General features: G+C 28.9%; 1 protein-coding gene and 2 non-coding genes across 5 annotated transcripts; 2 read left to right on the top strand and 1 right to left on the bottom strand.

The window, feature by feature from the left end:
- The first annotated feature begins 58,097 nt into the window (after nt 1-58,097).
- Nucleotides 58,098-58,169, top strand: TRNAH-GUG (transfer RNA histidin (anticodon GUG)). The gene has a single exon. It is a non-coding gene; the product is annotated as a tRNA-His (tRNA).
- Nucleotides 58,170-130,257: 72,088 nt separating this feature from the next.
- On the bottom strand, nt 130,258-560,724 carry LOC142320246 (aristaless-related homeobox protein-like). Of its 3 annotated transcripts, XM_075357944.1 has the most exons (6): nt 343,109-343,156; nt 310,869-311,055; nt 295,958-295,993; nt 182,435-182,708; nt 169,743-169,788; nt 130,258-131,089 (listed from the first exon to the last, which is right to left on the bottom strand). In XM_075357944.1, the coding sequence occupies exons 2-6, from the start codon at nt 311,020-311,022 to the stop codon at nt 130,547-130,549; spliced, it is 1,053 nt and encodes a 350-aa protein (XP_075214059.1). In that variant the 5' UTR covers nt 311,023-311,055; nt 343,109-343,156; the 3' UTR covers nt 130,258-130,546. The 3 variants fall into 3 exon arrangements, with proteins under 3 accessions (XP_075214059.1, XP_075214060.1, XP_075214061.1); XM_075357945.1 differs by lacking the exons at nt 310,869-311,055; nt 343,109-343,156 and adding an exon at nt 560,545-560,724; XM_075357946.1 differs by lacking the exon at nt 295,958-295,993.
- Nucleotides 501,330-501,402, top strand: TRNAR-UCG (transfer RNA arginine (anticodon UCG)). The gene has a single exon. It is a non-coding gene; the product is annotated as a tRNA-Arg (tRNA).
- Nucleotides 560,725-576,716: the final 15,992 nt, after the last annotated feature.

Here is a 576,716-nt window from a genome sequence, read left to right as displayed (position 1 = left end):
AGCAAAAAATTGTTAATTTCAATTCTTAATACTTTTTTTAATCTATAACATTTAAAACGGTAAAAAAAAAACAAAAATCAATAATTGTTATGAAACAATAAAAAAAATTAAATTACAGACAAAAAAATAAATAAAAAAATAAAAAATAAAATCGAATAAAAAGTTGCAAAAAAATAGTTGTTTTAAAACATTTTTTTCAATTTTGAATTTTAAGTAGTTTGGTAAATTTAAAAACTGCTAAAGATTTTCTCTAAATTTTAACCTTTAATTTGACACCGATTTTAAAATGTCGAATTTTAAGGAAGAATTATAATTTTTATTTACTTTTTAAAGTCGGGCTTGTTTATTTATTATTATTGTTTTAAATTAAATAGATTAAAATAAATAAACTAATAAAAAATAATGCAAAGTAACTAGGTAAAGAGAATAATATGAAATAAGATTCACTAGAATCCAGAAATAATAATGTTTTTAAATGTAACTTTTCTCAAAGAAATATATATATTTTTTTAATTTTCGTATGAAAATACTTAGTACGTAAAGCTAATATAAAACCTATATATATATATATATATATATATATATATATATATACATACGCATACAATAAACTAATACTAAAAAGTGATGGTGGCAAAAAAATTCTTTCAAGGGAACTCAAGATAAAACATCTTTAAAAATCAATGAAAAAAATTTTCACGGGTGAAATAAGTACCTCCTATTTTTTAAAATCTATTTTTTAATGATCTAATAAAATAGTATTATCTAGCTTTGGACTTTTTGAGCGAACTAAATTGTCGAAATTGATAATGTATTGTTTCTCTCAGTAAATATAGTTTTTTTTTTTGTCTTATAAACATTGATTGAAGGTAGAATTACTTTTTTTATTGCTGTTGTTTGTTAGTATTGGTAGAGGTTTTCATGACTAATTCACATAATATTGGACGTGTATTACATTTTTAATTTAGTTAATGGCAGACAGAAAAGGCCAGTGAGAAAATGTTGTTCTGTGGTTGCTTTTACTAATAATAAGATGATAAACCTTTTGTGCGATTTTTAATTTATGTTCTTTTTTTAACAAATTATTGATCTTTATTAATAAAAAGAACCAGTCGGAAGACATTTACTGGGTTAAGGATCCCAGGCGAACGTCCTGATCCAGTATGATATAGAATTACAGTAAGCTAACATTTTTTTAACAAAAAATTGACTTAAAATAAACATCTATTAATGATCGGCAGATATTCTTGTCGGTTCTAGATCATAGGAAGACATCCTGGATCGTGTCAGTTGATAAATAGGCAGCTATTTGCCAACTAGTGTGTAAAAGTTTACGTGATTGTTTTACTATACTCGTATAAGAAAAGAAAAAAATTGGGTTGTAAATAATGGGAGATGAAAATGAAAATTTCTTTGAAGCTGTCAAGGTAAGGTCTCTTGATTGGTTTATATAATAAATTATTTAATTAGCTGAATTATAAAAAAAACACTTTTAAATATTAAAAAAAAAAACAATTTAAAAAAGTTATTAATAGTTTATTTATTATGAAAACCAATGACAATTAAATCAAAAATAAATTTAAATTCGATTTAAATGTTGCATTGGCAATCAGAAGGATTGTAAGACATCAGTATTAACGTAAAATGTAATAATGTAAATCTTTTTGATTTAATAACATGTAGTTTATTTAATGCAATAATCTTATAAATTATTATGTATAAGAAAAAAATCGTAGGGAAAGGTAAAAAAAAGTGCTTATTGGCAACTGATAAACAAAAAAGCATAATTATTCCTTTTCATTAATTCGGATACACATATAAACGATCACTTGACGAAGTTTTGTCACACGTACAAGATTATTAAAGAATTAAAAATAAATTTATTTTAAACTATCATTCTCTCTATTTCGTTAATGAGTTACTTTTAAAAAATATTATGCCGATTACAATATTTTAGAAACTCTGTCGAATAGAGGCTGTATTATTTAATGCATTGCTTACAACAGAAAATGGTACATTTATTTTTATATTCTACCTGACAGTCTTTCTTCTAGCAACCTATAAATCGCCCCGGGTTCAACCAGCCCTAGTCATAGATCCTTTCTCTGAAAGTAAGATGTACAACAGAATAATTTGTGAACAAATAGTATATGTCTCATCTAGAAATAAATATCACTTGCATTTCAATAGACTTTACATACTGATATGAAAACAACATTGTATTCAACTCAAAGAAGCAAAACCACTTCATTTCTCCGTTTTCCGAGAGTAGATTTCCATAAAATGCTTGTTATGATTGACCGTATAAATTCTGATTAATATTTTTTTTTCTCCAGCGTCTTATATCAAGTGTTCGCCTACGTAATTGCTCCTAACAGAAAGATAATTTGGATTGAAATATCTTTTTTGCTATTGATGAAAAAGAATATATTTATTTTGAGGTAGAAATACTACTTTCTTTGTTCTTTTGTTTTTAATATTGATTTTTCTGTTTTTCAATATTCCTTTAATAGTGAGTTGTAGTGACGTTATTATTTATTTGTAATATATTTTTTTTAATTAGTCAGGGTTTTGTGGAAGATCGTTACATTATTTTTCTATTATTATGATAATTTCTGCTTAAAGATTAATGAATGAATTAAATATGTTTTTTCTTCCTTTCAAAAAAAAAAGGAAAAATGAAACTAAAATAAAAATATTAAATAATTTAATATAAATGGAAAAATGCCTCTTGTCATTTCATTCTGTGGATAATTAAACACGAAATAAATAAATTAATTTTCGTAACCCCGAAAGTATTAATGTCGAATGTATACATTTTCAATAGGAGTGGGGTTTTTTTCTGTTAAAATTGAATATTAGTATTTTTACAAACATTTTATTACTTCTCAATATCGTATTTTTAATTAGTTACTGTCGCAGGTATAGTTAACTAACCAAGTTACATCCAAGTTTACAGTATGTTTTTCACTAATATTATATACTGATATTTTTGAAAACTGAGCAAAACATCTGAGCAAAGTCAATTAAGAGAGAATTATATTAAAAAGAAATGTAAAAAAAAGGCTTCATTAATCTTTAGTGATTTTTAAAAGTTAAAGAAAAAAAATACTGCAAATTATGTTCTGGATCTATTTTAGTTAAATTTAACTCTAAATAAATATGAAACAATAATTTTTTATCAATGTATAACCTACTTTCTTTACAAATTTATAATATTTTCTGGTAATCGTTTCAACACTGTCAATACTATTCAATGATTATGTTGTAATGCTTTATAATAAAGCGTAAATAATGATAATCAGTATTATTTTTTAGTGTTCTAAATTTATTTTTTAAATGAAACCATTGATCTTCTTCAGTTCAGTTCTCTAAAATCGTGAGATGTATAAAAATCATGTTTATTCATTACTTTTCATATAGCTTAGATGTATAAAAACTAAATTATATAAAATGTAAATATTATGTAATTTGTGAATAGACATCTTACTTGCAACAGCGTTGTTGCTTTGTTGTTAAATGTTTTGAAAGTTAAGTAGTATACAGAGTGTATCATGAAGTTCTCCCGGGATTTTTCATAACCTTTTCTACTCGTGAAAATAATAGAAAAATTTCACATATGTCCTAAAATGCTTCGTTTGCGAGACGGCTAATGAAATATTTCGCTCGGATTTCAGCTACCTCGGTGTAATGAGTCGTAATGAAATTTCAGGACGTTTATTAAGGGGCAGAATTAGTGATTTATTATCGGTTTTGACCTCAAAAATCGAATAAAATAGATTTCAGAACCGTATCTGCAGTAGTTTTTGAGAAATCTGGGATGAAAACCAATAAATTAGTTTTTTAAATCAATAAAAACCCTGTTTTTTATATTTTATGTACAATAATTTTGTTAAATATGTAATAAACACATAAAACTTTTAATTAAAATTTGTAGAAAATTTAATTCTTAACAAATTGGTATAAGATAAGTTGGCATAAATAACTACTTATATAAGTAGCTAAAAAAAAAAAAAATTATTTATTGATGATGTGAAAAATTCGTAAAAATAAAGTTTACTGTTAAAAAATTTTAATAAAACTGGAAATTACAGAACAATTGTAAAATAAAAAATTCTTAGATAACAATTTTTTTCTTAATGTTAGAAACACAATGAAAAAATTATTATTTCAAAATTAGCAATGAAATTACAACAGCTGATCAGCAATGCGCAGTCTGTATTAGTATTACCAGCTATGAACGATCTGTCCAACACGACGCTGTTATTGATGGAATTATAATCGATGCAGTTCAGCGCTGTCCAGGCATCAGCACACAACGTCTTTCTAAGCAGACCAGAGTTTCACATTCGATTGTTTGGAGGACATTTAAAGAAAACAAGTTTTATCTTTATCATAAACAGCCAGTTCAACATCTATACCTAGTGACGGTCAGCTTCGTTTGGACTTCTGCGACTGTTGGAATAAAATCGGCAACGCTTCAAGTACGTTTTGTTTACCGACGAGGCAAATTTTACTTTTCTTCTTTCTTTTTCCTTTTTAGCCTCCAGTAACTGCCGTTTAGATAATTCTTCAGAGGATGAATGAGGATGATATGTATGAGTGTAAATGAAGTGTTAGTCTTGTACATTCTCAGTTCGACCATTCCTGAGATGTGTGATTAATTGAAACCCAACCACCAAAGAACACCGGTATCCACGATCTAGTATTCAAATACTAGATCGTGGAGATGGCATTAACTTACATTTTACTGGAGATGGCATTAACTTACGCAATAAGCATAAATGGGGAAAGAAGTAAATCCTCATGAAATGGTTGAAGGTAATTTTAAACACCGGTTTAGCTTCAGTGTAAGGCGCGGCCTTCTTCATAATCAGCTGTTTGGACCGTTAATATTACATGGCCACTTAAATGCATCACAACTGGTTGAAGATATTCCTCTACCGCTGAGACGCAACGCATACTTCCAGCTCGATGGCGCGCCACCCCATATCTCTTGTGTCGTTTCCACTCACTTAAATCCACATTTCCTTGAGAAATGGGGTCTACATTTTTAGCCACCAAGATGGCCTGATTTAACACCTTTAGGATTTTGCGACTGGCGGTAGATGAAAATTATTATATACAAACAAAAATACATTTTATCGTGAGGAATTCATTGTCATTATGCGGCAATGCAACATTCATTATTCGGCTAATAATTCATCATTAGCCGCATTCATTATGCGGCTAAGCAACTTAAGGACAGGCCTGAAAAACTAAAAAAAAGCGGTACAGAATCGTACCAAGAAATGTGTTGAAAATGGCGGGCTTATTTTTGAAAATTTATATATAAACTGATACGTATTATTATACACTGACACTTTGATCTAGTGTACTCTTTCTAAATAAAATTGACATTTTTTTAACGTGTCTTTGTTTTATACTACTTATTTTAAACCATTTTGTTCAAGATTAATTTTTTTACAAGGATTTCTTTAATTTTTACGTGTTTATTACTCATTTAACAAAGTTATTGTACGTCAAACATAAAAAACAAGATCTTTTTACCCCAATTTTTGGTTTTTACCCAAGATTTCTTAAAAAAAGTACTGTAGATACGGTTCTTAAACCTATTTTATTCGTTTTTTCAGCTCAAAAACCATAATAAATCACTAATTTTGTTACTTAATTAACGTCCTAAAAATTCCAGTTCGGCCTCATTTTACTGAGATAGCTGAAATCCGTGCAAAATCGTTCACTAGCCGTAACTCGTAAACGAAGTATTTTAGGACTTATGCTTAGATGAACTTTTTCAGTATTTTTACGAGTAGAATAGGTTATGAAAGTCCCGGGAGAACTTCGTGATACACTCTGTATTTTAATTTATAAAATATATTGAAAAAATTTAATTCAGTAATACCCTATTTTTATTTAATACGAGTACGTTAGAAAAATTATAAATAATTGTAAACCAATATGGTGGACATTTTTTTTTTTCATTAGTCAGCTTCGGTAGTTTTCCACTTCTTTCTATTGTAGACCGATATTTTAGCTTCAGTATATTTCCTTCATCTCACAACCTCATTAAACTGTTTTGTAATCACGGTTTACCTTTACTGTTTTCATTTCTACTCGCTTAAATTTAAAAGCAGATTCACATACTTGTATATCTTGTTACCTTGATACCTCAATACACGTGTATTATTCTCCAATCAATTTATTTATATTTTGTGTAAAGTTGTGAATGTATGTTAAGTGCCACAACTACAGTGGTTGTAGGCATGATTCTAAAATCAATTCCAAAAATTTCATAGATAATTCTCAGAAATAATAAGCATTCCATGCCAGGCTTAGTAGGAGAGTGAAGAGTAAAGTTGAAATTAAATTTTCTATTTTAGATGCCTTTTTTAAGATTAATATTTATTTTATCAATTAAAAACGCTTGTATCACATAATTTATATTTGTTAAAGTATACTTTTTTATGGTAAAAGAAATAAGAAATTATATTACCTGTAATGTTAAGTAAAAAATTTTATCGGATACACATAATAGGAGAAAAAAGCTAAAGCAAATGTTTGTTAGGTTTTCAATAAAGCCCGTTTATATTCAGGTGTACAAACCTTTCTTCTATCACACATATTATTCGATTGATTACTTTTAAGAACTAATTAACCTAACCGTAATGGTCATATTTTCTTTTCCTTTTCTTTTTTTGTTTAGCCTCCGGAACCACCGTAAGGTATTATTACTTCAAAGGATGAATGAGGATGATGTGTATGAATGTAAATGAAGTGTAGTCTTGTACAGTCTCAGGTCGGTTATTCCTGAGATGTGTAGTTAATTGAAACCCAACAACTAAAGAACACCACCATCCACGATCTAGTATTCAAATCCATATTAAAGTAACTGCCTTTACTAGGATTTGAACCTTAGAACTTTCGGCTTCGAAAGCTGATTTGCGATGACGATTTCACCACTAGACCAACCGGTGAGTTACCGTAATGGTCACTGCCCTTCGTACATTTTGTATGTATTTTTATAACGTGTCTCGAGTTCCAACTAATTCCCGAAAATAACATAGCCATTCGAAGAATAACAATCATCCGCTACTATGCTAAAGAGAGAGGATGTTTTTCCCCGTTTCCTTCTTTGTTGGGCTATTCATACGTTGCATAATAGCATACCAAGACAACTAATATTCAGGAGTTATTTAATCCTATTTGTGATATCTTCGCTCCATTCACTACACAGTTTGTTTATGTAATGAGCACAATTACTCATAGAGATAGCAACTCTGATATTGGTGCTTCTTTACGTAAGTCGCAGTCTTAAGAAAGACGGAACAGATTGTTTAAAATAACTAATTATTATACTCCTATTTGTTGTAAAATGCGTTATGAGTTATGTATAATGCTTCTAGTAAGTAGGCAGATTATATAAAGTGATGAAAATTTAATTAAAAAATGTGAATTTAGTTAAAATAACATACAAATGAATAATATGTAAATTATGGTTTACTGCGAGTATGTAAGTAGATATTTTATAACATTTTACCAATGTGCGTACTTTCGTTTAATAGAACTCGCAATTTAAAAGCGATGATTTTATCTTTGCGTATTTAATAAAGATAAGTAAAGAAATGAACATAACAACATAATAAACATAAAAAATTGAATACTATAAAAAAAGTTACTATGTGATAAGTGGTAATAAAATAATATGTTAATGTATTACGTATAACCGTTTTTACTAATGGCTTATTTTATGCATGCATTTTTTTATCGAATCGTCCAACGCAATTTTTATCATCCAGTAGAATCATCGTGTTGTCACGTGTTCATCCACTAGAGTCATCGGCTAAACTGTTGATATTATGAACAACGATAATTTATCGTATTGTCCAATAACCGTTTTGATTAAAAGTAAATATTAATTTCAATAATATTATAAAACGTAATATAAAAAGCGTTGGATGAAACTATAAAAAATCACATGTAGAAATTTTTATTTTATGTTGTTAATGATTATTTTATATTTTTATTGCACAGTGGAATAACATGATCCAATAATCATTAATAATGATTAAATAACATAATTCACTAAAGAAAATTAAGATGGGTTCTGTTTCTAAAATTTTAGAGATACTTTATTTTATGAAGATGTTGTACCTGTTCGATTCTTAATCGAATATAATCATTTTTCGGCTATAATCTTTTTCAAATTACAGCGAACAAAATACAAATCAGAAAAAAGTTATTTTCTTCTAATATATTAATACTCTATAAGAAAAAGTTATCCATCGGATTTTTAATAATTATTTATAATTTAAAAGGCTTTTTAAGGTTAAGTTATGTACGGAAACTTTATAGTTGTAAGTGATTCGACATGAGATACATTTAACAACCGAAAATGTCATAACTTTCTGAAGAATAAAAGGCATACTCGGCGAGATGTGAAGAAGAATTTCCTATCTTGCTGTGATTTATTTCTTACACTATTCTGTAATATCAACTAATGATGATTGTTTAACAAATAGAAATGGTTAATCGAAATCAAAATCTAATTTAATTGAAGATTTTATCTAAAAAATTTTTTAAGGGTTTGTAAGAGTTTTAGATTCAAGAATTTATCGGTTAATATTTTTTAAATCCTTCGTTACTTCTATAAATATTATTATAAATACAGAATGTCAAAAAAAAGGAAATTAATTTATGAAAGTTATTTGATAATTAGTAGCTATTTTTGAATTGCTATAGCCATTTCCTGAAATCCCACTAACAAAATTCGTGTGCCTTTTTCTGCATCATATTATGTAATAAAAATAATTTATTTATTCTTTCAAAAAACGTGTTTAAATTACTTCAAAATATCTAACGTCATATATGGATTTTAGCGTATTCGAATTTAAAATCTTACTATTGATTACGCTTAAATTATGGATACAGAGAAAAAAACACATTTTTCGGGTTTATTATATGAAAGATTTAAAAAACAAATTCATTTTTATATTAGATTAAAAAATTTGATGTGGACAGCACATGACTTTCTTGAACGCCTATTAAATTAAATTTTTTTAAAATGCAAAGTACATAAAATTTTATTTCATTAATAACTTCAGATATTTTTTCATATTTCTTTTTTTATTGCTATTATTGAATTATTATTTATTTAAACTTTTTTTTACAATCGCAGGTTAATCATTATTAATAAATCATTATATTATTTGAATTAAAAAAAGGGGAAGTTAGATTTGAATCGATGTGCCTGCCCCATGTAAGATCCAAATATTTCATTAATTAAAATTTTATTTGGCTATAACTCTGGAACCGATGAAAATACGTACCACTTATGATATATCGTTGAAAAGCTCTCAATAAAGGCTTATTACTGCAGTTAAGAAAAAGTCCAAAATCCATTTTTATTTGGATTTTGAGCTTTTTTAGACACTTTTGGTTCAGTCGATTGCAATCAAAAGGGGAGATGCACAACTAGATGTCACAGCAGTCTTAAATCCAAAATTTCAATATCCTACGGGTAATCGTTTTTGAGTTATGTGACGGATATACTTACGTACAGACGTCACGCTGAAACTAGTCCAAAACAGGGATGGTCAAAATTAATATTTCCATTCGGTTCTGAGAACCAAAATTTTTCGCGATCATTATACTTCCTTTACTTCGTACAAGGAAGTAATCAGATACAAATGGCATTAACTTTTTTCGGTTAGAAGTAATAACCATATACTGTAGTGGAAATAAGTATAATTAAAATTTTACGTATAAAAATTACGAATTTGTGATTATTTTCCGTACACATGCACTTGATTGAATTATGACGTATATATTTATCAATTATCTGTTCTTGAACATCAAAAATTACCTTTTATTGCTTAGGTGGAAGGCAAGAATGTTCGTACGGATAAATCCCAAATGCCTTGTTTCATTTTCCAACTGTCTTCTATTTTGTGTATTTTAAATAAAAATTTATATCTTACGAACGAATTAAAATTTTTAAGTGAAATTTATTGAACAAGTGCCCAACATCTTTTAAAATAAATTTGAAAATTCTCCCTCTGAAGATTCCAAAATGGCGTTCATTTTAATTATTAATAGATCCGAAAATATTAGCGTTACCGAATTATATTAGATTACATATTAACAAATTTTTGTACAAAATGATACCTAAAATGGTCAAATCGAATGATAAACAGCTGAGATATGACTGAAAATGTTACAAGTGGATCACAAAAAATATTAAGTGTGAAAATTTTATCCCTTTTTTATTATTACTAATAATAGAAAATTATTATTAATTATTTTTAATTCAATAAGTGAAGGAAGTAAAACATATATATGATTTGTAAATTTTTAAGTAAACAAATAAATATTTACTTATTATTACCGAATTTATATATATTCATTCACCATTTGCATGGGTGAATCAAGGGAAATTGTGACGAAATATTGTTCAGCATGAAAAAATATATTAATACCAAAATGAAAAAAGAAAAGTGGGTGAAGCACATTTCTTTTATGTTTTATATTAATAAATATACAAGGTAATAGTAAAGCAAATCTAAATAAATAGAATATTGATTTAAGTTCACGAGAATGTATTCGAAAGTAAATCAAATCCCTTATTTATTGATGATTGTATTCAGTATTATTTACTTGACGTTCTACGATGATTATAATAATAGTTCTTATTTTACGAGCGAAATAATCTTACATTTTACTATTTTAATATCATGAATTTTACTAAAATATGATATTTATACAATAAATTAAAAGACTATCTCAATTTTAAAATGCGCTATTTCATACATAAAGTATAAAGTATTTTACTCGTGTTATTACTGTTTTAAAATAATTCATAAAATTAAATAAAAATTGACGCCTTCACTTATTCGATGTTTGTAATATCCACTTACTGTTATTAAGAGAATAGATAGATGTAAAGGATGAAATTCAATAGATAAACATTATAAACAATTTATTTCACCAGTCTATTCACACAGGTTGTTAAAGATTGAAATTACTGATTTGTAATCTATATTTATTATCGTATTATGTACTTAAATATATTACTGTAACAGATTAACTATTTTACACTACCTTCTGTATAATCATGAAGGAAAATTTATCACGGAAATTCAAAGTAATTCTGTAATAATTTATCTCGCAATTATATGTTTAGTAGGAACTACGTTTAATAAACTGTAATATTTTACGCTATTTTTAGGGCCGATAGATTTTATTTTTTAATCCTTTCATTTGTTTTTAGTGCGGATTATTTTAAGAAAGCTTTACAAACCATATTTTTAATGAATTAAAATTAATTTCACGATTCAATTTTTGTTAAAGTTGTAAAATGTATTGTAAACATAAAAATTATTTTAAAAGCATTTAGGACTATAAATAAAAAGTTAGAAAGAATGAGCTATACTAATAGAAATGAAATAAAACAACAAAAAAATCACCCAAAAAGTAAGTGAAAAAAATCATTATTATGCTAGATTCGCTTTTCGAATTTTACATATGTATATATTATTTGTGATAAGAAAAAAATGATTAAAAATTAATATGAACATAAACACGAAATTTAGAAGTTTACATATGCATGTTAAGTTAGGACCTGTTCATCTGTTTGTATTCTTTTCGTTCCGAACACTACGGATGACGTTTATTTAGCTTTGACTTCTTTTTGTTTTCCCAAATGGTTTTCATTCGTTTCCTCTGTTGTTGTCGGCTTTCTTCCGTCAATCTGTTCAGGTCTATACCCTTCTATTTCTTTCCCTCTGGGAACAGATTCTCTCTAAATTTATCTCTTTACACAGATATTTAGAAATGTTTAATGATTTTAGATCTTTTTCTATTTCTTTAAAATAGTTGATTTTTTGGCTCTGTAATATTTGTTTTGGTTGTTTATTCTGAGTCCATAAAACTGTAATCTTCTTTTCCGGATTAAGTTCCCTAGTTTTTCTGTATGTTTATAAATTCCTTTATCACTTTTCAATTTGTAAATTCCATCTTCATATTCGGATCATCAATTTTTCTTAAGTTTTTTTTTACTTTGGTTATTCCTTGTTCTGAAACAAGGCCACTGTTAGCAATTGAGCAGACATTCTGCCCAATTGCTACAGTGCTTCTGGCAGGACTACAGTTTTTAATGCCGCAATATGGAGTTATATGACAGGGATTTTTTTTTTGTAATAATCTTGGTGAGATGATAGAAAGTTTTCATTTTACATACTCTATTCTTCACCCCTTTTTTAAAATTATTTTCGGTGTTATGATTTCTGTCAAATATTTAGATTTTTCAACTCTACTTATTTCTTTCTTGTCGGAAATTTTAAGGGCTTAAGTTCTGTTGTCTTTATCACTGAAAAATTAGTTAGTTTTTCAATGAAATTTGATGACCAATTTTGCTTGCACCTTCGCTTCAGTTTTTGAATTTTGATTTTTTTCTCGTATATATCTTGTGTTTATCGGTTGTTATGTATTAATTTATTTTTGCGAATGGCTCTTGACAGGTTTTCTTCTTTTTTTTTATTCTTAAAAAGCAATTTAAAAAGATTAAATTTAAACTAGGTTTTTAAAAATTTATATACCATTTTCGAAGTTTGTTTTCCTTAAAACTGCAGCTACTACAATCTCTAAACTACAATAATTATTTTTAAATATAGGGAACGACGAAAAATTTACCCTAAAATAATTTATATTACTAAAAATAATAATTTTATACTCCACATGACGATTTTCTCTTTCAAATTATGTGATCGTACAGCTTTCTTTGTCCTCATTTTATTTTCGTTTTGTAAGGAACGGAGTTTCTATAAGGAATAGCTTACGCGTTTATGGAAGTTTGATAAGCAGAATACAAAATCAATCAACGATTATCTTTCAATGTATTCTTTTTTAATAGAACTTTTAAGTGCCGTATCTCAAAAAATATTTATCTTAGAGTGTAGTATTATTTATTAAAAAATAAAAATAAAAATAGAAAAAATTACTACAAGAAAAACAGCTTTTAGTTTTTTTTTATATTATGTTCCTGCTAAATTTGTTTCCGTAAATTATAATATTTGAACAATAAAACAGAATTAAATAATAAAAATGAAGAAAAAGGTTGTAAAATTCTTGACCGAGTGTAGCGAAATCTTATTAGAAACGTTTTGACACTTAACGTGTGATGCGGTTATGCCAAATATTTTTTCTGAAATTTTACGTAAGGTTCCTTGTATTAGACTGAATGACATATATATGAGACGACATTTCATAAATTGTTGACTGCTATCTGCCACCGCTACTAATTACTAAACACGTACTCTTCCTTTGTTTTTAAACCGATTAAAAACAAACAATAAAAAAGTGATTAGCTCCACCCTGAGTCAATCTGCTCTGAATTACTCGTTATTTCAAGTCTCTTTCCCGCAGTTACGCGTCAACTAGTTCGCCCTTCAAGTTGACTCCGTTTTTAAGCCATATTTTTTTACGTAACTATTTTCCTATTCTTATACAGCATAGTACTTCTTTCAATTCACTATTAAATACTTATCTTTCGTTATTCTTTGATAAAATAAAATTATTTTTTATCATTTTACTTTTGGAAACGTTATTTCAAAAAAAAATAAATAAAAAGATGTGATGATATATTGAAAGAATTTACCGATAGTAATCACTCAATGACGTCCGATTTTGCTGAAAAAATTGTTTAAAATATTACTAATACATTAAGATTACTTTTTGACTTAACAAATCTTTCACAATTAATTGTGATCTACGATTCGTTTTTTAAATCGTTATAATTTTTTTTTCTATATTCAGTTTTGATGTAGAAAAAGTTTTGATGCGTTATATTCGCTACAGTAGGTGATAAAATTATAAAGGATGAACGAAGAAACACAGTTATATGAAAACCAGATTTATACAAGCAAGGAGACATTTCATATAGAAAACAAATTATTAATATCAATTACAGTCCTGGGAATTAATAAACAATTAAAATTATTTGTGTGGAATTTAGCCATTTAAGTTATTAAAGGAAGATAAAATAACTTAAGATTTAAAAATGTTGGTAGATTGTTGTAGTTTGAAATGAAGACGTCTTAAGACGAAGTCGACAACAACGAAAGAAAATTATAGATAATAAATAAACTGACGGGCTGTTTATTAAGCCATCCAAATCTAGTGTCAGATCTAGTATTAATCTAGTATAAAAATCTAGTATTAAATCTAGTATTAAAGATTAAATTGTACTGTATAGTGGTTAGCGTTTGACTTTTTTGCAACAGTGTTCGGTTTCCGGCCAGGGTCCTAGCATCAATATCATTTCATATACTTAAAAAGTAGTAAATGTCCGAGATCGAAATATTAAATTAAAATAAAGATTAGTGTATATAAAACAGATAAATTGAATGTAGAATGAATTGATTAAATTGAGGTTAAAAAGTTATTTATTTTGTTTAGTAACTAGACGTTTAATTGTAGTTGTTTAATGATAGATGAATTTTGTAACATGAAAAAATGCCATACCTGATACTATCACAACATTTTGATTGGCAAAGACTTACCGCTCCAACGCGGAGGTCAACTCATAATAATAGAATGAAAATACAACAGACCTAGCATTAAACAGGTAAAATGACTGATTTAAATAATCAAAAATTCGAAAATAACGTACCCTCTTAAGAGCTAAGGTAACATTATATAGAATGTTAAAACAATTTACACTGAAGTTAAAATTTTTCTGTCTTAATAAAATTAGACTAAAGAAGTTTTTATTTTTCAATTGTACGTTTTAGTGTAATGAAGCATAATTTTTTATTGATGTTTGATATTCTAAATTTTTTTGTTGGATTATTTTTTTATTGTTTAGATTTGGAATACTTGTAAAAGTTAGAAAACTGTTTTTCTCATAAATGGCTGTAGTCTTTTTTTGTTAATAAATTTACTTCGGTTTGATCAACATTATGCATTTATCAACGTCGGTGAATCAAAATAGAGGAAATTTGAACCTTTTAAGGAAAATTTTGTAGAATAATACTATAACTTTAGATTATCATCGTCTGAACTTTAAGATCATTTCAAAATATTTTACGCTAAGGTTTTAACTCTTTTTAAACGAGTTCTTTTCCTTTGGGAACCAAAAAATTTCCTTCTTTAAAGTTTAAAATACTTTTTGGCTGAAATTAACGTTTAGAAAATACAGATTCGTTTATTTTTTAAAACACAATAATAAATACGGTACATCTTATCGTTAATACTTGTAATAAATTTATTTTAAGCGTTTTTATTAGTTTCACGTTTTAACAAAAATGTTTAGTTAGTTTTTTTTTATTAAAATAATAACACATCGATCTAATTTCCTGATATTTTCTTAAGAAACGTGATAAACTTAATAAACTATGCTTCATACATTAGCGACATGTGCTTTGTGACATGTGTCTGTAATTTCAGAAGTTGATTGATGTTTAAAGGAAAGCAACTCGGTGTTAATAATCATATCGCTCTGATACACATTCAACATCTTTAACAATTTTAATTATTATTCCGGTATTTACAAATAATATTACTATAATTAACTCGTTCGATAACATTCATAAAATATTTTTTTCTGTTATGATGAAGGTAGGTAGGTCTTACGCGTAGGCGCACTCCCGGCAACATCTTAGATACTGATAGAGGTAACAGCTGCAGATCTCTGTAGATCTACAGCTGCTATCAATCAATCAATCAATCAATGAAAGCTAATCAGCTGCCAGTGTAGTATCATGATTAAGGAAGTCGAGTTACGTCTACTGTCGACACATATGGGTTCATACTAAACTGGTTGATAACCTTGATTCTATAACGTCACGTGTCATGTAACCCCGGTTGTCTTTTTAGTTACCTTATATTAATTAAGGTTCAGTAATTCGATGACACAGCTGTTATCTCCCAAAGTTTTTCTGGCTTCTGATTTTTTTAACTGAACATCACATATTTCCCCATTGTATATGATCTTAAGTAATCAGTGCTGTTTTTCATTTAAAATTACAATAAGAAATAGTGCGCTGAATAAATTTGTGTGATTATACACATACGTTCATTTAATAAATTATTAATTAAAAATTGAACTTTGTTACATATTTAGTCATAAAAATATTTTTAATGCTTTTATGACTTCAGAAGTCATAAAAGCATTAAAAAGTCGCAAAACACATGTCTGTAATATATGAAGTATAGTTATTAAGTTTTTGCGACTAATGGCCAACTGAAAGATACAAGAAAAATTTTATGATTAGTCTTTTCAAATATTTAATATTTTTACTTTCAAAAAGAAAGCAAAAGTTTAAAAAAATTACAAAAATAACATCTACTTCATTTTAATAAATTTTTCAAAACATAATTTGGATTAAATATTTTATAAAATTCAACTAATTTATCTTTTATATTATTCGAAACTTTTATTCATATTAATTTAGCTTTCATTTAAATTAATTTAACTTGTTTATTTTACATCAACCTAAGAGAAAAAAATTTAAAATTGATCCTTTCTTCTATTATAGTAATTAGATCTAATTTCAAACAATTAATTAAAAATTTAATGCTGATTTTATAATATTTAACATCAGAAAAAACAATGATTGGGTATTTTTAATTTCAGAAGTGAAAACCACTTGCACAAAAGAGCATCAATGAATATTGTTCTCTTCTGAAATATGATTTATCTATACAGTATTAATAAAGTAGATGGCGAACAAATATGTGAATTGAATTTCTGATTTTCATTTCTTACCAAGGTCTTGTGGCACAGAGAGTTGTCGTACGAAAAGCATAATGAAAAAATTACTTGTATTTTTTAAAACTAAACATCTAACGAATTCTTTTATCATAGTTGGACTAAATTGTAAAAATTATGCTTTACCATATTTCAGGGATATTTAATATTCGTTTTACTATTCAATTCAGCATTTTTTTTTTTTTTTTTACTTTTTATATTTTTAAATAGTCAGATAATACCGGATAATTTATAAAAAAAAATGTTTTTATCGGTTAAATGTAAGATTGAAGAATTAAATTAGTATTGTACTCGTATTTTAGATTCAAAATTTTCAGCAATTTTTGCACTTCACATCATTTAAATGAAGTTATAATGTCAATCGTAAATTCAAAACAGCTTATAAATTCTCTGTGTAGTTAAAATACGTCATGTACTTATTAAAAGCAGTTATGCAGAATTGAATTCGCCGCCATATTTTTTAAGTGATGTCCTTCCTAATCAATTAAATAAAAATCTGATGTGTACACCACATGACTTCCTTGTACGCCTATTATATTACACATAGACATTTTTTTAAACTGAAAACTACTTAAAATTTTATTTCATTAATAACTTCTGATTTTTTTTATATATACTTTTTTTTATTGTTATTAATGAATTATTATTTATCGTAAAACGTTTTCTACAATCAGAGATTAATAATTATTAATAAATCAATATATTATTTAAATTAAAAAAAGGAGATGAAGTCGGATTTGAACCGATGTGCCTTACCCTTGTAAGATCCAAATATTTCATTAATTAAAATTTTATTTGGTTACAACTCTGCAATAAATGAAATAAGTACCACTTATGATATATCGTTGAAAAGCTCTCAGTGTGGGCTTATTACTGCAGTTAAGAAAAGTCCGAAATTCAAAGTTTCTGGATTTTGGGCTTGTTTGGACACTTTTGGTCTAGTCGATTGCTATCAGAAGGAGAGGTGCACAACTAAATGTTACAACAGATCTAAATCCAAAATTTCAATATCCTACGGCTAATCTTTATTGAGTTATGCGGGATACATACGTGCGTACGTACTTACAGATGTCAGGCCAAAACTAGTCAATTCAGAAATGGTTAAAATGGATATTTCGTTGAAATCTAGAAACCGAAGTATCTCACAATCAAAATACTTCCTTTACTTCGTACAAGGAAGTAATAAGCTTCATTTGGAATTATTATATAATTTTAAAATAATTGTTTTAATTATGAGTTAGTATGACAGTACAGAGTTTTTGTTGTTGATATTTTTAATTTATTTATCTAATAGTTGTCATGTTCACTTTATTCTGTTTTAATTTTATTTATCACGATTTGATAGCTCTAAAATACCATCAAAGTAAAGGTTTTCTCTATATTTTACAGTAAAATAAATCTCAAAAAAGTAATCGATTTTAAAAAGACGGCAATGAAGTATTGTAAAAATGAATGTTTTTGTAAGTCTTTAAATTTTTACTCCTAAGTAAATGTTGGCTGATTTCCGTGGCCGAGTAGGTAGCATCTCGGCATTTTTTGCGGAGGTCCCAGGTTTGAATCCCGGTCAGCCATAGAAAGTGTTAATACGTTACCAATTTCTACCGGGCTAGTGACCATAGCTGTTGGTTCTCCTGCTCTTTTATAAACAAAGAAGTCGTAATTTTCAAAAAAAGAAATTATTATTCTTACGTAATTTTTTCTAGTTTAGGTAGAGCGACAAAAAGTACTGTCCGTATTAATAAAAGCCTGTCGCAAGAAAAGTCGTGGAAAAACCAGCAACTAATAAAAAAAAAGGAAAAGAAAGCAAAGAAACCATATAAAGAGACTACTTCTAGGATTAAACTACGAATTTTCTTTCGAAACGTTATCTCATTAACCAATTCCCTCCTCAGTTTCATAAGTTTTATGTTGGAAAAAAATAACCCGCTACAATTTTCCTTTACTTTTCTTAATAATGACTTTCATTAATATGTACAAAATTTTTTTGTATTAGACAAATTAATGTTTATAACTCTTATACGCAGTATTAAACTTGTTTTTTACGTAGATAAAAATTGTCTAAATTTTCAATTATTTCTAGCATCGTAAGCGATTTCATAAATTACTTTTTTCAGTTGAAAGCACTGTTAATTGCGGTATTAGAAATAATACATAAGAGAACTTCATATCAGAATAATGTCCAGTTTTTACTTAATGAAATAATGAATTTATATTTTTTTATTAAAACTATTTCTATGTAATTATAACAAATTTGAAATTATTAAGAATTAGTTTATTACTTACACAGGTCTTCGGAGCATTGTCTTCGAAGAGATTAAACTAAAGAAAGATTTTTAAATTTTAATTACCTTTAGGGAACTCAAAAGGTTTCGAATCATGTAAAGAATTTTTATTTTTAATCTAACATTATTAAGAAAAAAGTTCCATTTTTAAAATCATAAAAATATCCTATGGATGTGTCAAATTACTGCAATATGTAATCGGTGTTTTAGTAAAAAAGATTCGTGTTAGGTAGTGTGAAGTGTGATTTTAATTTCATTGGTAGAGTCTGAAATTTAGCTAGTTAAAAAGTTTTGTGACTACGGGTTGCAGCCGACTTTTTCCCATACAAATCTTCTATACCTATTATAATTGTTTATCGTTTTGTAAATACGATTTGGATTGAATATAAACGGGAAATCGTACGTTTAATTAATCTTAACAGTCTACACGAAATTACAAATGTATATTTTAAACGTATACTAACACAGTTAAAATTATAACATGTTAATGCAGCTCCGACTATAAGGAAAGGAAAGGAGTTGAATAATACATAAAAGAAAGAACAAACAAATTGACAAGAGCTCTTCGTTGTGGCGCCGTAAAGGGATGAGGTATAAGCGAACAACAAACTGGATTTCCGAACTAACAAGTCGTACGATAAATTCATTTACTGAAATCGAGTGTCTTTATGAGTGTGAAATATGGACACGAACAAAGGGAGAAAGATCTTTGAGTAAATTGGATTCACTGCCTGCATTATCATAACAAGACTGTAAACGTCGGGCATAAAACGTAGAACAAATCAAAACAATGAAATGACGCGTATTCATCGAGGCCTTGCCAGCTTACAAAAGTAATAAAAAAAAGGCTGCTCCGTCATCTTCTTTTTCCCTGTACCTTCTTCACCGGTTCTTCTTCTTATACCTCGCTATCTTCTCGTGTACCTTTCCTTATTATTCTTCTGTTTATGTATGTTTTGAAATTCATTAGAGAGAGGCCGACTGCTGTCAGCGTAATGAGCTCTATATTGTGCAGCTAACGAGCGATCTCCGCCCTCCGGCACCATTTCACTTGGACTGACGCTAGGAGCAACCTTAGAGAAAATTGTAATAGAAACCCTTTTCGTAGGGTTACCATTTGTTAAATACTGTCTAAAAGAGTACAACTCTATCAAAGAATCGTAAAGCGAAATCTATACATAAAAAAAGAGTAGTTTCGTTATTTTTGTTTTAAGTGTATCTCGGATTTTAGCCGTAATGAATAATTAAAATTAATGTTGAAGTACGATTTTTAAAATTTGGTAGTTATTTACGCCGTTGTAAATTCTCTTAAAAGTACTATTGCAACATTTATTTTAACATATTTTCATATTAGGAAAAATAGCTAGGCTAGAATAATGATAAGAAAAGCGATCACCCACTGGAAAACTTCATGGACTTCTCCAGGCAACCAACCCGTTCATAATTGTTTGTTGTTCGGGAAAAATATTTTTCTTAGATGGGTGCATATTATAGATCATGTATATGCAATAAAAAAAAATACTTCTCTTAGAAATTAAAGAACCACCCTCTCTATAAGTAAAAGAAATGGCTTGTACTATTAAAAATTAACGAGTAAACAATATACAAACCAAAAAGCAAGTTAATTTTGCAAGCAAAAGCAGGCTATTTTGGATTGCTTTGTAATCTATTTTTTAACTCTGATATGTTTTTACGAATTTTAGGGTTTTTCATAGTAATCTGTCAGGCAAAAAGAGGAAAATGATGTAATGTCATATACCCAAATCGTAAAAAAATACTTCGGTCTTTATTTACTAGAAAACTAATGGGAAATTAGGAGAAAACAAACAAAACGTATACACAACTTATACTAGTGTTGTATAATTGTTTTGAAACCCAGAACAATATACTAATAAGCCTTCTGTATATTGGATAATCTAAACCTCATAAATTTATTCTGTGAAATCTTTGTAATCTTAGACAAAAAGATAAAAAATCTTTTCCTGTTCTCTTTCTTTATTAAAGTGTAATGATTTTCAATTTTTATTTCGAAACTGGTAATGAAAACTTCGGCAATAATTAACAAATGAACAATCAGCAGTCTAATATAATCAACTTTCTTGGATATCATTTTCACATTTTTATGGTTGTATTTAATATTTGTTATTGATAAAATTGTGTAAATTTTTATGGAAATTCCACATTTACTGTTAGCATTATTTTTCATATTCCTAATCTCTTTTTATAACAAATCTATTTTATCATAAAATTATTTTTCTTGTGTTTCTTCCATATTTATCCAGTATACTGATTTTTTTTAATGTAATTCAGAGTTACCCAATTTACAGAATTAATGGATTACAGGTCATCAGCATAGCGGGTTCGGGTTATTATTTATATTTATTAATGTTGATTCAGTCGACTCTAAAACAAAGTATTTAGGAGAATTACGAGTAAATCCTTTAGTCTGAAATATTATCGGTCATCTATTCCCGCAAAAAAATATTTCAATTGTAGTAGAAATGTTGTAATTAATATAGACTTAGGCCTATATTTGCTGTTCTTTTAAGCTGGGTGGATGTGAGTTGTTTATATTTACTGATATTTAATTTGGTAAATTGAGAAGAAATCGAATAAGAGATGTTTACAAATAAGAAAAGACATAGGATACGGAAAAAATTACAGGAGATAATTGAACACTTCAGAATAAGATGGTTTCGACACTTACAAGAAATAGTAAGTGGAAACTTATCAAAAGAAATTTTAATTTAAATGTAATAGGAAGAAGAGTTAGAAAGAAGCTAAGAAAAATATATTCTGAGACTTGAAAAAGACAATGGAGGTAGAGAAATTTATAGAAGAGGGCTGGTGAAGACAAATAATTAAGTGAAAATCCTTAACCTACAGCCCAATCCAGTAATAACTACACCTAAAGAAAATGTGATAACTGATTAAATCGATATTATATTTACATAATTTTTCCTCTATAATATTAATGCATGGAGTCAGTTACTACTTAAACACATTTTGATAGCAATTAACACATTTTAACGTATTTTTATAACGGAATGGAAGATAAATTTTGTAGCTAGTGAAAATTCTGTCACTACAATTCTAAATAACAAATTCTGGATTTGTAATACAGCGATATAAATCCACCAAAATTTTGTGACGTATCGTCTGAAATTTTTAACTCGAAAGTGTCAGATTCAATTTCCGGTTAGTCTTAAAATCTTACATTCACTATAAAATGTAACATACTATACTTATATACTTCAGCGCATAAGCTTCTAACAAAAAAAAACATACCGATGTATAGATTTTTCTTGAAATTTAACGAAGAAAAATCTTAACTGAAAAAAATAATACTTTGATACAACCTGTGTCCAATCATAGTTTAATTAATAAAGATAGATAAGCAGTTGAATGAATAAAAAATAATAAAGATTAAAAAGTTATTAAAAAGAATTTAGAAAACAGAAAATAATTGGATATATATTTTTCAAACTTTAACTGACATATGAGCTAATAAAATAAATATTATAATTCCAGGCTCAGCAGATTGTGGAAACTTAGCTTAAAAAGCTAAGCCGTTTAAAAATAAAAATAAAATATTATTGTTGTTTCTTATTATTGTATAGTAGGGTAGATAAAACGATAAAAACATAAGAAAGGTAAAAGATAGCATGCATTTTAAATTAATCAAACATGTTATAAAATTTAAGGAAGGAATAAATGTTTAATGTTATTTTAGTTGAAAACTTTCGCAAAGGTTTATAGGAATTAATGGAGTTGATGGAACACAAAAATATTCATGGATATTAGGTATTAATTGTTATAGTTAAACGATTAACTTTCAGCTTTGCTACTGATAAAATAAGTTTTTCCATTTATCTACTTGAAGTTAATTACGTAAGATTTTTAAAACTATCTTTTCTAAAAATTAATTTTGTGTATTTCTGTTACCAATTTCTCTTGTCGCCTGATTTTATAAAGAGTCAACTGCTCGTTTACTACTTTCAATCTTTTATTTTTTAGTTTGCTTTATTCTAAATTCCAGTTGTTTAACAAATCAATTTAAAAATGTTCTGTTTTGACGGGTTAAGTTTTAATTTTAATTGGTAAACGTAACAGTGATAAGTTAAAGATGTGATTTATTTTTTATTAAAAAAATATTATTTATTTTGTTGTTTTGTGGAGCTATCTCTCTTCCTTTTTTCTAATTTTTTTTTTTTTTTTTTTTTTTTAGTAAGATTGAGTTCTTGTATTTGATAAATTTTTTCAGTTGATTCTTTTCCGTACGCTGTCAATCGTCTTTTTATTAGAACTAAGCTACATATTTAATAAATAAAGTTCTTTGTAATAAGCATTCACATGAAGCAACAACTGGGTTGCTTTATAAACCAAAAATACGGAAAATATTGTCATGTGAACTGGATGAAAAGGATTGTTGGTGGTATACCTATCAGTTTGGGTAATTTTTCTGCAAATATTAAAAGTAATTTTATTATCTTTACGATTAATTTTGAAGTGTATGTTGCCTTATAGCACATTATAGCGGTTCAGATGCCTGGTCAACAGTTCTGGATTTGTATTTGTGTAGCTTCATATCTGTTTTTCAACTGTTGTGTATATGGAATTTCAGATCAGCTTCTATATATACTCATATTATAACATTTTTTATCCATCAGATGATTTGTATATTACCATAACTTTTTCTATAAAAGCTACTAAACAAATTAAACGTAACAAAATAAAATATAATAAAAAATGTAATGTTCATTGCTAGGTACGAGAGATGGATAAAAAATAAGTTACACTCTTGCCGTGTTCTTGAACTGAAAGGGATATATTAATGTCTTGTAGTGGCAACACTGGTTGTGTTGTCTTCGCGCTTCCCAGCAGCAATTCTGTACGACATTCAGTACAAGTGTAGTGTCGTTATCAATATGGCATGTCCTCTAGAGGTTTCATCCAGCAAAGAAGTGAGTTCAGTAGTCCGATGATGGACTGGCCCACAGTTTTGAAACAAATTAACACAGGGGATGAGATTTGGGTGCTTCATCACGTTCCGGAGACTAACCGAACATCATATGAATGGAGAAAAAAATAATTCGCCGCAGCCAAAAAAAATGAAAACATTCCTATTTGTTCGAAAGGTTATGCTGACAATCTTTTTCGATTCTAAGGGAGTTGTTTACAGTGAGTTTATGGTCCGAGATACAACGATCAACGCCAAATTTTACTGGAAGACTTTAAAAAATTGCGTAAAGCGATTAAAGATCGAAGATCCGGAAGATTAAGCCAAGGGGGTGGGTCGTTTTTCTTCACAACAACGCTACTTTTCATTCAGCTCATGTGATAAAGGAGTTACTGAAAAAATTCAAGTGGGACGGGTGCACTCATCCGCCTTACAGCCCTGCGACTACCACCTGTTTGGGGTCCTCTCAGGCGAGACCTGGGAGAGGAGCGTTTCGCTAATGATGCTGAACTGAATGAAGCGGTCATTAAATGGTTGAAGGAAATTGGACGAAATTTTTATGAGAGTGGAATTGAAAAACTCGTCACAAGGTATGAAAAGTGTTAGAAAAACACTGATTATGTCAAAAAATAAATAAAAATATGTAGTTTTTTGTTAAATAAAGAAAAAAATTGTCTTATAAATATGTGTTTGTTTCATAGAGGAGGCGTAACTTACTTTCTAATCGTCCCCTCATATTTATTACATCTGGTAGCTAGATAAAAACGGATTGCTATAAAATTTAGTGCTAACAAAAAAAACCTTTTTATTTGTTAGCAGCAAAATTGACCGATATTAATCGGTCACACACACACACACACACACACACACACACACACACACACACACACACACACACACATACACATATATATATATACATGTGTGTGTGTATATTTTAATATAATACTGTAAAGGAAACTGCTGATTTTGTATTATTTCTGCCAGCAAATTGTATTCCCTATTTCTTTTGTTTAAAGTTGTTTGGGCACTAAGACTAGTTTGGCCATAAAATATATCTAATAGTTATTGCATCTCAATGATATTTCGGGATTTTCATAAATTTATACACTTTTAAATTTATTAAAAACATTATGATTATTTATAAGTACATTGATATTTCTCCATTTATCTTCTTTTTTTGCAGTAATTATAAACTTTAAACGTTGAGATTCTGAAAAAAATAAAATAAAATGGTTTGACTGTTTTGGCTGTTGTTTCACCATTATTTAGACATATTGTCAGTATTTAAAAAAAAAAAAAATATTGAATTATTTTGATTTGAAATTAAGACAAATACATCAAGAAAACAATTAAAAAAAAGGTGACAACAAAGTTGTGATAATTTCACAGCATGGGCTATTTATTCTTAAAAAATGTTTTTTTTTTGTCTTCAGTCATTTGACTGGTTTGATGCAGCTCTCCAAGATTCCCTATCTAGTGCTAGTCGTTTCATTTCAGTATACCCTCTACATCCTACATCCCTAACAATTTGTTTTACATATTCCAAACGTGGCCTGCCTACACAATTTTTTCCTTCTACCTGTCCTTCCAATATTAAAGCGACTATTCCAGGATGCCTTAGTATGTGGCCTATAAGTCTGTCTCTTCTTTTAACTATATTTTTCCAAATGCTACTTTCTTCATCTATTTGTCGCAATACCTCTTCATTTGTCACTTTATCCACCCATCTGATTTTTAACATTCTCCTATAGCACCACATTTCAAAAGCTTCTAATCTTTTCTTCTCAGATACTCCGATTGTCCAAGTTTCACTTCCATATAAAGCGACACTCCAAACATATACTTTCAAAAATCTTTTCCTGACATTTAAATTAATTTTTGATGTAAGCAAATTATATTTCTTACTGAAGGATCGTTTCGCTTGTGCGATTCGGCATTTTATATCGCTCCTGCTTCGTCCATCTTTAGTAATTCTACTTCCCAAATAACAAAATTCTTCTACCTCCATAATCTTTTCTCCTCCTATTTTCACATTCAGTGGTCCATCTTTGTTATTTCTACTACATTTCATTACTTTTGTTTTGTATTTATTTATTTTCATGCGATAGTTCTTGCGTAGGACTTCATCTATGACGTTCATTGTTTCTTCTAAATCCTTTTTATTCTCGGCTAGAATTACTATATCATCAGCAAATCGTAGCATCTTTATCTTTTCACCTTGTACTGTTACTCCGAATCTAAATTGTTCTTTAACATCATTAACTGCTAGATGCATGTAAAGATTAAAAAGTAACGGAGATAGGGAACATCCTTGTCGGACTCCCTTTCTTATTACGGCTTCCCTCTTATGTTCTTCAATTATTACTGTTGCTGTTTGGTTCCTGTACATGTTAGCAATTGTTCTTCTATCTCTGTATTTGAACCCTAACTTTTTAAAATGCTGAACATTTTATTCCAGTCTACGTTATCGAATGCCTTTTCTAGGTCTATAAACGCCAAGTATGTTGGTTTGTTTTTCTTTAATCTTCCTTCTACTATTAATCTGAGGCCTAAAATTGCTCAAAATACTTTTCCTGAAACCAAATTGATCTTCTCCTAACACTTCTTCCACTCTCCTCTCAATTCTTCTGTATAGAATTGTAGTTAAGATTTTTGATGCATGACTAGTTAAACTAATTGTTGTATTCTTCACATTTATCTGCCCCTGCTTTCTTTGGTATCATGACTATAACATTTTTTTTGAAGTCTGACGGAAATTCCCCTTTTTCATAAATATTACACACAGTTTGTATAATCTATCAATCGCTTCCTCACCTGCACTGGGCAGTAATTCTACAGGTATTCCGTCTACTCCAGGAGCCTTTCTGCCATTTAAATCTTTTAATGCTCTCTTAAATTCAGATCTCAGTATTGTTTCTCCCATTTCATCCTCCTCAACTTCCTCTTCTTCCTCTATAACACCATTTTCTAATTCATTTCCTCCGTATAACTCTTCAATATATTCCACCCATCTATCGACTTTACCTTTCGTATTATATATTGGTGTACCATCTTTGTTTAACACATTATTAGATTTTAATTTATGTACCCCAAAATTTTCCTTAACTTTCCTGTATGCTCCGTCTATTTTACCAATGTTCATTTCTCTTTCCACTTCTGAACACTTTTCTTTAATCCACTCTTCTTTCGCTAGTTTGCACTTCCTGTTTATAGCATTTCTTAATTGTCGGTAGTTCCTTTTACTTTCTTCATCACTAGCATTATTATATTTTCTACGTTCATCCATCAGCTGCAATATATCGTCTGAAACCCAAGGTTTTCTACTAGTTCTCTTTATTCCGCCTAAGTTTGCTTCTGCTGATTTAAGAATTTCATTTTTAACATTCTCCCATTCTTCTTCTACATTTTCTACCTTATCTTTTCACTCAGACCTCTTGCGATGTCCTCCTCAAAAATCTTCTTTACCTCCTCTTCCTCAAGCTTCTCTAAATTCCACCGATTCATCTGACACCTTTTCTTCAGGTTTTTAAACCCCAATCTACATTTCATTATCACCAAATTATGGTCGCTATCAATGTCTGCTCCAGGGTAAGTTTTGCAGTCAACGAGTTGATTTCTAAATCTTTGCTTAACCATGATATAATCTATCTGATACCTTGCAGTATCGCCTGGCTTTTTCCAAGTGTATATTCTTCTATTACGATTTTTAAATTTGGTGTAAATTATCATTTTAAAAAGTGGTAAAATGATTATATAAAAAAAGTTACCGAAGATTTTTTTTTGGGGCGGAGAAAATATATGAAGTTTTATTGTAAAATTATCATTACATGTATAATAATAAACCAAACATTTTGAAAAATTCAAAAAATGATAGGATAACTGTGCACGCATGTACTGAGCTTAATATAAAGTGGGAATATGTTTACAAAATTTTGAGAAAATTGATTTCTGATTTACTGGAACCTTTCTTCTTTGACATTATTAGGATTGGAATTTATAAACGTGTGTATATTAGTCATATGAAACCATCGATTACTGATTTTCTAGTGATAATCTATGATTATTATGTTATAAAATAAATCTGTTTATCCCTAAGTAGGACCTAGAATCGTATGCAAATATTTCTGATGACCTTATCTTGGATAATGATGACATTATCCTGTCAACTTAATGTAATATTCACATTCATCCTTCGTCAAATTTGTATAAATAAACAAGCAAATGAACATTTAATATTTTTTTTTATTTTGAAGCGAAGGATGAACATTTATTTTTAAATCTTGGATGCTGAGAGAAAATCTAAAAAACAATGATGGATGTATAATCGATTAATTGTATAAATTACAAATAAAACGGAAGAAATAAAACATATCTTTTAATTTAAATTTTTAAGATATTTTTCAGGATAGAACGGAAGAGAAGTTATTATCAGTTCAGATACCGATAAAAATACCATTATGAAGTTAAATAATTAACTCTTCATATTTTATTAATTTTTTTCTATGATAATTTTGAGTATCAGCCAGCATTATTATCATCTTTATTCTTAGAAATATCAGTACATTTACCTGTGTGATAATTAAGAAAGGAAAATTTTATCAGTATTAGATTAACGTTTCAGATAATAAATTTTTTATCTAAAATATACTATTAGTAGTAAAATCACAATACCTTTTTTTATTTTATGGCGGCTGAAATACAATGGACGTTAATGATTATAAATTTACTACTAAGAAAATAAAATATCGCCATAAAATAAATAACAGCAATTTATTATAGTTCAACATTTACATAGACCGTACTGCGATTGTTTACTTACTTATACATAAAAGAAACACTTGAGATGTTCATCAAAGCTGGAAACGGTTTATGAGGTTGTCGATCGTAACCAATTTTAATTTTACAATGTACACACGCTTGTCCATAATGTTGCAACAGAAACATAAGAGCTTACAGTATAAGTATTTAAATAGCCTATTGTTATTCTGCAATCCAATTTTTGCGTTGTATTTCGCTATTCGACAAAACTTCTTACTATTGTGTTACTTAAGCCTAATACCTTTTTATTTAAAGATAAACTTAAGAAATACACCGTATAATAATAGTATTATAAAACATAATAAAATTAAAAAATCTGGTGTGGTATGATGTGATGTGGTTCAATGCGTATGTGTTCAGCGAAAATATTTTCTATTTTATAAGTTATGGAAAAAATAAAAACATAATTTGTGAATTCTGTTTTATTGAATCAGTTATACACTATTTCTCTTTCTCTAAAGCTAAATCTTTGACCTGTTGCATGATAATGTTATGTTAATGGAAAAAAGGGTTGGAATTGATAGAGTCAAAAATACATGATTTCGCGCGCGCACAAAAACACACACACACTGAACTCAGGGCCTTTATGAAAGGCAGAGATGCTACCACTCAAATTCATTTAATTCAGATTTAATTAATTCATTTAATACAGACGTTAAATGAATAAAAAAAATAATATTAATCCATCGTCCAAAAATAGACTAAAGAGTAAAAATAATACATTTACAATTCTTTTTTAGTTTTTTAAGTGAGATAAATTTAAAAATAAATATGAAAAACTGACCGTTACTAGTTAAAAAGGCGAGGTGCATATTCGGAGAGTTACGAACCACTGCTGTGTATAGTCATGTTCCCGTGGTACTAGTAAAGTAATTGCGACTTTTGCCGTGAGATTAGATTGCTGTTTTAAACAATACTGTCTGAGTGTATAGATGCAGACGCATATCATCATAGTGCTACACGTTATATTATTTATTAGGCTTTAATAATTTCATAATAATAAATTAACTGGTATCATTATAATTTCAATGGTTAATAATAAAACATCAGTTTTTCTTCTGCTTAATTACGGCTATTTTTGTATAAATAATGAATTATCTTTTGTGTTATTTTCTTAGTCAATGTACTTTAAAGCACAAGCATGATGAAAATATATCTTACTAAAAAAAGTATATATAAGTAAATAAAGTATAAATTTCTTGCATCGATTGTTTTGGTTTAAGTAAGATATTAAGACGAACAGAAACGCGTGAGTTATAGAACTAAAGGTTAAATATTAAAATAACGAGTAGTTATAAGCATTACGTAATTTGTAGAATTGTTATTACCAATAAAAACAGATATTCTCTATTCTTTGCAATGGAAGTTACAATAGTTGTAACTTAAAAAAATAGTCGTGTTAAAATGATAACTGAATGCAGAAAACCTCTTTGCAGTCAAAAACGACAGAACGTGCTTATAGAATGCTAAACTTAAGCTGGTCTGCAGCAATTTAAATCAGAAAAATCGGATACGAAACAGAGACTGGTAATTACGAATTCTATTTGAAAAACCTACTATACTAAAAATACACAATTTTTGTTACGAGGAACTGAATTTTACCGCTACTAGGGAAACACTAAGGAAAATTATAAAATCTGCGGGTTTTCAATTCAGAAAGTGTAAAAATAATAAATTGATTTTGTGTGAACGACATGTAATTGCGAAACGTGCATTTTATTGAGAGCGATAAAATGCACGTTTCGCAGCGATAGTGAGAAGACTGATGTATTTGTAAGCAATCTTTGAGGTGCGGCAGTGAGAAAGCTGACGTATTCGCAAGGGATTTTGATATCTTTCAGCCGTTTGACTTATGGGCTAGTAAGGAAGAAATAACTGAATTCCTGCACAGCCCTATTCCTATGAGTCGTTATATGAAACCTATTTCGTTAGCAGAGGTTTTGCGCGGAATGAAGAGAGAAGGTAATTGAAAGAAAGCTCTTGGGAATGATTTGATAACTGATAAAATCTTTTTATGCTTTCATTCAAGGTCATTCAGTATATTAAAATCTCTTTAATAGCATTCTTTGAACTACGAACTTCTCGACGGAGTGAAAGGTGTCGCAGATGGTAATGGTCCTGAAACCGGATAAGCCAACCCATGATGTAGCTTCATACAGGCCGGTAAGCATTTTACCTATTCTGCAGAGGTTATTCGAAAGACTACTTCTCCTGAAGCTGTGGGCGATTTTGGAGGAAGGGTGTGTTGATTCTAACCAACAATTCGGCTTCAGACGTGGTCACACAACAAGAGAAGATTTATTGCTTGGCTGTTTTTTGAATACCCAGTATGCCTTTGATAAGGTCTGGTTTCTGGCTTACTACTTAAATTGAAAAGGATTCTTCCTCAATCTTATTACTTGATGCTACACAGCTACCTGGAAGGACGTCTTTTCCAGGTGAAGTACATTCAAGACCTGCTGAATTCTTTGATACTGGATCGTATGTTCTTCAGGGCTCAATTCTGGGGCCGGTTCTACACTCTGTCTTCGTTGCGGACCTTCCGACTCCAGAGCACTTCACAGTTGCATCGTTTGCGAATGACACGGAAATCCTGGCTGTGAATGCTAACACTATCGTAGCTTCTGTTAAACTGCAAACTGTGTTGGATCAAATTAACGGGTGGCTAGCGAGATGGAAAATGAGCCGGCCTCCTTGGCGCGAGTAGTAGCGTCTCGGCCTGTCATCCGGAGGTCCCGGGTTTGAATTCCGGTCAGGCATGGCATAATCACACACGCTACAAACATTCATCTCATCCTCTGAAGCAATACCTAACGGAGGTCCAGTCGTCAAAGACCTAAACCAACAGCCTTTTGCAAAAGAACGCTAGTAAAGAGCGCTTCAAAAAGCAACCCCGAGACTCACAACACCAGTTCACCTACCACTACACACAGACATCAAGCATTCAATGAGAAGCCCTAACTATTCTGGGAATTGAAGTACAATTCTACCGCATGTAAGTAACAGCCATAGTCCTTACTGCTACCCGAAAGTCTGCACTCTTTCCGCAACCTTTTACAGTTGACGCAGGATGGAGCCTCGGCTTTATGCGGACAGTCCTCATGCTTGTGACCTCCTCGCCACAATGCGCGGAGACTGATGCATACTTACAGAATTTGGCTCTGTAGCCAAAACAGTAGCATTTAAAGCACCTTTGCACATAATGTACTCCCTGACTCGACAGGACTTGAGATCGAGAAACAACCTACCCTCAGACACAAACTTCTTAAAGAAACCAGCGCCAAGTTCAAAAACACAGTGATACCGCTGGGCATCAGGCTTTCCAGTTTTGAAGAGTAGTCTACACTCTTGTTTAAATTCCTTCTTATCCAGTTAAAAGCAAACAGGAAAATGTTTACTGTCTATGTGAGTCAGTTGCAGGTTATACAAAGTTACTGCAGTCATCGAGATGTACTGCTCTGCGAGGGCAGCCATGAAGTGGGGAAGACTGTCCAAGGGTTGTCTGCAGGGCAGTGTGTTGGGTTCCTTTGTTGTGGATGGTGGAGTTTGATTTTTTCTGCGGCTGAGGTTGCCAAGCGGATGTCGTGGCTTATGCTGACGATTGGCTCCTATTGGTCGTGGGAGGGTTGCGGAGGGGTTGAATTTCGAGCCACTCAAGCATGCAGAATACGAGTTATAAGGTGGTCAATACAAAATGACGTTTAGCCGCGAGAAGACCAAGATGATGCTCCTCAAAGGCCGTTTGATTGTGAGGCAGCGAGTCCGCGTATCGATGTCAGGCTACCGTATTAGATATGTTCAAGTTTAAAACGTCGTGTGTAGCTTGATGAGAAGTTGCAGTTTAAGAAGTACCTTCAGTACATCGCGGGGAAGGCCTCTAATGTCTTCAGAATTTGACGTGTGGTCAATCCTGATTGAGGTCCTAATTTTAAGACTATGAGTATCTTGTAGAAGGGCGTCTGCGAGGCAATTGCTACATGCGGCGCCTGTTTGGGCGGATAGGCTAAAAGTTAAAAGTTATCGGGATATTTTGTTACGGGCTCAATGCCTTATATTGCTAACGATAACGGTAACGTTGGTATGGGAGGCAATCTTGGTGATTACAGGCGTGACTTAATTGCATGTGAGAGGCAACAGCGTTATGTTGCTAAGAAGTTGGGTGAATTGACTTCAGAGAAAATAAAGGAGATAGAACAGCATTGTGTCGCCTTGTGGGAGACCAGATGGGATGAGACAGAGTGTGGGCGTTATACGCATGATCTTTTCCCTAATGTTATTGATTTGCGGGACACCTCTTCGGTACACCCGAACAAGTATGTGACGCAGTTTCTTTCTGGATCTAGCGCTTTTCGAGATAGACTTCAGAAATTAAGCCTGGTAAACTCTGGTATACGTCCGCAATGCGGATTGTTGAATCATGTGATATACGAATGTACATCCCAACCCCGTAGGTAATTTGCGACCGGTAACTTGTGACGTTACCGGTCACCACACCACCCGTCCGTTCCGAGCCCTGAGGGGCTTTACCAGAGGTTGCCTTCACGTAGGTTTCAAACGGACACCTTCACATCCAACGTAACATGGTTCTCTCAAACTAACTAACCGAGAGATATATGAATGTGTTAGGTATTACTTAATGCGCACGGGGACCGTTTGTCGGCTTGATATTATCGGGTAGATACGTGACCTCCGTGTTAATGGGAAAAGCCGGGCCGAATGGATGATCGTAGAAAGTTTTATTACATATTTGGCGAAAGAAAGGATCGATGAAGGTGTGTGTTGTTCCGCCTGGACTTTCCTTGATTCTTTTTATGTTTGGTTTTGTCGTTATCTTATTGTTAAACTGTTAGTATTTTTGTTTCTGTTTCTGTTTGATTATAGATTGGTTTGTTTTTCGTTAGTTACGTTTTATGTTACCGTTATGTTACATTGTTTATTTTCATTGTTATGTTTTATTAGTGATTTTGTGTTGCGTTTTATGATTCGTTGTGTATCGAAATCATTTTTACCTTTCGGGTAGGTGTAGGGTTCAGTTTCTTCGTTCTTAGAAGGTCATTCAGTCTTGTTTCAGACTTGGCTAAATGTGATTTGTTTGGAGTTTATGTTAATAGGACACCGATGAAAATGTCGCTTGTGGCATTCACATCGGTGGAATCCTGCCTCCGGAAGATGACCTCCTGTAAAGACTATAACGGCTACTAGGTAGGGAAGGTTGGCGCGGCGACTGAAACAATCACATGAAGGGTGTCTTCCTCTATGAGGTCAGGATGTCTATGTGTTTGACGAACTTCAGAAAAAGAAATAGGGTTTGACCTTCTACGAATATCCCTATACTACCCGGATTTAAATCCTATCGAGATGGTTTGGTCAGAAGTTAAAAGGATACGTAGCAAAACTTTCCCCTTTCCAACCAATTTCAAAAGCTATTTTTTTTATTTATTACATAATTTTTAAAAGAATTTATGAATTTTTCTTGCTAGGCATGGTAGTAAAGAAAATGACTACCAAAAAATTACTTTGGGACAATATTGCGGGTAGTGGAGCCGATCAGAGTGTAAAAATATCAATTTTTTGAAGTTTTTAAAACTTTTTTGTTTTCTTGTACCCATTACTTTTCCGCTATATAATAAAAATTAACCAATGGCAGAAAAAATGTTACAACTTTGTGATTATATTTTTTTTAAATTGTGCAGTTCATAAATTAAAATGAATTTTATTGAAATAAATAAAAATAATAAATATATTATTAATAAAAATAATAAATAAATAAATATGCTTAATTACTTTTATTTCCACGTGATAAAATTTATTTATTTTTTTATAAATAAACGAGCAAAAATTGTTGAGAAACGTGAAGTCTTAAATAACATAAACTACTCGTTTTTGGGAATATATTCGTTTCATTTTTATCTTTCTATATTTTTTTTACATTTAAGTTATATATATATATATATATATATATATATAGTTTGCTAAATGTGAAATAAATTTTAGAAATTACAGTAAAATATTTGATTTTTGTTTAAATATGATTATTTTATAGTTAAATTTTTTTATGTTATTCAAAGTAATTTTGGGATGTTAGCTTCTACATTGCTTTATATATCAAAAAAACTTCATTAGTTTATTCGAAAATTATGTACTATATCAAACAGTATAGCATTCCTGGTTAAGGAATATTAATTTATTTATTCAGAACCGTTTCCTTACACAAATATATATATATTCTAATGTAATATAAAAATTACCTCCATCAAAATCATGAATTATAGGTTATAATAATCATCCAAAACCAAATGAAATTATAAAATACGACGGGTTTTCAAATCATTTTAAAATATATTGGTTATAAATCATATTATATTTTTCAATGAAAATGGTAATTTTATAGATGAAGATGCCTCGTAAATAACTTTTACTATCATCCCACGTATTGAATGGCATCAGAAGTCGGTTTTAGTTCAACCAACCAGTTTACCTGTCTCTTGAATCTCGTCTGTCGACACAGCATGTCACACCTTTTGTTATTTAGGCACTGTTGGATAAAGTAATATAACATATGAGTCGTGTCATTGATTACATTATATAAATAAAAATAAATACGAAGACATGTTCTTGTATATGCAGTATGAGTAAGCCTCCAAAAATATATACAAGGATGATTTTTGAATTTTTTCCAGTTATAAGATTACATAGAATATGAATTTATTTATCAATAAAAAATGCAACAAAGTAACATAACACATCATAAAATATGTAGAATTATTATATTCTAATAGTTCTTTTTTCTTTTTTTTTTTGAAGTAAGCTATTCAATTACAAATATTAGTTTTAATAAAGGTTTTGAGTTTCTAATCCAAGTCAGGAATTAATCTTTTCAAGCGTATCTTTACGAAAATAATGAGAATTTCATTTGAGCATCAACCATTAATTAAAAAAAAATATGATTATAAGGCAAAGTAAAAAAAAAACGTTTTTTTAAATTTATTTTACTGAAAATAGCACCATCAAATCTAATTGAACATTTAATTCATCTCAGTTAAAATTTTTATGAAACTAATTTATAAAAAAAATTAATTAAAAGTATCGCTTCAACGAATTTATATAACAAAAAAAAAAAGAAAAAAGTGATAATTGCTTTTACAATATCATCTCATTAAACGGTGAAGAGATCATCTTATAATTCTGGATAGAAATATTTTTCTTGATTAACCTTAGCCGATTTTTTAATCTTCGCCTCATAATCTTCTTTCATGTAAAGTTAATAGTCTGTTACAAGTAATCTATTTGTATTTGCTGGATTATTTTCACAAATATTTATAAAATATAAGGTCATTCATAATTTTGATTTTTTTTGAAACTCGAAAACATTTTAAGGAGTGTTCTGTTTTTTAGTCCGTGGTTAATTATTAAAATATATTGAAAAAATTATTTTCCTTTAGTCCGTAAAAAATATGACAATGCACGGTACTTAGTTTTAAGGTGATGAATTTATTTTTTTAGAAGATACCTTTCTGTTAATGTGTGTTAATTGATTGGCCAGTACTATCAGACCCAAAAATCATATAATGAATTACTAAGCAGTGCCAACCGATAAACTGGCTGTCGATGACTGAATTTATTTTTATGAATCTAACGACACTAGTAAAATATTTTTTCGTGATAAATTTACCGCTACAGTATATTTTGCAGGTTTTTTCTTTTACTATTGTTTAGTTATAGTTATTATTCACTGGGTAACATGTATAGTTATTTTCCGAAACCACACTCTATTTATATTACATGCAATTTCTTCTGTTTGTTTTAAAATTGAATTATCTAGATACCGTATCGTTTCTAACATCAATAATTATTCATTTTATTATTTTTTTTTCGATTGAAAATATGACCATCGAAGGATCACGTTTAAAAAGCTGTAGACTTTATTCTCCTTATCAAAATTTGTTTCATTATGTTCTTTTGGTTTTCTCTTCTCTCTTTACATCATTTTAATTGTCCATCAAACTTACATCTTATAAAACAGACGGATACCTCGCAACCGACGTGGAGGAATTCATCCCGACCATCAAGGACGAAATCCTTCTGTCATGGGTGAATTCCTCCCGTTCTGAAAGAATTGTAACGCCTAGGACCAGCAGCTGCTATAACCGAAGAAAAATGTACGCACATTGATGGGTTTACAGAGGCGTATGGCCCTGAAAGCGTGCTCCGCAGACAGGACTGTCTTGGTTGAGGCAGTCTTTATTATAGCAGGAACGCCAACAGTCAAGCTCCTCGCTAAAATGAGATGCGCAACCTATTCAGGTATGAAGAAAAGTGAGGCGCACGACCTTTTGTTAGAGTGATGGCAGGTCCGTTGGAGTGAAGCCTGGACTAGACGCTTGATCAATGAGGTTAAACCATGGGTCCTAAGGGGATTTGGTGAGCTCGGTTACGAGCTCACACAGTTCCTGACTGGCCACGGCTGTTTCCGCCAATACCTTCACAAGTTCAAGGAGTGGATGATAACGCGTGTCCATATTGCGGAGACCGGGATGACATGGAACATGTTGTGTTCCACTGTTTACGTTGAGAACCCTTGAGGCATAATTACAGACATTTGGATTCTCTCACACCAGAGAATATAATAGAGAAGATATTTTACAATGATAAAACATGGGATTCTATCTCTTGTATGGTCTCCCGTATTATTAGGAGTAAGGAGTCACATACGAGGACAGAATGGCATGAGAAAACCCTAAATATACCAGCTGCTAGGTGAAGAATTGGATCGGAGAGTGAGAGAGGCTGTCCATCGCTCCATAGCCCATCGCACTTACGTGGATGGGCTATGGTGATGATGCACGAGGACTTTCAAACTCCTGAGCCTAAAGGCACCCCCGGAGCTGAAAGTGCTTCATTGTGGTCCGGCCCCGGTGAGGAGACTTGGTGAGACAGGAGTTTTAGTCGGTAGGGTGAAGGTCTAGAAACGGTTATTTCTGCATGAGGAACTCCATGATGAGATAGTGTTTTAAACTGGGCGAAGTTTATAGTTCATGTTGGCATTCCAATCATTTTGCCATTCATCATGAACTACCCTTATCAGGAAACAGATAAGGTCGTTAGACGCAATGCAACTGGTCAAAGGAGGCTGAAACAACTCTCTTTTGCCGCACTTTCTGCGCGCTCATTGCCTGAAATTCCTACATGGCTGGGAAGTCAGCAGAAGTTCACTGTATTTTATATAACATTGGAGAGTAATTTATAGGGTGAGCACAAATCTGGGGAGAGAAATAAATTTATCAAACCTTAAAAATAAGCACAGGCAGACTATTTTTAGTGCTGTACTAAGTAAGTGAATTATTTGTTTTTCGTGTGTACGGATTCAACTAATTTATGACTGCTTACACACATATTTTTGTTTATTAACCGAATAAATATTACTCAAACAGCAGCCAAATGTATAGTAATATTGTATGTATAACGTGAGATTAAAACTATATTTTTTAATTTACTTAAGTTTTTAGGTTATAAATTATTTTTTTAGATTAATTATTTATAAATTCTATGAGATCTATAATAATGAGATAAAATTTCAGTGACCTTTCTACTCATTCTAATTGTTTTTTTTTTTTTAAATTAAAACTGGCTGGGGCAAGTTCCCACCCTGCCTGGGATGAGAACTGACATTGATTTTTACAGTACATTAAAATGAAACAATAACAATCATAAAATAAAAGAAGATATAATAACTTATATTTTTGTTTCATCAACATGGGTAAATTTCAACGGCGAGAGGTGCTACAATCACTCATCGGTAAAATGTCGTTGGGTAATCTTTAGCTCTGGGTATTGTACAGCATATGTACGGCTGAGTTGAAAGAGAGTGGGGGAGACGCTCCATACTGACGGATTGAGAAATAACCCACCTCAACATTACATCGTGCAATCCATTTATATACATAGATGGTTTGAATAAAAAACAGTAATGAATGGTGAACGTAGGACGGGAGCAATGCGTATGTAGCCTTATACTAAAATACTCATGGTTGCCTTCTAATGTCCCATGTTTAGGTCAGTATTGTTTCGATTTGTTGTATTTACATTAAATGTAATAATTAGATTCATACGAATCAGATGCCAGTTAAAATAATGAAAATTAATTCTTTTAGCCCTACTTTATTCTGATGGGAAACTCTGTATTGTTTCTTTTTTTTATACAGAAGTATGGTATTTTCTAAATCAGTTGTAATATTTTTTTTTTGTAAAAAAACAAGTTATTGGAAATACTTATCTTAAAAAACGAGAATTATGAGGGTAACAACTGATGACGTATAGAACGGAAGAAATTTATGGGTTAGCCAAACAAGCGCTTATGTCGTATAATTAATGAATTTAACAGTAAGTGGAAGAAGAAACTAGAAATAGTAAACAGCTGAATAATAATCTATAAGATTTGATGAATGAAAAACTGCAATTAGTTGTAATTTCAATATTTCATTCAGAGTATATTTGAATAAAATTATTATCGCATAATTTCAATAAACAGGTAAAAGCAATTCATTCAGATTAACTTCGAAAGGGTTAAACTGTGTCGAAGGATTATCCTCCTAGATAGAGGTGAATATTTGTTGTGGAGGGCTATGAGAAGTTTTAAAAGGCTGCCGATGCCGTCCCTCCAACAACGTCACCTAATAGATTGGGTTGCAGCAATAGCCGAAAGGAGGATCTTTGCCGCACACATATGCAATGTGTTCAAACCACTCCATTTGGAAGATGTTGATGAAGATAACTTTGAGTTCCTGGATAGCCCGCTTCCCCTATGCTTCTCATTGATACCCGTAACGGCTGCGGTAGTATCACGAGAGATTGGTAGATTGAGTGCTCGAGGGAGGTCCCAGAATTTGATTTGTTACTGATAAAATGTTGTGCATGTTGTCTTCGGGATTGCTTTATATAACCCACCTATTTAATGTTATAATTTGGATCATTGTTCCCCTCGGAATGGAAGGTATCGCTGGTTTCTATGTTTTTGAAGCAGAATAAGCCGCAAATGACGTATCGGTGTACAGGTCTATAAGCTTGCTTCCTATCCTTTCAAAGATCTTTGAAAGGCTTTCCTCAAAGGTTATGGCCAGTGTTAGAGAGAGGTAACGTTATCCCTAATCACAAGCTTCACTTCATAGGTTGCCATTCGTCCCTCGAACAGACAGGCCCAAAAAATTGTTAGTATTATCAGTGGGTATCTAGAAAGAAAGGAATACTATTCGACAGCCTTCCTAGACGTTCAACTTGCATTCGACAAAGTTTGGCTTCCCGGTCTCCTTTTCAAACTGAAATCAAGCCTACCTCAACCTTGTGTTAAGTAGTTACCTAGATGGGTGGTTTTCTCAAGTCAAATATAACCAGGAATTTTCTGTCTGCATAGACAATCTATCAAGAGTTTCGCAGGGTTTTGGTTTAGGTTCAGTTCTATATTTGATATACACTGCAGACCTTCAAAGTACAAAAGATGTAACAGTTGCATCCTTCGCAGACAATACAGCGATTTTGGCGGTATATGGGGAATCCGACCTTGCCTCGAACAAACTGCAAGCTGCACTTGACCTTATCAACGAATTGTTGCGTTGATGGAGGGTGAAAGTCAATCTTGCCAGATCGAGTCACGAGACATTTACCACGAGAAGGAGTAATTGCCCTTCGGTTCATTGTTCCCTAATGCGGATATGGTACGGTATATCTAGAACGTCGTTTGACCTGGAAGGATCACGTCAGAGAGAGAGAGAAAGAGAGTGAGAGAGAGGGAGAGAGAGAGAGAGAGAGAGTGAGAGAGTGAGAGAGAGAGGAGAGAGAGAGAGAAGAGTTGAATGCTAAACTTGCACGAATGCATTGGCTCCTTGGCAAACGGTTTCATTTGTCCTTGACGAATAAATTGTTTTTATATAAGGTTTTTTAAACCCAAAATGGAGGTATTAGTGCACAAGTGTGGGGACTACTTGTAATAGTAATGTTGAAATCATCCAACGGTTTCAAAAACCGTTGCTTAGGGTTCTAATGATGGTATCAGGGGCTCCACAGTTCGCTAGGAACGATGAGGTGCACGGTTATCTTAGGGTGCCACGTATTCATGAGGAGATACGAACTACCAGTAGGGACTACATGTAAAAGTTGGTCAAGTATGTGAATCATTTGGTGCTGAATTTACCTGACAATGGTTAAGAAGTATGACCATTGAGGAGGCTACATATACTAGACCTGGCAGATCTTTGAGAACATGAATGATGGAGGGTTTCTTCTCTTCGGGGTCAGGATGATCATTGAAATGCATGACCTTTGATTATATTACGTTAAAGATAGTACGTTAAGATATTAGTTACGATAGTACGTTAAGGTTATTACGTTAAAAATAGTTTAAACTTTTAAAATTTATCCTATCCTTTTCTATCCTTAACTGACTTTTAATATTTGTGACTTTAGGTGGATGTCTTGAATGTTTTGTGAATTTATTATTATCATCTGACTTTATTATTTGTTATCTATTACCTTTGTTATCTATTTATTATTTTTGTTTTTATTAATTAATGGCTTCGTTTATGTCATGTGAGGTGATGTATATTATTATTAATAATGTATCTGGGATTGGCTTTCTTTGGATGGTCTCCTGACACGTTACTTTTGGACAAAAAAGTTTACTTATGGTCGCAATCCTTTTGGCGGCCGATTGTAAAAAAAATAGTTTGCTCAAAAAACATCTAAAACATTTAGAACTAAATAAATATTCAATAATTCTGATTAATAGATGTGATGACAATAAAACATACAAAATAAATAATATAAATATTCTTTATTTATTTATGTATATTTTACTTAAAGAATATTTAAAAAATAAAGAAATTAAAAGTAACCGTTTTGTATTGAAAAAATGAATTACTTTGTTTAATAAATAACTAAAAATTTATTGGATAAATCAACCAAATATATCATGTTTATTGAAAAATCGAGTTCGAGACGATGTTAAAAGTATTACAGTTTCTTACTCTTCTTACTCTGTAATACTGTGACTCTTACTTTTAGTTATTTAGAAAAATTATAACCGTATCATATGAAACCTTATCTCATGATAAGGTTTTATCATTTTTCAAAATAAGGATAGGATAAAAATAGGTTTCTCAAATATTGTTCCTTAGATCCAAAATTTTACGAGGTATTTTTTTTAAAGAATTTTGAGTAAAGCCAAAAGTCAGATGCATAATCTCGTATTTCTTTACATTTTGTATGTCAAAGATTAATTTTTTAAAATATTTATTGATTGATAGTAGTCCATGTTAACGACAAAATATATTTAATATTTTATATTAAAATTAATTAGCTTACTTCTGCACGCATTTCTAAATTATTTTATGGTTTATTATCTTTAATGCTTTAGAAGTGCATGCCGTATTAAGTCCTTGGGACGCTGATGTAATATATTTTATATTTTTATATGTGATTTATATTTGTGTGTTCATGTGTATTTTATAAAATGTGTTTGTGTAATGAAGGATAATAACGTTAATTATAGTGGAACAATTTTAATGGGAAATTATAGATTACTATAAATGTATGTTACTATGTGATTTTTTTTTTATTAACTTAGATAGCGAATTAAATTTAAATCTCGCGTGACAGTGACAAGCAATTATTTATTACAGTGCCGTTAATAACCAATAAAAATGCGATATTTAACCTAAAGAATATAACTCATTTTCTAATAATAACAAAATTACATAAGACATCACATTCGAATTGCTTTAAGAAATATGTTTTTGTAAAACAAACGTATTGTAAATATTTAATATTTAATATTGTAAATATTTACAAATATACTTTTGTATTACAGAAATATTTTTTATTTTATAAAAACTCTAATTTTAAACAACTATGTGAATAAAACTTAGTAAATAATAAAATATGAAAGTTAAATTTTTTTATGTATTATTTTAACTTAGTAGATGCCAATGATATTTTTGGTTTTAGGGTGAAAGAACAATATAAAATTTCCTGATTTTAATTATTAAGTCATGTTTAATATTTGATTAAGTTATGCTTAAAAATAAATTAAACCTCATAACATTAACTTATTCATATAAAGAATTCTTTTTTCATTAAGAAAATGGATATATGTCAAAACAACTTCTTCTAGATGCCCACGTTTTATTTTTACACCTTTATGTAGACTTTCAAAGTTGTTCTTTACATTTTGTAGCATTTTTATCCAATACTATCCCCCCTTCTTATTCTATTCTTCAGCAGCCGTTGTGAAGCGCTGAGAGTACACCCATATTTAAGACATCCTCACAAAACAAAAACAGCATGTTAATCAGAAGATTCTAAAAGCCACACACATTATCAAGATGAGAGATCGAGTGACTTTCCAGCCATTTCATAGAGAACTACCATGCTTTGTCTTACAGTATCTTGCTAAAACCAAATATTGTCAAGGTTGTGCCGTTTGAAGAGAAAAATCTCTTTTTATAACGCTCCATAGCAACATTAATTGAATGAACCTCAAAGCTCAGCCAATTATTGCTCCTGTTCCGACAACAAAACAAACAGTAACTGTCTCAAAATACAGTAGTTAATGGAGATTTCTTAGATTTGTGCTAAAATTTGAGACGTGAAAAGTAACCTCATCAGGTTGCTAAAATTAAGGATGTTAGCAACAGGATTGGATGGAGGTTGTTCCATCGAGATAACGGACTGATAGCTATAGAATTTGCTGAGGCATTGATAATAGGAGTGTATATTACCCCGAACTATGATGCGTTGCAGTATGCTGCACAGAATGGCAAGTTGTATGAACTAGTCTTTAGGACTGTCAAGAGGGCCATAATAGTTGGAGATTTCCACTTATAGGCGGTGGCTGCGGGTAGCGTATTTACCAACAGAAGGGGTGATATACTTATGTACTTCACGTTTCAGAAAAGATATTTAAAAAAAAGGATTTTAAAATATATGTATAAATTTTGTAAAATATAACAGCCCGTGGTTACTGTATATTAACATCACGTAGTTTTTTAATATGCATCTGGATTTACAGGCGATGCTTGTGAATTTATTTTTTTTGTCGTAGAAAGAGAAAAAGCTCTCCCAGCCACCGTCCGCCTGCCCACAACAGACGGTAATGTTTGGCTCTCACCAACTAAAAAACTTCCCACTTTATCACATAGGAACTGGACCTAGCCGCAAGGCATGATCAGGGTTGCTAAGCAAACACGCACGGGTACTCTTATCGTGTTACTGGTCGATCAGAGGGATGGCCGCCGTCTCCGTGGATATTGCACGATATGCACGGCAGACCCTCAGTGCGACGGACCGCTAGACTCTTTCCAACAAGGATCGCGCACTCCTCACCGCCAATCCTCTCGTCCAAACAGGGACCGCGTAGAGAATGAAGGCAGTACACCACGTGCGCGTACAACCTTCTTTTTTCATAACTCGGGCGTATCTATTTGATAAAAACCTGGAGAGGGCTTTAACCATCCTCTCCGCCTTTAATTCCGTCTGCCGGATATGTAATAGATAAGATCTCCTCATATCCAACCATACGCCCAAATACTTGGCAGCATTAGATGGGATAAGAACGCTTCTCGGCCTCTTGGCTAAGATCAAAGGTTAGTTTGTTTACTTGAACCATATAATCTACCTGAATTAGGTATAATCTTACTTTTAAATAACCAATAATGCCACTTTAAAAATTTAAATATAATAATTTCCCTGAAATTTTTATATTTAAAAATTTTATCTTTTAAAGCATCACTCCTAAACGGCTTTTACGTTTTTACTTTTCTATTTTAATTTTGGTTTATGCTAAAGAATTTCTATATGTATAACTTTTTATTTTATTTTAAATAAAAATAAATAGCTACAGACTCATATTTTCTAAACTTTTCGTTTAGAACCATTTTATAATACTTTTCGTCTGTATAATAATATTTTATTCATTTTATTTCCGGTAAATTAAAATTATCGTCAAAGATGATCTTATATAAGTTACCACCATACTACCTAAAATATAATCTCAGTGGAATATTAGCTTTAGACAAGAGAAAGGAATTAACCAACCAGAATGGAAGGAAAATAATAAACACAATATTAATTGTTAGCTTACCATTAATTTGTTTAAAATTAGGTCTTATAAATTCAGATTTGAAGTCAAAATAAATAAAAATTTAATCAAAATTGAAAATGCAATAAACAAGCGTTAATAGCACGAAGAACGATCGATAATATAAGGTCATATGTTAATTTTAAAATATCAATGCCTTGATCTTAAAAGTACAAAAGAACTCTAAAATCATTACATCAAACATTGTTATAAAAAAATCCAGGTTCTATACGCCAAGAAAATTATAATGTATTGGATAATATGTATACAGATGAAACCAGAAACCATAATAAACTGTTTCTTTGAATAATTATACGATCGTTTCAAGCAAAACAACAGATGTCGATGAGGTACAATGGAAGGAAAAAGAAGAGTGGAGAAACAATAGATGAGAAAAAGAAAACCGGTAAGCCCCGGTGCTCCATAGCAAAATAATTGAAAGTAATAAGAGGTCCTACCATTGTTCTTGAGAGGAAAAATTTTAAGAAATATTTAATGGGAAAATTTTCAAGTGCATCGGAAGTTTACTTTGGAACAAACGTTGTCTTCATAAAATTGAGAAAAATAACATCTTTCTTTCAATTAGTAACACGCAGCAATAAACGCTATATCCACAATACATAACGGAAAACAGTACTTTATGTTACCGTATTATTATATATAATATATATATAAGTAGTCTTTAGAGAATGAACAAATTTCTGATTCAGGCACTTCCAATCAAAATTCTTTAATTTGGATTTCTCGTTGGTTTCCGATTACCGGAATTTTTATTGTTTATTTTTATTATTGTTTCCGTAAATATGTTTGATAAAACATATACGGAAAAATCAGTTGCTGATTGATTTGACTTTTTTTAATAGTAAAAAATTTTGTAACCATTTGGCTAGACAAAAAGAAAAATCTTCATTTGTTGGACAGCTTCTCTGTAATAAGTTTTGTCGTATATCTAGTGTCGTTGCGGCGATATTTTAGCAAATTTCACATTTAAAGATATAAGGATTTTTCTTAAATACCAGTGAAACGCTTAAAAGTTCGGTGCGATAAAGAATCGGTTCAAATATATACCAGATATTTGTGGCAGAACTTATTTAAAATTATTCTACTCTTCCCTGAATCTTAGGATATTCAGGTTTATCGGTTGTTGAATTGTTAACTCAAAAAACCTAACACTCGTTAACAAGGATTATAGTTTACATAATTCTTGTATAAAGCTGAAAAAATATAGATATGTATATATTTCAGTTCTTTTTGAAGATTAGGAAGTCTTGTATTACGCTATTGTTTATAATTTTCAGCGACTTGTACACGTTTGATTAATGGAACATGAGTAACGATGTTGAATTGGTTGTATGGACCTGTGGAGTTAATAAGTCTTCTAAAGATAAGTGTATACACTATTGTTATCGAGCCATGTCGAAAAAATATTTCGATGCTATGAAGATTAATAGTAGTTAAATATACCTAAGTAGACTTTGATTTAAATTTGAATGACGTGCATTCGTTTACGCGTGTAAACTGTGCAGTATATTTGATGAGAGGTCATCATCAAGTCAAATCCGAGTCGGACAAGTCGACAGCGGCTTGCTTTCTCATTTCTTTGATTGGCAGATTCAATTAATAAATTTAAACTAGACGAGAGGATCCACACATATGCAGTGGGGGCTTACTGTATTTTATATTAATGTTAACTTATTACGTAAGTATGAATTTAGCATAAATGTTTACTCGCTGCAAATTGACCGCCCACACTAGACTTTTTTCAGTCAAACTACAATCTCTTATTTAATTATAAAATATGTGGTTTACCAGTTACTTAAGATTATCTGTGTACATAAATCTCATTGTTATTGTGTTATTGTAGACCTATAATAATAGAGTCTTAAGTTAGTGTAGGTTGACAAATTAATACTATAAAAACATTGTAATTATTATTTAACCGCAATTAATTTAACTCTTAAATTATTGGTTAATGAATAATTAATTAATTACTTATTTAAATAGATAAATAATTTTGTAAGCATAACTTACGTAAGAGATTACTCATTGTTAGAAAGAAAAAGAAAATCTTGTTCTGTAATACCTCGTTGAAAGTTATTGCACCAATAATTAAAAGTATTTAATTAAGTTGCTAGATCTGATAAATGCAAGTGCACCACTATTTTATTATATTAATATAATAATAGATCTCCTTTACAATTACAGTTATTAAAAATTCGACTATTTATTTAAATAAATTTCCAAAGGAAAGAGTTATAAAATAGAAAACTACCTAATTTTCAAGTCTACCTAATTTTTTTACTCTGTTTAGACATTGATTTACGTAATAGCTCCTTAGCTATTACGTAAAATAGACCACTGTGAGAATCAAAATTATATCTTATTTAAAAAAATTGCTTTTAAAATAAAAATTAATTTTTTTCTTTTTTTTTAGAAGAAATTCTAAATTAGATGATAATTTATGGAATGCGATATTTAAATTCAAAAGCTATTAATCTTTTTATCGAAGATTGATAATTATGACATAAATCTAATAAGATTTATGTACTCGTTTGGCTGATCAACGATATGCCTTTAAGGCTACAAAAACTATTGAACGAGGAAAATGAAAAAGATAAAAAATAGGAAAATATTTATATCAAATAATTTGTTAGCCACATTATAGGTTAGGCGTCTGCTACTGTCGCCCATTTATTCATATTCACTAACGGCAGGTCAATTTTTGGCACGTTTTGGAGTCGCATTATTGTATGGAAAAGATAATCAGCCTCCAGTTTCGATTAAAAACAGGTTAAGTTCACGGCAAAGTCAAACAAGCTCGTCTTTCAGGGAAGTAATTTTGTGTAATCATGTAAATAACCGGAAACAATTTTAAGAAAACGTTAACTACGAACCGTAATATATGAAAACCACTCACACGAACGTTTTCTGTCAGTAGCCCTGATCTTGGACTGCAGCTTCAATTTTTTATTATACTAGTGTAGGTTTTAATTTGGAGCTAAATTTATTAATAGAATTTTAGTTATTATTTTTTTTTCTCATTTGTGATTGATAAATACATTGTATTTGGGTAGAGGATGTCGTGGACAATAAATTTGTAAGTGTTTTAATGGCTATTATCTTAACTTTTCTTGACCCACATGAATCAGTCTTCTTTTCTAGCGTACTATTTTTGCGATAAGGCAGATTATGACACTTAAGTGCCAAGAAAACAGGGCATATTGTAAGTTGAAATTGGAGAAAAGCTTTTTAAAACCCACTTGACCTAACCCACCTGGACTGGGCTGAACAAAAAGGAACGACCCCAGGATATGAGAAATAGGACCCGATTAATCGTACAAACCCCAGGACATTACAAAGAGGATCCGATTAGGCGTAAAGACTGCTGGACATGACAAAGAGGACCCGACCCAGCGTACCGACCCCAGGACATGACGAGGATTCGACCCCAGACAGATTCTAATGGTTATTATTATTATTCTACATTCCAGCATACTGCTTATTAGAGCTATTTTAATATAGATTACCATTTTTAATTCATAGATATATAGAATCATTAATACCTGAAAAAACTAAAACAAGTGATTGGAAAATTAATCATACATTAGTTACATCGTATTACAGTAAATGTTGTATTAAAAAATTAAATTAAAAAAAACGTTAATTGTAGTTAAGTTTCGATAGTATTTTAACATTTATATATGTATTTATTTATTTTTCATTTTGAAAAATCTTACCGAAAAAAGGTTTAAGAAGATTAATTTATTACGTATAAACTCTTAACACATTTAATAAAATTAAAAACATATTTTGACATACAAAAATATTATTGGGATAAAGTTATAGAAAAAAAAAACACCCGTTTGGTTGCCTGTCCTTCGGGTAAAAATGTATTTCGCACAATTAGTTAGCATTATCCAACAAAACCACGAGAAGGTGACTGTATTTCGTTTTATTTTTTTAATCGAGTAATCGGAGGCAGGAGCAGCCATTCGCGTGGCAGTGGCTGTGTTGGTTGATCTGCCGCACAGTATACTGTTGCACTTTTAAAGTTGCTTTACTCGATAATCGAAAGAGATATCGTCAGATCAGATTTTTGTGAGATTAGAATAGTTCAGAAAGATGTATTTTATCATTAATTAACTAATAATTTCCTTAAATTGATTTTACCTTATCCAGAGGTATAAATTTCAGATTAATTCTCAGAATATTTTTCAGTTTTTTCTATGTTGAAAGAATCGGGTGGGGCTGTGTCAGGGCGCACGGCCGTTGGTTTAAAGTAAAATGTTGCAAATCTAGGATGAATTCCTTCTAGCTACAGACTGACCAACTTATCTGTAGAGTTAAATGGGAGAGCCACCATTGTATTTTTTGAACAAAACTGAAAGTCTACAATGGAAAATTTTAGTTCCTTCATTTGACCAACTATACAGATAAACTGGTCGGTCTGTATGTCAGCGAGTCACTTTTAGTATATTGGATTGAGATAAAAACGAGATATTGACTGCGTACTAAATTTAATTTTAACGTAAAACTGACACTAAATGGTACATGATATTTATTTCGACTAATATTCGACGACAACATTGGTTTGTGATATGAGAAGTAAGAGGCAGAAGACATAATAAGCAGCGGCAAAGGTGCTCGAGCCGTCGGCGTCGTTCACTGAGCGCGCCGTGCCAGCGTTGCGACGCTCCCGAAACTGTCTCGCTCGCTCGGCACCGGACATTGGAGTACCTGTGAGTGGTTCATAACCTCCCCTTTCAAGTGATGGGCGTAATCTATATTTCCGACTGGCTTTTGTGCGGGCTGGGACTGATATATTGAATTTTTATTCTTTTTTACATGTTTACTTAATTTTTTACTAATAAATATTGTCCAAAATACATTTATTATTACTTAAATAGATGATTTATCTCGACAAACTCTACACACAAACACAAGAATCACCGCGCTATCACGTCTAAGTCGTGAGCTACACTGAATGGAAATGAGCAAAAGTGCCGGTTTTGGCCGATCTGCGCTGTGCACCCTCCCCACCAACCCGCTTGCCAGTGATGCAAACTCAAAGTCGTATTGGTGAGCTGACCATAGTTATAAAATGACACCGTATTTACGTCTCTGAGACTAATAATTAGGGAGTTATTAAGGCAGGACGATACAGACCTTTGCGTTACGTTACAAATTTCTATTCTGGTACCGTATGTATCGGTGTGATTTTAAAGACGTCAAAAATTAGGAAAATGTCAGTGTACAAAAACGGTAATCGATATCAAGTTAAATATCAGGCACTTTATGCAAACAGTCGTTCACTCAATATAGTTACTAATATTTTCTATATTTTAAATATATTTATTAATATACAAATTTTTTTTATTATTAAAAAGAAAATATCCTGAAATAAATTTAATGAAAACTATCCTATACATGTTACTTTCACTCTTTCTAAAGAGCTGTTTATTCTGATATTGTATAAAGTAAGTTTGTTCCAGTCAGGGGATGTAAAGTATTTAGAATCGCACCTGGATTATCATCTCACGTTTCTTTCTGTCTTCAATCATTTGAGTGGTTTGATGCAGCTGTCCAAGAATCTAGATCTAGTGCCGGTCGTTTCATTTCGGTATACTCCCTACATCCTACAGCCTACATTCCTAGCAATTTGTTTTACATATTGCAAAGGTTGTCTGCCTGCACAATCTTTCCCATCTACTTGTCCCTCCAATATTAAAGCGATTATTCTAGAATGCCTTAAGATTTGGCCTATAAGTCTGCTTCTTCTTTATGCAATACTTTTCCAAATGCTTCTTTCTTCATAAATTTGCTGCGACACCTCTTCATTCGTCACTTTATCCACCCGTCTGATTTTTAGCATTCTCCAACAGCACCACATTTCGAAAGCTTTTAATCGTTTTAAGCTTTACATAGAAGTGAAACTTGGACGATCGGAGCTCGAGTGCTCCGATCGTCCAAGTTTCACTTTTATATAAGGCTACGCTCCAAATATAAACTTTCAAAAATGTTTTTCTGATGTTTAAATTAATTTTTGATGTATTTCTGACTGAAAGTTCGTTTCGCCTGTGCTATTCAGCATTTTAAATCGCTTCTGCTTCGTCCATCTTTAGTAATTTTCTTCCCATCTCACGTAGAATAGCATAAAAATTAACATAAAACAACTTGATTTGTCAGAGATAACTATGTTAAAAAATGTAAAACATTTCAACCAACATACGAAAACTCGATTTTGAAATCTGTTTGGACAAACAGAGTTCATCGTTGGGTATATCGAGAACTTAAAATTGAAATTCTTTCATGTTTCCAAACAAAGTATGTAACAATTCTATGGAGACTATGGTAATCAAAAATGTATTTATAAACAACAAAATTCGTCTTAATAGAGTGAAGCAGAAAATGAAAAGATTTATTTAAAAAATACGAACAACGATTTAATGACCATCCGCAACATTTTATGCATTTGTTCAATAATGAAAGGTATTTACAAAAAGCATATTTAAAAGATAAAATATTTTGGGCTTATCTGATAAATTTTAACAAATTTAACTTTTAACTCTCTAAGACCTTGTTGAAACCGATATGGATTCAGCTCTCGGCAACGACTAGTGACAGCAATAGTAAAGTGATCCAAGGGTCACAGAACAAGATATGGAAAAAAGTGACCCAACAGCCATGATTCGTCAGGAATTTTGAAATACATGAATACCTGGGATCCCGTATATTGGGTATGAGATTGACCGTTTCAGTTCAAATTACAGGGTTAGACTAAATAGACATGTAAATCCCTGGCTTTGAATTACCTACACCAGTGATGACATTTAATTAAAAAGGGTTCAAGTGCTAACCTTAATGATAGTCGTTGACGATACTCCATCATGAATTTTTTCCGATACTATTTCTTATTACTATTTTTTAATATTTTTTGTTTACTATTGTTTTAACGCTATTGCTATTTATTACTGGTTAATGCTGTTTCCATTAGTTCGTTTATCTATCTGTGTTTATTTTCTATTTGGTAAAAGTCATCACGTGCGAACTGAATGTTTTGGTCAAATTGGTCGGTAGATCGGACAAATTGTAGAACCCATTGAGATAGTGCTTTAACACAATGAGTGTTTATTGGATCTTACTTGTTACTAAGTATATTTATCAACCCACCAGAGTGGTCTAGTGGTGAACGCGCCTTCGAAATCAGCTGATTTCGAAATCGAGAATTTCAATATTTAAATCCTAGTAAAAGCAGTTACTTTTATACAAATTTGAATACTAGATCGTGGATACCGGTGTTGTTTGGTGGTTGGGTTTCGATTAACCACGCATCGAAATGGTCGACCTGAGACTGCACAAGACTACACTTCAATTACACTCATATATATCATCCTCATTCATCCTCTGAAGTAATACCTGATGGTGATCTTCAGAGGCTAAACAGGATAACAAGTACGTTTACAACGTGGATGTTTATGTTGTTATAATCTTTTATTGTTTGTTTTCTTTGGGGTGTCATCATTGGACGCCTCTCTCTCTCTCTCTCATGTAACATTACTTATTGTTATGTATATTTATAATTAAAAAAAATCATTGCAGTTGTGCCGATGGTTACAAAAAATAATAAAAATGTATTCGATTCATGTCTAATAATGATTAAAAAATCCATATTTCTGTGAAATAGTTTAATCACAATGCCACACGATTTAAGACAAATTTTTTTCATAGGAATTATTCAGTTATTTAGAAATCGTGGAGAATTTGTTTTCTTTAATCATTTTCTTAGAAAAGATATCAAAAAATAATACAGACATTCCAAGACGATAAACATAGCGAATGATGATTTGCTATTAATAGAAAATCAAAACCGTAAAAATACTTAATAGTATTTCAACACATGCAGAGTTAAGAATAAGTAAAAATAAAAATTAATAGATTGGACTGAAAACGATAAAGATAGTTTAAACTTTTAGTTCCATGAGATGGCTGAAGAACTAGAAAATGAATGAGGAATTCAAAATAAATAAATAAAGGGGCAGGGAGAGTTTACAGATGAATCTGGCTTCTTAAATTTTCATCGTTCAAATGAAATCAAGCGGAATGTATTTTTTACATCTACCGCTGAAAAATAAGAACAGAGAAGAGTGAAAAGTTGCACATCTCTAAATCAGATTTCTTAGTGCATTTTGTTTCCCATAGCGAGAACATTTTTACACAGCCCATCTAACCGATAATTTACTTCCTAAAACGTATGAAATAAAAAAAAAAGATTCTAAGTTGCAAGTATATTCTGTACATGATAGATTACGAATGTCTTGCAAACGTTTTACAAATAATAAATTGAGTAGGTCTGCAGAATACTTTTTAACAACTTTGTCCAATGAACTCTTTATTTCGAAAAAAAATATTATATCAAAATCTGGTTATTTCTAAAAGTATATTTCACAATAAAATTAATCAAGTTTTCATCATTCATACACATCAAGAATTTACAGGACATCGGACATACAAGAAAACAGAATGAATTTTCTATGTTTAAGAAAAGCAGTAATAAAATGAGTCTTTGTAACATACTATGTGAGCTATGTACTATTTGTGGGTTATATCGACCAATCCCCTATTTCTATAACAAAATGTTTAACGCGTATTATGTAATAATACCTTTAGTTTGTGAACCTATATAGATTGTAAATATAAAAAAAAAAATCAAGATTGAATAATCCAACAATAATAAATTTATAGCTAAAAAGGAATTTGGCTGCAGCAGTTATTATTTTACAGATATTGTTATTATGAATATATTATTATTATTATTATTATTATTATTATATTATTATTATTATTATTACAGTACAAAAAAAATAGAATTATTAAAAATAATCACTAAAAGAAAAATCTATGTAACAGATTCTCTTGACGCTTGAGTGGAAATAAGGATTTTGATCGTTCTTATTACACGCTCTTCATTAGGGCTATGTACTTATGTACTTTATTTTATCTTTAAAGTTACTGATATATTTTCTACAAAATTTATATCAATTCTAAAAAAGTACCTCGTTTATATATCTACTAACACGTTATCTTTTCGAAGTTCAACTTTTCTTCAATAACTCCATTGCAAATATTAACCATAAACAGTGGACCGTACGGCCAGAACCTGATCCTCGGGTCTCAGGTCAGCCCAGGTGAATACCGGAGCCAATTCAGGGGCTCCTTGGATCTTCCGAGGCCACGGGACCTATCTCATGGCCGCAGAGTTCGTTAGATTGCCATTCCCAATTTCCTAGGGGGATCGGCGCTCTGGAAACCAGCAGACCTTGCTTCGGTCGCCATTCGCATTACCCACAGGGCTCCTTGAATCCCCGGACTGTACGTTATCCTCATGGTTGTAGGAATAATAATACTAAATAATAATTATAGTAGTCAGGCTTTACAGAAACCTGAAAAAGATACTAAATTACAAATGATACAATAATAGTATCTATGGTAACTTAAGTACACACACCTTTGACGTCAAAAATGCATAGCTTATTTCTTTGCCATGGTGGCAGAAATATAATAATGAAGTAAAAGGATTAATCAATTTTTTCCTTAATGAGTATCTTTAATTCACAACTTCACTCTCCTTGGGGGCGCAGAAATAATGAATATTTTTAATATCTTAACCTTCAAGAGAGCTAGGTCCTCAGGCGATGGCTTAAAACCTTTCCTGAGACAACACAAATGTATCCTGAAAATTTGAAAGTAATCGGACGGTTGGTTATTGCGTGATGCGATAACAAACACAAAATTTACGTTTACATTTCCGAATAACTATGATCTGTTAGATTGAGTGTGTACATGATGCATGCAAAAGTAGCCTTCAACCTGATAACTAATATCCCCGTTTTGAAAATCAGACGATTGTTTGAAGAGATATTATAAGAACACCCCATTACAGCTCCCAAAACAGCGCCCCAGGGGCATCCCGTTTGTTACCAGTTGATTGATGATGATGATTGGTTGACTAGCTTCCAACAAGGTGCTTGCATACCTCAAAACTCTAGCCTCACACGCAGTCCCCACGGGAAACCTATTATTTTCAAAGAGAAAAAATAAAACTCTACTAAAAGAAGAAAATTGTTTAATACTGTATCTGTAGGAAACTCTCCTACATCTTTAGGATGATGTGTCCTTTCGCGGTTACGTCTGTGAGTAGAGGTGAAGAAGGTCTGGCTGTTTTTCTAAAGGAAATAGTATTGGCCACGCAAACACCACTGGATATAAACATCCCTGCAGTCTTAGTAAAGATATTGGTGTCGTTTAAAATGAATATCTGCAACTTATATCTTTCCTTGTATTTCGATATTAGTGACTTTCGATATTAGTAACTTCGATATAGGATTAAGACATCTTTGTGGTTGCTCTTGTATCTGTAATTCAAAACGCCTTCCTACTTCGACAACGCTCGTTGCTGCGTTTTTCTATACTCAAAACGCATGACAACACGACTTTGAGGAGAGGGATTCTAAATAAAGTTGATGAATAGGGTTTACAAGGAAATCTTTTGCATATATCAGGGGTTTTCTCAGTAGTCGATCGTTTTGAGTTCGAGTTGGAACGACAGTATCCGGTAATTTTACGCTACAGAACGGAATACCGCAGGAAAGTGTCCTAAGTTTTACCTATTTGCCATAGCCATAAATACTATAACAAACTGTGTGTGAAAATCCGTTACGTGTTTTTTATTTGTGGATAATTTTTCAATTTAAGTAGCATGTAGAACTTTTCTGCTGGTGAAAGCTGCTCCAAAACATAATAACCCGTTTAGAATCGTGGTGTAAAACGAGTGGATTCACGTTTCTCCTGAGTTGACGAAGTGCTTTTCACGCTTGAGGGAACGTGTTGGCCCTCAACTGTTTTTAAATGGTTAATCAATTGAAACATGCACGCGGGTTAGGTTTCTGGGATTGTGGTTTGACCAACGTCTAACGTGGATAACACACTTAAAAGAGTTGAAGGTAAAATGTTTAAAAATGTTAGACTTGCTGAAAGTTTTGACACGAATCTTTCGAAACAAATTTTTTAATTGTTATTAAATTAATTTATAAATTGTTATCTTTCGAAACAAATTTTTTAATTTGTTTTGAATTTTTTAATATTGTAAATAGCGTGAGACCAGATGTTGTAATTTGTACAGACAATTCCAGGCACGAAAATTCTGTTGGTTGTGCTTTTGTGGTTGGCAGTAAGAGTTACATGTTTGGCCTTCTCAGTATCGCCAGTATTTTCGTCGCGGAGTTGTTTACGATTAACAATACCTTAAATATACTTAGCCCAACATTCTGAAACGTAATTGTCTGTTCAGATTTCATGAGTCCCTTGCAAGCCATTAGTGATAAGTACTCTACTCCCTGTTGTCTGGAATGCACAATCTATCATCCCTGAAATGACTCAACGTAATATACCCAGTCATGATTCTGCTAGATACCCAGTCATATTGGAATTTCAGGTAATAAGTGTGCTGACCATGCGGCAGAAAAGGCTTGTTCGCAGCCTAGTTTCACTAATCGCGTATGTTTTCTTGTATGTTTTCTGAAGAGTGTGTTCTTGATAAGTGGCAGAGTGAATGGAATGCTACCATCAATAATAAACTTCGTCCAGTTAAGGACACTGCGTCCACCTGGAACTCTTCATGTAGGAATAACCGTTGTGAGGAGTTTATTATTTGCCGTTTGCCAATTGGGCACACTAGGCTCATTTACGGATATCTAATAGCTCAGACTGATGCACCCGTGTTCTCTACGACCTCCAACTGACGATACACCACATACTAGTGGATTGTGTTTGTTATGCGGCACTGCGTTGGAAATTTACATTGAGGCTAACATCAGAAATATTTTACATAACGATATGAGTATGTTATCGAATTGCATAGGATTTCTGAAGGCCGTACATCTGGATTGAAAAATTTGATTATTCATACAATCTTTTTAGTATGTTTATACCATCTGAAGTATGAGAGATGGTATTTTTGTTCTTTTAAGTTGATTTTAATTATTGTATTTTATCATGGTTTTAATTCGCTCTTAGCGTACGACATAGGCGTTTTTTTTCTTCTGTGTTTATATATTATTTTTGGGTAATTTTTAGGCTGATCTTTTAAATTAAATTTTTTAATATATAAATATCATTATCGGGCGCTAATAAGGATACTTTGTTTTGCGCCCAGAAAAAAAAGTAAAGAATGAGTTAGTTAGGTTATACCAAGAAAATATTCTTAAATGGATTATCATATCTTTGACTGTTTTAACTCTCAAAAGTTTTTCTTCAACATTTCATAAAAAAATTTCTAATTAGACTTTACATTTCAGTCAGACAACTTATACTTGCTAATTAATAAATAATATTCGCTATCATTAATTTATTACAGTTACCAGCGGTCTCTTTAGTCGCCTTATCCATTTTTTTCCAATTTATTTTTTTTCAAAATAAAAATACCATATTTTTATAAGGTTAAAAATTTTCAAATATGTGATAATATAATAGAAGGATATAATATATTGAAGAAAAGATTTTAGTGTGCAGAGAATTTGTGTTTGTGTAAGCATTCTTGCATTACAAAGCAAAGTAGGGTTTAAAGCTAAGTTACAAAAAATTGCAGATTTATTCGTATTTTATCTCTATGAAAAATAATATATAAAAATGAACTGTAATCTACCTATATTAAAAACCTATTAAAAGAAGTGAAGTGGAAGTACGTGAGCTTTCGAGTAGATGTCAGATTAATTATGAGAGTTAATCATTAATTTGAGAATATTATAATTTAAGTGTGTTAAAAATAAATTTTATAATAATCTTTTACGCATAAAAATGTATTACGTACTTCTACAAAATTTGGATAACTTTAATATGAGTACTTATTTATTCTTATTTGTTATCTCGGTATTGGCTATCTTATAAATATTTACTCAACTAAATCGTTTTAAAATGTTTGTAGTTTATTTATCATTCTTTTAATGAAGTTTTATTTTTAAACAAATTATCGATTTAAAAAAAAAATTAAACCTTTAGAAGGGTTGTGAAAAAGTTTATTATATACGATGAACGAGTTTATATTTTATAAAGGGTAGTTTTGTGACGTAACGACTGGAGGGTTCAATAGCCGTGATCGTCTAGTGGTTAGGACATTGCGTTGTGGCCGCAATAACCCAGGTTCGAATCCTGGTCACGGCAGTTATTTTTTTCCTTTTAAAATTAAATACCACGTGCCCCGAGCTATTATCGTCAATATTTTACTTATCTATAGGGAGTAATATTCTATAATGTTTAAAAAAATAGCAGATCTGTAGGATCATAATTTTTTTTTAATATGAAAACTATATTTATCAATTTAGATAAATTGATCCAGAAACGGTGCTACATTAAGAAACTAGTCGAAATTTTAAACTAAAACACTATTGTCAGCTAAGGTGATGATAGTTATGCAATCTGATAAATCTGAACTATGTGACATGGAACGCAATTCAGAACTCCGTTTATAAATAAATTTATAACCGTTAATTAAACAAATATTCGCCCGAAAATACCAGCATAAGGTATTTTATTCAGCTCTGCGATTAGTAGGGAGACAAATAAATCTCCCGCTATCCTTGAATTTCGTTCTGTTACTGTTGCAAGAAAATCCGTAGTTTTAAAATAGCAGAGTTATTATTATTAATTTTTAAGAAAATTTGCTTATGGTAATGCAAGGGATCGCCTAAATATTATTAACTTGAAAACAAATTAATTAAAGGTACTAATATTATGTTACCTGATGATGTTATTTTGTTTTTAAATGATCTGATACAAAACTGTCACTCTAAAATAAATTGATCATGCTATAGAATAATAAGTATCCCATGTCAGAGTGACACTCACGAGTAAATGAAATGATTTCCTGTTATCGTTTTCATTAAGCTTATAATATACTGAAATGGCAAAAGCATTTAAATACAGGTGATATTCTATATAACAAGTTAAAGCTTCATTCTGTTCAAACAAGCACTAACTATTGTATAATAAACATCATTACTTTTAGAGAAAGTAACTATAAATAATACTGTTTGTACAACAGATGCTTTATGTACGTAAAATTCATTCAATTCAGATTTTAAAATAAAAAATTAATGTACTCTTGTCTGTGGGAAACAATAGATTATACGTAATGCTTTCATTCAGCAGGAGAAAATTTTTTATTTAGAAATAAAATGATGGATTAATGAACGAGTTATCGAAGAATAATTCTGCTGAATGATGAAATTTTGGAAAATTTAAGAAAAAAAATCTTAAATTGATATGAAAAAACTTAAAAAAACTTTACATTAAAATAATTTTATTGGAAATAGATTTCATTGGAGAATTTTAATGAATAATAATAATAGATCGTCAATATCTTTTACGGCACTACCATCCCCTCTCTGACATCTTTTAATAAAGTGTTTCTTTTATCTTTGTCCGTACATGAATAAGTGATACAAAGAGTTGCCAGAATAAATACTTAAAAAATCACAAAAATTTAATAAGAAGGAAAATTTCTCCTAAATACTTAATTTTTTTCATTTTTCCCTCGTTCTGTGAATTCACTTATAGTTTCGGCTGCAGCAATATTTATAAAAGTTATTTTAAAAATAACAATAATATTAATTGTGATTAATATGAAATATTAAAATGAAAATAATAATGTAAGTAAATTATCAATTGCTGTTCGATTGAATTCTCATTAACAACCTTTGTGTAATATTCATTGTATGTTATGAACGTATGAGACCACTCAACTGTTAACAAATGCTGAATATAAACCGTAAAACTTATCGTATTACATCATTAATCTACTTTCTACACAACCAATTCGTATTCTTATATATATATATATATATATACACACACATACGCTTGCACGTATATTTACACAATCTGACTGATAAATTATCCTAGTTTTCTAGGTGTATATATAGGTATATATATATATATATATATATATATATATATATATATATATAATATAAAATACACGTACAAAACATTTAAATTATTTTTCAATAACTTACAAATTTACAGTTTATTTATTTATAGGTTATTATACTCACTGGTATCTATATATATATATATATATATATACACACACACACACACAAAACATTAAGGGAACGTGTAGATGATTAAATATTTTATTTCTTGGCTGTCAATTGTTTGTTACATGCATTTTTTTATGCAGATACAACTAAAACTGTAATCAAAAATATTAAATTATACATTATACTATTTCTTATAACAATTATATCTATATATAATTTTTTTAAAATTAATATATTACTGTAATCGTAAGAATTATTATACATTTGAACGGATATACAGAGTGGCGTACAATAAAACCATTGCTTTTTAAACAGGCTTAAGCGTATGCGCACGCAGATATTTATTGAATTGTTCTTGTATAATAATATAATTTTTATACTACTTTATTTTAAAATGCTAAGGTATAAATCTGTAATTATAGATATAAGAGAAAATTAGGATAGTTTAAGCACTGATTTCTTACTCTGGTCTTTATCATTGCACTTCTTGTAAAAATATTATAATTGCTACCATCGTTTTGGATAATTTAATTTTATCAATTTTTTCAGACGTTTCTGATAATGAAGTAGGAGAAAACTATAAATAATGTAACATGATAAATCAAAGCGAAGCCTAATTTAGAAGAATAAACTGTGTAGTGATATTAGTCACAACAGTTTTTTTTAATTTTTTTTTAGTGGACGTTATCCCATCGGTACTAATAAAGCCCATTACAAACCTTGATCCAGAGACGGAAAGACTGTTTGATCATGGGAACAACTGTACAATAAAACTGCCTTCAAAAGATCTTACTTTATTGCTCCTCCCAGAATTGAGAAAAAAAGAAACGATTTCACAAAAACTCGTTGAATTGAACAATTTTAATGAAAATATATCTTCTTTTTTTTCTTCAGTCATTTGACTGGTTTGATGCAGCTCTCCAAGATTCCCTATCTAGTGCTAGTCGTTTCATTCCGGTATACCCCCTACATCCTACATCCCTAGCAATTTGTTTTACATATTGCAAAGGTTGTCTGCCTGCACAATCTTTCCCTTCTACCTGTCCTTCCAATATTAAAGCGACTATTCCAGGATGCCTTAGTATGTGGCCTATAAGTCTGTCTCTTCTTTTAACTATATTTTTCCAAATGCTTCTTTCTTCATCTATTTGCCGCAATACCTCTTCATTTGTCACTTTATCCACCCATCTGATTTTTAACATTCTCCTATAGCACCACATTTCAAAAGCTTCTAATCTTTTCTTCTCAGATACTCCGATCGTCCAAGTTTCACTTCCATATAAAGCGACACTCCAAACATACACTTTCAAAAATCTTTTCCTGACATTTAAATTAATTTTGATGTAAACAAATTATATTTCTTACTGAAGGCTCGTTTAGCTTGTGCTATTCGGCATTTCATATCGCTCCTGCTTCGTCCATCTTTAGTAATTCTACCTCCCAAATAACAAAATTCTTCTACCTCCATAATCTTTTCTCCTCCTATTTTCACTTTCAGTGGTCCAACTTTGTTATTTCTACTACATTTCATTACTTTTGTTTTGTTCTTGTTTATTTTCATGCGATAGTTCTTGCGTAGGACTTCATCTATGCCGTTCATTGTTTCTTCTAAATCCTTTTTACTCTTGGCTAGAATTACTATATCTATGTATGTATGTAGAAAATATATCTATGTTATAATAATATAAAAAGGAAAAAACACAATAAAGGTATCCCTTCTGTGATCGAATGTCCCTGCATTTTGGTAGGCCCGGTATGGGATGTGGAAGAGTAGCTTTTGTTTTTATTGTTCTTTTCTTTCAATCTTCAATGTTTATTTTTCGTTAATTAAAAAACAGTTTCTCTCCCACTGAATTTTCACGAATATAAAAGAATTGTACGTATTTTTTAGTTGTAATAAATTTCCACATTTCAAATAATTGAACAGCTGATCAATATCTATCTATTCATTTTTTTACCCTACATATTTTGTACGGTTAAAAACTCTATTCCAATTTTAAAGACTTATACATATCAGGAGAACTGAACGATTTGAAAAAAGGTAATTAAAAACTATTAATTTCTATTAAATTAATAATCGACCGTTAACCATCAATTATTTCCACTCATGAAAGGAAAATGTTTTTCCTTAATTAACTTAAATATCGGACTTAGTTAAATAGTGTAGTGTTTTCACCCTTTTTTGCGGACTGTACTTCCTTGGATTAAATTAATTTGTTGATTAAAAAGAACTGACAACACAGTTGTAGGACTTTCCTGTCACTTTGCTAAAGCCGCTGTCCGAGAAAGTCGTGCAACTGCGGGTAGTTTCTGATGCACGCCTCACACACACACACACACGCGCGCGCATACATACACACACCTTTATTTAAGATATTTGTCATTTTATATAAATATATCTTTTCGTCTATTTAATTCAATGATTCTAACTAAAGCGCGCGCATACCGTATTTAATTCTCGTGGGTGTGGCGGTAGCAGCGACGGCGGTCGGCACTAACTAAACTAATGTAGTTTTACAACTTGTATAGAAGAACAAATTTTGCTTGTGCGGAAAAGGCTCAGCCTTGCGGCTACACCTGTAGCCGCAATGCTTAATGCACCAACTACTAAGTCAACCGGGCGATCGAGTTCGAGACCCAGTTACTTTTTTTACACTTTAAATATTATTCATTTATTTAATTCTGCCGCTAACCTATGACGTCACACATAGCAGGCGACTACAACAGCGCTCCTTGCGATGACAAGGAGTACTTTTTCTAATTTAAATATATTTATTTATTAATAATTATTCACCTGTGAATGTAAATTAAAAAAAAATATGAAAAGTTATTAATGAAATAAAATTTTTTTGTATACTTTTAATTAAAAAATGTGTATATGTACGTAGTTTAATAAACGTACAAGGAAGTTATATGGTGTTCAAAAAGATTTTTTATTGTTATTATTTATTGTAAACATTTTTTTACAGTCACAGGTGAATAATTATTGATAAATAAATATATTTAAATTAAAAAAAAGACGTTAAAAAAAGGTGGTGAAGTTGGATTTGAACCGATGCGCCTTTCTCTTGTAAGATCGAAATATTTCATTAATTAAAATTTTATTTGGCCATAACTCTGGAACCAATGAAAACAAGTACCTCTTATGTATTGTTGAAAAGCTCGCAATGAGAGTTGCAGTTAAGAAAAAGTCCAAAATCCAAATTGTTTTTGATTTTGAGCTTTTTTTGACACTTGCACGATTGCACCCAAAAAGGGAGATGCACAACTAGGATGTTACAACATTCCTAAATCAAAAATTTCAACCTCCTACTACTAATTGTTTTTGAGTTACTTGAGATACGTACGTACAGACGTCACGCCGATTCTAGTCAAAATGGATTTAGGGATGGTCAAAATCGATATTTCCGTTGAAATCTGAAAACCGAAATTTTACGCGATCACAATACTTCTTTTACTTCGTTCAAGGAAGTAAAAACGAAAATAAAAATAAAGAAACTGAAATCGGAAATTCACAGCACAGTCAATCTAAAATTAAGTTAACTTATGTACCGTTAATTTATCTACTGCACTACAGTGTAATGTACTCATTCATTAAAATGAAATACCTTAATTTAAAAAAAAAAAACACTAAATGTAATATTATTCAATTTTTTAAATTTAAAATCTTGTAGTCGGCGTAAATTTAATAACAAACAACTACGAATAACTTAATAATAACCTACTAAGTTATTATCGTAACGAGATAAACTAAAATAACAGCGTATAATAAATAAAATAACTTAATTTGAATCCCACTTCAAAAAGTTGAAATTTAAAACAAACACTGAACATTTTTCAATAATATTTAGTAAGTTTTCCAAACGTCAATTTATTCTTATCTTTTTAAAATTTACTTTTTTTAAATTCGTAGATTTTTTTAATGGTATAAGTAGGTATAAAAAAAACTCTGAGGAAAATAGCAACCCAAGAAACGCAAGGTAAGAAACTTGAGTTTTGTAAAAAAATAAAATAAGACAAAAATGTATCCAGAGAAACTGTGTGAAAAGATTATTTTTGAAGAAGGACTTGTGTGTGCTCTTTAATATATAGGAATATGTAATTATTTTATTTACTTCAAGTTTCCCAAATGTAAGGCGGTTAAATCGGATTCATATATTGGATCTTGGAACCTAACAGTGTTATTGAGAATTTTTCTCTTTTTTTAAGATATGTCTTATCAAACTATTTATGTTATATGTTTATAATAATTTATGTTATTAATGTTATTTATTCCTATGTAACTTTTTTTATTTCTACGTTATGTTTTGTTCGTAGTACTGGACATTACTATAACATCTAATTCATTACTGGCTGAACTTTATCGATGGTTACGCTACCTTTGATTTGCTGTTAATGTATAGAATGTATTTAATTAAGTTGTTTCAAGGGAAACTCCATAAATTGATTATTGTGATTTACTTTTAGTTTCTAATCTACGAAACCGATTGTAAATATATTTTGAGATACAAAAAAAGTATCCTAATTAATTTTATTGAGATTTCGAGTGAAAATACTTTGAATAAACGAATAAATGTCATTATAACTATTTAATAATAATAATAAAAGTACCATTTATCATCTGGAAGAAGCTTACTAAAGATTCCGCAGTAACATTGTGTAAAAATGAACAAAAAAATCATTGCTCCGTTGATGAAGAAAAAGATTTTGTTAAAATGTAATTATTTTTAAAGTTATTTTCGTCGATAAATTTTAAAATCATTAACTTAGGAAATCGGAGAATCTATTTCGTTCCATTTTTGCCGTCGCAAAACTAGCTAAAAATAATAAAAGATAATCAATAAAACTACCGAATCGTCTATTACTAATTTATTTAACGTATTTATGTTTTGTTCTTTAGTCTTTCTTCCTTTGCTTAATCGTTATTTAGCCTACATATCTTGCGATTAAAATCCGATCGTAAAATAGTTAAAATAAAATACGTAATACATTTTTTATCAAACACGGCGTATAGTGAGAAAGCAATTACATCCATTATAGATAATTATTGTAAAAGTAGTCACTATTTACCGTGCAGTTTTAAATCTTTGTAAATTAATAATATACTAGCCTATTTATATATTCAATAAATTATGAAACGATTTAATTTACACAGAACTAACCTACTGATAAATAAGTGAACAGTGCATGAAAAAAAAATCAGTTATTAAAATCAAGCATCTTTTTATAATAATTTAATGGTAATTTATGTTTAAATTAAAAAAAGGTTTTAACTTTTAGTTAATTACATTTTATAACTTACGTGTTATAAACGTGGAAACATTTAAAAGTAGAGTCTGTTCATTGGTTAATAGTTAAAGAAAATGAATATTGAAAACACATTTAACAAATGAATAACACAACTTCCTAAAGCTGTAACGATTTTTTTGCCTTTTAGGAAAAAGATTGTGGGAAGACCCAGAAATACTTGGTGATAAATTTTTGAGACTGGAAGAAGCAAATCGCTTTATGAGTGCAGGAGAAGGACGATGATGACCATCAGTGACTTAAGTTAATGTATGTTTTACTTTAATTATTACTATTATTTATTTTTGAAATTAAAAATAATGTATTAATTTACTGTGTTAATAATTTTTCGTATATTAATATTCTCTTAATTAGGGAAATAACGATATTATTCTAATGAATTTTTTTTTATTACCATACGTATTTGAACATTTTTATTCTAGGAATTGAAAAATTAGGAAGTTATCATTGTTACATAGCTATCTGCCCTGAGACAAGTTCTTCGCAGCAGAACCGTCTCCATTCTCTTCTACTTTCATCACGACTTTTTAGTTCCTGATAGTTTCTATTATCTTTCGCTTCGTCTAAATTTTTACTTTTCCCTGTCCTATCTTCTTCCACATAGTGACTCTTCTAGCAATATTTTAATCAACTTTTATTCTCGTATGATATCCCTCAATCACTCTAGTAAAGCATCAGGTGATAATCCCATTACTTTTTTTCACGTTCTATCAAAATAATTCACTCTATTCCTTTCACGTTCGCATTTCAAATGCGTCTACCTTCTTTTCCCTTAGCGTTGAAGTTTCACGCTTACTGTTTATAGAAGTAAACTTTAAACGTAGTAGAAAGTTGCATAAAAGACTTATTCAAGTCGCCTGGTATGTTTACGCAAATAAATTAAAAATCGCTATAAAATATATGAAGAGAAACTGAGAGAGATCTATCGATCAATTCAAAGTGAAATATTTATATTTGTAAAGGAATTAATGAATCTAAGTTGAACGCTAAACTGTACTTTAGGCACATAGTACGTGTTACAGAGTTCGTTTTTATTTTTCTCATTTTTCTTTTCTTTTCTTTTTTCTTCATAATAGAAGAAAAATATGATGAATTCGAATTTTATTATCTGAAATTATTATACCTCTGGAAACAGGGGTTCGTAAAACGTTGAAATTTGTATAAGAAAATATTTTTTAAGAGTTGTCTTCGGAACGGGTTTTTCAGTAACTCGTGTATTTGTGCGTTAATGCTAATAAATTTTAAGTGGAATGGCACTAGCAATACAGAAAGCTGTGGCTGCATCTAGAAGATTATTAGATTTAATGAAAATCTTTGCAAGATAATACTTTATTTTTACATGATTACTAATTAACATAAATTTTTTTTGACCAGATTTCACTTTTATCAATTTAGGTTATAATAACAATAAATTCGTTTTATAAGACCTAAGACAGAGTACATTAGCACAAAATTGTGTTTATACCAAGTATGCAACTGATATATCAATAATTATAGAATCCTTTCCGTACTTTATTTAAAAAAAATCTGTTGTAGGCACCACATAACTTCCTTGTTTGCTAATCAAATTACATACACACATATTTAAACGTACATAAAATTTTATTTCACTAATAACTTCAGATTTTTTTTCATACTTGTTTTTTTATTGAATTATTTATTGTAAACATTTTTTACAATCACATAAATAAGTTCAAAAAAAAAGGAAATGAAGTCGAATTCGAACCGATGTGCTTTTCCCTTGTAATCAAAATATCTCATTAACTGAAATTTTATTAGGCTATAACTCTGGAACCAATGAAAATAAGTATCACTTATGATATACTGTTGAAAAGCTCTCAATGACCGCTTATTACTGCACTTAAGAAAAAGTCCAAAATTCAAATTTTTTGGGTTTTGAGCTTTTTCGGACACTTTTCGTCTAGTCGATTTCAATCAGAACGGGAGGTGCACAACTAGATGTTACAATAATCCGAAATAAAAAATTTCAACATCCTACGAGTAATCGTTTTTGAGTTATGCGAGATACATACATAACTACGTACAGACGTCACGCCGCAATTAAATTATTCAAAATGGATTCAGGGATTGTCAAAATGGATATTTCCGTTGAAATCTGAAAACCGAAATTTTTCGCTATCACAATACTTCCTTGTAAAAACCTTTCAAATACTATCTATACGTTTTTTTATGATTTTAATTTTTATGAGTTATATTTTTAATGTTTTTTTTTTTTTAGTTTATTGAATAGAGGGGCCCAGGATGCAGGCCTCCTGGTTAGACGGGAAGGGGAAATATATCGAGCCTTGACTGGCTAAACAACCCTGATCGCAAGGGGATACGCAAGTAACCGTACAGCGCGGGCGAAGCTGCGACGGGTCTGCTAGTTTGCAGTAAATATAATACATTAACATATATTTAAAAAATTAATCATTGCGTTGTAACTATAATTATTCTTTATTCAGAGAAATCATCCAGTTGATAGTTATATTCAGTTCGATGAGCTCCTTTATAATATTTGGTTTTTTAACGGTTTGGTAGGTTCTTGAATAGGTTGTTTGGGTACTATCCTGTTATTCTATAGGAATTTTTCTGCTTTTGTTTTGAAAACGAACAAATTAAATGTATTTGGAAAAGTAATCGTGTTTCTTTTAGTTTTTCGTTTCAGATGGTTATAACTTTCTTACTTTTTATCCTTTTTAAAAAAAATAAAAATACCAATAAACACTCAGCTGTTTAATACATTAAAAATTTCGCTTTAATTTAATCCGTTAAATCATTACATATAAACAACCTCCATGTTCTTTCTCGGTACGGAAGCTGTGACTCTTTTTAACCGACTTTTCAAAGAAAAGTACTTTATTAATTTCGGTCGTATGGTGGGAGTGAGGGGTGAATAATTTTTTTTTACATTTTGAGGTAAAAGCAGTACAGAAATACCACTCACTTAAATTGTGGTTTCCTTTTATATTTATTTTTGGTCTATGTATAAAGTATTGTGGCTCAAAACTATTCGATCAATTTCATTTAAATTTAGATATGCTATAGTAGTGTATCTGAAGTTGTTCATGTGAAAATTTGATGCAGATTTGTCGAGTCGTTCTCTAGTTACGCTCAATTTAATGTCGAAAAAACTTGAGCGGGGCGTGTTAGAAGCGTGGTTGGTTATGATGCTGCAACATTGACGTTTATTTATTTGCGGTATATATTGTTATCAGTTTTGTTTGGCGTATTCAGCTAGCGTTACCTACTTTGAGGGTCATGATGACTGGGTATCTACTTTTTATCTAAAGGTTATGTTGACTGAGTATGTATGACGCGCATGTGCACTTAGTCACAGTAGTGAGCGAGTTGAAACTTGTTCCTTGTGTGTACGGTCTACTGGTTAATGGAACGTATGTGGTGCGTTGTACTCTGAAAATCAGTGCGTTTCTGACTGCGAGATAGTGAGGGGCCTTGGAATTATTAATTTATTGCTGATTTTCTTGTTAAAGTATATTAAAATTATTTTTTTATTATTATTTATGTACGCGTATGTGTATAATTTTATTTTATTTTAATATGTGTCTTGATTGTTTACTTATTTCTGTTTGTTGTTTATTTTTAATTAGAATAAGTTTTCAAAAGGGAACAAAGTAAAATAACGAAAGTTCGATCTTGCGTAGAACTGCGGAAGAGTTTTTTTACGCTGCTGTAACTTTAAACCGTGATGTCAAATAATCTTCTCTTTCTTTTTGATAGCGTAACTTCAATTTTATTGTTTGTGACTGATGGCTTCAATGATTAAGACATTATCCTATTTGTGAAAATTTCGAAACTCTAGATGTTCAAAAAAAATGTTTACTTAATCATTGCAAATGATGCAGTTTTTTTGTTGTAATGCTTATTTTTTATTGCTTGTTTTTAAGGGAGAAAATGTACGGAAAGCAATTTTTTATTAAGCTCCAATAAATATTGATCACAGGTAATCCTATTTTAAAAAAAGCGAAATATTATATATTCTGCATGTTTCGTTATATGTATTTTAGGTATATATAATATCTGTAATAAAACTAAATCTTATTTTAATTTAATTAATAAAACAACGAAAGATTGATGTTTATATATATTTATTATACTGTTTGTTTATGATCGTCCTACTGTGTCATCTGACATCATTCTCGCAAGGATAAACGGAAAGTGCAAGGGATAAGACAAACTTGGAGTGTTTCATTAATTTGTCTTTTTCTTGGTATTTTTCAATAAAATTTCATTAACATATAATATTCATAGTAGGTTTTTTAAAACTTAGAATCGTACCTTAGTACATCTAAGCGTAATATCACGGTTTTTGTTTTCTTTTCTAAAAAAAAAAAGTATATGTTCAAATATTGCAAAAAAGGATATTTCTGTTTAATTTTTATATTAAAACTACGTTTAATACATAGTAGAACTGATTTTCAGTGCGAGAATATAACTCGGTTTTGATAACATCGCTGTTCCATGTAATTCGTTTATTGAAGTGTAACCATAATATAAATTCAAATGCTTTAGTTAGATTAGGAATAGTAAAGACGCCTACTTGAACTTTATAAATTGGCAATGCTTCTGTACAAGAAACGTAATTAAAAAGAAGGTCTACTCGTCACACGGAGAGCAACAGACTCCTTTTACCTCGCTCGGTTGTCAACACTAATGTTGAAGTCCCTTCTAGTTAATGTATTTTTACATTTAAGGCGAACATTTTTCAAAAACTTGTTTTAACTAATGTCTTACGTGAAAATATCTCTGTAATAAAGCTAAAAGGATATTAATAAAACTTGATTTATTAAATCATATTTTAATTTAATTAATAAAACAACGAAAGGCTGAATTTTATATTCGTATGGACGACGTTAAAATGTAAATATATTATATCTAGTATTCTTTTAATATCTTCGATGTGGCAAGTCGCTTCGCTTAACTCTACTCGGTCGAGTGGGTGGGTGGATTTAGCCGCTGAGAACGCGTCGCTTGTAAATTGGTTAAACTGTAAACCGTTTTGTCTCGCTACGGGGGTCCGCCCCCCTGCCTAAAAAACAAACCGAATTAACATCACTTAGCGGGGAGCGCCGTTGTAGCCGCTCCTGCCAGTCTTTCAATTAGATTTACTCGCCCTCCCTTCTAGTTTTCATCTTTCCCGTCTTCGTCCTTTTTAAGCGCTTCTCACTTCTTACTGTTAAATATTTAAATCGACTGACCGTGAGTTTTGTTTACTTTGGTGGGCGCTTTCGTTTTACGATTGCCCGGGAACAAAATAAATTCTTTTATAATTTACTGCTACTTCCACCCGATTTGACATCAAACGCCACCTCATCACACTAAACTATGTTTAAGTTATATGGAATATGTTAAGGAAATGTTATTCATTTGTCATGTTCTCTCAGCATTACGTTTACATCGATAATAAGCAAATGAGGAAGGCTATCAACTGGAGGTTCCTTAATTATTTCAGTAATTTATTTTAATAGATTCAGTAACATCTGTCAAATTTATGTAGACTTTTTTACAATTAAATTATTTTAGTTTTTATCTTCAATTGTTTTCATCGTAAAAAAACATTGCTTAATCAATGTATTTCTTTTTATGAATATAATTAATTTTAACTTTACTACTACTAATATAATAATAATAAATAATAATACGAGTATAATAATAATTAATTGTATCGTTATAAATCAATTGTTTCCCAAATAATGATAAAAATATAATTTCTTTTATATTAGTTCAATCAATTAAAAGGAAATATCATTAAAAGGGTTTTATCTAAGCTAGTACTTATGCATGGTCTATGAACGTTTGATTATTTAAGTTCTCCTTTATTGTAGTTTCATCCTTTAAATCTTTAAGCAACAATAACAAACGATTAAAAAGATTACGATTTTAGTTATTTTTATTAACGTTGCGTTAAATACATAAGTAGGTAATAAATTTAAAAAATAAGTTCAAATAAGGATGAATTTATTATAATATAATTTCAGCTGTATTCGACAAGAGAAGTAACGAATAAGAACTAGCGAGAAATATTCCTTTTAGGTATATATTTTTTTCTTAAACTAATTTTTTTGTTGAAGATACTTGAAATTATAACTGCAGAGTTGAAACGTTTGAATTGGAAACGTAGAAGAACATTTATGAAGAAATAATCTTTTTTTGAACAAAACTGGTTTAAAAAAAAAGAATGAAAAATTGCAAACGAATCGTTCAGAAACTGTATACTGTATTCTTTATTTTTGCCCTCCTCCGAAATGATTTTTAGTAACTTTTTTAATCTCTTTCAGCAATCCCTTCCGTTAAAATTTATAAGAAATGTAGATATTTTCCATAAAAATATTTGTTAATTGAAAGTACGTAATACTTTTATGAAAATTTAATTGATAAATATAATTTATTACTAGTATATTTGTAAAGGATTACTTTATTTTTTCTTATCTCAAATATAATTATAATGTTAGTGACAGTAAACAGCATAACTTTTAAAAGTAACATAAAATAATTTTAAATTTTAATAAAAAATCTATACGGGGTGCAGACCGCCAGAATTAAAAAAAAAAATATTTTTTGATTTTTACGTATATCTATAGTCCATTTCTTCCTGTTTAATTTGATATATAACATGACCACGTGCTTTATTTGTAAAGTGACTTAAACTATTTTTTTTTTTACCTGGCGTGTATGGAGACACATTTTAGTAATTTTGTTTACTTCTGAATTTTGCATTTTTTTCGTTTCTCCCAAGCTATTTCGACTTTTTCTTATGGCAAACAATATAGTGATATGGACAGTGAGTTAAATAACCATATGGTATAAGTTTGGTTGTGGTTATGTCAGTTTGTTTTTATTTATGATGAAATCTAAAATATTAGCGAAGGGACAAACGTAATTTGTGATATTGACTTGTATTGTTATTTATTATTATTGTGCTACATTATTTACAGCTTTTTTTGATTTATTGTGAAAAATGGTGAGAATAGGGAGAATCTTTAAAAAAACAAAAAAAACGTAGGCTGGCGCTTTACAAAACCTAACCTCTAACAGACCACTTCAACACCTAGAGGCGGATCCGTATCCCTCGATCTGCCATCCACCGAAAAAAATTGGAAAAGTTGTGCTTGGTGTCGTCCAGTACACCAGGGCAATAGAGGTAGTCGAGGGACGGCACTTTCCCGATGGCATGTTGATAAGCGCGGAAGTACCCGTGACCCGTTAAAACCTGCGTCACATACTACTCCAACTCTATGCCACCGCTCTGTCCACAGTTTGACCAGAGAAATAAGCCTTGAGGTCCATCGTCCTCTAGTCTAATGGTCCCAGGTTTCTTGTCAGGCGAGGAACGTACGAATCCGTTCCTCCTTGGCGATGGTCTCCCTGTCTTCGCCTACCCGTCGCCTCCTGTAGGTCTCCTAGTGCTCCCTTGCCAAAATAGCAATGGGTGTAACGCTGGCGACCACCAGTACGGCAGGGTCAGAAACCTTCCAGTACGCAGAAGCGACTCGCAAGGCCACTGTGGGTTGCGCCTGCGCGAACCGCTTCAGGTTTCTCTCGAATCTTAATTCCTGGACGTACATTTCCAACCCGTATAACAAAAAGGAATGCACTGTGGACACCAGCTGTCGCCATCTGCTGCCACTCGAAAATTGCCATCCGACATCTGGTACCTTCCAACATTCGCCATGAACTGGTTGGGAGCCATAGCAGGTTTCACGGCGGCTCTCCAAAGCTGAGTTTCCGGTCAGTCATCATACCGAGGCACTTCACGGCCGGCTTGGTCTCGACAACCTCGTCCCCGACCCACTGAGGGAGGTGGAGGTCAATAAACTTCTTCGTTAGAACCATGATCTTCATTATTCTGAGAGCTAAAGGCAACTCATGGTCGTCCAGCCTACCGCTGACTCAGTCCACCGCTCGGCTGAACCTCAGTTGGCCGCGCTTAACATCGCCTCTGCAACAAGTAGCGTACCCAACTAAGCGTCGTCAGCGTACCTAACAAAGGCTGACTCTTCAGGCATTCCAGCCTCAGAAAGCCATTGTAGACGGCATTCTAAAGGTCGGGAACGAGAATCGACCCCTGCGCCGCCCCAAAGTGATCGCCAGCCTGGCGCAGTTTCGTAGATAAGATCACAGTTCCTCAAGAATTGGTTCACCATTCTGAGGAGGTATTGAGGCACGTAGAACGAATGCTTTAAGGCCCGAAGCATATCCCTTAACCGTGCAGAGTTGAACGCGTTTTCATGTCCAACGTAACGAGAAGAACCACATGGCGCGAAAAATAATTGTAATCATTTGCTCGCCTAAGACACGTAATTCTACCAGGTAGCCCTCAGGAACTGCTAAACCTAATTACCTACCCGCGGAAGATCAAAGACCCTGTGCGCCTAACTCTATTACCATTCAGTCACCTAAAACCGTACGTACCCACTTTAAAATAGATTGATTCAGTAATTTCCATGATACGACAGCATATGTTATTAAATTTAGTGATTAGAGTGCTAACCAAGTGTAAATGAAAATATCCCTGAGGACCTCAGGTCTGGTCCGTCTGGGAGCTGATTATGACCCCTGGTCTCCCACTTTAGCTTCAACTTTGAGGACCGCTTGGATTTAAAGCTAAGATGATGACAACTAACATTTATTTATTTGTCCCTTAATAAGTGTAATACAACTTAACAAATACCCATGCTGAAGTTAGTGAAATCGTACTCGGGAGAGTGAAAATCACGCTCCCAAGCACAACTTCCATTCATACTTGAAACTACACTAACTGGGGATCGGTGCCAAGCACGCCTACCTCCGGCCAGTCAACTGTTCGGGCGACAACCTAGCTACCCGGTTAACTAACACTAAATGAACCCACAATCGCCACTGCAGGATGTGAGGCATGTAAGCTAGCCAAGTAAAATTGTCGAAATACAGCAGTAGAAACTGCCGAGAAATAATTCTCTACCAGGTTCCTAAAACTGTTCATACAGCACTTCAGTCTCCAAGTAACTCAAACTAAGGAGATCAGATCAACCCATCCCCGATGCAAAAGAGTCCCTGCAAGCAGAAACAAAAGCCCGCAGAAAACGTCCACAGTTCATCACCTAACTTGTGCTAAAGAAGCGATTTGCCAATCGCAATGAACCTAAACAAACTTCTTAAAGACACCAGCACCAAGGTCAAAAACACCTTGATACCGCTGGGGATCACGCTTCCCAGTCTAGAAGAGTAGCCTACACTCATGCTTAAATGTGGCTTTATCCCCATAAGCTTAAATGCTTATGTGTTCTGCTCCCTAATAATGGACAGAACATCCTCGTCAGACGGCCGCCGGTCAGTGTCGTAGGCAATGACCCCGGGCCTGCGATTGCGTTTTGGGTCCACCTTGACTTCGAGTTTTTTCACCTCAGAAGACTCCGCGATGACTCAAATAGTCTCCTTATCGTTGGCAAACACTACCAGACCCTTGCTGTCTCTTTGATATCCCTAATTTTAAAATTCTTCCGTTTGCCACGAAGGGCAACCTGGATGTCCTCTTTCAGTTGTCTACTAAGATTAGTAGACTCCTCAACCTTATTGACAAAAAGTACCTCGGGCTGCGGCGAGGCTTGGCTAGCCTCACTTTTACCCCGCACGACTTCGGTGTAACGCGTCGGTCAAGCAGGAGCTGAAACCGGTGGTGCCTGTACAACTTTGACCTCCTTGAGACGGGAGGCCAACTTTTCAAAGCCTTCCGCCAAAGCGAAAAGAACTCCCTTAACATGATAAGCCTAAGCAAAAATCCTGATCCTCGCTTCTGCATTACGCTGCGAGGGCCTTCTAAGAATTCGATTAAATTATCGATGCTCTGCTAGGCTGCGAGAAGTATCTGGGTTGAACTGCCAGGTCTACCCTTGGCTACACGAAACTCTTCGACTAGTGGGTTGCCTCTTTCTACCCGCGTGGATGTCCCTACATCCATCTCGGAGAACTCGCCGCCTGAACCTCAGGAGGACGGAAAAGTTCCGCCCTCCTTTTTCGCCCGGACTTAACTATCATGTTGTCCTCTATCATGGTTAGAGTTACCCTAGCTTCTCTGTTGCTCGCTTTCTTTCTCCTGCCAATGAATTTGGGCAAGCCCACAAATGCGACTACTGCCCGCAGCGAGTAACGGACACTTGGGACCTTCTGTATTCCCCTGTCGCTCATACACAGTGGGCAGTAGAAGGACGGCGATTCCGGGTTTCCTTTGCCCTCGGGGATCAGCACAAGACGCGCGGTCTTCCATCTGACGCTGAAAGATCCAGCCTCCAGACATGCATTGTACATGTCTAGAAGCAGACGGAGTTCGCAAATTACAAAAACCAAATTACGGATCCGTAATAGAGTAACAGCAATGGTAATAATATATCAATAATGATAATAATAATGATAATAATAACTATGAAAATATAGGCTATGGATTTATCACATCCACAACCTCCGTGGCAAAGGGCCTATGTAAAAACCCTAGTCCAGGATAGCCTCTATCTTCGAAGGCGAAGAGGAGGTAGAGTGTTGAGTTTTTATAAAAAACAAGAAGACGGATCGAACCAAGTTTAAAACGAAAGGCGACATAGTGATACCTAAATATTTTGTAATAAGAAGAAGAGAAGAAGATTTTAGTAAGACAAATCTTTCCGTGAGAGCCCGAGGCATCACGGAAGTCGCTGGAAGTCCGGTAAAGGATATTAGGACTGGAATCGGACTATTTGTAGAAACCATGAACGATGTACAATCATCATGGTTACTTAAAGCTAAGAAAATTGGAATAGACGTTGAGGTCACGTCGCAGCGTACATTAAATACCTCAAAGGGTGTTGTTGTAGGTAGAGACTTACTAAACTGCACCGAAGAGGAAATCGTCGAAGAGTTACATGCCCGAGGAGTTGTTGTGTGTCGACGATTGAATGCACGACGAAACGGAGAAGTTGTTCTTTCCGCGTCGCACGTCATGACCTTCAATAAATAGTAGTGTCCGGAGAAAATTAAGGCATGATTTCATAGATTGGATGTACGTCCTTTTATACCGACTCAACTGCGATGCTTTGGATGTCAACGTTTTGGATATACGTTATGAGATGTGCCAGAAAACAAATCTGCGTTTGTGGTGAGCCATTATATCTTGATGACCCATGCAGGGACCCACCTGTTTGCGTCAATTTTCATTGACATCACTCAGCGAGATTCCGAAATTGACATAGTTACAAGGAAGAATTAACTGTTGAGGAAATAAAGACGATACAAAAGGTTAGGTACTTGAAAGCTAAGATAATTGTAATCAGCAGAACGCCAAAGGTTGCGTTATATGAACAGGTTACTGCAGCCCTGTAGCTTCAGAGGCCATAATATCCGAAATAGCACCGGTTCTAGAAAACATAGTCTAACATATCAATAAAAAATTGAAGAGACGACCAGCAAGAGGAAATAGTTCAAAGCCGAGACAGAAGAAAGCAGAAGTTTCCGAAGAAAAGAACTCGGGTAAAGCCCAAGAATGAGCCTACTACTAGTACACAAGTGATGTCAAAAGAAGCAAAAAACGAGCGAAAGCCTGAGTCAACTCATCTAAAGTAAAAGTTCAGCTAGAAAAACTCCTTGCTCAGGGATCCGCGAAACCAGAAGTAAAAATATTAGAAAAGGTTGCTTTTGAAAAACTAGCAATGTAGCTTCCGAAAGCTCGGAGGTCTTTAGGTAAAAGGACGAGCATTTTGGCCATCCCATACGTTCTAGCGGTGAGTGCATCCAGTCTCGACTGTGATGTACTTCTGACCGTGCCAACGGAGCTGGTGTCATCTGATGCTGGCAGTAGGTGATCTTCCACGATTTACGGCGGAGTATCTGAAGACTCCACCTCCGAGGCTCAGATATCTGGGATTCATCATCGAGGCCTTTAGGAAGATGGAAAAAAGAAGCAAAAAAGATTGGACTAAAGGGAAACAAAGGCGGTAGAATTTAAGAAGATATCGATTTTATGTTTCTATGAAGGTTTTTTAATAAAAGGTGTATTTTTAATTTTTAAATAACATGATAGTTTTAACATGTGTTTTTGATGTTTTTTGAACATCTTTCATTATAAGTAATCTGTGTGATGTTAAGTAGCAAGGACCCTTTACACACTTGTCATCTTGTGTTTAAATATTTTTTCAATGTTTTTTTAAATTTTTATCAAAGTGAATTATTTTTTTATAGTTTTTGACAAAATTTCGTAAGAAATGGTTAGAAAATTTTTAAAATAACAAAATTACAAATTTACCAAAAGAACCTCCTTGTTATGTTGGTTTTTTGGTGTTTCAATAACCTTTGACAAGATGCTCTTTTAGAGTAGAATAGTATACACTCACTGTTAATGTGATTTATTATTTTCCCGTCTAGATAGCGCTGTAGCAGAGATATAGCTCTAGAAGGGAAATTTTGTAATCATTCCAGTTTGAGTACATGTAGTTTTCACTCCAGTTAGCGTGCGTGCGTGCGTGCGTGCGTGTGTGCGTGTGTGTGTGTGTGTGTGTGTGTGTGTGTGTGTGTGTGTGTGTGTGTGTGTGTGTGTGTGTGTGTGTGTGTGTGTGTGTGTGAGTGTGTGAGTGTGTGTGTGTGTGTGTGTGTGTGTGTGCGTGTGCGTGCGCGTGGGCATGTGTGTTCAGTGTTGGCCTCTAAATCACCTTATACCTCCAAAACTACTAGACCGATTTTGAGCAATCTTCGTCAGATTACTTCTACATACATAGGGGCATTGATGCCGTTAAATTTTCAACTTAAAAGGTCAAGGAAGTGAGACTATAGAGCAAGGTCACCCTCAATATCTCGAGATTTGGCTAATTAAGGATGTATTTTTCTTAGGCATATTTGTTGACAATAAAAAAATAACAATATTAGCCAAAAAAAATAAATATTTTGCTAAATCGCTGTGTTTTCAGCTTTTTTTATGGGAATTCAGGGAATAGAGTTTTGCATTAAAAGATTATATGCAATAAGTATTTTTTTTTTAAGTTTAAAAGTGATTGTTAATCGAATTTAAAAAAAAAATAATAATAATAATAATTTACTTAGTTTTTTTATAAATTATCTCAATTGGGTTTACATAATAATTTTTTAATCGTAATATATCATTAAATCCAAATAAATAAAACAACCGTCTTTAGATTGTGGGTTTTCTGAAATTATTAATTTACGGAAATTTGCCTTTTCAGTAAAAATATTCTAAATTCAGAAAATTAATTAATTTTAAACACAATGTTGGTATGTAACTGTTTTATTCTAATGTGCGACCTTTAACATTTCACGATATTTAAAGGTTTCCATTTAATCTGAACTTTTATAATGCATATTATGAATTTTTATAATTCTTACAAATTGTTTATTTATTTTTATATTTTTATTTTTTTATCTGGCTGTGTATAATATATATTTCCATTTACTTAAAAGAAAAGACATATCTGAAATCTGAGTTGAATGAGTTGTTTAATTTATTGTTATTTATACTCTTAAGATTTGTTTTCATCTTAATGTTATTTTGACAAGAAGGACTTTTTCCTTCTTCTTTTTTTATTATTTTGTAACCCATTATATTACAAAAAACCTTTCAAATACTGTTTGTTTTATCTTGTAAAAATAAGTTTTCTAAAAGTGGTAGAAATTGTAGCTGTGCTACATTTTATATTGTCGTCGCAGTCAATTTTTATCATTACAAACGACATTAGTTAACTATCTTGTTAGCTATTAGGCGCTTCTTGGCATTGTTTATTATTTTTCTTTCAAGAGATGTATGTGAGTGGTGCAAATTGTATATATATATATATATATATATATAACTTTTAAAAAATATTGATTTAAATTCAGTCATTAAATAAGAGTAAATGGAATGAAATTTAATTTTACATGTACCGGTATGGATACGTTGAAGGTAGTAAAAAGAAAAAGAAGTATTTGCTGTGCAGTATAACATCAGTGTTCAAGCTCACACAAACATAAACACACTGAAACATTCGTCTTCTATATTACGGTAAATTTTATTCGTTGGATGTACATTAATTTTAATATACCGGGTGTCGGAAAAAGAATTCCGCAGTTGAAATTAAATATGCTTTATTACGTTTAAAATTAGTGTTTTATTACACGAAAGTGCAATGTTTAAAGTTTTTTCTTACTTCTTAATGTAAATCAATATGAGAACCGTTAACAATCCTGCAGATGTCCGACAACCCACTTCATTCCACACTCTGGTGAGTATGTTTGTAGGAATATCGGTTCCACGGCTGTTAGTATTTTTTGACGCAAGTGGTCAAGTGACTGGATTGTTTCTTGGTATTCGTTGTCTTATATGTAGCCCCAAAAGAAGAAATCCATCAGCTTAAAATCGGGTCTTTGCAGTGGTCAAGCGATGGGGGTATGCAATAAAAAAATATATGCACAAAAAAAAATGATTGCAAAAATTATTTAAGTTATTTTTATTAAAGTTATTTTAATTAAAAGTTATTTTTTAAATTTCTCGATAACAAATGAAGAAATCAACCTGATTTTTGGTGAGAATAATCTTCATGTCAATAAACCAATTTCTACATTTGAAATTCGACCTTAAAAGGGAATGAAGAAAGGTAAAAAAGTTTTAAAAAATGATTGTAAATTTTCCCAACCCCAACTACAGCAAACAAAATACTCAGGGCTTGCAAATACTCTTCAGATAAATATTTAAAAACCATTTTTGTTTTTTTTTTTAATTAGCGCTTTGGCTCAATCAGCACAGTCACTACCACCGTTACTATATGTATGACTGGCTGTACCGATACGGGAAACTCAAGTAACCATGTAGCACGGGCGAAGCTGCGACGGGGAGCTAGTATTTTATAATGTGACCACACATGTGGTCACATAATCATTTTTCACACATGCTACAAAACACTCTTCTCATCCTCTGCGGAAAAAATTTCTTGATCGCGGACCCGTAGGTTAAACAAACAAACAAAATTAAAAGAATGTGACCACACACGTTTTGGAATTTTTAGTACTTCAATTTTTTTAGTTGTAATAACTGTATGTAATTTCCGTTGCTAAATAGAGGAAATGTATATAATGCATGGTTTTTTTTTACAATAAGCTTAGATAGATTTTTTTGTTGTTCCTCTGTTAGTCTTTCTTATGACTGACGCATATATCAACTGAGATATTGCTGGCATTGATCAGAATTGTTCTCTTTGAGAGTAATAACTACACATCAGTGGCTGCTGTGAAATGAGTAAACTTGTTATGGGGATGAATATAGATTGTATTTTTTAGGGCTCAGCATGCTGATATGAAGCATTATCATCAGATAATCGATTATATTCATTTCTCATCTCCCTAGTAAACCAGCCATGAAATTCTTATTGTACAATAAATATATTATAAATCAAAATACCAAGCATAATTAATAATTTAAAAAGAAAATGCTCGTACACAGCAGATTTCTTATTAAATCAGTTCATATTAATGTAAATACTAGGTAAAATTTGAGTGAAAAAAGTCCGTCTAAAGTTTAACCTGGAATGATTCAGTTTTCTTTTTGTACTGGCATCCATTACCAAAAATCGTATACAATATATTTGAACGCATTAATATTCAGTTACAGTTCATTCCAATGATAATATTCTCAAATAATCATGAATATTAAGTAGAGAAATAAATAAGAACTATTTATTTTATTTCCCCACTACAGAGTTCACCTACTTGTGAATTCTATAGTGGGAAAGTACTCGATGACTGGTTTTGGTTTAACGAGGCGTGGTTCCACCTTCATGGATTCGTGAATGCACAGAATTCACTTATTTGATGTACGGAAAATCCTCATCAGCTGCTAGGACAAAATGTGGGTTTTTTCGTGTGCAATGTTACGTAAGCGAATCTTAATGACATTCTTTCACGGCACAGTGAATAGTGGCGCTACACACAGATGGTGCAATAATTTGTAAACACCTAGAGGCCGGCTACAGTACAGGTGGTTTCAACAGAACAATGCTACGGCTCATACAGCCAACAACATTATGACTTTCTTGGATCAGTGTTTTCATGGACATGTGATTTCGAAGGGGCTGTAGCCCCCTCGGTCTCCTGATTTATTCTTATTTTTTCTTTTGGGGATATCTTAAGGATTCTACTTAAAAACTTATCCTCACAGCTTTCCCGAATTGCAGAGCGGAATTGAACGATGCGTCACTACAGTTCCTCAACAAACGTTAAAACATGAGTTTAAGAGCATTCAATTTTGTGAATGGCATAATGGAACTTTCAACTTCTATTATAATTTACTCATTTTCCCCATAAGGTTGCGTCACTCTTTGAACACCTTGTAGTAAAAAATATCATCAGTATTAATAGTGTGATGGAGAAAGCTCCCTGCAATTCAGCCGCTTCAACTTTGTAAATCGGTCTCATATTGCTGGTTTTTAAATATTTTTCAACTTTTTTTATGAGTTTTAATCGTTTATTGAGGCAATTTATTAATATTATTTTATCAATTACAACATCTTTATTTAAAGATAGGATGTGTGGTTCTTACCTCGGAGTCGTACAAATGACATTCGCCGCCGTGCTGATTCTGGCAGCAAACCACTCCTGTCGTACCTAGAACTGCTGGTCTTAACACGGCAACCTATCGAATATTTCGTTCATTTTCTAGTTCTCCAAGACACTGTAAAAATATAAGGCGTGATGTCCTTTTTCGACTATCCTTATATGAGTATCATCGAACCTACTTCCTGGCTGTTCACACAGTTAGCTCTTCGATCGAATGATTTACGGTTAACCCGCTATCCATCGATCAATATTGTTCGGTATTTCGTAGTCTAAAATTTTAAGTAATTTTCCTCGACGTATAAAATTTCTTGATCAGTTGATCGACAATTTCCTGCTTCTGACACTTTCTTATCAAAGATTATTCCATATTAATTTGTTTCGCAAAAACATCTTCTTGTCCTTTGCTTTACGGTCTAGTATACCCCTTAAAATTCGAATTATATTTATACGTACATTATTTTACGAGCATCTGTAAACAAGTTCTACGGCTCTGCTACTAACAGCCATTAGTAGTTTTAAACCCTCCTTTATACAAATTTATCTATCTCCTCGATCTTACTCCATACATAACTCGCAACTTCCTCACTTCTGTTGTTCTGTTTCTCTCTGTTTCTCATACACCTTCAGCAAGTCTTCAGCAACGTAATCGGATAGGTTTTGTATTACAACTATTTAAAACCGTGACCAGTTTATTGAACACGTTTTGAAATTGATTACCTCTTTGTGATGTTATCTATCGATTATAAGCCGAATTAACTATCCTAACAAACAAATGAGCAGACTACATCACTACCGACTTAATGGATCCAGTTTAAGTAGACCCTTCTGTCATAAGCAGAATATAAATTTTTGTAAAAATTTAATCAAAATTTTTGGAATTAAACTATTTTATTACTATTTATTTATTTTTTTAAATTGCATACAAATGAAAAAGATTAATAAATTACAATTTCCGATGAAGAGAAACGATATTTCTTTTGGCACCATTTTTAGAAATCTTATGTATCCCAATTTTAAATCAAGAATAATAATAAATTATCCTATGAGTTTTAATAAAAACGGATTATCCTTTTAGTAATGGTGTCTTAACAAACAGACCGACTTCCGTATTGTAACACATAAATGTTTCTTATGATTCATCCAACTAGTATTTTTTTTTTACTAATTTTTAACTATGAAATAATAATTTAACTACTGTAACTTATAAATTATCTAAAGTCAATTTAAAATAAAACTAGCACGGATTTTTTTTTAGGTAAAAATACTTATTTAAAATGTTTAAGCAATCGTATTTAAAAATAGATTTATTTATTTTTTTTTTTTATAAAAAATGGTAATGTTATGTCTGTCTGATATTTCTGATTTATTTGTGCTCGTATGCGTGTGTATGTTAACAAGACAAAGGGAGAGTGAATTTATATTGTGTGTTTTATCAGTTTGTGATATATGAAACATCTCCAGTCGCCAGTCTCTTAATGACTACTTAAAAACACAGGTAGAAGTAATAGAATAAAATAAAAAGAAGAAAGATAGATGGATGAATGACACTAAAGAGAAAGAATGGTAGAGGAAAATAATAATAAAACATTATCTGAACTCTAACCCGCTCTCTCAGTTTAGGCTTGGAAGTCAGGTAATCCCTCCGACGTTGTCTTTTACCTTCTAGTCTATCGAAAAGCAATTAGTTAAAGGGAAAGGCTAATTGCTGAAATTGACCTTCGAAATTTTTAACCTTTCTTACCTCTTTCTGAATCATTAATTATTGTTTTATCTGTCTGTTACTTACTCTTGATGGTATTTTGTTTCAAATATTAATTATTATTATTTTTATTATTATAACGTTTAAAAATTAATTTTAATATTAACGGTACAGGGTTGTGTCTTCGCTATATGCCTACCGTACGTAAATGACATCATATAATTTTTTTAATTATCTCGATCAGAAATGTACGTGAATTACGGATGTATCACATACATGTATTTGTGTATACTTGTACATGCGTTGTATCATGAAAAACCGAATGCTTGCATTTTTTACGAAAATGATGATTAAATTTTCCCTTTGTATTACCAAATACTTTACTTAAGAAAAGAAAACTAGTTGTAAACGGAATAAAATTGTGAATAAAAAACACTTAATGAACGGTTTTTCAGTAGTAACTAACAGGTCAACAACTTTCGATGATGAAGTATTCTAGCAGTCTAGCAGTACCCGAAGATCTTCATATACATTATAACAGCGAAAACTTTGATTATCATGCAAGAGGCATGATAAGGCACCATTTTTAGAAATCTTATGTAACTTAATTTTGAATAAAGACGAGTGAGGAGAAGGGTAAATTAAAAATAACGTCTACATGTCATATTTACATCAAAAAAAGAAATGCCTTCAATATTTATAATTTTATAAAGCTACATATGTTTTTCTAAACTTACTCAGACGACTTATCTGAAGAGACCGTATGAAAAAAAACGATGCAATTAAATCAGTCGTAAGTATCAAAAGTTTTATTGAATGTTAAAAAAAATTATTCCTGAATAAAAAATAACTATTAAAAAAAAATCAATATATACAACCAACTGAACTACGGCATACAGTTGTAGAGTTCATTGAATCACAGCAACATTAAAATATTTAGTGCACAAAAATGTTAAACACTACAGGACTATATTAGAAAGAAAATTAAAAAATTACGGAAATCTAGAATCTATATTCCTCCTTGACTATGATAAAATAGCTATCTCACAATACAACTTATTGATGCATAAACATTAGAAGAATATCAACGTATATCTTCAAATAAGAAAAACAAAAACATGAAGTATTCAGCATATCTACAATCACATTTCAGTTATATAATACTGATGTCAACCTTTTCCACAGCTTCTCTAACACACTAACTGCATAACATCCGAATGATAAGATACGGGAAAAATCAAAACAGTAGAGCATTCTGCTGTATTATAGATGACATAAACGTAGCGGTCGAAGGTGATCTCACATTTTATTTCAGGCCAGGCATAAAAATAGCTTAGCCATTTCCAAGAATAACAAGCGTTTAAGATCAGTTTTATTAAAGAAAGTGAAGAGTGAACTAATTTCTCGTTGTTTTCTTCTCTAAATCAAATGTATTGTTTCATATCAGCATGTTAAGCGCATCGAAAAGCAGCTAATATTCAGCCCTGCATGTAACACATTCACCGCAGAGGCTGATGATACTTGTATGTCAGGTATGCGTCACAGTTATAAGAACTATTCAAAAATAGTAGTATGCGTGTAGTGCAGTGCATTGGCGTCCTTTAGCAATAATTTATTTTTTGGGAGAAACATTGGATTTTACACACTGACAAAGAGAAAAGCATATGATTTTCATTTTACAAGTGTGAAGTGTAATCGGTATTTTTATTGTTGTTTTATAAATGAGTGTTGGGAATCGAAAGTGAAAATTGAATTTCCCTTAATTTATGTATTCCGATTCATTAGTTCTTAAAATTTTATTAAAGAAAAATGATTAAATAGTTGTTACATTTGAAATAAAATTTAGAGATGAAATATTGTAAAAGTTTTATTTTTTTATTTTAAAAAACTATCTAAGTCCGTTCGGAAAGTCGCTGTGCAGTACATTTAGAATCCGTAGTGCATTCTGTTCTTTCGGGGTTAGGTTGGTTGCCCTGTGGGTTCGTTGTGCGTGGCTCAGTAATAAATCAAGACGTCAGTTGTGTTGTGATTGAACGTGCTTCGTTTCGTTTACGGGAATCAATAGTTGCAAGAAACGTAATGGTGTTTTCGGTAGAGGAAAGCATTTTTCTCGTTGAACACGTCTTTCGTGAAGGTGACAAATATACTGATTTAGTGAAACACAAGTTTTCTGAAAAGTTTCCAAATACTCCTGTTCCTCACTGCAATGCACTTCGAACACTTATCGAAAAGTTTCGGGCAACAGACACTGTCGAAGACGCTGATTGAAGTGGAGACCATCTAAACTACGATCCGACGTTTTCAGAAATTCGGATGCTAAGGCCGAAACTCCATCAAAGTCAACGCCTAAGTTGGCACAGCTGCAAGATATCAGACTTGCTACCGCACATAAAGCTGTAAGAAAATAACGAAACTCTTCCCCTACAAGGTAATTGTATTCAAGGACTGAAAACTACAGATCATGCCAAAAGACATGCCATGATCCATATTGTCTAATGTTTAAACCATATTGTCAATGGTTTAAACATTTATAGACTAAAATTCCGCTGATATCCTCGACATTACGGTTTTTACAGATGAAGCGTGGTTTCATCTGGGAGGGTATATTAATTTATGAAATACACGACTGTAGTCAACAATTACCCCTATGAATTAATTACACGAAGCGAAAATTGGAGTCTAGATTGGTGTGAGTAGAATGCGCATTGTGGGTTCAATCGTTTTTGAAAATACAGTTAATAACAGTTGATCGTTATTATGCTGTTTTAACAAACTTCATTAGTCAGTTAATAGAAGAGGAAATAATTCACGCTTGGTTCCAACAACCAACATGGCACTACAACGCACTCACCAAACAGGTCAATGACTTTTTTATGTAATGTTTTTGGTGAACGAGTAGTTTCGAGGGATTGTGGCCTGCACATCGCCAGATGTGACTCGCCCAGATTTCTTCCTATGGGTGGCAGCGAAACAAACAAAGTATCGCAACAGACCACGCACGATTGACGAAATAAAAACCACAACAGCATACGTACAAGATAATTCTGCTGGTTAAAGTGTTCGAAAACAAATTGAAACGTATGCAGAGTTGTATTGATGTTGGAGGAGATCATTTTCAGCACCTTTTGTAAACTATTCCGGTTATTGTAATATCCATTTCTATACAATAATGAAAAAAAATTCAAAGTAATAATTAAGAAAGTTAATAAGAGCCTCAGCCATACTTCAACACCCCTACCATATTTAGCATACTGACCATAAAGGAAGTCATCACACATCCGAAATTTTTTTTTCCTGCATTTACTTCTACATTAGGTTTCATTACATTTTTATTATAAATAACCTTTCTAAATAAACTAATAGTAGTCACAAACCAATCATGAAACCTGCTTGCTATTCTCAAAAATTATTAGCATTCCATGCCAGGCTTTTTGGGAAAAGTGAGGAGTTAGATGGTTTCCCATTACTTTCTTTATTGAACCGAATATAATACTTATAGCATCATACCAAGGCCACCGAAATGATTATTGGAATCTGTTTGAAAGTGAACAGTGCAGTAAGTAACATCTTCAATCTGTTCCACTAATTGTACAATACAATTCATTGTATAATAAATATCATACTCTAGGAGAAGACAACTCTATTGGCGTCTGTATATGTACATAACATACGTATGTACAAAACAAATAAGCATGTTATTGAAGGAAATTATATTAATATCTTTACATTGATCGGAAGTAAATATCCCACCAAATACAGATCAAGGTCAAATTGCTGTCTCCATTACTATATTCTACTTTATCAGTTACAAAAAATAGATAAAAATGAAATAAAATACAATTTTTTATGTAAATTGTTAAATAAGCTGACTCCATCCAAAGTTATTTATATGTATCAATTTAAATGGTTTGTTTATTTAATTAAAAACTAGTGAAACAAATGTAGAAATTGATAAAATGCAATAAGCTGACTCGATACCCTTTAAAGAGAAAAATCCTTTTGTTATGGTATGGGATACAATACTATTCAATTATAAGAAAAGGTCAAAACAAACTGTAATTTTCCTTAAATTAGCATTATACTTGAAAAAAAACACTAACGAAACAATTTTATTTTATTTCGATGAAAGTAGGAGGGATGTTTAATCGTATAAAAAATATTTTGTTGTGTCAAGAAAATATGGTTACATATTCGCTATAATGAATTGATAATCATATAGAAAAAATAATAATTGCAGCTAAGAAGTTCTTAAAATAAATATATTTAAAATAAACATAAAATATAATTAGAGTAAGACAAAGAAAATAAATGTGATGTTATGTAAAAATTACTAATTTTTTTCGTTTCGGCTACTTTGGACGACGCTAAACATCATCTTTTCATTCTCTTCTTTTTCTTCTCTTGCTAGAATTTTTTCATCTTCAGAGAGAACTCTTTTTCCTCTCTACTCTGACCATGTGTTTTGGTCTTCTTTTTCGATTTCTTGAAATCCTGTGATTTATTAGACTGGTTTTTGTAGGTTTCTTTGTCTAGCGTTAATTCCTTCTTGATGTTAGTTCGTCTAGGACCTTTTGTATCTCTTTGTACTAATTAGTCTTGTTTTTTTTCGATTTCGATAAAATTCAAGATTTTCTTTGCTATTCTATTTTTATATATTCTTCTAATATGTCCAAAAAATTGTAATCGTTTTTCTTTAAGGTTGTAGTGATTTCCTCAGTATTTTTGAAGAGTTCGGAGTTTGATCTTAGTTTATAGTTTCGTCAGTTTTGATTGGTCATAAAATATTTCTTAAACGTTTTCTTTATTTTTTCTTCGTTACCTCTTCTGTGTTTAAGCGTATTTTTGTTTTTTAAGGGTATACATTTTATTGTGTAGAGTGCTTCAGACTTGATTACAGTGTTGTAGTGGTATTTTTTCATTTATTGAAACATACTTTTTTCATTTTTCATGTTTTTTAATGATTTTTTTCGGAAGACCTGTTGGGGTTATTATTTTTCCAAGATATTTGCAATCTTCAGTACTGTTTATTATACCGTATTAAACTTATGTTTTTGCTGTTTATATCATCATTTCTGTTTTGTATAAAATTTGTAATCCTGTCTTTTCTGCTACCTCGTATAGCGTTTCTATTGTATTTTTGCTGTTATTGTGCTGTTTACCAATATTGCTGTGTCGTCCGCAAAAGCCAAACAATCGATTCTCTCTTTTAATATGCCTAATTTGGTTCTATTCTGGATTCCTTTCTTTTCTAATGTTTCCCTTCTTCATTCTCTCACCAGCTTTTCCAGTAATATGTTAGAGAAGTGAAAATAACCTATTGCTGAATGATTCCTGTAGTTTATTACATGGAATTTTCATTAATTTTGTTTATAGATGAGACATTTTCATACAGCGTTTGTGTCTTTACATTTAATAAAAATATTTTCTATAATATTTTTTGATATTCAATTTTTAGTCAGGGACTGTTTAGAAATTGCAAGTATTTATGATTTTCTTGTTAGGTTATATTAAAAACAAGGGAGAAATGTAGTGATGAAAAAAGTTATTAATTTGTCCGATTTAATTAATCTTATAACACTTTTCTGTCCTGGGCAGTGCTTGAATCCATCTTGATGAAGAATTTTATACATTCTGGTTTTATTTCAGTTGTAGGAGTTTTTTCATCTACCTCGCCCTTTTAACCGAAGATCATCATCTCTTTTCATTCTTTTCGCTGATTCAATAATTTGCTGATGCCATTCCATCCTTGGCCTACCGTTTCTTCTTTTGTTCTATGTTAAGTCTTCTTTCAAGTATTTTTGCCTTGTCTTTCATCTTTATTCTTTAAATTAATGTATCAATTCAACCGCTTTCTTTTTGTTAATATATTTAAAAATAAATGTACATCAAGTAATATTAGAATTCAACTAAGAAAATTTTCTTAGTCGCTCTCACTTCAACTCCAATATTTAACTTTCAGCAAATGTTCCGATTAAGTCAAGCAACTTACTGGAAGTTTGGGGACCCCGATTGGAAAATAAATCGACTAGCAATTAGTATCGGATGCTAAAAACAACATTCTCACTTTATACCTCACAACTTCTTTTTCTTTTTCTGTTTAGCTTTCGGAACCATCGTAAGGTATTACCTCCGAGGATGAATGAGGATGATATGTATGAATGTAAATAAGGTGTAGTCTTGTACAGTTTCAGGTTGACCACTCCTGAGATGTGTGGTTAGTTGAAACTCAACCACCAAAGAACATGATCTAGTTTTTTTTTTTTCTTTTTGTTGTTTGTGGGCGAAAAACGCTTGGGCGTTATCATCGCCCGGTAGTTATTATTAAAAGGGTAATATAACTCTGAAATAATAAGCTATACAAGGTGTAAATGTAATATTATTGTTATGATCTAGTATTCAAATTCGTATACCTTACAACTTCAAAGCTATATAATATCAGTTGTACTTCGGAGATGTACTGGAAATGAGGTTTGATCATTCAGTAAGGTATCGCGGTAAAAATTTATTTAATTAAAGAATGCTAATATTTAAAAATTTATAATACTTACAGACATGTAGCTTTTTTTATGATGGAAATATTTATACGGTTTTTGTTTTTATTTAATAATTTTTTTGCTTATTTTAAGCCATTTTTTAAATAATTCAAAAATTAATATTTACACTGATCCATTCGACAAAAATTAGTTTTAATTTTCAATTTTTGGCATTTTTTATTAATTTATTATTCTTTAAAAAGTAAATCAATATTTATCGTAATAAATTAATACACGTTTTAATTTGTTTCCAATCTATTAAAGATTATTTTATTAAAAATAGTTTCGCATTAGAAAATCGTATTATAGATAAATGAATAATTATATATAAACTACAATGATTTTACCTATTAAAATGGAATTTAATAATTTAAGAAATTATATGTTTTATATATAACATTGATTATAATGCGCGGGCGTTGATTGTAGGTAGAACTAATAAAGTGGATTATTACGCGATATTTCTAAACTACTTTTTAATTTCACCATAAGAGACCAGTTATGTCACATTTGGCCACTTTGTCGGAAGTAACGTAATAATCGTAATTGGTAGGAAGAATGCTAATTTTAATAGACAACGACTGGGATATTGAATAGGTTTATATATATATATTAACGAAAACCAAATTATAAACTAAATTAGGATAATATAAAAACAACTTTTTAAAATAATAACTTTTGATAATATACCAAATAATGTTTTTAACCTATAAGGAAACACGTTTAAAATTGAAACGATTACTCATTTAATAAGCCATTGATGTTAGTCCTTTAGGGGTCGAAGGGACAGGGGAGAGAGCAATGCACACGAATGTTGATCGCGGTTAAATTGCGTCAATTTTCACTCCCATTACGCCCATCAGATTTCACACTCTAGATAGACTTTTTTGATTACTTAATAATACTTAATCAGATCTGAAGGTGGTTGCGGGATCTGAAGGTGGTACTGGTTTATCAACCGACTACCATCTGCAGCTGTCCTGACGGATGTCGCCTGTCTAAACCTAGTCTATAAACATATTGTGCGCATTTAAGTTTCTATTTTATAAACATAATGTTCTCATTTATCAAAATATGCATGTATTACATTAAATAAATCTTGCCGAAAAAACTGTTTATTTTAAGCAGATTTTTATACGAGGCATGTTTATAAAGAAAGCATCGTTTTGAAATTAAAAAAAAAACAAGTACACTATTTTTAACAATTTTATGTTTACGTGAAAGCTTATAGTTTAATTTACTTTTCTACATAATTACAGGTAATATTACGGCACTTGTATCGTGCAACCAGCTTTTGAACACCGTCATCATAGAAGTCTGCCGCCTGACTTAATAACCACTGCAACATGGTCACAATTTTAGGTAATTTAAGCTTTCTGTCACAATTTCATTTACAACACTTCTTGAAACTTCAGGAAACTCTTCAGATAGAGAAGAAATCATAAAGCATCCGTTCTCTCTCACTTTTTCGTCAATTTTCTGCACCAAATCTTCAGTAATAACAGCAGGTCGTCCATTCCGTTTCTCAACATGAACATTCTGGCGGCCATCTTTAAAAGCTGTAACCCATTTTCGTAACATTCCATAGCTCATAATGTTTTCTCCATACACTTCACTGACCTGACGATGAATTTCAGCCGCTTTCAAGCTTTTAGCACTAAGAAAACAAATCACACCACGTATTTCACAGTCGGCAGGATTCTCGATCAGCGGATGCATTTTAAATACTCACAAACAAACGTATATACAGTCGAATATTTTCGTAATGGCGTCTGTGGCTTGCCAACAGATGCGGGTACACAGTGCGCATGTTTGAAATGCCGACCGCAGCGTAGCAGCGGCGGAATTTCAAAAATGTACTTAATTTAAACAACATTCCTTCTATTTATTAGGCTTACTGAAAAGCATTTCATTTTTAATAGCTTATCGTGCTTACAAATCATCTTAAGTTATGCACGTAAATGTTTCTTTTACTAAATAGTACAGTGAAAAGAACTGAAGAAAATACTAACTTCTAGAAATTAATAAAAATTAGTTCTTAAGACTTATTTTTAGTGAAATTTTAGACAACGTCGTTAGATAGTAGACTATTTTCTCGTAAACTACGTAAAATAGTAAAAGTATTGTGTAAAAATGACCTAAACAAAAATTACTGGGACTGGACGTGGACTCCTCATGGTGACTGGATTTGACCTTGACCATTATTTTTAGGTTAACACGATTTTTTCAAATAACCTATTTTTTCTACTGATTGTCTCCCATCAATGAAAAGAGTGGAAAATTTTACATTGAAATATGTGTTCACACAGATATATATGATCTTGGAACATTTTTGAAAGTCATACGGCAAATCATCAGAGATAGCTGGATTCTTTTCGCAGATATTTAGTAACTGATTTCAAAGTTGTGAGAAGAGGATTGCTATCTGGTACTATTTTCAAAATTCAGAAAATTGTGTTGGATGCCGTATGTGGTTAACCATGAACTTTGCTAAAAAACTATTTTTAAACCATGAACTTCAAGAAGCTGGAAAAAATAAAACGTCATGAATAAACTCAGTTATATCACGTTTCATTTTTCGCTCTTTCCATTGGTGCTATCGAAAAAGGTAATTAATTCCATTTGAAAAACTTCGCTGACCTTGAAACGATCTCCAAAGGGGTCCTCAGGGTCACCGTCGGATGTCCCCTTCTTTCTAGATAACTTCTGTGAAGTCATTTTTCCCGTAGTTTGCGAGAAAAATGGTCTAGATATGAATATTATGTTGCATGACCTTCAAAAATCTGTAGCCCATATAACATTATGACCGTTCAGCATTAGCTCTGATGGTTAGCCTTACCATCTTCTAAAAAGTTACATTGTCATATATGTGACCACATATTGCAATGTAAAATTTTCCGCTCTTTTCATTGATGGTGTCAAAAAAACAGGTTATTCCATTCCATTTCAAAAATCGTTTTAACCTTGAAATAAAGGTGAAAGTTAAGTTCAAGGTCAAATTAAAGGGCACAATTAGGTGTCCCCCTCCAGTCCGAGTAACTTTTGTTTAGGTTATGTTTTTTATTGTGCATGGTTTATGAGGAAAATGCCTCGGGGGATTAAAATGAAACACCTACACACGCGCGCGCACAATTTTGATTAAAAGCAGCATTTGCTGGTTATATTATATTATTGAAGAGTGGATAGTAAATCTATAAATATTAACTTCCATATAAGTTTTCTAAAACTTATATGAACGTATAATGGAATATTTTGATCATATTTTGATGCAAAAATTAATAAGGTAAATTTCAAATATTGTAAATATAAAAAAACTTGTACATTTAAGATTACTTCTGAAAAATTTAGTTTCTTACGGACTCAGATGAAATGCGTTCCCTTCAGGTTTCTGTATAGTTGTGTTTTCTGTTAATTTTATTATATATACGAGAATTATATTTAAAAGCTGTGAATCTCAGGTAAGTAGTCAAAATTTGTACTTTCTACTTTTTATCCGGAAGCTCTTGGTGACAAATCCAAATCAGACTTGGAATTTTTCACAAGCTATAAAATTCATCTCAAATCTTCATTTAAAACAACGTAAGCACCTGCAACTGGGAATTAGCATGTAGCCTCTTGCTGAACGATAAATTAAAAAAAAGTAAATATTTGTTCATCTTATGTAATATTTGGGCCAATACAATCATATAGGCTATATAACATAGCTGGTCGAGAGTTAATATGCATGGTTGCGTGCGTGTAAGAGAGTAGGAGGCCTTTTCCTACGACTGCTGATATTATAAGTATATATGCGCGCGCATAAGCGATCGTGTACTCGAACATGTTTGCTAAGTTATAGCGACTGACTTCGCGTAGAATTGGGAAATTTTTGTTTCCATCTGTTCATGCTCAAACTGATACCCTTATATTCAGATCTTACTCTCAATTGCGTAGCTGTATATCTTTAACTGTCCGGTCTTATTCCTATCTTTTTCTTAGTTCGCATCTCGCCACTCTAGTAAGAAGAAGATTGTAGAAGGATAAAATAATTTCTTCTACTCAATTTATAACGTGATAATACTCAAAGGACCCAACAATTCTTCGTTCTAAGAAACCGGTGAAATTTTGATAATTCTTCGTTCTTTAAGTATTTCTTAATGAAGAATGGAATGCATATTATTAAATCAGAAGTTAGGAAAATTTATATGTCAAATTTCTTTTATGTTTTTTACATTAACATTAACATTTATTTATTTATCCATGCAGCTACAAAAGGTGGATTCCTAGTATCGGTTAATCTGATGAGTGACAATGAATTTTTTGTAGAGTGTGAAAAATGTCATGCCTTACCGGGACTCGTATTCGGAGGCTTCGGATGAAAGGTAAACACTCTCCACCACTCCACGACAGGCTGGGCATTGTATAATAGTAATAATAATAATAATTGTAAATTTTTAGATTGGTATGTTTACCGAGTTGTTGGTGTAAAAATAGTATGGTTTTTTGAGACATTTGTGTTTAATAATATATTTAGATTTAATTCTAAGGAAAAAGTAATAATTAATTAAAATTTCAAAACGTTATGGAAAAAATTAGATTAATATGGTCTTGAAATAACCCGCAAATTTCGGAAAAAACAAAATTCATAATGTTAAAAATGTGCCATTGCATACGTTGAATTCTAGTCTTTGGAAAATTAATTTTTTTATACTGTAATATTATAAAGTGATAATGTTTATTTCTAATTAAATTCTCTCATTACCAAAGAGAGGTTATTTCATTTCCTAGCCGAGGACACATAAGAAATCGGTGTGTGCATCGCTATTTACTTCCTACTCGATGAATATTAGTACACTTACGGCTAGTTGTACAAAAAGTCATTGATTATATTACTTTTACTTAATAATGGGAACTTAAAGTAATTTTTAATTAAATTGTAAACGCTTTTATTACACTCTTCTATTTCTTTAATACTACCAAATTTTATACTACAAATCTTGCTCGTAGGTCACATTATAATCCCATTGAATAATGTATATTCTAAACTGCTATTTATTAGTGTTTTCACTTTTACCTGTTTGTAACCTTTCACTTGTCAAAGACATTATCTTCATTGGTTTATTGAATAGTAGATTCTTATATAAATAGATGATTTCGTGGTTAGACTACCTGTTATTTATGTTTACGTTTATACTTTACGTTTTTGATTATTAACTTTGTCTTGTTGTTATTATTATGATTATTATTTTCTATTTCATTATTATTAGTTTTTTAGTCGACATAACCTATGTCTTACAAAACTATTCTTATTTTTAAAAGAGAATTTAAATGTAAAAATATTAACAATTTTTTTTTAAAGATGTAATAATAGGGCATTGTTAAACTCATATCTTTTTGAACCGTACGAATAGTTTTAATTAGGGAAATTTAGTATTACGTTTTTCAACCGAAGAAACAGATTAATTTTTTTCTTTAAATTGGCTCTTTTTCTATAATTTTGAACGAATACTTCTTGTTATCTATAATTTTTCAACAGAGGACTTAATTTACGAGCAATTAAAATATATTTACGACAAAATGAAATATTTTGTCGTTGGAAATAAATGATTTGTCGATTTCCTTGATCTGTTTCTAAGGATGAGAAAATATTCAGTTTCTTTCAGAATTATTTTAAGTACTCAATAAGGCTGTTTATATGTTGTTATATCGCATCCATAAACACTGTACGCGATCTGATGCAAGATAAAGATCCAATCGGGAAAATAACAATAATGTTAATAATTATCAAGAAAAACTTTTCCATGCTGATGAAAATATACGGAACCCTGAATGTAACCGAAAAGTGATGTACATTGCGATTTATTTCTTCATTAAGCTGAAAGTATAATTCTAATAACCCATGAAGCAACCAATGAATTCTAACAAACCTTTGAAATTCAACATTTATCTCTTCCGAGCACGATAAGGATTGGTTATAATGTGTATGTCATTAAAGAGAAAGTAAATACCATTGGCGTAGCCACCAGTTACATAAGTTTGTTTTTTTTTATATCAGTTACTTATAATATTACGTGCAAGTCATTAAGAACTTGAAAATGAATTAAGTAAAAAATTATTACCTTCCTTTCTTGCTGGTCGGTACATACAACGGTTGTTAGGAAGCTGGCTTTTGATCAGTTGGTCTCAGATCGATATCCAGAAAAGATATAGCAAGTTTCAAATAAGATTTTCAAGTGCGGCAATATTTTCAAGTATAGTAATTTTCAAGTATAAGTAACGAGGTATAATTCATATACCTCATTTTTCTCGTTAAAATACGTTTCCCAGGTTGCAGGTTTGAAGACGTATATCACTACAGCACACTCACTGCCTTAACGTCCAAAGTAACTCTCCTTACTCTCACTTATATTCTGATATTCAGTTAATTCTGATTAATCTTTAAAAAAAACAACACGTTTTGTTTTTGTCAGATAGCGTTGTGCCTGTTGACCTGCTTGAAATTTGGTAATCTAAAAAAAAATTCTACTTCGCTAGAAATTATCAAGTTTTATATTACTTTTTAAAAAGAAGTACTCTACTATAAAATTAAATCTCTTCTTCTTTTTTTATCTGATAAATTGAAAGTTATATTACAGGGATTATATCATTTATTATCAAATTTTAATGAACTGAAAGATACAGGTTTGTTAACAAGTCTTTAAGAATGTTAAACAATGTGTGAATAGGTTCGATAAAAATGATTTTGATTTTAACGACAAGAAGCTATTATTATGATATTATCTAGAAAGTATTATGACATGACATTTATTTGAAAAGAAATGAGACATGTTCCACATTATTGTATGTTCTTTGTACATGTTTTCTGGTAGTTATTGGACAATTACCAAAACACATAAAGGATAAGCGTGTTAATTAATCAAATAGCGTTTAGTCAGACAGGTACGCAGGCTCCGAGACCGGATAGGAAGAGCAGGAAGAGGGGTATGAATGTAAAAGAAAGAAGAAGTCGGTCGGGGAGTGAATACCAAGGTCAGCTGTGCTCAGGATTCCAATCAGGGCCTCATGAAATATTCATCCAGTCGTCATCTTAATACCCAATTATGATGCTGACAGCAGAATTATGCCGAGTGCGGGTAATTACACGAACCGAATTAACGAGCACTACGCGGGGTTAGTCCGGGTTAATTTGGCCCATTTAATAGGTACAGCCCTCTTACCTGGTTCTTTCTCGACCGTACCTTAATTAATAACCATTTTTACACTCCCAGTTTTATTATATTTACCTTTATACGTGATTTATTTGATTTTTTATTCTACAAGGAAAAATATTCATTATCTTATAGAAAGTTAATTATTTAAATTATATTAATTATAATATTTCGTTTTAAACAATGGACCTATTATTGATGTGATTTACTATAATTACCATATTTCCTTAAATCATAGTCGATACACGTTAAATAAAATAAAAAAATCGTTGGAATGTTTTTCTTTTATGTTTAATAAAGGTTACAAAGGCATTAAAAAAACAGAAATGGTTTTCTATTTGTTAATATCATAAAAAAATGTAAAACCTTTTTTTATTCATCACGATCAAAATTCATACATGCAACCCAGTCATACGCTTTAGTGATTATTCCTTACAGTTCAGATCTATCATTTCCATAACTGCTGAAGAAAGAGAGATTAGTTTAGATACAGTTAGAGAAAATACTTTTTGTTTGAGCAAAGTGTAGAAGAAAAACACACTGATTTATTAAGAGAGATAAAATAACTTTACGAAATTATGTAGGAAGAACTCAGTTTCCCATTATGGTGCTAGCAGAATTATGCCGAGTTCATAATTTGAGTTTGTAGTCAAAATCCTAGAGCAGTATTAATAAATCTCTAAATCTAAGACTAAATCTCCTTTAATAGAATCTTTTCATTAAAGGGAGCTGTAATTTCAAAATTCTTTTTCAATGCAAAACGGTGAACTATAATTTGTTTGTAAATAATTAAAAATAATGCATAATGCATTCTATATTTATTAAATGTTTTTTTATAAATAACTACTACCAACATAAGTTAGAAACTTGATCGCTGTTGGGAGAAGCAGAAATTAGAATAAGTATATTTTCACATCGTAAAGAAATTTAAATAAACCAACAGATTAAACTAATTTAAATGATTTTAAATAACTGGTCGATTGCTGTAGGTTAAGCAACAGAAAAAAAAACATCAAAACCAATGATTATTAATTATGAGCAAATAATAACAATAATGATTATGAATATTTAATACATAAATGGAATGAAGACTTCAAAAAAAACAAGCAAGAATAAAAGCAAAATTTAGGCGTTACATTAACGAAAGAAAGCATGAAAGAGTAAATAAAATCAAAACCTAAACAAATTCAGACGAAATGTAAACCCCATCTGATTCGCTTAACAGGAGCACAAAATTTAATTTTCGCGCTCCTGTTAAGCGAAGCCTACAGTTTTTTCTTCTAAATCAAAAGGGATATTATTCAGCAGCTTGGGGAATGCATAAATTAGCTCTTTTCTCAAAACAACAGTTAAAATTGTTCGAAAAACTCAAAATCATTGTTCAAGTGTAGTTTCGTTTGCTAAATCTGCTATCAACATTCCCAAACTCAACCTTATGCTTAAATACTATTTAATTAGGCTTTTAATGTACGAGGTGTCTGGGCTAAAGGTATCTAAAAGTAAGGTCTACATTTAGAAAACCTAAACCTGTTACTACACCTACCTAAACTTAAAATCCTAAAACCTACGACTATATTTAGTTGTCATAATCTCTTAAACGTAGACTCAATCAACAGGAAATATCTGCAAGATTTGTTCTGTATACTTCCAAGGTCAATGGAATATGCATGCGCAGGCAAGCCGACTCAGAATGCAGTTGTAGTCAGTCGAGATGTGAACCCCACAAAAAAAGGCTCAGTATTTTCTTTGGTTAGTGACGTATCAATCAGTTAAGTGTGTTCAACGGCGTCTACGAACTGAATGTATTATCGATCCTCGTACATCCTAGTCTATTCGCCGGTAGGCTACAATTTTAGGAGAGACTGGAAATTTGGTTTCACAAACTTAAAATCATCGAACAGTTTCAGTTAGTGACAAGATTGTGGTGAATCTTGTACGTGATACATTAATTTGCCAGTTCTGCAACGTCAATTAGGCGTGCTAATTACAAAATAAAAATTCCTCCTTTTACTGTTCACGACATTTTTCATGTAGCGGCTCCGTTTGCGAACTACAAGTTACACTCCATCACATTAAACCAAATAATCGTCTCCTACGATATTAGTTTGGTGCAAAGGTAATGCACCGCGTTGAAAACAATCCTAATTATCTTAATACGTTGTTGTTTAGTGATGACCTTTCATACGTGCGGGAAAGTTATCAGACACAATTGTCGAATTTGGGGTACTAAAAACCCCTAAACAGTAATCGAAAATTAAAGGAACTACACTGCATTGTGAGTTGGTCTGCTTGCGCATTTGTATTCCACTAAACTTGAGAGTATGCAGTACAATTCTTGAAGATATTTCCTGTCGATTGAGTCTACGTTTAAGAGATTACGATAACTGATTTTCTAAATATACGCCATTACTTTTGGATATCTTTAACCCCCTGTAAGTTGCATTAACGTGATAACACTCATCATTTTGTAAACCAAAATACTCGTAACTTCTCGTTTCTTTAAGATAGCTTTTATTATAAATTTCTCTGTAATAAGTAAACCTTCCAAATTACCATTCCCAAACCGATAGGCCATACGGTTATATACTCTCCACTAGGATGTAGTCCACTGTTTTCAGTACGCAAAGTTATGTGTTATTTATGTACGCCAAGAATTACAATCTTTTAGATGTATAAAAAATATTAGGTTCCCGTTTATGTTGTTTATCCACTATTATACAAAGATATATTATTTACTCTTTCAATTACTGCGCATCTTCATCCAGATAATTGCGAATACAATTGGAGTACAATTTACGCTTAAATTTTTATTCGTTTGCCCAAATATATATGCACAAAATTTTATATACTTTGTTTTCGTTGTGTTTAATCTTAAAGGGTTTGCGTTCAGTATTTTTTAATAATACATAAACCGTTTGAAGCTGTCTCAAACACGGATTCCCAAGATTCTTCGAAAAAAATCATAGCGATATCATCACGAAATGAGATAATTTGAAATTTTATTAAGTTCAATTGAACCTATTATTCACGTAAAATAAAATAAAGAATCACAATAACACGGTTCCCTGAGGCGATCCTTAACATGTTACGGTCAGTTTGCTTGATTTCAAACGGGTAGTTAGAATTTGAGTTTGATCTTTAAGGTAGTCTTTAAAAAAATTCAACGTTAACACTCGAATCTCTTACTTTTCTAGTTTATTAAATAATTTCTCATTGGGAAATCATGTTATCACTAATGTGAACTCGTTAATAGGTGCATTAGGCTGATAAAATATTCCTGAGGAGTTGACTTTATTTAAATCAGAAAATAATTTGAAAATTAATTTAATTTAAAATTCAGAAAATAATTTGAACTAGTTTGTTGTTAATGTTCTTAAATTTCTAAAAAATTAAAGATAATTAATGATAATTATCACACGCAAATCACAACATTATTAATAAAATAAACCTATATTGTCTGGCCTAGGATAGGTTAAAGGTTCATCCTTTTTCTGTTTTTGTAGAGGTATATTTTTATCTTGGGCTACTGTAGTGTGGTGGTGTTTTGAAGAGTAGATAGATTAATTGGCCAGGCTTTTTTAATCTAACTTTCCGCTTTCGACCTGGACTGCCTAAAAGCACACAGTCTAACTTATTAACACTCCTATTTAACAGTAAGTTTTATTTTAAATTTATTAGTGCGCATACTTTCTCTGCAATTTTCTGTGAGTTTTGAGTATCTTCTTCTTATGCAGATAATCTTTTTTTCATAAGAAAATAAAAACAGAAGAAGATAATTATTATTATTATTAAAAAGCCTCTGTACTTTTCTTATACAAGTCTTTGAACTCGCATGTAGAAGGATTCGTCTTCTTGATTGGGTTGTAAGTGGGTAATCCTCTACTACACAGATAATACGATCATATCTTCTGTAGCAAGATGTATTGTAATTTCGAACAAGGTTGCAGAATGCATTATTGACGTTTTCGGTTATAACATAAGAGATTTTAAAATACAGTTACGGAGTCTTCAATACGTCATGGTTATCGTCAGCGAGTGAAAAATCGAAATAATCTATGTCTTGTTCTGGGTTTTAAATTTCATGTTGTATTTCTACGTTTTATGTTTCTTCCTTACATGTTCTATGTTAGATATTTTATGTTTATTTGCTATATATTCTACTTTTTATTAAACTGAATTCGTTCAGCAGGGTTTACGACTGTTCTCCAGGGTTGCACTGTTTTCCTCCATTATATCTTTTAACTTGGTTGTTTGGTCAGACTTGTGGGAGGAAACGGCAGGGTATAGGGGAAAGTGGGAGCCCTGCTAATAAATATAGAAAAACAAATTATTATTATTTTAATACTATATTCAGACACATCTTTATTCCATTTTCTTTTATTAATATAGAAGTTTTTGTTAAGCATTTATTGGTTATAAAGTTCAGTGTAGTTTCTGGGGGTTTGTTCTCCAAGTGATCGGCAATCGTTTTAGGATGTTATTTTTGCTACTAAGATACTTAAAGGAAGTCTTCTTAATGGTATAATCAATATTAGTTTTCGATCTCCATATGACAGATCTAGAAAGAATCGTCTTTTTGTTTAGATGCAGCAGCCGGCTTCTTTGGTTCCTTTGGCAAGGTGTTTGGAGAAGATTAAAGTTTACATTCATGTTCCTGTTGATGGCATCTCAGTTATAGTAAGTAACGTCATCGAATATAAGTAATAAGTATTCCGTACCATTAGCACTCCGTTATGTTTTTGAGTTTATTTCGATAATTGGCATTGGCCAATTATTGATATTGTTCTGCATCTTTATTCATATTATTGTTATTATGTGTGGTTATTACTTTCTATTTTGTATGATTATTTTTTTAATATTTTTATATCTCTTTATTATTACCTTTTTTTATGTATAACATATTAAGTAGTTGAATTTTTTCCTGTTTAGGCCATTTCATATTTCAGAGTTTAATTTTCAGTGGATAGCTGAAAGGAGAGATGTTGTGGCCGTTAGAAAAAAATTGCAATTGTTGATTTTTTTATTTATCTTGGCTATTAGCCGAGATAAAATCTATTTTGGCTGTTAGTCGAGGTAAATGAAACATTAATACTCTGTATCTAATGTTAAAAATAAGGATGATTTTGCAGTTAAAATGTGCATTTAGTCTGATATTTTTTCCTAAACAGTTTTCTGATTGTGAATGTAAACAATATTTAAAAGTACTGGCTATGATTTTTTAGTAATATGAAAAATAGCCTAAAGTTGCTTTTTGTGGGCTTAATTTATTTTAATAATGCGTTTTTACTAGTTTTATTATTCGGCCTAGTTTATTATAGTTTTATTATTACTAGTTTTATTTATTAGGCCGAATAATAAAACTAGTTGTATATATAATAATAATTAAGCCCATGTTGTATATATATGTATGTATGTTGTATATATACAACATATATATATATATATATATATATATATATATATATATATATATATATATACAAACATGCAATGTTTAACTATCTTTGGCTGATGTTTTTACGAACAAATCGTAAGCGATTACCTGCAGTCTTTGACTGAGCTGCATAACCCTGGTAGGAAAAATTAATATGCTGTTTCCAGATAGACAGAACTCAGCCTCATCGCATCAGTTCTTGGTGTTATCGATTTACGCTAAACCCGTTTTTTTATCACTTATATTTAAGACAAAAGATCTTCTTCACGTGGAAGTATTTAATTAAACAATGTACTCGTACTGTTCAGGCAGGCCTTACTGGAGAGAACACAAACCTTTGAAATAAATAAAACTATTAAATTATAATTTCTTAATTTGATATATTTTATTAGATAAATAAATGAAAAAGTATCATAATATTATTAAATATAATAATTTCAATATCGTTATGATATTAATATTTAATTTTAAACGTACAGACGTGTTTTTTTTTGTAATAATTGAAAATTCAGTTTATATACATAATGTTATTCATAAAATCAATTTGATGAGAGGTTTACTTCGTTTTAAATTAATTTAATATTACTGCTGTAATTTTTAGCGCCTCGTTCGTCACGCTGTAATTAATTCAGCGTATCTGTTAAATATAATTAAAGCTACTTTATTTTTTATGCATGGCTGAATTTATTAAATTGAAATTTTAATATAAATGAAATACAACATAGTCTATATTTTTTAAAAACATTATTTAAAAAATGAAAATTTTTGCATTGTTATCTTTATATGTGCAAATGATTCAATTTGTGATAACAATTTAAAAAAGATTAATTGCTATTTAACAAAAAATATGGAAAAATTAGAATAAGTTATCTACAAGGTAGGCGTATATTTTAGTTTTTAAAATTATAAGGTATATTGTTTAAAGTTAATTACGTTGTCTCACTAATTTTTTATTTACTACTAATATTACTCACCACTTAGAATACTTATTATAATGAAAAATTTTCGTTGCATTTTGTAAAACACAGAAAACAGAAAGTAAAAAAGAAAAAACAGAAAAATTACAGTAAATATTCTACTTTTAAATGTAATTTTAACAAAAATACGACAATTTAGCCTATTTATAGCAATTAAAACTATAAATTACGTTGTAATTAGTTATAAATTATTTAAAATTTATTGATTTTAAAAACCTTTATTTTCTATATTTAAATCGTCATGTTTTACCTTTTTTTTAAAGTTCTGGTCGTAAGTAAATAAATATTTTTTAAATATTTATAAAATAAACATGCGGGAACACTCTTACTAAATACAGAACCAAAAAATCTTCAGAAAATGGAAAAGAAGATACTTGAATAATTTATAATTAAAAACCGTTAAAAACAGAAGAATGCGTACACAAAAAATATGTGAACACATTGAAGACATTTACTATCATCAGACGAAAACTCAAGTTCCACGGACTCATATAAAGTATGAAAGACAAAAGGAGCATCAAACAGTTCTATAACAAAATGATGAACCCAAAACTAACTGCACCTTCACCAAAACAATAAAAGAGCTACTATACTAACACATCACGAATTATGTAACCAAAACACAGAGAACACTTGCACATCAAAATCTTTGCAAGCGAAAGAAGAAGACGCCAAGGAGGATCACAATGGTCGGATGAGAGAAAAAAATTTCAGAACTGATGAAAGTCTACTGGCAAAAGAGAAAATTGAAAACTGAAAAACCCTCCAATTAATATTTACACAATCCGTGTAGAAGGATAGATCGTAAGAGGAAAAATAAAAGTAGAAGTTCACAAATGGTGTTTTGTTTCTACATTTAGTTTTACTTTCAGTTGATGAAAAAACTTTCTTGTACGTTATTAACTAAAAAAGTTTAAATCTGTCGTTTTCCTTAAATAGGTTTTGCAAAAAATAGCTTAATAAAAAATGATAGTGTAATAAGTTAAGGAACATTCTTATTTAGAAATGTTTTGATAAATATTTCTAACTACGGGATTTCATTTTGTGTATTGGAAATATATATATATATATATGTTGGAGTAAAGAAAAGAAAAATAACGTGTCATTTCACTTTGTAATTCTTTACTTGGGTTGTTCAAGTTGGTTTTTGATTATAAAAACATTATATATATTTTTTTTTTCTTCTCTTTGTGGATTAGGTTTCTGATGAAACCATGTTCCGACAACAAAACTTATTTTCATCAGGTACGTGGTTTTCCTGGGTTTCTCCTTCCTTTGAATCGATATTTCCATGTGTTCACTGACTATCATCCAGTATTCAGTCTCTGTAATTAATCTAACCACCTGTTTTGATAACGAGTTCGAAACTGACTGTTACTAGTAATCTGCAGTTCGGAATAACCTCTTTTCTAAGCCTGTTCATCCTGAAACACTTTTTAACTGCTCACATGAATTGCTATGCACATTAAAAAACTTGTAAGATTTTTATTTTCATTTTTTGTTTCCACATCTCTTATTATCATGTAGCCAGAGAGTTCTCTGGTTACACAGGAACGGCGAGCGAAGCGAGCAAAGACCGGCTAATTATCCGACCGCGACGGGAAACGCAAGCAAGTAACCGTATAGCGCGGACGAAGCCGCGACGAAAATGCTCTATTTTTTTGGGCTTGTAAATATTCTTCAAATATATATTTAAAAATCATTTTTGAGGTTTTCTGAATTTCTGTTTTTTAAGGGATGCGACGGTATACGGCGCGGCGGCTTACCAACATAGCTACTGCCACTATTATAGTCTGTGCGACACGATTGGCTGCATCTACCTCCGGTTATTTAACTAAAAAATATAAAATTAAAAAAAATTGACTGGGATGGGAAATGTAAGTAACCATAGTGCTGGTGAAGCTGTGACGGGGGAAGGCTCTTGTATATACTTGTGTATATATATTTTATATATAAAAATAACTTGTCATGATTCATTCATAATTAACGCCCAGAAAAACTACTAACGTACTACTAATTTAAAGATAAATTGATGAAAATTTGTAAACACGTTCTTCTTACGGTGTAAATGCACACTAAATTAGGATTTTATGAAATTCCGAGTTAAAGGATTAAAGCGGAATAAAAATGAAATTTAATATTTTTCTATCCAAATTTTTTCTATCCCGACCATATTAAACGAGATATTCAGTAAATCTGGGCTTCAAAGTATTCTCCATATAAATATCTAAAAACCATTTTCGGGTTTGATTTTTTTAAGTTTGCAACGGTGTACGGTGCGGTGGATCAATCAACACTGCCAATCTTATTGTATGAGTAACGTAGCTGTCTGCATTTGCCCCCGGTTACTTGACTAAAAAGCATAGAATAGAAAAAAAAATGATCGCAACGAGAAATGCAACTAACCACACAGAACAGACGAAGCTGCGACGGGGATGTCAGTTAAAATATAAAATATTTACCTTTTAATTGATTGGAATTCATTTATATTATTTTTAGGCTTAGTTCGATAAGTTTTTCATTTCGATACATATTATTTCTATTTTAAGATTATATTACTTTTTAACCATCTTTATCCCGAGATAATCTGACATTTTTGCTCCTAATGCAAGTTATTCTCTTCTTTGTTCTTAATGAAAAATACGTCCGATATGTAATTTATATAACTGTTAATTTAAAATTATACTATTTCTTTACATTAAAAACAAATATTTACGATTTAAAAGCTAATAAGTTAGTGATAACTCAATCTTAGCTTACCTAAAACTGTGTAATTTAATTATTTTTTTAAAAAAATATTTACTATTAAACTTTTTTTTCTTTTTTTTTAAATCGTTAAAATACGGTTTTACCTTTACAGTTAAATACTTTTAACTTATTATTATAAATAAATAATGTTTATGAAACTTGTTTCTGAAAGTTATGTACAATTTTAATCGTATGATCCTTCCAATATTTGCTCTTCTTATAAACAACTCACGGTTTATGAGAACAATATTAAAATAATAAGTCTATTTTGTGTTCCAACTAATTAAAATTTTTGATACTAGAAATATTTTTATACCGTTAACCAAATAATAATAACAATAATAATGGTAATAATAATAATAATAATAATAATAATAATTGAAATTATTATTATAATTAAATAATCATAATAATAATTATTATTACTCTCTCTTGCCTAGGCCATTTTGGCTCACCTGTATTCAAGAGCAGTGAGTCGGGGTGTGTCCGTTGATGGCATGGGGGACCCTCAAGGGTGGATTGAGGGCGCGTGGCTATGGGTGTGCGCGGTGCATGCCTGTAGCCTGTTTATAAGAAGGATTCACTGCCACGGCACCCTGGCGCGACTGATATACTGCTCAACGGCGGTTCTGGTCGTTTATAGTTTGTTTAAGCACCCCGAGGGTGCTTAAACAAACTATAAACGAGACTCGTAGAAGAAAGAAAGAAGGATGTGGTATTGATGGGTTAAATTTTTAATTTCATGGTCTTTTGAGAACCTTATCTCAAATTTTAATATCGGGGGCCTTTACACCCCATAAGTGTTGTGTGTTGTACTTGTCTTTTGTGTCTTAATGTTTTGTGTAGTTTGTGCTTTTAAATAAAATGTAAGGGCCCTTTACACCCTTACATATGACGATCCAGATGGTGATAGTAATTTCTTTTAAAGAATGTGACAAGGGCTAATGAACTTAGTAGTCGATGCCCGTAAAAAAAAAAAAAAAAAAAAAAAAAAAATAATAATAATAACTATAAAAACATGATTAGTCAGACCTAAAAGAGAAAATTATTAAACGGGGAAAAATCGATAATTAGATAAAAAAAGGTAAATATAAATTTTCTGAGCGCCTTTTATCTTCTTTTTATCGGTAAGGTGTATAACCTTTGTTTGATAACATCTTTATGGAATAGGAAACATTTAAAATAAGTAACGAACATAAAACATATATGATATTTTGTTAAAAAATTAGAATTTCTCTTAATTGTATTTATCCTTTGCTTTGATAATATATTTATGTCAGTTATAAAATAAACTTCTTTTTTTTTAATGTACATATATATCCGTAATATCTAAAAGATAAAAAAATGGATGGAAGAAGCGGACAGGCAAACAAATATACAAAGAATTAAACTGATAAATGAATTACAGGTAATGGTCGTTGCTACCGGTTATTATGCGTAGCATCGTCGGACAGCCGGTGCTGGAATTGATATACAGAATCCATCATTGTCTGCGCCTCCGGATTTGCATACCCTTCTCTAATTACGGTTATTACAGCCGGAGGCATTCGTAATAGCGTGTTACTCCTATTATAGACAAACTATTTTAAGGTATCACGGGAAATAATGAAATATCCTCAGTGAGATTTATTCCGGTCATAATTCTCGGACCAACGAGCCTGACAGGGTAATTGGGAGAACGGTTTACCGGTGGCTATCTTAGGCCCTAACAGTGTCAATCATTTCATTTCAATGCTATTCCTTAATCAATCTTCTGTCTGCGATAGCAAAAATAATATACCCGAAAGAAATTGAATTACATATATTCTTTCTTCTTTTATATCCGTCCAAATTAATAATTATGTTATCTGAACTTTGGTTCAATTTTTAATCGCTTTAAAAGTCAACATTTATAATAAGTTATTAAATTATAAAGAATAATTTATCACCGATTTATATTTTTTAATGAGTTAAAGTTTTTTGTTTTTAAATTTAATAAATCGTTGACTCTACAATTATAAAGTCGCTTATGAATGAATTTAATCCCACAAGTGTTCAATTGCTTATGACTTATTTTAATGATAAGTAGAATTAGCAGTACACTTCTTTGTTTAAAAAAAAATCAGTCTTTTCACTGGGTTGATGTACTTTCAAATCCTCTCTTATGCGATTCTCTTTAATTTATATTTTACTTTCTATATCTTCAATAATCTGTATATTTCTTCATGCTATACACTTTCTTCGAGAATAAAATTCACGATCCTGGTTGCCGTAATACATAAACGATGAGTTTTTCTTTTTATAAAGTTTTACAACAAAATTTTCTTTTCTTCGTCTTCATTTCATCTTTCTCTTCATTTCAATTTTTATTTATCGAACTTATTTTCAACATTCTTCTTCAAACGTTCGTTCAAACATTCTTCTTCTTTGTTTTTCTGGTTTTCCTGTTTAAGTTTTCCTGTTTGCCATTCCTCACATTTGCAGTTCGGATCATCCTGCCAATTATAAGATTGTAGGGTGTACAAGGAGATTTGGGGAAGAAAAAGAGGCAAAGAGCCACTTATGAGAGGAAAAATACTCCTCCTATAGGATCACAAGCGAGACCGCTTGACATCGGTAAAAGTGACCTTCCTTCTTTGAGTCGGAGGTGCAAGAGGACTCGAAAAGTCTTTCTTCAGATCTTCCCCGATCTTATGCCGCGGTTGCAGACAACATTGACTTCGGTGATTCTGGTGGCAAAGATAAAATAAGCAGAAATACCGTTCGTCAGTGTTTTTGGATACCAACAGGCTTTCGATAAGGTATGGTTGCTTTACAAGCTTAAAATGAGCTTGCCACATTATTTGGTATTGTGCAACTACCTTGATGGACGGTTCTCACAGGTTAAACATGGCTAAGAGTTATCAGGAATTTTTCATATGTAATCGGGTGTTCCGCAGGGTTCAGTCTTGGGCCCGGTTTTGCATTCAATCTACTCTGCCGATCTTCCTAGCACGGAAAATATCACTCTTTGCATCCTTTGCTGATGACACGGCGATTATCGCGGTTGACGTTAACCCAAGTAGCGTCGGAGAAAATGCAATCGGCGTTAGACTTTCTCATTGGATGGCTAACCAAATGGTTAATACTGCAAAGTTGAATCATGTGAAGTTTGCGATGAGGAGGGAAGTCTGCCCACGATTCTGTCTAGGTGGAGTTCACATCACCTAGACATTCGAACAATTTTAACAAAAAAAGATAATTAAAAAACTTCATTTCATAAGGTTTAGACAAAAAAATGATGGCCAAATTAATAGAATTTGAACTTTTCAGGACGGAAGATACTTTATTCAATTTTTTCCAGTTTCAGTATATTATTATTTTGTGCATTTTAAACTCATAGTAAGTTTATTTTTTTTAAGTCCGATCCATTTTAACGTAAATTATCTCTGACATCTTCAATCCCGCTTCTAGTTGTAAGAAAAAAAATTAAGAGAATTAAATTTGTTTATTCTTCTCGTGTATTTATTCTTCCCAATACTTAGTAATTTTAACAAATTTCTTTATTTTAAGTCAAATACCACTTCCTTCAGTCTTATATTGAGTTATATTCTACATAAATTTTATTCGTGTATTTTTAATTGATTTTAATAAATAGAAAAACAATAATAGAAAACTAATTTTCAATAATTAATATTTTAAGCTGTACAACTATTTACGTTTGTACTACATGATTACCACTATTCAGCTTTATCGAAATCTCTTTACTAAGGATAATTTATTTACGTATTAAAAGTATATTTGTGATTCAGTTATTGATTTATGTTCATATAATGTGTTTATAGACAGAATATTACGTTAATTTCTTTAAAAATTGTATCAAAATATTTTTTGATTTAATCTGTAGAAAACAAACAAAAACGTAAAATACTTGGCAATCGTTGTTTTATAGAAGCTATTTGAAACAATGAAGTAGACGGAATGTTAATATTTAGTCCAAATTTCAGATGGAAAAGATAATTTGAAAATTATTTAGCTGATTTATTAACCATAAAATGTAGGTTGTAAATTTTTACAGAGATAATATATTAATATAAAAATGTACGTTAAAATAAAATTGGCTGTAGTATACCACGACAAAAAATAAAATGTAAAATAGTGTATTTTCAAATTTCTGGACATACTGTAGCTTATTATTTAGTACTACAACTTCGGGTAGTAGACGACCAACTTACATGAGACAAGAGTTACTCGTAAACATGTCGTTCCATTCTCAAAAATCATATTCTCTCATGTATCTATGCCAGGTTCCATATCTATGCCATATTGTTCCAAATGTTAATTTAAAAAATTACACTTTTATTTTTAATAAGAATATTCTACAATAAAAGTATCATCTTAAAATATAATTTAACACGATGGAATTATGTTTGTGTTTATGGGTACGTGCGCATACATTATTACGCGCGCGCGTGGGTGTGTGTGTATATGTATATATATATATATATATATATACATTTTCATATGCATGAAAGCTATTTTTATTTAATTCATCCTGTTTCTATATTTAATCGTGCGTCGTTGAAATAAAAATTAAAAATACAGTCATATTAAGATATCCGAATTAAAAAATTAAAAAAGGACCATTATAATAACATTTTCATGTACAAATGCAGATGTAATGGAATAAAACAATTCAATTATTTATATATATATATTTTACCTTTTCTGGGTTACCTTTGAGAATAGTACTATAGAAAATTAGATAGATATAGTGGCCCATGTTATGATCATAACTAATAATTATCATGAGTTCCATTTCCTTTGTTAACTACATGGTATGATATGGTATCATCGCATTTCAAATTTTAATTAGTATAAATGTATGTTTCCAAGAATTTATTAAGTAATTATTATTAGTAATTTGATGCAATTATATTATAATTACATTGTTTTCATATTATTTTCTCATAGCAATAATATTGTTAATAGATATCATGACATTGAATAAGATGTACGATACTACTATGTTTAATTAGATTATTCGGTGAAAATAATTATAATTTTTAAAATGCCTAACGTTTTAATAAGCGATAAGAAATTATTTATTCGTTTCTTAAAAAATCCATCGATTGCAGATCTGTTTGAAGCTTTTCTAAGTTTTTATTTCAAAGTATGTATTTATACTTTAATTAATTGATTATTTACTTGATTCGTTAACGCTTACAAATGTTGCATGTAATCTTTTATTCTGTTTATTACATTATATAGATTAGATCAGAAATGGGTAGATATGATAACTTATGTATAAATAAACGAACTGCTTCAATATTTACTTGGATGAGTCAAAGGAAACATATATAATACCTTGATCAAAACAGTATTACAAAATACAAAATTGTAAAATAAAAAATAGCTAACAACTCAGTTGTAGGACTTTCCCGTCACACGGCTTTTATCTGATGCGCGGCTTACACACACATACACACAAAACTTAATTTAAAATATTTATCATTTTATTAAAATATTATCAGATTCGGCAAATTGTAGATTTGAGTATATATATAGATTAAATGAACACAATTGAAAGTCTGAAAAACATTAACAAAATGAACAAATCGGAACTTCACATTTAACTCTTCCCTTTTTTCCTTTTACCCTTTCACCCTTTTCCCTTTTCCTTTTTCCATTTCCATTCCCATTTTCATCTTTACCATATTCCCTTTCCTTTTCCCCCATTTCCCTTTTCCCCTTTCGCCGTTTTCCCCCTTTCTTCACTCGTTAACTTTTCTTCCTCCATTTATATTTCCCTTGTTTCCATTTCCCCTTTCTCTTCACCCTTTCCCCTTTTCTTTTTTCTCGTTTCCTCTTTCCATTTCCTTTTCCCGTTTTTCCTTTTTCTCGTTTTCCATTTCCCCTTCTTTCCTTTTTACTTTCTTCCCTTTTACCTTTTTCGATTTTGCCTTTTCCGATTTTCCCCTCTTCCCATTTTCCGATTATTCCCTTTCTCCCTTTTTCCTGCACGTAAATCGGTCCATTAGTTTTTTAATCTATAACGGACACACATATCGGAAAAATTGAAATGGAACATTAAAATATTTAGTATAGCGTGTGTACTTTAACGTCCAACAGATAAGCTCTGTTTTTCAAAAGAAGTATGTTCTTACCTGTCACAGGTGTAAAATCTTAGGTATGTAAATAGTATATGTATAAAAACACATGCGTATTCGAATGCAACGTTGTGTCAAAATTTCAAAGCAATCAGTGAAGAACTTTCGGAGATTTAAGATTTTGAACAAACGAACATTTACATTTTTATTTTTTTGATAATATTTTTCTACAACAGCTGTACGTCAGTGCTACACTAGCGATTCTTGTGGTGACAGTGGGTACTATTAACGCAGTACTATATACCCACTTAGTCGCTAGTTTAAAGTATTTTTTGGGGTGGTGGTTCAATTTTGAAAAATATGTTTTTTGTAAATATTATTATTTTTTTAATTTTTAACAAATGTGTCTAAGAAAAATATGATTTTAATGAGGTGAAACCTCGAGATACTTAGGGTGACCTTGCTCTACAGCTCCCGATGAATTAAAGATTCATCGACAGTAATATGTACGTGTGTGTGTGTGTGTGTGTGTGTGTGTGTTTGTGTGTTTGTGTATATGACAATTTAAAAGAAATTTCTTTTAATTATTTTTTTAAATGAATTGTTAAGAGGGAAGTTATTGTAAATGGTTCGGTAATTTATTAAAAATAGCAGCAGAAATATGACTCTCCTTTTCTCGTATGTTGAAATATTGCATTGAATTACATGAAAACCGTACTGTTTTCCGGTTTGGTAGAAGTGGACATTGTTATATTGTAAGAATATGCCACCATTATTTTGGCAAAGATTGCATATTCATAAATATACACACGATGAAATGTAGTATATACGATACTTGTGAAGATTTTTCAATAAATTTTGAAAATTTAACTTGTTTCAAAATTACAACTGGATTTGTTGGTTATTATTCGTAAGGACAAATGTAAAACTGACGTCTTGTTGGAGAATTTATTTTACAGGTCTACGGAAAAATACATTTAAAAGTAATTAAAGAGAGAGAATGTGAGAGAGAGAGAGAGATACAATCATTGTCAGGAAGTAATGGATTTGAATTTACTGCTATAGGTACAAATTAGGAATCCCGATGATATCCATAATGGATCTATTCCTATTGTTCCTAATTTAAAGTAATAAATTTCAGGCGGGTAATCTGTCTATAACCAGCCCATGTTAGTAAAAAATAATAATTTTTCATAAAAGAAAAACTATTTTATATCTGGTTGGCTGGATAATGTAGAGGTGATAATGTATAGCTGGAGGTTTCCATTACCGCAAGGTTGTCTGTCTTTGCGTTATAGACACATAGAAAAGTAAATAGAAGAAAGATCAATCTATCTTACTACATATTTAACGTTTCAAGGAATGTTTATTTTTACCGGCTCACATTTTTTCTTCTAAGTTGGAGCTCCTCTCCGTAACATAGTTGCTTAAATAGTAATAATAAGTATAAATTATTAACTCGAATACTACTTTGAACTTTGGTATCATTAACACGTGATTAAATGCAAACTGTAGATAACATCGGCTTGATCTATGTTAATCACCAGCTTCATTCCTTCTCTCAAACGAAAAAGCTAAAAATGGCGTTTAAGCATTAACTTGAAAAAATACATCTTTCTTTCAACCAGTGAGAGGAGAAATCCAACACAAAATGATGTAAATGATTGACCACAATAAATTTACTACTTACACCAAATATTTCTTACCTTTGGTATTCATATGAGAGTCAGAGTAATAAATTAGATAAGGCCGCGTTACATTAAATGCAAATATAAAGTACACCGTATTTCAGTGATTTAAACCGATTACAAAAGTTATATATTGTTAAATATTTAGAGATTGATGTAAAAAATAAATTCATAATTTTATATGAAATATGACATTGACTTGATTATAAAATATGTTACGAAACTGATAATATAAATTTAAAACAATTTCTAGTGTTTTTTTAAAAATATTTCTCTTTTAGTATAAAATTACTTTGCATTAATTAACTCCTAAATAATAAATCAACAACCATTTGTAAAAAAATTAACATCATTGTCAATGTGAAATGAAATATAAGCGGGCTTGAAGATGTTTTTTAGGACGTATCATAAAAAGATATACAAGTCAGGTAAAAATTATTTTTTCAGTACATTAAGGGATTTTATTCTCCAATTACTAGTGAATTGCTTTGATGGTTTTTTTTTAATTGACTATCTAAAGGTTCCTACGAACCTTTATTTAGTAGTATGTGTGTGTGTGTGTGTGTGTGTGTGTGTGTGTTAGTGTGCGTGCGCTCACTCCCTCTCATACACACATACCCCACGCGCGTATAAAATACACAACTTTTTGTACAATTTCTTGAAGTGAATTCAAAACTAAACTCACTAAGATCATCATTCAAAAAGCCATAAGCTACCATCTATTTTCAAGTGTCTTTCTTTTCTTGCACCAAGTTAATAATTTAATTGGTAGGAAAATTTGATGAAGATGACATAAAGTAGAACTATATCATTTATTTTTAACAGACTTAAAATATAAGATTTCCAAGTCGAAACATATATGGAAGTCATCCATACTTTTTATATTAGTTTTTCTTAAATCCTTAATTTTTATTAAATGCACCGATTGCAATAATTCCTTTTTATTTTGTAGAGGAAGTTCCTGTGGTAGTGCCTTTTCCATAAAAAATTTTAACGAAGGTTGATTAAAGGAAAAATAATCTGGTTTTCAAAAACGATTAAACGTACGTTTTATTTCTTTTTAGTCATTAACATAGTACATAATTTGTCATATTTTTCTTATTTGAACAGTTAAATCTTAGTGATCTGATTTAATTTTGATCTTCAAATAATTTTTACTTGAAATATTAAGAAAATCATTATGAGATTTATTTTAATGTGCTGAATATGAGAGGGAATTCTAGAAGTAATTCAGGAAAAATAGCTCACTTAAGTTTACTACAAGCTCAGTATTACGCAATTTAACAATTAACTTTGACAAAAATATTATTATTATTATTACACAGAAAACTCCATAAACGTTTTTAGATAACAGAAAATTTTAACTGGAAAAAACATATTGCTAGTTTAACTAATACTTTTGAATCACCTTGCGTATTTTATTCTCAGCAGCTAGCATTTATTTAAAATTTATTTAAGTTACTATCAGGGGCTTGCATAACCATCCGTATATTAAGTATGGTGTACTATTTTTGAGGAATTGCAATTGATTAAGAGGCGTTTTTATACAGAAAAGCATCATTAGCGTAAGTGCAAATGAAAAATAGCTTAAGTGAGCTATTTTTCCTGATTTACTTCTAGAATTCCCTCTTATATTTAGCACATTAAAATAAATCTCAATGGTTTTCTTAATATTTCAAGTAAAAATTATTTGAAGATCAAAATTAAATCAGATCACTAAAATTTAACTGTGCAAATAAGAAAAATATGACAAAAGTAGCGTAATGTCCTATTATTAAAAAAAAAGAAAGTATTTTTTTTTTAATAATATCCTTATGATATCATCTCCTAAAAATGGATGAATTGTTAATTTTTGAAATTGAATTTTAATAACCTTCAATGTCAGCAAATGTAGTCTTCTGCATGATACTTATAGAGCTCCATTAAAATTTACTTAGAACCATCTGACACTTTTTGTGATAAAAGAGCTTTTTAAATTTAAATTAATATTAGCAATTTTATGACAAATTGTCCAGAGTATTTAACAAAATTGAAAGTATTAAAAATTTAAAAAAACAAATTTTTAGGAAAATTTTTATTTTGTTAATAATAATTTTTTTTAAAAGTTATTTAGTAGAAAGAGCATTTACACAGATGCTGACATTTTGAACTGTACGCTGTTTGTATGAAAATTAAGTTAAAATTATAGACATTCCTTAATGTTTATTATTTGTAAGTCTAATTAGAAAAATAAAAAGAATTTTTTCATGTAACATTTAGTATGAATGTAGGATATAAACTTACAGTAATAAAATAATATAGATTCATGCAATCCTGAGGGGCACTAGTCTAATTCTTGCTCGGTAGTGATCTCTTTACTTCGTTTCTTATTTTTATCTAGACGCAGGTTTCTCGCCTTATAATTTTATTCGAACGGTTTTTTTTATAAACATTTTCGTAGTCCTACGTACATTTAATAGTAAAGAACTTTAATGTAAACTTTAAAAATAAAATAAAACTGAACTTAAAAAACGCACTAAAATCGTTTTTTCGTTTAAATTAAAGAATAGTCAATTGTTTTAATTTGGTAATAAAAAAATGCAAAATTGAAGGATTAAAAAATATTATTTTCTTATATCTCATTTGAATCGGTTTGGTATTTTTATTCTTCTAATTACTTCGTTTTATTACAGAGTATTAAGTTGAAAGTTAATTTATTATTAAGACTTGTAAAATGTTATTTTAACGAATCAAACTAGGGAACAATGTAATGAGGCAATAAATAATATTTATTGTTTTTGTAATTTTACTTCGGACTAACATTTTGTTGAAATATTTAATTATATTATACATCATGAAAAAATACGGGAAAATGTAATATCTCTGTTGATATATATTACATACCGACTTAAGATGGGATTAACTAGACGTAATTGTTTTCTATAAACATGTCAGCAATTTTACTCTTATATAGCTTATGTTTTATTTAATTACTTTGTTTAACAACTCTTTAAAAATTTAGCGTTTTTATTTTTAAAACTCATTTAAAATTACATATAATAATTAACCTTTTAAAGGAAATACATTGAATTCTCTTTGATGTAATTATAAAAAGAAAAGATACATAAACTATTTTTATTACCATCTTTAAAAAAAAGTTGTCGCATTGTTTATTGATGTAATTAGCAGTAGTTAAACGTTTACATTCGTACCTTTCAATTTAATTATTGATTATACAATGAATTTGTATTCTATGAACTTATTCAGTATCAATTAAAGATTATCATTCTACTATTCTGTTCAGATATCCGTGGTGGAGTGCCAAAAGCTTTCATTCGGAAGGTCCCGTGTTCGAATCCTAATCATTAATAACATTTTTCACGTTAAACATTTTACGCTATAACATTTCTATTACTGTGCACAAGATTCGAATTACATATATATATATTTATAATGTCTTATGCACGTTTATTATACAATGCCCAGTTAATAATACTACAATAACTACATCAAATAATTTATGATTATCATTAGAATTTTTTTTTCTTTTTTTTTTAACCTCCGGGACCACCGTTACGTATTGCTTCAGAGGATAAGATGAACGATTAGTAGCGTATGTGAAAATGCAATGTCTGACCGGGATTCGAACCCGGGATCTCCGGATGGAAAACCGAGACGCTGCCACGGAGGCCGGCTAACATTAGCTTTTATATTTCTTTAAGGAATCAAGTAAATACAGATAAATTTAATATTTTTATATTCAGAAATAATTAATATTTTATTCATAAGTATTAGTCACTCAAAAAATAACGGTAAGATTGGTAAGTGGTCTTATCAATCTTAGAATGTAGTAAATAACAGAAAGAAATATTTTATAACATAAAATAAAAATAATGAAGATTGACGGTAGACTTTCAAAGGAATTCTAACATACAGACTGTATGTACTGATTTCTTCAAACTCAACATAATCTGATCATCAGGAAAGAATTTCAGAGTAAGTAAAAAGAAGAACAGAAGGTCAATAAAGCTCCTGGATTATAGAATATTAAAGTATTTATAAGAATAGAAAAACACGATGTAAATTGTATAGTAAAAGAAGTTTAGTAAACATTGATTCTTAAAGCTTTTTTGAAGAGCTTTCTCTTCAGACTTGCTAATAAGGAAAATAATAATAGGCTTATTTTATTGCAGAGTTTAAGTTTACATTATTGAAATGTTATAATTTTACTTCCATTATTAATAAAAACTGCAAGTTTAGCGAAACTTCTCTCTTTCTGTTTAGCCTCCGGAACCACCGTAAGGTATTACTTCAGAAGATGAATAAGGATGATATGTATTAAATTGATGCACCAATTTACACCACCACTACACCACTTTAAGTAATGAAAAAGGTGTAGTCTTGTACAGTCTCAAGTCGACCATTCCTGAGATGTGTGGTTAATTGAAACCCAACCACTAAAGAATACCGGTATCTACGATCTAGCATTGAAATCCGTATAAAAGAAATTGCCTTTACTAGGATTTGAACCGTAGAAATCTCGACTTCGAAATCAACTGATTTGCAATGACGAGTTAAGTTTAGCTAAATTAAACAATTTAAGCCTTTGCAGGCCTTCGTGGCGCGAGTCTCGGCCTTTCATCCGGAGGTCCCGGGTTCGAATTCCGGTCAGATATGGCATTTTCACGCGCTACAAAAATTGTCATTCATCTCATCCTCTGAAGTAATACTTAACGGGGATCCTGGAGGTAAAAAAAAATAACAATTTAAACCGGGCCTATCATCTGGAAGTCCCGGTTTCGAATCCCGGTCAAGTATAACATTTTCACATGCTACATATCATTCATCTCATCCTCTGAAGCAATACCTAACAACGGAGGTCCCGGAAGTTTAAAAAAACATCTTACTTATAGTCAGATTATCAAACATTACAACCTTAAAATACAAACAAATATCGCTTTAAAATTATACGGCAGCTGTACTACTATAATGTAAAATCTGTATTTTTTAATATACAGTTAGAGCTTATATAGCGTGTAGTACATAAGTTATAAAAACATTTTTGGTTCAAATCTTGCATTAGAACTGAATCTGATGCTTGTAGGATCTCCTACCAAACATTTAATCCAAATGGAATATTATTGGATGGAATAATAATTTGGAACAAATATCTTTTATTTGTTTATTTTCTACATGTTAGTTGAGATTCAGTCCCCTATTACATTTATATTAATCGGAAATGATTGCATTAAAATTTATTTCAAAATTGTTGAAAACCTTTGTTAAGCATACACAATTGAATATATCTAAATTAAGTTTATTTAATTATTTTATATTTCCTATTTTTTTTGTCCATAATGATCGTCGGTGATTAATTTAAAATTTAAAATTTGGTACTGATCAAACCAATTCTATAATGAAATGTTTTTTTTTTAAAGCTACTCTAAAAACCCTTTCAATCATTTTTCTCAAATCTCAAATCTTTCAATCATTTTAATCACAGTTTCATTCGGTGTGCGTCGTTAGAAAAATTTTAATTTCATATTACCATTTTCATTCTGAGATAAAAATTATTAATTAGAGAAAGCTTATATTATATAAATAAAGATATTACTTTCCTAAATGGGTTAAATTCTTAAAACACTTTTCCTTGTAAGTTCATATTTTTCTTCGAAATATATCAAATTTTGGTCCTGTTGAATTTTAACTTCCACTACTTATTACATCATTATCCTTACTTACAATTTTGCGAGTACTTACCCACTAAATTTAAGGTTGACAGAATTTGAATATGTCCAAAGAACTGCAATAGTTTTCTTTTTAATTGCTGTCAACTTTTAAAATCTTTACATTAGAAAACTGAAGTTTTGTTGACATCCTTAGAAAGTGTACCGTAATAACTCCTAAAATAAGAGCATTTTTGTGTTATAAATTATATGTGCTATATGATCTTAAATGTGACCTGTATAAAACATGGACAAAAGTAAGCTTAGTCATTGTTTCAATTATAAATGCATAGTTCCCAAAAAAGATGTTATAATACTGTACAAAGATAAGTTTAGAAAAATAAAGTCTTAAGGTTAAGCCACGTATCAAATGTTTAAGAATTATCCCCGATGAATCGTGTCTTTTTTAAAGCAGGAGTTAAGCTGTAGTTTCTTAAACACGCAGTATTTTTCAACTTTCACTGTATACATTAAAATTTGTCTTAGATAATCTTATTCTGTTCTTATTCTTGTGTGTGTGAATATAAATAAATATATATATATATATATGTGTGTGTGTGTGTGTGTGTGTGTGTGTGTGTGTGTGAACAGTATTTTTTTACTAATTGGAAAAAACTTGGTTGGCTATTATCTAACTGTAAGGCTATTCTATATTGAGAGGATACCATAGGTTTATCTTAGAGAAATATAATTTGTATAATTGTAGTTAAAAACTTTTATCTCCTGCATACTTCTACGTATTTTATACAGATTTTGACAGTCAAAAATTCTTGTGCTTTTCAGTTATTTTTGATATATTGATTATTTTTGATATATTGATGTCACTTTATACACTTTGTCGATCATGGAAAGCATGTTATTGCTGAAATAATATTGGCTGGCCTGACGTGACGATTATTATAAATTGACCAAACTCCTATCATATGTAAAAAAAACTATTGTAATCAGACCGAGTGAAATGAATAACATCATATTTCATTCATTTGATTAGTCGATGTTACTATTATTATTTTTTTAATTGATATTTATCAACATGATATTTACCTCGTTGTGCTAAAGCAAAATATTTCAAAACTACTTTAATATGTTTTGTTTTTAATAAACTTCGAAATTCTAATGTTTGTATTTAGTTTCTAAGAACTTATTAATACCACTTTATTCAGAACAAATTCTATAAAAGTTGTGTTGAAAACTTTTTTGTGTACTTTTTAACAAAATAAAGTTATTTTACGTCAAAAATGAAATAGTGTGTTTTCGATACTAATCTTTTGTTTTTTACTACAAATTTCTTAAAAAATTCAGTTCTGGGACCGCTTTTTTCAATCTTCCAGACCAAATTCAAGTAAAACCACTAGATTTACCTCTTAAATTGTGGTTTCAAGGATTAAAGTCTGACTTAATTTTACCGAAAGAGCAGAAATCAGGGCGAAATTTTTCGTCAGGCGACACCCACTAACGAAGCATTTCCGGACCTCTGTTTACATTAACTTTCTTCTTTATTTTACCTGTAAAATATGTCCTGAAAGTTTTTTGTTACGTTTTTCGTGAATAAATCTGAAAATTATTTGAAAATCTTTTTTTTCCTTCCATTATTGATAGCAATAAAAGACTTACCGGTAGGATACGGTGGAAGTCTTAAAAGATTCATTAGAAAGCGAATAAATTCATCAGAAGTTTCTAAGAATTTACTTTTCTGTGCACCAGCGTGTGTTTAAAAGTAATCTTTTGATAACTTACCAGATGTGACAGATTGTTTTACAATGAAATATGTTAAATAAATAAAAAAGACGATATAACAGATTAACTATTTTTAATTACATATAAAATCAATACAAAATGAACAGAACAATTAAAGTTACATTATGTATGTACATTATTTGAAAATAATAATTATGAATTATATTATAATGATATTGCATAAAATCACTGGATTTTTTTAATCATATCACATTTATTACGGACGGAATTTATTAGTTGTTCCTTTTTAAGGTAATATTTACATTGGGCTATGGCTTTTACTATGTTAATAATAATAATAATAATAATAATAACAACAATAAAACATATGGATTTTACTTCGACAAATATTTTTAATAATTTAGTATCTTCAAAATACGGTGAATTAAATTTAAGTTAGTTTCTTTTATATAGACTATTTTATATAAGAAGGACTATTTCTTTATACGCAAGATTAAATTTCTTATAGCCGCTCCAAGGGCTAGTTAATTTTATAGTTTCATTAATTGCGGCAATAAAATTTGGTTGATGATGCCATTGAAAATGTTTAAGAGTATACTTTTAATAAAGATCACTTACTTTACTTTTATTCCGTTTTTTAATAGATAAATTATTTAAAAATAACAAAACAGTTACATCTACTGAGCGTGATTTTATTTTATAATGTTATACAACTTGATAAATTGATCCGAAGCTGTTGAATTAACACTAGTCGCATTTGTTTCCTTTTGGAACTGTTATTTTTATTATTAATTAACAAATTACGGTAGGTAAATTTTTCTAAATACTTGAATTTTTTTATTACAAAAATAAAGATATTATATTTATTTTTATAATTTCTGTTGCGATAATGAGTAAATACTCGATTATAATGAAACATTTACGATAATAATCGAATAAAACTAATGAACAATCCTAAACACTTCTAGAGAATCAAATATCGGGACAGGTTGATTTTGAAACTACCATCTTAAATACTGTACTAAAACAAATCGGAATATTAGTAGTATAATTTCTTAATTTTTAGAATGGTATATTTAATATCTTCACTAAAATTTCTTTTCTTATTCGTTAAAAATATTTATGTCGTTTATTTTATTTTCACCGATTGGACCAAACGTTTTAAAGGAAATTGAAATTTTTAAAACGATTAATTTTTTTCAAATAATAATAATAATATTATCTCTGACAATATATTGTTAAAATACGAAACTGCTGTTTAAAAAAGACCTTTGTCAAAAAATAAAAACTATTATGTAAACTGTCCAACGAAACAATTAAACCCTAAAATTATAGACAGATTTTTTAATAGCCCACTGAAATGAAATATTTAGAATGTCGATTAACGGAGTAAAGCGTACGCACAAGCGATATGTTGCTGTCGAGAAAATAAATAAATAGAAGATCGTCCATTGTGAAGACCTTTTTGTCAGACTGATTTCATATGGAAAGTTAGTCGGTCGATAAGCCACTTTCATCGATAGATTAGCAGTGCACAAAACAACCACGTTATGATAAAATGTAATATACAGACAATAATATGAAAAGCAAGCAATAAGTAGGATAAACCGGTAGAAAATTTAAATCAGAATTTAAAAAAAATCAAATAACAAAAGTAATATATTTTTTAAACTAGAATTTTACAGAGGACATTCTTGATAAAAATCACGGATTCAAGAAAAAAGTAAATCGCATAGAAACTTTACACTTTATTTGTAAAAACGCAAACGCATGTCAGACAGGAATTCCAAATTGACAGCAACTATAAAAGGAATCCTTCCTTCGTTAATGCTAAATGAAAAATGGAATTTAGTATAGTCAGTATTTTCTAATGATTACTATCTATGTTTTAAATTTGAGCAGGTCTATATTATTTAAACATTTCATATTTATATAGTTTGAGTTTGCTTATATATGATTATCTTGACGCCAACATGAAGTACAAAAATGGTTTTAAATTTTATATTCAGAATACCGTTATTTCTATGCGCCGTTATTTCTATGGTGTTTTAATATCATAATTTTGTTTTTAAATGTTTAAGTGCATAAAAGATTTATAACCTGATGATCAAAATTTATTGGTGAAATGGTCGTCAACAATTAAACAATAAAGAAAAGAGACGCTATTAGAGGAGACCATATCACTTTCGTAAGATTTAAATTCGTAAATTCTGATACCTAGTTTTAATTTTCTTAAAATCAGCTGTTTTTCTCCATAAAAATTAATAATTTTTTTTTTAAGTTTTATTTATAGTCGCATCAATAATTAAAGTCATTAGCGACTTATCAGTGTAATATAACTGTACCGGTAAATTTGTAATCTTGAACAAACTCAGGTCGACTATTCCTGAGATGTGTGGCTAATTGAAACCGAACCACTAAAGAACACTATATCCACGATTTAGTATTCAAATCCGAGTAAAATTAAATACCTTTATTAGAATTTGAACCTGAAGACTTCGACTTCGAAATCAGTTCAATTGCGACGACGAGTTTACCGCTAGACCAACCCGGCAAGTTAGTAATAAAATTAATTTTTAACAGCAAGATAAATATTATGCCTAATTTATACGTTACAATCTATTCAACTAGTGAATAATAAGCAACCCTCCCGATGCCCGATGAGATGAGGCACAAGATAAATATGGGCTTTAGTTTTTTGCAATGTTAATAAATAGTTTAGCAAACTGCATCCCTTCATCAGAATATATATAAAAATAAATTTCATTTTAATTAGTGATCGTTATTTTTTCCTCTTTTTTCAACTTTGGGCGCTTTTGCAGAGAGCTCTGCTACGTCAAAACGTATAAATATAGAAAAAATAATATTTATAAAATAAAATAACTGCAAAACATAACAACGTTTTGCAGTTATTTTATTTCATTAATATAGAAAAAATGTTTAACACAAGTATATTTTTAATTCGAAATTATTCTACATTCATACGTTCTGACGAAACAGAGATCTCCACAAAAGTTCAACCAATCAATCTTTACAAAAGTTCAATTGAGAAAAAAGGAAGGAGAAAGAATTTTGAGTAGGTAGTTGATAATTTTTGTTCTTATAAATAAGTATTCTCGAATATTCATAATATTCCCTAATAATTAAGAAAAAACTTGATATATATATATATATATATATATATATATATATATATATATATATATGTAGCTTTCTATTGTTATTATGGGAAGATTATAGAAAAAAAAATTTTGGCCTTAATTTAGTATTTTTAGTTAAAGACCATATAATAAAAACAACCTACTCATCGCTGTCGTAGAACGGTAATTTATAAAATTATCTTTGAATTAATTTTTTATTTAAACTTAGTAGGTAATTTCATTAAATTACCCTAAAAGGGTTGAAAAATATAATCAATAAATTTGTTATTCATGAAGCAACAAAAGCGGAATGATAATTTTAATAATAAAATTCAATAGCGTAGCTACCTAATAAAATAGTTCAATGCTCGAACTAGGGTATCACTATTTAATGTTGTAATTGCCAGAATTTCAAATAAAATGTTTGTTTTCTTCCAATTTAGGCCTATTTATCCATGTTTTTTACTATATATTGTCATTCAACCAGTGCAAATTAAATCCAATTTTACTGAATAATAGATAATTAATTTTAATCAGAAATAAAGGATTTCACACTATTTTATTGCAAAACAATATAATTTACAATAATTATATAATTTTACATAATTTTATTTACAGTTTTGGAAAGCTAAAAATTAAAAAAAATATAAACTATAAATAGAAGTAACTCAAAATATATATTTTTTTCTTTTGGTCGATGATTAATTTGTCACATAAATTTGGAACTTGTGTATAAATACGTGATTAATATTTTGTAGCGTATAAAGACTGCTATCCCTTAATTTAAAATAAATTATGAAAAAAATTATACTTGAAAAAACAAAAACAAAATAAAAACATTCTTAATAGATTTTATTGGCTGTTAAGACAGGATATTTTTGTAATTTACAAAAATATTAACTTAGGTCTATTTTCCTCGCTCTTAAATGTTTAATTTTTAATAATATTTATTTATGCAAACATGAATTTCTATTAGAGTTACAGGTATATTCTAATTTAAATATTTTATTCAAATTTACATAACTTATTTATTGACAATAGATTACAGATATATTAAAAATCATCGTTTGGACTTATTTAAAAAAATCAATTAACTGTTCGAAGTTGACGAAGAGATTTATAATTCTGTTCGTACACTGGTTTTAACTTTATTTAATAGGTTAAAGTGGTACGTTTATTTCTGTCCTGTAATTTAAAAAAGACTGCACTGATTTTTATGAAATAAATATCAAACGATTAATCTTAATTGCGAAAATAACAGTGGTAGCGTTTGAAAAAAAAAACATAAAAACTTAGTGGCGGTTAGTTGATGCCATTTTTTTGAACAAGATTTTTAAACTCATTAAATGAAGTATTAAAAACAACATCTGCGAAAATTTTTTTCAAAAATATATATCATTAAATTACATAAAAATGTTGTTGTGCATGTAAAACGGGTATAAAATATTCGAAATAACTGAAAAAAATCATAATGATGAAAAATATGAGTTAATCAATACTGTTTAATAAAGTCAAGGTGATTGTTAATTTTAACATCACAATCCGTATTTTTAAAAGAAGAAATGAATTCTCATTTATAATTGGCTGTTTTTTATCATTATTATAATTTTTTTTTTTTACCAGAATTAATATATATATATTTATGTATGTATAAATGTTTGTCAGCGCATGTAATACTTGAAATTACCATTAAATTGATCAAGTTTTTTTTTTTTAATTAGGAATTTTTTTTATTGAAATAAATTTGTTATCGCTATAAAACATATGGTATTTATTTAATTCAAGCCTATATTTATTTAAAAAAATTATGTTAATAATAATTTTTTCCCTTAATTATTTTAAAATTAATACTTTTTTATTTTGTAATTAGATATACACTAAGGTAAATTAGATGAATAAAAATGATAAATTTTAGTTATTTAATTATTAGCACCGTATTATTATAAATCCATTATCGCTGGAAGATCCAAGTATGAATATCAAGCTGCCAAACTGGCAAAGATGGCGGCGGACGGTCGTAAGGTAGTAAACAGCAGCAGACCATGAAATTAAAAGATAGCGTGATTACACCTTGTTTATGTGACCCCTTATCTGTAGATTTTCCGTCTCTTTCTCGTTCTATCACTCTTTCTTTCTTCCCCTCCCCATTCTGATTATTTTACTTTTATTGTTTTATACGAAATTAACTCGGGATTCTACTACTGGAATAATTCAGTACGACCTGCTGCTGTTGTTAGTAAAGTTAGATTACAAAACATTTCTCATTGTCACCGTGAGCTAATTCATACTATTCTTATAATAATCATTCTTTTTCTTATATGCTGTGCTCGCTTTAAATTATTGTTTAACAACTATAAGTACATAGTATCCATCGCTTGTTTTACATCATTATTACTTTTAGGCTACTACTATTATTATTTTATCTATTATTATAACAATCTACATTGTTTATATAAAACAATAACTATTTCGGATAACTTATTTAAATTATTTTTTTGTAATTATATTTTCCTTTCAAATAATTATTTCTTTATTCTTTTTTTAAAATAATTATTCTTAATGTAGAATGACATATAAAAAGAGAGGGGGAAGGTTCTCTTTATTTCCAAGACTCTATTCTTTCTTGTTCAAAAAAAAAAAATAAGTACAGTAATATTTAGAGAAATTTTACCATTAACAGATAAGAAAAAAGGGATTAATGAATAAAATTTAAATGACTGCCAACCTTGTGGCGAAATTAAAGAAAATTTATATAATTTAAAAGGTTTTAAAGTTTTTATTCCCTACAAAATCCAAATTTGATTTCTTTTTGTAGGTTAGTGGCACAAAGATCTCCCATTAAATAAAAATAAAAATTTCATAAATTATTCTCGCCAAATACCAGAATAATTATGAAAATTTTGTGTAAAAAAATAAAATAAATATCATAAAGATTTTATACATTTTTAAAATTTTCTGTGTGTTTATAAAGTGTCATAATCGCTACACTTATTGACAACAATCGTACTTTTAAGTATATATGGCACAACCATGCTCAACAAGTAACCGCATTAATCATGCTAGAAAGATAATTAGCGTTTACAGGAATAAAAATGTTTCGGTAAATCCTGTTAGTAATTTAACCTGTGGAAATGGGAAATTAAGCTAAACCTTTTGAAAATAAAATCATATCATAAATTATTTTTTATTTAAACGAGATTTAAAAAAATTTAATTTAATATTTTATTCACTAGTGTGTTCCTGAAGACTATATTATTTAAAAAAACCCATAAAATCCGTAAAATGTTTGTTATATTCTAAAACTTTGATTATATTGTAATAAAATAAAAGTAAAGATGCTTTAATAGGTGCACAGCAAGCTGGAATACTGATTCGAATACAGTTAAATGTATTGTGGTTAATTTAATTGTACTGAAATACTCGCATCACAGTCGTACTTTGGTCGTTGTTTTCAGTATCTCATGTTGGTACTTCAGAAATAGTCAGGAAAAGATTAATTTAAAAAAAATTACATATGATTTTTAATGATCTGTTTTACTTAAGTCCTTTAACTTAATTTTTAATTTTTAAGTTCTTATTCAATCAAAACCTTTTTTGTTTGGTTTTCTTGATATCACCGATAACTTCATCAAAGAATAATCTCTGTACTAAGATCCGAAAATATCTGGGCTTAAATTACCTCAAAATTTTGAAAACAAATCGTTAATAATTTTTAATTAAAATTATTATTACATTTCGTTTAGCTTATCAACGCACATACTTATTTTTTAAATTAATTTGAAATAGTTAACTTTAAAAAAATTACAATTTTTTTTATATTTCCAGTTTTTAAAAAAATTATTGTTAACTGACACTTATCATTCATATTTTAATTTCAAAATAGCGTTCGGTAAATAAATATATTTAAAATGAACAAATAACATATAACTAAATAATAAATATGATAATACAGCCTTAATAAAATATTAGAATTATTCTTAAAACTTTATTAATTATTTTAAACATAGGGTGCGTAAAATTGATTTATTCTGTCCACCCATTTCTATAAAATTATGAGCATATCTTTTCTGATTAAGCTAAAAAATAATTTTATGTAATGAATATTTATTTATAACTATTTTTTTTTTTATAATAATTTTAAATACTCCATTATTTGATGATTGATTATGACCGAATCATAAAATGAAATAATGAATTCCGTAAAAGACGTGTATATTTATATCATAAGAAAAATATTGCCATTACATGCAATATAACGAAATTATTACGACTAATATTTAAGAACTATAACCTATTAAAATATAATTTAACATATTTTGAATAATTATTAATTAATTATATATATATAACCAAATATAAGATGCAATTTTTTAATTTTTATAATAATATTTTCTTAACGTCTACTGGATTACAATACAATTAAAATCTAAATATTACACAGTTAATTAATAAATTAGGAACATAAATAATAATATATATATATCTGCTATTATTATTATTTACGTAATTGATATGCATTTTATTGAAATAAATTTTATTTTACATAAAAACAGAATAATTTTTGTGTTAAATATTTCTGTAAATAAGTTTTTTTAAATAAAAAATTAGGCACTAATTGATTTTATACTATTACATTAAATAATTGAGGTAATCTGAATTAATAATTCGTTTAAATATTAAAAAATAAATAATTATCACTACTAGAAATATGTATTTTTTAGGTTATCCTAACGAAATTATAAATTATATATATTGTTCGTAAAAGTACCAACTAATTCGATTTAGATAAGTTAATATTATATTTTTGAAATGGCATTTTACATTACTCTTGTTTTGAAAACTTTTTCTACATAGAGATTTTATCTAACCATACATACACTAATTCACTGATCTAATTGTTAAATATGATCGTTTTTATTTGTCTTTAAATAATCCACCTTTTGTTTTATTAAATTGTAGTAGAACCCATAAAAGATATAAAATTGAAATGAATAAAAGTATATTTGTGTAGTCGGGGTTTATGAGAACCGCAACTCACAGATCTTATTATTTCATAAGAAAATATCTTTTATTGTTAGTTATTATATAGGTTTATACGGTTGATTTTTCTTTTGTTTCAGTTAAAATTTAAATAACCGATTACCCTATTATCGGGTTAAATAAATATATATTATGATTCTACACCACTACATTTACTGATAATCGTAACCATACGACATATTCGTTGACAGTTTTCTATCAAATAACTTACATAAAATTAGGTTTAATTGGTGAATCCTTAAAAGAGCGTAATGCTTAGATAGTTGATTTTTTCCTTAAATGGCTGAACATATTTTATTAAAAAAAGTCCCGACCAATGATAAGCCAATCAAAGTATCGGTTTGTTTTTTCAGTTTAACCTTTCATGGGTTGTACCAATTAAACTTTTTTAGTTTTTTTTTATTCTAAATTTAAACTTAATTACATCTTTATTTTGTTACGATAATATCACCACAATCAAATTACCTTCTATCAAAAGTAGTAAAACATTTCATAATGTATTATTTTTTAAACGTAGTACACGTCGAATATTATTTATTACGTAAAGTATTAAAATTGCATCCTATATGAGCTCTAAATGTAAATTTATGGCTTAAAATTAAGCCAATAATTCGTTTTCCTTAAGAAAAAAAGCCTTTCACTGTATCGCTTTCTAATTAAATATACATTTATACGTTTATAACACAGATAAAGGCATTCTAAAAATATGAGCCTCATTAGCTTACGAGATCGCTATTCTTACGCAACATTTCCAAACGTAATTCGTGTTCACGCGCTTTTAGTCTAAGAGCGGCTATACTAGAACTGCGACGATCGACGTCCGGAGGTGAAGGTGGTGACGAAGGTGATGATTGTGAGGTCGCCGGTGGAGTCACCGATCTCGGCGGTTCTTCGCTAGCCGGAGGACTCGACGTGGTAGATACTTTAGGTCGTTGTGCAGCTGAAATGTTCGCCAATAAACTTTGAAAAGATGTAGTAGGGGTGTAGGCAGCGGCTAGATGACCCAATAAGGGTGGCGGTCGAGGAAAATGCGGCGGTGGCCCCAGAAATACAGGTCCTGGAGGTAGCGTCGGATATCTGAACGTTTCAAAAGGTTTTCGTAAACCGAATCCCAAGTGGGTGAACGGGTTTGGCAGTGAAGGTGCCATGGGGGCTGCTGGAGTTGCTCCACCCGTTCCCATGTACGGATTGTAGGGGTGAGCTTGTGGGCCCACTTTTTCTTGTTTCCTCCATTTGGCTCTTCTATTTTGGAACCAAACCTGTAATGAGAAAATTATACTGCGTTAGCAAAAACATTAAAATTTGAATTTTACAACAAAATAATATTTGAATAAATAAACAAAATATATGTTAAGAAAAAGCAGCTGTTTGACCGGAAAAGAATTCACTTAATCACATAAAACTATTAAAGAGTGCTTATCAAGATTCGCTTGTGGCTATTTACACGAAACCTAAGATCTGGTTTCGGTATAACGTTGTATTTCCTTGCAAAGCTGATTACAGAACGAACCGATAAACATTTCTACTTTGATTACTGACGGATTCTTGGCCCCAGAGCTACCTTTTACCCATATGTATAATTTGTATGAATTTTACGTTCAAAATTAAAATTATTACATGATTTAATGTTATTTAATTTTCTGTTATGTAATTCAAGATATTTATCAATTTAGTCACGTTAGATCAAAACTAAAATATGACTTTTAGCATCTTATATATTTTTAACTACCTTATACTATTTTATAAATTTTGACTTTAAAAAAATGCATATTATTTTTAATGTAACATCTGAATTCTTTGCAATTTTTAAATAAAATTAATCGGGAAATCAGTGGTATTTTTTTCTGATGCATACAGTTCTGATATAAGGCTATTTTGAAGTATTTTTTGCTGGGGGGAGCGAATCTACTTTATTAATCTTTTTTTCTCAAAATTTATTTAAATGGTCAATTATCATTTATCATTTGCATCTATAAGAGGTAAGTAAAATGTTAATATTTTAATTTTTTTTTTTTTTTAGAGCAACTATTATCATAGCAAAACTGATGAATATTTTGAATGATTTTTTTATAAAATTCTACATGAAGATATTTTGAAGAATATTTTTTTCTACATTTTTCAGTAAATATTATTATCATTGTTCATCCACCATCTAGAGTAAGCGTATTATATATGCGATATTTATACTGTTTATATAACAGGCCTTCACGTAAATCCTGTAATGGATTGTGAAACTGTACATCACGTTCTGAGATACCATAGGAATGTATATAATTCATATTAATAACCATTAAAAACAGTAATTTAGTTTATTAGATTACCGATTAAAAAATAAAATAAAATTTTAACCGGTTTAATATAACAATATACTAGGATTTTAACCTAAATATTTTTTTAATTATTTAAGCATTTCATTTACTCATTAAGATCGTACACAGTAAAGTCAACCGGTTTTAATTTTATTCGATTGCATTATTTTATTTACATTTGATATTTAGTTTATTTTCCTTCGCAAGTCCAACGTAATGCCATATATGGAGATATCAGCAATTTGATTTATTTATTTAATTTATCGACTCTACAAATTTGTATTATAAATAATGAATTAATTTTATTCATTAGTGTAACTTAGTGCTTTTTCATGCTATCCGATTAATTCACTGAACATTATATGTTATTCAATCAATGAATATTCACGTAGTGAAAGAGAATAGGCTTGTAGCTTGTGGACTGATGGAATATTTCAGATATTAAATACAGGTATTTTTCTTAAGTAATATAAAATTAAATAGTAATATGAATTATACAATTACGTTTAAAACTTTTTTTTTATATTGTTATTTTTTTATTTAATTTTTTTTTACATCGAAACCTAAAAATAAAATTGTGAAAATAAACTATAAAATTAATTTCTTCTTTCGAAAATACAACAAAATGCTCTAAACAGAAAAAATTCAATAATCCTATCATTTAATTAACATATATATGTATATATACTAGCAGACCCGGCAATGCTTCACTATTGCTAGATTTGATTATATATAGATTAAATGAACATAATTGAAAATTTGGTAAAACATTAACAAAATGAACGTTACGGAACTTCAAAAAATTTAACCTTTCCTCTTTTCCCTTTCCCTTTTATTCTCCCATTCCTCTATCTCTTATTTCCCATTCCCCTCTTCCACTTCCCTATTTTTTCTCCTTTCCCGTTTCCTTTATTTCCCCTTCTTCCCTTTTACCTTTTACGATTTTTCCCTTTTTATCTTTTTCTCCGCGCGTAAATCGGTCCAGTAGTTTTTTAGTCTATAGTGGACACACATATCGGAAACATTGAAATGGAATTTTAAAATATTTAGTATAGCGTTTGTTGCTTTTACGTCTAACAGATAGCGCTGTTTTTAAAAAAAAAAAAACATGTTTTTACCTGTCACAGGTGTGACATCTTAGGTATATAAAAACACGCCCTTATTCGAATGCAAAGTTGTGCCAAAATTTCAAAGCAATCGGTGAACAACTTTCGGAGATTTAAGATTTTGAACAAACGAACATTTATATTTTTATTTATATAGATATATAAGATTATTTAATAAGGTACTAGTAAAAAAGAAAAAAGTATAACTTTTTCAAGAAAGAGTGTAACTTCATTGAATTTAAAATTAAAATTAGTCTTGTACAATTTAGCAGATTTTAAATATTTAACTAACAATAGCAAGATCGCTAAATTATCATTTTCAATGGTACCAATTCTGCGTGTCAGTTCGAATTTGTGCAGCAGTGTTGTATAACATAATCTAGTAACTTATACAGAATTGCTAATATACTAGTGATCATTATGTATTTTGTCTAGTTTAAACTTTGAAAGTTATTTTTATATTTTTCTTTTTATCCTTCTCTTTATTTATTACATTTATTTTGGATTATTTATTATGGATCATAATTTTATAACACTTATTACTTTTCAGGCAGATATTATCATTATTTTAATCAATTTATATCTGCATTATTCGAATACTTTCCTTTCTTATAAAGTATATTTTATATTACTATTTTTTTTATTTTTTTTGTTTTTATTGTATAGAATTAATATTCGGATTAAAAAGAAACATATAAGGGGGAAATTCCTAAAAGTCTTGAGCAAGCAAGAAGGATATGCATTGATTTTATAAATCAAAGTATAAATACCAAAAGTATCCATGATTATTACTGGTTAAATAATTCCGATGTCTCATTTGTACTGATCAAACGTTTTATCATTCTCTTAATAGTAAAATTAAATCATTATTAAACGTCTGAGATTAAATTTTGTTATACTCGAAAGATTCAATAAAACTCTGTTACGCCCAAAATTGTGCTATAACAAAAACAAAAATATCCTTTTTAATTTTAGTTAGCTTATGGTAAAAAAGCTTTTAAAAAAATTTACGAGTACAAAACTGCTGTTTTACAAAATCGTATTCATTCAATGAAACAATACAAAAATGTAAAATACAGCATGTATTATGTTGTAGTTATTTAGAGAGGAGTTAATTACTTTTAATAACATCTATTCACATTAAAAAAAAAAACAAAAAAAAACATTTAAAATGACTTCATATAATTATATACAGATAATAAAATAATTTAGTTCCTGTTTTGTCCATTAGTTTTAACATGTACTAGTTTTTCAATAATTATTGTTTTTTTTAGCGTTAGAATTATTGATATTCCGTAACCGTGAGTCATTTCCGGGCGACCTTTTTTTTTAAGTTTTTAATTGCATAGAAATATTGAAAAGTAGTTATTCCTTAGTTTGGGAAATTCCAAATACTTGTCACCGAGTGAAATTCCTCTGAAATGTTTGGTTGGATATTTTTATCTACTCGATAAGTTGTTATATTCAAGTTTTAATTTATAAAGTTTTTGGTACACTTATAAATGTCTGTATACCACGAGAATCATAAAATATATAATTCTTTGAGTACTTATTTACTTTTTCAATATCAAATAAAAAAATTGCAGAAATTATATTTTAATGATAAAAATTTTATTTTAAGACTTTTTGATGAAAAATGAGTTTAAATGTATTCCCTGAGGTAGAGAATTACGTAAAAATTAGTTGTATAAAATATCGATTCGGTTGACGTGTTAATGTAAATATAGTTTTAACCGTGACGTTCTACTTAAATAGTTTGGTTAATTAAATTGATTTTTTTTTGTGTAATGAGAGACCACGTTTTTTTCATTAATCGGAAAAATTATTATATCTTAAACTGTCTATTACCGATCAGCAATTTACTCGTATATTAAGAATTAAATAAATTTTGTTACATAACATTATATAATTTTTAGCGATTAAAGGTTTAAGAAAATTTTATTTGGGAAAATATGTATTTATTATTATTTTATTTACAATTTTACATTTTTATATTCAAATGTAATCGATATATACCCGATTAATGATTTTATTTATTGAAGTAAGTTTTTCACGAAAAAATAATTTTGTGCTTGAATTTAATTAATAGTTTTACATTTTTAAAAAGTTTCGTATTATTTTAATTATAAGGTAATAATTATTTAAAATGATCCGTAATTAGGTTTCTTAACAAAATAAAGTTATTATAAGTTACGTAACTTATTCGAGTCCCAAAAAAACCAAGAAAATACAAATAATAGCCCTAATTATAAAATAATAGTAGTGCATTTATTATTATAATAATATTAAAATTTAACCAATTTGCTACCTTAGTTTTAATAGCTCTTTTTTAAGTTAATTTTTCTAAAATTAATTCGCCCTCAGGTCTTGCCTGTAACCACTTGATACTGATCAATAAAAGAAGGAGACATAAGTCATTAATTCTTAATTAATACTACCACTCCATTACAGAGGTTAGGATTTTAATTTACTGATTTATGTTTCTGATTTTGGTATTGAGTTCTGTAATTTTAGTTCATTTATTTCCGTAATTTTCGCTATTAGATCGTGAAATTTACCCTAGTTTTGAAAATACTATTAAAAATACTATATTAAAAAAAAATTAGAATAATTAAAATAGAAATTAAAGGGTAATAATAAATTTATTTTTTCTAATAATTTATAATATTTTTTAGTTTAATTTCGCGTGATAAAGTAAAATAATTTAATAATGATGTAATAAAAATGTTTATTTTTGTCAATATTCTTGTCATTATGTGTTTTAAATCCCTATGCGTGTTTTTTTATAATCAAGTTAATAGAACAGAAAGCGGTATTTATTTTCACAAATTTAGTTGTAATAGGTTACCTAACATATCTAATAGTTATTATCTTATCGGCAATATCTAAATTTGAAAGGGTGTCATCGGCCCAGCGGCTGTACTGTCGGTAGAGAAACATTTTGCTCGCATGTTTTAAACGTATGGAATAGAGTGGATCGTGCTTGCTGATAAATATTCATGCACGGACAACGCATTATATTGCCCTCAGATGTATATAACCTTTTGTTTACATCTCACTTTTAACCGTACAACAAAATACTCTAATACCGAACTTAACTACACCGTTGTTTATCTTTTATAATACGATATACCAAAGACTCGTAACTTCATTCATGTCTGTTACCTAAAATTATATAAGAAAATCCTTTCTTTTTATAACTTTAACAAAATTATAATCAATTAAAATTGTTGTATAATCCGGTCTATTTAATCTATAAATGCAGTAAATATCGTATATTTTATTTGAATTGATTTTACTATACAATCAAACAACAATTCACGTATGGTAAATAAATATAGTTTACGCTTATAATGCTTCCTAATTTGCTGTTCGCTTAGTTTACATTTTTTTAAAAGTTTGTTAAGTGAAATTACAGTTTTTAATTAAGATGCATCGTTTCCTGTGACAACATTCTTCATTATTTCCTCACTTCCGATTATCGGTTAAGATCATGTACTGGAAATGATAGTCACGATACAATCCGCTTTTTTGTTAATTTAAACAAACGAATCTATTCATGTAGCTTTAAATTATAAAAGAAAATCCTTTCTTTTTATTACTTTTCCTATTTAACAAAATTATTATTAATTACAATTCTTATGTAATCCGACTTTACTTGTATATCTATAAGACATCTCTTTTATGTATCAGTTACTGTAAGTATATATATCAAGTGGAAGTAGCAATTTACACACCCATTGTAGTGTGATGGTATTGTATATTACATGAGAACTCTAGACAACCCGTTATTTTTACTTCCTTGTACGAAAGTACTGTGATCGCGAAAAAGTTCGGTTTTCAAATTTCAACGGAAATATCCATTTTGATCATCCCTGAATCCATTTTTGCTACGTGACGTCTGTAAGTATATACATATGTATCTTGCATAACTTAAAAACGATTTGCCGTAGGATGTGGAAATTTTGGATTTAGGATTGTTGTAACATCTGGTTGTGCATCTTCCCTTTTGATTCCAATCGACTGAACCAAAAGTGTTCAAAAAAGCCCAAAAACAATTGGATTTGGACTTTTTCTTAACCAAAGTAATAAGCCGTCATTGCGAGCTTTTCAACGATGTGTTATAATTATTTTCATTGGTTCCAGAGTTATAGCCAAATAAAGGGGTGAAGGGTGGGAAAAGAAAAAAAGGTAAATGGGAAAAGGAAATTAAAGGGGAAAGAGGAAGGGGGAAGGAAAATAAGGAAAATAAAAACGGGAAAGGAAAGGGGAAATGGGAAAAAGGAAATGGGGGAAAGAGAAAGGGGGAAAGAGTAAAAGGGAAAAAGTGAAAGGTTAAATTTTGTGAAGTTCCGTAATGTTAATTTTGTTAATGTTTTATGAAACTTTCAATTGTGTTCATTTAAACTATATATATATACTCAAATCTAGCAATAGCGAAGCATTGCCGGGTCTGCTAGTAAAGAATAAATCTTATAAATAATCTTATTAAATGTTTTTGTCTTAAAATTTTATTCGCAACGTAAAATTTTTTAATAATCAAATAATGTAGAATTGTACAATATCCTTCAAAACTATGGTCTGAATGTTTAAAAAGCTCTTTAAAAAAAAAATATTTTGTACATGCCATTAGAATTAAATTCAATTATTATACATTTGTAATAAAAAAAATTAAAAGCATTAACAATAAAAAATAATAGTAATAATATGTAGTTTGCGTAATGCAATTATTTTTTATTTCACCGTAACGATTGTTTTGTAGTTTTTATGTTAAATTAGTTACACTAGTCAAAAGTGGTTGAACGGCATTGAAATCAATTTCCTGTCTAGAGATTCGATTACAAATCGCGTGTGTAACCTGAAGTGACCTGTAAGTTAACACATAAAACATGCTATAATGTTGTTTAATTAAATGAAAAAATTAGGGTTTTCTATAAAAAAAAGGCAAACATATATATATATATAAAATGAATATATAGCCTGTACGCGTTTATACATTTTCTGTTATAAGTTTGTAATTATTATTGTTAAGCATGACTTTAATTACTCATTTACGAACAGTAATAACTTTCTGTTGAATAAAATTTGGTATAAGCTCGGTAATTTTTTAATATCAAAAAGTTTAATGTTATCCCAGATATTTTAGAAGTAGAAGGATTTTGGGGAGTTTATTCTCAATTTTTAAAAAAATTATTTATATTTGAAGGATTTCATTATGTAGAAAAAACCAGAGAGATATAATTATAAAAGTTAAAAAGCTTTTTTTACGCCTTTTTTCTAATTTTTATACCTATCTCGTCTTTCTTCCCGAATCGACAAAAACAAATAGGAGAGTCTTTAAATTCAGCTATAAGTAAATGTAATGAACGTAAGTGTAATGAAAATTTAAACAGTACACTGATGTTCTCTAATAGGTTCGGGGATACTAACTAGTATATAAAACTGCTATTTTTAGAGATAGAAACTAAAAATCGTCCCTCATTAAATAAAAAATGGATATGTAAAAAATATTGATTACGTCACGATTTCTTTCCTTCACTCCTATTGATCGATGAGAGGTATGCAAGGTCTTTTTTCATAATAATAAAATAATTTCACGGTCCGAAATTACAAAAGATTGAGGCGACAATAAATGAGGCACTTTTTCATGATTAATTTATTTTCATTTTTTTTTAAGACGAGATTTGAACTGTATTTCCAGAAATACTTATCGTATAGAACCTCGAGTCAAATTGTTTTTATATTTAAAAAAATAAAAATAAAAATAAGATGACTGAGTAGTCCATTAATTAACTAATTTGAACTAAAATAAATACCTTAAAATAATTGAACAAAATTTTACAATTTATTTCCAAAATTACTAAAATCTTAAATATTTCCTTACACATAATAAAGTGGACTGATTTTTTTTTTGACACAACTAGTTTTTTAACGTGCATGTAACAAGTGTACGTTACACTGGTCGGACTTATAGTCATTTTAATTTTTGTAAAGTAAATACTTTATACCTACTCAGCCGAGTCCGTGACTGAGTAGATAGCGTCTCGGGATTTCCTGCAGATGTCCCGTGTTCAAATCCAAGTCAGGAATGGCATCTTTTCATACGTTATCGATTTCCACTATCGTTATCGATAGCTGTTGATGCTCGCTCTTTCATAATAAAAAAATCTACAATACCAGTGTTTTAATTTTCATTATTATTCACGGATCATAAATAGATTACCAATAAATAATAATTCTTTAAAAACACATATAGTTTTATGTTCGTAAGTAAGTATTGTATGTGACCACGATCCTTCGCCTATCTTCTCTTCAGTTTTATGTAGGTATTCTCATGAAATTTCAAGCAGGTTATCTATTGTGGTTCTGCGTGGGTTATAAAGCCTCATATAAGTAAGTTAGAATAATCTAATGCAATCTTTTTCTCTCCTTAACCTATATACCATTCATTACATAACTTACAGTAATATTCATTTTTCTTTTCTTTTTTATAAAAATGTTTATATTATCACAGGAATTAATTTAATTAACTTATATCTCTACAAACTTTGGCCGTGCATATGATGACGAACATCCAAGCCATTCGTGGACCTACACAAACTTAATTGTTCCATTTTTTTTACCATCATTATGATTGTCAAAATCTTTTCAAAAATATCTCTGCGTACTGGTCTATCTGATTCATAAATAAGTAACAAAGAAATCTTTTTTAATTGCATTAGTATAAATGTTTAAAAAAGAGAATTTATCTTGCAGTTTTACAAAGAGCTAAGAAAAGGAAGGAAGTTTAATAACTAATCTAAAATAGTTTATTTTTAAAGTTAAAATGAGCAGAAAAAAAGGAAGTGAAATATACCTTTCATGTAAGTGTATTAAGCAATGAATGATGAGTAGGCTAACGATATAATAGATCATCGTTTAAACGGTCTTTACAATATCGCAAAACCGATGAATAGATTGACGAACGATCGCAGCCTCAACCAGTATCCACAACCCTCTTTTTATGAAAGTGTTATAATGATTTATGAACAATTGATATTACTATATTTAAATACCCATAAAAGATTACAACAGCCTAGAATAATTATTATCAATGACTTTTTACGTCACTGAAGGAACTAATAAATTTTTGCATTATTATACCTGATGCAGTAGATACAACTTAGAATAAATTAGTAAAAAAGATACTGAATCACGCTTGAATAATGTATTTATAAAATACAGATTTAAGGAATCCAGAGACAGTTACAACACACATGTATTATTTATTTTATAAATATTTGTAAAACTCTGAGTTGGTAATAAATAGAATATTATATTTTCTTAATTAATGGAACATATAAAGATGTCCAGAAAAAGAAAAATTGCTGGAGCCCATGATAAGAGAAAGAGTGAAATTTAATATTTGTTGTTATAAGGTTTTATTTTTTAATTATTTTTGAGATTACTTGGAAGCGCTACAAAAACCTTAAAAACTTAACAATAAGGAACAGAATAAAGTGAAAGAGTGTGGTAGGTACCAATGAGAGTGAGAGGTAAATTGAGGCTAGACATAGTAGATATCTTAATTCAAATTCAAAGTCATTTTTGCACCTTTTTTTTAAAGATCGCAACACAATAAAATGAAGCTACATTTTTGCGGTCGATAAATATACTGCTACATTTTACAGTTTGTTGTCATTTTCTGTTTTTTTTTTGTATTTTTATCTTTTTTTTATTTAAAAAATTTAAATAACTTCATTCCAAACATTTTAAATTTACGATTATAGTCGTTTTATTGGAATGTAAAACAAAAATATTTTTAAGAAATAACAATCTTTCATTTCGACATCTTCTTTCACAAAGATTTATGAAACATTTTATAAAAAAAATTTAAAAAAATTGTGGATATTTGGTAACCATTTTACAAAATTTATAACAGAACTTAATTACTTTACGTATGAACTGACATGTTATGTTGATTTTATAGTCTACTTCAGCATTTGAATTATGTTAATTTTCATTACCATAAAATTGAAAGTAATTCAAAAATAAAATAAAATTTTATTGTTGAGAAGACAATATTACAAGAGACCACAATACAACGGACTTTCATAAATACAAACAAAGCGAGTTTCTCCAGTTGAATTATTATTTTTTTTATACATCAATTTTTTTAATATTATAATGACATTTGAGAAACTTAAATAACTGGAAAAATTTCTTTTAAATATTAGGAATGAAATTTTTGGATTTTATTTTTCATAAAATTTAAGTATTCGATTACAAGTTTTCATTATGAGTAAATAATATAATGAAAATTTCTCTTTTTTTCGTTAATTTTTGAACGACTCGTAACGAAAAAGAAGAATATTTGATAATTCTTTTAATTTTGAACATTTACTTTTTGATATTATGTCGATAAGTTATGAGTTTATTGTTGTGTGTAAGTGTGCGCGCTCGATTGTGGGTGTGTATTTGTGTGTTTTGTACAGGGATGACGCAGGTTAAAAACTTTCTTCTTTTACGTGGCCGGATAGGACAGGACACCAGACTGGCTCCACCTAATGACACTGTCGACCATTTCTCTTATTAAACCCAATTACAATAAATACCGGCTCAGACTGCGGGTGTTCCCGCCAAATTACCGACTTCCGTTCTTCTATGTCATTTACAAGACTCTTGTTCATTCCGTTAATTTGTTTGTTAGGTTAGCACCCGATAGACGGGTAGATATAGTAAAGAGTGTATGAGACGATTTGATGTCTGATGTCAGGTAGACCACTAGAGGAAGAAACGAAGTGTTTTTAACCCGGGCCGTATCGTTTCAAAGCCTGTAACCATGTTCTCTGTAATTTATCAACCGCTTGATGATCAACTGTCGCAAATCATTGGTTTTGTCCTCTTCTATATAACAGGGCGGAATATTGTTTTACATTGTATTAGCACAACATCGTATTAGAAGAAATTTATTCAAGTTACATATAGTAATAATTTTCAGTACCATATACTGCGCATATTTTCTCTTATAATGTTTTATTGTTAGATTATAAATCAATATTTCGTGCGAGCTACAAAATAAAAAATAACTAAGTAGAATTTTCTTCCGGGGTTTTTTAGCCAGTTTCTCGGCTAAAAAACCGAGAAAAAATCTCAATCAAGAACTAGTTGAAAATGTAATAATTAGAAGCATAATAAATACAACAATTTGATGTAGATTAAAAAACTGTTATGCGTACTCATTTAATACTACTTGTAAATGCCTTCCCATTAATAAAGTGTTATTGCTACATATAAATTTAGCGTTGTATTTTGAATACATTTTTAAAATAAAAAAAAATGTTTATAGCCAACTGAAAAAAAAAAACAGAAGGCAATTTCATTTTACTAGCCGATTTACTTAATTCTTATTACTGCATTTTTTCTCTATTTTATGGATACAATTATTAATCTATTTATTTATATTAATATCTGTCAGTTATTTACGAATATAATATGAAACGAGTAAGATATCAGAATCAATAAAGAAAACACCGATAACGAAGACAATTCCGGCGGCGGTTGTCGGGATTTCTCGGCTCGAACTAATCTTAAAAATATCTGATGTGGACAACAAACAAATGATTTCCTCGTACGCCTATTAAATTACATGCACACATTTTTTGCTGCACTTCATTTGAAAGTAAGATCCTCCAATTCTTTAATAAAATGAACATTTACATAATTGCATTGTGGTGGACATCACATGGTGTCCGTATCAGCATTTTATATTAGTTTATAATACGGATAAACGTAAATATATATATATATATATATATATATATATATATATATATATATATATATATATATTTATTGATAACGATTCATCTCAATCAACTTGTCAGAAACCAACATTAACTAATAAACCTTTAAAGTAAATAATCTCATAATGAATTACAGATTTCCTCTTTCCTAATAATCAAATTTACTCGAAGTTAATTGCTGTTTATTCATTAAAAAGCATCTACCCGCTGGAGTTCTATAGCTTAGTAATGTTCAATATTCATGTTCTTTGAACCAAAATTATCTTTAAATCAGTATACTGGATAGTCGTAAAAATGTATCGTCTGATACATAAACTAATACTACTCTAAAATATATATTTTTTAAAAACTATTTTTATTTATAATTGCATAAACAATTAAAGTAATTAGCGACTCATCGATATCTGAGTGAATGGTCAATATCATCTCAGCAATGGTCGACCTGAGACTGTACAAGACTAGACTTCACTTACATTCATACATGTCATTTTCATTCATCGACTGAAGTAATACCTTACGGCGATTCCGGAGGCTAAACAGAAAATGAAAATATCTGCGTCAATGTGCTGGCAAATGTATAGTCTTGAACAGACTCAGGCCGAACATTCCTGAGGTTAATTGAAACTCAACCACCAAAGAACATTGGTATTCACAAAGTAGTATTCAAATCTGAATAAAAGCTATCAATATTTTTTTTTCAGTCGAGAACTTTCGAAATCAAAATCATTACAACGAATTTTACCATTAATTTTTTCTAAAATTAATATTTTTATTAAAGGTTTTAATAAAGCTGTATCAAGATTTAAAAAAAAGTATCATTTTTAAGAGTGTAATTTTAAATAATATTTTTTAAATATTAACACATTACTAAATATTAATTCTGTTATTACCAGACGTGCTGTATATATCATTACATCTGAAATTATATTTTTGAGCAATTTTATTCAAATACCGCTCTACAAATTATAATTTTATAATTCTGAGAAAATAACATCAAAGTTCCGCCGTGTAATAGTTTTAAAAATGCCATGTATCTTAGCTTTTAAAACGCAAGAGTAAAAGATTTTGATTTTTTACTTTGAAAAGTCCTAGGAAAAAGAAAAAACTGAAAAATTAGGGTTACAGGTTCAGAAGAGTTTTTATAATAGTAATGAAAGAAATTATACGAATGTTGTAGAAAAAAATGTCATCTAAAATAGCTTGAACAAAACAATTTAAAAAAATAAAATAAGATTAGCTAATTAAATATATAGTTTTCCATTTCTTCTATAAATAATTATTTAAGATACAACTTTTAAAATTATTCGAATAGGTTATTTAATAACAAAAATTTAATTTAGTATTTGTATAGCATCAGTTTAAAAAATAATTTAATGAGAATGGTTTGTTTTTTTTTTGTTTAAAAACTGAAATAGTTACTACTAATTCGATTTTTCTGCACTATTGAAGATGAAATTATCAATATGGCAGTGAAAGTTACAATGAAAAAAAAATGGAGTAATAAGTATCCATCTTTGTTTAGTTAAACGTAAAGGTTACAGTAACGACCCTGAAACATTAGGGAGACGATGTAGTTTACCTTTGATATCCCGACTTCCCCTACTATAAGAAGGGGGTTTTAGGACTTCGGACGGTGATACAATACAAGCACGCACCCACCTAATGACACGGGCTGTATAAATTCGATTATCTTTTAAGTAATTATGCTGCTAGGTCCGAGGCAAGCACGAAACCAATTTCAACAAATGAAGCACAATTACCCGGCGTAATAAAGCCGTTCCTTAGAGTTTGCTTAATTCAATTATATAACCTGTATAAATAAATATAGTCTGTGATGATACCTTCTTACTTGTACCTCATTTCTTCTTGATCGTACTTTTATTAAGCTGTACAAAATTGTCTCTAATAATTCTCTTTGTTGGAATTCCTCTGATTACAAATTAGTGTAACCTTAATTAAATTAGTTTTATAGTTTTAATTTTAAAAATAATTAAATAATAAGAATTTTCCGTTTTTATTTGTAATGAATTCGAGAGTTCGTTAGCCTATGCATAAATAAAAGTTAAGAGATATAATTTTGTATTAATAGAAGATATTTCTTCTACTGAAGTCTTTCATTTTTAAAGAAAAATTTTGCCTTTTTCAAAAGTTTGGTGTATTCTCGAGTCGTAAAACATTAAATAAATATATTGTAAATTTTATAATAATTTTCTATACGTGAATTAATATCAGGAAAAACTCTGAATAAAATTGAAATATTTTTTAACTGTTCTTATGTAGCAGTGATGGATCAGCAAATCATTTATAGCATTTTATAGATGTAATCATTTAAAAATTTGTAATAAAAGTATAGCATTTAATTATTGAGGAAACTAATAAATAAACACTAATTAATATTGTGAGCCTAATTGTCAAGGCTACGTACTAATTGTACTTCATTCTGGAGGAACTATCTTGTTTTTTTGCGATAACAAAAAGAATATATTTGCATTCAAAGCAGTAAAAACATTTAAGAGCCGTGCCAACATGGTATAAAGTTACTGATAATTATTAATATTACAGTATTTATCTTATATCAACAAAAATTGAGTAAAATAATTTTTAATGCTGTATTTTTGCAATATCATGCTATCATTTTCTTAATTTCAATAAAAATATGAATTCATTAAACTGCATGATAAAACGTGATAAAAATTTAATTAGCAGCACCTTTTTTTAGGTAGAGCTGTAGTTAAATTCAGTGCTGTTATCTCTGAAAAATCTTTTAATAAATCGAATAATTGAATCGTTTAATAAATTTAAAATATTAAAATTTATTACAATTACTTTTTTGTCATTAAAATTGTTTTTTTTTTTATGTATTACTTTATTTACCATCAATTTCCTGAACAATGAAAGTATAAGTAGATTGTTAGTAATGACGTGAAAGGGAGGCATCCAGTGATCCTCCCAAGACACTATATTGAAGGTTTAAACAAAGTACAATACAATAAAAAGTATAACGAATAAAATTATAACTAAGCGTAACAAAGTTCATTCGAAAATTAACTGTTTAAGAACGAAAAAAGTTAAATGGTAACATAACATAACACAGATATTGAGAACAATAAAATTAAATGGTTAACAAAACAGAATATGCAATTGAGTATAAAAAAATTGTTGTAATATGAAAAAAATAAGATATTTATAACAAATTAACACAGGTCACATATAAGAATCAGTCAAAACCATGAAACATAAACAATTCGTAAACTTCAAAACAAAAGAATTCATATTACTAAATTTAAAAAAAAAAAGTATAAATAGTATGAACTAAAATTTCAATAACAAAAGGATGATATTCAACGCTCAACCGCTCTAGATCCAATATATGCAGCCTCTTTAGTCGTCTTCACTATTATGCAAAATATTAATAGACAGGTGTTTTTCGTGTGCGTTAAGTTTAAAAACATACCTTCAACTTAGCCGGTGGATTTCATTAAAATCGTTCTTATTTTTTTTATCCCTCTATGAATTATGAGACCTTGCCAGTGGTGAGGGTCTTGAGTGTTCAGTGATACAAAGTAGCTGAACCGAAGGTGCAGCTATGTCGGAGAAGTATCTGTTGAGAACCAGACTAAGAAATGATTCCTGAAAGGGGCAGCAGTTATTAAGGGCGTAGGTCAGGAAAACTTAAACGGTCATATCAACATCACTCAATCTTCTGAGTACTGCACAGCTGAAAGCACTGGAAACTACAGTTGCTTTTTTCCAAGAAAATGTAACTCTCTGCATTTTGATGTAACAAAGATGGAGGCGCCTTCCTTAGTAAAATATTCTGGAGGTAAATTAGTCCACCGTTCGGATCTCCGAGTGGGAACTAGTAAGGAAGGGGTCACCAGAAAATTAAGAAATAACATTCTACGAGTCGGAGCGTGAAATGTTAGAAGTCTAAAAAAGGTTGGTAGGTTAGAAAATTTAAAGAAGAAAATGGATACATTAAATATAAATGTAGTAGGAATTAGGGAGATTCGATGGGAACTGGAGAACGACTTTTGGTCCGGTGATTTTAGAATAATTAATACAGCTTCAAATAAAGGGCAGGCAGCAGTAGGTTTCGTAATGAACAAGAAGATAGGCAAGACAGTAGAATATTTCAAAATGCACAGCGATATTATCATTGTAATAAGGATAAAATCAAAACCTAAGCCGACAACGATTTTAACGTATATATGCCTACAAATGCCCATGATGATAATGATGAGATAGATTGTGTATACGAAGAAATTGAAGAAGTAATTAAACACATAAAAGGGAATGAAAGTTTAATAATAGTTGGAGATTGGAATGCAAGCACTGGAAAAGACAAGGAAGGAAATATTGTGGGTAAATATTGGCTGGGCAAAAGGATTCAAAGAGGGGACCGACTTGTAGAGTTTTGCACGAAGTATAATTTAGTAATTGCGAACACCCAATTTAAAAATTTTAATAGAAGAATATACACATGGAAAAAGCCAGGTGATAGTGTAAGGTATTAGATAGATTATATCATGGTTAAGCAAAGATTTAGAAATCAAATCGTCTACTGCAAAGCTTACTCTGAAGCAGACACTGATAACGACCATAATTTAGTGATAATGAAATGAAGATTGGGGTTTAAAAACCTAAAGACCTTTTCTTTAGATTTTTTTTTTGTCAGATAAATCTGTGGAATTTAGAAAAGCTTGAGGAAGAGAAGGTAAAGGAGATTTTTGCGGAGGACATAGCAAGATGTCTGAGTAAAAAAGATAAGGTAGAAAATTTAGAAGAAGAATGGGAGAATGTTAAAAAGGAAATTCTTAAATCAGCAGAAGCGAACTTAGGCGGAATAAAGAGAACTGGTAGAAAACCTTGGATATTAGAGGACATATTGCAGCTGATGGATGAACGTACAAAATATAAAAATGCTAGTGATAAAGAAAGTAAAAGGGACTATCGACAATTAAGAAATACAATAAACAGGAAGTACAAATTAGCGAAAGAAAAGTGGATTAAAGAAAACTGTTCAGCCCTGGAAAGAGAAATGATCATTGGTAAAAGAGACGGAGCATAGTACAGGAAATTTAAGGAAAATTTTGTGGTGCATAAATTAAAATCTAATAATGTGTTAAAGATGGTTCACAGATTTTTAATACGAAAGAAAAAGTCGATAGGTGGATGGGATATACTGAAGAGTTATACGGAGAAAATTAATTAGAAAATGGTGTTATAGAGGAAGAGAAGTAAGTAGAAGAGGATTAAAGGGGAAAAACAATACTGAGGTCTGAATTTAAGAGAGCATTAAAAGATTTGAATGGCAGAAAGGCTCCTGGAGTAGATGGAATATCTGCATAATTACTATTCAGTGCAGGTGAGGAAGCAATAGATAGATTACGAAAAAGGGGAACTTCTACATATGACATTATAGTAATATGTAGAAGTACAAAATCGTAAAAAATGAACACTCTAATACCATATTTACATTTCTACCTATGGAGGTGGTCTTTAAATCTAAAATTAAAAACTTGGCAGATTATGCTGTAATAAATTTAGATTTATTTGAAACATTTATTTTTTTTGCGGGCGGATTTAATGATTAAAAAGTTAATTTTTATTAAAATATTTTTTTTTTAAATTTTACTGGTTGGAATCTTTATTTTTATATGGTTTACGATATATTTTGTTGTTCTAGTGACATTGGAATAAGGGGATTTCCCATAATAATTGGAAAATCAGTGCTGCTTATTTAATAATAAAAAAAATTGAAAAGACTATTTTGTCTGATTTTTATTAAGGATTAATTATAGTAACTTAAAGCATTGAAGCATAATCGTGATTTAGAGAATTCAAAAGAATTAGTTTGTGTCTGTTCATTGCAATAAAAAATTGAGGTTTTGGGTAAAACGATTAGAATTCTTTTAACCTTATTAAATCGTAATCTCCAAGAGATATGAAATAATTTTTTTTTTATTGTATAAATTAAAATTTTCATAATAAGCTTATCAAAAATATTTTTTACTCTTAAAGATAATAAATTACGAACCTTAATCTCACTCATTTCCAAATTTATCGTGTTATAAATCCATTTCTATAATATTATTTATTTAATACGTATAAATAAACATAATTAAAAAAAGTGAAAATGTTCAGTCGTTAGTACTTAGTTCTGACCTTGAGATTATACACTGACTTTAATTTTCGCACAATGAACTTTATAGCAAATATTCGCATTTTTAGATACCCGCATACCGCATGCGGGGCATATGAATAAGCAAACTGTAACGTTACACCTGCTAATACTGTACATTTATTTATTATAATTTTATTAACAGAAAATACTAATTGTTTTTTTTTTTTTTATTTTGTCTCTAAATTAATTATTTGATGTAATTGTTACGTAATAAGAATTTAGTTTTAATAAAGTAAAAATAGCTTTTAAATAAAAAGATACTTTTGCAATGTAATTACAAATAACAATAATCAACAAATATAAAGTTAATGATAAACTATCAAAAAAAAAATTAAATATTATCAACACTTTTGCATTTACGAGTTTGTATAAGACTTATAAACTCTAAATCATACGCGTTTAATGGTAATTTTCGTGTTTTTGAAACAAAAAACTCACCAAAACTAATCTAATAAAAGTTTAGTAACTGATTTGTCATGCAAAACTGAAAGAAAGTCTATTACGTAACAACGTCAACATATAGAGATCTACCTTTAGTGAAATAATGGGTAGTTTTTACCCACGATTATTATATATGTATTTAAATTTATAAATTTCTGGAATTTATAATAAATTATTTTATAAATTAACTGATAAAAATATGATATGAATTACCCTGAGTTTTATCACACTTCCTTTTATTTTAATTTAGTAAATTTATAATGGCAATTCTAAGTTTATTATTTAATTCTATAAAAATTAAAAAATTGATATAGCTAAAATATTGAATTCTAAAAATATTTCATAATAAAATAACTATTATTGTTGTTATATTTAAAAGGATTTATGAAAAAAAATTGTTTTTTTTTAAGTAGACAAAGGCTTATTTTTCAATATTATGAACATGTAATAACATAATAAATTATGTTTTAGTGTTTAGACTTATACAGTATTATTTTGAAGAACCTAGAACCTTCTCTAAGGTCTTATTCTCTAAATATCAACCTAAGGATATTATAAATCCTTTATAAATTATAAAGGTTAATTTTTATTTTTAAAAAAAATCACTTTTAAATAAAAATAAATAATTAAAATAAATTAAAATTTATGCTTTTTAAAAAAATATTTTGGTGGATTGTTGTAAAGGAAGTAAAGAAATTCTTATAACTTTGCTTTGTTTTTTTTTTTTGTAGACAACATAATCACACAGGATTCTGAGTATTTTCCTTTGTTTATTATTGCGGTTTTATATCATCTGTATTTTAAACAATCCGACTTCAAAGGTAAGTAAGAAAACTTTAGAATTTTCTTAGAAAATATAATCCAAAATTTTCATTCCAGTTCGTATTTGAAAAAGAGGACCCCTTATAAAATATTATCATATCTACAATGAAAAAGTGAAAATTTTACACTAAGTTAATATTAATATAATTTTGTATGATTAATAATTTTATAGTTTCTTCATTCTTTTTATTTATCCCTAACGAACATCAAAATATAATAGTCCACAAAGTAAATTAATATTTAAATTGCAATACCGGGTCAACCCGCGACAGAGGTGGAGCAAGCCCCTAGCACTCCGTCAAGAGCTCATTCAAGACCATTGAGTCGGGGTGTGTCCGATGATGGCATGGGGGACCCTCAAGGGTGGATTGAGGGCGCGAGGCTATGGGTGTGCGCGGTGCATGCCTATAGCCTGTTTATAAGAAGGATTCAACTGCCACGGCACCCTGGCGCGACTGATATACTGCTCAACGGCGGTTCTGGTCGCCCCGAGGGTGCTCAAACAAACTATAAACGAGACTCGTAGAAGAAAGAAAGAAGAATGTGGTATTGATGGGTTGAATTTTTTAATTTCATGGTCTTTTGAGAACCTTATCTCAAATTTTAATATCGGGGCCCTTTACACCCCGTGTTTGTGATTGTCCTTGTCTTTTATGTCTTAATGTTTATTGTGAAGTTTTTGCTTTTAAATAAAATGTAAGGGCCCTTTACACCCTTACATATGACGATCCTGACACAGATAATAATTTCTTTTAAAGAATGTGACGAGGGCTAATGACCTTAGCAGTCGATGCCCATAAAAATTCAAAAAAAAAAAGTATTTAAATTAAAGTAAATGAATAATAGTGATCTATTTAAAATAAGAACAGCTTAATTACAACAGTAATTTTATGTTACATTTTGTTTTACTACTCTATATTCCAATACTATTTAAATAAAATTTGTTATTCATTAATTTTATAACATTCACTTTTCAGTTATTTTAGAAAGTATTTCTTATATTTAAAGATGCGAGCCGTATTAATAAAACGTATTCTATTTATATGCATACAAATGTAATGATAAAAGTTTAGTTAATAGAATATAAAATTATATCACTAAAAAAAATACTATGAAAGTCTTGAGAGATATTTCAAAAATCGTAACACAATATCTTGAGATAAAGGTTTTTGAAAGGGTCTTCTATGTTGCGTAGATTACGAGAAATAGTTATCGCTTTATAGAAGATTGGTCTGTGGTTAAGACTTTTTTAATTTTTGATTTATTATAAGCTATAGTTATTTATTTATTACGATTACTATCTTTTTATTTAAATAAATTAATCATGAATAAACTTTAATGTAGTATTAATTCAAAAAAGTAAATACATATTAAATTATCTTTTAGCAAAGCAGTAAAGGAATAGAACTACAACACTGTACCTATAACTATTTTATCATTAAGTTTAACTTATATTCAATTAATATCCAAAAGGTTAGAACTTTAACTTTTCCATAACCTATTCGTATAGCAAATTACAACCTAAATTGATATATAATAACGTAGAAGAATTCTGTGACGAAAGTTCATCATTTATGAAACGTATACTCCCCTATTATATGATTTAATAATAAAAAGGATAATTTTAGGCGACGGTAAAATGTAGTTTTCGTGCTTCTTAAGTATAAAAGTATTGTAATATTTAATTGATAATCATTTGTGTGTAATTTAACGTGTGCGATCTTATTGGTACTATATCATAAAGTTTTGTATATATATATATATATATATATATATATATATATATATACTGGTCTCTATTTTTTTTTATATACTACTCTTTAAACTACAGTATACTCGTAGTCTTTCAATCGTTGATGCATTCATCGCATGAAGAAAATTGCAGGAATTTCCGCAAAAGTTAATAGCCAATGCCTTAGTAATAATACTAATAATAATTAGTTAACTACAAGACCATATTATCCCGTGCTGAAAAGAGTTTAAATAAAGTAAAACAAAGTGTACTGATGGTGAATGTGATATTAAATATGAGAATATTTAATAACAAAGAATTAAAAGGCAGATTATATAGTCTTAAATGATTAACGGAAGCCACTATTAAATAGTGAACGGTGTAATAAATGTAATACTGTAGTCTTGCGGCTATCTGATATTTAATAATTTTATAGTCTACATCGGTTATTAAAAGTTAACAATTAACTTTGTGTATGCTTGCATTTGCATGTATAAATATTATAAATTACTTCTATGGAAATTATTTTACGCATTACATCTGTATGATTTTCAAGCGGTTGACCTGTTCGTAATAAAAGATAAATTGAATAAAGAAAATGAATCTTTTATTCAGGTAAATAATCAAAAATAGTTTTAATTTTTTTGTGTATATTTATCTTTTACGTGCGGTGTTCTTGGACGTTAACGGGAGGCATTAAATATTATAGATATTTTTAAATAAAATACATGTTCTACATTTAAAAGGTGAGACAAATACTGCATATCTATATGCAACATAAATAAATTGTTTTTACGGGATACACAGATATCTTCATTAAGCCCATTCATTATTATTTTTAATCTTAACTGGAATTGATTATTATTAAATTTCCTACTTTAAGTTGAATTTTGAAGATTGAAACAGTTATAAACATACTAGTAAGGATAATATTTTTTTTTATTTTAATGAATGGTCCGTAAAATCTAGAAATTTAAGTTATTGATGTTTCTTAGAAGATAACTTTAATCGCACGAAACTTTCTTTGATTTAATAAAATTGTCAACAGTCTAATTTTGACATTTGACATTCTAAAAGTTGAACGGTTTTGTTAAAAGGATTATTAAAAAATTAACGAATGTTCAGGGGATAGAAAATTGTACTCCCCTGAAACTGATAACGCTATATGCATTTAGCAATTTAATAATCCAGTTCAGTAACGGTTAATAGTTGATTTCATTAATATTAACTATCATATTAACTAAAACGGCGTACCACGAATCAACCGCTCAATTAACTGCAGAAACCATTTAATTTATTACAAGATTAATAAATCCCAAACGTAATATGTCTTGAGTAAGATGTAAGTTATAAACATAAATAGAATAAATTATACTAATAGATTTAATGAATAAATCTGTGCACTGCGGAGTAGTTGCAGTGAATAATCAACTCTAGCGAAATGAATTCCATGATATGCGTGTTATAGGAACGTCACTCATTTTTCCTAATTACTCTCAAACAAGTTCTACAACCTAAAGTTAATTATTTATGACGTCAGGGAATGTTAACAGATGTCACATTACTTCTTTATTCGTTTCTGTTGTCTTTTAACAAAAGTTATAAAGTTACTGAATTTCATCCCTACTTTATTTTAAAATTACAGACTTATAGAAGTTCCAAAAATAAGGAAAGTTTTAGTTTTTAGCTAACTATTAAATAAATTATTGAATAAAATTTGTTTGAATCTAATATATATATAGTTGAATTACAGTTAAAACGTGTAATTTAATTGTAGTTAATTTTCAAAAGAAATAAAAACGTTTTTAAACTTCTACCATTAGTTTTTACATAATTAACGCAAGGTAACAAGGTATTACACAGTGAAAATAAAATCTAGTTTTTTTTTTAAGGTGAATAATTGACTTTTTAATTCATGAATTTTTCTACACTAACCGTATTGTTTTTAGCTATAAATAACGAATATTAATAATTTTTATTGCGCCTATAAAAAGTTTTAATGATATTAACTCTTGATCTACGACTAACAATAATGATGGAATTTTTTGATTAAACTAGTTTATCATAAAATGCAATCATTATTTGCAAGTAGCCTACAAGATCAGTATTTTAATAATTTGTGATAAATAAATATAATTTTTTCCTATTTGAAGATAATTAATTTTAACTTTGCAAAATCAGTGACGTTTAGTAATGGAATGCAATCTAGATGATTATTATTTTTTTTATTGAAATCAAATTTTTTATATTAATAAAATATAATCCAACTTTGAGGCATTTTCTATGAACTATTGCATTTATTTTTTGTATTTTTATTTATTATTTTTTGAAAAAAATGTTTATTTTTCGATACCTCCGAGTACCGGAAAGGTCAACAAAAACCTTAGTTTTTTATTAAACAATACAGATCGTAAAATACTGAACATAATAACATATAAAATTGGGTATGTAAAAACAGAAACAGCCGAGTAGAAAAAGGAAAACATATTAATTATACTGGATAATTTTTAGGCAGTGAAATATCATTTTTAATTAAAGTACTTGTGTTAAGGATACTTTTTTATGAATAAATTCATTCCACTTTGGTAGGAAGATATTTTTAGAATCGGTTTCCAATGTTCTGAAAAAAAATTTAACCTAGCCACTGCTCGCATTATCATAACCAGTGTGATCATTTACAGGATATAAAGGGAGCAACATTGCGGTTAATTTGAAATATTGAGGGTTGTCAATGTAGAATGCAATTTTTATCCTACACGTACGAGAATGGAGAGAAATCTATTAGGAATACGAATTAATGAAGAAAAGTTGTATAGACCACACTGATGACATACCTTCTGAGGATCAAAACATTCGATTAGTATCGTTCGGCTACCCATGCTTCTTGCATAATTTCTACAATAAAAACAGGCTATATCTACAAGTATATTATCCATCCACAACAAATCTAAATATTCCCCAACTCAGAACTATAAAAATTACAAAAAAACGACAATTAATAGTTTTATCACACTTAATAAATTCTTAAACAAATATTCTTAATAAATTTACATACTTTAAATGCAGAACTTAAAAAAAGTTTCATTAAATCTTTTCTTAGATTGCAAAGTCAATGAAAAATGATTAATTTCTTGTTTGGGAACGATTTATATAAGTATGGCTCTTTAGAAAGAAGTACGAAAATATAGGTATCAGTAATTAATGAGATTGTCTAGCATTTAAATGTAAAATATACCAAATTGATGGAACGCAATTTTTTTTAAAATATCCTCTCCTCCAAGCAAAGGTTCTTATTTCTTAAGCCAAGGTCTGCGTCCTTCTAAGGATTTAGAACTGGGATAGAAATATCAGAAGGGTAATTGTATGCGAGTGATTTTTTTTTACAATGAGGTGTGTAAGGAAATAAACACTTCAGTACAATCTTAATCTCCTATATAAAAACAAATCTTGGTAATCTATCGATTACCAAGATATAAATAAACGCGTCGTTAAATATATTTGTAAAAGTGACTGGAAATGACCTTCATACTTAGTGAAATAATGGTGAAAATAAATGCTGATAAATTGATAGTCACTTGTTTTGTAAAATTTCTCAACAAAAACTCATATTTCAGTTCTCTGCCCTCACTCAAAATCAGCAGCAGTATGCAGTACAAAACTTTTCATTCCTGTTCATCGAGCATTTCATTAAAAATGGCTTTTGATAAGTTACTTTTAAAACAACACGAAATATTGCGAGTGTATTTTATCCCCCACAGTTATGTCTTGCTCGTTTGTATATTTTCAAGAGATTTTGTAAGTTGCCTTTTTTATAATTTTAATTTAAAAAAAATATAAATTAAAAAAAAATATAATACTCGGTCCACGATTCAAATGTTTTGTTAATAACATTCAGTATGTTTTTATATAAAATTTACATTATGTACGAGCACTATTTTGTTACGCAATACATTTTTATATCGTAATTAAGACATCTATAAAAAAAAACTGCTTTACATTTAATAAATGATTTTTACCCTTGTTTGGAATTTTGTGTAACTTAAATTTAACTTTTGCGCCACTAGCATTTTAAAACAACAGTTCAGGATCAGCAAAGACGATATATCATTGTATTATTTAATTGGTTGTTTAGTTTGATGCAGTCTAAAACAGATGTTTTTTTCGTCTAATGGCGGACCAAGTGACAGGCCAAACAGCCAGGTGGCAGCACGGTAGCCGGCTCCGGACCGGTCATTATGAGGACGATGAGCAGTAATCATTATCAGCCGCGGGCCGTTCTTGCCAATTAGCCCCGTCCAACTTTGTAGTTATTAAAAGTTACTTGTGGGAGGAGTACTAGGTAATGTTCTTTCTTATTAACAGATTGAAAATATCTATTAAAAGTACATGCTCACTTAATTGTACCCCTACCTTCCACGGTCTTAGCGCAAGTACACGTGAACTAATTGGGTATGTAATTCTGTTAAAATTAATTTGATTTTATTTTAAAAATAAAAGAATTAATACATGCAATTATTGTTCATAATTCTTTAACACTAATAATAATTATGGGACAAAGAGAACCATAATTGAGATATTAATGATTATTACGAATTATATAACTCAAGGTAAAGTAGAGAATATTTGATTAATAGTTTTAAATTGATTTATGTTTTGTGATGGTAGTAAGCACTTGAGTGTGTGTGAGCGCGCTCACACTCACATGCGCGAATTTCTCGCGTAGATTCTGTTATGAATTGAACAAAATAATATTTTTCTAAAAAAATAAGGAATTCAGTGGAGAGGCATGTATTACCACTTAAAAACACATGTTTAAGTACTCTTAAAAAAACTTTCAAGGAATTTTTGTAGTAAAATATGAAGATGAAAATGTATAATGTTCGAGTAAAACTCTAATAATTTAATTATTTATAAACATATTGATAATTTTCCTTTTTTGACAAAAATGTATTACGTACCTGATTCAGCCGAATAGTAAAGGAGAGTGCCATTTAAATGAACCCAAAATTTTCTTTTACCAAATCTCCTATTACAAAACAAGGTGTTCCAGAACTCATTTTTATTTTTAAATGACATAAGAAAACAGAATAAGGCTTTTTTAGTTTTACTGTTATTGAATTTTATTATTTATCGTAAAAATATTTTTCAATCAGAGGTTAATAATTGTTAATAGATCGATATGTTTAAATTAAAAATAAAGTATAAAAAAGGAGATAAGTCTGATTCGAACCGACGTCCCTTTGTAAGATCCACATATTTCATTAATTAAAATTTTGTTTGGCTATAACTCTAGAACCAATGAAAATAAGTACTACTTATGATATATCGTTGAAAAGATTTCAATGAGGGCTTATAACTGCAATTAAGAAAAAGTCCAAAATTCAAATTTTTGGATTTTTGGCCAAGACGATTGCAATAAAAAGGGGAGGTACACAACTAGATGTTACAACAGTTCTAAATCCAAAATTTCAAAATTCTACAGCTAATCTTTTTTGAGTTATACGAGATACGTACGTACGTAGAGACGTCACGCCGAAAATAGTGAAAATGGATTCAGGGATGGTCAAAATGGATATTTTCGTTGAAATCTGAAAACCGGAATTTTTTGTTATTACAATACTTCCTTGTAAAAAAACTATTCAAATACTATCAAATTCTTAACAACTTTAGCTGAGACTCGATAATAGCTTCTTAATGCTATTTCTCTCCATTCATTCTCTTATTGTTAGGTTTTTTCTTATCAAGACAGATTTATAAATCTCTTTCAACGGTTGCTTTTCATACTTGTTTTTGAATCATTATTCATGTTTTAAATAAAAATAATACAAGAATTTAAAATAAAATAATTAATAAAAAGAGACTAAAAAATAAATAAAATAAAGATCGTGTAAAAATTCCTAATTCCTCAATAACATCAATTTTTTTTTGAATCGGTGCCAAATTAAGAATTGTTCAGTTGTTACTAGGTGCCTTTTTTCTGGTATTGTGTTTAAAGATTTGTAATTTAAATTAATATTATACTTTTAAGTGTTTTTTTGAAGTCAAAACTAATTTGCAAACGTAATAAAAACATTTTTTTAAATTATATAATATTTTGAAAAACAAATAAACGTAAATAAGGAAAAGTGAAGTCGTAAAGGTCATCAGTAAGGAAGATTTAAAATTTTAAGTTCATTTCATTTGCCACAAAATTACAAATATTTTGTTTCTGTCATTTCTTTTGCTTATTTTCGATTGTTATTTATTTTTGTATTTTATATTTGAGAAAATTAATTATGAAAAATCTTTTCGAGTTTTTTTTTAATATTTTGGTTGATTATTTAATTTTTTAGATGATAAATTGAATTTCTAATGCACAAATCCGTTCCAATTGTTTCTTATGAGGTTATCTATCAAAAATAGCAACGGCATGGATATAATATAAACTAAACATCAATCAAATCATTCGTATCCCTAATTTTTCAGTCTGCGTGATACACAGACTGAATTGTTAATCTCTATTTTCAGAAGTCTGTTAAAAATAATAAACTATTTTCCAATATAAAATATATTTTTAAGTGATTCACGATGATCGCATTTAAATTATAATTACATTGTTTTATTTGGTCGTTGTTCATATTTACTTATTTTTATTAATTTTCCTGAATGTTTTTTTCATTAAAAAGTCTAAAGTAACAAATTTTGATAACTACAAAAAAAAACATAATTATACGTTAATTCTGAACGAGAAATTTTTTTTTCGTGAACAGTAATTACTACAAGTTTTAATTTACCAAATACTTTAAATAAACAGTTTCTAATAAACCAATAAAGAATAAAAACATGTTCATTAAAATTGTAGTACAAGTATAATTTTCCATCCCTTCACGAAGTTCTTTATTCTATGGACAAATAAAATGTTCCACGAAATTCCATCTTTAGGATTTAGGCAAACCCATTTACTGTACTATATTTTTTTTAAATATTTTAATATACTTCTTATTTTTTACTTTTTGTGTCAGATGTCAGTCAAAGTTCATTTTGTCTTATTTGTTTATTTTATTTTTTTTTTAAATGTTTTTTTTTTGCGCTTTCACACTAATAAGGCTTTTATTTATATATTTTATTATCTCTTCATCTCGGTGATCTTTCATACCGGAACTCCAGCACGAGGGGCCTTGAGGCATACCTCATACCTCATTCAGTGCTGTGGTACATTTAACACAGTCCTACACATCTCCAGAATTACTGATCTTTGGGCTCTTACAATTATGAGTTTAGGATCTAGGCCCACCTTTACTTAGCAGTTCTTAAAATTTTTATTAATTAATCCAGTGGGTGTTATCATAAGGGGAATGATTTCTACTGAGTTCAGTCTGTAAATTTCCTTATACTCTATTGCCAGAGGGTTATGATTGGTTATTTTATCTGCTTCAGCCTTATTTATTATTGTGATCAAATGGGTGAATGACTTCAATGAGAAAAGCAGTCTTTTCTCTAATGTGGAGAACCATGTCTGGCCTATTCACAGCAATAAATTTATCAGTATGTACGGCGACATCACAGTACTCATTTTCCAACACAAGTACGGCCTTATATTCATAATAAGGACCCTGTCATCTACAGATCCTAATTTCAATGCCAACGCCTGATGAACAATATTTACGATAAGATCGTGGCGATGCAGATACTCCGTGTTAGCCAGACTGGATCACTCAGTTATCAAACGATCAATTGTCTCTAATGATTGGTGGCACATCCATCATCACTGATGTCCTGATTTTCTATGAACTTCTTGGAATTGCTCGTCGCAACGACCTGGTCCTGGATGGCATGGATAAACCCTTCAGTTTCACCAAATAGAAACCCATCCCTTAGCCAACACGTAGATGCGTCCTTATCAGCACTTTCGAGAGAATGGGGAAATCTGTAGTGGAGTGCCTTAGACTCTCCACGGTAGATTTATTGTTATCACTATTGAGCGGTTACAGAATTCGAATATTATATTATTCAATGTACAATTACACTTAAAAATATCTTGTTTTACAATTAAAAAACTATTTATTTTATTTTACGTTATTATTTTAAAAGAAATTTTTCTCAAGAGTTACTTTCGTATAAATAAATTAGTAACTATTTGGTAATGTCTTCGTAAACTCTTTTTAGAACTATATTATTTCACTTTAAAAAAATATATTGTAGTTTTTATCTATTCTGTAGTAAAAAGTTAAAATTAACATGGTTAACCCTCAAAATCTTACATGTCTTTCACTGATTTACTTTAATTTTGTTTTTTTTTTACATAAATTATAGCTTGCATATGAAAATAAATAAAAAAAATGACGTAAATTAAATTAAACTATGTAATTTATTTAAATTAACATTAACTACTATTATAGTAGCAGAATTCATAAATGAAATTATTAATAAATTACTTTAAAATTTGTTTTAAATTACCGTATTCTGCAATGCAAATATGGGAGTAATGTAACAATAATAGCTACCTTCAGCAATATTATAAATAATTACTTAATAATCTTGGTCTTATACTCGTACGTAATTTTTAATAATATAATTAATGTTATGCATAAAACTTATATGCATACAAAATAATGTATATTAATAAAGTTAACAAAAAAAAAAAATCACGACAACCTTATATATTTAATAAAATAAAATTGTTACACATTTAAAGAATCGTTGTATTAGAGTAATTGTTTAACATTCCAATATAATGTCCGTTGATTATTAGAAACTATTATTAAATTTAACTTCTAAAGTGAGATTACAAAAACGTTCGAAAGGATGAGTGAATGTTACTGGAGCGCAAATCCTTACAAGAACCTCGAGTACTCTACAGCTTTTTTTTAAGTATTTCGTATTCAGTTCACGTACTTAATCATGTTTATTAATGTATACACTGCCCGATTAATCTAAATATAGGCGCTTTGCATCCTGCTTCGGTAGGGAATAATTATTCTTCGAGTGAGAATAATTATTTATTCATTTTTACTAGCTAAAAAAAATTATTTTAATAAAGCTAGTGTTACACATAAACGGGTTTTTAAAAAAATAAAATAAGTTTAACCGTATGGAATCTACATTCAGCATAATGATGTTTTTTTTTAAATATATTTAAGCAAGATATCCTAATGAAATTTTTCCTCGTAAAACAAAATATTTCTTTTTATGATAAACGACAAGAGGATACGCTGTTTTATGATGATTTTTTGCCAGGACCATGCGACTCATAAAATATGCACCGATCTGAATCATATTGTTTAAATTAGAGGTTAATTAAATTTCCTTATTAATAGTGTAACTAATGTGCTAACTGTTAATTACTTCTATGGAAGCCAGGTTCAAGTCGAATTAAAAAAAAAATTCTGTCTATTTTCTCAGTAATCTTTAACTATAAACTTTAAACAGCGGCACTATCTCAGGACCTCCTCTCAGATTCTGGTCGTGTTTGTTGCAGAGGAAGGCTTTTAAAATCAAATTACGCTTCATGTAAATTATTAATAAGGCAATGTAATGCCATTGCTGACCGGGATTCGAACCCGGGACCTCCAGATGAAAGGCCGAGACGCTACCGCTCGTTCCTCGAAGGCCGGCGCGATATACCGTGTTTATTCGAGTACCCCCCGCGCTTTTTTTCTTAGAATTAGAGGGGAAAAATTAGGGTGCGGGGCTTACTTGAAACACAGTCTAGAAACATTGCTTAGAAGTACCTAAATTCAATCACATAAATATAGTTACATTAGGCTTTCGTTTATCAATACCGGATGCCGCTTATACAGAATACATCCTTAATTATTAACATCCTGTTCATATTATCGATAGGAACGAAGTTACGGTATTTTTATAAAACTGATTCATTCTGTATAGGCTGCATCCGGTTCTAATGTCACTACAGTTACAGTATCAGTTACCCATTGTCGTCTTGTCTATTCGCTATAATCATTGTACTGTTTGTATATGTGGACGGTTATGTGCATTTTATCTGTTTAGATTATCTTGTAAAGTTTAATACGGTAATTTATTTTAATTATGGCATTAAAATGAGTACAAAAGGACAGGGTCTACGATCTTTTACAGTACATGAAAAACTGCGCATTAGAGAAGAGGCTGAAAAAATTGGAAATCGGGCGGCAGGAAGAAAATTTGACGTAGGTGAAAGCTGCATTCGAGACTGGCATAAGAAGAAACAACTTCTGGTGAAAGGCACTGGTAATAAATGGGCTTTTCGTGGCTTAAAACCAAAATACACAGACAGAAAAAAAATTGTACGATTTTGTAATGGAAAAAAGGAAATGCGGTTATGCTGTCACGACACAAATGTGTCAGTCATATGCTCGTGAAATCGCTAAATTATTGAATAAAGTTGATTTTAAAGCAAGCCGTGGATGGATAACACAATTTTTTGCACGAAATGATTTGTCAATAAGATGAAAGACGACCATTTCTCAACGACTTCTAGACGCTTATGAACAAAAAATATTACATTTTCACAAATACATAATAAATCTTAGAAAAGATAAAGGCTATTTGCCTTCTCAAATAGGAAACGCTGATCAAACCCCCGTATATTTTGAAATGCCGTTTGACAAAACCGTAAACAAAAAATAATGAAAAATGTGTTGCGATTCGGACTGGTGGCAATAAAAAACAAAGGTGTAGTGTTATGCTTTGCATTACTTCTGATGGATCAAAATTACCTCCGTAGATTGATTTTAAAAGAAAAACTCTTCCTACCGTACAGGTAAATGGAGTTATTATCAGAGCACAGGAATCAGGTTGGATGGACGAAATCTTAATTTTAGATTGGATCAGGTGTGTATGGCAAAAGCGATCAGAAGATTTACTTAATAAAAATAATACCGGTATGCTAGTAATGGATAGTTATCGGGAGCATACGACTGATAAAGTGAAAGACATTTTAAAAAAATGGTATGACAAACTAAGTGATAATTCCAGGCGGATTGACATCTCTATTGCAACCATTAGATGTCTGCATTAATAAACCGTTCAAATCTGCATTAAAACAACTGTACAGTAAATGGATGGCTAATGAAAATTTCTTTCTCATGCCTATAGGAAGAATCAAACGCCCAGATTTTAATCAGATTTGTGTTTGGATAAAAGATGCTTGGGAAGGTATTTCCACGGAATTAGTAAGGAAAAGTTTTAAAAAATGCGGAATATCTATTGAACTTGATGGTAGTGAAGACGATCACCTTTAGCAGAGCGACGTGGAGACTACCGGTAACTCTTCTACAGACGTTGACAGTGACAGTGCTTAATTAAAAATAAAATCCCATATTAAAAAGTGTATTGAAATGATCCTTTTCAACATGATACTTTCTTTTCGTTTTACTGCCTACTGATTCTGAACTAAACTAGTACTTACGTAATTAATTATTAATCTAATATTAATATTTTAATTTAAATGAACGAATTAAATGCTTTACTTTCTGAATATTTTCGTATTTACGTATTTTTTTACATATCTGTTGCAGTTTAAAATACCGGTACATACTCGATTTTTTTTTTAGATTTTGGTCCGGAAAATCGAGGTGCGGGGCTTATTCGGTGTGGGAAGGGGTACTCGAATAAATACGGTAATTAGTATAAGATTACATAACTGACCAACCGAATTGAGATTCTTACTTAAGGTGAGAAATTCACGTTAAGGTTTAATGTGAATAAATTATAAATGATAAATAACATAATGATTACTCTAACGATGTACTCGTAAGACAACAAATTATTATTTTTTTTTTAACCAAACTTTTATAAATTTTCCTAATAATTTTAGAATAAAAGTGATTGTCATTGAATTACACAGGTTAAATAAAAATGAAACATAAATAATATAAATAGAATATGCTTCAAGTTTCTTATTTAATTCTTGGTACGAAAGTTATATTGAAAATAATTTTTTTATTATTTAATTTACAAGGTAAAATCTTATTTTATGACGATGTCAATTTTAATTTTCACAACAATAATTTAATCTGCTTAAAAAAATCTATTTCATATACATCATTAATAATTTTATAATCTCTCTATAATCAAAGCCTTTGAATGGGAAATTTCTTATAAATGTTTATTGTTTATTTGTTCAACAGAAATTATAACCGAATAAATTAAAGTTATAACCTACAAATTACAAAATTAATATGGAATTACAACACACTGGGTTTACAAACAATGAAGTTTTATGATTTCAAAATTTTAATTTTTTCAACAAAATTATATTCTAAAGTAGTCTTTATAATTAAAAAAAAAACAGAATAACATTTTAAACAGTTTTATAATAAAAACGGCTTTGTAATAACGCTGCACCGCAACGTAATGTTATATATTTTAAAAAATCGGCTATTCCATTTATAACATTTTTCCATAAAATATTGGACGTGCGTTAAACTTTTGATTTTACTTCTATTTTCACCTTTTTTAAGACCTGCATCAGATAAGACAACATAGAACTGGCCGTGACTAAAAACTGGTTCTAGTAAACAGATTCCCCCTCGAAGTATTGTTTATCCATGTCCCTTATTAACTTTGATCCAGAAGGCCAACCGTATTGAGACCTATTTACGTTTGAAGGAAAATCGTACAACTGTATCTAAAGCTGCATCCAGTTTGCGGTCCGATGCCGGTTTATGTGATATTTTCGGGTCACTTCTAGCGAAATAAAAAGAAAATCAGCCCGATCAATCCAGTAGAACGCCGGGACGGTCAGAAAAAGGTTTTCAGCCCTTATTTCAAGCTATTACCAGTCCGTTCAGACGTTCTATTGAACATACTGGGCTGATTTTTTTTTTTATTCTGTTTGGAGGAATGGCCCGAAGGTATGTCATCTACCATCAAAAAACCTTCAATGGGATTTTCCTGTGAGTAGTAACCTCGGAAAGTTCCTCAATTAAGTAAAAAATTGACCTTTTAAGGAATTCTCTGATGAGACTGAAGTTTGGAGTTTAGACTCAGGTTTTATTATTTGATGACAAACCTACGAAAAAAATCAGCTTGATCTGCCTATTAGAACGCTCAGCACGATTGGAAATACATTTTCAGCCAAATATTTTAATGTATTAGATGATATAGAACGATGTTACCATAATGGCAACGTCTTCAGCATAAGGCTCTATTGTAATATTCCGAATATCAATGTAGTCTTTGAAACGTAAAAAATATAGGCCTCTGTGTAGTTATTTTTATCGTAGCGTTTTAAAGTAAAGTCTGCATAAAATCTTATCACTGATTAATCTTAAAATTCTATCATTTTAAAGAATAGGCTACACTTTAAAAAAAAGCTTAAAAAAGATATTAATAAATTTACATTCAAATTTAAAACGATTAATATGAAGCAACAGTTTATTATTTTATGATATAACAAAGAATATTACACAAATTATTTACCCTATTTATTATGCTATCAAAACAATCTGCAATTTAAAAAAAATAACAGCATTTTATGTTATGAAAATACACTATTATACAGATTACTAAAGACGAACGATATTTAAGTTATTCAAATATATTTATCCTGCATCGCATTATATCGATGGTATCACAATATATGATATCGTTTACCAAATATTAGAGCATGAAAAAAAAACAATAAAACAATAAAAGCAATAAAGGTGATGTAATAATAGCTGCATCGAGCTGAATCGACTCAATTGTCCGTAATACTCTGAAAGATAATCTTTTAAATAAAATCACCAAGAAGCCTATACATAAGTTAATAGGAGCAACCTCATTAAAGATAAATACAACCGACACAACTTTACGCCTGTACAACGTTATAAACTTATTTCTTGATAATTATAAGGGACCACCATATAATCATGATACATAAGACTGAATAACCAAACGGATATATTAATTAAATGATGGTATATTATTGTAATTAAAGGTTCAGTTGCATTAAAAATACAAGAATTCTTTGCGTGTTATAAAGCACTGAGACGGTACCTTTCTATATTTAGCTACATAAACCGATAGATAAACACATTTAAGCATATATATATATATATATTAAAAAAATAAAAATAATAAATAAATTTAAATTTTCTAACAACCATCCATTAATATGGATAATTAACTGCGGACATCATTAAGGAAAACTACTTCTTACTTAATTTTTATTTCCTGTTTAATTTAAAAAATTAAAATACATTGCATTAATAATTGTTGTAAATATATCGATTTGTTTATTAAACTTTATAATTAATCTTTTTATTTAAACGTCAGAATGGCAAGTTATACGTCCGCCTAGTAAATTTAAATATAACTCATCTTTAAGGATTCCACATAATCTAAAAAATTTCTTTTAGTTAAACAGCCTATCATTACGGTATCACTTTCATTGTTTTCCGTACTGCTAAGCTTCCTAAGTGTTATTAAACCTGATAATTATGGTTTTTAAAAATTGGATAATTCAAAATGTTTAGAATTACTTATGTAACAATAAAATTGGTATTTTATATTTTTATTAATAGTTATAATAAAAAAATTAATACGAAATTACAGTCTAAGGAAGAATATAATTATGACTGTAACGTGGTATAACTTTTTAATTGATGTTTTTCTATAGTTAAACTGACAGAAAAAGGTATTTCCTCGTAAAAACTCTAAACTTTTTAAAATTTAATAGAATAAATATATATTATTTAATTAACTATTATTATAATTTATTAATATCTTTGTAATAGAAAAATAACGTCATAGAAGAGTTTCCAATAATTAGTTTTAATAATTTATCAAGAAATCGATTTTTTAGTACAAAAAAAAAAGAACTAGCGTAGGGTTAAAACTTTTTAACTTTCCAAGGTTTAAGTGAAATTATTTTCTTAAATATTCATTTAGTTTTAAAAATAGAGTAATTTTCTTGATTGTAATGATTAAAAAAAAATTTTAATAAAATTGGTATAATTTAGATAAGTAAGAATATAATTTTGCAAGTAGACTTAAAAATAAAATATATATATATATTCACTGTTACTTTAAAATAGCGTGTTTAAAAAAATTAATTTTTACTTAAATAATTCATGTAACTGAATGTAGCACCAGAAGCAAACCTAGTCTATTAGAGAACTGTGGCTAATAAAAACATAAATATAGTAAATTTAGATATTTTTACAGATATTTTTGATATAATTAACTCGTAATATTTTACTAGTACTCGTTAAATATTAATTTTGTCTATTGTTATTGTACTTAAACAATAACTAAAGTTATGATAACTTTTAAGGATCTTACGATCCTTAAAAAAGTATTCTATCTCATAAAACACCTAATTAAAATTCATGGCTTATTGAAAATAATTATAACATAAAAAATGTTGTTTTTTTTAGTTAAAAGGGAAGGCCAGTGTGTGAAAAAATATGACTTTTTACAAAGAATAACATGAATAAATAAAGAAGCCTAAAAATAAATCAAAATATTCGTATATGGAATAATATATACTATATGGAATAATTTAAATGTTGTACACAAAAATCATTCAGGAAGGGTGTGGCAAAAAAATAATCTTTCAGTAAAGCTTTCCTTTTGCAGTCTTTAACTAGATATATAATTAAAATAAGCAGATATAAGTTAGGTCAAAATTGCAGTTTGTCACATGATCATTCATTAATACTTTAAAATAAGTATTTTGACACTCTACGCTACTTTTAAAACAAAATTATTTCAATTAATGTGCAAAATATTAAAATGTTTGAAAAATTAAAAAAAAAAAAATTCCTTTTGGCACGCCAGAAGGCGGAGATAGATTTCACCGGTGCTAAGAAGGGGATAAAAAATATTTGCACCTTAAAGTTAAGAAAAACTTCAAATTTACTCAATACGACAATGGTTGCTTATTACGACAAGCCCCAACTTCTTACAATTCCAGCAAGACTTTTGTCATCTCTTGACGTAAGGGTTGGTTATATCGAAAATTGCTTCAAAGAAAAATTTTAGGTAATATTTATAGGACTAACGACCCCTTTAAACAGATTCGATACTGTGCCTACTAAGGGTGGTATGATTTTTTTGTCTTCAAAACTCCATTTTTACCACCGCTTGGGACAATGGGTGGAGATATCAAAAAACTTTACTTAGATAAGTTTTAGGCCCTTATCCAAAGAATAGTACCAACTTCAAACGAATTCGATATTTTACTTAATAGGAAAGTTATAGAAATATATTTTTTTCGAAAAAAGCTACCTCGTTTTCACCCCAATGGTCTGATTTTGCCCATTAACGAGCTCGACCGAGACTATGAAACAAGGAATAAATTAATCACTTAATAAAAGATATTCTTCTACATACCTTTATATAAAGTAGGTATAATTTGTAATAGTACAGCATGTTTCTGAATATAATTCAGTAGATTTAAAAAGAGTGGAGTGATTTCATTCTGCATTGACTTAATTTTCAACATCTCTCTTTTGTTCAGCCTACATTGCTTTTTCTTTTAAGTAGAATTATTTTTCCTTAATGTTACAATTATAATTTTGTGTTATACACATCTGTAGTCAAAATAATAAGCAAAAATAAGTGATAGAAATAAGTAATTCAATTTCTGTATTTTACTTACAATAAATTATATTCGGAAATAAAAAATGATTTTATCCATTATCATTTATCAATGATTGAGTATTATTTGCCATTATTTTTTTTTTTTATGAATTATATTTATAATTAGAAAATAAATATCATTCATTTACTAAACATATTGTTAGGTTTATAAGGGATAGTTTTCGTAGTTAATGTAGACCAAGTTAAAAACTTCAAGTGTTAATATATCACAATTTCACGGCTGAACGCATCCGAATGGAATGCTTAATACAAACATTTCAAGTCATTTTAGAAACACTCATTTAAATATTCCAAATTATTATTTTTTAAAAATGTCTAAATTATTAATAACCGGTAAAAAATGTATTGCGAAGCTTAAATCACGAGCGAAGATGGGAGCTGAGATTGTAAAATAGATTTTACAGGGAAATTTTTATGATCTAGTGTAGTATATGCTATGTTAACAAATTTATCATAAACATAATTTTCTTTTAAAATAAAATCATTTAATTAGCTTTATTATCATAGATTTAATATAATTTACTCAATTAATTCAAATGAATTAATTTAATGAAAATACAAATAATTGATTGTTTCATATATTGTTTTATATTTCTTGAACGGCTATGCCATTTACAATATATCCAAGACCACCAGATTCGCTTCCATATTAACACTATGAACTAAAAATATATCGGTTTAATTAAAAACACAAGGATGTCGGAATAGATTTTGAGTTAAAATATATAAGAATAAAGGTGATAAAAAGGCAAATTAAAAGAGGTAGTGACGAAAAAGGTAGAGAAAAACTAGAGAATATTCAATACAATTAGTTAGTTAAAATTATTGTGAAGACTGTCCCGGGTTACGGCCTCTTTAATCATCAATAACCAGCTAATTAACAACTAGATAAATTAATTTCAATATAAGATTAAAAAAAGTAATAGTAAAGAAAAAGATATAACGATAATGTACTCACTTGTATTCTAGCTTCTGTCAGTCCAATTTTCATGGCCAGTTCTTCCCTGTAACAGTAAGAACAGCAATCAATCAACGTTCGCTTACCGTACTGAAACTTCTTTTAACAATAGCACTGAATCAACCCACTATATACACCGTTGTTAACTACAGTAATAGCAGATAATAAATCATTCGTATTAGTCGGTTAGAGTTAAGGTACCTAATATTGTTGAATGTTTGGGCAAAGACCAGTTTACCTACTAATGCTACTCGTTAAGCCTATTTAACTTCTAACCTTTTGTCTAAAGAAAACATATGGAGCGCAATTAGAGTTGTTTTCATAGAACGCCTACTAAACAAAATAAAAATGGCTGCTATCAATTCTTTTATTTGTGAGTAATAAGTACGGAAATAAAAATTGATGGAATAAATATTATTATTAAGTGATCGCTTCCTCGCCTCTTGGCTAAGATCAAAGTGTATTAAGTGAAAAAGATAAAATTTATTCGGATTTTACAAATAAAATAATTGATTAATTTTTTTTTTCTTTTATATATCGAAAAATATTTGTTTAAACATTCAGTACAACTGTTAAAGTAAAATTTGAATTGTAGAATGCATAAACAATGATGTAAAATGAACACAGTTGGTGTAAATGCTATTATGAATTGAAAATTCACAGATCTAAACAGTCCAATTACACATTTTGTGAAGTCAAAGTCTGTCAAATTGTTTTTTTTCTTTAGTGATTTTTGCATTAAAGAAGGAAAATTATTACCCGACTTAAAAATTTATAGATTAGAACCGGCTAGAATTGGCCGACTGGTTTTGGAGTCCCATTAACTAAACCCCTATAATCAAAGTACACCAGGTGCCCAATTAAAAGTACATTTAAATTACTTATTAAATCAGGATTAGTTAGTAATAAAATATTATATTTACTCTCTTACATTTAGTCTGTCAAAATACATTTAGTCTCAAGACAACATGTAATAGGCTACTGGAGCTACTCTCTCTCACTCACTCACTCTCTCTCTCTCTCTCCTCAACATCAATAAAAATTAGGTAAGGAATTTTGTTAGTAAGGACTCCTTTTTCTGTTTTGACGAATTTATGCATAAAGTTTCCTTAATTTTTAATAAAATGTTCAATTTTTATTATCATTATTATTTTATAAATCGTTTGTTTTCAAAAACGTTGAAGCATTCTTTCTCATTAAAATATTATTTTTAAATTAATTTGCATGGGAATGATGAACAAAGTATATTCAGAAATGTTAGCGAGTAAATATGGAAAATATTTTACAATTTTTACTGAAAATTTGGGAGAAAATAGGATTACACCAGGTTGTTGAAGATACGATCCCCGAGCTTTGAACAGTTATTTGGCAGTTTTCTTTCTTAATATGTTTTGATTGAGTAACTTAGTGACTGAAGGCGTGGGTAGATTTGTCATGACCTAGAGTGGATCGTTGAATTACTTTTTATCATAATATAATAAGTAATTGTCTTACACTAACTGTCCAGATAGGTCATCGTACGAATTACCTAAACATTTCATTCTATCCTCCTTTATCCACAGCCATCTCTTTCTATTTAGGATGGATGTTAACCGTTGTTGCTTTTGCTTTCTATTTATTGCATTCCGGGTCCTTCATTTCTTTTCCTTTTCCACATCATCCAATTGACCTAGTTGTATGATGCTCTGTGATTTTTTATCGTAATACTATTTACCACTTCTATTGATTTTCCTACCCATATTTTGTGTTCCCCTTGTTCTGCTATACTTAAACATCTGTAATATCCTTCTTAGCCGATAAAATACTTAACTTTTAACCTACTGTCTAATAAAATAAATTTTATCAAATAAAGCTTTTAAAGGTTAAATTTTTATGAGGATGAAGATTTTGATTTTTTTCTGCGTGAAATGAAAACGAATAGTGAGAAACGAGTTACTGAGAAAAAAGTAAAATGGAATATAAATGAGAATAGATAAAAAAAATTAATGCCATAAAAATATTCTATTAAACAATGCATACGTTAACAAAAGAAAAAAAATGGAATTTTCTGTATTTATAATTATTAAAAACTCTACTTTTATACTACCGTAATTAGGTAGTACAGCAAAAAATCGTTCAAATTAGAAACGGTTCAAAACAAATGATATACGATATTTATGTTGTAAGTGATATTTGAACGTCATAAATTTATCAAGACGTCAATAATTATATATGTGGATCAAAGAAGATTACTCTTGGATTCAAGAGATAGAAATAAGATCCTTAAAATCGTATAAAGATGTACTTGAAGGATGATAAAAGAAACTCAACGCAATTCATTTGACTTTAATCCAGTCTTGCGTTAAAGAAGAAGTTGGAAAACTCTTTTCTCAACCGTACGGCTAATCATTTTTCTTCAGAAACGTAAAAGCCTACTTTACACGACTGTGTCGTGACGATGATATTGGAACAATCCAAGTAGCTTGAATCGTGTAAGGTAATGATAATTTTATTGTAAACAGTCGTGTACGTGTATTCATTTAAAGCGAGAAAATTACAGTGGAAACAAATTCAAATCTTTCATTTGATCTTAAGGACTTGAGGAATTGACAAGTCGTATAAGGTAGTCCGTTTGGTCAATATTTACTTGACTATAGTCTTTATTCTGTATAAGGTAAACAAAATTTAAAAAAGCTATATAAATGTTTAAATAATTACGATTTGGGCATAAATAGAAATGGGAACTTAACAAGCGAGTGTCAGTAATGTAATTACTAGAACAAAGATTAATACCTATTGCTTAACAGAAGTCGTACGGCGTGTGTTCTGCATACCATATTACTGAACGAAATTAATTTAGAAAAAATCAATTAGGATTGTAATAGTGATAGTCAAGATCTGTTTACCGGAGATTTGTGGACTGACCTCGATGTCTGGATTCATTAATCATTAGGTATCCGATCGTATTTCGTCCGAGATAGCCTCGCCTCTTTCTAATAACTTCCTTGACGGGAAGCGACTTCACCGGCAGCCGAAGGAGGTTTGGTTGAAGCGTTGCTGAGAAGGAAGGGAGGTAAATCATGAATACGATAGCCACTTTTGCTACGGTTCTCTGATTGTATATTCATAGAATATTTACATCATCTTTTATCCAATTAACCCCGACACAGTTTTTACTAAACTGACACCATTAAGCATTTATAAGAATGAAGATAATAAATTAAGTTGTTTTTCATTGCTTTTATTAATTATTTTTCGTGTTTTTTAATAATTAGAATATTTAAAATCTATTACTCGTCTTCGATGTAGAAAGCAAAGATTAAATTATTACTCGGTAAAATCTAAATAAATATATTGCCGAATTAAAAATTAATTATTATACTGGATAAAATACGTGTAAACTATAATTCATATTTAAATTAAAGAACACAAAGGCAAGTACATGCCTTTGCTAAAATTTTTACTCGTCAAGATTTAAATAGAAGGCTAGTCAATAACGAAATCATGATTTTGAAAGATTATGAAGAAATTTTATTATTAAATTCACTACCCTATAGCGTTACATTCGGCATATTCTATCTATTCACCGCAATCTAGGCTTTGTGTAACTAACGATAGTAGTAGTGAGATTATAAACCTACCTTTTAGTAATTTTTATTTAATTGATTAATATGATATTACGGAAGTTTCTAGATATCTAATGGAGTTTCCTTTATTCGTAGGCGGCTGGATTCATTGCTTATATAATGAGTGTATCAATAAGTTAATATATCCATGGTACGCCTAGCCAGGATGAGTTTTTAATTAGAACAAAATATTGGTCGGGGTTTAGTCAAGCATCAAATTTTCAACCTTCCGCACAATAAGGCTGCTGCTAACCGCTGGCACTACTTTGAAACATTTTTAGCAACTAAAAGTGCACAAAGTACACAGATAGGCGTGCGTACACACTCACAAATCCCAAACCAGTTTACGAGTTCAAGGCTTTAAAAATCTACCTTCGACCTTAATCACATGAACATAGAATAAATAATTGAGTAAATTAACAATAGTTTCTATTCGCTTAATGTCAGGGAAAAATAGACTAAACGTTTTTTAATTAAAAAAAAACCACATTGCCTTCCCGATATGGTTAATTAAAACCCTACCGCTAAAGAACACCGGTATTCACAGTCTAGTATTCAAATTCATATAAAAGCATCTGTCTTTACAAGGACTCGAACCTTAGAACTCTCGACTTCGAAAATCAGCTAATTTTGCGATGACGAGTTTAACCACTACACCAATTCGGCGGGTTTGTGATAAAGAGATGGAATTTAGATGTACATATATAATGATTGTTGATTCAATTTTTACCACGTAATAAATTAATCGTCAGCCGGTTGTTTATTTCTAAAGAGGAAAAGAAATAATCTACACCAGAAGTATTGACATTGTGCAGTGTTCTTCATGCTGTATATGACAACTGTTAATAACATTATTGTTATTTGTATTTTTTTTTTATCAATGATAGCATCAAAAATTCTTTCAATTTGATAAACTTTAGTAACAAGAAAATCTATTAGCTATCAGTTTTAATATACGGGGCAAAAGAAGACTGTTTAATGCGCAAATTATTTCTTAATTAAAGAGATTCATAGCAGTATTATTAGCCTATAAATACAAATATACACATAAACATATAGTTTGTAGTTCAGTCTTGTACTTACTCTAACACCAATTAATTCTATGGGCTTACTAAGGTTTTCTTTAAGCAAGCCCGAATCTCAATTTAGTTTATAGTGGCGATTTATTTAGTATAAAGAAATATTGCTCTGGTCTATATTTGTGTTCTTGTATATATTGTGTCACCCCAACTACTGAGATTATCCTGAGCTGTCCCTATCGTAGGCAAAGATACTTCGACTCAAGGAGGGGGCTTTGAAGAATTTGAGTGCAGTCGTTTTGTATCGATTCAAAGTCCCTCTGTAGATAAATTGTTTCTTTTTTACTTTTTACCTCCTTTCCGTACCATTTATACCATAGAGGTTTATTGACCGATGTACCTATTCGGAAATTTATTTTTTATCCAATGACTGTGAAATATAGCTCAGTCTGAGGTGAGGTACTTAAGGGATAAAGCTAATAAGTACCTATATTTCGTATATATTAAGATACGTTAAGAAGGTTTTCTGGCTGCTCTTAATATAAACAAAATATATAAACAGAAAGGATATTCTGATATTTAAGGATAATTAGTTTTATTAATAATTTATATTATTTGAATACAATAACATAATTAATAAAATCTATTATATACGTAAAATTTATTTTGCCTCTAAATTTATTGCTCAATGTTTATGTAATTTTGTTAATGTATTTTATTTACATTAGCAGGAAAAATTGTAAATTATAAACGATGATATGATAGGCAAATGAAACTAAAATTATAATACAAATGTATATTTGTTGATTTTCCTATTTTGTTAAAGATATTCAGTTATTATTATTCAGCTATTGCCAACTGAATATTATAAAAGCGCAAAGTATCATACAAACACTTCATTATCTTTTATATTTCACATATAAGAATTCATTAACTAGAAATAGCCTTAGATCAGAGGTACTCTCGTACTCTATCTACCAACTTATTCTCCGTTTCACTTTTCCTGTGTCTGTGTACTCTTGTATGTGCTGATGCGTGTTGTCTGTACCAGGTTATAAAAACAACATCATAAAAGTTAAGAACAAGATAGTAAATATACCGACAACATATCAATGAAAAACAGATTATAAAATGATTTACGTTATTTGTACAACGTTACTTAATTAATTTTACCTACAAAAGGTATTATTTGAAGGAAATAAATGTTTTATAACATATGTTAATAAGGCTTGAATACGCTCCAGGAAAAATAAAAATATATATATTTATTTATACGATATGCAGCATAATAGAAGAGATTGTTTTCTATAGCCTAAATTCAAATTCGATTACAAACTTCTCTATATAAAATAAATAAATATAAATACAGTATGTGTATAATTTAAAGAAGAGTGTTATGAAATTAAATTTCGGGTAGGGTTAAACATATAACATTTAAAATAACAAAATATACTACCTTATTTTTCGTTCTTGGATTCTACAATGGGTTATGACAATATTTATTTATTTTTATTCACGTGAAAGCTAAATGAATTAGGCGCTTTTCAGAGTTCCAGCTTGTTAATTATTACAGAGAAAGTAACCCGGCAAAAATCTCAAAAAAGCATTGGAACTTAGTTCACTTTCTATAGCTTTAATTAAAAATTTATTCCTTAAACTCTTTTGTCCAAGAAGTTAATACAAAAATAAACTGTATCTGAGGAAGTAGAACATAGTTATCATTTTAAATTTGAAAAGAAAGTTTGAATATTTTCTAAACTCTGCTAGATTTAAATTTTTCCCGTTGAAATACTTATTTAAAACAGATACTCCGCAAACAAGGTATGAAAAACATGTTTACTTAAGATCTACCCTATATGTGAAAATCTAGGTAATGAAAAACTATTAAAAAAATCATATAAAATGTTTTAAGTTATATCATTCGTCCATCCTGGTGGGAAGACACCCGCCTTGTGACGATCCCGGTCGCCACACCACTTTCTCAGTTTCTAGTCTTGATGAACTTTACCGAAGGACTTATTTTAAACTCTCTAAACTTGATAACACAACACAGTCATCAGTCTGGCCTCTGTCAGGATGCCACCGATGCAAATGCCTAGGTAGACATTTTCATCAGTGTATTTACACAAGCTACTAACGTCTTCGTATGGCGTCTTCTAACCACGATCACCACCTACCATAACTTACACCCTCAACTATCAATTAACCGATTCGCGGAAGCGCAATCCCCGCGGCCTTATTTGACATGATTTTCGTACATTTGTAATCTTTTACTAAAATAGATAAATCGAAAGAAAAATACTTTTGCTAACTTGGACTGGTAGAGCTTCCGTTCAAAATTAAAAAAAATATTATCTTGATAAGTTGTTTGTTGCTTATATATCTAAATCAATGAATAGGAGAGAGCTCGCTGTAGGACCCAACTGTCATTACTAGTCTACGATCAAGACGGAATTTATTCTCAGCAAATAAATCCTTAAAAAATGTTCTGCCAAGGGCAGGTTCAGAACACTTTTTTATAATATTCAAAAATCAATTTTATTTATAAATATTGTTGAAGGAAGTAAAGTACATTCCGAGCGATTAAATTACTTTCTTTTTTTTAATAAGGTGAATCCTGGTATATACCTATATTTTTTCTACGTGAAATTTTTATTTATCAATAATTTACAAATGTTTTTTGTAAATTATTTTGGATAATTTTTTAGGCTAAATATTTATTGATTTTAATGTTTTTTTTTCAGTTCAAATTATTTCAGAGAAGACATATTCGAATTTATATTTAATATATGCGTATGAAGAAGGAAATTTACTAAATTAAAATTAAAGATTTTATTTTTTTTAGAATAAAATTCAAGGTTTCTTGCATCACAAACAATTAATTTATTAATATAAAAATTATTTATTTGGCTTTCAACTTGTAATTTGATTTATATTTATATCAGAAAAAAATAAGTTAATATTAAATAATAAATACAAATAACCATTACTCAATCGCTTTATTTAAAATTCTGTAATCAATCATAACTTCTTAGGGGTTATAATAAGTATTATTTATACATAAAATGATTATATAAAATATCCTACAGGTAATGTTTTGAGTGAAACTAATAATAAACAAAATGCTTTTGTTAGTTATCTGTTTTGGTACTTAGCCCTGAGCACGAAAAGCAATGATTCTGTTATCTTGGCGTGTAAAAGAAAAGAAGAGATCGTAAAAGAATTGTAGAGGAAAAAACATGAACTAATGATCATCTGTCATTATACGTCTAGTAATGGGGCGATAAATAAACTTGTTTAACCATGTTATCAAGAGTTACTGTTACTGGTGTTCCGCGGCTCTTCGACTTTTTTTCCGTTCCCCTTAGTGATGGGTGGTGATCTGTAACTATTATTTACTATGTCTCATGTATGAATGCAAAGTATAATAATTAATAAAATGCGCGTTAAGATGGTTTTAAAATTATCGTCACGAAAAACTATACATGATACATAAACATTAGTTTTTATACGTACTTTAAATATATAAGAAAAAAAAGTTTTTTCAAATGGATAAGCCAAATTCTTACATTTATCATCCATCCAATTGTTATTTTAGAATTAACCATTTAAATTAATATTAATTAATGCATTTAAATAATCTAAAGTATGCATCTGGAGTATACTATAATAAAAACAATACTTCTTAAAGTCTAGAGTACTGTTACGTTTATTATGTTAAAATATCATCATTAATAATCTGGTCGAATTTTTTTTTTTGTTAGATGTTTTATTAACTACATAAACTCATAGGGTACGAATACTATATGAAATATTTTTAGCGTAAAAAAATGCCAAGCCTGACCGGGATTCGAATCCAGAACCTTCTGGAAGAAATAAAAATATGCTTCACTCACGGAGGTCAAAAATTTTGTCCTACGGTCACTAGCCTTCTTATTCCGGACTTAATAAAAAATTTTCATTTAATAGCTTAAAAATGCAAATGGTTATGAATTATACATTTTATCTCATTCAATTAAGGCCAAAATTTAAAAAAATAAACAGAATAATTTATTCAAAAATGAGTTATTTGATGAAGAATAATAATAATTATTATGACAGTATAATGTTACACAACCAAGGAATATATACGTTAAACTGAAATGATTATATTAAATATTACATCGGACAGACTGGATGCATATTATGATGTAGCTGGACATCATTGAAAACTGGTAACCTAAACAAAAACCTTAGGTTAGTCAGAAGATAAAACAATTTCCGTCTCTAGTTTTTGTAATAGTTGAAAAATTCATTCATTCAATTTATTAAAATGCATTTATAACTATAATTAATAAAATAATACTGCGAAAATAAAATTAGCTCGACCTTTTATGGAAAGAGTTAAATAAATTTATTAAAACCTTTTTTTTACAAGCTCATAACCAGATTTTGAAAGTAATAAGATCATTTTACAAAAAATAACTATGATTGTGTTGCCGATGATTGTTTCTAAACAGATGTTATTAATTAAATCCAAGTGAAATATACATATATATATATAAAACAAACAGTGTTAAGTGCATTTGAAAAAAAAAATTATATTTTTCTTAGAGAAAAAGCAAAAAAAAAAAATTATATTTTTCTTAGAGAAAAAACAAAAAAAAAAATTAATAGCATGAAATATGAGAGGATTCTTAAATTCTTTTATATTCCAGTTATAAATTTAAAAACACTATAGATGGTAAATTTACATATATTTTTAATTTTTATAAATCATTAAAGTTTTTTACTGTTATAAGTTAATACAGCAACATATTCAGCTTATATTATTAACTTTGATTTGTATTAACTACAGTTTCTATATATAAAAATTTTATTCTTTCCCATTTTAAAACGTGGGAGACAACGATTTTTTTTATATAGAAACAAATCATGCTTAAAATCTCATGGAAATTTAATTTACAAAGAATAGGAATTTTAACTCAATAATAATTTATGCTGAGAAATCTAGATATAACGAACAATAATAATATTAATAATAATTATTATTACCATAGCAATAATGAAGCAATAAAATTAATTGTATTGCTGCCTTATAAATATTAAAAGTAAATTGAAGCTATAAACTCAGATGTCGGTTTTATTATTTAATAGCCTGTTTCTCAGTCAATTTGCAATAAATCTACGGATTATATTATTACATACTCGGTTAGATGGGTATTATTATATAACTAGATTATAATTAGTTTAATTAATATTTCAAAATTTATTAAACGATAAAAAATTGTAAATAATGCTATAAATTATAAATTTAACGTAATGATAGTCGCAGCATAAAATCTCCACGTGTAAATTACATGTACTTTGAAAATTTAATTAGTGTGCCGGTAAGGGGATGTGTTGAATATTAATATGATATGTACCAGACGCTTGAAATTCGCTCATGTGCGTACTGCACAAGTATTTGAGTTATATATGTATTTACTGTTTGGTGCTATATTTACTGATAGACAAACAGTTCATGATGGGGAATTCCACGATCCTCTGTCATCTTTATATAAAGAGATAGATTTATTTAACAATAAGTATATGTTATAATAGTAAAAAAATATTATTTAAACAAATCTGATTAGGTTGAGATATAAATTGTAGTTAAACTCATTTCATTCAATTACCTTTAAAGTATTTAAAGTACTTTTATTACAGAATGAAACTAAAGTAAATATCAATATAATTAAAAAAAAAAACTATGTAGCAAACATTTTACAAGGAGGAAAACGGTGATTTTAATAAACCTTTTATAATATTGGAAACCTTTTCGCTTAAGATTATTATTATTCTGTATAGACAGAGCCAATAAATCTAACCTGAAGTACTGGTTTTACCAGTTTAAAGTTTAAAAACATCCCATTGTACATGACCCGATGTAAGTCACAAGTTACGCCCAAAACAGTGACATAGGTTCTTCAATGACAGCTAGTTTTAACACGACAGTGAATTGGTTTCCTTTTCTCTTCTTCACTAATCAAAACATACGATTACATATCAGCATTCTAAGCCCATCGAAATACAGGTGATATATTCAATCCTAAAACTTAATATCTTTATTTTGTCCACAATAGTGCTTTCTCTAAATGATGAGCACGATTAATTTCAGATAAAGCAGTTCCGATCTATGTATTTTGTAAGTAAGGTGCTTTACATGCGTTATAGCAAAAAAAAAAAAAAGAATGTAAAGCAATAAATTAATGTGTCCCTTACTTTAGTGAGACAGTGAGTTATATACATTGCTTCAACTCAACAGTGGAAATAAAAGTTGAGGTTTCTTGGTGAGATTTAAGCTGTATGTAGATAGTTTCGCTCTAGGATATGATGATGTCTGCAACTATAGTTCTAGATTTTTTCTGGCATCGAACCACGCTTCGAACGTACCCCGCTCTAATTTTTTCGACCTTATTGAGCGCAACTCAAGAACGACTCAATCAATGTTCACATGCATAACTTCAGATACACTACTTCAGCATATTTACATTCCAATGCAACTGATCTAATAATTTTGGAGATTTTCGAGCCACAAAATTTTATATATATATATATACATACAGACGAAAATACCCCAGTAATACTTAACTTCAATTTAAGTGAATGGTATTTTCATACTTCAAAGCGTAAAGAAAATTCATTTTCACCCCTCACTCCCACCAAGCGATGGAATTCTTTCCACCGCTTGGTATGGTTTTATTATACCATACTTTTCTTCGATAAGTCGGGAACAAATTTGTAAAACCTAAAGATATAATTAAGAATTTCTAGTAGTAGCCGTGGTGGGAGTTAATGAATAACCTTACAGGATTAATATGTGCTTGATATTTAAAAAGAAAATTTACTTTCAGGATTCTTGTGATGAATTATCTATTTAATTGTTATTAGAAAAAAATTAATGATTTACTATTTAACTCCATATTTTTGTACTTATTTTCTTTTTATGATTATCAGTTTTTATTTTTGTTCTATAAATCAAACTCAACATGTTTTATCATGTCTCCGCTTAATAATAACCCAATTTATTCTTGAAACAAATGATTTTTGTTGCATTTAAAAAAATCAATTTTATTGCCATTTATTTTGTTGCCATCTGATAATACGACTAATAACCATTGAAATTCATAACTTCGGGAGATGACATCTTAAGAATTTTTACTTTAATATCCGTAATAAGAAGTTTTATTGTTTGAATATTTATAACACAAAATTTTAAATCAAATTTGTTTTAGTATTAATGTTGCGAAAAATAATTAGATCTAATGCTGATCTCTTTTTCTACATTCCTTTCTATAATATTACACTCAATCTACGGATCAGTGAAGAGGTGTTCTGATTATATCATTACTATTCCTCAAGGAGTAAATGTCTATTTGATTTAGCTAGGTTTCCATAGGATGCTTGTAAAGTATTTACAAGATTTATTTTTTAGTTTCTATTTAATCAACTTTTTATTTAAATTATTTTCATATTTGATATTTAACAATAACGAAATCGTTCTTTTTATTTAATTGACATAGATAGTTATTTACACTGTATTTTAATAAAAAAGCAAGCTCAAAAACAATATTTGTTATATATATTCAAATCGGATGTATTCGAATTTATTATTGAACACAGGTCTTAACAATTCTAAGATGAGTTAGGTAGGATATATAATCCTATCTTTCTTCATAAACTTACACTATCAAATCATTAACATTTATGTATTTTTATAAAAAAATATGGAATAAAATTAAATACATATACATAATTGAGTTTAAAAATCACTAAAAATTCAATTCATTGTTTTAAATTACATTCACTTCTGAAAAATAGTTTTTTTTTCATTCAAAAAATATAATTTATGCAAAACGTTTTGCTGAAACTAATTTATATCAGATTTTTAAAAATAATTACAGAAAATAAAAAAATAGAGTTATTTCATTGAGGTAATAAGCGATCGTTTTGAAAAGTAAGGAAGAAAGAACAAAATTAAAAACTGGTGTATGTTAGCAAGAATAGAGAAGTGCATAACATAAGACAAAAATTATACTTTTCTAACCTTGTGAAAACATCAGGATAATGCGTTCTTGCGAAAGCTTTTTCCAATTCCTCAAGTTGAAAGCTAGTGAACGTAGTTCTATATCTTCTTTGCTTTCTTTTAGGGGCAGCGGAAAAGTCGTCTAATTCACACTCGCTACCTTCACCTTCTTCTTCTCTTCCTACGACGCCCATAGCGCCACTACTACCACCTCCGACTCCGCTATTGCACTCCGTCTCACCCTCCACACTCGCAGCCTCAGGGGAGCTGCCAGGAGTCCTGTTACTTCCAAATTCTGAAACATAAGAAAAAATTGCCGCATATTATTTATCTTAACAATAATTGTACAATACACGTAGAAAGTAATTTTTTTTTAATTTTTAATTAGAGTATTGGTTTATATTACTATACATAAATTCATCAACTCCCAGTAAAAACTACTGAAGACAAATTGATAAAAATTTGTAAACATGTCCTTTCGTTACAAGTGCGCACTAAGAACGAATTTACTTAAATTCCTAGTTTAAAGGGTAAAAATGGAGTAACAATAAAATTTATTATTTTCTTAATTTATCGGTAAAAAATTAAGATTCCAGCTTGATTTTTGGTTTGCATAATCTTCATGTTAATATCTAAAAACAGATTTCTGAATTTTTTTTTAAATTTGACCTTGAAAGGGATGAAGAAATGTAAAATATTTGAACAAATTTTCCTCATTTCCAAGTATACTGAATGAGATATTCACTATATTGGAGCTTGCAAATACTCTTCAGGTAAATATCTAAATACCATTTTCGAGTTTTTTTGAATTTCGACTTTTGAAGGGGTGTGAAGGTGTACGGCGCGGCGGCTCAACCAACACAGCCACTGAAACTGTTACTGACTGTATGACGCGACTGGCTGCACCTGCCTCCGGTTACTTGACTAAAAAAAAAATAAAATAAAAATGAGCGCGACGGGAAACGCACTGTAACTATACAGCGCGAGCGAAGCCGCTACAGGGGAACGCTAGTATATATATATATATATATCAAAACGAAATTAATTATTTTTCTTTCCCCTTTTCAGTAGATATTTTAATTTGTTTTTCTCTTTCTCACTTAATTGATAAATGTCATAATTTATTAATATAAAACTATAAACCTGTTCTTCCTAATTTTAAATAATTATATTTTTCTAATTCATGAATTTTATTTTTCGTTTATGTCGGACCTGCTGGGTTAGAGGCGTGGCATTAAATCAACCAGTTAGTAGCTATTATGTTCATTAACTTAATATTTGAAATAACTAGCCCCGGGATAATATTTATAAAAATAATTTTATTTTTGTGATTATTACAAGTAAAAATAAATAAATTATACAACCTAATAGACGTTGAAATTTAATTTAAATTTCATGTATAGTAATGAATAATTATTATCATTTTATAACTATCAAAAACAGCTTTAATAATATACCACAATTTTTATCGTGTAATTTGTTTAACGTAGTCTAAAATATTAATAGCCCTACTAAAACTTTAACTATCACGTGATAAAAGAATGTATATTTATTTTGTGATAACCGATCTACAAATTTTTGCACGTAAAAAATGATCAATTTTTTTTGTTAACACCTATTTTGCAAGCTTTCTTTTATTTTCTTAATTTTCACATTTTTACATATTACTTATTTAATCTTTGTCATTATCATAAAAACATTTTCTATAACTGAGCTGTATTTGTTGAAAATGTATGTATTAAGGCAGACGTAGCGCAATAGTACACATAAATGTATTATTTTTACATAAATTAATTAAAATTTCTTAATTAAAAATCTGCACCGAATATAATAGAAAAATTTGTTTCATTTGGCTTAATATTGTATATTAGTGACAGTTATACATCAGGGAGTATCTAATTTAACAAAGACTACTTTAATTTACTTTTCAGAATTTTAATTACAATAAACATAAAACATAATACTTCTGTAAAATTAGGTGTTACAAATATAATTTTAAATTTTAACTGGAAACTATGTGTTTAAATTTATAACGTTTTATTTAAAAGTTCACATTCTTTGTAAAATTTAATGTAAATAATTTGCGACATAATAATTATTACTTATAGGTAAAAGGTAAACATTTCCCTTTAATTAATAGTATAAGTGAAACTAGTTAAATTTTTTACCGACTTCTCGAAGAAAAGTACGGTATTACTTAGTACGGTATTAATCGCATGCTGGGAGTAGTGAAAATGTTCTTCTTTAAGTTTTGAGGTATAAGGAGTACGAAAATACCATTCACTTAAATTGGGATTTCCTTATGTATATATATAGACCATTGTGGCTCAAAAACTTCCAAAACTACTAGATTAATTTCATTGAATAAATATGCTGTAATCTGAAGTTGTGCATGTGAAAATGATATGAAGATTGGTTGAGTCGTTCTTGTGTTACGCTCAATTAAGGTTCGAAAAAATCTGAGGTTTTGTTAAATTAGTGGTATATTTTTCATACGCGCTTATGCAGTGAGTCACAGTGGTGAGCGAGCAGAAACTTGATTCTTGTATGTACGGTCTGCTAGTTAATATAAAGTATGTATTGCGTTGTACTCTGAAAATCAGTGCGTTTCTGACTGTGAAGAAACAGTGAGGGGGTCGGAAACGAAAAACTCTTGGTTAGCCATTTTTGAGAGAGGTCAGTTGCCTAGCGAACAGAACTAGTTGCTAGTCGCAGTCTTTTTATAACTATATTAAAATTGTATACCTTTTCTATAAATAGATAAAAAAACGTTACTCAATATTACCATGTACAAATTAAAATGTATTAAAATTTACTTAACATTCACATTAAATAGATAAAACTACGCTTTTTTTTAAATTTAGAAAAATATCTTAAAATACTTAAAAGCAAACAGACAAACTTATTGACCATATTTTAAGGCACTTGGGAATTATCATAGAAGTAAAGGTTGAAAATTAAGGGAAGTAGTAAAGAAGAAGACTAAGACCCCAATATAAAACAAATAATGAAGGATTTAAATTATAGTTGTAATGAAGAAATAAAACGGAAGAGTCAAATGAATCCATTCGGAGAACAGCTGTCAACTATTCTATAGACTGACGATCAAAGAAAGAGAAAAAATACAGATATAGGAGTAATCGAGATGAGTTTTTTTATTCAATCTATCCTAATGACCTTTAACAACCCTAATATCCTGGTAGTAAAAGTTGAAGAAACAAGGAATTAAATTTTTTAACTAAAACTTCTGGCGCAAATGTTTATCATTATATTAGACTATATAAAGATAACTTGAACGTTGATTTGATAATAAAAATAAATAAATACATTTACATTAAGTAGAGCCCGATAAAATTATAATATTATAAAAATAAATTTTTTTTATTAAATATTTAAGATGTTAATAAATAAGATTATATTGGTAATGAAATACGCAATATCGTTCAAAATAGTCTCGATCCAGTGATCGATCATATGGTATTCCGAAAATCTTCCGATACCTAGAAGATGTTTTAATATGCAACCACAGAAAGATTAATCAGTTGTTCCTGTAGTGAATGTAATTATCTTTTGATATATTATATATTGAGTAATCATACCTGGATGTATTGTTAGTTAGAACCTAACTACGATATGGAATCACTGATTGTTCGGAGACACTGTAGAGAAACAAAGTATTACCGATGTAAACTTACTACTTGAATTAGTCCTTGTCTTTTACTGAAGACAAGTACTAATTCTGTGCGCCATCCCAACACCATCAAGATTATATTCAGTTTTTACAAATGAAATCTTCATTATGTTCACTACAAGAGGAATTATTGTATAATTTATATAATTACTCACTAAATTAATTATCATTAGTGCAATTTTACCTCATGTGCTTTGTATAGATTTGAATCATAAGAGGGACTGGGACAGACACTGTAAAGCAACAGATTAACGTCTCCCTTTCTAAAAAAAAAAAAAATGCATTATAAAGGCCTACTCTATGCATACTCACTGGAAGAAGTCGATTCTTAAGAAACCTATTAAAACCCTTTTTTTCAATTATTATTATCATAATGGAGTTCCACTGCAGCTAAAGAAGTTGTTCTTACTCAAATTCAACCGATTTCGTAGGTAATGTCGTTTAATGAATCCGAAGATTAAAACATTTCGTTAAAATGAGCACATAAAATCTCAATTTCCTTGCTTTTGAACTTGGATTCTACAGTTTCACTAAATATCGAATACGTGGTGGAGATACCTATAACCTATTTGATGAATTTAACATTTACACAATTAAGATCTGAGAAATATAGTAAAGTTTCACTATATTTCTTCGGGTTGACTTCGATCATGATTTAATGTCATGTAAATCGTGCAAAGTTCGGTAACATTATGTGGTCTTTATCTTGACATCTAGAAAAAATAGGCTAAGACTTGTTTTTCTTTGACCTTGTGTGTCTCGGCGCAAATACGAATATATACAATTTTTCTTAATAAATATTTACTTTTTCCAATGATTTTTAAAAAATAACTTCTAACTTACTAAAATGAGATGTTTAAGAAATCCTTTTCTTTATAAACATTTTTGGACTTATTTATTAATTTTATTTTATTTCTTTTAACCTGCTGGGTTAGTCTAGTAATTAAACTCATCATCGCAAAATCAGCTGATTTTCGAAGTCGAGAGTTCTAAGGTTCGAGTCCTTGTAAAGTAGTTGCTTCTATATGGATTTGAATACTAGATTGAGGATGATTGTGGATTGTGATTGCGGTGTCCTTTAGTCGTTAGGTTTCAATGAACCTCACGTTTCAGGAGTGGTCGACCTGAATCTGTTCAGGACTACATGTTTATCGGTACATTTACACTAACATTTGCAAAAAAAACAGGCCTGGCAAGCCGGTAGCAGTAATTGCATTTGCCTATATATATATATATATATATATATAAACTGGTTGAAATATATATATATTTTTTTAATAATTTTCTCCCAATTACTATCGACGTGATAAAATTTATTTTTTTAGAAACATCATTGAATGAATATTCCGAAAAAGTTATACTTTTTATTGAAGATTTTGTAAAATTATTATGATCCTATTTTACTGCTCGATGATAAAATCTTATTTTATGCTTGATGTTTCGATCGGCTGAGCTTTGAATTATCGTTTGGTTTTCTACTTTTTTAATTAAATTAAAAAAAACTTATTTTAACGATTGAATGTTAATTTGTTCATCAATTGGAGAAAAATATTAGAATATTTTATCATACTTTCTCGATTATTAGCGGATCTCCAATGAATCTGGAAATCGCTACTGCGCCCGGTCATGTTATTTCTTCCCCTCTGCCGGACTCAAATTTTAATTGAATTTGACGAAACTCCTTGGGGTAATAAAAACGTATTGGGAATAGAATTCTAATGACTTTCAAGCGAATCGGTTCATAGGAACCGGAGTTGGAGTCAAAAAACGGAGTTTTGGGTACATTATAATTTAGTTCGTTTTATTGGGCGCAATTTTCGACCGACTTAGATGAAACTTAGTAGGAAAATGTAAATGTATAGAAATCAACCGTATTAATTTTCAAGTGAATCTGTTCACAGGAACTGAAGTTACAGCCGTAAAACGGGGTTTTTGGATAGGTTTACAAAGAAATCCGGTCTTCTGACACAATTACTGGAACAGAGTTTTTCTCTTTACTATGCTATGTCAATATGAATAGACATGCTACATGTAGATCTATCGTCTTGAATCCTCTTTTAGCATTCTAATTTTGTCAATTTTATAGTTTTTTCTCGGTAATCAAATGAATTCTGAATATTTAAGGCACGATTGACCAATTTAGTTTTTTTTTTATTATTCAATAAAACGAACAAATTTTCGTCACCTGAATTATAAAAAAAAAAAAAATTGCAAAATCTTTGTATTTCATCAACCCATTTAATTTCCAATATTTTCCCGAATCAACTTATTTCAAAACTCTTATTTTTTGTCGTTTTGTTCGTATTATTAACTATAACGTAGTAAAAGTTTTTTTTTAATTTCTAAATCTGTGTTTGATGCTATCAGACTGCTAACATTCATTATTTTTACTTTTTTAATATTTATAAGTATTTTTAAACGTTGATACTCCCTACACTAAGCATTAGTTTAAAGTATTTATGTGTACTATATTGTTTTTAATAAGATACAGGCCTGCACAACAAGAAAAATAAAAATAATAATAAGTTTACAATGAAAACATCATTAAAGAATTTACATAAAGTAAAAAAATGAGTGCATTGTTTTAAGAATAGTATTTAAGTATTTACCAATAATAATTGTAAAGTTTCAGCAGTATAATTTAATTAATTAATTAATATAATTATGCATCCTTACTCTACGCTTGTACTTCTGAGTTCACCTTGCATAATGATTGGGAAACTTATTATAAGGAATTACTACGATATTAATCAGTAAACTTCCTGCAACTTGTAAAATAAAAAAACAAATTAAAATAATAATTACGTATAATTAAATTACCTGTAGAACTGCAATTTGCAGCATAGTATTTTCTTAATAATTCCCATTTAAGGCCAGTGTTATGCGAAGGTGATTTAAAAATAAAAATTACGTTTATTTACTACTAAATAAAAGGCTAATGTATACATTTAATTAAATTAAAAATCGTTTGTTCGTTAGATAAATTTTTTATTAATATTGAAAAAGAATAACCATCATAAAATTTGAATAATTTTTTCGCAATAAATCTTCTTTGACCTTGTTAATATTCATTTTGGTGTATTGTTTGAAAATCTAAAGCATCTAATGCATTCACATAATTTTATTTTTATTTTTATAATGTGGGTATGTTTTGAAGGACTTGCATTATTAATTAATACAAAATAACATATTTAATTATAATTTTAATTTTCAATTTTTCTTATGTTAAAAAATTATTTATGTTTTTTTTTTAATAGTGTAAAACAGAAATAATACTAGCTAACAAAGTAATACTATCCATAAAAAAATAAGTTTCTTGGATTTTTTATATTTCTCCACATTTTAAAATCTCTTCAGTATAAAATATTCAGATCTAATTGCCATTTGAACACATTTTTGAGTAACTGAGTAAGCAGTGTTATCATATTGTAAAAAGACCTATATAACGAACCTGAGTAACGGGTTTCTACCAGCTAAAAAGAAAATAGTAGAAAATATAATAATGAGAGGGACTCAAAAAGGGGCTAAAATAAACCCTTTTAGTAAAGGGTTTATTACCCTTTACTAAATTTGAAGGTCCGTTTAACAATAGACCATTGTAATACTGCCCGCTGACACATCTAAGCAAATGTTGTTCCGTGAGAAGAGTTACCGGACCCAGGTTAGGAATGCATGGGAATGAAAGGGCTCGGTCGATCGTTCTCACCCTCAACTGGGGTCCTGTCCTACAGGTAAAGAAGATAGGAGTATAAATACTCCGGGGAAGACCAGTTCACAATCAGTTCTGCGAGGAGAATCTGCGAGATAGTATTCTGTGAGGAGGCCAGTAAAGGAGCGAATTTCTAGTGTGTACAAGTTCGACGCGATTAACGTTACGTCACACGTAATTCCCGTACATGAAAACAAGAAGTGGTTCGGTGAGTTACTGTTAGACTATGAGCGAAAGAGAGAATTTTCTAAAATTCATTCATTAATTGTTAGGGTAGTTTTATGTGTGAACAGCAAAGGTATTTGCTGTGAAAGAACTTGATATACTTGTTTTATCTATTGTAATATTGTTGTTAATACAAGACTAGTGGTTAAAAGTGTTACGACTAGCTAGAAATTTGTTTTGGTAGCTTCTATATTAGGGAGATTGATTCTATTAAATTTTTGAAAAATCGCATTGTAAAGTTGGGGATTATCGAGCGTGTGCACTATATTTCGAAAGGATTAACCTTTAAGAATATATATATTCGTCCTTGTTTATTAACTTATTAAAAATAAAAATATAATAATTTTAAAAATTAAATGAAACGTTATCACGTTAGAAGTAATTTTCAAACTTTATTAATAGATAGAGTAAATTTTAAAATGATATTAAAAATTAAGTTTTGGTCAATTAGTTCAAAATATTTATTTGAAGAAATTTTAACTATGTTTAATGTTACCTTGAAATACAGTGAGTTACCTTAGAACAGGATTACATTTGTATTATTAATTTTGATATATTTTTACTAATTTTACTATTAATTCTAAACAATTTTTTCATTATTTTTGTTTAATAAAGATAATATTTAAATAGTTATAACAGAAACTATAATGATAAAATAATTTTCAAGTTTACTGGGAGAAGAGTTTAATTTGAACTTTTATCCAAATGTCGGAATGCTTCAATAAATAAAATAATAAATATTTTGTAACATACAAATAAAAAGAATTAGTTTTTGTATAATTTGATCGGTTTTCCTGACTATTTTGTATTTAGACAGTATTTTGCATGTATACAGAAAATTTTACAAAAAATTTCTGTGAAATATGCAGAATACTGCAATTCAAATTACCATTACTCCCAAGTATATATAAACATTCGCCCTCCAAATATTATGACCATAACTTTTTGTAGCATACAGTACATTTAATTAGATTTACATTTTTTCATTTACATACATGCATTTTATTACAATTATTCCTGGGAAAAAACATATATACGTGTATGTATATATATACACACACATGTGCATGTGCGCGCGCGCATTTTGAAGGACTTACAAGTAATTAATAAGAAATAATTTTATAATGAAATTACCGAGAAATTAAAATATGTGTAATTAAAATTAAATTATCATTTTAGGGCTGTAGATGTATAAATAATTACATACTATTGTTATTATGTAATTACGTTGTTGGATAATGATACATACACAATTATTAGGGATAGTAATCAGAATTAAAAATAAGAAAATGGAAATGTATTAATTAATCAATATAACTTATGTGGGTATATTAATATTTATTTACAAGAAAATTGAAATACAAGGTTAATCAATTTTAATGAAAATAAAACAAAATATTGTTTTGGTAGTAACAGATGTCAAATACATTTATTGTAAAGTTAAATACATTTCTAATTAAAGCTAAATATTTGGTCTCAAATGACATACGGATTCTTCACCCGGGAAAATAGTTTAGTAAATAATGTAACTTGCGTATAGTTTTACTACTATTAATTTCTAATTAGTTTTCAATCATTAATTAATTAATTTGAAATTGTACATATATTTCAGCTTTTTATAAGTTTAATATATATATATGTTTGAAAAACCTAACACGTTTATACGATTTTTATTTCCTTGTGTGAAGTAAAGGAAGTAATGATCCCGAAAAATCTCGGTTTTTTTTTTTAGATTTCAACGGAAATATCCATCTTGATCATTCCTGAATCCATTTTGACTAGTTTCGGCGTGACATCTGTACGTACATACGTATATATCTTCCATAACTCAAAAACGATTGGCCGTAGGATGTTGATATTTTGGATTTAGGACTGTTCCAATTGACTGAACCAAAAGTGTCCAAAAAAAACCAAAATCCAAACAATGTGGATTTTTTACTTTTTCTTAACTCCAGCAATAAGCCCTCATCGAGAGCTTTTCAACGATATGTGATAAGTTGTACATATTTTTATTAGTTCCAGAATTACAGCCAAATGAAATATTAATTAATAAAATATTTGGATTTTACATAGGGAAGGCACATCGGTTCGAATCCGACTTCATATACATTTTTCTTAACTTTTGTTTTTAATTTAAATATATTGATTTATTAATAATTATTAATCACTGATTGTAAAAAAAAAATTACAATAAATAATAATTCAATAATAACAATTAAAAAAAAATGAAAAAACATGAGAAGTTGAAATTTTATGTACTTTTCATTCTAATTCATAAGTTTTTCAGAGGTACATAATTATTAATAAATCAATATATTCAAATTAACAAAAAAGGTTAAAAAATAATATACGTATATGAAGTCGGATTCAAACCGATTTGTCCATGGCTACGGATCCGACACGTTCTCACTTCACCAGATAACTACTTGAACGACTTGAAACAAAATTAATATATAAACTAATATAAAATGTTAATACGGACACCACAAAAAAATGTGATACAATGTGGTATCTACCAAAATACAATTTCTTAACTGTTCACTTTATTAAAGAATTGGAGGATCGTATCTCACTTTCAAATGAAATAAGTTTAAATGAAATGCAGCAAAAAATGTGTACGTATATGTAATTTAATAGGTACAAGGAAGTCATGTCATGCGGTATCCACATCAGATTTTTTTCTTTAGATTAGTAAACAAAAATTATCTCTCTTTCTCTATCTTTAAAAATATTTATATTTCTGTACTTATTAAACGTTTCTATTTCTTTTATCATTTAATGTCAGTATATGCTTGGCAAAAATATGTCCTTAAGTAGTGCTTATGAAAAACATTTAAATAAAATAAAATGAATGTCCATATTTACTAAACAGAACACTGATAATGAATCAAAATTATACAAATGTTTTAATTGGGAAATACTTAAACCCAATTAATTCATAAATTATTTAATATATATGGAATAAAAATTATTTTCTTATGGGTTTAAAAACATTATTATTACAAGTTTACATTCATTAATAACTTTTGGTTAGGTTGTATAAGAAATGATAAACAGAGTTTTACACGAGACAGGGGTTTCAATCGTCGGAATACGCATTGTAGTCATACAAAATTCTTTATGTAAAGATAACGTTACAGAATGCACAAATTTGAGTTAAAAGTTTAGATAAATGTCAATCAAACGATTTAAAGATGAGAATGTTTAAAAAAGAAAGTGGCGAAGAGAAAAAAAATATTTTTTTAAATTTAGTATACAGGTATTATCATTAAATTACAATTCTTCATTCTAACTTAAATTTTCAAAATATTAACTTCTTTTTATATTAATTTAAGAAAATTATGCATTTGTTCCTGCTTTTGTAAGAGTAGGTATAAACAGCTATGGTCATTAGCCTGGTGGAAATTGGTAGCGTATGTAAAGATGCCATGCTTGACCGGGATTCAAATACGGGACCTCCATATGAAATGCCGTGACGCTACTTACTCAGCCACGGAGGTGAGCATTCCTGCTTTTATATAAGAAAATAGTCATATTAATATGTTCATTTTTTTAATGTTTTTATACCCAAGTATAAGTTTCATTATACACATCCATATATATGGACATTATCGTCTAAAAGAGTCGATAAATTTAATCTAATATTTCTTTCAATATTTAATGAAAAGATAGTTACATCAGTGTAATAGCGAAAATAATAGGTAGTCTTAAAAGTATTGAACCTTTACAGTGTAAGTAATAGATAGTCTAAAAAGTATTGAGCCTTTTGCACACTAGATAGTGTTAGCGTATTCTGGCAAAAGTGAGGAAGACCGACATGTAAGCAGTCATGACATCACCAATGACCTAATTATCCATTCCTAACAGTGTTAAACTATTCGGGGAAAGGTGGCTACAAAAAGAAGCTTGACTTTTGGGTGCCACATGATCTGCATCAGAAAAATTTACTCGATCGAATTTCTACCTGCGAATCTCTACTGAAACTTAACGAAAGCGACCCATTTCTAAAGCGGTTGATCACGAGTGATGAAAAGTGGGTAACCTACAGCAATAATGTGCGATAAAAATCGTGGTCGAAGCGTAGAGAAGCTCCACAATCTGTAGTAAAGCCCACATTGTCCCAGAAAGGTTATGCTGCTCGTTTAGTTGGAATGGAAGGGCATCGTGCATCACGAGCGACTGCCGCGCGCCAGGCAGAACGATAGACTCAGACCTGTAATATGGACGATTAGCTCGATTGCAACTAGCAATTTAAAATAAACGGCCTGCACTGATGAACAGAAAAGGTGTCGTATACCCTTTGACAACGCCAGACCGCATACATCTTTAACGACCCGTCAGAAATTGAGAGAACTTGACTGGGAGGTTTTAATGCACCCATCGTATAGTCCGAACCTGGCACCATCAGATAATCATTTGTTTTTGGGTCTTTGCAGAACTCCCTGGATGGTGTTAAGTTAGTTTCAAAAGAGGCCTGTGAAAACCAGTATCACAATCTTTTGACCAAAAACCACAGAAGTTCTATAGCGACGGGATTACGGTGTCACCGGGAAAATGGCAGAAGATCATAGTTAATAATTATGCAAATGTTATTTCTAATAACATTTGTTGTATTCGCAATTTTGGCTTCCAAAGGCTCAATACTTATTAGAAAATCTGATAATAATTTTGCAAGAAAAAAATCATTAAAATTCAACGAAAAATAATTTTAATCTCTTAAATGCTTCATTTAGTTTGAAAAAAATTAGTTGTTAATATTAATGAATTTCCTTAATATGTGCTCCACATATTAGAGTCCAAATAAATTAACAATTCAGACAAATCATCATTTTACATACAAAAAATTAATAGGAAAACTATTTGTAGCATCGCAGTTCTTCATTTGTAAATAATATACGATTACCTATTCCACAGTCGAAGTACCTTTTTCCAACTTTCTTTCTAAAAATAAAATTAATTACATTTTGAACTTCAGTTCACTTCCTAAATTTTTCCATTTTGGCACATATCATTATCTGGCAAAAGAACCGGTCAGTACAAAATAATTATTTTAAAAATATGTGATGGTGGAGACTCAACCAGTGATAGGAGACTCAACCTTAAAACATTCTAATAGAAGACTCCAATATTCTGTATTTGTATTATGGTAAAACACGTATTTTCATATTACATCTTATGAATTCAAGCATTTAGTTCAGCCGATACGTAAGAATGGAAAGAAATACAAGTAATAGTTAGGGTGGAAATTTCAAAGTAATGGAGTGAACATTCTTTTAATCAAACTTTTCAATGTTTTTTTTCAATGATGACAAAGTTTTTTTTTTAACTAGCGTCCACAGTTATAAAATTATCATGACAGAACCACTACTGTACCCAAAAATCGATATGGTATCAAAAATTATCCTAATCTTCTCAGTAATACTGTATGCTGAAACTCATTTCTTCTGTGTTTAATATGTGTGAGTTAATATGAGTTAAAAATATCCCAACTATTAAGGTTCCTCGGAAAAAGCTCACAATTATTTGTTTTGAAATTTTAGTACCACCAAATTACTCCTCCCACCAACTGTGATATATATAAACACTATAAAATTGTAAATAAAATAAATATTTTCTGAAGGTTATCAAATTCTCATAAAAAAAAGTCAAGATAATTTACTCAAATTAGTAATACATATAATATCTATTCCTGATACGAATTTATTGAATTTTCCTGAAAATTAAGAGTAAATCTTTTTGTTTATATTTCTCATCGGTAAGTAAACCACGATCTAAAATTCAGACCCTTGACGGGAATCGAACTCGAGATCTTTAGTTTATCAATTAGTTATGCTACTGGTTGAGCCATCGAACCAAAAAAGTAAAAAAAGTTATTAAAATTAAATATGACAATTAACTTAAACCGACTGTCAGTAATCTTATTGTAAACAAAAATTATTACTAAATAAAATAATTTTTTTAATTTATTCCATGTTTTATTTTGATTATAATTAAAGCAAGATGAAGATAGTACCTAATAATAAATTCTTATTGTTGTAATTTTTTTTTCTGTAGCGCAACTAATTTTACATAGTATCCTTAATTAGTTTCATAATTTAATCATTATAACTAATTATTAACAATATTTCTTTTCCTTCTTAATATACGATAGCAGCGTACAAATATATAAATAAAATATAACATAAATAGGGTTTTAATAAAACACATCCGTTTTAAGATAGCTACAAACTGATGGTTAGATAATATATCAACATCATCATGTCTTTGCAATAATTACAGCTTTCGGTTTTTTTTATTATTATCATATATATATTTTAATTATAATTTATGTTAATTAATTTATAAAATAACACTTTTTGGTTGTAGAAACTACTCTATAAAAGCCTACTGTTTGAGGCATACATTATCTCTTTTTTTTTAATTTTAAATTACATCAATAATGAATGCTATGTTCACAACTTTTGTTTATGTAAGAGAATAATTTTTGTTTTATAACATTTAAGTTATTAGTGTGTCCATGAGGAGTGTTCTCTTGCACGTATGTATGTGTGTGTGTGTGTTTTGAATATACCCTCTAACTATATTAAATGTAAAAAATTTATATATACTTATATATATCTTTAATCTAATTTGCGTACCCTGTGTGTTATAAATCTTTTTATTATACTCATACAAACCTGCTATATGTATACATTTTTTCTTTTTTTTTAATTTGAAACTAATCAATTTTGGAAAGTTACTCTTTAATGAAATGATTTTGATTTATTAAAAAGCTACTTAAGACCTGCCTAATTAAATATAATATTCGATTTAATTAATGGAAGAAATAACCAGTTAATAGAGAAAAAAATATATAAATTCATATTTTTACTTACTTGTACGAAGTAAAGGAAGTATTGTGATCATGAAAAGTTTCGGTCTTCATATTTCAACGGAATTATCCATTTTGACTAGTTTCGGCGTAACGTCTGTTTGCACGTATGTATCTCGCATAACTCAAAAACGATTAGCTATAGCATGTTGAAAGTTTGGATTTAGGACTGTTGTAACCTCTAGTTGTGCTCCTTCTCTTTTGATTGGACCAATTGGACTTTTTCTTAACTGCAGTAATAAGCTCTCATTGAGAGCTTTTCAACGATATAAGTGATATTTATATTCATTGGTTCCAGAGTTATAGCCAAATAGAATTTTAATTAATGAAATATTTGGATGATACAAGGGGAAGGCAGATCGGTTCAAATCAGACTTCATCTCGTTATTTTTAACTTTTTTTCTAAATTTAAATATATTGATTTATTAATAATTATTAACCTCTGATTGTAAAAAAATTACGTTAAATAATAATTCAATAATAGCAATAAAAAAAAGTATGAAAAAAATCAGAAGTTATTAATGAAATAAAATTTTATGTACTTTTGATTTTAAAAAAAGGTGTATATGTAATTTAATAGGTACAAGGAAGTAATGTGGTCTCCACATCATATTTTAAAAATATGTTATAGATTAATAAAATATTTTTAAAAATTCTAATGTTTTATATAATTTTATTGCTTATGTATGGCATTATTATAAATTTAATTACGTTAAAAAAAAGTACAACATCTAAAAATTCTAATGGTAATATTTCTCATCTAGTGTACTAGTGTTTTCTTTACACTAGAAACGGTTAAACCTAAAGCTATAAAATTTTGATGTGGCCGGTGTGTATTTATGGAATTGATTCTAGTACTCGTACATTTTTAAAACAAATAACATTAGTTATTGGGAGAATTTTGAGTTGATTCTATGTTCTCTCAGGAATGTTTTGTTTGCATGAAAATTTAACTTGGCTATGATTTTTAAATTATTTATCATTTGAAATACTATTAAAAATTAGAGCGTAGAAATTTAAAAAAATCAAAAAACGTACCTACTACTTAAAATAAAACTTGTATATCATCTAATTTTGTTATCGTTCTAATTAACTTGAATTTGTTTTACTGGTATTTAAATCAAATTAATAAGATTATTGGTCATATAATTTCATTCTTTACTGATAAAATAGGTTTCATTAAGGTGAGAATAGTATTATTTCTGATCACAGGAAAAGATTTATATCTATACCCTAAAAATAGAAGTTCTATACATTTGATGCGGTAGGAATTTTATGTAATTTTACATAACACGTGTATAAAATGTTATATAAATATTTTCACATAATCAAATCTAATGGTTTTTTTTTTTGCCTGATGAATTAAGTTTACACATAAGCTTGAAAGCTTACCCGTGGGAATGTGAAAATGGGATTTTTTAGCGTATAAAAATATCTTGTCTGACTGGGATTCGAACCTCGGGACCTCCGGATGAAAGGCCGAGGGGCTACCACTCCGCCACAGAGATCGGTGGATGACTAAATATATGTTTTATATTAGCTATATAAAAAATTAAATGGAAAATCCGACTTGTGAGTTGTTATATTTATAATGTACTTTGGTATGAATTACAAACATGGAGCCTAAGGGAAAGGAACAAAAAAAAGCTAAAGGTATTTGAATGCGAGCATGGAGAGGATCGGAGAAAATTTAGTTTATTCATAGAAGCGTAGTCGGAATGATAACTGCCTGGAACATAAATTTCATGACCAGAAAAGGATTTATTAAAAGGGGCATAAGAAGGAACGACAGAAAGTGCAATGACTCTTCGTTGCACAGGAAGGGGAAGATTAAAGATTACAGACGTTCTACGAAGAAATAAATGGTAACTAACAGAAACTCAGAACTAAGGTAAAAATCCGATGTGGACACCACACGACTTCATTGTACGCCTATTAAATTACATGTACACATTTTTTTTAAATGAAAAGTATATAAAATTTTATTTCATTACTAACATCTCATATTTTTTCATATATATATATATATATATATTTTTTATTGTTATTATTGAATAATTAGTTATTATTAAAATCGTTTTATAATCAGAGGTTAATAATTATTACTAAATCAATGTATTTAAATAAATAAAAAAATAAAAAAGGATATGACAACATCCAAATATTTCATTAATTAAAATTTTCTTTGGCTATAAATCTGAAACCAATGAAAATAAGTACCACTTATGATGAATCTATGAAAACCTCTCAATGAGAGCTTATTACTGCAATTAAGAAAAAGTTCAAAATCTAATTTTTTGGGGTTTTGGGCTTTTTTTTACTCTTTTGGTCGTCGATTGCAATCAAAAGAAGAGGTGCACAACTAGATGTTACAACAATCCTAACATCCTACAGATAATCGTTTTTGAGATATGCGAGATACATACGCACAGAAGTCACGCCGAAACTAGTCAAAATGAATTCAAGGATGGTCAAAATGGATATTTCCGTTGAAATCTGAAAACCAAAATTTTTCGCGACCACAATACTTCCTTTACTTTGTACAAGGAAGTTAAAATGAAGAGAATAAAGACGGAAAAGGTGCAAGGTACCTTGCTCTTTAAGCGACAATTTTATATTCATAACGATTTACAGTTTGAAATAACTAATTTGTAAATATCTATTTTATAAATGTAAAATATTTGAATTATATTTTATGATCTAATAACTGCGTACTTTGATATAGAATTAATTTTATATGATGTCTTTTTAATAATTTTTTCTTTAATAACTCAGAAAATTTTTTTATTATATTTTCAATTGGATAAGAAAATCTGTAAAGTAAAGTTTACCTAAAAGTAATACTAATAAATACTAAAATTAATGTGAATGTCATTGAACTTAAGCAACATCATTCCCAGCGATTTTAATATGATTTTTTTTTTTCAAATGTAGAGTATTTATATTATTTATAACATAAAATATCAGCTATTTAAAGAATAGCCAAAATAAAATAAAAACTAATTCATCAAGAAAATTTTATTTCTTTACACGAAACATTGTAAAATCCCAAAAAATGTGTTTTTATAATTGTCACTAATATATTATTTATTAATAAAAATAAAAACTCTTCTTCAGGAATAAAACCGTTTAACTTTGGATGGAAATTTAACAAGTAATGAAAAACGTTTGATCAGTTTTTTATTTTTCTTCAAATAAATGTAGAAATTACATTTTTTACTTCTAAAAAGAATATTAATACATACTATTAATACACAAGATAAATGTTATAAAATTAAATAATATTTTTTTCATTTATATTAAAATAAGGTTAGGAACTCTAATAAAATCATGACTTAAAAGAACTGTAATGTAAAGATAAAATCTGTTAAAAACTTCCATAATATTAAAAATATATATTCAAGGCACTATCGTGAATCAGTCACGAAGCAAAATTACTTTCAATAAATCATTAGAAACGAGTACCTTTTTTTGTTGTAGATAAGCCAGTAGAGTTGTGTAGTGTGTCATTAGCAGGTCGTCATTATGGCATCGCACTGCGTTGGTCAGGCCCGAGCCAGGAAATGCCATCTTATACTAAGGGTCACCGTTCGTTAATTGTAATCTTAGATTACGCTAAACCTCCTACTACTACTGACTCAGCTTAGTGCGTGCGGTCGAAAATATTTTTAAAAGAGTATGCGGAGTTATTTTTTAATAAAAGTATGAAATATTATATGTATAAGTAAATTATGGAATGTCGTTGGATTCACTGTATTTAACACTTTATATTTTATTTTTTTTAAGTGTTTGTTAACTGTTTAACGAAATTAATATTATTACATCGTATATTTCAACGTTATTATCACAGAACTTTTTTGATATTATTTACTAATATCTTTTTTAACACTTCCCAAATTGGTGTTATAGATGTTACCAGTCCTCGATTTCTCCTAGCTGCTCATATTTCCAAAGGTTTCTTATTGAAAGTAGTAGTGAATATTGCAGAAAACCGAACAGCGAATACCTACTTCTGAAATCTCAAGCTAATACGACCGTGGAAAGAATATTTTTTTAATATAAAATGATACAAATTTTAAGTTGGTTGCAATTTTCTTTTTGAAAATTTACTGTTCTTCATTAATTAATATAATCATATAATTCAATATTTTAGAAAATTATTGCAAATTTTTTTAACTCGAACAAAAATTTTGAAATGTAGTTGACGAATGTTTTAAGTATCTCGTAATAGAAACCTTAATATTCTCAATTTCCAGAAAAAATTCAAAACGTTTATTGACTAGACCTTTTCCTAAATTTTCATCATCTTTCCATTTAAAAAATACCCCGTAGCTAGACTTTAAACCAAAATTGCTTAAAAATTGTTTCAAAAAACAATTTATCCGTGGGATTTATTCAAATCCACGGATTTGAGTACTAGATCGTGGATAACGGTGTTCTTTGGTGGTTGGGTTTCAATTAGCCATCTCAGGAATGGTCGATCTGAGATTGTACAAGGAGACTACACTTCATTTACATTCATGCATATCCTCATTCATCCTCTGAAGTAATATCTTCCGGTGGTTATGTCGAGAGTTCTACGTTAAGTTCTGGTTAATATATTTCTTTATTATTATTTTTCTTTTAAACCATAATTTTTCCTTTCTTTGAAGTCGTTTTCAATCAATTTTTTCCGAATTAAAGTTATATCTTTATATTGCGCTAAAACTTAAGTTAAATTATTGGAAACTGAAAAACTCCATATTTTCTAAACAACATTTTTTAAACCCATCACATAAAAACATAAGTATGTTAGTTTCCATATGACGCAAATATTATTCATCACCATGAATAATGACCATGAGTATGGCTTTTTTGAATAATTTAAACTCTTTTTAAGCAAATTTGTAAATTTATAATATATCAATAAAATATTACTGGAAGATTTTTATTAATACTTAATAAAATGTCTGAATATGTACAAAAGAAAATCATAATCTTTGATTATTTTTTTTAATTCCAAGATATATTTCTTATGCACGTATCCTCTCAGGTCAAACTTGATCTCGTGATTACGTTACCGGTATAAAAAAAAGAGAAATGAAAACATATATATGCTATTACACACATACAATCATTTAAATAACCAATTAATCCCAAAACTGGATTATCTGTTTCCACGAGTAACGGGGATGTCGTGCTTCATTAGGAAATGAGGAACTCACCGGTCTAGTGATGAACTCAACATCGCAAATCAGCTGATTTCGAAGTCGAGAGTGTTAAGGTTCAAATCCTAGTAAAGACAGTTGCTTTTATACGGACTTGAACACTAGATAGTGGATACCGGTGTTCTTTGATGGTTGGGTTTCAGTTAACCATACATCTCAGGTCGATCTGAGACTGTACAAGACAACATTTCATTTACATTCATATATATCATCCTCTGAAGTAATATCTTACGGTGGTTTAGAAGGCTAAACAGAAAAAAATAAATACGGAAATGAGGAGTTAAATAGTTTCAGTATTGCTTCACCGGTCTGCTTACGATATGGACCGATTGTATAGTGGACAACTTACTCTTACTAAAAGAAACTCTGATTATTTCTGCTTGTACTTTTGTACTTCAAACGTTTTACATTTATCACAGCCGTAAGTGTGATAAATATATTAGTGTATCATATTTTTTCAAAGAAAATTAGAATTTAGTTATAAATATTTTATTTAAAAAAAAATACGAACACGGAAAAGTATTGAGTGTTATTGACGATTCGTTGATTACTGAAAATTATGAAAGCTACCATGTCCGCATTCTGTTTCATTATTAGCAGCCGGTTTACCATGTTATCCTTAATTTATGAAATTTATAAAAAATAGTATTGATAAAAAAACAGTTAAATCAAACCCAAAATATTTTCATTACTTTGAATCGCCCAATTCATATTAGTGTTTAGTTTTATGATATTATAATTACTACGTTATTTTTAAAGTAGTACAAGATTATATCGGTATATAAATAAAAAATTCTCAAGAGTTTTCTGATGTCACAGTAGCTTGATGAATGGGGATATACGTACATTTTGATCGGATCGTCTAGTTGTTATGCAAAACAATAAATTGCGACGATTCCCCCAAGGTAGAAAAAATGAAGATTGAGAATACGATAAATGGAAGTGAGAGAGCTGCGGTTGTCATCCGAAGGACGGTAGGGTGTGCATATCGGTTGTAAAAGTGTGGGCCGGACCAGGTCTCCTATCAACATTAGATGGATTTTAATGAATTTTACTACTTTTTCCAGCTTAAAAGTGCATTACGGTCGAGATTAGAACAGGTTTAATATAAGTTAGAACCAGTTCCTGAAAGAATCGTATACCAGAAAGCAGTAGTAACAGTGGCCTTCTATACGTAAGATTGAACGTGCACGGACCACAATCTACAAAATATTTCACATTATTATTTGTCAAAACAAAAATACTAGAAGTAACAACAAAACAATCATAAATAAATAAGCCATTAATTTGTCAGAGAGTCTGAAAGCAACGCTCAATATTGGAGAGTAATTATTCTGGTAGAGCTTTCAACGAGTTGACAAAGAAATGCTTTTAGAGTGGCCGCACGAGCTGTGATAACTGGATTAAACCATATAATGGAGCGAGGTTATCGCGTCCCGATGCGGAGTATAGCGCCCCGGCGCCTACCATCTCTTATACACGGATGTATCGCCACTTTCAACAAAGTATATTATTCTTACTGTTAAAGGAATTGAAATACTTACCTACATATTACTGACTAATCCGTTTTAAAGCAACCGTTCATCTTACGGATGCTTGTTCATCTGTTCAATAAATTATAAATAATAAATATCGGAATAAACTAAAGATAAAAAGGAAATGTATAAAAAAATATAATACTGATTAAATTATTCGCATATCACGTACGTTTCCTGTATTTATTTTGAATAATATAACGCAACGTTTCACTACAAAGCAGAGTACATTAATTTCTTGATTTTCACTATTAGTCTTTTTATTGATACGAAAGACACCGATCAATGTTGCTTTCTTTGAGAGTAAAGATGGTCGCTGTACAGCCAGTTGTGGTGGACAAAGTTGAGGTACTACTTCTACGTGTGAGTATTACGTAGTTTTTGGTGGCATGTCATGGTAATATACCACTGTATATTCAGCTCAGTCATCATCATGTAAGAGAACAGGAAATCACGAGGCCCTCCTTTTCTTAGTAAGCCGGGCTCGAAATCTCATTTTCGGTTTTTTCTTGTTAATCATATCAGGTCGCCTATAATCACTGCCATTATGGCACTTATAATTATATGTAACACATGCATGTTAAGTTTCTTATAAACAAAAGGTCTTTCTTCGAACAAAGATAAATTTTATTTTTATCATTTTTAATAGATTATAGAAAAAGACATTCAGAAAAAAGTTATTAGGCTTAGGGATCAACATCTTAATCTTCTGAATTGTCACCCATTTTAATAAGAATAAATAATTTTGTAGGAAAAATAATAAAAAATTAAATCAGGAGATTCATTTACCCTATATTTGAAATAAGATTACTAATAGGAAATAATAAAAAAGAAAATTATAATAAATGGTTACCAAAGTAAATTATCAAACAGAAACCTCTAGAAACCGTTAAAAAACAGAAATCTAAATTAAATGCGCATTTCAACTCTTAAAACGTTATCTGTCCTCATATAAAATTAAAGTAAATAAATAAATACAGAACTTAACAAATAAGAAAAAAAAGAAAAATTGTTAAAAGTTTTTTTAAATAAATTTCTATAAACGTATTATATAATTTTTTCTTTATTTTTAAATCATATTGTTTTTGCTTTATGAAAATTAATTGCATAAGTAATTCATCTGAACGAGTTATAACTATCTTTTTTAAAAGAGATTAATCACCATGTAAGTTTAAGCCCTGTGTAAAAAATAAATGTGATACGGGATTTAAATTCTCTTTCATAAATCATTTGTACACTAATTTTCTTTTTACATAAGTCATAAGGCATAATGTTTAATAAGCCTAATCGTACATACTAAAAAAGCTGGGCTGAAAATGTATTTTTCTGCTCGAATGATCAACAGATATGTCATCAAGCGTCATCGGCTCCAAACTTGGAGTCTCCTCTCAGAAATCAAGATATTCTCATTTTTTTCCTTAATTGAGGAACTTTCCGAGGTTATTCCTCAAATGAAAATCACTTTGAAAGTCCATCGATGCTTGATGACATATCTGTGGGTCATTCCGAGCAGCATAATTAAATAATTAGTCCGATCTGTCCAGTAAGCGTCTGGATGGACTGGAAATAGGCTTTGAGCACGCATTTTACCTGTGATAGGAAAGGAAAGAGAAAAACGAGTGGGTTTTTATACAATGGGTTATATACAGGTTTTAGCCAATTTTTTTTAAATACATAACATTACTTTTTAATAACTCTGCAGAGCAGCAAGGGTTCACCTAGTTTTATGTTAATTACACCGTATTTATCGATAGTAAAAGTAATTAAAAGTGAATTTATGAAAAAAATATATATATATTTATAAAAGGTTGTTATTTTATTAATAATTAACTAATATTCATGTTATGACTAAGAAAGAGTACTCTATAGAAATTAAAATTAATAAACTTTTATAAGTTTGTGATTCTTCATTGCGATCTTAATGCTTGCGAAATTGAAATTAACCTTTAAATGCTTTATGAATCGTATAATTGTAATCTGTTTGATATTTTATATACATATATATATATATATATATATATATATATATATAAATATATATGTGTGTGTATGTGTATGTGTATGTGAGTGCGCGCACGCGTGTGCGTAACTATAATTATAAGAAATAAAGTTTAATTACCATTTAGTATCAATAACATTTAAAATAGTAAAAAAGAGGTAATAATGTTAGTTTTTCTTGGCTATTTAATCATAAAAATTTATTTATTACCACTTTAAATCATGACTAATCAGTTAACCATATGGTATGTAATGGACAATAATATATTTCGCAGATAAAATAAATGAAATAGATAAATCTAAAATAATCTATTTTTTTTATTTTTTTAGATTCATTTTCAATACTGAATTAACTTATTTATTTATATCCTAAGTATTGTTTTCTTCATATTTATCGATTAAAAAAATAATAAACAAGTACGATTTAATGACATGAAATTTGAAGGGAACTTAATAACATAATCAAGCTGTACAATATATGAATTCTGTGAAAATAGCTGCAAAAGATCTGCACGATTGTAGCAAGAGGAAATTTCTCCAACACCATCATTAATCATAATAATAATAATAATAATAATAATAATAAATAATAATATTACTATAATGCATTTTTTGAAATTGCAGCAATTATTGAAAACTAATAGAATAATTTTATTTAATATTTGTGTATATTATTATTTTTTGTAGGAGTATAAATAAAAATAGAAAGTTAAGCAGTCTGTAAGTAGTCACACTAACGCAAAATGTTTAACTTGTACCAATTTCTAAAAAGATGGTTGTGTTTGTTTAATAAAAGGGTGTTTAATCGTGTTTCTTTCTTTCCTGGATAAATTTATGTAAATTTTACTTTTAAGAATAACTGAACTTGCGCATGGATTTGTGTAGATTCCAGTCATAACAAATTCTAAACCTAACCTATAGTCGGACAAGTTTTAAATATATTTATGAAGAGAGTGAAATGGACTAATAAAATAAAAAACTAAAAAGATATTCAGAAGTTTGGTAGGATTTGATAAAGATGATAAGAGAGAGAGAGAGAGAGAGAGAGAGAGAGAGAGAGAGAGAGAGAGAGAGAGAATAAGAATATTTTGATAAAAAACAGAGATAAGAGAATAATGATAAATTATGATTATGACTATGAATATGGTTCCCGAACATTTCGATCCGGGGAATATTCTTACGTAGAACTCGCTTCAGCGAAGGGTTGTAGAGAAAAAATTAGAAGAAAGGAGAGGAAAAGGAAAATGAAAAACGGAATTCTTATTTATATTTGTTGGATAAGAAGGTGTAAAAAAATGAAGAATGATGCTCTGGACTGCGAAAAATGGGGGAATCTCAGTTGAAATCTGACGAAAAACATGTACCAATGAAAACCATTCTATATACTATGTTTATTTATGATCTGTAAATAAACAAGCAAGTAACATGTGTTTAATAGATTATATTTTTGTGATAACGAATGTCAGTTTCGTTGTATGTCTTAACGGCAGTAACATAAGTTAACAATAATAGTTTAAACTGTTAAAAATGTATCAAATTCTAAAATTTGTTAAATTTGAGAGGTTTTTCTTGTAATCATCATATTATTCTACATCGATTAAATTTATTTAGAGTTTTGGTATTTTTTTATGCTTAAAATCACATTTTTTCAAATTTCTTACATCCAGATATTATTACATACATAATATGGAGAGACAAAGATTTTGTAGTAATAGTACAATATATTTTACATTTAGATACGATTACTGATTCTTTAGTTTTATTTGCCGGAAAGGAAGTGAATGAAGTTCTAGCCAAAATAAAAATTCTTAAAAAAATGTATACAAAGGTGTTTGTACAAATACAAATATATTGGGAAAGATTTATTTCAACAGCAACCTACATACAAACGTTTCAGCAAATTTGTTGCTTAATTAAAAAACATACAATTTAAATTTATTTTTAGTAATATGTTTGCTAAAAAAATTTCAGGATTATAGTTGATAATATAAATTAATTTTAAAGAGCAATGTTTAATTTTACATACTAAAAAATATGTTTACTTCACTTAACAACGTCGTATAATATTTAGGTTTAATGTTTACATATTCTATCTTATTTAAAATAATTGTTTATTATTTAGAGCAAATACGTAGGCTTGTTCTAATTGTAATAAAATGATTATAGATTAACAAATGTAATTTTTGTATAGTTATAGTTTATTTTACAAATGATTATTGCTCTAGTCACATGGGCCGATAATTTTCTTCATGGCCTTTAAACTGACATGCGATGTTGCGAGTGGGAAATATGATATAGTCTACATTAAATTATAAGTTAACAGATAATTTAAAAATATTCTGTAAACGGAAAAACATTATCTGTAACTACAATTTACTAATAAACACTTTTTTCAACTAAAAATGGATTAAAATTTATTCTGCTTGTTGTTTTTAAAATAATGAATTATAAATTTAAAAAATATATATATTTTAATAAAGTTTAAATTTTCTCTTAATAATCTGCGGTTAATTCAAACTGAAATACTATTTTCTTCCTTATTGAGACGAGTCTCGTGCAGCGATAGTGCTTGTCAATCGAGAGTCAATAATGACTCTCTTCTATCTATTTAAATTTTATCTAATTTTTGGTATATGAATGAAAAATGCAGAAAATAAATTTACTTGAAAAATATTTTTGTAGTTTTTAACTGAATTTAACCATTTAGTACAGGTGCCGTAAAACTTGTAACCAAAGTTGTAATTCTTAACTTAACTTGTAAGTAACTTGTAATCAACGATAAATTCTATTTATCGACGCATATTATTTACATAATAGAAAAAAATTACTTAAACTTAAAGAGTTTCAGTTTTTTGCAGCATACTCAGCGCTTTTTTAATACTGCTCAAGATACGTATCCTTTAACCTCGATTTAAAAAAAAATAAGTGGATGCACACATATACACCATATTTAATTGTAATTTATCTCCGAATAATACATTTTTACATTATTGTAATAATGCATTTCCAAAACTTCTGTATCAACAACGTTTTAAAACTAGTAATTAATAGATAGTCCTCAGTATTACTGGGTAAATTAAAAAAATAAATTGACAACTATTGACTACGTTTTTATCAAATCAAAAAAAGTACGTTACATGAGACGCTGTCATAATGTAGTTGTTGAGAAACAATCTATCAAGGTCTTTGTTTCTAATCATTAATTTGATAAATAAAAGTAGAATATAAATAAATTAATTTAAGTAGAAGTATATAATAGTTAGTAAATTAATTTAAGTAGAAGTATATAATAGTTAGTAAATTAATTAACAGCAGTAGATAATAGTTTTAAAATATGTCTAATATGATATTCATTGGCTCCGAAACACCTGAAACTACCTCTGCCTCCGAAACAACTGAAACTATCTCTATAAAAACAAAAATGTATCATCCACAATATTTTAGAAACTGAGGTTGAAAGAACTTATTAACCTTTGTTTCCCTCCGTACTGGCTTAGCTGATCATCTATAGTGATGATCAGCTAAAATCACTTAATTTATATTTATAAATTAAATGCTGTTTTCTACCTCATTTATTAAAAATGATATCATCTCTTTTGGACAACCCGCTTACTTCACTAGACTGGCAATTTAGAAAAAAGTTTTTAAAAACTATGGAAGTTTTCCTTATATTTATTATTAGTTTAATTATTTTACATCGTATCGCTAAAAAAAAAAAAAAAAAAAATTATTATTATTAATTATTTTGAAATTTTAACATAGAGCATATTTTGAACAGTTTTCTCCCATTACATTTGTCAAGTCATTTTCCTTAATTAATAGACGGAATTATTACACCATGTCCCCATATTTTACCCTGGTTCATCCGATAGTTGTCAGAGTATATCCCATTTTTTCTTGAATTATAAAAATTCTGAATGTTACTCTACAAGAAAAGGTTATATTAAAAAAGATAAAAAACAATGTATGGAATTTTTCACTGAAGTAAAACATACAGGAAATGTCACAGTTTTCATTATCTTTTTTTTTAATTATGATATTAATAACGAAAGAGAACCGCCCCAAACCGCCGGACGTCATCAGACGGCTATAACGCTCGTTCTGCGGCGCAGTCAAGAGTCGATTGTTTCTCCGCATCGGACAGGAAATTAGCGTTTCCGGGGACAAAGTCAATTATTATTATTTTTATTGTTAGTATCCCGCTAGCAAAAATACACGTGCACACATTAAGCTTTCTAATAGGTTATTTTCACGGATCAATTCGTTAAAAGGAAGGGACAAATATAGAACAATTTATTATAAGTTTAATTGTATGTAGAGAAAGAAATAGCGTACAAGTATATTCGTTAATGTACTTATTCCGTCATTCGATGAAAAATAAATACGTAAAATCCTACGAAACTACTAAATATTTATAACTGTTAATAATATTTAATACGGCTGATTATGTGTTAATGATATTGAGATAACCTAATAAGAAAAGCAATTACGATGCCCGAATCGACTTCCTACTTGTTAAACTATAACAGCGGTTTTGATAGCTATTCGGCACGAAATGATTCGTTATGTAGCTTATAATTATATAAAAGATTTACCATAAAACTGATATAAAATATAGCCTACCTTGAATGGAATCGAGTCAAGTTTATATATTTTACTGAAAACTTGCTTTTTAGCGAAACATAAAATTATTTTTTTCTTTACTACTTGTTATTAATATTTCAGGTTTAAAGGTATAAAACGTCTCTCAAAAATAATAAACTGGAAATAATATATTATTGTTGTTATTTTTTACTTATAATGTATGTCAGGTAAATGACCGAATGTGATTGGTATTAAAATATGAATTACAATTAACCAGTTAATTGTATAATCGGGTTACTTAACCGCATTGTTTTAGAGTTTTATTTTCTAAAAAATACAATCATGTTTCTAATGCATTTATTCGCCATCCCTCTCGAACGATGCAATTCAATATTGCTTTATATTTCCCGCTAATTTTTGTTAAATTTCATCATAATTATTACATTTTTAATTATTTCCCTAATAATTTGTCAATCGCTGTAGGGTTTTCTTCTACGCTTTCTTCCATTATTAACTTAATTAAGCCTGGATGCCTAAAGGTACCGATTACTAAACTAATTCTTTTTTTTTTTAAGAACTTGCTACATTGTTTTTTCTCCAATTTGCTCTTAAAATTTCTCAATTTCAAACTTTATTTGCTCTCCTAATTTTCAATACTTTCCTATAACACTAACACTTTAAAAGTTTCTATTTTTTTATTTTTTTTGCTTACCTTGTTTATTTAAGATAAACGCTAAAATAATAAGAAAATAAAAATATATATGTTATTTCTAATTCCTAAATTAATGTTTGATATAAGTAAATTTATTTTGAATAAGAAGGCTGTTCTCTTTGTTTTCCTTACTTATTTCAATATCTAACTTATGTCTTCTGTTGTTTGTAATTTTATTGAAAAAGAAAACAACATTTAAAAGTTTTTGTACTATTTTCTTCTCACTGAGTTTTTAACTTTTTACTCTCTTCCTTTTCATCAGATTTATTCAGTTTGTCTTATTTGATATCTTTTACGAAAGGTTATTAAAGAACCAGTATGTATGTATAAAACCTACTGTTTTATGCATGAATTGATCTCTTAATCGAGTAAATAATTTACATATTTATTTTAACATAACTTTTTTTTTTGGAAAAGGTTTGAAACAAACTGTGGAAAAGCTTTGTTAAAACCTTTTTTCGTAAACTACTTAGATTTATCGAATAAGTCTATCGCTTTGAATTTTTCAAATGGATTTATTTGGTTTCATTTTCGGTCGAAATTATTACATTTTTAGCGTAAATATCCTAAATAAAAAGTAAATATAAAAAAAACTGTTATAAGATAATTTACTCTAAAAAAACACCGACTAAATTGATCCTTTATTAAAATAAAAACGGGAAATTCTTTTAAAATGGACACCTTTATAATCAGATAAGGAACTTGTTATAATAAGCCTGTTTATAAGACGAATGATCAGTAAAGTTTATCTGTTGTGTATCAACCCTCTAAATTTTTTACATCTTTCATCTTATAATCTACTATTATTTCTTACACCATTTTAACCATAATTAGACTATTATAATAATTTGAATGAAAGTTACAGGCTAATTTATAGTATGGAAATCGATAAGTTAGCATTTTTAATTAAATTTCCATTTTTATCTACAACAATATAATTTAGATGGCTCTTGGTAATTTTATTTTAAAATTTGGTTACATTTTTGCTTTCTCTTAAAAAAAATAATACCTTGAATTTTGTTTAACTGTTATTTAATTACATTTAATATTTCTTTTATAAATCGTATAACGCTTAATTATTGTCGATTACCGTTGTTTAAATATTTAAAATTGAGAACAAGCGTTTCGGTTAAGATGGGCGATTAGATGTTATTTAAACTAATTTTAAATTGGTTTTTAATAGAAGTAAAAAGTAAGAGTGGTGCATTCCTGAACAAAAGTGGCGCCCATGAAGAAGAATACAGGGAACTTGTTTTTTGAAGAGAGTCGGGGGGGTAAATGTTGTCGACCGCCGTCTACCTGAATGTTTGTATAGCTTTTCAACATTTATTAGTAATAAAATAGTACTCTGATTACCTTATACCCTAGATTGCGCATCTTTTTTTATACCACACATCTGTGAATATAATTTGAATAAAATTTATACTTATTTTTCAATTTGATTGTCCTAAGGTGTTTTACTAATTTTTGAAAGTCTATTCCAATTATCGATCTTTTTTTTAATAGAATATTTAAAAATATACACACCACATAAAAAAAAAGTATAATTTCACACGTTTAATATCATAACGTAAGTAAAACATAATTTCACAACGCATTACGCGTTTCTATATAACAGTCGTGAAATTCTACATTTATCCCCAAATAGTAAATGAGTGAACCCGCCTGGTTAGTTTAATCTTTAAACTCGTCATCGTAAAATTAGCTGGTTTTTGAAGTCGAGAATTGTAAGGTTCGATTCGTTGTAAAGGCAGCTGCTTTTGTATGGATTTAAATGCTAGACTGTAAATACTGGTGTTCTTTGGTGGTTGGGTTTCAATTAAGCACACGTCTCAGGAGTAGTCGACCTGAGTCTGTTCCAGACTATATGTTTACCAGTACATTTACACTTACACTGCACTTCATCAGGCCTGACCAGCCGGTAGCGGTAATTGCAATTTGTCTATACACACCAACCCAAACCCGGCAGTAACTGGAAAACTGGTTTGAAGAAAATAAATTAAACGATTGAACTTCATGAATATTACGAAATAAAGAGGAAATGTTGTATTAAATAAGATATTTTATATTTAAATCCAAAAATGGATGGAGAAAATTTACTAGGTAGATAAAATAACAATATATCGTAATTCTTGCAGTTCTGAATTTTTGTAAGACTTAAGAACACAGGAATAATTTTATGAAAATTAGTGTAATTATTTTCTTAACAATTTGAACGAAATAACGTTAGGTTTTCTTCAGGAATGACGACAGTAAAAAGTTCGTGAAGCTTGGTAAATTAAAAAAAAAAAAAATTCTAAACAATTTTATTAAAATTTTAATTTTATGTGTTCACAAAATGTATCATTTATCCCCTCGTTTATAATCTCATTTTTGTTTTTATAGATGAAAATAAAGTTCAGGTACGTTTTGTTAGGATTTTTCATAAATCACATAAGGTTCCTTGTACGTTTTGAAAGTAATCGTTTAGATTTAATTAAAGTAGGACTAAAGTTTAGAGAGACTTATAATCTGTATTATGAATTATAATCAGAAATTTCAATAAGAACAAAAATTAGAAAAAGCAGTGTCAGAACAGAAAGAGGAGTACATGTAAAATTACAGTATATTTTAAATTAGTTAAACCTCAATAGTAAAGAAACATAATCAATTTGTAACTATTCAATTGACACTCGATAACATCGGACCTCAACAGCCATACCATGTTGAATACACCGCTTCTCATCTGACCACCGAAGTTAAGTAACGTCAAGCGCGGTTGAACTTGGATGCGACCGCTTGGAAACAAAGAGAGAAATAAGGAAAGAATACAGCCTATAAACTCTTTTCTTCATAATTTGTATATTTCTGTATCCAAGATTTATTAATCAAAATTAAGTTCTAACTCTTGAATAGTTAAAAAAATAATGAACAAGAGAATTGTTTTTAAATTTATATGTATGTACTTCAAAGGTTTGTTGTATTTAACTTTATTTGTTTCTTTTATCCAGATTCTGAATTCAGTCGTGTTAACCGATTAATAAGGACTTTAAAAATTATCTAAAATGAAATGCGTTGATATCTACTTTATTTATTATGCTATACTTCTCTGTAATAAGTTAAATGAGAATAAATATAAGGAATGAATTTATATTAGCAATTAGAAACGTGATTTACAGCTGTATTTTAAAGTACTGAAATTTTTGTCATTATACCTTGAAATTAAGTGGGTTAAATTTTCAAAGGTTTTCTAAAAACGTTTAACCATAAAATAAAAACAAATAAAATGGCTCTGAAAAGAGGATAATTAAATTTGGAAATTCTTGTTTAATTTGAGAGGGATTTGTATAGTTTAGATGCGATTTAAGTACATACATTATAACCATTTACGACTTTTAAACGATAGTTAGTGAGAAAAGCTTGATGATATTTATAGAAGCAATATTATACTGAAAATTTACTCAAATTGTATGGGATTTATTTGAGCTGTACAGTTAATTATTTTATTAAAGTTAAGCCAATTTAAATAAATACGAATCTTGTTATTAACTTTTTCTTTCTTTAGTCTCTCTCTCTCACTCTGTCTCTTTCTATCTGTCTATCTATCTATATATATATATATATAAACAGTAATTTAAACAAATTAGATAACTTAAGAATTTAAAATCACCAACAACATTTTATTTCGTTAAAAAGTATCTTATTGCATTATTAAATTTCGAAACCACATAAACATATTAATCAAAGTTTATACTGAGGTCCACATAGTGTGGTGGTAAATCTTGTTTGTAAATGACGTAGCTGTCTGAAATCTGTTCTTGAAATATAAAATAATTAAGAAAACCGCAAGATTTCGTGATTGTATAATTTTTTCCTAACTGGCTTCACCACCTGAACGTCACTTCTGTATAAAAAAAAGGAATATATTACTAGATTTCTTTGCTAAAAACAATAGAACCTACTGTGATATACTACAAAATACTGTAAAAAGATTGTATCGTAATAGTACATAAAATGCTGTTAATTTAGTTTTTAAAAAATGATAATAAATTACACTAATGTACGAAAAAAATTTGAAATTTGTTGAAAATTTAAGAAATTCACCGAAATTTTTTTCATTTAAGAAATTCATTTAAGATTTTGTACTGTAAGTACGTAGGATTTGTGTAATGAAATTCAACAACAAAGATATTTTATAATTTTTAATCGTTTTTCCACTGATCCATCTGTATAAAAATTGGTAAGAGAAGTGAAAAAAAAAACTTAAATAAAATACCAGTAACTTAGATAAATTGCATTCAGTTTAGGCATTTACAGCTTGTAATTGCATTTCACAGTTGAAATTAAATTTATATGTATAAATAATATTAAAAGATTTTTTTTTGAATATCCTTAAAATATTTTATTTTAAGACCTTGTCATAAAAACTAGAAGTAAAAAATTATGTTTAATTAGACTTGACTGTAAGAATTGAATAATATCCTATAATTTTCATATATTAAAACGTAAAACATTTTTTATACGGAATAATTTAAACAGTCAGTTAAAATTTTAATATTTTGTCTATTTCGTGTATATGATGCTTTTTAAGTCTTTTCCTGAACCTGTCAACAAGTATTACATCGTGTTATGCTACATTTACAAAAAAAAAACTCTTTAAAAAATATCTTATAATACTAATTAAATTATATTTACCAGAGGTTTGAGTATAATAAATTGTGTTCGTAAATGAAATACCTACAAGATAGCTTTCTAAAATAAATATTATAACCCATCATTTAAGTCTACGCCTATTAACCTGTCAGCGCGAAATGAAGTTTTCTACACGTCACGGCTTATTTTCTTAAATCCTATATAACGTGCAGAACATGTCATGAGTGCTTTGTTGTTATAATCGCCGATTTATTTTTGCGTTGCTGCGAATATTTAATATGTATTGATAAAGGAAATAAATGAAGACTATTTTTAAATGTGTATCCATTCATAATATTTTTTATGATAGATGAAATTAAAAAAAAAAAAAAATTTTTTTAATTATTTTAGCCACGGTTTGTAAAATCTATAAATTTGGTTTAACTGAATATAAGACTTTAAATTTTTCCAGTTATAATATAGTTAAATAAAGTCATACAAATTTAGATCGACATTAAATGTTAACAAACATTAGTCTAGTATCGTCGCTTGTTAATTGAATACAGTGTATATTCGTTCAATGTTAAATTAATTGAATACAATGTAATGCAGGAAATATAAAATAGTCAGCTCATAATATCAACAAGAAAAATAAAATATTATAATTAAGATTAAAATAAAGTAAAATATAATTTATTAAGCACCGAGACAACACTCCTGCAACATCAAATTACCATAGAGGAGTTATTGAATTTCTCCATTGATTGAAAAGGCTTATTCACGAACTGTCGATTAGGATCTCCAAATTTGCTCAGTGAAATAGATTTTAAATAATAATTATTTCATTCAAATAGTATACATAAAATTAACCAGCACTCCAACCAAGTGCTTCTTTATTTTATTATTTAATGACAAGATGACAAGAGTTGCCGGTTGTTTTTCTGTCATTTTACATACTAATAGAAAGAATAAGAACTTTCCAATAACACATACTTAAAATATAACCGACTTGCAGTTTACGATCGGGTTCTAAAGTTTTTTAAAGTTCAGTATTTTGTACGATTGAATTCAAAATGTACATCCTAGCGAGTAATCCTGTTATAATCTTTAAGTCAAGAATTACTCTATAGTATTGACTAACGTAAAAATATCAGAAGTTTTTCCTGTTTTATAATAACAAGATTTCTCCCGTCCCGAAGCATTTTCATTCGTCAAAACGTCTACAGTAAAGTAGAAACATTCACTATTTGATAATATAAAGAGTTAATTTCCTCATCGCTAATAAAAACTGAGACAACTTTATAACCTATACCCTAATTAGAATTCCCCATACGAGTTTGGATTTTAATGAAAACTCAAGAATTGTTGAGATGGATGAACGCGACTGATTTTCTCATAAGGAAAACGTGAACAGTGATGTATTTTGTTTGTGTAAACAACTAGTCTAAAACTAGCGATCGGGTATTTCTATATTCTTAGTCTTCTCTTAAATAATAAGAGAAGTAAATAATAAGAACTTTACTTCAATGGTGGAATTTAAATAATAAGTTCCACTATTAAAGTAAAGTTTTTATCGTCGATAAACAAAACAAAATTTTTGCTTTTATCATCTATAAATAATAAATATAGAAATGGACTCCGAAATGAACCTTGAAGAACTCCATTGCTCATAATGATTGTCTCAGCATTAATTCCATTTATATTTTATTTAGTAACAAATAAAATAAATAAGATAACTGTACAATATTTAATCAATTATTTAACCAATTAGGTAGTGCGATTTAGTGTGAGAAGATGTACGTAATCTGTCAGTAAATGCTACCCTACTAAATGGCATTTGTATGTGTGTGTGTGCGCGCGCGCGCGTCCCCCTTAGCTTAGCACTGGACTGTGCTGATCACTAGCGGAAAATCCCGATTCGTTAGTACATGTCTCGTGGTTGTCATGTGTATACTTGTTACATTATTGTATATTGATATACCGTAAATATATATATATATGGTATATCGATATCGGTTGTTTATCGATATATATATATATATCGAAATATGGGAAAATTTAGTACTTTTTAACCGGATACGAATTTTCGGACGAAATCTCAAATATCTCAAAAACGGTCGATCCTAGCACTCTAAAAAAATTTTCGACCCCCGAAAATACTCCATTCGCTCCCAGTGGTATCCGAAGTGTTCCGGGGGAACGTTTGGAAATTGGGGACGGGGTGCGATGGATGCCACCTTATTATCTCGGCAACCGCTCGTCCGATTTTCACGATTCAAACGGCTTATGTATTACCAAGTCGAGCGCTAACTGTTTAACGCAATGGGTATGCTCTTGATCGACCGGATCTTGGTTATTCGAAAATTAAATCTTTTAGATCTATGTTTTGATTGCATTCACCCAAAGTAAAACTTACCGATCCGATCTTTCGCTAAATACGCTCAAACCTGTGCGCTAGCGCAGCTGTAAAGTATAAACTTATGAAGACTGAAAAGTGGAAAATAAAAAGTATACAAGAAAACGTATTAAAACCCCACTGTTAAATTGAATGCACTGAAATGTGTGAAATAATTTTAGGACGGTATCTCAGAATGGATTTGACAACAAGCGTTGATGGTCATATGTAAGATTATGTGAAAGTCATATCTTCAAATTAAATGTTGTTTTTGCCAATTGTTTTTCTTATGTGTGATGAATGGTCTTAAGAGTGGGGTGCAAACACGCTAATATGCGTGAAGCTGGAAAAAACATCAAAAATTTTAATTTACTATGACTTTCACATAATCTTACATATGACCATCAACGCTTGTTGTCAAATCCATTCTGAGATACCGTCCTAAAATTATTTCTTACATTTCAGTGCGTTTAATTTAAGAGTGATGTTTTAATTTTTTTTACTTATTTTTATTTATTATGTGATGGTTTTCCTTCATAAAATAACGAACTATAATCAAAAAGTAGGTAACGAAATGTACCGATCACTAGCGGAAAATCCCGAATCGTTAGTATCAATTTCTACAGTTAAATTTCTAATTTAACTTTCGTTATATCTATGTTCAACACACACAAAAAAAAATATTTTTACACAAGAGGTAATTAATTTTGGACACCTAATATTCCCATTCCGAGATGCCGCCTGCCAGGGCAACCCGCCCGGAGGGCTTAGCTGCGAAGGCGTGCCACAGGCACGCCCTGCAGCTAGTGTTTTACTAGATTTATAACCCCATCTAACATGGAATAAACCAAATTGCAGTGAATTAGATAGGAAAAAGGCATAGAATGGAATCTTGAGAATATAAAAAATAATAATAGTAGTGAAAATCAATAATTAAAGATTTTCATATTGGCTAACTCGCATATATATATTCACACACACACACACACACACACACACACACACACACACACACACACACACACACACACACACACACACACACACACACACACACACACACACACACTTAAACAAACAAAAAACTTTAACAAACTTTTATGTGACTAATTAATAAAATTAAACATAATTGAATGGGAATTGATTACACAAAACAAATGCACACCTAAGAATAAGTAAAAAAAATATATATATATATTATTAATTTAATATTAGTAACTGGAGAGAATTGGATGAAACAAAGATTATTATCAATTTATGAAGCCTACATGATAATTATATCTCATGATATCTAATAAAGCAGGTAATAATTATCAACTCTTGATTATATCAAATTATTTCATCATGCGACAGAATAATGAGGAAGACCTTGTAGTATGACGTCATATCCAGGAAACCGCTATTGTAAACACACAGAAATATATTTACGTACACCTACACCTAAGCATTAAATATTCATGCGTTTTTCACGTTATAAACTGATACACCCCTATATTTGTTTCAATAAAATTCTATATGAAGTTAACTAGAGATTAATCTTCTATGGTGGAAAACTGCTAAATGGTATTTATAGACTATATTGATAACATAATTGCTCAACTGGTTAGTAAATTAAACATGAGTATGTTTAATTTAACACAAAATTTTATAAAAACATCATTAATTATAGGCGTGTGATAAAGATGACTTTCTTTTATGTAAAATTATAAAAGCTTTTTAAATTATATCTTTGATACTATACTTTTATTTTGTGACTGATTAAAATTACAATACCCGGTACACTTCTGCTAATCTTGAATGCGGATGAGGTTTTTTAATACGTCGTAATATTTAAATAAAATCATTGTTCATAGAATATATGAATCCATGATACGGTTATGTTTTAATTGAGAGAACACCTACCGGCATCTTTCTAATATTTAAGTTAATTTTACAATTGTTAAAATAAGTTTGGAAGGTAAAGTGGTTTCAGCTTCCTAGGTCCTTGATTATTATCAAGTAGGTTTATGTCTTTTGAGTTTTTTTGATTATGTAATTTTCTTTCGTATTTGGGTCTGAGAAATTTAATTTGTTAAAATTTTTGGTTTTACAGAGACTGTGCAGAAAGTAGTCGTCTGATTTTAGAATCCGTGTAATGGCATACGTCACCAAATGTATGATGTATGTCATATTTGTATGAAATGTGTTCTTGGTATTTTTGTATATTGCTTAATCGATTGCATCATCAGCAGAGATTACTTTAGTTGAGTTTAATGTGCTTGGAACGGTCCAGTGAAATGGAAAACAGAAATGGAACTAAAACATTTCTCTGTGGTACACTACCATGAATTATTTTTACTGATAAATATTTTAACTTCGATACGAAGTAGCGAATTTAAAAATAAGATTTTATGATAAAAAAGAAAAACTGAAATAAAAATAAAGCGGTTTTATATGATTTTTCCTTCTTTTAATCAATTGGTGATAAAATCCTGTTGTATGATTAATAATAAATAGTGAATTAATATTTTGTAATTGGTCGGTTCATAATTTATATTTTGTGAATGTGTAATCAAAATCTAAGTATATTTAATTAATAATAACTAGAAATTTTACGACATAAATAATATTTGTGGGAAAAAATGTATTACTTGTTCTTAAATTTAATTACATCATATTATTATTAACTTTTTTTTTTGAAAAAATAATTGTTAGCTATCGCTTTTTTTTCATTTAGTTAACTTATTTTAAAATGAAAAATGATTGCTATGAAAAATAAGTTTTTTCGCTAATGCATTCCCATTAATGTTACAGCCTACCTTTCGTATAATATACTTGTCTGATACGTATTATTATTAAAAAAAGAAGAAAAAACTACTCATTGATGTCATATAAGTATAGGGGACTGGACTGAACTATATACTAGCGGTAAAAGTCCTGAGGCCAGTGACTGTGTAGTTTATATATGTATTCATATATATGCACGTGGTGGACTGTTTCCTGTGGAAGCGGAACAACACCTGCTACTTTTTACCTTCAGGGTTGTTCAGCTACCGATCAAATAATCCATTGACTCCTAATAAAATTCATCTTCTATATCCAATCGAGCGGTTCATATTCATTAATATAATATATACAGTTTTTGTATTGAATTCGTTCTTGCGCGTGGACGCCCGCGCGCTCACATATACAAACACACACACACACACACACACATATATATATATATATATATATATATATATATATATATATATATATATATATATATTCTAAGGTTACATATATAAGCTCCAAGGTTAAAATCCTAGTAAAAATAGTTGTTTTTATATGGATTTGGATACTAGACCACGGATACGGGTGTTGTTTGGTGTTTTTTTTTTTAACCTCCGGGACCACCGTAAGGTATTACAAAGAGGATGATGAGATGAATGACAGATTTTGGAGCGTGTGAAAATGCCATGCCTGACCGGGATTCGAACTCGGGACCTCCGGATGAAAGGCCGAGACGCTACCACTCGCACCACGGAGGCCGGCGTTCTTTGGTGGTTTTTTTCTTGATGAATCGGAGGAATCCCATTTACAGGTAGAGTGTTGGGCTCGCAACAGGTCAACACAATCTTACTTCTTAAACAAGAACATTTGTTTAAGTGCGTATGTGTACCTGCGCCCTACCGACTAAACCTCCTATCTCACCACCTCCCCTCGCAATCATGCATCATTCAGCCCCGGGAGGTGCCTTCGAGCTCAGGGAATCCAGAGTTTCCGTGCTTCATCACCGACGCCCATCCACGCAAGCGCGGACAAACGACGACTCCACAGGAGGCTGTCCTTCACTCCATCGCTCTCCAGTCCTTTTCTTCTCCTGTTACACAGGACTTTATTTAGGTAACCTATTCTACTAGATACCCCTCCTCATTTCCTCTGCTTCCTTAGCCCTAAGTGTCACTCTAGCGAATTCCTCAACTGCTCTCCAGTAGTCCTCCGATTTTAGCATATACGCCATCAGATCTTCCGGCTCTAGGCCACTGACGCCAGCACGTCCACGGTGTTCTTTCCAATCCGGACAATGGAACAGCGTATGTTCTACTGTGTCTCGGGCATCACAGTACATGCATTCGGGTGACTCCTGCATGCTAATACCATACAAATATGACTCAAAATTGCCATCACCCGTCATCAACTGTGTAACATGATAACTCATGTCATCATGTTATCTCTTATTCCATACTACCAGTTTAGGTATTAATCTCCTCGTCATGACTGCTTTTTTCCCATCCTCCATCGTTCTTGCCAGACACGCAAGGTGCCCGATCTAACCTCGGCTTTATTCCCACCACCTATCTGCTTATTCGTTCTTTCACCAAAAGATCATGTCACTGTGATGTGTTACTATTCAACTTTGTATTACATAAAATAAATAAATAAAAATATGTATATATAATTATTTTTAAATTTGTTTAAATTTTCTCTTAATTAATTAAACCGTGTTTTTAAATAGAAACTGATATATACAGCAGTAAGTCTTATAGTTAATTTATCTCATTTAATAATTTTTTACTAGTAGAGTAATTTTTTGTTTTAAATAGATTTATTAATAGGAAAACTCGCTGATTATTGTCTGAAGACAATCGTTATGTACCATTCCATTCGCATCTCATCATCGAGAACAACCAGAATGCGTTCTATATTTGATCCAACTATAGGCAAGTCTAACGGAATTTATTTCTTAAAAACAGTTCCTGAATTGGAGTACGGTTTCAAAAACTCTTTTAGTGTAATGATAGGATTTTAAAAAAAATTTTTGTCATTTTTTATTTCTTCCTGACTGAATAAAAACACTATGTAGTTGCATGATTTCTCAAACTGAAAGGGATAGGTAATTTCCACTGCTATACAATATCAGACAAATTTACTTATGAATATGACGCGTATTCGTATATTAATGAACGTATTTTTTAAAGCATCTGAGATTTGATACTAAACGAAGTTGCCTTTTCTGAGGTAATGATTGTTACACGGCCAGTCACTTTGGTGAGTGGAATGATCGCTTGTAGGATTGAACATCGCCTGAATTTCGATGGGCTGAATTTTGAATACGCCAAGCCCATCGAAATTCAATTAATATGCCAAAATAAGTTCAAATCACAGAAGAAGTAAGAAAACTCAAACATCGTATACTTGTTATTCTTGGGAGTGGCTATTTTATTATTGCGATTGAATTTTGTCGTAAGTCGAGTCGCCTATAACTTTTGTGGATATGGCATCTATAAAAAAAAATTACTAGATTTATCTCTCGAGATCTTTCTAATTAAAAACTGTATTGGTTAAAAGGAGGTTAACCGTTTTTATCATATAAAAAGAAATCAAACGTATTCTTTTATAAGTTAAATTCTTCAGGATTAAATGATTGCTTGAAAGAATACAATATTTCTTAATAGATTCAAAATTAATTATCCTCATAGAGGTTCATGTTTTTGAGAATATAACGAGTATCTATCCGGTGACTTGAGCCAAGGAGTTTTCTAAGTTTTGACTTTTTTTAAGAGTTTTTTAAGTTGCCTTTCTAAAATATACTAAAAATGACGAGATCATAATACAGCATTTTAGACATGGCCGTTAATGTAAACGTTATGGTATAGATAAAATACAATTTTTCTTTTTATTGAACTCCAAGTATACCGTAGAATTTTTGTTCTCGGATTTTATACGATATCATAGTATAACGGGCACTGTCTTTAACTTAAGAGAGATAAAGCTAAATTATTGTAAAATAGAGAATTAAAAGATATTCATCTGTTCTAATACAAACATATAATCGTTAAAATTTTATAATTTTACATTTAAATCAGTAATTACGAACCGTTCAGCAGATTAAACTGATACTTTATTAACATATTTGTTCAAAACCTGTAATTTTTAGATAATACATCAATGTATTAAAATATAATTAATATATTCACATTTTGTTTTATCTACGCATAACTAAAGAAACTGGATCGTTAAATACAATTATATTCTGACCTTATACTATAATACATTTATTTGCATGCAAATACCTTGTAATGCCCTACAAACGTGTATACTAGCGCACCTTAAAAAACTGCTGGATTCAGGGAAGCTCATTCACATCTAACAACTCATTGAAAGAGATCTGCTGTAAAATAGTTTCCAAGAAATGTATGAAGATACTTTTTAAAGAATGAAAATGAAAGGATTGGAATTCCAGGAAAGTAGCAGTAACATCTCTTTCAGTTGTTACCGGTTGTTTTCCGGTTATAATTATAATAAGTAAATATGACAGGACTATTACTCTACTCAGAACTTTACCATATAATATGGTAAAGGTTCTATTTAGATAGCGTGCTTGTTTCTTTTAATTTTTTTTTTAATATTTGAAAAATTATTCACAATAAATATATATAAAAAATATTACTAGTAAATGTCTAGCAAGTATTAATTTAATTCTAATTTTCCTGTTATTACCTTTTTTCTAGATAATTTAACAACTATATAAATAGTTACATTATTTTTCAATTGTCTTATAGCTTGAATACAAGTTTTTTACAAACTTACAGTGAATATCTAAATTTAATTAAAATATTTTTCATTAAATTCATAAACTGAAGGATAATTTTAAAAGCGAGAAAACTTTCCAAGAAGAGAAAATAACCGTTTTAAAAATTGTTTATTATATTCGGTAATCAAAATCGAAATATAAATACTGAATAGAATTTATTTATTATTCGGAAAGAATTCAAGTAACGTTAAAAAGTAATAAAATTTACACATGTAAAAATTGAATATTAAGGCAATAAAACATTTATATACACGATACTGCATATTTTAATAAAAATAAAAAAATATTATTGCTATCATATAAGACCTAAAAAATCAAAAGAAATCTTCAAAAAAAAATGTTTTAGCGTTTAGTGTGAGTGGTTCCATAGGAAACGACCAAAAATTTGTAAAGGATAATATTGACGAGCTTTTGGAAGGCAGAATTTTAGGACGGTTACGACAATAAGTAGCAGTTAGAAATAAAGAGGTAGTAGGACGAATATTCGAAACGAAACAATTTTTGGCAGAATGTTATAAAGACGAACTCGGTCGGTGGGGGCTCTATTCAAGCATCTAAATTTACTTAATTTTGTTTTAAGAAAGTGTAGAAGGTAAAGAATAAGATAAATAATACGTAACAACACTGTCAACATGAAAAATAACGAATAAGATAAAATATTAATACAAAACATAAAGGGATGAAGAATAGCATCAAACCAGATTAATGATTAATTTGAAACACATCTCAAATACTATCCCAAATTCCTGTGTATTTTTGAGCTGACTCCTTTTTTTATCATTCGACTACAATTGTTTCATATAAAATAACTATATAAGCCGATAGAATTTCTAGCCAACTGTCATAAATTTGATCAAATGCAATATTGTTTAACAATCAGTTTAAAAAATATTTAATAAAGATATTTTTTAATGCAAAGCATTTATTTCTTTTGTACTGATCAAGCTACGCTAATCCATTTGTAAATTATTTGCACGGGAATGAAACAGAATGAAAGCGATTTAAACTTTTAAGGGAACATTGCAGGAGAGAAGTCTAACTAAAAACTTACGACTCACTCGCTGCCGATTTGTAAATGTTAATTCTAACAAGTTGTTAGCGCTGTAGTCTGACTTTTTAATCTATATTAGTACAAATTTATTGTATTGGAAGCAAGTAGATTTCGAACAACGATTCGTCAGTAAGAAGTTTCCGTTAGCCTCTGTAATTTAACGATTAGTAATCATTATTATTATTTCATTAATACCGATTTATTTTTAACAAAGTGTAGTGAAATTGTAAACTAATAACAACAAAGGCCCAAAAGTAATGTCATGTAACAAACATACATATATACAAATATTCAATGCAACAGTCTCAATTTACAAAATAAATGTATTATACCCGTCAAAATTACATCAATACTTCTTTGTTTATACTTATTTACAATTTATCTGGTTCTACTTTTATAAGAAAATATTTTTAAAAAGGCGATAATTTTCTACCGTTTAACAGTTTTCATTCTGAATTAAATTTTTCTATTGGCAATTAGATATGAGTTAATATGTAAAAATTACAAAACTGTCATGTATCTATATACTTGCTGTAATACAATCCGATAAGTTAAGTTATTCAGTTGTATTCTTTGGCGCCATACAAATATCTCATCTACTTTACCGCCTCGTACCAATTATGCTTGAAGTTACTGTGACCTTCGACTGGTAGTCTAAAGTTTTGCATTATAAATACGAAACTATCGCTGATGAAATTAATTTTTTCTTTGAATGGTTATGCTGTGCAAATTTTATTAGTGATGTTCAGATAAATAGCGTTTGGTTTTTGATCCAGTATTAGTGTTATCTTGAGGAGATTCCTTTTACTTCTGTAGAATATTTAATACTGTAATGCTAATAAAAGTTCTTTCAGTATATGACTTGTGTGATATTAGGTTGTTACAGGAATATGTGTGTGTGTGTGTGTGTGTGTGTGTTTATCCATGCGCGCTCGTTTCTACTGGTTTTAATGTGTTTGTAGCTTATTTATGTATCTGTATTGATAGAGTATAAAAGTGAATTAACTTATATTACTTCTAGTTTATTAACTTATATTTTTAAAAGATAAGATTAGATTCTCGCTGTTAGAATTTTTCATTTTACTTTGTAAAGAAAAAATTTATTTTTGTAGTACGAAAAATTTACACATACAGAATTAAAAGAATAGAAATATTAACCTGCATCACTTACGGAATTTCTTTACGTCATATTTAATAATAAAATAGATATGTAAAAAATTACACGTACGGAATTTTAATTGATTAATAAGAAAATACAATTGATAATTAAAATATTTTTGAATGAAGAAAAAATACAGATCTCTCTATCTCTTTCTTTCTTGCCATACGGTGGTCCACGATCTAAGGATATTTTCTCAACGTCGGTAAAAAAAGAAAAGGAAGGCAAATTGTTGGACCTCCCACTACGCTTAGTTGAATTGTCAGAACAAATATAATTAATCATATTTTCTTAACTAACATATTTGATTTGTTACTCAAATTTTTTTTAGAGAAAGTTGAATAATAACTTTTAATTTACTTCAATATTTTTTACGAAGTGATTAGAACATTGTTGATATCGATATTTTTCTTTATTTTGTCAAACGAAAATAAAAAATAAACACGATACATAAATCTTAAATCGGAGTAAATTATAATCAGCACTTAATAAATAGTTAATTATATAAATATTTTAGAGAAAAAGATTTACATTTCATTCTTTATATAAAAGTAAAATTATAATACAAGGCCAGTTTAGGGAGGGATGAAAGGGAATTTCTGACCTATCATTTTAGAAAGCTCCCTCAGACTAATATATTTTTTAAACCTTTAAATATACTACTGAAGAATATTAAATTATTTCAATTTTATTAAGAGCTCAATCTCCTCAGTAGTACAGTCAGTGAAGATTGACTGTGGAAGTTTCAATTCGATTCCCGGCAAGGATCAAAATTTTTACATCAAGATAGAAAAAAAAAAATCTCCCTACATTTTCCTATCAATAAAAGGTATAAGTTAAAAAAAGGAAGATCCTAGCTTTCACCATATATACGACGTCTATAAATAAAGGAATGAGACTAGATTTTTATGGCAACCAAAGTGGCAACACTGTAAAGTTACTAGTAAACATATGACTATATGAACAGCTGATTTATACTAGGTAACTAGGAATCAGTTGCGAACGATCCACGCTCTGGAAGACCGTTAACATCAAAAAATGACGACAGTGTTGAGCAAATCAGAGACTTGATACGGTACGACTGGCAGTTAACTGTCAGAATGATTGCAGAACAATTGAATTTGACTCGTACCACAGTCCATCAAATTTTGACAAACGAATTGGACATGAAAAAGGTTTGTGCAAAACTGATCTTAAAAACCTCACTGTTGAACAGAAAAACAGGGTGGAAATGTGCCACGATCTTCTAGGGCAAATTGAAACTTATCCTGATTTTCAAAAAAATGTTATTACTAATGATGAATCGTGAATATTTGAGTATGACCCAGAAACAAAACGCAAGAGCAAGGAGTGGTACACTTCAAACTCACCACGTCTCAAAAAAGCAATGGCATTGTCCATAAAAAGCTTTTTCCTACAGGATAGACTGTAAATCAGTATTTTTACCGAGAAATTTTTGAAAGATTGCAGAAAGAGTTGGCCGAGAGAGACCAGCCATCAAAGACAACTGGCTGCTGCATCATGACAACGCATCTTGTCACACTGCATTCTCAATTCATGAGTTTTTGGCAAAGAAAATCATTTCTATTGTTCTTCAATCACCTTATTCACTGACTTGAGTCTCTGCGCTTTTTTCCTACTCCCGACTTTAAAAAAAAACCTCAAAGGACATCATTTTGGAATAGTAGAAAACATTAAAAAAATGTTACCAACCATCTGAAAGATATTCCGGTTTCTCAGTTCCAACACTGCTATGAAGAGTGAAAAACCCGTTTGAAGTGTTGTGTGGCTTCCCAAGGGAACTACTTCGAAGGTGATGTAGTACATGTATAATTAGATTGTAAATAAAATTTTTTCTGAGACAGTCTCATTACTGTATTTGCAAACTTCGCGCGCGCGCGCGCGTGTGTGTGTGTACATATGGAGATGAAGATGTTTTTATTCTATAAAAATGTGGCCCTAATAATACAAAATATTTGTGAATATAAGCCGATTTAATTATGAGAGCAGTTTTGATATTAGAGTGATCCGGTCTACAAGTTGAGCATACAATCTTGAGAATACGTGTTTGCAAATCAATGAATTTATTTAATTTTATATTTACACTAAACACCGTACTTCAATTTTAAAAATATTTGCAAAAAGTGTTGTTAATTGAACGTAACGTCCTGTATCTTAATTTTAGTTAATCTTGTAAAAAAAAAATTCAGCTATGTGAAATAGAAAGGAAGGAATATTAATGAATATTAATATTGAAAGGAATATTAATATTAGAAAGGAATATTAATATTAGAAAGGAATATTAATATTAGAAAGGAATATTAATGAAAATATAAAAATTTTGGTTCTTTTTAAGTTAACGGTTCGCGATCAACATCGGATATCAGAGCTACGTAGAAAAATGGATACATCTCATGTGAAATTATTAGGCTATAAAGTGTATAACTGTACGTACTGAAATTGTTCGACTTCAATAGTAGAAAATTTGTAATAGATTAATCAATTTTTAAACTAGTTTCAATTATTCCTCTCTTTTACTTCTTTTTTTAATTTAACTTTTACACTCTATACGCATTGTTCCTAGAGTTTTCGTATTAGATAAATGTTTGTCTGAATATGTACTGGTTGATGCCCTTCCCGACGGTAAGAAGGAATAATGGTATGATATTTATATTTTTAGGCATGAAATATTGCATGCCTGGCTGGGATTCAAACACAGAACTTCCAGAGAAGAAAAAATCTGATGTAGACATCACATAACTTCCTTGTACGTCTATTAAATAACACATTTAAAAAAAAATGAAAAGTACATAAAATTTTATTTCATTAATAACGTCCGACATTTTTTCATATATATATATTTTTTATTTTTATTATTGAATTATTATTTATTGTAAAACTTTTTACAAACAAAGACTAATAATTATTAATAAATCAATTTATTTAAATTAAAGAAAAAGTTAAAAAAAAGGAGATAAAGTCTGATTCTAACCGATGTGCCTTCCCCTTATAAGATCCAAATAATTCATTAATTAAAATTTTATTTGGCCATAACTCTGGAACCAATGAAAATAAATACCACTTTTGATATATCGTTGAAAAGCTCTCAATGAGGGCCTATTATTCCAGTTAAGAAAGTCCAAATTTCCAGATTTTTTTTGGATCTTGGGCTTTTTGGACACTTTTGATTCAGTCGATTGCTATCAAAAGGGGTGGGGCACAACTGCATGTTACAACAGTTCTAAATCCAAAATTTCAACATCCTACGGCTAATCGTTTTTGAGTTATGCAAGATACATACGTACGTACAGACGTCACGCCGAAATTAGTCAAAAATGGATTCAGGGATGGTCAAAATGGATATTTCCGTTGAAATCTTAAAACCGAATTTTTTTGCGATCACAATAATTCCTTTACTTCGTACAAGGAAGTAAAAAATAGTAATTAAAAAATAATTTGTATTAAAATGCGTATTTTAATGTAGAAAAATATATAAATATCTAAATTTAAGTTCCGGCATATAAGTCAAGCCCTAAGTAGTGATATTTTTCTTTAAATTATAATTTTACTTCAAAAATTTTGACTTTCACGTCCATATTTAGGGTATTTTCTTAATTCCACGATGTTAATTTCACCTTGGCAAAAAATAGAAACAGAGATTTTATACAGTAGATTCAAATCCCTGAATTTATTATTGTCTTGAAAACTATTGTTAAAACAAAAATTATTGTTATTTTATAAAACAGGCATAAATATTATTATCGTAAATTTGATTATAATACAAATGAAATCTCATAAAAACAGAAGAATGAAATGTATTTAATAATTATACACCAGGAAGAGAATAATTACAAATTATTTTCAACTAATTTAGTAAACCTTGAATTCTATTTAAACCTGGAATTTAAGAATCCTTGAATTTACTTTCCAAGATTAAAATGATAGAATCACGGATATAAACATCAATATTAAATTTTGTTTCTTTATTAAATTATTAAATCAAATTATATATGATATTTTATATTAGGTAATTATGTTACCTAAATGTTACCAGAAAGTTGCAATTTTCTTTATTTGGCGTAATTTACGTAAACTTAACCTTGCGTTAAAAAATAAAATTTTAATTTAAACATTAACCTATTTTTTTTCATTACTAACTTCACTAATTAAAAATTTAGGGAGTTTGTAAAGCTAAAAAAAATTAATTTCATTTTTGCAGATTTATTACAAAATTTGTTTTAACAATAATATCACGAAAAAAATGAATTAACGTTATGCAAATATCTTATTTTATTTCAGATTTAGTAATTTAATGTTTTATATAGTATATATTTCAAAAGTTTACCACCATTATAAATTTGGATTCAACCGTGAATAAGTGGGATAAATAAAGTTAAAATTACACCATCTTGTTGATTAATGTCATGTTACATTACAAATGACTGTGTATTTTAATAACAGAAAAAACTCTTGCTAAATCGTGTTAAATAAATTACTCTCAATTCATTTTTTATCCTCTTTTATGAAATAAAAATAAGTAATCATAAGCTAACTAAATGTGTATCATGCAATATTTTATTCGTTCTTAAATACAGTTTAAAAAGATTCGATTACCTAAACAGTAAATGTACTGTGCACAGTCATTTATAAGAACACATTTTATAATAGAGCACATTTTCAAAATCCGTTAAAACCGATATTTTCTACTAGAAGTATGTGTACCAAATAATTTTGGAGGTTCATCTATAATTGTTCTATACCTGATTGTATACTGATAAGATTTAATCGATTACATCTAAGCAATAGATACTATTTGATCATAAATCCTGAAACATGGTCATTTATTTTTTTACTAGGATTTGAACCTAAAAACCTTCGGCTTCGAAAATCAGCTGTTAAACGACTGATTTGCAACGACGAGTTAACCATTAGTCTAGCCCGGTGAGCTAGTAAGATAATGATAACATTTTTTTTTAATCTCCGGTCCACCGTTACGTATTGCTTCAGAGGATGAGATGAATGATTGTAGCGTGTGTGAAAATATCATACCTGACCGGGATTCGAACCCGGGACCTCCGGATGAAAGGCCGAGACGCTACTACTCGCGCCACGGAGGCCGGCAATGATAAAATTATTGACTTGAACAGAAATAAACACAAGAGCGCATTATTTTTAAATTTTTATATATTTTTTACTTGCAACTGTATGCTTTTACTCATTCTTGTTCAATAAATGAATGAATCTTTTCATTTTGCCTGTTATGCGTACATAAATTTCGTTTATTCTGTTAATATCCTATTATTATTGAATTACTCATTGATATATCCTGTTTTCAACAATATAATAAAATAAAAATTTAGTTTTTCAAACCCGAATTATTATTATTGTAAATCTGTAAAATAGAAACCCTCATTAAAAAAAATCTAAGCTGTTATTTAGGGTTAATTATAATACATACCACATATATACTAAAATTTCAAAAAATAATAATTAAAATGAAAGGTCTAAAGGGGAAAAGATTGTTTGATGTTTGAAACATGGGGTATAAATAACTTTAAGGAAAATATAAAAAAATGAAATGAAAATACACCAAATGAGTGAATTATGTACATCACGTATCCATCAACGTGGAACCATGGCCCATCAGATCAAAATCAGTCATCGAGTCCTTCCCCATCTGACGTTACGGAGAGAAAGCTACACGTTTTCCAGTGTCTGTAGGTAACAACTCGTGAACCACACGAATTCTATACGGATACACCTTTAAACACTTGCTCAATGCCATGTGGACACTACCATCGAAGATACCAGACTGGCTAGCTAGATAGGCGTCGCACAGACTTCTTGAAACTAACAGAATACGCAGCTTGCACGTCGTTCAACTTTTGTGATGTTAACACTTTCGATTGATCGCTTTTAGCTGCATCTGCCACATTTCCTGCCTCTTGGAACTTGTCGTACAGCCCCTTGATAGAGAATTTGTTTGATGCATCCTCACCATAGTTTTCTGTGAAGCACATCTGATGTATTGGGAGACAATGAATATTCTCTGCTGCATTGTTTAACCCATATTTCGTCAATTTTCCTCGATTAAACGTGCGACAAAAGAAAGAAACATTAAAGTTGCGTCACTTTTTGAACACTCTGAGTTTATTCGTATCAGTTTTCGAAATTCTCATGAAATAAATTACCAAATTCTTTCTTTTTTTTTTTTGTAATGAAAGAACGGGCATCAACACTATGGTCTTAGCCCGGTGGAAATTAGTAGCGTTTGAAAAGATGCCTTGTCTGACCAAATATCTAGCCACCATTATGCAGAGTGAGCAACATAAAAGCCGCTGCAGAATCGGTAGGTTATGTTGGAATGAAATTTTATGAATGATACGGATAAATTTAATAAGAAAAAATAAAACGTAATTTAAATGTTGCATTTATTTACCTTATTGTTACAAAAGATGTTCAAAATGATCAGCCTGGGCATCGATACACTTTTGTGCTCGACTGATCATATTGAGAGTCGTTTGACATAAAACTTGTCAATTGTGCTGATTTCTCGTTGAATGTTCATCTTCAATTCATCAATATTTTAGGGATCAGACGCATAAACACTCTCCTTTAAGTAGCCCCAAAGGAAAAAACCGCAAGTAGACAACTCTGGAGAACGTGGAGGCCACCGTCCTCTACTGACAGCTCATTCATTTGTGAAAGATGCATGAACGCGATTCAGTGAAACGTTTGATATGTGACACGTTGCTCCGTCTTCTTGAAAGAAGCTGTATTCTTTTTTATTATCAATTAATTGCACATAGAATTCTTCGATGATCGTGAGGTAAACTTGTGTATTGATAATCCTGTCAAAAAATATTGATCCCACTATACGATTACCGGAAACAGCACACCAAACACCAATTTTCTCATCGTGAAGTGGACGCTCGAATATCTAGTGAGGATTCCTCGCTATCCAGTATCTGATGTTCTGCGAATTAACATGGCTGGTTAAATGAACCATGCCTCGTCTGACATGAAATACGACATCGGATCTATCTGTCCACCAACAATGTTTTCGAGAAGCCAGTTGCAATAAAGTCGTTTCGGTTTGTCTGTCTCCTCCAGTTGTAACGCGGTATGGTTTCAATTTTAATTCACGAAGAATTTTACGACAAGATGTATATTTAACACCAGATTTTTGGTATAACTTGCGTAGTGATTTTTTTGAACTGGCCGTAATTCTCCTTTCAATATCGGCAATGGTTTGTGGAGTCGTAACGGAAGGTTGCCTATTTCGTTTTGCATTTGAAACGGAACCTTTGAACGGCGTTTTTTTAAGTAAATCGTGTATGCTATTTTTCACTGGGATACAAGCATTCGGAAATTTCTCCACGAATATTTGACGTGATTCTTCAAACGATCCAGAACGAATATAGGCCTCAAATACAGCTAGCCTCTCCTGGATTGAATAAGGCATTTTACACAAAACAACCGCACTCACAATACTGCACTGCAACAAAACGGCAGCAATAATCGGTGGTAACATATACAACCACTAGACGCTAGTTGTATGAGAGTCTTTCATAAATAGTGTTGGTTAGCGGTTTCATTACGGGTTCGGTTTTATGTTGCTCACTCTTTACTTAGCCATCACAGCTAGGACGGTGGTAATGGGTCAGTTTGTTTATTCAGCAGATTATATTTTTCTAAACATATACACACATTTAAAAAATACTTGGTAACTATTATACGACTGTTTATCATTTTATCGTTATTTAAACCGTAATTAAACATTTTATAATTATTTAAACCGTAATTAAATGAAAACTTTTCATTCGTTCCCGTTATATGATATCGATTTTTCGTAAAAACTATAATATCTAGCGAGAAATGATGTTGAACCTTTAAAAATTACAATAATGAGATATAATAATTTAAAGACCAAGGAAATCCATAATAAAAAATAACACTCGAGTCCATATTTAACATATTTTCTTCTTTGTTTCTCTCAATCTTAAGTACTGCAAAAACACTTAACATTTTATTTATATTTTTTTAAATGTATAATATTCAGTGTTATTATTTCAGTTTATAGGAGAGGTGTGTAATGCCTGGTGTAGTATGTAGTTTCGTTCCAAAGAAGCCTATTGTAACAAAGTGTGCCCCTGGAATTATCAACTCCCGTACTCTTAAGATGAGAACTCCTAAGAGGAAAATACCGATCAATTATTCAAAAATTAGTTATAACAAATTATTAGTTAGAAAAAATCATGATCCTGCCTTCGTATCTATCATAAATATTAATACTTTGCAACAATGTAACCAATATTTTCTAGAAAAATATATCAATTAGCAATTAATACGTCTTATTACCTGATTAAAGAAAAAAATTGTTTACTTACAAAAATATTATTAGAAACTAGCCTAAATTAATAATAATGGAATTAAAAATGCCTTTTTCAAGGACACTTAACCTAAAATTTCTTGTATTCCAGCTCCATTCTAATTAAATTTATTTTTTTTACCTTATAGCCTCAAGTAATCCTATAATCCAGTTTAAATCTAGGTTTTTATATGAATAGGAGTGGGTCATGCTTAAAGCAATTCAGTTTTGTCAACATTTAAAAAAATAGAAATATAGATAATTATGAACAAAACTATAATTAAAGCAATTATTGAATATTTAATAAAATCATTTTAATCTAATTATCTAATAAAAAACAAAAATAATTTGAGCATTAACCTTTAAAATTTTTGAATTCATCAATTTTACCGTATCCTTATTTTTAGTTTAAAATTTGTACAATTATATCATCCGGTTTTTAAAACAGGTATCTTATCTGTTACGCTTATTTAAGTTAATTGGCTCTTGTACCGTTTTTCATTTCAAGTTAATAAAAATAACAATATTTTTTATGAAAATAAAGCCTTTAATTCTGACCTATTTAATATGTAACCAGTATTTCTCCTTAATAAAAATCTGGCCTACGATTTACAGTGAAGTTGAAAATATTTGCGTGTGTAATTCCAGAAAATGGTGAAGCTTCTGTAGGAAACCTATGCTTGCTGTCAAGCAATTTTTCATCTTCTGATACGATCTTGTTGCGGTATGTATTTAATCTGACCAACACAAAATCGATAATTATTAATCTGCATTGGTTAAATGTTACCCAATCTTCCGAGTATACTTTATATGAGGACCATTTGAGCCGATGTGAGGGATGTGCTGCTTATGGATCTGTCTCGTATCTGACAGCTATAAAATAAACGTAATGAGTTGATTGATTATCGAATGAACTCGAAACTAATCCTTCATATAAGTATGCAATATCAATTTTTTTTTTTTTTTTTTTTTTTTGTAGTGGTTTCAGAGTAATCTTGAGTATTATACTTTATAAATGACTGAAGTTATTTCTTTTTTTATTTGAAGTCATTCTCTTGTAAATAATTCCTAAAATGTACTTTGCGATAATAAAATAATGTTTTTATGTACTCAATTTTAACGAATATTACACATATTATCTTACAGATATGTACATTTTTAGATTAAGTGCACCCAGTGAAAATCAACAGTAAGAATTTTTTTCTATAATCAGTACTTCAAAGTCTTATTCCTACTCCATAACATCTGGATATATACGGTACAATATTAATGTAACTAATGTTACAAATCCTATTCACAAAAATATTCATTACATCATAATATGTAATCTTTTTTTTTATTAAATTTTTTCCCAACTGGAGAGTTATCAATTACATGGCGAATGAAAGAATCTAGATAGATCTTCATCAGAAGATCTCCAGTACTGGAACTGTAAATGCAGTCAAGTGTAGAAACGTACAATACTTTAATCTCAAAGCTAGAGAAATGGTGATAGAAGTAAAACATATAGTAATGTATTTTAAAATTTTACAAATTATGGAAAACGAGATATATTCAATTGAATTTTCTTTTTTAATATATATATATATTTTTAAAAATTGAGAGAGAGCGGTAGATGAATAAAAGTAGAGAGCATGCGAGAGTGGGAGGACGTATACTGTGTTAATATATTATTTACATTTTTAATATTATACGTATATAATTACTGCGTAATTCATATCGTAATAACATATATTTAAATTCGTGTTCAATCGTGCGTATTTGTGCTAAGATATGCGAGATCCCGCATGTATTTATGAGGAAAAAAATTTTAAAGCAAGTTAACATAATCTTAGTACTAGTAAGTTAATTAATAGAAAGTGCGTTTTTTTTTAAATTTAGATACTGATAGGTTTAATATTAAAATTAATTTAATTTTTTTTCTAATGCATTAGGTATAATTCTTTTTAGGTATAAGCGTGTTGTAATATAAATTACTTCTAATTATAATGTGTAGGTTGTATAAAAAATTAACATAATTAATTAAAAACCCATTAAAACTATATTTATTATTTTTTGCTTCAAGAAAATTTTAGAAGGTGAACAAGTAATGTTAATTTAATATTAAAATTTAAAACGAAAACGTATAAGTTCTAATTATAACTTATAAAATGATTCAGGTCGAATAAATAAACAAAAAAAAAGGATCGAATACAATTTTCTGCACACCTTTTACTCACTTCTCATATTATTAGTACGTAACCTTACATAATAAATTTAATTTAAATACCGTGCAATTTAATAAAAGGCGTGTAATTAACCACTTCTACTATCCATTAAAATTGACTTATTGCAAAATTTTAATTAGTTAAATATATTATTGCCTGATGAATACACAACTTTTATTTTGATAAATCAGTAGTTACTTAGATATAAGATTAGAATTCGTATTATAAAATATAGTCAGTATTAACAAGATAGCCTACAGATATTAAAGGGGAAAACCGTTGCTAAAAAAAAAAAATCCTTTGTTTTGTTAATTATATTACTAGCAAATCATTATAAATATTTCGGTATGTTATCGAATTAGATAAATTTACTTTTTGTAAATTATAAAAGCGTATAAAATAAATTTGTTGCTAACATTATGAATAAAATATTTATTATTTTGACAAGAATAAAATAATACAAGATGTCAATGAATGGGGAGTGAAGGATTAATACCTATTGAACAACGAAATGGTTTTTTTAATTATTTTTATGAAGCAGATCGAATTAATATGTACACATCAGGGAAAAAATTAGGAAGTTCCTCTTTACCCAGTAACCAGGTTGGGCATTGCTATAACTCAAAAACTAGAAATAAATAAATACATAAATCTGTAGGTAGAGATCCTGCTCTCCATTCCCACATAAATACTAATCACGGAGTCGCTCCATAAATCCTGGAATTAAGGTGAAAGAGAACTAACTTAAATTTGACCAAATAATGAAATGACAAACTCTTCCTTGATTATATTTGGTCTTCCCCGATAGCAATTTAAGATTCCAGGATTCTGCTATCGTTGATGATTCTAAAACCGTCTGAGATACATTTACCTCGTATGAAGCATCATATTACAGAACATTTTCCACTGTAAAATAATTGTTGAATTTTTAAAAGTAGTCTTTTCTGGGCCTTTGATGAAAAATAATCAATTTTTCATGTGCGTTTAAGAGCAGAGTGGAGTTGTTCCAGTATAATAAGTTCCAGTTTTTGCATGAAAACAACGTTACCCTTAAGAGATTAACTAAAGCAACTAAAAATAATATAAATAATTGTAATGACTATACGAATAAATCTTATATTACAGCAAACAAATTTTTTTATAGTTTCGTCAATCTATATATATATAATATATTCTACGGGCCGGGCACATATAGCGAATGAACAACAGCAGACTCACGAAGAGGATGTTTGATGTAGTTAACGGCTCAATCAGGCAAACCAGTAGGCATCACGAAATAGAAGAAGACCTAAGACAAGCAGGGATCAATAGGGAAATGATGGGAGAAAGAAAAAAGTTAGAAAAAGAAGAAGAAAAAAAAAAGCTAGAAGAAGATTATGGACACGAAATTTGAAGTGAAATAAAAGAAGAAAACAGGAACATAGTGGACAGAACGAAGGAGTGAAGAATACAGTCAAAGAATGAAGACATTTTCGGAAGAGAAAAAGGAGTAAAGAACTTAGGATCGCATAATCATGAAACATTCAAGTTCAAACACTATCCTTAAGGGCAAAACTGAATAATAATATTATAAGGAAGGGTATAGCAGTCAATTAAAATTTCTAACGAGGTTTTTAAAATCACGACTCACACACTAAGATATCCATTAAGACTAAAAAATACCAAAAGATTTTCTCGATAGTTGTCTTTATATACGTTATCTCGGTATGTTTTATCGATCACTGATTTTCGATAAATAACTTCAGAATGTATGAATCGATTTTATTCAAATATTAGTTAGTAAATGCAAAGAAAATTTATTGTTAAAATTTTGTGCAAATTTTCAACTTTACAAAAAAACTTCTTAGCAAAAAATTGCGCTTAGTTAGCAGATAAATTTTCAAAAAAAATTTGCAAAATATAAAATTTTATCCTTTTTTAGACTATCTCAGCCGAAAGTAGCAGTGGATTTAGAACAATTACACAGGGACACTCTGTACAATGTTGGTCGAATTTATTTGATCACCGAGTACTTGACCCGTAGTTTCCAAATATTTTGCGATGAATTTAAGCAATTTTTTTTTTCAGTATTATAATGTGTCAGATTTTCTGATTTTATTATGTAACTGTAATCTTATAGTGAAATAAAACTAGTAACATTTAAAAAAATATTTTTTTAAATATTTTTGTTTTAATATTAATTTTAATGGAAACTGCTGTAAGAAAAAAATTTGAAATCGTTCAGGAAACCATCGAAACACAGATTCAGTTTCTCAGTGCCGGCAAAGTATGGTAATTCAATTACCAGCTTATTTTCAAGAATTAAAATTTTCTACAGCTTTAAGAGTAATTAAAATTCATCAAACATAAGAAAAGGTTTTCGTAAAATATCATACATTATTAAAATGAAGCATTTACGTTTTGAAGTCTATAATGAAAATTTTTATCAGCACCAGTAATTACGGTAAATATCAAATGCAATTTTGTAATAGCTGATTGGTTGTAATATTATCGTATGGGAAATAAATCTAAATATTCTTAATTATTATTTAGATATACCCTTAAATCACCATTCTTTTCAGATGTAGTGTTCCTTTAATACTTATTAAAGATCAAAGGGCATACATATATTTCCTAAATGATAATTATTTAATAAATAGTAATTCATATCGGTTTAGGTTTCTTTTATGCTGTAAAAATGTCAGCTTAATAAAACTATAAATTATGACTTCTAGCATTATTTCAAATTATTAAATAGTTGGTTATTTTTAGATATCATTGGTAATTTTTATTAAACATTTTTAATTACACAATTTTCTTCAAAAATTATTGTGATCTTTTGTATATACTCGTATTTTACCAAAATGTTTCTTATTCTATATTACAATTATTAAAAATATATTAAAAGTAGGTGAGGGATGTCCGGTAAAGAAGACTTGATTAATTTAACCTTTACAAGCTTTGTAGATTTTGTGTTTTCTTTTTTTATGAGCTGTTATTTATGCTAGCATAACTGAAAGAATAATTGTTATTTACGATATGAACCCGTACGTAATTTCCTTATATTTACAAGCACTAACAGCCATTTTCTTCAGTAACATTACGCGTTAAATGACCAAATACGTATTTAATTACAAAATTACCCGTGCATTTAATTCGCATTATATATACTTAACGGTTGTTAATAGATCTAATGATAATAATGAGAGTAGAAACAATTCTTAAACAGTAGTATAAAAATTGGTTCACATCATCTGATATCTTTGCACGGATCCAGTTTACGTCAAGTGCGAACGAGATCGGCGACATTTTATGCAATTACCATTATTATCTTTTATTAAATATATATTCTGTAATTGCGTAAAGAATGCGGTTCTTAACTGCAGTGAAATATGCGTCCGCTTCTCTATATATCAATTAATTTGACTGTCATGATCCGGGATAGATGTTTTTCCTTTATAGGACAGGTTAAAAGAAGCCGGTTTCCCATGCCGTTAACTACACGTAAATATGAATATGAGGAACATGCGTTAATTGCGAGGTATGTGCAGCGACTTCCAACATACCTATTGTATGCGATCAACATAATGAGTGTTATTTCCACCTGAAGAAACACACAAAACACAACGAAAGTATGTTGATAATATAAGATTCAATTTGATTACTTTTATTATTGTGTACATATTTATTTTTATACTTATTTCACTTCTCCTTACAAAAATCGTAAAATTTAATTTGATTAATTGATAATTAAAAAAAAAACACGATCATTTAACAACAGATGGCTAAATTTATTATTTTTTTTTAAATTCTAGCTACAATATTGAATTATTATAATAATATAATTTAATATTAAAACATTCAATAAAACCTGGCTATTCGTATTAGCTTTGGTTAAAAATAAGTAAATTGTATAAATTCTTATAAGATAAAAAATTTTCTTTTCATTTAAAAAAATTAAACCACCGGGCTCATCGTCGCAAATCAGTTGTTTAACAGCTGATATTCGTGATTCAAAGGTTCTGAAACTCAACCTCTAGTAAAATTTAGCTTCTTTTATACAGATTTCAATACTAGGTATTGGATACCGGTATTCTTTGGTAGTTGGGGTTCAATTAACGACAAGTCTCAAAAATGTCGGCCTTTTTCTTTTTTCCTCTTTAGCCTCCGGTAATTATCTTTCAGATAATACTTCAGAGGATGAATGAGGATGATATGTATGAGTGTAAATGAAGTGTAGTTTTGTACAGTCTCAGTTCGACCATTCCTGAGTTGTGTGGTTAATTGAAACTCAACCACCAAAGAACACGGGTATCCACGATCTAGTATTCAAATCCGTGTAAAAATAACTGATTTTACTAGGACTCGAACGCTGGAACTCTCGACTTCCAAATTAGCAGATTTGGAAAGACGCGTTCACCATTAGACCAAGCCGGTGGGTTAAAAATGTCGGCCTGACTCTGTTCAAGATTACACCTCATTTACATGTCTTCCTCATCTCACTGGCTGTTAGGGGATGGTGCTTTTTATTACTAGTTGAACCGATTGCAACGTAGACATTAGGAATATTAAATATTATATTGTAATTTATACAGAAGATGCTGTGTGATATTCTATTTATAATATAAAAAAAATGTAATATAAACAATCCGAGCAAATATATTTAAATAAAATACTTTAAATAGATTATATTATTTATTAAGTAATAAAATATGAGTAACTTTCTTTTGATTTTTCGAAAAGAGAACTATTTTGAAACTATATTCCACTTTCGGTGAAAATAGCGTGACCTTCTAGAACGACTGAAGAAGAAAATAGAATCTACTTCCGAAAATTTCCTCCCTGGAAAATCCTACAGAAATTATGTATGTAAAGAGTTTGTTTATTTTCAAATTCGATATTATTTTTGCCATAGATAAAAAGTAATTAATTTTTATTTAAGTTAGAAGCGACGAAGTCAACTAACTATGTTTACAGTTCTGAATATGACCTAACCTAACAGTGAAATGAAAATATGGCAAAAAATAAGCGTGAAAACATTATACTTCAGTTCAATTAGATAAATAAAGAATATTTTCAAAAAATACCTCGAATTTTGTTAGACAACGTGTTTTTGTTCCATTTGATGAACCGCGGGACTCGAATATGTCATTTTGTTAATTTGTTTAATGTACCTTTACGAATCGCGCCGCTAGATAGTAGTACTTGATAGCACTAGGTAGCGTAAAAAAACTTGATAATGTACTTGAAATAATAAAATTGTTTTAACAGTAAATGCTGTTATGTAAATGAAAGTACTGAAGACGAAATAATTTTTTTAATTCCCATCACTTCTTTAAAAAAATAAAAATAAAACTGTTAGTTTATAAGAGATTATACTAGCTTTATTAAAAAAAGGAATAAATAAAATAGAAATAAATTAAATTGGTAAAATCGAATTAAACGATAAAAATCTAGAGTTACAATTAATAACTGCAATATTACATCACAGATTTTCGATTCGTAAAGGTCGTAAGGGTTTTCTTAAAAAAGGAAAAAATATGGTATGATACGACTATCAACAAAAAAAAATTGGACGTGAATTTAATTTGTTTGTTCTAGGGCAATAAATTTTAATCATAAATCCATAAGATAACAATCAGTAATTCATGAGAAAATAAAAGAATAATGTAATAAAACGTAGTGATATCCAAAAACAAAATTACAATGAAGTTATAAACGGTACGGTAAGAGTCTCGTAGATATTTCTTCCGCTCAAAAAACAAAAATTTCTGTAATATAATTAAAACTGTTTTTATTTACGTTTAATAAAAAATAATTAAAAGAATTCAATTAATTTTTATTGTACAAAATATAATTATTATTATTATTAGTGTACGGGTTTTTTTAAAAAAAATATAATAAAAAGAAAGTTTTATTATTTCCAATAATCATGTGAAAAAGAAAACTGTTTTAACTAAAAAGAAAAAAAAAAGTAGTAATTTTAAAAATATTTGGAAGATTAAATTAAAAATTTCGTAGAATACTTTTTACTAGAAACTTACCGACTGTTCAGTGGTTTTTTGTTGTGGTTTTTATAAAAAACAATATACAATATTTCATAAGCAAACTAGCCGAATAATTTTTAAATGTATAATGTAATTTAACTCAACCGTATTTAAAGTATAGTAAAAACCTCTAAACTACATTTTATAAATAAAAATATTAAGAAGTAAAATGAAATAAGCTTTTTTGTATTAGTGGTTTTTTGTACTATTACACCTAAAATTATTTTTAAAACGTTAAGTAAAATATTAGCAACTTATTTCAGATAAATCTAATCTAAATCACAACTTATTTACATAATTAACAAAAAATATTTTTTAACGAAATAATTGTTTTGATATCGTAATATCGAAATCATTATTCAGTTGGATTCATTATTACAATTTTTTTTTAATGTTTAGCTTTAATAAATGTTCTATATTAATCATTCGGAATTTACACGATAAACCTTGATGAAATTTTTTACCACATACTTTCAACTTGTAATGGATCATTATTACTTTCATATCACCATCTGGATTAACAGGTTGTATTTATTAACAAAATTTATTACTATAACAATTAATAATAATAATTTGTTTAATAAACTTTGAAAGGTGAAATAAATAAATCTTGTAGTTGCCAAACTGTAGTAAGTCAGTTATACATGGAGCCTTTTCGAAGGGGCGTGAAATAGCTATAAATAAATACTAAGTGTAAAATCAAAGAAATATTGTTTTAATTGAACATTTATTCGTTAACTTTATTATAAAATGTACTTATAAGTATAAAATCCGCTTAAAAGAAGTTTTTTTTTTCATTAATATAAACTTAATTCTTCTGTAATTATTGTTTTACTTGAGCCTGCAGTGGCAAGTTCCCATAATAGAAACAACATTTCTCAGAGTCTTCAAATAATTTATTCGTTAACATTTGACTGAGTACTTTAATTCAACCTTTAAAAGTTGTGGAATTATAGGTCAAGGAATGTTTTCAAGAAGCGACTTAACGATGAAAATCCTGCGATAGACGGTCACCGATCAACATGATGTTTTACTTCTATTGAATTTGAATGTGTATACCTTACTTCCCGACAAATGATAATCGATCCAGACGCCAACATCGTCGAACGATAAGTTCAAGCAATAGGTTCGTATGTTTTAAAAGATGTTGGAAAGCTGCATGTTCATCTAAAGAACCCAAAAGCTAACTCAGAAATATAAATAAAATATGTATTATAAAATAGGTTACATATACACTGGCAAAGTTACTAATAGTTTGATGACATTAATGCACTTAGCAATACTCACATCTATTTAAACTAGTTTTAAAATTTAATTTATTTAATTGTAAATACTTCTTGGTGATAAAACATATTCATTATAAAGATAAATATGTAACTTCGAAACTACAAAAGAACTCACGCACGATATATAGTAAAAATTTCAGAAAGTTTGATTTTAGCATCTATTTTTTTTCATTCAGTAGATTTTGAGTTCGAACCCGTTCGCATAATATTTTGCACAAATTTAATTCATATTCATGCTTCCATTAATGAATTATTCATTAAAGAACTAAATATATAACTTTGGTTTATAATGTAAATAATACTTTAATTTACAGAATAAAATAATAAAAATAAACGAAGCTTTCAATCTACAAACACATTATGTACTATCATCTGAAATTTATTACTTTAAAAGAATATTCGTTACTATTTTAACTTGTTTGTATGTCCAGCGATTATTTGCATCTCTCTTCTTTAAACAAAAAATAAATAAAATAAATTCTTTCGGTTTCACGATTTAAACTGATAATACTTGTTGAGAACGGAACTATGTTATTCTTTAAATGCGATAGGTGAATTTCATGTCGTTGATGGTTTGTCTGGAGTGTGTATGCGTCCGTATATTATAACTTACTGTGTATATGATAAGGTCGGTCGGAAGTAAGTGAGTGCCATTAGGACGAGCGAGTGAGTAAACTGGAGACGAGTTGAACGTAGTTGTGAGCTATACGAGAGTCGATAGAGAGAGACGGAACGAACGAGCGAGCGACTGAGGTTATCTTCTTCGCTTGCCTGCATGGTCGCTCCGATATCTGGTTGGATGTCTGTTGTTCCATTAGTTGGATGACATCACTAAGTGAGTGTTAACTCTGGCCGGAGTAATTAATAAACACGGCCGGACAGGGATCACACATTACCCCGCTACTGACTGATAAGACAGACGCCGACCTCCTACCTCGCCCACCCTGTCTGTCTCTTCGGTTCTGCTATTCTGCCGCCATCGGTAACGTTCTCCGACAACTTTCAATGTGATTTACATTATGACAGAACAACATTAACATTCTTGTACACATGTTTTAAGTATCCTTTTTTATTCTAACCGAATTAATATCTATTGACGTGATCCGGCATCCCATTTTCTTTCTCGTTTAACATCGATTCCTATTTCTTAATACAGTGTTATGATATCTACGAATTAGATAGCTAACAATAAAATATATTTAGTCTTTTTTAAACCATCTTAAAAATTAAATGGCATAGGTTTGCTTAAAGTAAAGCAAAAAATATAAGTAAAATAAAGTCTGCGTCTAAATAAAAATGTCTAAAAATAATAACGAAGGTATTAAGTAATAGGAAATATTCAAGAAAAAATAATTCTTATACTTTTTGATTCTGACTTCCTGGTTAATTCCGGTCAGATGAAAAAGGTCATGTCGTTTTTTATTTACTTATTCTTTTCTGTATTCTTACAAACATATTAGTCCTATATATGATTAATTACAGTTAAAACAATAACATTTATAAAATATTAGATAAATAATAATAAATCAAATAAAATATATAAATACATATATATTTTTTTGACTCATTGTCATACTATGATAGATAATAGAGATTTTAATTTACTGAAATACTGAGAAAATTTATTTTATTTTTTTATTTATTTTTTTTAATTGACGAGTAATTAATATTTTTGACTGCTAAAGATTAAATGACCTCCGAAAGCGCTACAGTTAGGTAAATGTTCTTACCTTTTTATTCAGACTGTATCTGGTGGTTATATATTCGTTTAATAGTAATAATAAATGTACATGCAAATAAATAAATATTCAAAATAAATACTATATACCGTAATATAAAACCGATAGGCCTATATAAACAGATAAAAAAGTTGAATTGATTTTCTTCAGCTTCTTTATAGATCAGTCTGTTTTTGATAAGTTTTTAACAATTTTGTTATTTTGTCACAAAAAGCAATTCATTATATAGAAATTAAAATCTAAAATACTATATTTTTAACATAGTATATAGTATGTGGAATAATAGTTCAAAGATTTATCAGCCTAATTCCAGCTGAGAAAAAAGAATATAATTAAATGTATTAATTATAAGCTATAATAAGCTGTTCACAATTTATTGAAACAATATAAGATATAAATTATAGAATATATATATAATATACAGTCTTATTATTATCACGCAAAACCAATATTGGTTTTGAACCAATATTGGTTCAACCAATTATAAGATTAAGTCAAATAAAAATGACAGGCCATGTTTAGTCTGAATCTAATAACTTATTCACAGTCAGAAACTATCTTGATGTACGTATAATTTATTTAATCAGAATGCATCATACCAATATTATTAGGAGAAATATTTTAAGCCCATAAATAATTTTTAACTTTACTGTGGGAGAAATTATATGAAAATTTGAATTGAACTTTTGGAACCAGACGTTTTGAGTAATACATGTTTTGAGTAATTACATGTTCTAATTAGATTTCAATAATTAAATAAAATAAAAGAATAAAATTTCAAAGAATTATAAAAATATCAAAATAAATTTCAATAATTAATTTATATCCATTGTACTACTATTCGCTGAATTATATTCCATTCTATATTATTTTTATTCGTAATATTGTAACTATTTGAAGACTTGACCAAACAATTGTTATTTTAAAGTTAATTATTTTATGTCTCCGACAATCATTCTTTTGTTAGTTTGTAATTAACAACACTTTATTTCTGGCAAGGCAATTTTTGGGTGTAACAAGCTACAAACATCCTCATTACCCGGAAAAAGGGTCTATGGAACGCTAATTATGAACAAGGCATTAAATATCTGGAAAATTTTAGAATATCATACTAATTGGCCAATCAAAGTACATATAAATGTTGAAAGGGATTTTACTTAAAAACATTTTCATTTGGTAACCCCGTACTATATTTTTTATTTCCTATGTTGTTTCTTATATAAATTCCATATAAAATAAAAGTGATAAAAATTAGATGGGTTGAAATAATAAAAATGAGTAGATTGTAAAATAAATTGATAAAGACAGAAATTTATGGAAGAATTTTGTAAAATGAAGGAGAAATCTGGTGGGCCATACATGAGGCATCTGGAGATAGCGAATTAGATTTTAAAAGAAAATATAGAGCGGTAAACAGAAAAGGAATATAATGATTTTGATAAGTTATCTAAAACAAATAACTGAGAATTTTGATGTAGAAGGAATGTTGAAACTAAGAGATCGGCTCAAAGTAAAATAAATAAGAATGGAAAACTTCAAATCATTTAAACTGCGGAAACAAAAAACAAGATATTTATATAAATTGTACAGTTATGAAAATATTATGGAAAAATGACTAACAACTCGTTAAAAAAACTATAAATTTAGATAAATATTGAAAATAAATAATATATACCGTAGTATAAAACTGACAGTCATACATATTTTTAAAAATAAAAAAAATTTTTCTTTTAGGAGGGGAAATTAGTCACGTTGCCCGGAAATTAAAATCACGTCTTTCACGCGTGGTGGTCCAATAAATGTAGATCAAAATTAATTGATATACTTAAAGATGATTAAAAATATAAGAGAAAATATCTTTGTCGTGATTTAAAATAAATATCCAACATAGTAAATGCATTTTCATAATTAATTATTGTTAGTACAGAATTTGTGTCGCTTTCATTTCAGAATATCTTTTTAATTAAATCGCCATGAAATTTAATAAATACGAATGGATATTTAGATTATCCTTATTATAACATTTAATATCTCATCATTATAATTTATAAATTATGTTTTTTTAAGATAATTGACGTTCATAACCCCAAAGTAACTTTTTTTTTTAAATAAAAATAATATTCAATCAATGGTTACAACAGATTAGTCATTATTTATGAGTTTTATTTTATTTATGGGTTCATACAAACATTCATCCTACACTTATTTGAAGCAATGTACGAGTATATAATGCATTTTTTTTACAACTTAAAGGAATACATTAATTTGTTACTTTGTACTATGTTCCAATCAATATAGCTGTGGTATACGTAATGCATGTGAGATACAATAGCTACCGGATCAGAGACATTTTCTAGTGCAATGATGTTTACAAGCTGGTGTCTGACAATTATTGGGGAATATCGTTACTGATCTTTGCATATAAGATCCTGTTGAGACTTAGTAGAATCAGCCCATATATAGAAGAATACCAGACTAGATTTAGGAAAGGATGCTCGACGACGGACCAAATATTTATACTTGCTAGAGTGGCTGAGTCGGGACGCTTCCGATGACGCATTAAGGACCCTCATGGTATGAGGAGGGGCGCGCGCGGTGGTGGACGGGTGTGCAACGCATGCCCAGACACCGGTTAGATTAGGGCCGGGAAGGGTAGTTCTCCTGGGGAAGGGCAACTCGGCCATCCAGAAGAGGAGGTCGGAATGCTTTTAAGATCCAGGAGAAACCACGAAGGGCGGTTCCAGTGCAGAACTTAGACAGGGAGTGGGCAGTCTACAGCAACAACACTCTGAAGCAACTGATGTAACGCCTTACGGCGGATTCCTGTTGCTCCCGGGGTGTTTAAAAAAAGGAAAAAAAGAAGATATTTTTAATTAGATTAGCAAATGCTGGGAATTTAATATCAAGACCCACTGCTTATTTGTTGACATTAGCAAGGCATATGACAGTATATCAAGAAGAGAAATACGGACCACAATGAAAAGAGTAGGCATAGCTGAGAAACTGATAAATCTTACCAAAGATTTATATTGGAGAGGCCAAGCGCACTGTGAGTGTGAAAGGAAAAACAACAAATACCTTCAAGATATAAACAGGAGGACGACAAGGTAACGTTATCTCACAAACTCTATTTAACTTTGCTCTAAATAGAGTCATGAAGACTGTAATTGACCAAAATATTGGCATTAAGGTTGGACGGAAAATCAGTGCTCTTGTTTTTGCTGGTGATACAGTTCTACTGGGAGCAAATGAAAAGGAAGTGAGAGAGGTAGTTAACGTTTTGGTAGAAAATACAAGGAAGTAGGATTGAAATACAGAAAAGATTGAGTGCATGGTAATTGCAAAAGAAGTCAACGGTGAATAATTCTTAAGAATGATATTAGCTTCAAGAAAGTACATTCCTTCATGTATATTCGAACAGTAATAAACAACAGAAATGAGATGAAAATAGAAATAAAGACCAGACAGAATATTATATAGCAACGAGATGCCTCTTTGGATTGAACAATTAACTTAAAAGTAAGCTATTATCCATAGTCATGAAAATTAGGATATATAAAACTATAATAAGACCTGTAGTTACATATGGATCCCAAATATGGACGTTAATAAGGAAAATGAAGTTCAGACTAAAATCATTCGAAAACAAAGTAATACAAAAGATAAACACGTATTACGATAAATAAAGTAATAATGAAAATCTGTAAAAAAAAAAGATAAAAGAAAGATAGTAAGTATTACGAAAGATAAGTTGGAGATGATGAACATAGGAGAAGCAGCAAAAACGAACTTATGAACTTTTCCAAGATCTAATAATAGTAATCAAAAGCAGACAGCTGGGTTGGTATGGACATGTGTACGGAATGAGGGGTGAAGAAATTATCAAGGCTGTGATGAATGGTATGGTGGATGGGAAAAGATCCCTGGCAGATCAAGAATGAGATGACAGACGGTATCCAAAATAATTTAAAAACCTTCAAAGAAACAAACGAAATGGTGGTGGCAGAGCGAGGTGGAGGCTGGTGTGTTTGAGCAATGGATCGACTACGGTTTGAAAAGCCACCTAAGTAATTAAGTAAGTAATGATGTTTAGTATTTACACTTCCCGTGATGTCTTTCATGTCCCGTGAAGTAATTTTCATAGATCTTCAAGTATTTCGAAGTGGTTTTCGGAATATTATCTAAAAATAAAATTAAAAACTTGAGGAAATAAAAATTTTTTATTCTGCGATGAATAGTAACCTCGTTAAGTAATTAATATAACCTAACTATTAAGTTACAATTTATTTAAAAATAGCGGATGAACAACTTAAAATCGAACCGAGCAGGCTCAGACTACAGTTATTTGAGTGTCACGTTAATGACGCTGCTGCTACTACTGCTACTACCGCCACAACGGGATCAGTTTCAAATACAAAACAAAATAAATAAACCTTCCTTTAGGACTCCAGAGGTCATAATTAATATTCAAAGAAGAATTTCTGCCAGTCTGAAAAATTTATATTTAAGTTATCATAAAAATGCGGTGTAAAAAACCGCTTACCTTGCAGTAAGCTTCTTCATCATTAAAATTTCAAACAGTATTTCGTAACAACTGTGCAATAACATAAGAAAACCAAAACGTCTTAATTATTATAACAGGCTTCTCAAAAACGTAATTGTTGGACAGATAGCCCGATGCTATATTTCATGTCAGATGACGCACGGTTTCATTTATCTGGGCATAATTCGCAGAACACCAGGTTTTGAATGACTGAAAATCTTCAACAGATGTTTGAGGTAATTTTGACCGGACTGTCAATACAGAAGTACACCGTACAATTTTCTAAGAATTCTACGTACAGTTAACAGGTCGTGAAAAAGAGTACTGCTTATACCAAAAATTTGGAGCAACGTGTCACACATCAAACGATTCATTACGGCTTTTCAGAAGTATAAACTGTCAGCAGAAAGCGGTTGCCTTCCCGTTTCCAGATATGTTTAGTTGCGATTTGTGAATTGCGATACGCTCAATTCGAGCGTCCTGCGCACCTTTCTCTATCAATCTTTTGTAAAAAATATGTAAATATGTAAACTTTTATTAATGTAAATAGAAAATTAATTTAATTTTACGTTTTCATTTTTTCATTTTATTAATAAAATGTTACATGTTGCAACTCTATTTAGTCTGTAGCGGTTCGGTTTTAATTTGCTCACCTGTATAATTATCTACCTACATTAATTACTTTATACGATTACATTAGTATTATTAATACCCAAAAAGGCATGATAAGAGAATCGGAAAGTTTGTCTTCCTTTTCTGTTTACGGTGTTTATTTTATGTAGATTTATGGTGGAAAACGTTTGTAAAGTTCCCGCTATAATGCCGTTTGATAAACAGTGTATCTACCCGACTTCTAAAACAGATTCTTCCTCTAGATAAGATTCGTGATGGGTGACGTCATGACCTTGATGCCGCTCGGTATCGTGTAATTACAGGTAATCGCCTAGCCAAGGCTTGCATCAACACAATTGTTTATTATTTGATTGTGTAACTATCAGACATTATGGGTTATTAGCTAGCAAGCAGTCATTTATGGAATTGAATTCAATTAGGTTATCTAGGGCTGTGTATGTTTGCCGGTCGGTATACAGAACCGTTCTGTTACTCTGCAATGGCTTTTTTTTACTGATATTTTTTGATAAAAAATTCAGATTAAAAAATAATTTATATAAAAATACGTTTTATTATTTTTACCGATGTAAATTGTTACTTATTTTTAATTTTACATACGGTGAGTAAGTTATAAAACTAAATTACACTATGTAATAAAAAAAATTCAATTAAAAAAATGATGTAGTTTTTAATTCAGTAAAGCTACACGATTTCATACACGACACATTATGATAATGCAACGTGTTATTGAGTATTAAAACATTTAGAAATGAAAATCAAGCTTTTAAGTCACAGTTATCAAATAATTTTTTTTTTCTAGTGGTTTTAAATTAACTTACAAAGTCGTTTCAAACGTCAAAACTAATTATATTTCAAAAATGATTATTTATTTTGATACTGTTTTTAATTCTGATAGTTTTATAATAAAAAAAATTATAAATTGGAGAGAATACAAACATTTTACGAGGGTGATGCGAAATCTTCATTAACCGAGCGAAGCGAGATCCTGTTTTGGCTTGACCTTTTGGTATTTCATCTGTTTGTGATGCAGTTATGACTAAACATGTTTTCGGATTTAGAAGATTTTCAGTAAGTTTGCTGGCTATCAAGCAAAACCACTTAAATATAAGGATTTTACATAAAATTTTCTGTTTCAAAATTATGACTGGTCAGCTGTTGTAAAAGGGGCCGACTGTTAACTCTGATTCAAGTCTCTGCCCGATTGGTGTTTTTTTTTTTTTTTAGTCTACTAATTGATTTCTCTGAGTATTTATTTCATGAACCGTAGTTTAGAAAGATTAAATACAATAAATAAAATACCACTAGTTAATAATGGAAATACGCTGACTGTTGAAACTGTATTTATTATTTAGCGATCATATAGTAAAATTATTGTTAGATCGGCTAACAATTCCACAATAAATTTTGTCTTGTACTTTATTATACTTTTCATTTTATTAATTCAAATTTTTTGTAATGCTCAGTTTGTTAAATTCGTTAAAAAATGAGGGACTTTAGTTTACAGAAGAAATTACAACAATTCTAAATGTAATCTAAAATTTTATACTATATTATTGAAAAAGACTCTCAGGGATTGACTCGATTTACATTCTTTAAGTACTTTACCGCACACATGATGGTATAATTCTGTTTATCATAAACTCACAATGAACTCCAACACCAAAATATTATAAAGCCGGAAAATACTGCAGTGTTCATTTTTATCTTGGACAATGTCAAATTTTCCAATATGACGGGGATAAAATTTAATGTACTAATAATGGTAGTTTGTCAGAGTGGTGCTGATGGTTAGCGCTATCCTTCCGATGAAAGAGATCGATAGTTGAGACTCGATGAAATTAATTATCAATTTTAACTATTCTTTCTTAAATACCGTCCTCGGCCACTATTCTTTCTTCGGGTTCTAATTAACAACATATCTTGTTCTGACGATTATACTGATATAAAAATCTACTAGTACTCTTATTACACGAACAAGATAGCAGCTACTTGCTCGGCACCGTAATCAAATAGAAATCTGAAGATTCCGGAATATCTTATGAATCTACTTATATCTAATAGCAACATATATGTATGCAAGCTTATATGTAACCAGCAAAACACCGCCCTAAGATGTTCGATCAGAATAGAGTTGAACAGTATCTGACAAAATTAAAATGAAGTATGAAATTTTACTCGATGACGAAAAGTAATGGAAGTAGATGAGTAAATTTTAGTTTTGAATCGTTCGATAATAATAATTTGTGAGTTTCTAAATAATGTGATCGATATATTATTTAGAAATGTTGGATTTTATACAGTTATATCGGAACAGTTGTGAAACATTATGATCACACTATTATTGTATTGATTTAAGTATCTAGGTTTAAACAAAATTGTTATTTCAGTGAGAATGTGCTTAAGACAAAGAAAAAACTCGTAGATAGTTTTCTGGAAAAAAAACCTTTCGCGTTTTCATCGTTCGGACAAAAATACTCGTAGAGTAAGAATCATATCTATAGGATTTCCATCATTAACCAAGCTGATATGGAAAATATTGAATCCAAATTTCAGATATCACAATTCTTAACTATGCAACCCTTACTCTACTTATATGTATAAAAAATTCCTTTGCTTAATGTAAAGATGAAAATAGGAAAAAATTATAGATAATTTTCAACACTGAAAGAAACTATTGATTCTTCTCTATTATAGTGTAAAAACCGATAAAGTTAATGCTAGAAGAGAGGCGGAAGTGGTGTCGAATCATTTTAGAAGTGATAACAAGATTTTTAAAATAAAATTGCCTCCAATTCAAATTTTTCCCTCCAGAATCCATCACCATCCCATACGTACGTCAATAAATTACTGATGAAAGTTTTCTTCGAGTTACAGTATTTTCTATAATAATTTTATTTAACATCGAATTTTCTGACTGAAATATTTTTTATATATATAATATTTTTTATAGGAGAACCTTGGTTCTTCTTTATACGTAAAAAAATTATTTTTCCAAAGCGGAATAACTTAAAATTGGAGTTAGAAATAATTTACATTTGGTTTGCTATTTAGATATTCTCTTAGATATCGAATATCGGAAAAAAAAATACAGATTTATTATTTCAATTAGACATCATATATCAAAACAATATTCACAGCACGGCATAATTTATGTTTAATACATGAATTACCATTATTAAAAAACATTTTCAGTCATCCTTTCTGAAATAAAGGATTGAATATTATTTATTATTTAATTGGAATGATATAATAGTATTAATCAATTTGAAATTTCAATATGTGCTAATTTTTTTTTTATTAGAAAAGAGTTTCTGTTATCTTACTCTCACATAAAATTGTTATTTATTAGTAGAAGATCTAATAGACTGCTCTGCTGTTCCAGCCATTATTTTTAACCACTATTATTTTGTGACGTATTAAATTATACCACTCATCTCTTTACTTCATAATTTTTTTATAATTTTTTCTGAATTTTTTTCTAATTCAATGTAATTAGTATAATTAAAACTATAATTTATTTAACTATATTAAAATTTTAATTTCTTTCTCGGAATGACATAATTTTGATTTTATTATACTTTTTCCTTACAAAGCGAGTCAATTTTTTACGAAGTTTTACCTATATATTAATTAAATGTTATATTTTTTTACAATGAGTGTAAAATGTAATTTTTCAAATTTAATTACTTTGTTTGAAATACCGTCCGAGTTAAAGAAATGAAGAATGTTGTTTATTGCTACGCTTGCGTACTTGAATTGCATTCTTGTAAAATTGCGGTGGAAAAATAAATAAATAATTGTTAAGCTGTTTTTTTTTTTGTATTACATTTTTCTCTGTTTGTACTCTTCTTACCCGTTTGGTAGATATGCTTTTCTTGATGAACTTAGATAAAAGTACATTTATAAAAAAATAATTATAGAAAAACAGTATAAAATAAACGTAAAGGAAAACGTAAGAAATCATTTTCATTTCTTCTAATTATTTTAAATCGTAAAATTACAGATAAATTTCTCGATTAACTAAATTAACATAGCCTTATGGATTGTAGTCGTAGTCATTGTCTAACACAAATATAAGTTATTTACGTAAATTTTAAAAATTAAACATTTGAAATTTATACGTTTATTACAATTATTAAAGTTACATTAGTTTGTTTAATATTTTGGCAGCATGATAGTTCTTTTCAGAAAAACAAGTTCAACCATTTAAAATGGTTATGTTATGTATATCGATACACCATTCATTAAATCACTTATAGTATACACCGATTAGCGTTACATCAGTGCTTTACTTTAGTCTTAAATTTTTTATAAAACAATGGATAAATGTGTTATTATGCTACACAGATTCTAAGGTACATTATTTCCATGAGTAATGATGAGTAACCGATGTTCTGTTTTGTTAAAAAAAAAACCAAATATCATTTTTTTTCTATTCTTTTTATCATTATATTATAATTTAATACTGTGGTCATGAAACACCTTGAAATAATATCAAAGATATGTTTAATGATTTTTTTTTATTTAATAATTTCATCCTGTATAATAATATTTTTTTATTGTTGTTATTAATTTAATAATTACTATTTTATCTTTTCTGCTAAGATCACTATAGTTTCTATGTTGAGTACTGTTTACCTGTCTTAGCTTCATAAGATAAAAGAGTGATGCTGAGAGAGGTAAACAGTACTCAACACAGAAAAAATGTTTTTTTTATATTATACAGTAAATGATAAAATATAATATGTAATTGTAGTACTAGTTTTAGCACAACAAATGTACCATACGTAGTACATTAGATAAATCTAGTGCGCATACCATAAATTAACTTACACAAAGCTGTTTTCATTGGTTAAAATTTGATTAAGAATTAAAATCGCTTTACTGGTCACTACAGGCGACCAGTAAATCGATTTGTAAAGTCAAACTAATCAATAAACAAATTGTTTTTATGATAATTTTTTTCTTGGACAATCCGACTTTCATATAGTACATCATAAAAATACTATAATAAATATAAAGAATATAAATATACTACATCCAACTACATCATAAAAATTCCTGATTGTAACTATTCGGTAGAATTAAATTAACACAATCATCAGAATATTCTGAAAACCATAATGAATAATTGTTCTTTGCATAGACTAGTACTTAGGAGATATATGCAATAGAGCTAATTTGAGTTGCAAGTAAATTAGCTAGATATGTCGACAGAATCATTAGAGCATATGCTTGAAAACAATACACACAAAAAAAACATAACCGTGAAATTAAGGACTCAATATAACCAATATTTTCACGTCTATGCTTTTCTTAAAAAAACTACCAAAGTAACAAATCAAAATTAATCGGCATTAAACAATGAGCCCGATAAGGTCTCAACCAATCTTACACATGCAATCTGACTGAACTAAATTTTATAATAATACTTTAAAAACGCTATTTTACAAAAGGAAACGCTAACAATATATTATACTGAATCCGGTACGTTGACAAAATCATAATCTTGTACAAAGGATGTCATAACTTCCTCACTCATTACATTATAACTTCAAATTCACTGCAAAATGAGAAAACAACAAATCGATTAATCCATCTTATCGACTTTAATAAACCTACAATGACGACATATTTATTCACATTATATCCTACCATCCTAACACAAATATACAAATTTCTTATACCATACGGTTCAGACAATATTATGCGTATATCACCTATGCGTAATCTTTTTGACCGACAACTGAACTGAAGTACCCGAAAACTATACTTAGAACAAGTTACCTACCCGCGAAGTCGAGAGTTCTAAGACTCAAATCCTAGTAAAGGCAGTTACTATTATATGGATTTGAATACTGTATCGTGGATACCGGTGTTCTTTGGTGGTTAGGTTTTAGTTAACCACACATCTCAGGAATGGTTGACCTGAGACTGTCTACACTTCATTTACATATACATATGTAATCATCCCCATATATTATATGGATGGATATGTTATATGTCATCCCCATTCATCCTCTGAAGTAATACCTTACGGTGGTTCTGGAGGCTAAACAGAAAAATAAAGAGGTTAAATACCCGCAAATGTAGACACACTCGTTGCACGAAATACAAAACGAAATAAAAAAATACCACTGAGTGATAGAAAATGCGTAAGAAATCAATAATAAAAAAAATCATATGAAAATTCCAAAAAATGCTGAATAATCTCAAATTCAAAACTTAACACAAAACATACATCATACAACAAACAAAACAGCCTAATTCTGCAAAACGATCTAACATTAATTTAATTAAATTGCTGTGACTGTACTAAACTATTATTAGATCAGTCAAACTGATTGCGCATTCGTCTACGATTCAAAGAACATATAAGTTCTATACACAACAAAAAAATTAATTTTTGAAAATTACCTGATAGGACCACAACACAATGATATTAAACATAAACCCAGGTTACAGTTCAATACCGTTGAAAAATGAGATTTACGAAAAAAAAATGTTAACAAACAAAAAATCAAATAAACACATATGAATGGACTATATTATTAAAAAATATAAAATATATCAATACGAGTATATATATATATATATATATATATTTATATTTCATCAGTTTAGAAGGATTTTTTAAACCTTTTATAAAAAGTACTGCCAAACAATAATTTTTCCTACTTATTCAGTATAAAGTTATGGTAAATAAAAAGTAAATATTACTAATCATCCGATTATTTATTTATATTAATAAATAAACACGAGTGATAAATAAAAACATCTGAGTTTAGTTTATAAAACTGCACTCGTGCATAAAATTACGCCATTGAACGTAAAGTCAAATGTCTTGTAATGATAGCTACGATTTAGATTGTAAATCGATATAAAAGTCTACGTCATCGTTTATACACTTATATTTACTTTAGTAATAGTTTTATGGTTATCTACTTTCACATTTAATTCAGATAGGATATACGAGTAGTTGGATTTTAATTCGTTACGAGATACTAAAGCTCTTTTAAAGTAATTAAAATAATTATTACTTTTACATTACATGTTTTATTTTCACATTAATCGCTTTTATAATATTTAATATCTATTTATTATTTTAATTAAGAAAAAAAAGTAAATTATAAATTTTCATCTGTATTCATCGCGTTCAAATGAAAATAAATTGTTATTTGAAAAAACTTTCCAAAACTTTTTAGGGAAATTAAAATAAACATTTTTTGTTAAAAAATTATCAGGACAGAATATTTTTTGATACATTACAGTCAAATCAAGTGTGTAGGTCTACTTCTTTCTTAGTAAATTATTTGCAGTTATATCAAATTTGAAAAACGTTACGGGTAATAAAAAAAATACATATTGAAACTATTTATATATTTTTAAATAGACCACAAATAAGCTAAACTTTTAGTTGCATTATACGTAAGCTAAACTGTTTAATAATATTACAATTATTATTATTACTATTATTTAGTTAGCGTATTATATGATGAAATGCATTTTCTAATTTTAAAAATAAAAACTTTTTTAATTAAAAATTGATATATGAGACTTTATTTACCCCATTTTTTTTAAATGTACATAGAAGAACCAATAAAAGAATATCGGTGAAAATTTAAGAGCTGATAAACAAGTCAAAGAGATAATAAAAATTTTTTAATTTACAATATTTTTCTTTCAGTGAAACCTAGATTCTAAGTGTGTGTGTGTGTGTGTGTGTGTGTGTGTGTGTGTCTGTCTCAATAAATACCCAAAATAACAATTATTTTACACTTAAATTAAATTTAAAGATTTAAACTTAAATAGAAGTTAATTGAAAAATGGTATGTTATAATATAGAAATTTCCAAGTTATTATGTTATAATTGTATCTTTTTGTCAATAGCCGATTCTACGACTTTGATTCTTAATTTTTGTTTGAAATTACATGCCGACAAAAAGTTAAAGGTAAAATAATTTATTTAAAAAATTGAATTAAACAATTGTTATTTGACAATTTTTTTTTATAATGACAGCAATTATACAATTTGTTCAGCATGATAATTGAACAAATAATATCTATATTTGAACTAACATTAAGTAGTAACAGACCCAGCGGTTGGTGACTAACAATAACAACGAAATGAAAGAAGAAATGAAACAGAAGAGCACTCCGTATAGCCAGACCATAAAGTCGCCTAATTGAAGCGGTAAGTTAAACCAAGAATATTGTTCCTTAGCAATCTTGAAAGATCACTGATCGTGTTATTCAATAAATTGACCGCCAAACAATTCGGGTACCGAGCCAAACGATTTTGATATTGTAGGCTGACCATAGAGATTTCCTGCCGAACGGTTCCCAACAACATCATTATACATAAGGCTATTGCTTATGTACCAGGGTATTTTTAAAATTTTTCGCAGTGTTTTTGTCTGGTAGCGTTCAAATACGTCAATACTGGAATTTCATGGCGTATACAACAATTCAAGTCCGTAGATCCAAACAGGCTTCAAAACTAATTTATAAATCAATAATTTACTTTCTATTGAAAGCCGAGATCTATATCTTACCAGCCAGTAAATTTCTTTAAACTTGAGATCCAACTGTTTCCGCTTAGATTTGATATGTTTCGCCCAAATAAGTCGTCGGTCAAACTGAAAACCCGAATATTTACAGTCCTGAGATTTTCAAATGAGCGGAAAGAAATACTAGATAATAAAAATAGAAATAATTTTCTCGATAGAACAGAAGTACCTTTTTTTTGCTTAATGAATTAATTCACTACATTAGCTCGAAGCTTGTGCGTAGGAATATGAAATGTATTTTTTTTAGCATATGAAAAATGCCGTGCCTGACCGGGATTCGAACCCGGGACCTCTAGATGATAAGCGAGACGGTACCACTCCGCTACGAATATTAAAATAAAATAAAGTTAACGAACTGAGAAGAAAAGCAAAACTGTAATGAAATAAAATATGATCTAAACTTTGTCTACAGCCCTAATTTTCAGCGTTCTCCGATAACTCTACATCTTAAAAGTTTTTATTATCTGTTCTTCTACCTTATTGTCAATTTTTTGCTGTCGTAAATTACTTTTTTTTATCGTTTTGTACATTTTTTTTATTAATAAATCTTTAAAAAAATAACTTCTACATTCTACAAAACTCCTTTTTCTAATTCCTGAATCTGTATTATTTTATTAACGGACTTTTTTTTATGAAAACACCACTTATTGGCTAATTTTTTTTTTTAAGAATAAACATTGCAGTGATTTAATTATCAGATCTTCTGTTTATTAAGAGCAGTAGAGTTAAATATGTTTTTAATTCTTTTAATTCCATTCTAAAATGACATGTTTTTTTATTAAATTAATAAAGGCAGCCACTCATGTCAAATTTAAACCTGAAAAATTTTCTACATTAGGAAAAATTTGAGTTAAACTATTAACAAATATATGAAAGTAAACAAATTATTTTTATTTGTTTATAAGAAAAGATTTGTGTGAAAATTGTTTTCATATTCGTAAAATTCGAAATAGATTCTAAAATAAAAACTGATTTTAACTTAAATAACACAATATAGGTTACCTAAAAGCATGAAACTTTATGAATTTTATCAATAAAGTTTAAAGAAAATATTTCATTTTATTAATAATATTCTAATAACAAATAATACTATTAGATTTGTTAAAAGTACATAAATATTATGGATATTTTTAACTGTATTTTTTACTAAACATTTCATAAGCTATTATTATTCATATTTTATACTAGTCTACTATTAATATTATTACTATTATTTTTATTTGTTGCTTATTTAATAGCTTATTTTACATTAAAAATCATTTTTATCTTAAAAAAAGATGGAAAAAATAATTAAATAATTTTGTAATTTTTAGATCTAACTTTTATGTGAAGAATAATTGAAAAAAAAACTAATTTCATCGTTAGCGGTAATATACTTCTACTGCGGCTACTGCTGATGTTGGTGCTTGAAATCTGTTTAATTTCGGTAGTAAATAATGAAATAACTCGATTTAATGTACTTTTTTCTTAGTATATTCATAGTTTAGAAACCGCAATTTAATATCAAACTAATAGCAAACTCTAAATTGGAAGGTTATTTCTCAGGTAAACTTCTCTCTCCTCTGAACGTTCTTTCCTTCAAACAACATCGTAGCATCAAGGCCGAGCGGAGATGGAGATATATATATATATATATATATATATATATAGTCTATGTAGTAGGCATTAAGGAAGAAAGGAAACAGATAATTTGTTCAACGGAAAAAAAACATCGTGGGAGTATAGATATGACGACAAATAACAATAGTAATATTTTTTGGTTTCATTATTTTTGAATTTTTTTGTATTTCTAACTGAAGAAAGATTATCAAAATATTTTGGATTTGAGTGGTGTTAACAATAAATTAACAATGAAACGTTTAGGTAATAGCCGTAGATTAAACAAGTAATAAAATAGCTATATTTGTCTTTCAGATTAAAATAAACAATTTTATAAGATATCATATCCATGCTAGCAATGTTTAAATAATTTAACAAATTACTGTTATTTATTATGCTTGTTAAAACTCTTGTAATAAATTTTAAACTAATCTTTTTTGACAGAACGTAATAATTTAAATTAAAATCATACCCTTAAATCAACAAAGAAAAACATTTGTTAAAGAAGACAAATAATTATTTATATATCAAAGCTAATATCATGAAATATTTGACGATTTTTTTTTTTTAATAACTTGAAATAACTTTTTTTTAACATTTAACTTACGTTTCTATAAATAGATCAAAGATAAAATCGTATTTTATCGTGTTCTTATTTTCTGGTTGCTGTCGTTTAATATAAGCTAATAATAATATTTTTTTAGATGTTTTGCCAAAAGCTGATACTTAAAAAGCTTTTAGAAAATAGTGTATTTTAAAGTAGTAGATTTTTATAGATAAGCTGATATATTCTGTGATATTACAGATTATAAAACAAAGTAATATTTATTTATAGGTATTAAAACCCAATTAAGTAATTTAGGACAATACTGAAGTAAAATACTTTTATCTAACGCAAATTTTTAATTTTTTTTTACATTAGAGCTTACAATTTTGACTTTTTTTTATGATTTCTATATCAAACTGATTTTTTATTTCTAAATATTTATTTTTTTAAGTTATAATAATTTCCAACGTATGATAAAAGAAACTTCTAAATAAAATTTATTTAATTATCTTTTATCTTTAAAAAGATAGAAAAGTAACATAATGAGGGAAGTAAACGAAAAAAATTGTAACCTTAAGTAAATGCTCACTTTAATCAAAAATATTATTCACAAGAAATATTTCATTCATAAAAACTGCGAGTAATACATTTTAACTATATAAAGGCTATTAGAATATTGTTCTTACGCACCAAATAAAAACTATTTAATACGAACAAAAAATAAAAGTAGAATTCATTCTTCACTTTATCCAATAAATTATTACTATTTTAATATAATTAAAAACAATTCTCTTTTTTTTTGAGGTCTGAATATACCAGATTTAAATGAAGTATCCCGTTAAACATAAAGAATGTATTTTTGAAAACTTATATTTATTTCCTTAAGTTATTCATTACATCGTTTCCTTACAGGAGTACTGGAAATTCTAAGTAAAACACTCTTCAGCTGTCCAGTACTGTTGGATAACTATAATATCGACAAAAAAGCTTCTGCGGAGGGCCAGTTCATCTGCAGAATAAGAAAAAGATTTTCGGATGTCAAATCAAAAAATTGTGGATTATTTAAGTCGATTCAGAAATAAAAAGCTGTTTCATGTTTTACTATGTAACAATACCTTTCGTATGCAATATGAAGTAGTAAAATAGTTCTTTCCCAAATTACTTATTTCTAACGTTTGACGTACACTATAGCATAGATTTCATCACCTAAATAACAGTAGTTGATCAACGTGATCTTTGTTGAGAAAAACTCACGATTCTAGCAGTACGTTAAATCCCCGTTCATTATTTTTGTCATCCTTCAGTGATTTTACATCATCTCAAAAAGATAAGTAAATTATTAGGAAAATACGTTATAGAACATATATTAGAAATCTTTTCATATATTAAGACGTGTAAACATTTTGTAAGAAAATACATCCGCTTGAAATAAATTTAAAATCTGCATGTAGATTCTTATTAAATATATTTCATGCATGAGATAGACTGATAATAAAACAAAAAATACAGTTAAAGAAATAAGCTACTGAGTATAAAGCGTGTCCGTTAAATTTTTTCATAACATTCAGTAAGTTTCTTATTTTTTCGGTTGTTGAAATTCCGTTCTTAAGGATGGTTCACGTAGGCTTAGAACACTAACTTCCATCAAGAGTGTCTATCTTCGATACTTTGACAGAGTATCTAAGATAGAGTAAATAATATTATCATTTATAAAGTATAGAAAAAACATATTCTGATGATGGAATTCTACAGTCTTTTAGTAGCTAGAGGAAGGAGCTTGAGAATACTACTGACAATATTTTTTAAACGTTTCAAATCCAAGTATATCCATCGTTATTTGCTGAATTGTGAAAAAAAATTGATAGTTTATTTATGAAAATGAAAATTCTATTTCCGTATGTGGATGTTCACGCGTTTATATATTTATGAACATCACTAATTTAACATCAAACTTAATTAAACTAAAATACCTGCACTCAAATTTTATTATAATACAGATCTAATACGCCTTCTTTCTTTCTTTTTCCTGTTTAGCCTCCGGTAATTATCTTTTAGATAATACTTCAGAGGATGATATGTATGAGTGTAAATGAAGTGTAGTCTTGTACAGTCCCAGTTCGACCATTCCAGAGATGTAAGGTTAATTGAAAACCAACCACCACAGAATACCGGTATCTACGATCTGGTATTCAAATCCGTATAAAAATAACTGACTTTACTAGAACTTGAACGCTGGAACTCTCGACTTCTAAATCAGCTGATTTGGGAAGACGCGTTCACCACTACACCAATCTGGTGGGTTAGATCTAATACGCCTGGGACAAAATAACCGTGTTTCAGATATTTTCATTGTGGATTTTTTATGAACTATTGAAAAAAAAGTAGGTTTACATTCGTTAGTTTTTTTGTAATTTGCACGTTGAGTGCTAAGTAACATGTTTTGGCTCACGGAAATTGGAAAAAATTTGGTATTGTATTATTCTTGATGAGTGGTGAGAAAATTAGTGTACTTTATGATCGACCGGTCAACCAATAAGTATTCGTTTAGTAGAATAATTTAAGTTTTAATATAACTAAACACTCAACATCGTATTATGTTCCTGTGATAGGATAAGTTTGAAATTTTAGCAGAAGTATGTAAGGTAACAAATTAAATATTCCAACGTTTATTTTTACTATAATTCATTCAGTATCAGAGTTACGTTTTATTTCTACTCTTTTACGTTTTAAATAAATGCGTAAGCAAGTAAACAGACAATTAAGCATTAATTTTCAAGGATATTTCTGACGAAGAATGTTCAATTAAAGATAATATTGATAATATCTATAATTCAATCAAATAAAAATGAGATTAAAGGAAAAAAAACATGTTTTGTCATTAATTATTATCTTAGATTTATTTAACTAGGAGAATTTTATTAGTAATTTTCTTTTACTACGGAATTAATCTATTTGAGTTACCTCGAAATAATTTAGGCTTTAATAACTGATCTACAACAATTATCTTCCAAGATTTTTCAATAATTGTAAATAATAATAAAAATAGTTACGGTTTCTTAATTTCATTTAATATTTCCTGAATATAAAACCAAGTAGTAGATATATTACAAGATACTTGTGATGAAAAGAATTAGTAATAAAAATTTTTTTTTATTATTAATCTAGACTTCCACAAACAACTTTATGTCTTTGATTTAAATATTATATTTCAACCAATTTATTAGCAGAAATTTTACTAAAACAACTCACAAATATTATACCATAAAATAAAACAAAATGGTGACCCTTCAAAATAAAACTTCAATTTTCAAACAATTTAATTAGCTAAAATCATACAGTATTTTTATGTTATAATTTGTAAATAGTTACAGCCATCCAGAATTCTATGACCTACTATTTGACGTAAAAAAAAAAATTAACGTTTTAAAGCTAATGAGCTATGTATTTCATTAACTAGAGAAACCCTATTTTCATGAAATTTATTCAATTAAGGAAAAACTGAAATGGTAGAGCTTGAGCTATAGCATTTGAGAATAATTTAGATACAATAAAATCCCTTTAGTTAATTATCAAATATTGCAAAATAAAGATACTAGGCAGCCTTCTCTGGTGAAGTGTCCGAGTAAACCAAATTTGCTAAGAAAATTGAGCTGTACAAAATCTATTGGGTAGAGATTTATAAGAAAACAAAAAATAACTTTTATAAGACTCAAGATGAGAAAAATATTTTTTTGAAAATGATTCGTGTAAATGAATTGAATTTTTTTTATCGATGAACGAGCCATCTTCGTTAAATGTTTTTTTATGGTGATTCCTCATTTATCGTAACTACAGTTTTCTTTTCTCTTAACAAGCAAACCCTTGCATAATACAGAAAAAAATACCTATTTAAGTTGCAATGGTATTCTGCATGTCGTATGAGATCTGACATATACTACTGATTATATATATTTAAATTGGGTTAAGTCATCACCTTATTCGGTACCCAGAAATGGACTCTATTATTTTCGGACAAGGATATTTATCTCAACCTGCTTTGTTTGGTAGATGTTTAACTTTTCTTTTCCCACACTAATAATAATTAAGCTAAGACTAATGAATAAAAGTTATTTTGTCACTTTTACCCATTGATGTGTTTGTACTTTTTTATATGATTCGTATTTCTTTAAAAAAATAAAAATAAAATACTATTTTAAAGACAAGCAACATATTTTTTGTTCACAGTATACAATATAAATCCTTATGTCTGTTACCTTCAGCTGGTAAATGCGATATACCGGTAAAATATAACAATAGTGAATGAATCTTTCACTTCTAATCTTTCAGAAAATTTTATTCTTGTCTAGCAATTTTTTAATTTTATTATGTGTTTATTTTTTATGAGTTAATAATAAAGTGTGAAAAATATTAACTGTTTACCTCTTCAAATTTTCCAGTCGAACAGGTAATTTAATATTTAAGTTATCGTTTAAATAAATTACAAATAATATAGTAGAAAATAATATAAAATAAATTATGTAAATGAAATTGATTATAATAATTAACAATTTATAATAGCTAAAATACCATAATGTTCACAGATTTATTTCTATGCTTTACAACGCTATATCTTTATATTTAGCAGAGATTAGATTGAGACAGTAAAGGTCGCCGGCCGTTGCGTGGAATTGAGAAGGGCCGCGCCAATTATGCTCATGATCATGAGACTCTTCACCGCCCGCCGGCTGTCTTACAGAATGATTCGGGCGGAAAAATGACAACACATTTACGTAATCGCTGGAAACGTAATTTTATTCCATGTAATTAGAGTCAATTACAGACTCTGATCAAAGCTCGCCTCCATTTATTACTTTAATAGAATTAAATGTTGCCTTGGCCGATCTACGAGACAGTACTAGTCTTTTTTCTCATACTAAATTACGATCAAAAGTATTCGAACAATTTTCGGATCTTTCCTTTAAAATTTGGTTCTAGTTGTATAAAAATAACATCCTGCAAAAACAGTATGTTTTATAGTAGGTAGTTTCTTTATCAAAAGTTATATAGGTTTTTTTAATTCAATTGCTTTAATTAAAAATGAATAAACAAGAAATACTGGAAAAATATTAAAGGAAATTTGTTCACAATGAATCTTAAAGAAATATAGAACAGCCGTAAATTTATAATATTAGAAAACTTAAATTTTAGACAATGCAAGAGTAAATGAGGAAAAAATTAATCTCTCATAAATTAAAAAAAATTTAGATTATATTTTACGTAAAATATTTTTTTTTTCATTTTTAAAACTGTAAAAACATATTTTATTCCCAAATTTTCACATACGTACAGTATATTTGCAAATTTTTCATTTTTCAAGAAGTCTGTTTTTGAGAACCATATTTATACGGGGAATATATCACGGTTCGAAGCCACGCTTGTGCCTTGTGATCACAAAGGAAGATGGTAATTTTGTGAGGATAAGAATTTTTTATCACTCGAGAAATAACTAATTGCGCTGGAAGCCCAGTAAAGGAAATACGAAAAAGATCAATGGTCTTTACTTAGAGACGACCATCGACATTCAGTCGCAAAAGATTCTTGAATTAAATAAAATATGAGATTGCTGTACATAGATCCTCACAGGGTGTTGTGGTTTGTCGAGATCTACTCAATTGTTCTCAGCAGAAAATTGTAGAGGAATTATCACCGCAGGGAGAAGTAGAATGTCGAAGGCTGAACGTGAGAAGGAATGGCGAAGTTCTACCTTCTGCCTCTCAAGACCTCACTTTAAATAGACTGACCCTGCTGGAGAACGAGCGCGTTGGTAAAGTCTTGATGTGCGAGGTTTCGTTTCACAACCTATGCGATGCTTCTGCCAGCGATTTGGCCGCATCGCGGTTCGATGTTAGAGACCGCAAATATACGTGTGTAGAGAAGCTTATGAATGGCAACCGTGCAAGGATCCTCTTATCTGCATCAACTGCAGAGGATAGCGTTCATGCCGATCAAGAAACTGCCCTGTTTAAAAAGATGAAGTAGCTGTTCAGGATGGTTTTTAAAACTTTATACAACATCAGCTATTTTGAAGCTAAAAAGTTGTAAACAACCGTAAACCTAGAGCAATAACATATGCTCTGGCAGCGGCTACTCTTTCTAGAGCAACGGTTGATGCAGATTAGCTCCTCAGTACACTCGCTCCACTGTTAGATACAGATAGACCGACAACAAAGTGGAATCTCTCTCTCCCAAAAAGAAGAAACGAAGCCGTCCAAGTTACAGCCACCAGGAAATGTATCGAATAAAAAACACGTCAGAACAGGACAAAAAGGAAGACAAACTTCAGAATATGCTTCAGCTACATAATCTGACAAACGAATTTATTAAGAAGGCTTCGGAACCTCCTAAGGAGGTTGAAGCTATGATCATCTGAGGTGGTCTCACAATCAAATCCATAGAAATCACCTAAACCCACACAAGGGGGGGGGGGAGGAGTTTGTTTCTTCCCTTTCCTAAAAAATAATTTTCGAAGATTATTATTATTCATAGGGGTACCCTCTTTAATTCCCTTTCACTGGTGAGCTATCAGGAGTAGCAGATGAAACACAAATATCAACACCATTGCAAATAATATTTACCAGGGTTTTCATATTATTTGATTTTAGATTTATTTGCGTATTACTTAATTCGAGTCAAATGCTGTTACACTAAAGTACAATATATTTTTGTTTGATTGGATTGATTCGTAAAAAATTCAATTATTTTGAGTTCATTTAAAGAAAAACGCTTATAGTTTCAAAAGTCTCTTAAAAAAGAAAGATGAAGCCACCGTATAAAAGAATTACGTAAAGAGAAAAATGAAGATTAAGTTTTTATTATGTTTATTTGAGATCATCTGATTGGTAATTATTTTCTTGCTAATAATAAACGTTAGAATAATAATAATCAGCTCTTGTTTGTAACAAGAAAGAATAAAATACTGAGTCGGTTATCGTAATAAATAGAACAACGTTACACAGCGTTACGAGTGGTTTTTGTGTCCGATGTTTAAATTTTATGTTGACAATGTTTTATTCGGTTTGGAAACTGAATGAAATAAATAATCAAGAAAGGAAGGAAGATAACGGAGCTTGCAAAAACGTAATGCGGTCAAGGATATTTACAAAATATTCATTTAACAATATTGAAATATTTCTTTAAAAAAAAGAATATCACAAATAGGATTCAATTAAAAACACATTTATTCTTAATTAAAAATAATATTTACAAAGAATCTTGAATAACTGATACTTAGTTTTTTAATTTTACAAATATCTGTAAAAAAATAATGCTTTCAGGACTATGTTTTCTGTTTTTAGATATTTACTGAACTTAGAAATTAAGTAGTTTAAAATGTTTTTAAAATTAGAAAAAACGCATTTATCATAAAATAATTAAAAAAACCGCATATGCCCAAATTGAACCGATTACCATACTTTCCCTTTTAAAGCTATAGCTCTGCTATATCGCTAGGCGGGAATGTAATTAATCTTATGGTGGTCAACGACAATTTAAGTGCAAGCCAAAAAATTACAAAATATCGAACTGTAATCACATCACCAGTCCAGTTGGTTGGTTATCTTTAATTGCTATTTCTTTGGATGGAATTCCCATGTTAAACGTATAATTCACATATTATTCAATATAAAACAAAATTGCAACGAAGTAAACCAACCGTAGAAATCACAAAACAAGGTACTTACTTCCAAAACGTGATCATAGGATATGAAAAATGTGATAAGAGGTACAGCTAAAAATTTTTTCAAAGGGGCGCAAATATAATGATTTTGATTGAAAAAATCAATTTTCAGTTTTTACTATTTTTTGATAGTTTATTTATATTTATATAAATTAACTCATATTATGTCCCAAAAAAAAAAAAAAACTCTAAATATAAAAAAACTCATATTTTGTTACGTACCACATGACCTCAAGGGATAAAAACCTACTCATCAACTATGCCCTAATGATAGAAAAACTTGGTGCAGGTATAATAAAGCAAAAATAGAGAGTGCAAATTATTTTCATAAAAAACCGGTACCACCTGCCATTGCTGAACTTGTTAAGCCTATGTTTAAAGATTTGGCAAATCCTTTTTTGTTATTTAAGTGTTTGCACGTTATGACATAAAACCCCAACGAATCTTTTAACAATATTATTTGGTGTAGAGTCCCAAAAAATGTTTTTGTTAACGTTTTTAAATTACTTTGTATTGAATTGGGGGTGAATTCTTTGCTCTAATTTTTCAAATAAATAAGAAAAAAGAAGTTACATTCATATATAAAAAAGCCAATAGGAAATTACAGAAGAGAAGGGATGCTGAAAATGAAGAGGAAAATCCAGATGATTCGTCATAAGGTGCAGGGCTGCACTAAAATAACATAGGTCGCTTTTAATGCACGTTTCCGGTAAATAAGGTTTTTTTTTACTTTATGTTCCCTTTTCATGAGAACCATTTAACTTAGAAGGATGAAATTTTCTGTGGATCTATGTGATGTATTAGTACAGCTACTAACAGTTTTTGGACATGTAATCCTTTTCAGTCTTAAGAGCAGGTGTAATAAAGTTCTATTTAAAAGTGTGCAAAATTTCAAAGCTGTAGTGTTTCTACAAAGTGAGAAAAAGGAACTTGAAATTGACAAATTTAATATTAAGATACAAGATGCCTGCTCCCCTAAGTGAGATTCTATAATTAAACCTTCTTTTTTTTCTGCAGTCTTTTAAGTATATTTTTAAGCTAATCTAACCAATCTAAATAAATTTTAACAAATTAATTTCCTTTTACCTAAGTCATCTATTATATACGATGAATCATGTTTTTTAAAACTGGTTTTAAGTAATTAAATCTGAAACGAATAATAGAAGAAACTTCGTTAATTACAAAGTTGTAATGCTAATCTATTAAAGATTATATTGTTTTTTTGGCTTTACTAATAATTAAATGAATACATTATTATTCGTATAATGAAAATAAAAATTAAATTTTTTGAAGATTAGACTGTAGGATGCAAAAAAGTAAGATTAAAGTTAAATTGTACTCGAATAGACGTCTGTAGTAAAGACCACCAGAGTGGCCGGGGCGGTCTAGCTGTCTGACACACCATGAAATCAATCACGAACAAAGCTTAATTCTTTCGGTTGTCACAACTTCATCAGTGTCACTTCAGTCCGGCAACATCTCCTCTTTGAACACTTCTTAACAAACCATATTGTGAATTATAGTGCCTGTGTAATTTTTTTTACCGAAATTACTTTTATTGTATAAATAACTCATTGATTATTAGTTGTTAGGCCTTCAAATATTCTCGCACGTACTCCACCTAACCGCCTTCATCTTAGTACGTTCAAACGCAAGCACGCAAGCGTGCGCGCAAACACATACACACTTACATAAAATAAAGAAGTAGGCTTATCATTTTTCTTTTTTTTATCTTTATTATTGGTCTAAAGTCAATATGGATATATGATGTAATATACTTATCTCATACTTCTTAAAGGATGTCGCATCAAGGCCTTAAAAGTCACGAAAAAAAATTTGTAGGTATTACTCTTTCATAGTGCATTAAAATTTGGAATTTTTCCTGGTCTTCAGAATGGGGCTACAAAATTGTCTTACATTGATCCTTTTCAAAACTGACGAAATTAATATCTTACGGATAATTTTAGTGGTTATGAAACTTATATTTTGTTTATTTCTTATTTTAACAATATGTTTAAGCTATTTACGAGACAATAAATTGACAATAAGTAAATATAGCTGTTATCCTGTACTCACCTAGTCTTCTAACAGAGTTTTGGTATCCGTAAAAAATAAAAAAAAATAAAATTTTAAATCTATACCCGTAAAATGATAGTAATACAATCAACCAGTTAGCAGAGGAGTTCCGTAATACAGGTGTTCCATAACTTTCCACACACAGAAAAATAAATAATATTTTTGAAGAGATACAAAACATAAAGATTATCAAGGAACGAATCATCAACGTCATTACAAGCATAACTCCAGCTGTGCTTATACACGTTCTTCAGCAGTGGAGAACACACATCGAAACGTGTTTTTAAAACAGTGATAGTTGTTATGTAGAGAATATTAGACAAATAAAAATGTTTACTTTTCTTTTTATAGAAACTATGAACACTCACATTGCTCCATGAATGACGATAGAATATTAAATAAGAGAAATAATCCGGAATATTACTTATGATGGCGTTTTTAGCGTTCCACTGCCCCCTAAAGTAACGATAATTGCATCTGTAGAAGACATAGCACTTGTCGTAGAAGCCGATACCCGGAGGGAGGCCGCCAGCAAAATTAGGGACTTCTACACTGCAGTTGGAGTTTGGATGGCTGATGCGGGACTCAGTTTCGCGCCGGAGAAATCCGAGTTTGTGGTTATATCCTCTCCCAATCGTAGAGGTAGATGAGAGGCGTGTGGTATGTATTCTGGAGTGATGACTGTACGTCGTGGAGTGTGTAGTGTGATTTTAATCTGATGTGAGGTACCTTGTGGGTGTCTGTCGACTGTACCTTGTGTGAGGTCGGTGTCTGTCGACTGTGGTGTCTGAATATGTGAGGGCGTATTTCCCCACTTCCTGAAGTAATGCACACCAGCTGTACCAGTAAGGGTGGGTAGTCAGTGGTGGAGGTTTAGTCGGTAGTGCGCAGGAACACACACTCATTTAATAACATCTTGCGGAACCTGTTAGCGAGTGAGGCGAAGGCACCTCTCCGAACAGTGTTCATGCTTAATTGGGGGTCTGGTTCCGGGAGCAGGGTTAAATTTTTTTTTTTTTTAATTCTTGAATTATTGTAATTATTTATTATTTAAATAATCAAAACATTACTGTTAATTATTCAAGGTTAGCGAGCAAAGCGAGCGTAGGTTAAGTTTGGTTAGATTATATTTATAATTATAAGCAATAATGCTTACAATTTTAATATGTAAAATATGTTAAAATCGAAAATGTTTAAAATTACCGGTATAAAACAGCATGTTAGAGTGTTTTCTCTAATGTATTATTGGGTTATTTTTATTGAGTTACAGGGTTACTACGGTATTTCTGTATTGTTTTATTCATCAATATAAAAAATGTTATATTAAGTAATTTTTATCAGAAAAAATACGTAAAAAGTGAGGGGTGTAAAACGATAAGTGACCCTCCTTCGTTACTTCCTCCACATCCAAGTCTATATGAATGAACTGTTTTTTTTCTACATGAAATATATTTAACATCAATTTTATCTAATTATAGTTTTTATAAAAACTGTTTTCAATTGTCTTTAATTTATTTAGCTGATAAAATTGTTTATAAGAAAAAGAGTTAAATATTTCCACCTAAATAAATTTTACATTTTGCTTACTTAATTCCAACGATCACGATATAAAACAATCCATATAACATTTCAAGAAAAACCTTTTCTTGCTGTTAACAAAAAAGGAAGTATAGTTCCTTTTATGCAGGATTAAATGTGGTAAATAGGTTGAATTTGACAAATTACGTAAGATACAAATGTTCTTTTTATCTATTCATGATCTGAGGGTATATTTTTAAAAAAAATCCTCTATACAATGTGCAACATCAAGCTTAGATTGTTGTTCACTTCACTTCCGCTGGCAAGTAAATAGAAAATAAAAATTGTAAATTTAAGTAAAATTTTGAGCCACAATTTAGTAAATTAAAATCTTTTTATCGAAAGCTATAAATATCCAAGCTAGTCCACGACAGATTGCATCCATATTTTAATTTTTTCTGTAACATTTTTGTGTTTTACTCGCCAAAAAGAACTACAATTTAAATAAAGTAACGATCTTTAGCTACAAAAGAATGCCATCTGTTTTGTTCATGTATCTTTCAAGAGTGTAATGTTACATCAAGATTTTTTCTTGAGAATGTATTTTACACGAAGAAAGCCAAACGAAATACGTAAATTTATACCTGAGACATATTTCGTTAGTTACATTAGTATTTATCCTAAATCTACAGTTTATTTAAACTAAAGAAAGAAAAATTAGTAAACTACAAGTAATGTTTTTATGGTAACATGATGCAAATCATTAATAAATAATCGGGTTAGAATATTGTAAGGAAAAGAAAATATTGCATTCTGCATAATTTAAAAAAGATTTAGTCGGTGACATAAAGAAGTGATACGAAATTGTTATATACCTTTACGAAAGTGTGTGGAAGAAAAAAAGAAGAACGGAGAAGGTGGTTGATCATGAAGGTATAGCGTGCTGTTAGATTGAGCGCGCTTATTGAAAACTGAAACTGCATCCTTGTTAAAGCACAATATTTATCTCTGCACTTCCTCTCTGTAATTTTCTTCCTTAACTCGACTTTGTCATGCTATTGGATTATTGCACCATCAAAAAATTACTGTATTATATTATGCTTATTTATATGATTGTTGGATATCATGTTAAACTATTATGAATCAGATTTATTATATTTGTTTTGTCTTTCAGTTTAATTCAATTCTTATTTTAAAATTTATCAAATTACTATTAGTAAGTAGTATAAAAAAATATATATACGTTATTTATTATGATTATCAACGGAATAATTAATTATTAATAGTATAAAAAAATATATATGCATTATTTATTACGATTACCAACGGAATAATTAATTATTTGTGGTCTTTTTTTTTTAAAAAATACTACCATTTAAAATCAAACAATTTAATGAAAATACTTTGCTTTAACTTCTTTAAATCGACTCATTCGACTTGTGTTTTACATTAAATCAAATAATAAGCTAGTATAGCTAAACAAATATATCATGAGTAATATTTATACATCGTGATTTTCTGAGCTTATTTTATTTTATCTAAACGATAATTATTTATTAAAACGAACCGAATGATCTTTATTTAACTGATACTTTATAAATAAACAGTTGAGACAGCATTTTTTATTGAATAGTCTTTTATTTTGTTCAATTTGTTATTTGAATTCAGCTCTGACCGGATTGATATTTTTCCCACGTCGTAAACAAAAGAAAAAAAAATTAAATATTTGGAGACTGTAATTGGACATCTGTACTTACCGATTTGAATAAATAATAATAACTATAAAAAGTAATAATAATAATAAAATAAATATAAATGCTGTATTTTCATTTTCTGTTCATGAAGTTTTCTATTCTCTTAGGCATTTCGGTATATAAGTTTGTATTTAATTTACGTATAAAGATGGAAAAAAAATTTCGAAAACGTTAAATTAAGATTTAAATTTACTAAAGAATTAATTATTACTTAATACATAAAATAAATTATGTAAATTAAACCATTTCACTGAAATTGGTTAACTTTTTTTTAGCTATAGGAGCTACGGAGTTACAACACTTAAAATAAATATCATGTTGTTACTGTTATTAAAATTATTAGTTATTTCATTTAATAAAATAATATAATTTTTTTTTACAAATAAATTTCATTTCTAATTATATAAAATGAAAATAAAATTAAAATACGTTATATTATTCATCAGTTATGGTGATTGGACCTATACTGGATTTAGAAATAAATTACAACACACACCCGTGTAATAAACACAATCAGTGTTAGATAATAAGCTTTATGGATAATAAGTAGACTATAATTATGTTATCGTAAAATATAATGAATTTTGTTGTAAGAAGAAAAAAAGGGTAAAATGAAATAACTATCAATTCTTATATAAAATATAAGTTGGAATTAAATTACTCGAGCCTGATATTACTTTTTATAGGCCTGGTTATGGATGTGAATTCATCAACAGGATTATAAAATTTCTTTGTTGCTTTGCTGATTTATGTTAACGATCTGAGAGAGTAATTGAAACGGACAGTTCATTCTATTTAAAAAAAAACTGCCTCGTAAAAAAATAACGGATTTTATTATTATTATCATTAAATGAAGTATCTAAAAGTGAAAAATGATATTTAATTTATTTTAATTACTGTTTTTTATGACCTTCTATTATCAATAATAATGTTATATTTATATTTTATGAAAGATAAAGCTAAAATTCAGGCTGAAGAAATTTTTACACATTACATTACCTTTAGTAAATTAAATAGTAAACTAATATTAAAAAATAAAAACATTGAAGTAGCCCATTGTAGTCAACCAATAGGATCTTGGCTAATATCGTATAATTTCTGCTCCTGAAATGAGATATTTTGTGTAATTACAATAAGCAAGATGTTTGAACTTACTGATAATGTAACCTAAATGAGTGGTTAAGATCGTACGAAGAATTATTGTTTAATTATTTTTGCAGGTATATAATATAAATCATTTTTTTGTGTGTATTGCTTTACTTACAATCAGTTTCCTGAACGATGAAACTATACGTAAATTTACTGTAATAACGTAAAATGGAGTCATCCAGCAGTACCTTTCAAGACAATTTAAAGGTACAATACAGTATAATACAATAAAAAATATAACGAATAGAAATATACCTAAGAGTAACAAAGTACAAACAATTCGAAATTAATTATTAAGAACAAAAAAATGTTTAACGGTAACTTAACTTAATATAGGTATTGAGAATAATAAAATTAATTGGTCAACAAAACAGAACAAACGATTGAGTATAAAAAAAAATTGTCACAAGTCATAAACGAGATACAAAGAAGACGTAACAAATTAACACTAGTCGCATATAAGAAACAAAGTCAAAACCGTGAAACTTAAACAATTCATAAACAACAAAAACAAAAAGATTCATTTCACTAAATTAAAGTAATTCATAGACAGTGTTAGCAAAATTTCAGTAATAAAGGATGATATTCAACGCATAACAGCCTCTAGATCCAATGCATGCAGTCTCTTCAGTCGTCTCACATCTTCACTATTATCCAAAAGGTTAACAGCCTGTTGGTTTACGTGCGCGTTCAGCTTAAGTTCATACTTTGAAATTAGCCGGTGAATCTCTTCACAAATAAATGGCATCCCTAGGTAATCGTGGATGTCCTTGTTCTTTGCAAACCAAGGCGCCTCCAAAATGTTTCTCACCACTTTCTTCTGGAAACTTTGGATGATGTCGATATTGTTATTGCTTGTGCCGTATCCCGAAATTGTATCCCGTAGGCCCATATTGGCTTTAGGGAGCGCCTTGTACAACAACTTTTTCTTATTTAACGATAATACGGACCTTCTTCCTAATAACCAGTTCAACCAGCTAAGCTTGATATTTAATTGTTTCCTCTTTTCTCTCACATGATTTTTCCATGTGAGACAAATCATTCGGACAACGTACGATATAAATAATTATTTATAAAAAATAATTTTTCGATGTATTTCTTTATTTTGTCTCCACGTTCAATATTTTCACAGAGATTTTTGATTCATCAGAACGTTTTAGTAGGAATTAGGTTAAAAACATGATTAAAACATAAAAAAATAGGGAAGTACGTTTACCACATCAGTTACATTAACTATTTTCCTGCTGTTATATTATGTGGAGATTATAGAACTATTAGTTTTAGTATTATAACTTTTATATATATATATTTTTTTTTTTTTTTGTTAAAAAGTTGAATAATTTAAATTAATCGTATTAATTCACTAACCCGATCATCAGATTTAAATTCTATCTTTTCATTAATTACTTTTATTTTATTTTTGTGTTTTCTTTAAATTTATTATTATTTATTTCTATTCTTTGTAGGATTTCTGTGTAATAAACCTCTAATGTGATCAGAATATTTAGATTTTGGTACGTTATAAACAGTGCGATTATTTTATCTCGTACTATGTGCATCACTTGAACAGTCTCCAAGGCGAGGTTTGTGTAAATTATCATCGCAGATAGGAACATCGTATGAGAGTGCACAAAAGGCCACAAAGAAATTAGGTTTACATGTATACCGAATACGTTGTGTACAGAAACTGAACCCCCTAAACACTGTTAAAAAAATAAGATACTGTCAGTGGTCTATCATTCAGATAGAAAGTGATGGGATGGGCATACTGGATAATGTTATTTTTTACTCATGAAGCGTATTTTCACCTTAGCAGTCACATCATAATCTGAAAAACAGATATTGGTCAATACAAAATCCACACATCTTACATCAATCGCCGCTGCAATCACAGCAGGTAGGGGTTTGGTACTTTGATTTCTCGACGACGAATAGTGGACTCGATTTTTTTTTTGTTTTGAAACCCTTGACAGTCCGGCATACCAGGATGTAATTGTGCAAATTTTAACTCTTCTCCAGCCTGGATGAACGCTATTGTTTCCTGCAACAAGACAGGACAATGTGCCGTACATCCAAAAATTCCATGAAATTTTTTGAAGAAATGTTTGGTGATCGCATGATCTCAAAAGATCTATGACCACCTTGTTCCCCTAACTTATCGTCACCAGACTTAATCTCCGGGGTTTTTGAAAGGACATGTATATCGAGCAACCCATGTACTCTACAAGACCTGGAGCGAGCCATTACTGCAGAGATGAATTCCATCAGTACTGATGTCCAACGAAGGGTGTCAAAAAATAAGATGCGAAGGGTTTGGACCTGGTTTCAGGAAAATGGTGGACATTTCTAACACTTACTGTAAGACATTACCAGTTGAATAACCGGAATAACAATTCATGAATCAAATCAAATGTGAGTATCTCTATATTGTAGTCCATATTGGAATTATAGTATATAGTATCACGATGTGCACGATAAAATGATCGCACTGGTATTTATTTACTTGTAAACATTACAGGAACAAAATTAAATTCTTATTTTTTGCTGCACTATTTTACGGCCGAAATTAATTTAAATAGAATTTAAGATAATTTCAGAAAATTAATTAATTTTCATATGTACTCGAGATTTCTACGTAAATACTAAACTTGAGAAAAAAATAAGGCGAAAGTAGAAAAATTAATTTTTATAAATATCTATATTCTGCTTCTAGGATGCAATTTTCTAGGTCACGTCTTAATAATCCAAATAAGATTGAAATATGTAAAGAAAGTAATAAGTGAATGAATGCATTCGCTATGCAAATACCTAGGTACAAAAAAATTTACCAGAAATAAATTCGTGTGAATTTCTCTTCCTGAAATTAAAAGTCGTAAACATTTCCTTCTCAAAATAATAATATAATTTTTTCATAAGCGATTTACATACACAGTTTTTTAGTATCTTTAAATTAAACATTACATCGAATAACCTAAAGTAATATAATTATAATTGTGCAATATTTTAAATTATAAATATTTTAAATTAAAATAAGGCAGATTACTTATAGTCACCGCCGAAATATTATATGTATTTCTTTGTGAGCAGGCATACGCGCACAAACCAAATGATATCCATAAAAATTAAAATAAAATCGAACTGCTGACATTTAATACAATAATATATAATTATTATTTTTTTAATTAATAAAACTTATAAATGATTCTTTTCCAAATTAATACAATTTTTTTCTTTTAACGGATCTCAAGGAGCATCAGTGAAGTTACTAATAGTCTTAATAGGACCTCCGAAAGGTCCTTTTGAAGAAAATTTGCATTAATTTATAACCGAGTTTATAATTTTTTTAAATGCTATGAAGTTTAGCTACACAATTCAATGAATTATTATTATTTTTATTATTAAGACGTTTTTGTGTTGTTAATGATGGAAAATTGCCAACTCGTGCTGAGATTTAACCAAGAACTAGTTTATGAGAAGGACTATTATAGATCGAGTTTATCTATTTAGTTTGCACATAAATAATCTAGACAATTTCAAAATATTGTATTTTGATCTTATAAAACAACGACTTTTTCACAAATTTATTTAACCTCCAATTTAAACAAGTTAATGAATTTAGAAAAAAATCAACGAAGAATGTAAACAAAAATAATATTTTTATAATTATTACCTATATGAAACTATTTAAATAAACAAACTGACTGAATTTTTCCATATTACAAAAACCGTAGTTGGAAATTAATTTACCTTTTTAACCAACTAATATTTATCAGCTTATTAATTTTTAATGACTGTAAAATATGTACAATTCAAATATAATTCTTTGTTTAAAATCTCACTACATATAAACCGAAAATATTTAAATTATTATCTTGCAGAAACAAATATTATGAATATTTAGGAATTCAAATGGAAATTTATGTTTCATCTTTTGACACAAGAAAGAAAAAAGACAACTTTTTTGATACAGTTCCAATTAAAGTATTTTTACAATATTATAATTAATTTCACATAGTATAATATGAAATCGAAACCATACCAGTATAATTTATGGAATTTTGTAATTTGACTTTCACATAGCTGTATTGAAATTAATTACGTGTACGACTTAATTAAATCATGAAGTTATATTAGTAATGCTCGTAAAAATTTACCTGATCATTAATTTAATCTAAAGGGTTCATAATTGAATTAAATTTAAAACAATTTATTAATTAACAAGTACAACTAAAACATACAAAAATATGTTTAATCCATTCTGCATTTAAATTTATATTATTTTTTAGAAATAGATATTAACCTGTTGACGTGAATTTCTTTTACACTGTACAATAGAAAAAAATTACGTTTTTTTTTTTTTGCTCCACGTATAACTTCTGAACTTTTAAAATAAGCGAATTATAAATTTCTGTCTATCCCTAGAAGTTTTTAAATTCCGAATTAGATTGGATTATTATATAAAACTTATATTTTAACATACATTCTAATATATTTTCAAAGCAGATGGATTATTAATTCCTTAAAAGTATGAAAGTATTAATAATCACAAACATTTACACCCCGTAAGTGTTTGTGATTGTCCTTGTCTTTTATGTTTTAATGTTTATTGTGAAGTTTGTGTTTTTAAATAAAATGTAAGGGCCCTTTACACCCTTACATATGACGATCCTGATGGAGATAATAATTTCTTTTAAAGAATGTGACGAGGGCTATGTGACGAGGATCGACTGCTAAGGTCTTACCTTAGCAGTCGATGCCCGTAAATATTCAGTTAAAAAAAAAAAAAAAAAAAGTATTAATAATTGGTACGCAAATTTTAACTTTCTTGAGTTTAAAACAGTTTTGATTGAATTTATAATGAAAATTTTTAATATTCAGATACAAATACACTTTAAATATTTAAATATATGTTAATAAACAGTTAATTATGTTAAATTTTCTATTACAATTAATTTTTTATAAAAAGAGTAAACTGTAGTAGGTGTTTGAGCGAAGACCAAATTGTTACACAAGATAGAGAGTAAATAATTTCTCGGTGGATAAATTTAATATCATTTTTAAGTTTTAAAATATTATGAAAAAATGTGGTTGGAACAATAGGCTGATATTTCTGTGAAATAATGAAATCAAGAGTGAAATTTTCTTTAAAGTTGCATGCAAATCAGTAGTTGCCGATAAACGGCAGGAATTGATTCGATGTTATGAAAAACATAACTTTCAGTCCTATCGATAAACGAAAATAAAAAGTGAAATAATATTCAAGCGTAAAAATCGTACAATAATTTTTTAAGGAGATAGAAAAAATTTTCTTGTAATACTATAACACTTATCGCTAATTACTAGTTCATAAATTCATACAATTTTACTATATTAACATACACGTAATATGGAATAGGCTGAATCGGTCGTCTTTTTTTGCATTTTAATAAGCTAAAATTAAGGAAGTGGTTACCTTTTATTTCAACTTTACCTACATAACTGCTAGAATGAAGATTTTATGAAAAAAATAATAAATTCCATATCCACACGCGCGCACTTTAAGTTAATTTTAAATAAAATAATTTTAAAAAGCCATAAGTATTTAAAATATAAAAGTATGACAATATAAGTACATTTTTTACATACATTGCGCATAGAGTTTTTTCTCGAAGATAAGTAAGACGACTTTTTCGAGAACAAAAAGCACCCAAAATAGAAACCATTTCAGAAAACATGACTATCAGAGGAAAAGTTATTCCAATATACTGGTAAATTTAACGATAAGTTTTGCATTTGGTGAGACTTAACCGTAACATTGTAATAACACAGTTGGAGCGGTTAAAAAAATTTTAAATAAGTAACTATAGATACAAAAAAATTCTTGTGAAATTCTGCTCAAGAAGATCGACTTCTCGTTTCTGGCGTCTCACTACTACGCAGTTAGAAACGCACTGATTTTCAGAGTACAACACTATTTACGTTAGATTCATCGGTAGACTCTACACACAAGAATCAAGTTTCAATTCATTCAAACGCGTATGAAAAATTCACCGCTACATAATCAACATAATCTCAAATTGTTTTGATTTTAAATTCAGCATAACTCAAGAAAGACTCTACTAAGCTTCATAAAATTTTCACATGCACAACTTGAGATAAACTACTATAGTATGTCTAAATTTTAATAAAATTGATCTAGCAGTTTTGGAGATTTTCGTGACATTTTATACATAGGTTTATAAATACTCAAGGAAACCCCATTTTAGTGGTATTTTCATATTCCTCATACCTAAACGTAAAGAAACTTTATTTTCACTCCCTCTACTCCCATTGTGCGACCTAAAGTAGTAACAGATGTTAATGCAGATATACTGAAAAGAAAATAATTTTTATTATTTGTGTATATACAAATAATTTAAAAAAATTTTCATTTTTTTTATTAATTTATTTATGTCTAAACTCAATTTGAACATTTTTATATCTGAAAACAACTAAAAGGTTATTTTAATTAGACTAGATGTTTTTATTATTATTATTATTATTATTATTATTATTATTATTATTATTACTACTACTACAAAAAATACTTTCGTTAAAATTTTATGTTTAGTTTTATTGTTTTATTTTATTTTATTATATTCAAAATATTACTAACGAGTTATTTATAAAAAAAAGAAAAGAAAACAGATAATAACAACATAATCTTGTAATAATATATTTATATATGTGTACATACATTGTGTATAATTTATAGCTTCCCACGTAAACAGACATTAATATATTCAGATTTTTATTACCCTTTAAAAAGTTTGATTAACCACGACTATTTTTACTTATTTTTATTCTGTTTAAAAAGATAATACTTACCCTATACACGAAGTTAAATAAATATTATACAATTTTATTACCTTTTACAATATGATTGTATTTAAATAATATTTGTCATTTAAATTTATGGCTTGATTCGGTTGAAAATAAAAACAGTTTGTTATAATTTGTATAAAATAGTATGACAATTTATAAAATTGATTTGGTCAGAAAAATTAATGTAATATTTATGGAATAGCATTATTATTAGACTTCTTGTGTTTTGAGAAAACCATGTTAGTTATAAAGATATGAGCATTTATATTAGTACATGTTATCCTTGTGCGGGTACATCCGCGCACTCACGCGCGCACATACAGAGAGAGAGAGAGAGAGTGTCTTTCCCTCAATCAATTTTACTTTCCCGCCTAGAGAGCGCTATAGCAGAGCTATAACTGTAGACAGGAAAGTATTGTAATCGGCCCAATTTTGGCATATGCGGTTTCCACCGGATCTTGATGTTTTGACACCAAAGGGACCTAAAAAACCAGATGGAAAACTTCTGGATGTTAATGAAATTCCGTATGTACGTGTGTTCGGTGTTGCCCTCTAAATCACCTTATATCTCCAGAGCTACTCGACCGATTTTGACCAAAGTTGGGCAAATTACTTCTATATAATGGCATTGATGCCATTCAATTTTCAACTTAAAAGGTCAAGGGGATGAGCATGTAGAGCAAGGTCACCTTCAATATCTCGAGATTTCGCCTAATTAAGTTTATATTCTCTTAGGCACATTTGTTAACAATTAAAACGTAGCAATATTTACAAAAAAAAAATGGTTTTTGCAGAATCGCAACCCCACCCACAAAAAAATGCTGTTGTAACGTCACAGGTAAACGATAGAATTAAATAAGTGAAAAATATTTAAAGTGTAAAAAACTAACTCGGTCTGGCTGGGTTTCGAACTCGATCGAGTTCGAAACCCAGACCGATGAGTTAAGCCTCGCGGCTACACCAACTGGCAACCGTATGAAGAAAATTTGTTTTATGAAAGTAGTAAAACTACATTAGTTTAGTTAGTGCTGACCTTCGCCGCTAGTACAGCCACACCCGCGAAAATTAAATACGGTGTTTGCATGCGATTTATTTAGAATCATTTTATTAAATAAACGAAAAATATATTTAAATAAAATGATAAATATTTTTAATTAAGTTGTGAACCGTATGTAAGCCGTGCATCAGGAACAATCCACAGTTGTAGGACATTCCCGGAATGTTTTGATATTTCTTTGACTATGGTAGTAGCCTGTATATTTTTAAAATTGAGTGTTAATTTCTTTAGAAAACTAAAATACCATAACTAAATTATAAAAGAGAATTTTTAATAAAACTTTTGTTTGTTAAGCTGCCCATATAACCTCTTAATGAACTGTAAAAGATTGATGTTATTCTTTCTTCATTGTTTTTATAATAAATTATTCTTTGTGTTTAAAATTATTCGTTTTGTATGGACAAGACGATAAAATATCAACAAAAAGGAATTATAAAAAGTATTTATTGTGTTAACAAAAAACTAAAAATTACAGTTTACTATTTTAAATTATTTAAATAATTCAAGCATTATATATATTAATACAACGAAGAAAGATTCCTATGTGAAAGGAATCTATCTTTCCTATAAGAAAGATTCCTGTGTGTGTGTGTGTGTGTGAGCACGCACACACACACACACACACACACACACACACAAAATCACATTTTTATATGTATATATAAATCAATTTTGTGTTTCTGATAAAACAGAAACATTGTTCTTACGGGAAAAATGTTAAATTAAGATAAGATTAAATCATACCTGATATAATTAAAATCGTTTCACCGCTATTTCATAAATGAGAACAAATTTTTAAATAGAGACTTATAAATTTTACTAAAATTTTAAATTTTCATTACAGTAATAAATATTACTAAAAATATTAACGATGATGAAGGGAAGGCGTGATTTTAAAACCAGGGTTTTTTGTTTATTAGAGAGAATGAATGTCACGTGATGATTTTTATCTCTCAAAAAATACGATACTACTATAGAATAGAAGTAATTAACCTAATCGGTTACTCATATTGTATATAGGTATAATTAAAATTTTATGAAAGATATTCACCAATCAATACTGAAGAGGTGGAGTCGACTAATCGATTCAGGAATCAGATTTTTTTTACAAAGTTTTTATAAACATTTAGTTTGTTAACCTATATGATCACATTGTTTTATACATTTTATTTGTGATTATTTTAATAATAATAATAAGATTTAAAGATTAAATTAACGTTTTTTTGTTTTTTGTATTTTTTTCTTTTTTAAATTTAAATGTAATTTGGATTACCAAATCATATAATTTTTTTAAATCCATAAAAATAAGATAAGAATTTTTTATTTATTATAAAATCTGTTGTTTTACATTTTAATATTTTATTAATGAAAAATTCATAAATAATCTACCGATTAATAAGTAATCTATCACTTAACTGACCTTATATCTAATAGTATGCTTGAATCTGAAAAAATCTTTTATTAGATTAGGTAATTTATTTTTATTGAAGATATTCTTCTGCTGACAAGGATAGAAATAATACATTTTTTCTTAAAAAAGAAATACAACCAAATCGCTCTCAGATATATTCATTATTAACGTAAACATACCATACTACTACTGTATATGTTATAAAATTTCTGTTTAAAAGATTACCTTGTGTGGGTAATTATTATTAAATTAATAAATAAAAAAATTATAATAATAATAATGGTTAATAAAACCAGCTTGGCAACTTCAACTGATAATTTCTTGGTTTTTGAAATATGTAATTATACCTTGCAATTGTGTGTGTGTGTGTTTGCAATTACACTTCGCAATGGATTTTCTAATTTCCTTTCAAGTAATTGCATAATTAGAATAGATTATTCCCTTACATTATTGATGCAAATTAAATTAATATGTGAATTGAAGGATTTATTTATATAAAGACTAATTAAATTAACCGGATTACAGTAATACAATCTACTCAGCGATTATTTATGATCAAAATAATTATTGTATCTAAAGATAAATGTAGAACAGCATTTTTATATATATATATTGTGGATTAACATGTTAAAAATAAAAGTGAATTAATTATTTCGGACTTTTTTTTAGGTTTGTAACCTGTTTTATTCATATAAGTACAATCAATACTTTTTATCATATTTGATTTTGCTTGTACGATGAAACAACGCTTTTGAATTTATAATTTCGAATAAATTAGCAACAAAATTTGTGTTAATCAGTAGAGTATAAATTCTAACACTTATTGGCAAGCCGGGTATCCAGCTCAAAATTCGCATCAAAATCCTTTTACCAAAGCTCAGATAAAACCTTGGGAAAAATTGGTATAAAAGACGATAAGATATTATAACTATTATTATTATAGCTTATGTTTTTTTTTAATTGGATTTCAGAATTTAAATGTTTTACACTTAACCACAAATTTATTAAAACAGAAAAGAAAAAAGTTAATTGATTCTTAGTAAATATTTGTCTGCGTTGGATATAGAAATTTATCACTGAAGATGATTTATGGAATTTTTTGTCTGTCTACCTCTCTGTTAATAAAATATTTTAACATCTTTTAAATAACTTTCTAATACTTAATTCGATACTTAATTTAATTCGTTACTTTTTCTACTACAAAAGAATTACTTAACTGTCAAAGGAAGTTAGTTCTCTTATTATGTCAAGGATTAGCATTAACACATAGTCTATTTTCAATAAAAAAGAATTTTTGTAAGAGTTTTTCTATAATTGAAATTTATTTTTAAAACGTTTTGATTGTTTTTTACTCAACTTTATGACAGACGTTCACTGTGCTAAGCACTTTCTTTTGTTGAGGATAAATAAAATTTCATTAAGAAAAATAATAATTAAGTTTAAAAAATGTAAAAATTTGTCTGAAATCAAACTAACCCTTTAGATCAGCAAAAATGTTGCTTCACTTATAAATAACTAACAGTTATAAATAAATAATGATGTCTCTTTCCTCTTACTTCTGATGTTATAAATTCTTCTGTATATAGGTATGTTACAACCGTACCGGTTGTAGATCACTCTAAAACATGCCATATTAATTCTTAAGAATAAATGCCTATGCCAGGCTTAAGGCATCCTACGCCTAATCATCCATTGCCAAGCTTACTAAAGAAATCGAGAGAAAATTTTATTACCGTTTCCTTTTTTTACTGAACTAAATATACCTTGCATAACAGCGTATCAAAGCCCTCCAAAATTCAAACGTTCAGGCCTACATGAGGCCTGGTTTCTTCATTCTGGTACAGAATGAAAATGGAACAGAATGAAGGTACTTCATTCTGTTCCATTTTTGATTATATAATTCATTTGAATTATAGAATCAAAAGTATTTAATTATCAGTAACTTTTCCAACAGATAAATGTGGTTTTTACTGTAGAGTGTTTTTATTCTCTGATTACTTTGAAGAAATACAATCAAACTCGAGTTAAACGTTTGATCCAGTGTTTATTGGCTTATTATACAACCAATTTAATTCCTAATATTTAGATTTTTAAAAAAATCGGGAAGTAATTATTTTTAAATGAAAATATTTTTTCTTAATATTAATTCTACATTTATGATGTAATCTGCCAATTATTACACGAGCTATTTTTAAAAGTAATTTATTATGCATACGTGTATTTGTTCTAGTGTATGTGATATGCGCAATATTTCAATGAGGAAATTATGTTGATTTTACAGTGCAGTACCTACTAATAAATGATATAACTTAAAGACAAGAAAGTAAATCGAGTTTAAAGAACAATAGGTTAAATAAAAAATCCAATCTTAAAATCAAAAGGTGAAAGAAAATCTGATAATATGTTATAATAATGTTCGATATGTTAAAAGAGAACTTAACGTAAAACATGAGAGAATGGTTACATAAATATTCTAGATTAGATTTAAAATGTAAACCTAAGGAGAAAATCTTGCTTTTTTATGTTAAAAAAATATATTAATTAAAAGTGACCCAGTTAATGGACAATTATAGTTAGTCTATAATATATTTATTAACTAAATGATATTGCAGTTTTATAATTATATTCTAAAGTAATAAATACAATTAAATATTTAATTTCTTTATATTAATAATAAACCTAAATAACATATACTATAAGTAGGTTAATTATAAATGCTACAACTTTTCTTGTTCTTCAAAAAATATTTTTGTCGTAAAAAATCTTGATTCGATAAAAAATAAAATTTAATAACTTCATCATATTAATAAATTATTAAAAATTTGTATCGATAATTAATGAGAATATTATCGATAATTATTATATCTTATAATCTATTTTATTGTTCAACTTTCCTCATTCTACACGTTATTATCTCATGTTATTGTACCGATTGAGGTTCAGCAAGCATACCACTTAAAATATTTTGCTTCGTCTTAATACGATCATTCTCAGATTAAAATGAAAGAATGTAATATTTTCTGCGATTAAAACACTTCACATATTTTAAAAAATAAACGGACAAAAATAATTTTTATTATTCACTTTTATTCCTAAACCACTTACGATAACATTTATTCCCGCGAAAAATTGTTATATTTTAAAGTAATTACTTCATAAAATTAGATTATTTTAGTAGTTAAGAATTAAAATAAATTTATTTGTTAAAATATATAAGTAGTGAAGAAAAGAGTACCAGGTTGTATAAAAAGAAGATATTACAAACTTCGATGATGATAGGCCATTTCAAAGATGGAAACTGAGAAAGGATGATTATCTTCCTCTCTGTTTTCCTAAACTAACAAGCTTTTGTTAATTATTGCCAATATTCATAAAAAAAAAAAATAACGATAAAATAAATGAAAACGAAATCCAGCAATTAGTTACGCATTATTACTTAAAAAACAATACGAAAAAAATTGTAAGCACCTCATCGAAAAAACAATTAAAAAATGATGCAAAATAAAGTTCAGGAATCGCGAATATTTCTAAGCACAAGGACATGTAGAAGAATAGATTATGATGTTAATTATTACGTGAAGGTTTTAACTTTATACATATTGTAACTGCAAGTTTCTCTGTCCTCAGAATTTTATTCCTGCATCCTTCATCCTCATTCTGATATAAAAAAAACTTTAAAGAAATTTTAAAACTTGTAAAAAGACTACACCATGTATATACATATATAGTATAAGTTAAAGGTTATACAAATTTCGATTATTTAAAAAGATTTAAAAAAAAATACATTTTTTTTTAAATCAAGAAACGATTTTCGAGTTTTAAAACGTTCAGTTTTTGGTTTATTATCAATTATTATTCCCAATCAAATTATGAATAGTTTAAAAAACATGGAAAACAAAAGAAATGAATAGTAGTTTATTTATTTAAATAAAGTCATTTTGTTATCACTAACACAATAATAATTAGTTAAACAAATAATTAATGCAGATTTATGTATGTCTATGTTATAATAGATTCACGCCAATAATAGATTCACAGTTTAAAAACTACACAGAGTTTGTCTGGAAGGAAATATTTGTAAACAGAATATTTGATAATTATAAACAAAATTAAATTAAATTATAATTTAGAAGCTGTTAATATAAATTATTTAAATATTTAGTACGTGTTTACATTGAAAAGAGATGCAAAAAATTCAGGGTTAATTAATAAGTATTATTATAACTCAATATAAGAGTAAGACTGATGTACGTTATAATAATCTAACATCTGTAATTCCTGAAATGTTTTTTTTTTAAATAAAATCTCTACAAACCATCTCCTTTTTTTATTGTTTAATAATTGGCCCGGATTCGTACTTAGATTAAAACTATGCAAATATCATGCATTTTTTATCTGTAAGGTACACTTTTTTATTTCATTATCATACATATATTTATTCAGATAAATATAATTGAATGTAAGATCCAGTCTTAACTAAGGAATTAAATCGTTTTACATCATAAAATTTAATTTAGTTAACTATAAATTAGATAAATTTCGAAAACAGATATTTTTATATCAGTTAATGGAGAATTTTATATTAACCCGAATGTTACAATGGCTTTTTTTTTTAACGCAATCGAATTTAATATCCGACGGAAGGGAATATAATATCGTTCAAATATAAAAACAAAACAAAAATTACAGTTAGATACTTTCGTGACTGTATTATTAAAATCATTAAAATAGAAAAATGAATGTATATTATTACATTATACGCGCCAATAATGACTGAATCATTTCGATGAGGTCTGTAAAGTACTCTATTTAGTATTAATACGGGTTTACACTGTACAACAACAAACTATAAAAGTGTAATCTATCGTTTTAAAAAAGTAACCTTTTAGTTGTTGCTACGGCTTGTAATTACTACTGTATGAGACGTTGAGTACCTCGTGGACAAGCCAGAGGCGTTTCGATAATAATTACTTTCAGTTAATAAATAAATTTAAATTCAATATTTTAAACTCAATTCGGTTGTTGATGGACTGTGCGACTAAAAACCCGTTAAAAGCTGTCGATAAACCTGATGTGGGTTGGTCCCAATATAATTTTGTGTATAATGAAAGATGGAATTAAGCCGGTAAATTGACCGGCCATCTGGTCCATAGTCTGCAATTATTTTCTGGTCGATTGCTGTTTAGGAGGGTGCTCCAATTCATAGATAATGTCGAGAAAATGCTGTTTAGATTATCCGTTAATAATATATTATTATTTACAGCATTTTAACCGATAACGTTGTTTTTTTACGTGCTTCTTCTATTTAAAATATTTAAGTTAAAGCTTAAGTAATAAAACATCTTCTGATATTTATTGACTATTTTTGTTTATGTTACCTCTAGTTATTTAAATTTATTTTATAATAACTATCTGAAGAAAATTAAAAATTAACTTCAAATTTTCGCAGTAGGTCAACAAAACCATCTATTGTATTCTGGATGCTGCAGAATCCGAGTTCAAATTCAGCTTTTATTATTTATATAGATTTAAATTCATTCAAACATGTTATGAAGTTACATTAATTAAATATAATGTATTATAATTGATTAATTACAACTGTAATTATGTATAATATTATATTAATATAACAATTTATTAATGTAAAATATTAAGAATCAAGGCAACATAAGGGTTACTGATACTCAAAAATCTGATGGGGATACCACATGTCTTCCTTGTACGCCTATTAAATTACATATACACATTTTTTTTTTAATGAAAAGTATAAAAAATTTGATTTCATTAATAAAATCTGATATTTTTTCATTTTTTTTTTTTTTTATTTTTTTATTATTGAATTATTAATCATACTTTTTTTACAATCAGAGGTTAATAATTATTAATAAATCAATATATTTAAATTTTAAAAAAACGTAAAAAAGGAGATGAGGTCTGATTCGAACCGATGTGCTTTCCCCTCGTTTGATCCAAATATTTCATTAATTAAACTTTTATTTGGCTATAACTCTGGAACCAATGAAAATAATTACCACATGATATATCGTTGAAAAACTCTCAATCAGGGCTTATTACTGCAGTTAAGAAAAAATCCATCATCCACATTATTTTGAATTTTGGGCTTTTTTGGACATTTTTGGTCCATTCGATTGCAATCAAAAGGAGAGGTGGGGAACTAGATGTTACAACAGTCCTAAATCAAAAATTTCAATATTCTACGGCTAATCGTTTTTGAGTTATGCGAGATTCATACGTACGTACAGACGTCCCACTGAAATTAGTCAAAATGGATTAAGGATTGGTCAAAAGGGATATTTGAAAACCGAAATTTTTCGCGATCACAATATTTACTTTTCTTCGTACAAGGAAGTAAAAAGATCCTCTGTCACTAAAAAGAGATTAAGAAATTATTTTTCTTTAATATCATATTTTTAAATAATCATACGATTGTATTTTTATTTTAATAAATTGAAAAATTTTCATTGATTATTTTTTTAATTTGTAGTTTTGAAGAAATGTAAATTTTTCTTTATTCTGATAAAAAATTGTGATATGATATTTCAGTCGTTTTTCATTTTAATTTGAAATACGTTGATAGAATTCAACAAAATCTGTAAATAAATATACGGAAAATTGTATAGTTTTTACAAAAGGTTTTCGTAAGATAAGATCAATCCGTTTGGAGTACCACCGTCCAAACTTTAAATTATTACTGCGTTTTCTGACGGCTTAATACATTTTACAGATAAAATTTGTTTTAAATTTTCTGAAAATAATAATCGCATTATCATTTTAAAATATATATATATATATATATATATAAATTATGAAAAAAACGTTTTGGCTTTTATAATTTAATTACAAATATTTTGATGGAAATACTAATTCATAATTTCTAAAAAAAAAGGGAAAAAATGAACCTTGTGAATTTCCTGTAATAAAATCTAATGTATATTTTAGGCCTAGGTAAATCTTTACGGATTTGATCCCCTCTCTTCAAAGAATACTTATTTGATCGATTTCTCAAGTTTTTTATCAAAACATTTTTTCAAAATTGTTGAGAACATGAATCGAATAATTTCCAAGAAGGAGGGGTTGTGCAATAGTTTTTTTCTGATGCAGTAGTTTACTGTAGTTTTGCAGTAGTCACATAACGGTAAGTTATTTCATAAAGTTAGTTATCAAATATTATTATAAAAATTACTTCATCAACAAAATACACCTTTTATTTTATTTTAATTTTTTTTTATACACACTAACAGTTGTTGACATTTTGAGCCTACCCTAAAATTAATATTTTAACGGTCGATTAAACTTAAATGAGATCGATGATAAAATACATCAAAAGCAGGTGGTAAATTTTAACAAATAAAATAAAGGGAGAGAATTCTACGAGCGATGAAGCTCATCGCTCTGAAGTTCACGCTTACAAGTTCAGGTTGTACTAACGTTTTCTGTGGTTGCCCTTGATCTCTCTGAATAAGTGGTAAGATTGTTCGTTCCTTTTAAATGATTGCGGCTAATGTCAACACCCTCCCACCTTTTTAAAAATTACTATAGTTCGTTACACTCGGTCGCGTTAATTGGTCTGGTAGGATAAAGCCTAACTAGAAACTCTTATTGGCCAACAACTGCAACCTTTCCAAACCGTTGCAATTTCTGGGGTCACTAAACGTTTTTATTATTATCACGCAGAACAATCGAATTCGAACTAGCGAAAATAGTGATATTTCTCTCGAATGAATAAATTTATTTCATTTTATCGATTTAATTCACTGTTAAATCTAGACAAAACTGTGTTCTGTCAAATAAATAGGTTATTTAAAATATAGCAAACGTTAAAAATATTTTCAAAGATTTATTATATTGGTTATAATTGTGAAAAAAGAATATTTAGATAATTTTACCTCACAGGGAAAACAAAATAATAGACTCGATTTTGGTAAGCAATATAGTTTGATTTAAAATAAGAACTATCAAATTTTCAAAATTATTGAATTTAAAATAAAAAGAGATTTTGGTATTACATAATTTATAAAATAATAATACGTGAATGTTAAGTTTCAGAAAAATAATGATTTAAAGTGAGCTGACGTAATTCACAAGTCAATCTCGTAAATGAACAGCCATTCTCAAAAATACAATCATCCCATTTCAAGGGTTATGAGGGAAAGTGACGATAGAAGTGGTTTCCTGATTTCTTCTCAGCGAGCTAAATATACATTAGCATATCAGCATGTCAAGCCCGCCGAAATGAAGTTATATTCGATCCTACAAGAGACATCTTCATTATGTCACCTCAGGGAATCAGGTGTTTTACATGAATCACCGCAAAAAAGACAGGGACTGGGAAAAGTGTAAAAGAGGAAGTTAATGTGCACATCTATTAATAAAAAATAATTAAACATTTTTTTTAACCATCTTACCAGCAAAAATAAATAAATATGTTCTCAAGAGGTTTCGGTCTTTCAAACCATGATTAGGAGATTAAAAATATTATAAATTAAAAATTAAAATGAATACACAGTCATGTTTGAATGTCAACAGTATACTCTAGACTGTTGACATTCAGTCATGACTGTGTACTCATTTTTATTTTTGACTTTAATATTTTTAATTTCCTGATGATGGTTTGAAAAAACCGAAAGATATTGAGAAAAAAAAATTTGTTTTTTGCTGGTAAGGTAGTTAAAAAAAAAATGTTTGTTTTTTATTATTAAAATATATCAACGGAAACCATGTTTAAGAAATTTTCACATTTATTTTTGAGAAACAATGCCGTTTTATATATTTGTTCTACTCTGAAGGGGGAAAAATAGCAACGTCTTACTAATTTTGTGGAAAATGCTTAAATTTAAAGAACTAAACAAAAATTAAAACAACTTTTTCTATTTTCTTTTTAAGTTCAACTTCTAGAAGTAAGCCAAATTACAACTGAACAGTTGTTCAGTAGTATTATAACATTTTTGGCGCCGATTTAAAAAATAAAAATTTATTAAAAAATTGTTAAAAAAGAGTTTGTTTTCGAATTCGATTATTATATTTTTTCGATATTTTTTTAAGTTTATTTTATTATAGACTTTATCGAATAATGTCCAATGAATTTTTATTTTCTTCTACGTTAAAATATTATCTAGAGAATAGACATGCTTAAAAACATCACAAGTCCCAAAAGAAAAATTCAGCATGAGCCGTAAAAGGCTAGAAATTTGCATCTCGATGAAAATAAAAAAAGAAGAAATACAGAGAAATGAAGGAAAGAAACTATTATTGAGAGCGAGCTAAATATTTTCTTCTACATCATGAATATGCGTCGTAATTTTGTTGTATTTACGTGTGATAATGTCGAATATAAAATAACATTAAACTATAATTACGCTTTAACAATCCAATAATAAACAGTGATGACAATGTGCAAATAAAAAATATCTTGGACATACATAAAATATATATTTATACCTAACGGGTCGGATTCAGAATCTCCTCCTTTACTAAAGTTAGTTAAAAATTAAAAATTTTAAATTACAATACCAACAGGAGATAAATATTAAAAATTAAAAAGCACGATTGCCAAAAAAAAAATTGCTGACAAACATTGCTCTAATGTAGGATAATTAAAAAGCGTACAATTTTGTAAATAATATTCGTATGTAGTTTGATTTTTTTTAAATTTATTTAAACATATATATATATATATATAACCTACTACACTCCTGGTAACGTTAGGATTCCAAAGCGGGGTTATACATCTAAATCGGTTCAGCCGTTGAGCTCCTATGGTGGAACATACATACACATACATCCTAAATATATTCCACTTTATTTTTGGGCAGTCGTGTAATTAAACTAGAAGAAATGTAAAAAAAATCTATAAAAATTAGTATTTGCAGTTTATACACGTCTATTTATTTCTTTATGCAATAATTCCTAAACTCTCAATATTGTCTCCCGGCTACCATTTTGTTGTAGGGTTATAATTACCGATACTTAATGACCCGACGGCCCAGTTGTAGTTTCCAATAGGCCCCGATTCAAAATTAATACCCCGAACTTCTGGAAAGTACGAAAATGTCATAAGAATCGATCAATTTTTTTTTTATTACAATAATTTTTGAGAATTAGTATTATTTAGTTAATTACTGAGGAAAATAATGAAAAATAATATATATAATGAATTTCAAAGGTACTACTTACGATTATCTGAATTGTTGTCGGTGAAAATTGTAGTACCTGAAATTAAAATAATATAAAATTAGTATCATAAACACTTTATATAAATCATTAATTGAAAAATTATAAATAGGACAATACATCAATTTAAAAAATATAAAGCATACATCTACATAGCTATTAATATGTAATAATTTAACAAATAATATAGAATAGCCTGAGCACAACTTATAATTCATTTATAATCTGAAACATTACGATTAACTGGAAATTCTTACCATTCTATTTTGTATCATGGTAAAATAAACATTTGCAATACTTTACAGTGTAGGAATACTATGAAAGTACAGTTTTGATGCAAATTACATGCTATTTTATACAATCTACGTTCTTTTTTGTTGTAAAATAAGTTTTAATTACGAGTAAAAAGTACTTGGAAACCTAACTAGAATCAATTTTTAACACATTAATCAACAAGTTAGAAAATAATGAAAGAAATTTTATTAAAAGTGAAAATAAATTACATAATTTCTAAATATTTTATTGAATTACTGTTATGAATTATAATCATTTGCCTAAGCAGAGAACTTAACAAGTCCATAAAAAAGACTAACTTAATTTACATAATGGTTAGAATAACTAATTGTTTATGCATAACGAAAATAAAGTTTTTTTTGTTGTAATTCTGTCATTTTTATGATTTGTTAATATTTTTACATAATATTGTATAATGTTTTTATATAATACAACAATATTTAAAATAAATTTAATTAATTGGCAACGTAGGTTAAAAAATTGACAATGAATATAAACAAAATTAGAATTGTGCTTATTGGCCTATCATAACCATTGAATATTTATTACCTTAGCTCGACCTCTGCTATTCTCTTTTTCTTACATATTATAAATTCAACCCATTCTCCCATTTATAATAAAAAAAAAAAAAAAAAAAAAAAAAAAAAAAATAGTAATAAAGATTATATACTGGTACGTGACTTCAGTCTATAACTGCTTTTGATCTTAATTTTGATTTTTAGCCTTGAAATAGATTATTCTTATCATGATTTTATAATTTATAAAATTAATTTCCCGTCCGCGCTTGTGTATATGTGTGTGCGCGCGCGTGTGTATACGAGCTCGCTCGTGTGCGTGACTGTACATACGATTGTCTACAAAATAAATAGCTTCTAAGTTTATTTAATTTGTTTCTGTATGTGTGTGTTTTTTCTTTCTTACTTTACTAACAAAACCAGAAAGACTCGTTAAATAGAGTTAAAAGAAAAGAAAACGGTCAACCCTTTCGGCGATTAGGCAGTTACTAAGCAATTATCCAAGTATTATAGCATCTCCCATCGTCTATATGACGGGAAGAAAAAGAAAATTAGTAAAAAAACAAAAAAGGTTACACGAAGTAAATTATAAATAGAACAAAAATAAGAAGCAAACACAATATGTGGATCATAGAAGAACGCTGCGACCAGCAGCTTATTAAAAACCTCTTAATGAGTCTAATGGTAGTAGTAAACTACCCGGCAGGTTTGCTTAATTTCTATATCTTATTAGTTAACAAAGTGTAATTTTGCCATTCCTGAATCCTCCTCCGTGTTACGCCATCCGTTTCGTTTGGCTTAGCGTCTATTCTGGAACCCTAAGGCGACAGCGTATTGTATACCGCATATGTCCTCATATAGAAAGAGCATTGTCCATTGACATAGTAATTTAATTTAACCCGTAATATTTCATTGTTAACCTTTATAGCGGCTCATCAAAAAGTTACCTTTTGTATTTAAGTCGCTTTTGATTACGGTTAAACCGTTTCTCGAGGCTATCTTCTTCTTTTTTAACATCTATAGTCAAACTTCTAGTTAACCTGTCACTGTTTGCAAATGAAACTAACACATATACACATTAAAATAAATTCGAAAACGTATGTACACTAACACTCACACACCTACACATGTGTATGTACATATATATACACGAATTTATACGTGTATATATATATATATATATATATATATATACAAACGTTAATTCACTTTATTATACGACATTTATGAAGAATTCTATTGGCTTCTGTAGAATTACAGGTTGCCTACAATTAAGTAATCAATTATTTCATGTTTTGTCCGTCAAAACCGAATAAAATATTAAATTAATTGTAAGGCTTACAAAACTGGTATAATTTTAATTTAAAAGAGCAACATTATTTAATATAGGTTATGAATTAATAATTATCTTCAGTATTATTATAAAGAAATATAATTAACTCTATAATAATTCCTTCGTTTTATTTTCTTCTTCTTCTCTTTCTTTAATTTAAGAATGAAAATTAAAAGCAATTAAAAAGCAATTTTGTTTTAATGTTCCATGATAACCGTTTTATTGTGATGATGTATTAGTTATTAATGACCGAATTAAAAATTCTATTAGTTAACTTTGAATATATTTTATTAAAATTCTGTTTTTGCTTCTTCTAAACTGTTTACGAGAAACCATTTCTCATTACCAGAAATCTTTCGTAAATTAATCAACCTCTCTCAAGTAACTTTTTCTGCCATCAACCACAATAGAAAAAGCTTCATAAACATAGTTCATCTTATTGTGGTTTAGACAAAGAACAATAATTATAAATTGATTACTAACACGTGTAGGACTCAGTTCGAGTATATCTGTTGTGACACAAATAGTAAAGACTATAATAATTTTTAAGTTGTGGCGATAATAATTTTTACCGAAGTACCACGCCACCATTCATCAGTCGTTTATTTGAAATGGCATGCCCCAAAATAAATTAACATTTATGACAAATGTTCTTCTCATACCACTTAAAGTATACTTCTCATACACTTTTTAAAACAATCGTAACTTCATAAAAACAATAACTTACTTTTTACAATAATTCATACACTTCTTAAAACAATCATTTACCTAGTATAGTACAATTGGGCGCTATTAAAGCAAAAGCAATAATGCCAGATTGTTTTGAAAGTCTGTAACTAGTTACAAATGACGCATCTACAACAAATTGTTTTTCAACAAATAGAATCATTATGGAAGCAGCGCAAGTTAATACTGCGATATTACCGATGAATTCAGTACTGTAAACAATGACTTTGAAGATTTATTGTTTTCAACCATCAGTTTATTTTTCCATGATGACCCGTGTTTGGTTTATAGCATTCTCTTTGTTGTAAGTATACCATTTCTAATTTGCACATTAATTCCAATGCAATTTAAGCTATTATATTTTACGACGTAATAGAGTGTTTATAAATTTTATTGGTTTTCCAGAATATGGACTAATGAAATTTGGATTCCATTTCCAAATGGTCTTATTCTTGTTTCGATAAGAAAGACACAAAAATTGTATTCCTTTGCCACAATAATTACCAGTTGGATGTATTTCTGTAAATTAAAGCAATGTTTTTTTTGTATTTTTTTTAGATATTAAACAAATACAGAATTATATTAGGTCCATCATACTTGTACTAAGCATCTTTAGATCTAAATAAATTAACCTTTTATTAAACAAAGTTTTGTCAGCCATAAAAATGAGCCTATTGATGTAAAAAGGTTAAGGTAATAAAGATATAGTTTTTACCGACGAAAATTACGTTTCGGTGCTCTCTCGCACACACTCTCTCTCTCTCTCTCTCTCTCTCTCTAGCATGGTCTGTTATTACATATAGTTACAGTCGCCTCTGGTTCACCGTATTTTAAATAAACAAATTGTAGAATCAGACATCTCTTCTTCTGTTTAGCCTCCGGAACCACCGTTATTACTTCAGAGGATGAATGAGAATGATATGTATGAATGTAAATGAAGTGTAGTCTTATTCAGTCTCAGGTCGACCGTTCCTGAGATGTGTGGTTAATTGAAACCCAACCACCAAAGAACACCAGTATCCTCGATCTAGTATTCAAATCCGTATAAAAGTAACTGCTTTTTACTACGATTTGAACCTTAGAACTGTCGAGTTCGAAATCAGCTGATTTACGATGACGAGTTCACCACTAGACCAAACCGGTAGGTGAGTCAGACACCAGCTTGTAAGAATTAAACAACAAATTGCATATGTTTTTGTACTCATTCTAGTATTCATCACAAAAATGTGGGGAATTGATTATTTTAGAATGAGAGAAATGATTTATTTTTCAAATCTAAAGCTCAAGAAATGGAATATAATAAAATTTTACTTCTAATACGTACGTTGAATGTCTATAAAATTCTTTTATATAAAAAAATTATTTCTCTGTGAAACAATCTCGATTGTAAGTCTCGATCGATTACTATCGAGTAGTCTCGATAGTATCGTAGAAGATATAAAATATTATATATATATATATATATATATATATATATATATATATATACCATTTCTTTAACTGTTTTTATAAAGAAACTTTTGTTGCAGTAATTTATTTATTTTATTACTTCAATTAGAGTAATATTTATATAATTTATTTATTGTTTTTTAAATACAGATTTATTAAACGATAGAATAAAAAAATAAAATATCGTTTTCTTATGCGTAAAAAATGTAATTACCGTAAATTATTCATGTCTTTAATATAAAATGTGTATTACTTATGTTATTAAATAGAAGACAAACATTTCTTTTGTTGATTAAGAGAACAAATTATAAAATAAAAATATGGAATTAAAATAATTTCAAAGAAATTAGTAATAATGAACAATAATGATATAATAATAAGTTATAAGTAAAAATAGTTGTTCAACCACATATAATATTGTAACCATGTTATTGTGACTCACGACCTGATATGAATAAAACATGATGCTAGAAATTTTAATGATGACTAAATAGTTATTAATAAAACTCAACTTTTCTAATATAATTTATTTATTATATGTACTCGAATCCTGCAGGTTTTATACAGTTAATTCAGCATCATCACACGTTTATTTATTTTCTTTAATGAAATTTTGAAAATTAATTTTTTTATTTCCTTTTATATTCTGCGTATATTAAATAAGAATGAAAAAATTAATTGTTTTTTCTTCCGAAGTTATATAATAATAATTTATCATTTATTGACTGTTGTACACAATGATTAGAATTGCTTATTTACTTAATTATTATTTTTTTACAATAAATAATTAATGTCATTTTCTTACATTTACTTTATCAGAATAATATTGTATTAAAACCTTTGAAATTTTGAGCGATTTTTTTTTAATTACGTTTTTTTAAAATGTTTATCTCCGTTAAATTTTATTTATTTCTTATAATAAAGATTCATACTGATATTTTTTAAAAAGCAACATTAATATAAAGTAAACCATAATCATATGACCTTGTCGTTGATGAAAGATGAGCGAGATTTTGATAAAAGTGAATGCTCTAAATGATAGTCTAAATTCCGCGTGACATATCTTGCATAGCTCGAATGGAAATAGAATGTGTACATACAAAAATTAGTTTTCTTTTTCTTTTTAATTGGCTGAAAATTTCTTAATCATTGTCTCCCGTGCTACAGTTTTTATTTTGTTATCCATTTTGAAGACTCCTTTTATTAGCTTCCATTTAGAGATTTTATAGGGAAGTATTTTATTTCTTCTGGAATATTTTAAACAAAAGTAACTTTTGGATAAGAAACAATTACTAATAAGAAAAAAAATCCTTGAAAATTAGACAAAATGTTCATTCTTTTATTTGTCCAATTAAAAAGGTAAAAATCATAAATAAATAATTTATTCAGATCTCACATAAGTCATATAAGGAATAGTAGATTTGCTATTCTATCGGTAACAAAAAAAACTCTGCGGCATTTGCTTGGAAGGACCAAGCGAATCGTAGAAAAACAATCATAAATAAAATTATAAATAAAAAAATCTGATGTTGACACCACATGACTTCCTTGTACGCCTATTAAATTACATATACACATTTTTTGCTGCACTTCATTTAAACTTATTTCATTTGAAAGTGAGATACGATCCACCAATTCTTTAATAAAGTGGACAGTTACACAATTGCTGAAACTAAAAAACGTGTACACAAATTAAGATCAGAAGAATTATATCAAACCAAAGAGCGATTAAATGATCGGCACCAAAGAACAAATAAACGAAATGATGATCAACTCCGATTTAGGGAGAATATTATCCGTCAGTATCAGAGGAGTAATGAAGTAAAAGATAAGAATTTTTTGCAATTTATTAAAGTTCAGTGTATATGTTGATCTTGTGAGAGTCTATTTTTCAGTCACTCTGTAGTTAATTTTAATGTAGATAAAATTAAACAGAATTCCAAAATAATTAAATAAAATTATACAGAAATTAAACTATAAAATCCAAAAATAAAACGATTCTAAATTATAATTTTCAATTAATATTAAATAATCAGATATTTCACCAAATCTATTACATATATGAGTACACATATGTAATAATGCCTATTAAATTACATATACACGATTTTAAACGTACGTAAAATTCTATTTTACTAATAATTTCTGATTTATTTTCATATTCTTGTTTTTATTATTATTTATTGAAAAACTTTTTTTTCCAATCACAGGTTAATAATTATTAAATCACTATATTTAAATTAAAAGAAAAGAGTTAAAAGAAATAAATTTAAGAAAAAAAGTTAAAAAAAGGAGATGAAGTCTGATACGAACCGAAGTGCCTTCCCTTGTAAGATCGAAGTATTTCATTAATTAACAATTTATTTGACTATAAGTCTGGAACCAATGAAAATAAGTACCACTTATATATCGTTGAAAAGCTCTCGGTGAGGACTTATTACTGCAGTTAAGGAAAAGGTCAAAATCCAAATCTTTTGGAATTTTGAGCTTTTTGGACACTTTTGGTTCAGTCGAATGCAATCAAAAGGGGAGGTGCACAACTAGATGTTACAACAATCCTAAATCCAAAATTTGAACATCCTACGGCTAATCGTTTTTTTTTGCGAGATACGTACATATATATATATATATATATATATATATATATATATATACACGTACGTACGTACCGAGGTCACGCCGAAACTAGTTAAAATTGATTCAGGGATGGTCATAATGGATATTTCCGTTGAAATCTGAAAACCGAAATTTTTCGCGATTATAATACTTCCTTCCTTCGTACAAGGAAGTAAAAAAGAGATGATTACATTCTACATTAATACATAAAAATAATAACTATGAAGTGATAACGAAGCAGTTTACGTGAGAAAAGTAGATAAATAAAATTTACGAAAAGAAACTACCTTAAAGGCGTTAACCGTTTGATATTTCAAATGTAATGTACACGTTAACGAGTATACGAAAATTCGACCACGTTAAGCTTTGCGTAGCAGAGATTATGCTTGTTCTGTTGTTCAGAACAAGTTTTTATAAATTTCTGTTTTCCAGGTATATTAACCGTTAACCAACGGTTGCTTCTTTAGTTAATTACAATTCCTTCATTTAGCCTGTCTATAAATATGAACCAGTTATTTATTTGTTTACTTAGAAGTTATGGATTTTTTGAATAATAGTAAATTATTACATCAGTTTTCTTTCTTTCCAAGTAAAGTACAGCTAAAACATGATAATATAAATTTATTCAGTAACCCAGCTCTTTTTAAGTATATTGCCTTAATAAAAGTAATTATTACCATTCCAGGATGGTTATTTCGTAAATTGACTCTACTGTTTTTTCCCATTTATCAGTATCAAATTTTTAAAAGATTTTTTATAAGCGATATTTTTAACGTGATTATTTTAATAAATAAAATTTTTAATTTTTAAAAAGTTTTAAATTTTGCAAAAAACCAATAATAGTGAAGCTGAAGTTAAGTACGATATTAACAGGGGAGGATTAAAATACGAAGATATTATTTTAGAAAGTTAAAGAATAATGTAGCTAAATGTGTGCATGAAAATCGACTGAGCTGATGTCTATTACAGTAAGATATACAAACAGGAAGGCTTATATTAACGTTCCTGCACTAGAAGTACAACTATATTTGTATGACGTAGCAGCCGTTATGATTCAACTTCACATTCGTATCTCGTACGCTATTTGATTATCATCGAAACGGCATGAAAACTTTGCCTAAAATTCTTTCTTAAGTTTTCTAGCACCCAGAACATAATGACGGAGTTATACACGTCGAGTGCTTTTTTATTCAGCACGCACTGAAACTGGTAATCGAAAATTAACTTTCTGAAAAACTACAAAAGTTGATTTTTGTTTTGGATCAATAAATTAAGTTGGAAATAATAAATTTTTGATCATATTAAAATACATTATAAAGTTCTTAAACAAGGTTGCACTGGTATATTTTAATAAAATAATTAAATGTAATTCTTAAGTGATATATCACCTTACCAGCAAATAAGTGTTAAGTCCTCGAGATCTTTCGATTTTTTCAAACCATCACCAGGAGTTAAAATATTATAATTAATTCAAAAGTTAAAATACGTATACAGTCATGACTGTTTGCATGTTAACAGCATACTCTATACACTCTAATGTTATATGTTAGTGTGCATGTACTCTACCGTGTCATGTTAACAGTATTCTGTTAACTTGCTAACAGTCATGTTTCATACGTATTTTAACTTTTGACTTAATTATAATATTTTAACTCCTGATGGTGGCTTGAAAACCCGAAAGTTCTCGAGGACTTAACACTTATTTGCTGGTACGGTGGATGTATCACTTATTAATTATTTTTAATTATTTTATTAAAATACATTGATTTACTATTACTTTACTATACGTTACTACATTGCCGTTATTCTTATTTTCTTGTACTCCTACAGTTTAAGAGTTAACATTTGATGTTTTAATTATATTAGAGGTTAAAAAATCCTGAAAGAAAATCCTATTCTAATACAGCCAAACTGTTTATTTAACAAAAGGTCACTTTTGTTAAAAAATAAAAAATAAACTGTTTAAAAAAAATTCGACTAAGTATAGATTTTTGCCCTTTCCCTAGATTTTTCGAGATTCCTTTCCATAAAATTTGACATTTCCTTTTGATATAGATGCATTTTTGGGAATCATTCGTTTGTTTAACACCAATTTTTTTAATAAGGTAATTTTTTAAACATATTTGATTATTTTATTTACTTTAATCCAAATAAATAATTCTTTTTAATATCAAGAAAAATAATAAAATGATAGTATGACAACCCATAATCAGTACCACACACTTTTAATGAATTTCGTTTTATAGAATAAAATAAAAGCTTTTTATTACCTATTACACCTACAGCGTATACAACACGTCATCGATCTAAGTTGCTTTTTATCATTTGTTTTATGCATCGAATGTTGTTATTCATATTATGCTATTTAAATTTACGGATTTGTAGTGTAATACAATAATATTAATGAAGTATGCAAAATGTAGTCGTAATAGATATGCGTAATATACCATAAGATGACATTTGTTTAGGGGTATCTTCTATACGGATAAGTTTGAAAGAGGGGACATTGAATTGCACTCCCTGCAGACAACACTGTAAAATGAATTTATGTAGAAAGTCAACATAGTCTCGCTAATAAATGTCAAGAATAAATTTACTTTCAAGCGTCATTTATTGTAGGACAGAAGGTATTCTAAACATAAAGATACTCCGATGCAAAATACGTATAAAGTTTTATTTGCTTTACAACAAACAACATCTTAACAGAGTATATCTGCTTGCTGTAATAGTATCGCGTATTCCAGTTAATCGTAAAGATATATCAACCGTCTCGCTAAGGAATGTAGTCGTGAACGAATAAGGTTAGGACAAGACTATGTGGGCACCTTTCATTACCCATCTACACATACGCTACATGTCGTGCTGACTATAAAAAATACTTAACGGACAAATATAGATTATTGTTATTATTTCTATTTTTGTTTGATAAATTTGAAGATTATTATGTTTATAAACTATTTTGTTTTATTTCTTGGATAACATAAATTATTTATATATATTTTATATATTGTGTGTTTGTATTTTCGTGCGTACCGTAGGTTAACGTATTATTAGGAATTAATTAAAATAAGTTTCTTCTCACAAAATTTAATGTAGTACGGAAGATTTACCTCAAAACTGTACTCGGAATTTATTATGACTGACAAACAATCATGTACTTTATAAATAAAGACAACGTGTTAGTTCAGAACATATATTTCAGAACATAAAAATTATTTTCAATAGCTTTATTGCAGAATATAATAATTTTTATTATTATATTTATATTTGTTTCTATTATAACGACCCGGGCATGTTTCTATTAGTATTTTAATAAGGAAGATAAGAGGAACGAATGGATAGATGAAAAAAGTTAACCCACCGGGTTGGTCTAGTGGTGAACGCGTCTTCCCAAATCAGCTGATTTGGAAGTCGAGAGTTCCAGCGTTCAAGTCCTAGTAAAGCCAGTTATTTTTACATGAATTTGAATACTAGATCATACCGGTGTTCTTTGGTGGGGTTGGGTTTCAATTAATCACACATCTCAGGAATGGTCGAACTGAAAATGTACAAGACTACACTTCATTTACACTCGTACATATCATCCTCATTCATCCTCTGTTATCTAAACGGTAGTTACCGGAGGCTAAACAGGAAAAAGAAAAAGGAGGTGAAAAAAGTTAGGTCTTTTCCAAGAATGGAGCACGGTACGATAACCTGTACAGCAAATCGAATTTAAAATATTCTGTAGAATGAAAAAAAATTGAATTAACTTTGATCATTTACCTCTGGGATGCGGAATTGTTTATCCCCACCCAGCTATTTGGGTAAAGAATTTTAATTTTTACGTACATGAGGTAGTATAATTTATTAAATTCAATAGGCTTAATGCAAGTTTTTTTCAAGAAATGAAAATTATTACGTTGTTCTCTTCTACATATCTAGTAGATTTGCTAGATGTATCTGATAAATAATCGCTACCTAGCACATAAAATGTAAAATACTGATTTATCAAAAACCCTAAACATAATAAGTAATTAATTAATTGAAAGTAGAATCTAAAAAAAAACCTAATAATAAAACATAATGTAAAAAAAAAATCACACAACGTAATAACTTAACCCATCGATAATCATTGTAATCCAGGAAAATAAAAATTAATACTTCAATGACTGCAATAAAAATTATAATGAGCAAACTGGATACGTATTCAGCAATAAATACAAGAATATAAATTATACAATAAAGTATTATAGACCAGACATCATCTAGTAGAAACGGGACAAATATATACATATAATGCAAACTTTACGTACAATTCGAAAATTTCATTACCACAACACACTCGAACAATACGAAATTTCGAAAAATAACATATCTAACACACAAACAGATAAAATATTTTATTTAACCACATATTAACTGTTTCTTAATTGGAATACCTTGAAGAAGAGGCTGAAGAATAGTCTGTTAAAGACTTTTAGAAATATTTTTCAGTTATTTTGATAGTGATTTTTATTATTATAAGAATTTTTTTTTCTGTACGTTACCTGTAGCAACCGTAAACCGTTTAAAAATTATTATTATTATTTTATATAAAATATACAGTAAAACTAAGATCTACTGTTTGGTGAACTAATATTTAAAACTGATACCCGACAGAATGAAACAGCATGTCATAAAACAAAAAATCGTTAAATACAATTGTTCTATTATGTTGTAAGTACTTCTCCTTTTAAATAATACTGATTATAATCACATGAGTTGGAAAGAAATGAGTTGCAATAAAATATAATTATATAAAAAAATAACTGATTTTTTTTTTAAAAACTAAAATAGAGATTAAAACGATTGTAAATAACGCATATGATAATGTCCTTTTATGATATTAATAATTATTTTATAGCGCAGCTACTGACATACATGTTTAACTTAAGTTTTTCTCAATAATTATTAAAAGAACTTACAGTAAGTTGGATACTCAGACAATTTCTCTATTAAATATTACCCTGATAGATATAGAACTGCTACTTCGTAAAACTGTATCAGTGCAAGCAATAATTGCGTTCGGAACAGTTTAAAAGAGAAATAACATTATTTTAATACTTTGAATCCAGAACGGAAGACGCGGGGATCCGGTTATTGCTGTGTAACAGTTTAATTTAATTTCTTGTAATAACCCGAAGAACAAGTTTTGCGTGTTTCTGCTCTTGGAATTTAATTTCCATCCTTCATGTTAGCCGCTCGATAACCTTCCCCAAGCTATTTTTTTAGACTCGGCCTCCACAAAGAATCTAATCAACATCAGCATTTATCATTTACCAATTGGATTAATTCAGGACTAATATTTATACTGAATATAAACGTATAGGCTTATGAAGAACATTTATAGGCTAAACATAGTTAATAGGATTGGTATAATTAATACTAAGAACCGGCGTACAATTAAATTTACGATAAAATCCAGGTGGTGTTGATTTATATACAAATTTTAAATAACATTTGTGTTTGTGAATAATTTCCGACGAATAGGTTATTGTACGATTTGTTTACTCATTAAAAATTATATTCTCTAAATTTTTTACATAAAAATGAATAAATGTTAAAATTATTTAAAAAATACAAAGTTACAACCATAATTCTAAATAAATAAAGTTTTAATTTTCTAGGGAGGGGGAGAAAATTATAAAGAAGGGAAAATTATAAAAAAATAATAAATTTTCACCGATAAAAAATTTCACTTGTAGCGCCTAGGTTACCTGTGTTATCAGGTCACGGATAAAATTATATAATATACATTTTTTCATCAATTGTTACTCTTTAACATACTAAAACTTATTTCGAGACGGTGCCATAAATACAGATGTTCCTAACCTTTTATCTTCAATTGTTTTTAATCGTGTAAGATTTACATTAGTATCTCTCTAATTTATTGTCGAAACTACATTTTAACTAAAATTCAAGAATTTTTTAGTTTATTAGAAGAAGGAATTTTGGAATTCGGCAATTTTTACTTTCCTGGCTGTAACGATATATAACGATATATTTGTAACTTTCCTGGCTGGTATAGTAGTCGGTTATAAATGTAATGTTGCAAAATCTATATATAAATCGGTAAAAAGAAATTAAAAACGTTAGTCTTTTTTAAGTTTTGTGCCTTAAGGAGACATTTAAAAATTTAACAAAAAATATAAATTTAAGAAAATTGTAAATAATCTGTGAAAAAGTTTTTTTTCCAATGATCCCAAATCCAAAAGATAAAAGAAAGATTTATTTATTTTATTATTATTTATCTATTATTTAAATTTTTTTTATTTGGAAAGATTTATTTGATTATATACGACTTTGTGCGCATATATGTATGTATGTTGGTCTATATTTGGTGTCAACTCTTGACCCCGTTGACCGATTTGACCATTGACAAGGACTACCTTGGGGAAAAAGAGAAGACCTCAGGCAAAGAAAATGTCACGTTTGACTCTTTTCTAGAAAACAGTGATTTTACTACAACAATATAATTGATATTTCCCTGAATGCATAACATTCAAACGTGAAAATAATAAACGTAGGCTGTTTTTTCTCAATATTACAAGTTTAACTTGTAAAACCATTAAAATTTAATAGATGGCAGCACTAACACAATTTTTAAAAAACGTAAGATTGTTCTTTGCCTGACGTCTTCGAATATATTACATTTTTTGTAAAATATTGAAAAAGGGATGGTAGTGTTTTGTCCGAAAAAATTTTTGAGTCTTTACTACGGCACTGTAACAAAAAAAATTTACAAAAGTTTTAAGAAGTTTTTTTATCAAGATCACAAATTACTAAGAAATTTTATTTACTATTCACTCCCTTCCCCAAATAATGGCTATATATTTTCTTTTTCTATCTGTGTCTTGCCTCAGAAAAGGAGTTAATGGAAGTTTTTAGATCTATATTTCCTACATCAATAGGTCTTCAAACCACTATAACAAACCCCCATCCCACTGCAATGGTATGTGGTAATAAAAAATATTTTTTTAATTAAAATACTTTTTTTTAGTTTGTTAAATTTAAATCCATCTTGCATGTTACCACTTTCATTTAGATTTAAAAATTTTAATTTTTTGATAGCCCTTATTCTTTAGTATTTCTAGGAAAAAAATATTAGCAAAAAAGTCTCTCCCCCTTCCTTGAAAATAGAACTTTTGTTTATTTAGAATTATGTCTGTATCTTTGTATTTTTTAAATAATTTTAAAACATTCTTTTTTTAAATTTATTATTACTCCTAAGGGATAATCTACTCAAAAATTAATTTTATTTTACTTGAATACTTCCCCTTGAGTATGGTAACCCCAAAATGAAAAAAAATTTTCGCAATTTCAAATTTTTAATACTTAAAACGTAGTTTGTTAAACAAGTCACTAAAATAATTTAATACCCCCCCCCCCCTCTTATGGGAAGCTCCCAGTTCTTTTTTATTATATAAATTTTACTTAATTTTATTATATTATTTTGATTTTAAAATTTTATTGAACATAAAGGACAGAGCCGGGAAAGCTTTGCAATCCATTGCCGGCTTTTTTGAGAAGATTATCTAATACCTTAAAAGATTAAAACACACAGGTTTTATTAAAAATTTGTTTAAGAATTCTTTTTTGGATCTGATTGATATGTACAACAGGATTAAGTATACAATATTTTTTCTTCTTCTATAAATTATTTAAAGCTTATTTGATCCCATTTCGTTTAGATGCAGGGGTTTAACAATAACTTTTTTTTCATTTCTACAGCTCTTTTCAATCGCGTTGGATAGGAAACGATTATGAGGTTAAAAACCTGTAATTTTATTAATAGATGAATATGTTTCCGTACAAATTTAAGGTATTAAATGTAATGCAATTTTTCTTTTCAGATAGGGATACATTAATAAACTTTTTTACACTATGTCCCAGTCAGAGTTAATTTTTCTGAGAGTAATGATGTTAGAGTGAAATTATTACTTGTAGGATTAAATATCACCTGCATTTTTGTAGATTGGCATATTGATGTGCAACAGTGTATCCAGTTCATTGAAGAAAGCAACGGGAAACCACTCCACTCCTTTTCCCTGGTAAATCTGGCTGATTATTCTTGAGAATGGCTGTGCTGTTTTCAAAAGTAACTTGTCATTCATGTTATGTCGCCTACTACCGTAAGTTTATGGGATCTAACATTCACAGATGAAAAAGATATGTTATTACAAAGTGAAGTAAAAAGGAGTTTATTTTAAGAAAATACATATTTAATTATATTGATATAATCTAGTGTTAGTTTTAGACTTGAAATTCCTCTACTTATACTTTTTATCTCCCTATTTTAAAATTATATTTAAATCATTCACGAATCTCAATCGCGTACTTTGTTGATCTAAGCGTATTTAATTTCATAAGTAACCGACCATAAATTCCTGAGAACTTATTTAAACGGATTTACAAGTAATTATACAGAAAAATTCTACGCTAATTATTTTTTTTAATGAAAGAATATAATAATTTTAATTTTTATGTGTGTTTAATAAAATTATTAACAATTTATAAATAAACGATAGATAAGATATCTTGTCTTATGAAAAAAGAAATTCAGATATTCCGATAATTTAATGATTAAAGTTAAGTTTAGTCAGTCGGGATAGATATCAAGGTAACCAACCAATTTAACTTGCAAAATGTAGAAATTAATTTAAATATGAATTAAAAATAATTAACTATAATGGTAAAATTAATTAAATAATAATAATAAATTATAATCGATACTTTTATTATTATTTTATAATTATTAAATTAAAATAATTTATTCAAATAATTATATAATAATGATAATGTAGAATCTAAATTCAATCATCATTGTAGAGAAATCAAATTATAATTATAGGTAATAAGATATCTCCAAGTTTATTTCTAGTTATGTAAATTGATGATTATAAACTCTGCAGGGGTCATTATCATATATCTTTTTATATGTATATATACATGAGTTACATATTTATGAGCATCTGATTTAAAATGTTTTGAACAAGCGTAAAAAAAAACTCATAAAAGTAAATAACTTTTTATACGAAAAATAAATAAAATATTTTATTTATGTTATACTTTTATTTTATTGGTACAAATATTTTAATAATCGTTATAATAATATACTTTCGCTCAACAATTTTTTTTTCATAAATTTATTCTCCGGTACCAAGCTTTTCGAGTAGTTTGTAGTTTACATGATATAGAATTAATAATTACCGACTAATGCTGAGCTTATGAGTTCTGAGATCGGCCAGTGAAAAAATACCGCAACTTAGATTAAACTGCGTCCGGTGCATGAAGCATATTTATATTCAGCGTATTATTTTAATTCCGGTATCGTTATCTATTCAACACCCTCTCTTATTTATAAGCCTGACGACATATAAATTCGCATTAACACATAATAAATTAAAAAATACATACATACATTGTGATTTTTTTCTTTTCAAATACTGTCTGCCCTTTGTATTTTATCGATTAGAAAACAACTATTGTTTATTTGTGATAAAAGCATCAGTTTTATTTTAAAATATTGATGGCTGTTTTCTGTATACGGCAAACACTAGATGATCACTGCAACGTCGCGTACCCGAATGATTTTATTTAATATTAACTTTAAGTCCCCATCATTACAGTTCTGTATCCTATGAAAAGAAGATAACGAAGATCTCCGGAAGACGGAGATAGGGAAAAATCAAGCAGCCGTTCGACGGAGGTAACGAAGAGGCCTGAATTCTTCGGTGTGATGCCCTTCTCAGGGCTCACAGATTTCTCTAACGTTATGTTATAAATAATTATAACCAAAATTACACGGAGAAAAAAAGAAGAAAGAAGCAAGAAGAACTTCCCACTACAATGAACTCAAATCAGCCCCGACTCATCTGTTGAAAGAAGATGACGAAGATGAAGAGAAATAAGAATTCAAAAAAATTTAGATTCACACTTCTTTCCTTCAACTTACAACTAACTATTGGCCTCACGAAAGCGCATGTTACACCCTCCGCGAAGGGAGTGCATCGCATCCTCCAATAACTAGGCATTCCTGCTAGACCAGAAGGCACTAGCACTGAAAGGTCTTCAGCGGAGAGACTGAAGAAGAATCGCGCTGGGAGAAAGACGCAAATGCCTTGCTAGTCTTCTAACGATAGCCCAAGTAATAATATATCTAAATCGATCTGCAAAGGATCGGAACGCAAATTCCAATTGCATCATAAAAAAACAAAAAAAAATATATATATACAACCGCCATTACATAAATAAATACCCACTCGAAATTAAGAAAGCTCCAGCAGTAAAGGTCTGATGTTAGGCTCTGCGATTAGAGGGGGGATATATTATCTCCCGACATACTTGCGTTCCATTCCGTTTTATTTTATTTTTCTTAACTTTTTAAAAGATATATTTTTCAACCCCAATGAAAATTATAGAAAATTTTGTATATAATATCATCGATTTTATACAATTTAAAATTTTTAGTTTAGTATTTATCGATCTTCCTCCACCTCCAGTAATTTACGATTGACTTCCTATATGACGATGGTTTTTTAAAACAGGAATGGCCGTTTTCCTTTGTTTTTCTTTATAAGCCCGATCACAATTTTTAATCCTGTAATTCACAAACTGATGTTCCTGAAACATTACTGTTAACTATATTACATCATTAATGTCAATATTTAAACTATTATAATGTCTGTGACATTATATCTAATCTCTGGCTGTTCCAAAAGTTTTTACAAAAAAAAAAGATTTATCAGATTTAGAAAGAAATTTATTTACCATTAAAAATTGGCGCAATCATTTCTCATTCATTTTAAAATAAAGAATAATTTCATGCTTAAGACACTTGAAAACAGCATAAAATGTTTCCTCATCACCTCTTCATTTATGTATCCGTAGTTATATGTTGAAATTGTTAAACAGTGTGTAATTGTAATTAAAATGTTGCAAACTTGTTTTTATGAATTTCCTTGAAATAATCTTTCGTCCAGTTTGTATTTAACACACGATATGATTTATGGTGATAAAGGTTGTGTTGGAACTAAAATAAAAAGGGAGTTACTAAAATTTTATATTTTTTTTTAAGTTTAAAATTTCACTTTCTTGTGGACACGATAACTGCCATAATTTTGCGCCATTCACTTTAAAATTATTCGTTAAAAATAACTAGTCCCAAAATCTTGGTCGAGTTCGTTAATGGGAAAAATCGGAGCATGAAGGTGGAAATGGGGGGGGGCTTTTTCGAAAAAACAAAATATCGCTATAACTTTCTTATTAAGTAAAATATCGAATTAATTTAAAGTTCCTACTATTCTTTGGATAAGGACCTAAAACTTATCTAGTACAGTTTTTTGATATCACCAACCACTGGCCCAGGGAGTGGAAAAAATAGGGTTTCGCAGATAAAAAAAAATCATACCTTCCTTAATAGGCACAGCGTCGAATCGGTTTAAAGTGATCGTTAGTCCTCTAAACATTACGCAAAACCGTTGTCTGAAAACACTTTTGATAGAACCAACCCTTACGGCAAGGGATGACCAAAATGTTGCTGGAATTGTAAGAAGATGGGGCTTGTCGTATGCAAAACATATGAAACTTTAATTTCACATGCAACCATTGTAGTATTGAGTAAATTTGAAGTTTTTCTTAACTTTAAGGTGGAAATCTTCATTATTCCCTACTTACCACCGGTGAAATCTACTTCCGCCTTCCGGCGTGCGGAAAGGGATTTTTTTTAAATTTGTTTCTCTTAATTTTCGGTAAATCTTAATGAATCTTCATATATTTTCAACTGCGCATTACCTCTGAAAATTGGTAGGATTAAATAAATCTTAAATAACAATACTAATTAATAATTTGTTTGTCTATATTTTTTAACAATACATCGATATTATACAAAAAAAATTGATGAATTAATTCAACACTAAAAAGCTTTGTAGCTTGTTTTGGAAATGGAACTTTTTAACGTATGAAAAAAGCCATGCCTTATCGGGGTAAAAACCCGGAACCTCAGGATGAAAGGCCGAGACGCTACCACTCCGCCATGGAGATCGACGAAAAAAAATTATATTTAAGTTAATTAGAAGCACTTCAATATGAAATAACTACACATTTTGTTTGGTTGATTAAACTGACTTTGTTTTAAGGAATGTTTTTAATCATAGATTTTCTGTGTTACTAAATATCTTTTAACTCCGACATATTTATCTATTCATCTCTTATTATTAGTTTTTTTAATTTTTTTTTTTTTTTTTTTTAATTATAACAAGCACTTTAATGGGTCCAAGTTGATCTAAATAATATAGAAAAATATCTTAACTAGTTAAATAAAGAGTTCATTAAACGCAAAAAAATGAAACAAAAAAAAACAATTTTATTGTGCTTGTTCTTCATTAACAAGGAACACGAATTAGTTATGGGAACCGGAATTTTCATATGATAATATCTTAATGTTAAAAATAACAATTCCTTTCTAATAATAGTGTTATAGATATATAACACTGTAAGTGTATTATATAGACTACTATAATAAAGGTGTGGATGAATGTTCACATTAAACAACAAAATTGTCTCCATTACTAAGTAAATATTAATGGTATACAAAGGTTTTTATCTATGTCGTATTTAAAAATTGTTTTTCAAAGATAATTTAAAGTGTAAATAGTTATAAATCAACATAAAAAAGAGGTATTTTAAACATTTTCTTAATTTGAAATATCGTGAACTGTTGGTTTGATTTTATATGTATATCCATTACAGTTAATTACGACCGTTCGTGATTAATCATAAAAATATTCAATGTATATACTAATTCGTTCTATCGTCAAAAGATGGAAATATATTTATTTATTAACTATATCTTTAATATGAATAAACTTTAAAAGCAAACTATTTATAATAAAATATAATGCTAAAGTATAGTTCGCATTACAAAGAGAGGGTTTGGAGCAGTTTAGTTATGTATGTTACAAATTGTAAATATAAAATCACAGATTATAACGCAGTAAAGGAATAAAAAACGTAAAACGTTACATATTACGATGTAATAATATAATTATACTTACAGTTAACATACAAATATTCAATTATTCATATATTTAAAACACAAGGTCGCAAGACTTGTTCCACTTCGTTAAACGTTCCAGTTGATCGATTTACGTGATTATTTTTTTATGTTGTAAATTTAACTCTATTTTTTTTGTCTTCAATCATTTGACTGGTTTGCTGCAGCTCTCCAAGATTCCCTATCTAGTGCCAGTCGTCTCATTTCGGAATACTCCCTACATCCAACATCCCTAACAATTTGTTTTACATATTCCAAACGTTGCTTCCCTGTACAATATTTCCCTTCTACCTGTCCCTGCAAATATTAAAGCGACTATTCCAGGATGCCTTAATATGTGGCCTATATGTTTGTCTCTTCTTTTAACTGTATTCTTCCAAATGTTTCTGTTTTCATCGATTTGCCGCAATACCTCTTCATTTGTCACTTTACCCACCCATCTGATTTTTAACATTCACCTATAGCACCACATTTCAAAAGCTTCTAATCTTTTCTTCTCAGGTACTTCGATCGTCCAAGTTTCACTTCCATATACTTTCAAAAATATTTTCCTGAATTTTTAATTAATTTTTGATGTAAGAAAATTATATTTCTGACTGAAACAGATTGATCTTTGACACATGAGAAGTTAAGTTAATTGTTCTATATTCTTCACATTTACCTGTTCTTCTTTCTTTGACATCATGACAATAACACTATTTTTTAAGTCTGACGAAACTTCCCCTTTTCGTTTCATTTTAACAATTCAAAAGATCGGTTAATTTTTTTGCTCTCCCACCTCCAATATTATCGTCCAAGAAAGCTTTTTGATTTTTTACATTTACTATGTTAAATGGAAGAACAAAAAAAATTACGATAATAAATGTTCAACCATTAAAAGTTACTTAATTTTTTTTTTTTTGGGGTGGGAGGTATGAATGAATTATGATGAAATTTTATTGTATTATTACTAAAAGTTAATTATTTCAACTTTTAATACTATTAAAGGTTTAAATAAACCCAAAAACGTTTTAAATAAATAAAAAAAAAAAACGATATTTTAAGAATTTTATCGCTACCCCACCTACCATTATTCCCCTCAAAGTATTTTTTTTTTCGGTTGCTTGCACTACTATAATCCCTAGGAAGATGTTAAAAAAAAAAACATTGGTTAAAAAATATACAATAAATCAAAAGATAGCTTTCTTCCATTTTTTTGAAAAGGTGGAATTTTGGGAAAACTTTTTTTTAAATGATAAGATAAGCATGTACGTATGTACTGAGTTTAATATAAAGTGGAGTTATGTTTGAAAAATTTTGAGAAAACTGACCCCAAAGAAACTATCCACCCTACCCCCATACAGATATTGATTCCAAACTTTTATCTACAAATTGCCTCGTGTACACGAGTTTCTGCACAAAATTTCATCAAAATCGGTTCATCCAGTCAAAAGTTATTAAACTTCAAACACTCCAACACACGTACATAGGTATTTACAAACATTAATCCCTGCTTTTTTTTTGTTATTGGGAGTCCCTGGGTCATGAAACGTTGAGAAATACCAGAAAAAACCCATACTCCATTTTTTTGACTGATTACCATACTTTCCTTCTTGCAGCATAGTTCTAGAACTATGATGTCAGGAAAGTAAAATGAGTAAAAAATATAACCTTTCTTCCTAATCTAACTTCTTTATAAAACGTGATATTATTTCTAAAAGATAATCTCAATTAATTAATTTGGTATCAGACTTGCCGATTTTCAGAAAAAAGTTAGTTTAATTCGGTTTGGAAAAACATTAAATTTTTATGTACCCGGCGTCATTCGTATGTTTGAAATGAACTGTTTGATATTTATGTTGTGAAAATCGTTCCGAAGTTATTGGAATACTGACAAATATATTACCCAATATAGCCTGGATTCTCCTCCTGAAGTTAATCGGTTGAAATATTATCAGAGATATCTTTTCTAGTTTTTCTACTGGCGTTATAATTTATAAATTCATTTAACAGAAACAAAATTTTTAATATATTTATTAAAATATAAATAAATGATTAATCCTCCCGGTAGGTCTATTCGTAAACTCGTCGCCATAAATCAGTTGATTTCAAAGTCGAGAGTTCTAAGTTAGTTGCTTTTATCCGGATTTGGATACTAGATTGGGAATATCGGTGTTCCTTGATGGTTTTTTCCTGTTTAGCCTCCGGCAATTACCTTTCAGATAATACTTCTGAGAATGAATGAGGATAATATATATGAGTGTAAATGAAGTGCAGTCTTGTACAGTCTCAGTTCGACCATTCCTGAGATGTGTGGTTAATTGAAAGCCAACCACCATTGAACACCGGTATCCACCGTCTAGTACTCAAATCCGTGTAAAAATAACTAACTTTACCAGGATGCTTGATGGTTAAGTTTTAGTTAACCACACCTCTCAGAATTGGTAGGCCTGAGTCTGTTCATGATTACAGGTTTACCGGTACAAATTCACACATATTTTGCTGAGTCACTAATGACTTTAATTGTTGATGCGACTATAAATAAAAAATAGATAATTAAAAATATAGGGAATATATTTTAGCTATTATTATAGGAAAAGTTACTTTATATAGAAACAGTTGTTATAACATGCATATAAAGATTATAAAAGCTAGAAAATTTTCTATTTCAAGTTTCTACGAAAATTTAAAAATTTTCAAGATTAGAAGAATGTTACATTTTTAATAAGAAAAAATTAAGTTACAAAATAAATAATTTTTTGAAATATTTCTTTGTTATTTACTATTGTTAATTATCATTTCATAAATTTTCTTATCGATAAAAATAAACCTAATTATTTAAAAATTAATAATTTACTAATAAAAAAAATAAAAATTTATAAAATTTTAATTCTTTCAAATATTTAGACTTAATTACTCAACACTTAAGCATTTAATCGAAATTTTTAAAATATTTTTTTATTAATTTTAATATTTGGTCATAATTTAAGTTCAGTTTTTACTTAATGACTCCTTTTCATAATTATATTATACATTGTTCTATATACATTGTTATTACACATTATTTATACATTGATATATATATATATATATATATATATATATATACACACACACACACACATTGTTATCTCTTTACGTAATAAATATATGCATTACGTAAAGAAATAACATTTTAAATGATTCGAGCAGCCCTCGTGGGGAGGGGTATCTCGGCATTTCAGAAGGGAAGGTTGGGATATTCTTATGTTCCACGGGGGACCCCGATGGGAAGGCCATCGCCTTCCCATTTTTAAGGGCCCAAAGCTAGAGGAGCGCTTTAATGCCACGAAACGTGAGCACGATCGTGGCAACATCTTTTTAGGCGATTACCGGTCGTCCCCATAGTGTTTAAAAAGGATAAAAAAAATTATTCGAGCAGGTGAAACAATTGCATCAAACCCATAGATACCAATTCCTTTTAAGGAACGGATCTAAGCGATCGTTTTTGCACCTTTACGAGATTTTAGAAATCGGAAAGATAGAAATACTTATCGATTTTTATGAGCTGCTTTTTTTTGTACGGGTGAAGTTATTTTGTCGGGTTATCCCTTATAACATAAATAAAACCGATTTTGTAATTAAGATTATAAAGTTTATTGGTGGTTTTTTAAATTTGACTCTGATTTTAAAAAATTCAAATTCGAAGAATTTCAAAAAAACCTTTTTTCACTTTATACAGACGCTTTCAGAAGCTGTTTTATCTATTTATTTAACTAAATTTTGATGATTAAAATGGTTTTAAACACTCACATGCATATATATATTTAAATAAAATGTACGTTCAAGCGAAGGTAGGGATGCACGCTTATGTGTTTATTGAAGTAATAGTTAGGTAAAATAAAATGAAAGAACATTACGTCAAGATAATATAACATAATTGCTTTAAAATAAAGATTGTCGCTTTCCGACCAGCCAACTTCTCAAACAATATTTACTGATCAATTGTGCTTTTTCAGGGTGTGGTGTTATTGCTAATTTCTGGCTCTGCTTCAATGAAATTTGGAAATCTGTACAGAATGAAAGTTAAAATTAACCTTTAGTTCAATTATGTAGAAAATAAAAAAAATTCTTTATCGGTTTAAAACACGCATACGCTAGAGTAGCGGTAAGCATTTTGAAGTATGTTAAAAACTGATCGCCCAGTTTTTTTTTACAAACATAAGGGATATATGGTAAATTATAATTTATTTCTAAAAATAGTTTTGAAATTTTAGCTGGTAAACTGTTCATTTAAAAAATTGTTAGTAAATGAAAGTGATTTTTATAACTTGTTTAACGACTGTTTCCTGGGAAATTTTTTAAATAAATTTCTAGGTTAAATCTTGGGACAGTTTTTAATCAAACCAAAAACTTGTAAAGAATTTTAAACAAAGTAGTATATATATATATATATATATATATATATAGAACAGTTTAATGATTAACTAATGCATTACAAATTTTTACATGATGGTATTTCATTTTATTATAAGCGAAATGAAAATTTAATTATAATAGTAAAAGTATATAACTAAATAGAATTAAATTCAGTAGAAACTAACCTCGAATTCCTTCTTGCAGTACCCTCATGTAACCTATATGTATAAGCACATACACCCGCTTGTACTTAAGCGCTCTCAATTAATGATAATAACAATACCATTACTTACTACGGTTTATTAGAATGAACGAAGTTAAATATTCATTAAAAAGTTTTATCTAATAACAATAATATTTCTATTACCCGATGGGAGCGCTAGTTAGACTATAAGAATTGAAATTATGATAGGCTACCGCGATCGTGGTTAGCCCTTGAGGTCCACCGGCCACCGCGTACACCTCACCTGCCTGTAATCGACAGACGTTCGTCGAACGAGGTCATTAGGCTAATTCAACCCTAGACACCTGAGCTCAATCGACTTACTTCTTTTAAGCCAGGTTCATCGTGATTGCTTCACAACGTAAAAAGATATTATAAAATATAACTATACTATATTATTAAAACAATCATTAAAATTATCATCTGAGTTACATTAACATTATAGATGTTATTATTACAGTTCTATGGAATACACGTTGACCATACCATAAACAGAATTAATCATCGATCTAAAATGAATATATATTGTGAAATCAATTATTTTTCACGGCTAAATAGTGTAATATGCGACACAAAACCCCGTTCATAATTTCAAATAGTCGTAATGTATTGCAGTAAATGCCAATTTTAGAAATAAATAATTAACTTAAAAAAAATTATAAACGAAATCCATATCAAATCAATTATATTACACTTTTTCATCATTTTTTTATTATTATATAAATACTTTTTTTTAATTATATGCATGTGAAATGATGAACGTTGATTCATAATAAGTCTATAAAACTGTAATTTAAATTTCATTAAATTTTTGTATAATTGCAGCCTACTTTTGAAATCATTACTGTAAATTACTGTAATTTATTTTGATATGATTTTACAAAAAAAAAAAAAAAAAAAAATGTTATTCACTTTCAGTATGTTAATTTTTTTTAAATTATTCCATTTAAAAAACAAGTATTATTTGTTTTTTATTTGATTTCGAAATATTTAAACGTTACTTTTAAATTTTAATGTGTGATAGTAATAAGTTACTAACAAACGATTTAGTCAAGTGTTATTTATTTGAATTAATTTTAATTTTTTCTTGTTTTTGGGATTATAATAAAATTGATGTTAGAAAAAATCATATTTTAGAACCGAAAAGGAGAGAAAGTAAATATGAGATTTTATCAGTACTTCCGTTTATTTCCTTATGAAACTTCCCCGACTATTAAAATTTCCATTTTTACTCATAAAGCCATCATTTAACTTGTACTTTTATATTTCTTATGAAAGCTTAATAACTTGCTTTAGAATAATATTTTGCAATCATACATATAAAATATTCAATGAATTGAAATGCTAAGGTTTATCATCATTTGATCATTAGCTCTGAAGCACAATTTTATACTATTGAGAAAGGCTCACTATTGGAGGGATTTTCCCTCCAGTCTAGCAGCTATTTAATCGTTATAGAAATTTATCTATTATTTGATATTAATAAATATTATCAGATGCAATATTATATAAACTATATTTTAATTAATTATAATAATCCATGAAGTTTCATGTATCCTATATATTTTATACCTAGTATCACACAATATTATTAAATAAACAATAGTGGGTGCAGTTTTTCTGCTTGTTGTTTTGCATTTATTAGTGGCTAACGATCATAACAGTCGATGAAAACGATTTAGCCTATATGGATTATTATTTTACGCTTACTCGATAAGTTTTCATACAATCTATATAAATAAAAGACAATCTTCTTTTTGTGTATGCCCTAATAACTCAAAAATTACTTTTCGTTGAAAATTTTACAGTTTATTATTATTTTTCCCGTGAGTGTTTATATATTATTCCATAATATTTAATCATATAATAACTGAGGAAGTCGATATTGACATAAAATCGATCGATATAGACGATATCTCTCGATATATATAACGACATTAAATTTAGTAAAAGAAGTCCTAGGTTATTTATTTATAGAATTTTTCTAAGATTATGTAGTAGTAAGATCGGTTGCGTGTTTTTTCCACTTTTCTACGATATATAACTTCGTAATTTTTACCAATTAGCAGAATTAGAAATTTGAAATTTTATGTAAAGATATATTTGTAATTTATAACGTATAAATAAAGCTCAGTATGCTAATGTAACTGAGTCGACCCCTGCTGGTTTCCCCACATTACAATCAGACACTAAAGCAGACGAACGACAAGGGACACTCGTGTATCGCTTGGGATTTACTTGCTGAAATATCACTTTAGTAACTGAAAAATAAACTCTGCTCATAGCTTTCCTTTTTCATCGATTTAATATTACTCCTTACTATCACGTAGCTTTTAAACATTTTATTCCTTTGTTTCTTTTTACATTTAATAGAATTTTTGTTTCTTTGTATGTAATTGTTATTATTATTATTCGTTTTTTTTCTAATTTCATGCGATTAAATATTTGTATGATGTATATTAATGAATCAACGTTTTTAAATGTAAAAACAAATTTTACATTATTGCTAATATGAGTTTGTTATTAATAAATTATTATAAAATCTATGCTGAATATATTTTTTCTTAAAGAATTCTTTTGTACTGCAGAAGAGTTCCAAAAAATAACTCCAGTAAAGCGTAGTCTTCTGGGAAGGTGGAAATATCCGTCACAAACATCCTTTTATGGAACTAATTAACATTTGATTATAAATAAAAATGACTTAAAAATTATACAACTTGATTAACTAAAAGAAATTAAGTCATTTTGATTAATTTTGGGTTAATTTATATACAGAATACAAATAATATAATGTAATCAGTATATAAAAAACTTAAAACGATATCAAACATGTTAATAAATAATTAAAAGAGTTAGAATAATCACTGAGGTTAAACGTACCTGTGAAATGTTCTTTATAATTTTGATTGTCAAGGTAAATATATGTATTGTAATCGATCCAGTTTGGGCATATACGGTTTTCACCGGATCTCGACGTTTTGGCACCCAAGGAACTCAGAAAATCGGATAAAAGTTTTCAGATGTTAAAACGAAAAATTTTCGTATGTGAAGTGAATAATATTTAAAGTATACAAAAATATTTAGTGATCGCTAGTACCACCACATCCGCGCGAATGAAATACGCGCGCACTTTAGTTAGAATCATTGAATTAAATAAACTTAAAATATTATATTTAGATAAAATTATAAATATTTTAAATTAAGTTGTGTTCGTAGGTGTGTATAAGCCATGCATCAGAAAAAAGCCTCGTGACGGACAAGTCCTACAACTTTGTTGTCGGCTATTTTTTATATCACCAAACACGAATATTGTTTTTTCATTGGTTGCAATACTTTGTATAAGTGCTAAAATGAGTTGTGTTTCTTACATTTTATAAATTTAATAGGTTCAATCTAATCTTTTTCCTACTGTTTTTTTAAATCAGTACCTTTGTATTATCTATGTATATGTATTATCTTAAAAATCCAATTTTTTATGTATGTATTTTTGAAAATGTTGTTAGTGTGTTAGTCAAATTAAATAATTAATTATATTAACTTTTGAGGAGTTGATTGGTATATGAATTTTGATTAACTTTTTCGTTTTTTTTTTTTTAGTTTATTTATTTGGCTAAGAAAAATAAAAATGTATAAAAATTTGTTGAAATCAACATTCTTTAAAATAAATTAAAAATTCAATACAAATTTACAGTAATATTGTACTTAAAAACCAGCAGCCTATACCATTCGCCCACGCTACGAATTTTAGTAATATTATACTGCTGAAACAAACGTTATTAACTTTTTAGACGTTCAAAACTAGTCTCATTTCAATCCTTTTTTGGAAATTCTACGTTTTTTCCGTTGCTGCATCTTAATGAGCTAACTAATGGATGTAATTTGGTCTAAGAGCTACGTTTAGTTTTCTGCTGGACAAAGTTAATTAAACTTAAATTATGGGAGGCAACAAATTGAAGATCCAATATTATATTTCCGTGTTATTGCTTTGCTCCTTCATTCAATGTAAAAATGTTAATGATGAAGTAAATGGACCTTCAAAAGAGTTTTTGTTTAATCTGTAATAGATCAACTAAAATTTCTAATCACAATAATAAATCCGAAATAATTCTGCCACCATAATTTATAGAAAGAATAAAACTTTTAGAAAGAGCACAAATTTTATAACATCACATCGCGTTATTTATTTAGCTTTATGTTTCTGAAATGTTTTAATTACGAATATGAAAACTTTTATGATAATTTTCGTGAGAAAGATAATTTTTTTTTTTTAATCTGAAAAGAAATGGGGAGACAAAAAAGGAAAAAATAGATAAAGATATTAATTCTTGAAAGGGGTATCAAAATTTTATTCCTGCACGTTTTTTAGCCTGTTGTCAGTGTTTGTTATGTCGCGAACGTTTTAATAAAAAAAAATTAATTGATCTCATAAATAAATAATAACTGCTAAAGATTGTCTTTAACATTTTTTTAAGGTTATTATTTTTAATATATACGCTAAAATACTAATAGTAAAAAAAGATTATTATTTAATGAGGTTAATAATTAATTAGAATACGATATCTACAATATTACTGCAGAATAAAATAAAATTTAAAAAATTATGAGCCAACATTAAAGGTACTAGAATGCTTTAAAACTATTTGGTGTGTTTGTGTGTTGCGTACGGTATGATGGCGTGACCAGAAACCATCAGAAGGACGGACCTTTACAACACCGTATTCAAATCTGGCTGCTTAACGAACATTAGCCAACTCTGTTATACTCACTGAATTTATCATTGAATTAACTGATTTAGATAAATAAACAAACAACAAATTGTTACTAATGCTAACATCATTTAAATTGTAAAGAATGTCTGACTTTTAATGTCATTGAATAAATTATATAATTAGACTATTTTTTGTTCTAAATTACTTTTTTCAGTCTGATAATTTAAAATTATTTCATAGAGTAATAATTCTGCTTAACAGTTTAATTTATGTTTAGCATGTTTATAAATAAATAGATATACTATCAAAAATACAAGCTTTAAAAGAATATAAACAGATCAGATCCAACCGTAATAAAATACAATAGTACATATATATAATTTAAAATTATTTATTTTAATACCAAAAAACAACACATGAACGTTCAAATATTCCACCTTTTTAATTGACTCGGTAAGACCAACAAGAAGTTATTAGGCATCTAAAGCGCTTCTCCCATATTTTTTTCAAAATACAAAGCTAAATTTTTAGGTACCTAAGTCCTACAGAGGCACTGGTTGCGGTCATAATAAGCACCACCAACATTCAACGGTGTATTAAATGTTTCCAAAACGTAGTGCACGCATAATCTTTATCTAACAAAGCCTTCTTATATTGAAAGAGCTTACGGAGAGAGTATTATGTGGGTTTCACTGTATGAGAATGAAAGTCTAGCAACTACATTTTTATCAAGCCCGGCTATTTCCTCCTTCCCAGCATTCAAATACAGGAATAAGTGATTGCATTTAAAATACTAGAATAAGGAGTAATATTTCATTGAAAAATTATTTATAAAATACGTAATTATAATAAGAATAATAAAATTACATTACTTTTATACGGAGTTTTTCTATATCAGATTTTTTTTAGTAAGGTAATTTTAAAGAAATAAAAAATTTTTAATACGGATTTAAGTTTATTTTTTTCAAATACAAATGTTTAAAATCGTTTAAACTTCATAATAAATGGCATAATTAATAATGGTTACTTTCTCTGAAAATTTAAAGATTTTCATTACCTATAAAAATTAATAGTTTTAATTTATAATCTTCCTGCTACTAGATCACACCAGTATCGAAATACAATTGGGATTGTAACCTAGAGTGAAAATGTTCAACAATTATACGATAAAAAAACTTTTAGTTTTTCTTATCACCATTATTTATTTTTCTTTTAACCTCCAGGACCACCGTTAGGTATTGCTTCAGAGGATTAGATGAATGAATTGCAGCACGTGTAAATATGCCATGCCTGACCGTGATTCGAACCCGGAACCTTCGGATGAAATGCCGAGTCGCTACCACTCGCGCCACGGAGGCCGGCTGCTTATCACCATTAATGTATTTAAACTTAAAAACTGTTTTCTTTTTTCAAATCCTTTTTATAAAAATTTCACATATTTTTTTAAAAAATGTCGTGTTATTCTACAATAAAATTTTACATTTTAAATTGATGAAAAATAAATTAAAATAATCTATTTAAATTTTTAATAAATATTATATACATTATTTTAAATTTATTCTTTTGCTAACAGCTGTTTGACAAGTCTGCGGTCTAAGAATCAGCTGTTTGAAAAGATTTGGATGATTGATTTTTGCCAGACGATTACTAAATACCGACTGAATAAATCAAGCGTTATAAATATGGATTCAAACAGCATAAAATTACTCAATATTGATAATACTAACACTGAATATTATAGAGAAAATTATACAGATAAGCAGTTTAAGCTTAGAATACGATCGGTACAACCACTCACGTCCTTTTAAAATACATTTTATTACTTTAGAACTAATATTTGTTTAAACAAATTATTATATAATTTATTTAAATAACTCAATGAAACTCTTCTTAAGATCATCGTGCTGGTATCGGAATTTGAAATGGTTCTACTATCATTTTTACTAAGTACACCATCATATAACACGCTTAATTTACTTAAAAACAACATATATTAATTATGACATATTTTAATTAATAAATTTTTTTTCACCATAATAGTGGCTAGTAATAATCCTAACTTTGTACGAGTGATACCCACTTAAATTAATAAACGAATCAGGAACAATTTATTCCGATCTCATTGTAAGTAAAACAACGGTTAGGTACAACGGAGTAAACGATTAAACAAACGGTAGGTGCACAAACATATTGATTATTGATTCACTAAAAAACTACCTATTACATACACAACAGCTCTGATCTGTCTCCTGAAGAAGCGGAAACGACTGTAAAAAGGAAATTGAAAATTCCTTTTAGAATGATAAGATTCATACTTCGAATAAGTAATTTAATTAAAAATTAAATAAAATCTTAAAATACTACGTTTCACTAGATGTATAAATTACATGTGTACAGTAATTCACATGCAATGTTATCACATTATGTGATAACGATTAATTATTAATGTTTCAAACAATGGAATTTAACTTTTCTTGTACCGTGATCTTGTTTAGGTCAAATGCTGTATTATTAAAATCTAGAACTTAATCTTTAAATTGTTGAAAATCTTAAACTTCTTTTGAATAATTTCCATTTAATTCTAAATTTTATGAAACTTATGAAATGAAACTTTTATGAAATTCCATTTAATTTCTACATTTTATGAATGTATATAAAACAGTCCGCCGAATTAGTCTATCGGTTAAACTAGTCACCGCAAAATCAGTTGATTTTCAAAGTCGAGAGTTCTAAGGTTTGAATTCTCGTAAAAGTAGTTACTTTTATATAGATTTGAATGCTAGACTGTGGATATCGGTGTTCTTTGATGCCTGGGTTTCAATTAACCACACGTCTCATGAGTGGTCGATCTGAATCTGTTCCAGACTACATGTTTATTGGTACATTTACACTTACATTGCACTACATCTGCAACTACGTCAGGCCTGGCAAGTTGGTAGCGGTAATTGAATTTGCCTCTACACACATACCCAGACTCGGTACTAACTGGAAAACCGGTTGGTGAAAACAAACATAAAATAATAACAATTTATGCGTATGTGTTGATACCATAATTAAATGATTGTCGAAAACCTGATATCAGACACAAATCACATTACAAAATGGCACAGCCATTCTCAATAATAGCCAGCTTCTTAAGAAAACATTATTAAGATATAATTTTAATAAAGAAAGGGGAAAAATAGTTTCTTGTTGACTTGTTCACTGAACTGAATTACTGTTATAAATCAATACCTCAAATCCACCGAAATGAAGATCTTATTCAGCTCTACATAATTATGGAAACTTCGCTTTTATCATTACAAATATTAGCTGCGTTTTAAACATGATTATCTTCAAATTGGTTACTTTTGTGTCTCTTGAGCTTTACATACCTTATAAGAAAGATTATGACAGATAATATGAGTATAAAAGAATATACTGATGCTTATCCTTCTTTTTGTTTGTGGCAAACTATGAATTATATATCTCTTCAGTTAAGGAATCAATTTTTACATTAACGGATAATAGGAAATATCTGTGAGAGCTGAATTTAGTCGTCATTCATATATGTAACTAGTAGAAGTAAAGTAAATGCTGCTTTAAAAAACTGCTGCACATCTGCAAGAAATTATTTAAAAAGAAATATTCAGAAGTAACTAGAATCCAGTAATTATGTGTACTGATAAAAGTAAAACGTATATTAAAGAATACGAGGTCTGTAAATAATGTAATGAGACTAGCTTTTTTTGGCAGCCAAAGTGGCTACACTGTAAAGTTACTAGTAAACATATGGTTATATGAACAGCTGATTTATATTAGGTATTAATATTTTTAGTCTATTGTTGCCAGTGAGTCGTAAACAAACTTTTCTTGAAACGAAGTTTTGTTGTGCGTTAAAGAATGAGTGATAATAATTATAAGCAACGTTGAGCAATCAAGTTTTATGGTTAAGTTCTCGGTGAGAATACTACTGAAACTTTTTTAAAAATTTAAAAGGGCCTATGGAGATGATGTTCAGTCTCCAGCCCAAATCTTTAGGTGGTTTAAAGCATTTTCAGATGGCTGGGATTCAGTTGCGGACGATCCACGCTCTGGAAGAGCGTTAACGTCAAAAAGTGACGACAATGTTGAGCGAATCAGAGACTTGATACGAAACGACCGGCGATTTTAACTGTCAGAATGATTGCAGAACGATTGAATTTGAACCTTACCACACTCCATCAAATTATCACAAACGAATTTGATATGAAAAACGTTTGTGCAAAATTGGTCCCTAAAAATCTCACTGTTGGACAGAAAAACAGCAGAGTGGAAATGTGCTGCTATCTTCTAGGGCGAATTGGAACTGATCCTGATTTTCTAAAAAATGGCATTACAGGTGATGAATCTTGAATATTTGAGTACGACCCAGAAACAAAACGCCAGAGCATGGAGTGGCACACTTAAAACTCACCACGTTCCAAAAAACCAAAACCCATGCTAATTTGTTTCTTCGATAGTAATGACATTGTCCATAAAGCGCTTTTGCCTACAGAACAGTCTGAAAATTCAATATGTTTACTAAGAAATGCTTGAAAGGTTGCGGAAAAGAATTGCTCGCGTGAGACCAGCCATCAAAGACAACTGGATGCTGTATCATTACAATGCACCTTGTCACACTGCACTCTCAATTAATGAGTTTTTGGCAAAGAAAAACATTCCTGATGTTCCTCATCCACCTTATTCACCTGACTTGAATCCCTGAGACGTTTTCATGTTCTCAACTTTTAAAAAATACCTCAAAGGACACCATTTTAGAACAGTAGAAAACATTTTAAAAAATGTAACCGACCATCTGAAGATTATTCCGGTTTCCGAAAACCGTTTGAAGCGTTGCGTGGCTTCCTAGGAAACTATTTCAAATGTGACAGAGTCCATCTATAATTGGATTGTAAATAAAACGTTTTTCTGAGCTAGTCTCGTTACTTTATTTACAGACCTCGTATATTAAGGTTTACTTGTCTGCCTCATTTCGGTATAAACTAAAGTTTCTTTTTTGCCGAAATCTAAAACATTAGGATATATATATATATATATATATATATATATATATATATATATATATATATATATATATAAGTTATTGATTTTGTTAATAATCAGTTCAACTAAATAAAAATAACCAAGGAAGAACGTAGCTTGTAAATCATCTTTACACGATCAGTAAAGTTTTATGGTGTGATATTATTCAATGATTAAAACAAAATCTAATCTATACTATAGTAAACTGACTGTACCATTTTTCTCCTGCATCCTATAAATAGAATATATGTGTATGTAATATTTAGAAAAATAAAATCTTCAATATATTTACTGCTTAATAACATTAATTTTTTGTTTATTTATGTTAAGCGTTTTCACATAGATCTCTGCTTTGTCAGAACATAGAAAATCTGCTTTCACGGCAAACTTAGTTAAGAAGTTAAAACACAGAGAAGTATATTTACCACCTTAGTCACTGATATATTAAATGAATTATTCTGCAATTATTACATTCCGTAGTAGATGATAGAAGTATTGTTTATTAGTAATGGAACCAAATTGGTAAGAGATATGTACGAGTATGTGCAAGTATGAACGAGTGATAAAATATGAACTCTGAATATTTAAATTAAATACTCGTACTATTTCGCTAATTTAAACATTATGTTACAGTTTTACTAGTTCATTAATTATATTTTTACTTAATTTTTTTTATTATACGTATTTTCACGAGAGTAACAGAAATGAATGTTATAAATTACACATATATTTTTGCATGTTATCTACACTAACTAGGATTCAAATATTAGAAATATATAACAACAAATTCAAAATCCTTACTCTTGAGAAAATACATATAATCAAAAACAGCAACGAAAATATATTAATAAACAAGTAAAATTTATACGTGATAATTGGTTTAGGAAAACTGCACATTTAATTAAAATTTTTCAAAGTATTGAAATTTATCAAATAATACAAACATTATCTTCTACAAATTGTAATAGGAAAAGAATATTTCATTTTGTACCAGTCACTGGGATGATAAACATTCTTCTCGATACTTTAACTATATATTTACATATATACCAATGTCTGATGAAGGGAGAGATCTCTGAGAAAGCGTTTAACGTAAATAATTTTTTTTATATATATTTTATATGTGTATAGTGTATATATATATATATATATATATATATATACTATTATATAAAGAGGAAAAGGGTTTTTGTTTGTTCGGGATAAATAAAACAAGTAATCGATCAATTGCAACCAAATTTTTATCCGTAACTCTTGGCATAACTGAGAAGGTTTTTAGATATATTTCATCTCGGAAAAAATATATAAAGTAGTGGCCGGTTGAAGCACAAACTTTAATGAACTGTGAACTGTAAGTTTCTACCACTGAGTGAGCTGAGTTTGAATTGAATGATTAGAATCAATCGAATTAATAATATTACAAAAACAATAGAATTAAATTTACGTTAAATAAAATAATATTAAATTTAAAAATTTCTGTTTAACAATAATGGGTTTTCCTGTGGGGTCTGCGCGTCAGACTAGATTGGTGAAGTATGCGAGTACCTCGTGGGAGGCTTGAACAATCATCATCAACTGGTAAAAAACTGGGTACTCCTTGAGCGCTATTTTGGGAGGTGCAATGGGGTGCTTTATAATATCTCTGCAAACAATCGTTAGATTTTCAAAATTAAAACGAGGTATTGGTTAGCAGATTGAAGACTTAACTTTTGCATGCATCAGGCACACTCTCGAATCACGGTTATTCGGAAATGTATATATATATATATATATATATATATATATATATATATAAAGTTTATCTGTTTGTTTGTTATCGCATCGCGCGAGAACCAACCGACTGATTACTTTCAAATTTGCAGGATACGTTCGTCTTATCCCAGGGAAGGTTTAAAGCCTCCGACCGAGGCCATAGCTCCCTTGAAATTAAATATATTCATTATTTCTTCGCCTCCAAGGAGGGTGAAGTTCATTTACGAAAAAATAGATTAGTCCTTTTACTTCGTTATTATATTTCTGCCACCATGGCAAAGAAATAAGTTATGAATTTTTCGTCAAAGATGTGTGTACTTTAGTTCTTTTTCAGGTTTCTATAAAGCCTGAATACTATATTTATTATTCATCAGTATTATTATCACAACCGTGAGGATAACGTAGCAATGCGGGGAGTCCAGGGGATGGAACCCTCTGGGTAGATGGGATTGGCGACAGAAGCAAGCTCTACGGGTGTCCAGGGCGCCAATCCCCCAGGAAAATTTAGAATGGCGAACTAAGCGAGCTCTGTGTCCATAGGGTAGGCCCCGAGAAGCCCATGAGTTGCCCTCCGGGATTCGCTTGGGCTGACCTTAGTTCTGGCTAGACGAGCTGGCTAGTATGTATATATATATTTGGTAGTAAGCATATTGATAATTTTATTTTTATAATTAATTACATTCTGTTGCTAGGATTTAGTCCTAGTAGTTTACAAATACTTCGTTATGTTTTTAACAAAAAAACTGAGGATCTATGATTCATTGAGAAAAAATTGTTTAATTCATAAAACCTTGATAACAAGATATATAATTTTTTTAAGTTTGTCACAAAATTAAATTTCATTCAAATACATTTTTTTCATGTATTCACTGTAATTATTATTTTTAATTACTTTCTGTTTTTTAAAAGCTATATATATTTTTTCTCATGTCACATCATTCATTTTACCAGAAAAACACTTGCTATTAATTCGTAATTAATGTTTGATACTAGGAAAGTTGGAAATTATTTGGGAAAATTCGCTTTCCTTTATTCAAGGTTTATCGTTGAATTAATACAACATTTCTTTTTATACTACGTTTTTATCATTTTATGGTAGTAAGTAGCGTTGTTGAACAACACTCTACGATGATTGATACCAAACATTCAGCATCAAACAAGATAGTAAGTTAGCAAACACAAAGGTAAAATTGTTATTTTCATGCATCATATACACCTACTTTTCATAGAGAATTTATCCATTAAAAATTGTAAGTTTGTATTAAACAAATAAAAAATTATTTGTGTCGAGAGATTTTGTCGCACTAGGTACACTATTCATCAAATAAACATTCTTTAATGTACACTTTGACTTTTATTGTATAAATTATCAATAAAATAATTTTCAATATATGAATTTAAGGTAAAATAGTTGTAATTTCGAAAGTTAGATTTCATATATTAGGATAGATAATTAATTAATATTTATCAGAAATACAACCGAGGCACCAATAAATTATTCTATTAATTAATATATTCTATCGATCACATATACCATAAATAATTATTGCGCATTAAATTTAATGATTCAATTTGAAAATTAAGATATTTACTCTTTATGGTGCTTTCAATTAACTGTAATTGTAAAATAGTCTACCCAGTAATAAAAGTCAGAAGCAATTTAAATTATTAGTTTAATTAATATGTATCTATTAAATAACAGAATTAATAAATTAATATCATATTTTTGGAATATAAATCTGGTAAATGGGTTATAAAAACTTTATTTATTTAATAATATGTAGCCTATTAACCTGTTAAACGTCATTGAAATTAAATATACATCTGTTGACCGAATTAAATTAATATACATATATTTAATTAAATAACTTTGCCTTATCTGCATTTCACCTTTGAAGATATTTGTTCGAAAATAACATGAACTGAATGAATGACTATCAAAAGAATTTCAAAGAGCAAATGTTGCAATAGTAAAGAAATAATACAGAAAATATATATATTTTAGAACTACAGATTTACCTCTTTAAAAAGAGGCTATGCAGTGATTAAAACGGAGCTAGCAAAATTAAATGATTAACGATTAAGTTATGCATAACGCTTCACATGTCATTGATGTGTGATGAAATTAAAGAAAATACTTAGTAATCAATTTACGATGCATCAGGCTTGGCATAGCAAAACGTTAGTTTTAATGTAATCTTATACCATTAGCCCGACTTATTTCCGTTTAAAAATTATCCTAAATAAAATAATTAAGAAAGCAGTGCAGTAATTCTATGTATTTTCTACCTCGTAATAAATATGCACCTTTAACAGCGGTTTGGTTGTTGGTATGACGTAGGTAAGGTAAAAGAGTAATTAGTTACTTCCACAGCTCGGTTTTGTATTAATATTCTTTTCTCCCTATGGAGCTTGCATGAATGAAAGATATACTAACGTAAAATATATTATTACCGAATACATCTCTACACCACGCGCACTCAGGTTTGAAAAGTTAAAAGCATTTTACTCTTTTGCATTTTATTAACAAAATTACACCATAGCAGATGAAAGTACAACAGTATTTGGTATTTCCAAAACAAGTAAATATTTAATTAAAAACACAAAAATCAGGTTTTACCTTATTTACTTTTATCAGTGCTTGGGTTTTCGTCATCCGTAGAATTGCAATTATCTCCGTAAAAACTTAACCACAAATAATAATCTTCTTCACTTCCATCGAGAGCTTTGAAATACGTACAATGATTCTTGGATGATTTTTTTAATAACCTCATCCGGTATCTTTGACCAATCCACTCACATATATGTATCAAAACCGGTTTCTTAATTTTACCAGATAGATGATGTAGTCTCGTGTAACGTGATGACAATCCGGTTTGTGTAGTATTTACGGGGTTTGGTTTTAAACGGTCGGTTTATCTGCGTAAACCGACCGTTTAAATTTAAATTTTGAAGAACAGAATGTCATTCTACCAGGCATAATAATCTGATCACACTTTCCAGCAGTCAGTCTTCGCTTTACATCCTTGTTCGTATGATCCCTAAACCTGTCTATTATAAGTGTGGATGATTTTCGTAATAACGCGTTTAACACGGTCCAGTACTAATTCATTATGCATTCATACCTTCTTTTGTGCTCATAAGGCAGTATTGGGTGTAAAGTTTTCATATTTTGGTAGATTTTTCTTTTAAAAATTACATACTGGGATAATTTTTTCCTATCCAAAAGTATTGTCAGCTTCACAGAGCAACGATATTTTTATAACCGGCACTTCATATAACACTCTCTTCACTTACACTTTCTGTTGTCGATAGCATTTCGAAAGTCACCGGTGTCTGATCCGCATTCCCGATTTGATCTAGGAAATAGCTGTTCCTTTCTTTGAAACTTTGTCAATTTATCTTCCTATGCTTCTGGTAGACGATGTTCAGTTGTCGTATTTCTTTGATTTGAAAAACTGTCAGGATAACGTTCGCGGACCCAGTTAAGACAAGCTTTAATTTCGTTCCTTCATTCATCGCCGATTATCAGGGCTTAAATCCGACAAGTTTCTGTAGAAATCGTGTATCCAAAGTGATTACTTCCACATATGCGCTGCAAGTCTTTTTTTCTATTTCTGGATGTTTCGTGAAATTCCGCTGAAATATTTTCTTAATTTTACTGGCTACGAGAAATTTGTTTTCTTTCTTTCACCACTCTGCTATAACAAATTTCAGCACGATCCATGCTCTTTTATGTAAACAATACAAATAACTTTTCTGCAAAAGTGAAAGAACGTTGTCTCTTTTATCACTGATGTTGTAGTTCTTCTGAGTATGAGAAGTTTACTTGCTGAACGGTAGTTATCGCAGTGCAAACTGATTAAAAATCACTATAAAGTGTTTTCATAATAAATAAGAATAGTTTATGTGTGAAAAAATGCAAAAGACACCTTCCGATAAGTCTGGTGCCACATCAAGAGTTTAATTTTTTAACACCGGTAATTACTCATAGCCAGGGTCTTTGTTTTATCTAAATCGTTTTATTTTATTTCCATTTATTCACAATAAAAAAAGCAGTTAATATTACAATTCTGTATGGAATGATATATATATAAAAGTTTAATTATTAAATAATCATGTATATGAAACCTTAAGATCTACGTACGAAGCACAGGCTATTTTTGTAAACGTCATTCCGGACAAAATGGTGCCTGTGTTACATCGATCTATACGGTATTACTATATTTACTATTATACTATGTATAATAATACATACTGTAGGTAAAAACGTAAAATGAAAAAATCTATGTAACATAACAGATTGTTATCAGTGAAAAAATCACTTTTATCAGATTTCATTGTAATATCAGTTTTATTTATCTCTTTATTCGGTAATTCGTAATTTTATGACAAATTAACGCGATTCTATATTATTATTATTCTAAAACTTAATGAAATTATAACACTACAACTATCCTTTCGGGTAGCGAAAAAACTTAGCTGAGTAACTGTAATTACAGATATATGACTGCAGAAATATAACATAATGCATTAATGACCAAAAACTTAGGAAATTATACTGGAAATTGATGTTATATTGCCTTTAAATATTTGATTAGTTAGGTTATCAAGATTATATTACCAAGATTGCTTGTTTTAACTATTCCTAGAAGCATGGAAACTATTTAAGAATAGATATAGTAGAGTAATTTTTCGGTTTAGGAGAAGGAAAATTTTTCATGTCCATCAGGAATTGAACACGAATATTGGCAAATACACTTGAAGAACACAGACGGTATTACATCCAGCTTAGTGAGATGAACTAAAAAAAAAATTATCTTTGCCTGTTATTTGAAAAAAGAACCAGGAAAGATAAAAAAAATTTGTAATTTTTATAATTTTTTTTTTATGGAAGATTTCAGGTCATTCGCGAATGTGACGAGGTAACATATTTCGAGTTCTGAATGGCGTACGGTTTTGCTACGAAATTTGAAAATTACTAGTGAGCCAACAAAACCTGCTCCATCCGACAATATACTACCCTTTTAGCATAATATATCCTTCCTTCATTTTTTTTGTAGTATTATGTATTATTCTGCTATTTTATTGTACTATAATTGAATGTGATATTAGTAAATATGTGTATTTTATAATTAATTATACGGTTAAAATATTACTAAAAATTAATTATATTTGAACTAATTAAATATCAAAATTAGAAATTAAACGACATATACTTTAATAGAATTACACTTATTTACTTCATCATATAATTATGAAATTATTAATGTATGTTCTGAAATAGATTTACGGTCTTTCTCACTACGCCTATGTTGAAATTATCTAGCCCATGTCAGGTTTTTCATGATTTTTTCTGGCTGTACTGAAAGAAGAAAAAACCTCCGACGGGTTTTGATGCAATTTCTTTAATAAATCTCTTTAAATTTCCTTATTTTCTGTGTCTGCAATCTGATACTTAGCCCCCAGCTGTTGTTTTATCATACATTTGAATCGAAATAATATGCCAAATCGTCGTTCCCGATTATTCAAATCTATCTGCTTTTTTTCACGTGATCATACATATTACATTATCTACCGAGTTTTCAGATTTAATATTTTGTTTTTCACCGTGGATTTAAATCGATTCATTTCGCTTGAAACCAAAATAAAAATAATATAGAAAAATATCAACTCCTACTATAACTTATTCATGAATGATAAACTGATCACAAATCGAGATTATAAGAAGCGACATCAGCGGAAAAGTACTCCACTCTCAAACAATAAGTGAAAGTTATTATTTTATAGATGTCAAATTATAATTAGTTTAAGATAATTGTTATTTATTTTGTCTACGATTCTTTCTATTGATATATGCCAGTTCTTTATCAGGGTATTTAAAGAGAGGGTGATTCATTTGTTATGACTAATTGGTTTACTCGACAGGAAACGTTCACAAATTATGCGTCATTACTTGTCTGTTCGTTGGTTTATTATTTCATAAATAATAGATTTTGACTAGATTTGCAGCTTTTGTTATTAAAAAAAAACTGAGGAAAGTAAATTTTTCATATTAACAACAATTAATTTTGTTAATATATTAATTTCAAAAAAGTTGAAAAACTAGTTCAAGGGTAATAGTTTAGTACAATAGTAACAGTAGTATATTGCGATAAAATTACACTTAACATCTGTATGCGGTAACAACTTCTGTGAAGGACTATAAATAGTATATTGTATTCTGGTTTGTGAAAACCGGAAATGTTCTTAGAAGTTCTGATTTACGGTTTGACACCTACCGGGCAGCAAGCGTCAAATTCCGTGGCGACATCTATACCTATAATTTAATGTTTGTTTTTAAAAGATTCAAGGAGAATTCTGTAATACCTCTGTTCCAAGTTCGTCAAAGAAATAGGCCAAATTAAAGGAAATGATATCGAAAATTGATGCTGTATTTCATCGATTATTTAATTTTTATCGTTTCTACTGTTTTTTTATTCAGAAAATAATGTTTCAAAAATGAATTTCGGAACAGACAAATCAGTACTCGTTATAACAATCGGATTTACCGGACCCAGTTGATATTCTTCTGATGAAAATTCTACATATATTTTCTGGATGTCTGTTTTAGCTTGCTTTCACCAAATGACTCATAGTAACATCTTAAAATGGAATCATCATCTTTTTAATTTATAAAAAAAACTTATACGAAGCACTTTTGTTGTTACTGGATACAAAAAAGAGTTAATTTACCGGCGAGAAGTTTATAATACTATTAACTCCGGATATCATATACAGATGTTCTCTTTCTATTTTGTCTAGCAAAGAGACTTCTGCTGTAAACACAACTAATATATTTTTCGTAAGTTCATATCTTAATGATTTGTTTTACTAGATCTTATATATATATTTTTTTTTTAATCAGTACTTAATTAACCAATCCTATACAGCTTACAGTTAACCGTTTACGAATGAAAACCTTTTACTAATCAGATATGAAATATTATCGTAATCTGGATTTCCGGAAACTATGCACGTTGTTGCTGATAATAATCCAAAGAAAAAAAATCTGATGTAGGCACTATAAGACTACCTTGTATGCCTATTAAATTAAATTTATACATTTTTCTTTTTTAATGAAAAGTACATAAAATTTTATCTCATAATAACTTCTGATATTTTTTCATTTTATTTTTTTTATTATTGTTAATATTGAATTATTATTTATCGTAAAAATTTTTTTATAATCAAACGTTAATAATTGTTAATAAATCAATATATTTAAATTAAAAAAAAGGAGATGAAGTCTGATTCGAACCGATGTGCCTTCCCCTCGTAAGATCCAAATATATCATTAATTAAAATTTTATTTGTCTATAACTCTGGAACTAATGAAAATAAGTACCCCTTTTGAAATATCGTTGAAAGGCTCTCAATGAGGGCTTATTACCGCAGTTAAGAAAATGTCTAAAATCCAATTTGTTTGGATTTTGGGCTTTTTGTACACTTTTGGTTCAGTCGTTTGCGCTCAAAAGGAGAGGTGCACAACTAGATGTTTCAGCAGTCCTAAATCCAAAATTTCAACATCCCACGGCTAATCGTGTTTGAGTTGTACGAGATATGTACGTTCGTACGTAAAGACGTCACGCCGAAGCTAGTCAAAATGGATTCAGGGATGTTCAAAATGGATAGTTCCGTTGAATTCTAAAACCAAAATTCTTCGCGATCACAATAATTCCTTTACTTCATGCAAGGAAGTAAAATATAGTGTATTATGTTTTGTATTTTTATGGGCAAGCCCTCTAAACAGATATGTAGAAAATGTTTTCAGTTTAATCCCCTTTTTTTTAAATCCATTACATAATAATAGTTTGAAAAAATATTACACACGACTGACATTCTATCCATTCTTGGAATTCTACCAGAAGAATAGAGTTTTTACTAAATAGGCATATTAATTACTCGTATTACAGGAAAACATTACGGAACACCGTAGAATCTAACAGATACCTTAATATGTTTAATATACCCTTAATCCCAATTAAAAGTTAGAATAATCCCACATTGTATGATGCAAAAGTTGGGATTTCAAGTTATCTTTACAATTAAGAATGCAAAAATAAGATCTCTTCTAAAGATTGAAATTTATGCAATCAGTATAAGAAATAAAAAACATTTTTGTTTCAATTTGTTTATTCTACGTACTAGGACCCTATAAAAAAACGGTTCCAAATACATTCCTACCATAACCTGCAGCTACTAAAAACTTGTGCGAGAACTGGTTTATCAAAACAAACTAGCACGTAAACCAACGAGTAGTGCTGAGAGCTAAATTACAATTAAACAGTTAATTCGCTTGATCTGAAATCTTAATTATAATAATAAATTAGTTTAACATCTATTAGTAAATTTATCTGAATAAGCTGTAATATATTAAAAATGAACCTATTTTGTTATTACACACGTGCATACTAGTAAAAGAAGCAGTGTAGGGGCATTACATCTGTTTTTACTATAAAAAAACCATAATAAAATTAATGAAGGATAACAACTTTCAAATATTAGCTTAGAGACATGCGCTTCTGATCATTGAATTAGTTTCGGAATAAAAAATTGTATTTTTAAATTAAATGATCGCGGCCTTTTTTAACACTTTTTCATTTTATTCTGATTACATCTCAACCCGTCCGTTGGTTAGGTATCTCTAAGTAACTAAATAAATTTTTAGTGTAAGTCAAAATAAAGTAATCCCCTGCTTGTTTGTTAATTTCAGTTTTTAAGAATGTTTGATCAAAATCATCATATATATACATGATAATATTTTTTATTAAAAATAATTTATATGTCTGTAGTCAAATTTCCTGCAAAAAAGTAAATAAATGGGTAAATTCCTACAAATTTACCTATTTGTTACTGTCATTAAAAAAGTACCAATCAAATGATAATAATACGTCGTTAATGTTTCATTGTATTTATCTTCTGTAAAGTAATAACCTGTATCATAAATGTTGGTTCTGTTTTGAACACGCTTACAAAATCTTATAAAGTTTTGTATCCGATCAGTTTAATTTATTGTGTGAAATTAAAAATGGTTTTATTTTTTTATGTAATCTAAACCTTTTAATATTAAAAATATATATCCTCATATACTAAACTGCTCAAAAATTAATACTGTATATTACGCTTTTTATTTCTAAATTATAATTTTACAGTACAGCTATAAGTTGTGCTATATTTCGGCAAACGGTCTTGCCCAGCATCAGATAGACCGGTCTTGGTCGATTCTAAAATACTATTGTTAACGAATCCAATAAGAAAGAGATCAATTTAAAGTTAAAATTTTAATTTAAAAATTACGTTAAAAATTGAGTTATAATAATTTTATACAACAAAATCCTTCAAAATCATACAACAGGTCTCCAACAACCAAATCGTACTGGTATCGATTCACACGACCGCTCATATAAGTAATTACCATTATAATAATGAATACAAACAACTTAAAAAGTATATTTGATAAAAATTATAATAACAGGTACGAATGAACGCATATTCTTACCACATCTTTCTTACCAGTAAATACTCGCTGAATAAAGATGCATTTATTAACGCAGAAAAAATACACATATTAATATATCCTAAGGTACTAGTAACTGTTATTAAAAAAGTATAAAATTTAAATTTAATTTCTAAACGACGTTCAAGTGAAAGTTTTATAAATGTACCTTATAAACATCAGTAGATCTACATCTAACGTAATTAACAGAAATAAAGATAATTAACAGAAATATTATTCACTGATAAGAGATCTACATGAAGTTCATAACTTAAACTGTTTTTTTTTAATTTGTTAATAAATAAAACCGATTGTAGAATCAACCAAAATATCTTTAAAAAAATTATATGCACTCTTAAATTGTAGCATCACTTTATCTCATGGATATTTCGTTATATTTACGTGTATAACTAACGAACCAGTCTACTTGTATACTACATATAGATTACTGCTATATATATCAAGCCATACACAATTATATTTATAAAGGACATACGAGAAATTAATTACTGATTAATGATTACTGATAATTACAATTCCTTGTGTATAAATTAAACTGAAGGGTAACTCTGTAGAATACAAAAAAAAAATACATAAAAAATATCAATAATTTAATAGTCAGTTAGGCTTAGAGTTTAATATATTTCATATTTAATTTTATAAATTAATTAGAAGTAATTTACCATACTCGTTAATCTGTGCAAATTGTGAACTTAGTACTGATAACGCTGACAAAACCAATTCATGTACAAGTTTTCAATTAAATTTATGAAAAAAGATCTAATTTTTATCACAATTAGCAAAAAAAAAAATCTAAAAGAGAAATAAACATAGTGTAAGACTGGCTTAAGATCTACCAACGTTAAAAAAATGCGTGCTTACAGGATGTTAATTAAAATAGTACCAAAATTTTAATACTAGAATAAACTAAAGTTATGATTTTAATGTAAAAATATATTTGCCACTGCCTCCTCGCAATTTATACCATAGCCTACGAAGATTATAAAAATATATATCAATAATCTAAATAAATTTTTCATTTATAGGTTATGTTAATTTTAAACAAAATTTGTAAATCAGTTAACTGAACTATTTTAAATAACCGACAAGTCTTTTTCTTTAATTGATATTTTAATTTAAATAACCGTTTTCTATTAAAATTGATTTTATTATAAATACAAATATATAAAATAATGAATTTTCAAAATGTAGAATATTTTTAATTTAAAAGAATTTTAAAATTGGAAATTAAAAATAAAAAAAATAAAATAAACAAATAATATTATTATACCATGCACAGAATTGCGATTATTTTATCCAAACAGCGTCATATTGAAGAGAAAGTGTGAATGTAAACACTGTAAATGTTACATTAATTATACCTAATTGGGATGTCAAAGAAGAGACATGACAATGGGGTCGGGTGACCGCTGCGTGTCTCGGACCGATAACTCGGGCATAGTGAGAGGAGGGTGGCACATAAATTTTCGATTTGATATCTTACCTGTTTAAATAACGTACAGAGCAGGCAGAATCGACGCAAACCAACACGACTCGAACAAGGGTCAGAGCGAACTGAACCGGCTAGCGATCGATGCATACCCCCACCTTTTACCGGTAACCAATGATAGAACCCGCCCGCCATTCTAACCGACCAATCCTTCTCTTCTTTACATTACTGGCAATTTCTGTCTCTTCCTACTTTTTAAGTGTTTTTTTCAACCTTCATCACGATCGCTTTCCGACTAATGGGGATATCCGAGTAGGCAGATGGCGTGGCGTGTTCTTTGCTCCAGACTTGCGCCACTACATATTCTATAACTCGGCCGGTCTATCTCTTATTCACCGTCATCCTATCTCTCTCGTGCGCTCTCTCTACCTTCTCGACATGACTCGGCCGGCCATACTTGATCTGTATATGATCATGACGTCACCAAACAATTGTAAATATTTCTGGAAAAATATTGACAGTGTAACCGAACACTTCATTTATGTCTTTATTTAATTTATACGCTATAATTTTCGACTTCATCTTATTATATCCTTCTCATGCAGTTGTTTTTTTTCTATCTACATTTTCTACGTTAATAATAGCTTTCCTATACCGCGTTTTTCAAAAGTATTCAGAATACTTTTTATTCTAGTAGAATAAAATCTACTAGTTTCATCTTCTCGTAATTTTTCGTCTAATAACTTGAAAAATACCTTTTTAACCTTAAAAAGTAGTAGCTGTTAAACTGTTATATGTAGCTGATTTTTAAAAAATAATTTTCTCTGCATTTCTTCTTGGGCAAATTTGGAAGAGATTTAAGCCTTCATCCGATATTTCCCGTCGTAAAGGTAATATGTTTAAAATTTCGTTGGAATAATTGTTTAAATGATTAAATTGAAGCACAGACACAAAACAGATCGTATTTATATTTTTCGTAATAAATTAAAGTAGATGATCCTAAAGGATACGAACGCAAATAATATCGAAAGTGTCCGTTTATTAATTAACAAATATTTATACCATCTGTAAACGGAAAAAATAAAAATATATCATTAACATTGATTAGATATTGAGCCTTCAGTAGTAATTTTTGGTAATTGTGAGCCTAAACGTCCTCAACCTTAATCTTTTTCAAATTGAAGTATGCTGATATATATGTTATATAATTAATAAAATTACAAGTTTCAAATGTTGTAAGAAAGAAAATATCTCATTATTCTTCCTCAGAATCTGTAATGGCAGTAGCGTTGTTAACTGAAATCCAATTGTTTGCGTATATAAAAATAAAATCACCTACACGTATAACTAATTGAATATAATTTTTATTTTTAACGTTAATCAGACTAGGTTTGCGAACGTAGCTTATGTTTGATTAGATTATGTGATTCCGTGTAATGACGTATCGCGCACTATATCAATATAACCTAACCAAGCATAACCAACGCTCGCTTCGCTCGCTAAATTCGTCTAATTAACGTTAAATATACATAGTTTACCTATTTAGGTGGCCAATAGACAGCTTCATCGTATCCTGACTGTATGATGGAGTTGCCCAAAACAGCTGATAACAACGCTACTGCCATTACGGTTTCTGAGGAAGAATACTAAGGTAATTTCTCTCTTCCGACTTTTGAAGCTTGTATTTTTATTAATTATATAACATATTTTTCAACATGTTTGAATTTGCAAAAGATTAAGGTTGAGGACGTTCAAGCTTACAATTACCTAATTTTTTATTCAGATTAACTTTCATTTGTGAATAATTTTTATATCAAAATTAATTTTTTAGTAAAAGTGTATGATGGAAAAAATGTTAACAGTTAAGTTTCTGAATCTGAGCATAAAATATTTGAGATCTATATTTTTAAAAATAAGGATTTTTTTGGTATAAGTACTTTCTGAATGGTCTGTGTAGTTTAATCCTTTTTATTATTAATCTCAAAAATAAAGCAGATTTTATATGTAGAGAAATTAAACGCAATATTCCTTTATAGATAGAACTATTTTGTACTTCACCGAATAAAGGATGCTAAAGTGTTTACTCTGGAATGAACATTCCAAATTTCTTAAAAATTGACCGAATAATAAAGGAAGAGGAAAGTAAAGTATTTGTACCATTATAATTCCAGAATGGATGCACCAGCGTTTCTAAAATGTATATCAAAAGATTCATCTCAATCGTCCAAATGGTAATCGATATATGAAAATTTAAATGAAAAAAAATAATAATTACGGATAATAACTGATGCTTTTTCTAAGTCTAGTAATTGTTTGAAATTTATTTAGTGGAATGTTAAAAAACATGTTTAAAAATGAATATATAAAATCATTACGGATTATGTAACAATATAATAACAAATTAGTGAAAGAAAAAGTATACAAAAATAACTAAAATAAACTTAAAGATTTTTTAATAATTTTTTTTTTTAAATCATAAAAACTAGTGTATATATTTTAAAAAACGATAAATTGAAGTTTTGTAAATTTTATAAAGTAAAAACATCATAAATTAAACAAACTATAAACACAAAAATAAAAGAAAAACTACAGGGATTTGGATATTGTTTGAGAAAAAAAATATATTGTCATACAGCTGTCTGATTTTTAACTATTTGTTTTAATTGTTAAAAAACCTCAAACATACAAAACTTTGTTGAAATTTAAAAAGGCTGATTTTGAGGATTATTACTGAAAGAAAAAATAAAAATGAAAAAAATGCATGTTATAAATAAAACAAATATGTTAAAAATAATAATTTTTAGTATATGAAAGAATTTTTGACTTCTCATTTTTTTCGGTTTCAATATCCCTCCAATATAAATCATGTTATTTTCACATAAAATAATATTAGAAATTACATATTTATTTTTGCGTTCGTGTGTCGACATAATTCAAATAGCATAAACTATAATGTAGTTGTTTTAATAGCCGGATATGTTGTAAAATTGTATATCCAGAGCTTTTATTTATAATGTAACAGACATTTGTTTATTTGCTAGAAAATTGTTTGGTTGTGTGTTCCTTGTTAAAAAAATTGTGACTCGATTAATTCAAGATGCAGTTCTTTATTAAATTTATTTGAATATTTTAATGAAATTAAAGTTATATAAAGTTTTCAATACGTTTCCTACAGTTTACTTTTCTAGTTTTAAAATTACATCAAATTAAAAACGAATGACTTTCATGGTGTCGTTTCTTTGCTACCTTTCCTCAATTTCCTAGATTAAAATAATATTTTTTTACGCATATATTTTGTCAATTTCATTAACGAAACACCGATCGTTTAATGAAATATTAATTTATTTCATACTTTAAGTAACCAATATGTTTGATTATTGTTGTTGAACATTCCTCAACCTAGTCACCCGTATTACTATGCCGTACACTCCAGATGACCGTGTTTTTTACTTATTGTAACCTGTCGAGTTTAATTTCAGAAATAATTTTTAAAAAGAAAGCCATTATATTATTTTGTTTAAAGTGTATTTTCCATCAGATATCGTATTATAATAGCAAACACAAAATTTCTACTCATTAATAGAGGAAGTAACCAACAGGGGATGTAGAAACATAAGCTGCATGATTAAAATTAGACTGCGAAAGTATGCTTTCCTGTGACAGCATGTTCTCTTTCCATTCAAATAGAGACTTAAAAAAATTATGATATGGCCAAGTATTGGAATAAAACGAAAAAGTGTAATATACTGAGTAAACAAGAGTATAACTGAGTGTAACAAGTTTTGTCACGAATAATTAAGTGTCAACGCGAGACGGTGTATATAAATTATCGAATCCATACGAAGGATTCAGCCAAAAGATGAAATAAAAAATAGAATAGCAAAAATATTCATCGGTTTGTCTTGTGCAAATTTATAAGGAAATAAACAAAAAAAAATTATCATCAAAAAAATAAATATAAAAAATACAATGAAAAGAACCAAAATACCATTGCAGAAGTGATTTTTTTTAGAAAAATTATTAATTCCATAAAAGTAGTTGGTCTCCAGAGTAGTAAGTTGTTATCGGTTTTCTTATTGTACAATTATTATTAGTTTAATTTAGTACACGTTATTTTTTCATAATTTCCTTTTCTTCAAGCGAAGTAAGATTTTTTCATTTTTTATACAGAATGATTCACAAAGAATGTAAGAAACTTTCAAGACTTGTTCTACTGGTGAAAAAATATAAAAAAGTTTATATAAACATAAGTCCGAAACGCTTCGTTAGCGAATTTCGGCTGGCGAAAGATTTCGCCATGATTTCTGGGCACTTGGTAAAATTAAGCCAGACTTTAATTGTTGCGACCCAAATTAAGGGATAAATTTAAAGGTTTAATATGAGATTTAATTTGAAAAATTGAAAAAGTAACTCCAAGAACTGTATTGGTAATTTTTGAGAAATCTGGGTTAAAGACAAAAGATTATTGGGGGCTAAAAACACGCTATTTTATGTTTGGAATAAAATAATTTTGCTGGATTGGTATAAAACATATAAAAGTTGATTTAAACTTGACTTAACAAAAAACTTGATGTTAAGTAAAATTGTATGAATAAAGTTCATAAAAACTAAATACAAATTTAAGAATTTCAAAGTTTCTGAAATACAAAATATATCAAAATGTGGCTGATTTAAACTAGACTTTAGGCCTAAACGACACCAAATGTTTAATAATACAGATCAAAAGAATTAATTTTAGAAAAATAAACAAAAAAAAAAAAATCAATAAAATAACTTATTAGTCATCTTTAAAATTATTAAAAAATATTTTTTATCGAAAATTTGTTTTTAAACCTCATTTACATGTGATATATATCATCATCATCTAATTGGTCCATTGGGGGACCAATTAAGTTGCTACGATGCAACGTACACATCAAGAAAAAATTTGGGCATGTGGTTACAACATGACTTCCTTGTACGCCTATTCCTTGTACATATACACATTTTTAATGAAAAGTACTTAAAATTTTTTTTCATTAATAACTTCTGATTTTTTTTTTTGTATTATTAATTATTATTTATCGTACATTTTTTTTTACAATCAGAGGTTAATAATTATTAATAAATCAATATATATAAATTAAAAAAAGAAGATGAAGTCTGATTCAAACCGATGTGCCTTCTCCCCTTGTAAGATCCAAATATTTCATTAACTAAAATTTTATTTGGCTATAACTCTGGAACCAGTAAAATTAATTACCACTTATGAGATATATCGTTGAAAAGCTGTTAACGAGGGCTTATTACTGCATTTAAGAAAAAGTCCAAAATCCAAAGAAATTTGGATTTTGGACTTTTTTTGGACACTTTTGGTTCAATCAATTGCAATCAAAAAGGAAGGTGCACAACTAGATGGTACAACAGTACAGTTTTGGCGTGTACGTCCGTACGTACAGCAGTCACGCCAAAACTTGTCAAAATTGATTCAGGGATGGTCAAAATGGATACTTCCGTTGACATCTGAAAACCGACATTTTTCGCGATGAATTTACTTCCTGTACTTCGTACAAGAAAGTAAAAAAAAAATCTGTTTCAATAATTTATTTTATAAGTTAATACTGCCAGCAACAACTATTAGTTTTTGTGATGGGTATGTAAATATATATATTATAAATTACTGTCTGTTACTTCACAGAAAAAAACTCGAGAAACTCGATAAGTAAAGTATATAATCGTACTACTGTCTAAGTTAAAATTCACAGAAGTTTAACAAGGAAAATAAACAGCAACTTATATTACCAGGCCATAATTCATTTATTAACCGTGGGTTTTAATTCATTTTTTTTTTTCATTTACATGTATTTTTAACTTATGATGATAACAAGTATTTTATAATAGTGTATAAAAAAATTCACAGATAAAATTTAATTGTAAATTTTTTTACAGGATTATATTTTTTTATATTTATGCATTATACTTACAATCAACTTATTTGCTTTTAACTACTGCTACTTAATTTTGACCTTTAATACCGATTAAGTATCATCATGTATTCAAAGTAGACACGGTAGTACGGTTAATTTGATTGTAAAAAATAGACAATAAATAAATAAATACGAGTACTTAGAAGCAACTTTGTTCCTAAAAACAAAAGTAATTAAAAAGATATAGGCTTTTCTTAATTAGGTTTTTTACTTATTTTCTAAAAGTTTCCTTTTTATATTCATTATTTTATCACTTATTCTCCTCCTAAGAAAAAATATTATTAAACCTAAAAAATTAAATAGAAAGTGAAAAACTGCTATTAAATTAATCGCGTTATGATACTAATTAGGAATCAGTTAATCTTAATCAAAGAATAGGGAGAAAACCAAAAGATTAGAGATTCAAAGAAAGCAAAAAGAAATGTTATAAAAAATAAAATTAACTAATTAAATTTATAGCATTTATTTTTACGGAATTTGAAACATTTAAACTTTTTATAAAGAAATCGTTGAAAGATGTCTTGTAAAGATATACTGTGAGTAGGCCACGTAAAATTACATAAACTAACAATTGCTCGTGCGGAACGATGACGAGTACAGCAAAAAATTTAAGCAACAAAAGCATAAATTATTCCCCCCATTTACTTATAAAATTTTATCCACTTCGATGAATAACAAATAGGACTATTGTGGAATACTTGAAACTTTTTTGTATTATTTAACTATAATTTATAGCAATTGATACTCAAATAATAAGAAGATTCAGAGTATTATGCAGTAAGCTACTTAAGAAATATGTTTAATTTCGCTAAATGTCCTAATTCGGTAAATATTTCGCAAGCAAATTTTAAAGATTGTAAAGGAACTTTACATCACACAGTATGTGAATGTTTATTTGTTATATATATGTTTTTTGTTTCATATTTTTTCTATTTTCTTAGCCCGTAATAAATATTCCGGCTCACATTTATGACATTTTATTTTTACTTAGGAATTATTAATTTTCACTAATAATTACGGATTAATAAAAATTATCATTAGTTTTATTTTTGCCCATACTAAAATTTGAAAGTAATAACTAAGTTAAATTAAAAACAACAATAACTAATAAAATTGAATACAATTTTTAAAATAGACTACTTTTAGTAGTTAATAATTGAGATAAAAGTATTGAAATTGTTAAATATTAATAACGATCTAATATTTCAAGAAGTCATTTACCCCAAATACACGTCTGCTTTTAACAGGTGTGTGTGTGTGTGTGTGTGTGTGTGTGTGTGTGTGTGTGTGTGTGTGTGTGTGTGTGTACGCATGCAAAAAAAAAGACATAAGTTGAATCTAATTGCAGTAAGTTATATTATTTTTTTCATATAATAGTGATTTTAATTGGTCTTATTTGTAGCCCAGTAAACGGTGATTTAGTAATTCTCGGAATAAGTGATAAATAAATCTAAAATATTTCAATTATTTATGCTTTCTTTTTGTTCTTAAATAAATGATTAAAATAAATATGACTTATACATAGTCTGTTTAACGTATGAATTACTTAAATCTTTAAGAAGTAGTAGTCGATTTTAGACGTTAGAGTTTTTAGGAAAAGTAGCTGCTAATTTAATCGATCGAAAAATAAAAGCTGAAAGATTTTAGTATGATTCTTTGTTGTTTTTAAACAAATGGTATGAAATATAAGTAAGATTAATTCATATCCTTTGTTTAATATAAATATATGCTTAAATTTTTAATGAGTAGTAGTCGAGTTTAGCTGTAAGAGGGATTACGAATGATAACGCTAATTTAGCCGATCGAAAAATAAAGGGTGGATCTATTCTAGTAAAGTAAGGGAATGCTCATGATACTTATTTCGAATCCTTTCGTGGATAATCTTCTTCCATTTTGAATCAGTAAATTTTGTTTTTACAAACAGTCGTAACTGTAATATATCAAACATTCAATAAAAGTATATAGGATTGCATTATTAAACGGCCTATAAATTTAAAATGTGCTATGTTAGGTAGATTTCATAAAAAAGCTACCTATTGTAATGGGTACCATGATTCGACTTCCGGAAAATTTCGACATATCTTCGCGTTTCACATCCCCCAGACCCCAAATACACCGTTAATTCAAACGTTTATATATATTTCACTTTCTTGTGGACACGATAACTGCCGTAATTTTGCGACAATCACTTTCAAATTTATACATAAAATATAACGACCCAAAATCTCGGTCGATTTCGTTAATCGGACCATGATTGGACCATTTGAATCGGATTTGATTGGATCGGACCATGATGGCTTTTTCGAAAAAACAAAACATCGCTACAACTTTTTTATTAAGTAAAATATCGAATTCATTTAAAGTTCATACTATTCTTTGGATAAGGGCCTAAAACTTATCTAATACAGTTTTTTGATATCACCAACCACTGGCCCAGGGAGTGGAAAAAATAGGGTTTCGAAGATAAAAAAAAATCATACCTTCCTTAATAGGCACAGCGTCGAATCGGTTTAAAGTGATCGTTAGTCCTCTAAACATTACCTAAAACCTTTGTCTAAAACTTTTGTCTAAAAAATGTTTGATGTGACCAACTCTTACGGCAAGGGATGACAAAAATGTTGCTGGAATTGTAAGAAGATGGCTTGTCGTATGCTAAACATGTGAAACTTTTTTTCACATGCAACCATTGTCGTATTGAGTAAATTTGAAGTTTTTGTTAACTTTAAGATGGAAATCTTTTTTATCCCATACTTAGCACCGGTGAAATCTACCTCCACCTTCCGGCATGCCGAAAGAAATTTTTTTTAATTATATGTAAATGATTAAAATATAGGTATAATTTTGATGGGTTAGAAATTTATAGTGTTAGAGCCAAAAACTTATTTTAAAATCTAAAACGATTATTTCGTAATGGTACAGATTAGATTGGTTAGTTTCAAATTTATTTATATTTTCTACTTATAATTTTCAATAATTTTATCTCTAATAAAATTATTGAAAAATAATCTTAATAAAACTGAAAATTCCTCGGGCGGGTAAGATGCTTTATAAATTATACAATCCCCAGGACTTCCTTCCTGAAAATGAGTAACATCAATTGTAATATTCAACATCGAACAAAATTAAGTTAAGCTGTTTATTTTTAAAAAGGTTTTTGCAGATTTTTTAGCTTGTTATGTATGATCTTCAAAGTAAATAATATCCATTAATTTAATTGTTTTTTATTTCAACGCATAAGGACCATCAAGAATGAATAGTTTAATTAAATAAAATCAAGACTTCACATTTATTTTACATTTACTTTGCAATAAAATTTTATGTAATTGTCAACATGAAAAAATAAATTAAACTGTTAAATCCTAACCTAATAAATTTAAATATTAAGCCCAAAGTTGTTACGGGTCATCCATCCTAGGAGGTAGAAATGTGATATTTATATGGTAGCAAGTTTTTTATGATTACATATTAAGGTCGACGCCAAGAATTAGAGATAATGAAGAACTTTTTTTTGTAGGATAAAATATTCGATCGTTTTTTATTTGAAGATACAGTCTGTTATGGTCTAATGAAGTTTGTTATTAAAATATTTAAGTCCAAATTATATATGTTTGATAATAGCTACATGACGAGTGAATCTTTCCTAATGATAAAAAAGGTTACACCTGTCAAACATAAAAAGCTGCCGTAATAGGTCAAATAAAAACAAAAATTGTAGCAAATTTTACAAAATATAGAATAAATTAAATACGGGTCAAGAAGTTTCAGGAAATCTATAAATCACATTGAGAATTCTTCATGTTCCCTGTAATATTTTTTTAAATGTTTTTGTTTTTTGAAAAGCTAATTCTCTTACTTGCAATTACTTAAACGAAGGGCTTTCATAATCAATGAACCTAAGCGGATTATAACTTTCCTAAGATACTTCAATTAAACATTTTAGGACTTGATTGAACAAATTTTTCGGACTAAATTTTCTACAGATATGATATTTAAAACTAGTATTATCGACTAAGGGTTTGTAGACCGATTGAGAGGGTTTATCTTCGACGTATGACGAGTAAATTCAATGAAGTAGAAAGTATGAATAAGCTTTTGTAATTATTGAAAAAGTGTTTATTTCTAAAAGTACCAACACTGATGAAGTCTGTTTTCGACATAAAAATAAATCTCATTAAAATTTGGTAAATGTAATCGAATGAAATAGGCTATTACTTTATGTCGCAAAAGTCTGGGGATTACTTTTTGTAATAGATGTAGAAAAAAATTTAAACTTTAAAATTGTACAATAATCTATAAACGGTTTATCATCTGTTGTGTATAAATAGCGGTATAAGAGGTTTGTAAAAAGACGACTCGGCTTATGCGGACAGGTAGATAAGACATTTCTGTAAGTAATCTACCAGAAAACAATTATTTCCATTAGTATGACAAGGTCGTGTACTATGCAATCTCTATTTAAGTTAGATGATGTTTTCTATGCCGTAATCATTGCGATGTAGAGTGCCCCAATTGCTGAAGCAGTTCCTTTCTGTTTATTGTTTCCCCCCCCCCCCTCTGATTCGTCCTACCCGCTTCTCTCTTTTTACTTCTTATTCATCAAAGAGATAAGACCTGTCACTTAAATAACCGAGATAACTTAGTTAAAATAGTTGAAAGATTTCTCCTATTACAAACTGTCGAGTTTCAATTAGTTACAAGTAATAACGATTTACTAACTAGAACTCGTACAGACTTCATGCGTTGCTGAACTTTTACACACAGTTAAGAGCATAAGTTTCACAATTTTTAATTATAAATTGTTTTTGTTTTTTGTTTTTTTTTTTGTTTAATAAATCTTCATGATGTAGAATAGATACTTTCTTCATAATTTAGTATGTAATACTAAAATTTTAAAACAGCCTTTCATTTAGGTTTATTCTGTTTCTTTTTTTCTAATTATTTTTTACGTGATAAATGTTACATGATTTAGTTTCATTATGGTGAAGTGTTTTTTTTTTGTTTGTTTAATTAAATATAGAATTGTTTTATTAAAATGGGTAACTGATTGTTAATTTTTTCATTCCATTTCTATAACTTTACAGACCGGTATACTAATTGAAAGAAGTTTTAGAGTTATTATATTTTATACGAAATAATTAGAATACGGTTGATAATTTTATCTATCATATCTATAATAATTAAATAACTGCATCTTATTTTTCCTAATGTGTACATTGCAATTTGTTCAACTAGTGAACAATAAGCAAGCTCCCTCCATGGCCCAATGAGATGACGATGACATGTAAATGACAGACTCAGGCCGACTATTATACAGACTCAGGCTGACTATTCCTGAGACGTGTATTTAATTGAACACCAGCCACCAAAGTACACTGATATCCTCTATCTAGTATTCAAATCCATACAAAAGTAACTAAATACATCTTAAATAAATATAAATGTAAATTGTCTCGGTTTTTCTTTCCTCCTTTATTATGGCATCGGCCTATGATAAGTGTGTGAGTACTGTAGTCGTTCAAATGATGATCGTATAGATACTATCTGTAGTTTGATGTTAAAAAAATTAAATTCTGTATAAGCTTTATAGAAGTGTACAAATATCTGTTAGTGTCAGTTTTACTTCATAAGACTATATAGAAAGATGTGTTAGAAATTTATGAAATTTAATAAGCGGTTTAGATTTTATTAAATCGTAACTGAAGATATATCGATGTAAAAGCTACATATTGTACAGAAGTGGACTTACTTAAATAATTTTTGGTGGAAAATTTTTATATTATACAAAAATAATATTATTGAAAAATAATAATAATAATAAGTAAATACATTCCTAGATTATTTAAAAATACAGTTACTTATTTTTGAGATTTCTTAGGCTAATTTAATTCGGATTTTGAGGTTATTTCAGAGGTTTATATTGAAAAGCCTCACTTTGAATCAGAGAATGAAAATTCTACAGTGTTACTTTACGTATAGTCATTCAATATTCAAAGAGCGTATCACAGGAATTTTAACGTCGGAAATAATGCACCAGAAGAAATTACTACCCAAATCTTTGTTCGTTTGCAGCATCAGAAATCTATTCACACACACACACACACACACACACACACACACACACACATATATATATATATATATATAAACCAGTTTTTATTAAAATGGATATTCTGATATTTTGGTTTTTCAGCGAATGTACTTTTTCTAAATTAGACATTTATCTTCTAATTAAAATATTACATTTATCTTCTAATATAAAGAAATATTTTGAATGGGTTTAAATCTTGATCCTTTGGGATAGAAATAAAATTTTGTTAAAATATATTAAATTCTGTTCACTTACAATTTAATAAATAATTTTTCTTAAATAAATATATAATAGCCAATAATGATTTTCATTTTTGATGTTTTCAGATTTAAAAATATATTCTATCAAATCGTTTCAGCACAGGGTTAAATTTTTGGGAATTTTTATACGTTTAAGTAATACAACAAATAAATTTAGAACTTTGATTTATAATATAAATATATTAATGTATGTGTATTACATAAATACAAAATCGGTAAAATAATTTTCAGTTTTTCAATTTTAATACGGAACGGTTAATACCTAGGAAGAGCAGCAACTTTACTGCCATTTTTTTAATTTTTTTTAAATACCTACAATGTAAAATTTGATGTTTGTAAAAGGTAAAATATAACTCATTAATTTTCATATTATTGTAAAAGTACCTTCAACTAGATTAAAATAACCTTAGGTTTGGTAGGTCTTTTATTTAGAATTCGTATTAGATTTTATTTACTAAGCTTATTTTAAAAATGTTGGCGCTTATAAACTTCATAAATAATTTAATACTGACATTAATAACTACTCTTTAGATTGTTATTGTACTTTTTATTAACTGATTATATCGTAAAATTATACAGACTATAAAGAGATAAAACTATCTTATATTTTAAACAATTGTTTATATATTTAAACCTACTTCCATTCCGTTTTACAGTTTCACTGGATGGATGATTGTTTTTTATTCTGTTCGGAATGACCCACATATTATTTCATCGAGCTTCATTGGACCTCAAACTTGACTTCTGAGAAATCTTCATTTATTCCTCAATTGAGGAACTTTCCGAGGTTATTACTCACGGTAAAATCACTTTGAAGGTTCGTTGATGCTTGATGATCTGTAAGCCATTCCGAGTAGAATAAAAAAAAAGCAGCCCGATCCGTCCACAGTCTAGAAGGACGAGAAATAGGTTTTTAGCACGCATTTACCTGTAGTAGGAAAGGAAAGAGAAAAACAAGTGGATTGGGGTGATACATATTGTAAATGGGTAAGATTTCAGCCTATTTTTTTAAATATGTAACATTAATTTGTAATAATAATGCTATGGAACAGCACATGTCCACTAGGTTTTTAACTGGAATAGGTTTTAAGCGATTTTTTTTTTAAATATTACTTTGTAATGATAACGCTGTGGAACACCAACGGGCCTCTAGTATGTTTTAATAAAACAAAACTACATTGTAATTTAAAATTAAGCAAGCAAGAAAGATCATAACTGGGGCGACTATTATCCGTTGAATAACCAAAATTTTTATTTTCTTTAACTTATAAAAGGTAAAATTAACTGAAGAGAGAATTATTCAAGTAATATTTTCAAGAGTGTTATTGTAGTTAAATAAATATGTTTGGTATAATTAAAAAATCATACATTTTAATCAAAATCTCTCTTTTGTTCCCTAATTCTAAAGAGAAGCGTATTAACAAGCAAACCAACATAGTAACTGTAATATTCATTCTATTACTGGATAAAGTTATCTATAACTAAAAAAATACTGAATTATTTGGTACTCTTATTAAGACTAAATACATGCTACAAATGTTTAGAACTGATGAAAACATAACTTACAAGATAAATGAGGAAATTTGACTTAAGACGCTAGTTATTTTAAGTAGGCGAAACAATAGAACTAATTATATGTATTGTGTATGCTGGACCCTACAAAAATAATTGTGAATTCGAATAAAATCTCTTCAAAATAATTATAGTCTCCAAATTGTCTACAATTTAATAATAATGTGTTTTGTATAAAACATACACAAGATAGGATCAATTGCTGATCATTATCTTGCAAAAGTATATATAAAAAAATGTTAAAAACCGACTAAAAAATTTCCTTTTTAATTTTTTTTCTTTTTCTGTTTAGCCTCTGGAACAACCGTCAGCTATTACTTCAGAGAATAAATGAGGATGATATGTATGAATGTAAATGAAGTATAGTCTTGTATCTTGTACAATCTCAGGTCGACCGTTCCTAAAATGTGTGGTTAATTGAAACCCAACCACCAAAGAACACTGGTATTCACGATCTAGTATTCAAATCCGTATGAAAGTAATTGCGTTTAGTAGGATTTGAACTTTAAAACTCTCAATTTCGAAATCAGGTGATTTGCGATGACGAGTTCACCATTAAACCAACCCGGTGGGTCTCCGTTTTAAATTTGAACTCACTTAAGTCGGTGAAAAATTAGAACCAAAGAAATACTAACCGTTACTGTCGAATTAAAAAAAAATATTGAAATTCTAAAAAACGAAAAACAGAAAACGAAATCGAAAAAATTTTCCTTAATTTTTAAACAGGAAAAGTGTTATTTTTTACTATGTTTTTTGAAGTCGATTTTAGTTATTTTTTGTTAAAATAATTATATCATTTAAAGTAAGAATATGCTTACTGAAAAAATGTATTTACTAAAGAAAAAACGTTGTTCGTAAGAAATGAAAAAATCATAAGAAGAAATATATGTAATGATGATAAACAAAGAAATAGTATCTTCAAATACTAAATACATCTGATTTAAAGATTTATTTTACGTAGGTTATGTATAAAATCTTATTGAGGAATTACCAAAGGAAATTCCTCTACAAAATAAAGAATCAATGAAATCAAAGTGTATAGAAAAGATTATAACTTACACGTAAAAAAAAAAATATACTCTAATACTGGCGGTAACCTGCTACACTGATATTCCCAGGTCTGGAAATATACTTAACAAATCAACCCCAACGTAATCGCTAATGACGTTAGTAGTTAATGCGACTTTAGCTGTTTTAATCAGTTAAAAATAGTAAAATAATAATGGTGTTATCCGTCCTTTAACACCAAATATTTCATTTTTATTTTAAAAATAAACTAAAATACCCATAAATAAATCCATTTTATAATCTTTGATATTTATTAAAATAATATTCTTGCCTAAAAACCTTTTTGTTTCATATAAACTTAATAGCATAAAGAACGATTTAAATAATTCAGACTTACTTTGTATTTAAAACCAAGTATTAATTAACATAAAAGCTATCGATGAAACTAAATTACAACATTTAAAAAAATTCTAGATACTTTTAAAATAACTTTATACAAAAATGTGTTTAGGTTACGATTAAAAACTGAATAAATAATTGTATAACTTTATAAGATATCTATTACCTAATTTTTAATATTTTTCGTAACATATTTTTAATCCGTAATATAATATGAATTTAAAAACCGATAGTACAATAAAAATAATTTAAATAAATTTCAAAATAAAACCAAGAATCATACGATATAATTGTATTTCTTAAGAGAAATATTGTATAACATAATTTTTTCTACAGTCTACTAGCCGCATAGAAAGATTATATTATATTAATAATAATCTTTTCATAGAAAGATTCTATAACTTATATTATTGATTCTATAATAGGATTTTTTTATTATCTATAGAATACGTTATACATTAATAAATTTTCATATTTCCCAGAGTTGAACGTTTTTAAAAATGAATTAAAATTATGAATGGAGAAATAATATGCTTTCTAATAAAGAATTGTATGAACTAATATATGAATTCATGTGTACATACATAACCTATAGGATATAAAATATTACAAAGATCTCTTTTTTTAGAAAGTTAGTGGTAAATTATCGCCTTAAATTGCTTTTTAACAAATGAATAAGCTATAACACTCGTATCATCGGCCTATTAAAGTACTATTTTTTAATTTAATGTAAAAATTAATACTAAACGGTGTGGAAAATTTATTTAACTGGAACGCTTTATCGATAAAGAAAAACTTATGTCAAATAAGTCATTTTTAACGATACGGATTGATTTAAGGGAAAAAATAACAATAAAATTCAATCGCTCGGTTCATTAATTAATAATAAAATGATGCAGCCTAAGTAATTGTGATTTTAATGCTAAAATAAGTTACACGTCTTAAACTTATTTACGGTTTGTTCATTTAAGTAATACACCGTATCTTACCCTTTGTTTGTAATTATATAAGTACAAGAAAATTCCATTAAGAAATGTAACTAACGAATGCGCATACTCCTATAAGTTACTTGGCAACCGTACGTAAGGATTGTTTTAGTTCTTTCACTTAATTCGCTTTAACGTCCGTCATTTAAGATTAATGGGAATAATTTTATTTATCATTATTAATTAATCATTTAGGTTAAAGTAATTTAAATTTAAGATTAAAACAAAAAAAAGACATATTATAATAATGATTAGCCTATTACGTATGTTATCTGAACTTTTTATTTTTTGGAGATTATAGAAAAAATATATTTTTGCAACTGAATGATTGTTTAAAAAAATTACAAAAAGTCTAATAATAGTTTTCATAAAAAAAAAATAGATCTGTTTAGTGTGACGTAATTGAATTCATTATGAGTTGTTAACTAAGTTATACTCCAAGATAAAAAAATCAAAACAATTTAAATATTTTTAGATTTGTTATCTACTTAATTATTTAAAAGGAAGCAATAATATAATATTTAATTTGGACTATGCCAGGAGGAGAATAATTTATGTAATATTTTCTGGTGTTTTTTTTTTCATTTGTGTTACTATAATTTTAGAACGATTACATGACATTTATGAAAGAGGTAGGTTACATTACATGTAATGAATGATTCATGTAAGAAAACACTAATTTTTTTTCTTTTTAATTCATTTAATTGAGGGAGAGGTAATGATCATATGACAACTTGAAAAAATCTAAAGTAGAGGTGTATAAATATTTCTTGAATCAGATCAAAACTGAAATTCATTAATGTTGTTTGTTATTTATGATTTATAGCATTTTTATATCAGTTTAAAATCTTCTTTTATAGCATTTTTATAAGAGGATTTTAAAATGTAATAGATGTATTTACTTCATACTAATTCCTGAATACTTATTTGGTTATACAAAAGAAGTTTTGTCTCAGTGAAGACGACAACAGAAGGCCATTTCATTCTTTACATTTTTGGTAAGCGCTGGCATAGAATGCTCGGTATCTTGAGGATGGCTAACACATTTTGAGGAATAATGTATATTTGTTGTCAGGTCAGCTGTATCCTTTGTGGGTGTAGAGCCTGACATAGTATATACATGAAGAAATTACCTTAATCTTCTTTGTAATCTAAGTGCTTTTTTTGTTTTTAATCAATTTATCTTCATCCAGCAATGTATCGATCCAGTGGAAAAGGAACTGGCAGAGCCAATGACATAGACGTATACTTCCCCACTGCTGTCTAATTTATGATACTGTAAATTTAATCAGAGAGTGAAACTTACATTCTGATAAGTGGTGATATCAACGTATAACTGCATGCAGAATCGGGCCCAGAACTTTTTAATTTAAATTAAACTACTAAGAATCATGTTGATCTTGCAATTTATTAGCTTATTGTTTTAAATCAACTGTAGAAAATTCAAAATTTGTGTAAATTGTTAATTCAATAATAACGTTAATAATCGTTAATTTAATAACCTACCTCTAACATGTGGAAAAACTTTATTTTATTTTTCCATGTTTGTGTATCAAGAACTCCAAATTACAAATTCCCTTGAAAATCTTTGCATTAATGTTATTTTTACATGTTCGTTGAACATTTGATGAAACTTGATAATACTTTAAAATTATTAAATATTAAACCACTCGCTCTCGAATTAATAAAAATCCATTCGGTGCTAATTATCGGCTGAATTATGATATTTTAAAATACACAAATTAAACAAACCAATTACACCCGTCAAGAATTACACTGAACCTCCAACAAACAAATTAACTAGAAACACTGACAAAACAATTATGTCATACTTGTAACTTCAAAATCTCATTCATAAAGGCCACATCCTGACCGCCGTAGGGGAAGACACCGCCTTGTGACGTTTCCGATCGCTACACCACCTCCTCCGTTCCTAGCCTTGATGAGCTTTACCGGAGGTCGTATTCATAAACAGCACAAAACAAAGTAATCAAAAAATTATGCATGCACACGTTCCACACAACTCCAGATTTCATGATTTGACCGAGCCACTCAGTAATATGCTAGTAATAACAAACTTTATAGTTTCCTTGATGTTATGTTGATACTGCTGAGCCATTAAAAAAAAATTTAATAATTAAAATCATAACTGATCTTAACGCAAGCCAAAACAGAAAAATATTAATTATCATACAGTAAATTTTAAGTTCAATCAAGCATAACTATGGTTTTATTCATTACCAGTTACCTGGCTGAAACATCTTTCAGACTTTCTAGCTAAAATACCAGCTATTTCGATGAAACTTAGGTATTCCACGAGAAAAAAGCAGATAAAATATACTAGTATCATTCTCCTGTACAAATGAAACAAGATGGCGTTGTAGATCCTTACAATCATTCCTCAAATTAAACGAAGTTAACATTTCTCTGAAAAAAATGTATAAAAAAAATCACTTATTTGTTTTAAATCAACTGTAGAAGATTTGAAACCTGAAACTATTATATGAAAAATTTATTTAAAAAATACGTCTTTAAAATAAATAGGATACTTGTTAATTTAAAAAATGTATTCATAAAATATATCTAACTATACCTCACATCCTAACCTCGTAGGGGAAGACACCCGCCTAGTGACGTTCCGGTCGCCACACCCCCTCCCCCGTTCCTTGTCTTATTGGGCTTTAACGGGAGAATAACTATACCACACAACACAAATGTACAACTTTCTTCGTCAATTATATATACATCCAAGTACAGTACATTATATATTACCGAATAAACTCAGAACAATAAAACATGTGGTATAGGTAAATGGCAATGGCTATTCACTTATACCCACATTATGCTACAAAAATACAAAACAAATCAAAAACCATTCAATAGTCGTATAACAAATTCAAAAGAAAGGATACTGTTTTTATTATACTGTTCTGTTTTACATTTTTTAAAAATAGAGAAAAAATCTACATGATAGATCATGTATACCGATAAATACAGTTACCCAAGATTTAAATATAGATTAAATATGAAGTGAATGCACTAAAGGCTACATCGTACACTCACTAAACGATACTTGTTCACATATGTTGCATTATTCGCACAAATAGATCAGATTTTGAAATAATTTCATAGAAACAGGACATATATTCAAAGACATTAAACAAAACTCCAGATTTTATACGCATCAAAAAACCAAGATCTCAACACCTTTGAACAATTATATTAAATGAAAAAAGACAACATAGTCGATTATATACTGAAGAGTATATAAATTTGTTAGACTGGCGCCACAAACTAATATGCTACTCTACAATTTTTTGAAGAAGGAGCCGATAATTAACTCTGAGTCATCGGAAGATAAAATTCCATTAATTTTCAAAGTGTATAATTTAATATTTTTTACAAAATTTTAAAATTAAAAATTGCCATTACGCCCATCTTATAACAAGAGCACGTGCCTATATGAGCAAGCACGCATAAATGCATGCGTAATATCTGCATAATTTTATACTAATGAAGATAAAAATTAAATTCCTTATTTACAATGATATAAGTTAAAGAGAATAAAACAAATACAACTTATGAAGCTCTGTAATTTTTTTTCATTCATGCAGTTTTATACTCTATGATGATTATTTACCTCGATGATTGTAAAAAAAAAAAATAATTTAGCAGTAAACTAGTTTCAAATTAATGTATACGCTTTACCGCATCTTATTGCACGACCATGTAGATAATGTTAACATAATAAAATACCGAGTAGTCAACGCTTTTTGTACGGACAAATAACGTATTTTCTTATACCCTTAGTTATTTAAGCTTATATCTAAACTAAAAATGAAAACTGGAATATTATGATTGTGCGTCGAGTGTTGAGATCTCGTTTAAGATTTTTTTTTCACTTTTGTTCCTAATGGTCGGGTTAAGGCCGGGAAAAGAAACGGTACGAGAGGGAGGAATGAGATGGATCTGGTCCATTAGAAGTAGATTAGCGTTTGGACGGACGTCGACGTGCTGGAGTCTCTTGAGTATACTTCCCCACTACTCGTATAATCTGTCTTTCTCTTTTGTATATTCTCTTTCTCGTTCGTTTACTCGTTCTTTCTTTTTCTCAACAACACACGACACGGTTCGACACAAGTACAAAACCTGAAACTAAATAATAGTCATGCTATCAAATGATTGTAGTATCTATCTCGTGGAGCGGTCTTTGTCGTTTGCAGACCTTATTTTGACCCCTCGCCGTCGTTTTTATGACCTCTCTTCTTTCTTTCTTTATTCTGTAACTGGTTAAAATGATATACACAAAACTATTTGTAAATCATTTTATTAGCATCACTATAACTTGTTTAAAAATAGAAGAATTATTTGCATCGCTGTTCTTAAAAAAAAAACTCTCTAGTTATAGGAATCGTTGTATATTAATCTACGTAGATTAAATATTAAGTAATGAAGAGTTGTTTAAAAAAAAGAATTTTCTTTCTGAATAAAAATGTTCAATTTTAAATTAAATAAGCAAATTTTACAATAACTTAATCTCTTTAGATTCATTTTAATTATGACAAAATCTTCAATCTTCGTAAAGAAAATTCAATGATAAAAAAAATCATATTCAATAGTGTGTGTGTGTGTGTGTGTGTATGTGTGTGTTACACAAACATGGAATATTAAGTATGTTTGCGCGCACACACACACTCTCTCACATATATATATACACACACACACACACACACACACACACACACACACACACAAGAGTATACTAGCCGGTCAGGGCTTGCTTTGCTTGTCCTTCCCGTCTAGCCAGAGGACTCCGCCCCCTGAAACCCCTGCTGTGTTCGTTATCCTAATGAATGTGAGAATAATACTGATAAATACCAATTAAAGTATACAGACTTTACAAATACCTGAAAAAGAACTAAATTATACAAAAGACAGAATACTAGTAACTGTGTAGTAACTAAAGAATACAGACTTTTTACGAGGAATACTTCGCAACTTCGCCTCCAATGGGGCTAGGGCCTCGATCTATGGGTTAAAACCTTCCCTGGAATAAAACGAAAATTTAAAACAATCGGACGATTGGTTCTCGCGTGATGCTATTGTAAACGGACAAACAGAACCCACCACAAACTTATGTGTTACCCACAGCATTTATGTGTTAGATTTTTTATCTACAAGTATATATAATGATAAGATAGAAATGGATAAGTTAAGTAGTAGCCTTTTAAAGACAATGTTAGCTACGGCCGTACGTAATGAGTTATTACAGCTTCTTTTTTTTAGTCTCCGGAACTACCTTAGGTATTGCTTCAGAGGATGAGGTGAAATAGCAGTTTTGTGTAATCCCGGTCAGACATAATAAAATGCCAGCCTGACCGGGATTCGAACCCGGGACCTCCGTAGTTATTACAGCTAGCAGGATGTAAAACTACCAATAATTTTGCTGTTGATTAAGCCGAAAACAGAACCAAAAACAAATAGGTATGCAGTTAGCCATCATTTGGATTAAACATTTTAATCTAAATGATGCAATTTAAAATTAACTTCTGCTTCAACTTTTCACCCTAAAGATCGTGGATTTATATTCGAGTCAAGAAAGTTTTCACATGTTGATGATATAATAATTGTTACTACACAGAAACAGTGAAGGTATCACTCGTTACCTCATAAGCAAATTTTAAATATTAGGGAGCTGGAAAATCATTGAGTGTTGTCTTCCGCTTGGTAAGACTGCTGGCATTTTCATTGTTGTTAGCATTGCTTACCGATGTATTATCTACATATGTATTTGGGCTGTTTAAATGTGAGTTTTTACTTAATTTACTATTTTTATGAACGGTTAGTAATTCTTAATTTTAAACTATGTCAAATGTTTTTACTCTTTATATAGGAATACTGATATTTATGTATTTTTAGTCAAAAGCACACTTACAAATGCTCAGAAATAAATTAAAGAAATTATAAAATTTCTGTGGTTCAGCTTTTTCTTAATGTTACTGCTAATCGCTTCCAAAAAAAAATGTAATTTTTTCATGCGTTATGTTCTTTTACTTTCCTGGCATCATAGATCTAGAGCTACGCTGCAAGAATTAAAGTATGACAATCAATCAAAAATGGGGTTTGGGTTATTTTTATTCTCGATGTTTCATGATCCAGGGACAAGAAAACAAAAAAAAATTGGGAGGTAATGTTCGTACTTTTCGTACGAACGTATATGTGTGTTGGCGTGTTTGAAGCTTAGTAACATTTCACTGGATAAACCAATTTTGATGATATTTTATACAAAAACTCGTGTATACGGGGCAATTGATTTGTAAAGGTTTGGGTCCCGTTAAAGCCCATCAGAGCTGGGAACGAGAGGGTTGTGGCGACCGAAAGCGTCACAAGGCGGGTGTCTTCCCCTACGGGGTTGGAATGGTAAAGGTTTGGGGGTCAATTTTCTCATAATTTTGTAAACGTAACCCCTATTAATATTAAACTCAGTATATGCATGCATGCGTGATTATCTTACCATTTCTAAAAAAATTTACCAAAACCTCCCCTTCCACAAAAAATTGGAAAAGTTATCATTTTTATTTACTGCATACTTTTTAACTAATTATTTTTTATGTCTTCCTAAGCATAGAAGTCTTCCAAATTATTCATAAATACTTTGGGGGCAATGTTGGTGGTGGAGGAGCAAATTAGATTTTAAAAATATAGATTTTTGAATCTTATAAACTCTTTTAGGTTTATTTCTATGTATCATTATTTTTCACTGTACAATAATAAATAAACAACCAATGCCAGAATTCCTAAAACTTGTTATCAGCGTTTTTTTTACTATTTCTTATTAAATATTTATTATTTTGTAATATAAATTTTAGATCATTAATTCTGAAATAGTGTTTGTTTAAAATATTTTAATACATTTTTTACAATAATCTTAATTTTTCCATGAAATCTATATTTTCTTGAAGAAGTAAAGGTTGTTTTTTTAAATTTTACGATAAGGGTATATTACATTAAATGCATTGTAAGAAAAACCTTTCTAGATTTTCTTACTGCTGTTTTTTATATATAATTTTTATATTTACATATAAAAATTATAAATTTAATAAATATTTTATATATATATTTATTAAAATTATAATCCTACACATCTTTATTGTAATTACCTACTTTGATGCAGTTTTAACCATTTCTGCTACCAGTCAAGGACGCTCCAACCATATTTTCAACTCTTGGTAAGTTACATAGTATGTAGAAGCGGGGTGACAACATTTAGATGGCGCCTGTGTGATTGCTGGTCTGTGTAAGTTGCAGCTTTAGCGATGTGTATTCAACCAACAATTTTTGCGTACGACCTCCGTAATTGAGCAGTACCGTCTCTGCGTAAAAATTCTATTGAGGCTTGGTGTCATTACACGATGTAATATTTTTTTATTAAAAACAAAAAAAAAAATTAAGTTAACTATAACTGGGCGTCAGCCTGAGAGTGAATTAATAACTTTTGTCTGTAGAATATGTAAAAAAATTTTCATTTCATTTCAACGGCCAAATTACTCTAACCACAGAAATTAAATTAATATATAGAAAATCTATTTTCTTTCAAACCAAAACATACCTAAATCTTCAAATGTGAATTGTAGTTGTAACGTTTTATCGACAGACATTTCGATGAGCTGGTCGTGAATCTCAACTGATAACTTAGCAGTTCCAACAACGTTTTTACTAAAAGGATTCAGTACTCATCTTTTCGAGAAATTATTTTTATCTTCCAGAAAATACTCCACCTACTGAATTTTTAGCTCACTCAAGTGCATTTTCATGCTATAACCTATCATCTTAGCTACTCTTAATGCTAAGAGATAAAATGCTTCAAGTCTACTTTTATCAATATGGCTTGATTTAGAAACAAAATCTTGTTGATTTCTCAAATTATGTAATTTTCTTTCAAAAAATTCCAAGGGTTTGCTTTTATGACCCCGATGTTTAATTTTCAAGTGTCGAATAAATTGTAATGGCGTCATGCTTTCAACGGAGAAGATTTGAAAGCAAACAACGCACTGTGGTTTTCCATTCAATGAGGTAAAACTATAATTTAAATAACTGTTATTGTACAATCTTGTGTCTTTACCAACCGATTTCTGGATTTAGATGGCTTTTTTCACAAATTTATCCATTTTGCAAAAGAATATAATTGAAAAAAAAAAATCTGTTGTGGATACCTTCCTTGTACCCCTATTAAATTACATATACACATTTTTTTTTTAAATGAAAGGTACATAAAATTTTATTAATTAATAACTTCTGATTTTTAAAGATTATTGCTATTATTGAATTATTATTTATTTTTTTTTTACAATCAGAGATAATTATTATAAATCAATATATTTAAATAAAAAAAAAAATTAAAAAAACAGATGAAGTCGGATTTGAACCGATCTGCCTTCCCCTTGTAAGATCCAAATATTTCATTATCAAAATTTTTATTTGGTTATAACTCTGGAACCAATGAAAATAAGTTCCACTTATGATATATCGTTGAAAAGCTCTCAATGAGGGCATTACTGCAGTTTGGATTGTACTGCAGTCCAAAAAAAATTCCTTTTTTTGGATTTTGGACTTTTTTGGACACTTTTGATCCAGTCGATTGTAATCAAAAGGGGAGGTGCACAACTAGATTTTACAGCAGTCCTAAATTCAAAATTTCAACATCCTACGGCTAATCGTTTTTGGGTTATGAGAGAGACATACGTATGTACGTACAGACGCCATGCCGAAACTAGTTAAAATGGATTCAGAGATGATCAGAATGGGTATTTCTGTTGATATCTGAAAACCGAAATTTTTCGCTATCATCATACTTCCTTTACTTTGTACAAGGAAGTAAAAAATATAGTTACACCGGTTGATTGCACACAAGAAAACCGAAACCTCTGTTTTTCAGTGAATCTACGCTTTTAAAAACTTAAATAAAGGCACCAGGCACACGCTTTGCATTCGAAATTAAATTGGTTTCTACAGTCCCTCAGGCCTTTTCTATACTGGTGAGAGCACGACATTTTCAAAAGTATCATATGCATGTTCGAATATGACGCTCTCGCAGCGAATATTATGCAAGCAGACTAAGTTATAAGGAGCAGGTACAAATCAAGTTGAAACCTGTAAATTGCTCATGTTTGTATACTTCATACATGTGTGTTCATAACTGTCGCTATCAACTCAGCTAAATAGGTTTAACGAGGTTTCATTGGGTTGGTGTTGAGGGACGCGAATTTTATTTTATATTTTATTTTTTTACTTTTTGGCGGTTTGAGGATAGTAAAGTTGAGAATCATTCTTCTCATTTGCACTGATATCGCTAACAGGCCTGAGAAATCTTGCATAAAATTAAAAAAAATCACTTTTTCTGAATTAGAGACGTATATTGTAATAATTTAATAAAACTAAATAAATAAAATTAAAAATCTAATATTGCTTTTACAGATAAAATTATTTTATAGAATAAATAATTATATATATTTATCTATATAATATATCTAATTATATACAGTAAAGTTTTACAGACAGAAGAGGAGATGAAATCTGACTGAAAATTATGTCATTCATTTTCTGTCATAAATTGGTTATTTGTCAACCGACTTTCAAAAGAGAGGCATCATTTTGTTCATAATAAAATTCTTAACATTTTTACAATAAATCGTAATATGATAAAACTAAGTATTACTGAGATATAAATGATTGAAAAATTGACATGGTCGCTATTTTGAAATCTGTGAACATGTTTGAATGTTGTATTAGACAACGTTGTTAAATGTTTTACAAATATAATTGTGATTCGTTCATCCGTTTTGAGATAAAAAATTTTCATTTTTAAACACAAAATGATGGACAGAAGCAAAAAGAAGTGGAAATAGACATTTTTTTCATTTTTCAGGAAAAATTTCATGCAGGTGATGTGTTACTAACCTACTGAAATGTGCTGGAGCACCATCATTGTTAAACCACATATTTGCTCTTATTTCCAGAGGTATTTCTTCTGACAACTTTGGAAGAATTTATATCAAATGGTTGAGATAAATTTCTCCAATTTAGACTGTTTAGTAGAACCACAGGATCCAATAGATAGTCGTCAACAATACCTGCCAACAAATTTAAGAAAACTCGTTGTTGATGGCTGCTCTGGTAGAAAGTACGAGGATTCCTCACTACAAATGTGCTGATTGTGAAGGTTTACAACACCGTTCCTACTGAAATAAGCTTCATCTGTTAATTAGAAGAAGAATCTTTCTTTGAAACCAGTTACAGACAGATATATGAGGAGATGAAATCTAGCAGAAAATTATGTCATACATTTTCTATAAGTTGGTTATTTGCTAATCGATTTTTAAAACTAAGGCGTCACTTTTTTCAAAATAAAATGCTTAAAATTTTTTTTAAGGAATGTAATATGATAAAAATGAGGATTACTGAGATGTAAAAGATTGAAAAATTGACACGGCCGCCAATTTAAAATCTGTTAACAAGTTTACATTGTGTTTTTTTTTTGTTTATTAGACAACGTTGGTATAATTTTGCGTTTCAAATATTATTTGGATTCCTCCACCTTATCTTGAGATAAAAGATTTTCATTAATGAACACAACAAAATGGCGGACAGAAGAAAAACGAAGGGAAAATCGACATTTATTCATAGGAAAGTTTTTGTTAATTTTGACACGTGGAATCCGAAAATTATTACCAGTCCACCGCTTTAAGTGAATCCTATACATGTAAATGAAATTATATAATAAATAATTATTTAAGTAGACTGTTTATCTGTAATTTAAGAATTATTAAGTATTTTTCCGACAGTCAGTTTCAATATGACGCATTTTTGTTAATTCTATTTCGGTTTTTAGTAAATAAAGGACTTTTTTGCATTAAGTTGTAGCTTTTGGCAGCAATATTTCAGAAAGTTCATAATTTCAATTAATAACGAGATGGATGAAAAGGTTTTAAGGAAACGAAGAATTTCCATTAAAACTGCTGAAAATCTCTACCGCTTGTTAGAAAGGATACATTCGTTTTATATTGTATTAATGATCTCGAAATTTGTTGCGGAGCCTTCTAATAAATTTTTTAAATTCAAATAATAATACCTTATATCTATTTTTCACGCAAAAATTAAAGGGAACAAGCTACACACTTGTTTCACTCTTTTTAATATTCAGATTCCTTACCATTTGATTCAAGTATAAATTATAAAATTTCTTCCATCTATTTTAATAAAAAAGAAAAAAATATATTATACTACTTTTTTAAATTATCAAATGCTTTGTCAAGATGTACAAATATCCGACTGTGACGTAGCTTTGTTTTCTCAACCTGTGTTGAAAAATTTGTAAGAACTTCAATTTTTTTCTTATATACTCACGCTTATATTAAATTATTATTAGATGTAGGTTTTGTTACAATAACGGAAAAGTAATTAACGTTATGAATTTGCGTAATTATTTTTTCTTCGTTTATTTTCATTACTGGTAATAATTTTGAAAAAATTAGAATAGTTAAATAATGCAGTTTACTAAATTAGAGTTACTTATTTTTAATAGCTAAGAAGTTTAATTATAACTTTTCCACGACAAAATATTACATATAATCGGTATATTTTCAGAAAATTCACAAACTTTAAAAGAAATGACCTTCATTATCTTTTATTTTTGTCTTGCTTTTATTGACTTTCCTTACACAAAAAAATAAAATTATTAGTCGCCTTCTTATATACACAGGTGATTAATGCTAATTATATGCAGTTTAAATCACTTTTATTTATCAGAAAATTAACTTTAAAATGAAATATTGATATATGGGTCATTAATATACAGACCTATACTAGTTAACCATTAATTAAAACAACAGCAATTAACAATAACTAATAAACATTACTCTTTTACATTATAACCTTCTCAATGGCAATTTATGTCGTAATTATAATTATTAAATAATATTAAGTATAATGTTTTTTTTTTTTAAATGCTTAGGTAACGCGCGTGTGTGAGCACTCATGTATACACAAACATGTACAAATATATGAGTAGCATTTGCAAATATTAGACATTCCTGTCAATTTAGTCTATGAAGAAGTATAAAAAAAGATTGATTGGCTTTACAAAGCCCCAAGCATGAGAATCAGTTTTACAATTCTTATACTAGAATCAAGACATATTACATAGTTTAAAACGGACCATCAACTTCTCAAAAAAGTCTTTGTGTTTACATCTTGAAAAAGTAACAAGAATGAATTTAGAAATCCCTAGTTGATCGGCGTCAGTTAGAGAAAAAATGTAACTGATTTATTCGATAAATAAAATTTTCTTGATGAAAATACAAAATATGTTAGCACGTCATATCTATGATAATTTAATTCAGCTACACAATTTCACACACCATAAAATTTCTTGGATAAGTGACAGTATTCTTTTAGGAAGTAAAAATCTGTTATCGGATACCTCTTATTTCTGATGAAAAAAAAGTTGTTAAGTACGTATTTAAGGCAACAAAAGATCGTTGTTTGGAATTTTGCTGCATTTATCCTTAATTAAAATTGTTTAATCTCTAAGAAGTCAATGGAGTTAGGCATCGTCTGTTTAGAGAGGACCTTGAAGTTAATTTCATAATGGCTTAGTTTCAACGACAGGAACTCAAGGTGGGCAATAAATAGAAGTTAGTATGAATGAAAAAGACACAGTATACGATTTATTTATTAAAACTATAAATATGTTTGAATTAAAACTAATTTTACTGAAAATATGGTTACTAACCCTTTATTAATTCTTGTTATCTAGTGCCCCATCGTCTGAGTTTACATATACATAGATAGCTGAAGACCGGATAGTGAAGATACATCTGATAAAATCCGCACTATGACGTTTTGCTTTACACTGATAGATGATAACATCATTTTTTTTAAATAACAAAACTATTTTCGAATATTCTACTACCTCAGGTACATCTGATGTTACCTGGCAACATCAGACTTTTTACTTATCCATTCAAAGAGTTTTTACATAGCACCATACTTTGAACACAAGCATGAAGAAAATGTACAGTTTAATTCATCGCAAGTAGATCCACTCATTTAAAACAAAAGTTATTACTGAATTAGATTTTCTTAAATCAACTTCAATGAATGCTACTTAGATGTTTGGTTCGTGCCAAGAAAGGGTACGGGTTCGAATCCCGGTCAGGCATGGCATTTTCACACGCTTCTAAAATTGTCATTCGTCTCATCCTCTGAAGTGATATACCTAACTGTGTCCGGGAGGTAAAAAAAAAGAAAGGTACAGAGATAGTTCAGTAATTAAAATGGCAACAGTAAAAAAAGTTATTTAATAGAATCAGCTGAAACTATCTGACATTCAAATTGACAGCCCTGACGTAGAAATGTCATTTGTTCGGAAAGAATTCCCATTATTATAACTTTTTTTTTTTAATTTAAAATGTCCGCTTTGATTGAAACGCATACCATGGAAGAAAAACATGTGATTTTTATTTTCTGAAGGTGTAAAATCAGCCAAAATTCACTCGCGGATTTTAAAATAGTGTGGAACAAACTTTATTATCATACACATTTTTATTAATGGGTTGAACAGCTAAAATCGGGCAGAAAAATTACCGATTTTTTTTTGTAGATGTTTCGATTACAGCTCTGAATAATCGAATTAATTAATGTTATTGGCAAGGACAAACACATGAAAATTTGGGAAATCTATATTTACTCCATTATCTCTTTATTTCGTTATTATCTGTTTATTCAATTATTCCGTTTATTCCATTAGGCTGAATAACCGCAAAACGAGTTTGAAGTGGGTACGAAGACGGTCGACTCAAAATCACAGACACCTGAATTAACATATTGCCGAAATTAATCAACGGCTTTTAGCAGAAGCTAATACTTTTTTACTTGCTTTTCTTTATCTCACAATATTTTTTTTTTCATGTTTGTCTTCAAATCTTTCATCTTTAATTTAACATACTTCCTGGCATTGCCTATTGATGAAATTTTACACAGTTACTAAGGTCGGCTGACAATACAATATTCCACCACTACTTCTGCAAATATCTCCCCGTACAGGGATAAACTAAAGTTGCGGGTGTAAAAAACTGGAAAATCTGCAAAACGGCTATGCGGGGTTTTTTGAGGTCGTAGATGACAATTCCGATAGCCGTTTGACATAAAAAGATGACAAAAACTTGGTACGGGAATTTTTTGTGGTTTCGAATTTGACAACATTTCGTCATAACTCATATATATATATATACATACACAGATAATTTTTGACGGGCAGTATGTTGAGACACAGCTCCTTAATTAATAATTTAATTAAGTAAATGAAATAAAAACTTCATTATAAAACTTCACTATGCAAAACCATCACTATCTCGTTGCTTTGTATAGAAACGAAATACAAAATTTGATATTTTATAAATATAATAGAAATTCCAATATACGATGTTATCGTTTGAAATCTAAATTAACTTACTAATTAAACTCATGCAATGTATGATTTCATTAAATTTTGACTAAAAGGTATAAAGCAAGTTTCTAAAAAATTTGGAAAATGTTTGAAGTATTATTAGATAGTACACTTTTTTCCCCATACCTAGGAGAGTGGACCAGCTAATGCATTGTACACCCTCAAAGCTTGCCTTTGCCTCTAACTTACCAAGAACCCGTGGGACCCAGCTATTCCGTTCTCCGCGGTGGTCGTTCATCCAGTAGGCCGGGACTGAGTCTTTTATATGCCTGCCCTCCCTAGGGAGGGATCCAGCCGGGTCTCGGTCTTTTTTTTATTACCCACGAATTCAGAACCCGGAATACAAACATCAGAGTACGGATTGGAAATATCCGAGTTCGCCCGTCATCCTGACGGGAAAAAAATCCAAAACCTATAATCAGCTGATAAAGTAATGCTGTCGGTGTTTGCAGACTCTAAAGGCCCAATTTATTAAATATGCTGAAAAATAAAGTGAAACCACAATTAATAGCAAACTTCCTGGTTCCCTTTCAAAATTTGTAATTTTACATTATTACGCCCGCCACCATACCCTCAAAAGACACGGGAAGCACTTTAGTTTTTACTAATACTTGATTTTCTAGAAAACTATCGATACAAATTAATTTTTTTTGTTTCTTTTTTATCAATAATTATTTCAGTAGTTCTCATGCTGTGTATTAAATTTACAGTTAAAGATTGTTTTTTTAAGTAAAATTTTTCACGAAATTCCAAAGGAGTGGCACTGCGAAAATCAAATTTATTTTTTTTATTGCTTGTTTGTAATAACAATCACGATATCTGTTTAATTATAAAGCAATTTTTACACTTGGTGCACAATTACATTATATCCTTCACAAGATATACGTGTTAATTTTAGCCTTTTTTTGCGGTTAATTATTCAACGAGGAAAATTTAGGTCATAAATAAAATTGGTAATTTCCATAGTTTTTTCTTCGTATTTATATAATTACTGTCATCTTTTTTAAACAGTTTAATTCTTCATTGTCATAAATTGTTTATAAAATCTTATAATTCTTTTTTAATTTTCTTTGACAAATTTGTATTTATGTACTGATGCAAGTTACAATACTACTTATTATGAGAGATGCATTCGTTGCTTCCTACTAAAACAAACGGTATATAAAAAACTCATGAGAAAGGTGAATGACGTGACGCTATATTGCTATGTGTACTTCTGATTTTTTGCATTTCTTTATCTCTCCCATTCCCTAAAGAAATGCACGACGTAAATTTATCTTTATATGTAAACTAAGATAAAGCCTCATCCACCTACATGAGCCTAAACCGGTGTATATTGTATATTGTAATTGAATCGTACTATTTTCCTCTCCCTCATATAAGATTACGGTATAAATATATGTCTACGTAAAGAATAGAGGAGTTTACGCGTGCTCTGTTGTTACATACGTGTGATGTGCGTGTTTGTTTATCTATTCCTTTCATGAGGGGGAACTTCGTAAAAATATGATACGTGTAAAGCAAATCTATAAACTCATCTGTTTACGCGGCAAAGTGTTAGATTAACTAGTAGTGAGATGGTGGCGTGTTGGCATGAAGGGTATTTTATCCACTACTAACTTAAAATTCGGATCACACGTACAAAGAGAGATAGTGTATATGTGTGTATAATTTTTTTTAAATTCATCTGGGTTAGTATCACTGACTTTCATACAAATTGATTTAATTTTAATAAAGCAGTAATTAATCCTAGTAGCAGTAGTCATTAATTAAGTAATTATCACTGCTTTTTCTCTTTTCTCCTGTTAAAAAAAAGTTTATATACATTTAATAAAAAACTGCTAATTGATGAACAAGTTTTGAGCCTGATAAGTAGTAACTTAGGGAAATAATACATTTAATTTATATTATTTAAAATGCATAATTTATATTTTAAAACCTCTTTAAATTACCTATGGATACCGTATAATAATCTACGATTAGATTACAATAGCAGGAGAATAATTCATTTTATTTCAATTATGAAAACAGTAAACTATTATCTGTACAATTATATAATTTGACTGTTATTAGTTTTAATCAATTTTTCTTTTTCGGTGTTACAGTCATCGACTGTTATGAACATTAGCTCGTTTTTCCAAACAAAAAATCTTTCTCACTATGGTAATAAAAACCAGTAATTATTTAAAACATTCTTGAAAATAAAAAAAAATATATATTAAAAGCTTAAAAAAATATTGATTTAGAACATATTACATTTATTTAGTGGCTCGGTTTTTCCTTAGGCCACCCTTTTTTCTGTTTTTCTCCATTCTCCTGACGGCCTCCACCTCTGATAATAGTGTCTAAGGCCTCAGACATAGTATCTTCATCTATCTTCTAAACCAGGGAGGTTCTTTGGCCGGCATCAGGTGATACCAACCTAGATGGAGCGGTGAGTAATGCATCAAAATCAAGATTTCTTGCACTCCTCGCTAAAACGGGACTTCAGCCGTCCCGTTTAGGACGGCTGAAGTGCTGACCCTTTCTTTTGGAGTCCTTGTGTTGTCGAGGGTTCCGTTGCAATTCGGTGAACAGTTTCTTCTTCTTCTATAATCATTATATCATCCTCTTTCTGGACTCCCTGAATGGGTATTTTCTCAGTCTATGGTTTAATTTACGGTGCTTTTACTTCATGCTTCCTCTGGGCTTTCGCTTCATTTTCCTTTACCTTAGAGCTGGTTCTTGGTGGTGAAGAATTCTTTTGTTTAATAATGTCTGCTAACTTCTTTGCCGGTTGGTCTGATTTCTCTAATTGGTCGACTTTTTAGTTTCTCATTTATGATGCGTTCGACCATGTCGGCTAGCGCTGGTGCTAGTTTAGAGATTACGTCTTTTGGTTTAAAGGAAGTTACAGAAGTCGCAGCAACCTGAACATAAGACGTAACCTTCGGCGATCTGCTAAGCACAATTTTCTTAGTCTCGAAATAGCCGAACTTTTGTACTCCTGGATTGCTACTTCCTCTTTCTAAAGTGACAGTTTTACGATCCAGCAGAATAATGATTCCCACGGCAGTTGACACAAACCGCTGGATCCCTGCAGGGGCCATCCGGATGCAATGAATCACCACAAATACAGACTCACCTCAACATTATTATTATTACTTATTATTATTGTTGTTGTTGTTGTCATTTAAAAAAAATCATTCTGAAGAAGAGATCTCTGCAAAAATTATTCAACGAGAAAAAATAGAGAAAGAAGTGAAATGATACATTTTTAATTAATTTTAATAGCCGGCCGCCGTGGCGCGAGTGGTGGCGTCTCGGCATTTCATTCGGAGATCGTGGGTTCGAATCCCGGTTAGGCATGGCATTTTCACACGTTAAAAAAATTTTCATTCGTCTCATCCTCTGAAACACAATACCTAACGGTGGTTTCGGAAGTTAAAAAAAAATGAATAGGTTAGATTGATTTAATTACATATTTAAAAAATTGTACGAATCGTTATCAATTATATTAATAGTTACTTTCATTCACTGATTACTTTTATAAAATTCTTATCTGGAACAAAATAGAAACCTCAGAACAACTGAAAAAGTCTTTCATAAAGCTTGTAAATTACTGGCTAGAGAGAGCTTCATCAAGTAACTTTTGTGAGAAATAAGTGATTATAAATTTAGATATAGCGTTTCTGAAGCTATTAACAATCATAACCTGTGTATAGGAATTATTGCGTTCAAATGTCACTGTTAGGTTTGAAATGTTAACTTCCATAACAAGTTTTAGGTGACCTGGTGTAAAATACTAGTCATTCCCGAAAATAGCGTAACCATTTTTAAGAATAACAAACATCCCATTCCAGTATTACTTGAGGAATTAGGAGTAAAGTTAATTCAGTTTGAAATATACTATTGCTTACCAGCAAGCCAAGCTTACCGAAATTCAGATAATAATCCACCGTATAAATTCTACCTTCACACTTTCATCAATAGACTGATTGTGTAGTGAACATCATTATTATTCTCAAAATATTATTATCGCTTCTACCTCAATGGTTTTTCAAGCATAATCCAGAAAAAAGTCTCGGAAAAATATTGTAAAAAGCAACAAATTAATGTCTCTGTAGGTACATTGAATCGAAAATTTCAATTCATGAAACTTTTTATCTCCACTAGTTAAGAGTTCAAGTATTTTTCCGTTTTATACTAGTACCTTTTATCAAATCCGGCATTTAAACCGGACTTCCCCAAAATTACTGAACTATTTTAATAAATTTATTACAGTTTTTCTAGGTACAAGTAATAATATTTGTCTACGTGAACAATTTCCTCCTTTGCTTGTAACTTCTTATCATAAATGTCAACCATCACCGGATGGATAACTTCATTGATTTTATTCTATGTAATAAGTTCTTATTCTTATTATTCAATTAAATTAAAGATGAAATGTAATTCCTTCCTCATAATAAAAACTATTATTTAATAAAATAAAAAATTCTACTTGTTTACATATAAAATTAATATAAATATTTGTTTTATTAACGTTTCTTTGTCTTAGTTGATTCTTTTTTAATAAAAAATTAATATGAATAGACTTGAGTGAATAGGGATATTTTCTTAATTAAATATATTTCATAACGTACTTTATGTGCGCATTACAGCACATAGTTCGAAATTTTATAATAATTCTGATCTATTTTTTCAGTATACCCTCGATTTCGTTACTTAAATTATTATTCGTTTTGAATATAATTATAAGTTTAATTTAAGAAACTTCAGTTAAGACAAACATGAATACCTTCATTGTATATGTAATTTAACGCTTCCATTGTGTACATTTAAGTTGTTAGTGGTTTGGGTGTGTTATTTATCAACGTTAACACTAAGTATGTCTTTGCCTTGAGTCACGTTTTACACTCGGTTAATTCACCAGGACAATTAGTGCACCGGTAATTGACTTCCTGTGTAAGTAATTTGAAAGTAATTAATTTATTACTTTACAGTAAGTTTAACTTTACCCGCATTAAGGATAATAGATAGTGTTTTTGTAAGTATTATATGATAACGAATTTACTATAAAATTTATGCATACATTGACTTATTTAAAAATTTTATACCTATATAAAGTCTTTATGAGGTAATGTTTGATATTTTTAGATGTTAGATCAATCAATGAGAAAAAATTTCATGTTAACATATGTATTTTTATCATTGCTCACTGAAATACACATTGTTAATTTATTTCAAAGGTGATAAGTATCACCTTTGAAATATATATATATATGAAATATTTGTAAACAAATATATATATATATATATATGTGTGAAAATATTTGTAAACAAATATATATATATGTCTTTACTGATCGAAAGGATGTACTGGAATAATAGACAAAATATTATTTTCTTTTTTTTATTAAAGTATTAGAAATTTGGAAAGTTTTTTGGTTGATTCTTTTGAATAATACTCCGGTGTTGCTAGAGTTATAATTAATACCTTCAATTTTTTGTATATTATTTGTAAATTAATTAGAGCGTACATAATTTGTTTTTAAAATTATTGTTTTTATCTTCATAAAATATTTTTATCTCTTTGTGCTATATACACTACCTAAATAGTTATTAGTATATTAAATACTACTAATAAAAATTATAGCATTTTAAATAAAAATATTACTAGAAAAATTCACGAACAAAAGTGTTTAATTTTGCGTTTTTACATATTTATACATAACTTCATCATATTCATATTTGTACTTCGTCATATTCATTGATTCATCTGGAAATTAAATTCCGTATACTAAATTGATTTTATAGTCTAGATGTTCCAAATATAAAATAATTCAGAATCCGTTATTGCTTTGAATAGATTCTCTGCCAATTTGAAAAATTGTGAACCCATCTGTCATTTTAGATAATTCTACTTTATTATCTAGGTGCAAATTAAATAAAATTACGGACGGTATATATATATATTTTTTTTTTTTTTTTGTTCTTTTATTAACATAAAAGATTATATTGAACCCATTCTCAGACGAATATTGGTACGTGATATTCTAGTTTTAAACTGATTCGAAGGTCAGAACTGAAGAGGGAGATATTGTTGAGAGAGGATTGTAAAATTCTCTGGGTATAATATAATGATAGTGTACGTCTTAATGTGTGGCCAACCATCTCTAAACTGTATCTTATTTCTATTACATTACTATGCAATTCATATGCTTCATATTGTAACAATTACAGTCTCAGTAATTGAATAAAGAAGAAAGAAACAATAGGTACGTGTTGAATGTAATTCACAGTTAATACTTCTATATTCCTTGTGAAATTTAACATTATACAGATTATTTTTTCAAGTAAAATAAAGCCACTTAAAGTGTAATACAAATTTATATTTTATACAAGAATATATTTAAGTATGGAAAAAATTACGGACTATTTTGCGTGATTCTTGGTGTATTTGTTATTTATTTCTTTGTTAAAAAAAAATCTAATAAATTTCGGTTTTAATTTTTTTTTTAATATTGAATTTATAATTATTTATTCAGTTCTAGTCTTAAATTTGGGTAAATCTGTATTATCAGTATAACTTGCGATAAACTAGATACCTGTTATACCGGATTAAAAACAAAATTTAGACTATTAAATGGGATGCATATCCAAATTAATTCCACTGCCAAGGGAGCTGGTAAAAGGAATTTAAATCAAGTGTTCTCTTGTGAATACTCCCTTCCACCTTTATGATCTGCAGGGAGAGTACTCCACACACTAATTAAAAAACCACGACTAACGTTGATTAATTCAACGCGCAGAATGGAAAACGTTTACGGCGTATCAACGGTGCACACAGTTAGCCTTAAAGTCGTAAAGGTGTAGCTTCTGTTTACCTCAATGGAATCCCTCCGAACGCAATAGAACTACCATCGGAAAAAGTTTACATTTCTAAATTGTTGAAAATAATTAAATCACACAAATTTAAATAAAACAGGGCTTTTTTTACTATTTTCTAAAGGATTTTATAATGGAAAGATCAACCATTAATTTTAAATCTAAAATCAAAAATGTATAACAACTTTTTGTTGGAATAACTCAAAATATTGTTATATTTTATGATTTTATTGAATCGTACTTGAGGATAGAGTTGGTTGTTCAGAATTTTGTAATTATTTTTAGTTTAAAACATTAATCTAGAACTTTCTTTCTTTAAAAAGGTGATAGTAAGAGCATAAATAGTTGTAAACTTTTATTTTCATTGTATGAATAGATTACAATAAAAATCAGCCACATCTTGGTCAGATTTTTTTATTAAAACTATGAAGTTTAATATAATTGAACGCTGATGTTTTTTAATTAATAATAGAATTTATATTTGAAATTATTCTAATTCTTTTAAAATCTTTAGTGTAGAAGTTTTATGTTAAAATGGAAAGATTTCTTTAAATCCATATTTTTATCAAAACGTATTTTTACAAACTTCATCGGCACGATATAAATTCGTAAAAAAATTAACTCTAAAAAAAATCTTAATTAAAAATATTTGAATTAAAGTACAGTAATATCTTTGTTATTATAACGTGTAATTATTTTACAATAGATAAGAACATCTTTTACTATATGTTTTTATGCTAGTTAAACCGTTTGATTAGCGGTAAGAATCAACGTTGTAATTTGAACTAATCAACACGTTTATTTATTTTTTTCTAAAAAAGAAAAAAAGTCGTAGCTATTTCATATGAGACACAATTACCGTGACTTCCAAAATCCCATTACATCGTTTAAGATGATGGACCTAGAAGTAATGAAAGAGATTAAATCAGAGTTCCATCAATCAATAATAGAAGAAGCTAAATGAGTTACAGGATCCAATTTGAAAGGCGGTATAAATTAAACGATGCACGTTTCAGCAGATTAATTACATGATTTTAAACAAGTATGTACCGTCTCATCTTAGTATTATTATGGGAGGTGTATTAACCTTATAACGTTAATCAGCGTTTCCGGAAGTAATGATTTATTTTCAACAAATATAAAATTGTTTTCACTATTCATTTTTATAATTAAAATCGGAAAATCGAATTATAGAAAAATAAAACTTTGTAATTTTGATTTTATATTTACTACTTTTTTTTTAAATCTATTATTACAGGATCCTTTAATACATGTATTTTCATAAACTACTTTTAATGATTTTCCATCTTGACAAACTTGGTGAATGCCAAATAATTTTGTTTTTTGGTTGACTTGGAAGAATAAAAATTGTACCCCGCCATTTTAGTTGCTTCAGATTTATTAGAAAAATGGAGTTCTTAAACACATTATTCTTTTCATGGAATAGTGGATAATAAGGGACGTATTATGTATTTCTAACACAAATACAACTGGAAATAAATAATTCCTAATTACAACATCACACTTCATATCGATATAAACTAAATTATTTTTTGGAAATTTGGCTTATCATGTTTAAAACTAACTATTCCAGCGACTAAACCGCATTGATAATTTAAGAATATAAATTTAGTAAAAAGTTAAATATGTTTGACTGAATATGAACCTGGATTTTTCAATGTCATATAAGAATCGATACACGCTGTAACTTAACTGACTGATGGGTCGATTGTAAAAATAGTTATATGAATGATGAGAATTTACAGTTAAAACAAAAGCTGACAGCAAATTGTAATACGTTCCTGGCACTGGTTATTTGTTCTTATATAATGAAAAAATAATGTTACATGAAAAAAAACCAAAACCATTTAAAAAAATTCAAAATATCGATATTTTTTAAATTTTGATCGGCTCCCCCCAACCACCAATATTGCCCGCAAAGTACTTTTTTATTTTATTTTTTTTTTTTGGTCACTTGCACTTATACCTAGGAAGACATAAAAAAAATTCGGTTTAAAAATATGCAATAAATAAAATGATGGTTTTCTTTCGATTATTGGAAAGGAGGAATTTTGGGATAAATGTTTTTTTTTTTTTTTTAATTGTAAGATAAGCATGAACGCATGTACTGAGTTTAAAGTGTGGTTATTTTATCAAAATTTTGATAAAATTGGCCCCAAAAAACTATCTACTCCACCCCCTGAAGATATTGACCCCAACGTTTTACAAATAAATTTTACAATGTTTTACTCACATACACAAGTTTCTGTACAAAATTTCATCAAAATCGCAGTAAAAATTATTAAGCTTCGAATTCACATACATACGTATGTATAATATAAGCCCTTACTTTTTTTTGTTTTTTGGAGTCCCGAGGTCATGAAATTCAAGAACAAAAAAAAAACATACCCCATTTTTTGACTAAAAAAAAAGACTGATAACTAAGTTGTAATACTATCGTGGCATTTGTTATTTATTATTATGTAGTAGAAAAATATTGAAACACGAAAATAAACCAAAAAACCTTTTAAAAAATTCAAAATATCGATATCTTTAAACCTACCTTATCATACCACTTTACCATAATCTTCTTCTTGTGGCATAACTGCTTTTTTCTGCTATTTTTGCCAGGAAAGAAGACATTTTCAAAACTTGTCATTATTTTAGAAATGTTTTTTTTTGGATAGGTCGTTTTTCATTTAATTCTTCAATATTTTAATTTTTTCTACGTTTGGTGTTATTCCAGTATTTTACGAAGATTTTCTTGATTAAAACTATAAATAGGAAATATTTTCATTCTATTTCCTTAGATTAGTCTAACTTCCTCTTTTCTTAATAAGATTTTTCTGTTTAGCTTCCAGAAATACCGTAAGGTATTACTTCAGAGGATGAATGAGGATGAAATGTATGAATGTAAACGAAGTGTAGACTTGTATAGTCTCAGGTCGACCATCCTTGTGATGTGTGATTAATTGAAACTCAACCACCAAATAACACCGGTATCCACGATCTAGTATTCAAATCCGTATAAAAATAACTGCCTTTACTAGGACTTGAACGCTGAGACTCTCGACTTCCAAATCAGCTGATTTCCGATTACTAGTTCACCACTAGACCAAACCGGTGAGTTCTTAATAAGATCTACAAGTATGTAGATTAATGTAGACCAATTTTGTTAATGAAATTTATATTTTTATGAATTTATTTTTTAATCTATTTAACAAATTTGCAGTTGTGTATATACATAGATTGAATACAACATAATTACAGCAAACTTTGCTTGCTTTATTCCATCACATATTAATCTCTTTTTATTAGTTTTTTTCTTTTTTACAAATAAACAGAAAAAACTTTATAAATAAACCAAACAACAGTTTAACAAAAAAAATTTGAGTTTTACGAAAACAGAATCACAAATGACCACGTGGTTTATAGAATTAAAAAAAAGATTTAAAAACATCAAAAAGTCATTGAAAACAGAAATGAATTTAGAAAATTTATACAAGAACCTAAGTTTCCAAAGGGGAAAAGTACAAACCTGAATAGATGGACGGAAGAAAAGAAACAACTGAGCAAAGAATGAGGACCTTTTGGGAAAAAAGTTCAGTCTATATAAACGCGATCCTTAGGGGTCACAACGAAATAAAACCAAGAAATTACTGTTGTTATTCCTATCAAACGAATTTCAAAAGTCAATTAGAAACATTGTTAGTGCCTTTTATATATATATATAAAAAAGTAAGAATTTATATTACATTTAAAACTGTTTTAAAGTAAATTACAAAAAGAAATCCTTCATTTTTGCTATTTCTTATTTATAATATCTTTTAACTTCAAATTTTAGGAAAACATGGTATAACATGTTAGTGTATTATTTGATATTTCTTTTTTTTCTTGTCATTATCTCCTTTTAATATTTTCCGTTAAATATTTTCTTTTAAACGGAAATATTTACGTTAGGAACCTTTTCTTAAGTATACCTAGTAATATTCATGTTGCCAAAGCTGGCTGGTTGGATGACCGTAAAATTATGATTATGTATTTAATTATTAAATATCTCTTAAAGCCAAATAAAAATACCTCATTATTTATGTCTAAATAAGGAAATCCTTTTTTTAATCGCTTATCTCAAAATCATTTATATCTAATAACATAATATGTAAATAAAAAGTCATTTGAAAAAAATTAGCATATACAATCGTTTCATTAATTTCTTTTCTAATAAAATCAAGTCACGCATGGCTAACCGTACTTAAAAAAACAACAGGAGAATAATCAACGAAAAAAGATTAAAAAGAAAAAATGCACATATATAAATATACATATACAAAAGATTACAAAAACGATATTTGCTTCTTACGGTTGTAAATACAAAAAAGGTTTGTTGACAAACGTCTTTACAACTTTCCTCTTTCCACTGACCTGTAAAAAGAATTTTAACATTTAAAACATTTCAGTTAATTATAGGCAACTCCTGCTGATTTGGTGAGTGAACAGCTGAGAACACATCGGATTATTATCAGTCCTTAAACTTGTCAACAGCTCACGAAATGCATTAATTCAATGGAATGGAGAAAGCAAGCAAAGTGAATACAAAACAGATGTTTGCTTTTAAGAAATGCAAAAGAATATGTATAATACTGATAATAAATTACTGTTATTTAACTTGGACAAAATATTACAGCAATCTTATATGATATTTTGAAATTTTTAACGTTTATTTAAATTTATATTTGATAATTGATATTACTTTAGCGTTTAAAATTGAATATAAAATGAATAAAAAACAAGTCTTTTCATGTACAGTTCTGAATAAAGGTTAAACTATTTAAATACTAATTATGCGGCAATCACAAATATTATAGGATTTATACCCTGACAAAATCCAATAAAAAAATGTTTGTATAAATATTTTTTTGCTTACTATAGGTACTGTAAAGATATGTGATCCTATATAGATCAAAATTTGGATTAAAAAGTCTGTATTTCTGAGATATGGTTTTTATTAAAGTAAAATATTAACTCAGAAAAGTCACATTTTTACAATTAATCAAATATAAATTAATCGGCTAATAAAGTCATCACCAAAGAAGTCAATATTTTACATAGAAATCTATAGAATTTACCACGCGAATAAAGGCAAACAAGAAATGATAAATTAATGTAGAGGTAGGAAAATATTTTATATTGAATAGAATCAAAAAAAATAGTGGGATAAATCAAATTAAGCTCAGCCACAGTAACCTACACCATGTTCCCTTCATTAAGAAAATAGATTAGAAGAAAAAAAATTAAGGAAATAAACTCTGAAATAGAGCTCAAAAGGAAGGTAGGAATCATAATATAGAGGAAAATGAAAGATTAAGATGTATTATAGAAGGAGGAAAAACAAGGAAAAGAAATTAGAATTGGATTGTATTTATCAATTGTTAATCATGATTTAATTGTTAAGAGAGCCAGAAAAAAATGTTTGAAGGAATCAATGAAGATAGTTCTAAGAGGTCAATATTATATTACCTTCACGCAGATCTTGCACCGCTTGTTACTTGGGTTGACGGATTTTTTTTTACCTGCCAGGTAAGTCACTTGGAATACAGAAATGCACTCTTCACATAAAAATCTATCTTACCACTGAATTATTGTTTGTATATACAAACAATAATATGATTTTAATTTGTATACCAATTGATAGATCACTTCAATAAATTTCAATAGATTCTGAAAGAGCATAGAAAGAATGACAATAGTCAAAAGTATGTACAATTTGGAGATATCATGTTATTGACTGCGAATCATTGGTTTTATTCCAGTTAAAATCTGTGAATTAGAACAAAGCAGATAATTTAAAATAGTCTATCCTGTTCCTTTTTTAAAGCTCGTATATGTTTTAAAAAATATACTATTATATAAAGAGGAAGAGGGATTTTGTTTGTTCGGGATAAACAAAAAAAACTACTCGATCAATCGCAACCAAATTTTTACGCATGTTTCTAGGCATAACTGAGAAGGTTTTTAGATATATTTTATCTCGAAACATCTCTAGTGGTGATTTGCCGGTTGAAGCACAAACTTTAATGAATTGAATTAATGAACTGTATACTGGGTTTGAACTGAATGAACTGAAAACTTGTATATATATTCGTACGGTATAACTACATACTAAGAAAGGATTTTTTTGAAAATACGAGTTTAAAGGGGTTAAATAAAGTAACATGAAATTTACTATTTTTTTTAATTTCTCAGTAAAAGTGATTTTTTGTGTGTAATCTTCATGTGGACATCTAAAAATAAATTTCTAGATTTTTGAAATTCCAAGTTTCAAGGGTTAAAATGGATTTTTGAAATGCTGCTATTTTTTTTAATTTCTCGGTAACAGATGAAGAAATCACCCTGATTTTTATGAGTGTAATCTTTATGTGAATAAGCCAATTTCTAGATGTTTTTAAATTCGACCATGAAAGGGGTGAAGAAAGGTAAAAAAAATTTTGAACAATGATTGATTGTAAATCTTCCCAATCCCGTCTATACTAAACGAGATATTCAGTGGATTTGGACTTGCGAACACTCTTCACATAAATATTTAAAAACCATTTTCGGGATTTTTTTTAATCCCAATTTTTTTTAAGGGATGCAAAGGTATACTGTGATATGGCTCAACCAACTCAGTCATTGGCACCGTTACTGTTTTTGTGACTGGCTACACCTGCCAGTGTTACTTGACTAAAAAACATAAAATAAAAAGATTGGCTGCTACGGAAAAGGCAAATAACCAAATAGCGCGGGCGAAACTACGACGGGGAGCTAGTGTATATATATATATATATATATATATATATATATATATATATATACATAAATTGTTTATTATATGTGAGCGTAAGTAGGATTTTTCCAATGTGCTATCTCAAAATTTCTATGACTCATTTCTGAATCTGATTATATCAGCATATTAATTCGTATTACATTCACTTATACAATTCATTTTATATTTAGAATAGATCTTAGTTAAGTTGATAGTACTTACAAATAAAAGAATGAATCTAATTATACGCTTATCTAAAATAAAACCATTCTCACGCAATTTGGATACTAAATACCGGGAAGAATCTTTCTTAAAACTTCGTACATATACATTAGACAGTATATTATCCAGACTGGCGTATCAATAAACTCTTATTTAAAAACGTTAACATATTAAAGTATTATTTGAATTTTGAATGGAATATTATATAATACGATATAAGTTATTATCAATCGTAAACAGAAATACAATTTGTGGTTTCAGTTATTGTACAACCAATAACGTTGCCAAACATGACCGCGTCACAATTCGTGTCAGCGACATGTATAGACGTAATGCCTATTTACCTGTACATGGATTGTTTTCCTCAACTATCATCTTAAGAGAAATTTACTACAAAAACATCAAATAGAAAATTTTATAATTTTACACCAATTAGAAAATTTAAATATATTCCTCCAGGCGGCCTATGCTGATTAGCTGACTACTATACTTTGGTCCCGTTTTAGATTCAAAACTGTATTTCCAATCATGTCCAATAAATTATGAAATAGTCATACATCGGCTTGATATATGAGACAACAGATACCGAAATATACATAAGTTACACATATTAACCGATTCCCAATTTCAATAAATAATAGAAGTAATAAAAAACAGTTACTGCATAAATAATAAATGAATATTTTGTTCTGATCGTTATATGATGATGCATTATTTTGATAACATCAGTAATTTGTTGGTGTGTTACACCATAAATAAAAAAAGGATTGCTCCAGCATTTATTGGACGAATCAATGAAACGGTAGTAAAACTTTGATATAGCTACATTAAAAAAAAAAATAAAAAATAAAAGTGATTAAAAGTTACAGTAATAATTTAAAACATAAATACATGAAGCAATATTAAATTAAATATGTGAAGATATAATAAAACAAAGAAAACTAAAATTTTAATAACAATCCAGAAAATGTTAATGAGAAATATTTGAGCATTCTGTACCCAATATTAACAATCCGTACATATTAAACGAGATGTAGAAAATGTAGGATTTATTATTATTATTATTATTATTATTATTATTATTATTATTATTATTATTATTATTTAAAACCATATTGACAGAATAATATTGTTTCTATGAAAGATGATCTTATAATCTTACTTTAAATAAATCGGTGAAAAGATCTTTTAAATTATTCGGTAATTTAGTATATTAAAAGTTATATGCAGTAAATTATGAATCCTCTGGAATGTTAAAATCCTGAATACTCAATAGGGAATTAGTAGACAAAGATACCAATATTTTCTACGAGATAATCGTAAAAAATAATTGTAAAATTATACTTTTATTTCTTCTTTTAATAAACGAAATTAATTTTTTTTCCTTCCTTAAATATTTTATTTTAACAGACCGTGAATTAGTTTACTATTACAATCCAGAAGGTTATTTCCTGTTATTTTTTTTAATAATAGCCTATTTAAGAATTGTTGATCGACTCAGAATGTGGTACAATTTTTTTTTTATATTTAGACATGTTTTAAATTTATTTAAATAAATTAAAAAACATGATTTTCTTTCTTGTTATTCCTAATGAATTGTTAAATAACTTATTTACAATTCACACTTTTAAAAATAATTTACAGATGTTGTAATGACGTATCACAGCATAATCAGAATAACAATGAATTGTTTTAAAATGCGTTACGAATTTCACTTTTGATGAAAAGAAACCCATAATAAGTTTACTTATTTTAAAAATAGTTTTAATATAAGCAGACGACATGACTTCATTACGGTTTCTGTAGTCCACGTACAACCTTCTGGAAGGACACAAAAGAGTTCTTAAGTACATTATGTTGAACAAAAGATATAACGACAATAAGGAGCCCATTACAGCAGCTTTGTCAGAAATGTGTGTCGAATTTGCGTCGCCATTATCCAATCAGACAACAACAATTAACAAGATGGCTGCCAAGAGTGATGAAGGATTCTTTATTGAAAGGGATGTGACAGGGCTAATAATGGAATTTATCTGTTTGGAAGATGAGTTTCATATTAAAGGAGGGCTGTAGAAATGATTAGTTACACGTTACTAGTCTACATCCGATCACATCCTTAGATCCTATGCTGTTAGAAAAAGAATATGCACCGTTTTATTATCGATTATTATAAATTTTTAAAATTTTAATTGTTACTCGTATTATTAATATTAAATACTTTTTATTTAATATTATTAAATTTTTTAAATTGTTGGTTAAAAAACCATTTTTTAAATACTTTGATTCTAGGCTTGTTTAAAGTCCATCTCATTTTAAATGAATAAATAAGTATTACCTCAGTAAAAGTGATGTTCAATAATTATTGAAAGTAATTTTTAGCTTTTTTTTAATCTATGTAACATTTTGATAAAGCAATATATATAAACTATGTAACTTTATAAAATACTGTTAATTTACTCTTTTATTATAATGAAGCAGACTAGAAAATATCTGATGTAATTTTATTTCCCCAAATTTTAACTCTTTATTGTACCCAATTATTGATCGCAGGCACACAACAAACATAAAATGAAATACAATTTATATTATAATCCTGAAAGTATTACGGTAGTCTTTAGTATTAAAGTCTAATGAAGTCGCTTAGAAAATTGAGTAGGTGATTTAACAAATACTTATAACACATTAAACCGGTTTATCATAAAAATAAATTGACAAATAAAATTATAAACCGAACCAAAATTAAAATATAAGTCATTTATTTACAACGAAATGTTTCAACTTATACATGGTAATCTCCAGTAGTAAATAATTCAACCGAACACATATATTATTACTGAAAGTTTTATTAAGTCGTGAAGACACGTACTTAAGATATAATCAAATATTATAGCCGATTTTTGACATGATAAGTTCATTTAGTAAATCGGTTTAACATGGTTTTACGTGATTTTATATTTTTCAAATACTTTAAAATTCTATATTTTTTTTTTTCTGTATATTTTGATTATGTAGATTATTTTTAATATTATTCTAGTTTTGATTTATTAATACGAAACGGAAAACGAATTCATTTGAAATGTTTTTATTAGCCGATTTTCTCTTTGAAAGAACATGCTGTTAATCCAAAGTAATTTAATTTTTCAATCTGCTATTATATTTTTCATATCTACTTTTACAGCATATTTATTAAAGTTACCGATAACATTATATAAATATTTTTTTAATCACTCATTAAAATCCCTTTCGGCACGCCGAAAGACGGAGGTAAGTTTCACCGATGCTAACTATGGGATTAAAATATTTCCAACGTTAAGAAAAACTTCAAATTTACTCAATACGACAATGATTGCATGTGAAATTAAAGTTTCATATGTTTTGCATACGACAAGCCCCATCTTCTTACAATTCCAGCAATTTTTTGGTCATCCCTTGCTGTAAGGGTTATTCATATCAAAAGGTTTTTCTGACAAAGGTTTTAGGTAATATTTAGAGGACTAACGACCACTTTAAACCGATTCAATTTTGTGCCTATTAAGGGAGGTATGATTTGTGTGTGTGTGTGTGTGTGTGTGTGTGTGTGTGTGTGTGTGTGTGTGTGTGTGTGTGTGTGTGTGTGTTTGTGTGTGTGTATATAAAATTTTGAACTGACGGTGGTTTTGGGGTCATGGGGATGTGAAACGCGAAGATATGTCGAAATTTTCGGAAATTCGAATCATGGTACCCATTACAATAGGTAGCTTATTCTTATGAAATCTACCTAACATATATACAATTAAAAGAAATGTAAAATACTTAATATAAATAAAAAATGAGAGTTGGTGATGGAAAAATTACAGAAGAAATTTTTTTACTTTTTATAGATTAGATTAAAATGTGGCAACATATCTTTAATCCTTACACTTGGCTGGTATTATTTTTTGAACATAAAAAGAGATTATTTTTTGAACCTAAAAAGACATTATTTTTAATAGACTAAACTCTGTAGTGCGTGTTTATCTAATTGGTTTGTGTAGCCATATTTACACACAGCTAAGCTGTTAGTTTACAGATATAAAAAACTATTTCCGCAGAGAAAAGAAAAATAATTAAATTGGATCTCAAATTAGTATGGATTACATATACTACCATATGTTCAAATGAAATAAAATTAACTTTATATGAAGATAAAAAAATAGTATAATTCTCTATGTTTATTCTCGTTATTACGGTTATAACAAGTCTAAGTAAGCTGATTTTTTTTTTTTTTTTTTTTTTTTTTTTTTATTTTAGTAGGTTTTTTTTAATACGACCTATTTCAATTGAGTAGTTACCTGGTTATTTAGTTACATGTATCATTGTTTGATATTGCGTGCAAGATTACTGACTGTTTGAGAGCCATGTATCATTTACTAAATTCATAATACTCGTTGAGAATTTTTTTATTCTAATGTAGGAGGAAGTTATTATATTTAGATTTATTTAATTGCAATGAGAATGTAGTAAAAATTGTTGTTATTATTTATTATTGATGACGAATAAATTGTGAGCAATTGAACAGGCAGTGAACTGTTTGCTTTACCTTAATGAGAATAGATTGTTATGATTGAGAAATGACGTGTCGCGAGCAATTTGTCGTTGCGACGCTAAACGGATCGGTAAATAAAACGAAGAGGAAAAATTATTAAAAGTTTACAGTTAAAACACTACATATATAATAAAATAAAAGTGTAAACTTCACAAATTAACGTTGATATTTATTTTAATTTTATTGATTAATTCGCAATTACGATTAAAGAATTAACTTCTGTACTTATTACAAGCTAATCTCAATAATGTAAGTTTTAACTAAACTGTAATCAACTTATTTGTCCAATCCTATTGACGCATAATATCAGGTTAATACATTGACCTTTTGAGAAATAACGTTAAACTTCTAATGTCTTTAAGAAAGTGTCCGTGAATTGTTACCATCTTACAACATCTTTTATTAGTCAAATATTATATCGTAGATAATATTATTTTATTTATACCGTAGCTTTACCAATAACATTTTATCAAATGATTATTTTATGCAAGAATGTAATTAAAATTACAAAAATTCCATACATATACATGTAGTATAAAAAGGGAGCGTTGATATGTTTCCACCGTAACTGGAAGACGAAAGTTTTAGTACTGATTTAAAACTAATTTAAAGAAGTATAATTGATTTAAATTTGATTCCGATATTAATTAAAATCTTAATAAAAAATATATTGCTTGTTGATCTCCTGTGGAATATTAAATTTAATCGATAATTTAAGCAAACCTAACTGTAGTATGTTATGTTGGAAAATTTGACTAGGACAAAAAATATTTTCCCGATTGAAAATCTATTCTGTAATAAAATTATTAAATATTTTTTTCTGAAATGAAATAGTTTAATATTAACAGGATACATTAAATAACTAAATGTCAGGATACAGTTCAAACGTACAGTACTGGCTTTACAATCAAAACAATTTTACCCGTTCAAATCCAACATATATAAGATAAGATTTTTAATCTAATAGATTCCCAGCTGATCAATCTTAACAGATACATATGAGATAGCTCAAAGCTAAAACATTACAACTGCCTTTAACATACCGATCGGCTTGGTTGTCAACCGTAACACTGTTTGTGTAACATTGCCTGTAAACTGAGGTAGCTTTGCTACTTACTTAAATTCTTCTGTTTAAATTAGAATGTTTGGTTCGGAAGATTTAAAAAAAAATTAAATAAATAAAAAAATATATATTGCAATAAATTGAAAAAATTATTATACATATCGCGTTAAGTAAAGCTATGTATCTTTACTGATAACCAAAAAAGACCTTGGTTTTAATAGATATGATTGTTTTAGAACAATTAAAAAATAATAAAAAAAAGTATGTTACTTAAAATAAGTAAGTATGTTTTAAAATATAATAGGCGTAATTTTTTTTTAAGTGAGCGTTTAAAATTTACAAAATTTATTTCAATATTTTCTGTGATATTTAAAATTATTTTCGATAAAAAAATTTAAACTGTTTAAAAAATTTTTAACTTTTAAATTCTTACCAACGATGGTTGGTAATAATTTACAACTTTATCGGTTCAAATTCACCATACATAAATTAAGATTTGTAATCTAATAAATCCCAACAAATCCACCTTAGCAGATATCTATGAGGTATTTCATAGGTACCGCTATAACCTAACGATCGTCTATAACATCCTAATGTTTTAAAGGCGATTGGCTTGGTTGTCAACCGTAATACGTATTGTGTAACGTTGCCTGCGAACTTAGGTAGTTCTTTACTTCATCCTTAAATCTTTTTCTTTGATCATAATCTGTGGTCGGAAGAAGATTAAATGGTTAGTAAGCATTAAACACAAATTCAAAATCATTGGATATAATAAAACGATCATAAATGTAGGATTGTAATAAAAATGAAAGAAAAAAATCTGATGTGGACACCACATGACTTCCTTGTACGCCTATTAGAAAAATGATTTTTTTTCATTATTTTTTATTGTTATTATTGAATTATTATTTATTGTAAAACTTTTTTTACAATCAGAGGTTAATAATTATTAATAAATCAATATATTTAAATTAAAAAAAAAGGTTAAAAGAAAGGAATGAAGTTGGATTCTAACCGATGTACCGTCTCCTTCTAAGATCCAAATATTTCATTAATTAAAATTTTATTCGGCTATAACTCTGGAATCAATGTAAATAAGTACCACTTATTTAGATATCGTTAAAAAGCTCTCGGTGAGATCTTATTATTGTAGTTAAGAAAATATCCAAAATCCAAATTGGTTTGGATTTTGGACTTTTTTGGACATTTTTGGTTCAGTGGATTGCAACAGAAGGGGAGGTGCACAACCAGATCTTACAACAGTTCTAAATTCAAAATTTCAACATTCTACGGCTAATCGTTTTTGAGTTACGCGAGATACGTACGTACGTACGTATAAACGTCACTCCAAAAGTAGTTAAAATGAATTCAGGGATGGTCAAAATGTATATTTCCGTTGAAATCTGAAAACCAAAATTTTTCGCGATTACAATACTTCCTTCTACAAGGAAGTAAAAGTACATATAGCCGCTACTGTAATTATTGTAGAGGCTATTCTGTTTTTACTTTTTAAAAAAGCCTCGACTAATTATAATATTATATATTATTAGTCAAGACTTGTTTTATTCATTTAGTTTTAAATGTTAACAATTTTTTTTAAAATTGAGAAACTTCCAACCTAACTGCAAGAAGACTTATTTTTACCGACACTTCGAAGAAAAGTACGATATTACTTTCGGTCGCATTGAGGAGTGAGGGGTGAAGACGGCAATATTTTTTGAGGTATGAAAGGAGTATGAAAATACCACTTATTTAAATTAGGGTTACCTTATATATTTATATATATGGGCCTATGTATAAAATTTTGCGGCTTGAAAATCTCCAAAACTACGTCAATTTAATTGAAATTTAGGTGTGCTGTACCAGTGTATCCGAGACCCACCGGGTTTTAGTGGGGAACTCGTCAACGCAAATCAGCTTATTTCAAAGTCAAGAATTCTAAGGTTCAAACCCTAGTAAAGGCAGTTACGTTTGTATGGATTTGAATACTAGATTGTTGATACCGATGTTCTTTGGTGGTGGGGTTTAAATTAACCACACATGTCAGGAATGGTCGACCTTCAGACTGTAAAAGACTAAACTTCATTTGATGATAAAAAGGTGATACCTTCAAACCTTTTTAATTTAATATTAAAATTAAATAAATTCTTAAACTTTTAGCATGTTAGACAAATCTGTCTAGAATATTTAATTGTTTCGTTAGGTAAGAAGGAAAGTATGGTAGTAAAATAATTTTCAGTTTTATCATGAGTAAACAAATTAAAACAATTAGGCAAATACCGAGAAAGTTCAATGACGTAATTATCAGATTATTTATATTAATTTTAGAAAATTTGGTAATTTTACTTATTATAACGTTTAATTTTCCGAGACCTCTTGTATTAATACAGGAAAAAGTATGGCAATCCTACCAGTTTTAATTGCTGGAGTTAAATATGTTTCTAGAACATGGAAACATGAAAACTCGGCATTTGTAAAAAAAAATCCAGTGAAAGTGTGTTTGTGTGTGTTGTCTGGAATGTTTATACAATTTTAAATTTTGTTTATATCCATCTGTTTTTAGGGGTGGAGAGTTATTTTGACCGTGTTTCAAAGAGCGTTAGACTTTTAAGTTTTGAAAACTGTTTGTTGGTGTGTTTTTTAAGTTTATAAAAATATGTATGTTATCAGAAATACTATTAAAATTAATATTTATTAAATATATTTTCATAAAGCCGATCTCCGTGATGGAGTGATAGCGTCTCGACTTTTCATTCGGGGTCCCGAATTCGAATCCCGGTCAGGCATGGCATTTTTCATACGCTAAAAAATTCCTTTTCCATATTCCCGCGTTCAAGCTTCTTTGGTAAATTAATTCATCAAGCAAAAAAAAAAAACAACGAAACATTTCCATCCCAGATTCAGAACCCTTCGAAACGTTAAGAAAGAATATCTACTCTTAGAATACGTTAAGAATATACTCTTGAATAATAAATTTTTTTTAACTTTATTTTTCTCAAAATAAGCCGTTTTCAGGTTGAATATTTTTTTTTTATTTATAAGGAATAAACCCTACTTTCAAAAATAGGAGTAGTATAAATTTTCTAAAATATTATTTTTTCAATTCAGCAAAGTAAATTATACACAGTGATCATAAATTATTAAGTGGATTTTAGGTTCATAAAAAAATAACAAGCAATGTACTTACATGCTTGTTTTATTGTTGAACAGGACATTTCAAACAATTTTGTTTATTTCATCGATGTTGACAACCTTCGTTGCGTACATTCAATCTTTTACAAACCTCCAAAGAAAGAAATCGAGTGGTGTATCGTCACGGAGTCGAGGTAACTGGGAAATTGATACACCACGGTCAATCCAACTTGAGAAAATTTTTCATGTTGATTGTCCCTAACAAGTAAACCCAGTGTGGTGGTGCCCTATCTTGTAGGAAGTAAGTGTTATGTTCCCGATGTTCATGTACTTCATACTCCTGTAATGTGTCTAGATAACTAGCGCTAGAAACCGTTGGCTCGGTGAAGAAGAATAGTTCGATCACTTCATAAGCAGTCAATTTAATTTTCGGATGGTCACGTGTTTTTCGAACGGCATAAGGGTTCTCGCTATCCAAATCCGATAATTATGACGGTTATTGTGACCAGAAGCACGGAAGGTAGCTTCGTTATTATTATTTCTAAAAAATATCATTTCTAAAAACGCATTGTCTTCGTTCACTTTATCAAGAATATCCACGACAAAATTGTAACGGCGTGGTTTAACATCATATTTAGTTACATACACCGACTGAAGTTTGTATTCATAAAATTTTAGGCGCTTATGTAGAACCTTCACGATTGTCGATTGCGGTATTCCCAGTTCTAAACTCGCACGATAAGTTGATTTATCCGGGTTTCTCCAAAAAGTTTCTCTTGCTCGATCCACAACTTCCTTGAAGACGGGAGGTCTGCAAGCGCCTTTTTTGTGTAAACACTTCCTGTATCCTTAAACAGCTGATACCGATGTTTAATAGTCTTTATTAGGAGGATCACGGCGTACTCTAAACGAAAACGTCTACAAACAGTAATAACAGATCCGCTTTCGTGAAATGATACTACGCAAGAAAATGGTTTCTCCTGCATAGTAGCCATTGCTCAACTGATGATCCCCCAATCATTACATCGTCCCGGCGTGTTCTTTCAACTTATTAGTAACTTACTTAAGTTACTCCACTAACGTTTGAAAAAAATCAACTCGCGTAATAAAACATTACTTTGTTCATTTTTTTTTTATTAAACTCTAAAACGCGCTGAATACTTTTTGCTGACTCTGTACATATATAGTCTTTTTTAATCAAGCATTATTTTATCGAAAGTAGTATTCAATCATTATCACAGAGGTAGAGCGAGAATTTTAAAATTGTTTATTTAAGACTTGAACGTAATAAAAATGGCCCAAAATACTATAATCTGATTCTTTTACTTAAAAAAATAATAAAGTATTATGATTATACATAAAAAAAAAATATTTTTTAAAGGTTTGAATTTGTGTTATTTTACTTTTTTTTACCGATTTAGCGAATTAATTAATAAATTTGTTGTTTTTAAAATAAGTAATTAAGTAAGGTTTTGAGCATAACAATAATTGTTAATCTTATTTCAGATGAAGGGTTAAATTGTAATTGTATGCAATATCGTCGTAATATAGTGTCACATTGCCAACTTTCATTATTCAAATATATTCTACATCCCTACCTACCATCTCCATATGCGTACGCGGTTATTTTTTTAGTACACGATATTCTATTAAATGGAGCACCTTTTATTTTCTTATTTTATAAAGCCGAAGATCATACATCTATCGTATGAAGGAACCTATCAATATCGGTCCCACTAAGCTTTGTTCATCTTATACCATATAATACACTGATTGGTATGTCAGGGCAGTATTTGTTAAGTCATCCTGTTCTTGTGTTAGTTAAACTATTATACTTTCTCACGGTTTCTCTTCTCTTCAGCACCTATTTTAAAATTATCTATCAATTTACCGTAACTCTATATACGTTATTACAATCTAACGAATGTTTTATCTTCATTAGAGATTTAATATCTATTAAACATATTTTTTTTTTTAATTTAATAAGCAAATTAAATTTAACTTTCTAGGTCGATAATGTATTTAATTTAGGCGCAGAAAAATTAAATTAGATTTTTCTATCGATAAAAAAACAAATAATTACTTGATTATCACATTGTTAAATTCCTAAATAAAACAAACAAAAAAAATTAATTGCTTCAAAGAAGTTTCTTATAGTTATTAGAGAGGAAGTGGTCCTCTGCCGATTGCGGTTTGGACATCATAGAACTACTCACGGATATCTGATGTCAACAGAAAACGCAACGCTATGGGTAGATGCGACTGCTGCTTAATTTTTGCGACATACCGTGTGGATTGCATATGTTGTGTGGCCTTGCGTCATAAATTTAAATTACCGAAACATTCGCTCTAACCTAGGCGATGATAAAAAGGTTTTAGACCGGGTATTTCTACGAGGTATCGATATACCTCATAAAATTTAATATTATTTGCCATGTGACACGAACGATCAATTTTTGATTCAATTTTGTTATTCCGTTGTATATTTTATTCTAATGCTAACCATTTTCATTATTTTTATTTTAATCTTACCGTATCATAGCTTTAATCTTAGTTTTCAATTTTTTTTGTTATCCGAGAAGGGGCTCTTTACACTCTTCTCAGCCTTCGTTAAATTTTATTTATGTTTATTTAAATTTTATATTCTTTATGTTTGATTTTTTTTTTTTGTTTTAAATAAAGTATATCATATTTTTAAGATTCCGACTGTGATTAGTTTTAAATAAGTTTTTTTTTAGTGTGTTAACTGTGATACTAGTTGTAAGTTTTTTCTTTTTTTCCCGTTTTTTTTTTGTTTTTTTTTTTTGGTTATGTTTGTTCCGAACAATGATAAGGCGAAAGCGTTTTTCTCCCAAATAAAAATAAAATCTACAGTTTATATTTTATTTTCATCTTCTTGTTTTACAGAAAATAGAATTCCGAAGTAGTATGACATAGAACACGCTTTTTCCTGTAACTGAAATATTTTTTCAATGAAAAAATATTTTTACCTGAAATGAAGTCATAGGAATCCTTCATTTTTTCAGGTCTACTATGTTCTTATCATTGGCGATCAGAGGCGATCTTAATTTGAAATTTAACTTTTGTAATTTTTGCAATTTGTACCAAATTTAAAAAAACCTTAAAAAAAATTATTTCGAAACATTTTCAGTTATTTTTGCAACTATTCTTAGTGACTGTTGCAGGAAATTTTTATACGAAAACGTTATAATACACAATTTGGTTTTGTGTTTACTTCCTTGTACGAAGTAAAGGAAGTATTGTGATAGCGAAAAATGTCGGTTTTCAGATTTCAACGGAAATGTCTATTATCACATCTCTGAATTTATTTTGACTAGTTTCGGCGTGACATCTGTACGTAAGTACGTATGTAACTATGTAAGTACAATGTATCTCGTATAACTCAAAAACTATTAGCCGTAGGATGTTGACATTTTTAATTTAGGACTGTTGTAACATCTAGTTGTGTACCTTCCCTTTTGATTGCAATCGACTGGACGAAAAGTGTCCAAAAAAGCCCAAAAACCAAAACAATTTACTTTTGAACTTTTTCTTAACTGCAGTAGTAAGTCCTCATTGAAAGCTTTTTGACGATATATCCTAAGTGATACTTATTTTCATTAGTTCCAGAGTTATAGCCAAATAAAATTTTAATTAATAAAATATTTGGATCTTACAAGGGGAAGGCACATCGGTTCGAATCAGACTTCATCTCCTTCTTTTTAATTTTTTTTTTTAAATTTAAATAAATTGATTTATTTATAATTATTAATCTCTGACTGTAAAAAAGTTTTACGATAAATAATAATTCAGTAATAATAAAAAAAGTTATTAATGAAATAAAACTTTATGTACTTTTAATTTTAACAAAATGTGTGTGTAATTTAAGTCGTACAAGGAAGTCATGTGGTGTCTACATCAGATTTTTTTAAAAATTAACTTTTTTTCATATAATTTCGATAATTATCGTTATAATTATTTCAAATTACTATTAATAGTAGTCAAAACAACTTTTATTGAAAGTGTTTTATTTGTAATATGCATAATTAAAAGCTATATATATATTAAAAATGTTTTCTTATTTTTCATTATTTTTCTAAAACACCACTTTCTCTTCTATTTTTCTTTTATTCCCTAGTTTTATTTTCATATTTTCCATTTTTTTCGTATTTCTAATTTTCATTTTTTTTTTTTGTAGATTTTCTTTTGTTCATATTTAATTAAGATACAAAGCAAAGATCCATATGCACATTTTAAAAATAAAAGGTTTATTTTTTTTTAAATAAAAGGTTAATTAATAATTTATTCCATCAGAAAGGTTAAATTAAATTAATTAAAACATTTAAAAAATAATAACATAATTTTTTTATTTTCTTAATAACCCGTATGGATAATACATTCTTATTATTATTATTTTTTTTTATTTTTATTTCATCTAGCTTCTGTATCGCTATATAACTAGCATATAAAACAATGGCAAAAATACTACTAGTCCGTACGTTAATATTCTGATGGTTGTTCTAACATAATATCCTCTTCAGTCAACAATGTTCACATGGATAAAAAAAAATGCTACCACTTATGTTTGTTTTATTATTAGTTCAGTCAATATAAATTAGTTTAGTAAGTATACAATAACCCCTTAATAGACTAACATCAGTTAAAGGATGGTTGAACATTGAAATGCTCTCTACACCTGGAACCTTCTAACAATACACAAGTTTTAAAGTTAGTTAAAACGTACACCTGCTTATGCGTACACTATTTTAAACCGATCCGCTTCCTGCGACGCGGGCACAAGTCAAATAACTTTAGTATAATTTATTTAATAATGTTTAAACACAATTCATAATTTTTATCATTTACTACTACATTTAAAACAGACTCAAAAAAAATCAAAAAAAGTAAAAGATAAATCGATTTCAATTTTACTTTTTTTTTAAAGTCGATAAAAAATTAAAACAAATAACTGCCGGCTAACGCTTAATTTGGGACTAACATTATAACTGAAAATTTGAAATGAGTTGAAGTTATTAAAAAACTTTTTTATACATTTTTTATGCCTGATTTAATTCATTTTACCTTGCGTTAAACTATGTTATATAACTAATTCATTGTTTCATAACAGAAAGTACTTTTATTTTTTGTCGCTTTGCTTTATCTTCTCCGTATTTGATTATAGTAGCAGAATCGCTTGTGAAATACATAGAAATAAGAGAAGTACAGTCAGAAATGATTTCTCTGAAATTAATGATGTTAACTCTGAGTAGATCTAAATGGAAATCGAGTTTAAATTATTTAAATAAATTATGAAAAATACAGGTTGTGAAGGTTGAAAGGAATTGAAGAAAAACATTATTATAAAGAATTACTTCGAGAGTTCCTTCCAACCAATCTTCGGATTGAACGCTACAGAAGAAGAATAATATTGACTACTCAGATAGTCCCTGTGGTAAACAAAAGTGAAGGTATCACTTGTAAGACTGAATAACAGCTGTTTCGGTAGGGTTGGCTTGATTAGTAAAAGTGTATTCAGGTCAGTGAAGAAGTCAATCAAAAACCTCACTTTTCAGAGTCTCGGAACTGGATATTTTTTATTATATAGATTCGCTATATCATTTTTAAGAGTGATATGTGACTAATTTCAGGTTTTTTATAACCACTGTGATTATAGCACTTAAAATATCTCTTTCTAATATATGAATTATTTATTTATTAATTAGTATTTTTTTTCTAAATAAGTAGGCCTACAAAAACTACTACTCGCACTAAAAAACACAGTTCGTAATCAACGCTTAAAAACAAGAACCTTGCATATTGCATAATGATAAAAACAAAATAAGGAATGTGGAAAAGAGACGTGAAAACATTTCCTTTGTCTAAGATTTCAAATCAATTTCCTTGAATTTTTATGAAAATATTTTAAATATTAAAATAATGGTATGCTGTGTGTCTTTACGGTGTAACAAACCAGCACTAAGCAATTATAACAAAAACAACATATTTTCATATAATTTAGACATTGTAATCTTTTGCTTCATTTTACTACAGGACAGACTGAGAAACTCCTCCTATTTTTAAGGCGGTTAAAAAATTAAAAAATAATTTATAAAGTTAAAAAGTATATACATAAGTTATATTTATATATATTTACTAGTCGGCCCGCCTAGCCAGAACCTGGACCCTCAGAGTCCAGAGCGGCCCAAGCGAACCCCGGTGCCAACTCAGGGGCTCCTCCCCATTTCCGTGTTGCAGGGGGAGGGCGCCTTGGATACCTGCAGAGCTCGCTTCGATCGCCATCCCCGTCTACCCAGAGGGCTCCGCTACCTGGACCTTCGCACTGTTCGTTATGCTCATGATTGTGAGCATAATATTGATAAATAACAATTAAAGTATTCAGGCTTTATAGAAACCAGAAAAAGAAATTACAAAAGATAGAATAATAGTAACTAAGGTAACTAAAATACACACACCTTTGATGAAGAAAAATTCATAACTTATTTCTTTGCCATGGAAGCTGAAATATTATAATGAAGTAAAAGGATTAATTTTTTTTTCTTAATGAATATTTCTAATTTACAACTTCACCCTCCTTGGGTGGTAAAGAAATAAAGAATATTTTTTATATTTTATCCTGCAAGAGAGCTAGGGTCTCGGTCTGAGGCTTAAAACCTTCTATGGTATAATACAAATGGATCCTGAAAATTTGAAAGCAATCAATCGGTTGGTTCTTCGAGATTTTTCGAAATGAAATATATCTAAAAACCTTCTCAATTATGCCAATAAACATGGGTAAAACTTTGGTTGCGATTGATCGTGTAGTTTTTTTAGTTTATCCCTAACAAACAAAAACCTTCCTTCTTTATATTATAGTATATATATATCAGAATCGCTCTTAAAACACTAAGAAGCAAGAGTTGTTTACTCAGAAATGATTTCTTTGAGAGTAATGATGTTATTAATTTTGAGAAGATCCAAATGTAAATCGAGTTTAACATATTTTCAATAAATTATACAAAATATATGTTGTGGAAGATGTAAGGAATTAAATACAAGGACTTAACCTAACACTTCCCGGAAAAAAGTTTATTTTGTCATTTACTCTCTAGGAAAAATATATATACAAAAATATTCATGAAACAATAAAAAAGCTTATAACATTTTAAATTACTTTTTTAACAGAATACATTATTTAAAAGTTTGAAAGGAACTCCATCCTTTTTTTAAAAAAAGAAGAAAATATTCTCTGTAATTTACTTGGTGACACTATTTTTCTGAACTTTATCAAGATTTATTGTCACACTTCTACCCTGTTCTGAGGTAAACACATTCTGAATATTGGAATCGGTTAGGAGAAATTTACCTTATAACTACTCTTAAATGTAAAATCTCCCGGAGAGTGCCTATTTTTAAGGCAAATATTTTTATAAAAATTGATTTGAAAATCGTTAGATTTAAAAATAAACAAACAACATAATTTATTACAGCTATTTAACTAAAACCTAGTTTCACAAAATTTAATCACGAAAAATTATAATAAGGATAGGCTAAAGAATACAAGTATAGAATTTAATAAAGAGATGAAACTGCTGATTCATAAGGTAATCGATACTGAAATAAGAATTTATCTATTTTCTAGATGTCTAATATTATTATAATTTATTAAACTCAAAAAAAATATTTTTTTTATGAAAGATCGGTCATCCACAACTGTTTATTAGCAGGCTGGAAATTGGTAGCGTATGAAAAGATGCCTTACCGGGATTCGAACCTCGGACCTCGCACGAAATGAGACACTACTTACTCAGCTATGAAGGTCAATTGATTAAATTTATATATATCTTTTTTAAATGTTACTTTAAGTTGAATATTCGGATTTCACTGATCGTTACGGATAAGCGAATTTTTGTTTGATTCAAGTTCGAGTAGACGTAGTTTTATCGTTATTGTTGGAACGTAGTTCCAACAACTGGAACGAGTGATCGCTCGCTTCTTTGTGTAAAAAAAATTGATCTTTGTTTTAAGGTTTATGTTAATTTTTTGTCGTAGGTACATTTACTTATAGATCGAGATGATTAAAACGTTTTATATTAGTAAATAATGATCATCGTGATTGTTTAACCTCGAGAAAATAGTTATTATTCTCGGTTGATGTTAGCCATTTAATCTTTGACCAAATAAATATAATTACTGTTGAATTATTTTAATAACAGTAATCCTAAATTAATATTATTGTTTTCATTATATAATTATTATTTTTATTTAAGAAATAAAGAGAAAGATGAAGCATAATAAGAAAATTGGATGAAGTATTATGTTGTGTTAATGCAATTTGTGTAGTTCCTGCTACTGGTTCGATTCTAACAATGGCTTGTTTTTAATTAACAATTAACTTTCAATAGGACACAATTTCAACATCTTTTGTATAATTTATTAACTTAATGACGGTGCAGTTTAGATATTTCCAAGACGGTGATTGGTTGTACCTTCGTAAGGTTAGATATATAGACCCCAGTGGGGCTACATCGCACATAACCGTGCTTCGGCATCTGTCGATCCTTTCCTCCGACTTCGATTCAGACTCCGTATAATGGCTTTTCTCCTTACGATTGTTTCCCTCCTGAATGAAAACGTCCCTGTCATGTTCTACTAATTATAACCGACTCCTTGTCTTACGTCACGGTAGACTAATTTAGTATTGAATCGATTAATCATGTAGACCACATAGCTAAGCGGTATACGAATGTGTACAGTCAATAATTTTAATAACCCAACTTATTGTTGTGAAATGTATTTATTTAATATGCAAATTAGATTTGTTACATGTACTTCCATCCATCAATCAAATAACGCTACATACGTACTTTTAATTGTTATCAACCTGCTGTCATAGCTATACTATTTATCTCTCAGAAAGAGAAAGGCAAAAAATGTTATTATTATAGCATTTTCGTAAATATATAAAACCGTTCAATAATACAAAGTTTAAAAACATTTTTTAATATACAAATAAATTTTAAGAGAAATTAAACTCTGTTAATATTTTTTGTAAGTAGATTAAAATATACGACCGCATTTTAAAAGTGAAACACAAACCTTTTTTAATACACGATTCAAAATACGTCATTCTAAAACTAAATCCAATACGACGGTCTATGTACATTTATTTCCACATTTTCATCGAAAATTTTAACATTTTTAGCAATACGAGTGATTAAATCTTCGTGATTAAATCCTATATTTACCGTGGGCTTTGAATAATTCATTACTTTTATTAGAAACATTCAGAAATACTTTCAAAAGTAATGTTTCAACAGACTGTATTTCTACACCGCAATCGTACTATTTTTTAAAAATATAAATATGCTGCAATATTAGTGACTCTAATTACATCCTTATTAACCTACATGAACAATATATTAGGTTTCACAGATGAGTCGTAAGACGATCGATGCAATAGAATATCAACAATAAGAATTATCTACGTTCTAAATTCTGAAGAACAGAACAATTTCAATTTTCAAACCAGACTCCTTTTAAATTATGTGGTGAATATAGATTGCTGATTTATTGTTATCCCTAAACTTTATAGATATCAGTTTTTCGATCGTGTAATGATCGTTCTTTTATGCGTATATTTTATTCGATTAGCTCTACGAAATTTACAAAAGAGATGTATCACCTGAAAATTTTAATCCAAATAAAGTAGGCAAATCACTATCTACTCTGGAAACTATCTGCATTCTTTCATTTAGTGTTTAATTTGTTTATATCCGACTGTTCATTCAAACTTCGTTCATTCAACTTCCAAGAGACTGGTCTCTTGGAATCAAGTACTATACATTTAGAGTAGTTGTCCGTTTAATTTATGAATAAACAAAAGGGAAAATATTATTATTTATTATTGATCCCCCGCCGATTTATTGTCTTTCTCGACGTTCTGAGGTCTTGACCACAAATTATATCTCAGTAATAAACCCGTTATTTCATTTTTATTTTATTTTTAAGTAATAGGATAAATTAATTAAAATATTGAAATCACACAAGTGTTAAAAATCTTTGTGCTTCATTCTATAAAATTAAAAAAAAAAAAAAAACGTAGGTTCCCGCTCTAAAATTTAATATGTTTATCATAAATATTACAACAATTAATTTTTCTTTTCTTATTTAATTCATATAACCTAACTAATTAGATACAATCTTTTTTAACATAAACCTTTATATTCTGATAAGATTTTTTTTTTAATTTTATTAAAAGAGTTTAAAGTCAAAAATTAATTAATAGTAGTTTAATAAAATAAATTATATTTTACCATAAAATATGAAATTTAATTAAATTCTACAATACTAATTAGTTTTCATAATAAATCAACTTTTAACAATTATTATACTTAGCATGAAATATTAATAAAATTTTATTTAATTTATTTTAATTAATACTTCATATATTAGTTTATATATGTAGTGTTAGGTGATAAAACGATCGTATTTTTAAATTAAAATATAATAAGCGGAATAATTTTGCATGAAAATTACTTGATTGAATTATAATGCAAAATAACACAATATAATAATGTAAAATATTACGTTAAAATACATTAAAAAAAGCGAATTAACGTAAAGCATATAGTCTACTAAGTATTAAGAACGGGCTCTGTGTCTTGTTTGCTTGTTTATGATGTTGCACCTGAGGTTAGTTCACACAAAGAAAAAAAAGAGGAAGGGGTTTTAATTAAAAGATTATTATCAGTAAAGAATAAAACGGAACTGAAGAATATGAAAGAGCGAGTGAGAAAGGGTAAAAGAAACGAGCGAGAAGAAGAAAGGAAAAAAAAGAGAAAATAAAGCGTACACGGATGACAGTGTCGCCTGCCCGCATGCAGCTGTGCTTAGGCTTTTATGCGACTACATTACAACGTAATTAATTATAAATCCATCTTCATAATACATAATTATAAAAGAAACAAGCATTATTTAAATATCTTATTTTGTAAAGTATAATAAACAAAGTTAAATCCTTATAAATGAAAGTAAGCATAACTGAATTCTACAAATATTATAGAATAAATTTCTTTGGAATATAATTATTTATTTATTTATTTACTTATTCGTCCAAATAACTACACAAGTGTTGCGTTAATGATGAGAGATGAATTTTTATAGCGTGTAAAAAATGCCAAGCCTGACCGAGATTCGAACCAAGAACCTTCCGCATGAAAGGCAGAGATGCTATCACTCTGCCACGAAGCTTTGCAGATAATAATAATAATTATTATTGTTATTATTACTAATTATTTCATAAAGTTTTTTCCGAGATTAACTTGCAAATGAACTACAGAATAATGAAGTTTCATGATAATGAAGCGGTAGTTGTAAGCCTATTTATTACACCTCGGCCGTTGATCTTGTCTAGTCTCAAGTTGACCACACCTTACAACGGATAGTTAATTATGATAGTACAGCAAATGAATATTATATAGTAGACTTATAACAAGCCCATTCAAATCTATTTAAATTAAATTATAGAATTATGTAAATTTTTGCCAGCATCACAAAACTGCTGACAAAATAAGTGATAACAATTACGTTCCTGTTCACTAAAGCGGTACGAAATATATGTTTTTAATTATTTTTTTTATTCTCTTTTACAGAATTTATAATTAGGCAAATATTGGTTGAGGAAGAAAACCAATTCTTTATGAAATACCTTACAGTAAAAGCCCACAAAATTATAGACTCGGTAAATTAAAGAACCTAGTTTGAGCCGTAAGATTCATTTAATAACTATACTTTGATATATTATCTTATCGTTGACTAACGTATATTGTTTGAACTACAGTAAATAATTGAACTTCGTTTTTCTCAAATGATTGATAACATTGAAGAAGACTCTAGGAATAGTATTTTCAGTAGTGAAAAATATTGCACACAACTGAAGGGAATTAACACCAAAATTTAAAATTTTTCGTAGTTATTACAGTAAACCCTTTTAAAGAACTACGTATTCAACGCAAAATAATTTTTATATTCAAAGTATTACGCAAGACACATCAAAAAAATTAGTTGAAAAACTATCTGTTTTTTATTTTTTTTTAGATAAAACACAATGCATATTTCTACATTCTAGACAGTCTTACCCCATGCTTGGCCGTCGTTTCTCTGTATTTTTTGTTACTTTTACTTACGTTACGTTTGTTTCAGATTTTTTTTCATATAAGCCAAGATTTTTTGTAGTTACAAGTATTTTGAATAAAATTAGAGGTAAAAAGTTTAAGGTAAATTTTAAAAAAATACATTTACTAAAAAAATTTTTTAATTTATAAAACATTGAATTCTTCTATAATTTCCAATTTTTTAAAGTCGGTATCAAATTAATGATTGCTGGCGTAATTAAGCAGTAAGTTATTGGTTGTTCTTTGTTTTTACCGACTTTTCGAAGAAAAGTATGGTATTATTTTCGGTCGGATCTCCTACCAGTGAGGGGATGAAAAAAAGGATTTTCTTTACGTTTTGAGATATGAGAAGTATAAAAATACCAGTCACATAAATTGGGATTTCCAAATACATATATATGCCTATGAGTAAGATTTTGTGGGTTGAAAATTTCCAAAACGACCAAAACATTTTATTGATATTTAGATATGTTGTAGTAGTGAATCTGAAGTTGTGCATTAAAATTATATGAAGATTGGTTGAGTTAAGGTTGAAAAGATCTGAGCGGGCAAGTTAGAAATGTAGTTTTTTATGATACTGCAAGTTGGAACGTTGACGTTTCTTTATCTTCGCTACCTATTGTTGAATTAAATATGACATATTTTTCTAAGTACTAAAGTCTTTATTTTTTGGATTGTTATGCGTTTTTTTGACGTATAACTATTTTTTATACATCAAAGGTTTTTTATTGTAAAATTTTACATTAGAATGAGTGATACTTTTTCAAAAGAAAATAAAATACAACGAGAAGTTGGTCTTCTTGCGCGGAACTGAGCAAGATTTTTGTAATTTAACGTCAACTCCAAAAAGTTAAATTTTTATTTTTATTGTAATTTTTAAAAAAATACTTTTTAAATCTATTTCATTTAAGTAATTATAAGTCACGTCTTAATAACAATATCAATAAAAATTGTGAATTTATTGAAAAAATCTAAGTTAAGTATAAACAAAATAAAACATAATTTTACGGTATATAAAAATTATAAAATCCATTTTGTACAGATTCATTAGGTATTCGTAAACCATCAATCGGAGTGATAAACTTTCTTAGAGCAAAACAAAAATAAAAATAAAGTACAAAAAAATTATTTAATAAATAATTCATATATCAATTTACTAATAAAATAAATGAAAAAGGTTTCAGAAAATGTTACTGTTTTTGCTGCAATTTTCCATTGTGATGACTCAGTTTATTTTTCCTTTTTTTACTGCGAGATAAACTTATATTTACTATCTTCCAAAGTCAAAGGATAATTTGTAAAGTTTCATTTAAATTTCTTTTAAAATATGACGAACGGAATAAATTTATTACTTTGGTCAATTAAATAAATTCGCAAAAATATTTCGTGTTTTGAAAATGTAAAAAGAAAATTCATAATTATATCATCGATAGAATGACAAAAAAGCGATTTACTAGATGGATATTATCGGTTAGTATATCGTATTATCAAATAAATAAGCAGTATACGAAAACCGATGAAACTTATTTCTATAGTAGACCAAGAATATGATTTGATTTAAAAACAACGCATCTTCACCTCACGTAACTTATGGAGGATATAATATATAAATCGAACGATCCGGCTATCTAGATCGAGTGGTTTTCAATCTGTTATTGTGAGAGAAGATGTTATACTATTATATTTCTTATATAATAACAAGAGCAATCGAATAATAATCGAACGGAGGAAAATTGTAACAGGAGGAGGGGAAATAAGATAATGCATGAAATCGGAGCACGAAAAAGTAAATCACATACTTGGCTGTCAAATTGAATTTGGTCGAGAATTGAAAACAAAGCAAACAGGCGTGATATGGAGTATCCGTCAGCAGTGGTTTCCGGCTATTAAAGCTTCCCTCTCCCCCCTGCTCTAACCATAACCTCCCTCCTTTCTTCAATACCATGTTCTCAAGTACTCTTTCAACAACTCTCCCACTTTCTTCATCGTCATCTTCTTATAGAACTTTTATATCCTAGTGTTGTAATTGAGAACGTGCCCCTGGGTTTGAACATGTCGGTCGATTGAGTTAGACATGTACATTCACGCTCCACTAGTCCGACCAACAAAGAAAGAACTTCATAATTCTGTTCACTACCACATCTCACTGATTGTTGAAATATCCTCAATACAATTAGATGCTTATCACCATTAGAATAAACTGTCTCGCGGAATTTTTATTAACGCTCAGTTTGTTGTCTTGCGGTCAAAAACAAACTATAATATAAGCAAAACAAAGATAATATTAAAAAATAATCTTTAATGAACCGTCTGAAAATTTCTTATAGCGACGCTATAAGAAATTCCCTCCTTTTTCTTAATAAGCTCTTTATAAATAGTTAAATTTACCTTCTTTTGTTATTCGAGTGGTTTATTAAGGGTTCCTAAGCAATTAAGGGATTTTAGATTAGTTTATATAAACGTACGTATGACAAAAACTTGAACCGGTAAAAACTCAATGATTTTCTTACCTTTTTTGATAATTCCAAATTTTAAAATTATTCCTAAATAAATTAATATTTTATTCACTTCGTACATATGTAGTTATGTAACATACAGATCACTTTAGAAATGGGTTCTGTTGTTGACGGATAAAAGTAATTTGCCAAGAAGGATCAAGGAAAACGTTGAGCAAAGCTGTAAAAATTATAAATAGTTCTATGTGAAATAATAGCGGAAGGACTATTCATAGATAACAGGTAAATAAAACCAATACAAAATAAAATAATAATTTGAAGTGTGTTTATGGAAATACTTAAATATTTAATACAAAATTAAAAAAAAAAACAAGATAATTAATTTTTTTTTTCGTCAACATGGAATTGCTGGTTTCGTAAAAGAAAAATTTTTAATTTAATTTGAAATAATTTAGTGGAAAACTCTTTTAAGTGAATCGAACTTTTTTTAATTGGCAAAACAATGCCCATTTTTGTAAGCCAAATTATCATTCTGAATAGCAAAAATACCTGGTTCGACAAAAAGTAGTAGTGTTGAGATTCGACAAAAGACAAAAGATTTGAGATTTGTTGATTGTTGAGATTTCGACAAAAAAAAATAGTGTATTTCTTAGAAATAAATTATTTTTTACATCTTTTTCAAATGATAACAGGTTGGTAAATTAAATACCCGAAATTGTAGACGTAACAAATTTCACTTTGATAAATATCGAGCTACATGAATGATATAAAATGGCCCAAACAAAATAGTGCATACCATTTTTACAAATTTCCTTTTTTTGTAAAGCTCTTGATTTATTATAATGATTTATACGCGTAAAAAAATACTGAAACTAAAAATCATATCATTTGGATTTATTTTTTGTTATTTCTCTCTCATACTCGTCGGAATAAGCTCAAACTTTAGCTTGCGGATAGCAATCAGAGAGTTTGCGCGGTAGCCATCGTGCACAGATTTTACGGTAACCCAACTGCTCGACAATATGACCTACTCGTTCTTTAGATATGCCTAACTGAACAGCGATGCGTTACTGGGTGATTCGCCGGTAACTTTGAAGCAGATCGTCCACTTCTTTTCGATGTTTCTCGTCAGTCACAGGAACTGATCGTCCACGGCGAGGTGTGTCCTCAATTGTCGCTTTACCAGCTTCACATTCGCGAAATTTCAACGCCCACCTATTCGTAGTACTCCTGTCAACAGTTTCACCACCGTAAACCGCTTTTAAACGATGAAACATATTTGTAGGATTCACATTTTCTGCTCTAAAAAATTCAATCCCTGCGCGCTAGTTTAACCGAGTTGTCATATTGACCGTACTCGACTCCATTTTAACTGCTACTGAAAACAAACCGGTAAATGGATTTCAAAGCATTATTGCAGGTTTGTAGAGGGGAATTTTAGCTATCATGTGCTGCTACTTGATAGTACTTTTTGTCTCTGTATAGCACGATAATGTGCAAAATTTATCATCTGAGCCTCGTTATAACATTTGACTTATTAATTCAAGTTTTTGTGTTTTGTTTTTTTTAAGAAAGAATAATAATGAACTATTTATCACATTTAAATGTACAATAATTTTCACATGATATTAATATCTGTATATTTTGATGAAAAAAGTTGGAGTTATAAAGTTATGGATCGTAATCTTCAGTAATAATTTTATATAGACTTACAGCGGAAATCGTTGGAAGTATTGTTTTATAACATGAATATTTTGATAAACTGAACCAGCAAATATTTTAATTTAGAAATTATTTCTGGTGCTCAAGATTAAATCAAAGGAATCAACAACCATAACAGTTATTAAATATAATTTTTCACTCATATTCATTTTATTTAAGTTATATTTTTTATTAAATACATAACGCAATAAAAAGGTTAATTAGCACAATCCATGATCAATAAACGGATGGATGATGGCTTATTGACATATGGTCCTACATAACTTTGTATAGAAACTTACCACCATATAAATCCTAGTTATTTGTTTTTGTTTTAAGTACGTTACATTAAGTACAATAACAGTACCACAACGGTTATAAATAATCTGATTTTAAACATCGTTCGTTCCTTTCCGAAAATGCAATAATAATTTCTAAGAACTATAAACGTTCCATGCCAGGCTTATATTAAAGAAAATGAGTAGTTAATGGTTTTACAATATCTCCTTTTTGACTCATTCAAATATATATCGACATGCGAATTAATGATATTTTGCCTACAAATGTGAACAATATTCATATTGTTCACGATAAGGACGGGTTGAATAATGAAAATAATCTAGATAAAAAAACTTTATTAAGCCTTGTACAACAGACTTTTTCCTTTTTTTTCCTGTTTAGCCTCCGTGAATCACCGTCAGGTATCACTTCAGAGGATGAATGAGGATGATATGTATGAGTGTAAATGAAGAGTAGTGTTGTACAGTCTCAAGTCGACCATTTCTGAGGTTTGTGATTAATTGAAACCCAACCGCCAAAGAACACCGGTATCCACGATCAAGTATTCAAATCCGTATAAAGGTAACTGCCCTTACTAGGATTTGAACGTTGGAACTCTCGACTTCGAAATCATCTGATTTGCGAAGACGCGTTCACCACTAGACCAACCCGGTGGGTCTTGTACAACAGAATGGGATAAATAGAATAAACCAACAGTTTAATATAACGTTTTCTATGGGAAATTATATATATTATTCATTTTTCCACCCAATTAGTTAAATATTTCACAAAGCCCACTAAAAAGAAAATCTATAAGAGATAACAAAAATTACACAAAATGATTATTAACAAAATTACGTTAGTAATTTTGGAATTAGCGTTGGTAAGTATTCTATTATTAGTACACTTATCAATCAATAACCGGTTGCCATTGGTCGGTTAGTTATTTTATTATCGGTGATAAAAAAGGAATAATAAGTTTTGAAGGTTAAAAAAATATATTATGAATTTAATTTAAAAGAACCATGTAATTGATAGAAGATTATCTATACTACGCTTATTTAAACTAAGTTTTTATCGCACGAGTTAACAGGTAGTTCAAAATTATTATGTATGTTCTTGGTTTATTTATGTACGTAGTAGACTGTATTTATAGCCTAGTAACTTTTTTTAAATATTTTTTTTATTATTAATAAAATAAAATTTAGGTAGGCCTTAACTAAAAAAATAACCACAAACTAGAATGTAATAATGCCTTTAATATTATTAACTGAAGAATTTTGTATGAGTATCCATGTGACAGATACATGACGGCCGGTTGTTGTGACTAAAGGAAAGAGATTGGTTTAATTCGTTTCAATGCCACTGAATTATGGATATTATTCGTTAATTTCACCGTTTATTTTTTTATAAATAAAATATTTCTCCGTTCATAATTCAAAGTATTGAGATAATGTAGTTTTTTCACCGTATTTAAAAATCGATTATCACGCTTATCGACGTATTCAGAATACGGGTTCGGTATTGAAGGACGCAGATCTTAGTTTCGTGTAAGAGTGGCAAGAGGAAAATCAAACAGGACAAAAGGGTATGTAGTATAGAACAGGCCTAAGGAGCAACAAATAACAATGGTAAAGCGTGTTGCAACCCGGGTATAACTTAGGCATAGACGTAGAGATAGGTACTGGGAGACAATTCCTGCACGACCCTATAATAACTGTCATTTAGATCGCTATAATAGCGTTAAATATCCTAAACCTTCTTCAGACTATACAAAAGTAATTTCATCGGTTATAATAATAATGGCACTCTATGACACGATGCGACGTTGCCCGCTCAGACCTTCCTTCCATCTTTTTTACCTCCCCTTCGGTTTAATCGCCCTTCTTCTACCTCTTCTTTTTAATCAATTCCTCTTTCCCTCTTCATAATACAAACCAACCCTACTAATTCATGTACCTTTTTTTCATATTCCACGATGGAAAATAAACTTTTAATTTCGTACCAACGCGGGTAATTTTATGTCATTTATATAATAGATCGATGTGGTTTGTTTCTTATTCGGAGTCGTATTGGATCGGTTAACTCAAGGGCATTCAAACGTACCGTCTTCCATTATAACATGAAAAAAAAAGAATAACTTATAAGATGAAAGCAAACGCGTGGATAATTTTAATAATCTTTTATTACATAAAATAATACTGTAAGCGAAAAATTTATTATAGGTTAGACGTTTTACTTTTCTAATACCTTATAAAAACATTTTTTTTTTTTTGTTAATTTTTTAAAACCAAATTATAAAATTAACACAAAGAAAAAATCAACGATAACGTAATTTGAATAAATTATAGATATGTATTTGTGAATAAAAATTAAAAATGTTTAACATTTATCACATGTTATTATAAAATTATATCAATCTGTATACTATAAAAGATTAAACATCTTCTATACATATATATATATATATATATATATATATATATATATAATGTTTGTTTGATTGTCCCGTATGTGTTCTTGTACTTTTCATCCGATTGCGAGGAACTTTGGCACGTAGTTGAGCGCACGCCCGCGACGGTTTCTGAATTAGTTTGGACCCGCTAGCTGGCGCTGGGGTGAGATAATTCGAAAATTGTATTTATGGTCCGATTTGGCTCATATTCAGAATATGTGTTACTTACATAGATAGAAATAGTCTGAGAAAACGCACCTGCTAGATGGCGCTGGGGTTGAGTTATTGGGAAAAATTGGATTTATGGTCCGATTTGACGCATTTTTACGATATATATTAGTTACGTGAAGAAAAAAATGTTTGCAAAACCTAAACCCGCTAGACGGCGCCGGTATCGAGATATTTACGAAACAAACAAATGTATAGAGACTTTCCTTCTTCTATATATATATATATATATATATATAAACGGCAATGTTCATATGTGTGTCCACTATAGATTAAAAAACCACTAAATCGATTTACGCGCGGGTTTTTCCAAAATAATCCGCGTTGTCCGGAGAAGGTTTAAAGCTATTGAAATCCTCTATCTGACCAGTAGAAAGAAAGTTAGGGGTGTTTTAAACCGACTACTGTATTTAGAGAGTAGTTTGAATTTAATCCGATAGGTATGCTGTTTTGACAATTGGATTTATTTACATTCTGACTTTTATAAAGTGAAAGGTCAAATTTTGTGAAGTTCCGTAATGTTCAGTTTTTTAATGTTTTATCAAACTTTCAATTGTGTTCATTTAATCTATATATGTAATTACTACTTACTCACATCTAGCAATAGCGATGCTTTGCCGGGTCTGCTAGTACGTCAATAAAATACTTATCTCATTTATCATAAAATCTCTGATCGATGTATTCTGACTCGACGATTATAAGATTTTGATCTGGTTTTAAATCCAAATCCTTAGATTTTAATTCGGCTTTGCATTTCTCAAAATAGCAGTAATTTCAACTCATGAGTAAAAATCGATAAAAAATAGAAATAATTTAGTTACTTTAAACATATTTATTATAATATATACTTACGATACGGGAAATATAAACTGTTTTACTACCTGATTTAGTGTATATATACCATCTTCCACTCACCTGAAATCATAAAAATAAATACATCATTTAAATTTTTTAATAATTATTAATTTAGTTCAAATATACTTAAGGCAGTGATCAAACGTAGACAGGCTAATAGGGTTGTCGTGAAGAAATTATAACAAATTTTTAATATTATTAAAAATTTAAGATTTAGAAAAAAATTACTTTATAGCGTTTTTCAGAAGCTACAAATTTCCATTTTTATATTCCCACTTACAAGATTTTTTGTAAGCTTCTGGGGTGAATTTATTGATCTGTCAAAAAAATATTGGTAGGAGATATGTGACAGTAAAAATAACAGATTAGGATAAATACAAATCTCTGAAATGTATTTTTACAGGAAGATGCTGAAAAACAGGAGGATCAATAAAAGTAAAAATGAAAAAAGGTCTTTAAAAAAGTTCAAACCAGTTGAAATGACCGATATTTAAAAAAAAAAACCCCACCGACTTAAAAATATTTATAATTATATAATAAAATTTATATAAATGAAAGACCTTAATAACAGATCTTTGTCGAATAATAAAAGATCTTCGTACTAAACCGATTTCGCTGAAAATTTCACAATCCATTATTATTTTTACCGTAAGTGTTTACGTTAACAGTTCCATATTGTTTATATTACAACAATAATTTAATAGCATAATATTTAATCACACAATAACTGTTTGAGAAAGTCGATATTGATATAGAAAATCGATATAGGTGATATCTTTCGAAATGTACAACGACATTAAATTTAGTAGAAGTTTTAAGTTATATATACGTCTTTTTTTTATGATTTCTATAGAAGTAGATTGGTGAGGTTTGAACTCTGATAAACATTCTGGCAATAGCGAAGTATTACCGGGTTCACTAGTAATGAATAAAAAATTAAGAAATTTTTTTTTTCAATGCGTTGGCGAAATGGACTGATATAACACTTATACAGTACATAAATGGAAAAAAGTTGGAAAAGGAAATTTTATGAAAAAGTTAAATATTTAATCTTTCTTTTTTTCAATCAATTCGTCCTATATGCTTAGTAAAAAATAAAATACCTATTTTTTTTTTTTTTTATAAAATTTAACAGTTAACTTTTGTAAGTAATTCGTTACAGTATTTAATAAGTATTTAATTACAACAAATTTAAATTGTAAATTTAAGTGACAACAATTATTCGGTAGTATCAAAATCTAATCAAATATTCGTTTCTAGTTGCAAATTCCTAGATTCAAATAAGGTTTCTAGTTACTAACATTGTAAAGAAGTAAAAAAAATTTAGTGATTCACAGATTTGTGCGTGCGTGGGTGTTCTTGATTATGTGTGTGTGTGTGTGTGTGTGTGTGTGTGTGCGCGCACACACACACACACATACACTTATACATTACCAAAACACAGTACTTATTTTAAACAGTAACAGGAAGTTACATATTTCCTTAAGTTAAATGTTTTTTTTTTTGGTAAGATAATAAATTAATAAAAAAAAAAAACGTGTAGAATATGGAAAAAAAACGGAACCAGCATGTTAAGTAATAGTAATTTACTTTTAACTGATTGCAGATGGCCTAAAATGTATAGACTAACATTTTCCTGTTTCCTCCAACTGGATATCAGAATTAGGGAAAATAATTTTAGTTCATTGTTTAGGTAACATAAGAACCCTAAAAGAGAGAAAGGTTATTAATTAAATGTTTTTTTTTGTACAAAATATATTATTTCAAGTAATTATTTATGTTTTAAAAACGAAAATAATTAACTATTGAAAGTACCGAGTTACAACCGGACAAGACTTGACATTTTAACATTTTACGGTGTAACTAACTAATATTTAATTTACTTAATCTTTGTTAAAGAATTTCATTAATATTTTTATTTGAACGTACGAAAAAAATATTGTTTTACTTATTAACGTGAAATTTGTCTCCTTAAAAGGTTCTGCAAGCGGAAAAAGTAGTCTTAAAATTACATTATAAAATAGTCAAAAAAGAAAATATTTTAATAAATCTTAACTTCATCTCGTTAAACGATCATTTATGTGAAGGTTTAAAAATACTATGTATATAATCTATATAATTTTTTTTTCGTAAAACTGTACAGCACTCATTAAAAACATAAAAATTAGTTGACTTTTAACGAAAATTAATTGTGTTATTATATTTTTCTTTTTCTATATTGTAGCTAATCATTTTATTTTGATTAACATAAGAAAATAAGAAACACAACAGAAAACCTGTTGCGTGAGATTCTAGCGCCCGGTTATTAAGGTCTGAAACCAGGTAGGCTCATTTATGAGAAACCTTCCTCTGCTAAACCCCCCCTGCTGTGACTAATCTATAGTCAATTCCACCCTCAAATCTCTAACACACTCACACATACAGTTTAAAAAAATATTACACCCTGCATTACTTAGCACTTTACTGTATATTATATCAATGTATATTATTTTACGCATTGTAATTCGGTTCATTATATTTTTGTTATAAATTTAATTTACCTTTTCCTACCCGGTTGCGTGTCAAAAGAACTTTTTCTTTCATCATACTTTTTTTATTCAAGTGAAGAAATATCTACGAACTTCTTTATTACCAGGTTTTTTTATTTTTTTTAAAGTGAAATACTAATGTCCATAAAACGTGTGAACTGAATTTGTTTTTTCTTCTTCTTTTTTATATATTTATATATAAACTATTATAATTAAATTTTAGATTTAGTATAATCGAAAACTTATTGTTTTGTATAACAATTCTTATTTAAATCCGATCGATATTAATATGTATGCAAAATGATTTGATATTTTTTCAAACAATACAATCTGTGTAGTTATAATGAAACATTTTATTTTCTTTTTCTGTTTAGCCTCCGGAACCACCTAAGGTATTACTTCGGAGCATAAATGAGGATATGTATGAATGTAAATGAAGTGTAGTCTTGTACAGTCTCAGGTCAACTATTACTGAGATGTGTGTTGATTGAAACCCAACCACCAAAGAACACCGTTATACTTTTCTAGCCTTTTCTAGGATTTGAACAAATTTTGAAAAATAAAAAAGTATGACAAAAGATTTTCCAGTCAGGGATTAAGTATTAATTGAATTGTTTTTTTTTTTTTTTTTGTACAACCACCACTTAATTAACAGTACAAATAAGTTTTGAAAGTATTCCCATAATCACTCCTAATAGTATATCATAATCCTCCTCATAGTGTCGGTGTAACGTTAAGTGATTAGCGCGATTGTGTTTCCTTGTACGGGTTGACAGTTCAAGCCTCGGCCAAAATTGATATATTTTAATGGAAATAATTTCTGAATACGGATCTTATTCTGTAGTTGGGTTCTATTACCATGGATGACACACTTACAATACGAACAAGAGAAGCAGCTGCTTGCCGTTCCAAATCAAGAAAGTTGTACTAAATATTTGGAGATTTCTTGAATTCAATGTAAAGATCCTATACCTATATAATATATCTTTCTCTGAGTTCCAATTTATAAATCAGATAATACTACGGAAAGAAATGTATTTTCTTAATTATGAAGGAAAAATATTTATTCTTGAAATTCTATAAACCCTTTTAAATTTACGTTGAACTTACAAAAAAGGTAAAAATATTTTTTTCTTTACAACTTTTTTATTTTACTTATTATTTTTTATACATAAGTTAGGAATGAAAGGGTTTTTAAGTAATACAATAAAGTGCAGCCTAATTGAAAGGGGGTTCGTGTTCTATCTCGGGGTTCAAAGTTTATTCTATCGATTTTTTGACTAGAAAAAAGTATGAAATTATTTATCTTACCTGAAATAATATTTAAATTAATTTAACAGTATAATAACAGAATTTAAACTAAATTTATTCTAAATTTTCTATTGAAATTTAAGCAAAAAGAAAAATGTTCCAAAACATCCACTTCGAATTCTACATGGAATTTTTTTCGGAAAAATTTAAAGCAACTTTATATGATTCAACAATTAATTGACCTGTTATCTCAACTAATTTTTTTTAGTGATACTTGAACAAGTCAAGATCAGAATATTATTATTCATCAAGAATGAAGCTTCTAAAGAAAGTTTAAAAGTGAAGATTGCGGCAGAATATTGTAAAAATAGGAGAAGATTGTTAGACCAAATATTAAAGCATCCAAGATCAGTGAATTTGGTTCTTGAAGGAAATGTGGAGGGTAAAAGCATTAAAGGAATTTATCATTTATTTATTTACAACAGAATCACACCCATTTTAGGTGAATTATGCAAGGTGTTAAAAATTCCAATCCTAATCGGAATTCAAACCAAAAACATTCAGAAAAAAGGCAGAAGCTACAAAAAAAGGCACTTCGCTACAGAGATTGATAAAATAATGCATTAAACAATGAGAAGTCCCATTTCACCATCAAAAACCTTCCATTAATCCCTTCTTTACATCTCCAATGTTCTGTTTTACCTTCAGTATCAATTTTAAATCATTTAAGGTAAGTTTGTTTCTCTTTCATCCGCACTAAACAATCGATTCAATTCCTATCCTATTTTTTAATAGCGTTTTAAATTCCAACAATTTGAAGTTTACTTCTTATGTCATTACATTAACATTATCCAAACAGGCTACACCTTTTACTGATCTTAAAAAATTAATTTCAGCCACTTTCATACGGCTCTATCTCGTTTGGCTTAAGTCCATATTTTGTGATCGTACAGGAGCAGTGGAAGAGCTATTTCCTTATAAAAACGTAATTGTGCCAGCTGACTAGTCTTTTTTAAGGTATTGTACCACAGATAACCTGGATTTTTTTTAAATTTTCTAGCTGTTTGGCTCACCTCTTTCTAATAGTTATTGTTACTTCACATCCAAATAGTTAAAATGACTAATTTTCTCTAAAAAAATTCAATCTGGGATAATGTTAAATAATTTTCTTTCTAATCAAAAATGTTCGTCAAATGTGGTATTATTTTCAACTTATATTCCGTGGATAGAATGAATTGCTTTTGTAATGCATTTTCTAAATCCGGTCTTCTATTTTGAGAGAAAATAAAAAATAATATATAAAGTAAAGGAAAATAAAGATTAAAATAAGTGAGAGATAATTTAAGATGTTGAATGTAAATGATATGTTGAGAAAAACACAGAGATGAAAGTACACAAGCCAATCTAGCGATTGCAGCCAAAAAAACTTCCTTTGTGATAATCTAATTTTACAATTCATCTTAAATATTAATGCTTTCATGACGAGACGATACAATTGCTTACTGAGTTGAAAAAGTAGTTTTAATGGTAAAAGTTGATATAATAGGTAATATTTTAAATAAAAATATTGGTATTGAGTTACAACTAGAAAAATTTAAATTTACGAAATTAAATTTTCAGTTGCGTATTGAACATCATTTATTCTTAGCTTTCAGTTATAATAATAAAGATTTTAATAATACAAATAGAATATTATTTTTTTGATAATTTAACAATTCTTGTAAATACTTTTTTACGAATAAAGAAAAGGCTAGATTTTTTTACTTCTTAAAATAATTGGATGATAATAGAGAAACAAAATTGCTTAAGAAGCCTAATTATATTTAATTTAATTGTACCAAACAAGTTTAAATAAACCTGATATTTAAATTGAACGTTACTTAAACGTTCAAGCTCCTAGAAAATTTTACAGAGTGAATTAAAAAATAAAAATAAAACTAAAGTAGCTGAAAATTAATGGAAAGAAATAAGATGAAATAGTAACAAGGTGTGGAAGCATCAAGCAAACGCCTCTATTTTGCAATTAAGTACTCTTAGATTAGTGTATCCAACGTAAAATAAAAAAAACACTAATAATACAAGTGAGCGGAATAATTTTAGTAATTTCTTTAACGTTTCCAGAAAAAAAAATTCCTGAATATAATTTCAGTAATAGCAGTTTGAGATTTATTTCAATTCTTATAAATAATAACAGTTTTAGATCATGATGAGGTGTAGTAGAAAGAACGGCCGGTTATTCGAATCGGACTTGTCGGTAATACGATCCGATGCGGTCAGTGCGAACCGATCACGTCTATATAATGTATATCATCACACATATACATGCACCTGGCTAATTTTCTGTTTACACGACCGTTTTGTCTACGTGATGTTGTTTGGTTAAACAATAATTTATCTATTTGGAATTTAAAAAAAGTGATAATACACGTTAGTGATTCCGTATAATCTGACTCATGTGGGATTATATTACTATGTCTTTTTGAACAAATAATATTATACCATCAAATTCGTGTTATATTTTAAACTATAATTTTCTATTAAATTCACTAAAAAAAAAAAAAAAACCAAAAAAGTATTGTAATATATATTAACCCGACCAGAAAACGACTACAAAAAATCATCGGTAAAATTCAGATTAAATATTAAACTTGCAATAAAAAGTTGGTACAAAAAAATTTGTTGGTTATTCATAAAAAAAAGAAAGAAACCGTAAATATTTTCTAATATAATTCCATTGTTATAATTTTTTACACTATTAATTTTATAAATCAAAATCATTATTATCTTATATAAAAAATGTTTACTCCTTTTACTGAGTGCAATGTTAATTTACAGAAATTTTTCTGTTACTTTGCATGGAAACCAAAACAGATCGCAAAAATATATCATAAAATGGCACCTTTATACTATGCAACACCAAAAGATGACCTTCAGAAACTGGTGTTTCAGAATGAAACATCAGTTTGATAAATCAGATCACCAAAGAAGAAATTGTTTGAAATCCGATGGATTTCTTTTACGCTTGCTTATATATAATTTTATTAAGAGTCGTCATAAATGTGGGTAGCTGTGAGTGAATTTCAGTAATAGAAATAATTTTTGTTTTTAATTTCAAAATTTCACGTATTTTAACTGTTGTTTACTAAATAAAAATATTTCCTAAGGTTTTGAAAAAAAAAAAAATTTGAAAGAATTTTATTTACATGCAACATAAAAGGATATCATTTTACGATACAATATGTTTTGTTTCGTTTTCCATGCAAATTTTAGCCAATTCGGTCGTACATAAAACGTCTACACTCAAAAATGTAAAGTTCTTCATGGAAGCTCCTGTTAAAACTTGTTTGATAATTTTATTATTACTTCCTTAATTCTAAATTTTGAATTTAGATATTATTATTTTATTAATTATTACTTAAAATAAATTAATATAAACTATATAAAATTTTCTTGAAAATTAAAATTAAACTTTACTTTTTCCTATCAGATTACAAATTTTTCGTCAGAACGATATTGACAGACGGATGTAACTCGGACGATGTGACACTCCATGGATGAATAGAAGGAAGTTGCAGCGATTAAAATTGGTATGTAGGTGTGCGTTTGCAATAACATTGATAATGTTTTATTAGTATTTCTGTATCGAATATACTTTAGTCTAAGACACACCTTAAAATGGTTCTCCGGTGTAAGTTGGTTATGGCGGGTAAATACATGAATATAAGTATCGTAGCAACATGTCCTTGATTAAAAAAAGACACATATCTAACTGAAAATATTATGAAAGATTTAGTATAAATAGTAACACAGTTCTATAAATTTAATATTTTCGTATCTTAACCAAATAATATATTTCAACACGTTTTCCTGTATTTTGGCCCTAAGCTAAAATTATCAGAATTTGATATCGCTAACAATAAAAATGTATCTTAAACTAAAACAACATTATTTAATCTAATTTTATAAGTAAATTAACTTTTTTTTTTTTTTTTTTTTTTTTTAATTATTAAATATGAAACTTGAATTTATAATCATAAAATTTAAAAATTTCCAGGAAAATTTAATTAAAATTTATGAGTTGAAAGGACAAATTACTCTTAATAGTTAATTAGGAACAGTAGAATAAAGTATAAGTAATTAAAAAGTACACGTGACGTATTTTGTGTCCCTGTAATTCTCTCTCTTTCTCTCTTTCCCACCTCACACTCTTTCTCTTTTTAACTTGGTGTAACCTCGGTGCCTTTAAAAACATCGCCAAATTCTCAGAAATGTAGATCTGTATCAGAGATTTGCCTTATATACTCTAAACTTTAAGTTACAATATTTCCATTCTCTATTCTGTTAACTTTAAACTAAATAACTAAAAAAATTACCCTTGGATTTATCGTACGGTTAACTACGATTTACTATAAAAAAATATATTCCTTAGTAATTAAGGTAAATATTCTCATTATTTTAATCTTAAAAAATAAGTAAAATAATTATAATTGAAGCCAAAACATTTTCGAAAAATTTTAGAGGAAGATAATGAATTTTCTTTAAATTCTAAGAAAGTAGATGAACTATGCTTATAATCTTATCATCTCTTTGTGAATAATAGAGCGATATTTGAAATTCTTTACCGAAACATGAACACAAATATTTTATGAAAACAAACAATTTGTTTCGACATTCCGAAAGTGATTATGAAGATATATTTAAAATACATCCAGATCATTTGAGACGATTGGTTTTCCTGAAGTATAATTTGTGATATATTTATTCGCTTCATTTTTACGCAAATTCGGTAATTTCTAAATTACTGAATCTTTTTTTATCGCAATTATTCTTTTCTCCTTTTTTCAGTATTTGTCGATCTTACTAATTAATATTTGATAATATTGTCTGCAAAATATAAAATTCAGGTACATCAAACCTAAATTTGTCATAAGTTTACTTTGGTAACAGAAGCAATAAACATCTCATGAATGTCAAATGTACGGATTCAACTACAAAATTACGAATAATTTCCTGAACTCATTACGAGTATATGTGATAATACATAATAAATAATTTATAATACAGATTATCGATGTGTTTTATAAACTTATTGTTTCAAATTCATATTCGGAATGGATGTAGCTTTTTGTTAAAGTCAATATCCAGCTGCTAAGATATTAACATATTTCATGTATTTTCTGAATTTTAAAGCTAAAAGATTACTTGTTGAAAATTATTTTAAAGCATTTGATTCGGTATTATGAATACTAATAAGACCACAATGTTCAAATGAACGTACTTTGAGGTTAAAAGATCTGATGTGGACACCATATAACTTCCTTGTACGCCTATTAAATTACATATATATATTTTGCTGCACTTCATTTAAACTTATTTCATTTGAAAGTGAGATACGATCTTCCAATTCTTTAATAAAGAGAACAGTTACACAATTGCATTGTGTTAGAATTCACATTGCATCATCTTTTTTGTGGTATCCGTATCAGCATTTTTACATATTAATTTTGTTTCCCGTCGCTCAAGTAATTATTTGGTGTAAATGAAAACGTGTCAGATCCGTAACCATTGACACATCGGTTCGAATCCGACTTCGTACACATATATTTTATCAACTTTTTTTAAAATTTAAATATATTGATTTATTAATAATTAACTTCTCTAAAAAATTTTAAATTAAAATAGTACATAAAATTTTATTTCACTTATAACTTCTGATTTTTTCATTTTTTTTTTCAATTGGAGCTTAATAATTATTAATAAATCAATGTATTTAATTAAAGAGAAAGTTAAAAAAAGGAATAGAAGTCTGATTCGAAGGGATGTCTTCCCCTTGTAAGATCCAAATAATTCATTAATTAAAATTTCATTTGGCTATAACTCTGGAACCAATGAAAATAATTACCACTTATGATATATCGTTGAAAACGTCTTAATGAGGACATTAATTACTGCAGTTAAGAAAATGTCCAAAATTCAAATTTTTTGGATCTTGGGCTTTTTCGGAAATTTTTGGTCCAGTCGATTGCAATCAAAAGGGGAGGTGCACAACTAGCTGTAACAACGGTCCTAAATCCAAAATTTCAACATTCTACGGCCAATCATTTTTTAGTTACGAGATACATAAATCTAAACGTATATACGTACGTACAGACGTCACGTCAAAACTAGTCAAGATGAATTCAGGAATAGTCAAAATGGATATTTCTGTTAAATCCGAAAACCGAAATTTTTCGCGATCACAATACTTCCTTTACTTCGTACAAAGAAGTAAAAATGAAAATTTTTTTACTCTACTGAAATATAATAAGTGAAAATACAATAAGTTTTTAGATTTATTATTAGATTTATGCATTGTCTAAAATAAGAGAGTAGTAGGACATTCTCTGAAAGAAAAAAGTGTAATAGGACCGCATGCGTTCTTAAATTTAACACACCTGACGTAACTTTGTGATTCTACACAATAAAAATTCATGTATCCACGTATCCTTTTGTTACTTGGTATAACTAAGCCTATTCTAAACAGGATACGTTTTTTTAATAATTAAATAATAAGCTTCGATCTTAAACAAAAATTTAATTCAGAATCTAAGTTAAGTATAAACTTCTATGTGGCAACATGTATCCATTTCTATTAATTATTGTATTCACTCAATTTCTGAAGTTTCAAAGACAAATATTTACGAACGTTTTTAATAAAACTTTTTGAAATATCGGTTTGTTATTGGCATATTTTTAATTAAATTGTAAAAGGAAATTTATAAAAATTTTTTATCTGAAGAAATATCACGCTTAAATAAGAATTATTTAATCTTCATTAAGTTTAAACATAGAAAACATAATTTATGCCATTAAATTAATTTTTGATTTTAAGTAAATCCATGGTATTTAATTTCAATTTAATTCTAAATTATCATTAATTATTTCTATTTACGTTAACAAGGGACAAGAAAAATATCAATTGAATTGAACTGAAATGAATAACAGGTGCATCTCTCGTTTCCTGCAATTACAAGAAATTTAACAGAATTCAACTCAACTGGACTAGAGTGAAATAAGTGATGTAATTTTCTGAAGCATTAGAGTTTGATTCCGGCATGAACTGATCGATAACCTGCATCGACTTCTATTGTGAATTCAAAATTATAACAGAACCGCTGTTAAATGAAACCCTGTTAAATTTAAAATACTTGTATTTATAACGGGATGTCTATACAGAACATCAATCAAATAAATAGCATAGTAAATATTTTTCAATTTGTGTAAATTATTATACAGACATTACTAAATATATTTTTTATTCCCTTTGTCAAGTCTAACTCCCCTTCAAAGAAATTGTGTGGTATGTGTTTAAATAGACATAAATATCTTTATACAGGAATAAAAGCAAAATACTAGATAATAATATTACAATATATTTGTAAGTGGAATTGTTACATATTTGTTAAATAATATCGTACAACTCCCAAGTTTTGCATATTTAAGAATTTTTAAATGTAACACAGCAACTCATTCATAAAACTTTTAAATATCAGCTGTTTATTTTGACTGATTAAAAAATTTACATAAACGTTATACCGCCGATAAACCCTCATTTCATTGGCTTTTCTTAAATTTTCCCCCACTTAAATGTTAGGGCTCCTTCCTAATTCCATTGTTTATTCTCCCCTAAAACATAACACCATCTTCACAATCGAAATAATTTCAGATTAAGTACCTTTTCTGTTTTATATTTTCTCCTACTAACTGATGAAAATATAAGAACACTAATTTTTCAACTTAAACATTTTAGGTAATTTATTTCAATTGGAATCATTTAAAATATTTTTAAAATACATTTACTAAAACTATGTACGTATGTTTGTCCCATAACTTCTGTTTACGCTTCAGCATTTTTTCAATTACTATTTAATAATTTTAATCATCCTTATTAATATATATATATATATATGTGTGTGTGTGTGTGTGTGTGTGTGTGTGTGTGTGTGTGTGTGTGTGTGTGTGTGTGTGTGTGTGTGTGTCCTATATTACGAGGCCCATTCGGAAAGTAACCTCCGTTTGACTATCAATAAAAAACCTGCATTGATACAAAAAAACATTTTATTATATACATTTTAAAACTACAGCTTTTAACTATTTTTAAACATAGTCGCCATTTAAATTCAAGAATTTGTCGTAAAGTTTCTCTAATTTACAAACACTTTCTTCATAAATTTCAGCCGCCTGGATTCCTACCCAATCTTTCGTGACATTTTAAAGTTCGTTTTCGTCATCGATGTACTGCGACGCAAGCCATTTCTTTACGTGAGTAAAGAGATGAAAATCACTCGGGGCCAAGTCCGGGCTGTAAGGAGGATGATCAAAAATGTCCCGTTGGAATTGATTCAGAAGTTTTTGACTTCTTCGAGTACTATGAGGATGAACGTTGTTATGCAACAACACCGGATCACAGCATAACGTTGTTTCTGAATGGCTCGCCTAAGTTTTTTCAAAGTTTCCCAGTAGACGCGTCAAATACCTTGCACCGCAGCACTTCGATGACGAAGATAAACTTTGAAATGCCGTGAAAGGTTGGCTAGGTACCCAGGCAGCTGTACTGTATGAAGAAGGTATTTGTAAATTAGTGAAACGCTATGACAAATGCTTGAATTTAAATGGCGACTATGTTTAAAAATAGTTAAAAGCTGTAGTTTTAAGTTGTATGTAATAAAATATTTTTATCTTTTCAGGTTTTTAATTGTAGCCAAACAGAAGTTACTTTCCGAACCGCCCTCGTATAATAATTAAAATATATAAATAGATTTAAACATACTCGTACATATATTTCCTGTCAAGAAAAATTTAACGATGTTTATTTCATGTGAGATTTTAAAAATAAGAAAGAGCAGCAACAAAAATAGCGTAAAAAAACTTTCACAACAAAGTTTGGAAGTAGTCGGAGTTATTTGTGAAACAAGATCAACAATCCGGATAACAAATGAGGAATTCAAGTACCCAAAAGAGAATTAACGTACTTAATTAAAACTAAAAATAAAATTTTGCACAACTTTGATATCATTAAAGTCGGATCTTAATAGTCGAATGCCTAGTGTTGTGTCTGTAACACAGCCTGGAGATTTTTAATTAACAGATAAGAATCCACTAATAGCTTTGATATGCTACATTTTAAGAATATAAAACAGTTAGATGTCAGTAATAAACGGCGATACAATTAATTTATTTAATTTTGCTCTCAAAACTCAACTTCCTCCATGTTTCCTTTTTGAAGACACTATCTCGTCTCAAATGTTGCAAGTATTTGAATTAATTTCTAAACTTGATCGGTATTTATAACACAATATTCTACTTCATTGATGGCTCCATATGCATCATTCCTAAAGTAGTCGAAAAAAACATCGTCTTTTAATAAATTACTACAATTACTCTGTACATCCTGATCCAATATAGATGGTACAGAAATTAAAATAATCATTTTAATGATTAAAACTTAATTACCATTGTAGACAAATTTGTGTTTAATGTAATAACGTATTTCTTATTTAGCAATAATTTTAAGTTTTCTGCAACTGTGCGAATAAGGGTTAGCGCTTATTTCATTTGACAATTTGACAAATTTATTCACAGAATAAATTACTGAGTACAAAGAATTATATTTAATATTCGAAGTTTTACATTTGAATTTCCATATGTATGCATGGGAAATAAGGACAATAGTCACTTTAAAAAAAATTGATAATAATTTGAAAATGTGATGATAAATTTATAGGGAATTGGAAAAACTAGCATTCTGTCACTCTCTAGAATGAAATTTAATGAATAAAATTTGTTTTTATTAGATAAATTCTGGATAAATAGGTGGAAGCAAAAGGATGCAAAAATTTAATTAAATTTAAATAAGTTAATAAAACTGCTGCATAGAAACAATCAAGGCCTATAACATAATAAATGATGTTTTTTCTTAAAATACACGTTTTTTAATCGCTTAAAATTGTCTAATATTTATTGAAAAACAGAAAATTACTTATTAAACAAGGTTTGTAGAAATCGCGTAATAATATTTTTAATCGTTCTAGGGGCCAACTACTGTAACTGGTAATTCGTTCTATCCTAGTGTCACTGATGTTATTGCTAATGGTTTTTTTTTTGTTAGGACAAATACTTCGAATGTAGTTAAAAAGTGTATTGAATTTTAATTATTCTGTTCGTTTATTACATCGTTGTTGTGTGTTCGTATGTTTCATAATGTTCGATTGTTTTAAAATGTGATCCTTTATTATGTTCTGATGTACAGCACATCAGAGTTGTTTTTAATATCGATCCTCGAGCTCAATCGCAGAATGACCGAGTCTCTGCTTTTCTTCCGGAGATCTCTCGGGTTCGAATCCGGGTTAGATATGGCATTTTTTTTATTTTTAGGTATGCACAAAATCTCCATTCCGTATTCCCACGGCATAAGCTGTCAGTTTATATAGTCAATTAATCAAAAAAAGATATTGGTGAATATATAAATCATTTTTATTACTAGAAGGTATTGTTTTGTTGATTTCCAACATTAACAGTGGTTTGAAGTGGTTCCAATCACTGATAATAATGGAAATTTGAATTGAAAATGATATCAGTTTAAAATGTTTATTTACCTTAGTTTGAAATATTTTCCCGTTATACCAGGGAAAATATTGTACGATCAGAAGCAGTTCACTTTATAATTCCAAATACTTTGTATGTGTTTCATGATTGTGTTCTAAGTATAATGATTCTCCTCTCTGTTTTATTCTGAAGTTTACAATGTAAACAGGCTTTTTAAATTTACGAGCTATTTTCAGAGTCTCTGATTATATAAATTCTGTTCTACGTATGTTTTTATTTATTTATTTTGTGTCAATGTTAGTCAATCAGTGTGCTTTGATATGTTCTTGCTCGTATATGTTCTTGTTCTTGTGTGCTTTGTGGGTTTTAGGTATTTTGTAACGAATCCATCGGGTTGTCTAGTGGTGAACCCGCTTCCCAAATCAGCTGATTTGGAAGTCGAGAGTTCCAGCGTTCAAGTCCTAGTAAAGCCAGCTATTTTTACACGGATTTGAATACTAGATCGTGGATACCGGTGTTCTTTGGTGGTTGGGTTTCAATTAACCACACATCTCAGGAATGGTCGAACTGAGAATGTACAAGACTACACTTCATTTACACTCATACATATCATCCTCATTCATCCTCTGAAGTACTATCTAAACGGTAGTTACCGGAAGCTAAACAGGAAAAAAGAAAAGATATTTTGTAACGATAAGTAGCTATTTCTAATCTTTGGGTGAAGTAGTCTGCGAATAATACTTCTAAAAGCAGAGCATTTATAGAAGATTCAGAGTTAAATAGTTAGATTGTAGAACGAAACTAGATTTTTCACTACCGAAACAGCATGTATTCCGCTTTGATAGTCACTGACCATTTCGTAACAAAAATGAAAGTTCACCCTCTAAATTGCAGTAGTATTCTAGTGGTAACCTTCAGCTCTAAACTTTTCAAATTTTTAATTCTGACAATTTTTTAGTTTCCATATTTAAACATGGAACTAAATAAAAAAAAGGTTTCAGAGCCCTTGTCTTCTCGAAAACTGTTTCCGTCATTGTCCTGTTGTAAAAAGAAATTGTCAGGTTGAATCTTAACCAAATAGATTGAAAATATGTTTTATTTGTTCATGTTATTAGTAAGACTAATCCCCGGCTTTACGACGGTCCCCTCAAAAAAAAAACATGCTTTACGTTATTAAAATTAACCAAAGTTTAAATAAAGACTATATTAGTTTACACCATTCAATTTCATAAAAAAACAAATTTTGTTTTAACAAGATATACATGCAAGGAGAATAAACAGAAAGTGGTGATTCTCAGTTACATTCCGATTAACTATTAAAGATAAATTTTTTCCTCGACTACGGAAGTAGGATTATTTTATAATATATTATTTATACAATGACATAAATATTAAATTCCCAAACAATAGCTCCAATTTTCACGAAATAGATATCAAATAATCAATTTTAAATTATTAATTTATCAGATTATGAAATGAACGTACGAATTTGAAAAAAAAAGTTCTGAACGGTAAACGCCACGTTTCCTTATAATTATTAGTCAAAATAATAATAAAAATTCTAACGATTAATTAAGTTGATTTACAAAAAAAGAAGAAAAAATACTTGCAGTACAATCTAAAAAATAGATTAAGCAAATAATCTTCTAGTTTCAGATAATATAGATTTTACGAAATTTAAAAAAATTTGAATTTTATAGTAATAGGTAACTCATCGATCAACTTTCTAAGTATACACTGATTTGACGAAAACTTGAAAAGTTTTTAGATGATTTTAGATGTTTCTAGATGTCTTACTTAACAAACACAATATTAAGTAAGTCCTGTTGAACACACCGGGTTAGTCTATTGGTGAACTCGTCATCGCAAATCAGCTGACTTCGAAGTCGAGAGTTCTAAGGTTTAAATCCTAGTAAAGGCTTTTATACAGATTTGAATACTAAATCGTGGATACCGGCGTTCTTTGGTGGTTGGGTTTCAATTAACCATTCATCTCAGGAATGGTCGACCTGAGATTACACTTTATTTACATTTATACATATCATCCTTTGAATACCTTACGTTGGCTCCGGAGGCTAAACAGAAAAAGGAAGTAAGCCCTGTTTTATGTATTACAGGTTTATAAAATTCTGATGTCATGATTTTCCTATTATTTATTACTTGTAAATATTTTTTTTAGTCTCCCATGTGTGTTGATATTATCACAGTAACTTGAATTGTGGGCATATTTTGTTCCTTCTGATTAAAGCAGAATCGACCAACAGTCAAGAAAATAAATACACAAACTTTTAAAAAAAGTTTTTTGACGATATTTATTAAAAAGTTTATTCAGATTAAAATGAAATATTATTAATTTTTTTTTTTTTGTAATTGTATGCAGTTGAGAAAATGGCCAAAAATTTCTGACCTTCGCAGCGGAATGATAGATTCTCAATCTTTCATCTTGAAGTTCCCAGAATCGAATTCCGACAAATCCTTAGTGGCATTTTTTCATGAGCTACATTTTCATTCATATTCTCACGTATAAGTTTCAAGCATATGTAGTGAATTAATTATTAAAACAGAATCAGTTTATGATCTAGAGGAGTCCGTAATTTTTGTTTTAATGTATAATAAATACATTTAAAATATTGTAACACAATTGGACCCGAACGAAACTTTCGCAATTGCCTCTGTTCAGTTTTTGTAACTTCGAGTTTGATGCGACAGATGGGTAAAACATTTTATAAAAATAAATCAGATTAACTGCACTAATAAAACGTATTTCTAAACTGAAGAAAATTACAATGATCGCAATGTTACAGTAAAAAGAAAATGTACAGAACATTAGAAATATGGAAAATACAGCTGCTACAAAACAGCTGGTTCTGGTTGTATCACAGCGATCGGACGGGTGGCGATTGGACGCATCAATGAGCCAGTGAAAAAAATTTAAATGTTACCTAACATTTTTGCACTTTGAACACTTTTTCACTTTCTGTTTCGTCTTAAATTTGTTTGATGCACATTAAGGGAGGTACTACCCTACCCAGCAATTCTACATTTACTGGGATTTGTGTTGATGTCATCTTATAAATGGTGCACAACCGTTGTCTTCTTTTAACGTATTTTATTTTTATATATATATATATATATATATATATATATATATAGAGAGAGAGAGAGAGAGAGAGAGATTTGCTTTTACATGTACATTTTTGTAAATGATACACAGCATAAGTTTGAATTAAGGTCAAATCCAAATCAATTAGCAATTTTTACTAAAAATGGCTTAATTGTTTACTAGTGATACAGTCACACACTGTGTAAAATATATATATATAAAAGGTATATCGTAAAACCCTATTGGTAAGTGAAATCTAAATCCTTTTATATCTGAGTACAATTATAATTAATCGTATATTTGTTCTTTATTTATAATTCTAAGCCTTGTGTAAAAAAGTAATAATTAAGAAGATTTATTACCATATAAATATTGCTATTTCCACCGTTATTATTCTTAATAATAATAAACTCGTATACCTGAAATAATAATTATCAATAACAACTTAATAACTATCGCAGTATAATAATAATAACAATTTAGTTTTGTAATCCTAACTATGACGACAATTTAATTTCATGGCTATATCGTATAATAGAAATAAGTATAACTCTCTACGTTTATTCACTACCAACAACTATTACAGTTGTTTTTTTTTTTTATATGTATAAAAAATATTTTGAATAAAATAAAAATAAGAAATTAATGAATAAATACCGTTCAGAATATAAGCCCGCATTATGTGAAAGAATAATATTCTCATTAGAATTACTGTTCAGAAGAACGGTTAGATGGATTACATGGAGACAAGTTCACAGCCGGTGCGCGGCATGCTATTATTGTATTGTACACATATTATGTATAAGAGTATGTACTGTACATTATAATGGCATCTACATGCTTTTATAAGTGAACGCGTAAACTAGAGAATAAGGTTGCACGTATCCTTCAGGCAAAAACTGTAATTGAATTTCAAATTGATTGCCAAACAATTAATAACAATAATAATAATAATAGGTCTAATAATGTAATAATATAGATAACGCGTTAACCGTTTACAAAAGACCAAATCCTTGATCTTATTTTAACATTCCAAAACTGATTCCATAACTTTATAAAATATGAAGCAAGACATTTTTATAAAATTATAATTTTATTTAATAAAATATTATTATAAACGGCGCCGTCTTTATTTTCCTTCAATTCATAAATAAAGAATTATAAAAAGAGATGGAATTTTAATTTTCCATTGACGTTACCTTAATAAGATATACGCCATAATGTTTTTTTATCTTTTCAAACTATTTATAAATCGACCATGAAAGATTTATAATTAAATCTGCTTTTTTACCTTTATTCAGTACTTTCCCCTTCAAAAAGAAAATAATATTACTATCATGAAAATGTTTTAAATTGATTATTTAAGCGAGTTACGCTTACTTGAAATATATTCAAATTTACTCGAAATATTTGTCCACTTTAGATAGAAAATAAATTAATTAATAATTAAAAAGTTCCTTTTAGTAAATTAACATGCTTTATTTAATTTGAAATACATGGATAAAACATTCCTGCTATCATAAAAAAAAATTTATTTCCTTTAAAATAATAATAATAAATTCAAAATTTATTTATCATTTAAATAACTACAATTTTATTCCAATTATCTTCATGGTCAATGATGAGATATAAATTATTGCAACGTATGAAAAATGCAAGCCTAACGGTAATCGAACCCAGAACTTTCCTATAAAAGGCAAATAATACTAGACAAACACACCTTTCGACGGAGATTGAAGGATTTTTCAAAATTTTTCAAATATTCAGGTATAATATCCTATTTCAAACCGAAGAAAATTTTCTGACTATATTTTTTATTTATATAACTGTATAACTCGAAAACGGACTATGAGATTTAATTAATTACTGACTTTTCGATCGAAAAATGTGATATAACTTTTGGTCCCATGGTGGGAATGAGGGATGAATATAATTTTCCTTCCGAAATACTATTCACTTAAATTGTAGTTTCTTTATATATATATATATATATATATATATGCTTGCTCCAGGGACGTGCCGTAGGCACGCCTTCCGCAGCTAGGCCCTCTGGGCGGGTTGCCGTGGCGGGCGGCGTATTGGAATGGGATTATTAGGTGTCCAAAACTTTAGCTCTTGTGTAAAAAATATTTTAATAGATTACCTCTTATGTAAAAATATATATATATATTTTTTTTTAATGATGAAAATTGATATAATGAAAGTTAAATTAGAAATTTAACTCTAGAAATTGTTACTAACGAATCGGGATTTTCCGCTAGTGATCGGTATATCCCGGCGCTAAGCTAATATATACATAATATTTATTTATTTATGGACCTATGTAGATAATTTTGTGGCTAAAAATCTCCAAAACTATTGGGTCAATTTAATTTTGATTTAAATCTATTCTAGTAGTTTATCTGAAGTTGTGCTTATAAGTTTTGATTAAGATCGGTTGAGTCGTTCTTGAGTTACACTCAATTTAAGGTTGAAAAAATTCTAGCGAGGCAAGTTAGAAGCGTAATTCGTTATGATGCTGCTAGTTGGAACTTTGTATTACTTTATATTACTTATTGTAGTGCGTTTTTGACGTGAAACTATTTTTATGCATCAAAGGTTTTTTTTTACATAAAATTTTAGATTAAAATAGTTGATAACTTTTGGAAAAGGAGGCAAAATAAAATAACGAAAACTGGGTCTTTTGTTTTTATAAGTTCATAGTAGTTTTATTTTAGTGAATTCAAGAAGACATAAGGTATTTTAGTTATTTTATTTTTCAATGTAAAGAATTTTGTAAAAAAAGAAAAAACCCAATTTCTATTTAACCTATGTTGGCAGTGTTTCGTTGTTTTTTTTTGAAAACTATAATGAAAAAATTTAAAAAACCTTCATCAAATTACAATTGAGAATGTTATATTTAAAAAAAATTAAAGCCTTTTTTTCCTAAGAATGATTAAAAATAGTATCTAATATTATTTTCTTAATTTAAAACCAAAATAAATGGAAGTAGATGTGAAAGTTTAGACAAAAATAATGTGTAATTCGTTAGATTTGCTCATAACATGATTGTGTATAACAAAAATTGAAGAGGGTAAATTAAATACTAAGTTTTACTAAACGTCCAATGATCCAATGAATTTGGAATGACGATTAATATAAGGAAAACGATAAACACAAAAGGAAGAAGAAAAAATAAAAATTATCCCGTTATAGATAGAACTGGTGTTTTCAAGAATGTAATAAAATTTAACTTACAAAAACATTGCATATAAAATAACAATAAAAGATTTATATAATAGGAGGCTTTGGAAAAGACCTCCTCTTTTCTATTCTTATTCTATTTCTCCCGGAGAAAGAGATCTAGAAAGAAACGGAATGGTAATGTTTAGTATGGAATGAAGGTACGGATAGTAATGTATCGGATGTAATGTAGTATTGTTTACGGTACTTTAACTTTACGGTACGAATAATATGGATAGTAATGATACTATCCATTACTAGTAATGGATACTAGTATTTTTTCTTGAGTAGGAAGAAATATTGCTGTAAGCGTTAAAGACATGTTTACGAAAGAGACAAGAAAAAATTAGTTGACTGGAGAGAGTTAGAAATGAGAAAGAACTAAAAAGAATGAATAAATATAATATTAATAACGATTATTAAAACTAGGACAGGAATGTATTCTTTTGTATTTTGGTAAGGGATAGTTTAAGTTAAATGGGAAAGAACAAAATAATATCATTTAGTGGATAACATGGACGCGGAAGAATAGTGTGAAATGAAATAAGGATATCATCGAACAATTAAGAAGTTCTTTAACGTGAGGGTCTACCGCATTGCACGACATGAAGAAATTTCAGAACAGTGATTTTTTTATGGTTGCATAAAAAACGTTAAAACAAATAGTATCTATTTTGTTATCTGAGTGAAGCAGTAATAATAAAAGTACCTATACAGAGAGTGTTTTAGAAGGAATCTATTCAAAAACTCTAGTTTATATTCATTTCCACATCAGTCAACAATTTTTAAAAATTGTAATTTTATAATTGATAGGTATCAGGGGTGGATCCAGCGACTGAATTTAGGGGGCCATTGGTGGCAAGGGGTCAACATTTCATACACTTTTATCGGATACATACTATATTCTGAACTATCTTTAAACACGAAAAATCGTTTAACCAATTATTAGTATTGCTGTAAAAGAGGTAAAAATGGACGGTTTCGGCAAAACTAAAAAAGTGCTTAAGTTTCTTCAATTCTATTTCGATTTATAAAAATTAAGCAAGTTATTTGAAGTGACTCTCACGGGAACTACATAAGCTAAATTAACTTTAAGCTCAGTCTATACAGACCTAACAACTTTAATCAAAACTTACATGCAAATAATAAAAATTGTATAATAATATAAGAATGGATAAAAACATAGTAAGATGAAGCTGATTTTTAATTATTTTATTAAAACATGGCCCATTATTATGATTATACAATAAATAATTAAAATATAAAACTTACTTACCTGCAATCTTTTAATCGTTCTAGCGCTTTCGGAAACGAATTCCGTCTTCAGGAACTTAAAATTGTTTTTATTATTAACTTAAACTTTATCGTCATGAGGAGAATTGTTGTATAAAGTGTGTATAATATACAAAGGTGGTCATCATAGTTTAAAATTGCGTCGACTTAACGTCCTGTCATAATGAATGTCTCCACCGTTATCAACTCACGTTATATAACGTATTATAACGTTATGTCTCCACAGCGGTGGAGACATTCATTATGACAGGACGTTAAGTCGACGCAATTTTAACACATGACGTTAAAATAGCACCTTTATATATTTTATATACATAACAATTCTACTCATGACGACAAAGTTTTAGTTAATAATAAAAATAATTTTAAGTACCTGAAGATGGAATTCGTTTTCGAAAGCGCTAGGAAGCATTAAAAGATTGTAGGTAAGTGGGTATTATAGTTTAGTTATTTATTAAGTTGAATTTGATTTGTTCATTCATTTCAATATTTATATTTAATCCATTACAATCCCAATTTTACACATTTTATTTCATAAAATAATAATAAAATAATTTATTTAAAATATAATTTCATTTCGTTGAAAACGCATCTTAGCACACCGATCGATAACTCAATTTATATCAATTTTCATGTCAGTATGAATATGCATTAGAGCAAGTGACGACAGCCTCTCTTAATTACTTATTTAGAAAAAATACATATTCACGTTAATGACAGAGATGCAACTTGCAACTGCTTATTTTGGCAAATCAGTATTGGTAAAATTTTTCAATTCTTTTCTTTCAACTGGGTTTTCAAAATGCAGCGCCTTCGGGCCTTGGCCCCCCCTGGATCCGCCACTGATAGGTGTACGTTTTTTGCTAAAGTTGATTGAAAATATTCAATGATCTAATATATTTGTTTTAAGAAAAACAAAAGGAAGTACTGAATATTTTGTTTTTATCCCCTAACTTTAATAACTTGGATTGTTAAAGTCATCAGTCCATAAGGAATTTTTAATTTTAATTCAACTGTTGTACGTAAGTTATCGTTATGGTATCAAGTAACTAAGTAATATCAACTTACACGATGTATGTAATTTCGTAATTTTTAATCCCTCTTTGCCATGATAAATTTTAATAATCATAAACTTAACATGGAAGAAATTACATGCTTTATATTTATTCGTGTGCGTTTTGTATACGTTTCTGCCTATTCTTGTTCGAATAAGTTTTTTGTACGCGTATAAACTCATTTCAGTAACTATTTCATCTAAAGGCTATTAACTACTATTACTGAAATCGAGTTAAATTATTATCTATAAAACGATTTATAATGTTGAAATGATTTTTTACAATAACTTAATTGTTACATTTAAGCCGTTTAACCCGTAGTTTTTTTTTTACTTGAATAGGTTTATTATTGAGAGATACACATATTCCAGTAACCCAACTGGTTTATTATGATTTCAGAAATCGGTTTTAATTAAATTGGATTTGGGTAGAAGCCGAATTAAAAAGGTAACATAAGCGGTTTGCCTACTGATTGAACGACTGTCGCATAACCACTTACAACTTAATTGCAGTTATTCAGCTTCCATAATGTCAGTATTCCTCATATACTAAGAAAACCAACCTAACACGTAGAAGCACGCAAGCAAAATTATTTAAATTAGAGCATGATTACGCTTCTAGGTTAAACAAAATTGCTTTTTAATGTCTCCTTATTAGAGGCAATATCGCGAATGTAGCGAGCCTTAGTAAAATATCTTGGATCTCGCGTGTTTTCAATTACTGTATATAGTGAATAACAACAGCGGCAGCAATAACAACAACAACAATAGCAACGCGGCATAGGGAGGATTCGTGTACTGTCTGAGTTACTTGAGGAAGAATTACAATCCTTTTGGCGTTGTTTGAATTGAGATATCAACCGTGATGAGAATCTAATCATTACCATATAACCCTATTTATATCGTATCTGACTATAAAACATTACCGCTGTCTAGTATAAATTTTAAATTGTCCAAAACAAAACCAAAAAACAGGAATAATTAAATTTAAACTATTTCTAAACGGGGATAAATTAATCACTTTAATATTTAATTAAGGATTAATTAATTTATAATTATTATTTTTTAATTATGTATAAAAGATCCTTATTGAAATGCTATAAAAAATATTAAAATTACAAAATATATCGCTTATCTTACGGTTATGTGTACGGTTGTATGAGGTAGTTCCTTTGCATTATGTCCGTCGATTCGCTCTTTTTGGAGATAAACTTTTGCGTTCCTGATTTTTTTTTTTTTTTTGATAACGATATATTTCCAATGTGTTCCCTCGGAATAATAAATAGATGTGATGAATGTCTATAATTGTCTTGAAGGAGAGAAAATCCAATTGCAATTAACTCACTGCATAACATATCTACAAACTCAGGATGAAAGGCAGAGACGCTAATACTGCCACGGAGATCGGTTATGTTCCTGAGAGCTCATTCAATGAAAATGAAATTTATTTATTTATTTCCCATTCTCCAACGTTAGTTCCTTAATTTTCTTCTATAATTTTTTTTATCTTATAGATAGATACTTCAACAAAAATACTTACGTGAAAATAAAAAAAAAATTGAAATCACTTTCAACATAAGGTAATTTGAGTTGCATATGAATTTAGAAAATGAATTTCTAAATTCATAAAAAATGAAATAAATTAGATAGTTTTAGAAATTATAAAAGTTATTTCTCTTAGAATTTTGTTGTAATTTTTTAGTTAAATATATTTTTTCTGCTTGTTTATAGAAAAAGTTGGATCTATAATAAACATCACCTTCATTGAAAAACCAACTCGGACTAGTGTCACTTGTGCGTCAGGTGTATTACATGCGTAAATTTATTGTAAACAGTTTAATATTTCTTCTAATGCAATATAAAGCCTTACATATACTACTTTAACTCAGCAGGGAACTACGAAAATATAGTTAAATATAAATTAAAACGTTTTTCATATTTTTATTTGCGTATTTAATTGCCCAAAACAGGCGCCAAATTGGCCAATTATATTGTACAATAACAGTCAATTATAGTACATAATAAACTGACAATGAACAATAACTAATTGCAGACGTACAAGATAAAAATATACTATTACGGATAACACATTCAATAATAAACAAGAGAGGGGAGCTGAAAGTATAACTTATCCATTATCTCAATCATGGTTCCTTTGAGAGAAAGGAACTATAAAAAAAAAAATACGCACATTCAAACACAATTATGTCACATTCTCTTATCCTATCTTGTAATTTTGAGATCATCACTTGAATATCCTGTGTCTCATTTCTAAAAAGATCGTGTCGTCTGCGAATCTTATAAAATTTATTTTGCATTCTCCTGCATTAAGTCCTTAACTTTCTTCTACAGGTTCTTAGTATCTTCTATAGAATTCAATATTAAGAGCTAATAATCTAAGTTTTTTCTAGAGAAAATATCAAATTATCTAACTGCATCATTACGTGTATAGCTTAATTTAATAAGCAATTAACCCATGGATATCTGAAGAACAAAAATGGCTTGAATATTTTATTAAAATTAGAAACATTATATTATTACAGTAAAGAATAAGTAGAGTTCGATTTGCCCACAAACAAGCCTCTTCAGGTTCATGAAAAATCAGCAGTTAATTTCCAGTCGCGATGCCGCATGCGGCAACACATTCATTCAATGTACGAGTAAGTACGAAGTATCCTATTTGTATTCCACTACGTTCCATATCTTTATTTGTACATTCCATCTGTATAACGGTATGTAAACCTTAAAATGCAAATAAGGAATAAATAGGTTTTTAATCTTCTCTAATGGTAACAGAAATAGAAATAGTCCGCAGTAAAGATTCCAGAAGGCAAAACAAATACAAATAGATCTAACCAGGGGTTTGCAAGATGTATATTCATTCGGTGTTAACAAACTCTCTGCAATACCTAATAATAGATCCCGAGGTCGGTAGCACAAATGATTAATTTTATACGTATGACTCATAGCAAATATCGATTCTGTTACGGACTCTGGACTGGCCGACTCATTTAAGAATACTGTTTTTCTTGTTATAATTAAAATTTACTATAGACCACCTCTTCGTAAATTAAATAATAGGTAATTTATTAAGATTGGATTCTAAAGGATTATTTATAACGGATCATAATAAAACGTTAATATCTTCACCCGTCGCATTCTTACATTATCGCATATAACTAAATATTAAAATGTGTTACACAGTTAAACGATTTTTTTCCTAATGTATATGTTACAGTCTGTTCAACAGCTAGTGAACAAAAAGCAACCCCCCCCCCCCAGGCCAAATGAAATTAGGATGACATGTAAATGAAGTGTAGTCTTGTACAGATTCAGGTCGACCATTCCTGAGACATGTGGTTAATTAAATCCCAACTTCCAAAGTATATTGGTATTATCCACTGCCTAGTACTCAGGTCCGTATTAATACAACTAAGTTGAATCTAGGATTTTAACCTCAGAACCTTCGACTTTGAGGCGACGACAAGTTAACCTCTAGACCAGCCTTAGGTGGGGTATAATTAACAACATATTTCATAGGTAAAATAAAAAATAAAGGTCCGATATTTAACCCTACGGCATACGTGATTAAATTAACAAGGTTTCAGAGAAAAATTCATCAGATGTAGAAGTATTCGTTTTATTAATAACTCAACACCAGAGTGGTAAAATTTACATAGCAAATTTTGATAATAAATCGTTGGAAAAGTTTACACCACTGTTGAACGATAATAAGATTATACTGATGGATCGTTTTTTTTTTAAATAGGACAAATACAAGTAATTTTCCAAAACCATAATTAATATATTAATCTTAGACATTATATCAAACAAATATGTAACCGGTTCAGAGAATAATTCTTTGCACATTTAATATGTATTGGGGAACCAGGAATGGATTGCAGAACGATTAGACGGCAAGATCTGATTGTATGGCATATCTGACTTCTAAAAATTAAATTTATTTCTAAGACCATAATCAGGATCATCACCAAAATCAAGCCATGGCGAAGTCATCTTATCTTAGATTCTTTCAGTCCGAAGTATGGTATTATAATCAGTGTAAAAACTAACCCAATTTATGTTATAAATAATGTTGTATATTATGTTTTTTTTTCAACTTTGTTATAATGAAGAGTTATTTGGATAGACTGAAATTATTAAATCAGATTTGAGTATCCAAATTTGACTGAAAGTATAGCTATCGATATAGAAACTAAAAACTAGACGCACAATAAAATATTTATTAAAAAATTTTAATATCAATTAATTTACGTATAGATAGTCTATTTGATGGAGAATATTTTATTATTTAATTGTTTTTACTTTTGTAAAAATAATTTCACAACTACAAAGAAAATAAACATTATTATAAGTAGCTTTCATATTATGAAAACTCTATTTTAAAAAATACTTTATAGCGTAGATTATTAATGTAGCATATAAAAACGGAATAGTTCAGTATATTAATAGCTAATAGCTATTTCATTTTGTATATATATATATATATATATATATATATATTACTTTTAGACGGATTTGACAAAAATATTTATCTTAGATTGATTTTACATACCTATACCCTATAATATATTTCACAGAATTCAATTTATGTATGCTAATTTATTTGCATCAATGATATCAATGTATTTATCTTCTTCCATTTAAGATATTTATAGAAGCAGAAAATAGTATTGCATTACAAAGATTCCCCTTCTACGTAGACCTCGGGCCGACATGAAGCGTTGTAAGTATATCAGTAGATAGTCTTAATTGTATCCTAAAGGCGCTAGAAAGGCCGCTGGTTTACGAGGCCGGTAAACAAGCCGTGGGTTCGAGAAATAAATCTTTGTCGCAATTATAGAAACACGAGCGGAGGCCGCTAATGAAGAGATCAAGTTGATTTAGGAATGGGAACAACCTTCTGCGGTTCTTGCACGCTTCTTTTAACATTGCCTGTGTAGTCTTTACTAATTGCAGGCTCGTTAGTATTGTGTCACACGAAACGGTTGTTGTCTATCTTCTTTGCTAGCCTGAGAGTTTATGTATTTAACATTTAAATGGTTAATTCGATAATTTTTCTATCGTGATAAAACAAAATACATAATGAATCTATTTTTCTTGTTTTATTAATATTAAATTCATTGAATACTTAAATAAATTACTTTTTTTTAAATTTAAATTAAATATGTACATTAACGTTTACAAATTGGATGAACGGTTATATATTAAAATATTATTAAAATTTGCCATTACTGAAGTTAAGGCTTGGTTTACTGGCATTTCTCCCGCCTCCACACCATTCGGTCGCCCTACAGCATAAGACCGAATGTCTGTGTCACGAAGGTTATTGTGCCTCAAACAGTTGAAGCGACCAATAGCCTATTTAGTTCCTAGAGCTAACCTAATAGCATGAACGGTAAAATCTTGGTAAATATGCCATTAGCTTTTTGTGACCAGCCGTTCGCTTTATATTAAACTAAATTGGGTAGACGCACCCCTTCTGTACTATAATAGACTATCATAAATACAAAATTTATCGCGTCAACTTAAATATAAGGACATCAATTCGCTGCCACGCCTAGGTCGCTGAATTCCACAAGTACCTGTCCACCATTTACAGTGCTTGGGGCTATAGCCCGATGGCCGACCATTCCTCGGTAGGAGCCTTACCCTTAATAAACTACTGATGCGGTTAAACAACGCAACCATATCTAGGAATTCCCACACGGTCCGACAATGCGGCTCACGCCAAATTGACTCACCGTTTGTGAGTGGTCAATTTTCCCTTTGACCTCTAAGTTCCAGGGTGGCCCGATTTCTGTCCCCTCCCCCAAAGAGCGGGCAATCGAACATCATATGTTCATTTGACTGGACCTCCCCTCAAACACACCGCTCATCATTCATCAGTAGCCAGATGGTACCTGAACAGATATTGACTCAAATTAACGTGATGGTAAGCACCTGGACTTCCGTTGCCCTTTAAAAAGAACTTGAGGCGGTGCATCCCCCAAATCCTGTATAAATTTATACAAGGATCGTTCCTTAGTCGTAGTGTTCCATTCCTGCTGCCATGCTTCCATCGCGAGGTTCTGAAGCCTCTTCCGCAAGCGGGAGATGGGTAACTCTTCGAAATTCCGGTGCAATGTGATCACCGTTCCGCTCCGGTACTGGCCCGGCTCGAAATCGCACTTCAAATATCTCGGCCTCCCAACTTCTTCGTAATCCCATCTTGGCTGTCCGAACTTTCACCACTAAATCTATTGGGAGAGCCTTTACCAATACGGTAGTAACCTCATAGAAGGTTGTTTTAAAACACCAGTGCATACAACCAAGGCTCTGAGATGGGCACTCCTAAAATTAGAATAAGTACTCTATTCCTAAACCTATGTGCCCATACGGGCACCGTGTAAGCGTCACAGAGACGGCGTCCGCCGCTACTTGTTTGACATTGTTGCTAAACAACAACTTCTCATTAAACAAAACACCTAGGTACTTATGAACTCTTACCCGTCTGACTACACAGCCTTTATATTTAATGTGGCGGTTCCGACTGTATGATAATTTGTTTGCGCCCTTTAGAAGCATATACTTCGTCTTGGACACAGAAATCTTTAAATTTTGATTGTCCATCCAGTCCTCTGCAGTTGACAAGGCTGCTTGCGCTCTTTCTTTCAGTTGCGGTCGTGATTTGCCACGAACTAAAAGGATGCAGTCATCGGCGAAAGCCTAGTCCGTGACCCCTTCTGGGAATATCAGTCCCAGAATTCCGTCAAAGACCATGCTCCACAGCAGAGGACCGAGAACGGAGCCCTGCGGGCTTCTCCTGGTGACGGACGTTTCCACAACTAGACGCGCTTCTTTGAACAGAGCCGTGAGGTTAGACAAATAGTCACGCACAACGGCCTGTAGGTCTTCAGGAATATTGCGGCGTTCCAACTCGTAGAAGACAGAACTTCAACACAAGGAAGGAAATACTGCCTCTATGTCAACAAAAATAGCCAAAACATATTTATAGTAAGCGCTCTCCAACTCGGCTTCCTTGATGGTATGAACGTATTCATTACGAACGCGCTGGTACATACGGAAATATTCCGCGCGCACGTCAATGACGATAATACCTAATACGGGGCAACGCTAGTATCGTTTCCTAGCGGATCTAACTCTTGCGCGCAGCCCGCTAAGGTCAAAGGACTACCACCTTTTTCCGAGTTTCAGCCTATGATTAGCAGAAGGTCCCTCAGTAAAAGTGGTCATGACATTTCCGGGCACTCTTTGATCAGTGGACTGGCTGTCGGACAATGTTTAGGTCGCCGTAAGACCTTGTTACAACTACTCATAATGGCCCGGCCGAATCGCTCAGCCACCAATTCCGCCTGTTCGCTGCGCTCCATGCATCATTCTAGCTGCCGTAGTGAAGCTGAGCTGAAACCTGTCCTTATCCAGTCCCCTAAGTTTATAGCGCCTGAATCTGGAGTTCTTACCGCCCGTGAGCAATGTCATTAGTTATAAGCCTATGATCGCTCATACTGGCCTCGGGATAGACAGTCCAACTAGTGGTATACCTAAGCAAGGTGATATCGATGTAACTTTCTGCCAGTTCGGAAGAGAAAGTTGGCGGCTGTTGTGCTTCATTAACCAAGTAGAAGTTCCTGGCTTCCACGAATTGTTTGAGACCAGCATCTCTGGGGTTAGTGAGTGGTGATCCCCAGGCAGAAGGTTGGCGTTAGCGTCCAGAGCAACCAGTAGTCTGGTGCCCGGGAGACTGTCCAGAATCCTTCCCAACTTCGCTAGCAGGTCATAGATACTCTAACCAAGCTGGAAGTATCCCGACACCAGTACGACATAACGTATCCCTCGTGATTCGCACGACGGTGAACAGCTCATAAGACAAGTGGGAGATCCAGAAAACACTCAAAGAAATTAAACCGGTGGAAGCCGACTACCTTAACTCTTACTGCGTATGGCTCCTGAACCAAGAGGATCTCGAGGTTGCGCTCCTCGAGAATTCTCATGGCTTCTATGGTAGCCGCCCGGGAATAATGGAGATTTAACTGTTCCAGGCGCAAGCGTTCGACATAGTGGTGGTCGTCCTGAAAAGCTTTCCCCAGCTCAAGCGTCTCCACAGATTGCATTGCTCACAGCTCTAGTACGGCCATCTCATGCGACTTGCATTGCTTGCCCCGATCCTATGTCCAGCATTAAAGTTTTTCACCAAGGCTAATTGAAACCTATCACCTAACACAAGACTTAGGTGCGAATTAGCAATCTGTTTTCCCGAGCAAGGTCCTGTTCTTAAACTATCCAGCTTGAAAAGTTCAAAGCTAAAAGCTCCTACTTGCAAGACCACGGGCGAGGTCGGAGCAAATCGCTTCCCGAACCTGTCAGAGGATCGCAATAATAAATTGGCCTCACGAAGTAGGAAAATTGGATGCAACAACACCAATCAAAACGTCCTTACTTTGTCAACGGCAGCCCTCCTGCAACACACTACGCTACTGGCCTACAGCAGCGCAGGTTGACTAACTGCCACCGATCGTTATCAGTTCCGACGACGGGAACGTAGAATACTGCTCTTGCCAGAAAACCACCAACGGTAGTGCAAATGCAAAATTTACAGTACGGGGCCAGAGGCTGAGAAACGATAGTTACGGCTTATCTAGTAAGTCTTAATTCATACCTGAAAGGTATGAATTAATCGGTGTTGTGTTGGGCTCGACCCTTTTTACCGTTTTCGTGTAGGTAGAGTAATTCAGCTCAATCGGTGTGATCTTCCTTAAGACTATTGGCTAGGTTTAATTACGTTAGTGCAGTACACCGGTAGGAATGTCATTTGTGCCATTCGCAGTGAATGGAATCCTGACTGAGGCAATTGAGACTAGAAGATGTCTGTTGCTGACGTGTTGAAGAAGACCTCCGGTAAAGCCCCTAAGGACTAAGTACGGAGGGGGCGGAGTGGCGACCTCAACCGCAATGAAGGGTTGGTTCTTCCCCTTCGGGGTCAGGAGTATGGTATTACATTATAGAATGACATAAATTTCAATTCTTCACTATGATCCATTTTTTCTAGGAAAGATTAATGTAACACAGTAATATAATTGAATTAATAGCCTTTATTAATGACATAAATTGATATAATCATTAGAAAATTCAAGAAATCTGATGCAGTCTTCCTTCATTCGTAAGACCTACTCCACACAAAATTACCTCTTTCAGTTCTGCCAGAAACATGGAGCTTAGAAAAAAATTATGACGATGAAAAAGACTATGGTGATTTAGAAAGTAATGAAGAAGAGTATCCAGATTTCCAAGGTGAGAGTACTGAACCCCATAAAATTACTCGAGCAGGACTTAATGATCTGCTTTGTGTTCTTAATTTGTCAAAAATGCACTCAGAATTACTGAACTCAAGGCTAAAAGGCTGGAACCTCCTCGAAAATGGCACTAAGGTATTTTTTTTCTTTGTTAAGCAGCAAGTATTTTTTAGCACCTGTTCCTTTACAAGATAATATAGTGTACGGAAATGTTGTATGTAAATTGTTTAATGAATTTACTAGGGGAGCATCACAATCCTACGGAATTATTCATTAATTAGATGCACCTCTGAAACATCATATTTTATTCATATTTAAAAATGTATCCATAAACAATTTTTTGAGCTAATAAAGAACAAAATTATTGGGTCCTTTTAAATTAAAGGTAGAACAATAGTTAACTAAGAGTTAAATGTATATTAATTAATAGTAAAGCAAAATAAAAATGAATTAATGTTTAATTAATTATTAAAAGCGAGATTATATTCCCACTTGTTCCTATTTTTTCTCTGTCCCCAGTATAAGTGATGAGAATTCTCATATTGTAGGAATTTAAATCTCAAAAATAGTGTTTCAAAACTCAAAAATTATTCAAGATCAGATTTATTTCATTCTAAATTTTATGATTTGATTACAGGTACGGATATTCTATTTTACGAGCCCTAATAATTAATAATACTTCAAAAAAGTAATTAATTAGAATCATCAAAATATTGATTCAATATATTTTTATGTTTTTTGAAAAACTATGCTTATTTAATTTAAACGGTTCAATTTTTATTATAATTTGCATATTTAAGCAAATTCCTACATCTAAGGATTATTTATTAATATTTTCAATGGAAAAAAACAAGTGAAAATAATAATCGAAGAAACATAAATCGTCTGGTAACAATTTAATTGGCGTAATTAGTTAATAAATATGATCGGAATGCATGTATATTTGCAGCAAAACATATTTTCCGAAGATTTATTAATTTCCAATCTCTTAATTAAAAAATTTCATTTAATTTCTTACGTATCATTATACGGTCCGTAAATAACAACATAATAGCAGGATGAATATAATAATGAAACCGGTACAGTCAGATTTACGACCGGTTTTTGTTTTGTTGTTCTTTTTATTTTTTAATAATAACTTCGTGGCCGCCAAAATTGTACGCTTTCAGTGTTCGTGAATCCGTTAAAAGAACGGCTGCGAGTACGGAAACCTATGTTTACCAGCTACTGGGCAAAGATATGGCCATCGATAATACCTACCTTCCAAATAAATAACTGTTTGTTTCTTGTATCATTAAAAAGTCTAACATTATATAAATATTAATATAACTGGATAAAAGATGAACTAATTATTATTAAAAAATCAACGACCCAATCAAAAAATTAAATCTTGTTGTGTTTAGTAAATTATACTAGACCTAATTTAAAAACTTTTTTTAAATGTTTAAATCAGGAATGAATTTATTCATAACAGAGATCTTTTTTGAATTTTTGAATATATTAATTTGCCTGATTATTTAAATTTAGGAATGAATATGTATTACGAAGTAAAACAGTAGTTTATTTTCCAATTTAGTTGATGAATATCAATCCAGATAGATTACAGTTGTCTTGCTTATTCGAACCTTACATATTCGTACTCTATTACATTTTACATGGAAATGTAAAAGCGATGGGAATCCAAATTTGTATTTATTTTAGTACAATCTGTTTTTCTGTTTACTGTTTTATAATTTTATCGTTAAGTAATATAATAATTAAAAACATTATTATTTTTATATGTCTAAAAAGGGACAAACTGACATCACGTTTTAGCGCGACTTTTAAGTATACTGCTAACGACTTGCCTTATTCTAAAATTTGCTGTATATACTTTGAAGCAGAATTTTAAGAATAATTTTATAGGAAAATTTGTTATTAATTGCACCAAAAAAAAAAACTTTACTTAGTAACTTTTTCGTAGTTTTATTGGTTAGAGTCAATCTTTTTTTTGTTTGCACCATCTGTGGATCGGATTAAAATCGATTTTACTTTGCACTTTGTTACCTTTCTTGCGTACTCTTTCATTCTTTAATCAATTTCGTCTCTCCTTATTTGGGAAAATTTTTTTCTCCTTTTCCCAATTGGTTTATCCTAGAAACTCTTGAAATTTTTTATTTTATTGTAGAAAGTATCTCGGTCCAAAATTTCTTCTTCTTCAATACTTAATTCCTTTAGATCTCAAATTGATGCTCTGAAGAAATTACAATACACTGACACTTTTTATAATTTGAACAATCTTTAATTTTTATTTATCATAATTATTCTCACAAGCATGGGGTTTAGAGAGATCCAAGGGACAAAGCCCCTCTGGCTGGATGGAAAGGGCGAGCGAAGCGAGTCCTGACAGGTTAAATATCCCCTTATCGCGATGGGAAACGCAAATAGCCATCTAGCCCGGCGAAGACAAGAAGGGGATGCTAGTTATATCATAAGAAACATTATATTGTTGCATTACCACCAATATTTTCCGAAAATTTTTATAAAATGTTTTATTGGTGCCATTTGATAAAATTATACAGCCGACTTGTGATCTACAATGTTTCTTGTTAACGATTTCCGGTGTAAGGTGTATAATACATTCTATTACATTATAAACAATCTTTTTAAAATAAAAGAGTAATTCTGAAAGATTTTATAACTAGTGATTCACAAAAAATTTTTTTCTTTTTTTCAAAGTTTTTATTGAACTTTGTCATAGCATCGTGTTACTTTAAAGTTAATGAATTTTTATAATCATAATTGAACATTTTTGTACTGTAGAGATATAATGAAAATTATAATTAAAAGTTTTTATTACGATGTTTTTATTTTTATATTCATAACAGTAAAAATGTTTTTTGTATTTTTAAAAACAAAAAATTATTATATTTTCAAATGGACTCTACAAATATTGCCTAAAATATTATTGAAATTTTAGAAAGTAAATATTTATTAAATATTTTTTTCAATCTTAATATATAAATATTTTATTTTAAAAAAATTTTTTGGGTGAATATATTGCCCAAACCATTTTTTTTCTTCTGAATTTTGGTATTATTTTCCGAATAATTTAATACATAATACTTCTTATTTGTGAAGGACTTATGAGGAAAATGTTTAAAGAGCTCTTGTCAATAATATACTATATAATTTAGCCTGCTGTTTAATAATATTGTAGTTGTCGCTTGAATGAGTAATTAACTTTTTCTGATTTCAGTTTAATGTTCTGTTGTAGGTAATTTTTTTAATAATAATAATAAACGATATTTTACTTTTAATTTATAATATACTTTAATAATCTTGTTTTCAATTACCTAGAAATCAAGTTTTAATTAAAGCAATTTGAAAAAAAAATCAAGTGTTATTCAGTAGGTTTAATAATAATTGATTTAACTAGCATTATATTATTATAGTAATACTTTCAAGTAATATTATATTTATTATGTTATTGATCAAATGAATTAAATACTTATTTATTTACGTATTTATTTACTTGTATATAATTATCATTGTGCTGAACAGAATAAAGTTAATATGTTCAGGGCTGAATGTCACTTGCATTTCCGTGGGATCGAAATGTTGATGTACAACATTAATACACCTCACTTTTCCTATAAAACCTGGCATGATATGCTTGCTATTCTTAACAATGCGATTGTTTAAATTGGCTTATATCAGTTCACCTGCAACCTCACCACTATAACAAAAAAAAAGTTAACCAAGCAAGTGAGATTAATAATTTGAGAATTATTTCGTGAAAGATGTTACAGATATTCTGAAATTTCAAATTCCATACATATACATTCACTCTGGTTATTTATAAAAAAATAGCTGGTTGAGGAGTACACAAAAAAAATTAATGTGGACACTACATGACTTCCTTGTACGCTATTAAATTACATATACACATTTTTTGCTGTACTTCATTTGAAACTGAGATATGATCCTCCAATTCTTTAATAGTGGACATTTACACAATTGCTGAAATATTAGTTTTTATTAACATAAAATATTTATACAATTATTAATCCAACAATCTTACATGAAATATTAGGAAAGAGTAAAAGTCCCTTATTGCTCGTATTATTAGATCAGTATTATTCGTATCTTCGTGAGTTGCTGATTAACAAACATTTTAGACTTCTGGTGTGTCGTATAAACAAAGTTAATAATAATTAAACTATTCCGTTTAGTGAACTCCTGAACACTAGTTACAAAGGTTAATTTCGACCTAACGGTGTAAAATATTCCGTTTTCATTATTGGATTATTTGGATTTTTTATTATTTGATTTAAGAACAAGGGAAGAATAAAAAGATTAAGAGAGTATGATGAATATAAAGAGATAGAAAACTTGAAAACTAAAGAACGTGTACGCAAATTAAGATAAGAAGAATTATATCAAGCCAAGAGCGATTAAATGATTGGCAACAAAAAACAAATAAACGAAATGATGATCAACTCCGACTTAGGGAGAATATTGTATGACAATATCAGATGAGTAATGAACTAAAAGATAAGAAGTTTTTGCAATTTATTAAAGATCGGGCATGTATACCTCAGTGAATATGTTGTTCTTGTGAGGATCTATTTTTCAGTCACTCTGTAGTTAAATTTAATATAGATAAAATTAAACTAGAAAATTAAAAAATAATACGATTCTAAATTATAATTTTCAATTAATATTAAATAATCAAATGTTTCACCAAATCTAATATATATATACACACATATGTAATGCCTATTAAATTACTTTTACACATTTTTAAAAGTACATAAAATTTTATTTCACTAATTTTTTTTTTCATTTATTTATTATCATCGAATTATCATTGATTGTAAAACTTTTTTTTACTATCATGGGTTAATAATTATTATCAATTATACGTATTTAAATTAAAAAAAGATAGCTTGAAAAGAAAAGAAGAAAGAGTTAAAAAAGATAAAGTCCGATTCGAACCGATATCCCTTTAAGATCAAAATATTTCATTTATTAAAATTTTAATTTTGATTGCAATCAATAATGGAGGTACCCAACTAGATGCTACAACAGTGTTAAATCCAAAATTTCAACATCCGACAGTTAATCGTTTTTGAGTTATGCGAGATACATACGCATACTCATACGTCTGTACATAAGTACAACCATTACGCTGAAACTGGTCAAAATGGATTTAGGGATGGTCAAAATTTCCGTTGAAATATGAAAACCGAAATGTTTCGCGATCACAATACTTCATTTATTTCGTACAAGAAAGTAAAAATACATAAAATTAAAAAAAAAAACAGCTGGTAATATGAAATTAAATTAATTATTAAAAAGTTTTGTTTTTACTATATGAAATTTACGATGTAAATCAATCTTTGAATTATATTTGATTGGTCAGCTTTTTGTTTTTGTTAATATTCCTAGGGAAGAATAAATAAAGAAATTTGTTTTAAAGAAACAAGGTTGATAAATGAAAAATTATAACTAAATTCATTATATAGTAATTTGGTGAATTATATTTAAATAGTGTAAAATCCAGTGTTTACTTTATTTACTAAAATTAATGAATTTTTAAATAACCTACAAACAATATTCATACCAACAAAACTAGCTAATTAATTTAATTTACAAAAAGCAATTTTCTTTCGTTTTTTTTTTTTGAAGTAGCAATTTCGAATTATTTTTCTAAAGAATGTATGATAATTAAATGTAAATATTAAAAAAAAACCATCATTTTTAATATTTGTTTATTAAATTAGCTTTTTTTTATTTGAAATTTATTTTTTTATTTATTTCTATATAAATAATTATATAATTATATTTCAAATAAATAACATTATATATTTTTAACTTTTGTGAAACTAAACTTTTTTAATTTAATTTAAATCGAAAAATACTTTTCACGAATGATAAATTTGTTTAGCTGAAAAACAGTTTATTTTTGGAATCCGCTTTTGATGATTTTATATTTTATATCAAAACGCCTGAATTTTAGTTTATCATTTTGTTTAAATGGCATTTTCTCTCCGTAATTTTCTTCAAATTTTGGAAGAACGATATTAATTGCTTGATTAATAAGTATAAGTCGTTTTATTCCTATTTAATAGAATTTATGTTAAAAAAATATTAAATATAATTTTTTTTTTATGTATTTTTTTATTCACAACCAGTTTCCTGAGCACTGAAACTATAAGTAAATTGAACAGTAATAATGACGTGAAAGGGGTGCATCCAGTAACACCTCCCAGACAGTATAAAGGTTTAAACACAATACAATAAAAATACAATGAAAAAAATATAACAATAAAATTAAATGGTTAACAAAACAATAAACAGAACAAGCAACTGCGTATAATAAATCGTCACAAGTCAAATGAGAAAAAAGAAAAGATTAACAAATTAACACTGGTTAAATATAAAAAAATTTAATTAAGAAAAGGATGATATTCAACGCACAACAGCCTCACAGCCACAACAGTCGCCTCACATCTTCGCTATTATCCAAAAGGTTAATAGCCAGATGGTTTTCATGCGCGTATATATTTTTTAGCCGTTAGATTTCTTCACGAATAGTATCATCCCTAGGTAATTGTAGATATCTTTGTTCTTCACAATCCACGGCGCTTCCGAAATGATCTTCAGCAATTTGTTCTGGAACCTTTGGATGATTTCGACATTGCTGTTGCTTGCCGTACCCCAAAGTTGTATCCCATAGGCACATATGGCTTCAAAAACGCCTGGTGCAATAAAACTTTGTTATTTAATGACAACTCGGGGACCTTCTTCCTAATAACCATCTCAACCGTCTAAGCTTGATCTGTGATTTTAACCTGTATGTACTTTTCTTATATAATAAAACTATTCTTCAGCTAAGATAGGTTTTTTATTTATGTTTTTTTTTTTTACTTTATTAATTTATTTTGTAAGAAAGTTTCTCTGGAGATGCCACTATAAGTTATTTCCGAATAACTTAAATTGTTAATTTCTTATTAACTTGAAAATAATTAAAATTGATTTACAGATTTGTTTTATTACTATTTTGACATCACCATTGCTTAGTATTAATAATATTATAGCGTAGCATATATGTACACACAAATGGGTATTACATGTATCCATGTTTTTTTGAACGGCTTTTTACTTTCCGTTTTTATCTCTGTCCAAACTTCAGATAAAAAAAAGGCTGACAATAAAGTTATTATACTTTCTATTAAACTTTGATTGGCTCCCTATCCCCATTATTGCTCCCGAAAGTATTTTTTTGGGAGGGCATTTGGACTTGCTTAGGAAGACGTGAAAGAAACGATTGTTAAAGAATATGCAATAAATAAAAATATAGCTTTTTCTATTTTTGCGGAAGGTGAGAATTCGTGAGCATAGGTTTTTTAAAATGGTAAAATAATAAAATACGAATGTACTGAGGTTAATATAAAGTGGGGTTATGTTTGCAAAATTCAGAGAAAAATTGACCCCAAAAAACTATCTAACCCACCCCATGGAGGTATTTACCCAATATTTTACCAACAAATTACCCCATATACTCGAGTCTCTGTACCAAATTTCATCAAAATCGGTTTATCCAGTCAAAATTTATTATGCGTATATACATACGAACAATAAGCCTGCTTTTTGTTTTGTTTTTGAGGTCCCTGGATCATGAAACGCCGAGAAATGCAAAAAAACCGTGCCCCATTATTTTTACTGATTACCATAGATTTCTTCGAGCAGCATAGTTCCAGAGCTATGGATGCCAGGAAGAAAATTAATTAAAACGCTGTAAAATAAAGTAAATCGAAAAAAAATTAAAAAAAGCCAGCAATAAAAAAATAATAATGATAATTAATAATTCAAAATTTTCGAAATTCTGAATTTAAAAAGAGTCTTTTTACAAATTTATTTTTTTCAAATTTATTTCACAATGAGTTTACGTTTATTACTAGGAAATCAACGATGTAAAATACATAACAAGGAAAACTAGAAACACAAGTAGGAAAACTACGCTAATAACCTATTGTAATTAACTTAATTTTAATGGTAATTAAGTAGCACAATGTGTTAGTTCAAGTTTGTATATGTGTTTGTGTGTGTGTTGCAATGTATAGTATGTAATTTACGTATTTATATTTGTTTACTTTTTCATGTTGTAGAGTTATATAATTTATTAAATTTCAGTAGAAAATAACACCGGAAATGAGTAAGATGGCTCTATTTCTTTTATTATTCAATATGCAAATTACTTTCTTGCGTGCAGGTAAGATGTTCTGATGCAGAATGTATACAAACTCCCTCAAGTATGTACAAATTATTGGTCGCTAAAGCTTACATACGTTACCCAATTAATATATAATTAATTGAGTACTGCAATTAATTTCATAGACGATTGTTAAGCAAAACTTTTCTACGTAAATTTAATACTTTACATATACAACGTATTAAAAGATGTATTTTTATGTAGAAAATTAAAATAAAGGTAACGACTATGCGTTATAAAATTAAAGCTTGTCATCAACCCATCCGTCATACACTTAGATAGGTTCATTAGGATATATTTTCTTTCTGTAATAACTTACTTTTATTGTTCGTATCTAAACTTGTAAGCGAGTTAATTTTTTAAGTGTTAAATAGTGTTACACGACAGGTTTATCATTTATTTATATTGTAATATTTTTTTTAAAAGTCATTACTAAATGAATAATAAATTTAACTTTCTATTTTATTTTAAACTTCCTTTTTCAGATTAATATATTGTATTTACTTAATTTATCATCTTATTATCACTTTATTTAAAAAGATTTATTCTAAAAAAAAAATGTTAAACTATTATTATTTTGTACTTAAATCAGAAGGAAAAAAACCATATAACACATTATAGATTTCTTAATTTTTTTTTATATCAGCTTAATGTGTTTTATTTATTTAGCTTCATGTAAATAACTTCTTCTTTACTAATCTGTGATTAAAGCTAAATTTTGTAATCAATTTAATAAATTTTCACCGAAAGCGAAATTAGATTATGATAATTAGAATTCCAGAATTAAAACAGGTTAAATTTCCTTTCTAGGTATTTCTACTAAAGGTTTAACTGAAATGCAAAGATCCAGAAATGTAAATCCAGAAGTTAATTTTTACTTCCTTGAACGAAGTAAAGAAAGTATTGTGTTCGCGAAAAATTTCGGTTTCCAGATTTCAACGGAAATATCCATTTTGGCCATCTCTGAATTCATTTTGAGTAGTTTCGGCGTGACGTCTGTACATACCTATGTATGTATGTATGTATCTCGCATAACTCAAAAACGATTCTCCGTAGGATGTTTAAATTTTGGATTTAGGACTGTTATAACATCTAGTTGTGCTTTTGTCCTTTTTATTGCAGGCGACTGAACCAAAAGTGTCCAAAAAAATTGATTTTGAACTTTTTCTTAACTGCAGTAATAAGCCCTCATTGAGAGGTTTTCAACAATATATCATAAGTGGTAGTTATTTTCATTGGTTCCAGAGTTATACCCAAATAAGGTTTTAATTAATGAAATATTTGGATCTTAGGGGAGGCCCATCGGTTCGAATCAGAATCATCTCCTTTTTTTAATTTAAATTTATTGATTTGTTAATAATTATTAATCTCTCATTGTAAAAAAAAGTTTTACGATGAATAATAAGTCAATAACAAAAAAAAGAAAATTAAAAAATATCAGAAGTTTTTAATGAAATAAAATTTTATGTACTTTTCATTAAAAAAAAAAATGGTAAATGTAATTTAATATGCGTTCAAGGAAGTCGTATGTTCTCCACATCAGATTATTTTTATTGCTTTTGTAATTCAGTAACATTTACACTTTTTATGTATTCTTTTTTGCTCCCACCCGGAGAAGAAATTAATTTATATACATTTTACGAATGAAAAATGGTATTTTAATCATAGTATTTAAATTTAGTTTAACAAATTTAATTTGTCTTTTTTTTTAGTTGAAATAATAACAATTAAACTTGTGGATATCATTTGTGCACCTTTTTTCTTGATTTAAATCTCAGTTTTCAAAATCCCATTTTCTAACTACTATAATTTTCTTTTCAATTTTTTTTGAAAAGATACACATCTTTTTTCCCAAGTGTTTAATCTACAATCGGTTTCAGTTTACCAGAACCATAAGTAAATTTGTATGAAAAAATAATGACATGCAGAGAGGAATTTCCATTGAAATCCCTCAAATAACTTTATATTTTGTACAATATACATGAACATATAAATAAGTATATACAAAGATTAGTGTAAAAAACATTGATCAAAGTTCAAATTTCAGAATATAAAAAGCAAAGAAAACAAAAAAGTAAAATTCTTTCTTATCAATCACACAGAGAATAACTAATCAAACAAACACTGAAACAAATCAAAGAATCAACAAAAGTAAGTGGCAAAACGAAATGAAGAATTGTGAATTTTGAATCCTAGAGTAGCTGATTCACCTCAAATCTCGGAGAATTTACAGATCTAATACATGCAGTCGCTTTAGACGCCTAACTTTCTCGCTCTTATCTAGGAGGTTAACCGCGAGCCAGTTCACATGTTTATTTAATATCAATTTGTACCTTATACTGAATCGCCGTATCTCCTTTCAAACGTTTGGCAATTTCAGATAATCGTGTATTTCAGAGTTTTTCGCAAACCACGGCGCTTCTGTTATATATCTCAATAGTTTTTTCTGTAATCTGTGTACAACTTCGAGGTTACTCTCACTTATTGTGCCCCTTAGTTGGATTTCGTAGGTCCAAGTAAGTTTCAAGACCGCTGATGCTGGTCTTACCTAACCGATATCATCTAATCGCAATTATGTGTTACGTAATGATAGTTACCCACAGAGTTGGTTTGGTGGTGAACTCGTCATCGATCAAATCACCTGATCTAGAAGTCGAGAGTTCTAAGGTTCAAATCCTGGTAGAGGCAGTTACTTTTATACGAATTTGAATACTAGATCGTGGATACCGCTGTTCTTTGGTGGTTGGGTTTCAGTTAACTACACATCTCAGGAATGGTCGACCTTGAGACTGTACAAGACTATACTTCGTTTACATTCATAAATATCACCCTCACTCATCTTCTGAAGTAATACCTTACGGTGGTTCCGAAGGCTAAACAGAAAAAGAAAGGTGATGATAGTTGCGACCCTCCTTCTAAAAACCAGTATATCTCCCTGAATTTAATATTAAGCTGTGTCCTTTACTTCCTGACAAGAATCCTTCACGTCAAATGGCGATCCAGATAAAGTACTACTCTTGAAGGTACACATCTTAATGAGAATAATTAGTAATTAAAATACATGTAATTGATATTGTTTTAATAGGGTCCTGAGTTCGTAGAGGGTCTAATAATAATCAAAACATTATGTCTACCTGTCAGTCATGATATAGAGAAAAGCCTCTTGCGTTGTGCTATAATTTATTGATCGGAAGTCACTTTATTTTACGAAAATAAAATTAACTGTAAATAAACGTTTTATTAAGATAACTTTTCACATGTACCCGTGAAAGATCCTGCGAAAATCTTGTACCACAGTAGTAATTTTCGTTAAAATAGGCTCGCTAGGTCACTAGAAATAAGGCTTAATATTTTAAATCTACAGATAAAATAAAAAAAGTCAAAGATATTTTAGATTATTGTTTTGTGCATCTGACGTTTAAAATAAAGCATTCCAGATATATTGCCAACGTCTAAACCAGATCGATAAATTTTATAAATATATTTGTATTAATTTGATCGTAAATTAAAATTTACTTTGTTAAATTTCAGTGTCGAAGATGTCAAAATTAGTCTAAATATTTGAGTTACAAAATATAACGCAAAAATAATAACGTAGAATTACCATAATGAAATACATTTAAAAGGAACAATTTAATGTAATACATAGGTCAATAAGAAACTTACACCGGAGGGATACCGACCGTTGAAACAGGCTGGACAAGGGAAATAAAGGGCTTGGTCTCTATCACGATCCAATTATTATTTGGATATAAGACAGATGATATTCTTGGCAATTAATTTTTAATGCGCAAATTGGCCGGAGACAGGACATAATTCATAAACAGACAGCCGGGTCTTGTTCTGTTGAGAACTAAACCGGGTCTTGTGGAATTAAATTAGGCGCCCCATACATCACGCTAAACAAACTTACCGCCTAACCGCAGGTGCTAACCTCACATAATTCAAACCACGTCATGCAACTAAAAGGCTGTACGCTTATATTTAAAAATAAATTTTTTAATAATTAATTTTAATTTTTTAGGCACATTTATCCAATTAATTTAAAATTATATTGAAGTAAAAATTTATCGTTCATAATTGTGATAATTATTAGTACATACGATATCAGTTTAATTACCGTAAAGGATTAAATATATTAGCTATATTTATGTCCTCAAATTTTATTATAATAAATAATATTAGTTCAATTACGTAGAAACTCTTACAGAGATTTTAGGATTATTCTCTTCAATTAAACCACATGTTAAATCTCTTAACTTTAGCGGTTTTAGATGACGTGATATGCATTACCGATAACGACAGCCATTTTTAGGAATAACAAGACCCATGCCAGGCTTACTAGGAAAACTGAGAAGTGAAGTGGTGGCCTTCTTCACTAGGCCGAATATATTGTTCATATCAAGTCAAGCCCGCAGAAACTTAGGCAATATTTCGCCCTATAAATGATACCTTGATTCTGTTTACTATAGGATTAGTTGTAAAGTGAACATCAATACTTTCAGAAAAAGCACTCTGAGCTCTTGTCTCCTAGGAGCTTTAGATGTGTCATAGTCGTAGGACTAAAACTATGGGATAGGATTGAAAAACTAAAATAGGTTAAATCAACAAATTGATATACCCTTTTTGCTGTGTTATAATATGCATTGCTTCAACTGAGCAGGAAAAGCTATTAAAACACAGTATTTATAAAGCAAATCACTTGATTCACATTCTGCGGTACGGATAAAATATAATCACTTCTTGATATTAAAAAAATTATAATATGTAATTTAGAAAAAAAATTATGACAATTCTCCCTTAATGTTACCTGACTATTTAGCTACTGAGTACCTAGTACCTAGGTACCTAAGTACCTGAGTATCATTTAACTCCACCGTCCCTTTCGTAAAAAAGTTTCAATAAATAATCATTTGAAATGGACTTTGCAGTTAATTTTTGCATTATTTAAAAATTAGATTATTACAATACGGTATTCAAACTATTGGAGAAATTAATTTTCTCTACTTCTTGCTTGTTATGAAGGTGACTGGCTGCAACAAAGTAGGCATTTTTAAGAGGAATCGTGCTTGATATATTTATACTTCAGCACTCGTTTAACGATTGTTACAATAATATAAATTTCCTCAATCCACTCATAACACTCTAAGTTATAATTTTCGTGGTGTGTGTTCGTGTGTGCGCGCGCATGCGTGCAAACCTAGAGTGTTAATTAATAATGAACTTAATATAATAAGTAATTTATAAAGGTCTAATTCTATTTGGCGTATTTAAAAGAGTATATTTCTTCGTTACATTCTCAAAAATTTAAATTCAGACTACAAGATTTGTTTTTATCTATTGTGATATACAGCGAAAGAAGTGTTAATTATTAGTTAAATTTGGTTACCATTTGAATTTTCTAAATAGATTTTAGAAAAAAAATAGGCATAAAAATTTTCTTTTTAAAGTTATAATGACATTGTAGTAAACGTAATTTTGAGACTGTCTAAAAATGAATTACAAATTATTGTAACTATTGAAAAAAATTATTTTATTAAAATAAATTATTTACTTACATCTATATTAAAATTTTTGGCAAAACAAAACGACTGTGTGAAAAATTCTGAAAACAGGAAGTAAAAGAAGGGGAAAATGATTCCTTCAGTAAATATTTTCTAGAATTGAAATCAGGAAAGATATTCAATGAGCGAATGAAATCGCTCTGAATTTGGATCTAGGCTATAATATACCAATCAATACAAATAATATGAAGAAAACAGGCTGCTTTCAAACAGAATATAGGTGTCTAATGACCACAGAATGGATTATTAAAGTTACATAAATAAACCTTTATCAACCAAACTCTAGTAACAAATTACAAATAGACAAACATTAGCAATAAGAACCACAAATCTAAAACCTTAACACGAAATCTAACCAAAACACGAGGAAAACTCTACATTACAATAATTTAACATTAGGATTTTGATAGGTATAATCAAAAAATATCGGACTTTATTTTTTATTGCGGTAACCAGTAGTAGTGCGGGAGGGACCGTCGTAAAATGTGACCTTGACTCATTTCGGTTACGTATGATTCTCTGTTTTGTTCCCATTGCAACCAGTCGCTCCTAAGCACTGTGAAAGTTAAAACGTGTGAGTAATGCTTATCGTGTTTTCGTTGCCATTCAAAACTACTAAACGGGTTGGACAGACAATATGTATAAAAATGACAGAAAGTTGGTGACGCGGAAGTACAGACAATAATAAATTCAAACAGCCTTTGATGATCAAGCTGTGGGTGTTACACAAATTCAGAATGGTATCGCCGTTTTCAAGATTGCCAAACGTCTGTTGAAAGTCACGAACTTTCTGTTCGTCAACAGACAGCAAGTAAGTTCGACAGATGTTGATGAATGATCGTCAAATAATAATTACATACCTCGAAGATGAAGTAGGAATTTCATTTGCCTCAGTGCAATCGATTATAAGTTAAGATCTTGGGATGCGGCACTAAATTTGCGAAAACTTGTCTCAAAACGTCTCTGGAGCTCACTAAAAATTACTTTGATAATTGCTTCTAACAATGACATCATCACACGGATAAGTGTATTGCATCAAAAGGGGAGTACTTTTGTTTTGAAAAAATTATTGAACTAAATAGGTTAAGTATTTTTGCTTATACGAGCCAAAGCCCGATACTTTTTGATCACATCTCGGATGTATATAAAAGATGACCGTTTTAAAAAGAAAAACCTCTGAAAATGTAAAGTATAATCCTTCTTTGGATTTGGAATTTTTGAAGTTGGTGCCAAATTAAAAGCAACTACTAACAACTTACTAACTATTAATTCGAAAACGACTTCAAAAGTCAAAATTTAATGAAGACTTGAAAATAAATTTATTATTCTTTTATTTTAGGTCTGTTAATTTTTAGTTTATTTTACTTCAAAAAATGTGTAGTTGTATTTTCATTTAGAAGATGGATAGGCCTACAATAAACCCACTACATGTTTGTTAAGAATCCTTACGCAATTATGAGAAACCTGCTTCTAGGCTAAAATAAGAAAAGGAATCCAGAAAAACAAGTAAACAGATGATAAAATATCGAATGTTAGCTAAGGCTGCCAGGAGAACGGAATGTCTGTTTTTTCCTCTTAAATTTTCAATTATTCTCTTGAATTTTATGTGAAAATACTTTAAATATCTCAATGACATCAGGCTACATGTATCATTGTACTATAAATATCTCATAAAAAGCAAAAACACCACTTTCAAATCATAGATAAATAAGGAAATTTTCAATGGACGATCATAGACAATGGAATTTCAGTTTTAAAAAATGTTCTGGTTGAGGAAATAATAGAACGAAAATATCAGAGTAACTGCCTTTACAGAATTCAGTTTGATGAAGAATAAAGATTGGACATAGATTAAGAAAAAAAGCCGTAGTTTACTCTCTACTTTTTTTAAAAATAGTTTTAAAATAGACCGATAAACTAAATGGACAGATACAAATAGAATCTGTAATACTTTTACTTTCCCGTCTGGCGCTATAATAAAGCTATAGCTTTAGAAGGGAAAGTATTGTAATCTGCCCAATTTGGGTGTTTGAGGTTTTCACTGGATCTTTACGTTTTGACACCTAAGGAACCCAAAAACCGGATGAAAATTTTCCGGATGTTCGTATATGTTCGGTGTCGCACGCTAAATCACCTTATATCTCCAGAATTACTCGACCGATTTTGACCAAACTTGGTCAGATTACTTCTATATATGGGGCATTAATGACATTAAATTTTCAACGAAAAAGGTCAAGAGGATGAGGCTGTTGAGCAAGGTCACCCTCAGTATCTCGAGATTTTGCCAGTTGGGTTCTTATTTGTCTTAGGTACATTTATTAACAATTAAAAAATAATGTTTCCAAAAAAAGTTTTACAAAATGCACCCACGCCTCAAAAAATGCTCTAAATAAACTAGTGGCTAAATGGGTATACTGCGCCATTAGTACCCCCTTTCACCACAAGGAGCGCTAGCTTAGAATTTACGTACAGCTGCTGTAGTCGTCTGCTATATTGTAATGTCACAGGTGAACGGTAGAATTAAATAAATTACTAATATTTAAAGTGGCCTCTAGTAACGCCACACCCGCGCGAATGAAATAATATGCGAGCGCGCTTTAGTTAGAATCGTTGAATTAGATAAACAAAAAATATTATATTTAAATGAAATGATAAATATTTTAAATTAAGTTCTCCGTGTAAGCCGTGCATCAGAAAAAACCGCGTGACGGAAAAGTTCTACAACTATGTTTTCAGGTTATTTTGTATACATCTTTAACACATGTGTTTCCCTTGCGCAAAATATCTATCAGTAAACATTTTAACTGGAACTGTGATACAAAATGTAGCATTAATAATGAAATGAATTATTTAAATGTAGTCGAAAAATATTCTGATGTAAGAAGTCTATATATGAGTATATATTACGAGTATATTCAACTTGTAAGTCTATAAGTATCACTGCAAGGGGTGAGTTGAAGGAAATTGGTTAAGAGGAATTTAATAATAATAATAAGTAAATACACAGTTATTTTAAAGGATTGAAGACTATTTAATAAGGCTTTCGTAAGAAGAGTTATACTAATGAAGGATCAGAGTGAAGAATAAATAAATAATGTCGTATTTAATACTTTAGAAGTAAATAATTATTTACTTTAATCAAGTTTAGTTTAAGATTAAATCATAAAATCACTCGGCTGAAACAAATGAAAAATAAACTGTAAATATAAATGATTCAGAATAATTTGAAAAAGTCCGTAAACAGCTGAAGGTAGCCTACAGTGTAATTTAAACAAATAAAATAAAATCCAGTTGCGAAGGTTAGCGTTTTACGAAAAAAAATCGACAAAAAACACCTCTAAAAAGAAACAGAAAATTAAAAATTACCCAGTAAATTATTATTCTTCGTTCAGGTATGATTTCTTTTTTTTAAAAGCATTAACCCTTAATCGGTCGGTAAATATTTGCTGAGATTAGAAAATAAAAAAATTTAGATGTCATTAAAAAATTGTTTACTTGAAAAAAAATTTAAGTACCTTTTTTGTTCAACGTATATTTTATTTTTTAATCAAAACCTTTAATATTTAAATTTAAATAATTTCTTCGCTCATATTTTGTCAAATTAAATATTCTTTCTTCAAAATGTTCCGTTGAATGAATAAGTTTTACTTAAACTCAATAGTAAAGAAAGGTATGATTCATCAAGATAAAGCAATGCCACTTAAAACGTACTTTATAATGCAATTTTATAAATGATATATAAGAAATGATTTTTAAGAAAGGAGTAAGCCTAAAATCTACCATTTATATATTTATGAAGATAAGTCCTTATATTCCATTATATAGCCACCATTATTATAGTAAATTATCTGATAATAATATTTAAAACTGATAATTAACTGTAGCTTGTACAAAAAGCATTAAATTAAAAGTACACTTAAAAAAAGAGGAATGTAAAATGTTAATAAATTACTAAATTTATAAAGTAAATTCTGCGTGATGACTCCAATATTTTCAGTTTCGTTTTGCATATTAATGGCATAATTATATAAAAGGTTTAATTACGTGCACTCGAACCTATTATTGTAATATAATTAGATAAATTGATTTTTTTGACAAGCTGATACTGTGATATAAGTTTATATTTTTTCCTCCAAGATAAACCTTCAATATAATTTTTGTTTTAGTTTCATATCATTCCATTTGGAGTTGTAACAATAACTAAAAGAGTTTTGCTGATATATAAAAAAACTAATAACAATAAGAAAATATCTGATGTGGACACTTCATGACTTCCATGTACGGCTATTGAATTACATGCACACATTCTTTGCTGCACTTTAATTAAACTTATACTGGTTAAACTTTATTTAACCAGTATAAAGGAGTTCACTAAATGGAATAATTTAATTATAATTAACTTTTATTTATAAGATACATCAGAAATCTGAAACTTTTGTTAATCACCAACTCACAAAGATAAGAATAATGCTGATCTAGAATAGTATATTACGTAAGAAGAGTTAAGAAGCATATTATTCAAAAATGGAAAAGGTTACGTATTTTCACTAGTGCGTCATGTCTGTTACGAGTCGAGTTATTTACTATACCTTTTCTACGACCGGAATCACTTCCCCATAACAAAAAAAAAAAAATGTCATTTGAAAAATACTTACATTTTTATTAAATAGAAATATAAATTTGAAGGATAGAGTAAGTATTTTGAAATTAAAAATTTACAGATCATTCTTATTATAAATGAAAATATTTTTTCTAGTAAAGTAAATACAAATATTACAAGTAAATACAAAAAAATTATTTCAATTCAATTGTCAACGGTAATTAATAAAATAATTTTCAACAATCCCTTTAAATTGAATAAAATTCAAAAATGTACATTTAGTACCAACATAACATTGTATTTTATTGTTCTGTCGAATAATTAAATAATTATTTTTTTTTTAAATAAATATACAATTTCTAGAAAATTTGCTTAGAAACTCTAAAGAAAATACGATTCTTATTCTAATTTTCAATTAATATTAAATAATCAGATGATTATGATTATGATTAAATAATAGATGGTTATTACCAACATAACATTCAGTTATTCTAAGTTACGATTGGCCAGTCAATTGCAATCAAAAAGGGAGGTGCATCAAGTGCTAGATGTTACAACAATCCTAAATACAAAATTTCAATATTCTACGACTAATCATTTTTGAGAATTTGAGAAAGTTAAAACAAGATAGGCTTTGGAAATAAAATTATTCTAATATCATGCTTAATGTTTAAAAAAAAAATATTTTTCGTAAGCAAATTATTTCCAATTCTGAAAGAAAATGACTATAGTGACCTTTTTCTATAAAAAGTTAAATCAGTATAAAGCACCTAAGACCCATATTACTACACCTAACAAGGGGAAGGCACGGGCTTCGGGACACCGATTTGAACCATATTGCGTGTGTGAATGGTGCACTGTTTACGTGTCTTCATCACAAAATACTAACACGCAATATTCAATTGTACTCAAGAAAAATGGCCCTAAAAATTTCCTTAGCATTTTATATCAGTTTATATATTAATTTTGTTTCACGTCGCTGAAGTAGATATATAGTATAAGTGAGAACGAGTCAGATCCGTAACCATGTACACATCGGTTTGAATCCTCCATATAGATGTATTTTTTAACCTTTTTTTTAATTTGAATATATTGATTTATTAATGATTATTAACCTCTGATTGTACAAATTTTTGAATTGAAATGAAAAGGACATAAAATTGTATTTCACTAATAACTTCCGATTTTTCTCCAAATTTTTTTTTGTAGTGTTATTATCGAATTATTATTTATTATTATTTTTCTTTTTACAGTCAGAGGTTAATAATTATTAACCTTTGATTGTGAAAAATTATTACAGTAAATAATAATTCAACCATAATAACAACAAAACAATAAGAAAAAAATATAATAAAAAACATATGTAATTTAATAGGCGAACAAGGAAGTCACGTAGTGTCCACATCAGATTTTTTTATACAACATTAGGAAAACTACAGACATGTCTTTTACCATTTCAAGATAAAACACAGTAAGTTTTCAATTAATTTAACCTATGAATTCCATTAGCGTATGTACTCGTATATCTGTATTCCGTGCTGTATTACCTGAAATTTTAATTAGGCTGCTAGCGTTTTCATAAAATAGCACCAAAGAAATTAAATGGAAAAATACAGATCTTTATAAATTATTAATTAACAAGAAAAGTTATAAATTTTGGATACCAATTCAGGAAGAAGAAGAAATATTCTTTAATTACTGAGATTTTCCAATGAAAATAGTAATTTCATTATTTTTTTAAATTTATAAAATTATTGCAGATATAGATGTGATATAGATATAGACGTGATTTGATATAAACCTGACATATTACTCTTGTCTACAATATAATATTACAGTTTAGAAGTACTTCAAATAAAATGAGTCTCAGGGTAGAAAGTCGGCCCCCTCCCCGATCTGTTAGATCCCGATATTATTCGTTTTGACCGATTTTTTAGAATTTAAAATTTGTAAAGTGTGTTTACATTAATTATGTTCTAAAAAACTTTACCTGTACTAAAAAAAGTTCACCCGTTTATAAAAACAACTGGATCAAAAGTGGCTGTGTAAATAAGAATAAGGAAAATCTATACGTTTAAACTTCAAAAACAGAAAAATGAAATATATTTCAATAACTAAAACTGGATACTCCATACCACACTCAGGGAGAGCAAAGTATCTCGGCGTTAATTGGACGCTAAGCTAGGATATAAAGACCATTAAAAAGAACGTAAGGAACTCGACCTGAAGTATAGAAATACAGACTGGCTTACAGGTCAAAGGTCAGCTTTATCAACATACAATCCACTGCTTTATAAGTATAATTCGAAAGCCTGTATTATGAGGATATACAAATTCAAATGATGTAAACGTTATTCAAAATAAAGTATTAAGAAATACAGTAGACGCTCCATAGTATGTTCATAATACAGACCACCAAAATCTGGAAATTTAGATAACAAACCGTGGAAAACGAGAAGTCGCTAAGCACAAAGATAGACTACATATGCATGACATCGTGGAAACCATTCAGCTACTCGATATTTAAAGCTTCGGGACCACCGTTAGGTATTGCTTCAGAGGATGAGATGAATGACAATTTTTGTAGCGTGTGAAAATGCCACGCCTGACCGGGATTCGAACCCGCGACCTCAAGATGAAAGGTCGGGACGCTAATACTCGCGCCATAGAGGCCAGCGATATTTAATACCTGGTCATACTGTTTCAAAAAGTTAATTGTTGATCAGCTGATATTGCCGATCTATGAAAGTAAATTAATTTATTCTGATAAAAAAGTAGTTAATAAATTACCAGCTGTTATTTTCAGCCTTTAGACAAAATTAATTATTTGTTGCTGTTAAATTTTTTTTCACAATTCAGTCTGTTTCTTTTTTTAATAAAGTTACATTTCAATATCCTATATTCAATTTTTTCTTAAGTAATTTACACGAATTTTTTCAGAATTAAATTTTCTACATTTCTAATTAAAAAAAAAAATAAAACTTAATTAACCATTCAATAATTGGTTTTATTAGGTTAAACCGAAAAACGAGTTACTTTTTACCCCTATGTTTGTGTTTTACGTCAAATATCTTTAAAACTAATGGAGTTACAGTTCTGGGACACATTTTTTTTATATTTTCAGGTCAAAAACCATAAGAAACACGTAAATTCTCCCCTTAATTTACCTTACCAGAAATTCAGGAAGTCTTCATTTCCCCGGGGGAACCGAAATCCAGGCGAAATTGTGCAATATTTATATGCATTTTTTTCTACTTTTAGAGCTGTAGAATTAGCTACCGAAGATTGCCGTGTAGTTTTGAATCATTCTGTAAAAATAATTAGTTTTTATTTACTTCTTATTGTATTTACGTTAATTTTCTCAGAATTAAATTTTCTACAAGTATTGTTACTAAATCTTCCGCATTTATTAGTCATTTAACAAAGCTACAGTACTACAAATCTAATCAAAACCTTGTTTTTCGACACCGAACTTTATGTTTTACGTCAGACATCTTAAAAACTACTGGGGTTACAGATCTGGGACCTGTTTTAACCTATTTCCCAGCTCAAATTACATAAGAAATCATCAACTTTACGCCTTAATTTGGGTCTCAAAAATTACAGTAGGGCTTTTTTTTTAAGAAGGGCTGAAATCCGGGCGAAATATCTCGTTAGCCGTAACTCGAAAACAAAGCGGTTATAGACCTATAGTAATATGAACTTTTTTCATTATTTTTATCAGTAGAACACGTTCTGAAAGTTTCTCCATTTCTTAGTAGATTCCTGTAAATAAGAAACATACATGTGTGTGTGTGTTCTTATAAAAACAACAATATTTTCTTGTATCAAATAGTACAATGGAACTATTTTCGCGTAGCATAATTCTTCAACCTATGAGATTGAGTTGCTTCTGTTTCTATTTTTAATAAATTAATTAACGGAGTGTTTAAAGCTCAGACTATTTTTTTTCATTTTTATTATTAATTTTTTTTTTTTTTCAATTAAAACAACATAATTTGATTATGATTTTTGTAATAATAATAATTAAATGAAATTAAATTTTCTACATAATATGCAATATGCATACATAAAAAAAACATGTGTTTTATGTACCAACAAATGTAATTTTTTTTTTTTTCAGTGAATCTGTGAAAACTGTTTTATTCTGCACCGATTTTATTGTTTTATTACATTTACATAATTGTATCAAGTAATATTATTATTTCAAATAAAAGTTATTTTTATGTTTAATTGTAATCGCTTCCCTTTTTTGTTTTTTTTTTAAATCTGAACTTTATAATGGTGCTTTCTGATCAGAGTTTTTCAGACTTTACCTTCACTCTTTCTAGCAAATATTGTTTGCAACAGTCTGTTTTTTGTTTAGTTTATTATTCGGCCTACCTACCATTTTTTATGCGATCAATAAATAATCATTATATTTTGAACTGAATAAAATATTTATTTGTTAACAAAAAAAAAATCATATATCGTTTGATAAATCTGTCACTGGTGTTTTTTTTTTTTAATTAGGAAATTAAAATGGTAATCGGAGACAGTATAACTTACAGGAGTTCGTGCCATTTATATTTTATATTTATTCATATAAATACAAGTGTAAACTGCATACATATGCATATACACTAAATACATCAGTACAAACAAAAACAGTCCCCTATACATATTAGTACGCTATACCTTTTCTACAATAAAACAACATATTTCTAATAATACTCGAAAAAAACTAATAATAATTTCTGTAAAATAAGTCGTAAAATTATGAAGTGTTTGTAAAATGTTTACAATTATAGTTTATACCTAGAGAAAATTTTATCTCAATTATATTCTATTTCATAATGAATAAACAGATAAATATACTTCTTTTAAATTACAGTCGTTGAAAGCATAATAATGTAGTATTAAATAAAAAGGTATAAAATGCCTATGTTTGTATGTATTTCAATAGAATAGTTCTTTATCAATTCTTTGTCGATTTAGAAAAGAGTAGTTAAGACACACCTCCGCCCTCAGGAGTCGACATACGCCTAACGTTGAGGTAATGATAGAAAAAAGGCAGAAAACACTACCGAGGGTGGCGGTAGTGGCAGTAATAGTAAAATAATCATACCTCTTTTACAAACGCTATTAAAACTCTAAACGGACGTACACATATAACATATGTTACATCGAAAGGAATAAATTATATTTTTCCCAGAATCACTATAAATATATTTAATTGTGTGTAATTTAGTGAAGTCATTAATATAGGATTTTTATAGGGGTTGTTAAGGGTGGACCGGTCTTTCTATTATTATGTGTATACAATGTCCTTGTGGCGTATGGCGAGGACCTTGCGTGACCGTGCGTGGAAGGGGTTTGCAATTAGCACTCTCTGATTGCAATTTATGGCCCGCTTCTCTGTTTCCACTAATAAACATTCGGTGAAGATCATAAAGGCGGTACCGCCGCCATAGCTGGAAACTTAAGGGTAGTCATGAGTGGAGGGGAAACTTCCCACAACTAACGCAATTAGTCAGTCTGTTTGTGCTTTTGTAGTTGTTGTTGTTGTCGTTATTATTATTATTATTATTACTAACAAACAAGACTGTTTATTTTCTCTTATTATTCCATTATAAGCACGCGGGATACTAAACCTAACGTCGGTCAATAAAATTCGTTTCAAACTATTTCTATTGACCTATTTCAGCTCATTACCGGACTTCATTTTGTTAATAAACTTAATAATGTTCTTTATAAATTATTTTGTTATCATTTCCTGCCTTTATTACACACTCTTTATTCACTTTTTCACTACCTTTCACTGACCTCCTAATTTGGCTGCGTATTACTCGGCAGTTTTTGTATCGTTGCACCTGAATGGAAGTTCTTTAATTAATTTAGGTATCCTCAAGCACCTGATCTAACGTATAAAAGAACTCGCTACTATATAATAGATGTAATATTAAAACTATACAAGGTGTATCTTTATAAATAAATAATATAGAACAAAGACCTGCACGATTTCCATATCTGAAATTTATCTTGCAAACAAATATCGGCAGTTTAATAGAATCAATGCAGCATATTATTATTAGTGTAAAGTGAAATATGGAAATAAATTTCAAGAAGTTAATAATAATTTAATTCGTTATTTTTAACCTCTATGAAAATTACTATGATCTCTTTTTTTATTCCCTATTTAAGATAGATTTTATGTTTATAACTTAATTCATGAAACTTGTTTGATGCCGGTCTCCCACTAATTTTTGCTTTGCAGAATTTTTTTAATATTAATATTTTTCCTATAACCTTAAACTTTATTTATTTGCTTTATAGAAACTTTACATTACATGCATTAGAACATTTTTCTGTAAACATAAACCGACCATATGGCCAAATTGACTGCGTTTTTGGATTCTGGAAGCAAAATTACACTATTCTATTGTTATTAAAGTAAAATTTGTTTTTGGTTTATTTTATTACAATAGTAATCATTACGATATATTCTATTTTTTACGTGTAAACATGAACAATTATTGTTTACAATCTTTGATTTTTTCTGACTGTTTTGGGAGCGTCGCAAATTTGGCACGGCGCGCTCGGAGAATGTCGCCGACGGCGCGAGCACATACTACCGCTGCTTATTATGCCTTATGTCTCATACTTCTCATATCACAGACCGATGTTGAACAAAATTTTCGTCGAATATTAGTCGAAATAAATATCCTGTACCATTTAATGTCTGATTTATGTTTAAATTTAGTACGCAGTCAATGTCTAGTTTTTATTTCACTCCAATACACTAAAAGTGACTCGCTGACATACAGATCGACCAATTAATCTGTAGAATTGGTCAAATGAAGGAACAAATATTTCCCATTGGACACTTTCAGTTTTGTTGAAAAAAATTGATGGTGGCTCTCCCACTTAACTCTACAGATAAGTTGGTCGGTCTGTAACTCGAAGAAACTTCATCCAAGGTCTGTAACGTTTCACGTTGAACCAACGGCCGTGAGCCCCGACACAGCCCCGCCCGATTTTTTGTAAACGTTTTAACGTGAATTTTGTAATGGACATAACATAGACTAAAAGTGATTAAATATGACATTATAATCTGATATTTATCGTTTTACTTTTCACGTTGCATCAGAGTTGTACGGGATTTTTTAACTGAACGGTCAATACCGGCCAACATACATTATTCCATCTATATTTGTATCACATTTATGTGTACAGGCTACTTATGAGAATATGCTTAGATACTACATTCGAAACAGCTATAATGTCATTTATTTTTTTATATTGTAAATTCTAAATTGATTTCGGTTTTGAATTTTATACTAAAATATCTCCACTTTCTTCTAAAGATTAAGTAAATAATAATTAATAACCTTATTTGTTTTATCAACTTGAAACGAAATATGAAGTCGTACAATACTTTTTAAAAAATAATCAATAATATAAAGTTATTTAATACTGGTTGATGTGAAAAATTTACAAATTATTTGTTTGCATTTTATTTTTATTATAATATATTGTAAGAGTAAACTGAAATATAATTTTTATTTATTCCCTACTGTGTTAAGAATGAGAAAAGATAAAAAAAAAATTATTGTATTTAGGATACATCTTTCTCGTTCCACAGTGGTAAATAACGGATTAATTTACCTATAAAATAAGACATTTAATAACTTAACTTTATTGTAAATACAATAAATAACACGTCATGCATAATAGGGTTTATACTCAACAAATTATATAAGGCAATTCCTTCATATCTTAGTGAAATATAAAATTATTTGATATTTTTATTAGTAATAAATTTAACTGTAATCCTGCACGCTACTTTTGCATGCAATAAAAAATCGACCACTACCTAGGTAAAGGATTTATAATAGATTATAAGTGAATTTGCGTAAAAACCAATGAATTTATAAATCAATAACGAACCGAATTAATGTTGCAAGTGCAAATAACTTATTATTGCAATTTTTTGATCCATACTTCTGAGCAAACAGTGATTTATAAATTAGTTACACTTTACTGTTCATTTTTAATAAAAATTAAATATTAATATAACAACAAATGTATATCAGTATAAGAATAAATGTAATAAGTTAAGCACACAATAATAAATTATGTTCACCCATATCTTTAAATTGCTTTGCTTCTTAGATAATATTGTTAATACTTCAATAGGGATCTTTAAATATCTAAAATATCAGCTGTAGGTTATTCTTTTTCCCAAATATAATACTATAAGTCTTTACAAACCATGACAACCGCAGAAATATAATAAATTGTATATTCAATATCGAAATAATAATATTTTTATTCCTTTAACATATTCCCTATACGAAGATTTTTTATAGACTTATTACGCGCTTTCTCAAATAAACAAATAAAATGTGAAAATTTTGGTGAGATTGGGATGTTGATCGACCTTATAAAATTATATTTGAAGAAAACAAACGGAAGCCATTTCTTCTTAACTGTCTTAAGAAGCCTGTCGTGCGATGTTTGTGATTTTGAGAAGAACCATGGAAATTTTAGGTCTTTAAGAAATTTTAGGTCATTACATATAGCCGAAAAATTGTTCGATTATAGGGTTTAACATACATACATTTTCATAAAAATACTACGACCACAAAACATTGTCGTCATAACTAATTGTAGTGATCTTAGTTTTTATTATTAATATTAATAAAATACTACTAAGTTTTTTAATAATTTTGTATATTTTCACGCCTTAGCTAAAAGAAACTTTTTCTTAGGAAAAAGGTTATACATTATTTCCATTATCCACTTCATCAAATACGTTTCCTGATGATTTAAATTCTCAAATCCATCTCAACACAGTGATAGTGATTTGTAAAGATATTGAGCAAATTGATTTGCAATTAAATCTGCACAAACATTTTGTAAGGAAGAAAAAATCTTGTATTTTTTCATCATAAAGGCATTTTTACATCGTTTCTGTAAGGTTTGAAACAGGAAAAAATTTTGTATTTTTTTCATAGTATCTTTTATGGGAACAAATGTGTAAAACCTGTAAAAAGTATAAAAGTGATAGAATCTGAAAAATTATCATAAAGGCATTTTTACGTCGTTTCTGTAAGGTTTGAGACAACACAAAAATTTGTGTATTGGAATCAGGAAAATATTTGTTCTTCTATAAAAAACAAGTCCTGCTTTTAAATTTGCATTGGTTTTAACGTTTTTGATTAGAAATATTTTCTTATTTTTATTCCGACTGTAAGGAACAGTAAAAAATTCTTTTAAATAATTTATCTAAAAATATTAAAATTCATAATAGATATTGTGATTGAAAATATTTAACTGTGTAATAATTTTTTTTATTTTTACAGATAAGTAATGATGTTTGACAAAAAAACGTATTGACTATGTTTTTTGGCACAAAACCTGGAAATAATTTTATAAAATCTTTATTTAGGCTTTACTTCGAGATATAATATAAATAATAAGTAGTAAATAAATGATGACACTGGAAAATAGAAAAATGTTTCCATGTATTCAAGGAAATATCTCTTAGTTTAAATTTTTGACCTAAGATGATTCGTTATTACCAGTACTAAAATGACTTATGTAAAGAAAAATCTATATAAAAAGTATCGCGCGCGCGCACATACACACACACACACACACACACACACACACACACACACACACACACACACACACACACACACACACATTGTGTTTTTTCTAATCTATTTAATTAATTAAATTAAAATGTTTAAACGTGTCAACTTTTTGCCAAAGTAATAAATACGTGTAAATAAAATCTCTGATTTAACTACTGAGAAAATTTTCAATATGACAAAGCAAATCTTTACAGTTCTCGTTATTAAAATGTTGCATTCATAAAAATATTAAATTAACACTTAACTTCTTAAAATAACCGTTCAAAAATCTTTTACAGTTATTAAAACTCCCTTTATCGAATACGGCAGTTACAGGAATGAATTACCATAATATCTTTATCTAAAGGATTAGTTGACAAATGACATTTTAAAAAACGATATAAACACATAGTACATAATTATAGTATACGTAATAGCTTTTGAAAACATTTATAGATTACTAGTTCTGAAATCTAAAAGTTTTTTAGAATTACGTAAATTATAAGCAACTTTCACATAGAAGTAATAAATAATCTAAACTTTATAGCAACTGTTAAATGAAGTAATCATAAGAATAATTATAAATTATACTAATAAAATCTAATGAAGATTAATTTATAATAATATGCCAACGAGTTTTAAAAATTTACTGAATTTAACTGCAACCTAATGTACAAGTCCTTTCTCTTTAACCTTTTCCCATCACAATGCTCCGCGCTTCTTAGCGCTCCGCAAAAATAGTTGGTATCTGATTGCCTCTCTTCATAGTCTTATGCTACCCTCTTGTGAAAAAATTTTCAAAAAATTACAGTATATTAACGAGATTTAACAGATTCTGACAAAAAAAAAAACCTTACGATTGGATATTTTTTATGCCTGTAACAACAAAAAAATTGAAACCGTACAAAAATTACGATAATTTAATTGCAGAATTTTTTTTGCGCATTTCTACCGCGTTTTTTATTATCGAAATTTTTTTTTTTTTGATTTGTGTTTATGAAACATAGTTTGCTGATTAAAAAAAAAATACTTTCAAGCAAATCGGTTGAAAGTTGGGCAAAATATGATGAAAAACCCGTGTCATAAATTACAGATTAATTAGCATATCAGTTTCGAGAAATTTTTATAGTTATTTATTTTTTCTTAGCGTTACATATAATGTAAAATTTATTTTAAAAATTATAAGACTTCCTTAGAGCATTTATTACGTAAAAAAACTTTTTTTACAACAGAGTATTGCTGTTACACGCCACGGGGGGGGGGGGGGGTGGGGCAATAGAGTTCATGAAACGCATAATAATTACCCCAGTAATTACAAGCTATTCGGTACAAACAACAGTTATTTTTTATGTTACTATGTATATAAAATCGTAATATATATTATATATATATAATATATAAAATAAGAAATTACGAGCGCGCACTAGTTTTTACACCAACATATAAATCGCAATATGGGAGATTCCCCAAAAAAACAAAAGAATGAAATAGATGAAAAATAATAAATAACCTAAACAAATAAAATGAAGTAATAAATTTATAAATAAAAAGCTCTTACCCCTAGTTGGTGATATTTTGGCGTGTGTGATACACGAGAAAGCATCCATCTAAACAGAGTGGTACCTCACAAGCCACACACCTCCAGACTGATCTTACGCGAATGCCGTTTGCCGAGCACACAACGCATTGTCTAAAACTGTTTGTTCCCTCACGTTTAGGAAAATGTCTTGCTTCACAACTTTCAAGACGTAAAAATTCACGATTTCTTACATAAGATCCTCGTGCAGAAAATCTCGTAGGAGATGATGAAACAAGCCCTGTCAAAACCTCATTTCGAAACCATCAGAAGGATTGGTTCTTCTCCATCTTATTGCCGTATTATTTATTATTTATTGTAAGCCGTATAAGCATTGACAAGAAGCATATCAAAAATGTGGAAAAAGAGCATGTCAAAAATGTGGAAAAAAAGTTTTTTCGTCCATTTTGTCATGCGCCTATGTAAGTAATAGCTTGAAGACAGAAGATAAGATTGATCAACAGCCCCCATATAATTATTGTAATCTACAATCATTACAGGTCTCACGACATTTTCTGTACCGTGAATTGTTACACTGTATTTACCCTCTTCAGCAGGCCCATGAATAGAAGACAGAAGTGTTACCATTCGCTTGTCATTGAATAGAATACAAGATATTCCATCCAGTGTCGTACGACAGGCTAACCGGTGTCTGGTCAAACCTAATTGTTTACGTCTGTTTCGTGTGAATTCAGCTGGCATTCCAGCACGATTGGATCGAGCTGTTCCACAAGCTAGAATTCCCACATCTTTCAGTCGTCGATATAATTGCAGGGATGAAAAAAAAATTTCCATATACAAATGATATCCACAATTTTCATAACCTGCAATTAGATCGATAACTGTACGTTCAGTAATTTTTTCGTTTACATTTTGTTCCTCTCGTTGTCTCCCGAGATATACATTCATATCGAATGTGTACCCAGAATTATCGAAAAGTCTGTAAACCTTTATCCCAAAGCGCTTTCGTTTACTAGGTATATACTGCCGAAACAAGACTCTACCCTTGTAGGCGCATAAAACCTCATCAACTACAATTTGTTGTCGTGGATTACAGAGTTCACGAGATTTCTGACGAGCAATTTAAAATATTTCGCGTACTCTCCAGAGACGGTCATAGTTACCAGTTTGCATTTCTGATTCTATCGGTGGATCCTGGTTAGTGAAGTGTAAATACTTCAAAATATGAAGAAAGACAGTTCTCGGTAATGTATTCCCAAACCAAGCGAAATGGGAAACCTCGTCAGTCGACCAGTATTCTTGTAAAGTGTGTCTTACAGTATGACCCATTTCCAGGATGATTGCAAAGAAACGTTTCATCTGGGCAAGACTAACGTCACCTTGAATTCTGTCCTTAGGTAATGGCCTATCAGGTCTACTGCTTTGAAAATACAAATTAGTTTGTGATGTTACTTTTTCAAGGATAGCCCCAAAAAACAACATAGATACGGCAAACGGCGTCTGCCCATGAATACGGGGATCAGGAATATATTCAGGCACATTGTGTAAATTCCTACGACGCTTCTTAGGCCGACCTCTCTTATGAGGAGCGGATTTAGCCAAAAGGTCGGGATTCTTTACAAATGCACCTGGTTCCGGACCCGTAAAAGGCAAACTGTTTAGTGTGTCATATTTACACCTATCAGTACAAACTAACCAGGGATTTCCAAGAACCGGCAGACGACCTTCCAACTCGTAACCTTCGTCATCTGTAACTGTTTCGTCATTTTGGGCCCGGTCAGTTGGATTTTCTTGTAACTCCGCCGTGTCAAGTTCCTCATCTTGGAGAGGAAATTCAACAGCTGGTTGCATTTCAACATCCAACTGCACTGGAGAACGATAATGGATTTCATGAAATATATTACCGTTTCCTTCAGCATGTGGATGTAGAACTGAACCGGCTACATTTATTTTCTGTTCCGTGTCAGTATCACTAATCGAATGACCTGGATCATCATCGTCGCTACTAAAATTCAGGAGATGCGGTTCCGAAAAATCGTTACTCCTAATTTCAGTATTTTTGATGTCATCCAAGCCCTCAAGGTCGTCACTGTCATTTTCGTCATAATCTGAAAGTTCTTCGTCAAGAGCAAACCTAATCTGTTCGTCATTCATTGTCTCGATAAAAAAAAAATTACGGCAAATAAAAAAAAATCACAAATTTAAAAAAAACGCCCAATATGTGAAAAAAATCGCACTGAATAAAAAAAAACCGATGTAATTTTGAAAAAAATAATGAAATAATATATTACCAACGGAACGCCGGTTTGCGATAGTAAGTTACTTACTGCAGTTCACTCGTACTCACTCACACAATAAAGTAACATATGTTAGTATAAAGAAAGAGATTCAGTAAAAACTACGTTTTATAAAAATCCCCTCCACTTAAAAGGCTATTCGGATTGACAAAAAACTATTTTTACTGTATACTGTTATTCATTACGAATCGGTATGTGTTTCATTGATGCCGATATCTTTTGTCAGAAAAGATTTATTAGGCCTCAAATAAAAGTGACACATTTATGACCACAAATTCCTTTTTTTTTTGTGTGTGCCGTATAACATAACTTATTATGTATTTCAATACATCGTTATGTTGCTGATATAATAAGCTAGTTTTGTAAATAATAAATAAATCCGTAACCCTCATAGCAATTATAATACACCAGTCACACACACACACACAAGCACATTTCTGAGAAAAAAATGGTCATATTCTTTCTTGTCCAAATAAAACATTTTAATTCGTATAACTAAAGTTCAAATTGTATAATAAAACTGATTTCTTTGTGAATATAAAAAAATATAACCGACTTAGATCCCATATAAAATGTTTTTGTAACAGCGTTTTAAAACTGTCACCGCACAGAGCCACTTTACTGGCTTCCTGATCTGAAAAGGTTAAGACATAATAATTAAGTTATTAAAATTATATAAATTGTGTCAATAAACCTACAGTACAACTTTCTAAGGAGATAATAAAGTATATAACTTAAATATATATATATATATATATAATTATTTTGATTACTTTATACGATTTGATTTATTACCATTAAATTTCGTATATCCTTTTTATATTATTATGTTTAAACACAATTGATATAAATGATTTTTGTTTCTCATTTTTCACACTGCTTGTTATCTAATTTAAAATAAGTATAAAGAATTACAGGATTAAAATTAAGCTAAATACATACACATAGTACGAAATATGAAACAGAAGCAAGTTTAGATACATAATCTGCATTCCTTAAAACAAGAAGTGAGGAACAAGTTGAAATAAATAAGACCTGCTTGTAGCATTATACAAGAATCATTTCATGATGTCTCGCCTTATCAGATCACCTCGTATATTAATATTAACTATCTAATTGAATTATCGTATTATTAAGGAAAAAGTGAAAATAAGAATCGAAACTTATTGAAAGAGAATCAGGGTTATTTAAAGAATTTTTATTAGCTAAATAATTCTAATTAAGTGATTTTGTGCGCTCGCTTTTTTCACTAATGGTGGTAAGACGTGTAACATCTAGACGATGAGTTCGTAGATTATTAAAAATTTTTTTTATTTGTGCATATAAAAAAAATTTAGTTTCTCTTCATAAAATGACTATTATCATGTTTACTAAAATTTGGTAGAGAAAAAATAAGTAAACAAAAGTTAATTTTTTAATAACTTTTTGATAATAATTTTTGGCTCGCCAAAAAATCTGTAGACGTTTAGGTTGTTCTATTATACACTAATAGTTCAACCTGTTAACTTCTTTCATGTTAGTAAATTCTTACTACTCTACCTGCTGATAGATAATTTATTTCTTATATCCTTGGCTCATTGAAAAGTGTTTTTCTTTTTTTTTATAAACTATTCCGTATACAGGAAAATTTTCTTGGAATTTTTTTCTCAAGAATTATTAATTTTAAAAAAAATTGTATTTCAACAGTTAAAATTAATTTACTTCAATATATTAAATTGTAGTGATTGATTTGCAATTAAATCTGCACAAACATTCTGCAATAAAGGAAAAAAAATCTTGTTTTTTTTAACATATTTATGGGAACATAAAAGATATGTTCCCATATCCAAAACCTGGAAAAAGTATAAAAGTGATAACATTCTGAAAAAATTATCATAAAGGCATTTTTGTTAAAACAATTAGTATTCCTCGCTACAGCTCAAAATTTAAAAGATCAAAATGTGAAATTATTAAAAAGCGAACTATTTTTTATTTATTTCTTTTTACAGTAATTTTTATTTCAATCGATATTAAAACGAGATTAATTTGTCAAACGTTCGCTATTGTATGCTAAATTTTATTGACAATATTACAGATTAATATCGTTCAGTAACATTAAAATGTTTCTTAACATCAACAAAATAAGTTAAAGATTTTTTTTTAATGCAACATTTTTGTAGTGATAATATCTGACTTAAGTTTAATAAAATTTTAAGTTCGTTTTCATAAATTATTTTAATTTTTTTTAATGTTTATGTTTACAAAAATTTTTGTTTTCAATAAAGTTTGTAATCTTACATTTCAAATAATTTTTATCTGAGTTTCGATCATAATGTTGACAATACCTATTTAAGAAAAATCAATAAATAAAAATAGTTAAAAATTGTTGTTACAACATTTTTTTTTTTTTTTTAACTGGTAAAATTAGGCAATACTACTTAGCGCAACTATTGTTCGAACTTTGAATTAAAGTTAGTCAAAAATTATTACATTAATGTTAATTTAATAATTTTTAGTCACAATACTAAGCTGGCAAAAGGTAGGCAGTTTTCTTCGCAAACCTAAATATTTTACTTAAAAAGATGTTTATTTCTTAACGATAAAAATCACCTACGGCTTCTGAATCAACTAACTAAGTTATATTCATATCAGTTAACGAGTAAAAATTAGTGCTCATGTACTTCTACTACAAACGAAAATTAGTGTGATACAGAAGTAATAGGAAACAAATTGCTAAAAATTTACTTAAAGTATTTGTACAAGGTAATAATTATTAATTTAAATAACTATACTGCATCGCTTATTACAGATAATAACAAAAATAAATTGGTATTCTGACATTTTAATGATAAGAAAAACTTTAAGTGAGATAATTTGACAATAAAAATTAATTATTTAACCATTTAAAACTAGAAATAACAATTTGCTGTATTCCAGTAATTATGATTAAAATAGTCATAAACATACGAAATAACAAATAAGGTTGTAAATTAAAATACATGACAAACTAGAAAATAATTTTTTTTTTACCAGAGCAACGTCCTAGATCGAAATTTCAAGCGTTGTGTCAGATAGAAGTTTCGTTGAAAAATATACGTCCTTAACCTTTTCTTCGTGTAAAATCCCGAACTTAACGTAAACTAAGAAAAAGGCAGAAAAACATTTTTTGCCAAGGGAAGGCATCATCCCAGAGACATTATTTTAAGTTTTTATAACTTACCTATATTTTGTATAATAGTTAATCTTATCAGACCTTAGAATTAATTAAAATCTGTTACGTCTTCTGAAATTGCATAATAAACAGAGAAACGGTGTGAGAAACAGACAAGAAATTCTGAAGTGGATGGAAACTCTCTGTCAATGAAATATTATAAAACTTACATTCTCAACAATCAGAAATTTCAGTATGTAGAAAAGCATTTCATTCTTATTAAAAAAAAGCTGACAAATTATTGCATGATTTTCCAGTTATTAATAATAAAAATTAAAAAAATTAGAGCCAAAAAAACAAAAATAAAAAAGAGAATATGTATCTTTTATAGATGGGGAATAAATTTGAAGAAAAATCTTTTTAAAAATATTTATATACAGGTTAAACTTAACAAATTTACTTAAGTAAAGTTTCCTCTAAATCTAACACCCATTTCTATAAAGACTAATATAAGTTTTTCCTTATCTATAAACACTTTCGCGTTATCATCGCCCGGACAAGATATATTTGTTGTAAATAAAAAAAAATGTTAAAAATTGGCAATTAAATATTAATTATAAACTAAAACCCAGCAACATAAAAATACATCTTAAAAGGGAAATGCCTGTAACGTATGCTAAAAGCGAAATAAAAACACAAAGTAAAAAGCTGAGATAAGAAAAAAAAACTTTATAAAAACCTCTTTGTATTTTAGATCTAAGGTCTATAATTTAAAAAAGTTGTAGATATTTCTTGATAACTCTTCTGTATATAAAGCATATACTTTCAAAAATTTTTGAAAAATATTTAAACCGAAAGGACATAAGAGCAAAAGAACAAAAAGCATTCTTTCAATTTTAAGAGGTATGGTTATTTTTTGGATTATATATATATATATATATATATATATATATATATATATATATATATATATTACAATCAGAAGTTAATAATTAATATTTAAATTTAAAAAAAAAGGTTAAGAAAAAGTGATTCGAACCAATGTAAGGTACATTGGTTCCCCTTGTAAAATCCAAATATTTCATTAATTAAAATTTCATTTGGCTATAACTCTGGAATAGTTAAAATAAGTAACACTTATGATACATCATTGAAAAACTCTTTAATAAGGGATTATTACTGCAGTTAAGAGAAAGTCCAAAATCCATATTGTTTTAGATATTGGGCTTTTTTGGACACCTTTGGTTCAGTCGATCGCAGTCAAAAGCGAAGGTGCACAACTAGACGTTACAACAATCCTAAATCCATAATTTCAACATCCTACTGCTAATCGTTTTTGAGTTATGCGAGATATATACGTACGTACGTACATACATACATATGTCACGCCGAAACTAGTTGAAATGGATTTAAGAATGGTCAAAATGGATATTTCCGTTGAAATCTGGAAACCGAAATTTTTCGCGATCACAATATTTCCTTTACTTCGTACAAGGAAGTAAATATACTTTTATTTTTTAGTAAATAATATTTGAAATAAATTTCACAATTAAGAATGAAATTAAAAAAAAAGTTAATTTAGTTTTTATTATAATTTTATAAATAAATATTTTAACTAAAAACTAATAAAAATAAAACATTATTATCCTTATATAAATATAAAATATTATGCAATTTATATAAGTAAGTCATTAATATCCTGAAAATATTTTTTTCTTTATTTTAATCATGTAAAAATCAAGAATGAATGAGTTAAAAAAATAATAAAAACCAGTTGAGGTTCAGATGAACAAAAAAAAAACGACAATGAGAATGATAAAAACAGAAAAAACCAAGAGGAATAACCTGTACTAGTTTAATTGAAGTAGAGAATGTAATAACCTGTTTTTTTCCTTATTTTTTTTTTTTTTAACTGAAACAAAAATTACCTTTATTTCATATATAAAATTAATGTTTACTACTCTTAATAGCCTTACAGAGTTCTATATGAAACGAGAGTAGGTAAATGTATGCACGCATTATGTACGTGTGCTTGCGAGAGAGATCAAAAGGAAAAAAAGAAGCATAAGAGGGAATTTTACGATACTGACCAACTGGTCTCTGATGTACCGGATGTAAAACAAATTGAACTGTGACCAAACCTATACTAACTGCACGGCTCAGTAGCAGCAATTATTACTATTATAGGGATTATTAGTACTATAAGTAGCCCGTTATGTCGTTATTTTGAGCAATTTCATTAATATTATTTGTGATTGTGTGTGTGTGTGTGTGTGTGTGTGTGTGTGTGTGTGTGTGTGTGTGTGTGTGTGTGTGTGTGTGTGTGTGTGTGTGTGTGTGTGTGTGTGTGTGTGTGTGTGTGTGTGTGTGTGTGTGTGTGTGTGTGTGTGTGTGTGTGTGTGTGTGTGTGTGTGTGTGTGTGTGTAAGTGTCTGTAAGTGTGCATTTGTGTTATCATGGTAACTGCCTGTTGTTAGCTCAATAAAATAAAGGTAGTAAACTAGTAATTAGTTCAATAGTGCTGTATTAATACGATTCCGTAATAGTTATTGAAATTATTAAACTTATAATTACATTTATAGAGTTACTTTATGTATCCTTCCTATTTCTTAACTTTATATTAGGAATGTAATTGGCTTTTACTTTTTTTTTCGTTTTGATTAAAAATATAATGTGTTTGTTAGAATATTTAGAATTATGTCTAATCTAAATAATATTATATTTATTAATGAACGAATTAATAAGTAAAATTAGTATTTTTTTTAAAAGTCCAACAAATTTTATTAAATTTATCTAACTATCCTATCTCCAATAGAATTAAAAAAAACAATGGATATAATGCGTTATTTAAAAAAAAAAAAAATGGGCTTATTAACTTTTTTCTTCATATTATCTATCTCAGTTATGACTGCGAGTGCACTAAATAAGAATTATTTTTTTCTGAAAGTAATGATGTCCAGAATACAGCCAATCCTCATGAAAAAATGGATGACGTCGCTTGAAGGATAAAAAATTGCTGACGTTTCTTAGGGATTGATTTGCTAGTACGCAAGAAGAAATTAGAAATAGGGATTGATATGCTAGTATGCGTTTCAGTGAAGAAGGTCCTTCACTGAACCACTGAAGGTCCGTTTCACTGAAGGTCCTTCATTTAGGAGTGAACCACTTCACTCCTAAATTTTAATAGTTTGCTTGATATGTGAAGTTATTCTTTAAATGGCTACACCATTTTCGTGAGTCATTTTTTTTAAGTCAATCGACCAAAACTGTTACTTAAGGCATCTATAACATGTACAGATCGTCTAAATTGCTAAGATAATATATGTAGGTTGTTCTATGTAATTTTACAGCCGCATGTCTCTCCTGAGCGTCTTCAGTACATTATTGCGTACACACGTTGGTTACCGTGTACGACGGAATAAAAATTTAATTCTTATTGCAACACACATACATTTTTATTTTTTGGCTATTATAACAATACCATGAGTCAATCCCTAAGCAAAAATAACATCAGTGTACAACTATTTACGTTGTAACACATAAAAAGATCATAAAAGTTATTCAGTGTTTGATAATATTCAAAAATATATATTTTTTTTAATTTGATTAAAAATTAAACACACATTTGGAAAAAAACATAATTATTAAATTAAAATGTATTGAAGATCCATTTTCATAACAAAGAAAAAAATTGTTTCTGTTTAAATGCGGTATTCCAACTGCATCGTTACAAAACTGTATCAGTTTAATCCTCTTTGTAGATGGCGTTTATTATTCGGTAACTGACATGTTCGTACATCCTGATTTCATTTGATCATTTTTCTTAGTGTTTATTATAATTTTTAATTATAAATCGTTTGTTGCTGCAATACCTTGGTAGTTAGATAATGTAATTACGGTGTTTGTAGTATTGGGTGTCATGTAAAGTATATTGTAATTTTATGATCATTTTCCAGTGTAGTAGTCATCTATTTAGTTCAATTTCACATAGACTGAGTCTACACTTATATATATATATGTCATATTTCATTGCAATGAAAAGTTATGGTCATGATAATTATTTGGATGTGGGTCGTTTATTTTACCGTAATAACCTTTCTTTATAACTGGACTTTACTTACGTAAATAAGAATGAATCCGGTTTTATAACTGTTAACTTCAAACAAACACATTTTCTTATCGAATGAATTTTACTAACTAGGATACAGGGAAAAATATTTTGTATTCAAGGTGCGGGAACACTAGACAGAAAGAGGCGTATTAGTTTGTTTCTACATTCATTCCTATCCAGAACACTTTTGTGGCTATCAAATGTAAAGTTCTGAGGTGGACCAGAAACTACAATAGAATAGAATTGCTTTCTTTGTAAGTAATGATGATCATTATTCATTTATTCATTATTCAAGCCTTTCTCGTTTTTAGTGGAAAGTAGATGACAGAGATGAATAGCATCTGTACTTTACTAGACTTGATATGCTGTTGCAAAACAAATAAAGATTACATAAAATCAACTCACTCCTCCTAGAAATCCTACTATGAAATACTTGTTACTCTTAAGAACGGCTATGCCATTCAAGAATAGGTCGCGTCGAATCGCTTACAACATTCTGGTATGGCGAATAACAGAAACAAACGTATTAGAAATGGGGAAACTATACTTTAATTTGAATTTTTTTTACAATTTTTATCGTCTCGTCTTTCCCTTAATTTTTACTCCTAAAATATAGGCACACAATACAAATCAGAACACAAAACATTTTCCACTCTTATTCTGAAAAAAGTAATTGCTAAAAGTAGACCTCTGGTATATACTATGTAAAAAATAGCCTTCACTGTAAGAATTTTTTCTTTTTCATATCCATCTTTAACACAAGATTTTTACTCCAAATCTCTAAAACTAATTGCCCAAAAAGGAGTGTTATGTATTTAAGGTGTACATATGTATGTAGGCTACGCGTATTTATATATATACTCTTATATTTGTCCCACCGTAGCAGCTCAATGGCTGAACCGATTTAGATGTATGACCCCGCGTTGGAATCCTTACGTTTCCGGGAGAGTCACAGGCTATATATCATTCCTTTTCCTTTTGAAAAGGGAAAGGGAAAAAATCTGGATACTGATTCTACAGTTTGAAATAAGGAATAAAGATCATACAAACATATGTGCGAAAACGCTTTGTTATCGAGTTACGACTAGCGAAAGTTTCGCGCGAATTTCAATTCCCCTAGTGAAATTTCAGTATATTAGGGATAAACTTGATAGTTTCTTAAGTTTTTGGACATGAAAAATCGAATAAAATTGGTCCCAGAACTGTATGTCCCATATTTTTCATGGTATGCAACTTAAAACAGAAAAATTCGTTAACGAAAAACATGTTTTTTTAGGTTTAAAGTACAACTTTGTTAAATGATTAATAAATGCGTAAATTTTATTATAAAAACGTGTAGAATATTCTGAAAAATTGATTTAATAAAGTCTATGAAAAACAACAAAATAAAAATCAGCTTTTATTTATAACAAACGTAACAAAAAATTTTTATGAATTTGTAAAAATTAAAAACATCTATTTTCATACAATAAATTTAGACTTTTAAAATATTTTTAATTTACTTTTAAAAAAAATACACATTGTGGTTTATATTCTAATAATTTATTAAGCGACTGCTCAAAAAGAGTGAATTGTATTTGAGGTGTATCTATGTACGTTTGTTCCGTCGTAGAAGTTCAACAGCTGAACTGATTTATATGTATGACCTCGGATTAGAATCCTTACGTTACCGGGAGTGTCAAGGGCTATATAAATGAGTATATATATATATAAATTTAAAACATTTGAAAAAAATTGTACTATACACAAATAAGAAATAAGAAAATTATCACCCGCACGCTCTTTAATTATCCTGTATTAGTAATTATCCTATATTAAAGACCAATGTTTTTTTTTTTTTTTTGGCAGTCGTGTTTTTAATATTTATCTCTTTGTTATAACTAACAAATCCCTAAACTGACTAATAACGTACCTGCATATTGAGATATACAAATTAGACTTTTTTATTATTTTCAAATAAACAAATGTTCTATATTATTAGTTATGTTCATGATTTTCTTTTTTTTAGGAAATGACAAAAAAGATCCTCTTTATTCGCGTATAAATAGAATCGTATATTTATTATTGTGAAGTAAAAATATATCAATAAAAAATTAACATAAAAATTTTCTTTTGTTATATTTTTGTTTATGATGGTTTGGTTAGAAAATCATCTGTTAATTATCTTAATAAAAATTTATTTGTTGTTACATTACTTTGTAAGACTAAATTTATTGGTTTATAAACTCGCTAAATAATTCTTTTGTCGCTCTTGCATCTATTTTCAGTGATTGGTGCTGCTGTTTTCACCATTATTTTTTTGTTTTAGTTAAATACGTATTCAACTAAAATCTAAAAGAATTGTCGTATATGTTGTCGAATAGTGATGTATTGGACTTTTTAATCTTGCGGGTGAGAATATTAAACATTTGTAACGTATGAAAGATTCCAAGCTTGATCAGAGAACTGTAATCCAGAACTTTCCTGACGAACACATTACCATTCCGCCACGGAGGTCGGCGGAATGGATTTCAACTGTGTTTTTCGTTTATTTATCAATCTTATATATTTTGTGTTTATATATTCTATAATATTCACACGGTTGCGCAGTACCTAGGTTCTGATCAATATCGCTGAACTTGTAATTAGTGCCTACGAGCAGGTTGGGAAATGTTGATTCTGTATTGTTTTGGAGCGCTTTTTAATAATCGTTTTATCTTTTAAACAATGACCCTTTTGACTAATGCTTAACATTTACCGGTTATGTTTATATATTCCAGGGTTATTGTTTTATTTTAATAACTGTGTTCACTTCGCAGCAAATAATAGCTACATTTAATATCTATACAAATGGGCAATGCAACTGCACTGAACCAATAGCCCTTTACACTTATCACCGGTTATTAAATTTACATCAGATTTTTTCATGATTTATTACGCTAATATTTTCAACTTGTGACAAAATATGCTCTTTTCTATTAATTTATTTAATGCTTCAAATTTAATTTATTTAGCTTGTATTAATTAAATCGTATTAAACTCACGTTTGTAAGTAAATATTTTTATGAGCAGATTAAATTATGCAAGCCTGCTTCTGGAAGTTAATCGTTTTTTGACAGTAAATTATTATACAGTAAAATCTCTTATTCGCGGGGGTTAGAGACCGTAAAAATACCGCGAATATAGAACGGAACTAAGACTCATTTAAGTAAGAATGGTTAGGTTCTAATCGTATTAGAATGGTTAGGTTGATTATTAGCACTGGTTTATTACAGTATGTAGGTACACTACCCAAAAGATATTTAACAAACTACAATATATTTCCTAATTTACTCGTAAGCTCTTACCGATTTGTTTGATTTAAAAACCCAAAACCCAAAATCTCACAAAGGCATAAATTAATAGTTTGCCTTAGAAAAGAAAACCGATGAGTTTATTCTGTCGAAGTTGTTCACGTTATTTATAAACAACGCGTTTAAATGACAAGAAACGTGTGCTTTATTTTATTATTATTACTATTAAAAAAAACAAACTATAAATAGTACAAGAATAAAAAGTATAATTAGTTTTTTCTGAAAATGCTTTTTCCAAGCTTCAGAACTGCTTTAATGTCATTTAAATGACGACAGAAATATGAGTACATTTTGCAAGTTAGCTAATATATATCAAAATATGGACATCTAAACCCTAATTTTAATTTCAGGGTGTTTCATCCAATAGTTGGTAATATTAGGCCTTAAATCCCCTCTATTTTCCTACATCCAGAGGTATAACATCGAAACGAATTTTTAACAGTAATAAAACCAAAACTGTATTAGAAAACGGTATTACATGTTCAAATCGTACTCGGTAATCTCCTTAAAAAGTCAAGAAAACAGCACTACAATACTACATATACTAATACTAAAATTATTGTAAAGGAAATTTACAAAATTAACCAACAGTATTTTGGATTTCATTTACAAAAGTTTGTAATTTTTTATTGTCTCGCTCTTGTTTTTAAGTCTATGTGAAGGTCTGTGTATTCTTGCACGGCATCTTCAATTTTTCGCTTAAAGGTTAAGCTTCTACTCAAACATGGATCAGGATCTATAAAAAAACTGGGTAAGATCATGGGATAATTTATTGCCTTCGGTAAGCGTTTTGACATTTAACTATTTTCCAAGAATCGTATCTTCTACCTCTTCACCTTCATACTCTACCTACGCCATTAAATCTTTTAATATTTTTCTTTTTTAATGTCAATACATAATGTAATGTACGCGAATATGAAAAATTTTAACCGGGAATATAGAAAAGACATCACAAAATATTGCACCGCGAATAACGAAGCCGCGAATACGGGAAGCGCGAATAAGAAGATTTCACTGCATCAGTTTTATTAGTAATTTAATATGAAAAAATATATATATTAATAAACATCCAATTGAGGCAATTATTTCTTACATGGTTCATTGATTAAAAAAAGAAATTGTCTATAAAATATTTCATTATAAAGTATAACCTATTATATATTTAAGTTAATAAATTAACGAAATGTATCTGTTGTTTGAAAAAATGTTACGTTTCATTAATTTCTTTTATTACATATATTTAAAAAAAAAAGTTAACTTATCTCGAAATAATCTTACTGAGATGTAGTAACTATAAAATTAGATCGGTAACAAAAATAAATTTTGATAAATTTTGTTACGTAACACATAGTAATTTAAAAGATTAATTTTTAATGGCGATATTAACAAAATATTAATCTACTTTTTAAACTTTTATGCGGAAATAAGTTATTATGTAAGAAATGTATTCATTTGTAATAATATGTATTATGAAGTTAATACTTTTAAGGAAGCAGTAAAAAAAACTGAACATAGAAATTAATTATTAATTCATCGGTTACTTTTTTTTTAAATAGGAAGTTGTACTTTATTAATTAATAACCACCAATATTGTAATTAATTATTTATTAATAGATAAATAAATAAAAAATATTTAATTTTTCGCCTTTTCATGCAACGTTCAACATGGCTTTTATATTTGAAATAATAAATCCCTTTAAAAGTAATAAATCTACCGAAGGCTGTTACTGTTCAAGTACTGGTTTTGTCCATAGAGCTTCACAACATTTTATATTTAGGCCTATCAATATATATATATATATATATATATATATAAGTAAATCACAATTTAAGTGAATGGTATTTTTGTATTCCTCATACTTCAAAACGTAAGAAAATACAATTTCGACCGCCACTCCCACCACGCGACTGAAAGTAACATCGTACTTTTCTTCGAAAAGGTAAAAAGTGCTTTTGGATAATTCTCAACCGGACCAACCGCGCAAACAAAATTATATGAATTACGTTACAAATTTCTTCCGTATTCATCTTATTATTCCGATGTAGCTGCGTGTGACTTACTCCTGTCTCCAAACACAAACAATAATTACACACTCACTGGAAAAAGATTTTCATTAAAAAAAAAAAATGAAATAATCAGTGAAATAAATCATATTTTATAGGTTTCCACAAATTTATTTTTCTTATCAAAAGTTTCAACGCTGATGGGAGTTACTCTAATCAAGCTAGAAGGAATTTTCAATAAATAAAATTTTAAAAAATTTGTTATCCTTGCTAATTCGAAAATTATCAAACACTTCCGTATAATTTTCTTTTAAAAACTGCTAAATACCATAAGTAAAAATTTTTAAAATTATTTTTATGTTATCTCGCAAAGGCATAAATTAATTGTTTGCTTTACAAAAGAAAACCGATGAGTTTATTCTATCGAAGTTGTTCACGTTATTTATAAACAACGCGTTTAAATGACAAGAAACGTGTGCTTTATTTTATTATTATTACTATTAAAAAAAACAAACTATAAATAGTACAAGAATAAAAAGTATAATTAGTTTTTTCTGAAAATGCTTTTTCCGAGCTTCAAAACTCCTAAAATGTCAATTAAATGACGATAGAAATATGAGTACATTTTGTAAGTTAGCTAATATATATCAAAATATGGAAATCTAAACCCCAATTTTAATTTCAGGGTGTTTCATCCAATAGTTGGTAATATTAGGCCTTAAATCCCCTCTATTTTCCTTCATCCACAGGTATAATATCGAAACAAATTTTTAACAGTAATAAACAGTTCAAATAAGCTACATAAATTCAAAATACGGTCATCCATAAATTTAAATAAATGCATAAATATTTATGTTTGATAACATATTTTTTTTAATTTTTGTTTAGTTCCGAGACCGTTTTAGAGAAAATTTAGTATTTACCCGTTGCAACTTAAACATGGAGATAAAATCATATTACAATATTGCTACATTACAGCAGTCATCATATTAGTATTTTAGTACTGGACAGGACTATGCACAGTGCTGTTACCAATCAAAGGACATTTGATTTGACATTCTTCAATTTTTTTTTAACTTAACTTTCTTTTCAAATATTTGTCCAAATTTATACGAGATAAAGTTATGAAAGAAACAACCTGAATTTTTACATTTTTTTTTTTTTTTTTTTAGAAAATTCTATACTTTAATGAATATACTTCATTTTTTTCTTGTAAATAAAAAATGCTTCATAATTTTTTTGGAACTATTTTATTGAGTTTAACGAACTTTAAAATCGCAAACACAAAAAGCCTGTAAAAGTCGTATTTTCTGTGTTATATCGTATTTTTGTATAGTTTATATATAAACATTTGATTACCTTTTTTTAATAAAATTTTATTAAAAAAATAAGCTTTTATGTGGTTATGATTTTTACAACCCGTTTTTTTAATAAAATTACAAAATCACAAACTTAAGAAAATTATTTCGTTAACCAAGACATCACTTCGCATTTAATTATTTGTCCTTTATTAATTCACCAGATAATTACTTTTGACAGAGACCCCCATCAATTGCGCTATAATAACAGTAATACAACAGTAAAATACCAATAAGTATCGCCGAAGAACTTTTTATTTGTTGTTGCAGAGTCGAGCATGAAATCTAAATAACAATATTATTACTTTAGATTTTTTACGGCCCAAATTACCGCATATATTTCAAATAATAACCCTGTCTTAGGACTGGTCGGCCTGAGTCTAGAGATGATCAACTGTTAAATATTATTTGAACAAACAGCGTGTGGTGAAGAAATATAAAATTATACCAGGATTCTGCTACATCAAACTCATAACAACTGGTTCCGTATATGGTGTTGTAGATTATGGAAAAATTGTTAAATTTTTTATTATTTCACATATATACGCTGGAAATACAAAGTTGTGATTTTAATAATTATTAAATATATAGCTGATACTAAAAAACTTGACCGCAATATCGCATATTAAATTTATGAAATAAACATAAAAACAGGCGTATTTAATTGTAGGTTATTTTTTAATTTTATAGTTTGTTATCCAATTTTTTTTATTACTAAATAAATTACATAATTTTTTTTGTATGAATATATTCATACAAATCTTATTTCATTAATTTTTATAAAGCATAAAAAATGATAAATTAAATCTCAGCTGGAAATTTTTAAAGTTTTTGAATTTTCAAATGGTAGTAAAATTTACGATTTAATATACCATCAATATCATCTTCGACCTGGGTCTAGTCCTTCAGAGGTTCTTTCAATTTTATATTATTAGCGGTAGTCATAAATTAGTTCAGTTTATAGATGTTATAAATTTCCATTATAATATCTACAATAAAAACCTAATGATAATTTATCGGTTTCTTAATTAAAAAATAAAATAAAATATTATAAACTTTTATAACTCTTCGTAATTTTTATATATTTTTACGAATAACTGTGTCTGCATTAATAAACATAAATGTCACAGATTTTTTTAAATTTAATTATTATCCAGATACATTATTACAAATATTTAATTGTATTTTACAGAACTTTTTTTGTTTGTTTTAGTATTAGATAATAACTAAAGTAACTTTAATAAATAATGATCTGTCTATCACTTATACATAGAAATGCATTTTGTTTTATGACCTAACAAGATACAAATCTTTTTATTGATCTCTATTTAGCTTTTCCCCGTTTGTTTAAAATCTAATGAATTATATTTCAGAAATGTTTTTTTTTCAATGAGAAGTAGAGATTTACCTTTACCTAAACCTTAAATATTCTACAGTCGATAACCTATAAAAAAAACTTGTTTTAAAAATGAAAGAGCAAACACAAATATTATTTTGATATTATTGAAATCACTTAGATCAAAACGTTTCTTTTATATTGAATAGAATTTAATTACCCTAATTAAAACGATGATGTTAAGAACTTTCTACTAGAAAATTTATGTCAATTACTAGTTTTCAGTTTTTATAGAATGGATTAAACGTACATAAAAAGATTTTTTCACGCAGAAAATTAGTTAATAGACAAACTACTTTCTAATTAATCTTATGACTATGTAATAAATTTCAGATCATTAATTTATTTTTAATTAAAACTAGTTAACAATATTGAAACTCACTACAATAATGTAAATATTTTACCTTCAACTTGTTAAATAAATTTCACGGAACAATAATTCATTTCTGTTTCTTCTTTTTTTTTTTGTAAAGTTAATTTGTTCAAGATAATTATCGATTCAGTTTTGTTTGATTTAATGATCACACAATGAAAAGTAAACTATTAAGCAAACCATTATGTATACAGATTTTCATGGTTAAAAGAAAAAAAAAGAAGTAAATAGTGGCCGGAACTTCAGTTCAAACAGAGTCACGTGCCACCCCATCCAACCGGAAACATAGGACGTGATTCACGCTTTCTGATTGGTCGCCCCCTCATTATTAGACAAGACGGATGTCCTCTTCTGTACCATTTAATTCCATTTGTATAAACGCATAAATATCTTACCATTAATTCTACAGTTTATTAATTCTTTTAAGCGGGTATCCTATTTAACCTTGAACTCGTTAGAAGTTTATCAAAAAATTGATCGGTTACAAGATAAGAAAAATTATAAATGAATTTAATAGGGAAAAATTAATTTAGAGTGAAAAATTACTAAGCTTACGTATACAATGGGTTATTTATACAAATCCTGTCATCACATAAAATTTAATGTCCTGGAAAAAATAAATTGCATATATTTATAAAAAAAGAAACAAAAACAAAAACCGATATAATAAATGTTAATGACTTTTAATTAGAAGTATACCTCTAACACTATAGGAAAAATTTAATTTGCCTATGTAAATGTGTAATAAGCATCCAGAAACTTCATAACCTCTCGTTATTTTTTATAAATAAATTAGTCAATTTAATTAATAATAATTGGTACCACAATGAATCTAAAACATTATACTATTATCGTTATTAAAATTAATACTTTACTCAAAATGAATTTAATATTAATTATAAAAATATTTCTTACCGTCATCGTCTATTAACATTACTACTAGAAATATAATATTTTTAAACGGTTCTCCTAAACGGACGTAGTTATTACAGTATATACTTGTTAGATTCAAAGATAAAATAAATAAATCTATAAAAGTTAATTTGTAACAAAAACGCTTTTTCTTTATAATTTTCCCATTATTTTTAGTGGGAAAATATTACAAATAGTTCTTTCAAGAATAAGATTTTTTTATGGTAAAGCCATATTGTTATTTTAAGTCTGATTTTACTGCAAACATTAATAATGATTTTGTGGTAAAACAGACGTAAACATGAGACTGCATTAATATTTTACTTTACTTTACCTGCTCCAATCTGTCTTATTTCTGTGACGTATTTAAATTACCAGAAGTTCATAATATTCATTATACAACCGATCATTGTATTGAATAATTTGTCCCTTCTAGATCTGAATATTACCTGCATTTATATACGTTAGTTAAACTAATCTGCAGTGGTACATTCAGCTTAATGAAAATAGCATTGGTAAATCAGTTCGGTAAGCCTGGCGTAGGACTCTTATTATTCTTGATAATGGTTGTATAATTTTCAGAAGTAACTTATGACTGTTATCAGTTTATCTACGACCGTTACTAGTATGGTCCGTAATAGAATATAGTGCTAGGTTAAAAATCAACGTCTAAAATATCGAGTATTAGAAATTTATCTCAAGTGGAATGATGAAATTGCAAAATAAATATTTCACGTAATACCCGGCGGAAATCATATTTTGATCGAATGCAAGCAAATTAGCTCTTATTCAATTTTTTTTTTATTTTATTTTGATTAAATAAAAAAAATTGCGCTGAACACGGAGAGATGAAATATGCAAGGAAACAAAATAATGAAATTCTATTCATATTCATTATTCCTAACAAATTTTCTAACTTACAAGAATTTGACCGGCCAAATAGTGTATTGGTTGGCTAGATCACTTGGTCTCGGCTTCGAATCGGCGGTATGAGTATAGTATATGTTTTTCTTCTATCGTCTCACTCGTCATCTCATTTTCCTCGTTAAAATAGATGTAAAAGCATGCCCAAGATTGTATACTATTAAAAAAAACTGTTTTAAATTCGGCTTTTGTGTTATGATAAATTAATTCTAGCCTTTACAGCCTCGATTAATTAATACAAAGCAATAAAACAATGAATGAATTCAGCGTATACTCCCTAATAAAATGTCTGTTTAGATGCCTTTGTGTCACAGTTGAAGTGACATAACAAAGACAACAACATTCCATCAAGTGGCAAGCGGATAAATCTTTTGAGATCACAATCACGACCATCACTGAGAACTCACCGATTGCTTAACGAGTATCACACAACGAGCTGTTTTCCTGTAGGAGAGATAACGATCTATTTATTTAAAAAATACCTCTCTTTGTAAATATTCGTAGAATAATTTCTCTGCCTTTTAAATCCAAAGATTCTAAACGTATAATCAACGGGATTGTTTTATGTGAATGGTGAGCTTGGATTAAAACAAATAATTGCCGTCTTGTTGGATTAATGTCTTTCATCATTTGAAGTTGCTTATTATTTAGGAGGAAAAAAAACTTTGTCATTAAAGATTTCCGTATTATCGATATATAATATTTTTAGATCAACTTGACGGTTTTTCAAGCAAAGCCGACGTTTTTCCTGATTAGATAGTGCTTATTCAATAATATTCATTCATTTAATATTCATTCAAACAGCTTTATTTACATCTTTTTTAGCGAAACGTATTCTGTATTGTAATTAGTTTCTTTAAAGCAGATAAGTTCAAAAGATCCAACCTGATATCATAAAATATTTCAAACAATATTTCACGTCCTACATTCCATTTATCTTTACTTCTTAAGATATTTTTTTAAATTATGTAAAAATGAATGGTAAACAGAAAAACTTAAATGAATGAAATCTTTATTATTTTAGATTTGTTTAAAAAACAAAACAGAATATTAAAAGAAAAGATAAGAATAACAATCAGTTGTTTTATTAAAAGTTCACGTTAAACGTTTCGGTCATTTCTCTTCTTAGTAAATACGATTTTGGGTAGTTCTATTTTTTCACGTGTTTATTTTAATACAATCGTTTCAGCTCAAATGAAAAATTAATTAAATTATTAATAATTTAATTTAATAATTAAAGTAATTTAAAGTTAAGTTAAATTCATATATTTTCCCCAGTTCAAAAAAAAAATTATTTATAAAGTATGTATACTCTTATTAAATATATATATATATATATATATATATATATATATATATATATTTATACAGTGTTCAGGAATGCGTTGGCCAATCATAAGGAACTGATTTGGAATATCAACATAAAAAAAAGTCATGTAGAAAAATGCCCTGTGACGCTTCATGTCCCTCTGTCCATCACTTGGTAATTGTTTTTTATTTTTTCAATAAAAATGTATATTTTGAGTACAGATTGAGATATTTTAATGAACTTTTGTGTACGAGTATCCAACATCATCTCAAAAATAAACAAATTTGAAAATTATTTCTTTAAAATTTCATTTTTTAATCATTAAATAGCCCTGTAAGACGTTTTGGAATAAAAATACACAAATTAATGAAATTTAAAAAAAATTGATTTCTTTTTTTTAATGAATTTATTTACACCTTGATACGGGTGAGCGGCAGAAAATATAAGTAAATTATATTTTACATATTTAAGCTAAATTGTATTATTTTCCTCTATTAAAACGTGCGTATGCTGTACATTTTTAATATATATTAATTGAAATTTTTATTTCATTTCATTAATTTATATACTTTATTATTGTTTATACTGTTATTAACATTTATCTTCATATGTATTAATACATAAGTTTTATGAAATTATATTTTTATTAGATAAATCTTTTAAGATTTTTATTCTAAAAAAAACGACACCTAATTTCTTCAGACCGGTCAATAAATAGCTGAAATATGGCCCAAATTATTAAAGTGGATTGAAAAATTAAACAGCCCGACAATATTGTGCCTCTTCTATTCTTTGAAATTGTTAAAAATAATTACCAGTAATAAAAATTATTGATTCAGTTAATGAAGGAAGTGAAAACAGGAAAATTAAGCGAGATAGAGCATTTGTCCAGATAAACTTATTTGTTTATTTTGATGTCCTGAATCAGCCAACGTCTCCTGAAGAACGGACGGAACTAAAGGGTATCGAAGGATATTTTATCCCCCTACTGATCGCAGAACCTAGACATCGGTCCCTTGCTGCTGGGTCTTTATTTTCTGGGTTTTTATTATCGGGCGGGTATTCAGTGCGCACACTGAAGACCTTTCGGTCTAGCAAGATCCCGAGAAACTGTTTTTTTTTTTTTTTTGTTTTTTTGTTATACTCAAATAAATCAATAAACATGTCTACTATATATATGTATATATATATATATACACACACACACACACACACAACTAAGTAAAGATTTTATTCCATATCATTAATTTGTGTATTTTTACAGTTTAAATTTTTTATATTTTTTTTTTTACATTTGATTCTTAATTTTATTTTAAACACGTTAGTTTTGTTAGTCACCAAGTAGGTTATATTAACTTGCTATAAAATACGTATTTCAGTAAATAAGTATTTCACGTAAAATTTATCTATTAAAAATAAATATTGTTATTTAATTTTACAATGATTTTCAGTAAATAAGTATTTCACGTAAAATTTATCTATTAAAAATAAATATTGTTATTTAATTTTACAATGTATCTTTTTATTATAAATTTTAATAATTTATATTTGAAAGGAAAACAAAAAAAACATTGCGTAGAGTTAAGTAAAAATATTTTCTGCCACGTCACCAGTTGACCGTGTGGCCTAATGGATAAGGCGTCGGACTTCGGATCCGAAGATTGCAGGTTCGAGTCCTGTCACGGTCGATTACTTTTTTTTTTATATTTAATAACTTATGCCGTTTCTAAAAATTAAAATCTTTATATTGAAAAGAAAACTTTAAATAATTCTATATTATTTTTGTAAATAAAAAAGTCCATTTTTTCTATCCTAGCATTTAATATTTAAAAAATGTTTTACTTGTATTAAAAAAAGAATAAAAATACACAAGTTAATGAAATTAAAAAAAAAAAATTGATTTCTTTTTTTTAATGAATTTATTTACATCTTGATACGGGTGAGCGGCAGAAAATATAAGTAAATTATATTTTACTTATTTAAGTTAAATTATATTATTTTCCTCTATTAAAACGTGCGTATGTTGTACATTTTTAATATATATTAATTGAAATTTTTATTTCATTTCATTAATTTATATACTTTATATTATTGTTTATACTGTTATTAACATTTATCTTCATATGTATTAATACATTAATGCATAAATTGCTTTATTGAAATACCAAACCCTGAAATATCAGGGTTTTCCTTTAAATATAAAGGAAAACAAACAGAATATTAAAAAAATTCTTTTGAAAACTTTATTTATATATTTTTATTTCTAATATTTTCTTAATCACATAAACTATTAAAGTCGTTCGTTTGGCAACTAGGTCTATCTTTTTTTCTGTTAGCCTCCGGAACCATCTTAAGGTATTACTTCCGAGGCTGAATAAGGATGACATATATGAATGTTAATGAAGTGTAGTCTTGTACAGTCACAAGTCGACCACTCCTGAGAAATGTGGTTAATTGAAACCCTACCATCAAAGAATACGGGCATCCACCATCTAGTATTCAAATCTGTACCTTTACTAGGATTTGAACCGTAGAACTCTCGATATCGAAGTCAGCTGATTTGCGATGAAGAGTTAACCAGTAGACCAGCCTGAGCTGGATGTAGACCGGAAAATTTTCCAGGATGGCCGGAAATCAAACCGGGACCTTCGATGTAGAAGAGAAGCACACTAAACGGAGTACATTTGTTATTTGATAAACAAAGTGATAGCCATTTAACAATCCTTCGAATTCTCTGAATTAAAATCTATTTATAGATTGTCTAAAAATGCACAAATGCGCCTTTATACTATTATACAAAGAGGAAGAGAATTTTGTTTGTTGGAATAAACAAAAAACCTACCCGATCAATCACAACCAAATTTTTACCCATGTTTCTTAGCATAAATTTAGATATATTAAATAAATTAACTTAAATATTATTATTACGTTTTTAAAAAAATATATAATATTAATATTATTTTTTTCGAAATTAATATAAAATATCCTAAATAAATAAATATATATATTTAATATATATTATAATATATTTTAATATTTAAATATATATTATATTTAATATATAATATATATATTTATTGGCAAAAATTACATCTGGAAGGTGATGACCATCTTCCCCGATTCATATTTCAAGTCGAGAAATGAAGCTGACCCAAACGTACTAGTGTCTCCTGCGTGATCTGCTGTACCTGCCTTTCTGTACTGTACAGGGATTCTAGATGTACACCCGTTCCTTTAAGTATCCGCACAAGAAAACGTCGCACATACTCAGGTCGGGAGATCGAGGAGGCCAAGGAGCATCTTCGAACCTGGAAATTCGAATCACCACCACCACTTACGCATCGTACGTGAACACGCGATGTTCCAATGACCACTCAGATATGGTAACTGCAATAAATGACATTAGTTCGCACTAAAAAAATTACAGGTTAGAGTAATAGTAACAGTGATCGGTTCATTCCAAAAGGATTATACATCTCTGTGTCACTCTTTATATTTTTTTTTTAATTTTTCGAAATGAAATATATCTAAATTTAATTCCTGATATAATAATAATATTATTAAATTAGAAATATTATTAGAAAAAAAGAAATATATGTAGTAGTGTACATTTGCTGGTTGAAACACAACACAAACTTTAATGAATTGAATTAATAAATGTGAACTGTGAGTGTCTATCACTGTGTGAACTGGGTTTCCACTGAATGAATATCTAAAAGCCAATTTTGTAGATTTTTTGAAATTCCGAGTTAAAATGGATTTTTGAATTTTATTTGAAACGCTGTTATTTTTTTAATTTCTCGGTAACAAATGAAGAAATAAATCTGATTTTTGTTGAGTGTAATCTTCATGTCAATAAACCAATTTGTAGATTTTTTGAAATTTGATCTTGAAAGGGGATGAAGAAAGGTAAAAAAAAAGTTGAACAATGATTGTAAATTTTCCCATTCCCGACTATAGCAAATGAGATATTTAGTAGATTTGGGCTTGCAAATACTCTTCACTTAAATATTTAAATACCATTTTTGTGTTTTTTTTTTTATTTTTTCGATTTTGTTAAGGGGTGCGAAGTATACGGCGCTGTGGCTTAACCAACACAGCTACTGCCACCGTTACTGTATGTGTGACAGGCTGCACCTGCCTCCGGTTACTTGATTAAAAAGAATAAAATAAAAAGATTGACCGTTACGGGAAACGCAAGTAACCATACAGCACGGGCGAAGCTGCGATGGGGAGGAGCACACATATATGCTACTAATATATATATGTGCTCATGAGTAATAGACCCTGTGTACCGTGTGTTTGCATAGAAGTTGTGTATGTAAAAACCCACCGGGTTGGTCTAGTGGTTAACGCGTCTTCCCAAATCAGCTGATTTGGAAGTCGAGAGTTACAGCGTTCAAGTCCTAGTACAGCCAATTATTTTTACACGGATTTGAATACTAGATCGTGGATACCGGTGTTCTTTGGTTGTTGGGTTTCAATTAACCACGCATCTCAGGAATGGTCGAACTGAGAATGTACAAGACTGCACTTCATCTACACTGATACATATCATCCTCTTTCATCCTCTGAAGAATTATCTAAACGGTAATTACCGAAGGCTAACCAGGAAAAAAGAAAGAAAGGTGTTTGTACAAAAACATACGCGTGGAACATCATGTTTTCTTTCATTATTAAATAAAATTTTGAAAAACCTGCATTGCTTCATTATAATAATTTGAAGTTATCTTTTTCCATTGAGATTGTTTGTTTTTCATTAAAAAAGAAAAGAAATGCGCTGGTTGTTTTGAGTTTAATGTACTGAAATATAGCAAGCAAGCAACGAATTAAATCGAAACCTTGACACTGCGAGGGAGGATGGTGGCTAAATAATGACAAGACTTTTGTTTGTATTAAATGAAGCGTTAAAATGAGACAAAGTGAATAAAAAGTATTGCCAACATCTAATTTGTCCCGCAAGACTGGGTAAGCAAAGGAGACTCATTTTATGTAATTGGCAACCCTGTTTTTCAACAGGTCTAATTAGACCTTCCGCAACTCTTAAACGTTGCTTTTTTTAGATATTTTTATTTATAATTTTTATTTGGTAGTATATTATTGCATAACAAATACAAAATAATGATGGTTTTTATACAAAAAAAATAAATTAAAATTATTTTATTTTACATCAATTAGACCGTTAAAAATGACTATTATAATATTTATTTTCTATTTTAAATGTAACATGCAAGTTAATTTGTTCATATAATACAGCATTTTAAATAAATAAAATTAAAATGTGTACGATATGTAACATAATTTAACAGTGGTAAGTGACCTACCAAGAGGCATAAATTATTCACGAAAAAGAATAAACTATTCCATCGATAATAAGCATACCGTGTCCGGAATATTAAGTTAAATAAGGAATAAAATTTTGCCATCTTCACTGATCCGATACTACTGTATAGCTGCGTGCCGGGTCCTCCAAAATTCAGATGACCGTCATCAAAGTAAAATATAAATCAGTTATCAATGAAACGTCTAATAAGACTTTCCCGAGCGAACACTCATTATTTTCTAACTATTATCTCTAACTTCTACTTAACTCAGATTATTACTTTTTTTCGATGGCCTCCAAAATTATCCCTTATAGCAACCCCAACTACACGAAAGTGTACCTACTCTAAACAGGGAAGCGTTATGCAGAAGCAAAATCAGTAGGACAGTTGAAATACTACAGTTGATCTATGGGAAAATAAATATTAGCAACAAAACTTTCTAGAAAAAAGAAAACTATTCTCAAAAAAAGACGATGAACTAGGGAAAAAGATCACTAACCTAAAACACTCAAAAATAAATTATTTCGTGCAATTTCTAATCAATTTCGCAAAGCAGCTTCCGTCAATTCATTGAGTTTTGAGTTATATAAATCCATGTCACTCTGTCTATATATATATATATATATATATATATATAATATATAATATATATATTATATATATATTATACGTATGTATGTATACACATATTAAAAATCTCGGACACATTTCTCAAAAGTACTCACCCCTCCAATATCTTCACAGACGAGGAAATCCCTTCTTATTACACTTATGTTTGGGACTCGAATTTCAATCTACAAAATATCAACATCGACATAACGGTTAAACATTTTACACATAAACATTATGTTTTATGCAACCCTTCTCTTTTGTGTGAAGATGCCCAACGTTTGACAGTCTTCTTCATACGATGGGACTCCTTTCGTATACATACCTCTACAATGCAGTGCCGATGGCAATATCGTTTCTAGACTGCTTCTATCTTATTTTTAGTGCCCACGATGGTAATTCCACACAGCAGAGCAATGCTCCAGCACGGGTCTGACAATATTTTATATAATCTCAATAGAGTATCTGCTGTGTGAAATCGTCTTGCTACCCAAAGAAGCAGCCTAAATTTCTTCTGGTTTTAGAGATAATATTATCAACATGGCCACTGAATAACAATTTGGTATCAAAAAGCACACCCAGATCGCATATACTGGTCACTCTTCTAATATTTTCACTAGCAATCCAGTATCTATATTTAAAAATCAGCGTCTTCCTAGAATATGTCATTACGAGTGTTTTATCGAGGTTTAGGCGCATCTCGTTGTCAATCGACCATTTTACCCTCTATATATATTTTCCTGTAATATTTTCTTGTCTGTAGTATTATTCACGCTACCGTAAATCTTAATGGCATCGGCAAACAAAAGTATATTATACTTAAAATTCACGGTTACGTCACTGATAAAGGAAATATAGAACAACGGTCCCAAATTGGACCTGCGGGACATCAGAGATAGCCGTATATTCACGAGAAAACTCTCCAGCCATCTTGACTTTAAACTTTCTTCTTTTCAAGTAAGATCTTTTCCGTTCTATCATTTTACCAGCAATTCCGAAACCAACAAGTTTTCTAAGCAATATCCTTTACAAAACTGAATCAAAAGCCATGAATTTATATATATATATATATATATTATTTAAATATAACATATTTAAAATATGTCATCATATAATTAGTTGAATAATATCAGTAATGCCATTATTGTATATTAAGGTTAAATAAATCCTTAAGGGATTACTTTTATGTTTTAAAGTTTCCTTAGGTCACTTGACCATTATGACATATCCATTTCCAGGAATAAAATGCGTCCCTTGTTTGGTTTTTCGTTGAGGAATATATTGATACGTATCATAAATTCCTTTGTTTCACAACATGAAACGGTTACTTAATGATCATCATTACCCATACGGAAAAGAAAATCTTGACTAGTGTCGTTTGTTTTTCAGATAAGTTTTTACAAATAATTTATCATGTAAACTATTTATAAATTAATCTTCTTAAAATAGTCTCTCCTATTCTTTCCTATAATCTCCCCCATTAACAATATTCATACTCAAATATTGTAAAACAAGTTATAAAGATTTTCCAACCGGTTCAAGAAAAACCCAATTAAAGAACTTTATCTTAAAGTGATACATAAGATACATTTATCTAAATGTATATTTTTTAAGTTTATTCTAGACTAATTATAGATTATCATTGAGGTTTTTAGGAAGTTCTTAACCATTTGTTGTATGAATTTTTTTTTTACTCTTGTATAATTTCTAACTTGTTGAATGATCCGCGAAGTTTCAAGGAAATAAATAGTTTTTCCTTTCATTTTAATTGGCCTATATTTTCTAAAAGATAAACAAACCCACATTATATACAAAGAAAAAGAAAAAAATCATGAAATCATAAAAACCTCTTAAAATAGTGAGTGCAATTAGATATTTTATTTTTAAAAAATCAATTAGTTTAAAATCTGGGATCCAATATAGCATTCACTATAATTTTTAAATCAGTAAAATTTTCCAAATCAATCTTTTATTGAAAAAAATTAGTAGGTTCAATCAGATAATTAGCCTGTACACATAAGGAAACATAATAAAAATAAAAGGTCAAAAGATAAAAGTGATAACTAAGTAAAGAAATAGGAATTATAAAAAAAATACATATATAGAATAAAATGAATTAATAATTGCCAAGGAAATAAATGGAGTAACGACAACTTAGGTGTGAGATGTGCGTAAAGGCATAGAAATTAAAAATTGCGATAACAATCGCCCAATTATTATTATGAAATATGTAGACATCAATGCAGTGCTACACGAGTATAAATAACGTGTAGTTTATTCTATTTAAGAATTTATGGAACATATAAGTCCAGTACTCATAAATTAAAACTGTATGAATGTTATTTTAATTTACCCGTGCGTGCCATTTTGTTCATTTATTATTTATAATTTTTTCCCTTATTAATTTAATGTAATGAGGTAGTCGATGAAACTAACAATTATTGAAGTTGATTTTAAATTAACATTGTTAAATAAGTTATCTCTTCAATTTATTTACACGATCGTAAAAAATGAATTGAAGCCGATTTTAATAAAATTTACCCGATGTTTTTCGTTTAAGTGTGAGATTTTATTTATTTTTTTTTTTTTACATTTTTGAAAACGATACGAACAGTAACTTTAGATACTGTTATCATCATGCAGCTAAATACACGATCATCTCGTACTGTTAAGAGATAAAATATTTTATTGAACAGTAATTTATTACAAATTTTTTTTATCATTTTAATTATTTGTAACAATTAAACTTTCACTGATTTCGTTATCTTATCGTAAAAAGCAAATATCTTCAATTTTAAATATAATCAAAGACTATAACTGTTCTCCTAAAAGAGTTAAATAAATATAAATATACTTAACACAGCAAGAAAAGTTGTTATCGTCCGAACAAGATTAAAAAAATCTGATATGGGCACTACATGACTTCCTAGTACGCCTATTAAATTACATACACACATTTTTAAACAAAAAATGGAAGTACATAAAATTTTTTCATTAATAACTTCTGATATTTTTTCATGTTTTTTTTTTTATTATTATTTTGAAAAATTATTTATTTAAAAAAAAAATTATAATCAGAGGTTAATAATTATTACTAAATCAATATATTTAAATTAAAAAGAAAAGTTAAAAAAAAGGAGATGAAGTCAGATTCGAACCGATGTCCCTTACCCTTGTAAGATCCAAATATTTCATTAATTAAAATTTTATTTGGCTATAACTCTGAAACCAATGAAAATAAGTTCCATATATCATATTCGCTGAAAATCTCTCAATGAGAGCTGCTTGTTACTGCAATTAAGAAAATGTTCAAAATCCTAATTTTTTGTGGAATTTGGGCTTTTTTGAACACTTTTGGTCCAGTCAATTGCAGTCAAAAGAGGAGGTGCACAACTACAGGTTACAACAGTCCTAAATCCAAAATTTCAACAACCTACGGCTAATCGTTTTTAAGTTACGCGAGATACATACGTACGTATAGACATCACACCGAAACTAGACAAAATGGATTCAGGGATGGTCAAAATGGATTGCCATTTCTCCCGCCACCACCCCATTCGGTCTCCCTAAAGCATAAGATCGAATGTCTGTACCACAAACGGCTACTGAGCCTTTAACAGTTTAGTGACCAGTATCCTAAGTAGCTCCTAGAGCTTACCTAACAGCATGAGCGGACTAAGCGCGGTGCCATACACCACCGGCTTACGTGTACCAACCGCTCACTTGTCATATATTTACTAAAATGGGTATTCGCACCCCGTCAACTACTAAAAATATATATGACATCCATAAATTAAAATTTATTTGTCTAAACAGCAATTCGCTGCCACGCCTAGGTCGCTGAATGCCACCTGTCCACCATATTAAAGCGCTGGAGCCTTAATTGGCTAGTGGTCAGCACTATATATCTCTAGGTTAGCTTCAGATAGCAGTGCGGTTGGTTAAAATGGATATTTCCGTTGAAATCTGAAAACCGAAATTTTTGGCGATCACAATACTTCCTTTACTTCGTACAAGGAAGTAAAAATTCCGTCCCGCAGTTTGACCGAAACAATTATTTCATTTTGCAGAAGCTACAAAAGTTTACAAATTTTAAAACAATCACATTTTTTAAAAGAAAACAACGATGAATAAAAAAGGGTTATAAAACTAAATTACGGTAACTCTTTTCACAGTCAAAAAATTGAACTAGCAATATTATCAAAAGATGGAAATATACATTGCTCGATGCAATAAAGTATGAATACTTAAAAAATTAACAATCCAGAATTGTAGAGATAAAATTCCTGAAATGTAGAGTACACATGAATATTTAAATAAATATATCCTTAACTATAAAACAAAATGAAAACCTCGGTCCTTGAAGAAATAATATTTGAGAAACTGGAGCAGAGAAATACAACGGTACCAACACAATAAAGAAAATAAGCATAAATTCTTAGCTTTTTTTAAGTTTAAATATGAATTTACTGAGAAATACTAACACTCATTAGACGGAATTGTCATTCTGATAAAAATCCTCAACGGATTTATTAAATTGCGAAATTTTGGGAAGTTGGCGTTATGAATTTCTAGGAGTATTACAATAACTGTCTACTTACGAATCTTTGGTGTTTAAAAAAATGTTCATTATACTGATAACACTAAACTACGGAACCGTCTGTAATTTTTCTAGTATATGATCAGGCAGAATATCAAATTACTAAGGACAAATTTAATTATCGGGATTTGTAATTTTGTTTCTGCTATTTAAAATATCAACTGGAAATCCTATTGACGCTTTATCGGATCTTTCTTGCTTTATTCCCGTAAATCTCAGGTGAGTATTTAGTTACAAGCGAAGAAGATCTAGGTTTAACCAACCTTCATGGCTTAATATTGCAAGTGAAAAATATATTCCCGAAAGAAAGACAATTACCATTATGGCAAATAGACTAGATATAAGCTGTTCTGTACTACATATATCTTTCTCATATGGATTATAGATGTACTTTTCGGAAATTACCACTCCATGGCGGACTGGTAGCATGTCGGCCTTTAATCCGAAGGTCCTGGGTTCAAATACCGGTCAGTTTTTATGCGCTAAAAAATTTCATTTTCATATCTCACGCATAAGTTTAAGCTTATGAAGAGAAATCAAGCAAAACAAAAAAAAATCATAGATCTACAAATATCGAACGGTCATACTTAAGTATTGAACATTCGGTACTTAGGAAATTCTATATGTCGAAAATACCCAATAAATACGATAGCACTAAATATCAGGTACGCTGTATTTTTTATTGAATAAACAATTATAATCTGGTAAATTGATATTTCGTTAAAACAATTTAATGTATCGAATATTTGGTTTTTATCGACAGCTTTTCCGTTGATGAAGATCGAATTTTGAATAATTTTCGACTCGAACAATTCTTTAAACCAGATTTAATAGGTATATATTTACAATATATATCTCATCAAATACGTGTTAAAATCAATAAATAACTCTAATAATGAAAATAATACAGTACAATAAAGGCTGTTCCATTTCTCTTATAATCACCATAACATCTTACTCTCAAATAGAAAAATAGCATATACCACAAAACACGTCTTTAAAAGTATTCTTTACAAAATATTTAATAGGATAAAATATTATTATGTAAAATATTAAATAATTGTGTAAAATATAAATAATAAATTATAAACAAACAAAAGTTATGAAAATATCATTATTATTCATAATTTCACACACGATTCTTTTTTCAAAAAATATAATCGACATAAAAATCTATTGCACGAAATAATTTTGAATACAAAGAATAAGACTCAATAGTATAAAAATTACTATAATATAGGTAATTGTTAAAACTATATTACTTTCTTCAATACAGAACGAATTGCTAAACTTATAAAAAAAACCGTGACTCTTCATAAAAAGAAAAAAAAATACAAAAGAATAATATTGTTGTATTTTAAATTACTATATTCATAAATTACAGTTTATAATGCAACTTATTACAGGACCTTAATGTTCGTACAATATATCGTACATTCATATATAATATAAAGTATTTTGTTTATTGTCCATTTTCAATTTAACGATACCCATATAATCTAACATCATTTGGTATGCGCTTTTTTAGTCAAAAGAATATCACATTTTTCTAAATATAAAATTATAAAAAAATAAAAACTACAGTTTATATTTGATACAATTTACTCTCATGCGTTCCTTATTACTTTGTAACTAGCTAATGATATGTTTTTTTTTGTTTTGTTTTTTGCTGTATTGCGGCTATGTAACAATTTCGGTCAGCTTCGGCGGTTTAGTTTACATGGTATTTTAAAGAATTTGCCTTTCGAAAGTAAATTACAATAAAAGTAAAAAAATTGAGAACAAAAAAATATGTTATGTATTATGTGCACGCGTGTGTTAAATTGCATGTAAATGTGGATTTTTAATCCAAAACACGTAAAAATGTAAGTGCTTTCTCGAAATAAATGAGTTTAATTATCATCTGTAAAATCTATAAAGCTTAATTTCTCACTTCATGTTATTTTAATAAAAATATGAGAAGAAATATATAAATTTTTATCTACTGTACGTAAAATATAAACTTCATCATATATTTGGAGTACGTACAGGAAAGTTTTACAAATTATAATAAATATTCATTTTTTCAAGTTAAAAAACTTCCACGTAGAAAATAATTATGATTTTATAAGTTGTATAATGTGAGTTCAAGTTTTTACTTCAACTATCAATTAAAAACAAAAAGAAGGGTTTGATAAGATCACCTAAGTAGAACTTTACTGCTTTATGTGTACATATAACACGCGTGCGCACGCAAACTTTCTGATGAGTAATCAAAACGTTTCTTTTGGAACTAAATCAATCTTTCCTTAAATTATACGACTGTATAAGACTAGCCCGTCGGATTAGACCGGTGGTTAACCTCGTCGTCGCAAAATTAACTGGTTTTCGAAGTCGAGAGTTTTAATTTCGAGTCCTTATAAAGGTAATTGCTTTTTTATCAATTTGAATGTTAGACTGTGAATTCCGGGGTTCTTTAGTGGTTGGATTTCAAATAACCACACGACTCGGGGATGGTCGACCTGAGTCTGTTCCAGACTACTTGTTTACATTTACACTTACATTGCAATACACCTGCAGCGACATCAGGCCTGATAAGCCGGTAGCAGTAATCATATTTGACTATACTCACACGCGTGCATACACACACACAGAGAGAGAGAGAGAGAGAGAGAGAGAGAGAGAGAGAGAGAGAGAGAAATAGCCAGTAGCCGGAAAACTGATTAGAGAACAACATATACGATTGTAAAAAGATTCGTTTTTACAAAGACAGAATAATACAGTGTCATGGAAAAATAAGTACAGTTGTGATGTCTAATGAGAATTATGTTGATATTTTTTATTATCCACTTCATCTTTTCTTAAATAGTTTTTTTTTCAAAGTTTTCTAAACAACAAAAATGAAATAAAAAGTACAAGATTCATGATTGTTGTAATAACACACATTCCAAAAACAAAACGTATTTTCCCATCAATTAATTAATTAATTTTTACGGTTTTATGGCCAAATATTAACCTTTATTTAAATATTATATATTTATAAAAATATAATATATTATATTATATAACTTTATAAACTATAAAGTTTATTTTAAATATAGAATAATATTATTTCAATGACGAATTTATACTTTTACCACACCCTTACTTTTTTTTAAAATATATTAATTAAAATAAATAATTATGTTAAATATCATTATATAAATTTAAAACTATTCTACCAGTAAATTAATTTTATAATATAAAATCAAAGTAAATTAATATAAATGATTTTTTTTTTATCATTAGAAAATTACAAAAGTTTTGCATACTCGCATTTTATACAATTTTTATTTAATTTATTTGAGAAAGATAGTTTCAATTTATATATTTTAAAAATAATATAATTCAAAAAGAGTAAATTATTATTATACATGTACAGGCGTAGAGTTTTTAATGGGACTACAAAATAATTCTCCAATACCTGCCTATTAAGATAAAAAGAGTTGAAAGCTTTATTGATATTTTATACTAGCAGGTTATTTGTTTCCTCCTAACTAGGCAAAACATAACCATTTATCAGCTTTATAATATATATTATAAAAAATAAATCACAATTTCTTATATCCATCTCTTTTTAATAAATTGAAATATTTTTACATAAAGTTAATTTGAGTTATAGTAATTGTAAATTAATGGTGTTATCATTTCAGGCACAGTATTTATTGCAGCCTTTTAAACTTTTTATTTTAGTTGTTTTTTATCTCTGTATGTGTGTGCGCGCGCACGCTATCTTGCGCGCGCACTCATGTATATTAGCAATTGAATATACTTATGTAGTGAATGCTTTGTGTTATTAACATAAATCAGAATATATATATTAAAATAAATTCAGATTTACTGATTTATATAAATATATTAATTGGAGTGTTTTCCAGTCTCTTATTAATCTAGTTAATTATTGATTTATTGTTTTATTAATACTGTAAGGTCATCTTCATTTTAAAATAGATATAAGAAAGAAATTTATATAGCTTATAAAGGCTGCACTTTTCTTTATCGTCTTATAAAATCTATTTCAAATCGAACTCTACATTTATATTTTGTTAGAAATTCTAAATTTCCAACAATTCTGAGATTTAAATAAACCTAAATAGCTACAGTAAAAGGAAAATGGACTATTTTTTCACATTTTTTTTTTTTTTAATATATAATTACACGCATTATTATTTCTTCAGTAACGAATAGAATTTAAAAAAAAAAACTAATCTTTTAAAAGAAATATTGTACAAGAAATATTGAACTTGAAATATTATATTCCCTTTTTTCTGGAAATAGTTTGTAGGAATATGAATAATTATTTATTTTAATATAAATAATTGATAATTGATTTTTGTTTAACAAAATTATTAACAACAATCGTTAAATTAAATTAATAATTTTAACATTATTTCATGTTTTTATATAATAAAAACATAATAATTAATTATAAAAAAGCTATAGTAAACCAGATTAATCGCATAAATCTATAATTTAATAATCTTATCTCTATAAAAGGCATACAAATTACATATTGTTCTGTGTGTCCTCAGTTATTACAGAAATATCGGTTGCAATCTTTAGTGACGACAGGAATTTATCCTACATAGAGGACCGTCGACCCTCCTGCAGAGTTCTACTACCGCTAGCACGCCATCTTGGCACGCGAACGTAATTAATTCTTTAATGACACTGTTAATATTTCTATTTATTGTACGCCACTGCGTTACTCGTTCTGCTGCCGTTTTCATTTGTTCTTGACAACACATCCAATCAAGAAGTACTGGCTGCAGGGCTCTCAAACGTTTCTTACGTTTCTCGTACGTTTCAGTTTTATTGAGCGGCATTTTATGACGTTGTTCACACAAACCGGTTGACAATCTAAACGTCAGATTTTCACTCGTTCAAATCAACAATAATAACGAATGATGATACAAGCAAGAGTCACGATTTTCTTGAAGTAGTGATAATACGTTGTGGTTTACCTAATTCGTATTCTACAAAAAAAAATATTAGAAAAAAACATACAAACGCCTGAAAATAAAATAATAGGTTGTAAAATTAGATAACTTCATAAATCATGGAGAGCTTTGATTCGGTGTGTATATAAGCATAAGACCAATATAAGTAGCTAAATGTTTTCTCAGTTTTACAAACGAATACTTTTATAATACACTCCGGTTTAACTAAAAAGTGTATTACAGCAAACAGTGTAAACTTCAACGTTACGTTCCGTTGAATTACAGCTTAGTAAACCATTTCTATTTCATATTTGTTATGTTTACTCCATAATAATGACTGATGATCGATAGTAAACGAGATTTTAAATTATTAATTTAAATTTCATTAAAAAAAATTACAATATGTTAATTACAAAAATCTGTTTTTATTTCAGGACACCCTAATTAGCTGATTTGTTCTAATCGGTTCGCAAATGTGTCGGAAGTTCTTTTATCCTTCTACTTATCGCAGATCCTGGAATTTTTCCCTTGCTATTAGATCTTTCTAATTAAGTGGCAGGTATTTATTTTTTTTTTACTGAAGGAGACAAGTTAGGTTTATTTATTTTTAAATGGACAGAATGTGGTATTGCTTTTCGATCCTTTCAGATCGTGGATCATTAAAATTATTAGGATTATTCCTTGGGATAATTGCAGAAAGTTTGCTTGCATCTTTCTTCCGGCCCAATTCCCCTCCAGTCCTACCATTAAAGGCCTTTCGGTCTTGCAGGAATGCGACTGATGGCGGTCTTAGTTTGGCGAAGAACACCCTAATTACCTGATCTGTTCGTCTGGGTGTAATAAATTATCAGAACGTCATTGTATGTGACAACAATTTTTATAAAGCATAAATTCAGTTCTGAGCTTCAGTATATACTGATTTTTTTCCAAATTAACTCCTTATACAGAGTGATTCAAAGAAACGGGAAATTTAAAAAATTAAATAACGTTAATGAAAATTTTTTTTTAGAAAATGAATTTTATTTCATGTAATTGAACAAATTTTGCCATTTTAGGATACATACATTTTAGTTTATTTTTTAAAGATGAAATCTTCCAGGTGACCTCCTCTTCTACGTAAACACTCACGAAGTCTCTTCGTTAAATTGTTCATAGTTTGACGTAACATCTCAACTGGAATTTCCGCAATTGCTTCTCGGATCTTTGCCTTCAGTTCTTCCGTTGTAGCAGGTCTACTGTGGAACACTTTGCTTTTAAGCTGACCCCACAAAAAGTAATCGCAAGCTGAGAGATCAGGCGATCTGGGAGGCCATCTAATGTCACCATTTCGTGAAATGAGACGTTGTCCAAACAATCGGCGTACAGCTTCCATCGATATTCGTGCAGTATGTGACGTTGCTCCGTCTTGTTGAAACCAGGCTGTGTTAAGAATTGGTGGAAATCTCTTTTGTTGTTCCACAACAAAGGTTTCAAGCACGGCTACGTAACGAACCGACGTCACTGTAATCGCAACACCGTTGTCATCCTCAAAAAAATAAGGGTCTATAACACCGTAAGATGACATAGCACACCACACGGCCACTTTCTGGCTGTGCAACGGACGCTGGTGTAGCTGCGTAGGATTTTCTTGTGCCCAGTATCTGTAATTTTGCTTGTTAACAAATCCACTGAGGTGGAAATGCGCATCGTCTGACATCCACAGTTCGTGAACAAACTCTTCGTTATTATTTATCTTCTGAAGCATTACATTACAGAATTGTGCTCGCACAACTGCATCGTTCGGTTTCAGTTCCTGGACGATCTGCAACTTGTATGGATGGTATTGCAAGTCCTTCACTAACATTCTTCGAACACTTGAACTATGCGATTCTAAAGATTGAACTATGCAATTGTAAAGATTGAACTATGCAATTGTAAAGAGAGACGACGGATTGACCGATGTGGACTTCGTGTGACAGCATTTTGTAAAGCTTGAACATTCTGTGGTGTACGGACGGTTCGCTCACGGCCTGGAGGTTTCTTTTTCATTGCCGAACCAGTTTCCTCAATATTAGATATCCATGTTTTAATTGCATGTGCTGATGGAACACGGTCGTGCCGTCCCAGATTAAAATGACGGCGAAATTCTCTACGGGCTCCCTCCACACTGTCATTGTTTTTGTAAAACGCTTTGATAGCAAATGCACGTTGCGCACCATTCCAAGGATCCATGACGACTAAATTGCAGGTTAGGTTAGAGAGGCTGGCGCTACTTATCAAGTGGTACCAATCGCCCACGGCTACCAACACAACTTTCAAAATTTCCCGTTTCTTTGAATCACCCGTATCTCATTTTCCTTATTAGATAGAAGAATATTCATTAAGTAACTCTAAGGCTATACATATATATATATATTTATTTAACGTCCCTCCTGCATAAGTTTTTAGAACTCTGTTTCTTTTTCTTTCAACTAAATTTATGATGATCAAATTGCTGGTTCAGTTTTGACATGAATTATAATAATTTATTGAATTTATAGTCATAAACACTGTAACTATAAATATATGTTAGAATGTTAAGGTATCCTAATGTCAATTTTTTTCGATATTTATACTGTTATTTGAAAACGTATAAAGGCTTAGAAAATTGAATTTTAAAAGTTAGAAAAATAAGCCTATGAATCTGTTTACAGTAAATGGACACTAAAAAACAAAAATTTTTATGGCGTCGACTTGATAGCAAGTTACTTATTTACTACAATTTAAATTGGGAAATTTTTATTTTACTTCTTCAGTTTATTTAAATAATAACTAGAGTTTTTATTTACTACAAAATAAAACGCAAATAAAATCATACTATTAGAAAATACTCAAGACCTTTAGACCTTCTTATTCATTAACAGACTATTAAAACAATTAATAATAATAATAATAATAATAATAATAATAATGAAGCTAAAGTTATTAACAATTTGTTTTCTTGAATCAAATCAAATTGATAAGTTTATGAATCTTTTGCAGAAGTTGCTATACTAAAACTAAAATCTACATAAATCCAAAATAATAAATATTTTCAATAATAACAACCTTTAATTTATTTTTCAAGAAAATATGACCAAACAGCTGCATCTATTTTATATTAATTATGATACTTTGATAATAATTGAGAAAACTCAAAGGGAGACTTAATCTGATAAATGTCGATTATCGGAAATGCTCATAGATTTTACAAAATATAAATCGCCTTTCAGTCGACCACAATCTATGTAGCACCTACGTCATTCTGGTACACAACGAGGGATGCACAGGTAGTATGATTTTCGTGGCAAAGTGGTAGCGTCTCGGCCTTACATCCGGAGATTCTGGGTTCGAATCCCGGTCAGACATGGCATTTTTCATACGCTAAAAAATTTCATTTCCATATTCCAGTACAATTTTCCAAACTCCTGTGTAATTTCATCAATCAAGAGATAAAAAATAAATTGTAAAAGTATGAAAACCTTCTATATGACCCCTCTACTAAGGTCTCAGCCAAGAAGACATAAAATACTACAAGTACATAAGTAGAAGCCTTTTATCTGAAAAAACCTTCTTAAGCTTATCATGGCGCAAAAAAAAATTGTAATACGATTAAACAATTAAATTATTTTTTACATGATTACTGTAGTAAAAGTTTTTTTTTTTTAATATACGAAACTTCGGCTAAATGTAAGAAAAATACACAAAAGAGAGTAATAATATTACGCCTGCTACTTGTAAAATTGTTTTTAAACCGTTGACAATTTTTCATTTAAGAAACTAATTTCAATTGAAAATGTTTAGCGGTTAAAAATTAAAATTATGGGCACTCAAATATGTTGATTAAGGTCTTTTGGTCATTTTTAAGGTATAAGGTCATGTTTTTAAACAGCTTCAAAAAGTGGTGGTTCTCAATTTAACCAGTAGGTAATCTGTTTTTATATACGTTCAGGGCTTACACTTTACCAAATTAACCGATTTTGATGATTATTTTAGTGTTTTGAAAGAAAAAGGTTTCTTTGATGGAATCTCTCAATAATTTTTTTAAACTAATTTTATTGGAAGAATGTTTCAACGAAAGTTACATTGTCTACGTTGATAATTTAAAAATATTTTTTTGTCGTAATCATTGATTAGTATTTGATTTTTATGACGTAACCTTTGATTAAATTTTGTTGGGAGATTTAAGATTAAAAAAATACATATTTCCGCTTTCTGAGAATTGGTTCACGCTTTTTACAACATTTCTCTGCATACCCTTATTTTTTTCAAAACGCGATTTTTTTTCTACTACGTTCGTTTCAAAAAGACTTTTTTTACCAGCATTATTTGTAGGCTTATCTATACTTTAAAAAAATAAAACTGAAAATGTAAAAAATAAAAAATCGAATAAGAAAATATATATTCACTTTTTGTAAAAAATTAAATCTAATATGAACAGAAACAATACTAAAACTAAAAAAGAGTATTTTTTAAATCTTTCTTTTAAATTTCGAATTTATAGACATAAACACTATAACTGTATATATATGTTAGAATGCTTTATATATGAAAGTCTGCTCTAAGTTAAGAGATCGTAAGTTGTTAATTTTTCACCGAATTCTAGAAGTAAAAATTTAAATAAAAATTACTAATTTTATTATTATTATTACATACTTTCGTTTATTTACAGTGATTCAACCACGTCCTCAAATCTTGCAACCTTAATTAAACTCATTTCCCGACATTATACAATGGTGAAATTTTACACAGCGACGTAAGTTGGGTGGCAATAAAATATTCCTTTGTTGATTTCATATATTTCTATATCCTATATATATGAATTTGTCTATTTATATAATACAAGGAGAACATCTTGAGGAAGGGAGCTAAATCGATAGGATGTAGATATCGATCCGATTGATTTTCATTGTCGATTTAGTATGAGTAGATCAGGCGGCTGTTGAAGCGGCGTAAATTTACCTTCTAAAATTTACATACGCTAATCATCTGATTTAGTTGTAAAATAACCGGTATCATTTATAACAATGAAAACTAATTATCCGAGTAATAATATTGAATAAAACTGCATATAAATATTTTTCTGTTTGTTATAACATTTTATAACTGTTATCTGTTTTTATAACTAAAAGAAAAACTTACTCGTCAGTTTAAATACTTATACGATAAAAAGAAAAATTAACACACTTCAAAGAGATTTTATAACTTAAGAGAATTTAATTTGATTTTACAACAATAATAATAATAATAGTTTTTTAATATTACATAAAATATTTAAAATGTCAAAATTTTTTAAATAAAATATTTTATAATTTAATCAATAATAAATTAGAATAATAATAATTTAAAGTAATTACAAAAATCTGATAAAAATGTTATTTCATTATGATCACAAAGTAGGAAATTAAAAAAACTTAATTTTTAAGATATGCTTTACTAAAAAAAAAAAAAAAAAAAAAAAAAATAGAAATAAAGAAAACAAAACAATTCGTACAAAAAAATTAAAAAAATATTTTTTTTTAGAAAAATACTTTTAAAGAAATTTACTTTCAAGAAAATTATATTTTTTATAAAATTCTTCTATTTATACATGACTAACAGCACAGGCGGTATCTGTTTTGGGTTGGGATTTTTCTATATGATCGCTAATTTTTGCTTTAATGCCTCTGGAATATCATCAGATTATTTCGTAAATATTTATTATTGTGGAAAAACTGTCTGACCGATTTTGTTGAAATTTTAAGTCTTATTTTATCATATTAAAAAGTTTTTTGAGGCAAAATCTGAAGGTCCTATGTATAATATAAGTACTCGAAAAAAATTCCCCAAAAATCTTGGTTTTTTTTCATTTTTTTGACAGTTATTGCTATTTCTGTATCAATAACGTATTTTTCGATTTGTAACCTTTGATATTGTAAAATTTAATAACAAAACCCTTTTTTCTCTAAAAAAAAAATTTTTTATAGAATTTTTCCTTTTTTCTTGATCTTTTCTCTAAAATGAACAGTTATTTAGGGAAATAGGGGGGAAAATGGATATTTTTGCGATTTTTTTACATTTTGTTTAATAAAATTTAAGCACATCTTTTTCAGCTGGCGCATAACGAAATAATTATTTCTGATGATATTCCGGAAGCATTAAAACAAAAATTAGCGATCGTCCAAATAAACCCATGTTAGAACAGATACCGCCTGGACTATAAAAAGAAAAGCATGGGGCTCGCTCTCATATACAACCACTATATAATTAGAGTGCACTCCACTCTTTTTTTTTTTTAGTCATGCATAAATAGAATTTTTTTTAAGATAATTTTCTTTGTTTTTTAATGATTTCTTTTTTTTAAGAAAGTATGTTTTAAAAAATTTTGTGTTAGTATTTTTCTATTCTTTATAAGTATTTTCTTTAAATGCATTCTGAAAAGTAATAAACAAATAAATGATTTTGATTTATAATTTTAAAGAAATTAAATTAATATATAAATAATTAAATTAATATTATTTTATTCAAAATAAATGACTACAGATTCAAAAATTCAACATTATTGTATAATATCTTATTATTTTTTTATCCAGAATTCTTATTGTGTACAAACCGATGCGATGCTGGTGTATGAAAGCTTACTTGTGTACGTGTGAAAATGTATAAAAACTTATTACTTATTATATATTCATTGCAGTGAGATGAGCCTGTTTTATATATACATAGCTCCAAGCGATTATTTCAATGCCGTATTTATAGCCACTAAACCGGCATTCACTGATTGATTTACATCATATAGATTCTACTAAAGCTATTCTTTCCATAATTTACTCGTAGCCACAGTTGCTTTTCGATCGACGCTATTAAATTAGTTCTATATATTTTCAAACAGCACCTGCCAATGGATTTTATTTACACCTTTACGGTCACTAGTATAAAAACAAAACCGATGTAATGCCATCATTAAATATTGAAAAAATATATACACATATATATATACATATAATAGCAGTAAATGTGATCGGTTGTAAATAATAAAAACATTTTACAAATCAATAATAGCAGCACCAGATTGTTTTCCAAAGGTACTGAAACTAACAATAAAGTTAAAACAAGGTGATAAAATTATTATATAACCTAATAAGAAACTTTGCTTTTAACTAAGTATAATTTATTATAATGTGGACAGTTTCTTGTAGAATTGACATTAAACTTATCATATACCTAAGTTAACTGAATAAAAGCATTTTATATATATATATATAAATATATATAAATAATTTTAATTTCTTTGTATTCAAGAAATCCAAAAAGGATTAAGGCGCCAAGATAAATAAAATATAACATACCTAACAATGGTTTATATTAAAGATTCCAATGTGCAAAATCATTTAATACTATAAAAAATTAAATTCCATCAAATTCTCAAACATTAATGAGTGTAGACATTATTTGACTACACTCAAATAATGAAAACGCATCCTCATTTTTTAAATGAAAAATAAGTTATACAAATTCAAGATTCAGTAAGGTGTGATGAATGTACAACATGTCAGATCAGGAGAAATTAGTGGAACACGTGGGCGTTAAGAAAGTAACGAAAATTAAATAGTTTTGGTAATTTTCAAAACGTTTCAAGAATATTAATAAAAAAGAATAATAAAAGGAAAGGAAAATCAAAAATGAAGAAGGATTTACTCCAACGTTCAAGTCCTAGTAAAGTCAGCTATTTTTACACCGATTTGAATACGAGATCGTGGATACCGGTGTTCTTTGATGGTTGGGTTTCAATTAACCACACATCTCAGGATCGGTCGAACTGAGACCGTACAAGACTACACTTCATTTACACTCATACATACCATCCTCAGAAGTATTATCTGAAAAGTAATTACCGGAGGCTAAACAGGAAAAAGAAAGAAGGTTCACAAGGAGAACTGCGACCTGGAGCACATAAACAAATTCATTACCTAATGTAGTTTTTATATAACTCATCTCATGCTGTTTTCAAGCAGCCTACTTAACTTGGAAAGTCGACATCCCAACCCCCGTAGTAATTATATAAATCTTAATGTTTTCAGCTCTTTTTGATCTAAGCCTTCAATTAGATTACAACCGACTCCGGTCTGTCTACAAGGGAGAGGTGGACAAAAACTCCACTCATCTCCATCGCAGCGTCCCGCGTGACATTTACTTTAACACCTAAAACCACCATCGTCGAGATGGCGCTACACCTCACGGCTGCATGGATGCCCATGCCCTCGGCAGTGCAGTCACCATCCCGCCGACAGCGATATTGACACTCATTTTTTTAACCGCCCTCGTCAAGACGATGCTACACCTCACGGATGCATGGCTTACCATGTCCTCAACAGTGGAGTCGCCGTCCCGCTGACTGCTTATTCTTTACATGATTTCCAATATATTTCTAACTTACCGCGGTGCAATGCTATGCGTCTTCCTACTGGTCAATCTAACTGTCCAGGCGGTAACTTAGCCACTCGGGGTACTTCTCTACCTCCTCAGCTGATCTACTTAGCGCGAGATACTTCAGAAAGCCAGCCATTATTGTCCATTCTGTACGGGTCTTCCAATTGACCCACAGATCCAAAAGGGAATTTGCTCTCTCGAGTTCCCTAGCAACTCAGGTACGTTTAGCTTCGTACAGGGGAAAAACAAAAAAGACATGGTTTTCAGTGTCATCAACTCTACAATCCGAGTAAAGACCCAAATCGACCAAACCAAACCTAACCAAATTGTCCTTAAATGCACCATGTCCCGATAGAAATTGTGTTATGTTCCGATTGGGGGAGACCCACTTAACCGCTCTCAATTCTCTAACATCCGGGAATATACCATGCGTATATCGACCAGTAGAAGAATCGTTCCACCTGACTTGCTAAGAGTCAAACCTTGGTCTTCAATTTCTTGCATACGCCCTGGGAGTAGAAGGCCTTTCTTCTTCGACACATACCGCTTGCTACGTTCCGTATCCAGAATATCTATGGGTTTGCTGCCAGTGATTACAGTGACTGCTTCTCGCGAGACAGTTCTGTAGCCCCCGACAACAGCGAATAATAGAAGACGCTGGGCTCGCAATAAAATATCCCTATAACACTAACATTGCATACAATGAATCCAGTCGGGTCCAGTCCTCTGTACCCTTGCTCGGACGAAAACCGTGCTGGTCGTCCATTAAGAAAGGATTGGAAGTTAACCTACTATTTCTTCGGAGGTACAAGACCTTCTTGAAGACCTTACCTATTGAGTGTCAGAGACTGGTAATAAGAGCTTACAGTGGGATCCTTGTCGCCACTTTTGAAAAGTAGCTTCAACACCCCACGTTTCCAGCAAACTGGAAAATATCCAGCGAAGAGCATTCTATTGAAAGCAATATTAAGGGGACCAATGATTATGGGCAATATGCAAACAAGGAGCTCCACCGTGATACAATCATATCCAGACTTTATTCCTAGCTAGACTCAGATTATCTGACGGACCTCCGCTTCGGTAATTTCAGAAGATTGAATCTCAAATCGAAAACTTGCCACTTCCCTTCGAACTCGGCGATGATACGAGGTTTGACCGACCTCAGTATCAGCTAGAAGTAGATCATTCATTAGAAGACTGAAAACACGATCCTTGTCTAATACAACGCTGTCCTGTGTCGAGAGCCGATAGAAAACGTCTTTTTTCTTCTTGTGCCCGAGAACTCTATAAACTACACCAAATGGGTTCTTATTTCCCTGCTCATTTACAAAAGAGCGCCAGGAATCTCGCTTAGAAGACCTCATCAAGCAGAGCCGCACACCGTTCAGGGTCGCCTTCACGTTGTGCGGTTCTCCTGCGCTGGCCCACAGTCTGCTTCATCGCAGTCAAGTCTCGAGTCCACCAGCCAGCTACTCTCTCTCGACCTGTACCTCGGGAAATGGATTCATCGGCGGCTTCAATAACCGCCGAAGAAAGATCCTCTGCCAAGTCCTCTAACGGGAGCTTGTCCAAGCTCCGAGCAAACACCCGAAGTCTGGCCGCAAGAAGATTAGAAAATTTAGGACAGTCTACTTTTCTGTGCAGGAAGCGTCCCTGTTGAACAGGTATGTTCCCTCTATTGACATCGCGCAGCTCTCTCACTAAGTCAAAAACTATTAGCCGATGATCGCTCGCGCAATCATCAACTACAGACCAGTTCTGAATCCTACCAGGGATTGGTTTGCTTGGCATTTCTCCCGCCACCACCCCATTCGGTCGCCCTAAAGCATAAGACCGACTGTCTGTGCCACAAACGGCTACTGAGCCTTGAAGAATTAATTTAAGTAAAGAAAACCTATGTTACATTTTATAAAATCAAATGGATAACTGTAAGAGTTTCCAGTTAATTTGTTTATTTATTACATACATAACTCTATCGTTAATTTGGTGGTATATAAAAAATTTTTAGCTAGTTAAATTTTGTATATTAAAAATTTGTTCTTGTTGTAAAAGTTTTAGTAGGTTTTTAAAATTTTTAGTTAGGCTACGTACTTAATCGAAAAACATTACTTAGCGTATTCAATTAAATAATAATTTTAGTATATTTAGTTCAAAAAAATATAAGAATCTTAAACTGATTTTTCAAAATTATTTCAGTTCTGTCAGCATGAGTTATCTTGTATCGTCCCCTTTATAATGTATAAAAAATTAATATTTTTATTTTCTGTAATATTATAGTTTTTTTATACTTATATATCCATTTATCTATTAATGGTTCTCAACAACCTTATTCTCAGTTATTGAGAGTGTTTTATAATTAATAATTTGTTTAATATTATTATGTAATGGAGTATAATTTCCATGAAAAGCATACTTCTGAGATCATTCTACTTTTTATTTAAGTCTAGCGAGTTGAATTTGTTTTAATATTCATTTAAACTTATCTGTTTATAAAAAAATCATAAAAATAAACTTTTATACGAAATCCAGGTAACTACGTAATTCTTGATTGGTCTAATGCAAAACAGTCATAAGGTATTTTTACTTCATGGCAATACTTCTACCTCTCTTCGAGTAACTAATAACTACAGAAGATCTCATCAAATCTCTCATCGATGATCAACAGCAAACTATCTCCTATTGAACACATAATAGAAGTCGCTAGTAGATTCAATTAGACGTAGATTTATGGATATAAGAGGAGAAAGAGTTTATTAAGCGGCTGCATGGTATCGTTAACTAATGAATAATTTTTTTTTAAATAAAAAAACATATTTTTTTTAATCGCTTGACCGAGAAATTTATTCATAAAAGATCTGCTGAGTTGGATATTTCTAGTAGTAGTGTCCATCGTATTTTGAAAGCATTGAAACTAGAACCTTAATTATCCACAACTGCTCAAATTTTAATAGTAGAAGATGACCGACAGGCGTCTTGAGTTCTGTGAACCGTTTGTAATACGCTGTGAGGCAGAGCCAAATTTTCAATATCGCATTTTGTGGATGGATGAAGGTTCCTTTAAACTAAACGGTTGTATCAATCGTCTTAACTGTGTGTACTGGAGTGACACAAATCTGTACAAAGTACTTGAGCAAGAACTTAATTTTCTAGACATCAATGTGTGAGCTGATGTATGGAGTAATGGCATTGTTGGTCCGTACTTTTTCAGTGGCAGTGTAAGTGGTGATTCTTACCCTGAAATGTAACAAGAAGTAGTTTTACCTGAGCTAAAAAATAGTTTTTTTGTAAATATTAATGTACTGTGACAACAGGATGGTGTTCCATCACATTACAGATTATCGGTAAGATAATATATTGGCAATAACTTTGACGATTGGATCGGAAGACTTGGTACAACTGATTAAAAACCAACATCATGTGATCTTACACCATTGGATTTCTCAGGTTGTGGAATTTTGAAAGAATAATGTTTTCTCTCGTAAGCCTAGAGATTTTCAACTGTCGAGAACAAATAATTGAAGGTGAATTTAAAGTGTTAAACGTAAACAAAGATTTGTGTAAAAGATTGGTTACAGGTATAAAAAACTGCTGTGAAAATATATTGAAGTACACGGGCAGAAATTTGAGCAACTCTTGTAACATTTTAAAATAATGTATAATAAATTTTACTGTGTATAAAAAATTTATTGTTGATTTAATAGCGCTAGTACTTTTTTCAGCTTTTGAAATATTGTATTTCTCGGTCAAGCGACTTTGGGACACCCGGTATATATTAATGTTTTATAAGAGGTTATAAGAGGTGATTATTTCTATCTTGTAAATTTATCTTTCTATCTTGTCTATTTATAATATTTCTTATCTTATAAGTCTTTGCGCGCCACACAGCATACTACGGCTTTTAGATGTGTTCTGTCACCTGTTTAAATGTCCCACAGTGAATTCTCAAGCTGCCTGTTATTTTATTTCTGTCCGTGTAAGGTGGTAAGGAGTTCAGGAGAAACTCCTTAGAGTTTCTCCTGAACTCCTGAAACCTTAGAGTTTCTCCTCCTATACTCCTTCTAAGGAGTATAGGAATCATTAAAGAAAAAAAAATTATTTTTTTTTTGTATAAGCCACTTTCTATGTCACGAAAAATGTTCGTATGTGCGGAAGTATGTAAAACAATTACAAAAATATAAATTCTTTGGCTTTTAGTATAACTTAATATCTATTTCTTTGTTTGCTGTACTTAATTTTCAAAATTGATGGTTCTCATTTTTTTTCTACAGTCAATAAAAATAACGTTTTACAACAAATTATTTTTTTTTTTTTTTAAAAACCGATTCAAAAAAAATGCATTAGAAATTTAAAAAGAAATTTTTCAAGATCTTAAAAACTTATTACATCCGAATTTATTTTTAAATATCCGTATATTTAACGAACTAATGAAATGATTTGTACCCTATTCGTATGAATTTTATTACACATATACTGTAAACAAATACTAAAAAGGTTTTTTCAAAGATTCCAGGCTATTCATTTATGTTAATTTACATAATTACCTCACTTGCATAGTAACTTTATAATTAGTCATAGCAATAATAAAATTAATACTTCCTCTGACAGTTAAATATTAATAACTAGCAGAAATTAAGTAAATTCAGGTGCTATTAATGCATTTTCCCCCTTATCTTATCAATAAACTTAACCGTGTTTAAGGAAACTTGTATGCAAAAAATTTGTGATTTACGTAATCGGCTGTCTGTGTTTACGAATTAGCGGTCTAAATTACTTAAAAATGCTTATTTTTAATAATATTTATAAATATCGATTGTTCAGGATAGGTTACAATCTCACCGCAAGACAGTAATTGAAATTAACTACTATTATTAACATATAAGTACTGGTATTTTTAATTTTTTTTTAACCAGTAAAAGCTATATACATAGACAAAAACCACATGCAAAAATATAATTACTTACTAATTATTTTTGTTAAAAATAAATAGCTTTAGAATATTAAGTTTATATCATGTTAAAATCTACAATTCTACTTTATTTTGTCGAAAAAGTTAAAGAGTAAAAAAAATGTAAAAGAAAATAAATGTAATATTATAAAACATATAAAGAGAATCTAAAATACTTACTAGAATATTTAACGGATATTTAAAACCATAATGAAAACTATAATGCATTTATTAGGTAAAGATCAATTCGGTTTTAAAAAAAGCACGCATACAAAGGAGGTCTCCCTCTTTCTCTCTCTCTCTCTCAGATTAATTTTAGAAGGCAGGCTTAAAAACAAAAATAGGGATGCCTACGTAAAATGTTATAATATGCGTAATATGTTTAAAATTTTAAGAAAATTTGGACTAAAATGGCGGTAAGATGAGAAGAATTATTTATGTTTTATACAAGAATCAAGTAACATTTGTAGAAAGGCTTGAAGTAGAGGAAGGAAAATTCTGAACGAGAAAGGAGTAAAATAATGAATAATCTGGCATCGTTTTTTTACAACTTTATAAATAAAATAAACAATTCGGGAATTTAAGGAGATTAATGAAAATGAAATATACATGAGTAGAACATGTCCTGAAAGTTTCTCAGTTTTTTCGTGGGACATCATCCCACAAAAAAAAATCGAGAAAATTTCAGGACATATGCTATCGGTGAAAATAATGAAAAATGTTCACATTAACATAGGTCTGGAAACGCATTTTTTCGAGTTACAGCTATCGAAAATTTCGCCCGGATTTCAGCTCTTCTAATAAAAAGAAGTCTTACTGTAATTATTGAGACCCAAATTTAAGGAGTAAAGTTGGTGATTTCTTATGTAATTTGAGCTGCGAAATTGGATAAACCGGTCCCACACTTGTAATTCCAGTAGTTTTTAAAGTAACACATTCGGTGTCGAAAAACAAGTTTTTGATTAGATTTTTAGTCCTGTAGCTTTGTTAAATAACTAATAAAGGCTGAAGATGTAACATAAAGTGAAAATTAATATAAATAAAAACTTTTAAAAATCGGTTTTTTATTGGCAAAACAGACGAAAAATAGACAGGAAATCCTATTATTCTGTACTTAACAAAACATGGACTCCTTTTTAGAAGAGAAATTGAAAATGTTATTTTTATTTCATTTTTATTTTTTGTTTTGAAAATAAATAATTAAGTAATGAAGTGAGACAAAAATAATGATAATCAGTAATTAAGTATTACGAAACAAAACATAATATATAGAAGTAGAAGAATTTGATTATTTAAATAGTAAATTAGAAAGGATGGATGAAGTTAAGCAGACAAAAAAGCCAACAGACTCAAATAAGGAAAGGTTTTAAAAAAAAAGTGAAGTCTAAAATATCAAATGTAGATCTAAGAAATTAGAAAGAAATATTTGTCTTTAAAATATTTAAGTAACGTATACCTTATTATAAAAATTAAATATAGACAATAGGAATAAAAAAAAGGAAAAATATAAAGACCTTTAAAATGTAATGTTACGTTAGGATGATAAAATCTCATGATGAATAAAAGAGAAGAGAAACTTTTGGCAAATTTTGTGAAGAGAACTACGTTGATAGATCAAGCATTAAAACATCCAAACTTAGTTAATTTGGTGATAAAAGGACTTGTATTAGTTAAAACCTGTGTAAGATTTAAATAAATAAAAAAATTTAATTGCTAATTTTAAATGACAATTGACAATAATAGAAAGGAAATAGTAAAATGCATTTAATTTAAAAAAAAGAAAGCATAAAATAGAAAAGAACGGAGATTAAAATCAAACCAGTCATTGATTTATACAAATAAAACTGATAGAAATTCAAATTTATTTCATGCTTTTATTATAATGTAAATACACATTGTTCAAATATGAAAAAGTCATTAGTAACTTTAAGTTGGAATCATAATAAAGATAACGCAGTTAAATGTAATAACGCTTGGACGTGGTAAAAAAAGCTCCGTATTATTTTACATTCGTTAAAGTATGAGTGTGTCTCATAAGCTACCACTTAAGAAGAAAAGATATTCATTCAAAAAAAAAAAGTAAAATATATATTAACTTGATGTTTTTAGACAACTCGATGTTTAGTTAAATAAATTTGAAGAAAAAGATTGAGCTCAATAACCGTTTATAAAAATTTTACTTAAAATCTAAAATTCGATTGCTAAGTAATCATCGTTTTAAATTCTGAGGAATGTATAAATAAATAAATGAAAAAGAGAAGTAATAATATATTAATTAGTAAAATAAATAATTATATAGCTAGTCCTTAAAAAATACGAGTATTGTAAAACGAGTACTTTTGCTGCCCTTTCGAGCAAGACTAAAAAATATAATTCAGACTGTCCCAGTTTTTTCCGACATTTCGAAGAAAATTATGGTAAAATTTTCGAACGCCTGATGAGGTTAAGGGGTAAGAATGAATTTTCTTTACAGTTTTGAGGTAAGGAGTACGAAAATACCTTTCACTTAAAATAGGATTTCCTCATATATATATATATACACACACACATACGAGTATAAAAAAACTATGTAAAACTTGTATGTATAAATCTCCAAAACTACTAGATCAATTTCATTGAAATCTCGATTGTAGTATCGCATCTGAAGTTGTGCATGTGAAAATTTTATGAAGATTGATTGAGTTATTCTTGAGTTACACTAGCTTTTAAGGGAAAAATATTTGAGATTATGTTGACTGTATAGTGCTATATTTTTCATAGGCGCTTATGCAGTGAGTCATACGGAAGAGTGAGTTGAAACTTGATGCTTGTATATAAGATCTACTGGTTAATCGAACGTATGTAATGCGTTGTAGTCTAAAATCAGTACGTTTCCGAGTGCGAAATAGTGAGCACATCAGAAACGAAAAGTCAGTCTTTTTGCTCAGAACTGCGCAAGAATTTTTCTTTTATTGTGTTATGGTACAATACTATTGTATTGTATTTTTTTTACATCAAACAGTTAATTAACAATGAAGTTGAAATTTAGTAAACTTTAATTGGTTAAAATGGTTAAGTAGTTAACCATTAATCTTTCTGGAGTTATACACTTTTTAAAATTATTATCGGCCCTTGTACGGATGTTTTTATCTTATCTATGCAGTATAAAATAAATACTACTCTTTTGTATAATTATATATATTTTTAAAATTTAATAATTAAATAAATAATCGTTTACTAAGATATTTCAAAATCATTTTGATGATTGGAGTTAAAAGAAACACTTTATCAGAATGACAATTTTTTTTGCTAATTATTTATCACAGGAAAAAAGTTACTGCAAAAAAAGTAACATAATTACCTATTTTTTTGAGTCAGTAGATTAAGTAGAGCTTACAACAATGTACTACGCGTATTAAACAAAACTAATTACCGAGTAATTACACGTCATCCATATTTTTTTTAAGTTTTACCGATAGAAAAAAAATAACTCTCTTTACACATTACCTTAATGAAATAGTCAAATTCAATTACTGTGTCCTTCAGTAAGATTATAGCGTAGACAGTCAGTATTTGTTATCACAAAAACGGACTTGTAAATACTTTTAAACTGCTAAACAAATTATACGAGTGACAAACTGCTTCGTAATTATAATTTTCCTTAACTATTAAAAACTTCATTAATTGGTCCCTTAGATTTACATAATTTTACTAAGTTCTAACGAATATAAATTTTTAACTGTCAAAAAGAAAAAAAATTTAAAGCACATACTAATTAAAAATTTTTTTATGCAAGTAGGGTAATTGTGTAAATTAGTGAGTTCTACAGAAGGTCATATTTATTATTAGTTTTAGTAATATTTTTTTACCGTCTTTTCTAAGAAAAGTACAGTATTACTTTCGATCGCATGAATTTCTTTTATGAAAATGATTTAATTTAAAATGATTACATTAATTTCATGCTAAGAAAATGAAATTTCTTTTGAGGTATGAGAAATACATAAATACAATTCGCTTAAATTGGGGTTTCCTTATATATAGGTCTACGTATAAAATTTTGTGGATCGAAAATCTCAGAAACTACTACATACATTTTATTGAAATTTATATATGCTGTAGCAGTGTATCTGAATTTTGTGAATGTTAAAATTGAAAACTTGATGAAGATTGGTTGAGTCGATCATGAGTTACATTCAATTTAAGATCGAAAAAGATGTTGAGGTTATGTTGACTGTGTAGTGGTGTATTTTTCATTGGCGCTTATACAATGAGTCACAGTGGTGAATGAGTTGAAACATGATGCTTGAAGAGTCTGCTGGTTAACGTATGTATTGCGTTGTACACTGAAAATCAATGCGTTTCTGACTGCAAAATAGCGAGGGCGTCGGAAACAAAAAGTCGGTCTCCTAAACCCTGAGACTCATACTATATAAAGTACTTCTAAACTGTAATATTATATTGTAGACGAGAGTAATATGACACGTTTATATCAAATCACATCTACATCTGCAATAATTTTATAAATTAAAAAATATAATGAAATTACTATTTTCATTGGAAAATCTCAGTAATTAAAGAATATTTCTTCTTCTTCCTGAATTGGTATCCAAAATGTATAACTTTTCTTGTTAATTAATAATTTATAAAGATCTGTATTTTTCCATTTAATTTCTTTGGTGCTATTTTATGAAAACGCTAGCAGCCTAATTAAAATTTCAGGTAATACAGCACGGAATACAGATATACGAGTACATACGCTAATGGAATTCATAGGTTAAATTAATTGAAAACTTACTGTGTTTTATCTTGAAATGGTAAAAGACATGTCTGTAGTTTTCCTAATGTTGTATAAAAAAATCTGATGTGGACACTACGTGACTTCCTTGTACGCCTATTAAATTACATATGTTTTTTATTATATTTTTTTCTTATTCGTTGTTGTTGTTATTGTTGAATTATTATTTACTGTAATAATCTTTCACAATCAAAGGTTAATAATTATTAACCTCTGACTGTAAAAAGAAAAATAATAATAAATAATAATTCGATAATAACACTACAAAACAAATTTGGAGAAAAATCAGAAGTTATTAGTGAAATAAAATTTTATGTCCTTTTCATCACAATTCAAAAATTTGTACAATCAGAGGTTAATAATCATTAATATATCAATATATTCAAATTAAAAAAAAGGTTAAAAAAATACATGTATATGCAGGATTCAAACCGATGTGTACATGGTTACGGATCTGACTCGTTCTCACTTATACTATATATCTACTTCAGCGACGTGAAACAAAATTAATATATAAACTGATATAAAATGCTAAGGAAATTTTTAGGGCCATTTTTCTTGAGTACAATTGAATATTGCGTGTTAGTATTTTGTGATGAAGACACGTAAACAGTGCACCATTCACACACGCAATATGGTTCAAATCGGTGTCCCGAAGCCCGTGCCTTCCCCTTGTTAGGTGTAGTAATATGGGTCTTAGGTGCTTTATACTGATTTAACTTTTTATAGAAAAAGGTCACTATAGTCATTTTCTTTCAGAATTGGAAATAATTTGCTTACGAAAAATATTTTTTTTTTAAACCTTAAGCATGATTTTAGTGTATTAGAATAATTTTATTTCCAAAGCCTATCTTGTTTTAACTTTCTCATATTCTCAAAAATGATTAGTCGTAGAATATTGAAATTTTGTATTTAGGATTGTTGTAACATCTAGATGTGCACCTCCCTTTTTGATTGCAATCGACTGGCCAATCGTAACTTAGAATAACTGAATGTTATGTTGGTAATAACCATGTATATTATATCTGATTATTTAATATTAATTGAAAATTATAATTTAGAATCGTATTATTTTAGGATTTTCTTAGTAAAGTTTTCTAAAAATTGTATATTTATTTTAAAAAAATAATTTTATTTAATTATTTGAGAACAATAAAATACAATGTTATGTTTGTACTAACTGTACATTTTTGAATTTTATTCAATTTAAAGGGATTGTTGAAAATTATTTTATTAATTACCGTTGACAATTGAATTGAAATATTTTTTTTTTTTTTGTAATATTTGTATTTACTTTACTAGAAAAAATATTTACATTTATAATAATAATGATTTGTAAATTATTAATTTCACAGTGCTTATATCCTTCAAATTTATTTTTCTATTTAATAAAAATTTAAGTATCTTTCAAATCAAATCTTTTTTTTTTTTTTGTTATGGGGAGTGATTCCGATCGTAGAAAAATTACATAACTCGATTTGTAACATAAATTACACACTCGTGAAAATACGTAGCTTTTTTTCACTTGTGCGTAATATGCTTCTTAAAACTCTTGTTACGTAATATACTATTCTAGACCTGTATTAATCGTATCTTCGTAAGTTGGTGATTAATAAAAGTTTCCGATTTCTGGTGTGTCGTATAAATAAAAGTTAATAATAATTAAACCATTCCATTTAGTGAACTCCTGAATACTGGTTGAATAAAGTTTAACCAGTGTAAGTTTAAATGAAGTGCAGCAAAAAATGTGTGTATGTAATTTAATAGGCGTACAAGGAAGTCATGAGGTGTCCACATCATATTTTTTTAAATGGTCAACATATAAAATAATTATGAGTGTCTATCCAAAAGAGAAAAATTTAATAAGTAAATGAATAAAGATAAGGTAATTCGTTAGTTAAAATGAAATAAAAACATAAATAGGAATAGTTTAGGAAATATTCAACAGAAATAAATGATTTTCAAATACTAAGTTGGAATTAGAATTGAAGAAGCTTTCTGGTGTGTTCTTCTGTAAGGATACGAAACATTTTCACTAGAAATAATAGAAAAAGAAAGGATGGAAAAATTTTAAATCCAGGCTTGGCGGAGATTGAAAAAGTAAATGAACAGGCAAAATGAAAAAGTAGAAGTAATGAGTGAGTAATGGGAGTGATTTAGAATAGAACCTTAATCAGAACAGTTCAGAATGGCTAGGTCATATTATATCAGGAAAAGTATTTATGAAAAAAAAGAAGGTACAGAAATAATGATGATTGATCTAAAATGAAAACTACTAGAATCTGAAAGGATGTCTAGATCCAGAGGAAAATGGAATCGGGCAAGGGACATGCCCGATTCCATGAGACAACCGTTCGATGATGATAATAAATAATTACGCTTTTAACATTTTTTTTTTCAGATTTTCTGTAATCTTGATTTCCTTAAATTTTAAATTATATTTCTGAAAGTAGAGGATATAATACATCATACAAAACATAAAATCATGACTACAAATTTATATAAATATGGACTATAAGCAACCTACCTTTTACCAAATCATACGATTTCACTTTTTAAATTTCTGTTAGAATACACTTTAAGACTCTTAGTTTGGTTCTGATGATGTATTATATTGACTTAAACAGCTATTCTAATTCAAACAAATTAAGTATGTAAAGACTTCATTAATAAGCCATAACATTATAAGCCTATATTTATTTCGGCTTTAGTTAGCGATAAAGTATTTTAACTTTTTAAATCAATGTGAAAGGTCCGTGGCGCGAGTGGTAGCGTCTCGGCCTTTCATCCGGAGGTCCCGGGTTCGAATCCCGATCAGGCATAGCATTTTCACACGCTACCTGTTATTCATCTCATCCTCTGAAGTAATACTTAACGGTGGTCCCGGAGGTTAAAAAAAAAGTAAAAAAAAGGTACGTAAGTACTCGACGCCTTTTTTTCTTTGACATTGGATAGGCCTTTTTTATTCTTACAATCCCTACATAATTTCTACTACTCGATAAACAGTTATCCAGTATTCTGTTTCATGTAATACCTCCACAAATGCTTCATGACTCGATTTACACTCCTGTTTTTTTAACAGGTCTATTATTCGCAAGTTACTATATTTAGTTACTACATTCCTATCATTTATGAAATGTTAATGAAACTGATTAACCAATGGATTTTGAAAATAGTAAATGGAATGCAGCAAAAAATGTGTATATGTAATTTAATAGGCGTACAAGGAAGTCATGAAGTGTCCACATCAGAATTTTTTAAATAGTTAACATATAAAATAATTTTAAAAAATGATTATATATTTTTTTTAAATTAAATTGATTAATTAATATAACTATTAACAAGATGATTTAAACTGAAAAAAAATAAGGAAGAAACAAGTCCCCGAGAAAATTAAGATTCATAGGAGGTATTCACAAAAGGAGATTGAACAATGATATGGATTTTATTCTTATAATAACTACGAAAATTTAATTTCTCAAACATGATACCACTAATATGTTAAATGAATAAATTAACAATTAATATAATCCACCTTACCAGCACGTTGATACATACTCTAGATCTTTTGACTTACTTGGAAGTCATCATCATTATTGTTGTTAAAATTAATGCATTTAAAGTCAAAAGTTTAAAAAATCATAGTTAAAATTTAAAAACAGTCATGACTGTCCTGGTCCTACTAGTATAATCATTGTGTACACTAGTCGTATCGGGACAGTGATGACTATTTTTAAATTTTAATGATTTATTTGATTTTTAATGATTTAATGATTTTTATTTTATGATTTTTTAAACTTTTTACTTTAAATGTATTAATTTTAACAACAAATGATGGCTTCCAAGTAAGCCGAAAGATCTAGAGTACTTATCAACGTCCTGGTAAGGTGGATTATATTAATTGTTAATTTAAATTATGAAGATATAACGTCAAAAAAAGTATAATTCAGGAAAGGAAAATTATTAACGCAGTGTTAAAAATAAGTTACTCTTAACACGTAATATGATATACATGACCGAACCTTAAGTTTTTTCGATTTATTCAGTTTTTACTTATTTCCGCATTTTATTAAAACCCTACAATAGGAAAGCTAGTTAATCTATAAAATATTGATACTGTATCTGCAACTCATATCAGGAAAATTCCAACCGAGAGGATTTCTCCGATTATCCGAAATAACCCTTCTACTAGCTTTATGGCCCTAATTTTAGTCATTTTTCTTCTCCGAGATATTTTTTCCTTTCGATAGACTCACGTTTGTTGTTTATTGATAGACCCTTTGGTCCGTAACTGGATATACATGTGAAATCCATTCTCATGCGGCAGGAAGAACAGAAATGGATACAGTACGGGTATCAACATAATTTTCCAGCGGTTTCACGTCTGAATAACGCCGTGCTTCCACCGTTTACAATTCTGTAGCTGTAACAATTACTATATAATATATACCGTTTCCTTTTTTTTTCATAAAACATTTACATGAAAAGGATTCAAATCGACTGAAAACATTCTGGTAAAACACATAGCGCTCTCCCGAAATTCCACGATCGGACATACAAACGAAAATTAACATTAGGGATTTAAATCGAAGTAGAATCCTTTGCAAATAAATTTTATAATTCCGGAGAAAAAGTTTTCTATACTGAAATTTGAATGTAACGCATTCAACAGTTATCCTACATTATTATAAAGAATATCTTCTTCTTAAATTCTTTGTTCTTTGTGTTTTTCTTAATTTTCTTGCATTTCTGAAGAGGACACCATTACTTTAAAAAATAATTTTACATTGTATCAGTTTTATATTTAATAAATTAAACTTATTTTTTAATTAAACTGAAATTTTCACTTGTATATAATGTCGCATCAGAATTAATAATTTCTCGGAACTATTATTTTCTTACAAGCATCTAATCTACGATACGAAAAATCCTTATATCACAGTACCTTGAATTATTAGAAATCTTGTTTACCTTTGCCCTTTCAACAATATTCTGTAAGTAATAATTAAATTTTTTTAACTATTTATAAATGGTATATTAATTACATGTGTAAATCATTTTGTGATTTATGTAAATTATAAATAAATTGTCTATTGTGATATTACTGTTGGTTTTTATATATCTTATAGAAATTATTTCGTATTATATAATTATTCAATATATTATTTTACAATTATTATATATTATCATTAAGCACCACTATATCGTAATCAGATATAAACTTCTCTCAATAAAAAATGTTATCCATATTTTTATATGCAGTAATAAAAGTTGATGTAATAAATGTTTCAATGATTTTACAATTTTAAAACATTATGTTAATCAATCACACCCAATATTACATCATTCCGACAAGGATCGAAAATTCATTGTATGCATAAAACTCAGGTATTGGTCAGCACATTCGCTTTTAAATCGGCCTGTCTTGGACTTAATTTTTAGTTTTCTCTTTTAGTTTTATTTCCATCACTCTAATCACGTTAAAATTATTTAAACCTTTAGATAAGAAAATTTAAGTATTACCTTCGGTAATATGTATATTTTTACCGTTGATTTATTATTTGATGAATTATTTTATTTTTCATTGCTACTTGTACAAGCATAAAACAGAAAATTTTATTTTATTAGCTAAAATGAATCAACCTATAAATATCTAGGTTTAATGCTCTTTACATTTTTTAACAAATTTAGGCTATAAATAATGTTACGGTAAGAAACTAGTATTAATCATCTATATATTTGTATTAAATAATATCAATTTATTACAAAAATATTGTTATGGTTCATTAAATATAAATCATAAAAAAAATTATTTTTAATAATTCTAGAATATTACACTCATAAACAAACTTATACTTGAAATAAATGAAATTAAACAGAAAGACAACTAAAATCAAAATGAAGAATTAATAATTACGTACATAAATAGAACAAACAAAAAATTTCTTATAGAATGTGGATTTCAGGCCAAAAACTAATAAATTAACATGTATAGAAAACAATGCCCTTGGAATAAATAAAGTAAAATTCTTAACTGTACAAAGGATCTATATTGAAAAAACAGTATAAAGTTTCAAATAAAAAGGAATGAGTACATACATTAACTGATAAGTTAACATTTACGAGTCATCCTATAAAAATATATTACAAATTCGAGTATAAACAATAATTTACATAATCTACACATATGCGTAAAAGGATCACATCTGTAGTTATAAAATATATGAAAATAAATAGCAATAATGTACTAAAAGATTTAAACACAATTTAAATCTAATAACCTTTACAGCCAAATTCTGAGTTCTATCCATTTAACTGAAAAAAACCCGCCAGTAATAATTTTATTTGGAACCAAGATTCATGGCAATACAATTAGTATCATCAAGGATGGTCAAAAGAGCGATTGCAATTGATTTGCCATAAGAATTCAATAAAATATAAACTTATTTTCACCTGAAAAATGACCGTAAACCCAAACTTTAAATGAAAGAATTTAATTAAAATTCAACTGGATTACGTTTACAGCAACAAACTACTGGATTCTTGTTGTTGTTGTTGTCGTTATTGTTTTATTATTGTTATTGTTATTTTGTTGAATAATAACTTAGAGATTAAAGCAGGTTGAAAATAGGAAAGAAAGATGACAGTTTCATCAAGTCATATTCACTGTGATAAAAAGTACGCGGTTATACCGTGTAAAGAACGCGGAGACAAAATAACATTAATTAACAACGATTTTTTGTTTGATTATATTGTATTTTTAGAAGTGAATTCGAATGCAACTTAGAATGTTTCCTAATAAAACAGATATAAGTATTTAAAAAGATTTACAAATATTGTTGAAAAGTCTTTCATGTAGCTCTTTCAAAACAATTTATTTTTATACCAACCTTCCTAATAAATGATAATCTTAAATCCGCTGATTACTTTCTGTCGATTATTTACTTTTATCTTAGCTCAAAATATTAAAAATCTGATGTTGACACAACATGACTTCTTTGTAGCCTATTAAATTGCAGATGCACATCTTTTTAGAATGAAAGGTACATAAAATTTTATTTCATTAATAACTTGTGATGATTTTTCATATTTTTTTTATTGTTATTGAATTATTATTTATTGTAATAACTATTAATAAATCAATACATTTAAATAAAAATAAAAAAATTTAAAAAGAAAAAGTAAATGAAGTTGGATTCGAACTGATGTGCCTTCCCCTTATAAGATCCAAATAGTTCATTAATTAAAATTTCATTTGGCTATAACTCTGGAACCAATGAAAATAATTACCACTTATGATATATCGCTGAAAACCTCTTAATGAGGACATTAATTACTGCAGTTAAGAAATAATCCAAAATTCAATTTTTTTGGATTTTGGGCTTTTTTGGACACTTTTGGTTCAGCCGATTGCAATCAGATGGGAGGGGTGAACAACTAGATATTACAACAGTCTATCATCCTACGGCTAATCGTTTTTGAGTTATGCGAGATACATACGCACTTACGTACGTACATACTGACGTAACGCCAAAACTAGTCAAAATGGATTCACGGATGGTCAAAATTGATATTTCCGTTGAAATATGAAAACCGAAACTTTTCGCTATCGCAATAGTTCTTTTACTTCGTACAAGGAAGTAAAAACTTCCACGTATGAGTGATTGTGTAATAATATGTTTTAGTTTGACATCTTATTAAAACAATGCATTAACTGCGATTTAATTTAGTTTTAAATAACTATATATCAGTGATTTTAGTTTACTAATGACGTCATTAATAAAATAAACGCTTTCATAGCGTTTATAGCTTTAGTTTTCGTAAAATGATTTTTTTACAAGTTTTTTAGATTTTATTCCTACTACTATATTGGTAACAAAACTTTATGAATTATTAATCTTATTGTTTTACGCATATGTTCATCTAACCTGTGGAAATATTAGTTAAGAATTCCAGTATAAACCATCAGAAATATTGATTTTATGTGGTGAATTAAATTTAGAATTTTAAAAAACTACAATTATTATTGTGAGAAAATTATATTATATATTTTGGGTGTAATAGCCTATACTGCAAAAGTATAAACTCTTAATTAGATCCATTAGGAAAACAATCCTGATGGATAATAATCATTTATCGTCAATCTTCTAAAACAATTCGAAAATCTTTCTCTCTCACAATGGAAATGAGAAACTTGTCAATACTTCTTGCTCGTGAAGAACAGATGAAAGAAGAATATGACAACACGAAATGTCTACTGATAACGATACATTACAAAAGACAATCTCCAAAAGCAATAGCTATTTTATTAGGATTTCAACTTCATTATTCTTTCTTCTTTTGTATCAGGAAAATTGTTTTGAATGGAAAAAGTATTTTATTAAAAATCAATCGCCAAATGGAATAGCTTATAATTGACAAAAAAGCTTTTTATCAGTAAAATTGCAAGCTTCAATGAAGTGTACCTTCCACCATTAAACACATATTAAAATTAGGTGAATAAAAAGTTTCGTTAAAATGATTGATCGAAATATCACGATCGTTTTACCTAACAGAAATTTTAGAAAATAAGCGATGAAAAAATTTCAAGAAATAATATTCAGATCATATATTTATTGGCCGGAAAGAACAGAAAATCATTCTAAAAATTGTCGTGAAAGACTTCCTGGGAAATAAAAGATCACAAATTAGAAAAAATTGAATTACTCGAAAATTATTCAGTATTACGATGCAATATGTTTCTAAAAAAAAAAAATTGTTTAGTTCCTATTTCGCCTTGTTTTCCACAAAAATTTGAAAATTTAAGTTACAGACACTGTGAATGCTTCTACTAGAACAAAGAATGATGAAAATCTGGGAAAATGGAACTTAAATGCTCTAGGATTACGACTGGTCATTAAAAGAGATATGCATCAGGCTATACCAGCGAAAAAATGTTATCAGTAAAAGTTCTGTATTCGCTGATTAGTAGGTAATTTTTTTCAGTAAAACATCTAAAAAATTAAAAAAAAACAATGTTTTTAATAATTTAAAAATAAAATGTCTAAGCGTATCAAACAATTCTCTAAACGTAGTTTTTTTTAAATCATAGGCAACTACTTTTTGAGTAAGAAAAACATTACTCATTTTAAATTACAGCAAAGTAATTTTAAAATATCTTAAAAACAATTATGGCTGAAATTTAGGCTCTTGAAACTACGAAAATCCCAAATTTTATTCAAAATTCAATGATAAATCTAAGTACCAAGGTAAACATTACAGAATGATTTTATAGAATTTTCTTTCGCTTTATATGAAACAATTCATTTAAAAGAAAAATTTTATTTCTTTAAAAACCTATCATTCTTATTTGATTTCTTTTTACCAACGTTTCGAAGAAAGGTACAGGCATTACTTTTGGTCTAATGGTGGGAGTGAAACACTTTCTGGTGGATTTAACATTACGAGAAATGTCAAGTATTTATTGTGAATTTCAGAATGAAATATATTTCTTATTTTTAAAAAGATTCTATTCAAAATCACTGGCTAAATATCTTAAAAAACACAATTTTTTGTAATAATGATTTTTAAACTATTTTAAAACTAGAATTTAAGTATTTCTTATCAAATAATCTGTAACGATTATGTTTTTCAAACATTTTAAATGCTTTTCTTCTTAATCAGCATTCAGACATTATTGTGGAAAATAAAATTTAAAATGAAGAATGTTATGTAATAAATCTTCTAATCAGTCATTCAGTAATTCAAAGTAATTTTATATGCATAAAAAATCAATAACAGATATAAAAAAGTACTCCTTACTTATTTAAAAAAAATAAAATTCATGTAAACAAATTAAATTATCACTAAAATTTTTAACCGATGATTGCTTTTTCAAAGAAAATTAACGAAAATAAATAATAATAAATTACAATCAAAGCGAAGGTACGATATCAATAACGCAATTTCTTAGTAAAATCAAACATAAATCGGTGAATTACAGATTCCGATAAGTACTAGTCTGGATAAACGGAAGATATTAATACAGCGAATAAGATGTAAAAGACTAGATAAACAGACAAAGTAACAAAGTGCTAAACGGTGAATACCGATAAAGTAAAGATAGATGTGAAGCATAATGACGCAGTTAGGCTTTCAACATTTCTATTCACTGAACTGAAAACGACATACTGTCATAACAAATTATTTTGCATCTACAGATTTGAAACAAAGCTACCAATAGAGCACACAACGAACCAGAAAAAGAATCAGTTTTTTAATAAATAAAATTATTCCTCATAACGTAGTTTTTAAAAAAGAGGAGTTATTCGATTGTAATAATTCTGTAATTCATAAGTATTTTAAGGTCTAATGTAATTTAATGTAAGTTTTCTTTAGTTTCTGTAAGTCCTCAGCCTCTATTTTTACCTTCTTAACAGATCATAGATTGATCTATGAGTGGAAAGAAAAGGACCGCAAGGGTGTCGGGGGGGGGAATATTTTATTCCCCTATTAATAGCAAAGCCTGGACATCGATCCCTTATTTCTGGATTTTTTTATTATCGGGCGAATATTTAAGTTTTTATGACGGTTACATATATATATATATACACACACACATATATTTAAAAAGAAAGGAAATGGGGATTGCGTTCCGGTTCTTTGTAGACCGGGTTATGAAATGTTTTTTAACTTTAGTTACTCCTTGGAAAATTAGCAAAATATTTGCGTCTTTCTCCCGACGTGAATAGTCTTTCGGTTTAGCAGGAATACGCCTGATGGGGCCGTAGTTTTTGGAGGATGCAACGTAGACCTTTCGCAGACGGAGTCGCATGTGCTGTCTGTTGGCCAATAATTATAACATGAAGGAAGGAAGGATGATGAATCTAGGATTGATCAAGCAATTACAAGATCTATTGTATAAAATGACTTTCGGAGTATAATTTGAAATTTTAAAGTAAATGTCAACTAAAGCCTTTAAATTAATTTGTTACACAAATTTTTAATGAAATTCTATGAACATGCTTATCCGACCGGATTGAAAACTTTCTAAAGTGTTCTTTCTAAAACCAGGAAAATTTCTAAATCTCGTCTAATAGACCTGTAATTCTCTTCTCAGTGTTTTAAAGCTCTTTGAACGCTCCTGCAAGCACGCTTGACGCTGATCGTTTACAAAAGTAACATCATACGAAATAATCACTTAATCTTTATAAGGAAGTATTCTACCTCCAAACATTTAAATCGAATCTTTTGTATTCTTTGAGCCGGCATGAAAGAAAGAATATTCACTTCAGCTGTATTCCTCGATGTCACATCAGCCTTAGAAAAAGATCGTTTATAATGTTTCACAATTCATAATTTTTCCGCTATATTCAGATTACTTTATTTTGAAGTCGTTTTTGGAAATTCTTTTCGGTGTGCCTTGGTCCCACTTATTCTTTTGTACTTCTATTCATTATACAATACTTGTACTCATTTTACTTCATTGTACTGATTGTAATATACTTATATTTTACTATATTTACCATCGGACTTCCCTGTTACTCGGATTACCAACTTATTTTAAACTTAGTACTTCACCTCAAGGAAGGTAACTTGAAGTCTGATAAGCTTAGATTAATCTGACAGAATTGCACTTGTCACGTTTCTCCTCATGCAGAGATACGTATATAAAAAAATTATATATATATATATATATATTAATAATTTATTTAGTATTTATTTAATTAATCAATATAATTGATAAATTAACATAATAACATTATATTTATAATAATAACCTTTATTGAGAATAAAGGTTAATAATATTATTAATTAATTTCCATTTTTAGTAAAAAAAGGCTAACCGCTCAGTTACAACCGCTGATGAAAGATAAGATTTTGTAGAATAGGAAAAATGTCAAGCCTGAATGGATTGGGATTCGAACCCAGGACTTATCGAATAAAAGACAGAGACCCTACTATTCTACAACGGAGTCATTTGTAATATAACAATGCATATATTCCAAAACGTTATGCTTGTATTCCACTAGATTTATATATCGAACTTCCATGTAACTCGGATTACCAATTTATTCTCATCAAGCGACGTTCACTAGCTTGGTTTTCATATAGATCAACGACTAAACTGAAAATACCGTTTTAAAATAAAATCTTTTATCTTGAACTCACTTCTAAATAAATTTACTCATTAAAAACTACCCATATATATCTGAAATAAAATTAATTTGTATATAAATGTATTTTCAAACCGATTTAAATATATGGCATTCATGTTTTTGGTTGCACTTAAAATAAAATGTTAATCCATCCAAAACTTCCCGGCAAAATTTCTCCGTGTGATCACCAGTTTTCCATACTAAGAAACCAATTTACAATTCTTGAAAAAAAATCCAAACGTTACACTCAAGCTTTTACTTCAAATCAGAACAATCACTTAACGGAGTGGTCAAACGTTTGACAAATCTTTGATGTAATATCAGGAGAATTTTAAGTTGAATCAAGGATCTTCTCCAATCTCATTAATTTAGTTAGACTTTATTTCTAAAAAGCAATCACCGATTCAGTAAGGTATTTACAAACAGGTATCATATCATACATTATATTATATAAACAAGTAATAAACAGAAAATTTATAACATCAGCAGAAGAAATTATATATGCTGATAGCAATACAGTCAACTTTACTAAATGAGTTTTTTTCTTAAAAAAGAAAAAATCTTTTTATTTTAAAATACCTTTCCAGTGTAATTGAATGTTTTATATACGCCTACTATCATTTTTCAACCATAATTGTTTTGAATTTTATTCAAAAAATGTTAATACTAAATGTTAATTTTATTTTCTTGCCGTTCAATGTTTGTATTTAATAATTCTGTTATCATCTTAAAATTCTCAATAGTGCAGTTATAGATTGAGAATAAATATTAATGAGATGTTTCTGTAATAAAGAAACCTCCTTCAATTTGATAAGTAATTTACTTAAATTGTATGTTAGCAAAACAGTAAACTTAAATTTAGTTGGTTATTTTTACATAAGATGTGTGTATATGATGAAAAATATTATATTGGAAAAAGTTTGGTGATTCGTATATAGGTTTTATTAATAAACAATAATAAAATTTTATTTTTTGTTCGCTACAAAAAGCCTATTAAGAATTTAATATCATACGAATAAAAAGCTATGCTAAACGGTTATGGAAGCAAATTTCGAAATTAGATTACCGTTGTTAAAAAACCATTAACAAAAATGTTACTACAGATTTGGTTATTTGACTGTTGAAGCAATCATCAATAGGCATCAAAGTAAAGTAAATTATGTATATATATATATATGTGTATATATATATATATATATATATATATATATATATATATAAATTTAATAAATAAAAGACAAAAGATGAAATAATAATCAGTATTAATTGACAAATAAATAGTAATTACGAAACACCGTAGAACGCTTATTTTAAAAATAAAAGATACAAAAATATTAATTACCTGAATTATTTAAAACTGTAAAAGCTTGTTTTAATTTCTTTGTTCTTATTCTAAATACTACATGATTATTATAGTATTATAATATAATCATTTTAATAATCTAATATAATAATTTTATAGTATCTCCTAAGTATTATTTACTTGTCAATTAATAATTAATACATTATTTCTTCTTTTGACTTTTATTTATTGCATTTATTTACTTATTTTTTTATATATCTCCCTCTTATTTTTCCCTCGGTATACGATTATTATTATTTTACAATTGAAATTGCCGTCTTAAATTTTAAGTAAAATCTTTATAAACAATTTTTAAGCGTATTGTAGTTTTCAATTTATTTCCATAAAATATTAAACTTAATATATTAAATAAAGTGTTGTGCTAATTCGTCTTCTTTTTTATACGGAAAACTCGATTAACTGAAATGTACGAAAGTCTTTGTTTCGGTTTACTGATTTTGATACTATAACTGTATATTAATAAGTTAAAAATTGTGGATAATGTATAAGTACAAAAAAAAAGAAAATCATTTTTTTTGTTCGTAGTCTAAACAGTTTATTTTTTATCTGTTCTCTTCAATTTATAAGAATTATTATTTATATTTTTTATAAATAGTGAATATTGTAAAATATTAAGGCACATTTTATAATGCCTATTTCATGACTATGTTATTAAACTTTTCATAAAAAACCGCAGTTTTTATTATTTTGTGTATTTTAAATTATGTACAATTCCACGATTTACAGAATTAAATACATGTTTAAAAAAATATATATTCGATCATCATAGAAATAAAATGCTATAACAATGTATAATTTTATTTTATAGTATTCTGAAGTAACATCTTGCTGTTATTGCTTTATTTCTAGCATTCTAGAGAAAAGAATTACAGATTAAATTTTAACCACTGTATTTTTGTTTGTTTGTTTTTTTTTTTTTGTTTTATATAAATTACTGTGGGAATAAATATTTTATGAACGTGACAGCATTATTTCTCTTCACATCTTTGAACAGATCAAATACCAAGTTGTATTACAGGATGTGATAAATCACTGTTTGAAGTTCATATGAAAACTAAACTCTCAGTTTTTTCCTCTGAGAGACCGTCTCAAAATAAGTAAAGAAAAAATGCAATAATAATTATAGAATAATTACTATTAATTCAGATAATGTAGATAAATATAAATTAAGAGTTACTGATTTTAAAATAAACTTTTAAATAGAAAATGTACGTAGGTTAAGTAACCTGTGTTTGATTTAAAATGTAGTTCTTAGTTTTTATCTTCAAACATAAAATGGAGAATTACCGGCTTTTTAAAATAGCATTTTATTTAGATAGAGCAGAATGTTAAAAAAAAATTAATCGGTATAATACTTTGGAATATTTTATGAAAAGATCTTCATTAAGAGAAAACATTGAAGTTAAGTAGTTAATAAATTTGAATGGAGTTTTGAAATGAAGTAAAGTTAAATAGATGAAAATTGAATTTTGAAAAGAATAAAAATTACATTTTTAGAACATAAATTAATTTTTGATTTATGATTTTACTTAAAAAATCAATTCTTAGATTGCATAATTTTTAAAATAAAATTACATTTTTGCGGTTTAATCTATTACTATCATGTGTAACAATTATGAAACATTGTTTTTTTTTTTTTTATTTAATGAAAATTTATCTGTTGATAATAACTGGGTTTCTCTTTCTAGATTAACGTAAGAAGTAATCAAATTTTTCTACAATAAAGGGAGAAGTAGAGAATCAAGTTAAGTACAATGAGACTAGATTTTACAAATTTTTTTCACGGATTTGAATACTAGGTCGTGGATACCGGTGTTCTTTGATGGTTGGGTTTCAATTAACCACCCATCTCAGGAACGGTCAACTTCAGACTGTACAGGACTACACTTCATATACATATCATCCTCTGAAGTAATACCTTGCGCTGGTTTCGGAGGCTAAACAGAAAAAGAAAGACTAACTACTTTTATTAACAATAATTCTTGTTTAACAACGATGGGGAAAACTGTTTGTTGAATACTGATAAAAAACCAATATTCTAAAGAAAACGGTCTAACGTATAACATAAAATTAAATTCTTTTATCATTGCCGGAAATTTATCAGAATAATCATTTTTTATTGGCATAGTATTTACAAGAAAATCAAATATTTTGTATTTTATTGTGATATGCACCAGTGATTGACATATTCTGGAATTTTTAATAGTCTCTCACCCCAGTTGAAATTAATTTTGTTTAATTTTTTTTTTTTAATTTATATTATTTTGAATAAGCGGTTGACGAGAAGAATGTGGTTTTTCTCATTACATCATTAGTTAAAAATTATATTTATCTATTTAAACCTTGGTATTTCTATGGACTTTCATAGTTAATGAAATTATTCAAGCGTTAGGAAAATTATACGAGCAAAGGAGATGATAATGATAATCTTTGAAGGATGATAATAATACACATTAAGGTAATAAAAAATAAAATATAAAAATTATTACTTTTTTTAATAATTTTTATTTTAGCATAAATATGTTTAAAAAATGCATACGGGACGACGTAAAATACACATAAACAAATACTTATGTTTCTTACCCAATACGCATAAATAAATACAATTACTACAAAAATAACTTAGAATTATTAAAAAGTTTTTAAAATTCGCTTCATAAAACAAGAAAAAGTCTCCATCATGTCTTCATGTAAAAATAAAATTAAACATCGATCCTGGACAGTGATCAAGCACGGTCATAATATTTGTTTTATTGTTTTATGAGAACTGGTAAGAAAATAAAAAACTTTTTTGTTTTTTTAATCATCTTATACAATAGTAAATTATATATTTTCTCACCAATATTCATAGTAACTTTTAGTTAGTTTTTTAATGATTGGCTGTTAACCAGGGTTAATCTTTAAACATTTTTCTGAGTGATAATTGTAAGCAAGTTTGTGTCAATAAGTGTTCTTTATTTATATATTTTTTTGTTTTTTTACGAAAGAGGTGAAACGATTTATAACAAAACTGAAATACTTCTTTTTTTTACTTCCAGACTGAAAAAGTTCTTAATATGTTTTAAGAATTACTGATGTCTTTTTTATTGTTTAAATATTACAATATTTAGTTTTTTTTCTTAGCCATCCTTTACAAAAATTCTTTAACTTATATTTACATAACTTAAATTCATACAAAATTACAGATTATTTGTTATGTAATCGTTGTAATTTATAAACAAGAATTAATAGAAATAGAAAATTTTGCATTACTTTTAGCTTTTATTCTTTGGGTAACAGTAACTTTCCCGATTTTACGGGACAAAGATGTTACAACGTTAATCGCTTATTAACGTGATAATATTCGTGATAATATTAACAGGGCTGATTCTCTTCCCCACAGTGTGAAATTTTTGAGCATTTTACTCGGTGATAATTTCTTATAGAATAATATTTTTATCTCATTACTTTCTGTAAAAAGATCAGACCGTTATTATTATTTCTCGAAATGTCTTAAACGTTACGTTTATCATCATTATGCCGATCTCCGTGTCGGCCTTTCATCCGGAGGTCCTGGATACGAATTCCGGCCAGGCATGATGTTTTCCACACGCTACAAAATTCATTTACAATTCATCTGGTAACTGTAAGAGGATGTAACCCTGTTGTTACTATATATAAATAAATAAATTATTAAATAGCTATTCATGTGTAGTCAGTGTTTGAGGCTGAAATATAATGTTACTCGTACATCTTTCACTCGTTTAAAAATTCATTTATAAAATATAAGAAATTTACTGTAAGTTTAGCATACGTAAAAACAATAACCATTATTTTATTAGTTCGTCGCACGAAAAAGGACCGAATTATATCTCCATTGCAATTAAATAAATTACTGAACCATTTGCATAAATTACTAAACCTCATCTATAAAATTACATTGAAAGAATTATTTTTAAAAAATAATAAAATAGTATCTCTCTGTTGATGCGTATTTTACTAATAATAAATAAACCTAAATTTTCTATATCATCATTTAAAGCGTATGTATATATATATACACACAATAAAATATTTTTTAAATTAACTCTTCAATAAAATGTTATTTTATTTTATACTGATTCACTACTTCAATTTATATATGTACGATAATAAACATTACAATTATTTCAGTGGTAATATATATTTCCATTATTTCGTATAATTATTATTTTTATATATATAAATATAATATATTTGTAGACTACAACCATTTAATTTTTGTTTTTTTTTTTACTAATTTCTATTTTGTAATAAAAATTTTCTATAACAAAGATTTTTTACGTTCTCCATGATCCTCCCAAGAAAATTGTGAGACATTGCTTTATTTTATCCCTGGACTCATCTACCTACTTCTATCGTAACAAATTAAAAATATGAGTATTTTCTGTCCTGAATATTTTTTTTATATACAGTTTTTAACCTTTTTTTTTTAATATAATCAGTCGTTTAATATAATATAAACACCAAACTTTCTGCATATAATTACTATACCGGCCTCCGTGGCGCGAGTGGTAGCGTTTCGGCCTTTCGTCCGCAGACCCCGGGTTTGAATCCCGATCAGGCGTAGCATTTTCATACACGCTACTAATCATTCATCTCATCCTCTAAAACAATGTCTAACGGTGGACCTGGAGGTTAAAAAAAAAACATTATTTTATGTAGTTATATGAAGACTTAATAACATAACCTCAAAAAGAAATGGCTGTAATGAGGGATTGATCATGTGAAGAACTTTTGTAATGATTTTACAAAAGTGACGATTTTTACTCGCAAGTGAAATATAATTATAAAATAAATCATGCCGACTGCTAACCGGAATTCCAATCTAAATCTTACTACATCCGTTTGTGTGTACCTACTGTAAATTATCGATTATTTATGTTAAATATTATTAGATGCTTGCCAATTAAATTAAACGTGCTATCTTTACCTATAATCTCGAATTAAACTATTTGTGATGTAAAGTTACAAAAAAGTTAGGTATAAACATAATAAAGGTAAATTATACCTAACGTGGGTAACGCAGAACGCTACCGTTGTGACTACGTACGGTGTTGCGAAGAAACCGGTTGAACGCCGGGTTAAGGTCGGCGGGGTGAATTGTCGGGCTTCCATGATAGAGATCCTGATGACTAATGTTATCGCTGTTGGGGCCGGGGCCACATGACTTGTCGCGGGACTTCCCGCTTGGCGTTGTATTGTAATTGCGGGCAGCCGGGTTATCAGCGGGCCACTTGTGGAAACCCGCGGGTATTCTTTATTTGTGAGAAGACGGATCACCGGACAGATGATTGTGCTGCTCGCGAGTGTGTTGCTGTCGTAGTGATTACAGGCTTTGTGGAAGGCGGCTGTTTCCAAGTGCGTGGAGAAGCGATGGGGTGCTCGATAGTCCCTTGTGGAATCGGCGTCTGTCCACGCTTGTTTGGGTGGCCGTCGGCGATGAAGCGTGGATATTCTGGTGTCCGGAGCCGGTAATACCGAGTCCCGACAGGTGCGGCTTATAGGTCGCGCTTGTTAGAGGCAGACGCTTGAAGGACCGAGTCCTGGCGGAGGTGACCTTTGGAGTTGCCTCCGTTTGAGGCAGACAATGCAAGACCGAGTCCCGGCTCCCGGGGTGGGTCGCTCGGCGCTACTTTGTCGGACCTGGTGATTTCACAATGGGAGTTAGAGGCAGGCAAGGAAATCAAGATCCTATGTTAGAGTAAAGGATACTCACCCGGGCCGTGTTTTTGCTTTACGTGGATCCGGCTGGGGGAGAAGGTGAAAAAAAAGAAAAAGTAAACTATAAAGACCAGAATTACAGATTTTATTTTCTAACATTCTCCCCAGTATCAGTCACTTACAGTATTCTAATAGGGTATTTTATATGTATATTGTTACCTTATTTCATTAATTAAACTAAAAGTCAGGCTATCTTCTTAAACACTTTAATTTTCACATACTTTAATAAACATCGACTAGACTATAATTTAAGATTAATATAAAACCTCTTCTTTCGTTTCATTAGAACTGTATTTTATGTTTTAAAGATTTATTTCTCTCAAAATTCTAATACGTCCTAATACGGAACAATATTCGCTAATATTTTTTATATATTTTACACAAAATTAAAATTTAATCGTTTAACCGTTTTCATAATGCTCCGAGACAGGTTCTTTTCACAACGTCCATCTCCATTATTCTTTAATCCCAGCTAAACTTTTAACATCCTAATATCTCCCACAGTCTTTTACTGAGAAATCTACATTCATTTACATTACTTAGATGTTTTAAGTAACGCAAATTTGTATTAGGTAATTTTTTATAGTTATTTGCATTTATTTTCTTTAAAACTTTAATGACTTCGGTAGGTCTGTAAGTTTTTACCTGGTTAAAAATATTTTAGCATTTATGTAATTCTTATAAAATATTCTGGATTTAAAGTGCTGCAAAACAATCGATGATAATTAAGATTTTCTTCTTCTTTTGCTGTAAACTCGGTTTAAATAATTTCAACCAAAAAAAAATATATATATATATATTCAGTTTATTTTGTGGAGAATATAAAGATATTAGTATTTTTTTATAAATAATTTTTTCTCTAACTTAAATGGGTACAGGTTTATCGACAGGCAGAGCTGTTTTCCAAAATTTATTTAGGTACATATATATTAATGATAATAACACATGAATCTTTCCAGAAATTTTAATCGATATTAATCGATTCAAAACTATTATAGTTTCTTCTATTTTAATAACAACAAAAAAACGTTGTTGCATTTGCCGATTGATTTTATTTAAAATCTTTGTTAGCTTAACTAAAAATTTATGCACGGGTTAATAAAATAATAATCAAGTTAACATATAGTTAGACGTAGTCTTTTATTCGTTTAAAATTTATCTACATGTAAATAATTAAACTTATTGTTTTTTTATTATTTATTTAATTAAAATTTTATGAGAAAAGATAATTTAAACTAACTGTAGTTTACATAAAACACTGCACATTAAAAGTAGAACAATTATTAACTAATTGCCGATACGCTAAGTAATTAAAAAGTAATTTTAATTGGTATAATAAACATAGTTAATATCTTAATTAGGATGGGAAAATCATCGTAAATAATAACAAAGTTCTACAATACCTCAAAGTTGTTTGAATAATATTAATAGATAGATTAAATAATGCAAAAAAGCTTTAAATTACTTTATAAATAATTTTTGATTAGATAATCTGTGCAGTAAAAACAAATAAAGTTAGTTTCAAAGTTTTTATTGCAAAAAAGATTATTCTACCTTCCACTTACCGTCATAGACAGTAAATTACCTACATAATAGACTTCATTTGTTTGACGTGATATATAATTTAGAAGCAAACTGTTTGAATTTACAGTAAATTTAATAAATATATTTTAACCAAAGATTCTTTTATAAGTAATATGCCGCTAATTATTTCGGGTACAAATGTGTATTTTATTAAATTTTATATGCTTATTTACGTAATTATTATTTTGAAGCGGCAACAGTTCACAAATTCATTCGACACTTAACAATTTAGAAATAAATTTAAAAAATACACGTTTATTAGTAAAAATATCATAAATTGAAAAACAATAAAGTATATTATCTCAAAAGCAATAAAATATTGACAGTTCATACCAAGAACAATTTTAGAGACTTAAATAAATCACTCCACATTGTGACTGAGGCTTAACATTAGTAAAGTCGATGTTGTTTATCGTTTGGTACTTAGATGAACATAATAATATATACATTTTTTGTTATAAAAATTGTCTGTTTTACCATTTTTATAGGCTTAACTTTTCATTAAATCTGAGTATTAATCGTTGTGGTAAGTGATAGAAAATTATTGTTCAGCTTACACAATAAACTAAAAAAATCTAATTTTGTGGGTTATAGTTCAAATTAAGTGTCTCAATCAGGTGATTAGAATACATTTTCAAACCACATTAATTGATTAATAATTGATTAAGGTAGCTACTGAATTGTTAAATATTTTGTTATCTTGAAATAATTATTAGGCGGGAATTCTGCTATTTCTTTACGAGAATTGATCTGTATTGTCAAATACATTAGACAAATATATAAAAATATATTTGATATATATCAGTTAATAATATTAAATATTTTATCTTGTTAATACATCTAAAGATGTATGTAGTATTCATAAATTTTTACAATGTAAATGTAATTCGTTTATAATAGACTTTCTATAGCATAAAGAACATGAATTAGGCCTGTATACTTAACTTACATACTCATGTATACTCAGGTATATTTAACTTACATACTCATACATTAGCCTTTTTTTTCTTTTTTTTTGTTTATTTTATTAATCCTTTAGCTTTGATTTAGTTATTTTTTTGTTAAAAGTAGTTTAAACAATATTTTAAATAATTAAAATGTAATAACTGTTCGCTAATGAGCTTCTACAGTATTTTTCAAATTCTATAAACAGTATACCCATACATTTTTAAAACTAAATACTTCTTTAGCTTGAAATTTTATTATCCAAATTAACAGATTTTTTATCTTGATATTATACTTTTAATATTATATTTTTATTTTAATCCAATATATTTTGATTGAAGAAAGGACAAAACAAGATTTTTTTCTGGCGCATTGTCAGTATCGCTGATTCGTCTGATGAACAGGAAAACTGATCAACACCCCATCATCAAAATTAACACACGAATGTGTTAATTATCTCTAAAAAGATAATGTGTTAAATATCTCTACCAAAGAGATTTTTTCATTGAACTTTTATCATTCCTGTTAAATTAATAAATTCTAGAATTACAGTACATAAAATAATAATTTGTTGTTCTCTGTGTATTGGTAAGAATCAAGTTTTCCACTATTTATTTTTATTTTTTTTATTTATTTAAGCCCCAAAATTAAAAAAAGTAAATTTTATGTCAATACAAGTTTATATCATCCTCATTTAAACATTTAATATTGTATCATCTGTTTAAAAAACTAGTCACAACAAAAAATGAATGAAAAATTTGATAACTCTCTTAAATAATTATCATATAAACAAGGTAAATTTTCTTTCTAGGTGAATTCTAGAATAAGTTACAAACACTTAATTTATTAAAATATACTAAACAGTCGTTTTTATTTTAAAATTGTATAAAGGCTTTTATTACGATAATTTGAAAAAATGATTTCGTGTTCGGAATTACAGCAGGTAGGTTTATAATTTTTTTTTGTTTAGCAACAAGCGTAAGGTTTAAAAAATGTAATTTAACCTTAACGAATAAAATTCCTGTTATTACTAATAATTAATAAAAATTTATTTCACTAAACTACATTCCAAAAATGCGGTACAACTTTTTCTCATTATAAAAATTATTTTTTTTCACACTGGCCAAAAATTAAAATTTGTTGAAAATTCAAGGATAACTTGTTATAGCTCTAGCATAAAGGTAATAATCAATTATCTTTAAATTATAATAATCAATAAATAAAATATCATTTTGGCCTGAAATGTCTATGACTTATTTCCGACGATGCGTTAAAATAAGTAGATTTATTTTAAAAGAATAAATATTGTCATCGTAATTTTTTTACAGATAATTGAATTTTCAAGGTTTTTTTTTAGTCTAAAGTGTAATTTTAATTTAATAAAATGCTTCAGTTACCGGTAAACATGTTATCATTTGAACATAAATTAACCACAATTGAACCTTGGACTACACACTTACATTTAACTTTGGTTTTTATAAAATATTCAAATGTTGAATTCGTTCTCTGTTCCTGTCACTCTTTAATCTCCTATTTTTCACCTTCTCTCTCTCACTCCTCTTTCTCACTCTTTTATTTTATTCGTATATTTTTTTATAGCATTACTTGTATCGGCTATTTTTATACTAATGTAATTTTCAGATGTGTTTTGTTGCTAATAATTTTAACACCGCAAAATGATGAAATATTGCTTTTGTTAACTTTTTTTATATTTAAATTGATTGAATTTTTATTAATTTTTCAATTTAAAAAAAAAACAAACCAAACAATAATTTATTACAAGGCTATATGTAACATAATTTTGCTAGTATCAGGTTAAAGACTAATAAATATTTATTTGATTACTCTCATAAGATTTTAGCCTAGAAGGTCAGAGTAGAATGTGTAAAATAAACATAAAATTACACAAAAGCTGAATTCTTCGTAAAAGAAATTCGTCAAATTAACCAAATATTATGTGTAGATTTGTAGGTATAACGCGATTTATTTACTTGTCTATAAGTAATAATATAGTCAACATTGCAAATACAAAAGTAAACATTGAATAATACAACCTCATTGTCAAAATTGGGTACGGAATTACTTTTTGAAATATTTTATCTTGTTCTACCTTTATATATATATATATATATATATATATATACACACACACACATAGAGAAAGAGAGACAGAAAGATTTACAAATAGTTCTGTGTATGTAAAATTCTGTTAAAAAATTCAGACTCGTTTAAAACATCATTAATTAGAAGTTTAATTAATAGTACATTTTACTTAATAAATTCTTTTCCTTACAGTACAACGTTATTTTTATTTGTTGAAAACATAATACAATATTTAAATGATTACTTGCTGTTTTCAAGTATTTTTTTTTTACTCTTCCTATACTTATATGAAATTTCTAAGATTTCTTCCCGAAAAGTAAATGAGATATCCTATATTAAATAAAATTTGTATAAATTTTTATTGAGTAAACATCCTAAAAATTATATCATATTAAATAACCCAAAATAAGTTAACTGTTCAATTTCAAATCTACATCAATTAAAATACATGTTTGTAGGTGGGTAACTTAATACGCCATCATAAGAAAAGGGCTTATTTTTATCGAACATCGTTTTTGTAAGTAATTCGATTTCAAAATACAAGTTTTTCATTTATAAAAAATAGACTGTTTTTATAATTATTTGATAAAGTTTAATTGGACTATAACATAGCATATAACAAAATATAAGTAAATCTTTTTAATTATCTCGAAAGATTTGCATGTTTTATATTGATTTCAGAAACGAATTATGGTTATATTATCTTTATAACAATAAAATAATTGTGATTAATTTTTTCATCATACTATTTTATAACCGGTTTAAAGTTTTTTGAATCTCGAGATAACTTCGATATCATTATTCTTGGTCTTAATAACAATAAAATTATGTAAAAGAATTGTTTTCTTTAATGATGTGTTTTGATACAATCATTTGTAATATTTTTTTAAATTTTCATTATTGTATTCAATAATTTTATGTTTTCATTATTTTTATTTTCAAAATGTTGATTTTTTTATGAACCGGTTATATTATATTCAGAATGCTTCATTTTCAAAAAAAATGTTTAATTCATATTCTCTTATTAAATTTGTAATTTTATTATTATATCCTTTTTTTATTTAATTTGTAAAATTTAACATAACTATAAACAGAAAAATTTGTAAAATTAGCTTATACTTCTTGGCACTAATATCGTCCGAGTTTTGAATAGTAGTAACAGTAATGGTCCCTCTAACCTATCATAAATAAACTTGATGTATTATTTATTGACAATATATCAAATGGCTTACTTGACATAACCTAATATCAACATAGATTCGGTGAATAACTTTCAAAACAACGATTACGTACAAAAAGTTTAACATAACTAAATTCTTCCTGTTAACTAAAACAGTTCATGCTAATTAAACTTTTATTTTATGAGGAAAATCTTGTTCAAGTATTTTATTATAGAATTTTCAAAACTTCTAAACATTTGCCTATATTTACAATAGAAGGATAAGGCTATAAATTAACCCGTTATTGTAACAGATTTTAAAACTGTTTACATAAAAATATTCACCCTATTAGAAGTAAATATAACTTACTTGATAGTGAATCAGATTACAGATATATAAAGTAATCTACAAATCATAAATACACTGATTAATTAATTCTATATTTTTTTAACATTTTATTATACTATTTAAGGATGATGATTATAATATTATCATTATTATTAGAGGTATAAATAAATTATGTAAGTTGCTAGATATAAGAACTAGTCAATTTTTAATTTTGGCCTTGATTTGGTTTAATCAAAATTAATAGGCTGAGATGCTTGGTAGGCCTAATTTATTATTGAATAGCCTAGATCAGCCTAATATAAATATTGTAAACTAACATTATTTACTTAGAGTAGGCCAATTTAAATTAAATTTTTTGTTAATATAATATTTACTATTATAATTTCTACTAAGATCACTACAGTCTCAATGTTAAGTACTTTTTAAATTTATTAGCTTCATTCTTTTATCTCTAGTTGACGCATTTCGGAACCACTCCATTGTCAAAACTTATTGTACTAGTTAAGCTAATAATATTGGGTACAATAAGTTTTGACAATGGAGTGATTCCGTGATTAGAGATTAAAGAATGAAGCTAAGAAAGGTAAGAAGTACTAAACACACTTTAAATTACTTTACATGTTCAAACTTTTTTTAAAACTGTAATAATTTTTTATATTATTTACTCATTGTTCTAAACAATTTTTTATTTAATACAAAATTAAACATAATTGTTTAATTAATCGCCGGAATTAGATCAGAAAAAAATAATAAAAATAACTTAATGTACGTAATTTTATATTCAGAACATATTTTTTTAAATTTAATCATCTAACCTTAGGCCTATACAAACGACTAAGTTTCTTTAAAAAATAAATTAAAATAATTTATTAAATTAAGACGATTAACATACTTTTACTTAAATAATTTACTCAGTGCAGCTAGTAATAGCGTATCAATTAGGTCTAATACATTTTTAAATGGTAAAAGAAATAAGTAATTTGTTGTTTTTGTTTCTTACCGTGTTTCAACACGGTTTATAATATTACCGTGAGCATGAAAATTAAACAATGGCAGGCAACTGTAATTAAAAGCAAATTAGAATTTTTTTATTTAGTTAGACTTATTAATATAATTATTGATAATAACAGGCTATGTTGTATAATAGTCACGTACGCATAACCAGCATAAAATATTTTATGTGACGTAATTCTAGAAGTAATTAGGCCTAAACAAATTGTTACAATTAATTAGAATAAATTTAAAAAATAAAAAACAATAATATTTTTAGGTGATATTTGTTAGTTAGCATTTAGTCTGTCTAATCAAAGAAATAAATAAATACTTATACAAAAAAACAAACAAAAAATGTAATTATGAAACTATTATAATTTTTTTTTTAATTTGATTTTTTAGATTATAATTTAATTTTTTGATATTTCTGTCTTTAAATTAGTTACAGTTACAATATAAAATCCGCATAAAATCATGGGTTACAATACGTTGAAAATATTTAATGACTTTTTAATTACACTTAGCTACTATAATTTATTGTAGACCTTGCTACAATCTCTTATTAATTAGTCAGCAGGGATAAGATTAATTACAGTCATCTTGGGCCTTATAATTAAACTACTGATTTGATAACTATATCCTGTTATTTTTATAAAAAAATTAAGATAAATTTAAAAAAATCGTTATAAAATCACCCGGTAAGTTGTAATATCAAGATGTATTAAATAAAATTATTATAAAAAAGTTTCTAAAGAAATAAATAATAACAAACTTAATTCGCACATGCCGGTAACGTTAAATTAAATAGTTTGCCGGTAAGCACCGGTAACATTTCTAACCTGAAGCATTATTATCCTCTTCCAGTTCGACTAGGCTGCGTATAGAGAAAACAGATTTTGCCTGACGGGGTTTCGGATCAGGTCTTGCATGAGTTCTCAGATCCATGATGACGCTTTCTGTCATGATCACGTTAGACGCACATTTTCACTCACGCACTATATGTGTGTGTCCTGCGTGCTTCTGGCACGTGCGTCGGCTGAGGCCAGACTGGCCGTTTACAGGCCTCCAATCGTGCCCCTCCATGGCCCCGCCTACAAAATGGCGCTTCCCCCCTAATGCTTGCTGATTAGTCGCCTCATTGAGGGCGGGCTAACATATTTCATTAAATAGTGAGACATGGCCGGGAGAATGTCTCAAGTTGGCGCCTTCTAAGAGCTAATGAACAAACATGATCTGTTAATTGGTATCTTATTTAAACAGAAAACAACCACAAATTACATCTTTATGAAATAATATGATGTTAAGAAAATCTGTTTATCTCTTTAGGAATAAAAAGTGATACTTCTATTGTTTAACAATTTTACTTAAAGTTTGGTGTTCAAAAATTACATTACTTTAGTTCCGTCATCTCAAGTTACGGAGATTTTCCAAAAAAAAACATACTTTTATCTCTTTAATATTTATTTATTAACATCTAAAATTCAAACATTACTATCATGGTAGGAATTAATAATTGTGAAATTAAAATCGTATTCAAAGTTTTCTGAGCCATATAACTGTAAAACGTATTTACTCAATATATTCAGTTTGTCATAAAATAATGTCAAAGAAATTTATCGAAATACATTCATTATAACTACTTCACAGGGCTAAGAACGCTAATTTTAATATGAGAAAATTAAAAAATTCCTCTACATAATGGTATTAGATTATAAACTAAAACTACTGGAATCGTAGAGAAATAGACTAGAAATAACCTCAAAAAACAGACTGAGCCAATAATTTTTATAGATAGGTTTATGTAATGAGCCTACGTTTTATGCGCAGAACCTTTCTATAATTCGATGTGTTAACTATCTTTGCTATTAATTTAATGAACAATCTTTTTAATCCTTAATTAATGAACAAGAAAGAAATATCGAGTTAGAATGTACATTCTAATCTTGAAAGTTTTCAGCTCTTTATCAAGTTTACAACATGATCAGAAAGACTAGTTTATAACACACTCGTCATAAACAATACTTCTTGTAGCTTAAAGATTATATACTTAGTATATACTGAAAAATATAACTACAGAAATTGAATTTTAGATTAGTTGAAAGTTAAGAAACATAGTCTTAATGAAATTTTTTAACGAACTGGTAAACATTTTTTAAATATACACAGTAATTATCTAATTATAATTTTACTTTATATTAAACACCCAATCAGTTATATAATAATGATTTGACGTAGCAATGTGTTGATCAGTCCTTAACGTGATTCCAAGTTTTAAATTACGCTAATAACTGTTTCAATCAGCCCATTCTTTACAGACTTGTTAAAGAAATGATTCGAAGATTACTCAGCAAAATTTACCTGTTGATTACTTCCTTCTAATGTGGAATGTTATATTAAAATTTACGTAGACACGTAAAGATCTAATAATATTGATTTATCCGTAGCTTACACGTTATTCATTGTTGCTTGTTTATTAATGCTGCTTTTTAAGGAATTTCGTTAATAACAAGTTGATATGTCTATTATTACCATCACCATCATCATATTACTGGAATGTAAAGACATGAGAAGATTATAATGGAAAAATGTTTTTAGAGAAGATTTAATCTACTTGCCTAGGTTATTCAGTCGAAGGATTCATTAAAAAAGCCACAGCCTATTTAATAAAGTGGTTTTATACTTATTCAACTTTGCTGTTACTATGATACTGCAAGAAATTATTATTGATATGGATATCAATCGACCTACTGATACGATTTAGTAATATAATAAACTACTTTACTTATTGTTTGTACATCTTATTAATTGATATTACAAATGCCGCTTGAACAAATTACTACCTATTCTCCCTATTTAATCTGATTACCTAGAGCGAAATAAAATTATAAAAAAGCGTATCCTTATCATTTAAATGCTGAGTAACTATTCTCCCACGTTAATTTTACAAATACTGAGTTTTTAGATAGAGGTATATTTGTTTTTTTTTAATTCAAGACAATAATTGAATGACTACATCCTTACATTCTTCACTACGGTTGAGCTATATTTAAATGTAACGCGTTTATTTTTAAAAAAATTTAGTAAATACAGAAGTGAGAAAAAACTTGGTAAAAATAAATAATCTTCATAAGTTTTTCAAAACTTCATCTCATTGAAAATTTCAAAGAAGGTATATATTAGACGAAGATAATATAAAATATTAATAATATTACAATACTACTAATTTTATTAAACTAATATAATACTTTGTATTATAGATACATATATCTACATCACTATAGATAAATTCGAAAAAAATTAATCTACTATAATTTTCACAGGGAAAGTTCCATTTAAATTGTAAACATAATATTATATATATATATATAAGTTTATTTGTTTCGAAAAATATTATAATTAATTATTGCAGTTTAGATTTATAATACCTTATTTGATAGCCCGTCTTAATAATATTTGTTTTCTTTTATAGTGATTATTGATTCACGCCCAGTTACACCCAGTATATTTATATATTTTGTTATAATAATACCAAGTTTCTACGGTACTCGAATTCAGAACCTTCCAGATAAAAGCTTTTCTTTTTTAAGACAGACTAAATACAGTTTATTATCGTCTAACAAATATAAGCAATATAATGCTAAATCTTTTAAATTATGGAAAAATTTAATAATATTTTGAGTAAAACTAAAAATACATAAAACACAAAACAAATTTAGAAAATGTAATACATTAATTAACCAAGCATTAAAGTAAAGAAAAAAATGAAGGGAATAAATAAATTAAGTACCTTTGTTCAATGTAATTCACGGTCTAGACTAATAAATAACGTAGGTGTCGTAAAGATACGCCCACTAACCAGGAAGTTTTAGAAGGTAAACCGACATGAAAATTCATCTTACAGAAAAATGAACTGTATTACAACGTAGTCGGAAAAAATAAATCCGTAGTAATCAAATTAACACTTTCACGGAGGTCGACTATAGTAATATGAACACAATTTTTTTTTTTTTTTTTTTTTTTTTTTTACTAAATGCCTAAAAAATAAAGTACTAAAACTATTACTATATATAGCAAAATTATTTTTCATATCTTACTAAAAAATGAATATATCAGTTCCAATTAACAAAGGAATTTTATGACTAATTATTATCAGAGATGTACACTTTATCAGAAATGTACAATTTATGCCACGTTACGTTTAAAATACGTTTTACGTTTAAAATAACGTACCGTAACTAAGAAAGAAATGTCAATTAAATGTTTAATACATGGAATATCAATTTAACAGCTTTAAAATAAAATATTATTTTTTTTAAATCATTTCAAAACTTTTATTCAGTCTTACATTGTACATTCTTAAATTTACTAAATTTCAAAAACAGAAATTATTTAGCCCAATACTAAATTTAATTAAAATTATTTCTGTCCTTTAATGATCTCTCATGACGAAACGGAAATTGGTGACCTCGAAACATAATGCGGTTGTAGCTTTACGTATAATCGACCCAACACATTAATACTATACCGGAACTTCCAAAAATAAACATGTGAATCTAAATTTAATCGAATACAAATACAATCTAATTTACAAATACAATCAACAAAATATAAAATCTTTCTTTCAGAATTAGAGTAATTAGGAATTTTGTAGAGAAGAGTGACACCTAAATTCCTGTCGATAGGTTGATCCACCACAATACAGGATGATAAATAATTTAAAGATGAAATCACTAAAACTTATAACGAACAAAAAAGGAAAATTTTTGTTATTTTAAATTATTTTTGTCATCTTTTCCATCAATTTTTGTCATTATTTAAAGAAAAAAAATCTGGCAAAAGTATTGTGCCGGTCAAGTCATGCAATACCTTGGCACAGCTTTTTCATTACACTACCTTTCCAGCTTTGCTGGAAAGCCTTTCTAAATCAATCTTTAAAGTTTTTTTTCATAATAAACATTTAAATAATATCAAAAAAAATTTCCTATTTTTTTTTGTTTAATTTTGGGGTCCCCGTAATACGTTTTTTTTATTGATTATAATAATTACCAAAATAAGACTTAAGTATCAAATTTCAAATAAAGATTTTCATTTGAGGGCTTCCTTACTCTGTGAAGACAATTTAGTTAAAATATTTTTATAAAGGAGTGATGATTCTTAAAAAAAGAAATATCAATTTAAAAAAAGAATTGTTTAAAAATATTGAAAAAATCAAGTATAGTTGTTTTATGATAGTACTGAAAAAACTGCTTCTTATTTTGGATCCGGGTATATTGTAGAGAGACCAAACCTAATTAAATTTTAATTGCCATTCAAGTGAAAGTTTTTTTTAATAATTTAACGATAAAAATTAAGAGAACAAAAAACAGAATCTTTTTTTAATAATTTTATTTAAAGCTGCATCAACAATTAAGGTCATTAGCGACTTATCAGTGTAACAATGTAGTGTATCAGTGTAACGTAACTGTACCGATAAATTTGTAGTCTTGAACAAATTCAAGTCGACTACTCCTGATACGTGTGGTTAATTGAAACCCAACCAACAAAGAACACCGGTATCCACGAATAACTACCTTTATTAGGATTTGAACTTGAGAACTTCCACTTCTAAATCAGCTGATTTACGACGACGAGTTTACCACTACACCAACCCGGTGGGTTAACAGAATCTTATCTTTTTAGAAGGTGGAGAATAATTTTTTTTAAATATTCATATACAGATTATATATATATATAAGATTAAGCTTAAATTTTCTTAAGTAAAGTTTTCTCTAAATGTAACACTCCCTTCAATAAAGGCTAAAATAAGAACCTAAAAATTTTCAAAGAATGTTATCTTTGTTTACACAGAAAAAGTAAAAGTAATGTAAAATTATAATTTTTAAAAATTATCGAGTTTTTTGATAGCCCTGTATGTGATGTATAAAATACTAAAAAAAAAAAATTTAATATTGAAACCGAATGGAATTACAGCCCAAAAAACAAACCATACATTTCTATTTTAAGAGGAGGGGATTGATTTTTTTGTAGGTAATGTAAGTAACAAATTTCCTAAAGAAACATTTTTGTTTTTAAATTCTTGTGAAGAATATTGAAAAATGTTTTTTCGTGATATCTCTCCATCCCCTAAACGAATTTTGAATAATATGATCAATATATAGAAATATTTGAGCCAAATTTGAAGAACGGTTCGTCAGTCCTGAGATATAAGGCCAAAAGCAGTGCGACACGCATACGTAACCCATCGGGTTGGCCTAGTGATGAACTCGTCATCGGAAATCAGGTAATTTCAAAGTCGAGAATTCTAAGATTCAAATCCTAGTAAAGACAATTACTTTTATACGAATTTGAATATTAGATCGTGGATACCGGCGTTTTTTGGTGGTTGGGTTTCAATTAATCATACATCTCAGGAATGGTCGATCTGAGACTGTACAGGACAACATTTACATTCACATATATCATTCTCATTCATCCGCTGAAGTAACACCTTACGGTGGTGGTTCCGGAAGCTAACAGAAAAATATAGAGGCCACACATACGTACCCAAATAAATATGTCGATTTTGGGCTAAATGAACAAGTTGGGCCCTAAAAAATTTGTAAAAAGCCGAGTACCCCGTTTTTAACACGATCATCATACTTCTCTCTTTAATAACAATTATTATTAGAACTATATTCGCCGGAAAAGTAACATTAAAAAATAGTCGCAAACATCTTACGAACATGACGTTACGGTCTTATTGACGTACAATTTAATTTTATTTCTTGACGACCGACTATTATGAACGTAACAATTTTAATTTAAATACAATTATACATTTGAATTTGAATTAATATCTCTTGGGAAATTCCTAATGATGGAGTAACGACTCCGAAAGTACTCGGATGTAAACTTTTAAAATTGTTGGTAAGCGGAACTTTATTTTATACGACATTACAAAACATCTTGATGTGTCTCAAACATAAAAACCTATGGGAAATTAAGGCGGTCAAATTGGATAGAGTTGACAAATTCGAATTAAAATAGTAGGAAAAACAAAAGTTAAAAATATATATTTTTTTTAAAATGAGAAAATGTTTTAATTTATACAAACTAGAAAATTAATTAATTATTTTTGAGAAAAATTAATAAACTTTTATGGCAATTGTAATGACAATAAATTAACCTGGCAAAATTTTGGAAACAAAAAGTAAAGGACAATATCCCTTTAAACACGTTTTAAACAAGTTTTAAAAGATTACCAAAATTTTAACTCAATTAAAATAAAAAAACCATAAAATATTCTCATAAAATTTATTTAAATATTTTGTAGTGAATTATAATTTCATTTACAATTTTTTGAACTTGTTAGCAATTGAACTTTAATTAAACTTGTAGGATTAAACTTGCAGACATAGGGAAATTCAAGTGTCAAAACAAATCATTATAAGTAAAATCTATCACACCTATTTCAGTATGAATAAGATTTTCAATAATAATAAATTTTTGAATACAGATTCAAAAAATCTGATGTGGACACCTCATAACTTCCTTGTACCACTATTAAATTACATACACACATTTTTTTTTAAATGAAAAGTACATAACATTTTATTTCACTAATAACTTCTAAGTATTTTTAAATATTTTTATTTTTATTGTTATTACTGAATTGTAAATTATTTATTGTAAAGATTTTTTACAATCAGAGGATAATATAAATTAATAAATCAATATATTTAAATTAAAAAAAAGTTAAAAAAAAAGAAATGAAGTTGGATTCGAAACGATGTGCCTTCTTCTTCTAAGATCAAAATATTTCATTAATTAAAATTTAATTTGTCTATAACTCTGGAATCAATGAAAATAAGTACCATTTATCATATATCGTTAAAAAGGCTCTCAGCGAGGGCTTATTACTACAGTTAAGAAAAAGACCAAAATCCAAACGTTTTGGATTTTGGCCTTTTTTAGCCAAGTCGATTGCAATCAAAAGGGGAGGTGTACAACTAGATGTTACAACAATCCTAAATCCACAATTTCAACATCCTACAGTTAATCGTTTTTGAATTATGTGAGATACAGACGTCACGCCGAGACTAGTCAAAATGGATTCAGGGATGGTCAAAATGGATATTTCCGTTGAAATCTGAAAATTGAAATTTTTCGCGATTACAATACTTCCTTGCACGAGCAAGGAAGTAAAAACAGCGTGTTTAGATAATCTTAAAATCCTTTAAATTAATTCATAAAATCTTTCATAAAACCGTTCAGATAATACGTCAGAGGATGAATGAGGATGATATGTATCAGTGTAAATGAAGTGTAGTTTTGTACAGTCTCAGTTCAACCGTTCCTGATATATGTGGTTAATTGAAACCCAACCACCAAAGAACACCGGTATCCACGACCTAGTATTCAAATCCGTGAAAAAAATTTGTAAAATCTAGTCTCATTGTACTTAACTTGATTCTCTACTTCTCCCTTTATTGTAGAAAAATTTGATTACTTCTTACGTTAATCTAGAAAGAGAAACCCAGTTATTATCAACAGATAAATTTTCATTAAATAAAAAAACAATGTTTCATAATTGTTACACATGATAGTAATAGATTAAACCGCAATAATATAATTTTATTTTAAAAATTATGCAATCTAAGAATTGATTTTTTAAGTAAAATCATAAATCAAAAATTAATTTATCTTCTAAAAATTTAATTTTTATTCTTTTCAAAATTCAATTTTCATCTATTTAACCTATTTACTTTACTTCATTTCAAAACTCCATTCAAATTTATTAACTTTACTTCAATGTTTTCTCTTAATGAAGATATTTTCATAAAATATTCCAAAGTATTATACCGATTAATTTTTTTTTTAACATTCTGCTCTATCTGTAAATAAAATGCTATTTTAAAAAGCCGGTAATTCTCCATTTTATGTTTGATTATAAAAACTAAGAACTACATTTTAAATCACAGGTTACTTAACCTACGTATAGTCGATTGCTTTCGCAGATCTTTTTACTGAAATGCTTATGTAAATATAGACCTAATATAAAACCAACACAATCGATTTATTCCCAGAAGTAAGTAAAAAATTTATTAAATTAGAATTTTATTGTCGTTATTTTTTTCTTGTATTTTAATAAATATGAAACTCTGTTCTAAAGGAATAGCAAAACAAAACTCAAATAGACATTCACTTTGGCTGTTACACAGTCGTTCTCAGTAAATATTAAAACAACCATACATAATACATAAAGTAAAATTAGTATAAAAAAAAATCTTGCGCAGTTCTGTGCAAGATCGACTTTCCGTTTTTTTTTATTTTGTTTCCACGTTCCAGCTTGCATCATAACGAACACGCTTCTATCTTGCTCCAATTTTGTCGACCTTAATTTGAGCGTAACTCAAGAACGACTTAACCAATCTTCATCAAATTTTCACATGCGCCTAACTTCAGATACACTACTACAGCATATCTGAATTTCAGTGAAATTGATCGAGTAGTTTGGAGATTTTTAAGCTATAAAATATTATACGTAAGCATAAATATATATAAAAGGAAACCCTATTTTTAAGTGAATGGTATTTTCGTACTCCGTACCTCAAAACGTAAATAAAAGCTATTTTAATCCCCACTCTTACAATGCAACCGATTGTAATATCATACTTTTCTTCGAAAATTCAGTAAAAAAATGTATAAAAAACCAACGAATTTTTTTAAAATCTCTCCTTATTTGTGAGATAAAACAACTATACTGAAAACTACAAAAACATATTCACTATTAAAAAATATGTAAAGTTATATATGTTGCGAAAATTTTTGTATTTGCGGAGATAAAGAATGAACTGTTAAATAACGATAGCAGACATAAGTAATTTTGCTTCAAAAAAAATAATAAAACGAAAAAAATTGTTTTTCTACTGAAAACTTTTTGTCTAACTTTTATTAAATACAAAATATATCATTTTTTATTAGACATGAAATTTCGTGCATTCGTCTTTTATTATACAACCTTATCTCATTTTGTGTAAGGGTACTACACTTGAATGAGACGTGGTGCCCAATCTAAGAAAAATGTTTAATCGGTGAACTGTATTGTAAGCTGTTATAAGTCAATTTTTTTTTTTTTAGCTTTTATTTATCAACCTAATTGTACTTTACATATTTATTTTCATTATATTTTGTTATGTATTGTGTTATGCATATGATAATAGATAATTTTAACTTATATTGAGGATGACTGTTTACCAATCGAAATGTACATTTAAATCTGATTAGAGTTTTTATAAACAGTTCTTTAGTATCGATGCTATTTCTACTTTATTTCTTAGATTTTTTTTAATTATTAGTATCCGATTAAACGATTAAAATCGACAATTAATTAATTTCAATCAGTCTTAGAGTTTTAACGTGAAAATAATTCAGCAACGCCAAACTACTTTAAATTTAATAATTAAAGTCAGGAAAGATGGATCAGCCTGAAAGATAATTGGCTAAAAGTTAAATGATTTAAATTTATATGCTATAAAATAAGAAAATAAACTTATACGATATATATTTTTTATTAGAGAACTCGTATAAATATTTTTATCAGAAATCATCATTAATTATGAAGGCCAATTAAAATAATATAGAAACAAATCATACTATATCATTAAGAACTAAAAGAAAACTGACAGCTTCAGCTAATTAATATTAAGTATGTTCATCTTATTTCAACGTAGGATATTTCTTTTATTTTCTAGTGAAAAAAGTGCACTATTAGCCTGTATATAGTATGCATGAATTTTGAATTACTTTGTTTCAGATAAGAATCAACGAATAATGTATAAGTTTGCCCAACATCTTAATTGTTTCCTTACTTTATAAAAAAAGAGTCGGCAATTATGTTAATTTCAACTTAATATATCCTGAGTAAAAACTGAAAAGTTGACTCGCATTTAGTTTCTTTAGTATTTTTTATTAAAAATTTCCCTTTCTGTAAAAAAATAATGCTCTTTTTAGAATGAGAGTAGATAAAAAATAGCTTCTTATTCAACCTTTTCTCACCCTGACTAACCGATTAGTTTGTAGTTACGTCTATCATAAAAGTTAGATTTTTAATAATGCAAGAATTTAATGTGTAAAGGCAAATAATCTTTTTAGGGTCTATTTTTTCAATATCTTTTTTTGTAGAAGGAGGATGTAAAGAGTTGAATATTTTTAATCGGTTTCTATAAATACTGTGTAAAGTCACAGTATTGCTATCAGAACAATTATTCAATAAAGCCAAAAAATATTATTTTGTGATTACACTACTTTACAATGTTTAAAATTATACAGATTATACGATTTAATGATTTTAAATTCTTAATTTAAAAAACAGGGTTTTTTCAAAGCATTTAACAAAATCGTTCTAGCAGTTAAAAGAACAAATTTGCACTCGAAATATGTATGCACAGTAACAAAAAGTATAGTGGATTAATGGGTTCAGCGTATCGTCACACAATAAGAGCAATCAAACGTAAATTCCTGTTAAAACGCACATACGTGTGGGAAATATTTTACTGAAAACTTACCACTCTGTACCAAGTAGAATAAATATAATGTTAAAGTGGTAACGTTTAGACTTAACCGGAATCCTTGGATTATTGTATGACTAAACAGCATACTGTAGTACGCTACATTATGAAACAATAAAATAAATCTTTAAAAGTTGATAGGAGGAGCCAGGCTGAACGGACAATAGTGGAGGGTTTTATAGTGTGCTTAGCAAAGGAATGGATTACTGAGGGGATCTAGAACCGTGCTTGGAATTCTCTTGTATTCTGTTTTTGTTGACATTTTGTTTTATTAATTATGTTTTTGTCTATTTTTTTCTTATTACCTCTCCCACCCTATGGCCGCAATCAAACATAAACTCAGTTCCGAGGGTTGCCATCGCCTCATACTACCTCGGCGGGAACAAAGCCCTACCCAAGCAACCGGAACTCGGTCGTTTATTGTCATGCCATGCCTCTAATGAGGGGCCCTCAGAGGGATCCCCCACCGGGACTCCGGTCTTATCTTCCCCCCAAAGGTGCTGCAAGGGAGTCCCCGCTCGATCATTAATGATGGGATGCCGGAGCCTCCCACACCTCTCGGACAATCCTATCCCGAGCAAACACAACCTATCCCCCGCAAACACAACGCCAGAACAAGCACGGCCGACTCATGACACGGGTGAAGCCTTACAACCTCGACTCCCGGGTGCATGTCTATGCAACTTGCGAGAGGGAGAGCGAGTTTCCCGCTTCCACAGTCCTTCCGCAAGTGGCCGGCCTCTCCACAGATAAAGCAGTGGTCACTCCTGTCCGGGCCACAACATGATTGAGCCTTATGGCCCGGACTGCAGCACCGAAACATAGGTGATCGAAGGTGCGCTGTGTAACTCTACAGGCCATCTACCCGATACGGATCCGCCAATCTAACAACAATTTTTCTACAAGGATGGGCGGCACCTCTACCGTGAACACTTGCGTTGCCCCTTAGGCCGGCTGCATGGACATCATATCTACCGTAACCGACTCCTCCGTCCCCTTGCGAAATTCCGCAATGAATTCTTCTTTTGTGGTCAGCACGTCCACATCCTTAATCAGGATATGGACCCTCCCCGCCAACACTGTTGTTGCGTCTTCCACCTGTGTACAAATCTCCTGAAGCAGTTGCTCTGCGGCGCCACCAGCACTCTGCACCCGGATATGTAGGTCCTCCCCGAAGCCCTTACGGGCGGAGACATGGCCCCTTTGACGGAGCGGAGAAGATCAGCTAGGTTCTACTCTCAGTCTTAACCGACACTGTAGTCGTCGGTAGATCCACTGATCGCTTCTTTTCAGAGCCCTTCCCCTGCGGCACCGACGATGAACACAGAAGATGCACACAACACCTCCTCCTAACTCGACAGCTCGTATATTTCACTGTACGTCGTAAAATGTGGCCAACTCTCCCAGTTGGACCACAGAAGCAAACCATCCTATTTTACACATCTGTCATAACCTGCGGAACCGACGTACAAATGATGGAGGACACCATCCGGTCCCCCGCCGCCGAGTCAATTACAATGGCGTAGTCTATACGCTTAAGATCAAGCCGATACCTGTCGTCATATCCATAGAGGGCACGGGTAGACGACTGTTCCACTAATACTTGTCCCGCATTCTACTTGCCGCACGGGCCAAGTCCCGCATCCAAGGGTCCTTCCGGAACATCTGCAGTTGGTACGGATTATCAGCCCCGACCGTCAACTCGCCAACCCAGGCGAGAACCAGTTCCTTCCTCCATTCCGGCAATGTTCACCAAGATAGAGAATCGGACCACATCCTCAGGCCAGCCCTTCAGAACCAGCTGCACAAGATCTGATCAGGTCACACCATCATCCACCGCTCGTCGGAGGTCATCGCCCGACCACGCTACCGCCCGCTGAAGGCCACCATCTTGAGTCTGTGTAGATACGTCCGAAATGAAAAAGTAAGTCTGAGTCGCCTCCTCCACCATACTCGGCCGAACAGGGCCCACTCCCGTGAGACTCCTCAGCCTCATCCAAAACTTCCTTAAATATCTCCAGCATAGATACACTGCCCTTCATGTGATCACATGAAGGGCGTGTTATTGTTTGATTTCAACCTTCGTGTTCACATGTTCAACGAGTGAACTTAACTTCTTGACACTTCTAAACAAAACCGCCAAGTTATGGGCAAACTACCTCTTCCTAATAGAAAAGCTCATGTCATTACTCCCCGCACTCATTCTTCCTTCTTGCTCCCTCTCATCCATGTAGGAATCGTACTGTGATACATATCCCTATAGTTTAGAGGACTCATCGATAGAGAAACGACGTAACCTGTGTTTCTCTGATACCTTCGAAACACGCTGACCGCCCTCCACACCATCATCCGACCTCATCAGAAGGGGCGGAAAATCGTCATCATGGGCCCTACCTGGAGCACTCACTGCGATCGGAACCGGCAGATCTACAATTCTCCGTTACCGCCGAACCGACACCTCTTCTGCCCTCTTCCTTTTGTTACTACCGAGTACTGGGTCCACCAGCCGAAATTCTTCTACTATCATTTTCTCGATACCCCCTTCATCAGTCGGGGTCACATCTTTGGACCGCTCGGAGTCTGCCATAGTCCAATAACAAAATTAAAAACAATGAACACAATTAAGCCTGCTAATAAATGATTAATGAAGAAAATTAATTAAACAAGCACCTTAATTAAGAAACCCACGGATGGAAAAAGTGTCTAAATCTAAAGATAAATATTGCCACCTAGCCCATAAGGGCTACTAACGGTGGACTGGTGGAGGATGTCTTCCGCTACTGGGGTCAGGATGGTAAATCCTGTCATCAGTACACGATTGTGTGTATAAATTGTTTTTAACCTGCAGTATTAAACAAAATCCGGATTGTACCTTCTAAGAGTAAAATATCTACGTCCGTAGAGTAGGCTACATCCATCTCTTTCTGTACATTTTCTTTTTCGCGATGTTCTGGGGCAACTCTCCTTCTTCAACTCTCGCCATCTTCAAAATTTATTCAAATGTTCACTATTAAAACAAAATCATTAATTAAAAAATTATTTCTGAGAGATTGCTTTGAAAAAAACTTGTTTATATAACCAAACAAAAGTACCTTATTTCGTATCATTTAATCGTACAATTAATTATAAATCTGTATAATTTAAATATTAAATAATAAAATATATATATAATTATATATAATATAATTATTAATATTAATTATTAAATATTAATTATATTATATATAATTATAAATAATTTTATATATTATATATAATTATATTAATATAATTAATATTTAAATATTAATTTATATACCTAACATTGTGAATTTCTGTAATCACAAAATAATATTTTAAAAATTATTATTAACAAGAATCTCACAGAACCGTCCGAAATATTCCGAGATTTTGCTAACAATTCGATGTAGATAGTTCACAGAAAGATGAAATAATAATATCCATTATTCTTACATAATTTATTCTGATCTTAAATCTCTTAAACTGATAAAAGAAACGTAAAAATATTTTTAAAATTACGTGAAAAATAAAATATTTTTAAATACTTTTAAATTTTTAGCTTATCCGATGAAAACTTTAAAAATCTTGAAAACATTTTAAAATTTATTCAACGTCTAATGATAGACCTTCTTGGTAGTCATTACTTGTTGTTCAAAGCCTATTTTAATTTAAGGATATAAATAAGAAATTCCGCTGCTTAAGTTAAGGTTAATATCAAAACCACTTAGGCTGTATTATTACTCGTACCTTCTAATACAAATAAAACAAGACTTTATTTATTCGTACGTGAAGAACGAAACAAAACATGTTTTAGCTATTTCAGTAACGTCTCGGCAATTATTTATTGAACACAGATGAATAATGAATGACAATCTTTCGTTTTTATTGAATAATTGTTTTTTTTTTTTTTTTTTTTTTTTTTTTTTTTGTTATTGCTCATTTGGCTGGTTTAATTCTCTTCTCCGTTCCTTTTAATAAAGGTTAATTTATTAATCTTAGAGCATTTTATACATTTTAAATTATTTACAAAGTATATTCAATTACTATTAATCCTGTAAGAAGTAATGAAACAACATTATCTGTTTCCGATAGCTTATTTTGATGGACTGTTATTTTTTTATGATTTAATTGCAAAAAAATCTGACAACAAAATTTTAATACCTTCCTGGCATTGGTTATTTAATCTTATAGTGGAAAAATAATATACATGAAAAAAGTTACCTGAGATTTCTTTTTTTGGGGTGGGGTAATTTATGATGCGGTTTATGTAAAATTATAAGTTTGTGTTTAAATAAATAAAAAAAGGATTTAAAACTTTTTTTAAATTTGTATTATTTTGTTTTTTTCGGCTCCTCCTAAAATCCGCCTCCTAATCATCTTCCAAGAATTTTTTTTTGATTTATCTACGTTTACTATATTAAATAGAAGAAACTAAACAAAATCCACTGAAAAATGTACAACCGAAAAAAATTACCTAAGAATTCTTTTTTCGGGTGGAAAGAGTGAATTATGGTGAAATTTAATCGTAACGTTATTTATTATTAAAAGTGTAGTAAAAATTAATCCAAAAAGTTTTGAAAAATGTTTAAATCTGTTTTTTTAAACTTTGATTGGCTCCCCCACCGCCAATATTGCTCCCAAGTATTTTTTTGAATCACCTCCACTACTACTTTGCCTAGAAAGACATAAAGAGAATAAGGTTAAAAAATATTCAATAAATAAAAGGTAGCATTTTTCGAATTTGCGTCAGTGCGTTTCTGACTGCGAAATAGTGAGAGCGTAGGAAACGTAAAGTCGGTCTTCTTGCTCAGAACTGCGCAAAAGCATTTTTAAATGTAGATTTTCTTTTTAAATTAAAAATGCAAAATATTAAACTTTGTTATTTTGTAATCAGCGTATAAAAATTAGTTTAAAAAAAAGTAAATTTTAAAAATAGAATCCCAAAAAGTATTAAGAGATCTACATTCAGCCAACTCAGGATGCAGTTTCTCCTCAAAAGGACGCTTATCTCTGATATGAAGTCTACTACGAATTTCTTTGGTTCATTGTTTACAGTCTCAAAACTAAAATAACTAAAGATTTGGGCATGAAAATCTTATAAACAATTTGATTTATAACAATTTTTAACAGTATTTTTTTTCGTTATAAGGATTTCAGAATTTCTCTTGATTATTTGACCCACATACATACATTTGGCATTTATATAACACTTTAAAATATTTGAGTATGTTTGTACAAAGAATAAGGCTGTGAAAAAATTTTAAAAAAAGACTAATAAAAATAAAAATAAGACAGAATAAATTTAAAAAAAAGAACAATTACACATATAATAAAATTAAATAAACGTAATGTATATAAATCACATACAATTTGTATGTCACATACAAATTACAATTATAATCCGGTACAATATATTCTTGTATTACAAACCAAACCACCACGTAAATACTAGCATTAGATTT

This window comes from Lycorma delicatula, chromosome 2, assembly GCF_047948215.1.
Source record: "Lycorma delicatula isolate Av1 chromosome 2, ASM4794821v1, whole genome shotgun sequence".
NCBI classification, from domain to species: Eukaryota; Metazoa; Arthropoda; class Insecta; order Hemiptera; family Fulgoridae; genus Lycorma; species Lycorma delicatula.
Note: the sequence above shows the minus strand (reverse complement) of the source record. Positions and strands in the feature narration are given on the sequence as shown.

What these genes read in the sequence shown, in the direction of transcription:
- LOC142320246 (XM_075357944.1), bottom strand. Translation starts at nt 311,022, where the DNA reads ATGAATGACAAGTTACTTTTGAAAACAGCACAGCCATTCTCAAGAATA. An exon ending in CGACAACAATTCAGATAATC is followed by an intron (nt 182,709 to 295,957) that starts GTAAGTAGTACC and finishes CTTATGTTTCAG; the next exon opens with AATTTGGAAGTAACAGGACT. An exon ending in TGACAGAAGCTAGAATACAA is followed by an intron (nt 131,090 to 169,742) that starts GTGAGTACATTA and finishes TTCTCATTACAG; the next exon opens with GTTTGGTTCCAAAATAGAAG.